Raw genomic sequence first — 576,716 nt, forward strand, 5'->3', positions numbered from 1 at the left:
GACTGGTTTGTTACATATTATTATACTTATTGACAGTAGAAGCAATTCCCTCCCTTAAAAGTTGAAGTCTGAGTTACAAATTCAGTCTGTTTTGAGAGCTGTACTTTCTTCATTTTGGAGGGTTCAGTCGTGCCATATAATGACTATTATTAGTGTAAGTTGTATGTTTGCAAAGAAATATGTAGATGTAATTGAAGGGAAGAGCAATGGGAATAATCAACAACCTAGAGAAACATGGGTTGTGAGGAAAAAAAAATGTGTGCCTGTTTGATCTTTTAATATACATAAAAGACTGCTGCAAAGAGGAAGGCAATAATTCATTTTCCATGCCCAGGGCACAAGTAGTTATGGTTTTAAGCTTCAATTCTGGGTCTCTCTGAGCATTCTCCATTGCCTTGTATTTCTTTCAAGTGACTGATTAGTCACGTATTTGCTATTCTCATAAACAGTGTGATTTGCACGTGTGAACACTGTGACTCTCCAGATAGTGGTGCTGTGGGGCAGCTCTCTGCTTTAAATGAAGGTGGGGCAAAAATCTGGTGTACATTCAGCATGGAGCCGGGCAACAGAGCCTGGGAAGAACCTTAGATCTGGGAATCAGGGAACGCACTGGTACAGAAGAGGGGCAGATGTGAGCCTGCACATGAAATCGCTATTCAGGAGTCTCTTACCTCTGAGAGCCTGACTTCAGCATCTTCCTCTTTCTTTCTTCATGACCTCACTGATAACCATCATATGGCCTAACTCGCATGACCCAAATCATGACGTGAGTACTCCTGTTCCATAGTCTGTAGCAGGTCAGAAAACAGTTGGGCTATCTGCTCTGATAGTAACACAAATGTTATCTGTGACTGAGGGAAACTTTATACTGTTTTTCAATCTGCTGGACATCCTGCTTGGAAGGAGGAGTAATTTTTCAGCTGCAGGAAAACCATGAAAAGGAAATCTTTTGTTGCTGTTTGGCTGATTTTTCACACTGACTAATGGAAACGATCAGTGGAAGTTATTAGCCCAAGAAAGTCTATCTTCACTTTTTCCCACGTGAAAAATCCCCCAGCCTAGAATAAGATAAATTCTATCTCGAAGCTGAACTAGAATTTAGATATTTGCATTAAAAAGGTGGTCTTTCCTCTCAGACCTCATCATATTTACAGTGTGCCATGAATGCAGAAGCTGAGTGTTGCTCCCACTAAGGCAGATCTACTTCACACAGATTCCAAGACTTGAAATCAGAGCTGTCTGGATAATGCTGATATCACTTTAAATCTCTGAGAACCTACTTGGTGTGACAGACTACAGGTTGATTCAAGTAGTCATATCTGCCACACCTGCTGTCCTGATTTTGAATCTTTTGCGTTTTTTCTCCATTTAAAAAGGTGGCATTAATGTTGGGTGTATGTTTAATGGTCCTACTTGGACTTCACATTCATCCCGTAACACATGGCAAAAAACAAAATGTATAAAGGAAAGGGAACTAAAGATGTACGATTGCTTCTCCTATAAATGTCATCCCCAAAACCACAGGATCTTCCATGACAATCATTCCATCTGCTGTAGTATGGAAAATACTCTCTTAGACTGCCTTTCCCCCATAATAATGATGCAGGTAGTGTTTCCTTGGCTGAGGCTTCAGCTCCCTTTTCAATTCCTCTCCATGTCAGTCCCTGGATCTATCCCCACATGGCTCACAATCCTGCATGTTTGGCACTGGTGTGCATCTGCTTCTCTCTCTTTTCTCAGCCAAAGGGTTGGGGGAAGGGAGGTTTCTGTTCTAAATTATCATTTCTTTTGATTTATCCTTGTTCTAAAAAGGAGGCTGTATTTGTTCAGATGCGAGTGGGAACTGAAGACTCTTCCAGACAGGAAGGAATACCCAAGCAGACTTTATAGCATAAAGAACTAGGAGAGGAATCTTAGCTCCTTTGTCACACAGTGGTTACTTGGATTTTTGAATTCACTGCTAGCACTCAGTAACCTCGTTTGATCTTGTTATACTGTTATGCAGATGATCCATTTCACCAAATTGTGATCCCTGGTGATTTTATGCTAGAATTAACCAAAAGCTTGTTGCAGCCTGATAGCCCATTGGTCTTTAGGCCAACACTTCGTTGCGTAATTACAGTTGAGGTAGAAGAGAGTGTAGGTTAAGGGGTCTGAAAAGCAGGCCAGAGGAACCATAGGGCAGTATTGACTACAGGCCTGTGTGCCCTGCAGCTCATGATTCAGCTGGAGCCTCTTGCTGAGAGATCAGGCTCCAGTCTCAGTTGAAATAGATCCAAGTTCTGTATACAGGAACTAGAGAAAATAAATACACCTTCATCATATCCATATAATCTTAAAACCCCAAGTTTCCAGGTTTTGCGTGTGGTTAATGGGGGATTGGAAGATTAAACCCAGAAGAATCCTGGGGAAAAGAACACCTTAGTTTTACTTAATGCCTTTGCAATCCTATAGCTACAGGCATTTGTGCCTTCCTGCTCTATTCTGCCTCTTTGTTTTAGAGAGAAATGGCCCATTTTCTAGTTCACTGGTAAACAGAGCTGATGACTGAAACAGGAATGGTTTTAGCCAGAATAAGTACCCTGTAAAAAGCATGATCCACAAGAATAATTTTGGTTACTGTTGCTCAGATTCCTGCAGCACATAAAATAGTTTGGAACTTCCTTTGCAAACAGACAGACCTGCTACAAATCTAATCTGGGTCTAATGCTGGGTCTGATAACTTATTTCAAGATATACAATAGTTTGGTTATCTTTTTCTGTTTCATTTTTTCCTGTTTTGCATTGGCACTTAGTCCGTGCTGGTGTGGAAAGCACTGACATTTTCATTGCAAGCAGGGGCAGTGAAAGGGAGAAGTCTCATACAAGTGCTTCTCCCTGGAGATCCAGAAACTGGCTCAAAGCCCAGAAGTGGGCATGAGTGCCCATGTATACTCATACTAGGCACCAATCTGACACAAAAGCCCTGCAAAGAATTGCTGTGCTGCTTTTGCTACAGTAAGGAAGGACCAAAGAAGTTTTTATCAGAAGCTAAGTGATGCTTTTCAGTCACAATTCTAGACAATGAAGAAATGTGTGTGTCCGCTCGTTGGAGAGTTTTAGGAGGTTTTGTGCTTGAGAAGCCACAAGAAACAGCACCTTGACTCTGTATACTGCTATTCACTCTCTGCACGCTTCACAAATGGGAAAGCAACTGACAATCAAATCTGGTCTTACAAAATATTAACAGTCCCCAAATAGGTACTCAGAGAAAGAGAACCTCTGCTTTGTAACCCTGCCTAAAGTAGCCTTAGATGATCACTGTCCATTTTAGTATTTGGTTTACTCCTTTTCTATCAGCAGAATAGTCCTTGACAATTTTCTCTTTGGATACACTGAGTCCAAATGAAAATGTACTCTTCACAATAAACACAACTTATTACATTAAAATAAATTTATCTTAAACCAACTTCAATGAAATAAATTTACAAACAAACCATTCTGACATGGGCATGAGTAAAAAATACATTTGTAATCAGAGATCACCTACACACAGGGAGGTGTCACTCCTTTATACTTACTGAGAGCCATGCATGCTATACTATAATCATGTAAGATTTCTGGGGGGTTGAAGTATCCTGTTGAGCATCACCTTTGCCCCATCTGATTTCCCTGGTCTTCTACAGCCTGTATTATTTTGTTAAGTAAAAGGAAACAATTTGCTTGCTAACAATACACTGGTTTAAATAGACCTTCAGGTATAGATTTTCTGTAAACCAAGAAACCAGCGCAGCTTATCTGTTGGCTTTTAATTCTGAAACTTATTAGCTCTCCACATCCATTGCATGTACAAACACAGTCTTAATTGCTCCATTTTTATTCTCACAGAAAATGCAGTAAATCTTAATGGTTGTGCTTCAGACATTAAGAGGCAATGTAGTAGTTGTAGGAGAAAATTATTCAAAAGACATTAAATTAGTAAGTGCTTAATAAAGTTTTCAAGATATTCATCAGAATCTGTTTTGAGTTTGAAAGAGTAAATGTCCCAAGAACTCTTAAGGGAGACACCTAATAGGAACAATTTTTTTTCCAAAATCCTTGAGCTTTCTGTAAGACATTTTCCCCATTCCTCCTCCCCTTCTGAGATTTTCAGAACTGCAAAACTAATATTTTTATATTTTAATTATAATGCTAGTTCTATTATTTTGGCTGCATTACCAGCTCACACACTGTTTATAGCTCTCTCAAACACCATTTTAATAAGGTCAGATTTGCAATTTAAATTAACTTTAATATTTCTTGCAAACTCCAGCTCTGTTTGTTTATGCAAAGGGTAAACATAGTGGAAATTTATTGTTTTAAGAGTACATTCCTTTGTTTTATTTTCAAATTGGTACATGTCAGGTAATAAACAGTCTTGTCGTATATTTTCTTGTGCAAAAAGGAATAAAACTTATTTATTCTTTGCAGGGGGAGAAGAAAAGAACATGGGAGAGTGGGAAAGAATGAAATCAGTTATTGAAAATGGAAATTTCATCTGGAGAAACAATTCACAATGAACAATTTATTTTACAAATTAAGACCCTTTTCCTGTTGCATTTTTTTTTATAGGCGACTGCTACTTTAAATGAATTTGACTATTAGGATTTCTTAAATCTTTCGTAAAAACAAATATCTACCCATAAATAGCTTGTGACTACTCACTGCAAATTTTTACTCCTAGGCTGCAGCTGAATCTTAAAATCCAAATTGGCTAGTAGGTCATCTACAGTATGATATAATCAGATATGATTTGTTATTTTTTTTTTTGTAATTAGATGACCTGAACTTTTTCTTCCATCAGGAAAAAAATATTTCATCCCTTTCTATATCACCTGTAGATATTTTCAAAATGTGGCATTTTAATAGCTAATGCTACACTCTTCACAGAAGACACTACTAGGAAGCTTGAACATGAAACAAATTCAGTTTTGCAATCAAATAAATTTTGAAGTTAAGATTTGCTTTTGTTTTTTCTCCAGACATTCATGAATACCCTCCACTTGTACCACCTATTGTGGCAGACTGCCAAGAAGAATGTGAACATCACCAGAAGAATTTCTGATGAGAAGTTCCTGAAACAGTGTGAAATAGTTGTTTTCATTTTTCACTATGTTGAGCAGTTAATATTTGATATCGCCTGGTTTCTATAAAACTTGCATAACTGTCTTGTTGTAGATCATAGGGATGGCTTAATTCTTACTGCTTTGAGCTAGTGGAGTGACTGCATCATCTCACTGCAAGTTACTTTATTTTCTGAGTGCTAGCAAAAGACACGAAAGACATTCTCGGCTGGATGTGTCGTTTGCATGCTCAAAGACCTAGATCTGCACTTGCAGTATTTTGATGCCCCTCACCTGATTTTCACCCACCCATGAAGGCTGTCTCTAAAGCCAAAAGCCACTGTTGCTAAAGAACATTGTTTACAGATATGAAATTGTGGGCAGACTTGAAGTGACAGAGTATTACTACCTGGATATTGGCAGGCAGGCAGGTAGGTGTGACAAATGCACCCATGCTCAGTGGACTCATGTTCTTCCTGCATTCTGCTGGATCCAGGGTAACCCTGTATCTTTTCCAGCTCTTTCCTTCCTTGCACTGGTAGATAAGGACCTCTCTTCTTTTCTGCTTTCTGCCTAATGGCCCTCCTGGTAGGGGTGCCAGTCGAGTCTGCCGGGCTCAGGCACCTCCTGATCTTCTGAGACTGCCAGTGGTGGGGCCATGCAGTGTGTGTGGCTTTTATGCTTGTGGACATTTGTTTGCTGAGCGTATCCTACACCGTCTCATAAGGAGGATGTTGCTAGTGAAGCTAGCTATGAAAGGACCTGTGTTGTGCCTGGGTATTTCAGGAATGCTGGCTTTATGGTTGTTTTTTGTTTTGGTTTTCTTTTTCATGCCTGCCTGCTTGCCATTTTTAAAACAGACAAACACAGACCACCTCTTGTGAGGCTGTCAGTAAGGGTGGGAAAAGTACAGCACCTTTTCTAGGCGGGAGGAGGGAAGAGAGGACAAAGCTTGAGAAGCTCAAAATAAAATAGGATGCTAACAGCAGTGACACAGAGGTTATGCTCTGGATTTATTTCTCTCAGAGGTTATTCTGTTGTTTTTAAGAAGGGAATTTCAACTTGCTTTAAAGAAACACAGCTCTTGAAATACATTTCTTTCTAGCAGCAGCAGAAAGAAAGGCAGGCAGGCATGGAGCAGGATTTTGAAGGCTGTGATAGCCTTTGCCCTGCTTTGTCCTAACTTGTCTGGAAATGGCAGAGGCATGGATGTTAGTGAGGGCAGAGATTATTCTTGTGGCTATTATAAATGAAGATATTTTCAGTCTATGATAAGACCTGAGCAGAACATTTTCAGCAAAATATCTTTTGTTAGAGAGCTCAGTATAAAATTGAAGTTCCTAATACAAATATATGAGCTTTTACTTAATTGTTTTCTCAAGAAAATTTCTGATGTGGAATCTGAGTCAGACCACAGCAGAAGAGTGAACTATCAACACTTATCATAGAATCATGGACTCATAGAATGGTTAGGGTTGGAAAGGACCTTAAGATCATCAAGTTCCAACACCCTGCCATTGGCAGGACATCACACATTAGATCATGTCATCTAAGGCTCTGTTCAGCCTGGTCTTGAACACTGCCAGGGATGGAGCATTTACCACTTCTTTGGGCAACCCATTCTAGTGCCTCATCACCCTCACAGTAAAGAATTTCTTCCTTATATCCAATCTAAACTTCCCCTGTTTAAGTAAGTTTAAACCAATTGCCCCTTGTTCTACTGCTACAGTTCCTGATGAAGAGTTCCTCCCCAGAATCCTTGTTCAGATCCCCTTCAGATACTGGAAGGCTGCTATGGGGTCTCCACGCAGCCTTCTCTTCTTCAGGCTGAACAGCCCCAACTTTCTCAGCCGATCTTCATATGGGAGGTGCTCCAGTCCCCTGATCATCCTCGTGGCCCTCCTCTGGACTTGTTCCAACAGTTCCATGTCCTTTTTATGTTGAGGACACCAAAACTGCACACAATACTCCAGGTGAGGTCTCACAAGAGCAGAGTAGAGGGGCAGGATCACCTCCTTCAACCTGCTGGTCATGCTTGTTTTGATGCAGCCCAGGAAACGGTTGGCTTTCTGGGCTACGAGCGCACAACTGAAGCCGGCTCATGTTCATTTTCTCATCGACCAACACCCCCAGGTCCTTGTCTGCAGGGCTGCTCTGAATCTCTTCTCTGCCCAGCCTGTAGCTGTACCTGGGATTGCTCCGACCCAGGTGTAACACCTTGCACTTCACATTGTTGAACTTCATGAGGTTGTCATCAGCCCACCTCACAAGCGTGTCAAGATCCCTCTGGATGGCATTCCTTCCCTCCAGCGTATCAACCGAGCCATACAGCTTGGTGTCATCGGCAAACTTGCTGAGGGCGCACTCAATCCCACTGTCCTCGTCACCAGCAAAGATGTCAAAGAGGGTCAGTCATAACACGAAATCCCTTGTTGCCCATCTCCATTTGGACTCTGAGTCATTAGCTGTAACTTTCTGCATGCAGCCATCCAGCCAATTCTTTCTGTCACTGTCAGCGTGACCAGTATCTTGTTGCTTATGACATAAACCTAGCTTTGGAAGTTCTCCCAAATCCATGCAGCTGAGCTATCCTATAAATACCTGGATGTTTTGGAGAAGTACACTGGTTTACATCAAAAAGCCAGCAACAAGATAATGTAAAATGTAAGTTTCATCCATCTAAAATAATTAAATATCCACAGCTTCTCTCTATGTGCAATGAAAACTCTTTTTGAAACCTTGGCTGTTTGGCAGAGAAGTAGCATTGTTTTCTTATCAATCTTAAATACAAGCTGCCTCCACAGAGTTTCCTTTTGCTGTCACTAGAGAGAAAAATTAGATGAGTAGGAAAGACAAATTTCCCAACGGACAGTCTGGGAGTTTAACGCAAGCTTATGGGAGAAGATGATGATTTCTTTCCTGGGGCTTCTGCTCTTGAAGAAATAGCACTTTTCTGGTTTTCCTATGCTATACCTGGTGCATCAGGGCTTGCTGCTGTGTGCCTTTGTATCTTCTTAATGGAGCATGGCAATTTTGTTCCTGGCTGAGTCTATTAATAAATTTTATAATTATCCATGCCATTTTTCTTCTCTGCTCCATCTAGCTGTGCATTGCTTAAGGCTACGGCACTGAAGCTTTTACCTGGTGGATTCTAACTGTTTGTTGTCAGTATCAGTGTAGGATATATTTAATAATTTGTTCAGACTTTGGAGGTTGAAGAGAGAGGTTAATCCCATTTTAAATGTAACATCTGTCAAAGCATTTAAAATCCAATTTAACAGCTCCACGAGCTGACTCCTTCTGTGTACATAAATAGGAAAAAATAGTTACATTACACAAGATGTCTTGATGAAACATTACCCACGCTCCCCTCCACCCTTAATAACTCAGTGGGAAGTGGTAAGTTTGGCCCTGGGATACTGTTACAGTGCAAACATCATGAAGGGGATAAAACTCGTTCAAAACTTATTTCTGAAACTTTTTGCAATGTGGAGAAATACAAAATGATTGAAATTACTCCTTGGTCAGGTTACAAATCAAAATGAACTAAGGCCCAAAGTTTCAGTCCATGTCCAAATTCTTGAAAAATCTTAGGATAAATACATCCAGTTGGATCAGCCTGTTTCTGGGAATGAGATAACCTTTAGAAAAGAATTCCCACATTCTGGTATATTTTTTTAATCAAAATATTTATTTTTTTTTCCTGGCTTCCATTCCCCACAGCCAGACTGACGATCTCTCATCTGGGCTGCAAGAGGTAAAACTGAAGCTGACTGGAAAAAAAATTTCTTTCAGAGGATCCTCCTAGAAGACTTATGCTGTGCCTATATGGAGATAATAGGTAAAATTCTTCCTTCAGAATTACTGGCTTAGGACCAGCTCCTCCAGTGCTTGTTTTCTCTGCATTTGCTTTCCTTAGATTTTGATGCCTTTTTTCGCATCAGAGACTCCTGTTTGCGGTAACTTCTGAGCCTGCTGATGACTTTAATCTGAATTTAGCTTAAAATGAGCTTAGTTTGGAAGGTTTTGTTTTCAACCACACTTCTGACAGCAAAGTGCCTATCTTGATCAACCAGTAAAGCTGAGGGGAAATCCAAGTTACAGATGGCATGGAAAACTGATGACAGTAAAGCCATTCACCTGAAGAAATGTTGTATTTTAATGAAGATAATAACACATCTGTTCAGTTATCTGTTATTGTTTGCTTTTATATCACACTTCTCACAAAGTGTTGGATGTAAGCTTTTAAATCCATTTGCTGCCTGTGCTTTTCTCTTCCCACTAGTACTAATTCTTCTTTTTTTCCCAGGATTCTACCTCACCAGACAAGAATGTTGAGTGAGATTGATTTGCTGTATAACAGTAAAGTTGTGTTCAAGAACTTGCAGAAATCTTTGTTTTTTGACTGTGCAACGTCCCTTCAGTGGGAAAAGCCATGAGCTTTCTCCCTTTTGAAATGTATAGTACAGCCATACTTAATAATCTCTAAGAAGATAACTATCAAGCTGAAAAATGAACTGAGAGGAAAGGAGTGGTCATGACCTCTGCATTGGCTATGGAGAAGGAGAAGCAATTGATATGAACCAACTCTTGCACTTGAATGCATATTCCAAGCTGCTCCAAACCATGCTTGCAAGCAGAAGCTATGGGAGGTCTTATTTCCTACTAGGTTGCAGCCTTTGTAGTGTTGTAGGCTAAGAGCACTTGGCATAGAACGAGGACCCTGGCATTAGCCACTGACTTCCTGCATTACCCTACTTGAGTTACTTAATCTCTTGTTTCTTAGATTGGTTACAAAATTAACATAATTTTACCCACTTTATATAGATGTTGAGGTTTATGTCTTTTTTGTAAGTGACAGTATTGTGTGATCTGTAACAACCAGGTTGCTTGTCCTTATGCTCTTGGCCTATATTTCATGAGTCTTCAGTGAAAAGCACTATTGTAATTAGTCTTAAACTGGATATATCTTGGCCTTCCTCTCCCAGAGACACTTCTTCATTCGCTATTCATCCCCTTGTCATAGCACTGCAGCAGTACACAATGATCAATCACTGGAATGTAATATTGCCAGCTCCAAAAGAATTTGAGCCAACAGCACTCAGAATAAGTGAGTTTCTTAACATAACACATAGCTGATAAAAAGGGAAAGATAAGTGCAGCCCATAATTCGTTCACTTTCTGATAGTGAGTCATATCAAGTTGCTGAGTAGGATTTTGAATGAAACCCCCTTACTATTTGTCATTAAAAAAAATCCAAACAAAACAACAGTTATATAAAATAAAGTGAAAAGAATCTTTAAAATGAAGTGTAACCAAGCACTACAGTTAAATCACTTTTCTTTTAGATTTGTTACTTTTGATCAGACCTTATACAATAAGAATTGAAATTAAATTAAAATTTCTCTAGTGCATCAGAAAATATAAATGTAAACGCTGTTAATGCTCTTTCACTACACAGTGGCTATCATAATGGCTGTCATTTGGTTGCTAGCTGAATTGCTAAAAAGCTGATTAGATGAAGCATTGTTTCCAGAAGGACTATGCACACATTAATGGATTTTTTGTCCATTCTGTGGTCAACCAATTTAAAATTCAGTTAAGTACTGTGGGTTTGACAGTCTGATAGAACCCCAGAATTTATTGGTTTCCTGTTTCAACCTGGGTCAGCTATCATGAGAAAGAGCGGAGGGAAAAGCTGAGGGGAAATCCAAGTTACAGATGGCATGGAAAACTGATGACAGGGTGGGAAGTACAAAAGAATTGAATATGACTGTGGATAGAGAAGGATGGGTGGGAAAAAGGGCAAAATGTTAAGAGATATTTCCATTATACTGTACAAAATAATTGCTCCTGCAATTTCTTTGGCCTTATTTTTCTCCTGTGACACGGAATGTAGCCCTTGTGTTAGTTTAAGAAATATGCCTTTGTTTAACTTCACAGATAAGAGATTTTGGGAACCTTGTATTATTTAGCAAATCCACAGACAATCTGAGAGATTTGCTTGGCTTCAGAGTCAAGGAAGTACCCTTTCTCTGCTTATGATATTGACAAGTAGTAGGAAATAATGTATACTGCCAAGTAAACTGGAAAACCTCTGGTAGGAACTGTAGTCTGGGAAATTTCACATAGGAGCTTATTTTTTCTTCTATGCTTTAATGTATATAGTTGCAATATTAGGAGTACTGATTTATGAGTATTGAAGCTTAAATCAGGAGAGAAAGTTTTTATAAGGTGAATACAATTTAAAAACAAAGGGTGTTTCTAGGCCTGTCCACAGATATCATCCTCTTCAGAAGTTACTCTGTAAGATCTTGTTGAAAGATTTTACACAACAGATCCTGATAACTCATCTAAAAGCAGCAACATAAAAGGGACAAGACATAGTTTGACTTAAATTATTTTTTATTAAAAATTAGTAGATTTTTAAGGCAAGAAGTGATCATTATGGTAATCTCATCTGACCTGTAGGAGGCCATGAAATTTTAGCCAGCAATTTCTATCTTAATACTGATACCTGCACTTAAACTACAGTGTGCTTTTTCTTTCCCCTTCCTAGAAGCAATCTTGATTTAAAGCAACCAAGTAATGAAGTTGTTGATAACATTCTTTGCTAACCTATTTCAGCATCACAGTTGAAGAAGCTCTGTTAACAACAGCATGATTGACATATGACTGACGTAGCTAGTGGCACAAGGCTTCTTGGGTTAGCAGTGGTTATCCTCATTGATGCATGTAATACATTTATATGTGTGTGTGGACTTGCTTTGACCACACATTACAGTATCACAGTATCACAGTATGTTAGAGATTGGAAGGGACCTCAAAAGATCATCTAGTCCAATCCCCCTGCCGGAGCAGGAACACCTAGATAAGGTTACACAGGAACGTGTCCAGGCGGATTTTGAATGTCTCCAGAGAAGGAGACTCCACAACCTCCCTGGGCAGCCTGTTCCAGTGTTCTGTCACCCTCACTGAGAAGAAGTTTCTTCTCAAGTTTAAGTGGAACCTCTTGTGCTCCAGTTTGCACCCATTGCCCCTTGTCCTATCATTGTTTGCCACTGAGAAGAGCCTGGCTCCATCCTCGTGACACTCCCCCTTTATATATTTATATGCACTAATAAGGTCACCCCTCAATCTCCTCTTCTCCAAACTATAGAGACCCAGCTCCCTCAGTCTTTCCTCATAAGGGAGATGCTCCACTCCCTTAATCATCTTAGTTGCCCTGCGCTGGACTCTCTCCAGCAGGTCCCTGTCCTTCTTAAACTGAGGGGCCCAGAACTGGACACAATATTCCAGATGAGGTCTCACCAGGGCTGAGTAGAGGGGAAGGAGGACCTCTCTCGACCTACTAACCACCCCCCTTCTAATACACCCCAGGATGCCATTGGCCTTCTTGGCCACAAGGGCACAGTGTCGGCTCATGGTCACCCTGTCGTCCACCAGGATCCCCAGGTCCCTCTCCCCTACACTGCTCTCTAACAGGTCGTTCCCCAACCTATACTGGAACCTGGGGTTGTTCCTGCCCAGATGCAGGACTCTACACTTTCCCTTGTTATATTTCATCAAGTTACTCCCTGCCCAACTCTCCAGCCTGTCCAGGTCTCGCTGGATGGCAGCACAGCCTTCTGGTGTGTCGGCCACTCCTCCCAGCTTAGTGTCATCAGCAAACTTGCTGATAGTGCACTCAGTTCCCTCATCTAAATCATTGATGAATATATTAAATAATACAGGTCCCAGTACCGACCCTTGAGGCACTCCACTAGATACTGGCCTCCAACTAGACTCCGCCCCATAGACTACAACTCTCTGGCTTCTCTCCTTCAGCCAGTTCACAGTCCACCTCACTACCCGATCATCCAGGCCACACTTCCTCAATTTAGCTGCAAGGATGCTGTGGGAGACTGTGTCAAACGCTTTGCTGAAGTCAAGGTAGACCACATCCACCGCTCTGCCATCATCCATCACCGTGTTATTTCCTCATAAAAGGCTATGAGATTGGTCAAGCATGACTTCCCCTTGGTGGAAGGACACAATGTGTCCCCTTGGACACATTGCTTCCAAGCAAGCCTAGTCTCCTTTTTCTGGATTCCCAGAGCTAAAAGGGACACAAACACTTAGTTGCAGAGCTTATGCATTGTGCATATACAAATGCACCAAGCATGGTGGGTCAAAAAATGTCTTCCTAAAAGGTAAACCTTCTTTCTAGAAGGTTTCTGGATTCTATGAGCAAATCAGTGAATTTAGCATGAATTAGATGCTGAAGTTTGTCTATAGCATTTCTTTTAGGAGTTAATATTTGTGTCTCTCTGTGGGAATAATAGTTCTGGTAGGACAGTTGACTTTCTATTGACCCAGTTCTGAAAGTGTCTGTGTTTATACCATCATGTTATCTGATTCCAATTTAGGTGATTATCATCACATTGCTTTGGGAAGAGGGATACAAATTGATAAAATTTTTTTTTTTTTTAATTGATACAAAGCCTTACTGGGTAAGAGGAAATTCAAGCTATGATTTTCGTACTCATTTTTGATGACTGACTGCTAGCTTCTGTCTGACATTTAAGATCTTCACATGCCAGCCTCTTCAATCATGATTTGCAGTTCCTCATCTCAGTGATTGAGCTTCACTCTATTGAACACAGCTGAATGTACAGAGCTGCATCAAAACACTCTATTACATGTGTCAAGTTGGGAAAGAGGAGGAAATATTTCCCCCTGCTTTTTAATTCTGGACTATGATGCACAAACAACTCTCCTACTAATTGTTTCACTTCTTTCTTCTTTATTTCTTGACAGGGTAAACTTGGGCTTTGAGGACCAGGCTGACAGATAGATGCAGCAACAAGGAAGCCACCGAGGAAGTTCAGTGTTATCTTTATGGGACAGTGAGGATGTTTGGAAGCTCCTGGTGATAGTTGGTGTAGAAGTCTCACATTTCAGTTGTAAAAATGCAACAGGTTGCTCAGTCTAAAAGACTGCCCACTAGGTATTCAGAGACTTAAATAAGAACTTGCATTTTTCCTCTATTTAGTATGGGAAGCATCTGTGCATGTGTTCAAATGCCAGGTAGAGAGCTGATGGCTGCATTATACATATAAGGCCCTGTCATCCCTCCTCCTGCTTTTTCCCCCTGTAAATCCAACTTGTATGGTCATGACAATATGCGTTATAATTCTGAAATGTCTATTTGTTGTTTCCTCTTATTTGGATATTCCTACACAGCTGGTATGTGTAGGAATACAGATTTCAGACTTACAGATTCAGGACCTAATTCTCCAATCAGTTGTAAGCCTCAGGGACTGTGTATTTTACATGCATGAAGGTGAGAAGTAGAATTAGTCAGAAATATTTTATCTTCAGACACTGATGTGGACGCTTTCAGTGAGTGAAACACAAGGAATTAGGATGTCGTAGCTTTGTTGTGCAAAGAATCTGTGAGGAAATCTGTGCCTTTTATCATAGAGTGACCTACAATGCAATGACATGGTAATTTAATTTCTTATTTGGAAAGTACAGTCATCTTGCTGTCTCCCACTATTTGCATTTACACAGTTGTAGGAATTGGATTGTGGAAAGGAAAATGTGCATTTGTATCAGTTCAGTTCCTGAAAAAATTGTTTCCCTTTGGAGACAAATTTCCCATGTTCTCTATTAGAGGACATGGGCTATGCAATGCAAGTGAAAGTGTAAAGCCAGAAGATGCCTTCTCAGGGTTATATTAGAGCTCATGCTGCTAATAAATGGTGTTAATAAATGCAGTGGTATCTTACCTAGCCACAGTTTCCCCACTTTACAGACTTTCCAAGCAAGGCATGTCTCCGTGAATAACTATTGTGATGAAACGACTGGAGGAGAGAAGAATTTTCCCTTTCTTTCTACCTATCTCTCATAGAAGAGGTAAGTTTCTCTATTACATTACTGAATTAGAAGATAACTGTGCTTGAGAGTTACATCAAAGAATGTCAGAGCAGTTCCACTAATGACAATAGCTATCTGAGGGAATATCGTAGCCAGGGCATCATTTCAATAATAAACTAGTTTAAAGTACATTTAAGTGATATTTCTGAGGACTCTAGCTGAAAATTGATGTCATATAATAGAACTGTAAGGTGGAATTTTATGGTTCTTGTCAACACTATGTTTTGTGGAAGTGAGCAGAAAGCTCATCCTGAAGGGTGCTCTACAAAATGGATTTACGATATATTGATGTCTCACTGTGTCCATCTTCTGACTAATACAAACTGATCTGACTAGTGCAGATTTTCAATTGTTTTTAAATTATAGAGCAATGATGGTTTTGTGGAATAAGAATTGGGTGACTTCTGCAAGCACCTCAGCAAAAGAGCACTACAATTTTAATCATCTCTATCTTGGTAGATCTCATTGCAAGGAAGTTTTCTTCAGCTTTTGCTCAGTTTCTGATTATTACCCTGCTTTCAGGGCTGGTCATCTGTAGTCAATGCAAAGTTTCTTATTGATGACAATGGGTTAAGTCTCAGACATGATATATGGACTATCATTACAAGGTTGATTTATATATGAAGCTGTTTGTGAGCTTTTCCTTAGGTTCATTGTCTTCACAAAGTCCAGGTCCTGCTCTGTTTTGCAGTTCCATGCATGATGTTTTTCTTTCCTCTGTGTTTAAACTCTTAATATATTTAGAAGCAGTTCTCCCTCATTTGCTTTTTAGCAAGCTGTAGAGGGTTGCCATATACGAGTACTGATTTAAAATTATGAAGTCAGAAACAGGGCACTCCAGATGTCACATTTGTGTTTATGAGCAGTACAATATGTTTTTTTGAATATATGGAAGTGTATCTTTTTTCCTGTGGGAACCCTGCCTCATTCAGTCCATGGAGTGATGCCGGGTACTTTTCAGTATTTTACTTCCTTGTTTGTCATCTAGCATTATGTGTCGTTTTCTTCATAATCCTGAAACTCATTTAAATTCTGCTCTAGTAATGGAAAAACTCATTTTTGTATGTTTTTAAAAGGCAGTTCATCTTTATGTCAACCATACTTTTCATAGATAATTATTAATTTGTTTCTAAGAAATTCTCTAATATGAAGATTTATTGTTATCCCCTTTTCCCAGATGGAGTGGTTTACAGTGAAGGAGAGGTACAATGAGATTATGATCAAAGTATCTGTGAATATGTGCAGGGGATATGAGAAACTCAAGGCCTGTTATTTACAGGGACAGGAGGTGAGACTCCTGTGAATCACCAGCTGCTGAGCAGTGCACCCCATCCCTCTCTCAGGGTTGGGTTGGAAATCTGTGTCATGGCAGAGAAGTACTCTGATGGACCAGGCTGGATTTCAACAGCTCTTAGGAAGGACAGCACGTAACATCTCTTCCAGCATTCCCTGCCTGAGAACACTTTGAACTTCTGACACAAATTTGGCAGGAGCTCTTCCACCCCACACCACACAGAGATCTTATTCATGCCTAGAATTTATTTTTGAGAAATGAATGACATAAATACAGTCTCATAAAAAAACCCCAACAAACTAAAACCAAACCAAACCAAACCAACCAACCAAACAAAAAAAACCCACACACAAAAAAGAGAAAAGAATACAAACCCCCCAAAATAACCCAAACCAAAACCACAACATGAAAGGCAACAGAAATGCTGAATTCAGGTTCAAAGGGTAAAAAAAGCCATATGTTTGGCATAGGTGTAGAAGGTGGGGAGCAGTAGGTGTGCCACAACACTGTAGACAAGCCTTTCTCAGCCTTTCTCCTGCTACTGCTGCAAACCCTGCGTTTTGGGGAAATATAGATTCAGAAGCATTTCCAACTGGGTGGAGTGGCTTTGAGTAACTTTTTCTTTAATGTTAATTCTGTTTCGTGGTGGTTGGGTTAGTTATGTTTAGCCTAGGCTGGGTGAAACAGTGCATATGGTCACTATGTTGTGTGACACACAGGGAATGCAAGAGAGAGTGTATGTTCCCCTGTGTGTGTAGGGGTAGTGCATAGGAGCAGCTGCACTGCCAGCTGACCTCCTCAGTAAACCTGAATTCAGTGAAACTATGATTGCATTGCTAATGCCATACACTTCCTAAAACTAGAGGCTCTATGTGACTGGCTGCTTGGGAATGCAGTGTGACCCAAGAGAAGTATTAAGAGGTGGACACTGAAGGAGCTGTTTTGACCTATAGTTCTAACAGGCAGATGAAGCCATGGTTTTGTTCCCTTTTACCTTCCTCAGACTGTGTGAGGAGAATATCCTGGTGTCTTAGCCTTTGAAAATACCCTCAAGGAAATCATCAGCTAAGTTTCTGTATTTTACCAAAAGCAGATGAATGAAAGTCTGAAAATCACGTAATTCTTTAATCCTTTGGAAACAAAACTCTTTTTTTTTTTTATAAATAATTTATTTAAAACACGCCTGTGAATTAAATACAGCAACAGCCCGTAATAGGAAAAGAGAAGCAGTTGTTCAAACTTCCTTGACATAGAGTTTAGTCCCTGAGCCTGACAGGACCTCCTTTAGGACTGAAACTTTGAGGATTAAATGACTGCTGTAGCACACAGGAAAAGTGACTTGAATACACCCTGTGCTTATGCAACATGAATAAAATATCTCCCTGCTATGAAAATCTCTCAGTCTAAATAGGGTGAGAGAAATAAATAGGATGATCTCCTTTGATTATCCGCTGTGAACAAAATAACATGCCACTCTTGTGGGGCTTGGCTGCCTTTGTAGATGGGCTCTTGCCTGCCTGTCTCCATGCACATAGACTGCAGCTCCTTGGGCACTGTTAAACCAGTGGAAATTAAGGATTTTATTACAAAAGGGCATGGACATCCTGGAGTTTGACTGTAATTCTCTTTCTTGCTGTGACTTTCAGTGCTGTCAGAGGGGAGTCAGCAGAAGTGAGGCTGCAGTGAAGGGTTTTGCTTGGGTTATCCTTGACCCTGTTTGACCCTCTGAAGCACATAAAACAGGACAAGATTTTACAGGGTCCTGGAGCATGAGACCCTCTACATATCATAATATGTTTTAGACTCCAATCAGACATGCAAAGTGATAATTTATGCCTGCAGAAAAAACTGCAGGATTTGGTTTAAAAATAAAACAGGTTAAAAAAATTAACTAGTGAATGTTGTTTTGTTTCACAAAGGATACCTAAAGAAGACAAAGCCATGCTTTGATTTAAAGCCATATGACCATGCTTGTGTAGTATACAGTTTGGGTTATTGCACCTTGGACATATCAGGGCTTAGTGGCACAGTATCGCTGCTATTTAAATACAATCAAATGGACTGAAGTCCGATTGCAGATTCCTTTCATTCATCCCCAAAACATCTGTTAAAAAGTGTAGAAGTCTCACTGTAATGAAGGTTTTACCTGGAGTTGCATGCTCAGAGAAAGCAGCAGAGTCCCACAGAAATATAATCTGCACATCTGTCAGTCCTTGGTTTTGTATGTTTTCCTCCTTGCCATCTCCTATCATAAGGAGTTATTATACATCCAATTATACATCCAATATACATATACATTATACATAAGGAGTTATATACTACATCCTTGAGTTAAGATGCAGATATATATTTCTGGAGTGATATATCCCATGAGTTACCTTGGCCCTTGAGGCATGTTGAGTGCTGGGCACTCATTCCATTTCCCAGCAAAAATTTTCAATTTTGCAGAAACAGTGTTTTCTATTGAAATATCATTTTGACAGTAGTGTCCCAAAGAGCCTCACCAGTCAGCTTTATGTGAAGGAAAATGAAGTTAATAACAGGGCAAAGCTCAGCTAGCAAACAGGAGAAAGCAATGTAAGCAGTGTGGCTCAGGACAGACTGCCAAGTATTGATGGTTTGGGATAAGAAACAAATAGTAATAATCTGTTAGCCCCAAGTGGAATAGATAGAACACTCAGTTTCTGTAAGGATGTCTCCTGGAGCTGAGACATAAAGCAGAGAAACCTTACAAGTGTCTGTCAAACTAGCGCAACAGAAATAAGATGTATCTCCTGATAGCAGCAGCAGACTGTCAGCTCTGTAACAGGCTCTGAATAAATTCCTATTTTCCAAAGATTTCTTCAAGAACAGAAACATAAAATTGAAAGGGTATACAAAAAAAAAAAAATCCCTACACAGTCTCCTTATCACCTGTGCCTGACTTTTAAGCAAGAAAGTCTACTTCTATATAGATATACTTCTGTGTCTGATGTCTCTTAGAATCTCTGAATTTATCACCAATGTCTTTGTGAAAATGATCAAGCCCAACAGCAAAGGCTAGACACTGTTCTCCACTCTTGGATAGGTGTAATTTTGTCTGGATCATCCACAGCATGGAGGAAAAAATAAACTAGTAACAGCCTATGCTCTGGAAGAAGGGCAAAGCTGACCTCATTTATGCAGTTTCTTTTCACTAGACCTCCAAGGGGGTTAAAAGGATGAATAAATTACAAAGCTGTTTGCTCCCACAAGAAGAAAACCAGGAAGAACAACAATGTGTGTGATCATAATTCACATTCTCCCTGCTCTGTTACTATAACCAGGCTCCTGCTTAGCCGTTCCCTCTTATCTTTTTTCCTAGCTCCTTATCCAGCTACTGCCTCTCTTCTGGACTGCTGTTGCACCCTTGCCAATGATTCTCAGTCCCAAGCTTCAAACTCCTTGTGCAGTTTCACCCCTTTCCAGCAGTCAGGTCTCAAGCAAGGCCAATGCATGTCTGAAACACAGGTCAAACCTCTATTTTCTTCTTTGTGCCAACACTCACACTGATCTTACCCAATCTTTTGCAAGCTCTTCTCCTTCACGCACTTTCCAGTCCCAATTTCCTTGTCCTTTACTCCGCTTACTGCTTTCTGTAATGGGTGCTGAATAATAACACACAAGTATGAGCTTGTAACAGTGGTCATAGAGAAGCATTTCTAGTGCTGTTGTCACACATGCTGCAACATCTAAGTGCTGGGTATGCTGACTGTAAGTTTCCCTATGGCCAAATTAATCATTTTTCTGAATTAGCATAGGATTCAAGCTAAAAGACAATAATATGTCAATAATAATCTCAAGTGTGTTAGGTTCCCTGCATCATAGGGATCAGAAACCATCTATGAAACCAGTTGAATGACAAAAAAAGGAAAAAAAAAAAGAGGGAACAGGAAATAAAACTGTAGAAAAATATTTACTTCATATCCTCTTAATCATTTATGTGCTACCAAATGATAGCCTGCACCTATTTTTCAAAAGTTTTAAGCTTAATTACAATAGTGAGAGTTATTTTATTTTTCCTTTGTGAGTGTGGAATCACAGAGTTGTTCGTTTGACTTTTGGTGCACGTGTGCTGAAAACAAACAAAAACAGTTTGCAAAGAAAAAAACCCCATCAGTTACTAATGTATTACTGTATCAGCTAACAGTGTATTAAGGTTAAGGGTATCTGATGAACTATGGAACAAGTCTTTTCACTCTGATTTCTATTAGGATTTTTATTATCCATCCTCAGCTTCTAAAATAAAATGGTTTCACAACCATTAGTGTATTTCCTAAGGTTCTGTCCAATTTTGGTTTTCAATGTTTTTTTGGTACCGCTGCTTTATTGCCTGTTTTATTCAGGAAATAATGGCAGGCTGGCCTGAACACTGATCAGTGGCAAGACTCCTAATGATTTCAAGTTGCAACAGAATTTAGCTTAATTAATTCAATAACTTTTAGCATGTCTCAGATGTCGACTATTGCTACTATTAATCAGTCTGCTGCCAGCTGCTTGGACAATAGCTCCTTGTTCTTCACAGCCTGTTGCTTAATCAAGAAAGTATTGTTGCCTGAGAACTTGGCAAGGACTTTAAACCAAATTCAGATTTCATTTATTTCTGTACGGACTTTGAGGAATGGTGTGGACATTAGTGGTGTTATTCTGGGATTGCCTTTGTATAAATATGATCAGTATATTGCTCTTTAGTTTTTAAATTTGTCTCAAGAGATTTGTCACATTCACAGGAAGCTTTTACAGCAAGCTCTTTGGCAGTGAAAAAATTCTTTGCTGTGGGTGCATGCATGTGTGTGGATGTGCATGTGTTTATGCATGTTGCATAGAGCATTAAATCTTACCCTTTTCATTCTCCTGGTCCCTGCAGGCCAGCACAATACTAATTACCTCGGAGAATGATTGATGTTTGTGTTAAAGCCAATATGCAGGTGGAATATGTGCTATAATTTTCCATTCTTTAATTTATCTCCTGTTGACAGCTGATAGCTGCCTTGCACAGGGGACTTTTTACAAAAAAAGCTTTACCAAAGGAACTATTTGGATACATACAAATTTAAATCACAATTGCATGATGGAAAGGTCTTGTCTTTTGTTCAGTTTTTTTGTTTTTTTTTCCCCATATAATTTAATTGCATTCATGTTGGCAATCTGAGAGGTACCTTTCACAGAGCTGACAAGTGGATGGGAAAGGGCTATGAAAGTGCAATCAAGTGAAGAGGTAAATTAAGCCTGATCAAACATTTAAACAGACTGTGGTGAAAAAAATAACTTTCCGTTTAATCCTTCATGCTAGTGAGCAGACATTGTAGGTCAAATAATATTAAAACCCAAAGTTCATTATACTTACAGGAATATATTATTTTTATCTCTATAACTCTCTGCAAAGTTTTGATTATAAAGCTGGGATTTTGGAAGTGGCCAATGTCATGACCTTTGTTCCTAATAGAGGAAGAAAGATGTTAATAGGACTCTATTTCCTTGGACTTCCAAACTTTGCACAGTCCCCTTGCTTCCTAAGCCCACCAGTTACCCATTTCTTTACTTGTCTAACCACTCTGTTAAGTGCACTTCTGGAGCCTGTAACTTCTCACAATATGATCATATTATCACACAGAAACCAAGAAAAAGTGCATAGAAGAATGAGAAATTTTACTTATCAGAAAACTTGGATGCATTCAAATTCATGCTTCTGGGCCTGTCAGAAGATCCTTAACTGCTCAGACTGTATCTGGCAATAGGATTTAGCTCTAATTTTACCAAGTAAGAGTATAGTCAGGCCTGGGTGATAACACAGTATCTTTCTGCTGCAGTAGACACTTGAAGCTATTTTGGCCTCTACGCAAAAAGAGATCTGGATCTTTCTGTCTGTTTATCAGTTATGTGTTTTTTTTTTGTTTGAAGGCTCAGAAGACAAGGGGAGAAAGCTAATATTTTGCTTTTAGTGGTTTGCTGTGTTTCAAAGTACCAAGAGAACAATATGTTAGTTCTCCAACTTTCCAATGAACAGCAGCAAACCTCTTTTGTCATTCATCTCCCCCAAGCAATTAGTCTAAAATTATATTGGTTCATAGAAAAGAAGAATTAGAGATTAGAAGAAGTATGAATGATGTTGATCCAGTGGTAAAAATTCCAGCATAAGTCTGGAATTATCCCCAGTTCACTCAACTGTAAGTGGACCATTCAGGCGGAGGAATCAGATGCATATAAAATCCTGGATGCACCCCATCAGCTCCAGTAGCTGATGTGGATAGCCACACCTGCCCACTGGGCCAGCTAAACTGGAACACACTTTGGATAAGGTAGGTAAGTAATAATTTTCACATCAAATGTACCAATAATTAATTTATAGTGCAATAACATTAGATAACAAATTTAGTATTATAACCGACAGTGGTACTTGCTACACTTCAGTCATTGGACTGAATCCTGTAAACATTCCAGTGAGAAAATCACATTAAAATTAATGGCCGTCTTTTTAGTATAAGCATATTTACTACTCTCTTGTGGTTGACATTTTTTAAAGCATTTGCTAGGTTTTCCCATTCTTACTTCAGTAGTAAGGATCTTTTTCCAAAACTCTGCATGAAGATGGGGGAGTTACATGAATGTTTTGAATAAATAAGTTTTTTACAGAATAGTATAGAATTAGGGTGCTCTGTGGGTTTAACAGCTAACCTAATTCATGTGCTTGTTCACCAAGCTGGCTTTCACTGTTCCAGTCTTTTGTCTTGTCTTCAGCTGTCATACTTAAGGTGCTTTGTTTGCCCATACTACCTTTGTATGGTTCTTTTGGGGTGCCTGGCAGAGTTTCAGGTTTGGTTTTATGATTTCTATACATCTGGGATATGGCTAAGTGAGAATATTTTTTATTCTTTGAAACTGTCTATTAGTTTTACTTAAGCTGCTTTTTAAGAAATGACATCTTCATGAATTAACTGTTCTTGCCCAGAAAAACACAGTTCTGAAATAGCCCCAGCCTCTATGTTCCTTGTTTTTTTTAAATGAAGAAGTCCAATGGTTTTGGTCAAAATAGCATTTCTTTGACATTTTCAGTCAATGTAAAAAGTAGTAAATCTTAAAAATTCCAGACTGAGCAAAACCTTTAAAATTGTTCTTTTAAAAAAAATTGAGTTGATGCAATTTAAATTTTACCACATCACCTGATTGCAAAATTTGTGTAGCATTTCTAATTTTAGAATAATTAAATAGAAGCTATTTTTATTATTATGCGTTTTAGAAATATTAAGAACTAAATTCTTCCTAATGACTCACAGAACTATTACTCTCTGCACAGAAATGATAAGACAGTTTCAGTCTTTAACTCACTGTTTCAGTCTTTAAACTATTTTTGTCTTAGGAATGACATAAGTCACAACTAGTTTGCTTGCTTTCTCAGACACATAATGTTGTACTTTTTCCTACCTGGGTAATTAATAAGCAGTGTACCCCAGTGAATTTGATTACTGGCAATGACTTCGAGGTGAGAGAATTCATATCTCCTGAAGAACAGATGTTTTCATATCTGAAAACCAAGTGACTTCAAGTGGGTGGGAAACATTTTCCAATAGATACAAACTCAAATATTTAAGTGGAACATGTACAAGGTCTCCTGAGAGATGCCTGTATTATAGCTATAGGAGGAAAAGCAATAAAGGGAGCACTTTAGCAGTGTTGAAACAATCTGTCACAGAACAGACATGAAGATGTTGGCATAGCTGCAGATAATCTGTTTCCTGCATCCACTCATAGAATTCCCAGGATCCTCATCCTCTATGCTATTGATTTCTGTGCTATATCTTTGATAAATATATGCATCTCATGTTACTCTACCATTGCAGGTTTATAACATTGCCATTTCAGCATGGCAGAGAGTTCTGTTAATGATGAATGTGAAGGGAAAGGTAAATACTTAATTGTATTGAATGCAGTCCATCTCATGTCTGATAAAATGACGTTTCCTTGATCCATGCCATTTGATCATAGTAGAGAGATATTTACTAACTTTAACAAGCATTGCTTGATTTTCTTCTATGTGTTCTTCCACACAGTAGAAAACTATGGGTTTTAGGCACTGGGTGAGTATCAACATATAATTTAACAATACTGTGCTTATTTCAACCAGCTATTTACCTCTTTTCTTAATCATTCACATCTATGTTTTTCAGCAGCTCATTAGACTAGCAGCAAGAGTGTAAAGCAGTTGTGATAACTTGCATTTCTGTTTTGTTAGGATAAAAGGTGCAATAGTTTCTTTTTTTTTTTTTCCCAAGACTATGACTATAAATATGAAAGACTTCTTCAGTCTGTGCTCTGCCAACAGTAGCTGCAGAGAAAGTGAGCAAAGACCTACCCCTGTAGAGATTGTGCACTGCAGGGTTGATTGTAAGTACGGGATTTTTCTGGGAGATGACAGGATTGAAAACACATTCTTTTAGAGACATCACAGAAAATTTAAAACCTACTATACGCTGCCAAAAGTGGTTTGTTTGTTTGTTTGTTTTTTAGATATCTGATTGTAAATGTAAAAGCATTTGCTACTTTTCACAAACTCATATGGTATTTTGGTTTTGATGATAAAGAAAATCAAAGCAAATCAGATCCAAAAAGGTATAAACATCACTATACATGGGATAAGTACTAAACTTCAACAAGATCAATCCAGGTTAGCCATTAGAAAAAAAAAACACAACCAAACAAACCCACAACCAAACCTACCAAAACAAAACAGTAAAGGTAGTGAAGCACTGGAACGGACTGCCTAAAGATAGGAGTCTCACATCCCTGGAGGTCTTCATTAGGCAAACAACAGTAATAGTGCAAGCATACATGGCATGATCTGTGGCAAATATTGCTATTAACTGTTAGGCACTTCAGAAGGCAAACTGCAAAACTCAGCGCAGGAGACACAAAGTAACCTAAACTAGTTGAGAGAGTTCTGTCTTTTAAAGTCCAGGTCCAAGTATCTAATGTAGTTACTGAATGCAATTTAGGTCTGTAAGACAAAATTACGTGTTTTAAATCTCTGCTTCAGCTGCTGCCTAAGTTTAGGGGATCTAACTAAAGTTTATGGTATTAACAGGGTCTTCAGCATGTCAGTGTTCACAGCTATGCCTGCTCAGATGCTTTTCTGTGTTGGTGAAGTGTGGCAGTATGGTGTCAGCCTGCCCTCAGCACCTGCTGGTGCTCCCTCTTACCATGTATGAGTGGTACACTCATGCTGTGTTTACCAGCCCAGGCTCTGCACAAGGTGTGGTGTTACACGCTGTTTTTATACAAAGCCTAGCCAAAGATAAGTTGTTGCTCTGTTGAGAAACAAAATATTTACAGCTCTGAATAGCACAACAAGGAGTGTAGGTAAAGCATGAGAGGGTTAGTGCTCTATATATTCTTGTGAGGGATGATGTGTTTGTACATCAGAGTGATACTGAAGATATGGGACTTACTGGTTCTAAAACTAATGCCACTTTCTCTGGGCAACAGTCTGAAGGATCTGGCTGTACTTGACACTTTCTCAGTGCTCCCTGATGAGAGTTTCTGAGCAAAGTGGTGGCAAGTGCCAGAGAAGTTAGTGTGAGAGGGCTGATTGCTTGGAGGGAGGAGGGCATGTTATGCACAGCAGGCGTGGGGTAGCACAAGGGATTGTCAGGACTGGGGAGATAGAAGTGTAGTCAGGGAGAGTGCCAAGACAGGGGGATGTAATATCAGAGGGAGAAGCTACCATCCCCTGCAACTTTTTCTACTTCAGCCTTTGACATGGGATGTTCCTCTCATACCTCCCTAAATTAACAGAGTGAAAGCACAGAAGAATTTTTTCTTTTCCCAAAATGAAGTTCTTCACAGAACTAATGCAATTTGTGTACTTCCTAAAAGAACAGAGGGACCTCCTCCTAACAGGATAGGTGTCCAATAACACTGGTATAGTACAGCCGCAGTGATTAATTTTCAGCTAACTAGCTCCAATACTAAGAGCTGTGACAGCCTGGATCTTACCTGGAAAACATCCCTGCAGGGCAAATGTTTGGGCTCTATGCTAGTGCTGAGCTCCACACTGTTGCTAGTAAACTGCTTCCAGCTCCTGAACTAATTTATGGGAAGCTTGGATACGGCTGCACTATGGTCATAGTTCAGTGACTAACATCAAGAAATATACTGCAGGGTACGTTCTCTCACCAAGTGAGAAAAGGATCAGTTGACCACTAGGTGGAAAATATCAACAACGCATTCATTAAACATCTGTATGCCACTGCAGGGTACGTTCTCTCACCAAGTGAGAAAAGGATCAGTTGACCACTAGGTGGAAAATATCAACAACACATTCATTAAACATCTGTATGCCTCTCTAAACATCCAAATTGAAGTTATTAAATTTATTGCAATTAGTACAGCAAGTTCTCTGTATTTGGACAAGAGAAATAAAGAATGTAAAATTTCCCACTCTGTTGAGAAAATCGAGTAATAATTTGAACTTTTCAGATTCTTATGCTTCAGATCTCCTTGACTTGGCAGGAGCTGGGGCAATGATAGATATCAGAAGTTTCATTTTGGGAAAACTGCTCTTAGTTCCTTTCCTGTCCTGCAAAAATGCACTGTTAGCTCCTAAAAACACCAAGTGCCATTATTCGCTTCTTAGTCGTATAAGGTTATGCAGCCCATAATATACTTAAGATATCTTATTTTATCTTTCAGATAGTAAATTTAATTTTAAAATTAACATAATGCATTAGCATAAAACTTGACCTGTTTCAAAATGTATGATGTCAAAAATCTGATTGCACTGATACCTTTTAAGAACATTGGCTACTTAAACGCCTTTATTACCTTGTCTGTGCATACTTCAAACTAATGTATTAACACATGACTCATTTTATTGTTTTATTATCTCATTAATAATACTATAAACCCTCTTATGTTAAAGTCCTATATTTAATTATCTTGTATAAACCCACAAAACTCTTAACAAGATAGGCCTTTCAGGAACTAATTGGTCTTTTATTTATGGTGATAAGACTGGGATTCATATGACCAATATTCATAGCTGGGATTCATCTCCTGTTTTAGACATTTTATGCTGCTTATGCAATCAAGTGCCCATCAGTTACTTGGCATTTCTAGAATGTATTTTTTTTTTATTCTGTATCCATCAGGATTTCAAAGGTCCCTAAAGTTAATGGGCTCCTTTCACACAGGTGAAATTTTTCACACACATCATGCTCACACCTGCATGTCTAAGTATAACCCCTGCCCAGGCCTCACTTCAAGATGACTCTTATGCCAAATTTTTGGCCTTGTCATATAACAGGTTCTTATGTTCAGCTGTGTGTGGACCATGACAAGCTCACACTAGCATAGACTTCAGTCTTGATGACAAAACACCAGTCTCAGATGCACAGTTGTCCTTCTGGACTCTAGCCATCAGTATGGGTTATGAGAAACAGACGATGACTTCACAGGGCTTTTACATTACTAGTCTTCTCCCTCAAGGCAAGCAATGAACTAAGGATCTTGTTCACTTGCTACTGCCAGAACTCGCCTACTGACTAGTCTCAATGAGTCAATGCCCTCCTGGAATCTCTGTGTTACTTCATGCTTAGAGGATGCTGAACTCTGGGGATACCTTATTGCCGCCTTTCAATACATTAAGGGGCCAACAAGAAATTTGCAGAGGGATTTCTTACAAGAACATGTAGGGAAAGGACAAGGGGGAATGGCTTCAAGCTAAAAGAGGGTAGATTTGGATTAGATATTAGGGAAAAAGTCTTCACTGTGAGGGTGGTGAAACACTGCAACAGGTTGCCCAGAGAAGCTGTGGATGCCCCATCGCTGGAAGTGTTCAAAGTCAGGTTGGGTGGGGCTTTGAGCAACCTGGTCTAGAGGAGGGTGTCCCTGCCCATGGCAGGGGGATTGGAACTAGATGACCTTTAAGGTCCCTTCCAATCCAAACCATTCTATGATTCTATGATCAACTTCACCATGGATATCAGAATGTGAATCCAGGCCACTGAATGCCTGCTATTGTTCAGCTGGTAATCTAAGGTTCAGATTTTCCACAGCAAAGTCAATATTCATCAGTGGGCCAGTGTTGCAAATACGCATCATACACGTCTCTCTTAGGCTGCTCTTGACCACTCTTTTGACACTGGGATCAGAATATAAATTGCTCTGTCTTTTTATTTGTCCTTTTTTTTTAAACTGAAAATTAGGGCTACTCTCTCAGCCTATGATTATTTCTGTGTCCTCTGCAGCCTTAGTGCCTAAAGAGAGATCCCTGGAGGGCAATGTGTTTCATCTGCCGTAGGTAAAAACATTACCTGTATTCACCTTGAGTTCATAGAACATGCTGTTCAGAGACACCAAACATATCTCTCCTGTGTCGATCTGCCTGCAGTACAGGCTGCCTTCTGAAAAGTAAACATTTCAAATTGGAAAACAGTAACCTAAAAGTTTTCCACCATGTATCTCAAAGCTCTATTTTGGTACTTAAGGATATCTGTAGGAACAACAGCTTTGATCATGTATCTCTGTTCTAAACATAAATACAGGCCTTACACAGGAATTTGCATGAAAGAATAGAATTACCTCAACACAAACTGATGCTGAAACAAGGCAGCCCAGGCAAATGGGGAATATTTCAAAATTATAAGAAGTCATATTAAACCAATAATATATGTTAAAATGTTTCTATCTTGTTTATTAAATATTATGCTTTGTGTATGCCAAGAATAACAAGTTATCTTGTGTTCAAAATAAATAAAATAATCCTTTCTAAAGCAGCAACCAAAAAATGTAGGGGATTCACTTTTTTGACCTGACTGACTCTGTGGTGCTTTTCTGTAGAATTATAGTAGGGATTGGATTACTTATTTGATGAATAGCTGTGTATACAGTGAGTTTGTAAACCCATCTCTTCATCTTTTGAATAATTACTATGTTTCTAAATAAGCAGTAAGATTAATAAAATATAGATGGGAGGGAAAACCAAGATACATCACAGAGATAAAAAAACCAGAAAGCATTTGTAGTCCCTTTTATGGAGGATTTTCTGCCTAAAGATTTAATCCTTAATTAAATTTATGTATTTTATTTATAGTTCCTTTTATTATTTTTTCCAGAACATGCTGACACTGCAGTGGTTTTGCCAACAGAATCTATGGTATTGCTGTAATAAATATTATGGCAACCCCCCCCCCCTGGACTATTTACCTAAGTGTTAGCATTTTGAAAGTGCATTTGGGTTTGGCCACCATGAATTCAGGCATTGTATATTGATTGTAAAATCATCATTGTTAAAATATATGGCCTTAATTGGTCTTAAACTGGCACAGAAAAAAAAAGGCAGAACTAACAAACAAGAAGAGAAATATGTGTATTTTGGCATAGAGCTGAGCTGCAGCCAGCAGTGCACCAAAGTTATGTTGTCCAGTGACTGAAATGACATTTCTTAAGGTTTTGGGTTTGTTTAGTTTGGGTTTGGTTTGGTGGGTTTGTTTTTTGGAGGGGGAATGTAGGGAGAAGGTTGGTTTGCTTGCTTTATGTCTTTTTGATAATTAACTCCCTTGTTTGCTTGCTAGCGCTGTCTCAGATTTGTCTCTGGTAAGTCTGCCATTAGCTTTTTTCCACCATCAGCTATGAAGGTAGTTCAGTGAAGCAAGTTTTGGGGCTGAGGTAGATACAGGAAAAGGACATGTTAGCAAAAACCCAATAAAAGCTAACTGAAAAGCCAAGCACTGAGGAATAAATGCTCCCTTGACGCTATGTGACTACCTCATTTAACAAATGTATATAAACAGATAAATTAACTAACATTTTCAGACTCTGTGTAGCTGTTTTCTTCTCCTCTGGGGACCTTCACTCCAAGTTCCAGACAACTACTGTTACTGGGTTTAAGGATGATGAGGGTGCCAAAATATGATACATTGCTAAGAGTAAGGGCAGATTGATCTTGTATAAGGGTGGGATCCATCCCTCTTTAGAGAGCAAACATTTCTAACAAATAAAATATAAGAGATCAAGACAAACTCTAATGATTGAAAACACAAAAAAATTAATGTTTTGCAGAGTGATGCTGAGAACAGAAGGGAATTTTGATGAAGATACAGGTTGCTTCATTTTGGGGTCTTATCACAGCAGAACAGAGGTAAGAGGCAGTAAGCAGAGTGGTAATTTCTCAGATGGAGAAATTACTTTACTAAAAGTAATTTTAAAAAAGTAGAAATTACATTACTAAACTTCCCCTTTCTTTCCACAACAGTACCATTACCAAAGGACAGTTTTGGAATAGAACCCAACATTAATTGGGAAACAGTACACTTGTATAGGGCGACATGTAAACCTTTTGTACAGAGAGAAAGATGAGAGTCTCTTTCTGTCTTGATAGGATGAATAAGCATTGACCAAACGTTGATAAAGGTTGTGAGATCAAGAGATTTTATGAATAGGTTTCACATATGGTCAAAATACTGACATACTTCTCAAACAGCATAGCTTAAATTCAGGCTTCTCTCTTCCAGGTCATAGCAAAAAGGGGAATTGCTTTTCATGCACAAAGTTTTTCAGCCAAGCAGGATGCTTTCTAAGGCATTAACTTTCTTTTGTCTTCAAGAAAGCAGTTTCTTAACTGGCAATTCAACTCTGCTAACCCAGTCATCTAGAGTGTCATAGAAAAATACCTTAATTTACCCCACCTGGCTAAGAGTATCTGGTATCATATCTCTGCACTTAGGGCAAACAGCTGTGAATTAACTTTAACAGTAACAAATGAGAAAGTGGGTTAGGTGTAGGTGAAGAAACCCAGAAAGTGAACTGGCACTGTTGTATCAATGTGTGTTTCAGGTGACATGAAATTGGTGCAACTGGAATGTAAGGAAGTCAAATAAAAGGTGATGGATGGTTTAGATATAGTTGATACTGATGTAAGAAGGGAAGATTAGATCGTTTCATGTTCTTCCATGTCTATTTTGTACAGTTTTACAAAATTATGGTGAAATATACCTACTCATGTATTTGGAAATCCTGATAAGGTGGCAATAGAGTTGTTTGGAGGGCTCGTTTTTGTTGATTTTATTATCTGCTTGTAATTGTCAATACTAAACATATTAAGTTTTCTATAAGAGTTTCAGCAATGTTATATGATACTGTATGACAAGTTTTTAATACCTTTGAAAACATAACAGATAAGGAAGAAGAAGAAAGTACATTTCTTGAACCTGAAAATATTGGGAAGATGCAAAGAAAGCAGTAGGTGGTGGTGCAGTAATTAGAGACACAGGCCTGTTTAGAAATTTTTTTTCTCCCTCTACTGATTTAATTTCTGAGACAAGACAGTGCAGAACCTGGGCAAATTGCTAAAAAAGATGTCTAAGCACAGTGGTATAATATTAGGATCAAAGTGACGGATAAACAGACAAAAAGGAGAGACAGAAAGTTGAGAATAAAGGGGTAAGATTTCAGTCTTGCTGATGTTTTCCACAGGGAATGCTCCATGGGATACACCAGGGGTGATCCACATAAATAGAGAGAGAATGACTAAACAGAGCCTGCACTGAAAACCAAATTCATCTCATTCAGATACTTTGAACAAAAAGCCATGTTCAGAGGTCTGGAGGTAGATTTTGGGAGCACTAAGACATGAATCTGTGACCCAGCTGTGTACCACCACCTAATTCACCTACCTTTGAAGCAGTTACAGTTAATCCCTGTGTCCTTCCAACAAAGCCCCAGTGTCACCTGCTAGGATCCGCAGGAGACAGAGTCACAAAATCTCTCAAGAACAGATCAGGTCCCCACTGCAAAATATTTGTTAGGCTGAACTGTATAGCTCAGAGAAATGAAACCATGTCTTTCTCTTAGCCCTCGCAGGAAGTCTCTGAGTGGTCCTTATCATAAAGCAGTCATTCAGGAGTCAGGGGAAGCAAGCTCTTAAGGAGCTCTCTGCTGGCTATGGGGTACCAGAGCAATCAGAAAAGAACTTTTAAGAAAAACATTGCTTTGAGAAAAAGAGAGGTAGCATAATAAATTTCTGCAATGAGAATATGGAGCTATTAGCAGCCTTTACCTTATAGAATCATAGAATCATAGAATAGTTAGGGTTGGAAAGGACCATAAGATCATCAAGTTCCAACCTCCCTGCCATGGGCAGGGACACCTTGCTCTAAACCATATTACCCAAGGCCTCGTCCAACCTGGCCTTGAACACTGCCAGGAATGGAGCATTCACAACTTCCCCGGGCAACCTATTCCAGTGCCTCACCACCCTAAGAGGAAAGAATTTCCTCCTTATATCCAAACTAAACTTCCCCTGCTTAAGTTTTAACCCATTACCCCTTGTCCTATCACTACAGTCCCTAATGAAGAGTTCCTCCCCAGCATCCCTATAGGCCCCCTTCAGATACTGGAAGGCTGCTATGAGGTCTCCATGCAGCCTTCTCGTCTCCAGGCTGAACAGCCCCAACTTTCTCAGCCAATCTTCATATGGGAGGTGCTCCAGTCCCCTGATCATTCTTGTGGCCCTCCTCTGGACTTGTTCCAACAGTTCCATGTCCTTTTTATGTTGAGGACACCAGAACTGTACACAATACTCCAGGTGAGGTCTCACAAGAGCAGAATAAAGGGGCAGGATCACCTTGCCTTGATTTATTATAGTCTTCCATGTGTTTTGGTGAAAGTTCATGGAAATTGAAATATTTCTGGATTTTTTTGATGGACTGATATTTTTTGATGTGAAAAATCCAATTAATTTTTTCCAGAATGTGCTATCAACTCTTGTGGGATATTTTTCTTTTTTCTGCATGGTAGGGATTTAATGATGTATTTTATTACCATTTATTAAAAACAGCAAAACTTTAACTGTTTTCAGTTGAGAGTGCTGGCCTCCCACACTTTCTTTTCAAATCCAAGCTACAACAGACATTGTCTGAAACATGGTGTTTGTTCTTTTTTTGCCTTTTCTAGGTTTAAGAAACACTTGTCAAGCAGGCAGCTCAACTCTACCTCTTGCTGATGGCAAGTATTGTCTGCAGTTTTTGCTTTCCTGCTATCACAGTGATCGCAACTGAGCCTTTACCCCAATGGTAACTTGACTGACAGCAGTGGAGAAAAAGATCTATACAACTAAATAAAGGATTTGAAAAGAAATACATCCAAGTCTGGATGCTTGAGAAGGTGAAGAAATAGCAAAACATTCTAGATTTATGAGGAGCTATGAGGGGTATTGTACAGGTTTGCATGAGCAGTTATATAATTTAGTGACTCTTATGTGATATTCTGCATTATATTTACAATAGAGTGAACTGCACCCAACTGTATTAAATAAAACTAATTTTTTACTAAGGGTTGCTGGTGACAGTATTTCTCCAACAGCTTGTTCATGCCATCAGAGCCCAGAGATAAAAAATATAGGACACTTTGGGTATATTTTATTATTTCACAATGATTGGATAGCATGACACCTAATGAAAATTTACATTAGGTAGATACCTAGTGTAAATTTCACACTTTTTCAGTCATAGCCTCTCTTGGCTGGCTCAGTATACCTGTCCTGATGTTTTGGAAAAAATAATTTTTGATGAATTCTTATGCAATTAAAATATCTTGGGCATTTAGAAATATTTTTTCAGCAGGAAAATAATTCATAACCCTAGTGAGAATGAGTTGTTTGCTTTAAAGTCAGCATGAGTTTGTTATCATTAACAGGTTTGGAGCAAGGTTTCAGAGAAATGGTAAAAAATGATTTTTTAGACTCTGAATCTAGCAAACAGGGATGTACTTGCTTAAATTTTTACAAGCAACTAGTCTTGCTAGAAACCCTCCTAAACCTAAGAACACATATAAGCATCTGCAGAGGAAGCCCTCAGTCTGATTACATCTGGCTCATCTGAAATCAATAAAAATATATTCTTGAACTTTTTCTGAAATTTGAAAGTCCCTCTGAGTACTGAATTAAATTTCAGTTCTCACTTTGGCTGAAAATTACTTCGTTTTCCTTAATGAGACTAATATTTTGTTTTCAAAATAATAACTTTAATGGAGAGTGAGAGTTTTAAATGTATGTGCTTTCCAATAAACAGCAGTAACACTTTGTGATTTTATAGTGCCTTTCATTTTAGGTTCTGAAAGTGCCTCATGAATGTTTTAGTCTCACATCACCCTAAGTGGAACAGTATTGTTGTGCTTGTTTTGCAGGCAGGATTCTAAAACAGAGAGACTGAGCTATGAAAAAGAAAATACTGAACTTTGCTAATGGCTGTTCACAGACTTATTCTCACACATAAATCTTTCCTCCCATACTTACTAGCCATGTTACTTTGGACATATTTTTAGTATTGACAGCTAATACCTATGATGGAAATAACTACATCTTTGATTTGACAAACTATTTCCATTTAGAAAATGCTAGAAAATGTTAAAACATTATAATTATTTTAAACAGGATTTAATAAATATGCTCAAAGCCAACCCTATGCTTACGTGTTTTCTGATTCAGTATCTGAGTACTGCAGGTGAAATCTAGTAGACAAAAGGATAGGTTTTATTTTCTGAATGGAGACCAGCAAAAACCCTGTTCGCCTGGGCACTGGCATTTGCCAGACAGATTAATGCAAATGTATGCAAAATTATTATCTAAGCATCTGTTTTCTTTAACACAGTAATAAAACCAGAATTCAGATGTCCTGTCTTTGTTTATAGAAGAGCCATTACTATTGTCTTAAATTGATGTGGTTTATGCGAAAATGTTGATAAATTCTGTATCTGAACAAATTTTTGTGCCTTTTTTCAAACTCTGAAACTGTTACAAGCCAAAGGGTGAATTGAGAGTTCTGAACAGTGCATAGAAATTTCTGTTTTACACAAATGTTTCACTATAGTATAAAAGAATTTGTTTAAGAAGATTATCTATTTGTATACAAATTTCATTTTCATTTATAATAGACCTTGTAAGAGACTGACTGACCTTGAGTATAATATATAATTACACAGAATAGACATCAGTTTCTTCACAGCATTCCTATTCCAAACTTACACAGTTATGCTGATGAAAAGAAAACCACAAAAAACCACATCAAGTAATTTGGAAATAATTGTATTCATAAGGTGTTTTTGTCTCCAGTGAAGACTTCAATTAAACCAAGACTTACAGTAATTGTCAGTATGCTTGACCAGCTGTTAAAATTAGCAAATAGTTATTGTGCCAAAAAAGAGCATTTCAAGCAAATAATTTCACTTAAAATACTAAAAAGCACATTTTTCAGTTTATACTGTTGGAGGTTATGGTGGCATATTTGATTAATGGGCTGTTTTATTGGTGATGGAAGTAATGTCTAATGTCATGTGACCCACATGTTGTAGATTAGAGAGGTATTAAACTTACCTTGGCACAAAGTGAAAAATCTGAAATATCCCTCTGGTAAAATACATCATTCTAGAGGAGAAAGACATGTTGGCATTGCTTGTATTTATGATTCTGATAAATTACATTTCATGTTTACTTAGTTTTAGTATCCAATCAAAATCTATTCTTTTTCATACTTTTGCTTCTCTTTATTTGTCAAGTTCCTCCTGCAAGTTGTGTCTACAATGCCCAGCACCTGCATGTGAAACCCAACTTTACATTACCTGCCTGTTATAAACAAAGACTTGGAGGAAGACGAAAGTGCCTAGTTTTTCATAAAATAACCTCATTATTTATTGCCATTTGTCTAGAATGGTGCAAGCAGCAACAGAATAAGGAAGGCATGTGCTTGCAGTAAGCGCTGTGAGAAGGCCTCTCAGCAAAGCCCCAAGCTATCAAACAAAAATTCACCTGGTTCCATATTATATGGGAAACCTGAACCAGAGGTCAGGGTCTTTTTAAAGAGTCACTGAGATTCTGGGTCTTTTGGGTAAAGTTTATTTGGGAAAAGATGACCTGACATGTGAATCTGGCTGGAAACTAAACCCAGAAATGGATGAAATGCATCAGTTTAGGTTGGATTTTACTTTGAAGTTTTAATTTCTGTTGACACTGAATGGTAGACTGGGAATCAGAAAGCACACCAGAGCTTTGCATATACTGCAACTCAATGAAACTGTTAAGTTTCACCTTATTCTCTCCAGAACTGGGGCAAAATTTGGCTCTCAGAAATCTTTGTATGTTCTAGGGCCAAAAAATGGTTACTTCTTCTGGTGATAAAATTCCAAATGTAAAGTAGCCCTCAGAGGAACACTGTCTCCTCTTCAGATTGCATGTTTTCCTGCCAGTAAAGTAAGCCGGATTCCTCCTCCTTTGTTTTTTTCTCTGATTTTTTGGCTTTGGTAACCTGGGAAACACTTCATTGTTGATCATGACCACCTCAGGTGGGTTGTCTTCTGCCAGTGCACTGGGACTGTAAACTACACAGGTAAAATACACCAGCACATGTGACTATGAAGCCTATTTCTAGAATTTTTGCTCAGACACATGTAAAAACAGCCAACCACATCTCCTGATTTAGAGAAAAATGTAAACATGATTTCCTACAGAAAAGGTCACTTCTAAAGGAAGAGGAAATAGAATTAAAATCTTTAATGTACATCTAAATTTTTTTTACATGTATGTTACTCTCAAGTACTATGAGATCGTGAAAAAAGAGCACTTAGAAAAATTGACTGTTTTGATCCAATAACTGCAGTGGTCTTTCTTTGAGGGAAAGTACACTGAAACAAGATTTAGCCTGTGGATTCAACTAAAAATGAGCCCTTTGATAAAGACTTAAACTATGTCCGCTTTGCCATCTTGGAGCATGTTGAGGCCTTGGAACAGATTGCCGAAAGAAGTGGTAAATGCCCCATCCCTGGCAGTGTTCAAGGCCAGGTTGGACAGAGCCTTGGAGACATGGTTTAGTGGGAAGTGTCCCAGCCCATGGCAGGGGGGTTGGAACTAGATGATCTTTAAGGTCTTTTCCAACCCTAACCTTTCTATGATTCTGTGTGAGACCACTGCTCTTGTTTCTCTCAGGTTCCTTCTGAGGCTGTGTAGCATTATCTTCTGAGATACACTGGCAAAAATAGTGCTGTGCAGCAGTTCTTCAGGCAAAGAAATTGTTGGGTGGTATAACCTTGGGCTAAATTTAGTTCCTTGAAATTTCCTTCTTCCAGGAGTTCTGGTTCCACCACTCTTTATAGCACACGCTCATCTGGAAATGATCATCTGGGCTCTGGTCTTGCAAACACTTATGCACGTGCTGCACTGTTCTATAGTAGATTGCTTCAAGGAAATCAATGGGTGTGTTTGAAAGATGAAGAATATACGTAAGTGTTGACAAGATTTGGACCCTAGTCACCACAAAAGGGTGTTAAAATATCAAGGTGGTGGGTGGAAAAAATGCAGGGCTTCCTTAGCCAGAGATCCTATGTTTATACAAATGTGTTTAAAAAAATAAAATTAGAAAAAGAAAAGAAATATCCTGAAAATATATTTTATGGTAAGTAGGCCTTTCTTCCTAGGATGCATCTCATAATTTTCCAGAAGGATCCAGCCATGCATTAATCACAGGATTAGTTTTCTTATCTTGGTAGCATTGTGACACTTTAAAAAAACCTCTCAGAACTAATGTAACCTCCACACATTACAGAATGATTGTGTCCAAAGAATAGACATTGACAGATTTGAAATAATTATGTAAATTTACCTAGAGTCCTATTTAAATGCACATTTTTCGGACTTAAAAGAAAGAAAACACCTTCAGCCAACCCCTGGTGATTGCTGAGGAAGCTATACATGCCTACATTAAACCTAGCACAATATGCTATAAAAAACTCATTACACATCCAAGCTGTCTTTGTGTCAGCATTAAATACACATTCTGTAAATTACACACTTATAAATTACTCATTTATAATAGCTGCAGGCTGACAGCTATAGTGAAAATTTTACTTTTTTTAACTTTTTTTTTTTATGTGTGTTTTGCTTATCTGAGCACCTGGTAATCCTCAGCTCCCTGTTAATGAACAGCAAAAAACAAGATATAAAGAGATACTCCTGATGCACACTTTTTTGCTTATTAACTTTACAATAATACAAGTAGAAACTGGTACTGGCAGGCATGGTCATATCTTTCTGCTGGAGTTAGTGTTGACTAGTTATAGATAAGTCAATAATGTAACACTCAAAAACCTGTTAACAATAACTCAAAAAGGCAAAAGATACTGTACTGCTTGCTTTTTCTTCATGGGGAATCTTAACATGCACTTAGCTCTTTGGAATTGTTATGATCAGGGTTCCCTGAAAACAAACTGAGTAGGTTAACAGGCATATTAATCTTATCCTTATCTACAAGATACCTTCCTGTATGCTTCAGCATCCTTCAGTCAGATCCTGTGCTCCACTTGTAAAAAAATCCAGCCTTCAAAATGACCCATCTTACAGGCTTTCTTTGTTGCAGCAGTGCACTGTTCACACATTGAGCTTGTTGTCCACCAGGATGGCCAGATCCTTTCTTACAGAGCTGGTCCCCAGCCAGGTAAGTCCCAGCCTGTGCTGCACTCTTGGATTATGTTTTCCCAGATACAAGACCTTACACTTCTCCTTGACGAACTTCCTAAGGTTCTTATTAGCCCACTCTTCCATATTTGAACCTTTTGACTTGGAAATTAGCTTTAAAAGGAGTATGTATTCACTAAAAAAATAGAATGTACAGTGTGACTTATGTCTCTCATCAGAAGTCTTGGGCTACCATTTCAATAAGTAAATACTTACGCAAAGTGTGCAAAGAGCAAAAATGCACCAAATCAACAAAAGCTCCAAATTAGTAAGGTTGCTTCAAACAGATCAAAATATAACTTGCAGTTAAAGGTAGAAATTGCTGGAAATAGCAGCTTTTATATTTGACCCTAGTGTCCACTGGTAATGAACTGCAACTTTTGGAAACGTGCCCCAGAACTTATGGGGCTATTTGTATAAAACCGAAGATGATTTATCTAGGGCTATATTTAACAGTGTTATTCCCCATCTGTGATCATGTATCTTTAAGTAATGTTTTCTGGACTTTATAAATATCTTATAGGCAGAAGGTTCTTGAAAAAGCCGGCCGGTGTTCAGATCCAGGACTGCCCCAGTCAGACCTTTACGGTTTGATGTTTGCACTGTAAAATCCAGATGCTTTGCTTTTATTATACAATTTATATTGGGCATTTGCTGCAGTGGACTTTTACACCCTCCACTCCCACTTTTATGTTCAGATTGAGAATGACTCTATTTTTGCTTTAAATATGTTCAGCTACACAGCCTCTAGTTATTCCCTCAGTTCTCTCTTTATTGCTGCACTCAATCATTCTTTCTCACATTCTCTCTTTTGCAATCTAACTTTGAATTACATCTCTTCCCCAGTTGTTGGCAGTCATTTTCTAGCACAATATAGTTGATTCTTACCTAGTAAGTATCAGTAAGTTAACGTTTAGTATAATTCTTTCCCTCTGTCTGTGCATTTGGTGGTGGCTGGGTGGAAGGGGTAATGTGTTATTTTTTAAGGTGCCTTTTGTAAAAGAAATGGATTTTTGCAGCTCCTCCAGTGTGGGTTCTTTGTTTTTCTCAGGTCACTGATGAAAAGACCGGAGAAAACTGATTGAAAAACAAATTCAGAAGCTCTCCACTTCTATAAGAACTGCAGCAGCATTACAGAGAAAATAAGTGACACTCTCTGATGATCAGTTTGATAAAGGTGACAATAATATATTCACACCTTGACTCCTGTTCTATAATTTTATCACACAGGAACATAACAACATATATTTCTTTGTAAATAATACAAAGAATTAAAACTATGTATGCTTCTTTGCTTTTTTCTATTCAACTAAAAGCAAACCACATTTTTTGGCATGTTTTCTCCATGGATCAGTGTTACACAGCCATTTTCTCCTCTGTTTGGGGAAATACCATTGTGACACCACACCCCTTCTGGTCCATATTAGCTCTGATTGCTATAGCCTATGATTCAAGAAAAACCTGTAAATTACCCATTTTAGTAATGAAAGCAAGGACTGAATACATTGAAGGTGAGAACTAAGGAATTCTTGTTCACAGCTTTCTCTAAGTATTGACAATATTCTTCCCAACACCTGAGAAATTGATTTAGGGGACATTTCTTCTAAGAGCATCTCAAATGATTAACGTGCAACAGAAGAGAATTGCTGAACCTTTATGGTAAGAAATTTAAGATTTTGATTTTTCATGTGCTATTCTCTTGTTTAGGATTAATATTTAATCTGTTTGACTAACTGTTGTTCTTTATTAGAAGAATTATTTATTTTGAGATGGATATGGTACTGAGAAAAACTAGAGACTATAATGATGATTTGTTATCATTGCACTAAAAGGGTATGTTTTAAATATAACATAATCCTAGGAATTTGACCAAAAGTAGGTGGATTAAAATTTCATCCAGAAGAGGTATATTTTTATTAGTAAAGTCCAGGAATGATTAAGTCCTTTAGCTGTTATAAATCAATTTATAATATTCAGCTACAGTGAAACTTGTGTCTATTTACACCTGCTGAGGACCTGCCCAGTTAAGTTTACCTGGTGAGAAAACAGTACCTTTAGAAGCTTTAGAATCTTTGCTTAGAATTTTTATTTGGGAACCAACTGACTTGAAAATTAGGTAGTGGCACAGAGAGGATTTTAAATTCAGACTAGTGGTGGTAAATGGTATCACAACTAGTTGGTGATTGATCACTAGTGGTGTCTATCAGGGCTCGGTATTAGGGCTGATGTTTAACATCTTCATTGATGATCTGGATGAGGGGATCAAGTGCACCCTCACTAAACTTACAGACAACACCAAGTTGGCTGGGAGGGTTGATCTGCAAGAGGATAGGAAGATTCTGCAGAGGGATCTGGACAGGCTGGATCGATGGGCTGTTGCCAATGATAGGTTCAACAAGGTTCAACAAGGCAAAGTGCCAGGTCCTGCACCTGGGCCACAACAACCCCCTGCAATGCTCCAGGCTTGGGGAAGAATGGCTGGGAAGCTCTGTGGAAAAGGACCTGGGGATGCTGACTGATGGCCAGCTGGACATGAGCCAGTGTGTGCCCAGACAGCCAAGAAGGCTGATGGCATCCTGGCCTGTGTCAAAACTAGTGTGGCCAACAGGAACAAGGCAGTGATCATCTCCCTGTATGAGGCACTGGTGAGGCTGCACCTTGAATCCTGTGTTCAGTTCTGGGTCCCTCAGTACAAGAGAGACATTGAGGTGCTGGAGCAGGTCCAGAGAAGGGCAACAAAGCTGGTGAAGGGTCTGGAGCACAAGTCTGATGAGGAATGGCTGAGGGAACTGGGGTTGTTTAGTCTGGAAAATAGAAGGCTTATGTGAGACTTTATTGATTTCTATAGTTACCTGAAAGGACGATGGAGTGAGGTGGGGGTCAGTCTCTTCTCCCAAGTAACAAGTGATAAGACAGGAGATGACAGCCTCAAGCTGCACCCGGGAAGGTTTAGATGCATATTAGGAACAATTCTTTCACAGAGAGGGTTATCAGACATTGGAACAGGCTTCCCAGGGAAGTGGTGAAATCACTGTCCCTGGAAGTGTTGAAAAAATGTGTAGATGAGGCACTTAGTAACATGGTTTGGTGGTGGTCTTGGCAGTCCTGGGATAAAGGTTGAACCTGATAATCTTAAAGGTCTTTTCCAACCTAGCTGATTCTACGATTGCAATCAAATGCATCCTGTGATTTTAAATGTTGAAAGCTATTTGTTGGTGCTTGTTTGATGATCCTGATGTAGTGAACTGTGTGATCATAGGCCAGTTCTTATGAACAGGTATGTATTTCAAACCAGGGACTGCTACTACAGTTTGGTACATAGTCTCCATACACAACATGTGATTTTTTGTAGAAAGAAGGACAAATTTTGAACTGTATACAGGCTCCCCTCATCTGACTACCCCCAGGGCAAAAGCCTACTAAAAAAAATTAAGACCTCACAAGGTTGTCAAGCCTCCTGTAAAAATATTCTCTTTTAAACTAAATTGAGTCAGTGTTCTGCCTAAGAGTACCTTTGTTGAATATTGAACTGCAATCAGCTTTCTAGCACTGCACAAGATACTGACAAAATGAGTTAAAGAAGAGTGTGCTGCTGGTGAAAGGAAGGGGCTTGTCATGTAAAAACATAACAACATAATACATTGTAGTCCTGGGGTCATATATGGAAGGTGGGGGCATTATGACTGCTCACCATCTTGCACGCACTAAGCGCTCCCTTGTTTGTTACCATTCTCTTCTAGTGGTGGGATAGAGACTTAAATGAAGCTGTGATATGGGTGAGTACAGGCACTGTTATGTTCTCAGAATAAACCTGTGTATTGTGTTTGCTCTGGCAAAGCACAATGCTTCATTACATTTGCCTCCTAATTCAAGCTCCTTGCTGTGCATTGTGCCTGCAAAGTGCTTGCATTAAAAAGCCTGTGTGTAGTGATTACTCATAGATGGATTATGGATTTAAAGGAGATGCCCTTTAATGCCTCAAATTAGGCATTAGAGCTCTCTGCATTATGAGCTGAATTTTAGATGAATACCCTACTGAAGCATCCCTGATTATCCTAAGGTGCATCCTGTATGAAGGTTAGGGTGCATATTCAGACATTTAAACTAGATATCGAAAATACAGCATGTGACTGTCCCGCTAGTAGAGGTGTTTGCTGATGACATAGTTTTAATTGTCTTGACAGCATTGGGGGTACTGCCTTACTTCCTATGAGTAGTCCATGCACATAATGAAATTGAAGCAGGGTAACTACCTCGTTAGGCAGCATAAGATGCCTAACTATAGATTAGTCAGCCTCACCTCCATTCCTGGGAAAGTGATGGAACACCTTATTCTTGGTGCCATCTTAAGGCATATCAAGAATAAGAGGGTTATGAGGGGCAGTCAACATGGCTTCACCAAGGGGAAGTCATGCTTGACCAATCTCGTAGCCTTTTATGAGGAAATAACACGGTGGATGGATGATGGCAGAGCGGTGGATGTGGTCTACCTTGACTTCAGCAAAGCATTTGACACAGTCTCCCACAGCATCCTCGCAGCTAAATTGAGGAAGTGTGGTCTGGATGATCGGGTAGTGAGGTGGACTGTGAACTGGCTGAAGGAGAGAAGCCAGAGAGTTGTAGTCTATGGGGCGGAGTCTAGTTGGAGGCCTGTATCTAGTGGAGTGCCTCAAGGGTCGGTACTGGGCCCAGTATTATTTAATATATTCATCAATGATTTAGATGAGGGAATTGAGTGTACTATCAGCAAGTTTGCTGATGACACTAAGCTGGGAGGGGTGGCCGACACGCCAGAAGGCTGTGCTGCCATCCAGCGAGACCTGGACAGGCTGGAGAGTTGGGCAGGGAGTAACTTGATGAAATATAACAAGGGGAAGTGTAGAGTCCTGCATCTGGGCAGGAACAACCCCAGGTTCCAGTATAGGTTGGGGAACGACCTGTTAGAGAGCAGTGTAGGGGAGAGGGACCTGGGGGTCCTGGTGGATGACAGGGTGACCATGAGCCGACACTGTGCCCTTGTGGCCAAGAAGGCCAATGTTGGGTTGTATTAGAAGGGGGGTGGTTAGTAGGTCGAGAGAGGTCCTCCTTCCCCTCTACTCTGCCCTGGTGAGACCTCATCTGGAATATTGTGTCCAGTTCTGGGCCCCTCAGTTTAAGAAGGACAAGGACCTGCTGGAGAGAGTCCAGCGCAGGGCAACTAAGATGATTAAGGGAGTGGAGCATCTCCCTTATGAGGAAAGACTGAGGGAGCTGGGTCTCTATAGTTTGGAGAAGAGGAGATTGAGGGGTGACCTTATTAGTGTATATAAATATATAAAGGGGGAGTGTCACGAGGATGGAGCCAGGCTCTTCTCAGTGGCAAACAATGATAGGACAAGGGGCAATGGGTGCAAACTGGAGCACAAAAGGTTCCACTTAAACTTGAGAAGAAACTTCTTCTCAGTGAGGGTGACAAAACACTGGAACAGGCTGCCCAGGGAGGTTGTGGAGTCTCCTTCTCTGGAGACATTCAAAACCCGCCTGGACACGTTCCTGTGTAACCTTATCTAGGTGTTCCTGCTCCGGCAGGGGGATTGGACTAGATGATCTTTTGAGGTCCCTTCCAATCTCTAACAGACTGTGATACTGTGATACTGTGATAAAATAGCCAGGGCAGAACATGTGAGTTTTACCAGAGCCTGTGCATGACACAGTAATGATGATATCATGCCCCTGCATCAACATCTGATCCATCCATAGTAGTTCAGAGGTCTGCAAGCAAGGCACAATCCATTCTGCACTTTGGAGTCTTTAATCCATTGCTAAAGTAGCAAATAGCAGTTCTTAGGCATAATTATTTGGAATGTAAAATCCTTGCTCATGCCTGACTTAAGCAGAGAATATTTTCTTAAGGGGATTTAGAATTGGTTTGTACCTTTGACTTCTTTAATCTAATTGCCTGGTAGTACTGTCTGACTGTGTGAATATTCCAGCTTACATTAACAAATATTTTTTTAATCTGTCCTTCATATTTCATGCATATTAGGAATTCATAAATGTGAGGAAATTCTCCAGACTATTCATTTTCCTGCATACAGACCCACAAAAAATGCTTTCCTGAATAAAATCTTAGTGGCAAAGTAGTTCAGAAAGCACTACCTTGCATTCTATATGTCTTAGAGATAACTACTTTCATTTTTTCTTCTTCTTTCTTCCTCTTCCCTCTGTGCTGGTTTTGGCTGAGATAGAGTTAATTTTCTTCATTGTAGCTAGTGTGGGGCTATGTTTTGGATTTCTGCTGAAAAGAATGATGACAATACAGGGATGTTCTGTTCCTGCTGAGCAGTGCTGACACAGAGTCAAAGCCTTTTCTGCCTCTCTCACCCCACCCCACCAGCCAGCAGGCTGGGGTTGCACAGGAAGCTGGGAGGGAACTCAGCTGGCACAGGTGACCCCAACTGACCAAAGGGATATCCCATAACATATGGCATCATGCTCAGCATATAAAGCTGGGAGAAGAGGAAGGAAGGAGGCATGTTTGGAGCGATGGCTTTTTGTCTTCTCAAGCAGTAGTTACATGTGATGGAGTCTTGCTTTCCTGGAGATAGCTGAACACATGTGTGCCAGTGGGAAGTAGTCAATGAATTCCTTGGTTTGCTTTGCTTGTGTGCACAGCTTTCACTTTACCTATTAAACTGTCTTTATCTCAACCCATAATTCTTCTCACACTTACCTGTGTGATTCTCTCCCCATCCCAATGTGGAGGGAGTGAGTCTGGTGCTTAGTTGCCAGGTGGGGTTAAGCCTTGACACTTTCCTAGTCCATTTAAAGACAATGTAACACCAGCACAAAGGAAACTTTCTCTTTTCTGCACCAGGAAAAAAAAAAAAAAAAAAAAGAAAATCCAGTCTTACCTCCACCTTCCAGTGCTCATGAAGCCGTGCTTTTGGGGTTATAAGTAGGTTAGGGTTGATAGAAAATCATTGTTTTTAAAAGCTTTACCCCTTTCCCTTTCCAAATCATGGAACCTCGTCATATAAGAAGTCAAGCAATTGCCTTGGTTGTGAAAAATACATATGAAAGTTCCTGTACACAAGAGTGCACCACATCTTTTCTCCCTTTTGCATTGGTAAGGAACAGTCTTAAAGCAGAAGACAGAAAGTCTGAGGAGCTGACATTAATAGCAAACTTTTCCCAGTCACTCAATGCGATCAGGTACAAAGCATTAGGTGTCTTTGCACTTACGGTCTGTTTCTGTAAGTGGGAGTTGATAATGCTACCTGGCAGAAGTGATGTGGGGCTTCAGAAATAAACCAATCAGAACCTTTTTTAGAGCTTCAGAAATTAATTTGAAATTTGAAACACGATGGTGGAGGCAAGATCCACTGTTGCCTGCTGTGATTTTATCTCCCCAAATACAGGATAATATGCAGACCCTTCATTCTGGAGCTATCTGAGCATGCAAATAACTAGAATCATCATACCCCTGAGGAGGAGGGAGTACAAAGACTAAGGTCACGATCCTGACTAGACATGAGTCTTAGTACAGGGGGACTGTCTTTAATGCAACTACGCAGGACAAAGTGGTCATGGATCATGAGGAGAAGCCAGGTTCAGTTCCTGCCTCTGTCAGAAGGTATTTAATTCTCCACTTTAAAGTAGCTAACTCTTTCCATTCATCTACTCCCTGGTATAGATAATTTCAGCACATAAACCTGGGATGCCATCAGCTGGCAGAATATTCAGCCTGAAGTTGAAAGTCTTGCATCCCAATTCATTGCACAGGGAAAGCATGGTGCCTGTGAGCAGGACTGACAAAGCACACAAAAATATGTACAGGTGCTGTTTAGAAAGGCTTAGGAGAGAATCCCTGCCTTATGAAGTTACTAGAACCTGGAAAATATCTAGTAAAATCTAGGGTAGCTCAATTCTTTCCTCCCTAAAAAAGAGAGAAAATGAGATACATTCTTTCCATTAGTCACCTTAACCTTTGGATTCCAGAAATTTGATTTCCCATTTCTCTATTCCAATGAATAATTAAGTACCTAGTGGGGTAGGAAAGATTCAGGGAGGCTGACCTGGCACATGAGCTGTAAGTCAGTGATACTTTATTTCTTAAGCACTGTAGAAGCATTTCTTTCCCCCCCCCATTAACATCTTAATTTCCCAATACAATTCTAAGAGAATTAGATTAATCACTCTCACCACTCTGCCAATTTTTATCAGAAACAGTGACTGTCTGTGAATAATAAGCTTTTTCTCATTTGCAGCTCCAGAGGTTTGTAGAATAAACCGCCAGTTCCTTTGCGTACCTTTAAAGCCTACAAGATGTTTAGTTTCAACTCTTTGACTCAAACCAGGCAGAACTTGCAATTTGGAGAACAAGGCTTTGGCTTTCCTAAATTGTGGATCTTTGTATTCAGATGTGCTGAAACAATTTCTCAGATAGTTTAGTCTGTGGCTGTTCTGGACAAGATGAAACAGGCAGGCAACCTTTGGGCTGGGAATCCCAGCAGAGTCTAGGATTCTGGACATGGTGGCAGCTCTCAGGAAGGATGGATCTTGAGGAGATATGATGAGATTTTGGATACAATTACGGTAGCTAGTTAAGTCTTAGAAACTTCAAGGCCTTTCTCAAAAAAAAACAACCCAAAAAGCAAAGTATCAAGCATGCTTTTGCTCCTTCTAAATCTTTTGGCACAGGCTCTTTATCCAGGTGTCATTATACAACTGGCCACATTAGCTGGCTTCTGAAGAGTTCTTCCACCTCCCACACTTTCCCCTTCAGTACCCCTCTATTTTTGCTTTTTTCTTCATAGCTTATCCTTGCTTTCAGCAATGCTCCACCTCCACTTGCCAGTGGGAGAAAAAGAAACTCAGAGCCAAGTTTGTTGATTGCCAAACTCATATAGAGTTATCTTCCTTTTTCTTATCTTTGGATTCCCTATTTTAGAAAGGCTTCTTTTAAAGAAAAGTCTATCTATTATTAAGTACTTGCAAAATGTGCAGCACATAAGAAGATTAATTTATAGCTAGCTTTGAATGCAGGAAGTAATTTCATAATTTTCCTAGCATTTAGTGCATTTACCAGAACATGTGTGGAGAAGCATGTACATCAACCCTCTCCTTTGGAAACAAATTGTTTGATGCCCCATACTCTTCTGGAACAATATTAGTTCTGGTCCTTAGGTACCATCAAATCATAGAATCATAGAATAGTTAGGGTTTGAAAGGACCTTAAGATCATCTAGTTCAAACCCCCTGACACCTCACAGTCAATCATGTCACCCAAGGCTCTTTCCAACCTGGCCTTGAACACTGCCAGGGATGGAGCATTCACAGCTTCCCTGGGCAACCTATTCCAGTGCCTCACCACCCCTACAGTAAAGAACTTCCTCCTTATATCCAGTCTAAAATTCCCCTGTTTAAGTTCTAACCCATTACCCCTTGCCCTATCACTACCGTCCCTAATTAATAGTACATCCCCAGCATCCCTATAGCCCCCCTGGAGGGTTCTATGAGGTCTCCACGCAGCCTTCTCTTCTCCAGGATAAACAGACCCAGCTTTCTCAGCCTATCTTCATATGGGAGGTGCTCCAGTCCCCTGATCATCCTCGTGGCCCTCCTCTGGACTTGTTCCAACAGTTCCATGTCTTTTTTATGCTGCGGACACCAGAACTGCACACAATACTCCAGGTGAGGTCTCACAAGAGCAGAGTAGAGGGGCAGGATCACCTCCTTTGACTTGCTGGTCACGATCCTTTTGATGCAGCCCAGGATATGGTTGGCTTTCTGGGCTAAAAGTGCACACTGCAGCCGGCTCATGTTCATTTTCTCATCTACCAACAACCCCAGGTCCTTCTCCGCAGGGCTGCTCTGAATCTCTTCTCTGCCCAACCTGCAGTTGTGCCTGGGATTGCTCCGACCCAGGTGTAGGACCCTGCACTTGGCATGGTTAAACTTCATAAGGTTGGCATCAGCTCACCTCACAAGTGTGTCAAGGTCCCTCTGGATGGCATTCCTTCCCTCCAGTGTATCAATCGAATCACATAGCTTGGTGCCATTGACAGACTTGCTGACGGCACTCTCATACCCATTGTCCATGTCACTGACGAAGATGTTGAACAAGACTGGTGCCAGCAGTGATCCCTGAGGGACACAACTTGTTGCTGGTCTCCAGCTGGACACTGAGCCATTGACCACAACTTTTTGCGTGTAGTTATCCAGGCAGTTCTTTATTTCTTTTTCCACCAAGTGGTCCGCCTATCAAATTGATGTCTCTCCAATTTAGAGGCAAGCATGTTATGTGGGACAGTGTCGAAGGCTTTGCACAAGTCCAGGTAGATGACTTGTGCATCAAATAAAATATTTTTAGTATTATCAGCATGATTTTCCAGTTAATACATTCTTGGACATTGGGGGTACAGGAATATGACATGACCATCAACATTTCCTTTTCCACATTTCAAGAGTTATGTGTGCAAAAAAACCCCATTTATGTGCCAACAGTTACAATTGCCAGGTAACTAAATGTATTATATTCTGGTCTGAAACTCTTCCTTTAATTTGACACCAGCGAATACTGTATAACAACAACAACAAAACAAAACAACAACAACAACAACAAATCCAGCTAAGCTTGAAGCAAGGGAGTACGATTTTTTCAGACGATCATTGGATCATTATTTCTATCTGCAAGCTTGTCATCCTCTAACCTATTATGTTAATAATGCCCCAAAATGCTAGTTGGCACTGATAGATAGAGCAAGGCACTGCATGTTTTATGAACTACGTATGCAGCTCCCTCTGATTGCTATAGAGACACAAATTCATGCAATTTCCTATGAAGAACCTGCTTCTTAATCATAAGCTAACATTCATTCAAATGAAAGAAGTGTAACTCTTCTCAGAGAATGAGAAGAGCTTCTACATTTTAGCTTTGTAAATGTACATTTTACATTTTACATCTTACATTTCTACAGCTTCTAACATTTTGATTTATTCTAACATGACAATATTGGGAACATTAAATTTTAATATTGGTGCTGTCACTTTAATCATAAGTATAATTCTTACACTGAAGAGTTCAGGAATTGCTTCATTTTTGAAAGGAAGTATATTGCATTGTATAGGCAGGTGTGTAACTTCTTCCAGAGAACTTGTGAAATATCTGCTTTCAGGAGAGGCTGAGCTTGATGCATGTTTGCTCTGTCACTTTTTTTACATATATAATCTCTTCTGTATTTCTCCTTTCCCTTTTTAGCAGCAGGGAACTGAATGTATCTTTACTGTCTTGGTATTAGTTATTGGAAATAGAAAGCTAATTAATGCAAGAACATATAAAACTCAGTTAGAAATTCAACCCAGAGTGGTTTTCTCCTAAAAATAATCAAAACTATTCCCTCTCTTCTGTTAATGCCCCTGTATTCTATCCATGGTCTCTATACCCATTGCTAACACTTTAATTTGTAGACAACAGCAATTTCTGGGCCTCAAAAGAGTTCCTGTATTGTCATGCTGCTAGTATGGTAAAAGTGCACTGATCTCTTTCACAAAGATCAAGCTATCTCACTAGACAAGGTCATCAAAGGCTGATAGGTAGCAATATTCAACAGATGGGGAACGGACACATCATTTGAGTAAATTATTTTTCAAGTTCTCTGTGGAGCCTTTTGTCCACCATAAAAGAGGCATTATATTGGAAAAGTAGCTGTAAGTCCAAGTAACTCTGTTCCACACTGTAAAAGATACTTATGTATGGGTACTGATAGTCTAATTAAGATCTAATTCTTTTTTAAGGTAAAGTATGATCCCATTAGGAAGCAAACTACTTAGAGGTATTAAGTGCCTTTTGCTTTACCTATCACTTCTGGAGAGTATGCTGCAGTCTGGTCCAGGAAAGGAGAAAGCTTGCTTTTTTGTAATAAGATTAATAGGATATCAATTTCCTAAGTCTGCAGCGGTGGTCATTCTACTGCATTTCTTAAGAAAAATCATCAAAGCAGATCAATAAATGACAAAGCTGCATCTGCCCAGTTAAAATCTGGAAGAAGCAGCTGGGACCTTTGTTAGGAAAGAGGACAAGCCTCAGGAAGAAACCAACTAAACGGAAAAATGCCCCAAGGAACAAACATCAGAGAGGTTGTGATGAAAGAAAAGACTGGTTTACAGGTAAGGAAACAATGGGGTTGCCAGAACAAGGGCAGATCTCAGGTTGTCTGGATAACCTGCAGTGATGCAGCAGATCGGTACCTGCACAGAGAACAAGCTTAAGTAAATCGCTATTCTTAAATCAGACCCACTGCAAAGATTCACGCCTGACATTTAAGCTTGTCTGTCTGAAGTTTCTAATGGTGAAGGCACCAGCTGGATCCAACTCTCATTCCAGCTAATAGCTGGGACATGGACTGGCTTGAGCCAGATCTCAAAAGCCAGTAAAATAAAAATGGGCTTATATGTGCTGCTTTTATAATGACAACAGAGATCTTTTCATACAAAATAAGAAAAGCAATATTTTATCCTGTTTACAAGATGGGAAAGACTGAGAGGGAGTTTATAGCTGGCAGATACAGAGTAACAATTTTAAAGCTGTAAAATATTGGAATTCACGTTGCTATTTTCCTGTATTTAAAGGGTCACATGGCCAGAAATTTATAGTAAGAACAAGTCTGTTTTGCACATATCACTATTGCTTCTGAGCAGAGAAATTGTGTGTTTGCGTACACATGCTGTTCAAAATTCACTGCAGCTAAATTTAAAAGTCTTATAAAAGGAACTGTCTTCCAGAATAAAATTATAAACTTATTTCTCATCCTCCGCAAGGTGGATAAGATAGGACAAAAGCAGCAAATTCCTTTGGAATCCTCTGGATTTAGCTATGGTGCAATATGGGACAAAGTTGTTATACATAAGGAATTTTTAGAGCACATCACCTTTTCATTTAAGTAACAAAACTTAAGTAAAGCAGTTATACTTTTCCAGTGATAAAGATTACAATAGACATTTATTTATTTTTTTTTCTAAATGCCTACTCTTATGAGGAAATGTATTCACATGGTTGCCTTGTCAAACTTGTAAATTCTAGATTATTTTTTATTTATTTTTTTAAAAACACACCAGGATTGTGATAAAAAAGAACTGATACTTAGTATTTGTCTATTTTCTTTCACAGTAGTGAATTGAAGTGGGATAGGAAAATATGTTATTTGCATCTGTGTAAATTGAAATAAAGATAGTAATACCTGAATTGCATCTAGTGATAATAGTAAACCACGATTCACTTTACAGTTAAGGTATTATTCTCCAGATGTACATAGGACTTGGGTAAGAATCTTAACAGCAATTCAGATCTCTGTGCATTGCTGACAACTGCGTCACTTCCATGACACAGAGGAGCTTGTTTACAGATGCTCATGTGTAGTTCTACCGGTTAAGTTGAAGTGCTTTCCTAAGGCGTTCTTTCTACCTCATTTTCTTCCAATTTCATTGTTAAATGAAACCATACAGTTTTGTTTTCACTTAAAGTTCCTATTTTTGTTCAGCTGAGAAACTGACAACTTTGTCCTTTGGACCCCGCGCAGTTGAAGTTGGTGAGAGGTGTGCTGTGCCTTAAAGCTTTGAACTATAGTGTAATTTTTAATATAAAACAAAATAAGAAGGTGAAATTGCTTCAGTATAAAAAATGTAAATGACTTATTTTGAAAATATCATTTGTCAACAGACACTTGGAGAAAAAAAATACAACAAACAAAACAAGGAATGTGTGCTGGACAACATGGCGAAAGAAGAATAATTAAGGTGACATGGCTGTCATGGCATAGAGTACATTTAGGATTAACCTTACCATCAAAATTCAAATATACCTTTATCTTAAAAAAACCTCAAATGAACACAAACATAATCCCATTTGGTTTATTGAAATAATTTACAGCAGTGTGGTGGGGGTTGGTAACAAGACAATGTGAGCTCTCTTATTATCCGCTTGTTCTGTTGTCGCTTTTTATACTAGACATCTGAAAGGAATGCCTTTGTAGCATTGTATTAGAAACAAAACAGGCACACAGCTAAATAGGCAGATACTAGGAGAGGAGAAATGGAAATGGTGATATTCAGTGTAAGAGTAGATGAGGTGTGCAATAACAAGAAGCTGAGACATTTTGATGGTGTCATCTGTGTAACCTTGATCAGCAGCAGCTGGGTTGGTTCACATCCTTGTGTCCAAAGAAGGCAAATGGTCTTCATTTTGAAAGATAACCAAGAACTATTAACATCCACTTACCAAAACTCCCTTGTTCACTCCATAGTTTATTGCTTGTGTAATGCTTTCTGCCAAGTCACTGAAAGATGAGATTCTGGCACATGCTTCACTGAAGAGTTAAATGGTGAATAGAAGTAGAAAGGGGAAATTTCATAATATGACCTATATAGTCTCCATGCACTATTACATTGCATCCCAAGCACAGGACATACGGTATATATCTCTACTATGAGAAGCAGTGCTGATAGCTTCTTATGCCTTTGCTCACTGTGGAGTGAATGTATGCTACCCTAACTGAAGTATTTAGACTATACCAAACCTTTGCATATCTTTAGAGTTATGCCTAGCCAGAAAAAAAGAGCATTTATCAAATTGCACCTTCTGCATCAGAGCGAACATAAACCCTTTGAGGCCATTACTATGTGTCTTTGGACACGGATAATAATCTTTAAATTTTATCACAATAAATAAAAGCAGGAGCAGAATTCTTCACTGGCAAAGTGCTTAAACCCTGACAACCTTATACGAGGTTGAACAGAGCTAGCTCCTATGGTTTAACAAGGTTTTCCTCAGGATGAGCAATGAGGAAGCCACATTAGATCTTGGTTCTTTCTGTCCAATTCTATGTGTTTCTTCTGGCAACAGATCACCCTTCTCTTAACTTATCATCTTGCAGCTTATCTGGAAGTCAGATTTGGGCCCTCTGCCAAAGCTGGGCCTTTGGCTTTACTATGTTTTTCAATAGAACTTCTGTTTCACGAAGTAAACTCAGTGTGAAGGATAAAATCATTCTGAAGTTTAGACTCCAATTTTGCTTTCCCAGGTGTGAAAAAAATTTGATGAGTTAGAAAGCAACTGAGCTGCCTTCGCATGTGTAGAAAGTTATTACAAAGGCAGGTCACAAATCCTGTTGTTCTTTTTCGCAAGCACATAGTAAATGAGTTTCCAAAACTAATGGCGCAATTGTGCAATGGTTGACACATTTCTCGTAGCTCACAAACTAGAAGTCAGCCACCTGACTTTTGAAGCTTTCAAAACCATCCATCTATCATGCTGAGTATTGATCTTTGTGCATTGTAGGGAGGTTTCCAGCATGGTAACATAGCATAAAACATTACTTCAATTATTTGCCCTAAGCTTCACCAACGTTTTGCTTTGTTGTTAGATTTCAAAGTTTGATGCACTGGTCATTCAATTAAGATGAATTACTAAGCATTTCCCTTTCCAGTTCCTTCTGGTTTTACCAGTGTTTGTGGATACAAACCAGAGCGACCACTAAGAAGATATACTTCTCAGGCCACAAACAGGTAACAATATTGCTATCTTCATTCCTCTAGAAAGGAATGGAAATTAAATGCTGTGCTATGGTTTTCATGTTTTGTGTTATTTTGCTGGTAGCTGAAGGACCTTTTACCTCTTATACTTTTGCACTATTAGCTCCTACTACCTTGAAGTAGTTCCGAGTTGCTCTATTCATATTGGCAAAAAACAGCGGGTCTTCAATGATGACAAACAATTCGTTGCACCACTGCCTGTAAGTCTTCAAGAGGATTTGAATGAAAACTAGAACTAAGCTAAAGGGGAAATGCCACAAATTTTTGGTGCCAGTAGAAGGACAGGTAGTCACTGCCTCCCCCTGGCCATTAATTCTTGCCCTTGAATAATAATCTTGCCCTGGTGTGGCAGAAAATCTTGTGTTTAGCTGCTATGTGGTAGGCTGAAATGGGGAAGGAGGAAAGTGTCAAAGGACCAAAAGAAAAATTGCTGGGAAGCTGGTGGTGTCTGTTACCCAGGGTTGTTCAGGCAGTTTCACTGTTGGAAGGTTTAGCTACAGTCTCAGGGTTGAGAGTTCAGATTTTTGGCAGATCAGGTTTCAGGTTTTCATCCAAGGCACAATCAGATACATCTGGGACAGAGCCTGGGAGCAGTCCCTGTCTGGTTTTGGTTTAACTTGGCTGTAACTAAAACCACAGGAGCTGGCTCATGAAACCAAAGAACTCGAAAGGAATCAGACTGGGTTTCAAATGCTAGCTTATCTTAAAGTGATGTTACCTTTAGTATGAGCTTAGTTTTTGTGTTGGATTTTGTATGTACCCCACTGCCTACAGGGTTTTACAAAAGGTAGAGTTAAACCAGAAAATGCTCTCCTGCTACTTACAGGATGCAAAAACATTTCCAAAACCACATCAGATGAACTTGAAATGCTACTAGAAAAGCCAGTCTGTGCTGCAGTATCCACCAGATAGCTTACTGCCACTCTGTGTAAACTTGGCTGTTACAAGAATGACATTCAGACTATTCATTTGGCAAATACCACAGATTTCCATTAAATACTGGTGAGTTGATGAGCCTGATTTAGTTAGACATTATAATTAATTGTTTCAAAATGCCTGAGCTAAAGGGTATCATCAAATAATCAATTATCCACTGGCTTTTAATTGAGGTAGTTATGTCTATTTTTTGTTGTCAGCCTTTCAGAAGTTTAGGATCCTGTTTCAATGATCAGAAAATTATATTTGTGTTTATAGAGATATAGATACTTTAAAACAGGAAAAAATCATGGCTGGTTCAAATAAATGTCAAAGACTGGCAGATATAATGAAAATGTTACATTTATTCTACTATTAAAAGTTAATGATGTGTGTACATAATAACTTAAAATCTAATGTTTTCAAGTGCTAGTTATGGATTTGCCAGAACAGCTGAATATAAGATACATGATAATTCAGTGAGCAGCTGCATTTTCTTCCACTGTTGTGAATAGGTGGGACTTAAATGGAAGGGTGCTACCTAGTGCCAAACATGATTTCCAAGTGCATATGTTCTCCTAGGATGTTTCAATTGAATTGAGAGGTTTCAGCTAGTTCAGTAACCGCAGTGCAGTGGTCAGCAAAAGGTCCTGTTCAGCAAGTTTTATTGTATGCAAAGTATACATTTGCTCTTCAAGTCTGCAAGTGAAAATTCCTGAAGTACTATCAGGATTGTCTGAGCTTTTAAAGTCAAATTAGACATTGCAATACATTATAAAGATATCCAAGCACTGGGCTATCTTCATTCATTACATTATGTATTTTACGAATCTAAACCAAAATGTTTTTTAAAGAAAAACTGTGTTGTATGACAAAAATCAAGAGAAATATATTACTTCTAACAGCTGCAATGGGAAGGAAAAGATCCTGTACTTTTAAATTATTGCATTCTCACTTCCCATCCTTGCAACAGGACTTCTCTGTCTTTATTCTTGTCACATTGGTTTATTCCCAGACCAAATATGACTTTATTATTCCAGTTTTTACAAGTTAGAGTTCCTCTCATTGTTTGGGTTGAAATCTTTACCATCTTTCTTTTTACTCAGTGTGAATATCTGGTACATGCAGTAATTCAGTTTAGCCTTATCATACATGTGGTCCCATAGTAACAGCACAGAATATCTTCATTATTGATAATATTATTAGTACAGCAGTCTACTTATGGAAGTTGTGTCTGCATATCTGTGGAGATTGTCGAGTGTTATCTGTCCTCTGCTAATTAGAATTTAGCTGACAAAGGCATGGAGTGAAAAGGAGGGGGGGCATTTTTGCTTTGACTGCTTATAGTCATCTCTTGTGTCTATGCTGCAGATTGCAGCATGGAAGAGATGTACCTAAGTTCAGCTTTAAATTAACCTGTTCAGATAATAAATTTAGCCATTGAAATATGGAACTTTATGTAAAATTCCCAAGGACAATGAACTGGGAATGCTAAGAAAAATGAAAAATTAGTCTTATGAAAATTGGATAGATTCTGTGGGATGTATTGGCTGATTTCCTGTCACACAGTGTTTATTGTTACTCTGCTTTGTGCCATCACAGCCTGGAGGCAATAATATGAATGTCATGTGAACCTAACTGTACTGCTTTCTTATGGTATTAATCTAAGAGAAGCTTGGAAATGGATATAATGCAATACCAAGAGTATTGACAGCCCAGATTCTCCTGGCCATATATCAAGAAGGAGCTGAAACTTCTAAGACAAAGTTGAATATATGGCAACAAATATTCAGTTCTGACCTGTATGCCTCCTGCCACATGATCTGCCTGTAACAATGTCTGTGAAGGTGGGGAATTCTTTGGTCAGTCTTGAGTTTTGCAGCTTTTAATTTCTGTGACTCCGTTTTTTACTGTTCTCATGTTACAGGAGAGAGAAATTAGATGTAGCTTATCTTCAGCCATGGGTAAAGAACACCTTCATGTCATTGCTGCATGAATACTGGCCACACCAGTTTTTTCTCTCCCATGGCGTGCAGCAGGTTTTAGTCACATATCAGGGCTCTGGCACCACATGATAGGAAACTGGCCATGTCAAAGCTGCAGCTGGAGAGAAGCTTTCAAAGGGACTTCTTGGAGGATGGACCACCTGGTTGACACTTTTCTTCATACGTTACTCACTGAGGAGCTTCAGTGTTGTGCTGGGACCTTTCTCCAGCTCCATAATTCAAGAGAGCCGTGGAGTGGAGAACAGGATGTATGATGCACTCTGATATGTAGGCAGGGTGCTAGCAATGAGCAAGTGTGAGGTAGAAGTCAGCTGCGAGTTTTGTTTCAATGAATGAGACTTCATAGGCCTGAAGTAGAGAACAAAAATAGTTTCTTTCCATCAACAGCTAACTCGGAGGTTTTTTTTAGATATGTATTATTTCAAAAGAAAATTGGAGAAGCCCTGGCTTAATAGGAGTTTTTTTTTTCCACTGGACAGTCCCAGGTTCTGTTACACATTTATTCTATTAGGGTACTTAATATTCTTCTAGAGGAATTTTCTACATTTGAAGTAAGTAAGAGAAGGTAGGTTTCCACTACTTATTTTTCTCTGTCCTGAAGAAACAGTCACAGAGGTGAAACAAGAGATTCACATCTGAAAACTGAAATGAAGTTTGTGAGGTACAGCTTAAAGACAAACTCTGAGCCACAAAGATAAAAAGGTCTATTTCAACCAATAAACCAGTGCAGCAAAACAGAAAAGCAGAGTGGAAGAATACTCAAGAAAAGAAATAGCACTAATTTGTAGAGATGTTCCCAATATCAGGCTCTGAGACTGCATGGTGAAGTTGTTTCTTATTCCATTACCCAGAAGATCTCAACAGGGAATGAGAACAGATGTTTCTCATCCATTCCTGGTAAAATTTCAGAATGTTTGGGCCCCTTGGTGGGATGATTCCTGGAGCTAATGTTTATAATGTTTCCTTTTTTTTTTTTTTTTCAAAAACAATTTTTTTTCAACATCTCTCAGGCTAGAATGGATTTGTGCTCAGCGTGAATGCTATTCTCTGCCCCTTACATCAGTGGGAGCAGGAGCAGAGCTTGTTTTAGAAGTGGAAATATTGGCAGGGACTTTGGAATTTGTGCATAGCTTTGAGTCCTATATGAAAATAATAGCACGCAGCAGAAATAGTTATTGTACTGGATATCTAGTGATTTCTTTTCTAAAAGGGCAAGCATCACTTACAAAATTAACAGTCAGGATATAGAAACTAAGACAAAGAGCATGCTGACATTTTGACTTTTCTCTGATGCACTTACCAAGGTTCATTCATTAGGTTAAAATGGGTGTATCCTAAGCAATGTATTTTGTGCCACGAAGGAGGTGGGCATTTGGTGAAGTTCATTCTTCCTATTTTTTACTTCTGTACTTCAGAGATAATTCATCTGTCTTTTATTGGTTAGAAGAAAAAGCTGAAAACCTTACAGACCAGCCATAAGGTTTGACAGTTCTTTTATCTGCTGTGCACGTGTCCCTTCCAGTAAGGATTTAATAAGGGATTTTACTGTAAAAAGCAGGGAAAAAAAAGGGGAAAAGCAAAAAAGAGCAAAATAAATTACTTCAGCTTCTAGACTAAAACCGTGTTGGTGATTATTTCCTTGTGGTTCAGCTGCAGTCACTGAATGTAACATTACTAGAAACAAGATTGATAGGTTCTGTAAACACTTTTGGAACTATAAATTATACTATTGATTACCGCATATTAATTACCATTACGTAGTGGTTAATTGTTGGAAAGGGCTTGAGAGATAATGTTAAGATACTTCAAACGTCTAGAAAACACAGCTTAGATAGGCCCTCCTTCCCCAAGGATGTTAGCTGACCGTGGCTGTCAGCTCCAGGTATGTTGGAAAGGCCCACAGGTGAATGCTGATACGGCACTTGTGAGCTTCATGCCAAGCAGCAGCTGCACTTTCAGCAGAGGTCTTTGTTAGCCTACATAGATGTCCAGGCCTTTTTCTGATTCAATAGAGGGCATTATTATGCCTCAGATACCTTTTGCCTGAATCTTGAGCAAAAAATTTATTATTAGGCAAGGAGGTATCCCACAGATCCATGTGCTGTATTGTAAAAATGGGTGCCAAAGCCTATGGAAGAAATGTGAAAAGAAACAGCTGATATTTAAAAACTTGATTGCAAATCTTGCAGCCCTGCAAAGTTACAAATATGCAAATCTTATTACACATCTCCAGAGTGACTACATTAAGGTGATTCATGAAGGTACAGAATATTCTTCCCTGTCAGCTGGGGCCAAGAAGGATAAATTACCTGGGAACAGCCTAGTATGCTTGTTCTTTGTACTTTTAAAATTACAGTTGACATTTATTTCTAAGACATTATAATATAAAAGGGAAGATAACAGTCTCTGGTACTATAGAGCTGTGAACACCTGCACTCAATAATCGTTTGCATGTCTCTCTCCTCTTTAATCCAAGGATTTAGATTCCCTGTACAAATATTTACCAATTAAGCAGCTCAACAGGCTATGCTGTGGGAACATATAGTTTATATTTTATGGCTGGGCAAAGTAAGAATACAGAGAGGTTAAACGATTTACCAACTGCTGTATCAGAGTGAGGAGTCAGGACCCAGGCATCCTGCCCTATATAGGCTTCCGTCAATTTCTTACATGTATATTTCTCTTTGAGTGATATACTCATCAAAATATCAAAGTATTTTTTTCTGGTCAAATCTCACATACAGATTTTTCAGAGATGGTACTATAGTGATTCTCTAGTCTGACCTCTTGTGGGAAACAGAGTATTTTCATAACTTGATTCTTGCTTCATGTCCAGGGACTGTAATGGACTAGGGTACTTCAGAACGAAAACACAACTGACAGTAAAAAAGCAAAACAACACCCTCAAAAAACAATCCAAAAACTATCCTTGTTTGAGGATTCTGTCAATGGAGTATCCACCATATCCTTGACAGAGTTGTGGCAGTGTTTAGAGCCCTTAGTGTTAAAGTATTTGCCTTATTTCAGCCAACCTCAACTTCTAAACATAAGCTGCTGCTTTAGCAATAATATTTATTTTATGGAATTTAAGTTCCTGGATGTTGTAAGGGACATGGACATAACTCTCAAAGCCTGAGTGTGTTTCGTTTTTCCAAAAAGTATTCAGAAGTGTTTATTCTTGTGTCTGTGTATATTTTTATCTTTATAGATGTTCAATCTCATTAAATCATGTTAAATTCTAACAGATCTGTTTGTATATAATGCTTAAAATGTCTGCAGTTTAGTTATGCAGGATGGAAGAGAAGACTCCCTTTGAAATTTACCTGTTTAATTGGTTATTTTCTTGTTTGCAAATGTTGAGACAAAGATCAGAGAAGGTGTTAATTCCCGTTTTCATAGTTAGTCATTACTTTTTCTTATTTTGCCACATCCTTTTAAAGTTCTCTCATCTTGGGTAAACAATCTCAGTCTCAGGATTCAGTGTGTCTTCAGTGAAAACAGTCTACCTGTCTATTCTGATTATTTCTCTTGAAATGTGTTCTTGTTTGTGGCTTGTTGCTTCTTTTATTTCCATGGGAAGCTTGAGCAGGACTCAGTGAACATCCTGTAATGTTTTGTGTTTCCTTCTGAGAACATTAGAATGCAAATATTTGAGGACTAGAGATGCTGAGAGGAGTATTTCAGCAAAATTTAAGTTGTGAGCCTTGGGATTTAGATTTGGTAAGATAGTAAGCTATGTAAGCAATACAATTTGATTTCTGCTTCCTTTACTAGACAGTGTATGCAGCTCTTCAGAAATGTGAACTAGAAGTAGTATTGGTGAATGAGTTATGGTGTAGTTAAATGTTGGTAATTAGACACATCTGCTGTCTATGGAAAGTGAACTACATGCTGTAGTGAAACTTGTGTGTTCAGTGGTACTACTTAATCTGATTCAAATGCAGATTTAAAATCCAAGAGTCCCTTGCTGATACAGTTCTATGTATGAAACACGTTTGCAACACTGATCTGTTTGCTTATGGGTATAAAGTAGCCAAAAGTCACAAAAGAAATACTAAATTACAACTAATATTCTGGCTTCTAGTCCATGTCTACTTGCTTCAGTTATGTACTGAGCATTTCCTCTGAGCATAGTAAAATATAGAGAATTCAGAACACACATATGGCATGAAGGACTGGCATAGAGTATGTGCTCTTAGTGGATCCTCTAATACCCATAATAAGAATCTGTTTCATATTTATTATTATTTTGTATTTTAATAATCATAACCACCTGAGCATCTGTTAGAGAAGACTTTTTATCCATTTCCGTGCCAGTATCAGGAATGAGGATCAGCACTTAACTCTCCCATTTTAGCATTTCAAAACTACTCAAGGGAATAAATTTGTTTCTACAGCACAGCTGTTTCACAGGGCTGGATGATTCTGTGCATTTTTTGGGACAAGAAATCTTCTTGGTTAGATAACAGGCTGTTGACAGAGGCAATGGCACAACACATGTAACCTCTTTCACACTTTTAGCTGTCCAGACTCCAAGCTCAAACATTTTCCCTCATGCTGCTTATATAATAAAAAAGCCCAAGGCAAATTATTATATTAAGTGTTGGCTTGCTAGATCATAAGATTAATGATATTAACAAAGCTATGATCTGAAAATAAGTGTGACTTAACAACAGTAACATGGACACATCTGCCAAGACATTTCTACATGAAACTAATGCTCCTTCTCTGAGTAGAAGAAATTATATAGAAGTGCACAAAATCTTTTCTCCTTTTAATCTTGACCTGGGACCTTTAATGCATTTTTAATATGCTGTGGTTTCTGTGGCTGTACACGTGTTTTGCCAAGAAATTGGTTAAGTTCTATGTGCTTGATTTATGTATGAGTGCTGAACTACATCTGATTTTGCATTTTTAGTGTCTGAGTTTGAAGTCAGTTTTCCAGCTTGTGGATAGGGAATTAAAAAAATCAAACTTGTCATGCAGAACACTGCAACAATTAGAAGCTAGGGAACCCCCATGATGCACATTTCACTGTCCAGATAACCTAGCAGTGTCCTGCAGTGAAAGCATCCAGTGAAATAAGCATCAAAGCTCAGAAGGGCATATACCAGTATAATAGTAGAAAAGCCATAGAGTAATTTTTTTCGAGTGGAGATTTCAGGCCTTTTCTACAATATCTCCCCCAAGAGCCACATCAAATTGCTTGATAAGACTCATTTAAGGTTTATAAAACCATTTAAAGATGGAGAAGAGTTTGTGGAAGCTAAGGCTCATGACAATTATGACTATGTATCACAGGCAGGCCACATGACCAGTTGAAAAGTTGAGAATAAAATTGCAAAGGTGGTAGTGACAGCTCTGAGTTCACAGTGCATTTACCCAGCACACACACATATCCATTACAGAGTTAGGTCCCCATCTCCTTACCCAATATTTCTAGTGTATTTTCAAAGAATATGTCCAGCCAAGACATTCTGGATGCATAGAATTCGATGGAGTTACTCCAAGAATTAACTGATACAGAACAGGGGAGAAAAAAAGGCTGAAAGATGGAGAGCATGTAGTAGGAGTGGTAGGCAATCAGTGAGACTAGAAACATCAGAGAATGATAGAGTTATGGATGAAGCAATGGGATGCAGAAACTGAAATGAGACAAGGTAAAAATAACCTTAATTTTCATCTTCACCATAACACTATTTTTTTTTTCCTGTGGCACTGGACAAATCATCAAGCTTTTATGTCACTGTGTCTACAACGACCAAATGGACAAAATAAGCAAATGAATGCCTATAATTTTTACTGCAAGGAAGGGAATTATGTGGGGGAGACACTGTGATTAGGAAGGTATGGGTGGAGGTCTGGGAAATGTCCCCTTGGCAGGCAGCCTCTGTCACTCACTATAGTGTTTGCACTAAATGCAGCAGAGATAAATGGTGCTGATGGTCTTTTCAAGGTGCCTCCTAAAGACTTCAGCAGATGTTGTGGGTCATGGTGACCTGACTCATTTCAAGGCCACTTTCTGCTGATGGATTTTTATTTCAGCTTGTATCTTCTGGTGAAATGCAAAGTGTGAAAGTCAACCATGCTCTCCTAGGCAGCCCAGTAACAGCTTTTCTGGTGCTGCATCATTTGGTCCATCATCATATTTTCCCTGTGAACCTGTCCCTCCTCAGTGAGGGACGACTGTCTGTGGACCCTGATGCAGCTCTAGGCACAGCACGCGATGAAGCCAGCACTGGCAGTGCACATCCAGAGCTTCAGCCGCCGGCAGCGCCTTGTGGCCACCTCTGCTCTCACAGGAGCTGTCTCACAGAAGAGGCTGCCATGCTGAGGCTCCTGCTAGGCCCTGAGCCTGCCCCAGTGGGATGGGAGCCATGTTGCAGGAGTCACGGTCTTTGCTGGGCAGCAGCACACGGCACTGGGCTTGGCTCTTCCAGGACCAGACTGAGCCCCCACATCTCTCAGCAGAGTGATGCAGGGTGCTCAGGAGTGGCCTCAGCAAAGGGCAGGTTGCTGAGCTGGGGGTGCCCCAGCTGCCATCAGGCAGGATGTAGAGGCAGGGGTGCACTATCTCAGAAACCAAACTTCCCAGATTGAAGTGAATTTAATAGCCAGTATCACACTTTCTCACGATGTCCTGTAGACAGAGTGTAGTTTTGGCTCTGGACAGTGTGTGGTAGGGTTGCTGTGCAGGTGTGGAGAGTCTGAAGGTGCCTCGTCTGTCATGGCTGGAGGCCTTTGATTGTGAAGGGTGCTCCAAGATCTTTTTGGCAGTGAAAATGCTGCCTTGATTGCTGGCAGAGTGGTAAGTGTCTGGGGAAGTTTTAAAACAGATTAGGTGAGGATTCTGTGGATTATTAGTTTGGATCCAGACCTCCAGGCTGTACTTGAATAGGACCTGTAGGACTGCATCATTCTGTGCTGTGATCTCTCCTGCTGTTTCTGTAAACCCGACACGCTGTGGGGCTTGACCTCAGTGCACAGCAAGTCCCCTCAAGGGATGGTTACAGTCTCATTCTGGAAACAAAATGGGTGACTGTATTTTGAAGCAAGCTTTTTAAGAGGTGGAAGCTTTTCCACAGCTCAGTAAGCATACTGAAAGGCTTATTAAAATAGTAACAGCATATTTGTTAATAATTAATCACTGGCATTAACAGAGGGACTTTCAGCCAAAGATGCTGAAGTTCTTTCCAAATTTCAGTGACCAAAATTGCGAACAGATAAGGATTGCCTAATCCATCATCACGTATTGTCACCACTGACAGCTATTTAATTGCTCACAGCAGAACAACTGCTCAGTCGCTATCAGGTTGGTGCAGAGAGCAAAGAATATGCTGTATGTCCAAGAAAAAGTGAATAGAAAAGAGTGGGTGAAGAAGTGCAGGTTTCACTCCAAGACGGTCTTGGTCATGCAACAGTATCCCCACTTTTTAGTGGGATCATTCATGAATCTCAGTTTACAAGCTGCAATTCTGTGGCACTTCAGATAGTCCCCACTAGAACAGTGGTGCAGAAAGTTGTGATGTGTTCAAAATTGTTGTTGCCATTGTTTCCTCTGAAGGCTGACATTCAAGCCAATCCTGAGACTCTTGGACTCTTTCTTTTGTTTAAATGCATTGAAAACTATGATAAGCCCTGCTCCAGACTTCCCAGTAAAGCCTTGACCTATACCAGGTACCTAATTTTAGTCCACCTCTCTCTCAATTGGCAGAGATTTCATTGTCAGTCTCTGGTAGCCTAAATTGGCTTATAGTGATCTCTGTTGAATATGAAAGATGACCAGATGCCTAATATATATGCCTCAGTGAAATGCTGAAAGGCCATGGATGTGAATCCAGCCCAAAATGCTTGCGCATTTTTGACTGCATCTGTCTGACTGTCTTAGTGATGTTACACCTGTCTGTATCTGAATATATCTGCCACCTCTCCATATTAAATGAAGGAAATTTATCCTCATTATGAAATCACTCTTGAGAGTCCATTGCTAATGAAGCTGCTTCTTATTTATTTTTGAAGCTGTATATAAACAACTAGCATTATTAGTACACAATTACCAGAAAGTAATCAGAATTACTGTAAACATAGTCTACAAAACATACTGCAAATTAATATTCATGCATTCCTATAATCTATCATTTGAAGCAAATACGTTTCCAATCTAGACTTCATCACAAAAGTGTAATGTTGTCAGGGAAAACAGAATATTTTCTCCTTCAGAGGAATTAAAGGGAAAAATCCTGTGACTGTTCTGGGAAAGAAGACTACTGTGGCTGCTGATGCACAATTGAGCATTGTGTTGGTAATAAGAAGGAAAAGAAAATCTACACTTAGACATACCTTTATGCAGACATATTGCAGCTTTCAATCAAATGTATGCACCTGAGTCCAACAATGTTGTTTGGCAGCCTGGCACCTGTATTTGCAGGAAGCCTAAGGTTAAGGATAGCTAAAGCACTGTGCCTGAATTCTGCTGTTAGTAAACAACCGTAGGTGTTTTGTTGCTGAACTAGTAAAACTAGTGGCTTGGAAATTGATGTTCTGTAGCTTCTTCATAATAAAGAGCATGTCGTTTGTTCTGCTTAAACTCTGCTTTTATACATTCTTCGCACAACTGGGAATTGGCTGGTAGTCTAAATAAAATGGGAATTCTTATAGACCAGTAATGTATTTCCTATTTCATTAATATTAATGTTCAATTTTTATGTGTTTGGGAGTGATTTTCTTTTACTCATTTTTAGATGGTCAGAAGAATAACTACAGTTAATAGTAGCTGTAAATGTAGAACTATTTCAGAACTGAGCAATAGAAAATTGAAAACTTAGAATTCGTATTGAGATGGCTCAAACTAAGAGTCACTTTTGAAAACGTAAGCTTTGTATAGTCATATAGAAAGAGTGACAAAGCATATTTTTGTCTCTTTATTAAATTTTTTGAGAGTTTAGGAAAAATAAGAGGTGAAAACAGTGGAAAATTTTGATCATTCTTCTGCTTTCTGAAATGACTTTGCTATAAGTGTCACAATTGTTATGTGCCCATTTCTGCACATGTCCAAGTAGTTAAGGTCTGTAGAAATGAAGGCCATAGTGAACCACAAATTATTTTTTAGCCTAAATATGTCATGACCAAAAATCTTGTTTCCACAAGACTGCAATGGTAAGTAGGAGCTTGCTAATAAGGACTGAGCACATAGTTATGTGGTGATATGACCATAAGATGTGCTAATGCAAGTCACCTTCAATTTGTTTGATTATCTGAGGCACACAAACCATGATGAACCATGTTCTTGAACTTCCTAGTTACTGAAGGTTGCACTGGACACAGAGCTGTCTGTTGTGGTCTGGGAATGTATCTGAAAGAATGATAGTTATTTGGTTTTACAGAAATTCCAACAAAATTAAATGGAATCATTCAAAATCTGTCTTTCTTCCTGCCTGCAAAAGAAAGCATTCTTCTATTTTGATAATTTGAGCCTGTCCATCAAACTATACCCAACTATTGCTCAACAAATGAGGCAGAGCATTCTCATTGAGTAATGTGTCCCTACATAGGCAAGACTTGTAGTTAGAAACATTATAATAAGAGTTGAGATTCAAAGAAGAAAATAATAGAGATTAAGAAGTAAAAGCATGTACTTTCCAGAAATGTTAACATTTTAACTGATAATGTTCCAGTGGAGCAGAATAATGCTGAAAATAAGAGAGTAAGAAGCAAAAGGCATTTTCAGGCACCAGGAGTCATAGAAAGGGTATGTTTTTGCTGCAGTAATTGTGAGGGGACAGGAAGAAAGCTGGTTTGACCTTAAATCTGTTTTGATTACCCAGGTCAGAGAAACCATCATGGACCACATTTCTGAAATGTACAGTGAAAGGATGATTGCATTTAACAGGGAGTCTGAGGCATCAAGGAGAAGGAGGGCAGAACATTGGCTCACAACACTTATATAAAGAAGTGATGTGTGACTTCTCATATACTTGTGTTTCTTTATGCACATCCTTTGGGGACACTATATGCTTGATTACTATTACTATAGAAATTTACCCTTTGTATTTCTAAAGATGTGTCCACAAAGGCTTTATAGTGTATGTGGCAGATTCTGCAGAAAAGCTAAAAAAAAAATAATAAATTGGTTAAGAGTGATGGAATACAACAGCCAGCTGACAAAGTTTAATGAGAAATTATTCTGCATGAAGCACAGCTTGCTAGGAAGAAAGGATACAGGAAAGACAGGGAAAAAAATATAACAGGACATTAGAAATTTTGTTGTGGTGAAAAAGTTGAGGAGAGTGGGTATCTTTAGAAAGTCCTTAAAATCTGTCATAGAAACTCTGCTCTGCATGTGCCAACAATGAAAGATTTCTAGGACATAGATGACAAATTGTATATTAACTTCTTGCTGGGCTGAGGACATATTTAATACTTGTTTCCTTTCTGCATTTGAAAAAAATAAAACAAAAAAAACCCCAAAATGTGATCAATCAGTTCTAAGTATTTGATGAAGGACAAAAAATGAAAACCGGAAGATTTACGTTTGTATCCCTTATGGGAAGATGATGGTAGTGCTGATGAAAAGCATCTACAGCTATATAGAGAGGAAGATCAAGAGGAGGACTAAAAATTTAGGTGTAGCACTTAGATGTATAAGGTAACATTGATCAAAGAAATCAAAGGTCAAGGTCTTATTCCTGATTGTTCCTTTATTTTTGCTACATTTGTGTTCCATGTATTTCTTTCACTAAATAAATAGGGATGTAAAAATAATAAAAATATTTTTTTCAGATTTAAAAAAGCATTGGTGTATCATCTGCACATAAAAATTGCAAGAATTTGGAATCCCTAATAAAACTGTTAGGAAGATACAGCTATGTATCTGATAGCTCTGACACTGGATGAAGGCAGGGCAGCACAGGTTTTTTTCTTAGTGAGGCTATTAGGGAAGTTGTTGCAAAAGCATCTTGTATATGCTGATGATTTAAATGCAGAAGATGTAATGCAATAGATGAATGAGATTGGAAGGAAACAGAAAACAAATGGGATTTAATGCAATAAAGAAAAATTGTTCATGGTTATATGCCAGCATAAATATTCTGAGTGAGTGTCCCCAGCAGTTGATGATTGTATCAGAAGACCACTATTTAGAAAGGAGTGACAATGAGGGAAGGATAAGGTTTTGAGTACACAGTGCAAATACCTTTAAAGGGCAAAGAGTAGTTTAATTATCCCATATTCAGATGATAGGTTTGGAGGTTAGAAAAGTGGGAGACAAGCAAGCTACATCTCTCAGTAACGACCATTTTGTGTTTGACTTGTCACCAAACATTCAGATGATGAAGGAATAATAATAATCTATGAGGAAATTGGGTGGCATGGTTTAGTGAGAGGTGTCCCTGCTCATGGCAGGAGGGTTAGAACTAGATGATCTTGAGGTCCTTTCCAACCCTAACTATTCTGTGATTTTATGAAATTATTGATGAAGGGGGAAAATATTCTATCATTAAAATGAGGTGCAAGCAAAGTATGATTGTACCCTAAGATCTATGTGGTTTCAAGAACCTGGATGAAATGGATTGGTGTCCCATTAAAATGGGGTACTTGCACAGTGGATCTCTACCCTGTGACAAAGGGCAGAAGTTGCTGGCTCTAAGAGAATAATGGGAAAAAGAAGCTTTTGTGGAGAATATGAAACTTGACATGAGGAATATCAGAGCCTCAATTAGATGGGAGAATGTACTGTAATGGGTAGTTCTGTGCTGTGAAGGTGATCGAGTGTGATTCAAAGAGATGTTTTCTTCCCAAATTTCTATGATTGTGTGACAGAGCTTTGATTCTTGATTCATAGTCTTTCATTTGTTACACTCACTTTTGGAAAGGATGGGATTCTAATATTTCTGTCCCTTGATCACTGGTTGCATAAAAGTAACAGCAGAAGATGGCAGCAGAGATTGCTGATTCCATCTCATTTCTTTGTACATGCAGCAGAATGTGAATGCTCAGTGAAAGAACACAGGGTGAACTTTCCTTTAAAAACATACCAATTTAGTTCTAGGAAGATAAATCCATTAACTCTAAGAACACATTAATCAGTTCATTTTTTATGGAAATGAAGTGGGAGTTATGAAAAAAACCCACATATTCCTTGTCCCTTCCATATGTCTTAATGGCAACACTTGCAAGTAGATAAGCTGGTCCTTGCAAAAGATTGTGGACACATACCCTTTGCATAGCACTTCTGCCTTAACAATAGCTCATCAGATGCAGGCACCCTACATTCCATATAAAAATAAAATAGATTGAAAATTATGAGGAAGGTTTGAAAAACTTTTTATATATAGTTGTTTAAATTTCAACAGGTTGCTCAAAGTACAAATAATGATGTCAAAAAAGTATCTTTGTCAGACTAGTGTTTCCTCTAATAGCAAGCCATTGTAAAGATCTGCTTATAGGTTAACTTGGCCCTGTGGCTGCAGGCAGTGCATGTAGGTGTGAGTTTAGACACATCAGATTGCAGAGAGAGTAATGTATTTTATTAGACCAACTGATATAGCCAGAAAACAAAAGCTTTTAGATACTCAACCTCCTTTTCACGTCACAGAGAAACATGTACCCATGCCAATTTGTGCACAGACTATGGCTCTGCTTTACAGCTAATCCTACCTCAGAGACAGCTAGAGCATAATTTCTCAGAGACAGGGAGTATGAGGGTGGATACATTTATAGAGGTTGGAGCTGAAATAGAAGCAGTTTTTTCCACAATGCCATTGCTGCCTTGCTGGCCAAAGTGTATTTGGAGTAGTTGTCTCTGCTTCTACTCTGGCTGCTACACACTGATGTTTTTGTACTTTTGCCTGTGTCTAAGGAAGCTTGCTTGAAATTTGTCTATGCTTCTGCTGTTTTTCCAATGACTATAGGAGAGCCAAGATACTCTTTTTTTTTTTTTTTCATCCAGCATCTCTGCTTCTGTGCTGAATATTAACGATTTATAGAACTGTATAACTGAGGCTGTCAGACAACCTAATTGCTTAAATGTAGACAGAAGTATGACTCAGGTTTGCAAATTCAAGCCCTCGTTAGCCTTCAGAGTGGTTCAAATTAAAGGAGAAAGAAAATCAGTGGGTAAATGATACTACTTCATAGAGGTGGAATTTTCTAGATCGTCCTTGAATTCTGACAGGAATTTTCTGTTCTGTATGTTGAAGAAATTTTGCTTTCTCCCTTCCCAGTTGTGACTGCCACTTGTCAAATAGGATACCTGGAGTTAGGAAAATATAAAGTGTCTGACTAATAGTTCTAATTCCACAGTATTATATTTTCTGTCTCTTATATATTTATTTACTTTTCTCTGGTTACTGTAACCCAGTTGTTTTACTCCAGTAATTTCCTTATAATTCTACTAAAAGTCAAAAGTTTTCTTGACAACTCTGTCAACCAGAATGTTTCTGAACAGTAAACTCAGGTGTGGGCATCATACCTTGCTTCAATGTTACTTTTTTTAGGTTCAGGTGAGAGCACTTGCTCCTCTTAATAATTTTTTTTTTCCTTCATGTTATCCCTCTTAGAGTAATCAAGAAAGGGTATTAAAAAATAAAACTAAATGTATCCAAGAACACTTGGGAGCTCTGGGTTAAGGCCTGGTATTGGGATCTGACAGACAGTTTGGCACCTCTCTGTAAGACAAATAGTCATTTTTGTTTGAGCCTTATAAAACTTCACTGATGTACTTACAGCTTCAGATGGTGGAGTTACAGCTTCACGCAGACAGATGTCAATGTTATGGAGCAAAGTATTCTGAAGAAAGAAAAAGATCTATTTTAGATCTGTGGTTTCCACAGCCATTTCTGTTAAATGGCACTAGTATTAGAAGAGTGTCTTGTTCCTATTTCTGCAGTTCTTTTTAAGAGTAGACAATTAATATCTTATCTACCAAAATTCCTCCAGAGCACAGTAGGGAATATCCATGTGTTACGTTCCTGTTTAGACACACAGATCAGTTCTTTAGTGTGGTGTCTCATAAGTAGGCACTGATGATGAAGCTTGTAGAGTTACCAGTACATCACTGATTATTTGAGTTAATTTGCACAAAGCTTATTGATTTCAAACTATAGTTTGTTGGGCGGGTTTGTCTGTCACTTGAGCAAATAAAAACTTCAATCAGGTTGCATTTTATTGCCTAAGATGTGTCTAAAACCAGTTACTGAAGATGTCTTCTAGCTCTAAAGACAAATCCTAGTAGTTCCACCAATAAATTGTGCTTCAGCTTTCAGGCCTTAATGATCACTGTCAGTTCTGATGAAGATGCACTAATTTTTACTAGAAGAGAATTTTATCCCTTTTTACATTCAGTACCTCAGCTTGTTGCTATCACAGAACTGACATCTGTGCCTGTAGGACTTACTACTGCTGCCTACCAAGAAAATTTTCCTTCTTTTTCTAATTCTGAATTTCAAGCTTTTTAGGCCTGGAAGCAATGTTTTTCATGCGTTTCCTGAAGAAGTGGGTTAGTGATACCCTTGTGAATTCTGGCTGCTCTGCAGTAGACTGAAGATGTTTCTAAAAGCTTTGATCTAGCCTTTTCAACTTTAGCTGAGTCTGGACTCTTCCAGTATTTGAGTGAATTAATCTTTCACTTTCTTAGGTTTCTCTTGGCCACTCCATTCTAACTGATAGCACAAATTAGATGATGTAGTAGAAAAGCCACTTCATAAACATCATTTGTAATCTGTGCTAATAGTGCATGCTGTTGTTATCCCTGTTTTACAGATGTGGAGAGATACTTCTCCTTAGACAGTTTACTTGCTCTGACTTTATCTCAAGTCACTAGTGGCAGAACTGGAATTCCGGAACTTCTGGCACTTTCCTACTCATCCTTAGTTGTCTTGGATGTTTTTGCCTTATTGAAGATGCTGATCTGCTCCACTTTGAAGGTGTCATTCCATTTTTAAAATCTTAAGAATGGATGGTTCTCATGGGCCCAGGAGTTCACATTCTATTCTGCCATTAGCAGTGAAATGAATGCTAGAAGAGTGTTTCTTTTTTATGAGTTATTTAAGTACTTCAGGTTTTAGTTTCTTTAAGCTTTATGTGAGTATTTATGGAAGGAATTAATTTGACAGTGGAGAAATCTGGACAGAAAGGAGCAATAGCAGCATGAAGCATTCCTTGACTGCCTTGTTCTGAACAAAAATATATCTGTTCAAAAAATTCTGTGGTGTTTCTTCTACTAAGACCTATTGTACTCTGCCTTAGAGACTGCTGAATTTAGTGATGCAGGAGAATCACAGAATCATAGACAGGATGAGGTTACAATGAGCTCCAGAGGTAATCTGGTCCAACCTGCCTGCTCAAGCAAGGTCACCTACAGCAGGCTACCCAGGACCATATCCAGACAGCTTTTGGATATCTCCAAGGATGGAGACTCCATCCTTTCTAGGCAGCTCATGCCAGTGCTCAGTCACCCTCACTGTGAAAATGTGTTTCCTGATGTTCAGATGGAACCTCCTTGTTTCAATTTGTGCCCATTGCCTCTGTTCCTGTCACTGGGAATAACTGAAAAAGAGCTTGGCTCCGTTTTCTTTACATCCTCCTTTCAGGTATTTGTATACATTGACTTATGTGATTTCCCTAAGCCTTTTCTTGTCCAGGCTGAACAGCTCCAGCTGTCTCAGCCTTTCCTCATTGGAGAGATACTCCAGTCCCTTTATTGTCTCAGTGGCCCTCTTGCTGGACTCTCTAGTATGTTCCTTTCTCCCTTGTACTGGGGAGCTCAGAAGTGGACATAATACTCCAGAGCTTAGTAGAGGATCACCTCCCACAACCTGCTGGCAACCATTCTAATGCATCCAGGGTACCATTCATTTACTTTGTCACAAGGGCACATTGTTAACCCTTTTTCAATTCTTGTCCATGAGGATGCCCAGGTTCTTTTCCTGAGGGCTGCTTTTCAGCTGGTCAGCTCCCAGTTTGTCCTGATGAATGGGGCTGTGGTGCAGGACTTTTCACTGCCCCTTGTTGAACTGGGAAAATGGGAAAGTGTGAAAAATGGAAAAGTGTAGACTGTTTTTCTTGCAGTGTAGCTGTAAGCCCTATGTTATGTCAGATACAATATTTCTCCATGAAATACACATGGAAATATCTCTAGTAGCAAAGTGACTGTGTCCTTTGGACCGAGCAGGATGACAAAGACCCCATATACCTATATTTTAGTATTCAATTAGCATGGAGTAGATACTTAAGATGGATAGCATGTGGAATACCTTTATAGGTAAGACAAGTGTATGGGCTTAGAAGAACAGTGAGTTCCTATCCATGCATTAAATCACCCTTTAGGAACATTAGAGCCCTTTGAGACTGGTGCAGGTATATGGAAGTACTCTGTGTGGTGACTGAAGTCAATATAAGTTGCTTCACGTTGTCATTAATGTACCTGGAAGTCTTAACTCCCAAGAGCAGTGAATCCTGTGAGGTTAGAGATAGTTTGTACAGTCTCTGTATATTGTATTTAGGTAGAATAGAAAGGATGTGAAGTGCAAGTGTAGGTGAAAGATTATGTTCTCTCTGTGGACTGTCAGATACAGATGTAAAGAAGGAAAGATGGGGAAAAACTTTTTATCAGGCCCTGTTGTGGTAAGGCAAGGGATAATGGTTTTAAACTAAAAGAGGGGAGATTCAGGCTGGACATGAGGGAAAAATCTCTACTGGCACAGGTTGCCCAGAGGGGGAAAATACAGGCACAGGTTGCCCAGAGAGGTAGTAGATGTGCCATCCCTGGAGACATTGAAGGCCAGGCTGGATGTGATTCTGGGCAACCTGGTCTAGTTGAAGTTGTCCCTGCTCATTGCAGGTGGCTTGGACTAAGGTGACCTTTGAAGGTTCCTTCCAGCCCAAACTATTCTATTATTCTACGATAATAGAATTGGGATTAGAACTAGATGATCTTAAGGTCCTTTCCAACCCTAACTATTCTATGATTCTATGATTCTTCTTGACCAGGAGTTCCCTCAGTGAAGACTACAAACATCTTCTTACTAGTCTCATTCACTGTCATCAATGTGACACTAATATTTTCACTGACTTTAGTGTTAGATGTTTAAATTGACCCAAACCTTTCCTTTGGCACTGCCTTAACTTCTTCAGAGTGAAGTCACACAGCATGACCTTGTTTGATAGTTTTGGAACAGTGAAACTATGTTAGTAAAAAGAGATGGGAAGGGATGATAGCAGTTTCAGGAGGATGTATCAGCTAGTTTGGATTTCAGGTTAGAAAAAACATGAGGAACATGGACAGATGTTGAACTACCTGTTTTTAAGTTACTTCTTTAACAGCGTTTCTTTTCTGGTTTTCAGACATTTGAGGTATTGTTAACATAATTGCTGGAACTTCACAGAAGTATTTGACTCAATGATCTGCCATCCTCTTTGTACAAACCTGAGCAGATCTTGTAATTTTATTTTTTTTATTTTATTTTTTTTTAGAATTCGAAGTTCTTAGAGTTCTTTTTTCATGAGTTTTTAATTTTTATATTCTTCATGAATGTAAGTTATTTTATGACATTAAGAGACAGTGTCTCAAAAATGTATCCTAATTTTTGAAGTATTCCATTAAAAGCTGGGCTAGAATGACTTAAAAACTTGAAGGGGAGTTCCCTTGGTGATCTTGATTATCTATAGACAGATAAGAACAGGCTAACGTTTGCAGGCCGTTGTTCTCATGGGGGACTTCAACCACCCTGATATCTGCTGGAGGGATGATATGGCCTGGCACAAGCAATCCAGGAAGTTCCTTGATTGTGTGGAAGACAACTTGCTTCCTCAAGTAATAGAGAAGCTGACAAGGAGAGGTGCCATGCTTGACCTCATGCTCACCAACAGGGAAGGTCTGGTTGGAAATGTGAGGCTCCAGGGCAGACTTGGTTGCAGCGATCACGAGATGGTTGAATTTGAGATCCTCAGGACAGTGAGAAGAATGTGCAGCAAGTTCACTGCCCTGGACTTCCAGAGAGCAGACTTTGGCTTCTTCAGGAGCCTGCTTAGTAAGGTTCCATGAGATATAGCCCTATAGTGCAGGGGGGCCCAAGACTCTTGGTTGATACTCAAGGATCACCTGCTACAAGCTCAGGAGTGTTGCATCCCATCTAGAAGGAAGTGCAGCAGGAGGGCCAGGAGACCTCCTTGGATGGATAAGGAGCTGCTGAGGAAAATTCAAATGAAAAAAGAGTCTTATAGAAAGTGGAAGCAAGGACAGGCAGCCCGGGAAGAGTACAGGGATGTTGTCTGGGAAGCTAGGGACCAGGTTAGGAAAGCTAAGGCCCAGTTAAAATTAAACTTGGCTAGGGATGTTAAGGATAACAGGAAGGGATTCTATAGGTGATGATGGCTTGGCTTCACAAGTGAAGATTTGGGAAGGACTTTAACCATGCTTACTACAAGCACAATGACCAAGGGCATGTGGGATATGCAAATCTGGTTGGAAAAAAGGCTGCTTAGGCAATGAGGAAGTGTCTGACCACGACTGTCAACTCCTGAGCTAAAATGAGCTACCCATGCGCTGGTCTGCCCACATGCAACATTGGATCTGCAGCTTCCTATGCACCTTGTCACATACCGTTTCGACCCTTGCCTGTCCATACAGACAAGTGAGAGTAAGCCCTTCCAGCCTGCGCAGTGGATTTCTTAGGTGAAGTGCAGCTTGCGCAGAACCGGCCCCACCCTTTACACCTGAGGTTTAACTGCCACGGCCTAGTTAACTAGGGCAGTGGCAGCAAAGTCTGCAGGTCGTAGGTTTTATAAGAGTGTCCTTCTCTTTGATGGAAGACCATACAAAGCTAGACAAGCTCCATCAGCCCAGGTTTGAAGATAGGTGTTATTCCTTCTCCTATGAGGAAGGCCTGTCTTCGCTATCGAAGATTCGGGAAGACATTTACCCATGCATTCTGAACAAGACTGTCATCTCCTGGGTCAATCACAAGCGACCGATGATGCAATAGCACAACAAGCGTCTAGGCGGATTCAGTTGTAAGCCCGCAGATGGTAGCCTCGTGCCGGTGGCTCCTCAGCCAAGCCCATGCACCAGGGGTCTGAACCTGCTGTTCCTCTCGTACTGAGCAGGATTACTATTGCAACAACACAACATCAGTAGGGTAAAACTAACCTGTCTCATGATGGTCTAATCCCAGCTCATTATACCTATTAGTGGGTGAACAATCCAATGCTTGGTGAATTCTGCTTCACAATGATAGGAGGAGCCGACATCGAAGGATCAAAAAGAGACATTGCTATGAACGCTTGGCAGCCACAAGCCAGTTACCCCTGAGGTAACTTTTTTGACACCTCCTGCTTAAAACCCAAAAAGCCAGAAGGATCGTGAGGCCCCACTTTCACGGTCTGTATTCGTACTGAAAATCAAGATCAAGCGATCTTTTGCCCTTCTGCCACGTGGAAGGTTTCTGTCCTCCCTGAGCTTGCTTTAGGACACCTGTGTTATGCTTTGATAGGTGTACTGCCCCAGTCAAACTCCACACCTGCCGCTGTTCCTGGCAGGTCGCGCCCAGCACACGCCAGGTGCTTGGCACCAGAAGTGAAAGCCCCCCTCAGGGTTTGACCCCCTGACTCACAGGGTAAGTGAAAAAACGATCAGAGTAGTGGTATTTCACCAACAGCTGGGATGCTGGTGGGTGGGTCGCCCCTCGCCACCGAGCACGTGCCCAGCCTCCTGATTATTCTACACCTTTTGTGTCTCTTCACAGCACCAGATTAGAGTTAACCTCAACAGGGTCTTCTTTCCCCGCTGATTCCACCAAGCCCGTTCCCTTGGTTGTGGTTTTGATGGATAATAGGTAGGGACAGTGGGAATCGCATTCACCCATTCATGCGTGTCACTAGTTAGACGATGAAGCATTTGGCTACCTTAAGAGAGTCATAGCCATTCTATAGGTACATTGCAAATAAAAGACAGACTAGGGACAAAGTGGGTCCTCTCCAGAAGCTATCAGGAGAACTGGCTACCCTGGATTTGGAGAAGGCTGAGGTTCTGAATGACTTCACTGCCTCAGTCTTCATTAGCAAATGTTCTGACCACATCACCCAAGTCTTGGAAGACAGACGCAGGGACTGTGAGAATGAAGACCTTGGGCCCACTGTAGGAGATGATCTGGTTCATGACTATCTTAAGAACCTGAACATGCACAAGTCCATGGGACCTAATGAAATCCATCCATGGGTCCTGAAGGAGCTGGCGAATGGAGTTGCTAAGCCCCTGACCATCATATTTGAAAAATCATGTCAATCAGGTGAAGTTCCCTATGGCCGGAAAAAGGGAAATATAACCCCCATTTTCAAGAAGGGGAAAATGGATGACCCAGGGAATTGCAGACCAGTCAGTCTCACATCTGTGCCTGGCAAAATCTTGGAGCAGATTCTCCTGGAAGGCATGCTAAGGCACATGAAAAACAACAAGGTGCTTGTGACAGCCAGCATGGCTTCACTAAGGGGAAATCCTGCCTGACCAGTTTGGTGGCCTTTTATGATGGAGCTACAGAGCTGGTGGACAGGGGTAGAGCAGTTGATGTCATCTACCTGGACTTGTGCAAAGCGTTTGACACTGTCCCACATGACATCCTTGTCTCTAAATTGGAGAGACATCAACTTGATAGGTGGAACATTCAGTGGAAAAGAACTGTCTGGATGGCTGCACACAAAGAGTTGTGGTCAATGGCTCAGTGTCCAGCTGGAGACCAGTAACAAGTGGTGTCCCTCAGGGATCGGTGTGGGGACCAGTGTTGTTCAACATCTTTGTCGGTGACATGGACAGTGGGATTGAGTGCGCCCTCAGCAAGTTTGCTGATGACACCAAGCTGTGTGGTTTGGTTGATACGGTGGAGGGAAGTGATGCCATCCAGAAGGACCTTGACACTCTTGTGAAGTGGGCTGATGCCAACCTCATGAAGTTTAACCATGCCAAGTGCAAGGTCCTACACCCGGGTGAGAGCAATCCCAGACACAGCTACAGGTTGGGCAGAGAAGAGATTCAGAGCAGCCCTGCGGAGAAGGACTTGGGGGTGCTGGTCGATGAGAAAATGAACATGAGCCGGCTGCAGTGTGCGCTTGCAGCCCAGAAAGCCAACCACATCCTGGGTTGCATCAAAAGGAGTGTGACCAGCAGGTCGAAGGAGGTGATCCTGCCCCTCTACTTTGCTCTCGTGAGACCTCACTTGGAGTATTGTGTGCAGTTCTGTTGCCCTCAACATAAAAAGTACATGGAACTGTTGGAAAAAGTCCAGAGGAGGCCCACGAGAATGATCAGGGGACTGGAGCACCTCCCATATGAAGACAGGCTGAGAAAGTTGGGTCTGTTCAGCCTGGAGAAGAGAAGGCTGCGTGGAGACCTCATAGCAGCCTTCCAGTATCTGAAGGGGGCATATAGGGATGCTGGGGATGGACTATTAATTAGGGACTGTAGTGATAGGACAAGGGGTAATGGGGTAAAACTTAAACAGGGGAAGTTTAGATTGGATATAAGGAAGAAGTTCTTTACTGTAACGGTGGTGATGTACTCGAATGGGTTGCCCAGGGAGGTTGTGAATGCTCCATCCCTGGCAGTGTTCAAGGCCGGGTTGGGCAGAGCCTTGGGTGGCATGGTTTAGTGTGAGGTGTCCCTGCCCATGGCAGGGGGGTTGGAACTAGATGATCTTAAGGTCCTTTCCAACCCTAACTATTCTATGATTTTATTATTCTATGATCTATGCTTCACTTTTTCCAGTGTAGAGAGGGAGGAGAAATGGCACCTTCATACATCTGCCTGTATTGGTAATGAGTAACAGCAAAATGTTCAGCACTATGAATTGGTTACTTGGAATTCTAACTTACTGAGAAATATAAGAAAGGAAATAGAACCTTTCAAATACCTGTCATTAACTGACTTCCATAAGGAAATGAAGAAAATATTTAATGTTATATTGCTTTCTCTGCATCTACGCTTATAGCATCTGTCACAAGAATCTTTTGATATGCTTTCTGATGCTGAGCTAAGTTATATGTACTTTTTGTCTCCCTTTGGTTGCTAAGGAAACTGAGCAGGTATTTAATTTGCCTGCAATCACACAAATACTTATATTAGAATGATGACAGTTTTGGATTTGCCCATCCCATGCTTACTGTTTACATCATGGTATAAATGTAATACAACTCAGAATGTTAATGTTCATATACCTTCCTCAGAGTAAGCATAGAAAAGAGAAAAGGTAATTTTATAAATTTGAGATACCTAGAGTATTTCAGAAATTGGAAGATAACATTGTGAGAAACCCACTAAAGATACAGTAAGTTCAAACCAGAGATACAGATTAAAATGCTATTATGCTCATAAAAGGTAAATAAAAAGCTTTCTTAGGGTAAATGGATGATTATTCAGAAAAAAATGTAGAAAATTTTGTATCAATATGTAGAGTTGTAAAAAGCAATGGGAACAATTATGCTGACAGATCCAGGGCTCCTATTGCTACCTTTTTTTAATGTGGAAATCTATCTCCATCGCCAATGTGAGGTTATTAGTCATAGAGGAACTGGGCTGATTCCATCTCATTCTACCATTGAGTCTGGTTTTCTAGCTCTCAGAAAATCATTCAGTATATGTTTGTGAGCTGTCATGCCTTTTACATACTTTCAAGCTTTTTTTTGGAGAAGCTGCATCTAAACTGTCTCATTCCATATATGATATTGGAAAAGAAAGATGTGTTTGTTTCTAGAATGTTTCTTCTGTGGTGGAAGACCTTACAGCAGTCATGTGGCTCTGTTACTGGACTATAACCAGCAAGACTGGAAGTACAGGTACATAGAGCTAGTCAGTGTGTCAGTAAATATACACATGCAAAATGAAGGATCAGGCATCAATGTGAGTACACACAAGTGGATTTGTTGTTTTCTGTTACAGAGAAAGCAAGTAGCTCCTACAGGACATTATTACAGGTTTTTTATTTTCAAATTTGATACTGAAATATGTCATCAACATTCTGCAGGTCTATATCCATAACAATTTATATACATATTAACTGAGATTATATAGAATCATAGAGCCATATAATGTGAGTATACACTATCTGCAACTCGGAACCTAGAAATGTCTTCATGTTGCCACATACTCTGCAAGGTCATAGAATATACTTTCTTCTTTTTTTCCATTTTTTTTCTAAAAATCAGGAATTTAATCTTGTTCAGTGGAATAACTATGGTGAATAGAATACCCATTCAGCTTCTAAAATGAAAGAAAAGGTTTTTTTGAAAAACACTCGCTTATTTGTAAAACTGTTCCACAGTTTTGTGTTTATAGGTTATTCAGAGGCAGTTGCCTTAACGAATTTGGTGAGAACTGGCTTCCGTTCTGGTTGGTATGGATTTCTTATGTCGTATCTCTCAAAGTGCCTTCTATGCGTTGTTATTAGATAGACTTAAGGAAACCGAGACACTGTCAGGTATCTTTTGTGAAAAAAATGTCAGAACATCTGTCTGGCACTGACACTGGGGTTGAAAAGTCAGTATGATGCTTTAAATATTAATCTCCCTAATGTTTCAGTTAATCTTTCCAAAACCTTAAGGGATTTGACAGACAACTCCATGACTTTCTTCCTCAAGTGTGAATGTGAATGTGTGCATGTATAAGAACAAAAGAGCATGTTGGAAAAAAAATCTACATCCTAAACCCACTGCTGCTTCAGGGGCCTCACAAACGTTAAACACTACCATTTGCTTGCAGAACAGTGCTTAAATTGTTGTTCACTGTTATGAACATGCAAACCTTAAAATTAATAGCTTCTATGGATCAGGTCCCTGGCTAGGATCATCTGGGAATTCAGGAGCAAAAAGAAGAGGTTTTAGTGTAGCATATAACATAGATTTTATTCAAACCAATCAAGAATATGTTGAACTTAGCCAGTCATCTCAAGAAAATAGTTGTGGTCATTTATGTGAGATTGATTCTTCCTCTCCATCTTCTTAGTGCTACTTGGTTGTCTGTAACTGATGGACAATTGGTTTACTATTTTCGAAAAGCTCCAATGGGTGTCGGTCTCAGCCCTTTTCTCCTCCATATCTTCACATCTGCCCTCACAACCGAAATTTCTCGCAGGTTCAATATTTTGGTTTTTCTTTATACAAATGACTTCCTCCTCTGCTACCCAAGCTCTAGGTACTTCTCTGCAGTTAGCCACACTGTCTGCAATTCTCTTCAAGCAGTAGGAGTAAGAATAAACTATGATAAACGTACACCTTCTCCTGTTCATGTTCTCCTCTTCTTTCATTAACTCTAAACTGAAATCAGTTTGAGTAATATCAGGAATCTTCCAGTGAGGATTAAAAGTGATTTTTTGTGAGATCTCTTGGAGACACAGTATGTTTTTTCAGTCTGTTCAATTTGGGTATTTCTTCCTTTTCAGGTCTCTGGCAAAACATGAAAAACTTGAAATAAAGAGAAACGGATAAAATATGCAGAAAAGCTCTATCAGACTTTAGTGGGTTTTGCTAAAGCCTGGTTCTTACAATGAACACAAAGTGCGAAATAGTGCAAGTTAGTTGTGGAAACTGCTTTGTTCTCCCTTTATATAGCTCAGGGTTGTCTATGTAGATGCTGACTGATTTGGACATCTAATTACGGTAACTTACGTATTTGTCTACTTTGGTGTCCTCATCATCTGGAAAATAACTTGCCAGCTTCTAAATGCTTCCACAGGATGCATAAACTGAATAAACAGAAGAGATAAAGAAGCTTCATGCTATTTCTTTATATGAATGCCACTGTGATTGATTTCAGAAAAAAAAGGAAATTGTTCCCTTGAGAAATATATTACCATTTCCTTGCATTCCTTCCTGCTTTCCTCCCTGCATGTGAAGAACAAAGAGTTCTTCTCCTGGGCTTAAGAACTAAAAGATGTCTCTGGATAAACTGCTCTTTGACCAGAAAGATTTGAACTGGGTCAGATAAATTATACTCAAGATGACATTTATAAGTGATGTTATCTGTTGGCTCCAGCTGTAGAGCATGGACAAAGCAAAAATAAATAAGGACAGGGTGAAACTTCTTTGCTGCCGTGAGGGTTTAACATTGTCCAGGGCTGCCCAAGTGGAATGCAACCAGACTTAATTGATAGTTGGTCAGATTTACTGATTTAATCATTGTTATGTTTTGGAGTCACATTTAGTTTATGACTAGTCACTAGTGGTGTCTGTCAGGGCTCGGTATTAGGGCCGATGTTTAATATCTTCATTGATGATCTGGATGAGGGGATCAAGTGCACTCTCACTAAATTTGCAGACAACACCAAGTTAGGTGGGAGGGTTGATTTGCAAGAGGATAGGAAGGCTCTGCAGAGGCATCTGGACAGGCTGGATCGATGGGCCAATGATATAAGGTTCAACAAGGCAAAGTGCCAGGTCCTGCACTTGGGCCACAACAACCCCATGCAATGCTCCAGGCTTGGGGAAGAATGGCTGGGAAGCTGCTCTGTGGAAAAGGACCTGGGGATGCTGACTGATGGCCAGCTGGACATGAGCCAGTGTGTGCCCAGACAGCCAAGAAGGCCGATGGCATCCTGCCCTGTGTCAGAACTAGTGTGGCCAGCAGGAACAAGGCAGTGATCATCCCCCTATATATGGCACTGGTGAGGCTGCACCTTGAATCCTGTGTTCAGTTCTGGGTCCCTCAGTACAAGAGAGACATTGAAGTGCTGGAATGGGTCCAGAGAAGGGCAACAAAGCTGGTGAAGGGTCTGGATAATAAGTCATCTGAAGAATGGCTCAGGAAATTGGTGAAGAGAAGGTTCAGGGGGGACCTTATTGATTTCTATAGCTACCTGAAAGGAGGATGGAGTGAGGAGGCGGCTGGCCTCTTCTCCCAAGTAACAAGAGGTGACAGCCTCAAGCTGTGTCATGGAGGTTTAGCCTGAATATTAGGAAAAAAGTCTTCACCAAAAGGATGATCAGGTATTAGAACAGGCTTCCCAGGGAAGTGGTGGAATCACGGTCCCTGGAAGTGTTCAAAAACCATGTAGCTGAGTCCCTTAGTGACATGGTTTGGTGGTGGATTTGACAGTCCTGGGATAAAGGTTGAACTTGATGACACTAAAGGTCCTTTCCAACCTAGCTGATTTTATGATTTTATGATAAGATACAATTCCTTTAAGGGAAACTGTTGGCTCAATGCAGGAGAAATGGCTTAGTTTATTTAAAACTGGGGAACAGAAAAAGAATGAGGTAATTGCAAACTCAGGAGGACAAATGTTGTCAATAGAGCTAAATCAAAACCCCAGTATATGGTGCTCATTTCATGTAGCTGTGGTTCTAAATATGATAATGTTACACTTTGGAAAGAACAAAGCTAGACAGAATGAAGAAGAAAATATCACCTCAAAAGCCCTCTGCCTTGATGCCAGAAAATGATGACACAAAAGCCATGCAATTGATGTTAAGACACTGAGATGCTAGTGAAGATCCTTGATCAGCTCAGTTGAAAAAGAAAAGTCCAGAAGATGGTATTCCAGAAGACTATCAAATTCTGATCTACTTAGTGTGGTTTGAGTGATAGAAGGGAAGAGATTAAATAAATATAGCTATACAAATAAAAAATATATATACATGCATGTATACACACAAATAAAATCTCAGATATAGTTAGTCATAGGGGAAAAAGCCCTCATTATTCTGTCTTCATGATTTACGTTTTTTATTTGAGCAGGTAGAAATTACTGTGTTCTGAAGTAAAACACACATGGCTGTATGACTGAATTAATTAGATATGGCTGGTCCTGCCTTGCGACAGGGATGCAAAGGATGAACTAGATGATCTTTTAGTATGACTGCCTTTCCTGTTGAAGCTATATTGCCCTTTCTTTGGCAAATGATTTGAAAGTCAAAGCTAGTGGAGACTGGCAGGACCGTCGATAAGACCAGAACCAAAGAAGCAGCTGGGACTTATCCTTTTTCCTTTGCAGTGCCAGTAGCTTCTGGTACTGACCTGAGCAAAGGTGAGAAGAGCAAGGACCAGTAGGACAGATACAGATGGTTACTTTCAGAATTTCTCCTGTCTGTTGCCTTCTCATGCTTGGCTCTGAAGACTCTTGCCCTGTGCTAAGGTGGACAGTGGGTGATGAAGGGGTTGGAGTCCATAGAACACTTGTTAGCTTAAGTGGAGGTAAGCAGGATAGGGAAACTAGCTGCATTTCTAACCTGTGATCCTATTGAACCTCCATACTGAATTCTTCCTGAACAGTCCATCTAAGGTCTGTAAATGAGTCAATGTTTCGAATATAAAAATGCTAGCAAAGTCATGCTGCTGCAATACCAAAAGTCGTGAATTGTCATTTATTGACCTCCTTTACAAACTGGAATGAGAGCAGGTTGCCATTTTAAGATGAACACGAAATAATTACCACAATAATTGGCCTTTATTGTTAAAATTAGTACACCTATAGCTGCAGAAAGAGTTTATGGGAGTTTTAATCAAGCAAAATGGTGAAGACCACATGATTTCCAGCTCTGTTATTTTATTGTGAATCTTGTAGTACTTGGCACGACATCACAGTATTGACCTGAGAATTTCAACCACCATTCAGAACAGATGAGCTTCTAGCTCATGTGGACCAGCAAAAAGTTTAAAATCTGGTGTTATACGAATATAGTGATAGCCTCTAGGGCTGTTTGAAATTACTGAAGCCAGTTGCTGCTTTGCTAGCTTTCATTTAAAGCATTTTGATTCCCACACATGCCACGTCCCTTGCTACTTTGCCAAATGAGTATTAAAGATTAAGAAATCAGAAGGAAACTAATCCCTCTATAATAATAACAATATTAATTATTATTATTTTTCTTTTTTTTGGAAATATGATTTTCAGGATTTTTATGATCTAGTTCATAACATCTGAATACTGTTTCATTTTATATTTTGTATAAAGCACAGCCTTTCCATTAGATCAGAATCTTTTAGCATTCTGGGAAGATGGCTCGTTGTTGATTTAAAGGTAAAGTTAATCTGCAGAGCTACTAAATTTGTTTCCTCCCTTAAATGACTTTTTGATAATAATTTCACAATAACTTGCTTCTTTGAAACTACATCTTCTAAATGAACAGTTCAGTTGACTTTGATGCAGCTGGACTTTTGAACATCATCCAAACAGACATATCTTTCCTTATTCTTTGTATCATGTTTATTTTCTTTTTTTTAGAAAGGGGTAATGAGAACAAAAGTACAAAACCACCAGACTGTTAAATGATATTTTTGTTGATATTTAAAAAATTACAGCTTTTTCATCAAAAGTTGCACTCAAAAGTGAGGGTCTAATTTTTGCTGGTAGATGTTCTATTGAAATTCCACTAAGGGCAAAAGAAACTGGTTAAGTGGAATGGAACATATGGCTGCTGAATCCAGTGACAATTATCCTGTGTGTTTTTGAGAACTGGCCCTCCAGTTACCGTCAATTCAGGATGCTATTCTGCAGCTATGTCATCTCTCATAGCGATTAAATGATGTTTTTGAGGTGAAGAAGATCAGGGAACAGGAAGGAAAAAGAGTTACAGCAGCTCTAGAGGCAGCATTTATGTGGCTTGTGAAAAGTAGCTTAAAACTGTTTTGAGAATTACATAGTAGAATAATATGAAAGACTTCTGGAAATATTTCAATTTGTTGTTCTTTCATGGCAATTCTGTGGATGGAAAGGTAATATAACTGACACCAGTACAGTGGTCTAGAGTTGGTGTAAAGAAACATGACAGTGATGTATAGTTTTGAGTTGGGTTTGGTTTTGTTTTTTTTTTTTTTTTAAATCCAGTTTTATGAACAGAACTGTTTTTAATAGAGCTTGCTTAGAACCACAGGTAAACTAATTTTTTTTTTTTTTTTTTTTGCTATGGTTGTAAGAGAAGCATTTAATGAGAAGTACATTCTAGAATATTTTGCCTGGATGAAATGAGAACTCTTTTGTCTGCTTCTGTAGAAATCCTAAAGAACCCCAAGTGTTATATCTCAGTGAATGAGTGCCTTTCTTCCTACTGTCAGTAGACATTCTAGATAAGTCGTATTTCCTGTCATTGGAGATATACACTAAGACATTTACTAGCAATTTGGTTCTTTCTTCAAAAAGAGGTTTTCCTCTAAAGTTAATGCTGTGGTAACTTCATTTAGTTTGGTGTTCTAATTTCAGCTTTCTAAGTGGTGCAATGGCCAACATATTTTGTTGCTAAAAGCCAAGGATTTGCTTGCAAATAGTTACTGCTGAGCTTAAAAGTTCTCTACATGTATGGCAATGGTCCCTTATAAAAAAAAGGAAGTGGAAAGGAGTTGGTGTTGGCTGTGGAAGCTGGGCCAGCTGTGGCTGAGATGGCTAGCTGTCAGCTGCAGGAGCACAGCAGCTCTGCAGTCATTGGAAAAGAGCCCTGCTCCTGCCTGCGTGACTTCTTTTTAGTGGTCTGTGTGAGGTTTTGGTTTATCCAACTGTCCCATCTTTAGACTAAATATTGAAATGCCCATACCAAGTTTGAATGGAGTTTGAACAGAGGAAACAAAAACACATTCAAGCAGACTTGTCTGTGTTCTTACCAGAAGTCAGTGGGCCTTTCTCTTCCTGTGTAACTCTGCTGTATAATTTCTGTGTGACTCTGTGTGTTGTAACATATATAACTACTATCTTGTTCCTAAAAGAATTTAGTCCCACACATAACTAGGTCCACTTTCCTGTCTGAGTTAGTAAAGATGTTACTTTGCAGCCTCTAAAGGAACTGAAAAGATGTAAAAAAGCCTATGTCCACCATAAGTCATATGATTATATTTAGCACTTCTGAGAGCTAAAGTTAAAAACATACTAAACATCTGTAGTGGCCCAACATTTTTCCAAAGCAAATGAAAAAACGTGGAATTTTTCCAATATCTTTAAGTACAAATATAAGAATATTTAAAAATTAGTAGTATAATATTTAATTGTTTAGAAAAAAAGATACATTCCAAAGCTTCCAGTGGTTTGAAGACCCATTGCCTGAAAGCCTACAGATTTTACGTAAAAGCGCTTCGGCTTGGGTGATTGTAGTAATATCTATAGCATATATAAATGATTATATATGTAAAATAAAGATATCTATGTATATAAAAGTGGGTTTTTTAAGAAGTTGTAGAGGTACTATTAGAGGAACACAGTTGCAGCCACAAAACCTGTCTAACTAGTTATTTCTGTATGTATGTGACTGCATGATCTGGTGACAGAAGAGACTTTCAATCTTATCCTGAGCTCTCAAATATTTCTCCCTTTATTTGCTGGTGCTCTGGATCTGTAAATAGCACTGCTTACAGGTAACACGTCTCTGTAAGGAACTTGTGTACCTGGGATAAGGAAAGCTCCTTCACAGAAATGTGGTTATGATATTAGTACAGTGCTGTCAGCATTATAGACAAGACAGAAATATAGTCTGTTACAAAGCCTCCTCATCCCCAGTGACTAATAGTTATCTAAGGCCATGGAATAATTTTTCTTCTTAAAGAAGACTAAGAGACATTCCTTCCACTATCACAGTGACTGTTTTACTTCTAGGGTTTCTTTTGGCTAAGGATATTCTGGCACAATATCTGGGTAACCAGAGTGAGTGTTTAAATCCCTAGAAAAACAACATGTCCCTCATGAAATATTCTGAATACAGAAATGTTGACCCACTACATTAATTTGAGAACATGACTGATCTAAGGGTTAGATGAAGTGAAAACATGTATGCACTTTGTGTTAACCTTCCATGTCTGTGAAGGACAGATGATAAGCCCTTTACCCTACTGCTAAACTGAATCACTCCATTGGTTCTACTCTAACTAAATGTGGATTTTATGTAAACCACAACCCAAGCTTTTTATGAATTTAGAAAATGCTGGCTTAATTTTTCCTGTCAGGCTATAAAACTAGACCAGGACAGATGAGTTTGAGCATTTGCTGATCATTCATCTACAAAACATAATAGTTAGATTATTTCACTTATGGCTGTTTACAGAAACAGAAGTTAATTAATCGAAGCACTGGTGCTCAGCAAATTCTTTTTATTTTTTTTCCCTTCTAGCCAGATTTCGTTGTATGCTAAGAAAAATCTTTAATAACATGATGCAAATAGAAGATCATAGACACCATTATTTATCAAAGGGGTGCATTTTATTAGCCTTAATATAAGAATAATGACACTGGCTACATGTTCCCATACAAATATACTGTAACTCAATCAAAAATGCAACTGGTTTGGTGCTATTCATGCAACACCTAAATAATTCAAATTAATCAAATCCCCCAGAATCAAATGGAGCAGTCACAGCTGTGCAAAAGTAGTGCAAAATTTAATTTGTGCTAATCTGCCTTGGATAGTGGAAGAATAAAATATATTAGAATATTAGCATCAGTTGCCTGTATGGAGTTCTGTTCTTTTTTTTTTTTTTTTTTTTCTCTTATTTTCTATGTGTCTTAGAGACTTGAACTTATGCTTAAGGAAATGTGACTTTAAATATATTGTTTACATTCTAGAATAGTAGAAAAGTCCTTACTTAAAAAAATGTTCCCTTTTAGCACTACTCCATTAAGGGGCAGCTATTTTGCAGGGATATCAGAAAGAAAATATTTTATTCACAAAACCAAAGCTAAGCAATCTATCTTTAACATTGTATAGGAATGAAATCTATAAACCAAATTCAGACAATAAGCAGAAGATTTTTAAATAACTGTTCTCTTAAGCTGTCCAAGGTGTAGCAGTAGAAATTGAAATCAAGACAAATTCAAGTGTCAATTTAAGGGGCAAATTTAGCTGTAGGTTATTTCTTTCTCAGGTTCCTTTGACCTGAAATGAGATGTTACATACCCAGCACTCACAAGAGCATACTGCTCCCTGTGTAATATTGGAGGCAAGGTAATGATTAAAAGAAACACAGCAATGTGCACTTTTGTACACATTCAAATGTGTATACAAATTCTACATGAATGCTCAATTCTGGGATGATTTCTCAAGAGACTGAAAGGTAGCAAGTGCAGGTTATTTCTTATTCCCATGAGAAACAGGGGCATGCATAGCTTAGCTTAGACACATGAGGTGCACAAAAGAAAACTTGTTTTTAAAGTGGTAGTGGAGGTTGTCATGATCTGTTTGATAGCTTTAAGCTATGGATTGGTGTTGGTAGTAATGCAGACTCCTTTAGTTACAGAATGATAGTCTAAAAGGCCCAGTGGTGCAAAAAACCCTTTGTGGTAGAGAAGTCAGGTCAATGTAAATACTGATAGACACAGATGACCTCACAGCTTGAAAACCAAGAGTAAATTGAAGGTCTAGTGTTATCAGGCATGCCTTCCCTAATGTAAGCAGTAGGGAAAAGCTTACTCAGGGTGCTACACTGCACAAATTGTCTACCACTGAAAGCCTCCTGTGGTCTCGTGTGTGAAGCAAAAACTCACTTTTTCTGTATAGTTCATGATGATCAGTGGAAGAAAGTATGAAGCTCTGAAGTGTGAAGCTCTATTGATGTATTTGTTATGAGCAATATTCTCTACTAAATAACATTGCTTGGCTGGCAAATATGCTGCCTCCCTTGTGGAGGGAAGGATTTGAAGAACAGTCTTCTGCAAAGGCCTAGCTTCTTGCCTCACCTGTGAGGGGCAATTCAGAAGAAGGGAAACAAAGCACAAAGGTACATGTTTACAGATGTGACGTATTAAAAAAGGAGTCTGGGATCATGGACTGATATGCAAAAAGAAATAAAAATTAGAGAAGAAATTGACAGTTGAGAGGCCATATCAGTGAAAAGAAAGAATAAGGTCCATCAATAAAGGACCAAAAAGAATTGCCTGTAAGGGAGGAAAGACTGTGTTTAACAAGGCAAGAAATAATAATACCGCTTGAGGACAATTTGGACAGACGCTTTAGCTGTGTGGAGAGAATAAATAGGAAATTCTGGATAATAGATACGTTACTTGGAACATAAATATAGGATTTGCACTGTGATCACGGTGTCTTAGAAAGATTATGGCATAAAATGAAATATTGTGATTAGAATTATTGTCACTTTCTGCTTCTACAAGCTTTAAAAGATGAAGGTGTTTATTCACCCTACACCACAATGAAACTTTTTGTGTGTAACTCCAGTGGTTTTGCCACCTGCAGCCTCAGGGACATAAAGCCACACGCGCATGCCTAGTCATCTCTGAGCTATTTGAGCTGTGAAGTTTTGCTTGCACAAGTAAGTCAGTTGATTTATTTCTCATTTCTCTTTTGCATATTAATAGTTACCAAAGACAATTACAAGATGTTTAAAAAGAAAGATTCTGCCACTGTATTACCACAAACTGGAACCACAGTCTGAGAGCAATGATTTCTTTATTTTCTAAAAATGCACAAGCTATGTATCAGCTTAGGCCCCTAGGAGCAGTTTTAAACCGAAGGAGAGTCTGGCTCTTCTTTCATGACGACTGGTTGATTCCATCCTGTTTTGATTCAAGTGTGTGCTTCTGAGAGGATAACCATGAAGCTGTAGTTCTTAAGGGCTTCAATCTCTTAAAACATAAAATAAATAACTGGCTTTGGGATAAACATTTTATTTCTGCCAGTGGCATAACATTTGGGCTTGAAATGTTATCATCCGAAGAAGTTTTTATCTTGAAAAACTTTTCATGCTGTCTGGCTCTGAACATCAGCCCAGAAAAGGTCCTGAAAGTACTGAATCATCTGCAAAAAGAAATGAGAACTGAAAAGTAGCGAGGATTCAAACATTTTCCTAAGCATTGCTTTGAGCAAAAACAGTCTCAGGTCTTGCACATCTGCCATTAGAATGGGCTAATCTGAGACATTCATGCAGCTGAGGAATAAACTATATGCTCTATCTGGCCCCATTGCAAATAATATTACAAATCTGTACAATCAGAAATAATTTGCGATTTGCTATGTTAGCATTAGAATCCTCATTATGGGAACAGAAGTGACCACTGCAGATAATGTTATGAAACTGCTTCTACACTAACATTTTAAATTTTTCCAGAAGTGGGAAACTTTGCGCCTTTTATTCTAAAGCTTTCGTGCTTTAGAAATGCTGGGAAATGAATTAATTATTTATTTATTATTTGGAAATGAAGAAAGAAGGATCAATGGTTTTGGGGAAGAGTAGAAGAAATATACATTTATTGTATGCGGTGGTGGGTCGACGCTGTCTGGATGCCAGGTGCCCACTAAAGCCGCTCTATCACTCTGCTCTTCCACTGAGTGGGGCGGAAAAAATATGAAAAAGGCTCATGGGTCAAGGAAAGGAGAGGGAGATCACGCACTGCTGGAGGCAAAACAGACCTGACTTGGGGAAATTATTTTAATTTATTACCAAATAAATCAGAGCAGGATAATGAGAAATAAAAAAGAAATCTTAAAACACCTTCCCCTCCCCCTCCCTCTCACCCCCTCTGCCCTCTTCCCAGTCTTAATTTTGCTCGTGAATTCTCCACCTCCTCCCTGCCAGTGGAACAGGGGGACTCCGGAGGCATGTGGAACAGGGAATGGGGGTTGTGGTCAGTTTATCACATGTTGTTTCTACTGCTCCTTCCTCCTCGGGGGAAGGACTCTTCATGCTCTTCCCCTGCTCCAGTGTTGGGTCCCTCCCATAGGAGACAGTTCTCCATGAACTTCTCCAACATGAGTCCTTCCCACATGCCGCAGTTCTTCACAAACTCCTCCAGCTTGGGTCCCTTCCAAAGGGTACAGTCCCTCATGAGCAGACTCTTCCAGTATGAGTCCCCCATGGGACCACAAGTCCTACCAGCAAACCTGTTCTAACTTGGGCTTTTGTCTTCATGTCCTCACAGGTCCTGCCATGAGCCTGCTCCTGTGTGGGCTTCCCATGGGGTTACAACCTCCTCTGGGTGCATCCATCTGCTCCAGCATGCTGTCCTCCCCAGGATGCAGGTGGATCTCAATGGGCTGCAGGTTAACAACCTGCCTCACCATGGTCTTCATCACTGGTTGCAGGGGAATCTCTGTTCCAGCATCCTGCTCCCCTCCTTCTTCACTGACCTTGGTGTCTGCAGAGCTGTCTCTCTCACATATTCTCACTTCTCTCTCTGGCTGCCATTACCATTGCATAGCATTTTTTTCCCGTTCTTAAACACATTATCCCAGAGGCACTAACATTGTTGCTGATGGCCAGCAGCAGGTCTGTCTTGGAGCCAGCTGGCATTGGCTGTATGGAACATGGAGGAAACTTCTATCAGTTTCTCAACTGTAGCCTCCTATAGCCTTTAGCTTCCCCACTACCAAAACCTTGTTATGCAAACACAATGCATACATGTGCCTCTGTATAAAGTAGGTTCCCTGAAGTTATAAGACTTACTTCTCCAATAACTTGTTTAAAAAATGTTTATTCTCCTGCCTCATTCTATTTCTCTACTTTTTGCTGATATCTTCCTTCAGTTTTCTGTGGCCTGCACAACAGCTATAATTATTCAACTCCATAACGGCAGCCTTTGAAAATCCTTTGAAAACAACCTTTAAGACCATATTGCTGGTCTGTCTGACAGGGTGGTCAGAACGTATGTCTTCTGAGCTGAATCTTCTGGATGCATCCATAGGCCGAAAAATCTTTCTATACAGAAGCTTTCTAGTGAGGGGAGTAAATATTTTGTCCTATTAACATACATTTATGCATATAACACGTATTGCATCTGATCCTTTCTCATTTTGAAGTACTATCCTCAGATAATCTGCTCCAAAGATATCCTCCATTAAATCAGAGGTATGGGAATTTAGGACAGATGAAGCCACATAAGGACTTTTTGGACAGAGGAAGTTAGCTATAAGAAAGCAGAGACAAGTGTTCCTTGGATGTGCAACATAACTTTCATATTTTGAAAATGGAAATACAGTACAGAAATACAACAAGTTGCTGCTGAATCAAAGATTGGTTTTAATAAAGGTAAGTTGCAGGCTACACCTGTGAAAATGAAGGGGAACGCACAATTTTAAGGCAAGAGCATTGGTATCTTAAAAGTAGCTTGATCCCATCACCTTTTATTAGGGTTTTGCTATGGTGCAATCATATCTGTGAAACCATTTATTTACATCAAAATTCAGTCCCTATATCTTATACATAAAATCAGAAATTTGCAACAAATATTCACATGGAAAAGCACATCAAAAAGGACAAACAAAACAAGGCCAGCTGTGGCCTATGTCAAGCACAGGTTATTTCTAGTACTGCCAATCAAGTGCCTCCTGTGAGAGGAAAAAGGATAAAAGCAAATTGAGTCTGGGTTATACTAAGTTTTTTAGCTATTTTTCACAATTTTATCTCCTTATAAGTAATGACTTATTTTATTTCAGTGGTTGGGCTCACGTAAAAGAATGGTTCAAATTAAGTGTCCTAATTATGCATTTAAATGGAAGAAGATTGTAATTTAAATTCTCGTTGACTGCTAACAAGTTATTTAATAAGGAAAACCAGAGCTCATCTGTGTATATTACATAGTTGTTGCATGATTTAAGACCTCGTGGGATGACTCTGCAAGTGTTTTGCTTTGAGAGGAAGTTCAAATTCTCACTCATATTATATGAATGGCTTAAGAACTGAAAAGTTGTTAAAGGCATCTTTTTAGAATTCTTTCTTATCACGTATTATTTCAAAGTCTGTAGTCCGTATACCACTGTAATTCATAAGCATGTTCCAGAACGGCATTAAAGAGTTGTTGAACATCTGCTGTATGTAGTTCTCTGTGCTATTCCTGCTGCTTTTCAGCTGGAAATAAACAGTAAAACTTGCCTTTTTGTTCTTTCCAGATTCTTATAATGTTGTGGTCACTATAGTAGCTGACAGCCTTAGAGGTGGAATTGGAAGATAGTGGCTTGATATTTTAGGTTAATCTTAGTTTATTTTTTGTGGGATTCATGTGGTGCAAGGTACTAACAATGCAGCTGGGTGCTGGCTCAAGATTTGCTCAGCATCAGACACTGCATACTGCCTTCATGTTTCACCCAGCCTTCAGAGTGGCAGTGGACAGTCTAGCTAAGCTATCTAGATGGTTGATTTGAGTAGTTTGAGTCAGTTTTTCATGACATTTCTTATCTACAGATGTAAAAAGTTTTGTAATAATACAGTATTCTTTTGATTATAGTTTATGATATTCAATGTGGGATCCTGAAAAGCCTTTAATGGAGGATGTTAAACTTCCTAGCTAAGAGACGGGAAGGGAAGGAATACATTTTCTTTGTATTTCTTTATTGCTGAGGTGGTAGATTAGTTCCTCTTATGAACTAGATGGCCTTAAATGACAACTCCCATTTAATGCCATAATATCTAACCGTATAGCATCTTTGAAAGATGAAGTGACCAGCTGTGCCAGTCAGTGGTTACAAACATTTAAAAGAGTAATGCCACATCTGGCCAGATGTTCCTGCTCAGAGCCAGCTGTAGATTCTCTTATGCTGGGAAAGTCCTTATAATCTAATTATGACATCTTTAAGAGGGAAACTATAGGGATGAGCTAGATGTAGCACCTAGCTTTGTATGTGTATTCAGTGGGATGGAGGTAAATCAGGTCTCAGAGAAAACTGAGCTGGTGAAAGCCCATGAAAAGTATGGGGTTTGCTTCAGAAGATTCTTTTCAAGCTATTAGCTTTCCCTACTGCCTATCATTATCCTTTCTACAGGAAACTGGAATTAGTATTTATATAATCTAAGAGAAAAGCTAGTTTTTGCAATCTGTGTTACTCTTTGGGTACATGATTACAGGCTTGGTTTCATTTACTCCATGTGTTAAAAAAAGAAACCACTGGGGTCTGGTTTGCTTATTTCATTCCTTATGTGGCTGTAACATTTCTGAGAGCAAATTTCTTATGTTTCTGCCACATATGCAAGATACTTTTGAAGCCCAGAAAACCAACCGTATCCTGGGCTGCATCAAAAAGAGCATGACCAGCAGGTCGAAGGAGGTGATCCTGCCCCTTTATTCTGCTCTTGTGAGACCTCACTTGCAGTATTGTGTGCAGTTCTGGTGTCCTCAACATAAAAAGGACATGGAACTGTTGGAACAAGTCCAGAGGAGGACCACGAGGATGATCAGGGGACTGGAGCAACTCCTGTGTGAAGATAGGCTGAGAAAGTTGGGACTGTTTATCCTGGAGAAGACAAGGCTGTGTGGAGACCTCATAGCAGCCTTCCAGTATCTGAAGGGGACCTATAGGGATGCTGGGGATGGACTCTTCATTAGGGACTGTAGTGATAGGACAAGGGGTAATGGGGTAAAACTTAAACAGGGGAAGTTTAGATTGGATATAAGGAGGAAATTCTTTCTTGTTAGGATGGTGAGGCACTGGAATAGGTTGCCCAGGGAGGTTGTGAATGCTCCATCCCTGGCAGTGTTCAAGGCCAGGTTGGACGAGGCCTTGGGTGTACGGTTTAGAGCGAGGTGTCTCTGCCCATGGCAGGGGGGTTGGAACTTGATGATCTTAAGGTCCTTTCCAACTCTAACTATTCTATGATTCTATGATTCTATATCAAGAAGGTTGTGTGAAGAAGTCTTAAAGCACATTTATAAATGAATGTTTCAGAACAAAAGCTTCTTCTCTTTGTCAGCCTTTCAAAACTGATTCCTCTTTTAAATCTGAACAATCTTTCAGCAGGATTAATTTGATGGGTTCCATGAATACTTGTGTCAGGTGGAATATAAGTGATGTTTGTTTACCAGGCAGTGATAATCATCATAGGATCACAGAAAAAATAAGGCTGGGAGGGACCTCAGGAGACCTGTAGTCCAGTCTGTTGCTTAAAGCAGAGCCAGCTATGTTGTCAGATCAGATTACTCGCCCTAAATACCTTCATGAAAACAACTTGTATAGGCTTAATGAATTAAAATTCATAGAAATGTTGGATTTACTACAAAAGGAGGAATATTCAACAAGATCACACAGGCATCTGTGATTTAACTTGAAAACTTTTTAATGAGCATTTTTGTGTCTGACATTTATTCATTTCTTGGTATGGAAAGAGTCAACTGCTGTTCTGCGAATGAAGCACATATTTTAGTAATTAATCCCTCATGTAAGGGAGAGTATTTAACACTTAGTGTTGGCAGAGTTTTAATGCCCCCCCCCCCCCCATCATTGCTTTGAAGTGTTCCGTGTGGAAGAGGAGTATGTTAGAAATGGTATATATGATGCTGATAATAACTCTGGTGACATAGTTGATGTCATGTGTACGTCATCAAAACACTGCAAAATTGAAATCTAGGCAGTTGAATGTATGAAAAGAGTTTGAATCATTCTGGCTCCAAAGCAGAGTGTTTTTTTGTTCCTGAAATATTTTTGTCCTTCATACTGCTGCGTGAAAAATCCCCTGCCTCAGATCACAGAGGTTAGTACCTGACTAAGAGTGAGCTGAAGCACTCCTGCAGCATATGAGCTAAAGAAAGCAGACAGCAATTCAAACTGTTACCTATCCAGGGGTGCTGGACACAGTATCCCTAGGGAGTTGCTGGAGAGGTGAGATGTCACATAATTTCACCAAACTTAAGTTTCTTACCTATAATGATCTGAATACAGTTCCAATTTTTTCCTCTTTCTTATTCTTTTCCCCAGCGCAAGCTACTGTCCGGCAACCTTAGCGGTAGGAAGATTAAATTGCTATTGTGCTCTTGAAGTCAGCCCCTAACATGATGGCAGAATCACAGGTGAGTTTGTGTGCCAGCTGGGACCTAACTGAACATGTAATTGAAACAGTGTGACCACCTGGATTCACAATACTGTCAACTATAAAAAAGGCATACTCCTAATAGTACCTGGTATAAACAGACGAAACAAATTTTACAGGTGAGTGCTAAGGAGAGTTTTGTTCCTTTAAAGCCTGTCTAAATTCCAGTTGTGGCTGTAGATTAAGGCTTCCTCTGGAAAGATGATTTAGTGGGTTCCTGGCATAGCTTTTGGTTCTCCATTTACCCATACCACCCAGCCACCATGACATAGCTTCCATTTTCTCTAGTGATTTGAAGAAGTTATGCATAATCCACCTCTTATTAATAATCCAGTCCTCTGAGGTACCAAATATTCCCATTTCCCATTTATTTCATATTTTATAGGACCCTAAAAGCTGATGTAGAGGAAATATGCTTCAGAACACCTATGTAGCTATTATGATCTTTTCTTTTAAAGTAGATAAATTGGGCCCATAAGGCTTATTGTGATTAAAAGCTTCACTGCTTATGGTGAAATCCTAGAGATACCCATATTGCTGTTATTAGCATATAAATGCTCTTATCTGCCAGAGTTGGACATAATCATGAAATATACCATAATTCCAGGGTGAAGTTGGGAGCTGCCTGGGGTCCCATAACATTATGAGAATGAAGTAGCAATACTACTGTCACGGTTGAAGTATCACATTCATTACCAGCCCCTTTTTTCTTAAAACTGCTAATTTTGCAAAAGAAAGACCTTACGTATTAGGTAAAATTTCTGAGACTTATTTTAATGTCAAAGGAAACTTCTTTTTTTTCCCCCCAGTACACTGACTTTAATACCTTTACTTACTATCATTTTTTGAATAGCAAGACACGCTGTTTTAACTTCATTTATTCCACATTCTTTACAAGCACAAAGAAAATGAACAGCTTCTTCATAGTTGTATTGTTAGGGATTTAACCTACTTGTAAAACAAGTACCTATTTATGCCATATTTTACTAGTCTGGCTGGTTTTTCTGTGGAGCATTTTAGGATCCATTTTTTTATTTGCTTCTTGTTTGTGTGGTTTTGACTACTGCTGCACAAGTACTTCTGGCTGGGATTGTCTACAGGGCTTTGCATAGAGGCAGAAGCTGAATTGGTCTTTCAGCCTGCCTCTTTGTAAATATGTGGAACATAGCTAAGAAAATCCTTGGAGTTTTTCTATGGACCTAGAAAAAGGTGAAATAGGACAAACATCCTTCCACACAGCTTTATTTTCTAGAAACAACTTATTTTCTAGAATTTTTCTACATGGGTTTACATTCTGCCTGTAGTTTTGGAATATTCAGGCCTTATAAGGAGATCTAGATTCCATTAATTTGTATAAAAATTAGATGAGAAAATCTGGATCAAATAAATGGAACTGTTGCTTGAAATGTACGTTTTTTTTTAATTTCTTGTGGTTATATCAAAACCTTTTACTGTGCATATTTTTGCTGTCACCCAAGGCTTATGGTGACATGACAGAGGCTATTTTTGCAGGACATCTAGCCTGTATGAAACTTCAATAGAAATCTAGGAAGTGGGTCTGTTCATGCAAGGTTTCCAGCTCAGTTTGCCGACCAGCAGATAAAACTGGCTATAAAACAGATAAGTATCCTGTCTTTTAATCCTTATCTAAGATAAGCCTTTTGAGGTTCTGTCCTCACTAATTTTCTAAGGGGTACAGATGGTATCAGTTCTGTCAGTTCCTAGTCCCAGATCAATCAATGTTGAGTCTGGATTTATATTCAGCAGTTTCTTGAGGATCCCTTGATATCATGCATCCTGTTCATTATTTTTGACCCACACTGTTGAGATTGAATCAATATGTTTATTAATTCCACAAGAAATCTGCCTGAAATCTAAGGTGAGTAATTTATAAGATCCGGCTATATTGTGGAAACCTTTCTGTAAGAAAATTCAGTATTCTAAGAAAAAAAAAAAAAACACAACAAAAAACAAGCTCACTTATTTTCATAATCATAAATTATTTCATAACTAATTGCAAACAGACAGTCTGAATAATTGTCTCCATTGAAAGCTGTTTGACACTGAGAATATATTGCCTTATTTTATAAACTTTTTAATGTGCAGCCCATAAATATGTCACAGCTGCAGAGTACTGCATCTTTAAGTATATTAAATGCAGTCTTGTGTAACCAAACATAATAGGATTTTTAAATGAATTATAACTGAAGTATTTAACAATCAACTTTTTTAACTTTCTAGATGTGTAAAGCTGAACTGACCAGTTCAAGTTAAATATCTGAAAAGAAACTTTGTATTTGGCAGTATTGAAACAAACTAGTATGATTCTTGTTTCACGTACATTTAAAAGCAATAAAACAGTTTCAGGGAAACTGGTTTTAATTAATTCCTTTAAAAAGCACCTATTAATGGGCTTTAGCGCAATACCAAAGCCAAAGAAATGTGAGAAGTGAGAATGCATATGCTTTGTTTCAGTGAAGGTCATGCTGACACCTTTATAGCTGCTTAAGGTCTGAACTTGAAATACATTTTAGTAATTTGTAGGCTTTGATTTTAACAGCCATTCTCTTATTTTATATTGAGAATAATCTAATTCAAAACTTCATCTTGAGCTGGTATACATTCGTTAATAATGCCTCTTTTTGAGAGGATAGAATTTTATATAAAAGATATGGGTAACAAGCCATGTAGCAAACTTCAAAGATAGTAATCCAAAAAGCAGGGGAACTGTGGAGGGGGTAAAGAATATTAAATTAGGTGCAGAAAACATAAAAACTGTCCCATACTCCGAGTACTAACACCTCAGTCTAAATGATGCATACAAATAATTTCTGCTCAAAGTACTCAACCATGATTTCATCTCTAGTCTTTTAGGGTTGTTTTTTTAACTATTTAGGAAAACAACTAGCCTTCATTTAGGTTGCATTGTTTCAGCAGTTAATTATAGGTCATTTACAGTCTAAATTTGCCAAGCTTCAGTGTTCATCTACACCCATTTGTAGAACAGCAGCTCTGGTACCAGAGTCCCTATTTCACTGTTGAAAAGTCTTTCACAACTGGCATTAGGTTTTCTTTCTGTTCTTGAATCATACCTGCAGCAGATGTGTGCAGTTGTGAAACCTGCTAAATAGAGAAATGATAGATAGGCAAAATATTGTGCTTACCCATACTAAAATAATTCCACCAGAAATACTGACACAATATGTTCAAATAATCCATCTATATACTTATGGTTGTGCCTTTCCTGAACCAGATTTGCCCTACATTTCAGAGTTTTATAAAAAATGTATTTGTTAATTTCAGTTACATCTGATTAATAATTGGGAGTTAAAAAAGCAATTTCCTGAAAGCATTGAAACATTTTATCTTAACATACTTGCAATGATACTTTTCTTTGGAAATGCAGACTTATTTTAGTTTTACATTTTTCTACCACAAAATTTCTTTTTATTTTAAAGTTGAAAAAAATTTTCATTTAAAAATGTGATAACATCAAAAAAAGGAGGTGAAATAGAAGAAGTGAAACAACTCTTTGGTTTCAGTTAAATAGAAATGACATAGAATGGTGTTCTCTGTGGTTGTTTTGGGATAATTTTTCAGTGCTGTTGAAGAACTTTAAATTTTGTTTCAACTGAATTCCAGAAAATGCTGGAAAGGTTATTCTGAAGGAAATAGAAATCAAAATCAAACTCCATTAATCACTATGCATAATGATTTTTGCTTTATTGCATGAAAATTCAGTCATGCTTCCATTAAACATCTTAAACATATATGTAAGATACTCTCTTTAAGAAAGTGCTGAAGTTTTGTGCTCTGTGACCTCAGTGTGAACCCAGAACTGTAGGCTTCATTATGAAGACTTTCAGAAAGGTAGAAATAAATTAGATTGGTAAACCCAAATGTAGGTAACTTAAAAGCCCAGTTGATTTTGTCAGGTGTGTTGAGCACTTGGTGGTTTCTGGGAAGTCAGAGTTGTTTGAAAAATGCTGTCTGTAGCTAAAGGTGAGACAGCCTTGCTTAAAAACCAAACCAAAATAAACTAAACCTTCTGCCTTAGGTTTTCCTCTGTGCTTTTGCAACACAGCCTACCACACATCAGGCATTGAAAGATTAATTTTATCATGAAATACAGTAAATAACATATTGAAGGGAATTGGTATATGTGCACCTTCCTTCCTTGAGGCCTGCAATTCTGTTGGTGTAAGAAATGTTAATGGTTTATGGCAAAATACGTGTGGTTGTTGGTTTCTTTAACCAATAGTGTCTCTGGTTTTCCACCAAAACACCAGACCCAGAGAAGGAATATTTTGCCTGATTGCATCTCACTTTGTAGCCTGGGAGATTTCTGGGTTAGATACATGGCAAATGAGATAGATAGTCTGGTGGTGGACTGGGCTTCTCTGACAAAAGACAGCTGCAATTCTGAATTCTTTATGCCTGAATGAAGCTGAAAGAAAATGGTGCTGGCTAATGTTTGCTGCCAGATGGTTTTCTGCCTGTTCCAAGCAAGAGCTCAGATGTTAGAACACACATTAAAATGATACTTCTGACTATGTTCATTTTTGGGTTCACACAGCAGTGGTTTTTTAATGCATGTGCATCATCATATTTTTCTTTATTTTCTTAAAACTTGTTTCTCTTCATTTACAAAAGTGTGATATCCAGTAAAGAATCAAATATTCATATTCCATTGCTGTTATGGGAGGTTTTCAATTAATTACTTCTCATATAATAACTTCTTGAATCATGTATCTGCAAAACAATGTCCTTTTAAAAATGTTTAAATTGGAAAGATCAGAAATACACCCTGACTCTTCAGAACTTAAACTAAGCAGTGTGATCCATCAGCTCTGAATCAGTGAATTCAGTTGACTTTGGTAGTGGTCTACCTGGAAGTGATTAGCAAATTGGTTATGGTAATTAGAGGTAAAGAGGCAAGTATTCAGCTTCTCCTGTGCCTCCAAAGGGCTGTGGAATGTAGCCGGACAGTTGCCCGAGTTGTTTATCTGTCTGCCTGCCTCCTTTGAAGTATTAAGTCATAGCAGCAATGAGAATTAGAAATGCATTCTTTCTAAATTATGTTCAGAATTTTCTTTTGTCCTGTTCTTATTTGAATAAAACCCATAATATCCAAAAACACCACATTCTACTAAATACTAATTCTCTCAGAAGACTATGTATTTCACATATCAGAGAAAAAAGTTCCGATCAGTAGTCATCTTGCCCTGATCTTTCTTATGTCAGCATTCAACATTGGAGCTGTCAAGGAAAGAAGCCATATATTATTGGTGATAGTTGAAGCAAAATAAACAAGTGATCAGGATAAGGTTTGTCAAGAAAGATTTCACAAAACCTCTATTTTAGCATGGAATATGCTATACTCTCAGACATAACAGGTATTCTCCTGTTAACATTAAATGCCATTTTTCTTCTACAAGTCTGCTGCCTAATCTTATAATATTGCATCACTTTCCTGCCTAAAATGTCAGGACTATTTAAGTAAGTGTGTACTTGCAAATGAAATTAGAGTTTGTGGTGCTGTTTTCTAAACTCCTTGTGATAACTGGTTTTGTATCCACCTCTGCAAACAACAGTGAACACCACTTCTGTGATGGACACTGCCTTGAACTCATAAATGTGTTGACTGATCTGAGATAACCTGGAGTATAAATTCAAGAAATAAAACCTGTAAGCTGTAAAATAAGATTCAGGAAAAACGGAGGTGTCTAAATGAGTGGCAATGGGGATCTATTTTTAGATGTTTCTTTCTTTGAACTCTGATTTGCATTGCCCTACAAAAGTAGAACAGTCAAGGGGTGTGAGAAATGCAAGGTCAAAACTCTCCTTAGCAGGCAATGAATTGAAATCTGTCACCCATGAGAATACTGCAGTTATCATACTATGATGAGAAGAAAAATGGGAAAGCACTATCTGTTCTCTGAGAAGTGTTTCACTCTATGACACAGGGCTCAGGCAAAGGTTTATCACTGAAGGAGAGAACACAAAAACCTGTCTGTCGAGACTTGCTAATCCATAAGAGTAGGTTCAGATGAGTTCCTTCCAGCACTTCTTATGCATTTTGCTGAATGCAGAATATTAATATACATCAATTCTGTAAAATATATGGTAATTAATATGTGAGCCATTTTAACATCTTCTGTTGATGACTTCTGGGGCTTTTGATGCTGCTGGCCCAAGGTGCCTCACTGTCCCTGTATGCCAAGTATCATAGCTGCTACAGGGAGGCCCAGTAGCCTACAGTCTTTGTAGTGGTTACAGAAGGTGCCTGCAATCTTTATTGATTCTTGCTCCGTGTGATACACCCACGTATTTTTGGAGATGTATGTCCTGGAATCTAAATGAGCTCAAGTATCTTGTGTTTGCATGGGAGGAGAGGCTGAAAATTACTGTATGGGTAAAGAAAAAGGGAGTATTAGAGAAGTGCTGTCCATTGTAAAATCCTTTGCTCAGGGTTCTCAAAACTTGTCTATGTTTTGATTGTTTTGAAGCCTCATCTAGGAATACAAGAAAGGAATATACTTGCTGTTTGTAATTTGTATCTCAAGGAGATTCAAAGACAAGTGTAGAGAGCTGGAGGACGCAAACATTTTTTATTAGGAAGCTAAAATTAACTTCTTTTTTTTCATAAATGGGTCTATAAATTACCATTGCTGTATATGCTATATACCGTATTTTCCCATATATGCCTCAGGTGACCTCAGGAATCAGTTTCAGGGACTGAGGGCTTAACAAAAAAGAAAAATGAAAAGGTATTTATTGATTTCTCCTTGTATTCCTAGACAAAACATCCTTGCTTGTTCATAGTATTTTTGAATATAAAGTACCACTGCTTGCAATGCACTGGAAATAAAATTTAAACCCGTTAGATGATACAACTGTTTGGCACAAAACTGTACCAATTTGTGCCATTTACTTGGTACGAATCTATGGCATTCTCTTGTATTTTTTTATAAATAGGAAAAAATATACTTTTTAAACTACTAGCCATTTAGAAGTGCCACATTTTAGAAACAGCTAGTATGCATTTGTTTTAACAAACAACCATGTGTATCCATCTAAAATTTCCCTGCAGAGTAACAGCTTAGCCTGCAAAGGATCCTGTATAGGTTGGGGTTTTTTGTTCTGAAAAGGAAAACAGAGGAAGAACTGATTGTGCTAAAGGGTTTCCAAGTGGAATGAACTTTTTGTAAAGACAAGGATTTCAGCAACATCCATTTATAATCTACCTCATAGTCTCTGGGATTTTTCAGCTGTTTACAGCCGGAAATAAATTAGAAGGACGTTGGGCTTACATATGCCTAGGTAAAACACATCTCCTAAATTCCTAATTTTTTTTAAGTCATCTATGCACAATATATCTGCTATGGATAGTGAAAAAGTCAGGGACTTCTTAATGGCTGATTTAAATGTAATTCATTTTTAAATGGTATTCATGCTGGAGGTGCAGTGAGAGGAAGCAGGAGCAAAAAGTGTAATAGAGGTTGGAAGTCAGCTGAAGTGACTGTACGGTTAAAGTAGCAGCAGGTTACCAGTTGCTTCTTTGCTTTGAAAATCTTATGACCACTATTAGGATACAGAAATTCTTCTTTTAATTCAGAAGAATAGGAGCTGTGTAAACAGAACTACACCACGAATAATAAACATCATTAAAGTGTTTTGTAAACTATTTGGATCTCTAATTATGGGAAGGCTTTTCAGACTGCACTTGTTGGCTTTGTATGATGACTTAAAAACATGCCATTCTGAGTTGCAAATAAATTCATAAGGGAAATTCAATGACACAAAGTGTTTGCCAGCCCTTCAATAAATATGGTTAGTGACTAGTAGTTTTGATTAAAGCTGGTTTACTTTCTTTAGGCTGAAGCAAAAATGCTTTTAAGAGGCTTGATTAGAAGCACTTGAATTTCATCTCTAGGGGAAACTGCTGCTGAAGATTAAAGAATTTAAGGAGCATAATGTGTAAAACAGACATAGTACATAAAAATTAAGCACTGCAGCACCTGACTTGAGCATCTGGCTCCCTAAGAAGCAAGAATGACAAGTTACACTTTTCTGAAGTGCTAAGTGTGACTATAAAATGAATTTAAATTAGGCAGTGGAAAGCACATGGATCTGTCCAACTGGGAAATAGTGAAGAGAGCCAGTCTTGTCTAAAATCCTCTTCTTCTCTGGACAAGAGAGATCTCATTTATAACTTCCAAAGAATCCACCAGCACCAAGTACCTCTTTGAAACTAAGTGGATACAACTGGTTTTGACAAACCTGCTTTAAATTTCAGTTATAAGGATTGAGCTCATCTACACCGTGCCCAAACACCTATGCTAGTAAAAAGCTGGAGATTCACACGTAGGATCTTTGCTAACTTACCTCTGGATTTTGCATTCCTGCTGTGGGACTCAAACATTAAGGGCTGCAGTATCTGATCTGTAGATGTTGAAATAATCTACTGACTTCAGTTCTAAGCCCAAACTCCATACTGAAAGGGTCTTCTCATGATGACCATCACATCTTCTTTCTTTTAAAATGAATGCTGTTGCAGATATCCTGAGATCAATAGGCAGCTGCTCTATGTGCTTTCTCATGATGTTTTGCTTCTCAAATGACTTACTGAGATGTTCCCTGTCACAGTTCTGCTAACCTTTCATTATGTTTCTAGATGCAGGAGATTCTTTCATTTCTTTTCTGGTATATTATGCTAGACCCCTCAACAATGCACAAAAGACATCTCCAAGTCTGGTATTGTAACTGATAATTCATTTTGTTAATGTTATTTTGCTTGGACTATGGATTCCACTGAATGCAGCAGACTCTTTTTTAAACCTGCTTCTAGTTTGTGCATTCTGGAAAAATGTCGCAGTGCTCAAATGGGGTACTCAGAAGAGCTGCCACAGAGAGCAGCATGAACATACTGCAACATCAGGGCTACAGCGCAAGAGAGCTTAGGGAAAGGCTGGCTAGTTCAGACTCACAGGTTGATAAAGGAATTATTTCCAAAGTTGTTTTGTGCTTTGTATGAGGAATGAGTATGAGATTACAGGGCTGGTACAAGGAGGAGCAAGAACATAACATATATTTCTAAATCAAAATGAAATGTTACTCTGGAAATCCCTTAGGTAGCTCTCACTATTATGTCTACATAGTGTAAATTAGCGTGTAGTGATGTTATTTCTGAAAAGACACTGTGCTGAAATGTCTACTTGTTAATAGGGCTACTATTGTTAGGAACAGTGTTTCAAGTTCCAGAGATAGTCTGGTCAGCAGCTGGAATGGAGTAAGGCCAGGAATGGTAACTACAGGGCAAGCAGTTTGAGAAACACTGGTCTAGAGGTTTACTTACCGAGAAAACCCCAATGGAAATAGAAAAATTCCACCCTACGAGAAATGTTAAAGCAATTGCATACTATCTTGGATTTGACTGCCCTGGGTCATCCATAATCAAGTAATAAGTGAGCAGTGAATCAGCAAAAAATCATCCTAAGAATGTGCCATATCATTCTGCAGTAAACTACTAGGTGACTGTATTTAACTTCTGTCAATGTGCAAATTCGCATCTTTCACATGAAAAGCTCACCTTTCTCATATTACTTTTTTCCCTCTCTGTATCTCCAAGATAACAAATATCCTGGGTTTAGTCCTTCAGATAAAAGCCAGATACTTTTTATTTAATTCTACATTAAATCTACCTGTCAACTGAGTCGTCTGTTTGAACTACTGTGGAAGGCACAAAGATGGTATGGACTTCCAAGGCCTTGTTTAATCTAGCTCCCTAATAAATCATTGTTAAAATCTAATCTGTGTCTATGAATATTAAGGGACCTCTCTTTTCTTTCTGATGCATATTGGAATCAGAATATGTATCAGGATGTTTCTATTGTTCTGGCATTTTAAAATAAAACTAAGAAAACATTGAAGAAATGAAAGCAAACACGAAAGGGTCCAAAGTGGTTGAAAAAGTGAAATGCTTTTTGGTAGGACTCTGTTATGAAAATATTTCAAGCTCGACCACTTGAGTGTCCCACAAAACAGCAGAGAAAACCTAAAAGGAAAATAAATCAGGAAAATAGAAACTTCAGGTTTTAACTAATAGAAGCTTCTGGGGTCTAATTCTGTGCCTTTTGAAACAGTCAATTATGCTGTTATTGCATAGGTAAGGGCTGTAGGGTCTTTGTCATGGCTGAGTAGGGTGCAGTAATTAGGTTTGTTGCTGGTGTCACACCGCCAGTAACCCACTGATCACTGCCACCTAAGTGCAGCAAGACTTTTATAGCAACAAGTACAATAATTAACCAGTAGAAAAAATATCATTATGGGAGCCAGCACACAGATTTCTGGTTTCTCTTTCGGTGCATAGCACAAAATTTCTTTTAAATATAAAGAAACACAAAGTAATGAAAGGAATATTGCTGTCTCATGTCATGTAGCTTTGGGAATAAAAGCATGTTCTGTGAACAGGGAAAATGCAGTTTAGGACATGACTGGGAAAAGTCAACAGTGCATGCTTTGAACAGAAAGCAAGGGCTGGTCTATTAAGATCACATTAAATGGCTCACAAACTTTCCATTTTCACAAAAATTGACAAAGCTTGCCTGTTGATTTATTATTCATATACAGAGTGCTGCTTCTTCAAGAAGATCGTAAATAGAGTTTCTCTGGCCCAATCAGCCTCTCTGGGTTCCTGATGAAGTGATAAGCACGATAAAATTCAGAAAGATTAAGGGATGAGGTGGAAAATGAAAGCTGAGCTGTGTTTCTGCATGTTGCCTTGCGTGAAACTGCCGCAGAGAGATAAGAAGCAAGTAGTAGAAAAATAACTGCATAAACACCCTTATAATGGAAGCTTGGGGCTCTGTCAAAACTCTCCAGGCTAAATGTTTCAGATTCTCAGTTGTATAGGTTTGGGAGGTTAATATTTTCTTAGAGAATTCTTTCACTTATATTTGTTTAGAGAGTATGATCAATACATATTGAGAAAAAACACTAAAATCCTCTTCAGAATAGGCTATTTATTTACTGATACCTCTGGAATTCTTAGGACTGTTACTTTCATATGTGTTAATTCCCTGGTGCTAAAATAGCTCATGCCTGAAAAATTTTAGTAAGTATATAGAAAGATGATTTATCTGGGATGGAGAACAGACCTGGGGATCAGGAACATTTGCTTCTCCGTTCAGCTCCCTGGGCACTTACTCTGTGATTTTGTTTTTCATCACTGTTTATTCATGCGTAAAATGATTGCAATGTGTTTCAGGGGTTTGGTGAGACCAAATTAGGCTGAACACTCTTTTCAGATGAAGGGCTGTCAAGATAACTGTAACCAATTTTATCAACCTGCTTTGATTGGCAGTAATATGTTTGTTTGGTTTCATAACTGACCCTAGATGAAATGGGGGGGACTGTTGGGCTGAGGCTCTGTTATATTGTCATTACTGCTTTGCAGTATGGTTTGCATAGTCTGTAAAATTTCTACAGTTGATAACCTGAGGGACAGCTGTTTGTGGGAAGATATTTAAGTACTACACCCAGATTATATTATTTTTTTTCCATCAGGGTGTCACAACTGCAAGATGAAGAGCTTTTAAAGCATTCATCAGTTTAGCAGGCCTCTGACAAAATTCCACCAATTCTTTACTTTTCTAACTCCAGTTATGCCATTCATATTTGATTTCAGGATACTGTAGTCGCTCTATAGCCTGAGTTAAGGGTGCATTTCAGCTTTAGCAAATAAATGTTGAAATTTTGAAAGAAAAGCATGGATTGTAGGAGACAGGTTCTAGGGAAGGCCCTGAGCACCAAGACTGTTAGCTGGGAAGCTTGCAACATCTTTAGAAAAAGATTCTTCTGTTTAAGCAGCCAGGAGAATCTGTCCTGAGTATATTTCCTCTTTGAGTTTTACTGCTGTCCAACATCCAGTTTACTTTGCAGGTGTTAGCAACAAGGAGAAAATGACATGCTGATAGAAAACGGATCTATTATTACCACTATCCTGCTCCTCACAAGTAGAGAAATCTCCCTGAATAAACTTTCTGTGTGATTTTGAGACATTATTAAGATCATAACCCATAAGTGCTTAATCTCTGCTCTCATATCCCAGATTATTGCTGTTTTATTTTTTTTTAGTAATTGCGTATTAGTGTGTTTTTTCCAGTGATCAGCATAAAGGGATATGAAAATTGAAAGAGCCATTCCATACTGATATCTTATTTAAACGTAACTAAAGACTGTTGCAAATTACTTCTCAAATTTGTAAATTACTCTTTCACAGAACTCACAACCTCAGCTGATATTCTAGAAACTCTTTTCTGAGGCCTAATAGCCTTTCTGTTAAAGCTAATGGTAAAGTTTCTGACTGCTTCGCCGGTGGAGGGCAAAACTTGGGTTTTATTCACACTGATGTTAAAAATTAATAGGAAATTTGCCCAGTGAAGTCTTGAGTAGGGTCAGGACTTGACAGTGTTTGGACTGCAGAAGCATTACTGCATTAATTTCCTGGAAAATTGTGGGTGTAAAGTACTTTTTCAGAAGGTGCCCCACACCTTGAAGAAGCACACATTAAACAGGGACGTTTGCTTTTGATCTCTGCCAAAATAACAGAAACCAGTAAGGCAATTTTCACTTTTAAACAAGCATGGTTGCTAAGGGGGGAAACCAAGGTGGCAGCCCTTGACATGCCACTCAGAGAAGGGAACTATTTTTCCCAATGCATAAACCAGCCTTGTGGTTCTGCAAAGAGCACTCACTTTTCAGGAGAATACCTGACTAACTTTAGTGCATATCATGCTATTCTTTTAGCTCAGTGAAGAGTTTAAGAGATCTAGACATCTTAATAAGATTCAGTTCAATGATGTAAAACATTTGCTGAAAAGTACATCGATTCCAGTACACTTCAGTATAAGCAAAAGTAGATGTAGGTCTTAGGACTTAGCCTAAGGAAAGCAACATGTCAAAAACTTAAAAAGGAAGAATAGTTTGACATGGTCGTATGAAGGTTTTTATACTGCCATTTTATACTCTTTTGTATATGGAATTCTGATGAAGACTGAGGTACCTTGAGACTATGCTTCAGGCCAAGGTCAGACACAGAAAACCTCTTTTGTACCCAAGCATTTACTCTCTTGTTATATTCATATTCATTCCTGGCATGTCCAACTAAATATATATGTATCAGATGTAAAATCATATTAACCTGCTGCTCACTCTCTCTACTACTTGCTGATGTTCCGTGCTAATGCTTTATTCTTTTTTCCATATTAAAAAGCTACAGGTGATAATAGACTCCTTTCTTAAATTCTTCCTCTGATAAAGCACTGCTGCTCTTACACTTCTGTTGATCAGTAAACAACTGGAGAAAGGAGAGCTGAGCAATTGTACTTGGGAAGAGAGCTGTACAAGAAGTTGTGCCTTTGTTAAAACTCTGTGGAAAGATTTGAGAATTCCAGTTCAGCCAGGAAAAACACTGTTAGCAAATGTGCCCTTCATGTTGTGAGTGTAGCTCAGAAAAGGCACACTCATTAGTTGGATGATGGTGGTGAGGACGGTTACTTTTCCCAAAGCCAGATGCCTGTTTGATCTTTGTTACAAAGAACTCTCCTCTAAAGGATGGCATGCCAAAGACAGCTCAGTATGGAGGAGAAATCACAAAAGCTTCCAGGAACCTAAAGCCTCCATTTGATTCAGCCAGACTTCTTTTGGAAGAAAAGGCCTCTTTTACAATATTTTAGAGAGATCTGTGTCCTCTGCATGCCAAAACATGGAATTGCAAAGCTAATGCTTCATCCGTTGTTTATCAGCTTTTCATCAAACAGAATTTCCCCCAGGCACGTGTTACTGGGTGCCAAATATTAAATGTGCAGACTGCAGAAAGTCAGTGGGGGAATATTAAGAGTATCACTTTTCTTGTGTATGTGTGTGTGCAAACTAATAGAAAACTTACCTAAATCTGTACCATTATGTTACTGGAACACTATGAAAGAAGTAACAGTTTCCCCAGGAGATATTAGCACTTCAACATGGGGAAAATTTTGAAATAGATATTGGGTAGTATTCCTTTAAAGCAACAAAAATTTTAGTAGCTGAGGAAGGTTTCAAGCATAAAAATGAAACTGCTGTCAAAACAGCCATCAACATTGAATGGTATCTGGTTGTCAGGTAATCTTGCTGGCACAAAAAGAGGGGAATGTTTACCAGTCACTTGCACAGGAATAACATTGGCTTCCAGATGTGATCAATGCAGACTGTACTTTTCATTGATCTCTGCAATTTATCTCAGCTAATCTGCTTCTGTGTTTTGTGCTTGGCTGACATTTTTTTATATGAGACTTGGTTTTACAGAATAGATAGCTTTTCCCACAAGACCTAGTTTGCAAACAAGATTGTAACCTGATCTCTTGATTAAATTTTATCAATAGACAGTGACAAAATATCTATAGCTGCCCCCCCCCCTTTTTTTTTAACTGACACTCTTGGAACTTTATTTCATTAGGACACTACTCCTATGTATGCACCAAATCCTTTGTATTTCATGGTTAACTGGTGAGTCTAGTGCTTACTGTACATAAAGAAATAAGTTTGGGGGATGCGTTGAAGTTTGTGTATTAGCAATTCCTTTGGATGTCATGTTTGCCACTGGGTTGCCTTGCTAAAATGTAGGCATGATTTTGAGGGAAAAGCATCTGCAGAGACAGTGTGCATACATCTCTTGATCACATTTTTATCTTTTTTAATTACAGCTGCAGAAGACCTAAGTGCTTTCAGTTATGTCCTGTGATTTAAAGGAACAAAGGGAGGATAAAAAATTACTACTATAGCTGGATCTCTTCCTCAGCTTTATTAAAAACAGAACAAAACAATTTTTTGCCTTCATATGTAAACAAAACACTGAAAGTGACCTCCCAACAACACTGGCAACTACCTAACATTCATATTATGAGCAAGCTGACAATTATAAGCTTCATTGAATGGCAATGAATATGTATTCCATATCACCTCAAATTGCGTAGTATCATCTTAATTCATGTGTAGCTTGACAGCATATATAGACCTCTTCTAGTGATCGTTCTCTGCACAGCCATATGAAACTCAGGTTGTTTCTCATGAAACAGAAGAAAATTGATATCAGAAGCATGTTGGAAGCTCAAGGGAAGGTAGTAAGTGATGCATATTTATTAATATGAGCAGATTCTGCTTGTAATGAGAAGTTTTGTGGGGAAATAAATCTAATTAGACTTCAACAGTATAAGTATGTTCAGTGAGCACAAATAAAGCTAAAAATAGAGACGAAATCACATATGTTCATGTGTATGTGTTTAGCTATTGAGTATCCTTATGTACAAAATCAAGCACAGTTTCTGGTGTTGCTTTAGTGATGTTTTTATGTGGGTAAGATATAATCAGGCTACCTCTGATATGAGATAGTCAATGAGATGCAATGTTTCATCAGATTCTACAACACAAACTTTCATATTTTATGAGTTGTACAGCAAATATCTATACAATATAGACCATACAGATTGAAATTCCAGCTTTTGACTGAAGGTTTTACATTTCCATATACCATTATGTTAAACAAAATAGAGTTTTAAGTGATGGATATGTTCTGCACTGATTTGAGTTCTGTGTAGCCCTGTTGCAGTTAATACGCTCAGTTCATTTCTGGTGCAATTTCACTAAATTCAGAATGTTAATAGTCAGCATAGCTACACTAGGGATGAACTAAATCTGGTAGGATTGCACTAAGCGCATAAGATTATTGAAATAGATACCCACTTGTGCATTATGTCATAATTTAAAAACAATTAAATAAAAACTTAAGTCTGCAGTTCTTCTCTTTACATACAGAAAAACAATTGATGTCTAACGAAAGTGCTATTGTGAAGAAGAACAGCTTGAACCATGATCTTAATGAAAATAGTAGGTTTGTTCTGTGTCCCTAATTCAGCAACTTTATAACAATGTATATTTAACAGAAAAGTAAAATAAAAAAAAATTATATGGTCCTACTGGTTCTAAGAAGACTTAAGGTTTTACTCTGAAGACACTCATGATTAATAATATTCATATGGGTGTTGTGTACCCATAAGTTTAGAATAACTGCTAAAAATAAATGAATTCAAATAGTTACTGGCAATTTAAAAGAAAATGATTGCCAGCCTAGATCCACCTACCGCAATGTATGGGCTTCGTAGGTTTGTATTTAGAATCATAGAATCATGGAATCATAGAATGGTTTGTGTTGTAAAGGACCTCTTCCGAACCCACTGCAATGCGCAGGAACATCTTCAACCAGATCAGCTTTCTCAGAGACCTGTCCAACCTGACCTTGAATGTTTCACAGTGACAAGGCATGTATCACATCTCCAGGAAACCTGTGCTATGTTCACCATCATAATTGTAAAAAACCTCTTCCTTATATCTAGTCTAAATCCACCCTCTTTTAGTTTACAATTACCCTTCATCCTATCGCATCAGGCCCTGTTAAAATGTTTCTCCCCATCTTTCTTGGAATCTCCCTTTAAGTATTGAAAGGACACATTAAGATCTCCCTGGATCCTTCCTTTCTCCAGGCTAAACAACCTCAGCTGTCTCAGCCTTTCTTCATAGGAGAGATGTTCCGTCTGATAATTTCTGTGGCCCCCCTCTGGACTCGTTTCTACAGGTCCATGTCTTTCTTGTGCTGAGGACTTGAGGACTGGATGCAGTAATTTGTCTTAAAAAAAAAAAAAATACCACTGATTCAAAATAGCTTTTCCATCTTCCCATTCTCACTTCACACTTACCTAGCTCTAATACTCATCTCTTTCATGATTTTGACTTTGTCTCTTGAAATAGCATCTGTGTTGATTTTTAATTTTTTAAGGCTGTTTTTTTGGTGGGGGGAAGAGCAAGAACTTTTTTGCTTGAATGATCCCCTCTCTGTAGTGTAGATGTCACCATACTTGTTTCACTGTGATATCTCTCTCCTGTGGTGCTGGTTGAATTTCAGTCTCAGTGACTTAGAAAAGAAGCATGCCTACCCTTGGCCTAACTTTGCAATGTACCTTTGGAGGAATTAATAACCATCCTTTTCGTGAGCTTTTCAATGATCTGTTTCATGACTCTAATATCCAGCATGTCACAATATTATTTTTTAAACTTGGTTACATTTTGACACTACTCATCAGATGGCTAGTTGACATACAATTACTGTTTTGAACGTGGATCACTGATTGTCTTCAGCTATTTTTCCTGAAGCTATGGCAGATCAGGCAGGTGAGAGTACAGTTGCACCAGAAGTGCGACTATTATGCACTGGTAGAAAGCAAGCTGCTTCCAGATAGGCAAGCTCTGACATACTGTCCCCAGTTTTCACTGCCCATGAGCCCATTATCATCATGAATGCCATGTGAGGTCTTCTAAGAAAAGTGGCTATGAACCCAGTATCAATTTAAATATTTTCTCAAATTCTGAATCTGTATTTCTGTAAATTCTGCTGCATAATTCTTTCCACTAAGTAGTTTTGTCTCTTTAAATTCAGTCTATTACTAGTTTTACAACCCAGTCTATCTTCTTTGATTGTTTACAGCTGAGTATTAAGTAAACCATTGTCACAGTATACATTCCAGCATGTTACAGTAACTCCAAAATAGGCAAATCCTTTCTTCAAGTGTGACATCTTCCCTCATTTTGGTGTCTGGCAGTAAAGCCAACCAGATGGTCCTCACTGATTTGTATTGTGTGTGAGGCATCTCAGTGCTTTTATGTCAGGGCACAGATTTGTCTCATCTAACAGTGGCAGAGAAGTAGCTCCTTTGTTGTTTGTGGTTCAGATGGCTGGCAGCACACACAATCCAGGAATGGCAGTCCTCCAGATTTAATATGATGCTGAGGTTGACTAGTAGAGGAAATTGAACAAAGGAGGAAATATGAAAGTTGTGCTGTGGTTTTTGTTAAAATGTTATTTTCATGCGGAACTTGGCCACAGTTAGGGAAAAAGTCAAATTATATGTCAACTATTTTGTTACAATCCCAGGCTAGGGGAGGACTAGTAAGTGGAAAAGGCAGTGCCTAGTGACCAAGTCTTTGCCAGCGTGCCCATCCTTGGCCAAGATGGAGTGGTCTTGAACAATATGTTGTGCGGTTTTCCTTTGTCAAACAAATTAGTAAGTATGGTACCATAATATGAGAGCATGTGTAACAGAAAACAAAAAGGAGTAATCTGTAGAAGAAAAGGATTACTGGAGTGTAAGAGAAAGGTGAAGTATGGGTTCAGAGAGGAGAAATTTTGAGATCCTTCAGTTTGTCACAGTAACTAACACCATGTCTTTTCCAGGTGTGATAGTTTGCCATCACAAAAGACAAAAAAACCCACTTGCTCTGAAAGCCGGGTAGCTCAGCAACTGTATTGTAGAAATATTTCTGCATAATAGACTGGCTTTATTCTTTCTGTAAGCACTTTCTACTGACCACGGCTAGATGTGGCATAATGGAGGAGGTGAACGTTTGGTCAAACCTGTACAGCCTTTTCTGTGTTCTTATGTCTTCAATTGCTACTTTTCTTTGCCCCACTACTATCTGTTTAGTGGAAGTAGTTTTTGCTGTTACCTTTCTAAACTCCTAAGTGGTGCTATGTCAAAATATAAAAAATATCGACCTGACTATCTCAGTGCCTGGGAAGTTATCTGAAGTTCAGCACCTATAAAATCCTGATCTCCAACATTTCTTCTATGTTTTAATGATTTTGTGACCAGCCTGGAAAAAGATAAAAACAGAGGCAAACAACAGGAATTTAAAGGACACTTAAAATGTGATAGTTTCTTGAATGCAGGTTTTATATTTGAATCTTAATTTGTTGCAAGTAGGGATAAGAGGCTCCCAACTTAGACCTGTACAGCATCCATGTAGTATATGTAGCTTTTTATTTAGGTACATAAGATGCATTGTCAACAGAGTTAATCTTTACAGTTTATGAGGTAATGTGTGAAGAAATAATGAATCATTATTTTATATCACTTTTTAACCTTAAGTTTCCAGGTTTGTAAAAGAGTTTGGTTATGCTTATCCTTATTTTTCAAATTAAGAAACTGAGTCATAGGAAAGTGGTGTTCTTCCCTACAGCTTAGAGGCACAACTGGGAATAGAACATAAGTCTAAACTGACATAATTTGCTTTAACTGTATCATCTAGAATACTTGGAGTACTGAGACCTCATTTGGAGTATTGTGTGCAGTTCTGGTGTCCTCAACATAAAAAAGACATGGAACTGTTGGAACAAGTCCAGAGAAGGGCCATGAGGATGATCAGGGGACTGGAGCACCTCCCATATGAAGATAGGCTGAGAAAGTTGGGGCTGTTTATCCTGGAGAAGAGAAGGCTGTGTGGAGACCTCATAGCAGCCTTCCAGTACCTGAAGGGGGTCTATAGGGATGCTGGAGATGGACTATTAATTAGGGACTGTAGTGATAGGACAAGGAGTAATGGGTTAAAACTTAAACAGGGGGAGTTTAGATTGGATATAAGGAAGAAATTCTTTCCTGTTAGGGTGGTGAGGCACTGGAATGGGTTGCCCAAAGAAGTTGTGAATGCTCCATCCCTGGCAGTGTTCAAGGTCAGGTTGGACAGAGCCTTGGGTGGCATGGTTTAGTGTGAGGTGTCCCTGCCCATGGCAGGGGGGCTGGAACTTGATGATCTTAAGGTCCTTTCCAACCCTAACTATTCTATGATTCTAAGATCATAAGACAGAGTTTTCCTTGTAGTCAACCATACCCATAAAACCCCCAACTATAAATACCAGTAGCAATGTTTCTTTATATAATTTGAGACTCTCTTATAGCTTCATCCCAGACTGAATAAATTCTGGGAATGTCAGCTATTAGTCACAACATCAAATTGCAGCTGTAACTGTTCGCACTGTTCATCTGTAACTATTAATTCTGTCAGCAAATTTGCATGCTCTTTACTGAATCACACAAACTTCCCGTGGAAGGTGAAAGTTCTTCAGTGGGAAGAGCTGAATTGTCTTGGTAGACAAGAAGAAAAATGTTGGTTTTAATGCCAGTATTTTTAAATTAATAGGTGTTTGCCCTATTACCTATTTCCTATTTGAAATGTGACTGATTGCTAATGGCACTTGGGAAAGCTTGTTAATGAATTTTTTTTTCTCAGCAAGAATAACAGAGAGCAAAAAGGCTTTCTGTGGGCCAGGCTGGGATGATGAATGCCAGAGATGAGTCTTAGCAGAACAGAAATCTCCTGACAGCATTGATGTCATGAACTTCCTTCCCCACTCTTGTTTTAGATAAACGAAAACAAATATGTCTTCCTTAGGAGTTCAGCTGGCATCTTTTTCTTGCCAAGAGGATGCTCTTCCTAGTGATTCCTTACTAGCTTTGTTGCATAATTGTGCCTAGATTTCTGCCTTTCATATTAAAACCAGACTACTGTCCTACTTGTTGGTTGGTACTTAAATAAGTAAATGTTCTAGAAAGAAGTAATAGGAAACAACTGATTATTTTTTCCATGTTTTGTTACACAACCTGAGCCTCTGCTATTCTGCTGCACTTTTCACAACTATAAATGTCTGCACATTTAATCACTTAGCTGTGTCATATATGTGGGCTTTTATGTATGTAAGTGAATTTGCTACTGAATCTCTTGCTTATTGCAGAGATACCTGGGAAGATTCAAGGCAAACAGGGTAATTCAAGTTCAGCAGAGTCCCTCCCCTTCATGGTCAGGATTTTCATGAGTAAGAAAGGAAGGATACTTTTTACTTTTCTTAGTAGCCAATAAAAATTACAAATTTTTCTTCTGGCATACAGAGTTCACAGTTAAGCATTAAGCTCCAGTCAGCAAGTAAGAAAGCAGAAAATGGGAAAGAGATTGTTCTTTTTTTTCAACAGTGCACATTCTCCTTGGGTTGCTTTAAGTCACCTTAGGCTGTTTAGCCAGTACGTCTGTGAGACATATACTGAGGCTTTGCCTTATGCTGTATTGAATCTTTGGACATCCACATAGTATGTGCATGGTTTTACTTCAATGCATCAGCAATACAAAAAGCCCTGACATGTTTCTGTTATAAATCTCTCTGATTAGTAAGGGAGTTATATTCAGGAAACTAGCTTTTATCGGTGCATTGAACCTTTAGGAGTGTTCTGAAGAATGGTACTTTTTCATGTATTTCCTAATGGGAAATGTGAAAAATCCCCATTATTTTAATTGCTAGGGAAAGTGTTATAAATGATGCATGAAAGTTTAGATCCTTTAATAGAGTAAAATGAAGTTATATGACCGACTTGGTAGAAAAGTGGAAGACTTGTACAGGAGGGACACTGAGAGGCTTTCACCTAATAAAAGGAATCCCTTTTTAGTTTTCACACTCTCTGAGTGTTCTTCAGATTTAAATTGGCATTTCTTTCCCAGGCACTAATGAGCCAGTTGAAAGAAAATTCTTGGTAATGAATGACATCGAACTGATGACAAAGCAGAAAGTGAGTACAGTAAGGGAAGAAAATAAAAAGACTAGCACACTTGTTAAGATGAAACAACTTCTGCAAGTACCATGAAAGGCTGCTGGGGAGCAGACAGCTTCTGAACAAATCATTCTCCAAGGAAAGCTAAAAACTCCCTGCCTGCCCACAAGGCTTTCTTTCCTCCCTCTCCTCAGTGTCTTTCCTATGGATTATTGTTTTCATGTGTATGTTTTCTCTGGCACACAGTTAACAGCTTGGAATACAAAGGTTGTACATAAAAAAAACTTTGTTTCAGATTAGTATCTTGCCAGAGAGAAGGATGTTGTAGTGGACTATATTGAAGACCTTACAGAAGTCCAGATAGTTGACACTTGTAGCTCTTCCCTTGTCCACTGATCTAGTCACTTGTCATTTTTATGGATGACCCAGTCCTAAAGGAGTTAACATATACTATAGTAGCTCTCCCATGTGACTCTAGCCCGATGGCACCAGGAAAACTTAGAAAACATGACTCCAAGAAGTATAAAACCTTATGCTACCACATTAAATCCCAGGTTGCCTAGAGAGGTGGTAGATTCCCTATCCCTGAAAAAGTTTTAGGTCAGGTTGGATGGGGCTCTGAGCAACCTGACCTAGTGAAGATGTACCTGCTTATTGCAGGGCAGTTGGAAGAGATGACCTTTAAGGGTCACATAAGGAGATCAGGTGATTTTAATAGATACATTAATTTAAAAGATAGGCATTGGTGGCATAAGTAATACTTACAGTGCTGTTCCATTATAATTTTTTTCAGGGAAGAGAATATCTATTTTATTTTAAGAACACTTTGTGTATTAGCAGTCCTATATTACACACATTGCTTCATAATATTTTGTAAAGAAGTGGGGTCAGATTCATCACTGCTGTAATCCCAGTAAAATCTTAGTCATTTTAGAGCCAGTGGCTACCCCCACATCATCTGACAGCAGCAACCCATAATGTGAATACAGTCTTACCTCCACTGCTCTCAAAACTGTAATTTTGACATTTGAAGTCCTCCAAGGCAAAGGATGAGAACATGACCCTCCTTTGCAGACAAGTAGACATTCTCAATCCTCTCTCCTCCCCAGAGCAGGGACACCTTTCAGGTAAGTTTTGTGCCTCTGACTATATTGGATGATACCGGGGTGGAACTAAGCTTAATGAAATACCAGTTGCTTACTTTTCCACACGAGCTCAGTTAATCTCTGACTTACTTTGGATTTTAGTGCTAATGCAGTAAGTGAATTTATCAATGGCAATTCCAGATCTGTATTTTTGTTGCTTCCATACGATGCACTATTTGTGAATTGAAATCATGAAAGTTCCTACTGAATGCAAGCGGTCGTACAGTGTCGAACTGGTTATAATGAGAAGTTAAGCCCAGCTGCACCCCTCCCCGCTGATCTCTGAGGACTGGCTGGAACACATGGGCTGCGATTTTCTGCCAAATTTCTATACTCATAATGCAACACTTAGGTGTATGAGACATGTAGACAGGGTTGTAGGTCCTCTGCACAGGCTACTATGCCCATATGCAGGCATATTTGCATATTTGAACTCTCACTGGGTGCCTATGTTTGAAAAGGGAAAATTGAAGCTAAGCAGAGATTTTTACAGTACGTATGGACTACATAAAAAACATTTGTGAAGTAAATTCGAGCTCTTGTTAATTTTTTTGTTTTGTTTTGTTTTTGTATAATCACTGCTGTAAAAGGCAGAAATCATCCTGACAAGCTTCACTGAAAAGAACACTGCTTCACACTAACAATAACTTCATTTGTTTACCTGAATTTATTAGAAGTGTGAGGAAAAAACTTGAGACTAACATGCAGTGTCAAACTCCAGTTGAATCAGTCAGTGAGGAAGCAAGGAGTGTGGTAGAAGAAAGAAATGAGGATGAAATGTCCTTCTAGCTTCAAGAGAAAACCAGTGGCATTAAAAATCTTACTGTTCAATTCTGGGATTAGCATTAGGGGTTTTTTGTCATTGGGAAGTAGGTTCTAAGGCCATTCTGCAAGGCCAATAGACCTTGAAGGACAAGTATTGGTTACCTTTGCCGCAAACAAGAATTTGACTCACTTTATATTGTTTTAAGCTCAAATAATTTTCTGCCTTTTGCAGGGGAAAAGAACTAAGTTCTTCTGCTAGAGTAGTTTTCTATTTTGTTTTTATCTCGTTCTTCATTAATTCTACTGACAATTTTCAAAAGACAGAAGCATAGTCTTATTGGTATGGTCCACAGTGTGTGCATGTAGTGTGCATGTATCATTCACTGTACAGTCAATAAATTTCAAAGTCCTTTGTTTAAAAAAAAATATTGGGGTAAATATAAATGTATTTGGGATATTTTGGGTAAACCCCAAATCCCTTGCAAGCTGGATAATTCTTATTTTGTAGGACTGGTATCACCTTTTAACTCTGAAGTTACAAACTTCCTTTGCAAATGCTCAGTACTTGTGACTGAGTGGCTGACTTTTCTTGTAAAAAATCATGAGGCTGAGATTACAGGAAAAGTTTATTTATCCTCAGTAAAATCCTCTTGTATTCATTTCCGTTGTTTAGTAGAATAATTTTTCATCTCTCTGTTTGGACCAGTGCCAAAAATCTTTGTCATCCCACACTTAGGCTTTGGCAAGTTGGGGGTATGCTTGAGGTACTTGAATTTATCTAGTGCTTGTACTGTTCTTAGTTACACTGAAGATGACAAACAAAACTAAACTCATTTCTCAGAGAAAAATAAATCTTGCATACACCAAAGTAATTCCACTAGCCAGTACCTTCCTCAGCTTCCAGAGTCACAGATGTTTTCTTCTAGTTGTCAGTTTTATCCAATTTGACAGGAAGATAGGAGCAGGAAGCTATCTGTGGAATTGTATAATTTTCTTTATGATCACACAGGGAAATAGCCTTCACCCAGTGCAATATTTATAAATGCAATATTTTAAAAACTTTTTTTTTTGCAATACAGTTCTTATTAAAAAGTATTGTAGCTAATAATTTACTAATTAAAACCAAAGAAGATAAGGGCACAAAGATCACTGGGTGAGTGGGAACCAGACCTTAGGGGTTTTTGGTCTGAGGAGGTGACCTAATCACTGAATCACTGTTTTTAACACTATTAAGTTCATGTAAGTGTATGGTTCAGTGTCAGCCTCTGGCATAGTGGTACTTAAAACATTTATTACGATCCTAAATAGTAAAAAGCTTCCTAAAATGAATCTGCTAACAAGTAGGATTGTACAATCAAACTAAGTACTGTGAGATTAAATTTTGAGAGAAAATATCTTCTTTTTATGTAAGCTAGATAAGAGCTCTTTTCTAGCCCCAGGTAGACTTCAAATGATTCATTTAGCTGAAAAAAAACACTCTGACACCCCTCCCTCCCCATTCTCTCTGGGATCTCAATATAAGTAGTTGTTAAGAATAGTGCATTGCCTTTTCAGCAACACCAATCTAAGCTTGCTCAAAGCAAATTTGAGAGGTTGATATGACCGAAGGTTTTATCATGTCATAAATTATCTATGACAACAAGGAAATGATCGTTATTATCAGAATGACTCAGAGAGCTGACATCAGACTTCTCTGAGTTACTCTGAGTAACTGTCTCAATTGACTATAGAAGAAGCAGCTTCCTAAATGGGTGTTTGCATGTGAATAGTCTCCCTAAGTGTCCAAGGTACTTCTGTAATACACAGCTGAAAATGTAAACACTCTCATGCTGTTGCTGTTGATAGATGACTTGAAATATTTACTTTGAGGTGCTTCAGGCTTTTAATGTTAATAAATAGAAAATCAAAGATTCCACCTTTTAATAGTTAAATTCATCATTCAAAACCATAAAGTTAATTCAGGTGAAAGTGTATATTGCCACACCTCCAGTGAAAGCTGGTTTTGAATTCTTGACTGAGATCTGTATTTTCCCTTCCCAGGGCTGTTCTTTACCTATAAAGTAACAAGTAAAGTAACAAGTAACAAATAAAAAAAAAAATAAAAAAAAGCCAAAAAAAAATTGCACAGTATATGTCTCTCCAATTTCACTGCTTATATTTTCAGCTACTGGAAGGATAAAAATCTGATATATACTTGAATAACTTAATTTCAACAGAAAACATAATAGAAAATTATGAAGTGATTTGTGACTGCATTTGTTAAAACTAAACCTCCTAAGAATGTCTTGGTTTTGCTTTATCACTTTTATTCTTGATGATAGATAATGTTGCTGAAAATTAATTTTCCTAATATGTATTTGTTCATCCCAGGTAATTGTTAAAATACTAGTTTTGCATTTACATTTGTATTCCCTATCAGGAGGGCAAGTTTCCTTAGGACCAACTATTACAAGTTAAATTTAGAAATAAAGAAAATACTCAGGAGTGTGAGAGTAGCATATGAACTTCTAATTGCCAGTTGAACAACTTTGCCTTTCACACTTGGAGTATCAATTGATAAGAATTTGTTTTTGCCATTGTTGGAGCCATCTTGCCAAGCCCTGTGACAACATTTTGCTGTTCAGCACTCTTAACATTCAGCTTTCAGTTCCTGGGTGACATCCAAACCCCAAAAGTGACAGTTGTTTTCCAAGTTATAAACACAACTTTGAATCCATTAAAGACTCTTCTGCTGTTTCTTCTGTGACTTCTGTGTTACAGAAAGAACCAGGCAAAATTCCTTTGCTCCTCAAAAATGTAATATGTCGAAGCTCATTTGAAAGAGCATCTCCACAAAACAAATATTTATAGCAGAAGCTAAGTGTAATATCCTCAAGTGGCATCTGGCAGTTTGTGATGTTGAGCAAATAACACTGGAGATTGTTATTCCCTAGGGCATTTTATGCAAAGGAGTTTAAACTAAGCTAGAAAGATATAAAGTGCCACGGGTTTCATGATGGAGACAGCTGGCTTTAAATTATGTATATCTGCAGCAAAGTTCCTAAATGTATCACAACCTCTTTATCAAAAAATCATTATAAAAAAGGGAAAAAAACAAAAAAGCACTGAAAGTAGGTCTTATCTGTACTGGAATTGTATACAGTACTGCTGGAAACACCCTAAAAGTGGAAGGAGACCTTGTCTCTGGAGAACAGTAATGTATTTCTGGAGTAGATGCATTTCTGTAATCCTCTTGATCAGCTTTCTGAGTTGGTGAAAAAATAATCCATCTTCTGTTTTATTTAGGTAGAACAAACAGAATTGAGTAGAATACCTGCCAGTGTGTCCTTGTTTCAGCTGGGATAGAGTTAATTTTCTTCCTAGTAGCTGGCACTGTGCTATCTTTTATAAAGTGTGAGAACAACGCTGATAACACACAGAAGTTTTAGGTGTTGTTAAGTGACGCTTACCCTGATCAAGTACTTTTCAGTCTCTCGTGTTCTGCCAATAAGGAAGAGCACAAGAAGTCAGGAGGAAGCAGTGACAGGACACCTGACCCAAAAAAGCCAAAGGGGTATTCCATACCAGAGCATGTGTCCAGTATATAAACTGGAGGTAGCTACCTGGACTGATTGCCACTCAGGTCAGGCTGGCTATCAGTCAGTGGGTGGTGAGAAATTGAATTGTGCATTACCGCTGTTTTTTTTTTTTTTTTGCTTGCCTTTCCCCTTTTAGTTTTATAGTCTTTCACCTTGTTATTTCCCTACTGTTAATAGTAGTCGTAGGAGTATTTTGTACTTTTCTTATTAAACTGTTCTTATCTCAGCCTGCAGGTTTTACATTCTTTTGATTCTTCTTCCCATCCTGCCTGGGGGGGGTGGGGGGGTGGAGAGTGGGGTTGAGAAAGTGGCTGTGTGATTCTGAGTTCTTGGCTGTGTTTAAACCATGACCCAGAGACATATGGAACTGGATGATTAAGAGTAATTGGAGAAGAGAATTTTTCAAATTAGTCAAAGATTTGTGGAATACCTTTCAACCTTAAATTGACCCAAATGCACTTTATTTATTTATTTGTTACCCAAATATCTCTAAAACACTTCCTTTTCTGAAAGAAATTGTTGGAAGCTAAATGGTGATGCCACTTCAAAACAGGGAAAACAAGGCAGGCAAAAATCCATTGTAGAGAATATTTTTTTTGTGTTTTGAGACGCAAAATTCAATAAAATGCAATGCTTTCTATTGTGGTGAGCAAACTAAAATAGTATGTGTTTCATAGTCCAATTATATAATTTATTGTCCAGGATTCGGATGAATATATGTGGTTCTCAAATTGAGAGTTAGAAACAATCTTTTCCCTATTTTGTCATGGGCAAGTAGAAGTAATAGCTATCGCAGAGTCACAGCTTTATATACGGCTCCCGTATGTAAAAAGAAACAAGACAGAATTTGTGGTCTCTCTTAATTTTGTGCCATTAATGATTCTAAGTTCTATAAGAGAGCTAACATGGGAGTATGTCTCTGTGTTTTTTTGCCCTGTTATAATAGAGTACTGGCTCTGGCTGGGACAGAGTTAATTTTTTTCACAGGAGACTATATGGAGCTGTGCTTTAGGTTCATGACTATAACACTGCTATTGATAACAAAACAATGTTTTAGCTATAGCTGAAAGGTGCTTAAGGAGCATCAAGACCTTCTCAGTTTCTCAGTCTGCCCCCCACATCAAGTAGGCTGGGAGTGGGCAAGAGGTTGTGAGGGGACACAGATGGGAAACGTGACCCCAGCTGAACACAGGGATATTCCCTAACATATAATGTCATGCTCAGTGATAAAAACTGAGGATGTAATTTTAACAGTGGTAATTGCTCAGAGACTGGCTGGGCATCAGTGTGCTTGTGGGATATGTTAGTGCACCTTTCATCATTTGCATTACTTGGTTTGTTGTTTGGGTTGTTTTTTTTTTTCCTTCACTTATTAAACTATCTTTAACTGGAACCCACAGGTTTTTACAACTTTTGCTCTTCCTACTCTCTTCCTAATCCCCTATAAGGGAAGGGGAGGAAGCAAGCAGTTGGGTAGGTACTTAGTTACTGACTGGGTTCAAACCACCACAAAATGATGAACTTAATAAGCACTTTGGAATAACCAAATGTGTCTTTCAGTGATGTAATAAATTCAACAACAGACATAAAAATGAACAAATATGAACTCAGAAGAAGAGGAAATAACTTATTTTTGTGATTGAGCAGCCACTAGGTCGAAAGTCTAAAATAAACTACTTGTACCTTTACATCCAGATGAAATACAATAATCTTGCTGAATTATAGTATTTGTTCTCTTTCAGTTCAAAAATTACCTGAAAAAATAACAGTAACTTTCTGAAACTAATTACATGCTTTTGTCGATATCTGCAGTGCACCACTTTTACACTTCCCAGGAAGTTTTCTCCTTTGCATAAGAATCCTGTTAGGTCTTTGTAATAGTATTGAAAGAGTGGGAATCCGAAGTGTAGCATTGACTGGTTTTAAAGATATGAACATGAACCTATTCTTTCTTACTAAAGGAAATAATGAGTTAAAAGGGAAAGTCAGCCCCCAAAAGTCAAACCCAACCTAGTAGAAAAATGTTCCTTGCTCTGCCCGTTTAGGATAGACTTAGCAAGTGGCTATTGGTATGGGCATTGTTAACCAAGAAAACTACTGAAGCATTAAGGTCTCACAATTAAAAAACAAACAAACAAACAAACAAAAACAAACCCCAAAACACAACAAAAACCCCCTCGATAATTAAGTTACCTCATAATTTTTCAACTTCATGCCTTATAACCTGAGGGAAACATTACTGAAGAAAGGTTAGTACTTGATAAAAGAATTAAGAAACCAAGAAGCAAGTATCTTTTTCTCAATGTTCACAGCTGATCTGAAGAATCATCTTTTCTGTAACACAATCCTGAAAACCCCACCTTGATCTTTACACAAATATTGCTCAGACTTCTTTTGATGTGTGCAGGTGCTTAATGACTTTGTTCCAATTTGTCTTAGTATGATTTTCCCTAAGACAGAAAATAATTATTTAAAAAATGGTGCTTTTCTCCAAAGAAATAAAGACAGGATAGAAAGCAAGGATTTCAGCCTTGCACTGAGAATATATTATGCATATAAATAGTTTTTGCTGTGAGATAGAGTGAGAATTTGTGAAAGAATGGATCAGCTGCATTTACTATAAATAGACACCCATTTTCTCAAAACAGTTTTTCTTAAATATTTCTAACAGCTATTAAGAATTACTCCTCAAAATGGACACTATTACTGTTTCACTGGCAAGTTATTGTATTCCAGAGGATACTTCAGCAGAGTAGTTTGGTTAGGTAGTGTAATGTTTTTGTTGATCAACATCTCTATTACTGTATTGCTGTGGTACTCTGCATTTGCTTGAAATGATTTCTAACTATTTTCATAAAGAGAAGTTTAACTGAATACCAAAAAAATCTGTTAGAATAATTTCAAAGCATGAATCTGATCATTAATTGTTTGTCACTTGTGTGAAAATTGTATTACATTCACCTACAGTGTGGAGTCTGAAACAAGTAGTGGTAGAGTATATTAACTTAGAGAAACAATCGTTATTTGAAACACCTATCTGTGTGTGCTATGCCTGCAACTTAATGGGAAAAGAATTTTTCATTTTTCTTTATTTTGACTAAAACCCTCAAACTATTGAATTTGGACTTTCTGTTGAGGACCATGTGTTGTTATAATATAAAGCTGAAAATGTGGAGCCTGATTTGATTTTCAACCATCTCTCAGTGTGGAGATGATGAGATACCTTCCTATGGAAATACAGGACTTCAAGAAGTTTTACAGGTCAGTATTCTACTAAGGTGAGTGGAAAAAAACCGAGAAGCTAAAACCACCACCAGATCTTGTGTGCTTTCATAGTCAACATCTTTGAATTGCTGTTATTACTAAAAGTCCGGTATTTTTTATCACTTTGAACTGATAGGTAGAAACTGTCTTCCTTGTTAGGCCTGTTGCAAAGAAAAGGGTAAAAATCTGATTTTGAACAGCTCTGTAGTTTGCTACCTTGAACCATAGTGTTTGAATGTATCATATCTTAGCTAGACTCGTGGTAAGAAGCAAAAGAATGATTCATACAGAGTGCAGAGATCATCTCTGTGTTTTTCAAATGAAAAAGGACCATGAATTATTAATACAGCTGTCAGATACTTGACAATACTTTATCTGTTGCAACTCATATAAAACAGCCAGTCATTTACCTTAATTGAATAAGTTCTCTGCTTTGTACCAGTAAATAAACAACTTTTTTGTGAGATAAAATAATTTTTAAAAGATTGGAGTTTACTTACTGCAGGGGTATTAACAGTGACAAAAACAGTCTTTCTTTTTTTGAGCACAGACAAAATAAAAAAAGCGTGTTCTTCCATGGAAACCAAACTGTTAAAGAACTTTTTCTCCATGCATTAGTCAGTAGCTAGCTAAGCATTGCATTTTAAAAGAATAAAATATTTGGACAAATAAATCCCGGGCAACATTACTGTGGAGAATTTCTCAATATACTGTTTCCCTTTAGACAGTCAAACCCCTATAGAACAGTTTGGGTTTGGCCCAGAGAAGAGGATTGCAAAAGTATTTGGGTGTCAGAAGATGCACTCAGGAAGAAAATCCATGGGATTTTCAAAAAATGATTAGGTATTTTGTTACTTAGTGAACTTAGTTCTGCCTACAGAACTACTTTCATTAAATATAATGGAGAAAGTATACCGAAGGCGCTTCTTTTGCCACCAGTCATCTCTTTGCCATTGTCAGAATTGCATGTTATGTTACCAAGAGATTCTCATACTTAAGGCAATAATGATTTTGGATCTTGATTTGTGGTTTGCATTTTCTTTAAGAATGATAAATAGCAGTAACTGCTAAAGTCTACCTAAGGCCCCTGAACTGTTTAGAAAGCATGGTTGAAATAGATTAACAAAGGAGAAGGTGGTCAGTCTAGACTGCTTAAACAGGTACTGCAATTCTGCACAGACTGACTGAGTAATTGGAGCCAGAACAAATGGAACAAGTTCTAAAAGTAATAGACATTACTGGAGACAATAAGAAACTCTTGAATCAGCAACATGGGTGTTGCACAAAGACCCCTTGTGTAATTTTTATAAATATGACACTAGTATAAAATGTTATCTTTTTTTCACATCTCCAAAATGACTATTCCCAAGTTTACATATTCAATTAGAACCAAACGTACCTACTTAGATAAATATTACTCTCCTACAACTATAAAGAAAGGGAAATATTTTTGTGAAGTTTAAGCTTAACTTCCTGGGAAAAACACACAACCTTAAATACAATGTACTTGTTTCAGAGGTTCCTCATGTCCAGTTGGTGACAGAGAAAAGCTGACATATAACCAGATCATTGCACATGCTTGCGTTTTTTTTCCAGTTTAATCATGAAAAATATTTGGCACTCTAGTTAAGAACAGCCAAGGGAAAGTTAACAGCTTTCTTTATTCATGAATTTAGAAGACACAAAAAATATTGCTTTGTGTTGAATGAAGTATCATCTTCATCCTCCAGTAAGAAATGTCATTTGGTCATTTGGATGGCAGCACTTTTTTTTTTTTCTGGTAAAGATTTCCTTGTGTTTTTTCTTTCTTTTTTTTTTCCCCCCAGAGTTTTTCAGATAAATGTCTAATTCATGCTCAGTCTTTCTGAAGACTCTGTAACTGAGTCCAGCAAAAAGCTGCTTCAAAGTTTTCTGAAGTCAAATGGAGTTTTTCTGTTGGCTTTAGATAACTATCTAGAAGGCTTGTGGAGAGTTAAATCCAATACAGGCTTTAAAAGGCTTGATTGTAAAATAAATATAACCAGTAATTTGCATAAGTATCTTTGTTGTTCAATTCAGTGCCTTTGCTTCAGTCACCAAATATTTTGGCTAATGTGAGAGGGTTTCCTTGAGCCACACTCATACGTACCATTTTCTGATTGATGTGCAGTTCACATGAAGAACAGTGATTTCATCTGATGAAAACAATTTAGAATGAATGAATGGGAAAGATTGCTACTCACAGAATCATGCAGAGACACAGAATGCTTGAGGTTGAAAGGGACCTCTGGAGGTCATCTGGTCCAACACCTTACTCAAGGAGGGCCACCTAGGCTGTTGCGAAGGACCGTGTCTAGATGGTTTTTAAATAACCCCAAGGAGGTAGAATCCACAACCCCTTTAGGTGACCTGTGCCAGGGCTTGATCACCTGCAGAGTAAAATAGTGTTTCCTCATGTTCAAGTGGAAAATGCATCTGAGCATATTAGAGGTGGTTTGACAGCCATGAAACACAGAAAGTAACACCTTTCTGTCTTAGATTAAGCTGTCTATTTTTCAGGGTTTTGGGGCAACTTCATTAATGTAGTTTAGCCTGGGGACTGTTGCCTGGTATGCAATAAATCACATCTTCTCTTCCATGGAGAAGAAATGCTGCAAGTGATAGACGTTGCAATAGTAAGAGGGCACATGATAAAGTACTAGCTGCTTACTGAGGAAGAGATTTAGGTATCTGTTTTCTGAAAAAGGGCACGTGTTTTTGCAAGAGTAACTACCAAAAAGCCCAGTTTCATTCTCATCATTGCAAATAACTGAACTGCTGATGTGCTTGGGTTTTTTAGCATGTTGCAGTTGAGCTGATAAACCAGTGATTATCCTCACATTTGAAACCATCAGAAAGAGTGAGAAAATGAATGAAGTACCTGCTTTAACTGGAAGTTAGCATCTGTGTAAAAGCAAAGAGATAAACCAAAATACTTATTTGTCAGCAAAATTGCTTCTAAAATTGGCAAATTGCTAACAACAAAGGCAAATCACAAATGAATAATTTTATGTTTCCTTAAAAAGCTACAGATTTAATTAGAAAGGAAAAAGCACTCATGCTTATTCTAGGAAAAGGGTTAATGCTGCCATTTCTGGTAATGTTAGAATACATACTGCAAAATCATAGAATCATAGAAAAGTTAGGGTTGGAAATGACCTTAAGACTATCTAGTTCCAATTGAGAAATTTTCTTTGTTTCAGTGTGATGCAAGTATTTAAATAGTGCAAGATTCACAGGCTTGTGTAGACCTGTCTCCCTGCTTCTTGGGCTATTTGGAGGCAAATGCTAACCCTTTTTTTTTTTTTTTTCTTTTTTTTAATATTATCAGAATATAACAGAATCAAGAATCACAGGACCAGGAATGAGAACCATTTTGATGGAGTCAATCTCAGGTGTTAAACTGAAATACCATCACAAGGAAATAAAATAATCCTATATTGTTGAATATCAGTTACTTGTTTATAAAATTATTAACAGAACTTGAACTTCATATCTGAAAGATCTAAGTTCCAACAAATACCTCACAGCAATAGGAGATAGCTCTCTCTTTTTTTTTTATTTTCACAGTTATTTTATGAAGGCTTTCAACTACTTATAGCTTTCAGCAAGAGACTGTTTTGAGTCAAGGAAACTATAATTACAAAAGTCATCACTGAACCACCCTCATACAAAAGGAGACTGTGGAAGGTACAGTGGTAATGTTTTACGACCCTAGTCTTTCAATCACATATGCATGGATTGGTGTCTAGTCCTACTAGTTTGAATTCTTAATGTGTCCAGTTCTCTCTACAAAGGCATTTCTATCCACCTAAAAGCTGGTTTCTATTTAAAGAAAGTATGATTGACACCTTGGTATATGTGAAGAAAAGCTTTGCTCACAGGGAGGTACAATTTATGGTCACATCACATATTAGAAGAGATATTGAATAAAATTCTCAGTACATATAAAATTGAGAGCCATGTATGAGCCACATCAATGTGTAAAATTTGCATAGCCTGTAGTGGTTTGGTTGTAAGACACTCATTTCTGGGACAGGCTAGTGGCAGCTACTGAGATAAATACACCAAAAGCCAAAACCTTATTGTAGCTTATGATAGTGTTTAAATCCTAGAAGAACGCCTTTATAAATAATTCCCTTCACACACTTTATATATATATATTTTTTTTTCTTTAGAATAGACAAGAGAAGGCTCCCACACTGAATTCTCCCTTTGAAAAAGACTGTCCCTGATTCAAGCCAACAGTTCCCACTCCCTAGACTGAAAACTGGGGACCTTTCCAGGTTGACCGCTCCTATTCACCTGTTTATTTGTCTGCGTCTTAAAGCCTTTCACTGGTGATGCCTCTTACTTGATGTTAGTGCTTTTGCACATGTGCCTCTCTCAGGAGCTCCGGCCCTTCCTTCCAAATTCCTAAACAAGGATTTAAAGGAAGTGCCAGTACTTTCTGATTGATCCTTTATTAGGGGGCTGGCCTGCCCCAAACAATTTGCAGATTGCTTATAGACCACTGTCACCAGGCCTCCAACAGTGTCCCTGAAATATCTAGTTGCTTGTTATGAATAAATGTGATGAGAAGTCTTTCAACAATTTCTCTTCAAACATTTATGTTTGTTCAGGTGAGCTTCATATGAAAATGGAGCCATAGTAATGCTAAAAAGTAATAACCGTACTTGCCATAAACCTCTGTAGAATGGACATTTTCTCTTATCTAATGCTGTAATTTGGGTAATTTAAGAAAAGTTATGATTTCATTGGCATTTAGTTTCCAAGAAAACATGGAAATGTTAAATATTTATACAGTTAAGTCCGTGGCTAATGTATTTCACATTCAAACATTGCATGAATTTTAATTGGCAGCATGAATTTTATGCTGTAAGATATTGCACAATGTGGTATGCAGTTTGAAAATTACACAGTCAAAACCCACAAAGAACTGAACCCTGAAGCAATGAATACAATTTGAAAATCATTCTTTCACATTTTTATTGTGATTCTTTCTTGAATTGACTGTATTGAACAACTTGCTTGGTCTTTATGCTAACAAAGCCAGTCTGATTTATTGCTGAATTTAGAGGTCAAGTTGCATTTCTTGGCTCAGGATCTTAAGCATATGCAATCTTCTCCATGTGCCTAAAAGCTCGAACATTCTGAATTGCCATGAAGGCAAAAAAGAACTGTCAGAATGCTATTCATACCTTGTCTGCTGACTGCCTGAATTATTTCTGAACTAGAAGCTTCTGGTATTGGCTATGTAGCTGTGTAGCTGTATAACTGTGGGGTTTTTTTACTTCAAATCACACAAGGTAACACGAAATTTAACTGCTCTCCTCCCCGCCCCCCTGGAAAAAAAAATGAAAAAGATACAAAGTAGAAATGAATTTGTTAACTTCTCCCAGTTAAAGTTCCTGAGTCTTTAAAGCTTCCAAATCAGAAGCCTTCGTCACCTTCAAGAAACTTAAGAAAAGATTTTTTCCATGATAAAAATGTCTTGCTGGGAAAAAGGCATCATTCTCTTGTCTGTTGCCTCCTTGGGAGTAAGAAAGCATTTGGTGTGAGTTATTACAGCTCTGCATCAGAAAATGGTTCCCCAGCTGCAATCTTAGGCAAGAGATACTACTTTGTAGAATGAAATAATTTGGGATTCATGAGCTACTTCAACCCAATCAGGCTGGCCACAGAACAACTCAAGCTTCTCTTTTTCTATTCTTATTACAGTGGTCAAAGCTCCACAGCTTGATGCCTGAATGTGGCAGCTCTGAAGACTTGGACTCCACCTTTAAGGCCAGGTTGAGGACATGCAGTGGTCCCCTGCTGTAAAAGGCATTAAACATTTCTTCTTAAATACTAACCTTATTGCACTCTTGTCTTGGGTTCAGCAGTAGCAGTCATTTTTTTCTCCTTCTTAGTAGCTGGTGCAGTGCTGTGGTTTTGGCTTTCAGCCTGGGAACAGTGCTGATAACACTGATGTTTTTAGTTGCTGCTCAGTAATGTTTACTCTGACCAAGGACTTTCTGAGTCTCATGCTCTGCCAGGGAGGAGGGGAAGCTGGGAGGAAGCAGATGCAACAAGACAGAGAAAGAGGGAGATTTGAGACCCTGTGGACATGGAAGGTGGGGAGAAACTGGCTACAGGGGAGAGATCCTCACCAGACACAAATGGAACATACCCTGTAAAAGTGATTCCCAAATTCTTGTTTAAACTGTTTGATATTTCGGGCTATAATGAATAGTCTGCAGATTGACTGTTTTGCAGGAAGCATTTTCGATCATTTTCTGTGCAGAACAGCGGTGAAGGCTGACAGAAGTCTTTTGCTCAAATTCCCTTCCACCCTCCCCAGGAGCAATGAACTACATAATTCACTGACATTAGTCTAGATTGAGTGCAAATATCCCTCCTGAGAAATACCTTTGTTTACTGCAGGATCTGATTTCAACTTCCATGGAATATCAAGCCTGTGTGGGTTACGTGTATTTTGTACACCCAACAAATGTCAAAGTACTGGAAGTTATACTTCTTGGTAGCCAGATGTAGCCATTTTTTAAGATATTAATTTTCAGACCACCCTACACTGCATTTGTGTCTGAGTTTTCTCATCTGTGTGATGGGAACAAGTCCTTGCTAATCTACTGTACTTCACAGTGTATTTCAGTTAATTCATTAATTTTTGAAAACACAACTGAGACCGTTATTAGATGCCTTATAAAAAAAAAAGTCTTAATTATTGTTATATGGCTACAGTTTTTATTATTTTCACTCTTCTACCTGAAATATGTAGAGTTAAACTTTAAAGGCTCCAATTATTTCAGTGGGGACATGACATCTATAGCTCAGTACAGTGTAATTATTCACACAATGATCTTTGCTTTCAGATATAAACCTAGTTTAATTTAAATTTTCCTGAAAACAGCCATATTGGTACAAGCATAAATTAAGGTAGATGAACATTAATAATGTCAGTTCACAGCTGTTCTTAACTTAAATAATTACCACTCACTCCCTATGATCAACATTTTACATGCCTAAACTATTCAATTAGAAGCACAAAGCACTTGCTTCTGTTATTACTATTAAAATGAGGCCTTAACAGAAGTATGGTAGCACTCATGTTACAGAATAATACGATAGAGGCTGTTGATTCATTAACCAAGTTGGTTTGTGTTTGATGGCAGTTGTGAATGTGTGGATTATTGCAAATGCACTTAAATAACCCTTGAAGTTCATGCTACATTAATTACTGATTCTACGAAGCACTCTAGCATATGCTGCTATTAATTGCATCCATTATCACAAAATAAACATCTCTTTATAAAAACAAATGATGCTTCATCCTAATAGTCTTGATTTTGACATCCTCCTTCACATCTGTTGCTACTTCTGTTTTAGTGGGTTTTGCTATAAAGAACCACCTGTTAATTATAACAGATATTTGGGATGTTTTTATCCTTAGGAGAAAATAAAAGTAATGGACTCCTAACCCTCTGAATAATTTATTTAAATCTCACCAAGATTTTTTTAAAAATTGCCCCACTTAAATATATTGATGTTTTCCTTATATTTGAATAATGATGAATTAGATTAGTGCTAATGCAGTGTTAATATTTTACTACAATAAAGACAACTGTGTTCAAGAAACTGTTTAGAGAGATAGTAGGGGAAGTATTTGCTTAAGATAGGATTTCTTTTTCTGTTTTGTAAGCAAAAATTACCTTTGCAGTAAGCCCAAAATCTTGTTTCAAATGGGTTATATAGCTACCTGAGAAAGTAATTTTTTATTAAGTTTTACTTCAACTTAATGAATGATTGCTGCCTATTCTGTAAACCTGCCATTTCTTAGCCAGCCATTTCCATGGTGAAAATATTTAATCAGAAAGAACAGACCGGCTTTTAAAGTGCACGTTCCCCTGGAAAAGTGTCTCATTATAAATCACATTATAAGGTTATATTGACTTTGTTTTGGATTTATTGTCTTTCAGTTTAGACTTTTCTCAATTTCAAGGAAAAAGTTTTTTCCTGGGGGAGAGGAGAAATCTTTTTATGATTTTCATCATTGCAGACTGAACCTGGGTTGTGCAATTTTTATGTTTCCTGTCTGCTCTGCACGTTATCATCTGTTAAAGTTCCAACTGGACCGAACCTAGTTGTGAGTCATTGTATTGTCATTAACCTCTTTCCACAAATGTCTTCAGTAATTGTATCTGAGGGCAGGATTCCTGGCAATGAGAATGTAATTACCAGTTCTTTCATTCATGTGCAGTAAGAGTGCCTATCTCTTTGTCCTTTGTCCATTAGCTTGGGTGAGACTTCAGCATTAGCTATAGTAAGGTCTTTAGAATTAATGCACAGAGAAATCTAACTTGTAATGCTTGGTGGTGCTTTAGTTTCAGCTGGTTCTCAGAGTTGCATCTTCTACTCCAGAGAATAATTGCAGTAAAATCAATCAGCAAAAAAATAGTGTTAAAAGCTATTGATTACTCCTAATGCCCACCCACCCTCACCCATTATCGTGTAGTCTAATTTTCCTACAGCCCTGCTTCACACACACACCAATCTTGCACTAGTCCACTTTTCAGAAGAATGCTATCATTGCCCAGCTCAGTTTTCTGGGCTTCCCTGTTTCAAACTGTCCCATTCTTCTTTGCCGTTCTCTCTTTATATCTGAAATATATTCAGCATGCCCTCAAGGTCTGTAACTTATGGTCACAAGCACTTATAATATTGCTGCTTTTTTATTCAGTATTATAGGATTGCAGCAATCATTCAGGTACTCAGTTTCAAGGCTGTCCTTCTGAAAGGTTTTAAATAAGTATTTCTTAACTCCAGAAAAGTATCTTAGCCATTTCTGTGCAGGGTATAAACGCTCTCTTCCTGTGAAGGCAGTGCCATTTAAAATATCTAAGGGCTATGAATCTATTATGGACTATTATAGAGAGTCACTGGACAGAAAAGTGTGATTGATATTAAGCAATCATTGGCTTTATCACTGAAATAGCTTTTGGTGCTATGATGGAGGCCAAGAGCTCTCATTCTCAGGTGTGCACCTCCCATGTAGGAAGCTGTGGGTCCTACTAAGCTCTTTTTCTAGTCCAGTGAATCTTGAATTCTTTGTAAAGCACTATACCTTCAAGAAAAGATGTGAAGCATCCTTTATCCCACAGACAATGCTCTCTTCTCCCTCAACTTTTTACTAGCCTCTATCGTTGTGCCTGTGGATACTTAACAGAAAAAAAGAGAGGAACCTGAATCTCCTCATGTGAAGATATTTGTGTGCTGTGCTTTCATTTTACTTTCATCATTTTGTGCTAGATTGTGTTTTTATGAAGCTACCAAACAAGTTCATTCAGGGAACATGGACATTCTGAGGATTTCACATGAGATAAGGTCTGAAAGGGGAAGGGAACCTGTTAGCAAAACCAGGGGAACCTTCCAGCAAAAGTTTGTGTTTCTGTGAATTTGGGCTCTTTCAGTCTTTGTCAAAAGGGATGTTTTGGACTGCACATAATAGAATCTGACTAAGAAAACATCATTTGGCAAAGTCACTTTTCAGATTTAAATTGTATCTTCATTCTAATGAGGGCTTTTGATTAACTTCTTTTATTCTTTTTCTGCTGCCTGGGAAATTGGTTCTCCTCACATCTCCCTTACTTACTGCTCTATATTATTTTCTTTAAAACAGCACTACCCAAACTATGGTATTTCATAGAATCATAGAAGAATAGAATAGTAAGGGTTGGAAAGGACCTTAAGATCATCAAGTTCCAACCCCCCTGCCATGGCCAGGGACACCTCACACTAAACCATGCCACACAAGCCTTCGTCCAACCTCGCCTTGAACACTGCCAGGGATGGAGCATTCACAACCTCCTTGGGCAACCCATTCCAGTGCCTCAACACCGTAACAAGAAAGAATTTCCTCCTTATATCCAATCTAAACTTCCCCTGTTTAAGTTTTAACCCATTACCCTTGTCCTATCACTACAGTCCCTAATGAGTAGTCCATCCCCAGCATCCCTATACCCCCCTTCAGATACTGGAAGGCTGCTATGAGGTCTCCACACAGCCTTCTCTTCTCCAGTCTGAACAGCCCCAACTTTCTCAACCTGTCTTCATATGGGAGGTGCTCTAGTCCCCTGATCATCCTCATGGCCCTCCTCTGGACTTGTTCCAACAGTTCCATGTCCTTTTTATGTTGAGGACACCAGAACTGCATACAATACTCCAAGTGAGGTCTCACGAGAGCAGAGTAGAGGGGCAGGATCACCTCCTGCAAGTCATGCTCCTTTTGATGCAGTCAAGGATACGGTTGGCTTTCTGGGTTGCAAGTTCACACTGCCAGCTCATGTTCATTTTCTCATTGACCAGCACCCCCAAGTCCTTCTCCACAGGGCTGCTCTGAATCTCTTCTCTGCCCAACCTGCAGTTGTGCCTGGGATTGCTTCAACCCAGGTGTAGGACCTTGCACTTGGCATGGTTAAACTTCATGAGGTTGGCATCAGCCCACCTCACAAGCGTGTCAAGGTCCTTCTGGATGGCATTCCTTCCCACCAGCTTATCAACCGAACCACACAGCTTGGTGTCATCGGCAAACTTGCAGAGGGCGCACCCAATCCCACTGTCCATGTCACTGACAAAGATGTTGAACAAGACCGGTCCCAACATCGATCCCTGAGGGACACCACTCGTTACTGGTCTCCAGCTGGATATTGAGCCATTGATCACAACTCTTTGTGTGCGGCCATCCATCCAGTTCTTCATCCACTGAGTGGTCCATCTATCTTCTTTCTTGGTTTTGTTTTTTTTTTTTTTTTTTTTTTACCACTAATTAAAGTCTTTGAATTATAAGGAGAGCAAAACTAAAGGCGTAGAGCTCATTTCTAAGACAGATGCCCATATGCTGGCAATTTCAATATCCTCATCACAAATTTGGAGCCAAAGTCTGTGTGTCATCGATGCATTTTTTTTTCTTTTATCTTAACAAATATTTCTATATATGAAAAAAATGGGACAAATCCTGGGATTGATATGATGAGACTGTTAATATTTATTAGTACTTAAGCATTATGAATGGGAATACAAAGAATTTCTTAGGTTAGTTTAGTTAAACATCACTTCAAGTAAACTTTTAACAAAGGTTTGCTAAGTTTTGTAGAAAACAGTGAAAGTATTATTATTGGAGGCATTTAAAATTAGGCTAGATAAAACCTTCAAAATATATCCTGGTATAAATTATGCATCAGTAGGTAGATGCACTAGATGAAATGATAAGTCTTTTTGTGTGTGTGCGATGTCTCAGATCCTGTGATTCAAGTCTTTTTTGTACCGGGCTGACTAATTTAATCAGCAACAATTATCATGTGCTACTACTGCACGTATCAAAAATAGCTTTTAATTTACATCTAATAAGTCATTCTTTCTGCTACATTATTAAGTACATATTGGTTGCTATGAGAAACATTAAATGACTGCTCACAGTAGGCATAGACAGAAAAGATGTGTAATTAAGTAAAAATCATAGACCTCAAAGTGAAGGTATTTTTGTGTATCCCAACATGCAACAGAAAGAGCAACATAATCAGATACCAATTAGCTAAGATAATATGATGTTTCTCTCTAAATACATTAGTTGATGTTTGATTTGATGCACTTAATTTGTTATGTATAGATTAAATAGTAGTCTATTCTGTGGAAATAGAGTCAAGTAATAGTGGAATGGGCTTTGAATTACCATGCGTTTTACATTTCTGTTTCCATATTTCTGCTGCAGACATGTGCATGATTGCCTTTGTGTTTGCCTAACAACTCAGTCATTTAATCCTAACTAAATCTACAAACAAGAGAAAGAAAGAATTTTGCTTTTCAGATATGTTTTCCTTTGCTTTTATAAGAGATGAACCCTTATTTCTAGGCAGAAGGATGTTACCTCTAAGTTCACTCTCCTTTAATATCCAACTTTTCCTTGACATGATCAATTAGTTTTCACTATATTGATATTAAAAGTACTTTTAATTGTGATTTAATATCCTATTACATATGCATAACTTTGAGAACTTCAGAAAGAATTGAGTGACAGCAATTTGTTAAATTTATATCCCTCTAAACTTGATTGCAAGCTAAAATTTAATTGGACATATTAGCAGCAGTAATATGTGTATATATATATATATATATATATATATATATATACGTATTGTGCCAGAGCAGGATTTCCTGCAGTGCAGCTGTTAAAAGATAATGTGGTGGTGTAGGGAAAGTCAATGCTATAATTTATAGAATAAAGAGACATTAATAGTTGTTTGTTTTTTGTTTTACCATTACTCATATTAATGGAGAGGGAAAGCAGGGAGAGAAAGAAAATTGCCCAGTGTCAGACAAGTCAGCTGGTCAGTTTAAGTCTGTTTACTGGAGATGATGTGCTGTCCAGCGAATCATGATACTATACTGAGCTCATGCTGTGCAAGTACTATGTAGTGGGACCTGACTATATTTCTGAAGAATCTCTTGCTTGTTTTCACAGGTACTAAGGAGGATATTATGCTGTGTTTGTATTACTCTAACAGCTCCCCTCATTTACCTTCTGTTAATTAGATATCTTTATTTTAGTACAGTTCTAGCATTTAGATTGTACTTGCTACACTTGCATTTGTTTCACTCCTTTAAAGCTCTTACTAATTTTTTTGTAAAGTTGAACTGCTGAGTATTTGTTTATACAGAGAAAGGGAAGGTTTGTGGAAAGAGGTAAGGCTTATTATTATACAAACAGATGCATCTGGAAAAAGAGCCTTTCTCCGAAGCAAAAGCAGCAACAATCAAGGCAGTATGAGTTCAAAAGCAGGAAAGTGTTTTCAGCACGTCTGATGTTGTGATAAACTATTTCTTCATACTTTTGAGTAGCAGACTAGCTGGACTATTAGGGAATCTCACAATTTTTTTAGAAAACAGTGTAATAGCAAAATAGACTGAAGAAAAAACTAGCAGATTTCATACCACTGTTAGCACCACAAGAACCAGCAGTAGAAAACATTTAAGCCAACATCCAGATCTCCAGATAAGGTGAGAAGGTAGTTGCCCTTACACGAGCTGTGAAGCTAGCTGTTTCCCATTATCCCTGCCAGCTGCAGTAGACATGAGGAGTAGACAGATCAGTGATGGAAAGGTTGTTCTTTTGTGTAGTTTTTAGAGAGCAGAAAGCTTAGAGAAGCTGTGGTTTTAGTAGATGCTTTCTGCCATAGTTGGCTGCAGAAGAGCTGCCCAGAGAAAGAGCATTCTGTTGTACCAATTAATTAGTATGTTGTTTCTTAAGGCTGTGTTCTAATGGTGGAGCTTAAAGAGGCTGGTTGGATGAGCTTCCTGTAAGTCGTCTCGTTCACTGGTGATTGAAGGTCTGGGGGAATCAGCAGATACTGCTCTAAGATGGGAAGCATACTAGAAACCCTTGCTGAGAAAGGATGTTACCAAAAAAAAAAAAAAAAAAAAAGAGAGAAAACACAGAAAAACAAGCAAACAGATCCAGGTGGGAGATGGAGACTGTAATGTTAGCCTTTCCCAGGACACTGACCAGGTCACAGAAATAGCGATTTTAGGTACCACCAAAATGCAAATATCTACCATTTTTTATGGTGTATTATGAGAGGGTCATACTTCCTATGCTGATGAAAAAAAGTGTTTAGATGTGGCTTCTTTGTATGAAGCATTACTCTCTGCTAAGAATTTTATGTTTAATATTATTCATTGATGTGATTTAACCCTAGCTGACAACTAAGCACCACCTAGCCACTTGCTCGCTCACCTGAACTGGGATGGATGGTGGAGAGAATTGGAAGGGCAAAAGTGAGAAAAATCATGGCTTGAGACAAAGGCAGTTTAATAGGGAAAGCAAAAGCCACCCACAATCAAAACAAACCAAGGAATTCATGCACTGCTTCCTATAGACAAGAAGGTGTTCAGCCACCTCCATCATGCATAACAGTTATGTAGGAAGAAATGCCATCCAAACGTGTCTCCCTTCTCCTTCTTTCCGCAGTTTTTATTGTCAAGCACGACACCATATGGTATGGGATATTGCTTTGATCAATTGGGGTCAGCTCTCCTTGTGTGTCCCCAGGACAGCCTACTGTCTTTTCCAGCATTTTGTTCAACACCAGCCTGCTCACTGGTGGGGCAGGATGAGAAGCAGAAAAAGCCTCTGCTCTGTGTAAGCCCTGCTCAGCAATAGCTAAAACATTTCTGTGTTACCAATGCTGTTTTCAGCACAGATCCAAAACAGAGTTATTGTGAAAAAAATTATCACAGAATCATAGAATAGTTAGGGTTGGAAAGGACATTAAGATCATCAAGTTCCAACCCCCTGCCTTGGGCAGGGACACCTCGCTCTAAACCATATCACCCAATGCCTTGTCCAACCTGGCCTTGAACACTGCCAGGGATGGAGCATTCACAACCTCCTTGGGCAACCTATTCCAGTGCCTCACCACCCTAACAAGAAAGAATTTCCTCCTTATATCCAATCTAAACTTCCCCTGTTTAAGTTTTAACCCATTACTCCTTGTCCTATCACTACAGTCCCTAATGAAGAGTCCATCTCCAGCATCTGTATAGGCCCCCTTCAGATACTGGAAGGTTGCTATGAGGTCTCCACGCAGCCTTCTCTTCTCCAGGCTCAACAGCCCCAACTGTCTCAGCCTGTCTTCATACGGGAGGTGCTCCAGTCCCCTGATCATCCTCATGGTCCTCCTCTGGACTTCTTCCATCAGTTCCATGTCCTTTTTATATTGAAGACACCAGAACCGTACACAATACTCCAAGTGAGGTCTCACGAGAGCAGAGTAAAGGGGCAGGATCACCTTCTTCGACCTGCTGGTTACTCTCTTTTTGATGCAGACAAGGATGCGGTTGGATTTCTGGGCTGCAAGCGCATGCTGTCAGCTCATGTTCGTTTTCTCATTGACCAGCACCCCCAAGTCCTTCTCCACAGTGCTGCTCTGAATCTCTTCTCTGCCCAGCCTGTAGCTGTGCCTGGGATTGCTCCAACCCAGCTGTAGGACCTTGCACTTGGCATGGTTAAACTTCATGAGGTTGGCATCAGCCCACCTCACAAGAGTGTCAAGGTCCCTTTGGATGGCATTCCTTCCCTCCAGTGTATCAACTGAACCACACATCTCGGTGTCATCGGCAAACTTGCTGAGGGCGCACTCAATCCCACTGTCCAGGTCAGCAATGAAGATGTTAAACAAGACCGGTCCCAACACCGATCCCTGAGGGACACCACTCGTTACAGGTCTCTAGCCGGACATTGAGCTATTGGCCACAACTCTTTGTGTGCAGCCATCCAGCCAGTTCTTTATCCACCGAGTGGTCCACCTATCAAACTGATGTGTCTCCAATTTAGAGACAAGGATGTCATGTGGGACAGTGTCGAACACTTTACACAAATCCAGGTAGATGACATCAACTGCTCTACCCCTGCCCATCAGTTCTGTAGCCCCATCATAAAAGGCCACCAAATTGGTCAGGCAGGATTTCCCCTTAGTGAAGCCATGCTGACTGTCACCAAGCACCTTGTTGTTTTTCATGTGCCTTAGCATGCCTTCCAGGAGAATCTGCTCCAAGATTTTACCAGTCACAGAGGTGAGACTGACTGGTCTGTAATTCCCCGCGTCATCCATTTTCCCCTTCTTGAAAATGGGGGTTATATTTCCCTTTTTCCAGTAATCGGGAGATTCACCTGACTGCCATGATTTTTCAAATACGATGGCCGGCAGCTTAGCAAATTCATTCACCAGCTCCTTCAGGACCCACGGATGGATTTCATCAGGACCCATGGACCCAGATTTGTAAGACGGTCTCGAACCAATTCCTCTCCTACAGTGGGCCCAAGGTCTTCATTCTCAGAGTCCCTGTGTCTGCCTTCCAAGACTTGGGTGGTGCGGTCAGAGCCTTTGCTAGTGAAGACCAAGGTAAAGAAGTCATTTAGAACCTCAGCCTCCTCCAAATCCTGTGTAGCCTGTTCTCCCGAGAGCTTCCTGAGGGGGCCTACGTTCCCCCTAGTCTGTTTTTTATTTGGTATGTACCTGTAGAATCCCTTCCTGTTATCCTTAATATCCCTAGCCAAGTTTAATTCTAACGGGCCTTAGCTTTCCTAACCTGGTCCTTGTACTCTTCCCAGGCCACCTGTCCTTGCTTCCACTTTCTATAAGACTCTTTTTTCATTTGAATTTTCCTCAGCAGCTCCTTATCCATCCAAGGAGGTCTCCTGGCCCTTCTGCTGCACTTCCTTCTGGTTGGGATGCAACACTCCTGAGCTTGTAGCAGGTGATCCTTGAAGACCAACCGAGAGTCTTGGGCCCCCCTTCCTTCTAGGGCTATATCCCATGGAACCTTACTAAGGAGGTTCCTGAAGAGGCCAAAGTCTGCTCTCTTGAAGTCCGGGGCAGTGAGCTTGCTGCACGTTCTTCTCACTGTCCTGAGGATCTCAAATTCAACCATCTTGTGGTCGCTGCATCCAAGGCTGCCCTGCAGTGCCACATTTCCAACGAGCCCTTCCCCGTTGGTGAGCACAAGGTCAAGCATGGCACCTCTCCTTGTCGGTTCCTCTATTACTTGCAGAAGAAAGTTGTCTTCCACACAATCGAGGAACCTCCTGGATTGCTTGTGCCGGGCTGTACCGTCATTCCAACCAATGTCAGGGTGGTTGAAGTCACCCATGAGAACGAGAGCCTGTGAGCGTGAGGCTTTTCCTATCTGTCTGTAGAATGCTTCATCCGCAGATTCCTCTTGATCAGGTGGTCTGTAACAGATCCCCACAGTAATGTCTCCCATCGCTGTTTTCCATTTAACCCTGACCCACAAGCTCTCTGTTAACTGCTCACCCGTCCCCAGACAGAGTTCCATACTCTGCAGCCTATCCCTAACATAAAGGGCAACTCCCCCTCCACGCCTGCCAGGCCTGTCTTTTCTAAAGAGTCTGTAACCTTCCATTCCAACACTCCAGGCATAGGAGCCATCCCACCATGTTTCTGTGATGCCTATAATATCATACCCCCGTAGATGTGCACACATCTCTAATTCCTCTTGTTTGTTCCCCATGCTACGGGCATTTATATAGAGGCATCTGAGCCAAGCTCCAAATGAAGCCGTCTCATTGGCTGGAGCAGCCGGAATATCTCTGCATTGCTCCAAGCATTTATTATAGGTGCTGGCAACTGACTGGGTGTGTTGGGATGGAATGATGCCCCCCTCCCCCAACACATCTAGTTTAAAGCCTCCTTGACCAGTCTGGCAAGCCTTCTACCAAAACTGCTCTTCCCCTTCTTTTATCAGACCAGCTCCACCAGCCCCCGCTAGACTTGGCCTACAAACTTGGGTCCCATGTTCAAGACACCCAAACCCCTGACTATGGCACCACCCTTTTAACCATTTATTAACCTGGCTAATACTCCTAGCTTTTTTTAGGTCCTCCCCTGTATTCTGGAGAATAGATGAAAAGACAATCTGAGCCCTTAACCACCTCTCCCAGGGCTCTGTAGTCCTTCTTTATGTTCCCCAGGCTACTATTGTCTATATCCCTAGCATCCACATGTATGGGTAGTGGGTAATAATCTGTGGGGCTTACTAGAGCAGGCAGCCTCTCTGCGACATCCCTGATCCATGCCCCTGTTAGGCAACACACCTCCCTTGAGACCAGGTCAGGCTGACAGACGAGTGCTTCTGTCCCTTTCAAAGTAGAAACCCCTACTACTACAACCCACTGCTTTTTCCTGGCAGCACCAGTAGAGATCTTCTTTACTAGTGCATCAGCCGGCTGTTCCTGGCGCGAGCGAGTTTCCTCATGAGCCCCCTACAGGACAGCAAAGCAATTCTGTGTGGGGGCAACAGATTTAGGAGGAAGCCCCTTGTTTTTAATTGTCCTTTTCTTCCTTTTTTTTTTTTTTTTTTTTTTTTGTCACCAATTCCCAGCTTCACGGGTTAATGGCCTCCTTTTTTCCTCCATGAGCTACAGGGGAAGCTTGAGGACTCTGCACAGTTTGGGCCGGGAGCAAGCAGTCCTGCTTCCCCTCAGCTACCCTGACATCTTGTAGCCTATTAATAGCTTCCTGCAGCTCAGCCACCTGCTTCAGGAGGACCTCCACCAGGGAGCGCCGAGTGCAGCCCTGCCCATTGTGTACCTTTCCCTCACCAGACCAGTGCAGGCACTCTCTACACTCTGAGCTCTGCACTGCAGCCTCCCCTCTCATCGGCTCTGTCTGGGTGCCTACGCTGGCCGCCGCAGGGGCAGCCAGAGCAGAGCTCCCTGACCGGGCCCTGGTCATACGGCGAGTGCTCACCATCCCTCTCATCTGCCCATGCAAACTGCCACGCAAACTGCCTCTACCTGCTCTCTCTATTGCAGCTACAACCAGTGCATTCACAAATAAGACTTGGGGAATCTATTATGGCATGTGAACTCTGCTTGCTCCAGTTTTATTATATTGCTGTAGTTTTGCTAAAGCTTGTGTGAGTGTGCTCTAGACCTTCCTGGTTGCTATTCTGCCAGTTACTACTTGGTTTACATTATCCAACAGAATAATACTGACTTCTGTTTGGTGCTAGTCCGTTAATTCTCAGCATCTGCAGTTTGGGGAAGTCTAATGCTTTGGTTACATGCAGACTTCCACTTCCCACCTCTGATTCCTCCCTTTCCTGTTGGGCAGAAAACTCTACCTTTCCTTTCGCTGTTTCTAGCTTAATTCCTGGGTGTGATGGGTCAGAGAGACTTCAGAATGACACCAAATTTTTATTTTGTGTAGAGATTTATGAATAGAGGTGCTCTGGCTTGTCAGCAGTGTATGGCTTGTTATTTGTGCCTCTCCAGATATTTTCAGAATGTATTAGTAGTGTCAAAGGTAACAAAATAATAACCATTACTTTTTCTTTTTTTGTTTCTTGATACTTACGGTGGGGGAGAGGAGGAAGGATGCTCTGATTGAAATTACTAACCTAAAAAAACAAAAATAACTACAACTTTAAGCATCAACACTGAGAAAAAATGTGGGTTCCCTGCGGCTGCTGAGCCTACTTTTTGTGTATCTCTTTTCCCATTGACAGAGAAACTAAAGTTTCATAAAATATTATGAGATTATATAAATAAAATATAACTAAAAACAAAATATAAAAGTTGGCACTGACTTTGTTAAATGAAGGTTGGTGGCTTGTCAGTTCACTAACATTTTTATTTTACATTGGACTTTATTGTCTCTTTACAGCTAAGATAAATCTCCATTAATGTTTTCTGCAATTTTTTTTTAGGTGTCTTAAATGAAGTCAAGCATGACAGAGCCACCTTTCAACTGACTTTTTTTTTCCCTATAGAAACAGGATTGTGTTGCTAGATGATGAAATGCTACCAAATTTGAAAGAGCGCAGGGAGATACTTAGCATCCAGACAGTTGTAATTAATTGCAGCAAATCATATAACTGATATTTTCCTATTGGAACAAATAAGTTATTTCAGTCAAATATAGAAGATCTTTCCGTGTGCTTGGCATGTGAACTCCAGTGTTTATTTTTTCAAACACTGGAGTATAGGAAACACTGTGGCAAAAAAGTCCAGTGGAAAGAATTTATTTATTTTGTTTTTTAAGAGAAGTTTGTAATACGTCTACTAATATGGAATATATATTACAACCTTTCTGATAATTTGAATGATCGGTACAGTCCTTTTGTTGGCTGTACTGCCAACAATGGCAACTTTCCATTATCCAGCAATGTCAATAATGCTACCTTCTGCTTTGTATGATGTTGTTTCTTCAAGTATCTAGCTGACTTTAAAGAACCTTAACCACAGTACCAGGCAAAACATTTCTTCTTCAATTTATGTATTCTTAGGAGGTTAATTTAAGACTAATGATAAAACTATAAAAGTGTGTTGGTTTTGTTCAGGAACATAGGTTTAGAATGATTCAGGTTGTGAATGGTACAACACTGAAAAGCAGTCTTCTTGGGTGAACCACATTGTGAATTCAAAGTCTTGAGTCTGCTTAGATCCAGTATATCTGTTTATGTAATATGCTGTGCTCTGCAGAGGTTTAACATGGCTATAAAAAATTGTATAACCATGTTTAAGTTAGGTAAAGTTTCATGCTGTATTTACATATAAAAATAAACATACATATATAAATACACCCTCTAGTTTTCCTCCTTTGAATGCCAAGACTAGATATGAAATGTTATGTTAGACTTTTTTTACTCTGCTGCAGGACTATTTTCATCTTTTTCAAAACTCTCAAGCCTCAGAGCTTTCAATTCCTGACTTCTGAAGCTGCTTGATTTCCTTTATCCATATCTTGTCCCACATCTTATCTGGGTTGTGTTGCCTTCTCCTCTTCCTGGACAGTAATACAGTCCCACTTGAAATGCGAAGTTAAGCTCTACAAACAAAAATTATCTCATTTCTTTCTTTTAGACTTTGTTGCTGCATAGCAGTTGTGAAATATTTGTCAAGTTACTATAGAGAAATCTAGAATGATTTTCTATAACATAGGAGATGACAAATATCTGTACTGCTATTTATTACTTTTCTTCTTCCATGTCTTATAATAGGTAAATGCCACATTTTTATTGTTATGATTTTAAGGGAGAGGTGGAGGACAGTAATCTACTTGTAATCCTGTTGATAGTACCAAACCATACCACTACCTCCTGCAAGCTACTTGTTGGTCCTAAGACCTGAGTATGCAGAGGGTTTGATTAGTCCATCATTATCTTTCCTTAGTGGTTTAAATTATAATAATTTATTAGGCTGAATCTATGTAATTTATTGTGAATTCACAATGTGACTTATTACTATATATGTATTTTAATTGTTTAATATATGTTGACAGAAGAAGGCAGCTTGGGAATATTTCATTATATTTTATCTCTGGAAAAGTTATTTCAGAACCCGGTGTGACTGAAAATAATTATTAACATTTCTTCAGTATGTCAAAACTCTAAATATTTGGTCATAAAAGCCGTAGAACAAAAACTTTGACTGAATGTGTTGAGGAAGAGAAATATTTTCCTTTTAAATGTGATTCACTGGTGGTTATAACTACTAGCATGTAGTTATAGTCTGTGACATCTGGACAGGTAAAATTGGGCAGGGTAGATTTATCAGTACAAATAAACCCTGTGGGCTAAGCAAGTAGGTGCTGTAGTTAGTGGTTGGTCAACAGTACTGGGACACAGTAGTCCCCGTGGATGAGCCCTTTTTTTGTGCTTTCCACGTAGCACATGGAACATCAGCTAGCTCTGGGTTCTCACTGGTTATGGGGTTTTTAAGAAGGCATGATTCTGTAGCACCAGCTGCTACCCTGCCCACAATAAATGAACTAACTATATATGTAAGTACTGTCCTGGGTTCAGCAGTAGCAGTCATTTTTATCCTTCTTAGTAGCTGGTGCAGTGCTGTTTTTTACTTCAGCCTGGGAACGGTGCTGATAGCACTGATTTTTTAGTTACTCGTCAAGATTTTTAATCTGGCCAAGGACTTTGTGAGCCTCATGCTCTGCCAGGGAGGAGGGGAAGCCGGGAGGAAGCAGGACAGGACACCTGACCCAAATGGAGGGAAGAGCATTCCATACCACAGCACGTCATGCCCAGGATGTAAATGAGAGTTCCCGGAAGGGCTAAGGCTGCAGGGAAGGATGAGTTATCGGGCAGTGCTTGGTCGGGCTGGGGGGGCGACTTACCGGTCGGTGGGTGTTGAGGTTTTGTATTCTTTTCCCTTGTTATTTCTCTTTATCGTTATTATTATTGGTGGTAGCAATAGTGATTTGTATTATACCTTAGTTACTAAACTGTTCTTATCTCAACCTGTGGGAGTTGCATTCTTTTCCATTCTCCTCTCCATCCCTCTGGGAGTAAGGGGAGGGTAAGAAGGGGGGGAGTGAGTGAATGAGCTGCCTGACTGGTTTTAAACCATGACAAAGTACCCATAATTTCTAAAGTTTAGCTGTGGTAGCACAATGTGGACACACAATTCAGTCCCTTGTATGGTATTTTTAAAAAACAAATCTATAGTGGAGTTCCTCAGATTCATACTTCTGCATCTGACATTGTGGATTAAGTAACAGACACTGGCCACCTTTGGTGATGTTTCTTCTGTAATTTCTTAGAAAATTCTAAGAAGTAGAGTTCATTGCAGGAACAGTGTGTACTCTTTACTTAGAAAACCATACAACTCCCCATAATGACAAAATCCCAGGCTACTCTGGCTAATTTGCCCTGCTTCTTCAGCAGCAGCAAAAGAGATGTCTCAGTTTGTACTGATTTGGAGGTTATCCAAGTTAGATTTAAATGAGCTAATTCAACTGTAGGAACAAGGGTGATTTAACGGATAGTGAACTGTGAATTCCATGCTTCTGTAATTAGACTGCTACCAGGAACTGAGCTAGCTCAAGAAATTGTACAAAACATGGAAGTCTACATTATGATGTATACAATGAGTGCCTTAAAGAGCATATTGCTCTGGGCTTTCAGTAAAATATTTTTTCCCTGGTATACTATGCCAAACAACCAGGTAGAAGTTTTGAATTGTTTCATGCTTTGCTGTATTTTTAGTTCTTTTTTTTCCCATTGATATGTGTCCTTAAGTGAATAAACTTCCTGTGTATGTAAATATGGACAGTAAAATCTGTTTCTTTCGAGTTATCAGTTTTATAGTTACAAAATTATTGGACCCACTGAATAATTTTAGCAGAAGTTAGATGTCTCAAAAAAGATCAAAAATCAAAAATCAGTATTTATGTGTGCATACATGGCTTGTGAAAATAGACAGCCAGTGTCATGGTTTAAGCCCCGCTGTAACTCAGAACCACACAGCCACTCTTTCACTCTCCACCCCCCCCCACTTCTTCCCCCCCTGCTCCCAGAGGGATGGGGAGGAGAACTGAAAGAATGTAACTCCCACGGATTGAGATAAGAAGAGTCCAGTAACTAAGGTATAACACAAACCACTGCTGCTAACACCAATAATAATAATGATAAGGGAAATAACAAGGGAACAGAATGCAACTGCCCACCACCTGCCGACGGATACCCGGCCAGACTCAAGCAGTGATCTAACCCTTCCAGGCAACTGCCCCCCATTTATATAGTGGGTATGACGTTCTCTGGTATGGAATACCTCTTTGGTTAGTTTGGATCAGGTGTCCTGTCTCTGTTTCCTCATGGCTTCCCCTGCTCCCTGGCAGAGCATGAGACTCAGAAAAGCCTTTGGTCAGAGTAAACATTACTGAGCAGCAACTAAAAATATAGGTGTTATCGGTGCTGTTGCCAAGTCAAAAGCACAGAGCTGCACCAGCTACTAGGAAGGAGAAAAATGACTGCCACTGCTGCACCCAGGACAGTATCCACCCCAAACCAGAAAAAAACCCCACCCAAACCTAAGCAGGCTCTTGTCTGTCTCTGTGATACATGGTTTTGGAGTGGAAAGGATTTACCATCTCTAGATTTCTGAAATAAGTAAACGATTCCTTGAAGTATGCTACTATACAAGGAAAAGAATGTTCTTTTCCTTTTAGAGATGTACAAATATAAAATATATTCCTAACCAGGACTGAATCTGATTTCAAAAGCTGTGGCTTTCTTTAGCTAAACCTAGATATTAGTTATCACTCTGTTTTGCTCAGTGTTGCATAGGAAGATGAAATTTGCTCTTGTCCTTCCTCAGTGCTGTACTCTCAAGATATTCTCCTAAGAGCATGGCAAGATAGTACAGTCTCTGGAATGATATCCAAAAAGATACTTTTAAATATTAAAGTCTTGTTTTAGGTTTGAACTTGTTTGATATTTTGTTAGGTTTTTGGTTAAAAGGTTAGTATTAGTATACCTAAGATCTTCTAGCTATATCTTATCAGTGCTATAATCAGTAGTATGTTCTAGTTATTCCTTCTTAATATTAAAATAATCCATAATTTAGGAGTAATTGATATCTGCACTGTTGCTTGAAAAATACTGAGTTTTCCTGATGCTTTAAATATTTAAGAACTTTTTGAAATGTTTGTAATTCAAAAGAGAAAACCAAAATATTTTAATCCTCTGAGCGATAAAAGTATTTCAGATAAGAAGCTTGGTTTTATGGAGGCATCATCTAAAGTTATTGACTAGTATGATTCAACACAGAAGTTTCTTTAAATTAGGTAGTGAAATCTTTTACGTTAGACTAATTTTAGAGAGCTTCTCTGCTAAAATAAAAACAGTAAAACCAAATCAACCTAAAAACCTCTACTGTCAAAACCACAAATTGAAATAACTTTACTAAAAAATGTATTAGAAAAACTGGTCAGGAGGTGTGCCTGTGTGTGTGTGCGCATACATATATATAATCAGAAATACGATGAAGGTAATATTTTTCCTCTGACATGGCATCTAGAAAGGTTCATACCATTTCCATAGGATCTATCTTTATGCTTTAATAAGTGTTTTAAACCAAATCCTTTTCTTATCTCACTTTGGTGTTGTAAGTTCTATTGTGTTTCAGGTCTAGCATTACTGAAGAATATCTTCCATCATTGCCTATGCCACATTTAACAAGAATTTCCCCAGTACAGCAAAACATAGCACTTTTTTCTTATAAACTTTTTGGTATAATCTAGATGAAATTTATTATGTTTGCCTGCAAAACCAGGTTTCATAGTGTCTTTTGATGAAATAAGTTTATCATCCTAGAAAAGGTTTTGTTGATCTGGTTTCTCTCTTCTGCTCTGTATGATACACTCTTATGCCCACTGCTGCAAGGTTCAGAAAAATCAGCATGGGAAGAAACCTCCTATTTGTACTTTTCTGGCTGCCTCGGGAACTTTTATTTGTTTAGGTTGCTACATTTTTGCGATTTTAGATAGTTAGAATTTTCCTTTGTTTTCTGAACATGATACGAAGGTACCTACAAATGCCCTGCTGTATAGGTAGGGGAAAGAGGCAACAATTACAGAAACAAAAGCTTGATTTAGGATTGCAGTGGAGAGGAGAAAATTTATTGGGGGAAGTATATAAAAGGGGACTATTGAATAATGAAAAAGATGTGGCTAAGTTATACCTACAAGGTATGTCAGATGTAGTTATGTCTCAGGACATGGTCATAACTGAGACGTATGAGACCAGTAATCCTGCAAGACTCTGCAAGGCAGTGTTATTAAAACCCCAGCCCAGAGGACAGTGCTATAGTGTTCCTATGAGAAGCTAAGGAGACAGCTTAGTAAAGCTACCTCCCCATGAGGTGCCTAAAACTTTGGTTTCTGTAAATGGAAGTTGGTCTAATTGGATTTAAAATTAAAATAGTGCTGCTTCACTGGGCTTGAAACTGTGCCTAGGCATCAGGAAAAATGTGGACAGAAAAAAAAGCTTGGATACTTAGTTATTTTCTATATTCTACTTTTCTGTATGTTGCAAAATACTGCGTGATGTCTTACCTGAATTATGGTGATTGAGCTGCATCTGAATTAGTGCAGATAGACCATCCTGCCAACCCTGAAGTCTTTGAATTTATGAAATTGCACATTATGTTTTTCTCAAATCAGTATTCTGTCTTGACATTACAAAATAAAATTAGTTGTTTCTTAACTAAGAGTTGCACAGAGTTTGAGGCTTCCCTTTTGACATATCATAGAATTGATCACAGTCTTAGAATCCCTTGGAAGTCTTGGTGCAAATTAACTTGATTTCATTTTAGCTGCTTTCAAATGGACTGGATACTAAATGCATATGTCTTCGTGCTCTGGAAAGGTCAGTTGCCACAAAACAGAAAACAGTTATGACTGGAAATGAGAATGGCAATTGGAAAATGTTCACTTCACTAAATGCCCTCAAAGTTACAGCAGAGCTTGAGTCACTGATTAGAAGGTGACTCTGAGGGAACATGAACACTACTATGAATAATAAATGTGTATAACAAATGGATGAAAGGCGAATTTAATAATGTAAATCAAAATCTGAAAATTGTAAAGAACTGATAAGGCAAGGACAGAAGGTGAAATTTATAGCCAGCAGAATTAAGAAAAATAAGAGGATTAAATATGTAAAGAACAAGATGAATCCTAACAATTTTATCAGTATGTTGCTGGATGGCAATAGTGGAATTGATCATGTGAATGCAGAAAAGGTAGACATGTTTAATATATATTTGTTTTTGAGGAAGGGGGGCAGGGAGGAGCTAGAATTGATCATGTGAATGCAGAAAAGGTAGACATGTTTAATATATATTTGTTTTTGAGGAAGGGGGGCAGGGAGGAGCTAGATGATGTAATATGCTTTGCTTTCCAACTGTAATTAAGAGGATTAAGTAGCAGCTACTAAACTAGACATTCTTAAATCAGCAGATCCCAATAACTTCCTTATTACAACCTGGCAGAACTGCTTTCTGACAGTTTGACAAGCAAGTCCTTTTTTTCCAGTCATTTGATACTTTTTCATCTTTTCATGCACGATTGCAGATATTGAGTAACCACTCAGCAGTTCTCTAGACATTGTACATAACCCATTTAAATCTCCTATTAGTAAAACAACATCATTCCTTCATATGGTGTTTAGCACATCTCATACTGAGCTGTAAAATTAACTTTTCTCCTCATTCATCACACTTTCTTTGAGCTATAGAATTGTATGATAGTAGTCTTTGCATGTGGGGTAGAAAAATTTGCAACTGTGAGGGTTTTTTTCATTCACTGTGTTTAATTGTACTACTATTTTTGCTGAGAACCCTACTAAGAATAATATCTGAGAATCAAAGGCATTTAAAGTAGTTATCATCTTGTTATCCACCTGTCTTTATGGTCTACTAATGTTTCTAGTCTATATTTATCATGAGAATAAGCTTCAGGTTTGAAAAAAATTTGCTTAGCCTATATATGTTCCATGATAAAAGCCAAGATTTATTGCTGAGCAAGTAGAGTTTTGGGCATCAGTAATATTGCTGCTGTGATTTTTATCCTTCATACTCTATATACAAGCTTTAAGAATTGTTTTTTGCTATCATGTTACTGGTAGTGTATTTTTACGATATTGAGACCTCTAGTATAATATTGTTATCTATGCCCTCCATGTAGTCATGGTTCAGACATATTTTGGGCTACCATGCAACTTGTTGGGGACTCTTCTTCACAAGAATTGACCATTGGGAACCCCTCTTTAGATAAGATTTCTTCAAACTAGCTTCTTAAGCCAAGCATGGCATATATTAACCTTTTAAAATTAGAAGGAATAGAACTTGGTTGTTAGATCCTGGAAAAAATGTTATAATACCTTAACAAAATTGCATTTGCAGTTCACCAGTACCCTGAAATTATTCTTCACAGAAGTTTGTCTTTGGATGTTGTAAAAAAGTGGCAACATAATTATTATACAGTTTATTAAAACAGGTCAGTAAAAGTGAAAATAAAATTAAAATAATTCCTCACAATCCTTGTGGTCAGGCTGAGAAGCTGTTAGGTGATCCCAGCAAGCTGGTTTGCGTAGTTTTTGTGCAACTGTATTTCTGCCTGCTGGATTCACTGAAAAGTGGATCTGGTAGCTCCTGCTTTCTTTTTATATTCCAAATGCAAATACATTCTTAGAAATAGATGGAAATGTTTTGTTTTCCTCATTTTGTATTCTATCTTTCTAACCCTTCCTCCCCTGTCCCCTGTTGCCCCATTTTTTCAATAACTAATTCCTTCTGAGGAAATTTTTAGGCTTATTTCCACTAGACCTATGGAGCTCTCTACTGTTTAAATATCCATATACTCTGTTTATGGTCTCTCTTCTGCTGAGGTGATAGAATCAGGTGATCACTTCTGTAATACACGCCTAAACTCTAGAGTGACTTGCAATCACTGAGAGAGAGAGAGAGAGAGAGAGAGAGAGAGAGAGAGAGAGAGAGAAAGAGAGATTAATTTCTGCTACACATTACTGACTGCTGCTGAGTTTAGGTATGATGGTAGTCAGTTTAGATGAGGAGAGGAAGCTAAATTATCTGTAAGCTCTATCTTAGAACCCTTATAACCACCTTTACTGTGTTTCTCTAGTTATCAGTGTGGTGGAAGGTATGTAATTTTTCAGTAAGATTTAGTGTCTGGCTGTTCTATCACCTCTTAATTTACTCTGGTTTAGGGCTGCCACCACGAGTAAGATGATACCATGACAGTATTAGTAGCAGAATTAGTTATATGTCAAAAAGAAAATCAATAACAAAGTATATCAGTGTAAACCAGAAGTACTAGAGCTAGAACTTAGAAAAATTCCGTTTGGAAATAATTTAGAGGATGGGTAGGTTAATTACCTACTGAAAAAAATGTGTTTCTGTAATTTTTTAGAATTCCTTTTATAAGTAATGTTTTAGTTTAACAAAGAATTAAATCTGGCCTGTGTTTGAGTGGAAGTCAGACTAGATGACATTCACGTTCAACCTTATCTGCGAAGATACTTCAAGATTCCCTACTTGTTTTACAGTATGAGCAATGCTGCTTACTAGGTTGTTTTCATGAACAGATTCCTTCTTGTTAGAACAATAAGTGCCTTTCATGTTTTCTTAATCCTTTAAATTTTTTAATGATTTTCATGTTCATTTTGTTCTATGTCTAATAAAACTGTCTGTTCTCCTCTGTCTTAATACTTTTTTTTTACATTTACCCTGTTTTCCCTTCTGTCACATGAACATATTTCTCAAATTAGTCCTTCCTGTCTTCCTGGAAACTGGACTTGCATTCTTGATGGAGTGCAGATGAACAGATTTGCATTGGTCCTTTTATAAAAGACCAATGAAACCTGGAATTCTGAAAGTATTTAGCAGTGGAGTGAGAAAAGACAAGGATAAGTATATTCGCTTCTTGTTAATGCAGATACCTCTCTGGTATGTATGCACCTAGTGAATCCTTCATTCTTTATAGAATGGAGAAGAACTTTTTGCTTCTGTTTACACTGCGGATCTGTTGTGCAAATGAGATCTGTCATGCATTCTGTATTAGCTCTGTGTACTTGATACCCACTGTTGCAGAAAGCTTATTAGCAGGAAGGGCAAAAGAAATATGTTCAATATAATACCAACCATGCTTTAAATCATAAGTGTGGAGCACCACAATTTATCTACGCTGTAAACTTTATTTTAAATATCTAGTGCCTTCCAAGGGTAATACAGTATATGCTACAGAACCCATTTTTGTCACATTAGATTTCAGAGATGATGTCAGAGATATAATACATCATAGTCTACTTGGTATCACAGCTCCTTAAAAGATGGATTCCACATAATTCAGATTCAGACATCTCTAGTTGAGAATATTTTATATTTCTGCACTGGTGGTACCTTGAATGGAATGTGTTCTCTTATACCAGGCATATTATCTAGTAATATCTAGTGTGTTAAGTGTATCTCAGCAGTGCGTTAAGTGTAGCTGGCATTTAGTGCATGTTTGTTCTCTTATTTTTGCTGGTTTAGAGTGAAGGAATACTCTGAAGCTGTTGGTATTATCTGTGGCACTAAAGAGATGGGTTTCAGATTTCTGTTATGGTTGGGATTTCCGCATTCCTGTTTTGTAGACATGGATATTTCAACATAATCTCTAATAGGCTGTGATTATCCAGCCAGAAGGTGGTGAAGTTACAAAAAATGGTGACCTGTCTTTTTCTACCAGTATGGGATTGAAACGGTGAAAAGTATTGTTACCAGACACAGGAGCAGGAGAGCCTACTGTCAGCAGGGATTCAAAGTGAGTAATTATAGACATACGGTTTTTAGCAAAGGAGATTGTACTGTGGGTGCCCTTGCACAAGCTTTTCTCTGATCACTAAATTTGTCTCTGTCTTGCTTGGTTTCAACTATTCATTTATGAATTAATTCCATCAAGGCACTGGTAGCTGTTTGGGTTGTTGATTCTGTGCTGATGAATACATGGAGCTGTGCATTATCGTTTGCACTTAAATCTTCAACATCTAACAGATTTACTCAGTTTAACTTAAATTGCCTGGTCAGAGAGTGGGATCAAGGTTAGTGTGCTCTCTCATCCATCCTTTCATGTCCATATTGCTCTTAATAGTCTGCCTATAACTTAGCTGCTGACATCCACAGCGAACTTGGAACACCTACACATACTTTCTGTTTTTGCCATGGATTATGTTGAGGTATTTCTAGTAAGGGGTCATGCATAAGTGTTGATGCTATAGGGCAGATGGACTACACTAGGGTGCATACTAATCTTTTTTCTAATGTCATCTCAAGATGGTGCTCGTATGAAGGATTGCATCTGTATGCTCCACATGCAAGGCAAGTTTAGCTTTGGTTTCAAAAGCTAAAATTGATCTTTCTTTTTGAGAAGCATTGAAAAAAAAATCCATTCAGACAGCATCAGAGAGGTGATTAGGTCATGAAGACATTCTTGGGACACAGAGGAACTGACTGAAAGATTAGATATGCTTCGTGGACTTTTTGTCAGGCTGTGTGGCTGTGTCATCAGACTCTCGTCTACATGCACAACTTTAGTGAAATCTGGCCAATTCTTTCAGCTGGATATGGACTTTGGGGAATAGAAAGGATGCTGCATCACTCCTGCCCCCTTTATCTCTCTTTTATCCTCAGTTCTGTGTGCCTGCAGTATGCCTTCTTTCTCAGCAATGAATGTGACTGTGACATCAGTTAATGCAGGTTATTAGAGGGTTGCAATTTTGGAGGAGGCAGATATCTGGAAGAGCATTTGAAAGTGCTATCCAAATGTACATGCACAAATTCCCCACATTTTTATAGCTTAGCCCACTTATGTGCAAACAGCAAAACAAAAAGATTAACGCTACTAGATTAACCTATTATTATTATTTATTTAAAAAAAGCTGTAATTTTATAAATAATTGTCAGAGAAGAATGATAAGTATGGAAAATTGGGTTAAAAAATATAAATAAGGCCTCTTTTGGAATAACCTGAAGAAGAGGTGCCCCATTATTCTTGCAGTTCATTTGTATCCTCCAGGACACAAAAGAAAAAGCATCTTTTATGGATTAAGAACACTCTGCACTCAGTGTAATTAGGAAGTATTTTTCTGAAGTGGATAACCTGAGCTTTGTGCAGGTAAAGCTGGTAAAAACCCTATGTAGCTACAGCCTAATATACATATTTTAAACTCTCACTACAGAAGGTAAATGAAGTGAGCACCGTTTTGTGGTATTAAAATTTCAGCTTCTGATTTATTCCCCCCCCCCCCCGTTTATTTTAACTGTTGTTAAACTTTAGCTGTTTTGATTGAAAGTTGGTGTTCTGAATTTTTACCTCAGCCTTTTTTATAAAAAATCCTCAACAAACAAAAAAGCCAAAACCCAAAGGCAAAATTACAACATTCTCCCACCCCAAAACAAAACCCCAAGTCCACACCCCCCAAAAAATAACCAACCGAAAACCAATCACCAAACAAAACTCAAAAACCTTTAATCAATCCAGTTCTCATGTTTGAGAAAATCAAATTAAAGAGTATTACTTTGCCTCTATTAGATGATTTCTCACCTATAAAAATCTCCTCTACTTACCCACTTAAGCTCAATATTATCACAGTTATACTCAGTGGGAGGTTTTGCTCGCTCCTCCTCCTGGCACTAACTTATGTTTCCTATACAAGTAGATTCAGATCTATCTTGGAGGTTCTTCAGCTTAGCTCATCATGCCACGTAGGCGCTCCTGCTGGTCAAGGTGTGCATACTGGGTTACACTCGTGTCTCTTGTGGTTGGGTTAACTATTTTTGTATGTCATGTTTCAGCAGCTGAAGCCATGTGATCTGACTTAGTCATTACAGTGCAAAGGAAGTTTTCTTCACTAGAACAGGCTTCCACATGGAAACAGAAATGACACATGAAAATGGGGTTTCAGCAGAATCTTGTCAGAACCCAAGATTCATTTCTTTTTTGGCAGCCATAGTGTTTATCTGGTGTCCTGCATGATGCATTGTGGGAGAGACAAGAACCTAGGAAGGTCAGTGTGCAGTCTTGGTGGCCTAGACTCTAGAGCTCACTTGTCATAACCTTCTAAGAAAACCACCAAGAAGGTCCTGAGACAGTACTTTTTGTCTCATTGCCTTGGCCAAGCTTGGCAGTTCGCTTGCTCATGAAGTCACTTTGTTGGGCTGTGCCCTCATCACTTGTTAGTGTGGAATGACAGAAGGGATCTGCAGAGCCAAGCAGGTAGTGCTGAGGACCTTTATCTGTTTCAAGTGGTTTTGTATTGGATTATTCCTGTCTGGATGCATTGTACTGAAAGCGGTTAAAATGAATTAGATATGCTGCTGGAAACTGGGATTTTTTGTATTTACTTTCATCTCAAAAAAATGCAGTTTTTACAGACATTTTCATGATGCAAATAAAAGTACTAACTATAGGGGATTAATTTACAAAAGACAACTATGGATTTGAACCAAAAAGCTGATGCTCATGTACCCTAGGACCACCTAATATATTTTCCAGAACGAAGTCTCCAATGCAATACCATCTCTCTACTAATGTTCTCTAGCAGCTGAATCATGCTGACTTAAATTAAGCAATATGACCTAAGGTAAAGGATGAGAAATACTGAGTTCAAACAGTATTGAAAAGTTGTGAGAAACTTCAAAGAAGGGCTTAAAATAGAGAATTAGACAGACCTGTAATGTATCACTAATGCCACTATGTATCGTGATATCTGGTTTAATATTAAAAATTTTTTATTTAATATTAAAAATATTAATATTACAGGGATACAGTGGTAGGGTTTTTTATCCTTTAGGCTGCCAGTAAATGCAAGGAATTTTCTAAAATCCTGTTTTAGATCGTAAAGCCAGTGATTGCCTGTTTCTCCTAACCTGCCATGATGGTCACTGCCATTCAAGAGTAGGCTTCTGGGAGACATTTCTTTTTGCTATGCTATTATACATGGAACCCCTCTTTGCCTTGAACATTTTCAGCTCTGTTCACAAAGGAATACAGTAAGAATGGCTAAGTCTTGAAAATTACAGTTTCAGTGCCTTTTCTGCTGCCACAAATAAATGTTTCAGAAAGCTGCTCTTCAGAAGCTGGTTGTTTATCTGAAGCACTGCAGTCATGTTTCCTTTGCTATTACTACATCAAGTCTTTAAATGTTTATTCTTAGAAAGATACATAATATATAATTTTGTTGTTATGTTTTGCATTTGTTAGAGAAATAAAACTGTACTTTTAATGAAAATACCTTTTGGATAGAGATAGAATTATTGAAAAATATTTTTTTAGGCAAGTCAGTATTTCGAATCTGACCTTCCCCATCTCTTCATCTGATTTGCCGCTTAGTCTGAAAATTTCACTCCATTTGTGTCCTGGTTTAAGCTGGGATAGAGTTATTTTAATTACTAGTGGCTGGTACAATGCCGAGTTTTGGCTTCAGTCTGAGAACAACCCTGAGAATACACCGATGTTTTAGTTGCTCAGTGGTGCTTACCCTGATGAAGGACTTTTTAGTCTCATGCTCTGTCAGTGAGAAGGGGCGCAAGAAGTCAGGAATGAATACAGCTGGCCCAAACTAGCCAAAGACATATTCTATATCAGAAGATGTCATGCCCAGTATATAAACTGGAGGAGCTACCTGGAAGGGACAGATAGCTGCTTGGGTTGGGCTGGATATCAGTGGTAAGCAGTTGCATTGCACCACTTGCGCTGTCTGAATTTTCATTTCTGCATTTTTGCTGTTCCCTATTATTATCAATTTTGTTAGATTTGTTATTATTTCTACTATGATTATATTTTTTTAAGTTCAGTGATTAAACTGTTCTTATCTCAGCCTGTGGGGTTTACATTCATCCGATTCTCTTCCCCATCCCACTGAGGTTGGGGAAAAGTGTGCGGGAAGGGAAGGGCAGGGTAGGAATGAGTAAGCTGCTAGGTACTTAGGTGCCAGCTATTTTTAAATCATAGTAGGTTAAAACAGGCAAGTTCTGATTAATATCTGTTAGGCAGCTGGCCCTCTTCAGCATCTTTGTGCTACATAAAGGAATCTTCATCTTGTACTATGGCAAACCACTGATTTTATGCATGAGTGCCAAGCTGATCTCAGCAGCTTGCATTATGCTTTCTCAGACTACTTATTCATGTAACTTTCTTCAGACCTGAAGACTCATATTGCAGTGGAGAACAAAAGACAAGTGTTGCTGTACTTCAGCCAGCCACAAACTTCCTCTTCATGTTGTTCCTGTGCTTCTCTCTGCTCTGCCTTTCAAACCAGGCATGTTTGGTAGCACAATGAATAAGGCAGAGTAAATGTCTAACTTGATTTTGTAAGGAAGACAGATTTCTTTTTGTGTTATCTTTGAACTAGGCCATCTGCTGTGTTCAGAAACTTGAAAACAGGAAAATCCTTTATAGTGGTAATTTTTAAAAAGAGGTCATCTGCAGCCTGGCACCCCTCTGAGTCTTTTATATACGGAAATGCTAGTTCTATTTTGCTTTAAGAGAATAATGGCTCCCTCTGCCCAAATGCAGCAACACTAATAACTTGATGGAGATCTTAGGTGCTGCCTCTAACCCTGGAAAGTATGTGCAATCTTGTTTTGATCAATATTTTCTTTATGATCTATTTTCCAAGGCAGCATGTGATACCAAAACCAGAGATACCCAGAACTGCTGGGCTATATTTGTATAATCATATTTCCATGCCAGTTCTAATCGAACTTTTATGTCTTGAGAAAATACATTACCATATTACAGAAAGTATAATCCAGACCCCGGTCTGGGAAGTTTCTTACTTGGGTCATATGAAACAAGACATGTTTCATAAACAGACAATATCATATAGGGAGGAGGTCTCAGATGGACTAGAACATGAACTGGATCATCTTTTTCTTATTAATTTGTAAGATAAATTTATCAGTGGTCGGTATAGTATTTTTTGACTGTTTCACTGTGGTGTGCCATTTTTGTTTCCCTTTTTAGGATTAAAGCTAAAGATATTGACATTTCTGAAGTGAAAGCACGTATATATGAGTGATCTTAAAATATAAGTTGAATAGAGTAAATTATGTTTTTTAAATTATTTCTGGTTTGTGGTGTGAGAAAATATGCTGTAGTCACTCCAAGGCTTGAGTAAGAACACTGCTATTTACATTCATTTTAAGTTTCATAGAATCATATAATCATAAAATGGTTTGGGTTGGAAGGAACCTGAAAGATCATCCAGTTTGACCCCCCTACCATGGGCAGGAGCACCTTCCACTAGAACAGGTTGCTCAAATCCCCATTCAACCTGGCTTTGAACATTGCCAGGAAAGGGGTAGCCATAGCTTCTCTGGATAACCTGTTCTGGTGCCTCACCATCCTCAGAGTGAATAATTTCTTCCTAATGTCTAATCTAAATCTACTCTTTTTCAGTATAAAGCCATTGTCCCTTGTCTTATCGCTACATGCTCTTGAAAAAGTCCTTCTTCAGTTTTCTTGTAAGTCCCCTTTAGGCACTAGAAGGATGTTATATGGTCTCTCCAAAGTCTTTTCTCCAGGCTGAGCAATCCCAGCTCTGTCAGCCTGTCTCCATAGCAGAGATGCTCCAATCCTCTGATCATCTTCATTACCCTCCTCAGGACTCACTTGAGCAGGTCCACATCCCTCTTCTGTTGGGGGTGCCAGAGCTGAAGGCAGTACTAGAGGCAGGGTCTCACGAGAGCAGAGGGGGAGAGTCGTCTCCCTTAACCTGCTGGTCATGCTCAGTTCAGAGCATGATTTGCTTTCTGAGTTGTGAGTGTGCATTGCCAGGTCACATTGAACTCATTGATTAACACCTTCAAGTCATCTTCTCAGGGCTGCTCTCAAACCATTCTACACCCAGCCTGTATTTGTGCTTGGGATTGCCCTGACCTAGGTGTAGGACCTTTGCTTTGTTGAACTTCATAAGGTTGTCACTGGCCCACATCTCAAGTGTGTCAAGGTGCCTCTGATTAGCAGCACTTTCCTCCACTGTGTCAAAACTTACCCTTTGGAAACTCGCACTCAGTTGATGCTAGAGGCAGCTTTACATTTCCTCATCAAAATTAAATTTTCCTATGTACATACTAAGAGTTGTCTGCTCCTTATCATACCAAAGCCTGCCTGGGATTCTGAGATCAGCTATTCTGCCTACATTTTCAGTAGTGCCTGATGTGGTAGAATTCTCCAAATACTCTATGGCCAGCTTCAGGTCTGCATTGAAATCTGCTAAAATTACAAGAAAGAAGATTGAAGAGATAGAAGAGGTCTAAATAGAGCTAGGTATGAGAGTAATTGCAGATGTTTCCTTGAAATTTACACCAGGTGCATTATTGCTAAAGCACAGAAACATGCCAAGTCTACTTATGATTTTGACACATCTTCCAATTTAACCTGTTACAGGGATGTTATATTTTTTTTGCTGTATGTAAGCCCAAAATTTCTATAGTGAAGGAATTATCAACTGTATGACTTAAGCAGTTCTAAATTCTGATAGCGTTGCTACCTGTGGTAATTCTTGTCATTAAGGTCCCTGTTTCCTCCCATCTTGAGCAACTAAAATGCAACAAGGCAATTGACTAACACCCTTCCTTCTCAATAGGAATCAATTCATATGCAACCATGTTTTGTTAATTGTCATTTTAGCCTGTGTAACTACAAATTCTGTTATTGGTCTTAAAATTCTCACTTTTGTATGCTAGTGCATCAATACTTAAATATTTTTATTTCCTTGCTTATTTATGACACCGTGACAGAACATACTAAAATGTGCCACCAAAAAAGAAGTGACTATAAGACTCTAGTTATGCTGCAACCCTAAATCTCAAGTAAAAAAAAAAAAAAGAAAATTATTATTTATTAATAAGAAAATTCTAAAAAATCTGACTTAATGTTTGCCTTTCAGGATTTCTTGCTGTGTGTTGTCTTGTATGTTTCAGCAGCTTTTCATAAATTAAACTCAACTCTCACTGCATGAAAGTATTTAAGAAGTTTTAATGGTCTTGATCATTTTCAGAAGAAAATTAATTAAAGAAACCATTTTCCTGGTGGCTATCAATCTCATGGCTCTCCAAGCCCAAGCTATACTTTCCTTCTCCTTTCCAGCATACTAATGTGCTACCAATTTACAGGATAGTAATTGCATTTTCATGCCCATGGCTTTTCATGCATTCCATTTTAGAAAGCTGAATGGCTATTTTTATTGATAAGGCAAGAAGTTAGAAGCATCTCAAAAAATCCTCTGTTGACCTTTTATTTTCCCTCTTTCTTCTAAAGTGTCTAAGTAAAGAGCAGCTAGAAGTGTATTTTCTAACAAATTAAGTGCTGTGACATCATTAGGCCTTTGAGTTTAGTGGCCCTGAGTTTTAATTAAATGTCAAACAAATACCATTCAATTCTGCCAACAGAGTGTTATTTGCAAAAAACCTCGACATGTTACCACTTTACCTTGCTTGCTTTCTGTCCAGTGATATACAGTGACATGCCACAGAATAATTCCGCTGAGTATATTAAAACCAAAACAGTTCCTGTGTTGTGTACCTTGTGACTCAGAAACTTTTTATACTGGGTTTATTTCATTAAAATGCATTATTTTTTTTTTTGTGGTATCTGCCATCAAAACTCTGTGCTGCTGTATAATCTAGCTCCTTTCAGGGAGATTTTTAATCATTTCCAAGCCACATGACATGCAGTCTCCCAGATAAATGAATGGAAATTATTCCTGTCTTGCCATGCTTTGACTCTGTGTTAGATAGTTGCCCCTTATAAAACTTGTTCTGTCTCGATGTAGCTGTTGTTGTCCATCACGAGCGATAGCTTCTTAAACTGGAAGCACTTATGGTACAAAAGACTGTCAACTCCTATATTATTATGTGGTTAGCAGTCAATGCAGTCACTCCCTAGGAAGAGATCTGAAAAAATTTTGTCCTGGCAACGAGAGGAGCGAAAATGGTGTTCAAGAAAACTTGATTTGCTATCAAGTAATGAGCAGCAATCTTGGAGTCCATGCTGTTCATCAACGTACAGTAGAACCAGAAGCAGGAGCGGATCCAAACTTTATGTCTCTACTTTTATTTCTTTCCTTTGTGTTACCTTTCGTGATTTTACTATTTTTTTTAAATTATTTTCGTCATATGAAATAATACTGTATTGCTTTTTGACATTCCCAGAGGGCACTGTCTTTTACCTGGGTCAAGTGTTGTATTAGAACCATGACCTAATGGAAACCATATAAGCTGAGCTGAACTTAAAAAATTACTTAAGGTCAGTTGATCTCACTTGATCAATTGCAATAATTCCTGAAGTCTAGTTAATTATAGAATCATAGAATAGAAACATAGAATGGTTTGGGTTGGAAAGTCCTTTAAATATGATCTAATTCCAGCCCCTTGTCATGGGCAGTGACATCAAGTAGACCAGGTTTCTCAAAGTCACATCCAGCCTGACCTTGAACACTGCCAGGATGGGGCAGCCATAGCTTTTCTGAGCATACTCTTCCAGTGCGTCACCACCTTCACAGTAAAGGATTTCTGCCTAATATGTAATCTAAATATACCCTCTTTCAGTTTGAAATTATTACACCTTGTCATATCACTACTTGCTCTTTTAGAAAATCCCTCTCCATCATTCCTTTAGGCGCATACTCATTTAGAAACTGGAAAGCTGCTTTAAGGTCTCCCTGGAGCCTTGTTTTCTACATGCTGAACAACTCCAGTTCTCTCAGCCTGTCAAGTGGATAACTGTCCTGGGTTCAGCAGTAGCAGTCACTTTTCTCTTTCTTAGTAGCTGGTGCAGTGCTGCAGTTTTGACTTTTAACCTGGGAACAGCACTGATAACACTGATGTTTTCAGTTATTGCTCAGTAATGTTTACTCTGACCAAGGACTTTCTGGGTCTCATGCTCTGCCAGGGAGGAGGGGAAGCCGTGAGGAAGCAGAGACAGGACACCTGACCCAAACTAGCCAAAGAAGTTTTCCATACCACAACACACCATGCCCAGTGATGATGGTGGTGAGTGGTTGTATTCTCTTCCCTTGTTATTTCCCTTACCATTATTATCATTGGTAGCAATAGTGGTTTGTGTTATACCTGAGTTACTGAGCTGTTCTTATCTCAACCCATGGGAGTTACATTCTTTCAATTCTCCTTCCCATCCCTCTGGGAGCAGGGGAAGAACAAGGCGGGAATGAGCGCATGGTTGCATGGTTCTGAGGGTTAAACTATGGGCTTAAACTATGACACTCTGCAAATAAGGGCTAAGAAGCTGAATAGTAGTGTGCATTACATGTCTTGCTTTGGAGCACGAAACAAGCACCCTTAGTATCAAATTACTATTAAAAACCCTTGCACCCTACCAGAACAGGTTTGAGGTACTATTTCATTATTTTGGGTACCTTGAAGTGAAAAATGACCAAAAAAATATATGTCTCAAAGGCCCTGAAGAGAATTGGTGCAAACATTGTGCAGTTGCTCCACGTCAGAGCACTGAGGCGCTGGACATGAGCCAGATTGAACCAGCTGTCCTACAACCAGCTGTATCCTTCTGCTGCCATTCAAAGAGTGTGACTAGACATGGGCTGCCTCTCCTGTCCATGGTTTAATCCCAAAGGGAAATAGAGTACTGATTAGGTGTAAATATTCTAATTTTGCTAAGGAAAGCACTGCCTACCGTATTTATAAATATATACGTGTCCGGGCACATACAGGATTTAGAGAGCTACTTATGTAACTGAGCAGTGCCTTTTCCCCAGTGGTTACTCATTCATATAACAGGTGGTACAAGCTCAAAAGGTAAATCATATTTTCAGCATCATCTTGATACCCTTTATAATTTACTTACCACAGAAAGGCTGTGAATGAATGTGTTATGAATTGGAAAATTCATAACAAAACATATTGACATTTCAAGCCTTTTCTACCTACTTTATTTACAGTCTCTTCCCTTGCTGAGCTTTATTGAAACTTTATTTTGCTCTCCTTGTCGGCATCTGAAAACTACTGGGATGAAAAATGTACTATCCCTGCTGTCTGTAATTAGTTCTTAAATGATTCCAATCATTCCATTATATATGGAAAATAAACTTATTAAAAATTTAATACAAGCTTTGTAAGTACATTTCTCTGCAAAATCAGGAAGAGAATTATGGCATAAAAGCTTTGAAATATAATTATCCCCTTAAAAATGAAGCATAAACCTTGTATGAAGAGTAGCTGGAACTTGTTCACTGGACAGTTTCTGATGGCTAATACAAGCCACGAATATTAGTGTCGAATATTTGTCACAGAGTCACAGAGAGCAAATGGAGGACTGGAAACAAGGGTTCATTTTGTGGACTGGAATTATATGTATTAGTGATTTTTGTTATGTTCCACTTTAATCTGGCTCAGTCTAAATCAATTCAATACTGAATACTGTCCCATTTTAGGGCATGGGTTACAGGATAGTGTCAGTTTGGTATTTAACTAACAGCTTTATGCGTTTATAAAACCACCACTATATTCTACACTATCATTAGCAATGTTGGTAAAAACGCAGAAGCATAAAAAGACTTCACAGTCTTTATAGTCCTTTAAGCCTGATATTTCTTTCAGTATAGGCCTGACACTGACTCGGGCAAAGATTGTATGTTGGCACTGTTAATATCAAACATGGGGGATGAATAGAAGCATTGTTTGTTTGGTTTTTGGTTGTTTTTTTTTTTTTTAAGGAACATCATTAGTTAACTCTGGATGGGATTATAATGGTATAATCTGTGACTAAATAGAAGGAGCCAAAGAAGTCAATGTCCCATTCCTGACATTAACACTGAGACAAGTCAAAATAATACACGTTGTTAAAAACAAACAAACAAACAAAAAAACCCTCAAAACTACTGATGTAGCTGCAGTGTAAATAACTTTCCATTAATTTGAGGACATTTGCTATAGAAACTAAATTTCAACCAAACCACATGCCCAAAATTTAAAGCAGTTTTTCTGTAGCACAATGTTTTTCATACATGTTCATGTTTTTCTGTCTTAACCTGTTACCTGCAAAACATCATGGTGGATAGAGACAAATGATAAGCATCTTTGTTTTCTGATGGATTTATAGCATTTTTATAGTGCCAGTAATAATAAATTACACTGAAGTAAAATCTAACACTTGCCCGTAGTGATGTTAATATAAACGTGGAGACTGTGTTACTTTACAAAAAAGTCTACTTTGGAAATGGTATTGAAAAAACATTTTATGTGAGAGAAAATCCAGGTGACTAATAGTAGCTCGGGCTGTGATCCAGTGTTGATTGAATTTGAATTGAAGGGGTCTTCAGTGATTCGACTGTTGGGCTAGGTGCAAGATTAGTCCCTTCCAAGGAGCTTGGTCCTTATCAGGGTCCTGGGTCAAAGTGCTGAGCAAAGCTTGAATCTTGACTTAGAATTCCAGGGCTCGGGATCTTGTCTAACAATCATTCATTCTTGATGTCTGAGCAACGCCTGGAGCAATGCAAACCTAGTACTGGGCCCAATACCACTTGTTAGTATGCAAGTATATAATAAAATGAACTGATGCATACTCATGAAAGGTTTGAAGAAAGACCCTTGCACTTGGAATTGCAGATGAAAGGTAACATGCTTAAAGGAATATTATGTTTGCATTTCAGTGGTAGTTCACTGAAAGCCTGCCATCAAACAAGTAATTCTGAGTCTTGCTGTTGTTTTTAAAGGGACTATGACTTCACTGCAAACTTTTTTTCAGGGATATAATGCTAAATAGAGATTTTTCACAGATGAAAACTAAAGAGAGCTTTTGGGGGGTTTCCTTTCTTTTTCTAAGGGGAGGGGGGAAATTTGATGATGTGTTTAACTGATGAAAAATGTAATAAAATTGATGCATTTACTTGTGGAAATATTTCATGGCCTATCAGCAGCTGATAGTCCACAATACCTACTGCAAGCTAGCCTCCAACAGATTATAGAAGTCCAAGTAACAGAACTCTTTAAGGGTGTGTTTTTCCTTGTGTTAAATATGAATTCGCCCTTCAGTAACTCTCACAAAATGCTTAATGTTTTGTATATTTGGTTTGGGTCATTTTTTGAGCAAGTGAAGAACCTTCAACACTTTTTTTTTTTTTTTTTTGTCTTTATGGTTGCCTCTCACTACATTTCATAACTGCTTTCTGTAACAAAAATATGATAAAGTCCCTAGATGACCAGTAAGTAACAAGTCACTTGCAGAACGGTAAGAATTACAAATTCTTGTGATGGGCAACAATTTAGCATGGTTTTTAAAGCAGCATCTATGTGTTTTGTCACTGTCAGTCATTTCCACTTCAATATATGAGTTGCATAACTTCTTAGCTGAGATAATCGGACAGACTTTTACATTATTTGATAGATAGGGTGGTGGTCTGGTTAAGCTACTAGTTTGGCATGAAGAGGGTTGAAGTTCAATTCTAATTTTGACATATATAGTATGACCTGGGCAGACCACTTAATTCTATGCCTGTTAGTCACCTTGCTCTTGAGTGTTCTCAAAGCACAGGTTTTTTTCTTGTTGTGTTTATGAACTTCTATGACAGAAAGGAATCCTTACCAAAAGTAGTTTTAGGGTACAAGTGTATAAGCTCAGGAGCAAAATATTCTGAACTACCACTTTGGTAAGCATGGCACAAAAGGGAAAATGCGCATGCAAGCTGGTTAGGCTAACTTCTATCCCTCCAGTGTGTAATGGCAGGAGTTTTTCATATTGCTCTAATGGGAGATTATTTTTTTTTCCTGCAATAAAAAAAAAAACACTTTTGCAGTGTTAACGTGAAGTCTTTACCTAATACCAGTCAATTTATTATTTGTTTGTTTATTTTTAAATTATTATCCTGTGAGCGATTTTATCAGCTTCTACTGACTTTGGTTTAGATCTTAACAGATGGATTTTCAAATTACTGTTTTAATGGCTTGTAGCTGAAGTATCTTTCTTGTAACACATTTTAAGAGCTGCCAGCCCTGTCACTGTATTCACTTTGTACTGAACTGTAAGTGCCTTCCTCATTTTCCGTGGCAATCTACACATCTGGTCACTTTGTTCAAGCTTAAAGTTAACAATAAAACTGTGTTGCTGACTTGTGATGTTTTTGGCTCCTTCATTTAGCTCCTTCTACAGCAGGAAAAAGCTTCCTTTCTCCTTTTACAGGCTATGCATTTTCCATGATGCATTTATTGATCATTAAAGGATTTCTTTTTTTTTGTCTGTATATTTAGATGCATGTTTTTATGCAACCATTTGTTGGTTGTCCATTACTGTTGCAGAGAATCTGAAGGCAGGTGGTGTTATTTTATACAGTTTGGTGGTAATACGCAATGTTCTTACATGGCTGTATGTTAATCCAGTCAACTCAACTGTGCAGATGACTTGTAGCTTGATGCTGGTACTCTGACAGCCTTTTGAAAAACCTTAACTGCTGCATTTTTGCTAAGGAGAGTGACTTGTGAGTCATGTTGTATGTTCACTAGTCTACTAAACACAGATTTCACTGTTTTTCTTTCTAGAAATGTGAAAAGTAAACTTAGATGAAATATAACTTAGAAATATCTCTCTGCCTCCCAGTGATACAAATCTGAGTCAAGCTGCTACTGTCAGTGCTGTCTGCTTTAGTAAGCTGCAGAGATCACTTCAGATACTATTTCCTCTCATTCCATGACTTCTCTCTGTGTAATGGCAATGATCCTTTCCTTTCTGATACTACTTCGTGTTAGTACCTCAGTTCAGGTCTGAACAGACACTGGTGTGCATCTGAACATATGGACACATGGTGCACAGTGACAGATTGTTTCTATGGTCGCTTCCAGAAGAGGTCTTTCCCTCTCCCTTTGGGATCATCAGGCTGAGGTGAGACCATGTATTCCACCTGGCACAGTAAGAAATACTTGGATTTTCATTTGGGCAAGTACTTGTGCTTTTGCTGGGGGCATACCTCATAACATCCGTAGCATTGTTCCTTACATTTATATTAGTGTTACTTGAGAGTGATTCTGCTGTGCTCAGCTGCTCATTTTACTAGAAAAGAAGGGTAAAATTAGCAGCTTTATTTAAATCAACTGTCAGATTAAAATTTATTTTTCAGTATGGGTACTTAAGAGTGTCACAAGGTGTTTGAGTAGTGATGTACTTGTTGCATCTGTTTAATATTAGCAGCTTTCCCTTGAAATCTGTGATGAGTCTTGAGTAAATGAAATGTGGAAGAAGTCATGTCAATAATAAAGCACCTGTGAAAACTGCATGCTAATGGAAACAAGAATACTCCCGGAAATGATCAGTACACTACATTGGTTCAGTATGTATAATGTGTCGCTCATCCTCAGGTTCTATTAGAAGTGACAACAAGAAAAAAAAATCTCTTAGATGTTCTGGACAAAATTCAGTGTTGGTGAGCTGTACTGACTAAATTCTGTGTAAATTTCTGCTTCTACTAGCTTTAACTTTGTCATTGGTTCTTCTGTAATCTACATTGACGTCTGAGTCAGATGTTTAATTCATATGCATTGATGATGAAAGAAGAAAAATATTTTTAGTCTAAAAATTGTTAGATCAAACTTTAGGATTTTCTGGGGAAGGAATAAAGAAAAAATAATTGTGTCAGTCTGTGTCCTGGGTTTAGCAGTGGCAGTCGTTTTTCTCCTTCTTGGCAGCTGGTGCAGTGCTGTGTTTTGACTTTCGGGCTGGGAACAGAGCTGAAAAAACAATGATGTTTTGGTTTGGCCAAGGACTTGGTGAGCCTCATGCTCTGCCAGGGAGGAGGGGAAGCCGGGAGGAAGCAGAGACAGGACACCTGACCCAAACTGACCAAAGAAGTATTCCATACCACAGCACGTCATGCCCAGGATGTAACTGGGAGTTAGCCGGAAGGGCTAGGAGGGCCTGCAGAGTTGGAGGAGGTATTGGTCGGTGCTTGGTTGGGTTGGGGGGGGCAAGTTATCGGTCGCCTGGTGATGAGGTCTTGTATTCTCTTCCCTTGTTATTTCCTTTATCATTGCTATTATTGGTGGTAGCAGTAGTGATTTGTGTTATACCTTAGTTACTAAACTGTTCTTATCTCAACCCGTGGGAGTTGCATTCTTTTTGATTCTCCTCTCCGTCCCTCCTAGAATAGGGGAGGGCAAGAAGGGGGGGGTGGGGGGTGGAGTGAGTGAACAAGCTGTCTGGCTGGGGTTAAACCATGGCAGTTCTTTTTGGCGCCCAGCGTGGGGCACGAAGGGATTGAGATAACGACAGATCTGACGGGATTAATAGTCACTCTTCACAGTGCTGATTTATTGGCTCTCAAAGTTGTTCCTCTTGATCTCACAGTTTCAGTATATCGTACCTTACTTCCATCTGGTATTTGCTGTATTAGTGTTTTTCAAGTGTGGGGCTTGGGCTACGTTTTTTTTCTCATTGTACTTTATGCTAATGACTTGTAATACAATGGAATTATTGATCATGAAACTTATCTGGCTTATGTTCCCAGTATGGTCGCCACCTTTATACTTTGGGAGGTATATAATAAAAGTGCTTAGCAATTACACATCTTTTTTCTCCTTCTCGGGTGGTCAACCTGTGAAGGAGACATTCTTTTACCCTCCCAGTCCCGTCCCCCCCCCCCCGAGCATTTACAGCATTATTTGAGAGTTTTGAATGGCCTTTTAATGCTGTTGAGACTTGTTTGCTGATTGTGATGGGGATCACCATGTTGGCATGTATACAGAGTGTATTTTGCCCACAATTATTTCATCTGTTTTCAAAAGTTAAGCAGAGTCAGGTTTGGGTCTTGTCTGGGGTTAGATGACGATATGGGAGGACCAAGAGGTTTCCCCCAAGGCTGGACAGTCATGAGTGGCAGGGCATGTGGGACAGTGTGGGCAGGTATCTAGTCCACTGGCCCCCTCCAGTGCTTTGGAAGCATTGGAGATGGAAGGCAGCTGTATGGAGTCCCCAGCAACAAGCTGCAGAAACTGCTGAAGGGGACAGTCAATTATTTTTAGCCTGGTGGGCCCATGACCCTTAAGGCCATCAGAGCAGAGATGCAACATCGAGATGGACTCATGATCAAGGGGTGGACTTAGCAATGGACACTATTGCCCAGGTTATTCACAAGTGTGAACACTGCACACAGCCTCTCGTGCTCTGAAAGACTGTTACAAGAGATGGAGCCTGGCATCATGGACCAGATGGACTCAGCAGCTTTATAGGGACTGGCCCATGCACTACGATGAGAGTGCACTTAGATCAGAGTAATGGTATATTGAAAATGTAGGATCTGAGCATGACATGAATGGTATGGAATAAGGGGTGGATAATATCCTGGGTTTAGCAGTCATTTTTCTCCTTCTTGGTAGCTGGTGCAGTGCTGTGATTTGACTTTCAGGCTGGGAACAGAGCTGAAAAAACAATGATGTTTTGGTTTGGCCAAGGACTTTGTGAGCCTCATGCTCTGCCAGGGAGGAGGGAAGCCGGGAGGAAGCAGAAACAGGACACCTGACCCAAACTGACCAAAGAGGTATTCCATACCACAGCATGTCATGCCCAGGATGTAACTGGGAGAGTTACCTGGAAGGGCTAGGAGGGCCTGCAGGGTTGGAGGAGGTATCAGTCGGTGCTTGGTTGGGCTGGGGGGGTAAGTTATCGGTTGGCTGGTGGTGAGGTGAAATATTCCCTTGTTATTTCCTTTATCATTACTATTATTGGTGGTAGCAGTAGTGATTTGTGTTATACCTTAGTTACTAAACTGTTCTTATCTCAACCCGTGGGAGTTGCATTCTTTTTGATTCTCCTCTCTGTCCCTCCGAGAATAGGGGAGGGCAAGAAAGGGAGGGAGTGAGTGGACAAGCTGTCTGGCTGGGGTTAAACCACGACAGTCTGCATCCCTCATGTTTTCAGAAAAGTGTATAACATTAATTTCTCTAGCAAAAAAAAAGTTATGCAGAAGGAAATAAGAATGATCAAAGATGTTAAATGACTTCTGTTTGAGGGTTAATTAAACAAACTAGTGTGCCTTAGGCTCAGAAAGAAAAGATTGAGGGGATGTGAAGGCTTATAAAATTGGAGAAATTGGGAATGATTTTATCTGTCTCTTCCAATACAAAACCCTATTGTTATCAGTGAAACTAGCAGCTGGTAGGGTTAAGGGGAGAAAGAAAAAAAAAGGAAAAAAAAAAAAAAAGTGGTATGTAGTTCCTGCTACATGGAGAGTTAATTATTTGCCAGCAGGGACTGTGAATACTGAAATATGACATACATCTAAAAGTGACTTGGCAGATTTATAGAAGAAAAAGCTATCAAGGTCTGTTTAGGACAAGGGCATCAGATCAACCCCGAGAAATCCATGTGCTAGCGATGAAAATTGTATTGAAAAGTATTCTGAGGGAGTATTACATAATGCCTGGTGTGTTGCCTGTGTTTCTCTTGCTGATCTACTTTTTCATTTAGGGACACTTATCCAGCTTTTCAGTTTGTTAAATCATTCCTTTTTTTCCCTGTACAGAAGCAATCCTTTTTTTTTTCAATATATGGAATACAAAATACACCTGTGTATGTGGAAGGAAAAAAAGACCCTAAAATAACCTTTTCTAGGCTTTATTTCGTTACTGGCAAAATGCATATATATTTTCTACAGTAATCTCAACAGCTGACCAAAACTCTCTGTGACTCAGACTTTTCTAACAGGTATCAGATCACTTTTTGTGTCAAGAGCTAGGTTTAGGGTCCCTTGCTCTTCCCACATACAAACTTGATGGAGACCCATGCTGTTAATAATCTATGTATTGGAACCTCTCTTTTCCTGTAGCGTCAGCATGGGATATTCCTTATGTTTGTTCTCCAAATATCTCATAACATAGACCTTTGCTCTATAGACACAGAGCTTGTTAGTCTGTGTACAACTCTTATGGCAGATACTGTTGTTCAGTATAATCTCAGACAGAAAACATGTCAATACATCATAAGAGATACTTTTACATTGGACCGGATATTTGCTTTATAGCACATCAAATTTAGTAGGATGTTCTACTCGGCATCAGTCAGTCACTGTGGCAACGTTAACCAATATATTAAGGCAATTATATGACAACTTTTCAAAAGGAATAAATGTTCTAATACAGAAAGATGTACATATCACTAGATACTTGAGTGATTACAGCTCTACTTGTCTGCTTGCATTTAAGCATGTGCTTCGTGTTTTGCTAACAGATGAATTCAGCTGAAACTGCAGGAGAAATTCAGGTAGGAAGAATGTAATCTAGCTACTTGTCTACCCACAAAGCAGCTCTGGATCTTTAATGACTGAAAGTGCTCAGTGTTATGATTTTACATCTCATATGGGTATTTAGTTTACTATTAACCCAATGATTTAACATTCAAACACAATTAACTAGCATGATAAGTAGAGTGATGATTTTTAATTTATTTGACCTTGTGAATGTGTGATTTCTCCAAATGCACTAAGAAAAAAATCCCATGGTCATAATCAAGAAGTAATAAAGCATATTGAAGCAAAAGAGACTTGCTTATATCCTCTATGGAGTGCTCTCATCCTAGTAGCAAGAATTTTTTTTATGAGTTTTGATTTGTTATTTTTTTTATGTGCTTAGTTTATGAAGTAAAATTAGTGATGAGAGCAATCTTCTGGTGCTGGTTTCACCAAACTTGTGTTTATTAAATCTGTGCTAATATGTTCTTATTGATTTTCCCAGTTGGTCTGATAGATGCTGAAACATTGTACCTTTTTTGATGGTGAAGAACTTTTCCCAGGTAAAATAAACTGCAGTTAAGAAAAATACTTGCTGTCACAATATTTCACTTATTATAAAATATATTATTATGAATCTTCTGTTGGAAAAGCTTCTAAAGCAAGCAACAAGGAATACATACACTGGCCTTTCATAACACCTGTCATCCTAATGGTAGATACTGTGAACTTCTGGCAAAATAAAATGAATATTTGATGTTTTCTTTAGCATATGGAGAGAGTGCAATCTGCCAAAGCTCTGATAAGTTTCACAAATACTTTTTGTTCTGTGTTGACATCTCAACAGCAGGATGAACTGGGAAAAAAAATAAACAGTGGGGTTAAAAGCAACCAAAATGACAGACAATTACAAGAAGGCAAATGCTAGCTGAGTTCAATCAGGCTGCAGGTGATCCTCAGTGCAGCTGACAGCCTTTTGTTTGATGGGCAAAGTGATTATTGTGGAGTGGCCTTTCTGGTTACAAGAGTTTGGCTTCCTTCATCAAGTGCTCCTTCCAGATGGAAGGATCTTCTGTGCTAGGAAGTGCTATTTACCAGCAGCACAATGGCTTTTGTACCTGCAGGATTTTTTTAGGCAGGAAATATAGGAATCTATGCTGCTTTTTTACTTCTAATCTACTTAAAAAAGAACATTTTTCTGCTGATACGATCTACATAGTCATTTCAGTCAGCTTGAGGCATAACGTTTTGGGTGCCAGCTCTTTCTCCTTGTGCTATAGATTTGCTTTCAGTTATTTTTAGAACTGTTTTCGTACCAAATCAGGGCCAGTATTTTATTAATGGGAAACTTAAGCAAAACTAGGTTCAGAGTCTCTTGCTCTTCCCAAGTACAAACTTGATGGAGATTCATGCTATTAATAAATTTTATGCATTTGAACCTCTCTTCTCCTATAGTCTCAAGTTATAATATTTCTTATGGATACTTCTTTACCTAAAGGTCTCGTAACAGTAAATCCCTGCTTTATAGACCCTATTGCATGTAATTTTCTCTTTTGAATTTCCTCTCTATGTGCAAATGTCATTCCTACCTCTTTTCAGGCATCCATCTTTGCAAAGACCTTTTGGAATTCTTATTCTTATCTCTCCATACCACTGCTCTCAGGGAAAGGGGTGAACTGGTATTTCTTATAAGATCTCAAAAGAAAGACATAATGAGCTTTACACTGTGGAAAAAGCAGCTATGCATAAAAAAATGGAAGTTCAGTCAGGATAGGCTTTTCTTACCAGTATAAATTATCTCAGTCTTTTGTATACCTGCTGTAAATATCTATTGTTTTGAATATTATGATAAATTGTAGACATTATAATTCATAAGTACAAGCTGAATGTTTGTTTAAACATGCCTAACGACATAGCTTAGAAAAAACTGAATTTGTCTTTTACCATGCTTTTAACTTTGACCATTACAAAGAAAAAGTTTAAAAAGTGTAACACTTAGAAATATAAATATGATAATAAAGTAATAAAAAAGATAATAAGAACATACTGAAATATAGAATCATAGAATAGTTAGGGTTGGAAAGGACCTTAAGATCATCAAGCTCCAACCCCCCTGCCATGGGTAGGGACACCTCGCTCTAAACCGTATCACCCAGGCCTTGTCCAGCCTGGCCTTGTGCACTGCCAGGGGTGGAGCATTCACAACCTCCCTGGGCAACCTATTCCAGTGCCTCACCATCCTAAGAGGAAAGAATTTCCTCCTTATATCCAATCTAAACTTCCCCTGTTTAAGTTTGAACCCATTGCCCCTTGTCCTATCACTACAGTCCCTAATGAGGAGTCCATCCTCAGCATCCCTACATACAAATCAGTGAATATATCTGAATATATCTGGGTTACCTTAGAAGATGCTTTTTCATCTTACTCTTCATAAGAAATCTTTTTTTTCCCTTCACATATTCCTTTCTTGTTTTTTTTTTTTTCTATCAGAATAACCCCTGAGATCATGTCCAATGGATATTTTCATAAACCTTGGTGCTCACAAGTGACCTCTCAGATTTCAGTCACTTACTGTGAGCAACACGAAATGAAAAAAAGAAACCCTATGAAAAAGAAAAACAGGGTTGAATTTGTTTCTGAGAGCTCCTTGGGTATCATGTATCAGAGCTTCATGCAGTCTGAAATGTATTGAAAGTTGGGGATTTCTGACAGAAACACAAATTAAATCTGAACTGGAATATTGCTAATGGTTCCCTTCTAATAAAGCTTTTACTGTAATAGAATGATATTTCAAGGTTGCAACAATAGAAAAATACCTTTAATGTTGAACGCAGTTGAGTCTGGCAGAAAAAAAAATATTTTAGAGTCTGATTCTCTTTTCATCTAATGTTAGTGTAATCAGCAACTAAAGTGGTATGAGGAAAGATGCAAATCCAAAGACCTGTGTCTTTGTTGCTTGCAGACTTCAGGAAAATTTAATTTTCTCAATGGATCTCCAGTTTTCCTGTGTATCTTGGGTTTCTTCATTGCACATTTTGCATTTAGCCATTCTGATGCCCTAAGATTCTGAGGGTTGAGAACTGTATCACATAAATGGGTTAATATTAGAGGTGGGAAACAAGCAAAGAAGAAATATATGCAACTTCTGTTTCATCTTATTTGGGTGCTTTCCCAAGAAAACAAATGCCTTGTTTTCTCTCCTTTTGCAAATTAATATCTTCTCCATGTGGAAGTTCCCATGTTGACCTCCCAACCACCAGTCAATCAACCAGTTGGATTGTGGAACCTGTTTTAAAATTTTCTTGGACACGTTTTGGGTCTTCCTTTTACTATTTCATCATTTTTAGTGTCTAGACATCCAAGCCAGGTAGGAGCTATGTTCTGTCATACAGTTCTATCAAGTTCACATTCTTGTGAATTCCTAGGAGTGGAATTTTAGCTAGGCAAGTCCCAGACAGAAGGTATATTAGATACCTCCTGACATGCTAAATATGCAAAACTAGGTATGCCTGCTAGATATGCGAGAGTGTTGAGTAGGAGAATTGTAGACCTGCATTTAAACCTCTGTCCACAGGAATTTAGTATTGTATTACTCCCGATTAATGATTTGGAGGATATCAAGAGGATATAGGTGTCATTATTCATGATGTAAATGGCTCTCAATTACTATTAAGGTTGCTGTCACTGGTTAGGAGACTATACTTATGTGTCCCCTCTTCAAATAGTTCAAAGTTGTCAAAAAAGAAAAGTATCTAATGTTTTATTGATAGACCAAATTCAGTGATTTAAGATGTTCTATACTACAGGTCCTTAAAGATGTGCATCTAAGGAAATACTAATTTACTCTACAAACACTACAGAAACAGACAGTGTGTCATACAAATTTGCTGAGGGCATAGGAAGCTTCTGTGGCACTTAGCACTTTGGGATACTCTACTGTTCATAATAATCATAATAATTACTTTATTTTCAACCTGATCTTCTCATGATGTATAAGAACTGCAGGCAGCCAATAACATCCACTTGAGCAAATGTCTTGTAGCAAGAGTGCTCCTGCTGGAAGAGAAGTATCAGACTGTAGTACTTGTTTTGAAAGGCATATTCTTTATTCAGAGAACACTTAGAGTCTCTATTTCTTATGCCATATCTGATAACTAAAACGACTCAACAGTAGCTTCTAATCTACCTTCTCCAGAACAGTACCTTCCTTCTTATAAAAGATGATCTTATAAAAGACTTATAAAATACTGCAACTGCTGCAGCCTAGTTTGATATCCAAGGGATTTCAGGGTGGCTGTAATTTCCTCCATTGTTGAAGATGGATTTTGCTTAGACCACTTCCTTCTAGGTTATCTAATCATTTCTCAGAGGTACATATGGGCAAATGAAACTCCTCACTGAACTCAGCAGCAACAACAGAAAGTAACATGGCTGGAAATATGTTTGTTAAGAAGAGTCTGGGGTGAGGCACAGTGGTATGTCAGGGAGCTAGAGTGTGCCCCTGGGAAAAAAGAAAAAGTACTAAGGAAACAAGGTGGACAACTTGTGTGCACTTCGTGATATACACACTTCAGCAGAAACACAGGTGGTACAGATATAGCCTGTAAGGTTATGCTCAAAGTATTTTTGTTCATCAATTTCATCCCATTAGTAAGTTTTGTTTTAATAGATATTCTGTTAACTCCATATAACACAAGTCTTTTAAATCAAGATTCATGTGACGTTAAATCAAATGGCTTATAGTAACCTTTGTTGATAGGCAGATTGTTATCAAATCAGTAAACCTTTTTTTTAAGTAATCCTTAACAAAAGCAACCAATATTCAATTGGATTTATTTCTGAGAGACAACAATAACTGATCTTCATTGCTTACTAATATTCTTACACTTTTAAAGAATGACAGTCCTCCAATTCTCTGGAAGTGCCTTATTGTCGTGGTTTAACCCAACCAAACAGCTTGTTCACTTACTCCCAGTGAGTGGTGCCAGGCTGGAAGCAATCGAGGCCCACGTTAGTCCGCTCCCCCCCTCCCCCTTCCCCAGGGGCTGCCGCCCCCTTTCCCCGCTCCCAGAGGGATGGGGAGGAGAATCGAAGGAATGCAACTCTCACGGGCTGAGATAAGAACAGTCTAGCAACTAATGTACAATACGAATCACCACCGCTACCACCAACGACAACAATGATAAGAGAAAATAGCAAAGGAAAGGAGTACAATACCACGCGCCGAACCACCAGTCCGACCCGGCCGAACCCCTCTCCTTCCGGGTACCTCCCAGTTCCCCCCTGGGCATGACGTGCTGTGGTATGGAATACCTCTTTGGTCAGTTTGGGTCAGGTGTCCTGTCTCTGCTTCCTCCCGGCCTCCCCTCCTCCCTGGCAGAGCATGAGACTCACAAAGTCCTTGGCCAAACCAAAACATCATTTTTATCAGCTTTGTTCCCAGCCCGAAAGTCAAAACACAGCACTGCACCAGCTACCAAGAAGGAGAAAAAAATGACTGCTGCTGCTAAACCCAGGACACTTATGTTTCCAGGGTTCCTTAAAGTAAAATATTACTGATATACAAATCTTCTTAGCTACAGCCATTATATCTATCAATGACAAATTATCCATGTCTGTTGATTTTTGTAGTCTTTCTGCCAAAAAATGTTATTTTGATATTTAAAATGTTTTCTGTCACGTGCAGTTACAAATAGCAATCTTTTTGTCCTGTCCATGATGGCATATGAGCTGACTACGGACTCCTACTTTTCTCCAAACCCAAACCAGAACTACTAATGCACATACTTTGACTATTCCTGAACTATTGAAGCTGTTACCATTTGCTCCAAAGACCTGAGCTACACATGACCAAAATAGACTTTCTTTGTTCCTAATAATTTTTAAAACCCTTTTAATTTGGACTTGTTGAACACTGATATTTCAGTGATTTCGTTAACGTCCTTTATTAATCACATAGGTTTATTTTTATCTATATTGTCTACTAACCGATTCTTTCTGGTTCTCTGAGAATTTTTATTTTTTTTAATTCTTTTTTTCTTCTGTATCTGTTTTGGCTTCGCAAAACTGCTTGGCTGCAATAACTTCTTCTTTTTGTTTGAAAGACATGTTTTCACATTTTTCTTGGGATGGCTTCAGAGAGTCCCTGGGTTTTGATAACAATTCCCTCTACAGGTTCCCAGCCAGTTATGCTGACAATTGGTTTAAACTAATGGGGATAAAATCAAATTGTGAGATATCAAAATCCTCCATAAAATGGATTTACCTTTCTCAACAAACCTCTAGTGTAAAAACGTGATTTTGTTGGAAAACAGATGCATCATAATCTTAGGCACAATTTTGGACATAAATTAAGGAGTGAAGCAGTTCATTCCCAGTTCAGTCTCTTATGATGACTTTTAACTTTCAGTTGAGTGACTTTCTTCAAAAGTTTGTGGTAATTTTGTGTTTTCAGAAATCCTACCATGGAACATAGCGATGCCTTGATACTTAGAATCTGAATTTCCAACTTAAATAACAGGCAATTATTGTTATATAGAATTAGCTCTTCAGGGAATTTTATTAGGGTTGTTGAAATAGAAATAACTTTCCTTCAAGACTCATTATGAAAACTGTTAGTAAGGCAGCCAAGATCATGACAAAAGCAGCTGATTATCTCTTACTAATTATTGTTGCCTTGAAAAGAAAAAAGGGCACCTTCTACAGCATCTTAGATTGTAGAAGAGTACTTTTCATTTTTATGGACCCAGAAGCAGGGTTCACCAGCTTTCTTGTGAAAATACTAAGGACACATGAGCTTTCTTGGTCCCTAGATATAAGACTGAAATAAGGAATTTAAAGAAAGTCTTGAAAAAATAAAAAGCAAAAAGTAAGTATGATAATGTAGTGTTAGATATATTATTTCTATATTATCAAGTAAATCAAATATAAGGAAATCAGTAACAGATTTATTAAACATAGAAACTCCAAATGTTACAGTTTAAAGAATGTGGTGTGAATCTGCTGCTGGCATTTCCTATGACTGTTTACCTAAGAGGGTTATATTTTGTTGCTTCTGTTACAGGCTCTCTCCCCTGTACTACTGGAGAGATGTAGTGCTGGGAGAGGTGTATATAGAACTCTCTTCCAAGGCTTGAGATGAAATGTTACAGTGTGAAAGAGCTGGGCTTGTCAGAAGATTATTTGAAATATTTGTGTACAAAATAACTCCTAGCCCTTTTACGTTCAGAAGATTTCACTTCTCAGTGTGCAGAAATGATGTAATGTCCATACTCCCTGACTTGTTGTCTCCTTTTGGCTCGTCCCCTTTCTGTATACACTTTGCTTCCAAGCAATGTTCCTTACTCTAATGACATACTCGCTTTATTCAAGCTCTTTCTTGTTCCACAGTGTCCTTTGTAGCTCAGAGTTAACAGTAGAAATGCTCGATTCCAGAAATGCTTTTTATATTCCATTTTGAACATGATGAAGCAATGTTCTTCAAGTTTCATCTTATTTCTCAAAGAAACCTTGTCTCTCTGCATCCAATAACATAGCTTGCCCTACAACTTTATGAGTTTTCCATGTGAAAGGAGTACTCCTAGTTTAGAATGGGCACCAGGACTTTGAGTTTAGCCTGGAGAATGGTAGCACCTAGCACAGTGAACCTTCTAAAAGTACTTGCACCAAGGTAAACTGAGAAGCAGTTGTCTCTTGGCATCTGGTTGTAATATTTCATCTTTGTATTCAAGGCCATCATGTCACAAACCTGTTTCTTTTAACATAAGAGTTCTTGTCTGGACTTGCATCCTATCCATTCTACTACTGATTCTCCGGCATCCATTTACTGTCATCTTGGACTGTATTTATGCTTTATCCCATGCTGTCTCATATGCTCTGACTATCTGGATTTACAAGCAGCTGTTGAACTAAGATAATATTTTTTTGTGTCTTTTGATGTGCAGCAGTAGCTGCATGAGGAACAGAACTGCGGTGTATCATGAACTGATTTTCTTTTTTAAAAACCAACTTACCTTTCCCTGTTAATGGCTTTGACACTCTGCATTGTGGTTTTCTTAGTCCTTGGTAGCAAACTACTTTTTTTTCCAATTTTGGACATAGGTATTTATAATGAATTTTTATTGTAGTAATAAACGATTCTCCTGCTTACAACTTAATTGCACATCCAAAAACTTAAAAGCGTTTTAAATACTTGCATAAATACAGTTGTGGGGTTTTATACAGAGACAGTAAGAAAAAGTTGGTATTTGCAGAACTAAATATCTAACAGGGCTGCAAAAATCATGGAATTCATACTAAACTTTATAAATAATTGATATAACATCAAAGATTTTTCTGGGAATTTTCCTGAGGTGAGTGTTATGCATAGGTCTTGGTACCTCACCTGGTATAGTTACATAATGATGTTTTTCAGTCACGTTCATTCTGTATTGTCTGCTAGCTGTTTTTAATTTGAGTTACAATTGTGTGATTTATGCTATGCAATATAAAGCTACCTCAGCATTCTGGCTGCTTTGCAGTATATGGTAGCATTTCAATGCTAACATAAAAACAAGACAGAAAACAAGATGAAAATGTTCTCATCAGCTTTGCTGAACTGCAACATTATGCCTCTGTTTTTCTATATAATGAAACTTTAATTTTTGCTGCAATACGCAATTGCTTATTAATTGTTCGTATTGAAATACAACTAAAAAATTTGAATGTTTTTATCATTTCTAACATAATAAATCACTCTTATCCTATAGTACTACAGAGTGCTGCAGAGCCTTTCCTTCATCTTTGTAATGATAAGCTGCTAGATCAAACAGAAATTTAGAAAAGGTCAAGAAAAACACCTGCAGCATCCTATCTGCTTCACTGTTTATTCTTTCTTAGCATAAAACTTGTTTGCGATCTGTGACTTTGGCACTCACATGTGTTACAGCTTCTAATCATAAACAATTTCAGAGGAAAACCACAAAGCACTCAGCCACTAATGTTCCTATAGTGGCTTTAGTTCACAGCCTTGTATTGGGGACCATCTGCTTCAAAACATGGAGAGGTTGGGATGCGACTTCTTAAGAGTTTCAAGAGCTCATAGGCAGTGGTATCATGGATTTAGGTCAAATAGCAGTGTTATATCTCCTAAAATCAGTCATTAACACAACTGGAGACTGTAGTGGACAGGATGGCTATGCGATCTCTTACTTATAATATTAATATTAATCATTATGGCAGGGACAAACTGGAGAAGTCCTTCCTACTTGCTGTATTTGTTGCTGTGTTCTTCACCCCATGAGAAAGTTAACTTTTTGGGGCTTTTGCTGAACAACCAGTCAAAAGAATTCTGCCAGAAATTCCTTTCACCTCCTGCTCCTTCAGCTAAGAGAACCAAAATCTACGCCTTGTGAACCTGTGTAGCTAAGTAGTCCTTCTCTGTCCTAAATTTTGAATGGGATTTTGATTCTTTGCTGAGAATGACCTTTATTCTGCCTAGAAAATTCCTGACTCTTTAATGCATGGCAAGAATGTGCCACAAACAAAGGAGCTCAGGGCACACATCAAGTAACCTCTTGTACAGCAAGGGTTTGTTTTTTAAATCCGAAAGTGTAACATAGTGTAAAAAATCTTTATCCTTTCTAAAAAAGTATCTTCCTTCTTCAAAGTAAAATAACTGGTATTACTGAGATGTAATGCACCTAGCCAGGAAAACTCAGGAAAAACCTCAGAAGTTAATATTACCTTCTTATGAGGTGGCAAAAAACCCAAGTTTCTGTGAGTTATGCAGAGCAAGCTAAACCACAAGGCTCTTATGGTACACAATAGTGAAAATAAATTATCTAATTGCCTATTGAACTATTTTATTTATAGGGACATGATATCTTATCTATGCCTTTTATCCTTCATGCATGGAAATGAACAGCTTTGTTCTAGTTAGAAAACAAAACATTGATCAATATTGGGCTAAAAGAAAAGATGACTGCATCAGTTTCCATTTCATTTGCATGTTATTTTTTTGCCGTATGGCATTTGTGGGTAAGGATTCTTACTGGATCAGGAGTCCCATTGCAGTGTGCAAGTTATTGCTCAGTGTTTGTGTCATGGTTTAACCCCAACCAGACAACTTCTTCACCGACTTCCCCCCTCTTCTTGCCCCCCCCCCCCCCATCCCCACTCCTGGAGGGATGGAGAGGAGTATCAGAAAGAATGCAACTCCCACGGGTTGAGATAAGAACAGTTTAGTAACTAAGGTATAATACAAATCACTACTGCTACCACCAATAGTAGTAATGATAAAGGAAATAACAAGGGAAGAGAATACAACACCTCAGCACTAGGCGACTGATAACTCACCCCCCAGCCCGACCAAGCACCAACCAATACCTCCTCCAACCCTGCAGTCCACCAGCCCTTCCGGCTAACTCCCAGTTACATCCTGGGCATGATGTGCTGTGGTATGGAATACCTCTTTGGTCAGTTTGGGTCAGGTGTCCTGTCTCTGCTTCCTCCCGGCTTCCCCTCCTCCCTGGCAGAGCATGAGGCTCACAAAGTCCTTGGCCAAACCAAAACATCATTTTTATCAGCTCTGTTCGCAGCCCGAAAGTCAAAACACAGCACTGCACCAGCTACCGAGAAAGAGAAAAATGACTGCTACTGCTAAACCCAGGACAGTTTGTGAACAACCCGCTTATGAGATTTTATTTTAAGAAATAAACATTCTTCATCAGCAAAACTTAACACCTGAAGCGGAAACATCAGTAGTATTTCTTAATCATGGAAAAACTTAGGTTTCTAAATTTTACATGTATGGCATAATCTCAATTACCTTAAAGTGAGTAACCCTCATGACTTAATTAGGGCTGCTCACATATTCTTATGTTTAACAGTGGTCATAAATCAATACAGAATTAGGCTCTACTTTTGTCCTTATATTAATTTAATTGTAATTAATTGTATTAATTCATTATAAAAGAAATGAATGTTTTAGACATCAGTAGGGGTTTTGTCCCTTAACTGAAACAGTTGATGCTGTGCAGAGATGATAATTGTTGCAAGAAAAAATCCCAATTTATTTCAAAAATGCTAAAGAAAATAAAGATTCTGTAAATTTTTTTTAATATTAGAAGGGGTGAAAAATGTCTCCCAAAAAACCTGTTTATGTAGGTGGATATTTACTGTAGGTCTGTATTTTCCTGATATGCACCTGTAAGCTGTTAGGCAACAGATGATTCCAATAGCATTGTGTGGGGTTTTTCAACTACTTATTTGTCTCAATTTCATCTTTTCAGCTTGCTTACAGTCTAACTTGGTGTTATATAAACTTTCAGAACTTTGCTGCTAAATTTCTGGTGAGTTATCATAGCCACAGCTGAGGGCCACAGAGGCAGGAAGCCATGTAAGTGCAAACTAAACACATATCAAATATGAAGCAAAATTCAGCAGCCAGAGCTGTAAAATCATGAGATGCATCTCCTCCTTTCACAGATACTTTCAGCAGGTTGTTGTATAAAAAAGCATAACAGTAGACCCCATACTTTGAGAGCAATGTTTTCCTGTATGGCTGTCAATCCCATTGTGTCAAAGACTTCATATTGTGAGAAAAATGAGAATTATTTGAGTTGACCAGATTTTTAGATTGAATTTGGACTTCTAATTTACTTGTTTTCTTGAAGGTTGTAGGTCCATGTTGCGTCCCAGATAATTAGGGTTTTTGATATTGTGGGTGTCAAAGTCTGTGGATGTTTAGTAGTAAAATCACTTGGAATGACTGATGCTTGCCCAGAGTATAGGGCAGATGCAACTGGATTGAGCTGTTGAAAGTATAGCTCAAAAGATTTAGATGCTACATGTTATTTTATTCTAAGGTAACAAATATATGATCTTTCTCAAGCTCTGTATTTCATTAAGTGTGCTACAATATCTTCATTAGGGTTTATGAACAACCAGATGGCCCTTTATTTAGAGCTGTTTATGAAAGCCCAATAATATTTATTCTTCATGTTAATGATTTAACTAATTTAAAGATGAAATTTTATTTTTTATTGATATTTAATCTCATTTTCACAGCTGTGTTGCTCTTTCTCAATCAAATGTAGTTTAGACTTGATAATGTTTTGTTTATCTCTTCTTTTGGCATGTTAGGATAATGTTTATAAAACTGATAAATATGATGCACTGTTTCAGTACATGGGAGTGAATATTGGCACAATACATAACCAGATTTCTGTAATTACCTTTGGTTCCCAAAACGTTTTTAATATCATAAAAATTAGCTTTTTGAAATGTAAGGTTCAGGAACATCAGGAATAGATCTGTGAATTTCAATGTCTACCTGTGTCTATGTCTACCTGCCAAGATTTCCTGCATAATTTCTTTTTGTACTGCTCAAATACAGTGGTAACTTTTAGACAAAATATCTATCAGGGAGTAAATTTCTGTTGCAGCACATTATTGCTACTAGCATACCGTTCTGTTTGATTGATCTTACACTGATATGTTTCTGATTAATGAAGTTCCTGTTCTAAATTATGAAGCAATTTAAGAAAGACTTTTGACTTTAATAAATTGTATCCAAGACCTTATTAGTATTATGGTTTAATACCAGTCCATTAACGGTCTTTAAGCAGAATTTTAACATGTAGGGCTTGCAAGTATCTGTACAGGCAGAAACTAAAATGTCCAAAAATAAATCGTGTTGATATAGCAGTAAGCGAAGTATGTTCTTAAAACCTGGCAATGTTGTGCATATTACACCTTGGTGGTCTACCAAAAAGGAAAATACACTGTGATTAGCAGCAGTGGAATGGAATACAGGAAGTAGCAATGACATATTCTCCATGACACAGGTCCTCAAAAGGTATGTGTCATTACTCAAGAGTGAAAAATCATCATCATCAGATGAGACAGTATAGACCATTTGAACACCTCTCTGAAGATGAGAAGACAGTGTTTTGTCTTTAACACCTGGATTTTGCAATTGCTTTACTAAATTATTTCAATTTAATTTTTTTAAAAGAGTAATTGTTTTTGCATTCTTTTTTTTTTTTTTTTTATTCTGGACAAGTCAGAACTGTGGTGTCAGAAACTGTTGTTTCTTCTTTCTTTTATTTCATAATCTTATGTGAATCATTATGTGCAGATTTTACACCCCCTCTATTCTTTCAACTAGAATCTTCTGAAGGTTCATCTTTTAGACTTGTCGGGGGAAAAAAAGCCAGTTCTGACTGTGAGGATTGTAGCTTTAAACATTCGTGAACTACTGCTCCTTGGGGCAAAAAAAAAAAAAAAAAAAAATTATTATAATTCAAACTAATTGAATCAGATTAAGAAGGAAATATTTTAAAATCTTGACAATATGAAGCTTTAAAACACTATGTTTGTATATTTAATTTTTTTTTATTTAATAACCCAATAGCTCAGTAAATTCGGGATACAAATAACAGTGAATGATCCCTCTGAATTTAAAAACACTGTTTAAACTACATGGGAAAATCTGGTAGCACTATAACTATGTATTATTGAAAATAGTGGTGCTAGTACCCCCTTTTTGACATTAGTATTCACTGCATTCACAGTCCAAATTAATTACCTGCTAAATCAGAGATAAATGTCCCCAGGGGATGTGGGATGTGCATTTTGCATTTTGTTTTGGTCTTGATTGGGGTTCATTATTGGTGGTGGTTTTTTTGTTTGTCTGTGGGGTTTTTTGTTTTGTTTGGTGGGGTTTTTGTTGCGTGTTCTTTTGGTTTTTTTTTGTGTATGTAAGACTATGGGGTTCTGCAATGTTGGTGGTGAATACAAAAGCATATTGTTCTTAAATACACACACATGCCTTACATAAAACATTTTTAAGGACAGACTGGTCTTTATATGGTTTTAAAGATTGTCTTTAAGGAAACTGGGAGAATAAAGATAGATAGGAAGCAAACTGTAAAATTTGCTTTACTCTCAAACTGAGTTTCCAGTTGAAGATGGATATTGCTTTGACTGCACAAACTACATCAGCTATGGGCATCTGTTGGAGACACAGGGCTGCTTTGTTAGCTGCTTTGCTCCAAGGCTTTCTTTTTCTCTGGCTTTCATTATAGCAAGAACTATGGAAAATTTCACTTTCTATCTAGTTTTCTTAATGCACATTGACCAATAAGAACACTGATACAGTCTCAGGCTATGCTTTTCCAGTTAAGTTCATACAAACATAGCCAAAGCATGATATCCCACAGCTTTCAGTCAGTCTTAGCATTTTGACTTCTACATTCTCCTTTTGCCTTTGGGCAGCACATTAACCATGGACATTATCTGTGTAGGACATCAATCTTTGCTTTTTGCAATATTTTCTATGGCAAGAAGTGGGCCAAAAAAGCCTGTTAATGGCATAACGAAAAGCAAAAGATTTAGTCACTACTTGATAATTATGGATTTTGGCAGCATATTATGCTTGTCTCATGCTCCTGGGCTTCTGCTGATTGCCCAGAGAAGTATGAAAATAATTACTTTTTCCTCCTTGAAGCTTCCCTAGAAAACTGTTGCCAAGTGGTTTTCAAAACTTCCAGAAGTTCTGGTATGTAAGGCTAGGTAATTTGGAAGACTGCCTGAAAATTAAATCATAACACAAATTCCTGGTACACAAACAAGAGACACAAACCACACAAAGATTCATTTGGATGCTGCAGCTTTTCTGAATGGACTTGCCAATCCTTATGAGTGAGTTTTTCACAATTTTAGGTGGAACTGATCTAAAAACACAGCTTTTATCTCCAAATAGTTCTTAGATGAGATTTAAACCTGGTTTGTTTTCCCTGCAATGAGTAGAAGGAAAATACAGGTAAAATCAACAGGAAAATTGGGATGTTGAAAATTCGGGATGTTGTAAATTAAGACCCACATATTGTGAGCTAGCTGTACGAGTTCTTAGTGACTCTAGTTAATGGGTCCTGAACTCCTTGCAAATGGCAGAGATGACATTGAACAAAGCAGTCTTCATGTTTGGGGTAGCTGAAAAACAATCCATATTGTTGTAAAAGAAATATGAGCAGCTCCAGAGGAATAATGGAAAATATTTCGGAGTTATCTTGAAGGTTGTGTAAGGGACTGTACAAATCTGGCCATGCCCTTCAGTAGCCGCTTCAGGGATTCTCCACCTCTCCCTGGTCTCCTAGGGCTGCAAGCCTCTGTATGAAGACATATTCTGCACAAGCAGTAGCAGTGCCTAGGCCAAGCCAGGTAACAGTGGTTTAGAAAAGTTCCACCTATAATTTCTTCTTCAAAAGCAGAGCCCTCTCTGATTGAAAGATGAAACAAACTTCTAAGCACTATCTGATATTCTACATGGTATAGTATATCTGGCTGTCATTATTGATGCTTTTTGGCATAGTAATTAGTGTCTCACAGAACTATATAACTAACTTGGGCTCTGAGGAAGACAGCATATGGTGCTTGGGGTAATTTTGAGCTCATTTAAACACCTGGAAGCAAGAAAGCCTTTGTTTCTTGTTTTTCTTCAAATAATAGCCTAAGGGAAAATGTCTTTTCAACTGTGTTTCATTTGACAAATGACACATTTGGCACCAGAGGTTGTTCACTATGCATATTTAGTACAGCTAAAATAATATTTTTTGCAAAATTCCGCAAAATCATTTTTTTGTTCAGGCGATGCATTCTTGCTTACTTAAATTCTTCCTTGGATAACTAAATTAATACTTGATCATCAGAACAGCTTTCCACATTTTTTATGATGTGCTTTTTCTTTAAATGAAATTCCTTTACAGATAACAAACCAAATTTACACTATGGGTACAGTGAGGTAAGTAAGCACTAAAATCAAATGCGGGCATGCAAATACATGATGTTTCCAAATGCATTCATATAGTAAGGCTGAAAGGTGCATGTATGGTTCTTAGCAGGAATTGAAACACTTTAGTCTGGGATAAATGGTTCATAAATGAGGAGCACAGAAGAAAATCAAAGAAGGAAAATGTAAAGTATAAAATTAGCAATCTAAGCTAATTCAGAAAGCATGTTTTTTAAGCAGTCAATTGCAGTAATAACTGCAATGTAAAGCCTGAAAGGGGGGAGTGAGAGTGGAAGAAGAGAAGTGAGTTTAACAGCCTGATGGACTTCAAACCAGATGAAACAGTGCTTTTCCATTCATCTCCAGTCTTTTTTTAATATGTTTACACATTTCTTTCTACCTTTTCTCAGCTGAGCCTGGTCAGTGAAGCTGTTTTGTTAATAGCAGAAATTAAGAGCCTGGGAATTGGTGTTACACCTATGCCTAAAGTGAAACACCTTTTTTGTTTAGAACTGCTTATAATTTGTGAAATGGATAATTTGAAACCTGGTTGTTGTTTACAACCCTGGGGCATTTAGTGTTAGCACAGGGGGCTTTGTCTTCCATCTCTGAGCTTCTTTTCATTGCAAAAACAAGAAAATTTTTTGAGGAGTGCCAAGTACTCAAGATAGCCAAGACCCTCTGCGATTTCCAGCTTCTTTCAGTGGTGATTAAAGCTCCCTGAAATAGCATCCCACTATTGTTAAATGCTAAGTAAGGGTCTAAATATGCCTATTTTCTTCTTGTGTTGCTTCCCGTCTTACATAGCCTAATGGCTGTCTGTGTCTTACGCTTTTGTGTTTTGCTTTGTAGGGCAGCTTCTTTAGCTGCCTGCTGCCCATTTGGTTGTATCATCCAGCTGTATCCTGTGTGGTTTGCCTCTTTATGTGCTGCTTACTCTCTGGCCAAAGAGCACCGTCTTTAGAAAGTGGACATTCTCCATTTGGCAGGTGCAGTCAAACAGATGGAGTTCCCTTTGATTTCTCCTGGCAGTGCAAGCCTCTTTTGCATCAATTCTGTCTCTGGATTATTTTGGTTTTGGTGGGGTCTTGTCAGTTAACTTCAAGCAGCTGTTAGTAGCAACTGACTATGTGTGTTTCTGTATTTCTGAAGTTCCAGAAGCATGGCTGAGAATCCTGAAGGGTTACTTCTCTGGCAAAATATTCAGTGTGTGATAGTGTGCAAGTACATATAAAGTTAAGAATTTCTGTGGGCTTGGTAATTTAGTACAATATGCATAATCCATTTGTGCCTTAATGTCCATTTGAGAGAAAGACTTGGCTGTATGAGGATACTTACCACAACATAAGCAGAAGTTTCTGTACCAGAAGGATTAAGTGAATAAGGTAAGAAAGGGAAACAGAGGTTCAGGGGCTTTCTCAAGGTATATAGCAATAGCAAAGCTATGAAACCTGACCTTAACTTATCGGAAGCTTCACAATTGATTCTCTGGGGTTAGACATTCACTCTGGGTACTCAGCCTGATTCTCAGTTCAGTGGCCCTCAATGTCACACAACATGATCTATCAATGGCAAGCTGCCTGGAATGAAATGCAGCAGCTGCTTAACACTTCCCAGTTTAAGTCTGCATGTGGTTTGCATTAGAAAGACAGAAAGAAAAATATCCCAGCTAATGGAAACTGGAGGGGGAATTTTATCTGAAAAGATTGTAATTATCTAAATTAAAACTCTGGCCAGGGTTATGGGACAAAGAATGTCACAAAAAGTGTGACAACTAGAACTGGTCACTGTATTGGTTTCACATTTTCACTCTGCTACTGCCTCTGGTTTGACCCAATTCCTTTCTACTTTTATTTTCTTTAAACCTTGTAAAACCTTCTAATTTTACAAAGACTGACGTAATTGAAAGCTTCCATTTCTTGTTGTTTCCTCAGACAAACAGAGCAAGCACCCTCCTGATGTTATCATATAATCCTGTGAAGCAGAACAAGTACTGGAGACTGATTTTCCAGGGGAGAAATGTTTGGTAGTTAGATCTAGAAAAGTGTTACTGCTGCCGTTTCAATTTGATGTTTTACATGGGTGATGGATTCTTTGCTGCAGGCTAACTTTTGTGCATGTTTACGTTCCTGTTCTGAGAGGGCTTTTTTTCCTATAAGGCAGGTTTAAAAATCACCATCTTGCTGGTATTTTTCAAATTGGTAGGTATGAAACTAACATGTTCTAAGGGAGAAGTGCTGTTTAATGGAGATAGCACAGGTCTAGGGGGCTTTTATTATTCTATGACCACTGGGTGACAATGGCGATAGAGGTTCATCTTTCTGTGCCTTGCTCCCCTGTCTTTAGAACGGCCATAAATATAATGGTCTTTGTAACATACTTTGAGAAAACATTAATATGAAAGCAATGTATAGGAACAAGTTGTTAAAGTCTAGATATTTTATCAGGAGAAGTAATACAATATTTCTTTAACAGTAACCTATACGAAATTCGTAAGGATCAGGCCTCAGTTCAAATAGTAAAAAAAAAATAAATATTTATTTCCTCTACTCCCTACCTTAAAAAAGGTATACTAATGATAACAATGATAGTACACTCATTTTTAGTGTTAGCAGTTTGGTCACTATTTGATCTGTTGACCCAACAGAGCTATTTCTCATTGTGAGTTTATTGAATAATGAAAGAAGAAGGTAGAGAGATTTAAATTTTGTAGTGTCATTTTCTATAATCTCAGATTTCATTTTCAACTGTGTATTCATAATGTGTTCTTTACCTTTTAATGAAAAGTTTACAGTATACTCCAAAAATTACTTTTAACACCTTAAGTCAGAAAATAGATTCTGCATAAGTGATAGAGCTGACAAAATGTTAATATTGCAAAATAAGTAATTTATTTAGCTCTTATCCAGGGAATCTGCTCTCCTCCCAAAACTCTGTAATTGATTAATTCTGTGTAATTTTGAAGAATACATACTGTTTCTTTTTGCTGATGGAAATATGCAGACATAACAAACATAATCTATTGATACTCATGAAGATTACTTCATCTCAGAAAAGCAACGTAGTTCTCAGTTTTTTGTATGATTAAGGTTTGGTCACTGATTCTGCATTTTTAGACAAATGTGGTTAAGGTTGCTACTACTCTGCTTTCAAACGGCAAAGAAAAGTAAGAGCACACTGTTGCTATGTGTATGGGAAATAAAGATAATGTAATATAGGGGTTAAAGAAGAAATATATTCGAATTTCAGTGTTACAATTCTTGACAGGGACAGTATTCAGCCAAAAATTCAGGGGTGCAAAGTTGAATTTCCATTATCATGGAAATAGTTGTGTACATAGAAGTAGATTTGTGAACAGGTTTTCTGAATTCTGCCTCTGTCCAAGCTCAATATGTGTTCTCCTGCAGAGTGCTCCCCTCTCATGATCCTTTCTCACAGCATCTGCTTACCTGTAATTATTCCCCCAACTTTATCTGGTGTTCTCTTTATATAGTTCTTCTAGGTGCACAAAGGACTTTGGCATTCATTGTTGTCATGGTGTTGCATAGTGTTGCCTTCAGAGCTGTTACACCTGCAGTAAAAATTAATACAAAAGGGTTAGGGCATAGGTTCCAGACTTTCAGCCGCTGTAAATAAAATTCTTTATGTATATATATATATATGTATAATGCAATATGAATGATACTGGTTTAACCATTCATGTAAGTATCTGAGTATCCTTCATTTCGTTTTGCAAAGTTGTTTAGTTTTCTTTTCCATTTAGCAAGTGCCTTCTCTCCTTCAAGGAGGGAATATATGTAAAAAAAATTTGTATGTTAAAATACAATTAACTCAATTTGTCAAGTTTTTATTCTGCTGATCTTGGTTTGATTAGAATTCAGCTCAGACTTTCAGTGTGAGGTCTGACTGAGCAGAACACTTTTGTTCTGCACTGAACTGTGTAAAATCTAGGTTGGTGACATAATAAAAGTTATTCCTCCGTCATCTCTCTGCAAACACCTGAAATCACTGACCTGTTATGCAGATTTCAGTCACTGGTGATCTATAATAGACATGTCCTAGCAACCAAGCAGGGACAGTTATATCCAGTTTAAAATCTCTGAGTCATGCAGTCTTTTTAGAATGAAGAATCTAAGTAATAGATTGTATGAAGATAGATCACATTATCGGTATTTACTTTGTTTCAGTCTTCAACGCAAAAGGAGAAGAGAAAGAAGATGGGAGTCAGCCAAGTGAATAAAAGTGAATGAAGGTCCGTGAATATAAGGAAACAGACTTAAGAAAGTAAATGAATGCTTCAATAATTTAAAGTATCTATAAATCAGTGATGGCCCAGTGACATTCAACCAACAGTTCATAAAGAACAGCAACAAGAATTGCCATCAGGCCCATAAGGATTCTGGGGAGGGACTCTTCACTAGGGACTGTAGTGGTAGGACAAGGCATAACAGGTTAAAACTTAAACAGGGAAAGTTTAGATTAGATATAAGGAAGAAGTTCTTTACTGTGAGGATCGTGAGGCACTAGAATGGGTTGCCCAAGGAAGCTGTGAATGCTCCATTACTGGCAGTGTTCAAGGCCAGGTTGGACAGAGCCTTGGGTGACAAGGTTTAGTGCGAGGCATCCCTGCCTGTGGGAGGGGATTGGAACTTGATGATCTTAAGGTCCTTTCCAACCCTAACCATTCTATGACTCTATAATATGTAAGCTGTATTGAAGGATGGGTAGAGTTGAGACATCAAGGAGGACTGAAGCAAATGGTAAGCATGCTGTAAGAATTTTTCTTTCAAGTGCAGGAGGCAAAAGCCTCCTCAGACTATAAGCCGTTCCAGTCACACTATGAAATACTGTATTTTGCATATGTGTGAAATGCCAGTTGTTATGTCAATTACAGAAACAATCTCTAAGCATCTCTTAATATGGTCTTAAGGTTTTCTTATGTATACCCTCAAGCTTTTGTGGTAATTGTTGGGATGTTTTTCCTAATGAAGCAACAAATATGTTTATGTAATTTTTAGTGTCACTTCTATGTGCAGCAAGTTGCATATAGTTGGTATTAATCTGCTTCTACATTCCTGCAAGAATTTATCTATTTGCATGCAAATATATAATCTCCTATTACTTTTCACTAGAAAATCTTAGAGTTCTTATTTGGTTTGCTGAATGATTAAGAAGAATGGTTTCTTTCTCCAGGGAGAATATCCATTGCTCAGTCAATTCTCTTCTAGCTGGGCAAGCAACCTTTGAAGGAAGTGAAATTACAAACTGGGGAGAGAATTTTAGAAAGATAAGGTATTGTCTTATATACAGGTTATTGAGTGTATGACAGATGGTGGTTTTGCACATTTCAGATGTAAAGGACTTCATATCCCAGAATTAGCTGCCCTGTCTACAAGATAGCAAAGTATTTCTGACATAGTAGAATGTATGAGTCAAAGAAATAAAATATTTGAAGTACTGGAGTAGCTGAGATTTTGGGGCAATAATTTTAGCCGATAAGATTTTGAATGTGGTAGTGATTTACTTTCAGAATTCCAGTGTATCATGGCACAGATGAAATGAACAGAGCAGTTTGAGTTGGGTTGCTCTCTGAATACAGGAAGAGAGAGTAGGGCCATCTCCATATGGGTTTGTTGTCTCTGGGAGTCATTCCTACTTTAACTTAAAAGAAACTCAGTGTGAAGATCTTAATGTCACACTGCAGAAGACCACTACAGTATGGGATTTCTGGGAAGAATTTAGGACCTTCATTGAAATTGTTTGATGTTGTTCTACTTTTATTAGATTAAATGCTGCTTCTATTAGAATAAGTAGAATGATAATAGCAATTATTATTCTTTAAATAGAATTGATTTTAGTTTTTTTAGAATAGTGTCCTAAGTCTGTGAATGTATTCTACAAATGAGAAACTGAAATAAGTCTAAGATATTAAGTAAAAACATATATGAAAATACATGCTTCATAAACATGTAAAATATTGTTCTGGAAATTAGATAGAAATCTGCACTGCCATTTTAAGAATTTCTCAGAGAAACACTAAACATGAAAAATTCCAGGAGATTAGAGCAATATGTCTCTGGGTCCTACTAGTTATAATCATGGTAATTATCATGTGCATTAACTATATTGCTGCTCTCAGTTATGTAATTGTAACAGAACTATAACAGAAAGAAAAGTTAATATACTTAATTGCCAAATGATCTGCTATGCTTTAGTGTAAATGGCTTTAGCTTTTAAATAGCTGCCTTTTTAAAAATGTAAATATGTATCTTTGAACCTGAAACACAAATTTCTTTTAAATCTTTGTATAGGTCATAAATATGCACATAACCACTCTGTGAAGCATAGTAAGCAAAATGGATTTAGGCTGGAATCAGACAAAGAAACAGAATGAGACAAAGTGGAATTAGGCTTGTGCTCTGCCGAATTGGTAGATAATGATATGCATGTTCAAAGTAAATCTGGACTCTAGTGCTTTGCTGAATTTGGTCGTGGTATGTGGTCTGAGGTGCTGAACTATGTGTGAAGTGATGTCTGCCTGAAATGCTTGTCCAGTGTTTGGGACAACCCCTCAGTGAGCCCATTATACTTTTAGTTTCATGATGGCAATGAGCAATAGGTAGGGGTAGACCCATCACTGCTGCTTTTATGTAAAGCTTTTAAAGGTTCTTATTTGTTGCATAGAAAAACAATCCTATTTCAGATAAATTCATTTATTTCTAATGCATAAATCTTAGATGCATTTCACTGATGAAACAGTTTCAGTAATTTTTTTTTTTCTTAAAGTCCATTACAGTTCTCATTTAAACATTGTGGCAAATGATTCATAATTACTTCAATTTCATGAGTGTTCATTCTTTACCTTGCCTAGAATTACAATGAAACTTCTGCTTTTTTTCTATTAAGGATAAATTAATTTTCCCCTAGATTACATGCATTAACTTTTAAGTAATTTATTACAGTTGCTTTAGAAAATTTAGGAACAGCTTCCATGAGTCAATTTCTTAGACAAGGCTAATGACTGTAGTGTTAATTCATTCTACATATAGTATTTTCCCTAACAAATTTATCCTATTTGGTCTTTTGATAGCAAGTAACAAATCAGAGATGGATAGATTTTGATTTATGTCTTTATTTGTGTTTGTTATAGGAGAAAGAAACTGTGAAAAATATCTGTGTCTCACTGTCAGTTTATCAAGGCAGTGAACTATTTAACAGGGTTAAAATCCCTCCTTAAGCAGTCATTGTATATTATAACTAGCACAGACTTGTAAACTGAAATCTGAAGACCTGCAACCCTCTACCTGCAAGTGATTCCCTTTTTGCTTAAGAAAAATAAATAAAAGAAAGGAAAAAAGAAAAGGTATTTTTTCAGATTGTTAAGGTCCAAATCTGTAATCTCTGTCTACTTTCACATAGACTTCTTGACATGGCTGCAGTTTCTGCCTGGATCTTCTTGCTGCCTTAGCAGTAAAAACTTAAGGTATCCACAGAAATGGCTTTGGCATGGTTCTTGTATTTCCTTGTCCTTGACTGCTCCTTGACATTTCCATGACCTAGGTAGTATTCCCTCCAGCACTGAAACATAGAGGCCAAAGAGAGCATATTTGTAAACTTGAATTGATCATTACTAGAAACTTCTACCAAGATAGGAAAATGTAGAGAAATGTTGCTCCATGTTGAAAGACATGTGGTATGGAACTGACAGCAAAATTATTTTGCCCAAGGTAGGGCTGAAGCTATCCAGGTGCTCATTAAAAATATGTTAGTGACAGCAGCCTCATCAGGCAAAATTAGATCTCACCAATGCCATCACATTACATTTGTCAGATTCCCCTCTAACCCCTCACTTCTCCTCTTGCCATAGGAACATTATAAAGGGAAAATATATTCAGCAAACTTAAAGCTGCACCTGCAATACTCATCTTCATAAAAAATTCTCTGCTTAACACCAAATAATTTTTAGGACCCTTTAAAACTATTGTATCTCTTTCTGTAATCTAAAATCTGCAAATCTAAGGATATAAAACTTCACTATAGTTCATTCTCTATTTCCCTCTTCCTCTCTGTGAGAGAGTCTGTTTTATTTCCTGTTTTCTTGCTTCTCTTCCTTGCCATGATTTAGACACTGGAATATGAATCCCCTTGCTGTAGACTAATCAGACTGTACAGATGTGTCTTGTATGCAAAGGGCTAGAGTGCTCCCACTTTACTTAATGATCTACCACACTTACTGTTGGCTTCATACTCTGTTCTCACTGCTGACAGAGTCTCCAGCCTGGGAAATTACAAAAGAATGTGACCTAGCTCAGACTCAAGATTTCCCCACAAAGCAATAGGAATGCACCAGGGTTGGCTCTTGGAGCTGAAGACTGATGTCAAGGTTAGATAGGAAGGATGTAGGTTTAAATATAACCTTACAATCCATTTTGTGACATAGATGCAGATACCCAAATGCAGAAGGATTAGAGAATGCACATGTGATCTCTTCAGCAGTGCAAATAAACAGAAAAGGACATGAACTTAATGTAGAAGGTAGACTATGATTTTGAGTATTTGTAAGCAGCGTGTACTTGCTTCCAGCCTGGCCATGATGTCCTATTCATTTCATTAGAGCTGATGGAATGAGGACCTTACTTCATGCAGATAAAGATTGATTATTTGGATCTTCAGAGTCAGCTTGAATTTGGCTTTGAATCTCCACTGGCAAGCGCACTTCAACAACTCTAGTAGATCTCTGTTCTTTCAAATCTTTCATTTTTAAGAATTATTCTTCCAGGTAGGTATATTTCACCCATCATGCTCTTTTCATATGTTTTAAGGGTATTTTTCTTACAAACACTCTTGGTCAGATAGTCACAGGTGGCCTTGGCACTGAGCTACATACTCACAAAACCTTAAATTCTCTAGTGACTAGCGTTTCTCAGCTAGCAAACTGGCAGCACTAAAAGAATAGGCATTTCTGTGTCAATTGTAACTTTAGTTTCCACATCTGCAAGTATGGTTGAAATTCATAAATAAAACCCAAAAGAACACACAGAGCTTTGAACCACTGCAGGATTTCTCATTTGGCTAGAATGTGGCTATACTGAACTTATAAATTCATAGAAACAATTCAGATACCCCAGCATCTCAGAATAATATGCTGCACATGGCACTTCAGTGTACTAGAAATCCCAGAAATAACATTTGCTATGGGATTTAGGTCACTGCAGTGATAAGAAGTCCATTGTACCCTGTACATTGTAGTAATGATCAGTATAAAATATCTAACCAACACAATGATTGAGACTGGAAGTGACCTCTGGAGGTCATCTGGTGAAGCAGGGCCACCTAGGCCCTGGGTTGCCAGGACTGTATGTAGATGGTTTTTGTGCATCTTCAAGGAAGGAAACTTCACAAACTCCCTGAGCAACTTCTGCCAATGCTCAGCTACCCTCACAGTAAAAAGAACCAAACAAACCAAACAACAGTGTTTCCTAATCTCCACATGAGACCTACTATGTTTCAAGTGGTGCTCATTGACTCTGTCCCTGCGTACCACTGAAAAGAGCCTGGCTCCACCCTCTTTGCACCCTCTCTTTAGGTATCTGTACACATTGATGAGATCCCTCCTGAGCCTTCTCTTCTTCAGGCTGAACAGTCCTACCTCTCTCAGCCTTTCCTTACAAGAGATATAACTTCGCCATCTTTGTGGCCCTTTTTTTTTGGACCCTTCCCAGTATCACAGAATCTTAGAATATCTCTAGTTGGAAGGGACTCATAAGCATCATCGAGTCCAGCTCTCAGTAGTCTCATCTCTTTCTTGTACTGGGGAGCACAGAATTGGGCCCAGTACTTAGGTGTGGCCTCACCAGTGCTGAGTAGTGTCACCCCTCACCCCACTCAGCCTGCTGGCAACACTCATCATCAATGCATCCCAGGATACTGTCAACTTTCTTAGCCTTGATTGCACATTGCTGGATCCTTTTCAGCTGTGTCCACCATGAGCCCCAGGTCATTTACTGCAAAACTGCTTTGCAGCTGAGTGCCAGCCAACATGTACTGTGCATAGAGCTGTTCATTCCCAGGTGCAGGACTTTGCACTTCTTGTTGAATTTCATGAGGTATCTGCCAGCCCATTTCTTCAGGCTGTTGAGGTCTCTCTGGATGGTGGCACAACCCTCTGATATATCAGCCACCCCTTCCAGTTTTACATCATAAATAAACCTACTTCTAAAGTACAGTCTGCCTTATTATCCAGATAATGAAGATGTTCAATGGGATCAGACCCAGTACTGACCCAATGGGGCACACTGTTAGTTACTGGCCTCCAAGTAGAATTCATGCCACTGATCATCACCCTCTAGACCCAGACATTCAGTCACTTTTCAATCTGCATGCTCAGTATAGGCTCATCCAGACCCTGCTTCATCTGCTTTTCTGTGTGGATGTAATGGGAGACAGTATCAGAGGCCTTACTGAAGCTGAGGCAGATAATGTTCACAACTCTCCCTTTAGCTACCATGCCAGTTATTGCAGTAGAAGGTTATAAGGTTGGTCAAGCATGAACAGGTGTTATTGCTCAGACAATTGCATTTCCAGCAGGCAGAATTATAAGCAGCATGTACAAGTATAGATTTAGGAACCTGTCACAAAAGACTGAGACAAGATGTGACTCTGGCCTCTTGTTTTTGAATAAAATTAAATTAAATGAATGCCACTTCCCCCATATTAAGGGTTGTGCATTTTTTCTCTTGATGTCGATAATACTTAGATCAAGGTGGTTTTTTCCTGGGAAAAAAAAAAGAGAAAACTAGCTTTCTTATCTAACTCAAACATTCACATATGTTGTAGGATATCACAACAGAGGGGTTAAGCATCTGTTTTCTTAAACTGTTGTAGATTTTTTGACCATGAAACTTTAGAAGCCCTTCTTGTTGGGGATATTTTGCTTTGGATAAGCAGTGAGCTACATACTGGCTTGAAGAGATAATAGTTCTGTAGTTGGAAATAAAGCCACTTGAGATACTTGGATACTTATCCCAGTTCAAATGAATATTTAAGGATTTTATATGAAATAGACAAGCTTCAACAAGAGAGAGAAGATCCTTAAATATTCATCAGAATAGGGATTAGGGTTTGAGTCTCTCTGTTGAATGCCCTAACAACTGGTCTGCAGAATTCTCTTTTTGCCTTCTTTATTGCTCCTTGAGTAGCTGTTTCTTAAAAAGCAGAACAGCTTCCTACGTAGACCATAAGAGAGCTTTTTGTGAGTGCATCACCCAGACTCATAACTAAGCACAAACCTAAGTTCAGATTTCTGCCACAGATCAAGCAGAAAACATAATTAGTATGTTGACCCCCTATGTGCCAGGTGAAGACTTAAACAGGTTTCTGAATGTGAAAGGAGGCATGCCTTTGTCAGGTGAGTTAATATGTGATTTGAACTGTGGTACTCTACTATGCATCCCACAGAACCTGAGGAATTACTAAGTACTAGGTTCTACCCTGTGGCTGCTGTACTGATAATACTGGGACTGAAAAAGATATAGTAGATTTTTAAAAGCCGGGTTTCCTAAATGATGGGGTTTAGAGCATAAACTGGTTTTGGGCCCTTATGCCCTTTCTGGAAATCTGTCCCTAACATGTCAGGTATCTGTAACTGAAGGTTTTCTTAAAATAAAAGTACAACGTTAGATCACTTTAATCTTTTCTTTTTTTTTCTTTTTTTTTTTTTTTTGAGGGAGAGGGAAAGGGATCAAAGGAAGTACAAGACTTTTTTTCCTGTTAGTGACATGTTTTTCATATTTCTAGAAGAACTTTTCTATCATAATTGCTCATTAAAAACAGTCTGAGACACAGAGCCCTTCCTGCAGTTTTCTCTTTTTTTCAGGTTTGTAGCTAATCACTATGAGCATTGGAGCTGAGTGATAAACAGGAACTATCTGGATATTTTAAAAAAAGAGTAGTGTCACTCAGTAGAAAATGAAATGCCAAATTGACTCAGCTCTCCTTTCTTGAAATGGAACTTTTTACAGTTGCATTATTCGCATTAGTGCGCCCTCAGCAAGTTTGCCGGTGACACCAAGCTGTGTGGTTCGGTTGATACGCTGGAGGGAAGCAATGCCATCCAGAGGGACCTTGACACGCTTGTGGGGTGGGCTGATGCCAGCCTCATGAAGTTTAACCATGCCAAGTGCAAGGTCCTACACCTGGGTCGGAGCAATCCCAGACACAGCTACAAGCTTGGCGGAGAAGAGATTCAGAGCAGCCCTGCGGAGAAGGACTTGGGGGTGCTGGTCAATGAGAAAATGAACATGAGCCAGCTTCAGTGTGCGCTTGCAGCCCAGAAAGCCAACCGTATCCTGGGCTGCATCAAAAGGAGCGTGACCAGCAGGTCGAAGGAGGTGATCCTGCCCATTTATTCTGCTCTCGTGAGACCTCACCTGGAGTATTGTGTGCAGTTCTGGTGTCCTCAACATAAAAAGGACATGGGTCTGTTGGAACAAGTCCAGAGGAGGGCCACGAGAATGATCAGGGGACTGGAGCACCTCCCATATGAAGATCGGCTGAGAAAGTTGGGGCTGTTCAGCCTGGAGAAGAGAAGGCTGCGTGGAGACCTCATAGCAGCCTTCCAGTATCTGAAGGGGGCCTGTAGGGATGCCGGGGATGGACTCTTCATTAGGGACTGTAGTGATAGGAGAAGGGGTAACGGGTTAAAACTTAAACAGGGGAAGTTTAGATTGGATATAAGAAGGAAATTCTTTCCTCTTAGGGTGGTGAGGCACTGGAATAGGTTGTCCAGGGAGGCTGTGAATGCTCCATTCCTGGCAGTGTTCAAGGCCAGGTTGGACGAGGCCTTGGGTGATATGGTTTAGAGCGAGGTGTTCCTGCCCATGGCAGGGGGGTTGGAGCTTGATGATCTTAAGGTCCTTTCCAACCCTAACTATTCTATGATTCTATAATTCTAAGATATCATTGATTCCAAGAGTTCTTTTAAAATTAGTTAAAAGCTCACACTTAACAGACAATTTTATTGAATATTGCTGGCACAAAAGCACACACCCTTCTCACTAGCAGCAAGCAAATTGCTATAAAGCTTTTATAAAAAGCGAGGCAGATAAAAAGTAAAGGAAAACAGCAACATTTTAAATGTTATGCTGTGCATAGCTACTGCTCAACAGGGGTGTGGAAATCAGTGGCTTTAGGTCACACATATAGCAAACTCTTACATCTGTAGCTACAATTTCTCTCCCTTCATAAGCTTTTGGGGCATTTATCTTCATTCATATTGTCTTTGGATAATTGCAATCTGTGTGGCTCAGGGCCAAAGTCGCATATTTGCCTGTGAAGTATGCAGCAGAAGTTGGCTACTAGGTAAATTGACTTGAATTATAATGTGTCCCTTATAGGTAATGTCTTTCAACCGAGACAGAATATTGAAACCTGTTCTTGGCTTTTACATAGCCTGGCTAAGCAGAACTTCTCATGTCAGTGAAAGTTTCACATGAGTAAATATGAAATGAAGATTTGATAAATAAAATTATTCTTCTGTGTTCTGAATCCATTTCCTTCTTATACTCTTGTGCCCAGGAAGATACAATGAAAAGAGTAGTAAAATTAAGTGTTCCTTATATTACTGTAATAAATTCCACATATACCTAGGCTTGTGTTTGAGGGAACAGAAAGGAATCTGTCAAGCAATAGTACTGCCTTTGTGTGTTTGTGTGGTTTATTTCAGTTGTTAAAAAAATGGTATTGTACAGAGAGATTTATGAAAATATTGTTCTGGAGAGGGAAAAGAAAGGTGGAAGTTTTCTTTTGTATAAATGTTTGTATATTTTTTAACAGATTATATTCTATATGAACGATACAGCAGTATTTGGTTTGTACTAAATACCCCCAGATGTTTTCCTTTTGGTGGTGCAAAATTGAAAATGTGGTTGTAATGAACCAAAATGGTAAATCAATGGCAAAGGGAAAACATTTCTGTCTAGAAACTACTGTGATTCCAGATCCTCTGAAATATTTAGGCAATGTAGTCCTTTGGCACACCCATTTTTGTGCATTGTTTAGTATTGAAGTTATGTTTTTTTCCGCAGGTCTTCTCATAGCCCATCCTTAATTACTGTGGGATGGTCTGGGACTCTTGCTCTCTGTTTCTTGTCACCCAACCTGTCAGTGTAGGGGCTGTGTGCACCGCCAAGAAGATGTGGCCAGGACATCCTTTGTCTGGCAACCTAAAGCTGAACTGGAACTCTGATTGCAGGAGAAGGTACTGTATGCTGCTTACTGACCTGGGAGCCAGGAGCTACTTCAGGACCTGTACATCTCTAGCAGCACTAGTTGCTGCTCAGCATCTGAGTGAAATCTGGTTTAAACAGTAAAATACCAGACATTTACTACAGTCTCTGGATTACTGCTTCCTATGTTTTGATTATTTTTAGTGTCATGTTTTTGGTTGCACCAAAAAAATCCCCCCAAACCCAACCAACCAACAAAAAAAACAAAACAAACCAAAACCAAGCAAACAAACAAACCAACCAACCAGCCAACCAAACCAAACCTGAAAGCCAAGCCCACAGGTTTTACCTTTGGCGATTTCTTTACATGCAGTATGAGGACAGGGAACTGACACTTCTTTGCTGGGGCAGCTTGTTATTCTAAATAGATCATCATCTTTGCCAAAATATCAGCAAAATATTTTTAAGTAATCTGTTGAAAATAATAATAAAAACCATTGAACTGTTAAACAAATCAAACACATTACAGACTCTTCTGTTATGGTTCTAAAATCATTTGGGCTTGAAATTAAGATTGGCAAGCCATGACTGCATTTAGTAAAGAGAAAATGAAGTATTAATTGTTCTATTTTTCAGCCTCCAGTCTGCAATTTGAATATCTAATCGGTTTCTTCTATAACCTCTAACTGATATAAGACTTTGCTGCCTTGGAATTGTTCACACAGAGTTCCAAACACACCCTAGTTTTTATTTAATTTTTTTCTTTTTTTTTTTTTGGATTCACATTGAATATGCCAGTTTGCTTTTCAGCTTTGCTGCTCCTGTCATTGCCAGTGAAATAATATCAATAATCTGAAACTTTCAGTATTTCATTTCCTTTGAAGTTGTGAATAACAGATTTTGACAGATGCTGCTGTTTAAGGAGTTTGTAAAGTGAAATGTTCTAAGGAACAAATAAAGTTTTGACTTGGCTGGCCTACTTCTGAGATATGGGGCCTGATTCTTCTCATCTTGTAAAGAGTGGGAGAGCTAAAACTCATAGTGGTCCAGTGGTAGTCACTTACAGTGTTTCTTCTGATAAAGTATTTTCTGTCTTGCTTAAAATTTTATTTACTACTTCTGAAATTATGAATTTAAGAGTAAAAAGTATATTGCGGCCCTTGTAACTGCACCATTGTTCCATAAGCCTGCTGCCTAACTAGATGTTTTATACTTCTTCAGAATGAATGGAAATAAGTGAAAAGGAATAAAATCAATACTGATCTTTTTTGTGCATATTCAGTGAATGAAAAAGTAGCCTTTCCTAATGAATAGAATAAGGCATTTGCACCACTGAGTACTTAAATATAAACCTGTTATCCATAGCCATTCGTTAATTAATGGTCTCCCTAAGTAGACACAAGGGGGGAAGAAAACAGATGTAGAACACTTGGAAATGGAATTAATACTCAAATGCTAATGACTCAGTTTTCAAGAGGACAGTCAAGTGAATCAAATGAATAATGAAGTGTCTTAAAATTGTATATTAACTGATGGACCTGTGGGTAAGTGCATGAGGTCAATGCTGAAATGAAAGGATGCCCATATGGGAGGGAAGGGAAACAGAATATTTATCTTTATGTATTTGCTATATGTTATAAACCTTTTTCTCTAATTCCATATCTGTAGATATACAGTATTTGTAAGACACAATCTGATGCCAATTAATCTAGTGAAAACGTGTGTTGGTACATACCTTGCTCAAAATGTCTCATAACATAAGCAGAAGAAATTACAGCCTGAAGCAGTAATAGTGAGACAGGATGATGTTGTTAAAGTACCAGCAAAGGAGTCTTGGGAAATCTGAGTTCAGCTCTCAGAGCTGTTGAAAGCTCCATGTGATGCTAGGCAAGACACGTGAGCATCTTAGCAAGGCCATCAGTCTCTGGAATTCCTTATATTCTTGGGTACTTTTGAAAAATATTTTCCATGAACTGTCAGCAACACTTCTGTGTTTATCACAGCTTTCACTTGTGTTTACAAATATCAGGTCCATCATAACAGAGATGGATGTTTCCTGGTTGTGTTGTAGAGCATCTAGTGAACTGAAGCTCTTCATGTGAATTTCTAAGCACTCTGTGAGGGCGAATGTGTATTCCACATACTGGAACACACAATTCTTAAACAATGATAAGCTGAACTTAAACTGTGTTGTAGAAAAATAATTCTTATACTACTAACTCAGATTTCGTAGTTCTTAGAAGTTCTTACTACACTATTCCTTGAATGAACAGTGATACCAGACTTGTGTTGAGTCTTGAGCCTTATACGTGAGTACTCTGGTCAGTCAGGTGAAAGCAGTGTATTTTCTGTAATGGATTTGCAGAGCTGTGAAGTTTTCCAGACATATACTGAGCTATCTCAATATTTTGTAAGCATTTCCTCATGAAATTTATTCCTAAAACCCATAGGAAACAGTCCTGAGACTTGAATTTATAGCTTTATGTAATATGAATTCAGATGGTTCTTTCTTCAAGAATACAGGTGTTCTGTAAGTGGTAGAAACTACATTCTCAAGACTACTGTATTACTATTATATTGTACTGTCAAAAGCAAAACTTGGAGGCCTTTAGAACAAGTGAAGAAATTGATCTTCTAAAGTAAACAGAAATATATCAAATATCAGGGCTTGTGTAAAGACAATGTAAGATTTCTGAAAAACCTGGTAACTAAAATGTGATGTAAAACCCAAGCATCTAACTTTAAGACTCCTGAGTGCCTAATGGGTTTGAAAGCTTGACTTGATGCCTTACTCCCTACAGGAGACATGGAAAGTGGAACCAAAGGTTAACTTAAATACCCTTATGGCTTTAGATGCTTTGACTCCACTTCAATTGTGTGCAGCAATGGGGTACTGTAGGAGAGCCTATTTGGTTTACAGACGTCAAAAGGTATTTCTTTTATATACTTGTTAAAGTGCAGATATATGTTTGCAAATATCTGTGCACCTTTGTGAGGGTGCATCCTACAATTTTTTTTGTAGCCTTACAGAAGTGGATTGGGATACTGGAAATCTATAAATGCTTAGCATCCTGCTCTTTAAGAGCTTCTACAGCTGTAAGGATTGGATATTCGTATATTGGTTATCCTGGAATCTTCCTTGCCACAGGGAAGACTAGGAGTTTATTCCTTAAAATCAGAAGTAGACAATGCTATTATAGACACAAGTACTGGGAAGGAAATACACACCCTGTTTTAGAAATAAAAGCTCTGTTCTGTTTCTGCTTGAAAAGCATGTTTTCATTATTTGCATTTATACAAGATACATTTTTATTTGGAGTGGTATATTGGCTTGAATAATGCCATAGACATGGGGCCCCCAACACAAGAGGGATATCGACCTGTTGGAGTGAGTCCAGAGGAGGGCCACAAAGATGATCAGAGGGCTGGAGCACCTCTCTTATGGAGACAGGCTGAGAGAGTTGGGCTTGTTCAGCCTGGAGCAGAAAAGGCTCTGAGGAGACCTTAGAGCAGCCTTCCAGTGCCTACAAGGTACTGGATATACAAAGGGGCCTACAAGAAAGCCAGTGAGGGACTTTTCACAAGGGGATGTAGTGATAGGATAAGGGACAATGGCTTTAGACTGAAAGAGGATAGATTTAGATTATATATAAGGAAGAAATTCTTTACCATGAGGGTGGTGAGGCACTGGAACAGATACCCAAGAGAAGTTGTGAATTCCCCATCCTGAAAGTGTTCAAGTCCGGTTTGGATGGGGGTTTGAGCAACTAGGTCTAGCGTAAGGTGTCCCTGCCCATGACAAGGTGTTTGGAACTAGATGATCTTCAAGGTCCCTTCCAACCCAAACTGTTACAATTCTCTAACTTAGTCTTGCCACTCTCCGGAGCATTTGATCTTAAATCTTCTTGCAAGGAGATACATGTGTTTGTATGTAAGTATGAAATTATTATCACTGAAGCATGGGATGAATTGTTTGAGGTAGTTTTCATGTGAACATATCTCTACGAAGTTGGTTTCATGTGGTGTGATGATTCTAGCTGAAGGGTTTCGTTTCCTAGGTCTACTGGACATTTCTGCTTGACACCAGCATTTAGTCTGTTGCTTGGTTTGGCAAAACCCTTCATAGAGCTGGGCTTTCCACTGGAAACTGATGTGGTTAATAATAATCCATCCTAAAGACAGAGGTCTGCACAAAGTACAGTTGTTAAATTTTAAGTGTGTATGTAATAAACCAGTACTACTCCTCAACATACTGTAGTATGGAGGCTGGCATTACATGATTTAAATCATTGTACGTGAATCAACATAGAGGGTTTTGAGGACCTAATTGTAGGAATTGGATGCCTGCGTTTATAAGGGATTGGTCTGCAGGTCTTTCGTGCTGCTCCTTGAACCTCACTCATCCCATCTTCTTGGTTAATAAATGTAAATTTTTGCATATATGGAAGGCTAAGGACAATTCATAAAGGCTGTCTCTATGACCTCATTTTATGTAGTCTGGAGAATTCAAATGCACAAATCTGTTGTCACAAATATACAGCTGTATTTCTGACACTACTATCAAGTAGCAGAGGAATGATTATGGTGTCAAAAGACTGACATTATATTTCCTGTGATCAAATATTGAGAGTAAAGACTGGACTATGCGAGAAAGAGCCCCCTTTTAAAATAAGCACTTGTGAATGGGACCAGAAATGTATAATAGAACTACTGAAGAAAAAAAAAAAGTCAAGTCTTTACTATCAGAAACCAAGACCAAAAAATTAAATAGAATTTCGGATTTGATTTGTTTGATTTGGTTGGACTGGTTTACTATTTAGGTTTACCTGATGATGCTTCTGGAATTTTCCCTATTTTCTTAATAGAGCAGGATATTTTAATGTTCTCTCCCTTTTAATCCACTGAAGAAAAATGTAAGTGAAATAACTTGGTGTTGCAGTATCTTTCTGACTCTTATTCTGAAATTTTATGAAGAAATGGAAAATCAGTGATAATGATGCTTTTCACATTCTCTTGCCTCTTCTCCCAGTAGAGTAAAATAAAAAATCATGCCTTCAAAGTCTAATATTCTCATGAAAAAGTTAAATTAACTAAACTCAGAACTATTTTTGTTCTGAGGGGAAAATCAAAAGAGCTGAGAAGGCTTTTCAGCAGATTATAGCTCTAGAGAGCTATAATCCAGAGATTTTCTATCCCCTTTTTGTCAGTTTACTAAAGGGAAAAAAGGCGAGGAAGACAAATAAGAATGCAACAAATGCAACACAGGAAGAGTGTTATGATTACTCATAAGATAGTTTCATATGCTTACTTGTGAATGTCAGTGCAGCTTCCATATTTGCCCTGCGATCTGTGAATACTAAACATTATGAATGTGTGATAACTCAAGGGTAACAATGGAAGATACATACAATGTAGTATCATTCACACCGACATGGCCTTATTATATGGAAAGAGAGACCCCTACCCTTCTGACTTGAGTAGTCTGCTGTGGGGTTGCTCCTGAGAAGTGGCAGACTGAAGCCCTATTTAACCTATTCACAAGTGATGGATATTTCAAAGTTCCCCAACAAATGTGATTACATAGAAACGCCTTAAAACAGTTTAACAGACAGCAAAGGATCTTGGATTTTTTCCCCTTATATTTTTTTTGTGGGTATATGGGAACTGGGAATATCAAAGTTTAAACAAGACTATTTTGGTAATGCACTTTAAATAATGGATACAGATGTGTAAGATGTATCACAAAAGTCTCAGGAAAACTGTGATGCAACCATTTTGCAAGACTATTTTGTACTTTATATTCTATAATCCCATGATTTGTGACCCCTTGCAATAAAATAAAAATACTCTTTTATTCTATAATTTTGATGTTTTGCTTTACAGTCCAGTTTCCAGAAGATGACCTGGTGACCACACCTATTCAATGTCTTTCCATAGGCAGCATACAGGCAACTTCTGTGAGTTAGGTATGTAGGTGTATCCCTTGCACAGCAGTTTGTCAGGGTGCTCGGTAGCACTGAATCTTTGTGGGTACCTTTCTTACTTTCCCAAAGTATTCTGGACTGTCACACAGTTTTCTGCCCTGCTTCCACATAGAGAATCATGTTGTAGAAGCCAGGGTTTTTGCCTGGTTGTGCAGCTTTAGTGGAGAGGTAAGGAAACATCTGCCTTTTCTGGATTCAAAGGACAAATACCATCTAAGCTCTCCTGCTTTTCAAAGGATGTGTTTTAATGATTTAGTTAAACACTCTGAGCTCCAATGGGAGATAGGATTTCTCAAAAATCAGTAGGTTTGTGAAATCCAAGGCATTTTGACATAAGACTGAGCATAGAGTGAGAATAATGAAAGTCATAAAACGTCATTGAACCATACTGTGACAACTTGCACATTTTAGGAGAAACCATTTTACAAATCCTTGACATTCTGCTCTCATCTGTAGTACTAATAAAAAAAGCCTTCCCTGATTCTATTTCTGATTTACAAAGATTAGTCTCTAGGACATGCTAAAAATGTGCAAAGCTAGGGGGTATAATTTTACATTTGGAGCAGAAAGAATTGTGTTTAAGGAAGAAGATGATATATAGGAGACTGCTTTTTCTTCAAGTTGTTAATCAATTAAGATTCTTTAAGGGAAGTAGAGAGGATAAATATTTTTCTAAAGCTACTGTTAAAGAATACAGTAGTCAGTTATCAGAACAATGTGAGATTGACTTTCCTTTTTCCCCAAGAGAACTGGTCCATGATTCTTCCATAACCCCTGTTTATGTTTCACTGCCTCCAGGTATTAAATGTAGGCTTAATAGAGCTTGCAGTAGGCAGAATGACTAATTACTTGAGATTCTGACCCTGTTCTGCTCCGGTAAGACTGAGTATCTATTGACATGGGTGCACCCACCCCTGTGTTTTGACTATTGATCATCTTTTGGCTAGCCACTGACTGATACAAGCACTACCTTAATTGTAAAAATTATGCAATTTTGTGTGCTGAAATTATGCATCAGTGAACAACTGAACTGAAAGCTTATCTTTCAAAGAGCCTCGAGATGTAGGTTTGCCCTTCATTTGGGCTACACATGGCTGTATACTAATATGTCCCAAAACAATCTCCTACATTTGTCACACAACCAGGACAGGTTTTGCTGCACTCATCCCCCAGCTTAGATTCCTCATTATTAATGGTGAGTTTGGGTGTTTTGTCATGAGTCTCCCCATCCATTTGAGATGGCAGCAAATGGAATGTAATGAACACCATCAGTGGATTTTTTATCATTTTTAGAAAAAGCCCTCTGATTCCTCTCACTGCCTTTTATGAAAAAATAGGCCCATCAAGTTCAAAAATGAAATATTTCTCTATGGTCAAGGAAAAAATAGAAAGCATATCTTCAGTTCTTTTTAATGATTCAGTACTGTTGAATTGGCCTTGTCAGGTTGTTGTTGTAGAGTGTGTCCATGACTAGCAGATTATGTGGACCGGATTATATACAAGTGTTTTTGAAAGTTCTAATTAGTTTACAAAGAAGCAGTTTGTTGTTCAAATGAAAAAAATATATTAAAGGGGATGCAAAATTTTACTCCTGTGTCTGCCTCCTTAGCTCCTGACATTTTGCCAGAAAATGGCTAGTTGAAAAGAGGAAAAATTTGTATCATTTGAGGTTTATCTGTTTTGGATGAAAATATGCTGTCTCTTTTACAGTATGTGAAGTATTGTCTTTGACACTGCATTCAATAAGGGATTGCTATTATTCCCCAAGCAGGTACTGAACATGCTGTGTGTTTTTCCAGAGCATTACTAGACTCTTCAAGTTGAAAGGTAGGAGGCAAAAGTTTTGCAAATACTCTTCTAATGAAGTCAGAGAGAAATGGAGCAATGTTTGTCCCTTTGTGAGTCACAAAAGAGCATTCCACAGAATAAATGGATGATCAGCAAAAATGTCTTTCATTTATTTATTTATGTATTTTATTATGGAAGGACTTTTAGATAGCACTTGGTCCTTCCTCCTTGTATAGCTGTTGTTACTGACTGTATTCTGCATTGTAGAGGGCTGGGCTGCCATTCAGATTGAGCCAGACAGGCTGAAAGAACAAGCTATCAACCACCTTGGAAATTCATTGAGGATGCACATTGGAACAAGGGAAACTCTGAATGGATAAAAAGAAAACCTTTTTCAATATTAAGTTTGTGAAACATTGGAGGAAGTTGCCTAGGGACATTTTAATCTATCCATTCTAAGTGATTTTCAAGACCAAACTGGATAAAGCCTTGAACAACTTTGTCGAATCTCATAACTGACCCTGATCTGAGCAGTAAGTTGGACTCGGGACCTCAGGAGGTCTTTTCCAAGTTCAGTTATCCTATGATCCGATTTTAAATATCAGTAAATTCATGGATGTGAATACATTGGGAAATATGCCCCTTGTTTTTGCTTTCTTTATTGCTTCCTTGTACTGGTACATACAATTTACTGAAATAAGCAATACTATCACTGGTATGTCAATTGTCCAGCAGTTACTCAAGCTAGGCAGGGACCAGTGCTGAGGGAACATATGGTCTTTGAATGATTTTGTAAAGCTTTATATATTCTTATCTGTAAGTAGAATAAAATAAGTTGTTAAAACTCCCTACCTTTCATTGCTATTTTAAGAACTTACATATGTTTCAATTTTCTTGAGGACCTGAAGATGAAGATTTGTCATCTGTTTTATAGAGTCTTTACAAGACTTTATGGGTGTATTTCACACTATGAGAAATAGAAGTAAGAAAGCATGACTTGCAAAAAGTAATTTAAATGAATAGAATAAAACAGAAAAATAGCCTCTTCTGTAATCCAACATTTATGTGCAGATTTCAAATAAGGAGAATCGTTTTCCACTCTCTGCCCATTTATGCTACCTTTTATTTTTTCAGCACTTCTTTGCTCTTTGTTTTCATTTCCCATTTGGGTACAGAGTTCAGAGGAAGGGGGTGGCCTCAGGTTCTGATGTAAATATGGGTCACAAAATATTTTTCCAGTAGCCCAAAGTCAATGGTTTCTCACAAGCTTCTCTCTTTTAAGAGAAAACTGTTGCTTCAGTAGTTACAGATCAAATAAATTTGAGAAGTACAAATGAACACATTTCAGAATTATGTAGAAGGTATAAGGAAATTTATAGAAACCGCATTTCAAAATCAGTTCTAATATAATGTACAAATGTAGTCCAGAAAGTAGTATTGCTCTACTGAAGTATCAGAGGTTTGTCCGATTGCTTTAGACTTGTAATGAGTGTGATTCCACTATAAAATGTCAGAAATGGCTATTATGTCTCCTTTTGACATGATTTCTGTCAATGAAGCAAACAGTCATTGGAACAACATCTGAATCTCAAAAACTGTGTGTTAAGATTGCCTGGTCTCATGTAGATTGCTAGAGTGGGATTATTCATTTAAATAAACAAAAAATCAAATGGTATTTGGTGTGTGGTTGTTGTTTGGTGGTGTGGTTTTGGGGTTTGGTTTTTTGTGTTGTTTTTTTTTTTTTGCTGTACTATGTGGATTATCCTTTATAGCTTGACATCTATCAGCTTCCTGAAGTTATCCTTTTGGTTCTTCTCCTTTGTTAGATAATATCTCACTTTTCTTTTTAGCTCATGTACACAGTACACTAACATCTGTGCCTGAGTCAGCACAAGTCTTTTTACTGACTTTTTCAGTTTTTGGAGCAGGCTTTTATGTCTAAAAGTCTTTCCTTACAAGCCAGACCTTCAAGCTCTGAAAATTAAGTTTCTCTCTAACATACTAAATCTCCTTAGTGACAGCGAATCTTATAATGAAGCAGTTTCAAAGTGTTTAGCTTGGGAATCTAGGAGGAAGGACTGAGATTTTGAGTGCTTAAATGAAATCCTATATTATTTTTAAAGTTATTCAGTATTCATTATTTCTACAGTACAAGAAAAAAATAGTGTACAGAATTTCAATTTAACCAATGAACTTTCTATTAATCTCCATAACTTTTGAATCAACATGTGTTGGTTGAGATTCTTTGGGTTTTGTTTTTTTTTAATTCCCAATAAAATATCTCTGTTTGAACAAAATACTTGCAATAGTTCCAATAGAACCATGATCCCTGTTTTAAGGAAAGGTTGGTCAAAGAAGGCTGGAGCTGGAGGCCTGTAAGTGTCTGTGCCACTGAATATAGTCCTCTGCTAGAGCAGGAGACACAATAAATGTCCACCTGGAATGGATTTATAGAACTATTCCAGATGGCCCAAGATCTTCAAATAAACTTTTGACTTATATTGTCACCCTTCCCCAAGCCATGACTATTTTATGTGTCAGGAATAAACCAGGGAGTCAGATCCCTGGAAGGTATTTCTATAGAAAAACCACAGAGGACCTAAGGAAGCAGGTCATGTGTTATTTCACAATACCTAATAATGTCACAAATGAAATATTTCTGCTGGATACTGAGTGATGTTACTTTAAAGTCATACATGAACAGAAAAATCTCAGCTGCATTTCCAAGAATTTAAAGTTGCTGGGCAAACCTGTAAGCGTTATGTCCTGTGGCACCCATTCATGCACTGGTGGAAAATGAAAAACTACAGAAAACAGCTGACACACAGAGATGCACTGAAATGCATTAAAAGAAGTAGAAATCCCTTCTTGTTCCTCCTAGGATGTCAGAGGAAGCTCAAGGTATGTGATTAATTCAATGTATCATTCATAATGCTAAAAATTACTGATTGAATAATCTCAGTTTCCTGTTCATACAGTATCACAATCCCAAAAATTTCTACCACAGACTTGACTTGTATCTCTTGAGCAAGTTTTTTGCTGTCACAGCTTAATGCTTGAAATGCATAATGCTTCAGAACCTCACTTTTCCTTGGAACAGAGAAATATGGTGATTATAGTATTTTATTAATAGTAAATTTCTGGTATTCATGTTACGCAGTTGTTTATGTAGGAAGGACTGAACTGAAGAAAACTGTTTCTTATGCATTAATAATTTGAACTCATGCTTTCCCACAATCTGGGGATTTTTGGTTAATGCTTCTGATATTTCAGTCTTAATTCCAGCCTGCATTCCACATTTATTCTATCCCTTTTTTTCACTTTCCCAAACTTCATGTCACTTTTCTTACTCTTTTATTTTAATTGGGCCTCAGCTGTTTCTTCATGCTGTCAGTTCTGAAATGTTCACCCACCTTTCTTTGATGCTGCTCTGTTCAGGTGTTTTCAGCCTTACCACCTGATCCTGACTGAGCAATAACTAATTCATCTTCCAGTGTAAGCTCTTTTGTAGCTATTATTCCTGGGATCTTGTGTCATATTATGGAAGGGAAAATTATACATTGGTTCTCTCTTTCATATTTAATAATGCATTTTGAAAAGTGATTCTTAGAGTGAAGGTAACCTTTCAATTGCATTAGTCTTTAAATGAAATAACACAGTGTTTCAGTTACATACTTCTAATGAATTATATCCTAAGGTCCTCCATATTTAGTCAGTCTTTACCAAGTAAATCTTCTATCAATTTCAAAATAAAGGCTGTTTTTGGGAAATTAATTAAAGGGTGTTGCATATTCTTACTCTTGTTATTATTAAAATAAGACATTTTTTTTGGATGTTACTAATTCATTGCAAATCAAATTTTCAGTGATTAATAGTCAACATTCATTGTCACTGTGGATTGTATGGGCTCACTACACTTAATTTAATGGAGGTAGTCTATTTTTTCCCTTTACTTCAGAAGCAGTAATAACCTGTATAGCTCTGCTCTTTTGGAACCCCAGATTGGATGAATTAGCATTTGGCTTTATTCCTGTAAAGAATCTTTAGAACCAAAGAAGGTAAGTATTTTAGTGTGAAAGCATCCGAGCTGATTTTGGTCAAAAATATTTACAGTTTTTTTTAATGAAATTTATCAAATTGATCTTTCTTATTGACATGATCTGATTTTTCCATTTTGCTGACACTGTACTCAGAATTAGTTTTTAAAGAGATAGTGCCTTGTTACACTGAAAATTGATTAATTGTTTTGATGAAGCAAGAAAGCAAGCAAGCAAAAAAATCATTTTAAGTCATCCAAGGCAGCTTTTCGATGCCTTTGTTATGTTCATGACTTTGGGGAAACTGTGGCAACTGTGTAATCAATTTGATGGTCATGAATATTGGTTTTATTCACATACACTGTAATCCCTAACTCGTTTGTGATGGGGTTTCCTTGTAAATGTAGCACTAAAGTGCTATAAAAAATATTTTCTCTCTTCTGAATGAAATGAACTGATAAGAAAATAGAGCTAATTCAGGAATGTGCTATGTTGGTTTATCTCTGGAGGTCAAAAGTGAGATTCTGACAAAATTTTAAATAAATCAGGCGTTTGTTTGTTAGAATGATAAAGCTGCGCTCCTTCGTATTCTGAATTCATGATCTATATTTTTTCCATAATATTTTGTCAATACACTTTGTGTTGTTATCTGAACAATTAGATAAGTACTTTAAGCTCCAAAATATTGAAGTTACCACTCATGACTGCAAATAGATGTGTGTTGTGATTTAAATATGCATTACATTCTCCTTAAGCTATCTGAATTTAGGTATGTGCCTGTTCTTAGAATTTATTGAAAGCAGTCTACTGTAGATCTTACAGATAAAATTCTAATGTTGGGTTGATACGGGATGAGCACAAGTGGAACAGCACACAAAAGAAGAGTTTTGTGGAGAGGTCAGTGTAGAGTTTACTGGCAGAATGTGGTCAATAAATTTTCACAGATGCCAGATTTCTTTCTGCCTGTCTTTATCAGTACTGCAATTAGACAGAAGGATGGGAGAGCAAATACGATGTACTTCTACTGTGAACAATAATAAACTTTATTCAGGTCTTTCTGACCGATCTGAACACAAAACAGGTGATTTTACCTGTTTGTTTTCATTTTGTTGTGGTGTTTTTTGGTTTGTTTTTTTTTTTTTTTTTTCATTATTTCCTTTGTTTTGGATTGATGAGTTTTTTTTCTACTAACTTGTGGGTCTTTCAGTAAGCTTTCAAAGGCATTTAGGTTTTGGTTGTTTTTCGGTTTTTGATGGCAGGCTGTTCAGGTAACACTTTAAGTAACTGTGTTACTCGATTAAGTTGGAATGAAAACCAGTAGAAAGTTAATTAACAAAAAATAAAAAAAAATGTTCAATGCAGGGCAGGTTAGTAGAACGGTAAAGAAGTCCTGATTTAGAGTATTTGCACAACTTTCTTTATAAAGTAATTGCTCTTCATTACAATAATGCCAGCAGAGCAAATAGGAAAAAAAAAAAAATACAGTGTTGCATTAGCAAACAATTAATGAGCATTTGTAGCTGAATGGAAACCACTTTTACGTATTATTTCATTAAAAGTTTACAGGATCCATGAGACCAGAGAATAAACAAAGGTAATGATTTCAAAGTAATGGTCTCCTAAGGGGCATGAATATTGAACAAATGTGTTAGTCTTGCCTACTTTCCTAAGCCTTAAAACCCAGGGCTTTTTATACCTTAATTTTTCTACTCAATCTTTCATTAAAAGATCAAAGCGTGCTATTAGATAAAAGAGAAACTGGCACAGGTATTTCAAAATTATCATTAGAGCTGCATTCTCTATTGTAGCTTAACAAGAGATCCCTTTTTATGTTAAATCCCCCACAATTTAAATCCTTTTTTCCATTGTGAAGGATAACTCTTTGTGTCCTTGCAGAAAGTAGCAAGTCTGGTAGAGGCTGATAACTTGAAATAGTGATCAGTGTTTCCTTGGCTGCATACCAACCTACACTTTTTATTTGGCAGTCTTCCATCAAAGCTGTACAACCAGTCTCTGCTTGCATGTATACTTTGGTGACAGCAAGCTTCTTTGCCATCTTCATCATTGTTTCGCATACTTGGCATTTGTAGGCAGACCTAGTTAGCCCTTTCTTCATTTCAGCTGCCAGACAGGTTTGTTAATGGTTTCAATACAATACAGCTGTCTTGGTTCCTTATGTCATGCGAATGTCACATAACCAATAGGCACACAGACTGTCTGGAGTTTATGTAAAAAAACATACATCTGAGGATCTTGGATATTTCGGGGTATTCCTTGAATCCAACAGTTATTTTCAGAAACAGCCACTGCTGCTTGTTTTCCTTTTGTTTCCTTTTAATCTTCCTTGCCTGCCTGTATTCATCTGTTTGTTTTTGTCTCATATTTAGATTTTAAAAGTTTTGGGAACAAACTGCCTCAGTTGTGTGTTGCTATGGGCTTAGCACACAGGTCTGCTGGTTCTTGGCTGAGCTTCTTAGAAACCAGAAAGACACTGTCAGATTTCTAGTAAACCTCTGCAAATCCCATTATTGCTGCAGCTTTACAATTCTAATTTCTAAGTGCATCTCACATGGTCTAAAAATTCTCTTTTTTAACTAGACTATAAACTGCTCCTTGCTTTATTAAATGGCTCTAGACTTCGATAAACATTGTTTTAATGAGTGTGAGTGTGGTTACAGTAAAGGTTCAGGCAAGGTACTTGGAACATATGAGTGTTATTTGTGGCCTTACCACCCAGGTTAGAAGTCTTGCACATCTGTGAAATAGACACAGTCAAACTTACTGGATTATTGAATAGGGCTTTGCTATGCAAGAGAACTTTTGGGCTGACCGGTCATCTAGAAAGTGTATTTTAAAGGTAAAGAACTGTTATTCTAGTTTTGAGCTCTTTGTAGTACTAGAATTCAGTTCTGGACCAAATGTAAGTAGATTTTCCAGTGTGTAGGCTGCTCATATCTCTTAAATTAATTTTTAGTGGTGAATTAGCCCAAGAAAGGTGCAGATACCTGCTCTAGCCATCTTGCTCACATTTATCATGCTATTCATAATTACTGTCTTATCCATGTGGCTAAGATGACCTTGTTCTTTTCATTGAGTGCATTTTGTTAATATTTTTTGTCTAGTGAACAGGTTTTCCCTGATAACTAATGTTAGCCTCCAGCATATAGGATAACAGGTTGTGGAACCTGTAATTCATGAACAGAGGTGGGTAAGCAGTGGTGGGAGTCAGTGAGGAATATCTGTGGCTGAAATGTGCTGCACAGTCCCTACAACAATGTGTACATTGGCTGACTGGAGGCCACATGGGAAGGTCAGAACTACAAGAAGCATTAAGATTCTCCTGTCGCTTTTGTTGGAAGGACAATCAAGCACAATAGTCTGAAAGACTGAGTCAGATCATAGTGCTGCTTTTGAGGCACTTCATAAGAGCCAGATTTGCTACACCTGAAGATGAAGTCTTCTGCCTTTCTCTCTCATTGTTTGCAAGGGATGAACGTTTAGCTGAACAATTTGTAGAGTTATTTTTGCTCATCCAAATTGTGGAGACATAAATGCCAATACCCGTAATTTTTTATTGCCTTCATGTTACAAGTTATTTATCCCCAACTTTGCTCATGTGTAAACAGATAAAGGGAAAGGAATACCAGTAATACTTAAGGATGAAGAAAGTGGAGGCATTCAATGATTTTTTTTTTTCTTCAGTCTTTAATAATACTGGTATACATTTGGCTGCCTGGTCCCCTGAGTCAGAGGGCCACAACTGTGGGAACAGTGACTTTGCATTTGTAGACACTGAAATTGCAAAAGACCAGCTGAACGTTCCCATGTCCATAGGGCCTTATGGAATTCATTCCAGAGTGCTAAAGGAGTCCCATACTTAGTGGATGGTATGGCAGGACCCCTTCTGATCATCTACCAAAGGTCTTGGTTGTCTGGGGAGGTCCCTGCTGACTGGAAGGTATCCAGTGTTATTCCAGTCTACAAGAAAGCTCAAGGGAAGACCCAGAGCACTACAACTTGTTAGTCTAACCACAGTTCCTGGAGAAATTGTGAAGAAGATCATACAGGGTACTACTGGAAGGCATTAATGAGTAATGCAATCAACAGGTACAGTGAACATAGGTTCACAAAAGGAAAGTCCCTTTTTAAATAATTTGATATATTTTTATAATAAAGTCACCTGCATAGTGGATGGAAGGAAGGCAGTGGATATAGTTTTGGTATTTTAATAAGGCTTTTGATGTTACCTCTCACTGCATCCTTTTGGACACTGATCATCTGGTCCAGCTGCCCGACCAGTTCATAGCTGATTAGCACTGACCGCTGTTCTAGGAAGCCTGTTCCAGGGTTTGACCACCCTCTCAGTAATGAAATGCTTCCTAGTGTCCAGCCTAAACTTCCACTGGTATGGGTTTGAATCATTCCTATGTGTCCCACCCCTAGATCCCAAGGAAAAGAGCTCAGCACTTCCCAAACTACTTCCCCTCCTCTGGAAGATGTAGAGAGCAATGAGGTCACCCCTCATCCTCCTATTCTCCAAACTAGGCAAACCCGAACTCCTTAGCCACCCATCATATGACATTCATAACAGCCTTTTCGCCAGCCTTGGTGTCCTCCTCTGAATGCATTCAAGGACCTTCAGATATTTAACTTGTAGGGCCCAGAACTGCACACATTATTCAACTCGAAACTGTAGCAATGAATACAGCAGGATAATCGCATCCTTTGGCTGGTTGGTTATGTTGCATTTAATGCACCCCAAGATGTGTTTTACCCTCCTGGTAATACTAGAATTTTGCCAGAATATAGCCTAATCCTAAAGAGTTCAGGAGATTTTTATTTGTGTTTTATTTGTTCATTTGTATCCAGGATGTGGTTTGGAGGTATCATTTCTTTTTAGACTTGTCCATATGGTCATTGTTTTCAGCTGGCAGTATGACTTGGTTGTTACCTGAAAGAAAGATTACTGAGATTGGAAAGGCACTGACATGGATAAGTATCTTTGTAAAATTGATGTCCCTTCACATTTCCTGATGAAGCATGTGATAGTATAAAGTAAATTAAAACAGAGGCAAAATTGGACACATGTCTGACAGGCATTGTTAGTTGGTTTGTATTAATAGAGGGTTGTCACTTCCTTCTTTTCTTTCTTTTATGCCATTGATCAGGGTAAACCAGCCCACAGATCTTTAGAATAATATACAAAGAAAAATCTAACCTCAAAGACAGTGTCAATTCAAACAGCACTTGTACAAGCAAAGTGTCAACCTGTTGTTCTTCAGAGAGTTCATTTTGGTGTCAGTTATAGCATCATAATGTGCATTGTATTATTGTTCTACTTAGTGAATTGCTGATGTGTATAATGATGCACCTGTTAGTCAAGGAATCCCTCAGAAGCCAAACGGTGCTATAAAATTGACATACTCGCACTCAGCCAGAACTGTCAGGATGTTTCCTCTGCATTATGCAATATTTTCTGCTTTATGGCCATTAAAGGCAATAATAAAACAGCTGTTGTTGAGTGGTATGTTGTCAGGTATCAGAGAAAAGCATTGAGCTGATAATAGCAGTGTGATGCACAATGCAATAGCTTATGATGGGTCAATGTTTTTATTATGAACCCTGGGGCTTTTTTCTCTGTGTATATGTCTTTGCCCTAGGCAGGAACTTGACAGACAGCAGATAAGCCCTGGAGCAATGACCAGCTGTGCTTGCAAAATTTTTAATAATCTAACCATATAACTTCTTTGTGTTTCTGGAAATAAAGTTTTTTGACAGACTGACAATGAATTTTGCAACTTTGTGGGTCTAACAGAAAGTAGCTGCTGACAAGTCTTCTAATTTTGTCTCTGGTTGTTCAACTCAACTGCATTAATTTCCATGGTGGAAGAGGTGAAGGGAGATGGTAGAAAGACATCCAGTATATCTTTAGTGCAACATCATCAAGATGTATCTTTTTACAATATGTTTTTTGTTGAATTTTTCTTGGGGATCCCAGGAATGCTTTGAGTACTAGGGAGCCTTAGAAGCTTTGCCCACATTCCTGTATCATCTCTCCTGGCCACCTGAGTTTGGGATGAAGCTGCCTGCAGTTTTAAGGAAGACCTCAGGACTTCTGCCAGATTTCTGGCTCTGGAAGCTTTTCCACTGAAAAGGCAGAAGGAATAGATGATCATCTGAGACCCATTCACTGCACAAGTCCTTGTATCTTGGAGGGTGTGCTTCAAAAACTAGAAGTCTGAAAGACTGGTCTCTACAGGTGTCTCAGGAACACTCCTATGGAAAGGAAATGTCAGTGGGGATTCTCATGACCTTGAATGCCATTCTATGAAGCCATGTAGTGTTTATGACCGGCATAATTTGAGGATCACAAATATTATTTTAATATAGCCCAAATAAAGAAGAAAGGATTATTTCTTTACATGACTACTAGTAACATTTTTTTATGTAGCAAACACATACAAAAGCTACTGCCCTTCATAAATATCTTAGTACTTTCTCCTACTGCTAGAGTTATGTCACACAGATACACAGCTTATCACAGGAGATTGATGAGAGTCAATAATTGCACTCAGTTACTGAAGTTCTACTTCAGTGCTGTGGAACAGGAGCATGCTTCTTTCTTTGAATAATAAGTCAGCGTTGTGGTTGGTTTAATGATCACTTCTTAAGATAAGGAACAGCTTTTAACTGGACAAAGACCAGACAGCAGAGATGAACAAGTGATTAAATGTTTCTTGGTATAAATTTGACTTTCATTTGGCTGAAAGGAATAAAAATAAGAGGAAAGAACTGAATCCTTAGTCATGAAAGCCCATTGGAGTGTTTTCTAACTAAACAAAACCAATGGCTGTTACCATAACTGTTTCAGATGGCTTCAGATTAGAAAAATAGTCTCTGAAATGCAAAAAACCTGATTATGAGAGACAAGAGAAGAGCATGATGTTTGAATACAATTCAGCAACAAAAATTATTGGTTAAGTTGTTGAGAAAGGAGCAATTTAAATCCTTAATCAGAAATTAAATTATTTCTTCCAAAACCAAACTTTTCCCTATTTCTCATGGAATAAACCATGTTTTCTATAGGCTATACTCCCCCAACCTCAATATGTCACTCCCCCAACCTCAATGACTTAGCATTTGTGTCCTTGGAATGCAGCTGGGTGACAATCCAGGGACTAGTGAAGCCAGCGACTCTTCATTTACCAAAGTGGTTTGAAGTGTGGAACAACAAAGATTCATGAAGCATTAGCTCAGGCAGGAGTTCTCAAAAATGTATGTTTTACAATAACTCAGAACCCCAAATCTCTCAAAACTGTAAATTAGACTTAGACCTTTTTCTTCCATTTCTAAACTTCTGTAGCCTCATCTCCCTATTTTCCTTCTCTCCAGCCTTGTATGGGAGTTTGTTAGCCTCAGTAGTATTTGTGAGAAAATTTCCTTATCTAATTTTGTATCAAAGCTGCAATGTACTCTATAAATTGTTTTTATAGTCTTTATAACACCACTGGCTACTCAGCATGAGGGTATTTGCATTTCTAATAAAATAAAATAACACATCTAGACAGATATTTTCTCGTGGGAACAGCATGGTTTCTCTCTGTGGTCCGTAATAGAAACCTTGAATATAATTTTGGTTTTCTTGGTGTGTCTAAAGTGGATATATTCTGAGTTATCTATTCAGTTATTATGACGTGTATTTTTTTGCATAATTATATGCATTGCTATGAGTAGTAAATAAATAGATGACAAGGAATGATACATTATGCCACAAAGAAGAGGAAAAGTTTTTCCTTTCTAAGCTTCCCAATAACTTCATTTGTTTTAAACTACTATTAAAGAAGACTCTCAGATAAATGTTAAGTTTCAGTCTGTGTCTCAGGACAATTATGGTTATTTTTTAGATCAAATTTATTGTAAGTAATTTAATTCACTAAAATTTATTCATATTATTTGGTATGTAGGCAGTATCATGGGATTAGCAGCCAAGATTCCCATCTTGAATTCAAGTCTAAATATTCTGTATGCAGAATTAAATTCAAACTGCAGCCAAAATTTGTTGGTTTTTTTTTTAATGCTGCCTTTTGAGAGAACTAGGATCACTATGCACCCTGGTCTTGCTATCCAGTGATTGGGGCATTCAGTTTGAACAAAAAAAAGGTAACTTTGGGTTCTCTAATACTGTAAAGCATATTAACCCCAGTTCTCCTACTCTGTAAGGTCAGACTGCTTTTCTATGGTTACTGTTGTCATGTAAAGAAACTGTACAACTCTACCCAGTAAACACAAGTCTAAGCCCTGGACCCCGACAAGAAGAAGGTGCGCATTTTAAGGGGAGTATGCCTTCTGAATAGAGGCTCCCTCATGCGATCTACTTTGCACCCTGAGATATCAATGTTTTCTCTATTCATAGTGCAAAGTTTGTAAATATGCAAGTCAGCATTCAGGCAGAGACTGCATTCTTATGAATTTGATGGAGAGCTGGGGTACAGTAATCAGAAGCACTAAATGGGGATCCGTCTGTTAAGGATGTTTTCAAAAGGACCATAGGTTTATAGCAAGGCCTGCAATAGGATAACAGGCTTCAAATCTGGAATTAAAGCTACTTTTATTTTTTCTGATATTTCAGATAATTTGTTTCCTATTGATTTTTTTTTTATATAGGCTAGTGATAGAGATGATTGTTCTGCTGGAACTTGTTAAAAAAAAAAATATATATATATATTTTTATATTTCAGAACAAAAGAGCAAACTTCTTTAAAGACATTGGAGTCCCCAGTGTTTCATGAGTATATGGAGGAGGAATGTTTTGAACAATACTCTTAATAAAAGATAGCAGATCTGACCAGTGGTTTGTTTTTTAGGGGTAAGATTCTATAAAACATATAAGAATTCTCTTTTTAGAAAGTGATGGAGTGATTAGTTTCCCTTATATTCAAGGTTTATTTCCTTTAGGCTTAGGGATTAAAATGGAATTCTTAAAACCATGCATTTTTTTGAAGACTTCAGCTTTTGGCCTTCATAACGTCTTGTGGCAATGTGTTTCATAAGCTAATTAGATGTTGTATTTCAACATTTGAAGTATTTTAACATTTTTGTATGGTTATCTGATTCTATTTCAGTTTCATTGGGTTCTTTTTTTGTATGAAGCTAAATGTTATGTTTTATCTGCATTGTTTTCTAATGTTTCCATCTTATAAGTCTAAGGGGTTCTTTCTTATGGCTTGTTTCAACTGAACCGGTAACAGAATGTTTTAGAACACACTTAGAACAAGGTCAAGGCCTTGAAACAACAGAATTTCTTATGGAGTCATTGGAACTGCTTATACTGTTAGAGAGGCATGAATTTTAAATGGATGTCTCATTCCATAGGATATTAATTTATTTTGTTACCTTAAAACTTTAATATGGAAATATATTTCTTTTATTTTTTTTTCACAGAGAAATGAAAATTATAATGAATTCCAAGCATGCCATTTTGATTACTCTTTTATCATCTCATGACCTTCACTGTTTTTTCAGTGAACACTGACTTTTGAACATTTCAGTGAACATGATTTATAGATATTATAACAAACATGGCTAATTAATCCGACAAAAACTGACAGAACTTAAGCTATGAGAGTGTATTCATAAAAAACCCCAAACCAATTATATTTCAAAATTTACCAAGGAAAAGAGGAGAAGAACACAACAGGAATTCAAGTATACTTCAGGAAACATGGTGATAATGGGACATGTCCTGAGTTGTGTTTTGTGAAGTTAGCTTGGATGAGTGGTGAAGCTGAGAAACCACTGTGGCAAACTCATTTCCTGAATTGCATGTCACCGCTCAGCTATATATAACAGTTTGAAATTAGATTTAGCATCATAGAATAGTTAGGGTTGGAAAGGACCTCAGCAACATCCAACACCTCAAACTAAACTATGTCAGCCAAGACTCTGTCCAGCCTGGCCTTGAACACCGCCAGGGATGGAGCACTTACTACTTCTTTGGGCAACCTGTTCCAATGTTTCCACCCTTACAGTAAGAAACTTCTTCCTTATATCTAATATGAACTTACCCTGTTTCAGTTTGAGCCCATTGCCCCTTGTCCTGTTGCTACAGTCCCTGATGAATAGTCCCTCCACAGAATCCTTGTAGGCCCCCTTCAGATACTGGAAGGCTGCTATGAGGTCTCCACGCAGCCTTCTCTTCTCCAGGCTGAACAGCCCCAACTTTCTCAGCCTATCTTCATATGGGAGGTGCTGCTGCCGCCTGATCATTCTCGTGGCCCTCCTCTGGACTTGTTCCAACAGTTCCATGTCCTTCTTATGCTGATTTGATGTTTCAGAGAAAATGTTAGATAGTGTTTCATTGATTGCTTTTAACATGCTGTAAAATAAGGAAAGGGTGATTAAATTTTAGGGAAAAGAAATTCACTGTAAATTATTTCAGTTCAACTATATTTTCCACAGTGAAGCGGCCAGATATATATAATGGTCATGCCTTTCCTTCCTTCCATCTCAAAAAGAGGCTAAGCACTTACTGGAAATAGGAGTTGCAATTTGTTTAAATACTTGGCATTGGCCTCTAAATGAGTTGCTAGTGGTGAATTAGTTTATTAAATGTTTAAAAAGTGTAGTTTTAGGAATTTTGTGTTAGAACATCTATATTAGACTATCTTTTCTGATTGTACCAATTTTGCAGCTTTAGATTTCAGAAAACTTCATGTGATAATCTAACATTTGTTAGGTCTAATTTCTGTTTGAAGAAGAATGTGTAAAATTTATTAATGAGAGGAAGCTGTTAGCAAACAAAAAGTCTTTGCGTAGAACTTTACCTGGGGATTTATGAGGTAAGATGATGTTATTTGAGAAAAAGATTCTTGAACTTCACAAACTCAAGAACATCCTAAAGCAGATAAGATTCAAGGAGATAATATTTGAAGTGGTCAGTAATTGAGGACATGATGACCTGAGCAGTGACAGCTGGACATGTGAAGAAATCAAGTGTCATCATGACAGGTACAAAATTTATTTGGTCATCTCTAAACCAGGTTCTATATCTCTTCAATAAATTAAAACTAATCCTTCATAAGCATGTTTTGCAGTGTTTGGAGCAGAGGGCAATATTCTTCAATGACAGAGAAATCCTCTTCTATTTTTGCTTTCACTCCAATCACTTGTAAATGGATAAAGTTGCTGAATGCATCCTCCTTGCTGTCAACTTTTAATTAGGTGTGAAACCATCATCTCACAGAGTGAGCTTCCTTTGCCCTTAGAGGCTTGCTTCCTTTCACTTTGAAATTCATCTGGCAAGGCATGTCCCTTTCAATAGCTTCTGCTCTCATCTGACTCTCTCATAATGCCTGGCAACATCATTTTTTATCCTCCCAGCTTGATATTGCCTTTATATTCCTTTTCATCCTGCAGTGAAATATTTGTTACTGAATAAACTGTTTTCTGAATTGGTGGATACTGTTCAATTCCACATACTGTGTTCACTGAGAATTAAACTCTCACTTGAAAATGTAATGAATATCCTATGATTTCTAGGAATAAAAAAAGGAAAAACAGTAAAATAGTGAGTGATTTAATTGTTTTATATGACTTGTTAAACTACATTCACCACATATCATAACAACAGGACAGCAACAACTGAGCTGACGCCAAAAACATGAGCGGAAAGCAAATCAACTTAATTTTAACTTTGCAACATAGACCTAACTTCAGAGGCTGGAACATTCAGTCCATCTCACAGCTTCCCTCACCAACTCAAAGCTGTAAGGACTGCAACTTCAGACTGCTACAAGAAAATATCTACCTGCAGAAGCTGTATGACTTTCTCCTTTTAGGTCATGGTGAAATACAGAGGTGCAGGAAAGGTCTAAATCAGCTATAAGTTCCACTGTCTAGTAAATGGTATCTTATCACAGACCCTTGAAATAGTATAAATGGACTATTCTTTATGGCAAGAAATACGGTTTCAGCTTAAGGAAGTGCTGCCCACTGTTCACATTTGGTATTTGTGGCTGTAACAGAACTAGACACACTTTGGCAGGGTCTAGCCTGTGAGGTTCTCCTAAAAGGAAAATTCATAACATGTAGGTATCCCACTAGTTACTAGGGAATCAGGATGCTCCTAACCAGTTGAGGTAAAATGTGTTAAATCTTTGCACCCTTGTAAGAAAAAAAAATGAATGTAGCAAAGTCTAAAAGGAGGCGCAATGTACCACAGCATTAAAAAATGCAAACCCCAAAAGTACTGAGGCTGTTAATCCGTGCCAAGTTTTTGTAAATGCAAAAGATTCATAGCACCTTTTTTAAATGCCTGGTATTATTTACCACAATATCAGGATTTTCATTACTTCTGGTCTTGCACATGTTTTATACTTGAGTTAGAAACAGTGTGAGGTTATACCTGCAGAGGGGCAGAACAGTGATAGAGCTGTGATACTTGACAGCAAGGTTTGATTAATGCCTGTGATTTGCAACCATTAGTTCAGTTTTATGATCTCTGATGTGGGAACCTAAGGGTTAATAAGAGAAAAAAAATAATTTATGAACTGTTCTTAGTCCAAGTTCTAAATCCAAAGCCTTATCTCAGATTATACAGTGAGTCATACTGTTAGGGTAAGAGATCTCCAGAGCTTTCATGATAGATGAGATTATTACATGCTGCAGCTGAATGAATCATGTAGTATTTAATTTCAAATCTGAACTGTCACTTTATTTTTGTGTAAACTGTACTATGATTTTGCTAGGCCTTGTAGTAAGGCTCTGCAAGCATGATCAGCATATACTATTAAGTTTACGTTAGCTTAATAAAAGCATAAAGCAAGGTCTAGGACTACGTGGATCATAGTTTTCTAGAGAATTGTCAGTTTACCAGTTTACTTGCTGTTAGATGAACTAGATTATGGCTCTTGATACTGTCATATTCTTGTTGATTCCCAATTCTTTTCTAAGAAGTGAGAGGGGCAGCTGGGTGATATTATTTGATATTACTGTGATATCGTCCTAAAATAGACCTGTTGCTTTGGTATCAAGGCAGGTATAATGCCTGATAAGAGAAGGGTTAAAACCAGGTACCAGGTCAAAAGTGTACTGTTTATTCACAGAAAAAAGTTGGTAAGTGATTCAGCTGTTTTGTGCCAGGGGAAGATGACTTCTGTGCATTAACTCACCTCTGTAGCAAGGCCATGTGGCTCATATCAGGCAGGTGAGATAATCTAGGGTACTTCCTGGAAGAGCTGTGATGTTACTCCCTTCAAGACCAACCTGAGACAAGCTTACGGTTGTTCTGACAACTGAGAATCTCTGGCCATTGCCAGTTGAGTATCATTTCCCTATATTTCTCTCAACTTGTGTAAACAAGAAAACCAAATGCTGAAGGGTAAAGTCTACTAAAGAGGGTTGAAATAACAGAAGCAGTCAGAAGGAGAATGAGGAAGTGAATGCGTGAATTGCTCCATGCTGTTTCTGTGCTGATTATATGTTTGATCTGTCTTTTCCAATTTTGAACTTTCAAAGCAGTTTATTTCTTTCTTTGTGGTTTATTAAATCTGTGCACACCTTTATCTTTTCTAGTTGGAGATCAAAAACCTGAAATGGTGGTTGGAAGACTGCAAGCTCATCAGAAGTTCCCATCAGCCACCAGAAACTTAGTCTTGATAAAACTCGTTTAGCCAAAATTTATGTGTAAGTTTCATTTCTTATGTAAAAATCTCCTTTTTGTCACTCAAAAATTATGTTAGGCAGGGAAAGTCTTACAAAATTACCTTGTTGACCTTCTTAAGTCTACCATGGTGTCAGGACACTAATGGTGTCAAGAAATACATCATAGACCCTTGTGAACAGGTATTTTACTAGTACTTGGAGTTGTGTCGCTGATTGAAAGCTAGCATTGCTAAGAGCTGATAGATTAATTTCCTAAGTGCTTTCATCAGCTAAGTGTCTCCCTCTTATTGCTGATAGCAAAATACAGATGCCAAAGAGGAATGTTTTCTTTTGAAGAAATCATTCAGTACAGAGTGTCTACAGTTCATGTGCAATAAAAGATGTTTAACCTGTAGGCAGCTCCAGAGTTAGTATATTAAGATTAAGCATTTGCTACATACAGTGATCCCAGCAAAAAAAAAACAATGTGAGCAAAATGTATCTGCAAAAAAGAAGCGATGAAAAGAAGACATGCCTAGCATGTCCATTACGTACAAAGGTAAACAAGCAGAAGTGTGTGCAGTGTTCTTATGCTCTCAATTTTGAGCTACAGAGGAGATAATTTATTTTTTTAATTTTGTATAAAATCTTCAAAAAGTTGCTGATTTATTTAACTTCTTAAATGGATCTGAGCAGAGATGGTGTGGGGTTTTTCAAAAGCTGTTTGATGAAAACAAGCCCAGACTCTGATTCTGGTTGTCCCTTACTTTTTTAATTATTTTTATTTTTTCTTGTAGAGCCAGCTGCCTTCTGCCTGGAAGCCTGACCATTAAACAGGAACAGATTAAGGAAAAGGGAGTTGAATGCCCCTGTGTATCATCGTGATGTAGTGTGCTCAACCCACTTTTTGTTCCAGGAACTACAAGTTAGTTCTGAGAGTGAGGTTAGATGTCATCAGGATGCAACCTGGAAATCACAAAGAACTACAATTAGGAAATGATATGAAGGAGAAGAATGGGTGTCTGAGATCCTTTTCACATTCTTTCTTGTGGTTTTAGTGGTTATTTAAATCACAAGCCTGATACAGCTTTTGTGTACTCATAAGCACTGAAGCCAAGAAAGATCCCTTTTTTATTTTCTGATTTTTTATTTTATAAGTATATTCAGAGACATTGCAAAACCTACTTCTAGCCTATCAATTCTAAGAACTGTAAAATAGAATATCATACACATATAAAGATTTTTGGAGAAAGTACACGTGCAGTCTGAGACCTGGCTTCTGCTCATGCTATGCTGCTGATAGTCCTGTGACCGAGTTTTTTGCAAGCAGCCTAGTTAGTGGATCAGTCTTGTTCTACTCCAATAATATGTCTCAAGACTAAAGATAAAACTGTAAGGGTTGACAACCGTATAGTTTTATCTTTCTGCTCTTTCATGCAATTTGATAAAGAAACTTGGCAGGTTGCTTCTCATTCTTCTTAGCTTGACTTACTGGCTCTTATCTGTGTCAGGCAACCACAGCAGGATTTAGTTTCAGAAACTGGAAAAAGATGGGATACAGATTATTTTAATAGTTGCTTGCTTGGTTTGCTTTTATGCAAATCTTTTATTCTCACTAGGATCTACAAAACCTATAGAAAAGATTTATTCCTACTTCACAGTTCCCAGGTAATATCTGATCACGTTTGCGCAAAGTATCAGTGATAACTTTAAAAACTGCTAAAACGTACTTCAGTGAAGCACATCAGTAATATTTTAACCTTGTTTTGGCTTTGCTGCTAGCAGCATTAAATCAGGGTTACTAGTGCCAAGGAGCCAGCCAGTGGGTGAATTTTTCGTTTGAACATAAAGTTATTCATGGTTTGTCTGCTCACGTAAACATGGCTTTTTTGGCTGTCAGGCAACTGAAAACACTCATACAAGGTCAAATCTGATGTAAACACAAACCTGTATTTTAAAGCACAGAGAAATGCAACATTTTTTCAACATGTTTTGACCTCTTATTTTTCCTCACAGTTATATATACTCTGTGTAGGAAAGCCTTTTACTACTGTGTCTGTTCCTGCTGGCAAGATCAGATGTTTCAAGCTCCTTTACCTCACAGGCCTTGCTGCTTAGTAGAAAAGCCCAATGCAATCTTGTTCAATAGCTGCCCTTCAGACAATTCAGCTTTCTGTGCTGACAAGTGTGTTCGGAACTATTTGACCTCCTCTTTCACATTCCCTGTTGCACAAATAACACTGAGTTATTTGTGAGTTGTGGCTTCCACACACAGCACAGTGGCTGACTTCACCAGTTGCTGCAGTTCCATTATCCCTCACAAACAAAATGAAAAAGTACTGTGACTTGGAATCATGGAAATTACAAATCTGATCTCCAGCTGTAAAAGCTGGCACAACTTTGCTAAGGCTGATGCCAGTTTGCAGCAGCTGAGGTTCTCAACTTGCAGGGGAGGAAAGGAATTTTGAGATTTACAATCCATTTTTCATACAGTGATATAGTTAAAAATGAAAGTAACTTTTACAATACAGTTTGTCTTGGAGTAGGATTCTGACAGTAGAATTTAAATTCTGTGTTGATGGGAATTCAACAAAATGCTCTGCTTTTTCTTCTCTTTCTTCAATTAAGCAGTAGCACAGCTATAGTGTTTGTGGTGTTAAACAGAGAGAGACTTGAAATGGATCTAGTTTGAGTTTGAGCTATATTTTGCGGAGGATTGTTTTTTACTGTTGCACACCAGTTGCACCTTCATCTCAAAAGCAATTATATTTCCAGATGGAAAAAAATGTTATAGTCTTATAGCTACAATATTGTAGCATTGTAGCTTTCCAGCTATTCCTGAGCTGGAAAATGTTGTTGAGGTTATATAATCTAGTAAGAGTTTGTATTCTGGTGAAAATGAGAGCATAAGATCTCTCATTTTTTTATTCAAAAAATCCCACAGAAGATGAACATTGAAATAGCAGGTAACGTGATGAGATGGGCATGAGTCTTAAGTGTAAGAAACTGCTCTCCTAATTCCCAAGCGTGCATCCTAATGACCTCTTTTAAACAGTGCAGGGAATCTAAATGGCTTTGAAGCCAGAAGTCAGGAGCCTTATTCTGAAGATTGCTCAAGTTCTACCATAGGGGCCCAGCGGTATCTAATCAAATCTGTAACTGTGCAGTTTTACTGCAGAATAAAAAATCTGTAGTGAATATATGAATTCCACTCCAATTCTCTTCACCCCAAGTCTGATATCTTCTTGTGTTCGTGTTGCATTTCACATTCAACTGCAAAATGTTTCTTCCCAGGAATGTAATGGGTATGTGTCTTGGTATCAATATTATTGTAATAGTTGTCTTGTTTCCTCATTAAGTTGCGACATCAGAAATTAACAAGATCAACAGATTAGCTCTCCACAAACTGCTTCCTGCATGAGATGAAAGGAAGTAAGTCTATATATTTAGGATGGTGCTCTGAATCTGAAAAAAAAACCAACCCTGTGTTGCAGCTGGCTTTTGTGACGGATAGCACTATAGGTAGAAATGAAACCCTGGATTACCATGAAGTCAATTTGCTGTTTCTTGGCAGCATCACAGTCTGTGATTTGATGGCTGTGCTCTTCTAATGTAAAAGTAACAGGAAAAAGTGAACATTTGAAGCATATTGCAACCATAGCCGTTAAGAAGAAATTCCTCCCTGCAACATTCAAAAACTATGATGGCCCAAATGCAACACTAAACAAGGTTTCACAGTGTTGGGTTGCTTCCTGCTGAAAGTAAGACTAAAACAAGCAAGCAGAGGGAAAGAAAGAGTAGTTAGACCGGCAGAAACAACAGCTAGAGTTCTTTGTTCAGTTACTTGCCTGCTATGATGGTTGCCTCTGATGCATAGCGAACTCCTAATTTACTTTTTATAGTGGTTAGCTACACTTTCAAAGTTAACTCACAATAAGTTGCCAGGGAGTATAGAAGGAAAAAAGAAAAAAAAAAAAAATGTAGAAAACATTTTAGCCTAAATAAAAGTGCTGTGCAGAGTTAATAATGACTATTCTGACAACAAAAAATGGAAATTATTTTAATAGAAAGAGGAAATTAAAATATTCATGTCATTTTGAAAGACTGTGATCTTGAATAACAATAAAAATGAGGCTGAACACTCTAAAGTCTAAAAAGGAGAGGGGAAAACTTCCAGTAAGCTGAATTCCTTTCATTGTTTTTAATGTTCTGCTCTAGTTCCTAATAATCATAATAATAACGATTACTCAATAATATTGGTGCAGGATTCCTGCAAGCCTTAAGACAATTTGTCTGACAAGGATTTACTTCCTTTTTCATGGCTTTTATTTAGTCATGCAAACTTCTATGAAAAACAGATAGTTGCCTACAATGTAAGGGGAAATAAAGAAAAATGAAAAAAAAAAAAAACAAACCCTGAAGACACAAAGAATGAAAACAGCAGAGAGCCTATGATGAAAGGTCAGATTGCATCTCACTGGAGGGGGTCAGCCAGGTTGTTTCCAAAGGCCCTTTCTCCAAGGAGTCCAGGTTGTGGTAATTTGCTTAAGTTTTACCACAGGCTTTGATGCCAATCAGCTACTGCAGTTGCAGTTTGCAATTGTTTCCTCTGAACTTATACAGGGCAATCCATTACAGAGGGGAAGAATAACTCTGTTAAAGGACAATTTGAGATACTTAGCTCATCATTATTAACTCTGTTCCAGTGTCACACAGCTGTCCCAACCAAGCATATATGAGGTGCTATTCAGCTAGATTCTGTATGAACAACTGTATTCTGAAGTGTGATACACAATTATGCAATATTTTAGAATTTATTTAAGAGAATGTTAGACATTCAGATGTTTTGGAAATGCTGGAAGTTCCAGACATTTGGAAATGCTGGAAGTTCCAGTCTGTATTTTCATTAAGGCCCAGAAATACCTCAGAAGTCTTCAAATGACTTTCAAAATGTCAAAATGAATAGACATTAGAAGGCTGATGTCTCTGTCACTTGATGGGTTAAATCATTTTTTTCTGCTTCTTTGAACATTTTTATTTCTCTGATTATGAGCACCTGTTTCACAACTATCATTCATTTCTAGGAGCTAATATTCACCTATATTTGCATGCAGGTTTCTTATCTCTGTCTTATGTCTGAAATTTGGGCTCCTTTTATCTCAGGAGTAAAATATCCATTTAACTTAGAGAACAAAAAAACAACCCTTCCAGATTATAACTGGCATTTCTCCACATTTATGACCTTAGACAGTAGGTGAAATACAGTTCCTACTGGACTGTACTTGTTTTTTTCTCTTATTGTTTCAAGTGTTGCATTATTGCATAGTGTTAATAATTTTTTTAACAGAAAGTATTATCATGCACTTTTCCATGATTTCCAGCACAAATAACTGTGTTTCTGAGGCTTGAGCCACCAAATTTTACCTAAAGTGATCTACTGACTGTGTGATTTCTTGGGTTATTTATTTATTTGAGTAGGAGTTCTGAATCTTTGCTTTCAGTTTCATGTATGGATAAAGACCTCTACATACAAGAGAACCAGACTTAGGCTTTCAGTGAAAAGAAGCAGGTAAGCTTGTAAGAATATAAGCCTGTTATTTTGTGATAACAACCTTTTTTCTGTTTAACTATACTTTTATTTAAAACTTTTTAGAGATGAATCAGTCTACTCTGATTTTTTAATATTAATTCACAGGAACCCTGGGATTTGGACAAATGTTTATTTTTCCCAGAATCTTTTCTTTCTCTGAATTGCTGACTTTTATATTAAAGTTTATTGCAACACTATTTCATTTAGTTGGCAAAGCAGCAGGTGGAGTGTTTGAATATCTGCCCATCAGATGTGGAATCACACCTCATTTATTGAGAGAATTTAGCCCATTATCTTTCAGGCCATTTTGACAGGAGCACTTGTCCTTTTATACACTGTGTTGGGATGCGATTTAAGTTATCTGTATTAAAATTTACACCACTGAAGACTTTTAGAGATCAACTTTCACTAAGTTTTATATAAGTCACTATGCTAGGAAATTCATTGTCTCAATTTGAAAAATTTGTTTTGAACGCCAGTTACATATAAAGTGTACCAAACAAAATCCTGTTATACGAATTTATTAACTATTTTGTTAGTGAGAATCTACAAGTATAAAAGTGGTGCTGAGGTGTGATTCTAATGACTGTATGTTTTACAAAACCAGTGAACATGAACTGTAAAAATTATGATATGTAGAGTTGAGAAGATGGGTTTTTTGTTTTTTTCAGCAAAACCAGGTATGCACACTGGTATGCATCCAGGTATGCATCCAGGTATGCCCTGGATGTTCTCCTGTCATAATAGGATTGGCTTCTGACTACCAAGTTCTCTAGAAACCAGATTTCTTGATCAAATGTATGTCTTCTGACGTGTCATGATCTTGCATCTTTGGGGAAGAGTGTTTGCTGAAAGTTGAATTACTGTGGTGTGTTGAAGGAGAGGGTTCTGTGGTGAAGAACAGCTTATGAGGTGAGCACAACAAATTGCTAGGACTCCTGTGATGATGTATTTGGGTTGAAATGTTTAAATAACCGATTGATATAGTTTTACTAATCATTATGTTTTGGGGATTTTCATGCTTTGCTCAAAATTTTTAGGGAACTTGAAACTTTTTGTATAAATATTACTTTAGTGTAGGCCCTTTACACAGCTATAGGAAAAGTCAGATATGTGGGAACACTGAGATGTGGTTACTGTAGTGTAATAAAATGCAGAGGTCACAGTAATGTAATACACCAACTGTTGCAGTTGTGGGCTAAGTAACCAAGGTAGTTTCACTATACAATTCATCTGACATTAATGAAAAAGTGTATAAAAATGGGTTGCTTATGGACACCTTAACTTCTGCAGCTTAAAGGAATGTCGAGTATACCCAAAGACCTAAATTGCCAGATTCTTGAGTGTTGGAGGTAATAAAAATAGGCTATGAAGACTTTCACAGTGCAAGTATCTCATTCCAGCTCCTCCAAGCAGGGAGAGCTGATCCTCTGAGCCCCAGAGCAGCTCGGTGCTGTTTGCATTTCATAGCTATTTGCCAGCCATTGTCTGCAAGTTAGTGAGCTCTCATTACCCAGTTCTTGGCCAGGCTTCTTAGCTTGGGCACAGCTCCCAGTAAGCACTAGATTGCTCTGAGGACTATGATGGCTTGTGTCCATCTGTCTCTGGTGTCTCTGCTCCTTGCTTTCCCACACTTCTTCATCTGGGGTTAATGCTGATGGAGCCAGATTAGGTCTGACATGTTTGGCAGCCCTAAAGATACCCTGCCTTTTGCCTCCCCTGTTTTCTTCACTGTGTGGTGTGTCAGAACTGGTGCCCAAAGGGTCTGTTACATAACTCTCCTTATTTAGTCCCTGGTTCAGAGCTTGTGGATTAAAGAAGACAGTGAAGAAACTTACATTTAGTAGTTTTGCCATACAGAAAAAAGACCCCTTAAAGGTCCTTGACCAAGGCCATATTTTCACAGCAAATGAAATACCTGGTTTGTGAAGAATTGTGAAGAATTTCTAGAATTGGGAAAAAAGTACCACTTTGACAACCTTAACAAAGTTTGGAGAAATATTACAATATTAACAAAAGTTGCCTGTTTTTCAAAGCTGACTTTTTTATACACGTTTTGTATACATTTCTGTGTTCTTCTAGTGCATTCAAAAGTAGTGGTAAGTTTATTTACAGTATTGATATAAATCCTTCACTTTTGAATAAAGCTGAATATAATGACAATGCATAACTTGTCATTAGAGGTGAAGTAGTGCTGTATGCTGAGTGTTTTTCTTTGCTCGGTAACATCTCTAAAATAGGGAAAGCTAAAATGTTCAGTCTAGAAAATACCAATGCTGTTTAGTTGTAGGCATAAACCAAGGTTATTTTACAGGCTTCAATAACTGGTTTTTAATAGAAATGTAGGAACTCAGGTAAATAAACATTTTAAATTCCAATTAAAGTTTTGAAAGGATCAGGCCATTCTTATGTAGATATAAATAAAAATAGAACAGAATTAAGGGCTAATAGTAAATTTAGCACATTGTGTCCAAATCTACATTATTTGTAATTTTTGTTAGTAATAATATGCTCTGAAGTGAAGTAAATCCATTAAAAAATAAGTATAGGATAAACTGTAAAGAAATGAACTATTACATCTTTTTAAACTTTGCTCAGAGTTAGGAAAACATGTCCTAATAGGTCTCCTCATTTTGTTTTTTTCACTTTTTGGGGTATCCTCCCTACCATGTTTTTCTTTTCCAAAGCAGCAAAATGCTTTTTCTGTTTTCTTTGGACCCTCACATCTCTAGATGAAATTACAAGGCAATTCACGCATTCAACCTGAGTTTATGCAGTAGAGTGCAGGGAAGGAGAAAGAGGCATTTCCTACATGTAGATTGTGAAAGTGATTCAAATGCAAAAAGGAAAATGTGGTGCCTTTTCTCTGCTGAGCCTGGTTAAGATCTTACTTTCTCCCAGCCTCAGCTGGATATCCTTGGGTGTCACTCAGGGATCAATCCTGGTGAAAACAGCAGGACAAAAACAGTTGCAACCAATGCAAAACAGAAGTTGGATTCTGGACTTGATGATGTCTTGTCCCTCTGAACAGTCCCTCTGAACAGTGAAGCATCATTTCTAACCCTGCCATTTCATAGGCATTAATAGCATAATCGATGTAAAGACATGCAAAGTCAGCGCCAGTGATAGTCCCACACTATTTTTGTAGTCAGTATGAGAGGTGCAGGTGCACAGGGGAGTGTATGCTGCCTTCTCTTCTGTGAGAAAGTGGATGTGATTTTTCCAGCTCCTCTGTGTGTGTCTGAGATGCAGCAGCTGGAAACCCAGTGCTTAACTGAGAGGCCCAAGCCACAAGCGGGGATCATTGCTCCTCCTCCTTTGCAAACACTTCATGAATTTGCATGATTGCAAGTACCCTCACTTCAGGGATGACATTATGAGATTTTAATGCTTCACTAAAATAAGAACATCAACTCTGATATTGTTCTGATGCTTTTAAATTATGCTTTTCTGAGCAAATATCATGGAACTCTATCAATCTGCAATTTGAACCTATTTTGAAGCAAGTAGCTTCAAATCTACTTTAATTTTTTGGAGTAAAATTTAGCTTTCAGAGCTTTCCTGTTTTCCTGTATTTTAGGGACAAAATTCCTCTTTATACTAAAGAGTTTTCATGCTCTGTCATGTGGAGCCTTGAAGTGATCCCAGTTCAGTATAGACAAAATGATGTGCACTTACATTTACTAAAACTACACAGGAAAATAGTAAGAATATTCCTTTCAGTAGCTTTTCCTTGAAAGACTACTAAATGTGTGTGGATTTATATATTACATACAGTAAGAGAAAGAAGGGACTCATAAAACCTCTGTGTTAAAAGTTATCCAGTTTAAGCTGTGGCTCAGATTCCATGCTTTGAGGGCCAGATGCAAGAAGTATGGGGTAAAATGCATAGGCTATATTACACAGCAATTGGATTAGCACAGATGTCCCTTATGGTATCAAAGATTCATGCATCGCAAGTTTTTTCCAGTATAACTATAGTTTTTTCTAGAAACACAGAGTATTTTTTATGAAACTCACTGCACTTTCACTAGGTTTATTTATTTACTGAGTCAGTTAGTGTCCTAAACATAGGGGAATTGCCTTGGGTTGTGGGAGGCAATGATTTCCAGGCCCCATTTTCAGCTTTGAGACTGTTTTAGGAGGCTTGGCCGAGGGAAAATAATTTTAAATTCTCTGAATTTCCCATCTGTGCAAATGTGGATGATGAAACTAGCTTACCTCACAGAATGACAGGAGACATAATTAGCTAACGTTTGCACAGTCATCTGAAGGATCTTTCTCTCTAAGTATTGAGCATGGTGCTTGCCAGCATGTCCAAAGAGATTGTTAGTGAACATTGTAGAATATAGAGGAACAGAAAAATATAGACATTTGCGGAGTCCTTAAAGTCTGCAAGAAAGGGACCAGACGTTCTCAAATCAAAGATGGGGAAAAAAAATTACAGATAAGGTTGCAGTGCACAAATGTGAGAACCAATCAGAGAAATTTCCTGGAAGCAGTCCACTAAGAAGATGGTTAGATGGGTTTCTAGCAGAGGTGGAGAAAAAGTTTATTGCTTGCTGGAAATACCCATGTAACAGGTAAAAGCTTGGTAGTGTAGAATTTCTTAGAAGTCCTAAATGTAAATGGATATTAATGTGTTTCCACATGACAGTAAAATGGAACCTTAAATAACTACATATCAAAACAAAGTTCTGCTAAAAAATTGCTCCTTTTTCTATCAGGGCACAGCTTAGCTGCACAGAAAATGCTATACCACACTTTAATAGCAAGGCAAGGCATGAAATGTTAAATGGGATTTAGATCTGAATTCCAACAGGGAGACCAAGTGGAAAGTTAATGAAAGGAGCTTTATCCTCAGATGAGATGAACTGCTGAGTATCTCAGAAGTTCAAATTACTACCTTTTGTGATGGCAAACAGCAGTATATTAATACAAGTTTTGAGCAATTAGCTTAATAGTGACAATTACAAAACCACAGTGCAGAATACCTATTCCTCAGACAAGCATCACTTAAATCTGTGTGTAGAATGTCTTAAGGCTTAAGTAAGGGTTTAGAGGCATGCAGACCAGACTGATTCATGAAAAAGAATAATTTTCATCCTTAATGCAGGAAATGTATCAGTTCTATACACTTAAACAGCATCTTACTGATGTAGAATCTCACATCAACAAAGACATCTTGGAAAAATAAATCAATCAAAAATAAACCAAAACCTCTTGGCATGAGTGAGTTTCCCAGTATCACATGAGCATCAAGGAAGCTTGCATCGTTACCTTTCTTTCATGGCCCAATTATGAGTATTTTAGTGTTTCTGCATCTCAGTACTGCAACAAAAACCAATGTGAAACTCTATACCTTAGCTCTCTGTGAGATAATTATTCACAAGCTAGCACATACTTATTTTCATACACTTACTTTCTTCCTTCCCCAGTTCAGTGAAGCAGTAAATAGAGAGGGAAAAAAAGGCTCTCTCCAAACAACATCAGATCAGTGGTGCAGGAAATAGCAAGCAACTCCCTGCAGGAGCATATGCATTTTTAGGAAATTCTACCAGCAAATGATAATCATCCAGTTAATTATATTTAATTGCTCTCTGCATCAAAACAATAAAAAATGAGAGAGTCCAGTGCTGCTTGTTGGAGATTATAACTTGACATAAAAATGAGAAATACAGACAAAAGGATAAATATGCATTCAGTTCTTCAAAATAAAGTAAAAATGTTGAGTGTAAATTGTATTGATGTTGGCCAACATCTATCTCAGTGGCAGAAATTTCAGAGAAAAAGAATCCCAGGTTTTCTGCAAAAATTCTGATTAATGAATCTGCCTGAAGAAGCCACTGCCTGCAAGAACTTTAAGTCATGAATACTTAAGGGAGGGGGATACATTTTTGGAAGAAAGGTGGAAGCATGAGAAATGTGGAAGAGAAAAGGATTTAAAGAAATGAAGGAAATAGTTTAATGATGTCAGCTGTTAGGCTCCCAGGAGGAGTTACAGAAGTTCCCATAGAGATTCACTTCAAAATGTGTTGGACAAAACCTTTGTAAGTAGACTGAAGGGAGCAACCCTGAATAGAGAAATAGTTGTCTTATATAATGATCTTAACTGGTCTTTTGCAGTTTAACAATCAATTAAAAGTATGAACCCCAGAGAACATGGATTAATTAATTTATTACAAAATTCTCCTTGGATTCTTTAAATAAAATTTAAAGTTCATCTACTTTTGGTGGTTGCAACTGCTGGTTTAGACATGTAGCCGTCTAAACCAAATGCTATTCTGCATTTATTTTTCAAGCTGGCATCTCTGTGTTATTCTCTTACCACCTTTTGTTATTTTCACGACATGTTGCCTTTTCAGACCACATCTTAGTCTCAGTAATTCCTCCACATTAATTGTGTTGTAAAAGAGGTGGGCAAAAATAGAAGATGTAGTACCTGTAAGATCATAAGCCAACCGTTGGCTTGTTGAACTCAAAATTCTTTCATTTGCCATTGTTTTCCTCAATATCCTCTTCATATTTACCTTAGGAAGTATATTCATACTTTGTAATGAAAATGCACTTTCAGTCAAAGCAATTGAGAAACATTTTGTTCTCATTACTTGAGGGAATTAATTAAATTCAGGTTTGAGATGAGTCAATTGATGCCTTCATGAGGGATTTGATATTGTAAGAGGAAATATTCTGTGAGTTTTATAAACATTTAATTTAGAGTCCTCTGTTTTCTTAGAGTTACATTTTTAAAATACACATAGCAGCTATGCTGCATACATTTAAACCCCTAATGTCTTTAGAAATATGATGCTGGGTATTGCTAAATGAACTAGCTCAATGAGTAACAGTTTAACACATTTTCACCCATCTAAATGTTATATGACTGTGAGAATTATTCCCCCTTTTTCTTTCTTTCACTCTGAACTTCTCTCTACTTTGTTATCTTTTCTGACCCTTTTCTGCTCTGACAGATAAGCTGTGAAATCTTAAAAGACAGTCTCTGAAAGGGAACTGCTGGAAGCCTGGCTCCTGTAGGAGGTACTCAGAGCAGGCATACAGAGTAACCTTCGAAAAATTACTCTTTAAAGATGTCCTGTTGAGATAGGAAGGGTGTAGATTCTCAGCCCATCGAGCATACAATTTTTGAAAAGCTTTCTTATGCTGAGTTAGGATGAAATGCTGATATTTTATTAATTAAAAGGAAATCACCCCTGTACAAAATAATCTGCCTGTTTACACATTTTATTAAAACAAGCACTTTAAGACTGAATTGATTTAACTTTAACTGAATTAATTTGAACTTTGAAGAACTTGGAAAATGTTAAACAGTGTTTTTCAATGAAAAACTTTTCCTGAGCACTTATATCCTGTACAGTATTCATATCTCTGTTTCTATATACAGCATAGAGGGTTGTGGTACTTTGATTTTATATTAGTGTCCCTTAGAAGAACAAAAATAAATTAAAATTTTTGGGGAAATAGTGAAAAGGAAATGGGGGGGGGGTAGCATTATATCTTAGCAATCATGTTTATCCTATAAGGAGCTCCAAGGTAGAACTTTGGTTACTTTGACTATGATAAAACTTTTACTTCTGCATTGTTAGGCACTCATTTGTAAGGCCTCCATTATATATAGAAACTGTCAGCTCTGGTGAAAACTATTACAATTATCTTTAAAGTTTATGTTTCATTTATTTGTGTGTACAACCTTTGATCTAGAACTATGTTATTGAAAGGGAATATTCTAATTCAGTTTTTCACATTTATAAACTAATCTAAATATAAACACAGCATATCCACCCATAGTGACACCACATCTTTCCAGAAAGTATTGTACTTGGTAAAGTTAATGCTTGTCAGTTCTCAGGTGCATTTTATTAGCAGTATTTGAAACTTTCAAATACTACTTAGTGTTTTTCATGTCTGTTACACTGCACAAGACCTGCAATAACCTATATATATATTGTTCCACCTGCTGCTCTGTCATTTCTGATAATGGCTTTTGAACTTGCAGGACATAATCTATCAGCAAATTATTTCAAAGCACTGTATTTTCTTTGGTGAAAGGTGTCAGATGTGGATCTTAATTCCATCCACTGGTTTAAAGGGGGACATTTTGAGTTTACCTTCTTCCTTGGCCACAGTTGTAGTGTTACCTAAGAATTTTCATTATTACTCTGCATGTAAAACTGAAACCTAAAAAACTGCAGGAGGCAAAGCAGTGTATGTGGGACAGCTATCGTGTATGGCGATGTTTTACTAGCAGCCACTGCACACCTGATACTTTTTTTCATTCTCCGATGTTACAAACCTTCCAGTGATTTCTAGTCCTGTGTGGATGGTGAGATTGTTCAGGTAAAACTAAATTCCTCAGTTGATGTTGATGCTGCAGCAATTTCCCATTCTATGCAGTAAGATATTACATGATTATTGAAAGTACTTTCCTGATTTCTGATCATATCTGTTATTTCAGGAGAAATATAACTAGATTCTCTTCACTGCTTATCAAATCTTCGGCATGCACCATGGCAAGGACGAAGTAAAATAGTCAGAAAAGTCACCATCCAAAGTGGGAAGAACATAATTACAAATAAGCTTTATAAAAGTAGTGGGAGGCAGTGATATTTCCACATTATTCACAACCTCTGCAATCAACTTACCAAAATTATTGAAAATGAAGAAGGCTGCCCTTTTAGCAATGAATGTGCTTCTTGCTTTTAGCCTGTTTAGTGATAATAAAAACTTAATTGAGACAGTTTTCATGGTCAAAATAAGAAGGTGGTTACTGAGCTGAGGGCCACCTGTCTGCAGTGGATGTGTTAAAACCTCTGATTGCACATGCTAAAGTAATTCTGCATAGAACCAGATAGTTCAGAATGGCTTGCTGGAAAAGGAGGGAAGAAGAAAATAAGTGCTTTTTTTAAAAAAAATGTCTGTATCAAATAGCATCAAGGACCAACATATCTTAGAGTGTGTAACTAATGTTACATGGAAGATAGTCAAAACTCACCCAACAGTAGCTTTGCTGATTTCTGGCAGTCATAAAGTGATGTACTCTCTAGTGGCTGACAATGAAGTTCCTGTATTCAGTACTTAGGTGATGTAGTGAGTTACTGTGCTCTGAAGGTATATGTTAAGCTGACAGAGCTGTTTTCGAGTCCCAGCTAGTGACTAATGCTTTTAGTAGCCTAAAAGCATTCTCCTGATTGGTGAGTGACAACTGTGCCAGGTTTTTGCAGGCAGTAACCCACTGTCCAGCCAAGGTCATTGTCATCGTCCCCTTCCCCCTCCTCCCAGAGCACTCATGGCAGGTGCCTCTGGGGCCAGCAGCATAACATTATATGGTCTTTGGTATTGAAGGGACAATATCCAATTCACACTCAGGGCAAGCAGTAACCTCTCTTCAGTAGACTCCCCTGGGTGGTTTCTTATTCAGGGAACAAAAAATTGTGCAGGGAATAAACCATTCCTCTGTGGTGCCTCATTAGTTTGCTGTCTCTTTGCTTTTTGCAGAGTGGTATCCCACTGGTGTGTGGAGTCCTTTTATGTCTTTAGCATTCAGAGCAGCAGTCACATCTCTTTACACATTACAAACTCCCAACTGGGAAAATATATGCCCACTCCTCAAACCATCTGTACTCATATGTAAATAGAGATTCAAGAGATTCGTAACACATTCACGCATAAAGTGAAGAACATCTCATTGTGATGTGCTAGAAGAAACTGCTGCTGGATTATTACATTCCTAAGAAAAATAATCATATTTGTGCAGCCTGTGTCCAATATTTACAAAGATAATGGAGATGGAACATCTGATCATCTGGCAGTGGACCTAGAATGCTCCCACAGAACTGTGAGCAGGGGTATCTTGAGGCCAACAAAACATGTCAGAAGCTCGTAGGAGAGATTACAGTTACTGAAAAGATATAGACATTTACTGATGAAAAAATGTGTAAGTGAATAAGGCCATAGAAGAGTATAACAACCAGGGGAAACCGACTGGCATTTTTTCAGGCAGTACAGTTGAAAATAAATTATAAGACTTTTGGGTAAATAAGCAAAATCTGGATGCTTTAGAGCTGATGTAAAAAACTTGGCAGATGTTTTACTAAATAAGCAAGGTTTGCAAGTAATCCTGAACCTGTTTAAGAAGATTAACAAAATAAAAGAGATCACAGTACTAAAAGTCAAGAACATATAAAACGTGTCAGCTAGCAGTGCAAAAAATGTAGAATGCAAGGCATTAAGGAGTCAGTATATTTAGAGGTAATAAAAGATTGAGGTTCAGTTGATTCAGCTTGATTTATAGGGGAAGGTGTATTGGTGACAAGAATAAAATTATCTGTATACTTCATAAAGAAACACTTATACAGTGTTTTTTAGTAGAGATATTTAACGATTAATTTTGCATAACTTTTTTCATTTTGATTACTGTTTTTCTTTATATTCTGACAGTAATAAATGACTTGTAGACTAATGAAAACTGCCAGGAAGAGCAAAAATAAAGCCTACAAAGGAGCTTGCTACATATCTTTATCTCCAGCAGCTCTGACAAGAATATTTGAATATAATTGGACTTCTGGGACTACTGGTGGCAGCCTAAAGAGCTGCCTGAAAGCAATTTAATTGCTAGTTGTTTTACAATGAGAGGTTTAATAGAAAAGGGTTTCAGCAATAGTAAAGTCTACCTTTTGTCCCCTTACTTCAGCATATCAGCAGTCTGTTCTGCTTTATAATGGTATGTAGGGTCATTGATTGGCTGGGTTAGAGTGAGCACAGGGGAGTGAAGTGTGGAAGGTGAGTTCTGAGGCAAGAACTAAGAAAATAGCAGTGTATTCAGAACAACCTATCTACTGCTGGGACTAAGAACTGAGACACTCACAGCCACTTCAGCTGCTCAGGGTTAAATTTGCCAGACTTATTCTCTCTTCTGAGTCAGATTTCTCTTGTAACTTGTAATGTTAAAATCTAAGAAAAAATAGTTCAGCAACCGCTGCAGTTAAGGTAGGATTTTTGAAATTGACAGAGAAATGTATTATTAGGCACAATAATGTCTTATTTGTGAAACAGTATATGCTGATGCAATTAAACACATTAAAATCATTAAAGACATTTTCAAAATTGGTCTTTGACATGCATATGCTCACAGTGATTGCGCTCAAGGTCACCTGGTCCTGTAAGGGCAGCACTCAGGCGTTCACTTTCTTCTGTGCCCTGCAGCACTTGTTCTGTGTTTTTTAAGCTACTTTCCAGGAATTACCTCACACACTGAAGTAAAAAGGCATCTTCTTCCATGTCTCTCCACTTCCACGCCTCACTGTGTTTGATTTGTCCTTGAATGTTTTAATAGCACCTGTAGTTTTGCAGGAAGTAGGTTGTGAGTCTAAACAGATCAACATTGTTGATAAAAAATTCAAAGTATCTCACAAGAATTAATCACTGGAGATTGGTGATAATAGCATATTTTTCTAATAAAAATATTGATTTTATTCTGCTATAATGATAAGACTACCAAAATTTTAAAGGCCAAGAAAATTGCAACCTGTACATCTCTGTGTTATAAATATGTGTTATAAATTTGTGCTTCAGACTCCAAGATTCAAATTAGAAGTACTATCTTTTATGACACCTATGTTGTTGTAAACCATAGATTTACTGAATGTTTACCATGCTTTATGCAGTATGATATAACAGCAACATTTAATATATAGCATGATGAAAATTGCAGTGCCTAAATATGTCCAATGAAGAAGTGAAAACTTCTAGCACAGTATATGGTGTCCAGAAAAAATGCAGAAATGTGCAAGGAAAGTTGCAAATTAAACAGTGACAATTGTCTAACTTTATGTCATCTTGTGAATAAGAATTTGGGCTGAAAGCCACTTATTAGCTGAAATTGAGGAATTTAACAAACTGAGCAAAAAGAAAGGAAAGGCAGTGTTTGATATATGTGTTTCAATGTGCAATCCGGCTGAACAAAGCAGTACTTTGTAGAGCATTATAATTTCACCAAAAATTCTTATATGTAACTCCAAAAGAGAAGAAAAATTTTGTTTTCTGGGATAGTTCTTTAAGAAGGCAATTTTCTATAATGTCCATAAAGGGGACATGTTATACATTTGGTCTAGGATCAAGATATAGGTATCTTGATTTTTTTTTGCTTTGGGTTCTACCTTCTATTGTAGTCATACATGAGGAGGCTTAGGTGATGCCTTACCACCTGTGAAAAAAGTCTCAGCTTGTTGTGTGTGGATCAGGTTCTAGGACATGCAGACATCACGTGTTTTGTTAGCAGTAAGAAAGATAGGGTTGAATGACTTTATTTGTTTTAAGACATAAGATCATAAAATCATAGAATGGTTTGGGTAGAAAAGAACCTTAAAGATCATCTAGCTCTAATCCCCCTGCCATGGGCAGAGGCACCCTCCACTTGGTCCAGGATATCCTTGCTCGTCCATGTGAAGTTTCCTGGTGTTTTTACCTGACCTCCTGTTTGTTGGGATGTATTGCTCCTGAGCTTGGAGGAAGCGATCCTTGAATATTAACCAGCTTTCTTGGGCTCCTCTTTCTTCTGGGCTTGTAATATCTTCTGGGTAAAAAATATCTTTTCTATCCCACTATTTCCTTTCTCCTGTAAATTTCCTTTTGTAGGTAATCACTTCTGATTCCTTTGAAGGGTCTTTCAATATTGAAGCCAGTGTTACATTGACATTTACAGTAAAACAGAAGGAAGGAGATTTTAAACCTATGTTTTGGTATTACTTTATCTCACTACTTTTCATGCAGCCAAATTTCCACACGTGTCAAGCCTTGATCCATTATAATCATATCAGCTGAAATTAAATGGCAGTTAATATTTATAGGGAGATCTACAGCTTCATGATTTATGAACACTGAAAAGCATTATGGCAATCCCATAATTTGATATAATAAAGTCACATCTATCTTACGGTTCAGTAAATCCCAGAAGTGTGCTCTGTCTGTTCTTTTGTCCAGCCAACAAGGAGTTCACCACCGGAACACACTTGTCACCAACAAGGTACACCTGGATTAAGCACCAAAGTTTATTCATGTTTCTTCTGCTCTAGCTATCTCTTAGATCCAAAGAAATAATAAAATATTTATGGCCCAATTAATGAACACATTTCTAAGACCATGACCTGGTTGCCTGGGAGAATAAAACTGGAGGGAGGTTAGATAACATTGTAAAGCTTTTCATAAGATCATAAGATAGTTAGGATTGGAAGGGACATTAAGATCATCTAGCTCCAACCCCCCTGCCATAGGCAGGGACAATTCACCCTAGACAATGTCACCCAAGGTGAAAGATGTGGATGTGTGACATCCAAATATCACACAATATGCTGAAGACCTTTAGGAATCACTGAAAATGGGAAACTTCTTATTCTTCTCGTGGTTTGTGGGGAAGATTAAAAAAAAGGAATGGTTTAGTGTTTGTATCCACTTAGTGTATTTGTGAGAGGTCAAGCTGAACACAGTTCTAATCATTCTGTGGTTATTACAGTTGACAGTACAAAAATAGACTCTTAAAATCCATATTGAGGCACTTGAACAACTAACCTTGTTCAATAGAACTTAACATCTGAATTCAAAACGCAGGATAGTGTGACTCCAAATTTTAGATGTCCTTTTTCTAAATGTTGTTGTCATCAACTCTTGTTAACAGAACAAAATACATTGCAAAAAAAACCCAAACCAAAATCTGCTAGGATTCTGCCATTAGTATCTGTCAGTGATTTATATATCAATACTTCAGATTACAATACTTCTCTTGCCCTCAGTCTGCAAATAAAAAATTGTGATGTATAGTTGACTTCTCTAACTGAGGGTGTTAGACTTACTGCTCTTCACAGTGGGTCCTCAGGACCACCTGTGCCACTGTACTCCCTGCTGTGGATTTACAGTCAGCAGTAAGACTGTGTGTTAGAATTGGGGTTAGAGCTCAGGTGTCCTGCTGCTTGGAGTCATACACTTAAAAAAAGGGCAAGCAACACTGACAGCGTTACCATGAACTCCTTAGCTAAAAACACACGCAGAAGGAATGAGCATGCTGCATGTGTCAGGTATAATTCTGGGTAAACTGTTTGCACCATCTTTCAGGGGTCAGGATGGGGGGCAGTGTCCTCAGTTTCTTTCTACAGTGGTATAGAGTCAGAAAGTCACAGAATGGATTGGGTCAGAAAAGACCTTAAGATCATCCAGTTGCAAACCTCCCTGCCAGCTTTCATGAGCTCCTTGTTACCTCTGAAACCTAGCCTACGTTATGGTACATTATGTCTCTACCTTCCTAACTCTAATAAGCTCATCCTTCAACAAAAAAGAGGCTTTCACTGTTATGACATGTGTAAATTTCTTAAAAAGCATACTTGAGTTGGTAAAGATATCCTACAAGATAGATGAATTTGGCCAGATGCAGCAGTATATTTCCTTAAATTTGCACTGGTACTAGGTAGAGTCATAATAATATATAATTATTAAAATGTACTGTCGAGAACTACAGGAGAGTAGATCACCACAGATTTATATATGCACATCTGCTAGTTCAGTTCAGGGTGCATAAATAAATATGCATAAATGTACAAAGGGATATAACATGAGTAAACGGAAAGAAGCATCCTCATAGATAGAGGCTCCTTTTGTAATGCTGAAGTGATCTGCATGTGTCCTCTGGGCTGCATATATCACTTTTACATAGGCATGTCCTGTGAAATCATACCAAATAAGGTTTTCAAAGGGGAAAGTTTTTTCTATTGTTATTACAGAATGAATTATTTCCAGATGTCTGCATTGCTAAATAGGGAGTACACATCGTTAGAGGTATTAAAATGTTAGGATCTAAGAAAACCAACACCAAAATAAACCTGGAAACTTCTCTTTATGCTTATCTCATCATTTTAGTGAAAAGGAATACTTAGACATTCATCATGCTGGTAACTAATACTCATTGCGGTTCTAACAGTGTCTGACTTTTGAATAGACAAATATCAAAGCAGCCTAAGTTACGTGCTTCTTGTGTGATTTGCTAGTGACACTAACATGGTCTCTCCATGTGCAAAGGCAACTCTGCATAGCAAGACACTGCTTATTACATATAAAAATATTTTCACTTGTGTACATTGAATGATGGACATGAACACTGGTGAAATACAGTTTATACCATCCTAATTTTCAAATACAGTTATTTGGTTTGGTTTGCTTTGCTTTACTTTGCTTTAGCTACCACAAATGTGAATACCGATATTTGGATTCTTCAGTGTTTAGGTTTTCAATTGATAAGAGTGATGAAGCACTATGCAGTTCAGATACGGAAGCTGTTGTTCTGATATTGCATGGTTTTATGTCATAGGTTCTTCTTCTGTAGCTATAAGGAGCTAAGACAGGCCTGGCTAAGTAGAGATGATTCAGGGGCAGTTTAAATCAAGTGGAACAGGGAGATGTGGGGGATGTGCAGCAACTGTATAAACAGCTTCTCTTGATTTTTTTTATTTATTTCTTTTTCTTTTTTTCTTTTAGAGGCCAGGTTTTCAATACAAAATAAAAGCTGACCAATAAGATTAGTAAATGGGATCGGTGGAAAACGCTGCCTACTTCTATGGGTTATATGTATGCTGTTGACTAGAGCTTTATGAGGAAAGTTATTTCTGTGGTGGCTGCTGCAGTGTAGAGGGACATGCCTAAGCTTGCTTGGGTCTAGTTTGACTCATTTAAGAAGTTTGTTAGCCACGGCAGCTCAGATCAGTGAAAAATCATTCAGATTGCATAGTCAGCTCTATAAATTCTTCCCAAGCTTTGACAGGAATATGCCTTTATATTGTAAGAAAAGAATATGAAAGTACTGCAGATATTGCAAGGGTAGGTAGAGACTATCTTCATCAGAAACATAAGCTGATCTATGCTATGTAGTGAGGTTTTGAGGGCACCATAGCAACCAGTGTAAAAAATCTTTAATAAAGCAAACGTATCAGTTAGTCAAAAGCATGTATCATGCTTTTCTCACTGCTCAGCGTGAAAGAGTTAGTGAGGATTTGAACAGAGGCTCCATCTGTAAAGGCTACTAGCATCATAGAATCATAGAATGGTTAGGGTTGAGAAGGACCTTAAGATCATCTAGTTCCACCTCCCCTGCCATGGGCAAGGATGCCTCACACTAGTAGCCCAAGGCTCTGTTCAACCTAGCCTTGGACACTGTCAGGGGTGGAGCATTTACCACTTCTTTCGACAACCTGTTCCAATGCCTCACTACCCCCACAGTAAAGAACTTCTTCCTTATATCCAACCAGAACTTCCCTGTTTAAGTTTTAACCCGTTAACTCCTTGTCCTATCACTACAGTCCCTGATGAAGAGTCCCTCTCAAGCATCCTTATATGTCCCCTTCAGATACTGGAAGGCTGCTATGAGGTCTCCATGCAGTCTTCTCTTCTCCAGGCTGAACAGCCCCAACTTTCTCAGCATGCATTCATATGGGAAGACATATGGAAAGACTTGTTATAAAAATTCGTCTTAACAATGATCTGGTTTAATTATTTTATTACAGTTGATTAATATCAAGAGGCAATAAGCAAGCAGCGCTGGGTGCGCTGGGGAGTCTCCGCTCCGCCAACGACGCACACCGGTGTCTTTGGGGTTCAGGCTTTTATACTTTGTGGTCCTGGGTCTCAGCCAATCCCGTCTTCTCCTTTACGTCGACGTGGCTCCTTTCTATTGTTCTTCCTTGATTGCTGGGGTCTTGTTTCTGGTTGAGAAACTTTTACCCAACCCCTTCCTTAAAACACTCAAGCAGCAAAACAAAGCCATAAAGCACCCTTATTATTTTAACAGTCAAAATGATTAAAGAGGGGACTAGTCTATTCCCTTTTTTCTTCTTCTTTCCCATCGTTACATTGATAGTAACATTTATTGTACAGGGTACACTGGTCACAGGTGTATTGGTAACAATGATTCCTAAGTTCTTGACAGGAATCATTCTCGTATTCTTTACAGACTCCAGTCCCCTGATCATCCTCTTGACCCTCCTCTGGACTTGTTCCAACAGTTCCATGTTCTTATGTTGAGGACATCAGAACTGTACACAATACTCCAAGTGGAGTCTCACAAGAGCAGAGTAGAGAGGCAGGATCACCTTCTTCAACCTGCTGGTCATGATCCATTTGATGCAGCCCAGGATATGATTGGCTTTCTGGGCTGTGAGGGCACACTGAAGCCGGCTCGTGTTCAGTTTTTCATTGACCAACACCACCAAGTCCTTTGCCATTGAAATAGTTATTGGTTTGTTTGAGATAGAGGAAACAGAAGGCAAAAGAGTTGAGACAATAGGGAAAATCTTAAAAGTTCCTTATTTTAGCAATAACACTTATCCATCTTCTGCAGCTGTCAGAAGGATTCATTTTTACAGAGAATCCGCTCATTTCTATCTTACCATTTCAAATTTCTTTAATGATGACAATATCATCTTTAGAGAAAACCAGATTCATTGCAGAGGGCTAGAAGAGCCTCTTGTTTTTATATTTAACTGATTTTAATAGGACTGTTTTTCTGAAGAAAGAAGGCAAGTGTGAAAAGCAGTTTAAAAAGAAGGCTGAAGAGAGAAAAAATAGCTTCTGTCTCTTATGGTGACTTTTTCTTAATCTTACTGCTAAGGTATCACAGGTACAAAGCATGGCTTTTTCATTCAATTTGAAATGTGGCAAACCTATGCTCAGTGAAGTTATTTAAGCCATTGTCTTCATTTGACAGGTTGTCTGATAAGCTTAGAGGAAAGCTGCAGAAGGTATAGTACTGGTCAGTTCAATCAAACTGTTATTAAAGAGCAGGGGAAACTGAAGACAGAGACAAGAAGGCAAAGCAAGAAAGTCAGAAAGCCAGTGGCAGGCAGAAGAGGCTCCAGCTTTATTTGCTTAGTGGTACTGAGGATTTAGTCAAAATCGGAATTGTCGGTGATGTCATTTAAGTGTGATTCCTTTGCCTTGTCTCCTCAGGCCATCACTTGAAAGATGGTAATTCCACTGATATCACAGTGGATTCTGGGTGTCTCAGAATACATTTAATGGCAACTGTCATCATGAAACTAGTTCATTTCAGTTCATTTCTGGCAACAGAATGATAGTATTATGTCTTCTACTGGCTGGCTGGTCTACAAAGCAATTGTGGCTAGATTCACACACCTTCTCTGTCTTTTCTACAGTGATAAAGTGGCGTCCCTTTGGAAACTTCTTTATCATGTGTTTAACTGGAAAATATCTTGCAAAGCGTCTTCTAATTATTGGTCATTATATTTTTGGATCACATTTACTGTTTTTTGAAACACTGAAGGAATATAAAGCCAATTTGGCAAACTAGAAAAATGTGATTGAACCACGGCGCATACTTGGATACTTGGATGCCATGAAGCATTCTATTAGAAATATTTAAAGCTTGAGCAGGATAGTTTGTAATTTCAATCCAAATAGAAATTAACTTAGCAAAACTCAAATGAACAGAAAATGACATCCTAAAGAGATTACAAGCAGAAGGCTAGATCAGAACCTTAAATTAATTAAAAATAACTCAGGTGAAAGAAGAGGACTATCAATATCAAATCAATGTAAAAATTGGTTTTATAATGCCTTTTATGGTATTTTTTTTTAATATGTGATAACCATATTGGAAATTCATTAGTATGCAGAAAACTGTGGGAACCATATGGAAATACATCTCACAAAGGACTAGCACACAATAAATTTTACAAAAGGCATAAAATATCTTTAGGATGAGTGATCGTTCTGGAAATAATGTGCACTGAAATTGTAGGAGTGGTATTCACTCATTAGTTGTATGAAGCCATTAACTACACAAAATCATTCTTTCTTTGTATAACCATTTGTCTTATAAAATCATTAGCTCCCTCATAAAATTGTTAGAAATGTGAAATGATTTTTCAAAAAATCATTAGTTACAGGGTATTACATTATAAAAATCAGTGGCATATTACTTCATCATTTTCTGCATAAAAATCTGTCAGTTATGCAAAATCATTTATGTTGATAAATAACTTTTTAAGAAGCTTTATTGTCCAATAGTCAGGCTGTTAGCTGTTTGGTTTCGATAGTAACTTTGACAGTTTTAAAAAGTGATCTTGTTCCCTGTAAATGTGCTCTTAAAGTTTTGAATAGTGCCAGCTGTTCCCGTTTACTTACCATCACTTTTTCACTGTTTGAATTCTATTAACTGCAGCTTTCAAGTTCTCATTCTCACATTCTAAGCTAAATTCAGGTAAAAGCTTTCATAGCAGTAGTTTTGGTTATATCATGGATGGTTTTCTGTAGACCTCAGTTGTAGTAGGAAGAGTGACTTACATATCAAAATGGAACTCATTGTCTTGCTTTCTCATGCAATAGTCAGAAAACTTTTAAGCACATAGCATCAATTAATTTCTAGAGGTGAGAAATTTGAAATGGGGAAGTTGTGCTTTAGCAGGAACTGATATCTGTGAAAGCCACATGAAGATATCCAGTGCACAGAGAAAAACCTACAGATTTCTTGACCATAAGACCTTTGCTGGGGAAAGTAGCCTTCTTGGGCGTAGTTCGCTCAAGGCAAACTATCTATATTATTGCATTGTTCAGTTACAACTTCAAAGAGCATTGTGTTTTTTTCCACAGAAGCAAGAAAACTGTTTTTCTCCCAAGGAGCCTATAGGCTAAGACTTACCTATTATTGCCAAACTATGGCTAAGGGATAAGAGAGAAACAAGTAACATATCATATACTGACCCCTGTTTTACAGAAGTAGTCAATGTCACGTCAAACCCACTGAGGTTCCTTGAATCTCACTTGTAGAGGATTGACCCTGGCCACCCACTCATCTGGTTGCTCACTTCCCCAGGGGAATGGGAAAGCAAATCAGAAGAGCAAAAGTGAGAAACAATTCACAGGTTAAGATAAAGATAGCTAAATAAGTGAAAGAGAGAAAAAAAGTGGTGCAAAGGCATGACCCACAATCAAGATGAATTCCCAGATGGTTGCTAGCAATGGCTACTTTGGAAAAACTACACCTCGAGTTTTTATTGCTGAACATAACATTACATGGTAGGGAATATATCTTTGGTCAGTTTGGTCAGCTGTTATGGTTGTCTCCCCTCCCAAACTTGCCCTCCTCCTGCCTGCTCACTATGGGGGCAGAGTAAGAAGCTTGGTAAGAGAAAGACTTGATCCTGCTTAAGCACTGTTCAGCAGTATCTAAAACATTGGTATGTTATCAGCACTGGTTTAGTCACAAATCCAAAACACAGCATCAGAGGCTGCTATGAGGAAAGTTAATGTTAACTCCATCCCAGCCAGACACAGCACATTACTAGATCAGCTGTCTAGCAAAACTGTATCTAAAGAGACAGCAAGCAAGCTAACAGAGCCCTTAAAACCAGAAAAAGCTTCCCTAAATACCCACCCCTAAATCTATGTTGCAGCATTTTGAGGAGACATGACCACTGACTCAGTAATACATTCTACTTATGGCAGTAATTTCACCTGAAATTCAGTCTTACAGTAATGCTCTAAGTGCACACAGAAGTACTGTGTTAGTGGTAGTTTGCTGTAGGCAGGTAACTCCTGTTTAGGGGCTAGGATCTGAACCAGCTTTAGTTAAGAATGAAAGGATTTAAATAGGCTCATGAACAAGTGATGACTAAACTAAACAAAAGAAAATTTTCATTCAGAAGCTATTATATGTGTTCTCTTCATTCCTGTCTTACCCTTTCTCTCAAAAAGTCTGTTACTCTTTTTAGGTCTCGATGCTACATCCATCCCTCCGGGATTTCTGGGTTGATGATACTAAGCTCAAGAACTTAAACTGTGATGGAATATTGCTTCTTTGAGATCGTCTATCTATCTACGCAACAGTGAAGCATGGGAGGCCTATAGCCCTTCATGAGTCTCTGTTAAGGTGCCTTTTCACTACTGCTTTTGTGATATACTCTGTCCTCCAGGCCTGAATTGCTGGTTCTGTTGCGCAATCCACCCATGTATTGTGAAAGGACAGATTTACTTGTCACAGCATGACTCTGGTCTTTCTGGCTGTTCAAATTCTTGGTAACAGAAAAAGTCAGATCCTAGAAAGCAATCCTGAGGCAATGCTTTCATCTTATGATAACAAATGATTGGAATGTAAGTTTTCTTATTATTGTTACAATTATTACTAGTGTAGGAAGGACTTTCATCATGTGAGGGTATGTGTAACCCTGTGTACGCAGTTGCTTCAGCATGTGAAGGGGAAAACACATAGAAAGGAGCAAGAGAGTGAGATTGAAGGAGACAGAGTACATGAGAAAGGAGACATGCAATTCTTCACAAGCTCACAGCAATTCATCCTGAACAGGTAAATTACTCCAATATGCAGAGCAGCTCATCAACTCCGCTTAAAGTGGAAGGCATAAAAATCAATATGCTTTGCCTAAGCTATTAAAAAGTACTGCAGTTGTCCATATTATTATGTAGCCAACAGGTACTGTGTTTTTGGATAAGAAATATGTATTACGAAACAAATAGGTTCCCTTATTTCAGTGCTTGGAAAAAACTCTTGATGTTTTAACTTGTGTGTTGTATGTCCAGCCAGACACCTAGCCATTGAAATGGACCATATTCACCACCATGTTCTACAGCTGGGCTTGACACTTTCATTGTGAGGGATTGGTCTTGACTGATATATTTTACAGTCTTTATTGTCTCTCTCGTCCTTGTTCCAGAGGGCCAGATCTTTGAAGAGTCTTTCAAGTGACTCTTACAATTGCAGTTTTCCTCCTCCAACTGCTGTCTATACCACTTCCAATCTCCTCTCAATTAAATTATTTTCCTCACTGAAAACCTGAAACTAATATTACAAATGAGATTTGAGCTGCATTAAGTCTTTAACCTTCCTGAATTTTTACAGTCTGTAACTTGAACAAGGTATAATTTATTTAGTTCTGAGAGCCCCTAATGGTGTCCACAAGGACGGAAAACATTTTGAAAGAATATCTGAAATATAGTCCTCAGTACTACCACATTATAAATAGTACAGAGAAGTCTTGTGATATCATAAAGAAAATGGAGTTGAAAAGATCTTGAAAGGAAATTCTGATAGATATTTGTCTAATTTGATCCTAACAGCCTCTCCCCCTTTCCAATGGATAGTTTATAACATTCTCGAGGCATTTTTCCAGTGTACGAATCTTTAATGTTAGTAAATTCCCCCTTTTTGTGCAACTAAACATTCTTTCAAAAGGTTTTCTTGCCTTGTCACAAATAATCCATAGTCTATTTTCTCCCCCATTTGTTATACAAAGTGTCTGCTCTACATGGCTCTCCAGAGCAGTGCAACAACAGCTACAAATTCAGAAACTTCCCATTCCAATTCTTTCATTTCCCCTACCCCCTGTTTTTGGACGCTTTGCACGTAATAGATGCAACTTAACTGGACAAGGCTGTGAGGGGCTGCACGAAGTTGGCCCTGCTTTGAAGAAAGGATTGAGGTACATGCCTTTTGGAAGGCCTATCCAGCCTAAATTACTGTGGTTTTTTTTTAATAGGAATGGGACAACCCTGGCATGGATAGCAGCCACAAGCCAAATTCAAAAATCATTCTACAAAACACAAGGATACTCTAGTCGCTCAGTCAGTCCCTTGAGTAGTTGTGCATTTGTGCTGCAGATAAACTACTGTCTGATTTTTTTGTTGGTTTTTTTTTGTTTGGTTTTTTTGTTTGTTTGTTTTTTTCCTTAAAAGTCTGTTTCAAAACAGATAAATGTACTCTGTTTAAAAATAAAACCCAGAAAACGAAGAAAACACCATTAATTTCCATCTTAGGCAGGTACTCAGCATGAAAACTTCACCCAGATCCTCACAGGCTGGAAAAACTGCAAGCACCTAAAGCTGTTGCTTATAAAAACAAAGGAATGGGCAACTTCAGTAATAAATACTATGAAGCTCTAGCACTATTATGAGCATACTATTTCATTGAAAATAAGGTTTTCCAAAATCAAGATAAACCCTGGTATCTGCCCTTCCCTCCCACCCATTAAAGTAATCAGAATATGCAACATCTTATTTTAAATGCAATCTTCTTTGTATGTAGAGGTTATCAGCTAGGTCCTGCATTATTCCCAGTAGTTTAGGTTGAGAAAAGTGTTTGTCTGATGTTGTTATGGTTGAATGCCCAGCATCATGTCCATGTATGCAATGAAAGCAGTGATAGGCAAGATATGTTTTTATTGCCCTGAATGTTCTATTGTGCCAATAAGATATTTGTTAGCTAGAAAAGTGTTCTGCAATGAGCCTCTATGCCCTGAAGTGTAAAACCTAGCTTAGCCAGGTTTCTCATCCAGCTTTTAGGAGAGGTGCATCAATCACACCTGATGAAATTAAGTGCAGATAGCTCATGGCTTGTACAATATTATACTGTTAATATCCTAAGAGTTACATTTAAAATAAACGCCAAGAACATTTCAATCACTTTTATTCTGGGAATTGGACTGTGATTACAATCAACCTAGTAAGCAACACAACCTTCGTTTGAAATGCTTTGTCATCCTGTGGTAGTGCACTGATTGACTGATGATTGGTTTAGGTGAAATGCAAATGCTCCCCCAAAAGCCAGGTTTTGGCAAATTAACTGTGCTTTCATGGGAAAATCAGACATACTGTGTGGGTCAGAATCAGCACACCATTTTGTAATACACTCAGATTTTCTGTAACTGATAAACTGCAGACATGGTCACATGAATTACATGGATTTTAAGGTCCTGCAGAACTCAACCATATGTTCTATGCCTTTTTCTACAGTGTTTCCCTGGTTAAATTTCAGTTTTTCCTTTCACTGGTTCTGTATCTATAATGCACAAAACAAGGAAACTGAAACTATTCTTTTATGTATCCTAGGATTATTGAACCACAAAATACAGAGCCACGCATGACATATTTATAATGAAGAAAAATTTTATCCTTATGGGCTTTAAAGGGCTTTGATCTCTTGCTGTGGTAAACAAACATTTGTTTCTTAATGTTAGTTGAGCTAGGTTAATACCACTTTTGGTTAGATTCGCGTGGGGAATAAGTTTCATTCCATACTTTGGGCATCCATATCAAAGAATGAGCCCAATGACTGTTCTTGCTACCTGTAATTCTTGTAATTCTTTCCTCTTGCTGAGGAAGACCATGGTTAAAATTACATGAGAAGCTCCTTGACTGTAAAATCAAGATCCCAGGGGCAGTACTGTAAGGTCCAGAATTGCTTTCACATGAGTTTCTTCTATTTCTGTAATGATTCAGTGTACATTTAGATTCTAAAAGTCAGTGCCCCATCTTCTTGAGATATCGAGTGCTTTTACTCACATCATATGCAAAGGATTAAAATAGATTTCCATTCAGCTAAAGTTCATTCTCATTTAACTTGACACCTTTTGGAGCAGTGCGGTTAGAAGGTAGTGAAGGTCAATCCTGTTAGAAATGGCATGTTTGAGAAAGATAAGAGGTACTATTCATGAGAGGGTCAATTAAAATATTATGAAAGAGGTCAGTGATGGTTGCAAGACTTGAAGTTTTGCTTCTTGTTCAACATGTGAGAGGTGCATATATTTACATTTTTAGGCCCAGTAGCCCAGTGATGACACTTTAGATGCCTTTTTCAGAATGTGTATTCTCCCTTCAGTGAACAATTTAGACATCAATGTACTTATATATTTGGCATTGAACGAGTTCTTAGAAAACAGTGGCATGTTTCAGTAAAAATTACTTTAAACTTCATGTTCTTAAGTACGTGTTATATGTCCCTGCTCTAATCCAGCCTATAGTCTCATTGGAGGCTGTGAGGTGAGCCATGTCAACAGAATCACAGGATCTGCTTGGCAGCTTTTAAGTCCAAGTGGGTTAGGGGGATTCAGTAAAAAAGAAAGGCCATGATCACCTCTCCTACACGTTTCAGTGTATTTGTCTCTGCTTGATTTCTAAATCAAATCTGTATTCCCTGATGTTTGATTAAGCTTCTGGTTAAATCACTAGCTACAGCATTGTCCTGCAAAAGGTGGATATTTGGCTTTAGACATTTGCAGTGATGCTGATATTTAGCTTGGAGATGTGACCACTTAACAAGTAGCACTGTCAACATGCAGTCATGCAATATAGCTCATTTGTCATGCAAATCAGGGGTTACCAAATGACCCTGTTTTGCATAGGTGAGCTGGATGCCTCCTATATGATGACAGGCTAAGAAAGTTGGGGCTTTTCAGCCTAAAGAAGACAAGGCTGCATGGAGACCTCATAGCAGCCTTCCAGTATCTGAAAGGGGCCTATAAGGATGCTGGGGAGGGACTCTTCATTAGGGACTGTAATGACAGGACAAGGGCTAATGGTTTAAAACTTAAACAGGGGAAGTTTAGTTTGGATATAAGGAGGAAATTCTTTACTGTAAGGATGGTGAGGCACTGGAATGGGTTACTGAGGGAAGTTGGTGAATGCTCCATCTCTAGTGGTGTCCAAGGCTAGGTTGGAGAGAGCCTTGGGTGACATGGTTTAGTGTGAGTTGTCCCTGCCCATGGCAGGGGGATTGGAACTAGATGTTCTTAAGGTCCTTTCCAACCCTAACTATTGTATCGTTCTAAGATTCTATGATAAGATGTAGCAATTAACTTAGCACAGCTTCTTTAGCCTTAATCAAAAGACATTTTAGGCATTTATTAGAAATGCCTGGATCATCCTCAATGTCATCTGTGAGTATGTGAAAGACAAGAAGGTTATCAGGACTAGTCAATGGTGGTTCACCAAGGGGAATTCATGTTTGATCAATCTGATAGCCATCATGGAATGATGGAACAACTAGGTGGGTAGAAAAGGAGAGAAGAGTGGATGTTTAGATGTTTATTTCCTTGACTTCAGCAAGGCTTTTGATGCTGTTTCCCATAACATCCTTAACATAATATATCGGCTTAGGAAGGGTTGGTGAGGTGAGTGGACAGGGAGTTAGATCGAGAACTGGCTGAAAGTTAGATTGAGAACTGGCTCAAAAGGCTTGGGATCAATGGCAGAATCTATTTGGAGGCTTGTAGTTACTGGTGTTTTTCAGGGGTCTTGTACTGGCTCCACTATAGATCAGCTTACTCATCAATATCCTGGATGAAGGGATGGAGTGTATCTTCAGAAAGTTTGCTGGGAGTCGCGGCTGATATATCATATGGCTGTGCTGTCATTCAGCAAGACCTGGACAGGTTAGAGAGCTGGGTTCAACATGAAGTTCAGCAAGGGCAAGTGTAGGGTCCTGAACCTGGGAAGGAAAAAATCCATGCTCCAGTACTAGTTAGGGGTTGACTTCCTGGAAAGCATTTCTGCAGAGAAGGACCTAGGAGTCTTTTTGGCCAACAAGTTAACCATGAGCTAGTGATGTGACCTTGTGGCCAAAAAGGCTGACGGTATCCTGGGGTGCATCAAGAAGAGTGTGGCCAGCAGTTCGAGGGTGGTGATCCTCCCCCTATACTCTGCCCTGGTGAGGCATCATTTGGAGTACTGTGTCCAGTTCTGGGCTCTGCCGTACATGAAAGATAAGTAGCTACTGGAGAGGGTCCAGCAGATGGCCACAAGGATTATCAAGGGTCTAGAGCATCTCTTTTGAGGAAAAGGTGAGAGAGGTGGGTCTGTTTAGCCTGGACAGCTGAAAGGAGAATGTGTCAATGCAAACAAACATCTTAAGGGCAGGTGTCAAGATGAGGAGGGCAAATTGTTGCCCCAAAAGGATAAGGAACAACAGGCACAAAGTGAAACACAAGCAGTTCCATCTGAATATGAGGAAAAACTTTTTTACTTTACGTGTGACAGAGTGCTGGAGCAGGCTGCCCATATTGGTTATGGAGTCTCCTTCTTTGAAGATATTCAAAGCCCACGCAAAAAAGATCCTATACAACCTGCTGTAGGTGAACCTGCGTTAGCAGAAAGGTTAGACTAGATAATATCTCCAGAATTCACTCCCAAACCCAGCAATTCTGTGTTTCTGTGATACTATTTTAAGCAAGAATATTGTGTGCTGTGTTTAATTTACAAATATACAGAGAGCAATTACTGTTCTATGCTCCTGATGTTTAGCCTTCCTCCATCATGCCATTGACTTATACAGTAAAGACCTGCCACTCCAAGATCTATGAGGTCCATTTGGGACCAGAATGCTGGATAATATCTGTTCCTAGTGTTTGTCCCTGTAAGCCTGCTTGAGCAATTTCTCTTGGACCATAAGTTACATTGTTTGTGCAATTTTCCGGAGCGTCCTATATAGTAATGAGATGCAAATCCAGTTAGTATGAGCAGAAACCAAAGATTTACATGGCTGATGGCATATGACTCCTGTTTGCAAAGCACAGTCTCTGTATCAGGGCTCTGGCAGTCCTGTGTGTACCAAGCAAAAAATGCATTTTCTAGAATTCTCCACGTAATTCGATTCATTAACCAAAAAAAAAAAAATCTTTGGATAAAATAGTGTTTTCTGTCAGAGAAACTCTACAGAAACGCAAATACATAATTGCATAGAAGGCAATATATTAACACGTTATCAAATGGCTGGTGGGAGAAGAATGTTTTGCTTGATGATATTAGCAAACAGGAGAACCAGTACCCCAAACCAAATCATTGAAAGAAAAAAGTAAAGTCTGCTTATTTGCCAGCTTCAATAGTACTACGTTTTGGTAATGGGATATTCATTCTAATAGTGTGTATATGTGGTGACAATCCAAGGGCAACGTGGATAGCTGGTGATTCCAGCTTCTTCCAGCTCTTTCTTACCTTCTTATTCTATTCCACCTTTCTCAGAATGTCGGGGTAGAAATATTTGTTGTGATTTGAATACTTGCTGCTGAATCAATTGTCTCAAGAGGGCTACAAAAGCATACCAAGCTTCCTAAGGCATAGATCTAGATTAAGAGTCAACTGGCATGATATTGAATCTATAGTAAATTATTATTTTGTTCCATTGAAAAATTCACTGAATCTTGTTATCCCTGTTAACAATAACATACGCTGACTGAGTAGCTCAGCCTCACTTTTCAGGTCTATATTCATGATATTCATGGTATTTTCTGCAGCTGATTTAGACAATTGACAAAAGTTAACTGTAAATGTATAGGGTGAAGGAGGTGATCCTGCCCCTCTACTTTGCTCTTCCAAGACCCTACTTGGAGGCTTGTAGCTACTGGTGTTTTCCAGTAGCTGTGTTTTCCAGTGTGCAGTTCTGGTGTCCTCAAGATAAGAAGGACATGGAACTGTTGGATCAAATCCAGAGGAGGACCATGAGGATGATCAGGGTACTGGAGCACCTCCTGTATGAAGACAGGCTGATAAAGCTGGGACTGTTCATCTTAGAGAAGACAAGGCTGAGTGTAGACCTCATAGCAGCTTTCTAGTATTTGAAGGGGGCCTGTAAAGATGCTTGAGAGGGACTCTTCATCAGGGACTGTAGTGACAGGACAAGGGGTAATGGGTTGAAAGTTAAACAGGGGAAGTTCAGGTTAGATATAAAGATCTTTACTGTTAGGGTGGTCAGGCACTGGAAAAGGTTGTCCAAAGAAGTGGTGAATGCTCCATCCCTCACAGTGTTCAAGGTCAGGTTGGACAGAGCCTTGGGTGACGGTCTAGGATGAGACATCCCTGCCCATGGCCAGGGGTTGGAACTAGATATTCTTAAGGTCCTTTCCAACCCTAACTATTCTATGATTTTGTGATTCTATGATTCTATGATATAATCTCTACAGCTAACAGTGGTACACAAAATTCTTTCATCTCCAGCTGTGACTATGGGGTTCATTTGCAGATGAATATATATATTTTTCTAATTTACTTAGATGTTAATTATTAACAAACAGGTGGGTATAGTGTATCCCCTCATTCCATTAACAGCTTTCTCCTGGGACTCTGTGCTGTACCCATGTTTTATTCCACCTGGCAAAGGAAAGAGCGGGAGTCAAGAGGGTGGTGGTGGCAAAAATGATTAGTGACTGAAAATATTTCTGCATGAGGAAATTGAAAAGTTTGGCACTGCTTCTTACAAAGAAAGTAAATTGGAAAGTATAAAAAGTAATAAATGAAAAAGTAGGTTGCTATTTTGCATAGAGAAATGCTTTTCTCTCACCAAGTTAACCCAACACTCTTTAGTCCAACTCAATGGAAGTGATTACACCCATAATTTCTATGAATAAGAATATTGAATTCTATAGGTTTACAGGACAATTTCCATAAAAAGTGCCTTTTTTTTTTTTACCCCTGTCCATACTGTTTCACTGTAAGCCGTATGTATAGCTAGAGAGTATAATAGGTATGATTTGCATTCACAACTTTATACTTGTGTACCTCCTGTACTGAATCAGAACTGCCATCAGCTGGACTTGCAAAAAAAAAAAAAAATTGAAACTCTGAGATAATTGGGCAGAGGGAATTTTGCCTATAAATTTTGAAACCTTCACTTGATTAACTTGAGTGAAGGAAAAATTACTGAATAGGTATAAAATTCAGTTAATTATATGGAAAAACAGTACAGTCTTTCATTTGTTTCCTGAACCTTACTTTCATGAAGTAGGACCAAGCTGTTTCCTACTATTCTTTCCTTCCACTGATCAAACACACCTCCTGGAACGAACTCACCATTATCTACCTGGATAGGTTTTTTTCCTTGTGAAGGCCTTGGCCAGTGGTGGGTGGTGAAAGGGAGGGTTAGTCGTGGCCATATGTGGGAGCTGTGTGACATTCCTGAAGGTTAGGTGGCTCTGGGCTGCAAATCTTCATCCAAGGATAAACTTCATTGCATGTTTTGCAACAACACAAAATGAGTATCAGATAAGGGAGCTGATGACATTTATAGTTTCAGATGGAATAAATAGGTTTGAGCATAATAGTTACATTCAATTAATAAAATAGAGACTTTTCCAAATCTTTTTCTATCTTGAATTTTTTGCTGAAATTTTCAGTAGTTGTGTTATTAAATATGTCAAATACTTATTAAATATAATGTGATCAGATTTTACTGTAACGCATTTCTGCTGTCTTCATAAGTCCAACTTATCTGTCCCCAGAGAGCTGAAAGTTCTTCTTAAGTTACTGTCTTCTGTACTTATAATCTGGTAACTAAGTTTAGTCAAATATTTTCCTGGTGCCTGAATGGGTAAACACTATGATTACAGTATAGCTTTTGGAAGTGCCCTAAGACTTCCCCTAAGGGGAATTCAGTGAAGCACAAGGGTCTGGGCACAGGTTGCCAGGAGATCAAGGAATCCTGGACAGCATTCAGCTGTTCCCATTGCCTCTCTCCAGAATCAAACAGTATGCTGATGCAGTGCATGGGCAGTGTTGATGACTGGACTGTTTTTTTTTACCACAAAAGTAACAATATTATAAAGATATACCCACTTCAGTATTCACTTTTCATTGTTTACAGATTGTAAATGAAATGTTTCTTTTTCATATTGGAAAGGAAATAAAAAAGAGAAGGAGGCTACCATTATTTTATGATGAAAAACATTTAATGACTAGTTTGTAAACAAAACCAGAACTTATTGCAAATATACTGTTCAGTTTTTCTTTTATAATGAGATAGTAATGACTAGTTGTTACCTTTGTTGCCTTTTCTTTTGGAATCTCCTGCCTCTGCCTCATTATTTTTTTCTGCTCTTAATTTTTTTACTGCGTCCTCTCTCTTTTCTATGAATCAGATTCTTTTACCTGATTAGTGTCAACATTTTCTGTCTCTGTGACATTACTTTTATAGTTGCATTACAGGTATAAAATCTACAGCAGTTCTTGAGTTGTTTCATTTCTCTTTTTAACATGACGTTTGCCTGTTACACTATGCACAGCCATGCTCATCTTCAGCTTCAGACTTGAAACATGCCTAGGGAAAGTAAAAACTTCTAAAAGAAACAAACTCTAAATGACAAATACAAACAAACTTGCATTAGTAGCAAACAGCATGTGCCCTAGAATAAGAAAACAACAAACGAAGAAAGGGAATACTATTAGCACACAAGCAAACAGAACAAGAAAGGGGAAAATAATTGGAAATGATCAGGTTTTGAGCAGCTTTGATCCTTCTGTCTGTACCTGCAGCTTGCAACATAAACAGTCTTAATGTTTAAAAGCATGATGTATCAAAGGCAAAACTCTCACCTTGCTTTGTCAGTGGTCCAAAATGCCAAGATATTCTCCTCTGCATATGTCACAACATCTGTGAACCTCATATGGCTTTTTAAAGTTTCTTTCTTTTAAATTTGGTGATATCTTGGTAGTTTCTTTAAAAAAGTTATACCTTGGGAGTAAGGCAGCTGCTTGAGACTTTTTTTATGGTTGTTTTGAAATTTATTGGACTGTATTAAAGAAAAACAACTAAGTAAAAAGCTTAGCTTTTTAATCATAGGTATTCCAAGAAAATATATCAATGGTTTTGAAACCTTTTACATTATTGAATACTATTATTAAAAACAAACTCATGCCTTAAAGAAAAAAATATGTTTGAGTAATAGTCCATGGAATCATTTTGTAAAAAATAAACTGGTACCAAAGAGCCTGACATTAGGAATCTTAACACTAGTACAATAACAGAACTAATATTTATAAATTCATCGCATATATTTAACATAAATATTACGTAAATAGCTATTTATTTTAGGCACTTACCAGTCTGGGACATTAATAAGAATGAATGAGTCTGTATATTAAATTTTAAAGCTGTCTGCATTATATTTCCTTAGCCTAAAAATTATCTTTGGCTGCCTTGCTATGCAGTGGGACATCTCTTAACACTCCAAGTCCCGGTTCTCTGGAGGAAATATAGACTAAATGAACAGGGCTGTAAGGTTTGGGTTGAGCCTGAAAGTTTTTGGATCTGGAGCTTTAGTTCTGCTTGTCATGGATAGTCATGGACTAAGATTGTAAGTTAGCCAGCCTTAATAGATGAGCTGTCCTCAGAATCTGTAGAGCAGCATTATAGCCATACCTAGGCTTCTTTTGGGAACAATTTTAAGTTAGTTTAACATCTAAAAGATGAAATACATTTGTTAATAGCATGAATGTGAAATCAGTAAGTCTGGTTTAAAACAAAGACTAGTACCATGTTGTCCTATGCATTTAGTTTAAGACGTAATGACTGCTGTCAGGAGTTTTCAATCTAAAGAAACAGAACAGAACAAGGGAGGATGAAAGGACTCAAGTATCCTGAGTTTTATTGATGGGAAGCATATGGAGATTAAAATATTTGCTTAAGGATATATTAGTAAAGGATGATTATTAGCTAATGAATGCTTTTACTGTAAGATAACATCCTGTGTGCCTCAGTCTCATCATAAGTCAGTCTGCTTTGATCAGGGGATATCAATGTCACTTTTTAAGACATTTAAAAATAGCTCATACAGGAGATGATTGTCAGAGAACATCAGGAAGGTCTGTGAAAGTCTTAACTTGAAGTGTGCCGTGGTTCAAAGGTCACAATGCTTAGAATAACTTAATCAGTTGTGTTCCTTTAGCCTTGAAGTATGGTAATTATTACTGTGATGTCTAAGAAGAAGCCTGCATTTAGTACTTATGTCTTTTGTCTCCTAGTCCATATAAACTTTAATGCACTCCTAACAGATATTTCATTTAAAATTTTTTTTTCAGGGAGAACCAAGAAGCAGTCCTCATGTATTTCTTTCATATTGTTTGCTTTTTTTTTCATCCTATCACCATTACCCCAACACCTGAAGACCAGCTTTGGTGTGTAGTGCTATAATAAACCATAAGAGATATTTTGTGAAGGGAAGAAACCAATAATCCTAATTTTCAAATAACCAATTGCTCACACACGGCAAATGTTCACAGGGGCTGAGATGGTAAGCATGTGCAGCTGTGATCTGTTCCAGAGTGAGAACTGCGCAAATTTTGTTTACAAATGTATGGCATCTTACATTACAATCGGTTGTCTGTCAGTTGTGGATGAGTTCTCCTTGCTTTACAACTTTCTACCCATAATTTTAGAATCTCATGATTTGACAGGACTACAATGGACAGATATTTCAGGTGCTCAGAGATAGTAGTGATTTGAAGAATGTTAGACTTCTGAAGGAGGTAGATGCAGTCAGTCATATCATATCCAGGAGCCTAGCTGACTCATGAGCTTCCTGCACTATGTGGCAGCATGTACTGTGCACCTTCATAAAGAAGAGAACTTTTCCTTGAAATATTGTATTTCCTGACAGAAAAGGAGAAAAAGCAAAGTGTTCACCAGTAACCACAAAAATATTGTCGTAACTGATGCAGAATGTGTGGCCACATACTCCTGAACAGGAAAAAAAGGGAAAATTTGGAATTCCTTTTCCACCTGCATAAGTAGAAAAAACGAAGCGGTTGAATAAGCTTGTTAAAAGTTATCAATCTCCTTTGCACGTTTCACAAGGAGTTATATCTGCTGGAAGAAATCATTGCAGGTATTGCTTTGTCTTAATTTCTGGGAAGCAAGACTGCAGTGAAGGGAATTTCTCTTTCCAGTGGATCTCAAGAAACCAAGAAATCAGCATATTTAGGGTTGAAATGAGACTGATTTAGTTTCATCTGAGCTATTTTGGGCTAGAATCAGCTATTTCCATGTAGATAGTAGTTCTACAAGCATGAGTTTTCCAGCCCACTCTGAGGTTATCTGAAGAGGTTGCATCTGTCACCTGGAAATGCTTCTGTTAGCAGGTCATGTGAATATCTTCTTGTTTTGCATTAGAAATAGCTACTTCTGGAAATGCCTCACTAATAAAGGTTGTGAACAGTTTGGCTGTATTGAAATTGATTGCTTATTTCAAACACAGGGACAAAGGAATTTCTAGGAGTAGGCCAGACCTTAAAAATTCAGTTCAGTGTTAGGAACAAAAGCATAACAGCTGTAAAAGTAGAAACATCTCAAAAAAGGTTACTAGACCTATATCAGCCCCAGGCACTTCAATTCCCTCAGCCTGTGAAGTTGTCTTATTAGTCAGCGGCAAATGATGGCATTCTTGCTCTAGGCCTACTGTCAAACTGTCAGCAGACTGACAACTGCATAATGATGAATCTAAAGGTAAAAATATATCATTCTCACTTATCCTTGTAGGTTTTACAGACTCAAAGGTTACAAAACTGATTGAGGATAAAATGAAGCAAATGACTAAAAAAAACCCAGTGTTCTATTAAACTGATATAGGCCCACAAGAAAACAAGTGAAAAGCATTACTTTAAATGAGATGTTTGTGTGAGGATGTGACTTCACCTGTGTAGGAAATATGCATAGTAAATAAGACAGATATTTGTGCAGTGCAGTTTGTTACTCAAAGGTAATTTTTTTTTATTAAGAATGCTGTTGAGAAAACAGCAGAAGCTGAACTACATTTGAAGACAGTTGACAGGCATAAACACAAGAAATGGAGAGCAATTGGCTAGACTGGCACAATAGAATCATAGGATCATAGAATAGTTAGGGTTGGAAAGGACCTCAAGATCATCAAGCTCCAACCCCCCTGCCATGGGCAGGGACACCTCGCCCTAAACCATATCACCCAAGGCCTCATCCAACCTGGCCTTGAACACTGCCAGGAATGGAGCATTCACAACCTCCCTGGGCAACCTATTCCAGTGCCTCACCACCCTAACAAGAAAGAATTTCCTCCTTATATCCAGTCTAAACTTCCCTGTTTAAGTTTTAACCCATTAACCCTTGTCTTATCACTACAGTCCCTAATGAAGAGTCCATCCCCAGCATCTCTATAGGCCCCCTTCAGATACTGGAAGGCTGCTATGAGGTCTCCACGCAGCCTTCTCCAGGCTGAACAGCCCCAACTTTCTCAGCCGATCTTCATATGGGAGGTGCTCCAGTCCCTTGATCATTCTCGTGGCCCTCCTCTGGACTTGTTCCAACAGTTCCATGTCCTTTTTATGTTGAGGACACCAGAACTGCACACAATACTCCAAGTGAGGTCTCACGAGAGCAGAGGGGCAGGATCACCTCCTTCGACCTGCCGGTCACACTCCTTTTGATGCAGCCCAGGATACGGTTGGCTTTCTGGGCTGCAAGCGCACACTGCCGTCTCATGTTCATTTTCTCATCGACCAGCACCCCCAAGTGCTTCTCCACAGGGCTGCTCTGAATCTCTTCTCTGCCCAACCTGTAGCTGTGCCTGGGATTGCTCCGACCCAGGTGTAGGACCTTGCACTTGGCATGGTTAAACTTCATGAGGTTGGCATCAGCCCACCTCACAAGCAAGTCAGGGTCCCTCTGGATGGCATTTCTTCTCTCCAGCGTATCAACCGAACCACACAGCTTGGTGTCATTGGCAAACTTGCTGAGGGCGCACTCAATCCCACTGTCCATGTCAGCGATGAAGATGTTAAACAAGACCGGTCCCAACACCGATCCCTGATTGACGCCACTCATTACAGGTCTCCAGCTGGACATTGAGCCATTGACCCCAACTCTTTGTGTGCGGGTGGATTTCATAGGTAAAAATGAAAACTGGGTTCAAAAGTCTGGCAGTCAATGAGGTAAAGCTGTAAAAGATAATGCTTTTTTTAAGGAACAGGATGTGTCCTCTCTGTCTTCAGTTTTTTGTGCTATTCTCTTAACCACAAAAACAATCAATCATTTGCAATGCATTCACCTGAAGATCCCATAAACCTCTTCTTTACCCTGCTGTTTTTGCTTATCTTGGAACATCAGTAATAATAATAATCATTGTGTCATACTTTGGTTTTGAGGGAAGTCCTGGGAAATGTCATTGTTTGTTGTTTAAAAAACAGCTTTTAACACCCAATGCAGACTAATAAATAATTACCTTCTGTTTTCCTGCAATTTTAGACTAGCGAATTTCAGACTTTCTATTCTGTATTGTAGCAGGTAGATCAACTTGTTGTCTGTCATACTGAATGACCTATTAAATAATACTGCTGTTTTGAGCAGACCTGACAGAAATAGAACAAATTCTTGGTTGTTTTTTTTTTTAATTTAAATTTTTTATAAACAAAAATTTCTTAAAAACTGAGAACAATCCCTTCAGTTATAAAAGGAAGGGGAAGAAGTCTATATTTTGACTTCAGAGAAGGAAGTCTGGCCTGTTTTCCCCACACTGATATCTTCAATGTGCTTTGACTAGCAGAGATCCCGGGAAGAGGGGTTTTCGCACTGTTGCAGGACAGTGCAGATTTTGTGTTACTTTTATGATGAAAGACTTGTCAAAACTGGCTGTGAAAAAAAATTTCATTTGTAGCAGGGTTTTTTTTTCCTGAGAAAAAGACTATTTTGTCAGCAAATTTCCAGCCTTCCCTAGATATAACTTTCTACAGAGTGCAGACAGCTGTGCATACCCTGTTTAAGATAGAGGATAATAATTCTATTACCTTCTCCTAATCAAATAGCAAAAACAAGGTTTACAATTTGAATTTCAAGAGCATCTGGGATTAACGGGAACATATCGTCTTATTATCTGTGAAAACAGGACAGACGTGAAACATTTTGTGTTTGCATTTTTTTTTTTTGTTTGGTTTGGTTTTTGGTTGTTTTTTTGTGGTGTTTTTGTTTTTTTTTGTTTTTTTTGTTTTTTTTTTTTGGTCTTTTACAACAGTCTCTGCATCTGGTTCTTGGCTTTAGTTATGCACTGAATGTGGCTTGCAATATGGATTGATACAAACTCACCCATACATGCAGGCAGAAACGGTCGAATCCTGACACTGAGGAACAGTTGGTGTTTCTACGCTTCTTCCTAGTGTTTATTTTGTTTGATTCTCCTATGCTTCCATGCATGAGTATCTTAGCATGTCGTAACAGGACAGACTAGTATTTTTCTTCTTCAGAACAAATTTTTTGACAGTGAGTGTGGTGATACTCTTCCTACATAGCTGAAATAACCTGTAACGGATACAAAGCTTTAAGAATTAGATTTTATTTTTTTTATTGTCTTCAAGCTGAGCCAACAGCATAGAAGTGCATTATTTGTAAATATACAAACATATAAAAATAGCTCACAGTAGGGATTTTTTGAAGTTTATCAAGCCTAAACCTTTACTTGACCAGACTGTTCTGTTTTGGAATATAAAGTAAAAAATGGCTGGTATCAGTGGTACTGATTCTAATCTCACTTGAAATTGTTAAATCTATTTAAAATACCTTGAATGTACCAGATTTATTCTAATAAAAATATACCAGAAGAGATATAAGAACTAGCCCCATCTGGTGCTGAATACCTCTTAGCAGTAGGATTTTGATTCATAAGTGCACTTGTGACTTCCTTATTATCCTTTCTCTATAATAAGGAGATTCTGAATCATCTGCTTGTCTGTCTTTATGAATAAATTACTCCTCCACCATTGAGAAAATCAGGGGTGGGGTGTGGGGTGGAACAAAATCAAGTCCAGACCACACTTTAGCAGAATAACAGAATCACAGAGTGGACCATTTCCAGACTGCGTTTGAGTATCTCCAAGGAGGGAGACCCTACAACCTCTTTAGGCAACTTTTGCCATCACCCCTTATGGTCAGACAGTTTCCCATGTTTCAGTTTGTGCCTGTTACCTCTGGGCCTGTCAATGGGCATCCCTGAAAAGAGCCTGGCTCCCCCATCTTTGCACTTTGTACACATTGATATTATCCCCTCTAAGCCTTCTTTTCTCCAAGCGGAACAGTCCCAGCTTTCTCGGCCTCTTCTGATATGAAAGATGCTCTAGTTTCTTAATCATCTTATTGGCCCTTAATATCTTCAGGTCTTTCATGAACTTATAAAATATTGGAACTTTAATTCTTTAAGCATTGAATTCAACTGTCCTCTGAGGAAGAACCATAAATTGATTCATAAAGAAGAAATTAAAAATAGTCACTATTTAGGACATTTTACATTGATGAAATTTGACATTTTGTGAAAATAACATCACCTGTTAACTTTCCCATTCAGAACAAAAAAAAAAAAAAGAAAAAAAAAGAAACCCCAGAGGGGTATGACAAATGTTATTTTTTTATTAACATTATCTTACTCCCATTATTTGTCACTATCATTGCATTTTACTGAATCTCAAAATAGAGATTTTTTGGGATGATTTAATGTTACAAAATACAGAGACATCTGTGAATGTCTACATCCAAATAGCCTGCAGGAAAGAGGAAGAATGTGTGAGGGCAAGTTCCTCATTAGTGGAAATTATTTAGAAGTTCTCTATGTGTGTTAAGTAATTGCCCAGATTTCTAAAAGAGAACCTCTTCTGAAAACTACTGTTCTTCCATAGTCCTGACCAGCTTTTTATCCCCATCCCAGTGAGACTAGGAAAGTCTACTCAGTTTTCATTGTCAGACTCTATGTAAGTAGTGGACTCTGCTATGAGCATGCTACTTCTCAAGACTGAGTTGACATCAGAGAGTATTTAGGCATATTGAAGGCATGAGGACCCAACAACAGAAATTTCTCTCAAACCCTTTTTGATAGTAGACATGTTGCAGTTACCATTGTCTTTCATTCTGTTGTCTTCCATCAGCACTAAAGTTACCTGTTCTAAAAAGCTCATGGCCATAGTCTGATCTTAGCATAATACTAGCAGAAGTGCTGTGACTGTGGAATCTTGCAACTAGAAGAACTGAGAATAAAAACCCAAACATTTATATATAATAACTGTTTCTTCCTAAATACATCACATTGTTATAAAACAGCAATGGCTTTTAAAAAACAAACTAATCACCTTAAATACAAATATTATGTGAAGTGACATTGACTGTCTCTTTACATAAGCCATAAAACAGACTTCCATTAGCAGACTCTGAAACTTGATCGCAGAAGTAGTGAACAATCAGTCTCTTTAATTTACAAATAAGAGAGAACGATTCATTCTCAAATTTAATAGGCATCATTATGGAAGATATGGAAGAAAAGGTTTTAAAATTAGCAAAATGTAAACCGCCACTTTTTTATAAATATGTAAACGACACATTAGTATTGTTAAAGGAAGACAGGAATAAATCTGACAAATTCACAAGGGAGATGTGAAAGGATGGCATACTGCCATTTCTTGGTATAATGATCATTAAGAAAGATGATTGTCTTTCACAGTTCAGAGAAAGGATACCAATTCAGATGCCAGTTTAACTTATAAATCAAATCTTCATCCTACAGTTCCAATGTAAAATAGTCAAAACACTCATTGATTAAGTACTTAAGAGTTGTGAAGCAGAAGTCTGGAAGAAGGGGAACCTAATTATGTTAGACCTGCATTTCTAAACAGCAGTTTTCATTTACAGTCTATTAAAAAAATAAAAATAAGAAGAAATGTTCAACTCAAAGCCATGAAGGAAAGGTATTATCCACATGAAAACAAACCAAGGCATAGTACACAACAGGGGATGCTCAGAAATGTCACCTAAGCCTGCCACCCCTGAAGGTTATGGTTAGTTCCCAGTTCAGAAGTTCTCTCTCATTTTGTAGAGATTTGGTTCCTTTAAGGAGACATAAGGTAGTTGCATTTAAAAGTGGAGAACACATTTTAAGCCAAGATAAATATCAAGTATTGTGTGGGGAGACTTAAACCAAAGCCAGTTACCACATATTAAGGTGCTACCAGAAAGGCAAGGAATTCTCTGCAAGTCACGGTTCCTTTTCTTATTTTCTGCAATTGCTCTCAAAAAGTTGTGTGCTCCTTTGCCTCCTTGTAGGTTTTCCCTGGGACCACACTGATAGGGAAAGGTGTAAGAGAGAGGCAACTCTTAGACCTAGTGTCCTGGAAAAATGTTCCATAAGAGGTGGAAAGCATATCAACTACGGTGAGTGTTTTTTGGAAGCCTTATAACAAGGGAAAGTCCCTTTCATTTTAATAAGACTTTTTCCTGTATTTGTATTGGAGAATTTAAGTTAAACTTTGCCTGTTAAAGTACACAAAAACTTCACTTGAGATGATATAATCCTGATGCTTGAGGCAGAATTTCAGGCAAAGGGTACTGCATAAACATCAGATATAAAAATAAAATTTTGGATTTTTTGTTTGTTTGTTTGTTTGGGTGGTTTGGTTTTTTTTGCCTGTCATATAGCAGTTAGAGGTCAAGGGCCAAAACAGGGCTTCTCTGAACTTTCTTAGATGTTCCTCACTAATATAGCTCATTATCACAAAATGACATATGAGAACATGTTCCCATTTTCTCATTCAGGATTTTCTGATTTATTCTGGGGAACCTTAGCACAACCTCAGAGTGAAAGACAGCTTGGCTTTCATTAGCAGAGCTAGAGTATTTTCAGTGACAACAGCAATTAGTTAAATATTGTTGATCAAGATAACACCATTATTCATATGATTGGGCAAAATTAGTGTTGGGTTACTTGTCTCTAGAGCAAACCACACTTGTAAGAGAAAATACATTGCTTAATATTGTTATTCTGAAATCTTATCAAAGTTTAAGATTAAGGCTAGAATTCTGGATCAGTATTTCTGTTTTGTATAATGTAGTGGGGTTTTGTTTTGTTTTGTTTTTTTTCATAAGTGAATTGCATTCTTTCTTTGGTGCCCTAAGCAACAGATGTCTAACTAGCACCTGAGCTATGCCAGCTTCTGTGTAAGGCTGTGAACTGATTTAAAACATGCTCCATTTTTATCTCTTTATGAGTCATTACTTAAAGGTTTTATCACCAGATTGCCACACTTAATTGCATGTAGACATAATTAAATATGAATATCTGCAGACCTGTTTTTTTTATTTTTGCTATAACTTCAATAAGGTATTTTCCTGCTCGGTAATGAAATTCTACAGGAAAGGAGATAAACAAAAAGGGAAAGAAAAATCCAACAAGAATTATCAAATTTGTATTAAATATCTATCAAATATCTAGTGAGCTGTTTAGTGAAGGCACTTTTTTTTAGGCAAGTATGACATTGCATGGTAAAAATATATGGCAGAAAGCAATGTTTTGATATTTAAAGATGTCATCTGTTACAACACATGTAAGCATGCAGAAGTCACTCTAGTCCTTGGGAAACTCACAGAATGAGTCATCTTGCAACATGATCTAAGGCACATGAAGTCTTCGGCAACTGTCAGTATGTATTTACCAATCTAAACAATGTCTAGGAAATGTTTTCATCTTCTGTGATAAAATGACTAGGTTGGTGGATGGGTAGAGAACAATACGTGTCATTTACCTTGACTTCTGTGAGCCTTTTGATGCTGCCTCCCTCAATATACTTATATCCAAGTTGGGATGATATGGTTTGGCTGAGTAGACAACTAGCTGAGTGAAAAAGAGCTTGAATGTTTTGCCTCAGAGAGTTAACTTGTTATGCTTTACCTGGATGCATGTGACAAGTGAAGTACTACTTAACAGAGGGCCGTCTTGGGACCTTTACAATTCAACACCTTTTTCAGTGATGTGGGGCAAGTAATAGAGTGTTGGTTCAAATTTTCAAATGGCACCAAATTGAGGGCAGTCAATTCATTCAAGGATGGAGCCATCATTTAACTGCGGTCCAGAGAGACTTATGTAGGTTAGATGAATGGGTTCAACAGGAAAATTGTAAAATTCAAAAAGGATGTGCACGAGTCATGCACAGTCATGCACATGAGAAGGAGGAAATTTTTGCAGCCATATAGGCTGGGAAGCAACTGTCCTGAAAAGGCCCTTGGGGTCATGGTTAACAGTGAGATGAATTTGAGTTACTGGCGTGCCCTGGCACCAAAGAGAGATCCTGGTCTGTATTAACAGGATCATAGCAGTAGATCAAGAGAGGTGATTACCTCTGTCTGCTCAGCAGTCACCACGCTGAACGTAGATACTATGTGGAGTTTATGCCCTCCTGAAACAAGACATACGTGATAAACTAGATCGTGCTGACCAGAGGGCTACAAACATGGCCATGAGCTTGAGCACCTACCCTATGAGCAAGACGAACCAGAGCTCATTCATCCAGGAGAAAAGACAGATTCAAGAGGACCTAGTAGCAGTCCCCACCCACTCAGTACCTAGGTAGAGGTTACTGTGAGGTGGAAACCATGGTGTTCATCATGGTAGGTGGAAGGAGGACAAAAGAAAACATGCATAAGGTGAAATTAAAGACCTTCAGACTGTAAAAGGAAAACTCTTCTCACCATCAATACAGCCAAGCAGCAGCATGGGTTATCCAGGGACTTAACACATCCTCCATCATTGTGTTTTTCAAGACCAGACTGGATAAAGCCCTGAACAATTTGGTTTGATATTATAACTGACCCTGTTTGAACCAAGAAATTGGACTAGAGATCTGCTGAGTTTCCTTCCAGCCTGGATTTTACTATGATCCTAATCTTTGCCTATTTAGGGACCTGCCAGGGTCTGAAATGATGCAGGATTTTGCCTACAGGAAACTATGCGACTAGAATTTTTATTTCCTTAAAAATGCTAAGAATTTCAAATATATTCAGGTTAGAGTGTGAGATATGGCAAGTTATGCAACTCAAATGACATTACTTTGATATATTATGGACACATAATGATTGTTAAGTATATCTAAAATGCTGTTTCTTTAAAAGATTATGGGAAAGGAAAAGCACATACAGACATTTCCAAATTTTAAAAGTTACCCAGGTAGATATTTTTCCTAAAAAAAAAGAAAAAAGTGATGTAATTGTTAAGGTAAGAGCACATTATTTCATTAAGTTTATTTCACCAAGGACGTTGGTATTGCAAGAGTTATGCTTTTTTAAAATGTTTTTTTCCAGATGTTTTTTAAATGCTTATAGACTCAGAATGCACAACCTGAGCTGAGTGTTGCACAGTTCATTAAATGTGTCCTGCTGTCTTTTTTAGCTGACCTGACTCCTGAGTAGTTTCCAAACATACTGATAACATTGTGTTGTTTGTTTGGTCTTTTTTTTTTTAGGTTCTTTGTCTAGCTGATAACTCTTTTGGTAATATAATGTGCCTATTGCATGTCATTTGTTGAGTGCGCTGTGTTCCTTACTCTTTATATAGGTCAAGTCCTGAGAAACTTTTTCTCTGAGTTTCAGACTAAATTCTGCTCCATAAAGCTGAATTAATTTTATAGATAAATCAGCTTCTGCTTTTTCAAATTCTACTCTTCTTCCATGAAAGATGTCATTCTAATCACAGCACATTCCCTTTCCCATCTCCTCTTGTTATGTGGGTTAAAATAAACCATGTCTCAGAATTTTGTATTACCTTTGAATTGCCTCATCATAGCAACACCAAAATGGGATATTAAAAAAGAAAAGAAGCAAGCAAACAAACAAAAAAGCAGCTGAGAAACTTTCTATAGTTGCTCGGTAATGATTTAGACAACCCTTTAATCTAAAACTCTAGACAAGCTCTAAACTACAGGAGAGTTCTGCAATGCATAGAACAATATTATAATGCACGATGGGATGTCATACTGTGAAAAACCTGGAGTTTGGAGGAAACTAGAAAGTTAAAATGATATTAAACTTGGCTCTGATGAAAGCATTGAGAATATTGTTTGTGAGATTTCATTCACTGTAGGTTAATTTTTCTTAACTATTGAGTTAGTGTTTTTGAGTTGAAGTTTTGTGTAGGAAGTGTTTCAAGATCCCCATAGAACAGAATGCTTCAGCAGAAGGAAAGATGTAGTTTGATGATAGATACAGTCCTTGATTAGGAGTGTTGTGTAAACTGGACTATATCAGGAGAAGGGTACAGACTGCTGGGGAGACTCACTCACCAAGGTCATGTCCAGAATAATGCAAGGAAATTGCTGCTGCTGCAGGTCTGTATTAACAACAAAGATACTCACTCATGGTTTTGGATGTAAGAAACCTCCACTGCTGCATAGAAATTGCTGAAACCACTGCTAATAATCTCCATTAATTTGTTAAGATTATTACAAAGAGCAAAATATCCTTTCCATTACTTCCCAAGAGATCTGAGGTGTGAAATTGATTAATACTTGTTAGTTGCCTGGAAGATAACGAGGTTTTTATATGCTAAAACATGAAATTATTTGTCAAATATAATTCATATATGTATTCTTGTTCAGTAGGTAGATGAAGACATTCTTAGTTGCAAAATGGGTTAATTTAGCCTAATTTTTAAATTTTAGCAAGGTTAAAAATATATTATTTTACTGTAATACTTTTCATGATTTACATTTTCCACACAACAGCTTTGAGTTTGCAAATACAGAATAGGAGCTTTGAATTGGTAGTGGCAATTAATGTGAGTGAATTCATATGTTAACCAGTGTTTGCTAGGGAACTCTTAAATACCAATCTTTGACATCTTTACAAGCTCTTTAAGCTTTCTCTGGAAAACATCAGTGTTTCAGATAACACAGATACAGGCTGTTAAAGACGGTCTGAGTATAATTAAAGACACCTGCCAACATTTCCTCTTTTTAAGTTTTTGGAATTGGGAAGGACAGAGCTGATTAGTAACATCTGGGAAAAGGGAAAGGAAGGACAAAAAAAGAAAAAAGGCAGAAAGTGAAAAGCAAGCCACATCATGCTATCAGCCTTTGTGGAGGCTGGCTTCTTGAATGGTAGCATGTCTACCCATGATGCCTTGCCATTACTGTACTTCCCATGTGGGACTTGGGTTGCAGAAAGTGAGGGAAGTTGTGTTTCCTGCATCTTTGCCTTTCCCTAGATCTTTGCCTTTCAAAGTAGATGAAGAGTTTTTCTTCTCCAAAACACAGAATCAGCAGTGATGTCTTCAAAAGGAGCTTTAAGAGCTTTTTCTCCCCCCTGGTTTTATTACACTGGGACTCCTTAACACAGTGCATTGATTTTATTTAACACTTTTATAGGCATAGATAGTGGTTTTATGCTGAAGTTCTTAGTGTTTCATAGCTCTGCCTCCGTGTCTAACTAACTTCTATTGGCATTAACACCACAGCAGTTATGAAAGTGAGATGAGGAGAGAATAAACTATATAATGAAACCAATGAATAAGTGGTTGATAATTTAAAAATCTATAAACTATGCAATACTTGACAGCATAGATATCTAAGTGCCAGAAAACATATTCCAGGTAAAATTCATGAGAGTGCTTTCTCACACCTGTGGTCTCGAAGAGATTCTCAGTGCTGCAGTTCAGACATTAGAGAGAAAAGTCCTGCAAATTAGAAAATACGTGGTTATCTTCTTGGATTAAATGACAATATCCATAAGATTTCAGGGATAATATGTATCCAGGATTATGCAGGACATCAACCCCCCCCCCCCCAAATTTAGGAGGTTGGAGACAATAAAGACTCTACCAACATCCCTAGGACTAATCCAAGACATTCCAGAGAAATTCTTTTGAGGTTGAGGTCATATAAATAGACATTTCAGGCATATGCAACTACATTCTTAGTGACTGCAGCCACAAAATTCATATAATCATGGAGAACTACCCTGTCATCATGTGCACCCTAGCTGGTATATGTAGATTCAACAGAGCAAATTAACTTGGCAGAATCTCCACTGCTGCTTAGCCAGACTGATTCTATTACATAAGGTAGATGAAGCAGATCTACATCAAACTGTGTATAATGGATTTCAGGCTCTTTGCGGTTAAGATTGGGTTGGACTGTGCCACATTTCTGAGATTATGATGATGATTAATTAATTATGTCACCGCTGAATATGGGGAAAGGCTTCCTACAAATCTTTACATATTGTCAAGTATAGTATCCATCTGTGGGAAAGAGTAAAGAAGACAACAATCAACAAATAAAACATGGGTGAATAAAAGACAGAAAGTAGAAAAGCATATGTGTGCAAGACATACTTCAAAGGCCTTTTCTCTTTAACACTGTGAAGCCTAAGCCAGTAAATTGTCACTTTCCTATCAAAGTAAAGCATTTCTGCTCTTCAAAATCCACTCATGTAGATGTATTTTACAGATACATTTCTAAACTGTTGCTTGAGTTACAGATGAGTCACCTTCAAAGGACTCATAAAATCAAATCATCTCCTGCAGTTAAAACAATCTCTCTTCTGGTGACATCACCAGTATTAGAAGTTTCAAAAAAAATGCTGAACACTTAAAAAATTGTTTTCTGTGGTGGGATCATTGGTTCACAAATATGCAATAAATACAGATTGCAATAGTACAATAAAATATTGGTGTTCAAGGAGGTCTGGTTTTATGGAAAAAGTTTTCTTCTCATATTTGCTGTTGTCCCAGTTTGCCCTTTGGATCATTTTGAAAGTCACAGAACTTGTCATGTAAGGCATGTATGCTGAAATGAAAGGAAAAAAGTTAGCCATGCTCATCCATTCTTCCTGATATAAATATTAAAAGTCATGAGCTTTCCCCACGAGCACAAAGAACACCTGCAATAGTGATATTTATAATGCAAATAGTTCAAGTGTCAGCTAAGGTGAGCTGTTACAGAGTTGTACAAGAAGGAAGCAGAAGAGCAAACTGTCAGTGTTAACCAGGAGCAGAGCTGAGATTACATTCCCAAATTTAGGTATCATGACTCACTTTTTACTCCATCCCCCAGTGTTTTAAGGTTAATTTTCCTTTTCATGAAAATTCAGTATTGTACAGAGGAAATAAAGAGGCTATCACCCCCTTATCAGTCAGGATGGCCTCGGGATTTTACTCATATGACTTGAGAGAATTTAAAATAATAAAAGTAAATGGACCAAGCTCTGCTCTGTGGTGGCACAGCACACTATACACTGGATAACACCCTCTTTTTTCTAGGTGATTCTGGCATCAGTGTACTGTGGAAAAGCTCCTTTTCAGTTCTGTCATTAAGAGATTGTTCCTTCACAGAGAACCACCACAATGCAGCTACCTAATATTGCTGTTTTAGATGATGAATTATGATGGAGGAACAAATAGATGACAAATGAACCTTCCACTGAAGACAGGGTGAACTGCTGAAATTTGGTGGGTTGGGTTGAGGTGCGGGGGGCAGAAACAATATAATGAATTGCTAGTTTATCAAGCAGATCTGTTTAAGATATGTAGTGAGAACTTAATGAGTGATGATTTTAACCCCTAGATTAAAAGTCTCTATGTCCACAGCTGAAATGTGTAGAAAAATATTTCACACAGGGAAAGAAAGAACATGTGGTGGTACAGGAGGGAAACTCCAGACTGATCTGTGAACCTGTTGGTGTTAAACCAAACTGAAAAAGCTCTTAGAATCAGTTCTGAGCTTGAATGTGCATACCTTTTCTCATTAGTATGAATACCTAGTGTAGCTCTGTTCTGTGCCTGAATAAGTGCTAAACTCAAGGGAATAAATGCATCTGAACTGGTGTCTCTGCTAGCATAAGAAAACCTGAAGCAATCCCAAAAGAAGATAATGACTGGGCAAACACAATCAGAACACAGTGTGGTTCCAGTGTTTAAATGTATTTGTTATGATTTACACACATATGGTTAAACCTCATGTTCAATTTATATGATCCTATTATCAGAAATTATATATGGAACATTTATTTGGCCAACAACCTGTGCCAAACTCCATATTTCCTCACCTTTGCAACCTAGTCACCAGACTTTCCCCACTCTTCAGCTGACTATATAATTAGTGGATTACCCTAACAAGATTTAAGAAGCAACTCAATAAAAGATAAAAAGGGATTCAAGTCATACTTGGCAAAATAAGGGACCAAGTTATGTTAAATGACTTTGATTCAGAAAGGGGTAAGATGGAAGTATAACATTCAGTAACTCCCCATTGTAGAAAAAAAAAATACAGGAATATTCCCTGTTCTTTGTCTCTACTAGTGACTGGCTTCTTCAAGGGAAAAACAAATCTGCAGGTGTACATGCAGTATTGCATTTCTGAACGAAATTATTACGTAGCTGTAGGAAAGCTTCAAGAAGGTTGCTCTGGCATGCATTGTTTGATTTGGTAGGAAACATGAATAAAAATTGCTACAAAAGAAAGAAACTGAATCCTTAGGATAGGAGAAGGATCTTGTTGCAGATGGAGTAATGCACTTTACTTGTAAAAGAGAAATAACAGCATATTTCTTGATAAAAATCAGTGATTTAACAAGTTTGATAGTAAATGTGACAGTGGTTTAAAAAGATTTGATGGCAAGCTACACTTGGTTATTTATTGCACAAAGTCAGACAAAACTTCCAGGGAGACTCTCCTGTTGAGTCATGAGGTTCAAAACGGATGCCCCTGCTTTCTAAACTCTTTCTCAGAGGTAAGTTTAAGTGCAGCTGGATCCAGACTTAGCCCAGCAGAACTGGTCAACAGTTTATTTCTAAAAGATTATATGTACATAATCCATCCTTTATACCACTTAGGTAAGATTTCCAAGTTTAGTATGGTATTAATCACTTCCCAAGAATCTGTTATGGCAAGGAATCTCTCAACTTTGAGGAGTAACCTTGAAAGGCATCCCTACACAAGGGGAGAATCTGGCATGCATCCTGCTGCTGTGCAGCTCAGCAGGCCCTGGGCTGTCCACTATTTACAGAGTAAGATGATTGGCTTATAGTCATCTTTGCATACCAGCCATATATTGGTTTGACACATGCTCCACTAGCCCTTAACTGCTGAGCAAGATGTATCGCCCTTAAGTATTGTGTTGTTATCTGTAAGCCAGATGCAGTCAACATGACCATTACTGTTGAATATTGCCCAAGCAGAAAAAAAGGCATTGTATGGGGAAATACCAGAGTTCAAATTCTTTGTCACAGAGCTCTAATTCTTTGAAGATGTGGTGTCAGTACAGTTTGGTTTTCAAAACTATTAAATGGAAATAATAACACTGACCCCCTTTGTGAATATTGTGAGATCTACTGATGAAAAGAACACATTAGTCTAATAATAAGTACATGAGTAGTACAATTTCTGAATATGTGGTAGTAGCAGCAATGGATTCAAACATTTAAATACATTCCTTTTCAGATACTATGGTAATGGATGCTTCACATAACATTATAGATTGGCAAATACAGTTGTAATTCTTCTAGAAGTGGTTTCGTTCCATCAATTGTTCATAAACTATTCTGTGTGATTAACTGACCATTCACAATCAAACACGTTCAATCCATACATTAAAAAAATAATCATAAAGATGTTTGTAATATTGATTCAAATAACAAGCACATTAAAAAATGGTATTTGCCTGCAGAGTACAGGGTTAAAAAGATTGAATGAATTATTCAATGCGAATTTTTGTTTAATTCTAAAGGAAATTTACTGGAAAAATTACAACTGTATAAATTTGAAGTGCAAATTATATTGAAACATGTAGAGAAAATGCTGAGAATGCATTATTTGGTTATGGGGCAGAATGGAAAAACTTACTTTCACTAGTCTGCAAAATGGGCCCAAGAGCGAGACATACATGTACCACAGTATAGGGCATAGGGGCAAAACCTGTGTGAGGGAAAACTGCCTACTGTATCCAAACGAACACTAAAAAGGGTGTTATTATTCTTACTGAATAATAGCAATGTTGCTGATTTACTGCTATTTTTTGGTCAATCAAGCTTTTTTGACTGGAAGAAAAGGAAATTTCATAATACAGATTCCTGCTTCTCATCAACATTGTTTTTCCTTTGTCCTTGTTCAACTACAATGAAGCACACAAAAAAAAAAAAAAAAGAAAAAGAAAAAAGATAATAAAAATATTAAAATATCTAAAATGAATATTTTTAAATAGAAGTGGTTTGGAACTGATGTGATAGGGAGCAAGACATAACTGGGTTTTGAATTTTGTTAAAGATGTCTAATATATCAGAAATCTCAAAAAAATTGATGTCTTCTCTTAAAAATTAAAGTGATCTGTGTATTGTGACTCTGTGAGGATTCTAGCTTTTCTTATTTTGACATTGTATGTACAAGACACAAATCCTGATATGCAAGCATATTTTACAGAAGATGACTAAGCTTTCCAAACAGAAATGAATCATAATTATCTAGATTTTTAAAGCAGAGGAGACTTTTGCAATCTCTTCCTACTCAGGGCTACACAAGGAGAATTTCAGCCCTTCTAGGCACTTAAGTTTTGGTAGAAATGGTAATACAGCATGCACCAAATCACATCATTGCCTTGAATTCTGCATCTTTTTTTGCCCTTGTGTCGTGGTTTCAACAGGAATAGAATTAACTGTCTTCCTAGTAGCTGATACAGTGCTGTGTTTTGGATTTATAGAATCATAAAATCATAGAATAGTTAGGGATGGAAAGGATCTTAAGATCGCCTAGTTCCAATCCCCCTGCCATGGGCAGGAACACCTCACACTAAACTGTATCACCCAAGGCTTCATCCAACCTGACCTTGAACACTGCCAGGGATGGAGCATTCACAGCCTCCCTGGGCAACTTATTCCAGTGCCTCAACACACAGTAAAGAATTTCTTCCTTATATTTAATCTAAATTTCCAGTGTTTAAGTTTTAACCCATTACCCCTTGTCCTGTCACCGCAGTCCCTAATGACGAGTCCATCCCCAGCATCCCTATAGGCTCCCCTTCAGGTACTGGAATGCTGCTATGACGTCTCCACACAGCCTTGTCTTCTTTAGGCTGAAAAGCCCCAACTTTCTCAGCCTATCTTCATACAGGAGGTGCTCCAGTCCCCGATCATCCTTGTGGCCCTCCTTTGGATTTGTTCCAACAGTTCCATGTCCTTTTTGTGTTGAGGACACCAGAACTGTACACAATACTCCAAGTGAGGTCTCATGAGAGCAGAGTAGAGGGGCAGGATCACCTTCTTCGACCTGCTGGTCATGCTCCTTTTGATGCAGCCCAGGATGCGGTTGGCTTTCTGGGCTGCAAGCGCACACTGCCGGCTCATGCTCATTTTCTCATCAAACAATACCCCCAAGTACTTCTCTGCAGGGCTGTTCTGAATCTCTTCTCTGACCCAGCCTGTAGCTGTGCCTGGGATTGCTCCAACCCAGGTGTAGGACCTTGCACTTGGCATGGTTAAACTTCATGAGGTTGACATCAGCCCACCTCAGAAGCGTGTCAAGGTCCCTCTGGATGGCATTCCTTTCCTCCAGCGTATCAACTGAACCACACAGCTTGGTGTCATCAGCAAACTTGCTGAGGACGCACTCAATCCCACTTTCCATTTTGCTGACAAAGATGTTGAATAAGACCGGTCCCAACACTGATTTCTGAGGAACACCACTCATTACTGATCTGCAGCCAGACATTGAGCCATTGACAACAACTCTTTGCGTGCGGTCATCCAGCCAGTTCTTCATCCACCAAGTGGTCCACCTATCAAATTGATGTCTGTCCAATTTAGAGACAAGGTTGTCGCGTGGGACAGTGTCGAATGCTTTGCAGAAGTCCAGGTAGACAACACCAGCTGCTCAGGACCCGCAGATGAATTTCATCAGGTCCCATGGACTTGTGTACGTTCAGATTTTTAAGATGGTCTTGAACCAGATCCTCTCCTACAGTGGGCTCAAAGTCTTCATTCTCACAGTCCCTGCGTCTGCCTTCCAAGACTTTGGTAGGGTGATCAGAGCCTTTGCCAGTGAAGACTGAGGCAAAGAAGACATTAAGAATCAAAGCCTTCTCCAAATACAGGGTAGCCTGTTCTCCTGAGAGCTTTTGGAGGGGGCCTACATTGTCCCTTGTCTGTTTTTTATTTGCTACGTACCTATACGATCCTTTCCTGTTATCCTTAACAGCCCTAGCCAAGTTTAATTCTAACTGGGCCTTAGCTTTCCTAACCTGGTCCCTAGCTTCCCAGACAACATCCCTGTACTCTTCCCAGGCTGCCTGTCCTTGCTTCCACCTTTTATAAGCCTCTTTTTTCATTTGAATTTTCTTCAGGAGCTCCTTATCCATCCAAGGAGGTCTCCTGGCTCTCCTGCTTCACTTCCTTTTAGTTGGGATGCAGCACTCGTGAGCTTGTAGCAGGTGATCCTTGAATATCAACCAAGAGTCTTGTCCCCCCTGCCCTCTAGGGCTGTATCCCATGGATATAGCATGGAACTAAGCAGGTTCCTGATGAGGCCAAAGTCTGCTCACTTGAAGTCCAGGGCAGTGAGCTTGCTGCACGCTCTTCTCACTGTCCTGAGGATATCAAATTTGACCATCTCATGATCGCTGCAACCAAGTCTGCCCTGGAGCATCACATTTCCAACCAGCCCTTCCCTGTTGGTGAGCATGAGGTCAAGCATGGCAGTTCTCCTTGTTGACTCCTCTATTACTTGCAGAAGGAAGTTGTCTTCTGATTCGGAGAAAACTCCAGGAACAAGCTTGCCAAAAAAGTTTTCAAGTTGACAAGCAGGTATTCTTCACTGTGGCGCCAGAAGACACGGGGGATTGCTCCTCCTGATGTGTGTCCCCATATAGCTACGCAAGCCATCCTTATGTAGTCCTTGGGCATACATACATATTCATGAGGCTAGGTATGGCTTACATTATTTTCCAGAAAGTTCCCCACATGTGTACAGAATTGTGGTGGTCTCTGAGGGTCGTTTACTTCTTCCAACAATCCTCATCATTTCTGGCAGACTTTGAAGCATGCTCCGTAGATGCTTATGCCAGCTTAATTGTTTCGTTAACATCACAGACATAATAATCCTCCTGTCCTTTTACTTATCAGTGAGTTTAACTGCAGCCCATCCTGGACACCTGCCATTCCCAGATACTCCTTATCCTTGCATCCTGTTCTTCTACCCTGTTTTTCTTACATTCATTTTGTACTAAGGTCATAGGGCCTAAGACTAAGTCAACTATAACAATTAATATTGTACAAGAATTCTCACTATGTTCTCTAGCTTTACTCTACTTTTTTTTTCTCTTTGTATCATGCACCTCAGTAATTTTCCATTGCTACTCTTACAGAGCCATCAAACTTAACATTACTTGAAACTGATTCTAAAAGTTTATATATCCCATTTTGTAATTTTGTGCCCCTCCTTGTCTCACTTCCACACAATCGAGGAACCTCCCAGAGAGCTTGTGCTGGGGTGTACTGTAGCTCCAACAGATGTCAGGGTTGTTGAAGTCCCCCATGAGAACAAGGGCCTGTAAACGTGAAACTTTTCCTATCTGCCTGTAGAGTGCTTCATCTGCAGATTCCTCTTGATCAGGTGGTCTGTAACAGATCCCCACAGTAATGTCTCCCATCGCTGTTTTCCCTTTAACCCTGACCTACAAACTCTCTGTTGACTGCTCACCTGTCCCCAGACAGAGTTCCATACTCTCCAGCCTATCCCTAACATAAATAGCAACTCACCCTCCCTGCCTGCCGGTCCTGTCTTTTCTAAAGAGCCTGTAACCTTCCATTCCAACACTCCAGTCATAGGAGCCATCTCACCATGTTTCTGTGATGCCTATTATATCATACTCCCATAGACATGCACACATCTCTAATTCCTCCTGTTTGTTCCCCATGCTATGGGCATTTGTATAGAGGCATCTGAGCCAACCTCCAGATGAAGCCAGCTCATTGGCTGGAGCAGCTGGAATATCTCTACATTGTTCTGAGCATTTATCATAGGTGTTGGCAACTGACTGGGTGTGCTGGGATGGAATGATGCCCCCCTCCCCCTACACATCTAGTTTAAAGCATCTTTGACCAGTCTGGCAAGCCACAGACTAGCTCCACCAGCCCCCAGTAGACTTGGCCTACAAACGCACCAATGTTTTAATTGTTGCTGAGCAGTGCTTACACTAAGTAGAGGACTTTTCAACTTCTCATACTGTCCTGCCAGTGAGCAGGCTAAGGGTGTACAAGAAGTTGGGAAGGGACACAGCTTGTACAGTAGACCCCAACTGTCCAAAGGGATATTCCATGCTGTGAGATACTGTGCTGAACAATAAAACTGGGGGGAAGTTGGGGTGATGGCCTGCTGCTTAGGGATTGGCTGGGGCATCAATCAGCAGGTAGTGAGAAATTGCGCTGTGTATCACTTGTATAGTCCTTTACCATTAGTATTATTTTCTTTTCTGTTTTTATGTTATTAAACTGTCTTTATATCATCCCATGAGTCTACCTTCTTTCTGATTCTTTCCCTAATCGCACTGTGAGGGAATGAGTGAACGGCTACTTGGTGTTTAACTGTGTACCAGGTTAAACCACAACACCTGGACATATCCAAAATAGACTGTGATTTCCTCAAACATAGTCATTATCACACAGAGCTAGTTTTTTTTTATCGCAAGAAGACATTAAAGTTCATAAACATTGTTCTGCTGGTTTCCTGTCTTTGCTGTGCTCTACTGGTATTAACTAAGCCATGCCATACAGCACCTTTTCCTTTATTTGGAAATTATTTATAATGGGCATGTATGCTTTTGCTTATGAATGCACATTGAATAAGTAACTTAGATATATGTTCTCTTACTCTACACTAAACTCCATCTTAGTTTAGTGCACTAAAACTCCATCTCTTGAATATGCAAAGGGACAGACTTATAAAATTTTGGGTTTCATATTAAAAATACCCAAAACAATAAACTAAGAAACCACAAGCTCAAAACACCCCATGCCCCCAGATCCTTTTATAATGTTTTGTTTTGTTTTGTTTCTGGGTTTGTACCCATATGTCTGGGTATGGTATATTTCTAGTATTCTTGGCAGAGAGACATAAAGCAGATCCAGAATGTGATAGTACTTGACACATGTTTCATCAAGGATAAACAGTGGCAGATGGAAGCTTGCAGTTAAACCCCCATTGCCTAAAATAAGCTGCCTGGACTCTCACATGTCCTGAGGGAGTCACACAGGAAGGTTACAGGGAGGTTGGAGTCCAAAAGGTGAACATATCCATGAGAGATGATTGGGATTCTGCTTTGGCCACATCTAACAATTAGTCTTTTCTGTAGGATTATACTGTGAATCTCACATACCTTTGACATATTTATAATATTCCAACTCCTGAAATCCCATGATTTTTACATTATTACTTGTTTAAAATATTAAAGAGAACCAAATATACTTAAGAGAAAAATAATTATTTTTTTTACCTCAATAAATTTCAGACTGATATCATGATTTTTGAATACTTGATGTCATCAGTGTGTGGGGGAGGAAAGAACAAATATTGTTATTGTAACAAGATTCCTAGATTCCTAGATTCTTCTCTTTTTGAGGTTATAAGTCAAATCCTGCAGTTGTGCATGTTAAAAGAAAACACTCTCTAGCATTGTGTAGTGCCTTAAGCGTGCCATGATGAAGTTTCTTGCTATGTGACTATTCATTCACTGACTATGGGTTGCTGGCTATTCACCCATTTGCATGCCTCTTGCCAGGTGAGCTCAGAAGCAGTTTACAAGAGAGCTGCTTGGTTCTAAGAGCAGCTGTGCATGACAAACCATTACCGGTCTCTAAAAGCTTGTTTTAAAGTCCTTTATAGCCAACAGAAATCCCCTTTTGGATCAGGTCCAACATCCAATTTTTGTAGGTCCCATTCAGGCTAATGCCATAAATGGAATGGTGCATCTCAGTCACTCGGTGGAGTAAAAGTAGCAGGGTCAGGACCCCAAACAATGAAGCTTAAGCCAAGGAAAAGCCTCCCTCATGAAACAGTGGATGTAAACCTCCAAATAACAAACCAGATGTTACAGCTTGTCTTCAGATTAATTTATTACCCTGCACTTCTCTAGAAGGATTTGGATTCACACTTTTTTAAATGTCATCCAGCAGTTATTATGTTTAGTCAGTAAATTTAAGCATAATCTACATGTTTATGACAAGTTGAGATCCAATCTTATAAGACATAAAAAATTCATTACATTTAAATATTTATTGTAAGGAGACTCTGGATATCTATTTATGATAACAGAAATCAGTATGAAGAGGTGAACAAAATATGTTAAGAAGGTAATTCAGAAGAAAAAGAAAAATAATACAAAACCTTTACATGTGTCTGATTTACTAAAAAATGCATGAAGACAAGGATATGAAGCCGGCTTTGAGAAGATGTTTAGTTCACTGCAGAAAGCAGACATAACCAATTAGAAATACCTCCCTTTTAATCACAAAGGTCACAGTCTTATAAATGAATCCTTGATGGTGTTTCCTCAGGGAGCAAGCATCTGTCAGTTGTTACCTTTGCAGTGCCCTTCAAAGGCTGCAGCTATGCTCTGGAGCAACTGCACTCTCTGCAGCATGCCACATTCCTGGTTCTCCACTGCTGGAGCACAGTGTAGCTCCCTCCTTTCCAAAAAACTTTTGAGTTTCTTTTCATCGGAAGTCAGGGCAAATGGGAGGATTGGGAACATCCATGTTTCTTCCCATTATGCAGTTGGGTCATAGTTAAGAGGCAAATCTGGGTGACAGAACTACAGAAGAAAAACTGCCCACAGTATTGACACAGCGGTAATTGTTGTTGATATGCAAATTAACATAAACATACTCTAATATCTTAAGAAGCCTGATTGAAATGCCTGCAGAAAAGGTTACAAAGACATAGTTTATTCCCAGAGGCTCAGGATTTAAGAATAAATTATAAAGACTGACATCATTCTGGTCTCAAATCTGTAATTATTGATAGAATCATAGAATCATTTAGGTTTGAAAATATCTTTAAGAACATGGAGTCTGACCATTAACCTAGCACTGCCAAATCCACCACTAAATGAGGTCCCTAAGTGCCACATCTACATGTCTTCTAAACACCTCTAGGGATAGCGAATCCACCACTTTTATGGGCAACCTGTTCTGATTTCTGACAACCCTTTCTGTGAAGAAACTTTTCCTAATATCTGATCAAAACCTCCCCTGGTGCAACTTGAAGTCATTTCTTCTTGTCCTGTCACTTTGTTACTTGGGAGGAGAGACCAACACTCACCTTGTTGGAACCTCCTTTTAGGTAGTTGTAGAGAGTGATAAGGTCACCCCTAAGCTTCTTTTCTCCAGGCCAAACAACCCCAGTTGCCTCAGCTGGTCCTCATAAGACTTTTTCTCCAGATCTTTCAACAGCTTTCTTGCCCTCCTCTGGACATGCTCCAGCATCTCAATGTATTTCTTGTAGTGAAGGGCCCAAAACTGAACATAGTATTTTTCACATCTTTAACCCATGCCCAGGAAGGCAGCAGACTTCCCTAAGAAGTAGGCCGGTATGCATACTGGGTCTGCTGTTCTCTTCTGTGACAAGGACCTCTGTTTTTTTTCTTCATGGAAGCAATTTTGATGCAGTTTTCATGGGCTGACTTAACCTTGGCAACACCTCCATGCTAGATGAATGAACCATTATCCTCATTATGGTCTGGTTATGCTTGCAGAGTCTCATATCTATTATGAAAGAGCACCTGGGAAGGTGGGGTAGTAATACAGGAGTCATGCCTGCTTCACCAGACAGGAACATGTTGCCATTGCCCCCTACCCCTTAAGTCACTGTGTTCAACCAGGTGGAGAGAGGATAGGGAATATTCCAGATCATGTGCCCTGTCGGCCTGTTGGGTTTGTCTTATGGAAGGTAGGATGTGATTCTGTTAGTATGTCTCCCCAGTGATACTCCTCAACCATCTTCTTTTGGAGCTCTGTCATTAAGTGGAGGAGTTCCTCTACATCTTACTAATGTTTGTGGGGTGGCCTCAGCTCAGACTTCATTAGAAGCACAAGAACATCCTCTAACCTTTTCACAGTTCAAAACACAAGGTAGTCTCAGAAGAGAGTGTTTAAGGATGGAAAGAGGCATTAAAAATAAGAGGTGTTTCAGACATCCCTTCAGAGCAACACTGAGATGTATTTAGAGGACAGTACAAGGAACTCCTGCAGCTACAAATTCAATGTTCTGTAGATAAACTACAGACTAGCTGTCTGGCATTCTTCAGCAGTGCAAGAATCACACCGTTTATTGCAATTAATATTAAAATCCCCATATAGTTTCCTAATTTATTTGCCAAATAGATGAAAAATTATATCTGCAATTTATTAACAACAGTTTTACATGTTACCTCAATTAAAAAAGTCATTCTAGTTTAAGTTGGTGTCATCAACAGTGATTCATGTACTCTATTGATTGATGACTTATTAAAAAAGAATCCATCTCTAATGAATTTAAAACTCTTTTTAGAAAGACTTAGAAAATCAATAACAAGACAGAAAACGTCATGAGAGAAGAACCAACCTTCTGTCTGTCTTAAAGTATAGATGCTGGTTCCTGCCTGTAGACATTTGTTTACTGTTGACCTAATATTACACTTTAAAAAAGTAGATGGATGAAAAGCAGGGCTTTTTTTAATGAGAATTAATGTACTTTATTGTACTCTAATAATGCATAGCAACTACAGAAATTACTGGAATGAGAGGTGGACTGAAAGAGTCAAGCACCTTTAGCAACTTTATTCCTGAGAGAAAGATGCAGTTCATCTCATCCTTAAAATCACCATGATGTCCCATGATTTCAGTCTTTCCAGAATCATGTATGAAATGAAGGTATCTCTGACAACACATCAGGCATCACCCAGAGCATTATGAACTTCCCCCACCCCCCCTGAACTTCTGCCTTTCCTCTTCCAGATCTGTCAGTGTTGCATCCAACATCTTGCCCAGGTCTTACGCAAACAGAAAAAGTGAAAGAAAACCAACAAGTCAAATAACTTCATCTTATATTACCCCACTTACTTCTTTTGCAACTTGTTTTAAGGATTTTTACCCCCTTTTTTTTCAAGGCCTGCCATGGCTCTGCTGTAGTATAATCTAATGAGGACACCTTTGTTCTAGACCCTTTTTTAATAAACATTTTTCTCTCCTTTGTTATTTCATGTCATAATCTTTCTTTCAGCTGTGAATTAGCTTAAGCTTCGCTACTACTCTTTCTCTTGGACATCACAAGGACATAGTTTTACACATGGTTATGGAAAAAACAGGACAAAGTATTGCACGTCTGCTGAGCTTTAGTCCATGGCACACCTCTAGTATGGATTATTTGAGCTTAGTGCAGTCCAATTTCAATGTGAGCCAAACTTAGTTACAGCTGCCTTTTGAGTTTAAAATCACCACAGTTTTTCCAGCATCATTGCCTACTTCTTTTTAAAACTTTTACTGCCTTTTTTATTTTATTTTATTCTATTTTATTTTACTAATTCAGTCTTTAAAAGGATCTGAGCTTTATGGAAGTTTTTGGTTCGCTCTTTTCCCAGGCAACAGAAGCATATATTTTTTCCATGTTGAACAAAAGAGGACTGACATCATCCATATGTGCAGAAACACATATAAACAGTAGAGTTACTGATGTGACAAACAGCAAACCAGCTTCAGATTCTGCATATTGAACCCAAGGCCCTGCCACATTGCCCAGATGTTCTCAAGGTCAAATATGGCAAAAGCAGAAATGATAACACTTAAGGTTTTGATACATGCAGGCTTATCATCACAAATATGACCAATACCTGCTTTCTAAGGCAGCTGCTCCATGAATAATCAATGAGGGAGCTGTGAATAAGCAGATGGATTGTAGCTGATGAGTTCCCTCTGGGCAGGCATAACACAGTTAGCAGTCATGTATAACAAGTATCATACAATACAAGAATCCCATACTACAGACACATCTCTAAAAGAAGTGGTTAGCGCCAAGGGCAGCTCTGCATGGTTCAGCATATAAAAAAGATGAGTGACTCAGAAATGTCAAACCCAGATGTGAGTTTGTTTAAGTCTGTGTTTATGTATATGTACTTTAAAGAAATAACGTACTGTGTATAGAGAAGGGGAGGAATTTCCTCCTCAGTAAGGGAACCTGAGAGCACGTTATAATAATTTAAATTTATAAGGGAACTGGCAATTACTAGTTTTCTGCAAGGACTGCAGGGATTAAAGTGTCCGATTGATACGTATTTGTTTGACATATTTTTCAAATGGAAAGACCAAATGAAAGAAACATTACAAGTGGCAACTCGTTTCATTCATTTTATCTTCCTCAGTGAATGTATGTATTCTGTGGTATTTTTTTTAATAAATGCAAATACTTCTTTCACATACTTTTAAGGAGCTGTGTGAAGAATATGTCCTTGTAGCTAAAGTATTCAGACAGGGCTCACACACTGGTCTTCATTTTCATAGTCTTCCTCTCTAACCTTTGACAGGTCACTTAATGTAGGATCTCATTTTAAGCCATCAAAAACTGGGATGAATGATTCTCCCAACTCTTTCGGTTAGATATTAGACACCAGTAATAAATTGCAGAGAGTGATTACCCTATAGGTTTTAAAATATTTGGATCATTATTTAAGGCAACGTCTTTTTCAGATCATACCCTTGCTCTGAATGCTCCCTGGATATTTAGGCAGGAGTGGCATTGCATTATTATTTAAAGACCTGTAAAAGAGAATAATAGCAACAACGCAATGATAACAGTAACAAAAATATGTGTCGTCTAGATACAATTGTGTATCTAGATTGTTAACTTTCTATATATGAAGGATATCTATCAAGTTACATAATATAATACATTACAGTCTGGATTGAAACCATGTCTTGAGAGAAAGACAGAAGTGGTTTAAGGACATACATTATTAATTACTTCAGGAACAAAAATTTAAGACCAATTTATACAAATTAAAAAAGAAAGTACAAGATGGAGGAGAAGGAGGACACCAAGGAGGACGAGTAGCATGAGAACAATGACGAGGAGGAGGATGATAAGGACAATGAGGATGAGGAGGTGACAAGGTAGAGGACAAAAAGGACGTTGAGGAAGCTGAGGAGGGTGGGAAGGAACATGAGGACGAGAAAAAAGAGGATGAGAATAAGGACAAATTGGAGGACAAGGAAGAGGATGAGGATGAGAACAAGGACAAGCATGAGAAAAAGGAGGATGAGGATGAGGTGGAGGACAAAAAGGAGGATGAGCAGGATAAAGAGAAAAAGTATGAGGGTGAGTTAGAGCACAAGGATGAGGACAAGAAGGATGAGGACAAGAAGGATGAGGAAGGAGAGGAGGATACGTGCTGAGGAGCATTAGGACAATGACAAGGACAAGGAGTACAAGGCTGAGAATGAGGAGGATGAGGAGAATGAGCAAGAACATGAGGAGGACAAGAAGGAATAGGATAAGAATGAGGGCTAGGATGTGGATGGGGATGAGGTGGTGTCATGGTTTAAGCCCTGCCAGCAACTCAGAAACACTCATCTCCTTGCTCACTCCCTCACTTCTTCCTCCCCAAGCTCCCAGAAGGATATGGAGAAAAATCAAAAGAATGTAACTCCTATGGGTTGAGACAAGAACAGTCCATTAACTAAGGTATAATACAAACCACTGCTGCTACCACCAATAATAATAACAATAAGGGGAATAATGAGGAAAGAGATTACAACCACTCACCACCTGCTGACCGAAACCCAGCATGACCTGCACAGCAATCTGGGCCTTCCGGGTAACTCCCCCCAGTTTATTTATTGGGTATGGAATACCCCTTTGACTAGTTTGGGTCAGGTGTCCTGTCTTTGATTCATCCTGGGTTTTCATGCCACTCATGCCTGGCAGAGCATGAGAGACTGAAAAGTCCTTGATCGGAGTAAATATTACTTATCAACAATTAAAAACGTCGGTGTGATCAGCATTGTTCCCAGGCTGAAAGTCAAAAACACGGCACTGCACCAGCTACTAAGAAGGAATAAAAATGACTGCCACTGCTGAACCCAGGACATTGGAGGACAGGAAGGAGGATGAGAAGAATAAGGAGCATGAGGACAACGATTAGGACAAGGAGTAAGAGGTTGAGAATAAAGATGAGGAGGATGAAGAGGACAAGAAGGATAAGGATGAGGATGAGAATGATGAGGATGAGTTGTAAGAGAAAAAAGAGGATGAAGAGGATGAGGAGAATGACAAGAAGGACAAGGAGGAGGACAATGAGGATGAGGAGGATGACAAGGAGGAGGAGGATTATGAGGATGTGGATGATGAAGATAATGAGGAGATCAAGCAGGATGAGGATGAAGCGGAGGACTAGTAGGAGGATAAGGAGGATGAGGAGGATTAGGAGGTTGAGGAGGATGGAGAGGATGATGAGGATAAGGATAAGGTGGAAGACAGGGAGGAAGACAAGGATGAGGAGCATGAATATGAGGAGTGTTAGGGCAGTATGAGGAGGTCGAGAATGAAGAGGTTGAGCATGAGGACAATAGTGAGGAGGAAGAGGAGGAGGATAAGGAGGACAAGGAAAAGAGAGATGATGATGATGAGGAGGAGGAGGACAAGGTCAAAGAGAACGATTTTGATGAGGACAAGGATGAGGACAAGACTCCTATTACAACCTGGAAAGTGATTGCTCTTCCTCTTTGAGAGTGTCCATTCCCTGGGAGCTTTCTTCTGTGCAGAGCCAAGTAGCATTTTGCAGAAGAGATGGTGCAGTTGGCTCTGGTTTCATGATTTGATAAAAATTTCTTTTGCATTGAGGTTTAGCATAATGAAACATAAAAATTGGATTTAGAACCATATTTACCTCTGATACGACAGAGAACAGTATACAAGACAGTTCTTTCCCACAGTTGAGCCCATTTCTTGGGGAGCTCTGACATGCGTACGCTGTCACCATGGCACACAATGGAAACCTCCAGGTTTGTGCCTATGTTGCGACAGGCCATGGCACAACCCCAGGTGCTGGGGAAGTCATCACCACCTGTGGAAACCGTCACAGTGCTATGCTGTCTTCAGCCCAGCACTGTTGAAAAGGAAGTGTACCTTCCCTGTGCCTTCCCATCTACAACAGCTGAGTCAAATTTAGCCCTAAATGCTGATGGAGGATGGTGGGAATTAGCTTTCTACACTCATAGGTTTTAAAATATGAATATTTGGATAGGTTTCAAAAGTCTGACTTCTACAGGATTTATAGAGCAGTGTCAAAGTCAGCAGACTATCCACTATGGTCTAACCAATCCTGTCTTAATAACAAAGCTTTCAGGGACTAATGCATGACCATTAAAGCATCCCTGCACAAGTTATGCTCACCACCTGTCTTTTCTTTGTGCAGCTACTAATGGGAGTGACATTACAGTTTATGAGAAATCAAATTACAAGACAGGAAATTAATGTTTCAACTCTTCATTACAGGAGCAAAGGGTAAGCACCTATGCATTCTTTTAATTAGTTATTCACCTGGACGTATTTCATCTCTCAAACCATTGTGTGATGTTGATGACAACTTTACTCACATGTCCTGAGTTCCCTGAAGAAAAAAAAAATAATTGCTGAATACTGCCAGAAGTGTTTAATGGCTGACTTTAAAAAGTAGGAATCCTCTAAAGTTTCAAACAGCAGATACTCTGCTGGATGTGTTAGATATTAGCAGAACAGCATATTCATTGCCTGAGAAGAACTAATCATTAAAGCATTATAAATGCCTTCATTGGCTGATAGAGAGGGATCAGTTTAGCAAGGATTTACGTGGAGGGAGGAAAGCAGCCGCCAAATGTAGATGAGAAAAATTGCCTTTGGTGTGCTAAGACATTCTGTGTCTTTAGCAAGATGACATTTGCCCAGGGCAAAAGAGCAGCTTTTGCAGCTGGTTAGCCTGATGAGGAGGGTAGGTTTGGAGAAGGCATGATGGGGTGGTTTGGTGAATTTAAAATTGCATCTGAGCAATAATGAGGCCTGAAAACACTGATGACTTGAATAACAAAGAGCTGATAGAAAGCATGCAGAAAGAGTTTCTCTGAATTCCTTTTCCCAAGGAGAAAATATACTGGTGGCTAAGAATAATCTTTTCATGAAGAACTGGACATTTACTTTTGAATGCAAATTAAGACAAGTCACTGAGCTGCTTAATTCAGAAAGAGAACAGTATGTCACTGCCTACTCTGTTTAAATATGTGAGGAGACAGAGATGAATTGGACATGGCATTATAATGCTATTTAGGGAAGATTACAGAATGTACAAGGTAGTTAGATTACATTAGGTTTCTGCAACTCCACTTTGCAGCTAATGACTTCCCTCATTACAACCATCACGATGATTATACTAATGTTACATCATTTAGTCATGGCCATCTTGTCTTAGTATGGACACGAGCAAAAGTTGTGCATGTGTTCATTTGTGGCAATTTTTTTTCCATCCCAGCATTTCACATATATATTTTAAAGATATTATGTTGTTTCTAGAACATGTTTTTGACTGGTCATAAGGAGAATTTTATAGTTAGAATTTGCTCTTTATATACCAGCCCTATCTTTGTCGCCAGCATCATGATGATAATTTCTTGCCACCTTCTTTCATCATCAGACCAGCCATCTAAGGAAGAGCCATGATCACATGTGGAAAATAAGCTCCCTTCTGTGAGCCTCAAGTATTTGAAAGGTAACTGTGAAAATTTCTCTCCAGGAGATAAAATGTGATGTGTTAAAGAGAATACAAAAGCAAAACTGCAACAGAGTATCTACTGCGTGATTCTGGAAACCTTCCAAGGGAATTTATGGAGGGATTTTTGTTGTAGTTGCTGCTGTCAGATAAATATTTCATTTATTCTTATACAGAGTATCAGTTAGCAAATTGTCATATATATATATATCAGCTGAATCTTTCACATTTACAAGAATGTGAGTAAGAGCTTCATAGATTCTTTTCGTGTTGCTTTAGGGTTTTATTTCATTGGTCATTTGTTCATTTTTAGGCCTTACATCCTATCGTGTTATGCTAAAGCACGCATCCATCTCTAGGAGGCTATCCATGTTTTCTGCTTACAATAAGAGATGTATCCTTTCCACTGGTAGAAGTAGTGCTTAGGAGACTCTGTTAGGCTCCAGTTACTAAATGTCATCACCGCCTCATGGAACTCTATTTAAAGTAAATGGAAAGAACTCTGTAATTTCATCAGAACCTGCTTCCTACATCCATATTGAAAGTAGATCTAAGTTTTTTAATTTATAATGATCAGGAGTCCATATTATATTCCCACTTAGATATGAGTTTCAACGAATAGGCTAAGGAGGTCCAATATATGTTACCTATTTGTGTCATCTTAGAATGGAGTGTATACTTTATTCATTTCTCTAGACACTTTATGAGTGTCACGTATGCAGAAAGTTGTCATCTGATTTGTTACAGGAAAATCTCAAAGACACTTCTGAAATTGGAGATATTATATACAACTGTGTTTGCAGTAAGTAGACAAAGATTATGTAATTCTTTTTGTTTTCTTTCCAAACATTTTTTATCCTTTTCTGCTCCACGTTCTTCAAATATTTTTTCCCATTTAGAGAGCTTTGGGAACATAGCCCCTTCCTTGCAGTGCTAATTAAGTTCACTCATTCATTGTAATAATAGCAGCAAACAAAGATGAAAAAGCTGAAATAAATTGTTCCTGGCATAGAAATTGAAACATTGCTGTGCTTAAAAATAACTGTTCTCTTCATCTACTGCTGTTATTTCTTACTTTAAGAACTTAAATCTACTTTCTGAAAGAAATACAATTCTATCAATACTACAATCTAGACAGTATGTAGACCATTAACAACATTGTGCGGTGTATGCTAATGTTTAATTCAGATTCACAAAACCTTTTCCTTGAGTTAATAATTAGATTAAAATTATACCAGCAAAGCCTCTATTTTTACCTATTAATACATGAAATTTATTTTTTCTGCTAGAAATCCCTTAGTTCCAGGATATAGCCCTTATATACCTTTTGACAGTAAAATTAAAGACATGGAAAATTGCTGCAACTTTACTTCTTACTACTTGAAAGATTGTTATAATTCATGAACCGGGCAGTTTTGCAATCCATTTATGGCGAGCTATATGGCTAACATTTTATTGTTTCAGGGACTTGGGATAGTTAGAATAAAAGTACTCCCTGATCTCCATTTTATGTACTGATGGAGACAGGAGAACAAATTTATTCTGAAATAACCAAACTTCCTCTTCTTCCTATTTCCATGTAAACTACGTGGTTTAATACTGGAAAATAAGCATGCTGAGCGAAAAGATTATCACTTGCAAACTGTTATTCCTTTAAAACCATGCCTTCTACCACAGACTATATTTTAGGTAGGTTTTGGGAGGTTTTTGTCTCTGCTAATAAAACACTATGAGGCTAATAACTTTGAGATCACCCAGTAGATGACAAGTACCATACAATTCTACTATCACTCTCTAGCTTAATTTATAACATCTCTGAAGTCACTGATCTAGTGTTTTAAAGTCAGGTTTTTGTTTCCCCAGTTCAGCTAATACAGAAGAACAGTCAGCTCATTTTCATTCCTCCAGATACTTTCCCAAATCTTGTAACACATATATGATATTCAATAAAATTCTTTCTACTCATTTGCTCACCCAGCATTCTTCTAGGTGCTATGTTGCTCCAGGTGATGGGTAATCCATGCCAATGATGGGTTTGATTCTCTATGGAGATTCCTTACTGGTTTCTCTGAACAACTCTGTGTCATGAAGAACCTTCTGTGACCAAATGCTTATCTGTAATCTAAGCAGAAGCACACTAAAAAAAATGATGTGTACTGATGTAGATGTCAAAAGTTTTCAAATTTGAATTTCAAAACTATATCAAGAACATTCTGCTTTACTGTCACCTACACTTGCTTGACTGGAATCTGAGTGGGTAACTGATGAAGTCCACAGGTACATAAAATACTCCAACAGATACTTTGATATTGGTTTTCTTGCGATGACAGTCTCTCCAACTGAATGAATAAAGTCTACAATCAAAATATTACCCAAGTCCCAAAGAAATAACCAGGGTCTTTCCAACTGGAGGGTTGAAGAGTAAAAGATATTTTCTAAAACTGAGAAGTTTGCCTTAAAGCAAGTAAGCAAGCAAGCAAACAAACAAACACACATTTTGTTTCTCTGAAGGGCAAAAAAATAGAATTGCATTGTTTTGCTCAAGACTTTGACTTAAACCAGATGTCTTGGAGATAGTAATGGCCTGTGGTGTATGTCTAGCTGAAATCATCCTAAGGATGGTTTAAGAGAAATGATATATAAAGCCATATAAATGAAAAAAAAGAAAACAACAAAAAACTGAACCAAAAAACCCATCCCCACAACCCCCAAATCAAAACCCAACCAGAAAAACAAAACCCACCCAACAACTAAAAAAATTACAGAAATGTAGGATTTGACTAGGACAATATGGAATGCAAATGCCAGTACAATCCAGAAATCTAGATGTGGGCTTTCTGTATCTTCCAAAAGAGAGTAGACCAACCTGGGTTTGACAAGGAATCAGTAATGACTGCGAAACATCATGACCTTTTTTTTTGCATTATTAACACCATTCTCGGCCTTTTCCATACCCTGGCCAGCTGCTGTACAGGCTGGGGCCTGTCCTGTGTAAGTTTTGAGACATAATTCATAGGTCTGGTAAATATATGGTGTGGCAAAACTTTCTCCTGCAGATTTTGGAACTGCCTTTGCTTAGATTTATGTCCGAAGCATTTCCAAATACTTTTTGTGCTTTCCATGGCATTTTATTCTTCTTTTATGTGGCAGATTAATTTCAGATTTCCTACATTTATAAAGCCAAACTGAACTGTTTAAAAACTGTTTGTAGCAAACAAAAAGGATGCAAAAATTCAGACAATATAAAGGCCTGAAAACCAGCCCTCTATGTAGTTGTGTATGCAGCAACAGTTAACAGTGTATCTGAGTCAGTGAACCCGACTGAATTAACACATCTGTGAAGCATTCCCTTTAAAATAAAAAAAATACATTATTGGTTTGGTTTGGTTTCCAAAAGCCCTCCTTACAATAAAATTGCCACTGAGCTATGAACTATCATTCACTTATCTTAATGATTTACATTATAAAGATGGCTCAAGGCAGTTTGCATCAGAATTATTCCTCTGGACTTATGTTTGAGATAAACTAGAAATTTAGAGCTAACAGTGCAAACCCAGCTTTCAATCTGTGATGGTAAATGTCTAGGACAAGCAATATTAGACTGATTTGATATTGATGTCTGAACAAAAGCAAGTCAGGGTCACAAAACTTGTCCAGCTAGACAGTGTCCATTAGCTGTATATCCTGTTATTCAGAATGAGCTTTCAGAGAGCTCACACAGAAGAAAAGAAGCAGAAAGATGAAGCATGTATGTTAATACCAGGTTTTGTAGTAAAATAATAAAAAAGTAAAAAATGTCTCCAATCCCATAAGAAACTCAGCATACATAGATTTCTGTGTTTATGCAAACATCTACTGAAGTGAGTGGGTTAGCCTGGGGAGCCCTTCTCTCAGAATCAGGGCCAGAATGAACTTCTGGTATGAACAGGTGGTATAAATACAAGGAAGCAGAAGGCAGAAAATAAGAGGATTAATTATGCTAATTTATCATATGGAAAATATTGGCAAATCTTTTGACTGCAATTATTTCTATCAGTATGTCAGCAGCAGCATCTTTGCAGTTGCATCCAGACTTGTTATTTAAAAAGGAGGAAAAAAATCTTTGAGTTATGCCTAGTAGCAGCATTGGAGAATTTACGAACATAAATCAGATGTGGGAGCCGGGGAGAATGTTATTTATGTGGTTCAGGGAAGGATGCTCTTGAGGCTAGATGTATGCAGATTGGTTTGTGTTTTTTACTAAATTCTGTCAGATGCACAGCACATTTCAAGAACTATTTTGGTGCAGTTGGGGATCTTCTGTGTTGTTGCTGCCTGCTTTTTGTCATAGTAGAAGGTTGTTGATTTGCCAAAGACTTTTTGTTGTCCTCCAACAAAGGAGGATGGTTATGCTGAGTGCTTCTCATCTATCCAGCTCTGAGAACGAGTGTTGCTTCTGTTTTTTTTTCAGCAGAATCAACCACTGTGGTTATACCTCTGTAATGTTGAATTTACAGGTCTTCGATGGCATAGGCTGCGTTTCATTTAGCAAAGTGACCACTAGGAGGTCACCTTCCATACAGCTTCCAACAGTGCCACCCAACAGTTAAGGCACACCTCTTCCCCTGCCTCTTTGAGCCCAAATCAGGTATATACCCTCTTTTCCAATGCTCCTCTTGTTTGTATTGTTTAAGGGCAACATTTGAGCAATTAAGCTCAACCAAGTAGGAATAGAGTACTGCAGAGCTGTTGCTGCACTCACACCTACACCCTGTTCTCTGAGAAGTCACATATTTCTCCTAACAAGAATATTTTATCCTAGAAATACCTTGTTAGGATCAAGTCCCCGTGACAGGGGAATGAGGCAAATGTTGGGAGAAAGTTGGTAGTTGCAGCCTGCTGCAGCAGTGTAGTCAAGCCCCTCATCTGCTGCTGGGAAAGAGTAAGACCAGAGGAGCCAAAGACATACCAAACTTGAACAGACTGCAATATTATCCTGAGCAGATTTGATCCACCTCTGGGTAATGCCAAGGGGCTGTGTCCCTTGCACCTTATTAGATGCTTAGTCAGTGTTTGTATATACCCCCTACACTGCAGCAGGATCACTGCTTTAATGTACACATTCAGAATTTATCCTGGGTTTCTCACGGATTATGTAATTTGCACATCTGGTGGCCAGTGGCAACCTCAAAGTAAGAGGTGGATGAAAAAGCATGTGACTGGTGAATGTCAAGAAAGTTAACTCAGCACCTTAACAAGGATTTGGTGATGAAATGGGCAAACCTCAGCATACCACCTGTTCCCTAATCCTCAGGAATTCTTTTACAGGAAATTTCACAAAGGTCTGTCTCTATGGATGTAGCTGGTATTGTAATTTGTAATGGAATGTTGGGTATTTTTGTCACAGGACCAAAGTGACAAGAAATGTACTGCTATCTAAAGATTAAACCTCCACAAATGGATAATTTTAATTTTAAATACATTCAGGGTGCATAGTCTTACACTATTGCAAACACTTCTTGCAAGAGGAGACAAGACAAAATGCCATTCAGACCTTTCTGTCGAGTTTATTTACACAGAAACCTCCTTGTTTAAACTTAAGACATTTCCATTGAAAGTGTTAGTTTATACAGTGGGCATGAATAAGGACAGGAGTAATATTTGTGTTTAGAGGTTGTACAGCTGGAAGGTAGTGGTATTTACTAAAACTCCCAGGATACTGGGGCCTATTTATTTTAAATTGAATGGACAAAGGACATGTTCAAGAAGACAAAGAATTGTACAAGCAGAAACCCATGGTAAAAGGAACAGTTTTACATAAAACACTGTCAAGCATTTTTTCTAGAAACACTAATCACTTCACTGGAGTCACGAATTATGGAACAGGTTATGTAGCTCAATAAAGTAAAATTGCAAGATGCCTACGACTAGTGACAACCTGTAATAATTATCACAGCATACAAATTAAATGAATTGTCAAAGACCTCAGGAAGGTCAGTGGCAGTCAGGAAGAGTTTGAAGTGAAACCAGCAGCCTCATATTGTACCTCCTATGATTTTGATCAAGTACGAGACACAGCTTCACACAGAAAGTAAGCTTTCTGTTTACTTTTGCAGGTTATCTCTGCAGCCAGGATGAAGACATTGTCTTCTTACAAATAAAATAGTTTTCAAAAACATATAAAGCCTATATTCATAGAACCATAGAATAGTTAGGGTTGGAAAGGACCTTAAGATCATCTAGTTCCAATCCCCCTGCCATGGGCAGGGACAACTCACACTAAACCATGTCACCCAAGGCTCTCTCCAACCTAGCCTTGGACACCACTAGAGATGGAGCATTCACCAACTTCCCTCAGTAACCCATTCCAGTGCCTCACCATCCTTACAGTAAAGAATTTCCTCCTTATATCCAATCTAAACTTCCCCTGTTTAAGTTTTAAACCATTAGCCCTTGTCCTATCATTACAGTCCCTAATGAAGAGTCCCTCCCCAGCATCCTTATAGGCCCCCCTTCAGATACTGGAAGGCTGCTATGAGGTCTCCACACAGCCTTCTCTTCTCCAGGCTGAACAGCTCCAACTTTCTCAGCCTATCTTCATATGGGAGGTATTCTAGTCTCCTGATCATCCTCGTGGCCCTCCTCTGGACTTGTTCCAACAGTTCCATGTCATTTTTATGTTGAGGACACAAGAACTGCGCACAATACTTCAAGTGAGGTCTCATGAGAGGAGAGTAGAGGGGCAGGATCACCTCCTTCGACCTGCTGGTCACACTTCTTTTGATGCATCCCAGGATACGGTTGGCTTTCTGGGCTGTGAGCACATACTGAAGCTGGCTCATATTCATTTTCTCATGAACCAATATCCCCAAGTCCTTCTCTGCAGGGCTGTTCTGAATCTCTTCCCTGCCCAACCTGTAGCTGTGCCTGGGATTGCTCTGACCCAGGTGTAGGACCTTGCACTTGGCATGGTTAAACTTCATGAGGTTGGCATAAGCCCACCTCATAAGTGTGTTGAGGTCCCTCTGGATAGCATTCCTTTCCTCCAGCGTATCAACCGAACCACACCGCCTGGTGTCATTGGCAAACTTGCTGAGGGCATGCTCAATCCCACTGTCCATGTCAGCGACAAAGATGTTGAGCAAGACCGGTCCCAACACTGATCCCGAGGGACACCACTCAGTGTTCTCCAGCTTCCTTATCAATAACTTCTGAATTCAAAGTAAGCACGGTGTCAAGGTGAGCTCCCCGAACAGACTCCAGGTTGCACTTGTTTGGCAGTTCTTAAAATGAGTTTTCAGGTGATAGAAATAATTGATTATGTATAAAGCCCATGATATGCCACCTGAAAGGCTTGGCTGCAAGGATTTTATGTAAGGTATTTTAAGGTTCTCTCATCTCTAATAAATTCATTTGGAATAGAGGGGGAAAAGAAGTTAAAATTATTAGTAAGTGAGTTTGGTTGCCATGGGAACCAATTGTCTCAGGTGCTTTCTTACAATACAGCTATATACCCCTAGTCCATATTTATTATTCAAGAGAAATAATGCACTTGAAAAAGGAAAATTGGTTGTTACAAAAAAGAGAAGCCCCTGTGCTAAATTTGAGTAATTTTATGCAATGAAAATGAATTAAGGAGTATGAATCTTCTTCTGCCCTAATATGATTTACATTTGGCTTAATGCTCTTTTTTTCTCAGCTCTCAATATTGTAGGATGTCAAAAAGAACCAGGAGTAGCAGCTATGAAATGAAATGCAGTATCCTACAGATACCATGCTCTGATTTAGATCTTTATCATCATTGAATTATAGAATCAGCTAGGTTGGAAAAGACCTTTAAGATCATCAAGTCCAATCATTACCCTAGGACTGCCATGTCCACCACTAAACTATGTCACTGAGGGCCTTATCTACATGGTTTTGGAACACTTCCAGGTATGGTGATTCTTCCACTTCCCTGGGCAGCCTATTTCAATGCCTAACCACCCTTTTGGTGAAGATTTTTTTCCTAATATCCAGTCTAACATCTCCTGGTGCAGATTGAGGTTATTACCTCTTTTTCTATCACTTATTATTTGTCACTTGTTAATTCATTATGCCTTAAAAGAATTTCATCCAACTCTTAAAGTTTATTCCAGTATATACCGAGTGGCAAAATCCATATGAAAAGCTCACAATATTAATAATCTGATTTTTATTTATTTTGTATCAGCCACTATTTATTCAAGCTTGTAATTGTGAAGTTGCCCCATTTAACTGAATGAAGGGGATTACTCAATGGACATTCTAAAAGAATTTGCACAAAGTCGTTTCTTTGATGACATTTCCAAGGAATCTACATGTAAAGTTTCAGTCTTAAAATATCAGCAGACCAAGACTGGAAAGCAACTTTTTCTTGTTTGTTTGTTTCTTCTTTAATCATTCTAGTTAGTATTTATTAAAAAATTATCATACATTACTTCAGGAATGTACTGTATGAGTTCTTCTCTGGAAAGAATTTGGCTTCATTTGCTGTTCTCTTTTTCCCAATACCCAATATGTTCTAACTCCCAATCCCACATCTGCAGTCACTAATTTTGTTGTAGATTTCCTCAGTGAATTCACATCTATTCAACTTGGCACAGAATTTATGTTTTGGATGATTGCTGTTACTGTGCTGATATTTTTTTTTCCAAAATTATAAAAAGGAACTTATGCTTTTAATATGAACTTGCTGTTTCTGAGGGAACAAACAAAAATCACGTCTCTGAAACATGACATCCTCTCTTCTCTGTTTTTATTTACTCTTTGCCAATTGCACGTTATCACTGCTATTACTAAGGGCATCTACCACTGACATAGTAAGCAGATTATTTTATCAACATTTTGTGTTTTCAGTAATGCAGACAGCCACCATTTTATTTTCTGACAGAGAAGGTTCCTATAGTATTGCACTCCTTGTGAACTTTTTCAGATTATACATTGCATCTACTTGCAAATATTACAATTTATCCATAGGTGGCAGCAGATTTACACTGTAAGGCCTAAGCTAGATCTGTCAATTATTTTCAACTACTTGTGCATAATCATTTCATCTCTGTAAAGACAGTATACAGGACAAGAGGGGTGTGGAGAGAAATACATGGGTGAATTAGGCAATAATTTTATCAACTGACAAAAAAACCTAAAGAAAAAGGAGAGAGAAAGATTTTGATGAAAGGAGAGTGCTCACACAGAAATAAAGTTTATTTTGCAGATGATGATAATTTACTATCTCCTTTTCACAAAGCTATTATTTTGGAATCAGCCTACATATTTGAATACCATCTCTGCAGCTGGACTCCACAGAGTTTAAACAGAGCTCTGCTGATGAAATCATGTATTGTTCTTTTCATCATATTTAAGGCAAAGCTTTTTTTAATCCTTCTGCTAGGAAAGGAGCATTTCTGATGGGATACCTTGTGCATACATCATAGAGTAAGTGGACATGCTTCAAGGGACCAGTTAGCCTCTGTATTAGGTTTCAGTGGCTGAAAACAATCATTGAATGTTCTATTGCCAATGTCTTATTATCTTCTGGTCCTTCCTAAGAATCATAAAAGAGATTAAATTCAATTTATTGAAAGGCAGGCCATTAAATCCTGGATATGTGCTACATTGTATGCATCAGATTTCATAGCGGAAAATGTATTGCTTATGGGAGATAATGGAAGATAATGAAGATAAAAACAATTATAGAAAGTAGGGTCCAGTGATTATTAACACCATCAATATTTGCATATTAGGCCCTAAGGACTTATTCGTAGGACATCTGGTTTATTAGTGAACTTACATGTGCCAAAGAGAGTTTTACTATGCTTTCGTAATTGTTTTTTAAAACCTTTATGAAACGAGAAGTCTGCACCTTGAATTTTTTTGGCTTTCTGCATGCCAACCAAAACTGGTATCAGGTGTCTTGCAGGGTAAAAATAACCAATGTACCATAAAATTATCTGAGACAAGAACAGCATGTGGATAAAAAAGCTTACCTTTTCCTTCGCAGGTGATTTATTTGCAGTGAATTGATAACAAAGAGCTGGAAAACCTGAATATTTATTGTGTGCATGTGCACAGAGGGGAAAGGTCAGGGGCAGAATCAGTCTACTTTGTATTTCAAAATAGTTTAAGCTCACTTCACTTTGACAAAGTTAAGATTCACCATTCAAAATCCCAATGATCTCAGTATGCATCACTCCAGGAAATTCTCATCTCTTTTTCCTTCACAGTTCGTGTTGAGAAAGACTAGCTTCCTGGTATGAGCTTGTACAAACAGGTCATGTCTGTTCAGTATGTAGCTGTCTGAGACTAGAGGAGAGGGAAAAATAAGGTAAGAGTGCTAAGGTGAGAACTATGTACTCATAACTGCAACACCTAGTGGACCTGCAGCATTCAAATCTGAAGGTGCTGGGAGTCCTGAAGGTCACAGCCAAAGCACTCTTACAGGATAGGTGATAGCTGAGGGTTAGGCCTCTGGGTTTAGGAAAATTTAGAATTTCCTGTGTAGAAATTCCCATTTTAGAACCCTAAATCTTTTTGTGTTTGTGATCCTGGATTACCTATTTGTCACTAGATTTGTCAGGATTGAGTCTTTCAGTGTGCTGTAAATGAAGAATTCTTTTATCAGATGAAAATTTTTGGTTTAGAAATCTTAGGTGTCTTATGTGGCCCGCCTATAGGATTTTACACTACCCTATTAAATATGCTGTACTTTAAAAATAACAAAAGGAGAGTCCAATACAGAAACTGCGAACTTGCTATTAAAGTGAGACACAACTGTTTTTCTTCCTTTTTGAGCAGGTTTTCCTCTTGAATGTCACAACCAAAGTAGGAGATACAAGATGGCTAAGAGGTTAATACAAAAAACTGAAGGTTGAAACATGGTAGGTCAGCTCAATTAACATGCACAAGTCTTTATGGGCTGGTGTCTCAGACTCTTTACCCTCAGTTGTCTTTCTGTTTCTTTCTGTGTTGTTAGTTCTTAGCTTGCCAATAGAAGCAGGATGATCTTCCAGTACTACTTTTTTCGTGATTTGATATGACATTCATCCCATTTGAACTACAGTGTTAGGACAGATATATCTTTCACATACTCTACTGAAAAGAAATTTTCCTTTTGAGAAATGTAAGAAATGTCATGGTCTGCAGAGATGAAGCTTCTTAGAGTAATGCACTTTATTTCATTTTATGTCTGTTACATAAGAAAAAATGAATTAAGCTTTATCGAAGAGAATGAGTCTACTGAAAACTTCTACTCTACCCTGAGAAGTATCTTGGTTCAGTGGCTGGAGTCCTTGGAGAAAGCCACTGAAGAAATCTTAATTGTGGAGATAGTATTGGAGTTTTAGTAGTTTAATATTTAGAAAACCTCCACATTTATGGCATAGGCATAAATGCCTGTGGTAGATAAAGATGGTTCTGAGTAATCATTAACACTGGGAAATGCTGTCTGCTTCCAATAGGACATAGCTTCCTTAGATGAAGTGAAGTGTTTACCACATAACATATGTTTTGCAGACATAACATATGTCTGCAAGATTGTACCCTTTCTCTCCTGATAGTTTTCTCTCTACATTTAATTCCTCTCTGGGAATACCCAGAAACTTCAGAGGAATACAAAATTAAGGATTAGAAGGTAGATGCAGCAAAGATACTATGCTGTTTAGAATGTAGCTGCTGGGATACTTCATCTTTAGGTGCTTTGACTCCAAGGTGCTGTGTAGAAGAAATACGTGTCTGATGTATGCATTTTCTTTACTGTATCCATGTACCTCACATCCAGAGGGATGCTTCCCTAATGTCTGTGATCCAAAAAGACTATTAGAGACAGGGGAAAATCAAGCTTCGTTTTCTGCTCAGGCTGAAAATGTTCAGCTTACTATTCTCATTTCTAAAGGAGAATCTTAATTACCATGCTAGGTTTCCAGTTGTCTTCTCCAAAAGCTGTTCACAAAGCCCTGGCAATGGTAGGGATGATCCTGTATTTAAAGCTATGGTACTGTGACAGCAGATAGAGATGACCTCCTCTGCAGTGATGTAGGAGGTATTCAATATGCTTCCAGAAGTTCCTCACTTCTTGACAGTTGGATGGCAACTTAGCCAGGTCATTCAAAACATCAGTTCAAATGCGCAATTTACCACAGCTGATTTTAAATGAAGTGGGTCAGTTGAGCTCACACAAATTTGCTTTGTGCGAGAATACCCTTTGGAAGACAAGAGATGTAACAATTAGTGTGTGGCTGTAATGTCGTAAAGTTGCCCAGCTGTTTACAAGGCAAACATCTGACTTAAGCCTTTGCCTTCCCCCCTAAGACAAAGAAGACTTCAGCAGTTCATAAGCAGATTCAGCTTGCTTCCACTGCTGTGCTCCAATTACACTGAAAAGTATCACCTGCCATCCTCAAGGCAGTCAGCTGCTTCTCACAAAAGCTGATAGTTGTAGTTCACTATTCTGCTAAACTCTCCTACAAGAATTAGATGATGGCATCTAAAATGAAACAGCTGAAAAAAAATAAATCACTCAGCAATGAGAAAAGAACTCCAACATGAGAATAGAGCAGATAAAATGGAAGAGAATGCACAGTAATCTATCTGCTTGTAGGTGGAGTTTTATCAGGAGTGTTTTGGTACCTAAATATTTGCTATTATTGCTATCCACGTATTACAAAATAATATTTTGTTTAGTGCTTTTATGAGTTTTTGTAATAGTGAATTGAAGAGTACTTCACAGAGAGGAATGCTTTGGGACGCTAAATAACAATGTTTCTTAGTCAGCTTTTCCTGTTAAATCCATGAGATGTTTCTTCCATGGTTGATTTTGCTACTGCAGAGTAGCTAGTAGCATGTACAGCAAAATATATTTAAAAAAAAAAGTACAATCTTTTTTGTTATACTTCTGACCTTCATAAAAATCCTTTGATAGTATTTTTGTATTTCAGGACTAAATTTGAGAGATTAAAATAAAGGTTAATTCCTCATTTCTTCTTCTGTCAGCTTTTGGATTAAATTTCAATGACATTTAGGAGAGAAGAAAATCTGTAGTGAGATAATTTGGAGCATTGGGAAAAGAAGAATTAGGAGAAGTGTAATTTAGTTATGCAAAAAAATATTTATTTGTTTAAATGTCCAAGCGACCTTTGGGGTGCTGTTACCAGAAATGAAGGTTAAAGGATGTGAAACATCAGGAATAAATAGTGTGAAAAAAGGTAAGCATATGAAATCAGACAGTAATTTTTTTGTGTTACCTGAGATAATCAGTTTCTTCTTTCTCCACATACAGGATGAAAAGAGAGACCAGTGAAATACAGGAGTTACATTTCAAATACAGATCAGTTTACATAGGGGATTAGAGATTTCGGCCCAGCTGTAATCATAACAGCCTCTCTTGTCTAGTGAGTCTATGCCACCAGCTCTCAACATACTGGTTTTAGTTTATCTCCACAATTCAACAGAGTCATGTTTTTTGCCTTTCACAGCACACGGATGAAATATAACTAAGGCAGCAGTGGACTCATAAATGCTCACTTTTCTTAAAGATCTTGTTGGAGTAATTGTAACGGATCCAATGTAAAAAGCAAAAGAGTGAAAAAGAATGCTCTGATTGGCAAATGCTGTTCATGGTCAACTTGTAACTTGCACAGAATTTCATAAGCATGTTCTTTTAATCAGGAGCAATGCAGAAATTTGGAGCCCAGGCTGCAAAGAAGCTGAAGCCAAGCATGTGAACAATCCCAGAGAAATCAGTGCAAGCAAGCCTTTCCTCAGGTTTAGACTGACAGCAGCAAATCAGTGTATCTTTTATAACCCATGGAACCTATTAAAATAGAAAATATTTCTGAAACTTAAATGAAATTTAAATCTTGTTTGTTAGACTTCATTTAGCAAGGCTATCTTGAGCTATTTATTAAACCACATTTCTTGATGCTAAACAGTCGCTATTAGCTTTATTATTAGCTTTGATAATGTGCCCCCTAGAAAGCTTTTCTGAGTTCTTGGAAAGAATGTTACAGCAAAAAAATCTTCTGGATAAACAATTCATATAGCCTGAACTAACCAAAATTGTTCAAAATTAGTCTTACTGAGCATTTATTTCAGATATTACTAGAAACTTAAACATTTTTTAAATGATCAAAATATTTTTTATCCTTGAAATTAGACACAGACACTACTGGAATTTGAGATAAGCCCATTGCCTTCTCCTTCTGGCTTAATTCCATCATGTCAAAGACTGTAATAATTGCTGCAGTATCAGTGTAGAATGGATATCCTGCACAGGACCTTCAACTCTTACAACTTCAAATATATCGCTAAACTAGAACGTTCTTTCTCCTCTGATATATTATCTTATAAAACCTTTCATAGCTTTCAAGTTTATTTTCTCTCTAAAAAGTCACTTCTGGTCGGTCTATATTACATAGGAACCCTGATTCTGCTATGTCCTGAGCCACAGTCTTGACTTGTAGAACAAAATCCTCTAAGTTTATGAAGGAAAGCAATTTGCAAGTTGATTTCATTAAGGCAATAGCCTTCTATTTTTGTATACATCCATTTTAGTGAACTAGTTTATAAAAGGTGGATGTGAATCTTCTAACTCACTGCTACTCAAAATCATGAATCATACCTTTAAACAAAACAAAACAAAAAAGTTGTTTAAGCCAATTATATTGCCCTTTAGTAAAGACTGAGAAAGCCCAGCTATTGTAAAATGACCAGAAAAGTTATTTGAGAGACTTGTTTGAAGATGCTGTATTTTATTTTTTCCTTTGAAAACTTTTTTAAAGATCTCTAAAATGAGTTGTAGGTAATTGGAAGTTACACTAGCTCTAAATTACATCTCCATTAGAGGAAGTCAAAAAGGCTCAAGTAATAAGGGGTTGTACGCTCCTCCTTTTTATTGAAAAATGGAGTGAAAACGAAACCTGTAAAAACGGACACATACCCTGGATCAGACAAAAAAAAATAAAAAATATCCAAGACCATCACAAAAATCAGGCCAATCCCTCTCCTGAGAATGGACAAAAGTAGATGCCTGGAGAAGAGTATAAAAGCACAGCAGTCACAGATGATACATTCATTTAATGTTTTCTAGACTCTATTTCCAGTTCTGGGGCTCTCTGAGCTCTAAGCATGACTATTATGTTAAAAATCCTTTAAAACAGCAGATGGCCTTTTCATGTATTACCAAAATTAACCTGTAATTCCCACCGCAATCTTTCAAAAGGAGCCAGACAGCTCAGTGACCTGTATATGAAGGACCAGTTCCTCTGGAACTTGCTTTCCATTAGCTTTATCCAGTAGTCCATTGTTTCTCTCTTGGAGGATAGTGAAAATGGTTGACCACTATTATGTCATGCCATTCATGATTTTGAAGACCTATACTGTATCCCCTTCAGTTGCTTAATTTTAAAAGAGAATCCTAGCTTAGTTAGAAAGCATATGCCCCCTTCTTTTTTTTTCTTCTTTTTTTTTTTTTTTTTCTTTTGGACTGTCAGTATTGTCATGTTTTCAATCTTCTTCAAGTTTACTACCTATCTTCTTTATGAGATGGAGAGGAAAAACAGAAAGCATCCAAGGTACTGTGAATTGATACAATAGTAAAGTAAAATAATAACAAGCAAACACTGTTGGAGAAGAAGAAGAGATATCAAAAGTTATGAGAATTTGTTTTATTATGACAATTTATTTTTATTTGTTATGAGAATTAGTTTATTAGTTTTATTATCTTAGCTCTGTATCTTTATCTTTTTCTCATATGTGGGAAAACCGCTGGTTTCCTGGGGACCAAAACATTTGGATTAGTTTCTCTCTCAGCCGAGCAGCTGAACCAACCTTTTGGACTTTATTTATTTTTTTATTTATTTATCTATCTATCTATTTATTTATTATTATTATTATTATTCATTAAAAGGACTGAAATTATTTTCTCTACCTCAGCAATCATGGTCATAAGGCATTAATTCCTTTGCATGCCATCTGTGAAGGTGTGATTCCTGGTGTAGTCACACATGTAATGAGCTGCACCTCCCTCCCAGTGGCTATTTGCTCATGCTGCTTCAACCTGCACAGACTCACACTGCCTACTGAGGGGTTTGGGTGTGCTTACACAAAGAATATGTAAACAGAGCCAAAGCACTTCATACTAGAGTGATTCCAGTAGTAGCAGTCATGTAAAAGTGCAATTTTAAACTATGTCAAAAAGAAACAGTGTGCCTTTTCAGTAATGTGCATTGATGCTATGTATGCCTCATATCTAAAGATTCACTGGGTATTTTGTGTTTCACTAGAGATATTCCTAAAAGGCAGGCTCAGCAAAGCTAAGCATACATGTTCTGTTGTTTTTTCATATGTGAAAACACTCACCCAATATCTTACCATTGGCAGATTTGCTGTTGTTGGTTTGGCATGTTATCCTCTTGTAGGCTTGATAAACAGAAATGTGTGAAAGCAGACTCATATGGTGTAAAAGTAAAGTAACATCAGGATGTAAACAATAGCATAAAGTGCTATTAAGTCTGCAGTGTAAACGCGCACAAGATAATAAAACGAGCCAACTGGTGATATTTCATGGATTTATACTAGCTAAAGTGAACTGATCCTCCTCCAGATTCAATCAATCAGTTTTCCTTGGAGCTGTTTATAACATTACTAACTTCTAGAGAAATACAGATTAAAGTGATTTATTTTTCAGTTCGTATTATCGCTTTAAAAAGAAAACAGAAATGTAGTGACTAATATATATTTTCATAAACCAACCTATAATGAGCTTTGAAAGCATGCTTCCCACCTCCATAGATAATTTTACAGTGATTGTAGGGCTATTCATAATGCTTCAAAAATAACAGCAAAATATATTATAGGAGCTTGTAATTATGAAACACTCATAAGCAAGGTGAAGACATTTACATATAGATTGTAGATGAAAATAGTGATGGCTACATGAATGCTTTGTAATTTTTGCACAATGTCACCTCTTTAGCTCTTTTTATACTCTATTTTAAGATAGGAAATATATTTTTAGTAATTTTCATCACATTACTTGATTACAAGAAGCATGTGTTTTATATGGAAGACAAACACAGTATTCTTTAGAGAAAAACCTACATGAAAGATGATAAAGTGATTGTGATTTTCTCTTTTGGAGGGAATTAGGTTATTATGATCATTTGATAGAGAAACTAGACCATAACTGGCTAAACCAAGGAACTGTGCCTTACATATTAGTGTGATCTAATTTTCTAAAAACCTCCTGAAGCATAAATGTTCATGAATTTGCAGAAGTATAAATGGAACAGTTTTTGCTGCAGTGAACATAAATATGAACTGGCTAATAAGCTAACTGAGGCAGAGAATTTAATCTAAAAATCCCTTATTAATATATCTTGATCTCAGAGTGAAGTATTTGGTTGAATTCATTATTTCAATTGAAGTTTTTTGCCATTGCATAGGATGATAATAACACCTTCTTTTTCAGTGTAAATATCTGCTAATATTTTGACAATGCTTCAATACAATGAGAAAGGAAGAACAGTGGGCTACTAGATACATTTTGGCTTGTCCACCATTCTTAACCAGACTGGGGGAATATAAAAAAATGACATAGGAACTGCGAATCAATGTTAAAAGAAAATTAAATTCTATAGTGGTGAAATAGCACTTATATTAATATTTATTTTTTACATACCTGAAATCTTTTCATTGAAATAAATAAATCATTCTGCCCACTAGAAATGGTAGTGTGGTCATAAAAGTTCAGCTTGTGCTGAAAACAGAACATTGTTGGACTGCACGAAAGCTCCAAATTCACTGTGCTAAATGGTGTAATAATTTTCAGAATATTTTAAAGTATTATCACCTTAACTGCAGTTTGAAATGATACTCACTTCATTAAAGTATATTGACTGGTAGAAGTCAGACCAAATTTTCCCTTGTAGAAGGCTGTGAGACTTCAGATTTTGTCAGAATGAAAAATGGCATTTACTGTCCTTTTTCTATGTCCTGCATGTTTTTTTAATAATGTGAACCCTGAACAAAACATTCATGATAGCTTCATTTAAAAACTCTGCCAAATCTGCTTACAAATTAAGTACTGGTGGGCAAAGGTAGTAGGATTTGATTTTATTTATTTTCTCTTTTGAGAAAGAAGTTAGGTTTTTATTAAAAAACATTAACATGCAGGCTGAACTTTTTTTTTTTTACTTCTGTTTTAAACTGACAAAAAAATCAATATAATTTTACAATTTCTTCAGAGAGAAGGACAAAAAAATAGTTTGAGAAAAATGTTCTCATCACTGAATGTCACCATTCTTCTGCTGATCCACCTTCTTCCATGGGACAAGGTCTGAATTACCTCTTGCCTTCTCATCCACAAGTTTACAGGTTGCTTCTGTCAGCTTCTGGTAAGTGCCAGCCTAATGAAAACTTTTTACTAATACACTGATTAGGCTTTTTTCAGCTTTAAGGGTGTCAGGATTTAATTCACATTCTAATATATTTTCTGCCAGCTACATTTTTCTTTTTTCTTTGTTTTGGAGTTTAGTCCCATCTCAGAATAGCAGCCAGTAGTCATAAACTCCTTTATGCATACATATGGATTTCCAGGTCAAGACATGTTGTATATAACAGTTAACTGAAATTCTCTATACATCTAGGTATTGTCTGTAGTCAGTAGAGAGGAATATGTGCTGCTACAATGTAATTCAGATCATAGGACTAAATTGTCCTTTATAGTTACCTGTCCAGTTCTATTAGTAAAGTTTAAAGTGAGGGCAGGCAAGCTCCGAATTTACACATTACATGCTTTACAGGAGATACGCCTTGGTTTTTAGAAACTAGCTTTAGGCTCTGGGTGTCATCATGGAGATGAAGAAATTTAATCATGTTGCAAATTACCTTTTAAGTGCTTAGGTACAGTACTAGATTTTGTCCCAGGTCAGCTATATACAATGAGTCCTAGGGTACTCCAGCAGGTTGGTTTAGATTGCTGTTTTTGTTGGGATTTTTTTTTTGGCAAATATCAGTGATAGAGCCTGAGTCAAATATTTCATTGTGGTCAGTTCAATATCAGATGAATGACAACCCATTTCACTTCTTTCCTAGTCTGATATCGCAAACCAAGCATGCTTGACTTTTCAACTTCATGCCTCCAATACATGGCAGTATTAATGCAAACATATTTATCTTACCAAGAAATGCATATCTATCACTATATTACGTTTTGTTCCTTTTCTTTTTTCTGTTTCTTTCCTTGGAAAGCAGTGCAGTTCATCCTGATTCTCTAAGACATTTATTAAGAACCTAAAAAGATGAGAGATGAAGGCACTGGGATAACTACAATAGACTTCATGGCCAGAAATGCAATGAGGCTCTTGAGAATATTTCAGGGCATTACTTTATTCATGAGCTAAAGACAGTGAGTGCTGAGTGAACAGTGATCATAATACTATACTCAATGGGTTTGAAGCCTCTTGCAAGGAAGTACTAAAAGCTTTTAATATTCTCTCAGCTTGTAGAAAATCCCTTCATTATTTGGTGTGTTAAAAATGCAAAGTGCACTCGTCTAAAAATCTATCTAAAAATAATATTTTTTGGAAGAGCTACTTGGAGAATAGAAAAGAGGAAAAAAAGAAACCCTCACATGCTTTGACAGAAAGTTTTCACATACATTATCGAAACTGGAATCAGCGTAGGGTTTTGGGTTTTTCTTATTTTTATTTTTTACATAAGCAGTGTTGCAAGTTAGAGATCCTATTAGAGAATATGGTGAAAGGGAAATAGAAGAGTAGTTACCATGATACAACAGCTCTGAAACAAATCAAACTGTTGAGAATGATATCCTGTTTTGCAATAACCCTGTCTAGTGTGGGTTACCAATGCAAAGCAGGATACCATCTGGAAATGTATACATTTTTTAATACTTCTATAGAGTGATTTTTTTTCAGCTGATCCCTGAGGACTCTACATCACTCTAAAGCAGATAAAATTTAACTGAAGACTGATAATTTAACTTTAAAAGATCATTCAATAACAATCAGGTTTGTGGAGTCACAGCCACCTTCCTCCTAGTTGTACCATGAAGGACTGTTATTACCAGGAGGCTTTTTTTCCTAATGAGTTGCTGTGAGACACATTAAGATTGGGGTCACTGCAAACGGGGAGTTGCCAAATCTAATGGCCTCTGGATTTAGTGGTATCAGTGCTTTTATTATGTCTCTCAGTCTAGCTGCTTTTAACCTAAAAAGAGAATATTTGTCTGGTAATATTTGTCTGGTAATGCAAAGAGAATACACTTAGACTATGCTTTGCCTCAACACGTAAGCTGCATTTTATAAAAAAAAAAAAAAATAGAGAAAAGGAAAAAAAAAAAGAAAACAAACCCTGATAAGAGCCTGTACTGTATTATTTTTTAGCTTTCTTTCAGCTTTTTAAAAAATGATACATGTACTTCTGTTCTGAAAGGAAAGAAAATGTAGTGTCATTTTAGCGTTTTTCACATCTCCCTTATTTATCTACTTAAATTTGACAGCACAGTGGGATCTTTTTGTGTTAAGAATTTTTGGCATTCTTCAACTTGACCTGTAATCACACACAGTTCAGAAACAGAATTGCCAGCACTTTAGAGTTGGTGAGCACTGGCTGACTGTATAGTGATCTCTGAGGTCTCTGCTACACAAACGTATACACGACCTTGTGGTAAAATATGGACAAGTGATTTAGCATTCAGTTCCTTCAAAATCACAGAATCACAGATTATCTTCAATTTACTTCCTCTGAATGTAAAGGGCTTTTGCTGTTATTTACCTGTGCAATGACTTTTGCCGTTATTTACCTGTGCAGTGGACTTGCAATTGCAGGTCATTTTGTGTTACTGATTCTGTGAAGGGAAAACAGTATGCTGTACCCATCAGAGGTGTGCTAGCACTGCCTTCCTGTAACTGTTGGGGTGCCTTTGGCAGAGCAGGATGCAACAGGCTTGTGTGTTAAACAAGCTCCTGACTTCTTAATAATGTGTATAGCTTGCTCTGATGGTAAAGTCATCTCACATTTAGGAGTGGAGTTGGGCTGCATAGTAAGATGCAAGACCATTAAAAAAATTTATATTAATCTGAGAAATTAAGTGGTGGGAGAATGGTGCAGAAAGGTTGATCTCAGTCCAAGAAAAGGAATTTGTATTAGGTACTGTATGCATACGTAGGAGGGGTTGTTTTCATTCCAGAATGCCATGTGGCACTACCCAGCATAGTTGTATTATATGTTCTAGCACAGGCAGAATAATTTTCATGTACCCACCTTGATGGGGAGTGGGCATACTTCAGGAACAGCACACATATAAATTTAAACCCAAATCCTCAAAGACTAGTGACTAGTTCCAATCAAAATAAATTTTAGTTGGGTACCTCAGTGCCATGATACATTCCTACCCTTGCTGCACCTCCTTATGGGTTTCAGTAAGTGTCGTGGGTTTAGCAGTAGCATTCATTTTTCTCCTTCTTGGTAGCTGGTGCAGTGTTGTGTTTTGACTTTCAGTCTGGGAACAGAGCTGATAACGCTGATGTTTTGGTTTGGCCAAGGACTTTGTGAGCCTCATGCTCTGCCAGGGAGGAGGGGAAGCCGGAAGGAAGCAGAGACAGGACACCTGACCCAAACTGATGAAAGGGGTATTCCATATCACAGCACGTCATGCCCAGGGAGTAACTAGGAGTTACCTAGAGGGACACGGGGTCTTCTGGGTCAGACTTCTTTTTCTGCGGGTGGTATTGTATTCTCTTCCCTTGTTATTTTCTCTTATTGTTATTGTAGGTGGTAGCGGTGGTGTTTGTGTTGTACATTGGTTGCTGGACTACTCTTGTCTCAACCTGTGGGAGTTGCATTCTTTTGATTATCCTCCCCATCCCTCTGGGAGCGGGGAAGGGGGAAGCCCCCGGGGGGGTGATGCAGGCCTCAGCTGCTTCCAGCCCGGCACCACTCACTAGGAGTGAGTGCATGAGCTGTCTGGCTGGGTTTAAAACATTACAGTAAGCATACCATTTGAATATGCTATTGATATTCAATTTACATTTTTTACAGAATGGGTCTTAATACAGCAGCTCATTAATAATGACAACTGCACACATGCAACATAAAGATTGTTTGTCTACAATATCTTCATCCGTCAATAGTTACAAAAAATGAAAGCGGTGGATGCTGTGAATTTCAGGCTGACTACATAATATATTACTGCTGAGTCAGCAGTGTGAACCACTAGAACACCAGAGAGAGTCTTACATCCTTGCTTGAGGTCACTGAGAAATACAATTCCTATCAGGAAATTCCACCATTTACAAAAATTTGGTATGAACCCAAACAAACAAACAAAAAAAAATCTCAACATTCTATTAGCACCAAAACGTGATCATTTCTGGTACTTTTACAACTTCAATATTTGTTATTAATAAATACTTAAAAAAAACCCCATTCTCATCAAATAGAAAAATTTTTAATATCAATAAAATGAAGGATTTTTAGATTTTATTGTTAAAATCCAGGAACAATTTTATTTTAATGCAGGAAAAAACATGGGCTGTGATTAGGATACAAACATAATTTTTTAGCTCTAATGTCATAATTTGGAACCATACAGATGAAAATGTCTTTGACCAAAAAAGAGACATCTGCTAAAAGAGATACTTTCAGTTAGTTCTGCTTATATACTTAAAGAATTTAGGTCAGTTTCCAAATAGTATTGCAGGGTTTTTAAAAGCTTCTAAAGGAAACCTTTAAAGTGAAGAAAGAAAAGACTAAACTTTTCAGTAATTTATGCCTTTGTCTACTCTTCTTTACCAGTTTTCTGAGGTAAGAATTGACTCTACAACTGTCAACTCATTTGTATTTACATTGAAGTATTACACAAGATTAAAAATATGAATGTACCAATGTTAGTTAACTGTCCTGAATGACCATTTGTTATTGCCCAGATAATGAATGAAAAGTTGGTGAAAAAAAATGCTGATTTAACAACAAAAAAAAAAAAAAAAAAAAAAACCCAGAAAGACAGATGTTATTAACTTCATCATCATAGGCAGAAGTCAGAAAATATATGGTAATGAGAGTTTTAAATGTGTGAGGAAATCAAAGGTGCAGCTTTTAAGAAAACCTTTGACTTCTCAACTTCTCTTATAATTTCCCAGTGCACACCTAGAAAAAAACTATCCCCTTTTTCAAAAATTTCCAGGGGATATATGTACCAAATTTGTCATGGGTTAAACAAAATTTTCTAAAGCAAATCTCTGTGTTCTTGGCCACTAATAATATGAGAGAAGCCACTTTTCCTTAAGAGAGTTTGGTCAGTTTTCTGAAAGTGGAAAGCTTTACGTGGGTTTTTCATAGACCTGTCTGCAATGTAATCATGTTTGTTTTGATTTTTTTAATAGGTTTGTTAGACTGAAGTTAGACTTAAGTGATTTGTATCAGCAGTTGATACATATATGCAGAAAACGGCATTTTGTACTGAGTTATGCAGAAAGTATAGCTTTTTGTATAGAACTTTTTTCCAGAATGCCACTGTTTTATACCTCCTATCCATAACCCTGATAAGTGTTGTACCTATTAATAACTTGTAAAGCAAAGCTTTCCCAGATGGAAAGCATCAGGAAATTATAAAGTCCATGTGTGACTGTTTGCTAGACTTTCCCTCTCAGAGGATCTCAAGGTATGTTATGTGGGAATAGGATTATGAATTTCCCATTTATAAAGGCTTTAAATCAGTCATGGGAAGTGTATTAAAATTTGTGTTTTCTTTTGTTTCAAACAGCAAGGTATTAATGGAAGAACTGTAATTTTCCAAGAAAAGTGGGGAAAAAAAATTTGCTTACTTTGTCTCTTCATTTCTTTGTTTTTGTGGTTTATATAATATTCAATGAGTTATATAATATTCATGAGTTATATTTATGGGATTTGCTAAGTGTGTTTTCTTCTGACAAAGTTATTTAGAGGAGATTATACAATTGTAAGTTCGTCATTGTCACAATCCTTGCTTCAGTAATAATACACAGTATAAGGAAAATATTTCTTTTAGTAAATTTTAATGGAATAGATCTTATGATCCAAATAAGGAGTTAGGCAGAAAATGTCAAAACAGGAAGTATGTAATGCCTGAACTGTCTACAAATTTGACATTTGGAGATCTTTGCATGTCCATGGGTGACTTGGCACATCTGTCCGTTGTCAGTAGTCTGTAGGGAATCCCAATTCTTTTCTCACAGTCTTACATTATAGGTAAATTATTTCTAAATTATGACCAAGTTTTCAAGCAATTAATTTTCTTTTCTGTAGAGTATTCTGAAAATATCTATTACATTAACTAACCCGTGAAGAAGAAAGAATGCACATACACATATACTGGAGATTAAATTCAACATCAAATTAGCAGTTTGTGGCTAACCTCATTTGTCATACAGGTAAGTTCTTGTGACTGCTAGAAAATTCAAACCAAATGAAATTAGTAAATGTCCCAGCTTTAGACAAAGTAATTTTACAGTGAATGTTAATAATTAAAGCTCTTCAAAGTGTATTTTTCTTGTTAGAAAATGCTATATTGGTAATATTAGAACTAGCGCAGACAAACCTAGGAGGATTCATATCCAGATAGGTGAAGTTCATTTTAAGTACAAAAGATATCATAAAAAGATGAAGTTTACCAAGCCCTTAAAGCCCACGGAAGTTCCTAGTACCAAACCCTTATTTGTTAATTTTAAAATGCATGTGTTACAGTCGCAGTAGGTTTTTCCTAGATGTTGTTTCTTCATATGTGGTTCAGATTTTACTCCAAGACAAGCATTTCTTTGGAAATACACAACTAGCTCACAATTAATTATTTTAAATTGAGGTTAATTTCTTTTTTCCTTTCTTCCCTTTTCTATATTAATTAGCTTAAAAAAATAAACTGTTAACACAAAATGAAAATATAGCAAAGGAAATAGACTATTAAGGCATGATTTACTTTTGAAGATTCACTGATATTTTTGGTAAATTTTTGCTATCTTTTTGTGTCCTATTTGCAAAATGTTAATTTATAACATGCACATTTCTGTCATCTACAATGTGAGTTCTGTTGGCTCTTTAATAGATAAATATAGCTACTGCCTTGTGAATCCAAATTCCACACTGAGCTTCAGGTTAAGATCAGAATATTGTGGAAAATACAGAGCTGCTTCTCATTCACAAGAAAGCTCCCGTAAACGTCCATCTTGCCCTATCAAAATCTGCATCTTCATCACGACAAACATCAGCTCTTGATGTCAGGTGGAAAATTTTGGATAGGAAACTAATTTCTAGAGTTATTGTATTATTGCCCTCATGCCTCTCTTATTATTGTAAATTGTTACTTTTACCCTTCACTGTCCTGAATGTTATGCCTGCATGCTTGTTTACTGAGACCTCACAGAAGATTTTCATTACAATATACTTGGTGTACCTACCTGATAAGAAATGGCAGTTTAAAATAGCACTTGTGGGGGCATCAGCTGAATTGAGTATTACAATTTATGAAAAAGAGTGAATTTCTGAAAATCTGAATGATGTTGGAAAAATACACCTTCAAAACTTTTACTGATATGCTTGTGTTGAATGGTGCTAACTATGGTTGATTTTAGTTAGCTTTTTTGACAGGAAACTCTCTTATGCTGCCTGCCTGTACATCACAAATGTTTCCTAATAAACTGCTGTTCAATGTCCAGATAATTAGGCATCTAAGAAAAAATAGAAAAAGTGTGAGAGTGAGAAACTATAGCTAGAAGTCAATTAAAAGTGTTTAGAATTCAGTGTAATTTAATTTAGGTTTGAAAAATATCCCTTTGAAAAGGGAATCAATAACAATGATAAGATATGTTCATTAGAAGTGTATGGTAGGCAAAAATGGCAACGTTTATCTACTGATATGAGGGAGTTTACATTTGAGAAAGATACTTCAGGCTCCCTCTAAGACTAGTGAGAAGTTATTCAGTGTAGTTAAGCACATTTAAGGTTTGATTCATCCTTCAGTATATGCCTGCTTTGAACAGATGATTTATGAAACTCCTCTGACTAACTGGATCTCTGTTGACTGCAACGGGATCCAGTGCAGCTACTTGAAGTATGACAGATATGGTATTCTAGATGTTTGAAGTTAAATGTGCACTCTCTAGGGTGAAAATGAAGTACAGAAAGGGCAATACACTAAATATCTAACTGAAGACTCTTGTCCAAATTAGGAGCCCATAATCTCATCACCTTTAAATTTGAAGCTAATATATATATCTCTATGTATCTGAAGCTGTATATATATGCAGAGAGATAGAGATATATTAAATTGAACTGCAGATCATATTGTAGTGAGAAAGGACTTGACTGAAGATATCCTTTCCTCTCCTATAAGTAAGCCTAAAAATATTGGTTCAGAGCTGTGGTATGAACATTCATGCAAGCATAAGTTAAAGCGTTCTCCAATACTTATTCAAAACTTGCTACTCCCAGTAAAAAAAAAAAAAAAAAAAAAAAAATCTGCAATTAAATTTAGAGCAAGAATACACTAATAATGTGACTACAAGTGCTACAATGCAACAATTAATGTTACATTTTATCTTAGATAATACACATGGAAAAAGGTTGGGACTCTTTTAAAGATGTTAATGGCCAATTTACAACTGCATTAGCTGGATACCCTTATAATTTTCATCCTAATTTTTGCCTTTCATTGATTATCAGAGCTGGTCAGCTAACAAAAAAATCCCTCATGAATCTTTTATTGAATAGAATGAATTTTAAATGAAATAATTGTTATGAAATAGAGTTGTTATGCTGTTAGACTGTGTATCTTATTGCATATTATTTGACAGTATTCTGACAGCTGACACTTAGTTCATGAAAATGAGTACAGATCCCACAAGTGCAAGCCAGTGTGATTATTCATCCAAAAGTTCACACCAGTTATATATTCTGCTTTTTCTCTAGTCACATACCCATTTAAAAAGATGCACATATCCACTGAGCTCCAAAACCAGTACTATGAGACTTAAGTAAAAGATTAAATATGATGAAGGAATACCCAAAATTGGTTGATAACAATTTTAAATGTGGGAGGTTAAAATTCATTTAAATAATCTGATCAATAATCAAGTATTTATAATATGAACAATTAAGGCTGCAATCAAAGCACAAAGAATCACTGAAGCAAAAGAGAGAGCTTACATGGTTTAAGAAAAGCACATTTTGAAGCTCTTTGATGGTTTGTAATAAAACTTGTTTACAGATTGTGGTTCAGCCTGTCAGTGATGCTAGAACTAATAAGCAAGGGAATGAGGGAAGAGGGAAGAAACTGACAATTGTTTTGTGCTGCTTCTGTTTTACACAGATGACACCTATACTGATTTTACTGGACAGGTTGAGAGTAAACTGCCAATTAAATGTAATATCCACAACAACAAAAAAAGTCAGCAAATCCAAGTATTTGAACAAACACATAAATAGAAATAAACCTGTGTTCTTATTTTAGTAGCCTGGATAAAAGTATGCATAGGTAGGAAATAGCCTTCTTGTTTGCCCCCTGCCACTGCTTATGGTGGTTTTTCCCTCACACTGAAACAACATCTCTGACTTTATTCTCAAACTTCATGTCTAATATTTTTTGCCCCAGCTGCCATCTCATCACTGCTAAAGCTCATAATTGCCATAGTTCATCTTTTTTAGATAAATATCTAAGGTTTATTACCCTTTGTGAAATAGGATTTTTTAAATCTATAAACTATCATTTTGTTCTCGAATTCCTGAATATTTGAGAGAGCAATCTCTTTCATGTCTGTTTCTTCATCTTTAAATGTTAGGGTTGGACTTAGATTTGATTTAATCTCCTTTATAACTTTATAAACCTTGCATGGATTACTTTGATGTTCCCTTGCATCCAGCTTTTTCAGTCTTTTTTCATACTAGCAATCTTTGAAGCTTGATATAATTTTTGTTGCAGTAGGATGTACTCAATCAGCAACAATTATGCTGGCTCCAAGATATGGTGCCTAGGCAGGGAGGATACACATCAAACCAACACCAATCTTCAGGCACATCTTTAAAAAAAAAGATTGAAACAAAAAATGGAGTTGTCTATTATGTTAAACAAATTGTTCTTTTGAATAAAGGTCAAGTAAAGATTTTTATTCGATACTTATTTGAGATACATATCTTTAAATACATATATGTTAGGAGTCATTGAAACAGCTCTTCTTGAGAAGAAGTAAATTCAGTGGTACTTGCACTCTGTCTTTACATCTGTGTTTTATACGAAGTTTAGGCTTGCTTCTAAGAATTCTGTTACAAAAAGAAAGTGACACATAAGCAAACTCAAAAATTCCTGCAGGACCTTATTTTGTCTCCTGTTAGACTGCTTAGTGATCTGTCAACCTTATTTCTTACCAACCTCTCCTCTTCGTATTTAATGTTAGGTTCTAGAAAATGATCCAGGCATATGAAAGCTGGTTTATATACCAAATAAGTGACAAACTATGAAAATTTATACCAACTGAGGATTTTTCTTGTAGTCTATTTCAAATATTCCTTCTTGATGTTAGTTAATCATGGTGGTACAAAGACATGAAAATAATAATAAAATCCTTAATAGTTGCACCTCATGTTGAATTATTGTGAATATTAAAAGAATTACACCCTTTTGTCAGTATGAAATTTTTCATGCTCATGAAAAGCATTGTATTAGCACACTCTGATGTAATAGAAACACATCTACAAATAAATATCTAGAGCTAGACATTAGGACATACAAGTGACAAAAAAAAACAACAAAAATACCACCAAACCCCCTCCCCCCAAAAAAACCCAAAAAACATGATGAAGAAAAGTACTTTTCCTTCTGTCACGGTGTAAGACCAGCCAGAAACCCAGAACCACGCAGCCACTCCCTCACTCCCCCCCCCCCCGCCTTCTTCCCCCCTCTCCTGGGGGGATGGGGAGGAGAACTGAAAGAATGTAACTCCCACGGCTTGAGATAAGAACAGTCCAGTAACTAAGGTATAACACAAAACACTACTACTACCACCAATAATAGTAATGATAAGAGAAATAACAAGGGCAGAGAATACAAGCACTCACCACCCGCCAACCAATACCCAGCCTGACCTGAGCAGTGATTTAGCCCTTCCATGTAACTGCCCCCAGTTTATATACTGGGCATGACATGCTGTGGTATGGAATATCTCTGGCTAGTTTGGGTCAGATGTCCTGTCTCTGCTTCCTCCCAGCTTCCCCTCCTCTCTGGCAGAGCATGAGACTCACGAAGTCCTTGGTCAGACTAAACATTTGAGCAGTAACTAAAAACATCAGTGTTATCAGCACTGTTCCCAGGCTGGAATCTGTATCACTGACTAGGTACTTTAGCCATCAGCCCCAAGTTGCCCTAACTTGCGTGGTGATGTTCACCTTCAACTAATTTGGAATAAAAGGAATGTTAAGGATTAAGTGTTTGAATATGTAGTGATAATGATTTTACTGATCATTTGCTGGCAGTTAATGCCAGTCCAGTAAAGAGCTGAAGTTCAAAGCTAGTCTGATTTATCGTTTTTTTAAGCACTTCTATCAGAATGTTCTCTAGTACATACTATATACAAGTGCATTTAGTCTATGACACAGTCAGGCTTGCTGATTTACTCTGTAGGGGAAGAATTGTTTCTTAATGTGCATTCATAGTGTGCAAAAAGCTGTTCTTAGCTGATACTTTTCAGTGCTACTGTAGCAAAATTAAATAAGAATTATTTATTATTGTATTAGGAGAATACTGAAATCTTACCCAAGGCAATTATTTTGTAGATTTGAATTCTATTATAAGAACATATAAATGGCTCCTATTTTAATATAAATGCATCTACAAAGACCTGCATGCTTTATTATAAGAAGTCTTTTAGACGAGGTTTTATTCCTTTTTTGGCTTTTTTTTTTTTTTTTTAATTATATACTGTGCTCTGACAACAGCAATGTAATACGTGGATGTGTTTTAGCTGTGCTGCAGATACCAGCATATGGGTATATTTAGCAAATCCAGTAACACTTCACCACTCAGAACATTTAAAAATGTACAAAAGTGAAAATAACCCCTCTCAGAGAGCTTCTTGTCTCCAGCAGTGCACAGTAGCAGGTCTCTAGCGGTCTCACACGACACGGTCTTTGTATTTTTGAGATCAATTTGTGTAGTGAAATCCAGAAAATTATGGATTAGAATTGGTGCAGCAGAAAAGAGTGAAAAGCTCAAGATAATGTTCAACGATTTTTAATATGTTTTGGAATATATATATAAGGTGAAATCAGTGCTGAACCCTTTGAAACATATTATGCCCAAGTATGAGAGAACATTTACACATTTCTCTGGGGAGAGGACAGCCAGCAGGTAAGGTGCTGATGGAGGATGATGGGGGAAGGGCCTCACATTTCTGTAGATTTGTCTTCTAACATTCCAGAATGCAGAATGGCTGAAGAAAGGTCTATGTACAATCCACCTCCTCCTTATCCCTTGCTTGGAATTTCTGGCAGCGCAGAGCTGCTGAAAGCTTTGGCTTAATAGAGATGATCTCTGAAAAGGAGGTTGCACAGGCCTCTCTGATTTGAGTGGAAGCTGGATGATAAGGCTGTAACTTCAATAATTAGTCAAGGTATTGCTGTGACAGATTCTTTAACTAGTCTCTAATTATATAATGTGATAGATCCTGGATTTAGAAATGCTGAGAATAAGATACAACTAGTCAAATACAAACCTAAAGGTCCCATTCAAGGAAAATGCATAAGTACAGCTTTAAATCAACCATATAGTTGGGATCCATTAACATATGGAACTCCTCAAGTCTATGTCTAATATTAAACAAGTACTTAAATATTTTGCCAAATATAGATTGATTAGTTGCATTGGAATGATGAAGGGCTTTGCTGCAATGCACTTTGCAAAAAAAAAAAAAAGACAAAGCTATTACTTCCTGCATTGTTAATGTGCTATGATTTGCTTCTGAGAATATTTCAGTCTGTGTCCTGAAGGTAGGAAAAGGCTTCTTAGATCTGCTGATAAATGAAACAAGCATCTCTGTCCTAGTAAGAATTCAAGCAGATCAATTAGAAATGAAACACTATAAGAATTAGGAAAATTCTTGGGAGCACAGACTTGACTAGGGATCTCTGTGTTCTGGGTTCAATAAGTCCCTGAGTGTGATGTTCTGTTTCCTCCGTCAGTTCTTGTCTTATTCAATGTCCTTTTCCTTCTACTTCCTCATTCTTACCTACTCAACGCTCCTTATTCTTGCCTTTTCTGTTTTGGATTTGAGAATATTTTTCTTAATTTCTTTCCCTCACCTTTCACAACATTTTTTTCCTGAATCTCTGCCAAATTACTCATACTCCCTGCTTTGTATTTAATTTATTTCCTTGCTAACCAATGCCAGCCCTGATTTTGCTCAAGCAATTCTGTCTGCTCATAAGAATAAAAAAAACCAAACCAAACCAAAACCCAAACAAAACCATGTGCCTAAAATAAACACTGATCTGTGATCAACAGTAGTGGTCAGTAGCCACAAAGCTCTCAGGAGCAGTTTGGCTCATCCCTGCTTGTACTTTTGTGGGCAATATGCAGGCATGATTCAGGCCATAGCAAGTGGCAAAGATATTATCCGTAAGCAGCAAGACCAAAGCCAGAGCCTAAAGTCACTCAACACTATATAACTTGACTTTGATCCCTCAAACACCTCCATGTGCCCTCTTGACACGGATCAGGGTATATATTTTGCAGCCAGGCTTTTTTTTGCTGATGGGTTGCTGTACAATCCATACATTATTTCAGAGATGCTGAACTGACCAAGTACGTATTTATAATTTACAATGTCTTAGGGCTTCAGCAGCTCTACGTGGGGCTCAGAGAAGGCTCTGGACCAAGCTCTATGCAATGTGTATTTGTATACTCTTCTTCAGAAAGGACATTGCGGCTGTTAAGCCAATCTGTGCCACTTGGTCTCAAATGAGAAACCGTCCTCTGCTTGTTTTACATGCTAGTGTAGATTTATCCTAAGGACAGCCAGGGACTGGCTTTGCAAATGTATCTTGTTTCCCCAGCTGCATCCTCTGTTTAGACACACCTAGGAGGAGTGATAAGCCAGAAGTTCTCCACAGGAGAAAGTGGCCTGAAGCAAGCTCCTTCGCTGTTGCCTTGTGCTAGAAGTTGTTCTAGTGGTCATAACAGGGTGCCTCCAACTAGTCACCCTAATGTTAAACTTCACAAATTTAAGCAGATCTGACACAGAACAGGACCCACCACCTGAATGTGGGTTGCAATTAGGCCTACCAGAGAACAGCTTTCTTTGCAAGAGACATAGAAATGAAACAAATTGCAATGATGCTTATCTGGGGACAAGAAGCTAAATATTGGTGGGGACTTAACTTATGCGTCAGAATATTCACTGTTACCTTAACTTAGCTTGTTCCTGAAAGGAGAACTTATCTCCCACTGAAGATCCTCAAATTCAGTCTTATTTTTGCTTCAGTTAGGACCACCTGAACAATTCACCTGGCAGAATTTATAGCCAAGTAGTCTATGTTTGTTACAGTTAAGAGCAGCTCTTTACCTTAATAAAAATATCTGTTATTAGTAGTCAAAAGCACACAAAAAAGTGTATTTTGAAGTTTCCTCTTCCAGTCTTCATTTAAGCTTCAGCACTTAAGCTTCAGCATTTCATCATTATGACTCACATTCTTATTTTATTAGCTTGCTCATTATTTTTATGAATTTTCAGAGATGAAATGTGGTTGCCCACTTCTCCTCATTTTTCTCTCCAAAACTGCAATAACAAAGGCAAAATTCACCGGCCTAATTTGCGTGAACATCTTTCTTACAGATTCAGGGCTCATTCATTTTGTTCCCAAATGCCTTAGTATCATGCCCATAGCTATAAGAAGCACCAGTAGATGGCTCTTCAATTCCTGAATTATAAGCGAGGAAACAAGGGAGGCTTTGATAGCTTTGACTTTTGCAAGCAGATTTGATTTAGTGACACCAATGACAGGAATAAACTTCATGCCGACTTGCTGAAATGGGACACTTCCATTTGTTATGCCATGCTGTTTCAAAATGGCCAGCATGTCCTCGACCCACAACAACCTTGAGGACTTCCGATGGAGCAACAGGAATGCTGCCATCGGCTCCAAATCAGAATGGCTCCAAATAAATTGACAGCAGGATGACACACAGCTTATGGGAGAGGGCAGAACTACTAAGCATTGCCATGCCTGTTCGCTGCAGAGTGATAAACATGAACATGTGGAGGCTGCTACAGATGCCCGAGCCCAGTGGTGCTGTACCCTGGGAAACAGGAATAAATCTGAGCATAGCAGAACTGTGCTGAACATATGCCTGTACCAAAATTAAGTACCAAACACTCAGATAAGATTGTTTCTGTTTTGCTTAGAAAATAAATCTGACTGAGAATTGGAAAGATAAAAGCAGGAAGGAAATGCACTGTAAAAAAAAAAAAAGTTTTTTATTAATCAAAGAGTTTAATCATTTGTTACAAGCAATTTAGATGAAGCAGTAAGATTTTCTGTCTGCATAACCCCACTCCTCAGCGCAGGTGCACTTGCACAGGAGATTTTAAGCACACCCTGGCTGAGGTTTGCCTGGCCCCATCAGTGTACTCTTCCACAGGTTAAACTCCTTTGCATATGTGCAGAAATTACTGCAGAAGACTTTTTTTTTTTTTTATTTATGTGTAGGATTATACACAATACAAATGCTGGCTCTGTCTAAATGCGAACGGAGGAATCTAATTCAAAGCATGGTCAGAGTGGAAATCCTTTTAGAGTCTGAGAAAGAGCAGAGAGCAATTCAATTTCTCACAAAGCAAAGATGTTTCATATGTACCAGCTGAGATGGTTATTTTTATGTTTTAATTAAATCAAAATCTGCGTGGAAATACTACAGGAAATGTAGGAAACTATCCTGTGACATGACATGGTATTCAACATTGCTATGTGGCATGTCATGACTTGACAAAACAAAGTTAAACTTCAGAAGTCATTTTGTTTTTTTTTTCTAAAGTAGTTCTTCTACATGACAAATATTTCATAACTCATAATGAAAAATATTACTGTTAAATCCACAGAAAATAATCTTAACTGTACTTCCAAAGGAAATAATTAATTTCATAGACATTTTCCATCTAGTTCTAGTGTGTCTTTCAATGGCATATAAATACCATCTCTGCTATTCTTTATCTGCTTAAAAAAACCTATACAATCTGTTTTAAAAAGAAAGCTCTATCCATTTAATAGAAATGGTAAAAATATGTGAGGATGTTGATATTTAAACAAACATCAATGTTAAACGTTATGTGTTTATGTCAATAACTAGTGCATAAGCAAGATAATGACTTTCTATGCTTTTTTATGATAACAAGATATTATTTAAGCCCCTTATTAGCTTTCTTTGCCATTGACAATGATTTTCAGAGTAAGGAAAGTAAGATTAAAATTGAGAAAATTCATATAACATCACTCTTATTTTGCTTCAGAGAAGTTGCATATGGAGATTCCATTATATAATGTGGTAAATTTCCATGACCTTTAATTTACTTAGAAAAAGTCAGAATTTGGTATTCAGCACCAGTAACACCTTGGGAAACAATGTTCTTTAAATAGTCTGGGGCACAAATATTAATATGTTTTGTAATGTACAAATACAGTCATATTTAATGGGGTAACAGACAAACCTGAGTTTAAGGCAAACCATACCTTCTGTAATTTTTAATAACCCAAAATATTTACTAATTTACCTTATTAATGACAATTACAAAAGTTCTGTTTCTATTGAGAATAATATTATTATCATAAACTAGCTTGAATTGTGTTACATTCACTACCTAAGTGCAGGCAGTCCTAATGGAATGGCTGGTGTGTGGCAAAATACTTCCAGTGATAGCTATATTCAACTTCTGCCCTATGGCAAGTCTGAGATAATTAGATTGCAAAATATTTGTCCAACATGACTCTGAGATTCAAGAACCTGAAGAACTGGGAGAGGAAAAAATACCCTCAGGTTCAAGTAAATGCAGACTATGTACCTGCTTAGCTGCTTACGGTGGTAACAGCCACTCATGATAAATGTTGTATTATTTGGTAACATATTTGACTTCTTCATCCTCACTTTGTCATGTGACAGATCTGCATCTGTCTGAAATGAGACTTCTGAATCTTCCAGCTTTAACCACCATAATAGAACTGACAGAAACTGATGTGGGATGCCTTTTCATTCATTTCTGAATTTCAGAATTATCCTTATCTTCATTTCTGTCCTGGATCAGGAGCAGATTTAAACACTGCAGTCATATTGCATATCAAAATTAGAATTCAGAGTTTTATGGCCTGTAAAAACTAGTCTCAGAAATTTGCAGGGAGGGAACAAATTAAATATCTGCCATATAAAGTACAGAAAGATGTTTCTATTATTAATACTATATTCACCTGCTGTAGATTTTTTCTGGTTTTGGGATTTGGATTTTTTTTTTCAATCCATCTACTGTTGGGAAGTACCTGCGTGCACTCAATTTTTCATTCTAACCACCAGCATGTTACCATGATGTGAATAATCCAATTTAAATTACTTGAGATAAATGCAATAATCCTACTGAAGTCTTAAAAGAGAAACTCCAGCATACTGACTTTTTAGTAATTTTAAGTGCTAGAAAATAGCATCCATTCCTCTCGCAGTATACAATATTAAGACCATATTTTTTTTCAAAGTTCTGAATGATTGCACTTAATGCCATTTATCCATATTGATATAATTGCTGAAGAATTCAAAGTGCAGATAATTTCCTTCTCACTTATGCTATAGTGCTTGCATATAGTATACACTTAATATAAAAACTGCATAGTGTATATTTGCATTCAAATTAGTACATAGTTTCCACTATAAATATAGTGGAAAGGGTGAAATAAGAAAAATGGAATTGACACAAGCAAAAACCTCTCAGTGGAGACCTTCCAAATATTTTGGAAGTGTTTATGGATAGAAAAAAGAACACTGGCAAGTATCCTTATCTTATCAAAACCAAACCAAAAACCATGTGCATAGACAGGCTCATGCATACCCACACTCTCACAAGCCAGCTGCTATATATAGTGTGATTGTTTGCCCTGATTGTTCTGGGGTTTTGGTGTGGTTTGGGGGATTTTAAACAAAAAAAGGTTTAGGGATTGAGTTTTGCCTTCTTCCTAAACTGGCTGTGTTCTTATCCTCTATCAAGTCAGTTTGGAGAGAACTCAAAGCAGATGGTGTAAAGTAACTAGAGTGAGAGATGAAGCAAATACTTCAGAAAGAATTGCAAGAAAGCCATCCAATCTGCATCATGCACTTCTCAGCCCACATCCACACTATAATTAGGTATCACAGGGGATCCATGGCTAGTAATGCCTTTATACAAAAAGCTGAGAATGATTTAGTTCAAATAAGGAGTCCTTATTTGAAAAATGATTTGACATATATTTTAAAAAGCTTTTAAATATATACACATATAATAGCATGAAATCATAGCTATCTAGTCATCTCCCTTAAAGTGTATCTATTTTTCACTGCTGTGTACATGTGCTCTGCTTTATATAAAAGCAAGTTCATGCAGTATACATCTCTTAAGATCGTTCTTGACGACGCGAAAGCAGCCTTTCCCCATGAAAGTCCTCTGTAGATGCTCTTTAAGGAACACTCCTATTTGTGTAAATGAAAACAATGTTTCTCTGGGGTACTAATTGTACTGTTGACCAAACGAAGAAAACAAACTCCACAAACCCTGCTAGGAATGAGTGGCTAATGACACTATGCCCCTTTATGAGACAGAAGTAATTACATGCCCTATCCAGACCTCTCCAACAAGGATTATTTTACTGATTTCAGGAAGCTGAGTGAATTGAAGGACACAAATAAATACATACAGCTTCCAAAAATACAGGTTTTAGATCGGGTCTCCAATATTTGCTCAGTTGAAGGATGCATTGGCAACTTACCAACAGCCCAGAAGTCACTTATAATTTACATAAAGTAGATCCGATTTCCTCCCCTCTCATCTGTTTAAAGGTGGGATGAAATGCACAGATTCGTTTGTTCAAGCAGATGTTGGTGGTTAGGCAAATATATGCAAGGAAGTCCTTGGGTGATTGATAAAGGGCTATTCTTCCAGGTCAAAATAATGTAAACTTGAAATACAGAATTTTGCTTTTCACCTAGCTCCAAACAGGCAACTGAACAGTGACTGGGTATTGCTTTCATTTTGTTTCTTCTTTGTTATTAAAAGTACTCCTGTATTTATGAGAAAAAAAACCAAAAAAACAACCCAGAACAAAACCAGAAAAACACACAAAAAAACAACCAACCAGAAAAAAAAACAACAAACCAACACCAAAATAACACCCCCCCCCCCCAAAACCCCAAACCCCAAGCTATCAAATCTAGAAATTTTGAAGTAGGAACAAAAATATCACTCCTCCATTAATCATAGAATCATAGAATGGTTTGGGGAAGAAGTGACCTTAAAGATCACCTAGTTTCTAAATCAAGCGTTACTTTTCTCTAATGGTCACCTCTTACTAGAGACTCTCACACTCTTGTCCACCAGGGCATTGGTGGAGAGGCATGATTTTGAAGAATTTCAATCCATTTGGCAGTAACAAGCATATCAAGACTGTAAACTTTCACCGGTATGAATTAAAGAAAACCAAGAAATAGGTCATTAACAGTATAAGCATAATCATTTAAAGGATGAATTGGATTTTTTAATATGAGGTTTTAATGTATATTAACTGTTTTGGAAGTTAAAATGATAACAACCTGACCATTCATTATTAAAAGAGATCTGGAGAGAAGTGATATGTAGATAGATGTTCTTTTAAAAGCTATGGGTTTGATCATTCCTAACTCCTACATTAAACAAGACAGTTAGTTGAAAAGATATTATTTTATATTTATTTATAGATTAAACACTTAAAATGTAAGAAAGATAGATTGCATTCCTTGTATAAAGCTAAATGTTTGAATCTTTGCTTTAAGTAAACTGCTGAACACAACCTTAATTATTAATTAGGAATCAGCTGAACCTGGATTAATTATAGAACAGCTACTGCTGTAGACCCATGATCAAGAGTCTGTTCTTGAGTGAGAAAAGATACTTGCTGTGGGAATTTTCAGTGATGAAATGCTTTCTTCTATGCTACTGAGCTGAATCATTTGCAAATCTGCCCAGAAAATACTTCAGAAATTGTCAAATGACAGCTTTGGTAAGAACTTATTACTGGTAACCAAAATTTAATAGAGATTGAGTGTGAGATGAGAAGTTGGTATAAACCATAAGAGCATGTATCTTTACAATGATTGAAGCGGCTTTAGAATACTGTAGTGCAATATATCCAGCCATGTTGAAAGAGATAAGGAATGCTTCTTAGTATCAGACAGCAGTTATTTGAAGTAATTGCATGCCCAGAACAACTTCTACCCAAAACCATAGGAGCACTATGGTTGGGATTTTTTTTGCATTTTAAGGTTTACCAAAGATGTGTCCAATAACAGACCACAATTCACTACATGAGAACGCCAACAGCTTGCAAAGCTCAGCAGCAGGAGATGCTCTACGCTATCTTAAAAGCAGCAGTGACAGCACTTTAAAATAAATCTCAGTTTAAAGAAAAGAAATGATCCTACTCTACTGCCTGGTAAACACCGTACCTTGTAAAAGTGTGCTCAAAATTCCTGTAGCTGGAGATCTTATTAGGATTTTCATTCCTTAAATCTCAGTTATCTTCCTTCTTGTATATGTTTTTAATGAGGAGATGAAAAGCCCAGTGTAGTAATGCTCATTGTAAATTTCTTAAATGCAAATGACTGGGAGAAGAGGATAACAACAGCCTTTGCTTGGGAAATTTGATATAAATGTGGGTGGGTAGATTGTATCTAAAACTCACAAAATACATATCTGCACATATTTTACCTTCAGGAGAAAAGGAAAACCCAGAACAAATAAAAATCAAATGTAGCTGAGAATTGTTTTCCTACTGTAGAATTGAAACTTTTTCAGTTTTGGCTATCACAGAACCAACTGGAAGTAAACCAGCACCAGGAAGATAGACTTGACCAGTCTATCTATGGATTTCAGTGTACCTTTCAAACAAATAACAGTACTAAGTTGAAAGCTACTACACATCTGGCATTCAGAATAAAGAAAGATGAGTATTCCAAAGTCACTGCAAATGCAATGTAGGTAGGATATTATGTGGTTAAATTGGGTGAGAGAATACTAGCCAAAATGCCTTCTGAGGTGGGACAAAATTAGTTCTAACCTCCTCCTTATACACTGAGAACATCCAGGGTTCTTTCCATTCTATCTTTGCAGAAATCTGTAAAATGTAATGTCTTAGTGTTCTGCATATTAAACTATAAGCCTTAAAATTCAGGGCAGGGTTTAATGTACTGATGATCTATGCATAAAAAAATGTCAGCTTTGGATCAAATGATATTAGCCCCTACTCTCTGTGTAGTTGCTCCCTGTTAAAATCAGATCTGGTTTTAAGAGCAGATCAAAGCATTCCAACTACATTTAGTGTTTCTCTTGGGAAGGAAGAACAATTCTTAGGGGCAGAGAAATAGGAATGGAATCAGTTATGTGAATTCTGCTCTAAAACCTGCACACGAACACACAGGATGTTAACCCCAAACTGGAAAAATTAATAAAAAAAATATTCTCTGCATGACAGAGTCCCTTTAAATGATTATTTGTTTTATTATGTGTTATATAGTTCATAAGACCATGTACGCATGTTCACATCATGGAAGACAGGTTACTTTCATCAGTCCTGGGATTACTGCTGTATATCTAACAGAGAATTTATTTTCTCAGCCCTGTTGGCTTAAACATTTCTTCCTCAAAGGTCTTTCCAGTTCTTATCTGAAGAACCACATGAACAGCACCCCTAGGACCCAGATTCTCTGCTGCTATGCAGTGTCATAACTCTACCATTGAATTCAGAGACAAGATTTCACTCATGGAGACCACTGAAACTCACTCTCAATAGAAAATGATGTTGCATGTTATAGTGCATTATAGAATCTTGCTATGACTGTAATCCAGACTGCTAGCATAATTTCTAGGTTTAGATGCTTCAGTATCACAAACTGGTCTTATGCAGTACATTTGTCACTGCACTTCTTTCTGTGTGGTTTATTTTCTTCTCCTGCTTCCTCTATTGTATCAATTACTTGAAGAATCATTACTTGAAGTATGTTTGAAGAGAGAGTGTATATGAAAGTTTGTATTAAAAAGTGTGAATTTATACAAGATATCTGTGACCATTTTTTACTGTAAAATCAAATATAACATTAGATGAAAAAAATCTTATTTTTTCAGTTTTGAAACTGTCATCGCCTCCAAATATTCTGCTGATTTATCTTTCAGTTGTTTACGTATCTCTGTCTAACGCTGGCAAAGAAAACACTTCCTTAAGATAAACCTGTTTTAAGTTACAAATAGAACATCTCTAAGCAGCTGCAAAATAAAGTTTCATTTGCTATGATTTCAAACCAGGCAAGAATGTGGTGAAAATACTACTACTATTAATAATGATAATACATAATAGCATTAGTAACAATAACGATAATAAGCATAATAGTCAAAAGTATTTACTTGCATTTCAATGGAATACATGTGTTCCAATGAGAGCTCCTGATGTACTGAATTAGTTGGTACTTGAAAACAGCATGACAATATCTGAACAAAATAGGACTAGATTAAGTTTTCAGAAGTATCCAAAATCAAGACCAACCAAAAACTAACAGTTGAACATAATAGGGGTGAGATGGTATTTAAGGATTACAGCCTTTTTCTTACTTGCTGTTTGTTGCTCGAGGAACCTTATGGCCACTAGTTTTTAACCAGGAAGTATAGGAGGCACCTGTTTTCAGGTTTTTTCATTTTAGAAGTGCATCAACTGTGGTAGCACTGAATCAGGTTTTGTAGCTCACTCTCCAAAACAGAAAGTAGAAAAACAGTAGAAAGTAGAAAGCAGACAAGCATTTACCTTTCTATCAACTTGCTCTCACAGGTACTTTCTGAACACATTTCTGCTGTACATGTCAAAAAAATCTCTGGAAGAATTAACCTAAAACTAGAGTCAGCAGCTTTCTCTTTAAAATTGTAGTGGTACGGCTTACCACATGATTTGAGAAATTTGCTTAGGCTCTGGGGTAGCACAGTTCAGTTGTCCCATCAAGATTTAGGAGACTTAAAGTCACATTTCTCCAGTTTCCACAATAGTGTTGAAAACCAACAACAGCAACAAACTGATTAGTCATGCTACTCCTATTCTCCCTCCACTCCCCAAAACTGGACATTGGAAAGAGATAATAACCTGTTCTTGTTTTGTGTTGAGAACACGCACCAAGGAGAGGGATAATCTGAATGCCGTTCTCTGTGATGAGGCGTTTCTATTCATTTTCAAAGAAAACGTGCATTTGACAAAATACCTAAGTGTTCTGAGCTGGGAGTGGAGCACAGGTCTCTGCTTTCAAGTTGTCATAGTTTAACCCCAGTCAGCAACCAATCCCCACACAGCCACTTGCTCAGTCAGCCACTAAGCACCTTTGGTGAGATGGGAGAGAGAATCAGAAAGGTAAGAATGAGAAAATCCTTTAATTGAAATAAAGACTCTTAGTAGGTAAAGCAAAAGCCGTATGTACAAGCAAATCAAAACAAGGAATTCATTCATCACTTCCCATGAACAGGCAGGTGTTCAGCCATCTCCAGGACAGTAGGGTTCTATCATGCATAATGGTTACTTGGGAAGATAAATGCCATCCCCCTCTTCCTTATTCTTCCCCCAGCTTTATATTTGCAACATGACATCCTATGGTATGGACCTTTGGACAACCTTATATCCTTTGGTCAGTTGGTGTCAACTGTCCTGGCTGTTTCTCCTCCAGGCTTCTTGTGTACCCTCAGCCTGCTCACTGGTGAGGTGGAGTGAGACAGAAAATGCCTTGATTCTGTGAAAGCACTGCTCAGCAGTTATGAAAACATCTCTGCATTATCAACACTTCTTCCAGCACAAATACAAAGAACAGGCCCAAACTTGCTACTGTCAAGAAAATTAACTCTATCCCAGCCAAAACCAGCCTATAAGTATCCTACGCAAGTAGCATAGAAAAGCATGCTCCCAAGTGATCATAGTGCTTTGTATTTTCAGCCCTAAAATCTTGATTTAATTTCTACATTGTGACACACCTTTGATTGAAATGGGGGATAACTTGATTATGCTCAATGAGCCAGTGACGAAAGCGCATATATATTCTTGCTCTTAATATCCACATATATAAGTGGATACAAGCATCTGAATCTCTGGATTCCAGACCTCTTCAAAAGGCTTTAAATCCCTGATGACTGTGGTAGGACTTGGGTCACTGTATTATAGGTCCCACTAAGAATTAAATACTATTCCAAGCGAGGAGAACTTTCACTTAAGAATCTCATTTCCATGTGAATTCTGAAAACTGCCTCATGAAATAGCATGTCTTTTTTTTTTCCTGTTGGTGTAATAATTTAGTGAAAGAAACAGAGACCAATATACTGAATTAATACAGTGGGCAGATAAAAATTAGTAGGCATGGGACTGGGATTAAAGTGGAACATCAGAAATTATTTATTAGCAACATTTTGTTATGTTTTTCTTTTCAGATTCAGCTGGCTGCAAAACTGAACTTTTTGGACTCCCTCTGTAAATTAACAGACCACTGCAGAGCTCTTCAGGAGCCATAGCTTCTGGAAGGGTAGATCAGCTGCCAGAAAGCAGTCTCAACACAGGTGAGTTGGCAAATAATCCAGCAAATTTTAAGTGCTTATTCAGAAGGACTTATCTCTGTGAAAATCCCTTAATTTGATGAATAAGTGAAGTTTAGTGATGCCCAAACCCAGTCACTTGCTTTGTCAACTCCACTTCCCTTGTACAAGTGATTCTGTGACAACTAGTTGCTGAGAATACTACATAAAAATCAACTCATTGCATGTGCTTGCCAGGAATGTGAAAAAGTATGTTCTTCTGCATGTGGAATAGAGAAACAGAAATTCTCTCAACCTCCTTGCCAGAACCAGGCTCAAACCATAGCTTTCACAACTAGGACCACACACTTTTCACTGCTTGGTGTGAATGTGTCAAGAAAAAAAATGTTAAGTCTCTTAGACAGCCTGTACATCTGGCTTTTATCCTTCACACTGCCTCACTCAGGAAGGAATATGGTTATTTTTAAACCTAAGGTCCATGTGTGGAGCCAAATAAACATAATTCTCCAGCTGGTTCAAAGATGATAGCAAAAGATTTTAAATGCTCTAAATTGCATAGGCTTATTTATTGACTGCTACATCCTCTCCCCAAAGGAATCAAAGGCCTCATTTGCACTCATTACAGCTTTGGTCACCCTGTAAGAGCATCAGAAAAGACCAATCCCAAAATATGTGATTTGATGTACCAGAATACCAATAGCAAACTACAAATATTCATCATGAGCAGCTCGTGAACACCTCATGATACTGAATATATTAATTGGCTCTTTTCAAGCAGCTGCGACATTCAAATAGTTGAACAGAATCCCCACCATGGTGATGTAGCTAAATTATGGCCAGGAATGGGGGACCAAAGGTCCCCAAAATTGCAGTTGATTAGTTGTCCAGCTCTTCCTGTGAAGAGCTTTTTCTTTTGCTTTTCATCTCTTCTATTCTAATATTCCGGATGTTGGTTTTGCTTGTTTGTTTGTTTTTTTTTCAACCAGTTACTATTGACAATGATTTCTTAAAGAGTGTTTGGGTGTGTTTGTATGATTTCCATGGGTACCTTGGAACCACAATTGCCAGGACTTTTTTGAAGGTGTTGAAACAATCTTTTCATTCAAAACCCTTGGTCCAGCACTTCTGCAGAGGTTGCTTCTCCCTGAATTGACTGCACAGGACAGATCTGCAGCTAACTACAGGTTGTGTGATTCACTTGTATGTACGTTTATACGCTTTTGCCAGGGTATGTAGTGAAGGACACTAACCCAAAAAAAAAAAAGAAAAAAGGCAGGTACAGTCTTGCTAAAACGGGTAAAAGAGTTTTCTTTTTCTAGGAATATTTTGTACATTTATAAAATAAGGCTTGGTCAGTACTCTTGAATGATTGAAACTTCTAAATTTTTTCCTGATTAGTTTCAATATGTACACTTTGGAGGATATTAGTACTTAAGTACAGAGAGCTGTAGTGGTCCAGTTATTCCTTCTTATTTCTTGACCTTACTGGTTAGTGTTCTGTTTTTCATTTAGTCTCAAAAATGTTATTAAGTTTAGCAGGTATAATAGAGAACCTCATAGTATACTGATCTTCTTTAAACATCATTTTAACAAAATAATCCCAGAAAATTGTGTTCATATTGTTTAAACAATTATCATTAAAAACACTTAATATGTTTAGCAATTCTTTCTGGATCTGCCCAGATGGAGTTTTCAAATAAAAAACAGATGAAGGTAAATTTCAGTATAATAATCGGGTGCTCCTTGTACAAACTAGAATACAAAGCTCAGAAATGTTCTTGTATGGAAAGTATGTTTCTAATGATCTACAGTCTTTGCCACTGTTTGAAAACTCCAAAACAGAGATGGTTTGCTTTCTTTTTCTCTCTTCATCTCCCTTCCTGAAATTGTAAGCAGATTCAGAGGCATGTAAATGCTTTATCCTCTGTTAATCTGAGATGGGATCTGTAGCAGTTTGCCTCTTCAATGGTATACAGTTTTACAGTATATATTGCAAATCCCATTAACCTGTTGCTAAAATACTAGCTACATTTGCATCATAAATATCTGATGCTGGTTATCAAAATTTGTTTTTTACATTGAAACTTTCCCAAATACTTCAATTCCACTCTTTACTTTCTGCTCCTTGTTGACTTATTATGTCTTTGTTAAATCATTCTTTTCACGTAAACGAGAAAACTAGGGGTTTTATTTCCATATTATTCTGCATCTTATTCTTTCTGCTTTTCCTCAGTGGTCCCAGTTAAGTGAAAACAGATGAGATATTTTTGGGTGAAGAGAGGAAGAACAGTGGAGCTTTGTGTCCACAGGCAAACAGATAGGGAACTTTTTTTTCTTCTTTCCTTTGTTTGAATATACTATTAATTTTTGAGATCCTAATGATCAGATTCTCACCCAAGTTAAATCCCTTTCTGCTACTCTAGTTGTGCAGAGGGTGCATGAAGTGCAAACTGAAGGAGCAAGTGAAGGGTTTTTCTTCTCATACTAATAACCTTCCCATCTAGTATTAATCCTGAACTTCCACCCTCCATCATATGGTGGGTTTGTTTTGACCCCAGGCCAGGATGAACCTTTTTGTCCCCTTCTCTACTGTCTCTAATTACTCATTTTCCTGTTGTGATTACAAGCTCTGTAGAACTGTGAACTGGACTACAAGGCTTGGCAATGGGAGGGAATTCCTTTTCCTACTGAGAACAAGCTGCTTTGTCCATGTACCAGTTTCTCATATACAAGCTATTTCTACACAAAAATAGTTACAGTTGCTAACCACGTTCTCATACTGTAATAAGAGAAAGCCTTTCACTGAGAACATCTAGGTTATAAAAATAAATAATAAAACCAAGCAAACAAACAAACAATAAACCAAACCAGCAATGTGTAAAAGGATGAATGAGTTCTTTAGGTTGCTTCTGAGCCTGTGAATGCTGTGTAGCATACTCAGAAGGGCTTCATACATGGAAGTTTTTTGCGATTGTCAGGCCTGATTTTAAGTGGAAATTAAGATAGACTGTAGTCTCCATAGTTGATACATCTTCTCTAGTTAGTTTATTCTTATATATCAACAAAACAGTAATCAGTGTATTAAAAACCTTTGTGAAATCCTGAGATAGCTAAGTGAAAGAGATTAAATTTTAAAAGAATAATAATTAAATATTGTCAAATCTTGTGAAACTCATGGACACTCTCCTTGCAAGGAAATCTCAGACTTCAGTCAGAGGAAACTAGAATCTTCTGCAGATTCCTGGCAGGAAAGAAAGAAATGTTTCAGTGAAAATCTGCTTCATGCTGCCCAGAGATTTGGAATGTGAAGGGAAATGATGGAGGGTGACATTAGTTATTAGAATCTGCATGGAATGCTTAGGAAGGTGTAATGCAATTTGTCACATAGATCGCTCTGACACATATATAGTCTTTATTTATACATGAGTATCTATCACACCAGATCTTTTCCAATATCTGTATTCTGTTGTAGATACACATTTTACACAAACGTTTATTGTGTTCATTGCTGTCTCCTGCAGCACAAATACCTTGATCTTTAAAAATATACATATCTGTTTTACAATTATAGTCAGCACTGCAGTCTAAATGACTGGGCTATGTCAAATGAGAAGCTATATTCTGTAAATGAATCAGTAGTACTTTATCCTACTGCCTTCCTCAAATATATACTATTCTATGATCGGTGGTAACTGATAGAATATTTTCAGTCTTACCCTGCTTGTGTAGCACATTTTAGACAACACAACAAAAATGAATACATATAGAAATATTTTGCTGTTGCTGGTATGGAAGAGAGAGAGAATACCAGCCCCAAGTCCCTGGCAGGGTTCCCATTTGCTTTATGATAGGTCTGGATTTAACTGAAGAGGGCTGCAATCCGGGAGTCTCTGAAAGTAAAGTCTGAGCTTCATTCCTCTGCGTCTGGGCAGGCTTTTCCACACAGCAGCCTACACAGTGATGAAGAGAGTCTTTGTCACGCCAGCTGTCTCTGCCTGCAAGCTGCTTGCACTGCTAAGGGAAAGCTTGTCTCTGTGTCTCAAAGGGATACCAGTCTTTTCACTTTTAAACACTTTTTCTTCACGGATTTAAGTGTGTTTACATTTCGTTGTCCAACTGCTGATTCTGTATCCTTGCTGGTTTTCTCATCGCTGGCTCATAAATGCTGTTCATATTTATAGCTTGAAGACAACAATATCATCAAGCCTCATACTCTGGACATTTCTTGGCAGAGCTTTCCTGACAGGTGACTTTTCCATTAGGGGATTTTTCTTCATTTTGGCTCCACTCCTAAACGACCCACACAGTTTGTCTGGATGCTGGGAGCATGCTTCAGACAGACTTCAGCAAAATCTCTGGATCTGTGCTCCCTTCTTCTCAGTGAGATATTCATAAACATAATGTTTTCTAATGTAACCTCACAGTAAAGTTCACACATTTGTTTAGTGAGATTGAAGAGAAGTCTTAAGTGAAATTTAATGTGAATGTACGTGTGAGAAATTAGAGGAGAAGTAAATCTTGCTGTGAAATTATGCTTTTATATTGCAGGCACTTAAAAACTGGATTCTCTTCAGTTCCAAAATTAGGACTTGGTTGGGGGGTTAGTTTGGGTTTTTTCCCCTTTTCTTTTTGGGGGGGGGGTGTTTTGTTGGTTGTGGGTTGTTTTTTTTTTTTTTTTTTGGTTGGTTTGGGTGGGGTTTTTTTGTTATTGTTATTTTGTTGTTTTGGGGTTTTGGTCTGTTTGTTTTTTTTTTTTTTTTTTTTTTGAGATTTAGAGTTCTGACACCTGCCTGAGTTTGTGACTGACCTGAAAGTTGTCTTGATTTTTTTACTGCCTCAGACCATAAGGTTTCGCAGTTTATGTTACCTAGCCAAATGCACTGTTGAAATCAGTTTTGTGTTATGATAAGAAACTAATCTTCAGATAGACACCCTCACAAAATGCAGTGTTTTATAGATTTTTACTATCCAACTGACCTGTGAGCAGAATTCTTATGCCAGCTGGGTACCAGCCTGACATCTTTTGATTCATTTTCTTCTGGGGAAGATCAGAAAACTGCTTTAGAGAAATGGTTAGGGCACTCAACTGGGATGACATAAGCAGTTTCTTCTCCCAGGGCTTGGGCTTCTAGTTTTTACATTTAATGTTGATATACTAATCCCTGGGATAGGCAACTACTCAGATGACAATCCAAGGATGAGAAGTTATGGTCTACTTTCCATCTAAAATTGTTTTCTAGACCATTTTTTTTCAGAAACTGATAGATTTGAAGAGAGATGAGAATGAATCTTTGATTCATCACCACTTTCTGTGAGAAAAAAAAAAAAAGCTTTTTGTTGAAAAATTCCTGACTACATAGCCCTCCAAAAATCAGTAGTAATTATAAAATACTAAAAAAATCTGGTGGTTATAGAATAAGTTGTAAGATAGAAAAAAAAGGTGGAACATAGTATGAGAACAACTACATGTTCACTGTACCATCTTATATGAAAAATTATATGAAAAAATATCATTAATATTTCTTAGAATGAGAATGTCTGTTCCATAGTAATTCATGTTCAGAGTACATAATCCAATTTTTGTGTTATTTGTCTTATGAATATATTGGTTAAATTTAATAAGGGGTAGGTAAGCAGAATGTGAAGACAAGCCACTACTTTGTGGTTGCTTTTTGACTGGAATGAGATAATGGCTGAGTTATTACCATGAAGGCTTTGCTACTTGCTTTCAGCCACCTAAAAAGCTCTTCCCCCATTCAGAATCTAGCAGCAGGGATCCAGCAGAACTAAAGAGCTATAGCACTTACAAAAGACAGTATTTCATGGGTATCTAATCAGATGGGTAAACCCAACTTTTCTGGTATCAGAAACTGCCAAACCTGCCTGGTCCATCAATGTCTAAGGGATGTGTGGATTATTTGTGTTTATAAATGAAATTTAGTAAATTCTGTGTTCTTTCATTTGGAGTGAAACAGTATTCTGATTTAAGAAAGTTGTCTTGGCAGTCAATTGATCTCTGGCCACAGACTAGTTGAGGGAAAAACTACCACATAAAATTACTTTTGTTTGTAAGCAATAACAATATACAGAGGATTGTGACCAAGAGCTTAGTCTAAAAGTGAGAAAATTATGTCACTGCTCCCCAGGACATGTAAAAGTATTTTTGGTTAAGGACTAGAACAAGGAGAGTGATACAGTTATCCTTGTAATCATGAGGGACTTCTTACCTCATTTTTGGAAAAAAAAAAAAGTATTGCCAGACAGAGAAATTTAAATAAAGTAACCCCTGGTCCACTGAAAATCTGAAGCAAACCTCAGTCAAATTGTCAAAATACCTCGGATATCCTGTTTTCAGAATCTCCAGTCTGAGTCAGCTAAAAGTGGGGAAGAAGGTTAATGATTTTTTTCCCGTCCACGTCTGTAGAGCTAAAAAGCTTAATTTGCCTCCTTATTCTTAATCAAACGGAAGCCATCTAACAACCATCAAAAAGATCATTCAAACAGCTGAAACCATTTTATGCTTTTTCCACTTGTTAATTCAAGTGAAACATGCTGTGTGTCCTATTTAGGAACAGAAAATTGCACCTTAGTGCTCCTTATAGCTACTGCTAATTGTTGCAGGGTTGTTATCTGTTATATACTGCTTTAGGTAGATTTTTTGGCTTATACTATATTGCTGCTTCATAAACAGCACAGCTATTATTCAGCTATTATTTTTCAAATCACTGTCTGGGTGTTGTTTCTAGTTCATTCAAGTGCAACTGAAGTCACAGTTTAGTTATACTTACACTGGAAGTGTAATATGACATGGTAGATTTAAGTCCCCAGTCTAAATATTATTTATTTTTAATAACCCAGTACTCCAGCTCGTAAGCTAATTGTTACTGTAATGATAGGAGTACCACAGGACTTCTCTGACAAAGTTCATTTAATTTGCATTTTAATATACTAAATCTTCTTTCCATTAATAGTGCTGATACAGGAATTTGACAGAAAAAATAAAAATGTGGGTGTGTTTGTGGATACACTCTGAAATCCACTGTGGCATATAAAAGTAAATGAGAATCCTCTACTTGGCACCATTATCCTAATGCCTCTTCACTTGTTTTCTGTGTGAGGTGAAGGCTGTGTAGTTGGTTTTGCATAATTCACTCAACAAAATGATTCAGAGGCAGGAAGATAAAGCCTGTGTTACTTGAAACTTCATCCCTTCCTTTCTGCAGTGTGCTACAGAAATTTACTACCCGGAATACTTTATTCCTCAGAATTTTAACAGCTTAATCTAATAAAATGCCATATTTTTCCAGCAAGTGTATAGCTCTGCTTTTGCAAAAGGCCTCTCAGAGAACACTCTGTAACAGTTATCATATCTGCATTTTTGATAGAGTGAGCTGCAATGCAGGTCTTAAAATGCCATTGACAGTATCACATTTGTAAACTTTTGTACGTGACAGCTTTGTATCACAGACATCTGATGACAGCACAAATGAAAGTAAAAAGTTGCCAGGAAAAGGTAATAGCCACCTGCATTAGGAGATATGTTTGACTCCTCTGTGAGAGATATAATTTCTAAAGAGCCATAATTGGAGGCAAAAAATCAATTTGACACAAAGTCTCTTTCTTCACTCTTTAAGTGGCATCCTTCTGTCTTGACAGAATTTGCTCAGCTTTTTTCTTGTGCATCTTAGATAAAATGACCGTATTTTCAAACTCCAGCTAAAAAGAAAATTTTTCTGATGGAATTTTTATAGTGTTGCAAAAAAGCCTCACAAAATATGTGATGGTGTGCTGTGTATCTCTCATGGGAACTGAGGAACTGAGCAGTAGGGATTTTTTTCAGGAACTTGGGATTTTGAATAGGATTCCCACATTTTGCAGAGAGCTTTGAGATCTGCCCTGAGCAAAAGAGCAACTTTCATAATGAGTTTCTGTTTTACCAGCCAGGGTTCTGCCATATTTACTGCTTTGAAGTGCTTTACTCTGCAAGTAGTAGCATTAAAAGCAATGAGAGGGACAACCTGAACCTTGAAAAGAAAAGGGAAAACTTACTGTATATTTTAGGAAGCAAAGCTGAGAGCTCAGACAAACAAAACAGCTGGTTTGGAATCTGCCATCAATCCTATATACATAATGCATTATTTAGCTCAACACTTCCAATTGTGTTTAGCTCATACTCTATCTGTGTTAGTGTACTCTGTGAACTCCCTCTCGGTATGGGTTAGCCTGAAGATTCTTAGTGTTTCTATTGCTTCATAAGGCATTGCTTTATACACAGTTTACAGATGGAGAACAGAGTCACAGATTAAAAGTGTCATGATCTAGGAGAACTATAACTAGTACAGTCAACGGTTGTAAGTAATGTTACCTAACATTAGCTGGGTTAGTCCGATTTTTTTTCATCTCACATGGGTATCCATTGACATTTGAGATGACTCTAACTATCCCACTTAACCTTCATTTGCCACTTTCAGGGGATCTAGTTCTTCTGTAACTCTACTGTCCTGTCCAGAAACTGCAAGAATATGTCATAGATACTTCAGGCAACCTCAGGCAGCACTGGACACCAAACTGTACACAACTGAATGAGTTCCTAGAATTATAACTCTGATCATGATATCAAAGCTGTCAGGGTCGACTGATAGCTGATCAGTATCATCAGTGACAGTTAGGATTGCAATTCATCTTCCCAGATGTGCAAGTCTACAAATCTACCTTAGAGTGAGGTAAATGCTAATGTGGACAATACTTAATTCACCTTAGAGTGAGGTAAATGCTAATGTGGACAATACTTAATTCACTGACAGTCTTCACTGGCTAAAATAGAATTTCAAGCCCCAGTCGAGACACTGATAGAATGAGTGCTGGCCTGAAGACTGTCACTGTTGACCTTTGTCTCTTGGCTAGTTTACACTTAGTAATGTATTCTTTTATTGTTTTCAGTATTCTTCATAAAAAAAAATATACAGTCTGCTTCAATCACTGGAATTTCGTGCTGCTTCCATTGGTATTTTTAACTGAGAACCTCTTGTTTTATTCTTCTCCTTTTCAATGAGACAAAAAACCTAAACCTGATCATTACAGGCAATCATAGAATCATAGAATAGTTAGGGTTGGAAAGGACCTTAAGATCATTAAGTTCCAACCCCCATGCCATGGGCAGAGATACATCACACTGAACCATATCACCCAAGGCCTCATCCAACCTGGTTTTGAACACTGCCAGGGGTGGAGCATTCACAACCTCCCTGGGCAACCCATTCCAGTGCCTCACCACCCTAACAGGAAAGAATTTCCTCCTCATATCCAATCTAAACTTCCCCTGTTTAAGTTTTAAACCATTACCCCTTGTCCTATCACTACAGTCCCTAATGAAGAGTCCCTCCCCAGCATCCCTATAGACCCCCTTCAGATACTGGAAGGGTGCTAAGAGGTCTTCACAGAACTTTCTCTTCTGCAGGTTGAACAGCCCCAGCTTTCTCAGCTTCTCCACACAGGAGCTGTTCCAGTCCCCCGATCATCCTTGTGGTTCTCCTCTGGACTTGTTCCAACAGTTCCATGTCCTTTTTATGTTGAGGACACCAGAATTGCACAGAATACTCCAGGTGAAGTCTCATGAGAGCAGAGTAGAGGGGCAGGATCACCTCCTCCGACCTGCTGGTCACACTCCTTTTGATGCAGCCCAGGATATGGTTGGCTTTCTGGGCTGCTGGCTCATGTTCATTTTCTCATCGACCAGCACTCCCAAGTCCCTCTCTGCAGGGCTGCTCCGAATCTCTTCTTTGCCCAGCCTGTAGCTGTGCCTGGGATTGCTCTGACCCATGTGTAGGACCTTGCACTTGTCATGAATTGGGCGTTGGATGTGGTGATTAATGACAACAAGCTTCCCCTCCATTACCTCAAAGAGTCTTTTTTTTGGTTTATATTACAACTGTTATATATGTGGCTGTGTTTTAGTCAGGAGCCAGTATGGACCAGTAGGTAACTGCCTTCTTACTTCTCAGGGAAAGGCAAAAGCAATCCTAAATCAGTATTATGTATTTGGAGCTATGAGGAGAAAAAGTTAGAAAGGTGTTTAAAAGGGTACATGTGTCTATAGAGAATGATTAAAGAAAAACAGTAGATGTTTCTGTTTGTTAGTCAGAAAAAGAACGGGGACTCTGAAAGGCCAAGTCACTAAACCATAGAGGAGACATCTCCTTTTTGTTCCCAAATTCTCTTAGCTGACTTTCTTGAGCTTCCCACAAATAACCCACTGATCCAATCAGCATCAGTACTTAATTATTCAAATTCCCTCAAAACTGTGCTATTTATTTCAGATGAATCTTTATACATATGACCATGCAAATTATTCATGTTGTTATTGTGAAAAATTGCTTCATAAATAGTCTTTGTAAAGGAGGAAGCAGACATCTTAAGTGAAACGAATCATGACAAGTGCCCAAATAATGTAAACAGGCTCAGCCAATATAATGTCACATTATGAACCTGATCCAGCATCTTTTCTGTCACGTGCAATTCAATGTTTCTGGACTTTGTCAGCAAAAAATAAATCATGGCTCTGAAAAACTTGATGCTATGCGTCAAACATGGCAAGCGTACATTACAAAAGTTGCTTCAGATTCGATTTGTTAAGATCTCTTTTTGTCTCCAGAGGATGACTGGAACACACACATTTCTTTTTTTTTTTTTTAAGACTGTGTTTCAGCTTCTAAATGATTATTCTATGCTTGTCAGTGTTAGATTGCAGCACCAGTTATGTTAATGATTTCTGAGGTGATGCTGATGCCTCGGAGGCTGCCTGGCAGAACTGCTAGCGTAAAACTAATGAGTATCCCAGCACGACCCTGCACTGTTAGGACATGAAGGGGAAGGGGGGAAATAAATTAGAGACCTGTGTGTGTGGAAAGAATATCTGTAAAGGCACTTAATGGTGCCTAGAATAGAAAATTAATCACCCATAATAATTAGTGTTTGTGAGAATATTTGATATAATTCCATTTATAAATATTTTCCACCCAATGATAAATGAACTCTGAGATAGCTTGTAAGCAAAATCTGATTCTGATGTAAGCTTTAGGAGTGTATAGAGCAGAGAGGTATTAGACTATGACAGCTTTTATTTGCTGTTTTCTTTCTACATCTAACAGGCTTCACATAATCTTCGGATACAAAATGGTGTGGCACCACTGTAAAGTGGCTGTTGAAACACCCATAACCTGAAAATGCTTGATATAATCAAAGTGAAAAATAGCAAATTAAATAGCATTATTCTGAAGCAGCCTATTATTAATTTATTAGGAAGCTAAAGCTATTGCATTTTATTGTTTATAATTCCTCAGCCTCTAAAGTCTTATTTAGCATTTCACATTTTCCAGGTCAGTAATATGCTAATCTTTTTTTTTATTTTTATTTTTTTTTCCTTCTTAATACAGTCAGTAACTCCCAGCTCTTCTTGTAAGAGAATTTACCATATTTTAAAGCTATGTCAGTGTTTGTCTTAAAAGTAACTGTCAAGCAAACACAAAGGGGGCTTTGAACTTCCTGTCTGCTTTGGCTTCTGCGTGCACAGGTTAATGAGAAATCCTTTTTATCATTTGTGTCAGAAGTTTCCAAAATTTAGTGTAGTATGTTATGCAGCTAGTGAAACTGCATGATCATATCATTCCTTCTGACATTAAAGTCTGTGCATGTGTGAAATGGTTTAGAAGAAAGATGATAACATTGTTGCAGAGGCGGAAATAAATTCATAACACAAATAGCATAAATTCAGATCTCCTGGATAGTACTTCAGAGTTTGACACCTCTGTCTGAGACTGGAAGCTACCAATCTTTCATAATTTTTTCTTCAGGGATGCATTTCATACTAAGCAAAGAAGAAAATTCACAGCATTTTTTGCATGTATCTGAGGGCTACAAAAGGCAAAAAAGAAAATGTGTGGTAAAACAATATATTATGAAAATATAGATTAGATATTAATCAAGTATATTTAAAAAAAATCAGCTGTTTACATCTTACACAAGACTAGGGAATTAGTTATAATAGCACTGAGCAAGTGAGGAATAAACCTTAAAATATGTGAGCTTCATTTCCCTTGGGGTGGGGGGTGGTATAACATTCATTTATTTAATTTTTAAATTGGAGTGAACGGGGGGGGGAATAAACATTTTCTATGAAAGAATGTTGCAGCAATTATAAGTTTGGGGTTCTTTTTTGTCTTATTCAATTTATAAAATTTCTTGCACTTTCATAGTTTTATTCTTCTAAAAAATAAAATAAAAAGGTGGGATATATTTCTTTTTTCCAGATTGACAAGGAATTTCATTTCAACCAAAATGGTAGCTCAGAAATTCTGCAATTTCACAAATATTAGGAGATTGGTTTTGGTTTTTTTTGTAGCATTCTTTTTCAATTAAAAGTTAAAAATTTATAGGCCTCTCCTGTTAATATTCACTCCTCTGGCTTTTGAGAATCCTACATCTGAGCTGAGACAAAAGTACCTGAAGACTGACGCCTTTTAAGGTGAATCTGTGCTGAACATTTTAAGAAATGTGTTCTTTGTTCTGTTATTCCTCTCTAGTGTGCATATCAGTTTCTTTATTCAAGCACTTAAGTAGAGGTATATTCAAGCTCGTGTGGTATCTTGCTTTTGCGAAAGATGGAGGGAATGAATGCCATCCAGAGGGACCTCGACATGTTTGTAAGGTAGGCTGCTGACAACCTTATGAAGTTTGACTATGAGAAGTGCAAGATCCTACACCTGGGTCGGAGCAATCCCAGGCACAGCTACTGGCTGGGCAGAGAAGAGATTCAGAGCAGCCCTGCAGAGAAGGCCTTGGGGGTGTTGGTTGATGAGAAAATGAGTATGAGCCGGCAGTGTATGCTCGCAGCCCAGAAAGCCAACTGTATCCTGGGCTGCATCAAAAGGAGAGTGACCAGCAGGTCGAAGGAGGTGATCCTGCCCCTTTACTCTGGTGAGACCTCACCTGGAGTATTGTGTGCAGTTCTGGTGTCCTCAATATAAAAAGGACATGGAACTGTTGGAACAAATCCAGAGGAGGGCCACGAGGATGATCAGGGGACTGGAACACCTCCCGTATGAAGATAGGCTGAGAAAGTTGGGGCTGTTGAACCTGGAGAAGAGAAGGCTGCGTGGAGTATCTGAAGGGCAGCCTACAAGGATGCTGGGGAGGAACTCTTCATTAGGGACTGTAGTGATAGGACAAGGGGGAATGGGTTCAAACTTAAACGGGGGAAGTTTAGATTGAATATAAGGAAGAAGTATTTTACTGTAAGGGTGGTGAGGCAGTGGAATGGGTTGCCCAGGGAGGCTGTGAATGCTCCATCCTTGGCGGTGTTCAAGGCGGAGTTGGACAGAGCCTTGGGTGTCATGGTTTAGTGTGAGGTGTCCCTGCCCATGGCAGGGGGGTTGGAACTAGATGATCTTAACGTCCTTTCCAGGCCCAGCTATTCTATAATTCTATGATTCTATAACTGCAATGGATTCATATCTGGGTAGCTTTTCATGTGTCAGCAGAGCCTACTAAAATATCCCAATTCACAGACTGTAGGTTTTACCTTTGACTTCAGTGTAAGAGAAGACCTGTAGGAAAAGTGACCAGAATCACAGAGAAAGTTAATCCTTGACCAACAAAGATGAAGGAAAAGTCATTAGACCTAAATTCATCTTATTTATATTCAGCTGTATAACAGTTCAACATCTGGTACCAAGTAGTTGGTCATTTTGCTTTCAACATAATTAACAAAGGTAACATGGAAGTTACACAGAGGTCACACTGATGCAACATAGAGGTCAACTATCTTAGTAGAGAAGGTTCAAAATAACAGCTCATTATAAGTACCTGTATATATGGGATAATTCTCTCTCAAAAAACCTTTTTCAAGTTCTCCGCAGAGAAAATTTATATGACTTGCTGATGGTACAAAGCTGGAAGGAGTGACAGAGAAAACAGTGTGCTATGCTAGCATCCAAAGGGATCTTAACAGGCTGTAGAAATGGGCTGATGGAAACCTTGTGAAGCTCAATAAAGGGAAGCGCCGTCTCACACCTGCGTTGATGGAACCCCAGGCACCAGTACCTGCTGGTGTCCAAGTGTCTGGAAAGCAGCTTGGCAGAAAAGGACCTGTATGCAACTGGACACCAAGTTGAACATGAGGAAGCATTCAAAGGAGTGTTTTTAAAAGTGAAAGTCTTAACATTTTTGTCAGTTTTATCTCCAGTACTAAAAGTTCCTGTTATATTAAGTCTTCCTGTTTCCATTGGCTGCTGAAAAATTAATTACCAACACACAAACGTTACTTGTGATTTTTCACACTCTTACAACTGATAATTTTACCTTGCAGTCTTTATCCAGTCCTGTCACAGTTGAATGCAGCCATCTGAAAGATTATGTGGAGGAAACAGAGTCTTAGCAGAATACAGGAAGAGAGCTCAAAGATAGTCCTACCTAAAAAGTGATTGGAAAAGTAAAGCTGGTAATGCTCTGAATGAATAAAGGGAGCTTACCTTGAATTTCAGTTGCTTCAACTCTTCCTTATATAATGATAAATCACTATTTATACTTTGGGTTGACAGCTGAGTGAAAGTGTGTCACGTACGGAAAACTCTTAAAAAGTTCTGTGCAATAGAAAAAGTTTGCTGTCTTGAAAGTAGCAGGTTCCCTTGAAATTCAACCCAGACAAGAATGCATGTAACAAATCCTGTACAACACATACTGTATTTTTTAATATCTCTTACATGAAAGTTCTTCTATTAAATTAACCCAAATTCTATATGCATTTTTAACATAATGTACACTAGAAGCTTAATTTTTATATTTTTTTAATTAAATTTAAATAATGGGGATATAGTTTCTCACTGTTAAAAGACACAAAACCCTTCAGAAAATTATCAAAATATTGGAACTGCACTGTGAGAGGTCACTTTGCAGTACCTAACCTTAGTTTAATGTTTTTCACATTTATTTGTTTATTAAGAATCACTAGGATTAGTATATTTTTCTTTAAAAAAGTAAAGTAAAAACATTACATGTACACTAAAATATAGAACCATTACTGAGCTAGAAAGCATCCCTGATATAAATGGCATTTGAGAGCATTGGCGTTGTTAGTTATTAAATAACGTTTAGAACCAAGGACATATGCCAGACAAGTACATTAGAATTATTAATAAATCTAACAAGATAATTTCTGATAATACTTTGCACTGCATAAATCATTCTGAAACAGTAGATGTATATCAGCTTTTAGTTTTGAATGTAATAGTGGATTAGTTGCATATACTGAAACAATGAATTTATGGTAGGGTATTGTGGTTTTTATCATCTCTCCTCAGTGGCTAGTCTGTGAAGTATCGTCCTTACAGATGCTTACTATATCTAGACATCTCAGATATAATGCTCACAGATAATTCCAGACGACAACTTAGTTACATAATCTTAATGGGTTTTTTTTATTAAATGTTGTTTGTTTCAGGAGGTCATTCTGGTTTATTTAGCCCATACACACCAAAAAATCCTCTGGTTCTTTATGTGTCCATATATACACATAAGAATATAGATATGTATATACTCACAAGACATCATTTCTGCTTTTCCATGATTGCAGCTTGAACAGTTGTTATATTTTCACCTATATGCAAGTAATGCCAGACAAGTCTAGTCACTGCCCTAGACTTCAAAAAAGCAGACTTTGGCCTCTTCAGGAACCTGCTTAGTAAGGTTCCATGGGATATAGCCCTAGAGGGCAGGGGGGCTCAAGACTCTTGGTTGGTCTTCAAGGATCACCTGCTACAAGCTCAGGAGTGTTGCATCCCAGTTAGAAGAAAGTGCAGCAGGAGGGCCAGGAGACCTCCTTGGATGGATAAGGAGCTCCTGAGGAAAATTCAAATGAAAAAAGAGCTTTATAGAAAGTGGAAGTAAGGACAGGCAGCCTGGGAAGAGTACAGGGTTATTGTCCAGGAAGCTAGAGACCAGGTTAGGAAAGCTAAGGCCCAGTTAGAATTAAACTTGGCTAGGGATATTAAGGATAACAGGAAGGGATTCTACAGGTACATAGCAAATAAAAAACAGATTAGGGAGAAGGTAGGCCCCCTCAGGAAGCCCTCAATGAACTAGCTACACAGATTTTGGAGAAGGCTGAGGTTCTGAATGACTTCTTTGCCTCGGTCTTCTCTAGCAAAGGCTCTGACCGTGCCACCCAAGTCTTGGAAGGCAGATGCAGGGACCGTGAGAATGGAGACCTTGGGCCCACTGTAGGAGAGGAATTGGTTCGAGACCATCTTAAAAATCTGAATGTGCACAAGTCCGTGACTCCTGATGAAATCCATCCACAGGTCCTGAAGGAGCTGATGAATGAAGTTGCTAAGCCACTGGCCATCATATTTGAAAAATCATGGCAGTCAGGTGAAGTTCCCGATGACTGAAAAAAGGGAAATATAACCCCCATTTTCAGGAAGGGGAAAATGGATGACCCAGGGAATTACAGACCAGTGAGTCTCACCTCTGTGCCTGGCAAAATCTTGGAGCAGATTCTCCTGGAAGGCATGCTAAGGCACATGAAAAACAAAAAGGTGCTTGGTGACAGCCAGCATGGCTTCACCAAGGGGAAATCCTGCCTGACCAATTTGGTGGCCTTTTATGATGGGGCTACAGAACTGATGGGCAGGGGTAAAGCAGTTGATGTCATCTACCTGGACTTGTGTAAAGCGTTCGACACTGTCCCACACGACGTCCTTGTCTCTAAATTGGAAAGACATCAATTTGATGAATGGACCACTCGGTGGATAAAGAACTGGCTGGACGGCCGCACAAAAAGAGTTGTGGTCAATGGCTCAATGTCCGGCTGGAGACCAGTTACGAGTGGTGTCCCCCAGGGATCAGTGTTGAGACCAGTCTTGTTTAACATCTTCATCGCTGACATGGACAGTGGGATTGAGTGCGCCCTCAGCAAGTTTGCCGATGACACCAAGCTGTGTGGTTCGGTTAATACGGTGGAGGGAAGGAATGCCATCCAGAGGGACCTTGACATGCTTGTGAGGTGGGCTGATGCCAACCTCATGAAGTTTAACCATGCCAAGTGCAAGGTCCTACACCTGGGTCGGAGCAATCCCAGACACAGCTACAGGCTGGGCAAAGAAGTGATTCAGATCAGGCCTGCGGAGAAGGACTTGGGGGTGCTGGTCGATAAGAAAATGAACATGAGCTGACAGTGTGCGCTTGCTGCCCAGAAAGCCAACCATATCCTGGGCTGCATCAAAAGGAGTGTGACCAGCAGGTCGAAGGAGGTGATCCTGCCCCTTTATTCTGCTCTCGTGAGAACTCACTTGGAGTATTGTGTACAGTTCTGGTGTCCTCAACATAAAAAGGACATGGAACTGTTGGAACAAGTCCAGAGGAGGGCCATGAGGATGATCAGGGCACTGGAGCACCTCCCATATGAAGATTGGCTGAGAAAGTTGGGGCTGTTTATAGTGGAGAAGAGAAGGCTGCATGGAGACCTCATAGCAGCCTTCCAGTATCTGAAGGGGGCCTATAGGGATGCTGGGGATGGACTCTTCATTAGGGACTGTAGTGGTAGGACAAGGGGTAATGGGGTAAAACTTAAACAGTGGAAGTTTAGATTGGATATAAGGAGGAAATTCTTTCTTGTTAGGGTAGTGAGGCACTGGAATAGGTTGTCCAGGGAGGTTGTGAATGCTTCATCCCTGGCAATGTTCAAGGCTAGGTTGGACGAGGCCTTGGGTGATATGGTTTAGAGCGAGGTGTCTGTGCCCATGGCAGTGGGGTTGGAACTTGATAATCTTAAGGTCCTTTCCAACCCTAACTATTCTATGATTCTATGATAATGGCACTGAATATAACAGAAGAATACCCACAGAAGCTAAATTTTGCAGAACCTTACTGTAAAAAAAGGGATACAGTTTTTGATCTGTAGTCTAATTAGGCCAAAATAATTATGTAGTAGGAATGAAGTCCCAGTTTAGGCAAGACTATAAATAGATTAGTAGTTTTAACCATGTGGAAATCTAATCAGTTTCTATGAGAATATATATAAGTTTTCAATTTCGCCTTTCACTGTCATCCTGTCTGGACTATGGTTTATTGAGGTGTGAGACTTGTTATCCTTAATTACAGGTAAATTCATATGGTCTGATTGATTAGCTGCTACTTTGACATCTGTACATCTAAAGGAGCTTAGATCTATGTTGGCATGGAAACATGCTCATAGGAAGTATAAGTTTCACCTTATTCGGGCCAAATCATGTCCCAGTTCCCTGGTCTAAGCCACTAGAAACTCCCAACTAAATCATATCCTCAAAGTTTTGCATTAGCTTGTCAGAACCAACCATTTGACCTTTTGCTTAATAAAGAGGGATGCAAAACTGTTCAGAACATTTATAAAAAAGATACCCCACCGTAAAATTGAAACTTTATGATAGCTGTGTATTACAAGGAGTAGACCCGAGAGAAAGTGCTTTACTAGTAATGTGGAAGTGGATGGTAATGAAGTTTGAACTGTGTTAGATTTTTGTTTCAACTAACATGAATAAAGTGAAAGTGATGCTAAACCAATTTTATGCATTCTAAACTAATTTTATTATTTTCTTTTAAGATGTTTCCTAACATTCTGGTTTTGACTGGGATAGAGTTTTGTTCTCCATAGTAGCCAGTAAGGTGCTTTTTTTTTTTTTTATTTGTGCTAGAAACAGTGTTGGTAATGCAGAGATATTCTTATTACTCTGGAGCAGGTCTTAAAAGAGTCAAGGCATTTTACGCCTTGCACCCCACATCACCAGTGAGCAGGCTGCAGGTGCACAAGAAGTTTGGAGGGGACACAGCCAGGACAGCTGACCCCAACTAACCAAAGGGATATTTCATACCATATGACATTATGTTTTGTGTCACAGCATCTGTCTGCCCAAGTCACCGCTACATGTGATGGAGTCCTGCCTTCCTGGGGATGGCTGAACACCTGCCTGTCAATGGGAAGTACTGAATTAGTTTGTTTTGCTTTGCTTGCACGTGTGGCTTTTGCTTTACCTACTAAACTGACTTGATCTCAGCCCACAAGTTTTCTCTTTTACCCTCTGATTCCAACCCCCATCCCACCAGGTGGGGGAGTGAGCGAGTGGCTGCATGGGGCTTAGCTGTTGTCTGGGTTTAAACCACAACACCTAGCAAGGATGTGGGCACAGGAATTTCCCTATATTCATAATGTCCTGCAGGCTTCCCAGAAAGACTCTGTATTTTAATTCAATCTATAGTTTGTGAGTGACAAAGTTATTTTCACAGATGTTTTATTGCTATTACATAAGGTAATGGGTTACTTATAAAATGGGATTGTGCAATTCATGTCTGAAGGGTAGAGTGTTTTGAATTTCTTCCTTTTCACATACACTGTTATTGAAATTCTCTGAGAATTAAGTCTTGTGGTTCTAAACAGCAATAATTGTGTGATGACTGAATAGTGGGAGATTGAGAGAGAGCATCACAGAGGACCTGAAGAACAGTGCAAAATATGATATATGAGAGTTTTTTCTCAATGGAGAACGTAGTTTACTTTAAAGTTTACAATAAGAATAAATACACAATTGATTGGATAGCTGAACAATGACATTTACTTTTGAAATATAATGAGGTCAAGAAGTCACTAAAACTTGAAAAAAATAATGCACATTTAAATGACATATAGTATCCAGCACTTCATAAGCTAAAAAATGAAGCTGAAAATTCTTCTTTAACTGTCAGTAAATGACTCCTTAAGAATCCTCTAAAGCATCTTTACTCAGCTGTGGTCAGAAAATATGAGAGCAAACGGACCATTTGCCCATTCTAAGTGCTTCAATGAAATTATAATTTGTTATTTGGGATTTCTGGGTTTGGAAATTAGCTAGCACAGCATATTTCTTCTGAAGCTTTATTCTTTTTCAAAACTCTATGTGAAAAGACCATCAACTATGCTTACTAAACTTAAAATAATGACAGTCACATTAGGTGTTACAGAAAACACTATAATAATAAAAAAGTAATTTATAGTGTCCCATCTCAGATGATTTCAGCACATTTTGCTTAAGCAGCAATCTGATACGCACCCAGGTAACTTTTCTGAGCTCAATGAAATATGTTCCCAGACTGGTATCTTTCAGCAAACAACAGACACGGCAAGCATCAACAATTGAGTTTCACTCATGCTCAACAATTATGCATTACTCTTCTTATCTCTCAGCCTGTAATGGCTGACTTTGATTTAGTCTATACAGAATAGTTGGTCGTGTAGAGCATGCGCTTAGAGATGCCTAGAATGTTCTGTCTGATCTTATTGCCAAATCTGAAGAGGAACATAGCATGGACACCAAAAATTGCTTTTTCAAAAAATGGTTGCAAAAATTCTTATTTCATTTATGCAAATGCATAATATAAATATATATAATGTCTAATAATCAATATAATGCATAAGTAAAATGCAATTTCAGTTCATGAAAACTTAAGTGGACAGATATTAGTGTGCACACACAAATGTATATCCTTCATCTTGACTAATTTTTATCATGTACTTTGCTCTGTGTTACATTAAGGAGTTGAGAAAAGAGTGGGAGAGAAGGGTGAGTCTCATGCAAGTGGTTGGTGCTGCCCAGGAGAACTCTATAACACAGCTGGGGTTTGCAGGTGTAAGACCATGAGAGAAATGATATGAGAAGAGCAGCACGAGAACAGTAAGAAAAATCAGCCACACAGAAAAATTACAGCCACTCAGTGGACTATGTGACAGGGTTACAGTGCTGTAAATAGCAAGTCCTTAGCAGTGCTAAGACTGAAGCACTGAGGAGCCTAGGGAGCTGTGAAACAACTTCCATGTAAAAAGTAACAACAGATGATTTTCTCCACTGCTACCGGAAACTTACAATCACCACTTTTTCAGGGGAGTTAGAATTGTTCCAACTTAGCTGGCTCCATTTCAGGCAAACCACCCAGACCCCAGAGATCTACAGAAGGTCTGTAGCTTTCCCACTCTACATTGAAAGACTCACGGAATGTCAACAAATGACCCACAAGTAGACATGTGACCAAAATGAACATGTGTTTCTCTCTACCAAGGGAGGTTGCTTTCTCAGTAAAGTCCAGATAATCAATACTTGTATGTCTCAGAGGAGAGAAAAGCTTTTATTGCTAGAATCAGAACAAATTAGCCATGGAGAAAATGTGTACTATATTGCAAAGGAATGCCCTTGCACTTGCTGACCAGCACGAGTGAAAAAAGAACAGCGAGTGTGACTTAGTGATGCAAAATAGGAGGTAATACATTAGCCTAAAAATTTCTTGGGAATAGTCTCATTTTACTCATGTTACATGCAGGACCTCAAGATTCAGATGTACTCCCCAGAAACCTTCTTCTATATTCCAGTACACTGAGCCTAGTTAACACTGTTAGAAACTAAGCAGTTCCCTTACTTCCAACACATAAAAAATAAATAACTTCAGGGTTGTTTCCATGTCTAATATGCGAAAACCAGACTGACAAGCATATTCAGTGGAAACATTTTTCTATGGATTATTGCTCCATCTCTAAAGTGAAGCAGCCATTAAGCACACATGTGCTTTTCATTGGTTAGAATACAATGTTTGACTTGAAACTGATGTTCTGCACATAAAGAAAGAGACAATGGCTTATGCTATCTTACAATCTGGACAGAAGAAACAGTATAACCCATGATAAATTCTGGTTTATTCTCAGCTCCATTGACCTTGATTCCTTTAGCGTCTTATCCAAAACCCAGGAGTCAATGCTCTCTTCCTACGTTCTTAAAAAGGCTGCTGTTTCTATAGAAGCTATAATTCATATATAAAATTTGCTGAAATTTTCATTTCTGTGACTCAACACTGTGATAAGAACTAAAAATCGTGTAAGCTTTTACACAGAAGGCTGAAGATACCACCTCTGTCCCCTGTAAAAGAAAACTTAAGTGCCCTCCTGCAATCTAGTGATTAGATGCGAGTCCTGAAATGTTGTGTCCTACGCTCTAATAACTAGCAGAGGCAATTGGACAGACTCCTTGTTCAAGGGACAGAATTTGTAACACATATTCAGCCCAATGTGACAGGGACACAAGAGAAACATAGTATTACTGAGACTGACTCAGGTATTCTGTGAACAATTTATCTGAAACTGATTGCCATGAAACTCTGTACTCTCATTCATCATCTGCTCACCAGGGGCTAGCATGGGAGTCTCAGTGAACAAAATAATCTACAAGGATAATTAAAACATGCAATTATTTTTCTCAATTCAGGCTTTGGCACAGTAAGAGTTGCTAACAGGTTAAAGAGAGATGTTTTGAGAAATCATTTATGCCTTAAACTACTTTTCTGAGTGACCACATCCAATGGTGTCTGGAATTTTTTTAAGGAATTGTCTTCACCCCTAAGTTGAAATCAAACTTCTAATTAGAAAGCGCATAAAGAATCTCAAATGTAATAATCTCTTTTAATGTTGCTGAAGTGAAATGTATATAAATTTTATATAAAATTCAATAACAGAAAATGTCAGGCAAAGATGTTTGTCATGAAGTATCTCTGATTCTTACTGTTTTTTTTCAGGTCAGTTTTCAGTTCCATTCGAGGTATCCTTTATGTCTATATTTTAACAGGAATATAAAATATGATTAACTCTTAAGAGGCAATATGTAATGCAGGAGAATAATACTGGAGATACTGTTGTCATATTACGCGCTAACTTAAAAACCTTTCCATCCTCAGTCTGGCATTGTAGCTTCTATCCATCAAAAGATCAGGCTTAGGAATTATGCATTAGCAATCTGGTCTTTAAAATCTTACATAAGTATTATACAAGAGTATTTTGCGCTCAGATAGGGTTTGGTTTCTTTTGAAGCATGCCTGCATCATTAGCAACCCATGGCATTAACCTCGTAGATCACATCCAAAACATTAATGTTATTCTCAGAGAAACTGCTTTCTGAATGCTTTTTGGAACAAACTTAAACCCCTAATTGTCTCAGAGGAGCTCTAAATCTAAGTATCCATTCATTCAGATGTCCCAAATGATGAATATGCTAATGAAGAACAAACAGGGAAAGACTTAAAGTGATCATAACTTGCCCTTGTGCAGACTTCACTATCACAAGCTGTGCAGGGGTAGAATAATGCTGACATTCAAAATTGGCTTGTTTTATTTTCTTTATTAAAAAATGTTGCTTCTCTTTTAGTGTTTTAACATTTCTTGGACTCTTTGCACAAAGAAGGCTGCTTTGCCCCTGATTTCACCTAGATGTGTTCATAATTTAATAGTCTGTGGCACATTTTGAGAGGGAGAAGGCATAAATTTGTATTGATATAAAGAGGTGGAAGTTAAACTCTTCTATAAATTTCTGGGCGAGCATTGCACCACTAATAATGCCTGGGAATGGTGATCAACTGCATGTTTTGGAGAGCCTTACTTTTTATCACATGTTCAGTACACTGAAAACAGGACAAAGGGCAAAGATCCTAATTTCTCATAGGAATTATTCAGCTGTGTTTCTGACACTACTGAAGGTAATACTAAGCCCACTCTTCTTATGACTGGGTGAGTTATGCTCTGATAAGTGCACTGTCATTCTGATATGACCAAAGATGTCAGATAGATAAACAGTTACAGGTTTCTCTAGCACATAACAAAATAAATGCCTGAATTCCCAAAGTTTTGGTGGAGTTTGTCATGCACCCTAAGCCACCAGTAACTGGACTGCCTAGACACTCAGGTCTTCCTCAGAAAATCCCCCTAGGGAGCCAAATTAGGTTTCTACACAAATTCTGGTCTATTATCAAACTGATACATCAAATCAGCTTAACCCCTATAGCAGTGTCTCATGTTGAAGCCCTTTTGGAGACCTCAGCCTACTTGCCACTTTGCAGGTCTTCCCTAAGACAAGAAATACAGTTCAGTAGCTTGAAGAAAACTGAGTACTCAGCAACTGAGCATTCTTAACATTGAGAATTGAGTATTCTCCTCCAAATAGCTACAGATGCATCGTTTACTTAGAGCTACTCATTTGAACTCTCTTGCATACTCAATAATACCTAAATGAGAGGACTTAATCAGTTTACAACTAAAATCACTGAAATGAAGGAGCAATATATGAAGTATGCTTAAAAACCACAGAAATCAAGAATAAAAAAAAAACCACTAAGTGCTGTAGGGAGATGTGCTAACAGGAATCTTCAGAGGAAAACTGAGGATCTACATGTAGCCTTATTTTTGTGCTCTACAGAAGTCCAAGAAGAAAACCAGTATGCAGTGGCAGTGAATTTAAAGTCTCACTACAATGTGCCAAAACATATTTAATTTTAATAACAGCAGTAAAAGGAATCTTGAAATATAAGAGGTATTTATATCTTGAGCCCATCAAATCAACTATAATAGACATTAGATGAAATGAGTGATAATTCCACTCACAAACAATTAGAAAAAATTCTGAACAATTCCACTGTATTCCATCATTTTTCATAAAAAATGGAATTGAGACTATTATCAAATATACATACTTTACTAAGCAAATAGCATAAATTGATGAGGAGCCTAAGTACTGTTAAAAAAGCAAATGGGTCATGGAACAATATTTGAGTTTGTAAATTTAACAAACTATTTAAAATCTTGTCAAATAATTATGTCTTCATATTTCATTCCATAAAATCTTATCACAAATTGTGTTTTTTCCTAAATGATCTTGTCAGCACAGAGTAAAATTTACTAATAGTACTAAAATTATGAACTCTTTGAATACTGATCGCTGCTTAACGCTGAGCTGCTTTCTGTAATGATTACAATTTAGCAGGAGTCACGAAATCTTCTTAAAGGTCTCAATGGTCTGCAAAGGTAAAGGACAGGTCACTGGGAACACTTCAGTTATACATGGTGATCTTCATTCTAGTTAGACATAATAGCTTCAGTAACCAAATAGAGCCTTTAGGATCATATTGAGTTTAATACTAAAACTTCATTGCTTTAAAAGCCCTGTTCTAAATTAACTTTCATATTAATCAAACAATATACATTGATGCAACCTTTCAGCTTTTTTTTTAATTATATTCAATAATTGTCATGTAATTAAAATACCTATTTTTTTTTTTTTAATCAGAAGTGCAAACCCAATAATTAAAAATCCTTGCACCTTGTACAATGGATGTATTAAAACCCCATGGAATCACAGACTGGATGAGATTGGAAGCAGCCACTGGAGGTTATCTTTTCTACACACTCTGCTCAAACAAGGCACTCTAGAACAGGCTGCCCAGGAGCATGTCTGGATGGCTTTTGAGTATCTCCAAGAGGAAGATGTAATTTCCTCTCTATGAAACCTGTTCCAATGTTTGACCACCCTCACCATAAAAAACTGTTTTCTGATGTTCAGATGGAACATCTGTGTTTCAGTTTGTGCCCACTTCCTCTGGTCTTGTCACTGGGTGCCACTGAAAAAAGCCTGGCTCCCTTATCTTTCAGGCATTAATATACATTGATAAGATCCCCCTGAGCCACCTCTTCCCCAGGGAGAAGTCTCAGCTCTCTTAGCTTTTCCTCATGTGCTCCAGGTCCTTAGTCATTATTGTGACCCTTTACTGGACTCTTTGCAGTATTTCTGGGGAGCCTGTAACTGGCCATAGTACTCCCAGTGTGGTCTTACCAGTACTGAGTACAGAGAAGGATTATCTCCCTCAGCTTGCTGACAGCACTTTACCTAGTGCAGTCCAGGGTACCTTTAGTCTTCTCTGACACAGAAGCACACTGCTGTCTGATTTTCAACTTGGTGTCTACCAGGACCCTCAGGTCCTTTTCTGACAAGCGTCTTTCCAGGCAGACTATGTTTGATAGAGAAATGTTTAGACCTTCTGTTATCTTTGAGCATCTGTCTAAACCCTTGTTAAAATATCATTAGACATAAAAATATGAAGGTATTAATAAAACTATTTTGACACGGTGTCCAAGTTGAACAAACAATGAAACTGTGCTCATTTGAACATTATAAAGAACATTTTAAAGAAAACATAAAATCGGAACATATGCTTACAGGAAGCAGTATCTGCTCCCACATTTCATGAGTTTTTTCTTTCAGGATATGTGTGCGAGAAAAGCTTTAAGTTATTATTGTGCTTATCTTTTCATCTTCAAACTTTCTAATTTGACCTGATGTTATTCTTCTACCCTATCCATTACAGCAGTGACATTCTTTCGGTATCAGTAGTGGCTTTTTGATAATCGTGCAATTACTTTTAAAGAATTATGAAATAAATTGACCTGGAAGCAAGCAACTCTTTAAGTATTATTCTACTCCTTAAAAATTTCTGATCCCTTTAGTGTCATCTCCCTCCTTGAATCTAAGCAATGCTTTTTATTTCTTTCTTTTTTTCACTGAGTTTGCAGATTTATTAATTGTCACTATCTGACTCTTTCAAGTTATTCTTCCAGCTGAGTTGTTGTATTTTAAGTAAAAGATTTCCCATTTAGAGTACTTTTACTAGTATTGCTCTTTGTACAGAGAAAAAAAACAAATCAAGGTAAATATTCTCTTGACCATGAACAAATTTAACAATTAGAGCTCAGCAAAAAACTTTTCTTGTCCAAGCTAGTCAGAATGAGAAATAGGAATCAAAAAGAATGGGAAAACTGGAGAACAACTGACATTAAAAATAATAATGATAAAAAGACATACAAACAAAAACAGATTTTCTAATATTTCATTAAATATTTTAGCTTTGATTACTAACCAGGAATATGGGGTTTATACAATAACCTGGGGGGAAATGCTAACTGAGAAAACAATGTTGTCAAACCTGCTCTTTCTTTCTTTCCCTAAAATCTCTTTGGATAATAGCAACGTTTTTTTAAATGTCACTGCTGAACTTATGCATCATATGAAAAAATGGGGTTTTTAACCCTCCTTTTAATATGTCTATCATTGCCTGTAATATCAGGTAACAAATTTGTTGCAAGAGCTAAAACCTGTTGGCTACGCTTGTGTTTATCTTTTCTTTTTAAAGGAACTTTTGCTGTAGCATTTTGATTTCAAAGACAATTGAATGAATACAAATTACCCAGCACAACAGGATCTTTCCTTTCCCGTATCAAACTCTGGGAGAGTGTAAAAACATTGCTATATGATGGTTGATGAAGATGTTTGATTGTAATGTTTGGCAGTGGCTTGTTTGGAAACCACAGGTAGTCAATAGTGCCTCATAGCCTGGTTTATCCACCTGTCAAACAGGATTATTATTTACTTCCTCAAAGGCTCAGTAAGGCTTAGTGAATACATATAACAAGCCTTAGGACCTCCAGGTGAACATCCCTGTACAGAAGGGTAAAGTGTTATCATGAAGCAGGCTCTGGGAAACACAAGAAGGCCTTATGCCAGAGCACTGGGAACTGCCAAACCAGACCAGAAGCTGAAGTCAACTGTCACCAGATCTTTTTATGCTTGGGTTTCACTGTCAGATACCTGATTCCCTAGCTTTACTAGGATTACAGCTTTTACAGGATTACCTTTCCCTTCCCAGCCCACATCTCCTCAGTCCTTCAAGTGTCTACTTAAATCCCCTATGCTGTAAGTCAAACATTAGGAGCCGAGGATGTTTGCACTTTGGCTAAAACTTTACACTACCATTATGGTAGTGTTAGGGGGAAAATATTCTCCCACAGAAAGTTTCCATCTGATTCCCACAAGAGAATTTCAGTGCTATTTTGTCTAAATCCTGTTGTTCCCAGATCTTGTTTTTTTCTTATCCCCCTTGTGGGCAGCTCCTCCTCTCATTGCATGGAATAAGGCTTATTTGTCAGGGACCTATTGCAGATCCTGCCCTTTACAGGAGATTTAAGCTTGTGCTGCATTTGCAATAAAAAGAGCTGTGTAGAAGCATAAAGTACGACCTTTGAAGAAGGATGAGAAATTTCTGCAGTCAATGATGGACATTAGAGGATTATATACGACATTAGAGCATACGTATGGATCTTGACTTAAATTTCCTCTTTACTCCCAGACGTTACCACCCATAGAGATTCTCATTTCTATCAAGTTAGCATTTTGTTGTTGTGCAGTTGTTTAATGTTGCTTTCTTTTGACAAATCGTATCTTTTAAATTAAATAAATCAATTAAACCAAATTGTGTGAGACACTAGTTAGATAATATCCATATGAAAGCTTCAAGTCTGTGTGTAGAAGGCAAAGTAATGGAAACCAACTAAGGCAATCTAAGTAAGTGAAACTGGAATTCCCTTCTGAAGGTGCCTGTATATGATTACAGGTAGGCTGTATGTTTATAAGTGTGTTTATTCAAATTGCTTCTGTTCTGTTAGTCATCTGACATAAGAGCCAAATTGCTGAGAGAACAAAGATCAAATTTGATCTTCAGAGAGGCACCTTCAGTTCCTGCTTGTTTATTGAGAGCTGAACTTAGAGGGCTGCTGCTTCCCAAGTGTTGTCAATGCAGCTGAAGTCTTGAAGTAATAGAATCTCAGGGGAGGCTTTGTTCTTCTGAAAATTTCACATAAACTTCAGCTGGAGTGATTCAGAAACTAAAATCAATCCTGGCACAAATATCCAAGCTTATTGTCATCTTTTTGGTTTTTGGTTTTGAACAGAAGCAATAGGGATATAGTCAATATTATACTGTGTGACTATGTGAATTTTTTTAACATAAGCAAGGTCTCAGCCCTTGAACTAGAAATAAATTCATTATAGGTTGGGCTATAAATAAAATTATGATCGGATGTTATATTTCTCACCGTAACACGCCTCTTTGTTTTGATGAATTTTGAAGCGAAATTGTCTCTGTCAGGACAAGAAAAATTATGTTTGGGTGGAGGAAAATACCTTTATAATCTTGGAGAAATAATGGATAGCAGTGTCCAAAGTGTAGTTTAATGGTCATGTCACACTGGTAGATTTGTTCCTGTGTAAACTGCATGACTGGAAGAAACCTCTGAATATGAAGATAGCAAATGCTCAGTAGAAGTATTATAAAGTATTCAAGAATTATTCTCTGCACAGCCACCCTCACCAAGCACTATTCAGCCCTGCACAACACCTGTGTAACAACCTTCCAACAAGATTTTGTATTTTTCATCCCCAGGCTGTGAGCATGAAGCTTGGGTCTCCTTCACTGCCTGGTTCTGCCAGAATTAAGAGGGGCAGAAAAAGATTGTTTCTTCTACAGCCTGACTAACCCTACTGCTGGCAACAGATGTCTATGGGTGAAACTGGCTTTTGGCATGAAGAGATAGGAACATGAGGAAAAGGAAGATAAGGGTGTGTTGAGATGGACAAATCCACACTTGAGCGCTGTGGTTGGCGTCGTGGGAAACGATGGTTATCTAGCAGAGACTGCAAGGGAAAAGACAAGAGGAGAAAAGAGGGAAACTCCAGTACAAAATGGAATCCCTTTGTTTTCTGAGTAGTAGTTCTGAAACACAAAAATGTCATCAAATTGTCATGGCTATAGTAATGAAAGTAATAGAAATAACACAGATCTTTCCTGTCTGTGTGACCACAAGACAAACATTCCTTAGAGGTTTATGGGAAAGGAAGAAATTAATCACAAAGTAATAGGCTGACTTCCTGTGCCACAGCTGTAAGCATGAGTGGTCTAGGAAATATGACATCAAAAGTTTTATAACTTGTCAGCATTTGTGTTAACCTGAACTAGGTTCCTCAAATGTAGCCATTTATATTTGAGGGCAGCCTTACACAAAGAATGGAGGTGGCATTTGGTTAAAAAAAAATAATAAAAAGTTAAAGAATTCAAATTTTGGACATCTCAAGTCAGCAGTTGAATAAATCTTCACAGGAGAGGGGGCTACCATCCAAATTGTCCCCATCATCTGTGTCACCAGTCACTAAATCCCTGAAAAATGTTTTTACATCTAAATTCAGATCCAAATTGGTAAATGACATTGAAAAGCTACTTAATAGTCTTAGAGTTGTTTTATTGTAGGCTTTGCTATGATTTCATGAGACTGTTTCTTTCTCAGTTTTCTAGGTTAATGCATTCTCCTGACAACAGATTGAGATTATAAAATTGATTGAAACATTTTGTTTATTTTTTGGCAAATATTTCCTTAAGCAATTTATAATTACAAAAGAAAACATATGCCAAACACTAACAATTTCATCATGAAGAGCAGCAGCTTCAAGTCCCCTTGCATCCCTCATTGGATGATCCTTCAAAAGCATTTCCTTAATCTTTTAAGATTTTTCAAATTTTAAGATTTTTCAAATCAAAGCATCAATTCTTGGGAATTTGAAAGTGTGCAGATCCTAATTTCTATTCAAGAGGAAGATCTTCTGCCACACTGTTCACTAGTTCATGAGCTTTAGTACTTCTTTTGCTGTATGACAGGCAGACTGCCATGATTTTGCTGACTTCAATTACATGAACATAGAAACAGTTTCCCATTAGGAAAGGTGTTTGAGGAGTTCATACATTTTCTCAAATAAAGACAAAATCCTTCTAACCCTTAAACTGCTCTTAAAATGTTGAATAAAGGAAAAAAGAAAAGGGGGTGGAGGAGTAGACATTCATTGAGTCAATTAAAATACATTGTGTCAGTCTTTTCAAATAATTTTGTTTTAATTTGACCGTTCAGTTTATTTCCTGTATAATAGGAAAGCTACAACTAGAAACAGGATATAATTTAATGTTCAAACTGAAATGTATTTTTCAGCTATTTCAAGACTCCAACCCTCTGTAGCTTATAATAATAAAATAGGAATGTGGCTTCTTAAAAGTTTAAATCATTGGGAATTTAACCTGAACTTCAAACCCACCTCCAATAGAAAAAGGATTATTTCTGGATTGTAAAGTTCAAACATATTCTTCCCTCAGTTTTGCGTATGTTAGTTGTTCCCAGTCTGACTAAAGCAGTGTAAAGGAATAACTGAGTTATTTAGTATCTAATGAGCTTTTAAAGAAATGATACAGGAATGTAACAATTGAGCTTGTTTTATCATAATTTCACAGGGTAACAAAAATTAAAAGTAACATGTATTTTATAAATTTAGTATTCATTATTTTACTATTAGCCCCAGACTACTCATAATAAGAATAATGTTTTACCTCAATATGTCTTCTGTGTTCATTTACATCAAGGTTGAGAAAGGGTGTCAAAAAAGCTACTGGAAGAAGAAAGCAGGATTTCAATAAAACATGAAAAGAAAATGAGAAATAAAAGAAGAAGAATACACAGTACCCAATAAACTCTTACAAATCAGCTGATCACCAATACTACTTTACATTTCTTTTAGGTTTGATGGCTTGTCATTCTGGAAGAATTTTAATCTCCGTACTTCCATTCTCCACAAGGACACAGAAATATGGTACCAATCAAATGCTTCACCTCTTCAGTTCCTGAGCAGCAGATAGGCATTTAAGCCATTTTTTCTTAAATAAAATATGGCTGCATTATCTTAATCAGGTGTAAATGAGTACCTAACTATTAGGAGCTAATTAATTCAAGTCACTTCCTTCTACATGTATAGATGATATGGCATTCATAGAGGATTGTAAAAGCAGGAAGACAGCTGAAGCCTGAAAGCTAATAACCAGCCCTTTTGGAGAGCTTCATAAGTTCATCTAAATGTTCTCAAAGGCTGAATTTAGAAAGTACATTAGTAGGGAGAGATAAGGTCATTAGTTCAAAAATGCATTCCACTTTTGGTTTCCCTTGACATTTATAACATACAAAGCAATTGAAACCACAGTTGGGGCAAGTTAAGGTAGCTCTGTGAACAGCAGTAGTTCAGCAGGAGGTAACAACACTAATTTAGAAAGGAACAGAATTGACCTCTTAACTTTTTTTTAAACTCAGGGTTTTATTTTCTTGCTTTTTGAGAATTCTTCAAAGAGAATGTAAAAAAGCCTCTACAATACTTTGAGAAATATAAAATTTATTCTCTTACCACCCAGATGCAGCCTTGGTACCAGAGTAATGAATTCATTAGAAATACCCAGAGATTAGACTTTCTATATGTTTCTAATCAGAGACACTTAGTTTAGGCAGCTTACATCCATGGTTTTGGATTTGTAAAAAACAAACAGCTATGGTTTCAGAAAGATCTTGCATAAACAAAATAAAAATGAGTTTTTCTTTTGGCTTGGAAATGAAAGAATACCAATCTGGAACATCAGATCTCTCAGAAAGCACAAATGGCCCATTTAAAATCATTTAAGTGTGTGTACAGCTACATTTAGGTGCATGCAGCACTTTTCCAGACATAACAGAAATAAATCAGTGGAAAGAAAGAGTGCAGATTTTCTTGAAAGATTTCAATTGTGTGAACATAAAGACATAGCAAGTGTTTGTGACAAATTTATTTAACACAAAAAAATCTAGTATTATTTTGGAAAGTGAAATCTATCATTTTGAGTCTAGGTCCTAGTCCTTGCTTATTTGATACCTTTACAGCATAAACCACTCTAAGTGTCTCTCAATAAATTCAGCGTCATTGCAGCAAGTCATAAGGAATGTGTCATTACTACCATTTTACAGATTTGAAGACCAAGCACAAAGAGGTCAAGAGATCTTCTGTAGCACAAGGACAAAAAACATTATAACCAGCTGAAAGACTTCTCAAAAGATTGTGCTATCTGCCTGCTTTGTTGTGAACCAGGACTCCAAGCTTCACTGGAAGTCTACACCCATGAACCACTTCATTCACATTTTAACACTGCTTATGCTAGCAATGCACACTGGTACTAGCTAATTTCATAGTTGGACGTAGTGGTCTTACCAATAATTTTATTCAGGGGTTTTTGTCGGATTTTGGTTATTTTTGTTTTCTGTTTTGCTTTTTATATTTTTTAGCTCTTTCCATTGTCTTTCCCAGAGATGAAATATGCTCATTGCTCATACAAAAAAGAAAAAACAGACAAAAAAGAATCTATGTATAGACGCATGATTATCTAGTTTTGTCTTTTTTGTTTCTGGATGTTGGGGAATCAATTGTTCTGGTAAGGATATGTGCTCTAAATTAATTGAACATAAATTAACAACAGTCTGGACTTCCAGTTTTAGTATTTTATATACGTACTTCATTTGCAGCTGCAGTTGCAAGCTTTCACTATAATGTAGTTTTGACATTACAATTATTTCTTCAAAAATCAATGTTGCTGCCATGATAAATAATGAAATAATCTCAACAAGTTAAGAAAACTACAAAGCATTTCTTCTGGTTACAGGCCACTTACAAATATATCTTTCTCCTTGTTTGCCTTGGCAAATATCGCATTTGTGATAGAACAGGTGAATTTCAATGAGATTTAGATCTGGAAGTGTGAGGGAGGGGAGTGTGTTGCCAAATGTTTTGCAACAACATATGTTCATGACTAATGCTGTTACTCAAAATCATAAATAACAGGAAAAATTGATATCGCAAGTACAGCTTGTCTAGCATCTCTCAATTATACAAGCAGTGGATATGTATCAAGTTTATGATATTGTATCAATCTTTATTAAACACTATGAAAGGCTTATACTTTTATAATAATATGCAAATAGACTATTTAGCTTTCTTACAGCCCCATCAAAATAAAATCCCCATAGGGTATCTAGGCAGCAGTAAACAGTCTTTCAGGAGTTTGCTGCTGACCTTTTTATAACTGCTAGGATTCCAGAGAATAGAAATAGGGGATACAAAAATTGCTGCAGTAGTTTCTCTTTAGCAACATATAATTGCAGGTGATGTTTTGGAGGACTGTGTATTTTCTTGTACTATGTGTTATTTCATGATGAACATCCTGTGTACATGGGCATACTTTTTCTTAACTGACAAGGTGGATAGGAGCTCTGAAAAAGTACCAGGAACTGAGGGGTGCAGGTCCAGCCTGCTGTCCCACATGATGTAGGCTCAAGGCGGATTTGAATTTCATAGGTACTTCCTTATTTGTCTGGTGAATCAACTCACAGAAGTAACTCTTCGTCCTTACTGACAAGAGGGACCTTCAGCAGCTAAGCCCCTACTCTTTGAGATACACTACAATGTATTACCCATCTTCTTTATGACAGGGAATTGAAAACCAAACAGAAGCCGCACTCAACGAAAGCCTTTCATATCAGAAAAATAACGTGTGTTAGGAGAAAAAGAAAATGACAGCTTCAGAAAGACTATGGTGATAATGTGCACTGGTTTTGTATTTTATCCAATTTTCATTAATAATTTGCACTTCCAGGTAAGCATACAAGCCTGAAGAACACAGGTATTACTGCTTCCTCTATGTTTTAGACTGGTTTAGATTAATGTTTGCACTTCACATAAGGGGTACTATTAAGAAGACAGACTGCAAATTCACCTAGTCAACATTGCTTTTGGTCTGATTGTAGAAAAGTCAAGTACAAAGTGGGAAGAGTGCATGGTTGTGAATTTAAAATTGAATCCTGATAGAGTAGCTAACACGAGTCACTCATTTCTGGACTTAGTTCCTCTACACAAGTTGCTCTGAAATAGAAATTAAAATGTTGAAGGACAGGATAGTGTTTTCTGTTGTGAGTCTCGTGAAGAGCGACACCTCTGAGAACCTTGGAGTCAGATGCCTAAACACCAAAGACATCCCAAGTGGAATTTAAAACAGTTTCCTGATGCCAGCCTCACTTTCTCTTGGTCTAGTTAATGTCTTGGACAGCTCTGCATGTTTTTTATTTCTTTCTGGGGCACCTCAGAAGTACCGAATTTTCGCTCATGTTACTGTCATTATGTTTCTAATCCATTTCTAGTCAAGAATTACTTAACTGGACCAAATCTACACTGAAATCATCACTATTGTCAAGAAATAAAACTAGACAATAGCACCTATATCAGGGTTGTCCAGTTAAATATTCCAAGGTCATGATTACTCTAACCCTCCTCCAGCTAAACACCTGAATAAATATGCAATATTATTGGTCTGCTTGGTTCCATAGTCAGTAAATGAAGATTTCAAGGTGGAAATGATACAGAAATGCAAAGAATTATAAGTACTGTACCCTCAAACAAGTACATGCTGTTCTATTTATTAATGTATTTATAATTTTTAATGCAGTTTTCCCTGCTTAACTACTTAATAGATGTTTGGTAAAGTAAGGGGACAGTAGACTGAAAATAACTTTTGGATACTAAGTAAAATCCACGCATTTTGAAGCCACACATTTGAAAAATATCTAATTTTAACAAAGCAGTGTACAGGTTGGTAAGTTTGCTTTCTTCTCTGAATATGCCCAGTAACAATTATTCCTTTGTTATTAATATATTGCTGGTAATCATAGAATAGTTAGAGTTGGAAAGGACCTTAAGATCATCTCGTTCCAACCCCACTGCCATGGGCAGGGACACATCACACTAAGCCATCTCACCTAAGGCTCTGTCCAACCTGGCCTTGAACACTGTCAGGGATGGAGTATTCAAAACTTCCCTGGGCAGCCCATTCGAGTGCTTCACCACCCTTATAGTAAAGAACTTCTTCCTTATATCCAATTTAAACTTCCCTTGTTTAATTTTGGACCTGTTACCCTTTGTCCTATCACTACAGTCCCCAGTGAAGAATCCATCCCCAGCATCCTTGTATATCCCCTTCAGATCCTGGAAGGCTGCTGTGAGGTCTCCACGCAGCCTTCTCTTCTCCAAGCTGAACAGCTCCAACTTTCTCAGCCTGTCTACATACAGGAGGTGCTCCAGTGCCCTGATCATCCTTGTGGCCCTTCTCTGGACATGTTCCAACAGTTCCATGACCTTTTTATGTTGAGGACACAAGAACTGCAGACAATACTTCAGGTGAGGTCTCGCAAGAACAGAGTAGAGGGGCAGGATCACCTCCTTCAGCCTGCTGGTCACGTTCCTTTTGATGCAGCCCATGATGCGCTTGGATTTTTGGGCTGCAAGCGCACACTGCTGGCTCATGTTCACTTTCTAATCAACCAACACCCCCAAGTCCTTCTCTGCAGGGCTGCTCTGAATTTCTTCTCTGGCCAACCTGTAGCTGTGCCTGGGATTGCTCTGACCCAGGTGTAGGACCTTGCACCTGGCATGGTTAAGCTTCATAAGGTTGGCATCAGCCCACCTCACAAGCGTTTCAAGGTCCCTCTGGATGGCATTCCTTCCCTCCAGAGTATCAACCGAACCACACAGCTTGGTGTCATCGGCATACTTGTTGAGGGCGCACTCAATCCCACTGTCCGTGTCACCAACAAAGACGTTGAACAAGACTGGTCCCAACAGCGATCCTTGAGGGACACCACTCGTTACTGGTCTGCAGCCAGACATTGAGCCACTGACCACAACTCTTTGTGTGAATAATCTTTCATTCACACATCAGCATCAATTTTACTACTGCACATTGTTTTTTTTCTTAGCTGCACAATGCTCCATTTTGCGTTTCAGGTTCTATGTCTTAATTTTAAGTTGTTTATGGCCCTTTTTTGCTGTTCTCTGTGGGGCTGTTTGTGAGTGCATGTGTATACATATAGCAGCATGAAAAATTTGTTCAGTCCTCATATTTTTTACATTAGCTTTAGAAAATAACTTCTGGTCTCTATGCAATATAGACATTTTATTTAAATACAGTTGAAACAGACTTGTAAGCAACTCTGGAGCAAAGATTTACCTTGGAACAAGGATGGTAATAATATTTTAAATTTAGGTAAGAGTTATCAAAATGTTTCACAAGCTACATACTTTTAAGAGTAGCAATGCATTACAACTCCCTCTGAGCTCTGTGCCAAAACAAGATGGCTGGCAAGTAGCAGAGTTCAGTGTTCTAGACACCATATATTTCGATTACCTTGTTTTTTATTTCTTCTACTTTATACATTCTGGTATTGTTTCCATTTTTCTTCAATTTTCAAACAAACTCAGAAGAAGTGTCAGAGTAAAACTTTTCTGTTTTCTTCTACCTTTACAAACTTTTAATTTTTCCAATTGCAGTGATATGAAATCTAAAGTTCTTCCCATTGAAACAGTCTTTTCTTTTAAAAAGATTTACAAACAAAAATGGGATTAATACATAATGAAAAAGTAAAAATCATAGGGAATTGCTGATTGTGTTGTAATATGAAGAATTTGGGGAGAAGGGGTAATTGTCTGGGAGCGCTGAAATTTAAAATATTTTTTATTACCAAGTCCATATTTTTAATACATATGTTTCTGCTTGTCTCCTTTTATGTTCTTTATTGGAATACTTCAGGAATACTTAGTATAATTGCATTGTAATTATCTTACATATATGATATGAAACTTCTTTTATATTTGATTCATAAGATTTTCATTTTCCTAAAAAAAAAATCCATCTCCTTTTAAATAAGTTGCTTTGATGAATAAAACAACCCAAACCAACCACCACCACCACTAAAAAAAAAACAAAATATGCCAAACAACAAACAAAAATGCAACGAACAATTTCCCTCCCCGCAGAAAAAAAGTGCTAACAAAAAAACCACAACAAAAACAACCAAAGAAAAACAAAACAACCCAAAAAATCCTCAGAAGAGCTGACTCTGGAAATGAGATTCGAGGTAACAAGTAACAGGTACAGTAAAGTCCTGATATGTGTGCCTCTGGATACATTTGGGAGACCTGCTGGCTGGGTAAAGAACATACAAAGTAGGTAATTTGACAAACACATTTGTTTCTTTCAAAGGGGATGGGTAAAGGAAGAAAACACCATAAATGAACGACAGGGTTTGATGAAGATGCTCATTCCCTTTCCTTCCAGGACACCATACAAAGTAGGTAATCTGAAGAAAACGTTTGTTTCTTTCAAAGGGGATGGATAAAGGAAGAAAACACCATAAATGAACAACAGGGTTTGATGAAGATGCTCATTCCCTTTCCTTCCAGGATATTCAGCTTACTCTTTAGACTAAAAGCATGGTAAGATCAACTGGGATGCAGGTGCAGTGAAGGAATTCGTTATATTTAATGGGATGTGGGTGAAATCTATGTTCTAAAGTCTGAATTCTAATTAGATATACCACACTTGACTTCAGCCTTAACCTAGCAGCTTCTAACTTCCACAAGCATTTGGGATTCATCTCACCAAATGTCGCTTTTTTGTCTTCATTAGTTATGCAGTCTTGCTTTACACTCAGTTGAAATAAACAGATAATTCTAGGTCACATTTGTCTTATTATAAGTCTAATGTTTAAAATAGATCAGATGAATCACACTTCAGAGAGGTCCATTTCTCTTCACTGATTATAAAAGGAGACTAAATGTCTAATATTAGGAGAGATCTATCCCTCAGGTCCTTGCAGCAAAGTGTAGTGCCATGCAGGCATCACTCAGCAGCTCTGGGCTAGCTGCTTTGTGTACCAGGGCAGTTTCTAACAGGTCTGGAAAGCAAGTAATTATGTTAGTGTAGTCTTCTGACTACAGTCTTTTGCTTGCTTATATTCTTGCATTTGGAGTGAAAATCTGGTATTGGTTTGGTCCCTGCCTGAAGCTGCAGTGCTCTTATAGTAGTAACCTCTAGTTTTCACTTGCAAGTTCTCCTAATGCCCCCAGCCTGCTCAGTGATATGCCTCTCTAGTGTAAGCCTCTTCCTCTGTTATTTACCATTCTTGCCTGTCACCTACTAACTTATTATTTTTAAGACACAATTTCATATTTATTCCTGGATCCTGAATGAAAAAAATATTGAATATGGTCAGACTGAATACCAGTTCCTCTGAAGACATTCACATTCAGTGATCACTCTACGCTGACAGCTACCTTTGGAGATCCATTACTTTGTATTTCATTAAGCATCTGCTTTATTTTGATAGAGTATGAAGGTAATTTTTCAATATCTGAATGTCAGTTTAAGTCAAATGTTTTACAAAAATCTAAGCATATTCCAGCTGCAACAGTATCTTTATGAGCTAAACATGTAATCCCATGGAAGAATTAAATCAGGTTTGTCTGACAAGGTCTATTCTTCATAAAACCATTTTGACTGGCATTAATTATATCTCTATCATCTATTTCTTTATGAACTGGTTACTGTATTATCTCTTCTATTATTTTGTCCAGATAGGTGTCAGACTAACCAGCCTGCAAATTAACCTGCCTGCTTTTCTGCAGCCTGACAAATCTATATAATTGTTCTATTATTTTGGAATATTCAAAATATCAGAAAAATATTGGAAATTAGCATAACTGCATTTTTTATTTTTTTAAGCTGGGAAATAAGTTTATACTTAGCAGCTGTTAAGACATCTTCAGTTTCTAACAGGTTGGAATACACTTTATCATCCTCTTAAGCTTAAATACAACATCTTTTTTTTTTCCATTGAGCGCAGACATATTTATCAAACACATCTGCCAACTCTGCATCTTATTAGCAATTTTACCATCTCCATTTAGTACGCCTACAGCAATGCGGGATTGTTTTTTTCTTTCTACTTTAAAAAAGAACTTGCCTTTGTGGTTAATAATCAGCATCATTTTTACTATTTCAAGTTTTTTTAATAAGCTTTTTACACTTCATAACTTTTAAAGTATTTTGCCTCCTTTTTCTACTTTGTCCTTTGTTATTCATTGCATTTTCCATTTCTTACTGATGTCTTCACAGCACCTTTCAATCAAGTTTAATTGTACAAGGGGCTGGCCCTTTTTGTCATTGTGTTCATTGTGCTTCTCTGTTCTCAGCTGTAATCAGTGTGGCCCCGCAGAGACTGCTGCTTGTGAAGTATCATTTAGCAAATATCAGAGCACAGGTTGAAAAAGTGTCAAGACTTACTCTGTGGAAAACATGATGACACTCAAAGTTTTAACCCATCTGCTAATTAAACAGGTATACCTTCTGTCAGTCCTGGCTAATCATGTCATAATCTTTCTTATTTAAAAGACAATGTGCAAAAACTATAAAAAATTCTTTCTTCCCAGCAGAATACTGTGAGTATTTAAGTCAAACTTGGGTTTATAATATATCTTTCCCTATAATCTGGAATCTGAGATCCTCGATGTTCCAAATGCTTATGAGTAAGTTATAGGCAAACTTCACTCTACTGAAGCCGGTTATTTTTTTGTTTTGTTTTGGGTTGTTTTTTCTTGTTTTTTTTTGTTTTTTTTTTTTTTTAATTTTAATCAGTCATTATATGTGTGTGATCGCAGGGAATCTGGGAAAACTGATACTGAATTGATCTTCCTTATCTGCACTGAAGAGTTCAAATTCCGTAAACTCTGGGGTAAATTCAAGAAAGAGTTAAAGTCAATTTAAAATGAAACACCAACTGGATTCAAAGTGGAAAATTCAATTACAGTTCTACAGTGAAACAACTGTAAAAAAGAAAAACCACAGTCCTTTAAAAGCCTCCCAGTAACTGCATCTCGGATGACTTCATATTAAAACATTCGTTTTCCTTACCTGAAATCTCTGATTCCATTTGAAGTTAAGACATGTACCAACATAAACCTTCCTATTTATTTATTTATTTACTTATTCATGGCTCTTCCGAGCTTTGACATTTTCAATTTAATACTCCTGGTGCAGATAATCAATTAGAATATCTCATGCTCTGAAACATCAGTCTGCTTTTTTTATATTGTGAAGTTTTTTACTTATGTTTTTTAGAAGTCAATATGAATAACTACATATTACATATGCACACATATGCATAGATCATGTGTATAGAGTAAAAGTACTGCAGACTGCAGTACTTCAGATTAAGAAAAATAGTCAGGTCTTGGTATACAACCTGCCATCCCAGGATAATCAGACCTTTACAGTTCAGCTTCACTGTCATTGATCTTGCTGTTCCTCTCTGACGAAGTTCTATACTCCCATGTCACAAGGTAATTTATTTCCTATGGTAGTTTAGGGACTCCTTGAACACAATGAAAAAATCATTTAGATTTTGAATTCTCGTTGTTTATAATTACAATCATTTCCGTGAGCAGAGTAACATTCATTCAGATAGATTCCAAAGCACTTTACAAATTATGTCTTACAGGAAAACCCAGCCATTCATAAGTGGAATGGTTCAGCACTTGCTAACCATTTAAATTATATAGCAATTACAGAGATGGAAAATAATTTACTTATTTGTGAAAACAGGTGTTTAACTAAATAAGGAGCTTAATTCAAGCACTTTTACACTAGAACCCTACAAAAATATCTGTAAAAATTTCAAATGCCCAAGAAGTCACCAGAATAAAGCTGTGTTTTGACAGACTGGACTTCACCATAAATATGAACCTTCCCCTCAGAACTTCCATAATTTCTCAAAACAAACCTGACCATATGCTCTGGGTTCATCAGTAGCAGTGATTTTTCTCCTTCTTAGTAGCTGGTGCAGTGCTGTTTTTTTTACTTTGAGCCTGGGAACAGCGCTGGTAACACCGATGTTTTTAGTTGCTGCTCAGTAATGTCTACTCTGACCAAGGACTTTCTGAGTCTCATGTTCTGCCAGGGAGGAGGGGAAGCCAAGAGGAAGCAGAGACAGGACACCTGACCCAAACTAGCCAAAAAGGTATTCCATACCACAGCACATCATGCCCAGTATATAAACTGGGGGCAGTTACCTGGAAGGGTTAGATCACTGCCAGGGTCATGCTGGGTATCAGTCAGCTAGTGGTGAGCGGTTGTATTCTTTTCCCTTGTTATTTCCCTTATCATTATTACTATTGGTAGTAGCAGCAGTGATTTGTGTTATACCTTAGTTATTGGACTGATCTTATCTCAACCCGTGAGTTAGATTCTTTTGATTCTCCTCCCCATTCACCTGGGAGCCGGGGGGAGGAAGGGGGGGTGGGTAGTGAGTGAGAGCTGCGTGGCTGAGTTACTGACTGGGTTTAAACAGCGACACCATATTTAGAAGTTTATCATTCTTTGTATAAACAGGTGTAACTTTTTTTGATTCATGAGCTCTGACAGGGATGTGTTCCTAAAAAGTGCAGGAAAGTATGTTTGACAGAGTTGTATGTGTTCCTGCTGTTGTCAGGTACCAAGGGATTGTCACAAATGCTTATTCTTACCAAGGCACCTGTAGAAGGTAGATTCTGGTCACTTGCATTGTGTTTCTGTTATGCAACATCCAGAAGAGGAACTTGTCCCCAGCATGGTCTCAAATGTGTATGCTAGTGTATAGAAGAAAATCCATTCATTTATTAATAGAATCATAGAATGGTTAGGGTTGGAAAGTATCTTAAGATCATCTAGTTAGAATCCCCCTGCCATGGGCAGGGATGCCTCACATTAGATCACACTGCCCAAGTCTCTGTCCATCCTGGCCTTAAACACTGTCAGGAACGGAGCACTTACCACTTCTTTCCACAACCTGTGCCAGTGCCTCACCACACTCACAGTAAAGTACTTTCTTCTGATCTCTAACCTGAAATTCCCATTAAGTTTTAACCCGTTACCCCTTGCCCTTTTGCTACAGTCCCTAATGAAGAGTCCATCCCCAGCATCCCTATAGGCCCCCATCAGATAGTGGAAGGCTGCTATGAGGTCTCCATGCAGTCTTCTCTTCTCATGGCTGAACAGTATCAACTTTCTCAGACTGTCTTCATACGGGAGGTGCTTCAGTCCCGTGATCACCCTCATGGCCCTCCTCTGCACTTGTTCCAACAGTTTCATGTTCCTTTTATGTTGAAGGACACCAGAATTGCACACAATACTCCAAGTGAGGTCTTACGAGAACAGAGTAGAGGGGCAGGATCACTTCCTTCAGCCTGCTGGTCACATTCCTTTTAATGCAGCCCAGGATACGGTTGGCTTTCTGGGCTGCGAGCTCACACTGCTGGCTCACACCCCCAGGTCCTTCTCCACAGGGCTGCTCTGAATCTCTTCCCTGCCCAGCCTGTAGCTGTGTCTGGGATTGACCCGACCCAGGTGTAGGACCTTGAACTTGGCTTACATAACTGCAAAACGATATTTCTTTTTTTTCTGTTCTGTGCTATATCATTGACAGCTGTTAGTAATTCTGTTCCTTTCCTTCAATGGAGGTTTTATTCAATGCATATTATCAAACAGAAAGCATCACTAGTCTTCGGAAAGTAAGAAATTAAGATGTATAAAACCTCTGCTTTACAGCAGCAGAAGGTATTAAACACAAAAGAATGTTAGCAAAGTCTTTTCATGGAAAATTTACTTTTGTCAACTTGCTGAAGTTATCTCAAAACAGGCTTTTTCAAGTTAAGGGAAGACATCACTTAATGACTGTGAAGGAATGTAAAAGATAAGCAATTTTTTAAAAAGTCAATTTGAAGCAGGAGACCAGTTATAGAACAACGTTTATGAGCAGAGAGAAATTACTGATCAAGATTTATAAAGCAACTCTCCTGACTAGGAGGTGTATAGCTGACAGTTGATATTATGCAGCATATTTCTGCTTTGGCAATGTCTAATCTAGCCAAGACTTAGTACCTGTAGCTGTGAGCTTCCTCTTGGGAATGAATCATAGAATCACAGAATCACAGAACAGTTAGAGTTGGAAAGGACCTTACGATCATCTAGTTCCAATCCCACTGCCACAGGCAGGGACACCTCACACTAAACCATGTCACCCAAGGCTCTGTCCAACCTGGCCTTGAACACAGCCAGGGATGGAGCATTCACAACTGTCACAGATCTAAATTTTTTAAACGTGGGAGGACAGCTTCTTTAATTTTCATGAATACCAGTATCCATACACAGAGATACGCACGTATGCATAACTGGAAGGACTAGTGGGAGATATTAACATAGACAAAGGGGAGAATAGAAAACAGTTTTTATTGAAGGAATGATAGTACACGCTATTTCCCACTGGAAATACTCTGTGGGTCAGATTAAGAAGTCCTGAAACAGCAAGAATAATAGCATTGATTTGGAAGGATTGTCTGGTTAATTTTTCACAAGGCGTAGATTCCTCAAAAATCAATAACTTTCTGCTGTATCTTTATTCTTCTGAATAAACTGTGTCTGTGTCTAAGGAACTTGATTCCTAAACTCAGTGAGATTCATAAAACATTCACAGACATAGACAGAACAAAAGTAATACAAGCTTTCCCAAGCAGCAGTGAGCATTTAACCCAAAGGTAGGACAAAGTGAATTATTCTGACTTTATGTAGTGTTGTCCTTTCAAAGATGTGATTTCCTTTTTTCTTTAGCTTTATAATTTTCTTTATTTTGGCTGGCAATACCCAGACATCTACTCAGAAATTCTTTTAAAAGTTTCCCTTTGCCCCATGAATATTACCTTATCACATTTTACATTTTTAAAGCATATGAAAGGCTATTCATTATTATAGTCTTATTATTCTTAGAAATGATAAAAGAAGTAATGCACATGACACTCCTGCTACAGTAGGCTAGCAAATGCTCTTTGAAGGGGAGATAACACAGCCAGAAGGACAATGAAAGGATGCACATAAAAATCAGGAATTTTGCCTACAGGAGACTAGAGCAAACTTTACCTTGAATAACACTCTGTGAAACCTGGCTGTGGTATATTAGCCACCAAATTAATCTGTCTGCATCTGATCTATTCAGCTGCATTGATTACATAGCACCTAAGGAAATAAATATCTTGAGATAAGCACCCACATTTGTATATCTAGAACTAAACCTTCCTTTTTTTTTTTTTTTTGAGAGATGCTGACTTTAACTACACAACCACATTGCACAACTCCTGATCTCGGTCACGGTTTTCCAAGTGTATTAAATTTGTCTTTGCATCATACAGTTTACTCTGTGCTAAGGTGGCAGATTTTTTGTTGTGTTAGGTGGACATAAAAAGTAATCAAGACTTATATCCAGTGTAGAACTTCTTCAGCTCATATGAAAGCCCATAGCCAAGAGTTGCATCCTAAGAAGGAGTCTTTCTTAATCGCATGAAAGTCGGTCAGTCACTAGTCTCTGCTGTTCCTCTTAAAGGCAGCAAATTAAATGAGTTGGGAACAGCACTCCCCTCTCCTCCTTAATCTGCCTGTCCCTTCCACCTCAGAATCAGTCTATTATAAGCAATGAGTGAAAATACTGGCAGGGCAATTTCACACCAAATGAACTCATTTTCTGCAACAATTTTGATGTCTCGCTTCCCTCCCCCACCCCCAAATTTGTATTTTAAATGTTTTGCAGATATTCATACATATTTGGTTCCTTTTGTTATAAATAGATTATTTAGAAATTCTGTAACAAATTTGATGTGACAATAGGGAGGGAAGGGGAAGTAGTTAATTAGTACTAGAATAACAACCCCTCCTTCAAACATTGAACAATGAAGCACAGGACTAGGATGCAAACCTACAGTAGTGGGTGTCACCTTGAGTACTGTTACTTAATCGTTATGTCTGCACAAGCACAAACACCTCTTTACAGGGACAGGCCAAGCATGTTACAATGCACTTTGAATCCTGAGCGTGGACTCAATACTCCATGTAGCTACAGGACTCTTGGAGAATCATGGTATCATAGAAACACAGAATGGCTTGGGTTGGAAGGGACCTTAAAGATTATCTTCTTCCAATCCCCCTTGCCACGGGCAGGAACGCCTTCCGGTAGACCAGGTTGCTCAAAGCTCCATCCAGCCAGGCCTTGAACACTTTCAGGGTTGGGGCATCCACAACTTCTCTGGCCAACCTGTTCCAGTGTTTCACCACCCTCATAGAGAAGATATTTTCCTAATATCTAATCTGAATGCTGAAGCAAATGTAAATTTACGCAGAATTTCTTTCCCCTACAGAATCAGTGTCAGAAAGAGTGTAAAAACCTGGATAAATCCTCAGATTTTTCTATCCTGAAGTTATTTTTGATGAAACATTGCAGCAGTGAAGACATACAACCTTAGCAGCGGAGATGGCTGTGGTTACAGAAATTTCCATTGTTTTAGGTAACTAGCCACACTGTTGGTCAGAATATATAAACAAAAAACCCAAAACAAAACAAAAACGAAAAACTCCTCTAAATTCTAAACTATATAGTTCTATTTTCTCTTATTAATTCAGTGTTGTGCCATCTGAGATTTGGTGGGGGGTTTTGGTGTTTTTGTTTTTCTTTTCAGAAAACTTACCACAACATGCAATAAGAAAGAAAAAAATTATCATTAATTTAATTTTCACTTATTTTTCTGGATTCTACTCTTTGAAATTTTATCACGGAATTTAACAGCCTTTTAAAAAGTTCTCTCTGGATGTGGAACTGAGAAATATAACTGTATTGCTTATCAACTCCAATAAGTACAGTTATCCTGATTAGGTAGTATCTCAAGGACAAACTATAATAGGTTAGGAGCAGGAGTGTCTGTAAGCACCGAAATATGTCCATATCGGGCTGGATTGCGTTTGTAACAAAGAAGATTCTGTAAGAATACAAAGGTTGCTTGAAATCTTACAGTAATAGATTTTCTCATGAGCTATCTACAACCACCTAAAACTGATCTTATTCCAGTTACACTGGGAGAAATCCTTTCTCACAGCTGATGAGAAGGCAGGTAGCAGCAGCATACTGTTTCAACATGCATCTGTGCACAGAACAGTAAACCAATTTTGCATCCTAATGCCAACATTAGACAAAAGCCCACAGAGAAGCTGTTCTGATATATTTTTATTTCATCATGCAGGAGCTAAAATTCCATGACAGTTTCTAATTCTGATGCTTCAGACCAAAGTTACCCACTTATTATGGGGAAAAACCCTTTGTATTCTTACTTCTTAATGGGAGAATGATGGAAACAACTTGATACTCAAAGTCCAAAATTCCCTGTGGAATAATATGAGGTCTTAGTGATCTAATTTATCCCAGATAAAAGAACTCTGACCTCCACAGATCTGCACTAAGGTAAGGATTAATTTGATCTTATGAGTAAAAGTGCCACAAGTCTTACTTTAAATTTCAAGATGGAATGAAGCCAAGGCCAGTCAAAAACCCACTAAGTTTCATTTGGTTTAATGTCAAATCCTTAAGCTTCCTGTGGTTTTCATGAGAGGACGCACATCAGCCTGGGATTAGCAAAAAGAAGACCCACATTTTCAGCCTTTGGTACCTTCTGCTGCATTTTATGCCTAGAAAAAAATTCATGTTATCCTAAGATTACATTATGAACATTTTGCAACAATCTACTGAAAATAACCAGAGTATATATTACAAAAATAAAAATAAATGATACTATGTTATTTTTAATACTGTGCACATTTTTCTATATTTTTTCCAAGTATCATTTGAAATTTCCTCTTGTATGAAAGATTGTATCTTTTAATTTCAAATAAGAGAGGAAAATGCATTTTCAAACTCTAATTTGTTCATAACCATTGTCACTGAACAAAGACAAAGCTAATTTTTAAACCATGCTCTATAATAACAATAGCAATGATAATAACATATGCTGAATGCATAAGCAAGATGCCAATAGCTGGAAGATTAAGGCTTTCTCTTGACTTCATGCAAAACGTTTAACAGCTGGTATTTCAGCAGAAGCATGCTCAGTGCAAAACCTCATTGCCAATGAAAATGCTTCATTTTTACAGCTTTTTCTCTTTATAGGTGTTTGTTTTAGAGTACAGAAGGGTTTATGGAGAATATTTTGGTTTTAAGAGTATAGAAAAGAAACTGATCCCTTCTCAGACTTGCTCAATTTTTTTCTCCCCTTAAATAAATTGTTTTCATTTTCTTTTCTAAAAGGAAAAGCACATTGGGTGTAAAAAGTCAAAAGACATCAAAAAGTTCAATTGTTGTTGCTGATGGTCAAATTAATTGAATATCAGCACAAGCTAGACTTAGAAATCATTAGTCTTCCTTTCTCCTGTCCAGTTCTTCCTCCCATCTATTCCTGTGATCATCTCTATTCCAAATTTATTCCAGTGCTGTCATTCTTTCCTTGTATCCCATTTGCCTATCAAAAGGAAAGAAGATTTATTCTTTGAATCTTTTCCAAGTTGAAACTTGTTGATGGTACTTGGAAAAGAACAGAAAAAGTATGTACAGTGATGCTTCAAAGTGGGGGGTGAGGTGTATTTCAGAAAGCTTCCACCCAAATAAATCTTTAGCCAGTTGTCGTGGTTTAAACCCAGCCAGACAGCTCGTTCACTCATTCCCCCCCCCCCCCCCCCCTTTTTTGCCCTCTCCCTACTCCCGGAAGGATGGAGAGGAGAATCAAAAAGAATGCAACTCCCATGGGTTGAGATAACACTTTAGTAACTAAGGTATAACATAATTCACTACTGCTACCACCAATGATAATAATGATAAAGGAAATAACAAGGGAAAAGAATACAGCACCTCACCACCTGCCAACAGATAGTTCTCCCAGCCAGCCTGACCAAGCACCTGACCAGCCTGACCCGCCCCCCCCCCCCAGCCTGACCAAGCACCAACTGATACCTCCTCCAACTCTGCAGTCTCTAACCCTTTCGGGTAACTCTCAATTAATTCCTGGGCATGAATTGCTGTGGTATGGCATAACTCTTTGGTCAGTTTGGGTCAGGTGTTCTGTCTCTGCTTCCTCCTGGCTTTCCCTCCTCCCTGGCAGATCATGAGGCTCACAAAGTCCTTGGTCAGACCAAACATTTGATCAGTAACTAAAAACATTTGTCTTATCAGTTCTGTTCCCAGGCTGAAAGTCAAAACACAGCGCTGCACGAGCTACCAAGAAGGAGAAAAATGACCGCTGCTGCTGAACCCAGGACACCAGTCTTCCACCCAAATTAATCTTTAGCCAGTCTTCCGCTTTGTGGTTATGGTAACAAGAGCTGCAGCTTTCAGAGCACCAACTCTTGGCCCTGTTGGTGTTAGAACTCCATTACTTTCTACAGGGCCAATATTTCACCCTGAGTTTATGGCCAAATAGTACATATACCAAAACTGTATTTCCCTACATAGGAGATCTCTCAAGATTTCTGAAACCTTCTGGTATAAAAAATAAAAATAGTGCCCTTCTACAGAATACATCATATAGGTTATTTTATTCTTTGCAAGAAACGTGAACAATTAAGGTGTCTGCAAGTATTTGCAGGCTGTTGTTATCTGGTGATGACTCTTCTACAAGCTAACTGGCACAGAATCTCTAGATGAGACATTGCCGTAGTGGGAACTTGCTGGCTCTCCCTGCTTCCCTCTGTGCTCCACCAAGAAAAATTTTCTAGATGAGGTAAGTCACAGTACCGTACTTTGGAGAAGGACATTCAATTTTGGTCAGCAGAGCTTCTCTGGGCCACCCAAGAAACCCTTTAGGCATGGAAGGGCCAGAAATGACAGCTGTTACACCACAGTAGCTGTTACAGCACAGGCAATACCACAAGCCTGCTCTTGTTGCCAGTGTCAGGTTTTAACTTTTTTTATTGCTTCTATCTGCATGCAATGTCAGTGAGTCTCTTAGGCAACATGGTACCAGCGACATCTCAGAGACCAGCTTGGAGGCAGCTGCTTTAAAAAATTCAGCCTCTGGGAATTCCTATAGTTACATTCACAAATGGATCAACTCCATCATTTAGAAGATCCCAGATGCAGTGAGAGCTAATGTAATTGTAAAGAACAGCTACATGGATTAATATCTGAAGAACAAGAGAAATAGCCCATGGGAGTGAAAGAGCTGGTACAAGAAGATTGAACTTGAACTAAATGCCAGAACAGAACAAAGGAGAAATATGTTCCAAACCCACATTGTGATATATAAAACACTGATCGAGAATATATCTCTAAAAATGGTTTGAATTACTACCTGTGATAAATCAAGCCTGTCCTCATGTTTATAAGCCACAGCTTGGTACAGCTTTCACGACAAATACTAAATAAACCCTACAACTGTATTAGTTAACTATTATTATTGCAATATCTCTAAAATGCAGCCTACTCTCATTTTTATTACAATTCTAGATCAGGATAAGTGAAAAGTGCAGTCTTGTTATGATTTGCAGCACTCAGCCTTGTAGGAGATAAGCTACCATAGGCTCTGATCTTTAGATATACATTAGTTTACTATAGTTAATAACTATACTGATGAAAATGGTGTTCATGAAGGTAAGTTTTGAATATTAGCACTATTGTGCAGGCAGAGGTCATACAGAGTTCTCCATAGACCCTTTCAGTGCATCTTAATCCATACTTAATTCCCTTACTTTTACAGGCCTACAGTTTTCACACATTGCTCTTCCAACATACATCAATCCTGGTCTATGAGGTGTCCTGTTCCACACCTTTCTTTAGCAGAAAAATGGATATCAATCTTGATGACATAGTAAAATCTGTCATGTAGATAAACTGCATCCAGGGGATCAGATTGAAGCCATTAAAATGATTTTCACTATGGGTCCTAATGCAGAATTGGAGGGCTAATCTCCAGAGAACTAATCTCCAGAGATAAAGTGCATATAGACGATTTACCACTTTAGCCCCTACTTTTAGCTGTGATTTTATTATTTGTTTGCTCTGTAACTTTCATTTATTTCCTAGACCCTAGAGCATTGAGAATGTCTTGGCAACATAACTTCATTCAAACATACTGTGTCTGGCTGACAGCTCTGAAGTGTTCAGAATATACCTTCATTATCCAAACTGGAATTAATTGGCTCTTTGCAGCACAGATTATATTGATATGAAATAGGCTATTATACAGTAGAAATACAGCATTTAAAAACCCTGTGGAATGGACACAATGCTCACTAGCTCCATATTGATTTCTCTAAGCAGGAATTATGATCAAAAACTAATTTCAAGCTGAGTTAGGTTTCAGTAAGACTGAATAAAGCTTTCCATTAGTTCAACTACTACACACCAAAGAGTGAGATAGCATTCACAGAATGGCAAATTCTTCTGAATGATTTCTAGATAACTGAGATTCTCCTAAAAACAGCTGGTAGGATTTACTGATATGCATTCAAGAAAACCTCAAAGCTTGGTGCAGCATTTCAAAGTGATTATTTTGCTCCTTTAAGCTGGGAACTTTGAGTTTTATTACTTCTTGTTAGCAAAATAGGTGGAAAAATATAGATATTATGTGGTTTTCTTTGCATGTCTGTATTCTTTCTTCTGAATATTAATTAAGAGATTTGAAGTATTTGGAATATCTAAATTAAAGATGCAATTAAGAAAGAAAAAAAGTGCAATTTTTCTTACTGCTGAAGTCTGGCAACGAATTCAATGATTTAACTATATCCTTAAAGGATTCTGAGTCTGAAGAACAAACACCTCTGGAGACAGGTTTTGAAACATTGCATAAATCATGGTCTCTTGAAATAGTGGACATAAACTGTTTTGATGGTTCACTGAAAAGTTTCAGTGGCATTTTGGTGTAAGAAATGCTATTTTCCTTCCTTTCTATTTGTCTTGGATAGAACATGTAAGGACTGGGAAATTGATTAGTGGTTTAGGAGAACCTGCAAGAAATCAGAGGAGAGAAAGGTATAGCAAAGGAACTGCAATTTCTCTCAATCACCACAAGAGACATGATATGATACATTTGTGTTTGACATTTTTCCATCAAATATTTCCAGTATCTGCAATAGCATGATCTTATTATCAATAAATATCAGTATATATAAAGTACAGTGTGTGGTCATGGGAACAAAACCCTGTAATGGCTAGACAGAGTTGATCTTGATACAGAAATGTTCAGGGTAAAATCTGCAATTATGTGATAGCAATCATACCACAAAAAAAGGTACTGTAAAATGTAAAAATATAAAATATCTCCTCAATGAATTTCTCCTTAGGCCAAAATTTATTTATTCTTCTGAGGTAAAGGTAGCATAGCAAGACTTTTGATTCTTGCTGTAAACAAGGCTACTCCTAGTCAGAACATGTTAGTCTTTCATCAATAGCTCTCTTTCAGTCTTTGGATGAATTAATGTAAAGTTGCATCTAAAGAAAGATAAGTAGATTTTATGTATCTAAATCCTACATGTGAAAATTATTATACTCTTAATTATGCTTAAAACATCATTATTTTTTACAGATTCCTGAGAAGGGAAGGTGGAGAGGGAGGTGTTGAGCTCTTCATCCTGGGATCCAGTGATAGAACACATGTGAATGGTTCAAAGCTGCTGGGAGGTTTAGACTGGACATTAGGAATAATTTCTTTACTGTGAGGGTGGTCAAACACTGGAAAACGCTTGGGTCAATGCCCCAAGCCTGTCACTGTTTAAAAGAGATTCAGACAATGCCCTTAACAACATTCTTTAACATTTAGTGAGCCCTAAATTTATCAGGAAGTTGGAATACATGATCAGTGTAGGTCCATTCCAACTGAAATATTCTATTCCATTCCGTTCCACTTTGTAGGTCTGTTGATGATGTTCTTAATATATCCATTTTTTTTTTATGTATTAAAAATATCTTTATGTGAATGTAATTGTTTATGTGTATTACTAACAGTCTTACACTGGCTTATTTAACTCATAAAAGATAAAGACTCAAGAAGCAGCAGAAGGTAAGATTCTTTATATTGCCTGTCAGAGAACTCATTCTTCCCTAGGAACATAAGATGTGCCTTTAGCTGGAGAATGTCCTTTTCTGATGGAATGAATGAAAGCTGATCAAGAGAAAAAAGTGTTTAAAAAAAAAAAAAACCCAAACCATCCCAAATAAAAAAAATCCAAAGTAAACCCCACCCCCAAAACCCCCAAACCCTAGGAAACAGCAAATAACAGTTTATAAAATCCTCAGTGAGATGGGGGAAAGCTGTTGGGCAAGTTAACTGTGAAGTTGCTATCACAGCTCTTTGCGCTATTTCAAGTCTACTTTCTGTACAATTTCTGCTATTGAACTAATCAATAGAAAAGTGAAAACAGGCCAGAAGGGACCACTATAGAATCTAATCCGATTGCCTCTGCACGTGGTATACAATTTTACATTGATATTCCTTGACACAGACTCTTGTGTACAGTTTACTGAACTGAGAGGAAAGTAGGGTGACTCTGAGGACCTGGAAATTTTGGGAGGCACTGAAATTAATACATTTAGGATAGTAATTAGAAGTTGCTTCTAGTCACAAAAGGAATAAAGGTCTGAAATATCTTCCAATAAGGAAGAATAGTGAGAACAAACCGCTCTCCCAAGCCATCTGTAGGGAGTGTAATGTGACATTATGAATTACATGCACAAGGCACTATGAAATAATTGCCTGCTTTTATGGGAATTGGTTTTACTGACCTTGGAGGTTCTTGTGAGTCTTATATTCCATGTCTGTCTTTTTGATGACAACAATGGTAAGGGTGTTGATGCCTTCGGCCCTTGTCTGAGACTGAAACTCAATTTATCTTCATTACACAATCATCTAACTCTATCACTTGATCTATTTTTTTTTTTACTTCTCTGTAGACTGGGTTTCATGTGTTCATCTCTTTTAATTTTTTTTTTTAATTTGTGCTTTAGCAAAGGTTTTCTAATAAATTCCATGTTTATCATGTAAGATTTTTATGTTTTTATACTCAAAGTAGAATTTTAGTTTAATAATATTTGACTCAAACTTCTAAACTCACACAGACCAAGTAGATTCAGAATCATACATAAGAGATTTCTTCATCCCTATTTTATCACAAGGTATTATGATAACAGGTGAGTACTTGGCAAAACTAGAAACTTTATTATACAGCTATGTGCATTTTAATCAAGTCTGAAACACAAAACTAATATGGTATGATGGAAGGGTTTTACATAATAACTTTGCTGTGTCATATTGGTAGCACAGTAGCAGTTAAGTAAATATAGATGCTTAATGGAGTATACTGCTAGAACATTGTATATCAAATTAATGGCCCTATTTATAACTTGCATTAAATTTTCCATCGTCTTGTGTTAAGACCAGAGATTAATTTTTTTAAGCTGATATGGAGTTTTCTTTTTTTTTACCTTCTTCTCTCAGTCCCAAGATTAAGCATCATATTCGAAGCTGGCATAAATCATTATCACCTTTCTGAAGACAATGAAGCAATTCCAATTTACGCTAATTTAAGATTTGTCCAAACAAAAAGAAGAATTCAATCCCTAAAGGGAAGTAGGTACATAACTTCTCTGACTACAGTGGTAGTTGGGAGTATGAGAACATTTTAGGATTTAAGCAGAGGTGGCTTATTTGTACAACTAAGTTCTCTAATTAGCGGTGAAATCTTATTTCCATATATTAGGGAAAGCTGTCCTTGTAGGATCATACACAAATTGCTAGGCTATAAAAGATAGTATGCTTGCAATTATAAATGAGTCATTTTCCAATACTGACAGTAAAAAGAAAAAGAAATAAAAAATCCTGAGTTTTAAACTCAAGAAAATTGTCTATGTGCAGTATTCACATTGTGTATGCACTTAAAAAGCCATGCCTAACAGCAGCACAATTTAATAATTCATTATGTAATACTATTACAGTACTATTTTTTCCCATTTGAAAGAAGCTAGGTAGTAGCATTTGAAATTCCATGCAATATAAATGATTACATATTTCATATGTAATGAAAAAGCACACAGACAGTTCTGGACTCTTACTTGGCTTCATACAATTTTTCCCTTCACATAACAAACTTACTGAATAATCAAAATGGGTTTATAGTCCCTTAATGATGGCATGAAATCCCAGGGTCATTTATCCACAATTAAACAATATGACCTTTACATAAACTTGAAGTCACAATGACTGCAGATCAGCTTATGGCATCATTGTACATAGTAGCAGATGCTTGTAATTGTGCTTGTTCCACCACCTCTCTAATGATGTTCAATTGTCTTGAGGGAGAAGCAAAAAGCCAACTTAATTTTAGGATCGAAAAAGTGTTTGTTTGAACAAATTAAGAGAAGACAGACAAACCAGACAGTAGGAGATCTCTAAATAAGGCAAAACTCTAGGGATGAATTAGTTTAACTATATATTTCATTAAGCTTACAAAAAAATATAGCTGCCAGTAGTGCATAATGCTATGAATTAATGTATCTATTCATGTTTTGGCTGTTTCACCTCAATCAATATTAACTTAATATAAAGTCAACATAAATCTAGCTGCTATTCTCAAATGTGTTTCATAGCCCCTTCTCTGCAACGAAGGATGCTTTCGTTTTATACTTCACATAGCACAAAGGGATGTATTTGCATCACATCTTCCTCATTTCACCTCACCTCCCAACATTGTTATCATTTTGATGGCTTTTTATCCTATTTTCAGTGATACACAGCTCATAATTGTGCTCACGGACCACAGGCAATGGAAAATAAATCAAGTTAAAAGCAATTTTGTTACTGATTTTTAAGAAAGGAAAAGAAAGGGAGAAGGAGGAAGCTAAAAGAAAACCTTTAAAGAATTCCATTAGCATTTTTTAATTTTATGATTACAGAAAGGTTATTTCATGAAAAAAAAAATAAATTGGTGCATAATGTAACAAAATATTTCTTTATAGATTTACATTCTGCCATCATTTAAATTCAGTGCTTTTAAATTCTCATTTCATTTTTCCCCCTTGCTGGTAACTTTTCTCCAATAGTCTCTGTTAGCATATTAGGGCTGATTGAGAATGAGATTCATAGCTGTATGTAACCTCCTATTTTGATTTCTTACCAAGCTGAATTTTTATAATAGGCAATCTATTCTTTTGAGCCTCCCAAATCCAACACCCCTCTCTACATCTTGTTAACTGTTCAGTATAATCTTACAAGGCAGCAAATGTAAATTCCACATAGCTGCATTTCACCTATGAGAGTTTCTGAGGACCAGGAATACCATGTGAATCTTTCCTGTACTCAGAAATATTTTCTCCTGCGATTTCTTTTGAACTTAGGAATTAGCTGGCAACTTTCCCCCCCCCCCCCCTTTTTTTAATATCAAAAGTCAAACCAATGTTTGAGAGAGAACAGGTGTTGAGAAGCTTTTTAAATCCAAAAACTGCTGACAGACTCTCTAAGATTGTCCCTCAAATATTAAATGGAATTCTATCAAATGGTTTACATATCTCTTTCCCACCTCTTACTCCTTCAAATACATGTATCTAATGTTCGTGTGCACATACACACACGCACTCAAACACAAATCTATAGTTTCAGTTAACATTCTCCAGCTTTTTTCATTCTGTGTTCTGATATTTACTTAAGGGAGAAAAAGTTATGAAACAGAAGTCTAGAAAGGTTCCAGACACTGAATTAGTGTCAGCCTCGCACGTGAAAGCTATAAGACTCCTTAAGCGCATCTCCTCTGTTGCACCTACACCTTTTCACAATGACTAAATCACTCTTTCAAATACATTTTTATACTCAGTATCTTCAATACATGAGTAAAAATACAACAAATAAGAATAATTTAATGTACCCCAGAAAATAATGTTGTCAATATTATAGCATTTTGAAAAGTGAAGACACTGGCTTAAACTGCTACAGCTCTCCTGGGAAGCAGACTTCACTGCCTGTTACGAAAGGAAAAATACTATAACACCTTTGCCAGTCTAACCAGGCAAAGGGAAAAGGGTAAGACAGGACTTTTTTCTGGAAACAGGTCTAACTCTGATGTAGTATTGGTTTAATAATAGTTTGTTTAGCATAATGTAAATCTAGCATAATGAGTAAAGCACACAAAGTAGTTCAGCTGAAATTTCTCAGTACTGGTAGGTACACAGAAATATCTTACCTATGGATTGACTGGGTTTCTTGACACACCTAGAGTGTTCATGACTTGTGAAAAATATTTAGAATAATAGAATCATAGAATAGTTGGGTTAGGAAAGGACCTTAAGATTATCTAGTTCCAACCCCCCTGCTATGGGCAGGGACACCTCACACTAAACCATGCCACCCAAGGCTCTGTCCAACCTGGCCTTGAACACTGCCAGGGATGGAGCATTCACGACTTCTTTGGGCAAACTGTTCCAGTGCCTCATCTCCCTCACAGTAAAGAACTTTCTCCTTATATACAATCTAAATTTCCCCTGTTCAAGTCTGAACCCATTACCTCTTGTCCTATCACTACAGTTCCTAATGAAGAGTCCATCCCCAGCATCCCTATAGGCCCCCTTCAGATACTGGAAGGCTGCTATGAGGTCTCCACGCAGCCTTCTCTCCTCCAGGCTCAACAGCCCCAACTTTCTCAGCCTCTCTTCATACGGGAGGTGCTCCAGTCCCCTGATCATCCTCATGGCCCTCCTCTGCACTTGTTCCAACAGTTCCATGTCCTTTTTACGTTGAGGACACCAGAACTGTTCACAGTACTCCAAGTGGGGTCTTACAAGAGCAGGGCAGAGAGGCAGGGTCACCTCCTTTGACCTGCTGGTCACTCTTCTTTTGATGCAGCCCAAGGTACTGTTGGCTTTCTGGGCTGCAAGCGCACACTGCTGGCTCATGTTTATTTTCTCATCAACAAACACCCCCAAGTCCTTCTCTGCAGGGCCAAAAAAATTTCTTGTCCTTCTTCAGCTCATTCACAAAAAACAGCCTTCTCCAAGAATAAGAAGTCATCAAGGACATCAGCTCCTTTTTACAGTGGCAAAACAGACACCTTCTTCCAGTAACACATAATTCAATGCACTGATAAAAGTGATCCAATGCATTTGATTTTATACCTGTGCCAGGCTTGGGCAGATCGTTTATAAAACAAGCCTATAGCTGTTAAAAAGGACACTGAATTCTTATTTGTCTTTAAGCCGTTTGAGCTTTCGAGCGGTGTAGTGAGTTCATGAATTGTCCAACATTTCCACACAATGAATACTACCTGCATTAAGGCACAAACCTAGTACAATGCACAAATATGAATTTGACTTTGACCACATCAGTTGACTCTTTGAATGTATCTTCAACAGGTCTGGTTATCGAATAAGATTTTTCCTGGTTTGCTCCTCTAATTTCCATTGAATTACCTGAGCTATAAGCAAATGACAACAATAAGCAGAAAAGGTCCAACAGCTGCATGCAGTGCTATTGTTCTTGAGAGGTATTTTAACTTCCTTCAAATGTAAGGGCAACAAATCACTCAAAGTCCATATTTTCATCTAATCTCAGCACTTTAGACTTGTGGATGCTGATATGCCAGAAAAAAATTTTCCTCTTTTGGGTCAAGATGGTCATCAGACATCTGGAACTGCTTCCCTAGTCTCACCCATTATATAAATGAGATGTACTATTCGTTATGTTTCATCTACTGATACTAATACATTAATGTGGATGTTACAGTTTGAGCTCCTGAGAAGGAATTGGCTTCACATCACTCACTGGCTTGAGATCGTATCCCATGACTTTTAATGGCCTTGTGGCATTTAAGGTCACTTGACTTTTAATAAAACAGATTTCTGTGATATCAGTAAAATGGTAGTTGCCCCTTCTGATTTCCTTATCTTTCTTCTTTTCTTCCCAATAAATTATAGTATTTCAGAGCACTACATATCTCATTTGTTCTATAAAACTAATTTCTTAATTTATGTTTTGCTTTAGTTCATAGAATCATAGAAGAGTTAGGGTTGGAAAGGGCCTTAATATCTTCATGCCTTTTTACTGTTTGAGAATAAAATAGTTGAAAAGTTCTTACTCTATCCTAATGTAGGAGGATAGCAAGATTTAAAATGCCAGGGAATTTGTTAACAGAATTAGCAAGTTTTAGACAGGAGCTGAAAAACAGTTCTGTTCAGTATTTCAACTGTCTTTGATATCCGATATTTTATATGAGACAAAATCAGCGTGGTAATATCATACCTGTGTAAACAGTCCTTAGTCACTCAAGCAAGTAAGTTGAAATCAATGTGTAAATGAGCATTATGACTCTGTCCTTGAAAATCATAGTTTGAAAGTGCTGCAAAATTATTTATGAACTACTTTGCAGGATTAGCCCTGTCAGCATGAGACAGCAGACTTTGATGGAAAAAGTAGGCATATTCCAGTCCAGTAACATTTAACTTTTTAAAGAAGACTTGCTACATGTTAAGGATTTAATATGCTTGCTCACTATTCCAAATCATCTACAGTATAAAAGAGCAAAGAAAAGTGTGGAGGGCAATTAAAAACTGTCATTTAGCATGGATAATTTAAACATTATTTTCCCGTATTAAAAAAGTTCTTGCCAAATTCCAAAAGGAAACGAACTTTAAATGCAATATAAGCTTCCAGTGAGCTTTATGCAGAGAACCATCTGACTAGAAAATTAACCAAAATGTTTTTTTTTAAGTTATGGAAATGTATTGCAATCAGTCAAGAAAAGTAAAACATGCAGTTGTATTGAGTGAGGTAAACATGCATGCTATTAATAAACAATTTCAAAATGGCAATGTTTTTCTTATTCTAGTAACCCTTGGGTACCTAAGCAATTGCAGGGTCTTGAGCAGGACTAATTAAATGAGAGGGGACAACAAGATGGGATTCCAACAATTATTTCTTTGAAGATAATATGTTTGTTAGAATATCTCAGTTCATTTTATCATGAGGCACATTTAACAAAAATACGTGTAACAATTTTCAAAATAAAGGAACTAGCTGGATCTAAATTTGTCCATGCTAAGGTTGGTTCATCAGATCGTAAATGATCACATGTAGCAACGTTTTGGGATTAGAAGAGGTATAAATATTATTTTCCTCTTTTGGGTTATTTTCTTGTTATGTATCTGTATTTCCCATCTGGAAACAAACTGTGATGTTTTGCCTCAAAATAAAATGGAGACAAAAATTTATTAACAGACATTTATTTGCATTTTTAGTTTACGACCCAAAATGAGAATGATTGAAAAAAATTCTGCAAGAAATTATCCCCTTTCACATCCTGGAAGAAAATCTCCTCACTGATATAATCAACTGTAAACAGATTCAGAGAAACTCCAGGAACAATCTTGCCAAAATGTTTTCAAGTTGACAAGCAAGTATTCTTTATTGCAGAGCCGGGAGACAAGGCTGATAGATCCTCCCAACGTGTATCCCTGTATTGCTACACAAGCCATCCTTATATAGTCAATGGGCATATATATACATAGCCATGAGGCTACGCATGAATTACATCATTTTCCAGAAAGTTTCCTGCATGAATACAAAAATGTGATGGTGGTCTTTGAGGGTCGTTTACTTCTTTCAACAATCTTCATAACTTCTGGCAGTCTTTGAAGCACCAGCTTAATTAACATTACAGACATAGCAATCATCCTGTCCTTCTACTTATCAGCTAGTTTAAATGCACCCATAGAATCATAGAATAGTTATGGTTGGAAAGGACATTAAGATCATCAAGTTCCAACCCCCCTGCTATGGGCAGGGACACCTCACACTAAACCATGTCACCAAAGGCCTCATCCAACCTGGTCTTGAACACTGCCAGGGATGAAGCATTCACAATCTCCCTGCGCAACCTATTCCAGTGCCTCACCACCCTAACAAGAAAGAATTTCCTCCTTATAGCCAATCTAAACTTCCCCTCTTTAAGTTTGAACCTGTTACCCCTTGTCTTGTCACTACAGTCCCTAGTGAAGAGTCCATCCCCAGCATCCCTATAGGCCCCCTTCAGATACTGGAAGGCTGCTATGAGGTCTCCATGCAGCCTTCTCTTCTCCAGGCTCAACAGCCCCAACTTTCTCAGCCTATCTTCATATGGAAGGTGCTCCAGTCCCCTGATCATCCTCATGGGCCTCCTCTGGACTTGTTCCAACAGTTCCATGCCTTTTTTATCTTGAGGACACCAGAACTGTACACAATACTCCAGGTGCAGTCTCACGAGAGCATAGGGACAGGATCACCTCCTTTGACCTGCTTTGACCTGGACATCTGCTAGTCCCAGATACTCCCCAGGTCCTGTTTTTCTTACATCTTTTGTACTAAGGTCATAAGGTCCTAAAACTATATCAATTACAAGCGTTTACCTTCATGCACCTCAGTTATTTTCCATTTCAAAGCCATCAAACTTAACGTTACTTAGAACTGATTCCACTTATTTACAAAGTTTTATATTCCATTTTGTGCTTTTGTGCCTCCTTGTCTCAAAACAAACTACACAATGAGATTATTCTGTAGGACTAGCTCCCTTCTGCCCTATAGTTAATTTAAGGATGGATTAGATGCTGGCATTTTTTATTTATTCAGCACACCCATATTTCTTCACACCAATCTTCAACAGTGAGAGAGAGATTAGCAAACATACTTGTTCTTGTTTGGTAAAGAGGGGTTTTCTTGAATTTTAGCTCTGCTATTCTTTATCTGCTTTTTCACAGTATTGCTGCACATTGTTATTTTCATGCCTTCTGAATTCAGTCACAAGGGTGGCATTTAGCTTCATGTCTAAAGTATCAAATTCAGTATTGTTCTTTACTCAGCATACCCTATTTAGACTTTGTCTGTGTGGCAGTATATGATATGCACTTGCTACCTGCAGCAATATCTAGTTACAAACACAGTTCTCCTCCCACGGTGCGCCGGAGACTTTTGAGCAAACTATGCTTTAACACTGGCATCAAATGAGCTTGCAAAATTTAAAGCAGAATTTGTTTCAGAGTTTTTCAAGGGAAAAATGATGCTGGTTTTATTGCTGTTGTTTACTATATTGTTATTCACTGATGCTAAATGTCATGTATGAAAAGCCACTGGTACAAATTACCAGTTTAATTAGAATTGCAAAGATATCTTGTAATTATGCTCTTGTTATAGTCAGCTGCAAAAATCTGCTACAGATCCAAATGAAATAAGAAATAAAGTAAAAGGAAACTATTCTAAATAGATTCTTCACAGCTTTCCTATTAAAATATACAGATTAATTCTTGACTGGAACATTTTATAGAGCAACACATGCATAAAATCACAAGATTACTAAATAACCACTGCACAACTGGAAGGAAACAGGCTAGTAACACATTAGTTTCAAAGCATGCTAATTTGCTCAGAACTAAGCTAACAGCTTTGAACTTCTGCAGCAAGTGCAGTTTGCAAAGTCAGATTAATCTCACTGGATTCAAGTCTGTATTGTACTTGTTAGCAAAGACAAACATTTATTAATTCAGATTCAGCTTTTAAGTTAGGTATGAGCCAGACGTTTGAGAACTTGGACATTATTTCAGCTGTGCAAATGGAATCAGCTTTTCCATTCTGCAATATACTGTGAATTGATTGCATGTGTGCCAGTAACCATAGTGGGTACAGGAAACAAAAGCACCATTTTGTACATCCCAGCTGTGTACCCCAGTTTTATACCTGCTTTCTGTGCAGGATGGGCTGTTTTGGTCTGTATTAGAAGTAGAGAATCAAGTATCAGCATCCTTTGAATCTTGAGCATTCCCCATGCCAAAATGTGGGTTTGTCTCCAAACTCTGGATACTGGATAGTGGGCTGAGAGTAATGCTTGAAAGTGACATAGTCAGAAGCAGGCTGCTTTGGTTCCTCAGGTGAGTAAGTGAATTATTTTTTAGTATTTCTGTATATTTATTTATTCTGTCAGGTTATAAACAATATCCAGGAATGAGCCATAGTGGAGGCATTACAGTATCTGTATTTGTGAAATTATGGTATGATTTTAGTTATCTGTGTTAATAGATTTGAATGAAGATGGACAATTTTACAACACCAGTTACAGAGAAGAGGGGTTTTGTCTAGTAAGAAGGATTAACGAAAAACAATTTTATAGCAGAAAAATTAAAAGTCTTGTAATTTTAAAAGTCTTAAAATTTTGTAAAAATCTATCTGCTTTTTTTTTTTTCCTATATGCATGATAATGGTGGAAATATTCAATTTAAAAAGAAAATGAAAAAAGTAAGTGTGCAAGTATGGGTATGAAGATCTCTCAAGAGCTGTCTGAATTGCTGATTCTATATAAAGACAGACTAGATAGGGAAAGAGGTTTGTGAATCAAACAAATACTGAAGAAGGTCCTAACCTCTGCCTGCAAGCTCAGAATCAATGAAACAGGGCTGTGTATCTACACAGCAGCTTATGGTCAGATTTTGAAAACCACCAGAGAGTATGTACTGGACTTAAGAAAACACCCTGAAATCATACTGATGTCTTTCTGGGGCAAGGCAAGTTTTACATTTTCAGAGCTATTAGTCTGCTCAGAGCAGTGCTATGCTTAAAATATGGTAAATGAGTGGCTATTATGTGAATAAGGGTCTCTACTTTCTGAGAATATGTGTCTCTAACTTGGTTTTGGCTCTCATCTTGGTTTTCTAACTTAAGTACAGATTTCTAATGAGGTTGACATATGTTGTAATTGGTGCACTTGCTACTAATAACAATTGCTAAATCTATCTGGTCTTCTTCCAGAAACCAAATTTTAAAGAAACTTCTGACGAAACATCTCATGGTTCGTGGAGCAGAACCTCTGTAGAGGGAAGGACAGGGCTGGCTTCTCTTTCCAGAGAAAACAGTCTTTCAAAGTCATTTGTCCAGGAATCATCTGGGAGATGTAAGTCTCTTACTGCAAAAACACAGATGTTGGGTCTGAAAATTAATTCTGTGTCTTTGTTTGTTACCTTCTGGAATGGAATTAAGCTAGTACCCTGAAGACTGCTCTGTGTAAAGAATAGCCTGTTTTCTTATTTGCTGGTATGTTCTTCCCTCATCAACAACCACATAGTGTGAAAATGAAGCATGTCCTCCTGCTTCAGTAATGCTGATATTCACTGATGCTCCTGCTTTCATGGAGTTGCAGGTGAAGATCTGGCTGTCTAGAAATCTCTGGCAGGCATACCAGTTCCTCTTCACCTTTTGCTCAAACAAAGCCATGTATACAATATAAAGGCAATTTCAAATGTCTGAACTGTGTTAATCAACATCAGTACACATCCCAGCAGCTTAAGCAAATATTTTTTTTCAGTACATGACTCATTGCTGCAGGTGAGCAGTGCCTGAGAATGTACTGTCAGAACTGCCCCGAGACAGAGAGGTGCAGAGAATGCCCCACTTTGAAAATACCTCATTCTCCTTCTTTGCAAACAGTACTAAACTGTAGATTATTAGCAGCATAAAATCCAGACAGGGGATTTCAAGCTGCTGACATTGTGGCATTGAATATACAGAGCTCATCAGCAAGATGCCAGAAGCAATCTGAAGCAACCTTCACAAGTACTGCCCACCCCCAACCCCCCACCACATCTAATAACTACATATTCAGAGCATCATTGGATGCGCAACCTCCCAAGGTTATTGAATAACAATCCTGTTTCTGCTAATAGTAGGTACTTCTAGTTCTCTTATAATTAGTCACCACGGAGTTTCTATAAAGGTTACTGGGTTCAAAGTTATTGCTGTGATTTGTTTTAAGGAGGAAGGAAAACACACACAGACACACACACATAAAGAAGCAGAAATTATCCTTCTACCACTCATTAGCAATAGTCACAGTTACCTCCGGCATTTTCTGTGTACACTGAGGGCCTTTTATGCTCTGCATCCTCTGAGTGATTGTTGTGCTGGGAGAGGCTGGGACCTGAACATCTGCAGCTCCCATAAAGCCAATTAAGTCAGTTCACTCTGCATGATCTGCAACAGCCACCTGACTTAAACACACCAGATATTCCTGGGTCTAGTGGGGAAAACATTAAATATTTCTTCCAGCAGACAATGTGACAGTGCTACCTGCTGCGGGGGTGCAAGCCTGTTCTCTCAACACTGTAAACTGCAAATAGCTGGTGAGAGCAGCAGTCCTCCTTAATCAGTGGTGATCTTTCTCATTTATTTGATTTTAAATAAAAGTTTCACAACTTTGCCCAGTGATTCAACAATGGTGGGGTCAGCAAGCTGGCATGACATCAGATTGATCACATCTGATTTTAGACTTCTCCCTAAAGGTCAAAGGCATGGAGTGTGAATAGATAAACAATCTCATCAATGATATCTTTTATTTTCCAGGCTGATGATCAATAAGTCAGATTGCTAGCACACTGTGGTGTGTGGCTAAAACAGGTTTTAATACCCATAAAGACAGCTGTGTCTGCAACATGGGAAGCTTACATTTTAGTTTAAATATTTTTGAGGATGAATACTGAAATGACAGATTCCATAGTGATTTACTGAACACTGAGCACTGAAAGCCATAGCCAAAGCCACACAGACCGGGTTTGGGTCCCAACTGGTCTATTCTCTCACTGCTGAATAAAAGTAGAGCTCAGTTCTGGCATTCTATAGAAATCTGACAAAAATGTTCTGGCTGAGGGGATATGTGCGTGCTTCCTTTGAATGCTCAGATCCATGCAAACATACCAGCATCCGTCTGCCACTGCCTTCGCATTCACCAATGACTGCACCACTTGCATTTTAACACAGAGATCCTCTGCAGAGTTTGCCTAAGAAGCACATAGTGTATCTGGAAATTAGTTCAATTAATCTCTCTTCTGGTCCTTCCAAAGTCTGAGAAAGAACCAAAAAGTAAAATTTATGGCTGAACATCAGGAAACACACAAGATCTTTTTTTCCAATCAGGTAAGGCTCAGTGTTTTCAATGTTTTCTGTTTGCCATGTGGATAAACACGAAGTTATCCAAACACTAACGATGCATAGCTCTGGAATAACGTAATTTGTTTTCTAAAACAACCTTAAACAACCACACATTTTCCCTGTAGATAAGTCGAGTTTCTTTTCCTGTAGTGTTTCATTACTAATGAGACTATTTCTTCCCTAAACAGCAAAAATTAAACTGTTAGTACGTACTGTAAAACTCTCACCTCACTTTTGCTAAGCTAAACAAGTGTATTTACAATTCTCAAATGGAAAGCTTATTAAAGCCACTCTCAGCAACCTATATATTTCTGTCATTTCAGACACAAACTTCTTTTCTCATTGCCTAAATCTACATTTTTGCTTCAAAGGCTGCTATTTTGTATTCAGTTCCAGCATGCTCAGCTATTGTTTCCCCTATCGCATTGTTATCAGATGTTCTGCAGGTTGACGGTTATTGTCCTGTGCCAAGAAAAAAATGAAGTCAGCAGAGTTACATGAGCTTTTTCCGTGGCTAGCATGCATGATATCATCCTAATGAGTGTATCATTCAACAGTCTTCTTACCTCGTTTCCAGGCTTGATTTAAGATACAGTTTTAAAACACAGAATTGTGTGTGACATTCTGTTCTTTAGTTCAGTAATAATTCTAAAAGTTACATATTGCTGAGGCTGCTTGTGATTCATTAAACCAATGTTCATGCTACTGGCAAATGACCTGTGTCCTATGAATGGATATAAAAAGTAGAAAGAAGCCATCTTGATTTTAAGTGACACTGGAAAGATAAAATTTGTGCATAAAACTTGAGGAAAACTTAGTATTCATCATTGCTTTAGTATTCAGAAACATTTTCATTTTGTATTTCATCATCTTAGACAATGTTTGTGGATTTCTTCATCTTTCTTTAATTCCTTTTATTTTTTGTCACTGGGTGAATTTATTTTTTTTTTCTCTGACATGACAATGCAGTGTTCTAACATGCTACTATATGTATGCAGCTCCTCTGCAGGAAGAAATAACGTGTTTGTGCATCTTCAGGCATGCATGATTATTTGATTAATTTTAAATACATAATTTAGACAACAAATGTTACATTATTTAGCTCTATATGTCTGTTTTGTATTTCTATATTAATTTTTTTTGTGTGTATATATATATATACACACAGACTGTGATCTTTGAACAATACTATTTTTCTGTTCATGGCATTTATCACTATGTATGTGATTAGAAACTTGATGGGGATTTTTTTGTGTTTTTTTTTTTTTTCCTTTTTTAATTAAAATATATGCTACATACTGTCTGGAAGCTAAAAGGCATTATGGAAACATTTAGTAATTTGAATACCAAAATAGAGTTATTTATTGTCAGTAATAAAAGTTAGAAGATGATTTTTCAACAAAGACTGTGTTTACCCAAAATCAAAAAAAAAACCTCAGAAACCCAACAAAAAATAAACATTCATATGCTTTCACTAAAATAAGACTTTTTTTTTTAGACACAAAATTACTGGTATTAAGAAATGTCTAAGAAGAATATGTATCAGCTCTGCTATATTTTCTGTGCATATTAGCAGAGAAGGCAAAATATCTGGGAGTATTATTTCTGCTCATTCTTCTACAGAGAAAAGAGTTTTTTTCATTCTAAAAACTATTTAGATTTTGAAAAATCTTGGAATGAAGATGGTAAAAAGTAGCAAGTGGAGTAGAGAAATTAGAAGTTTTAATCTTCAACTCAAAGCAGCTCCAGTCTGAAATTCTTAACATAATAGTTGTAATTTTAGATAAACTGTAGAGATTAAACATTTCAGAATTATCAGTTTATTTCATTTTATTGACCAAGTAATTTGATAGCTTACTTTTTTTTAGTATTTTTCTTTGTCTTTGGTTTCATTGTGTAACTCAATATGAAAGGACATGAACAGCATTAAAAACGTGAAGTATACTTCTCTTTCTGCTCTAAAATTAAATTTCACTTTTGCATGTGTATAACCTGAGTAGAAACCTACCTCAGTTAAACTTCTTTCCTTCGACAGTGTAAGTACTCCTCTACTATTCTGTCCAAAATAGTAATTAATTAGGCATACATCTAAAGACCAGTTTAATAAATGTGAAGCGTGAATGTCCTTATATATTAGGAATCATATCCCACATTTAATATAATTAGAATGACAAGATATGTTACCACATGATTACTTGCTAATGTTACCATTACACTTAAGGTATAAATAAATATGCATCATAGTGGAATGATGGAAGCTGCACTTACTGAATTTAAAGTTATCACTGTTTATAACTTTCATAACTGAGTATGCCAATCAAATTTAGTTTGAATATGTGAATCCTGTCTTTGTTAAAAATTCTTATTAAATAGTTTTTGAAAACACCCCCAAATTTTGCTGTTTTGTTGTTGCAATTTCTTTGAATAATAGTTTTCTTTGATAAATAGCCATGGGAAATTAACATTTTCTAACCTGAATGGCAATCGCATAATTTTTAATTGTGGGTAAAGGACATTAAAGGAAGAACTAAAAAAAAAGGAGGAAGCTGCAAAAAGTGTCTACTGGACAAGCATGAGAAAGTTTTGTTTGGTTTTTTTTTTTGTTTACTTTTTCTGTGAATTAAAATAAGAATTTAATTTTGAAAATCACAAACTATTTCCTATAAATTAACAGAATACTGCTGTTAACACACTGTTTTTTAAGAAATTTTGAATTCTGAAATGTAAATGAAAATCATAGAATAGTTAGGGTTGGAAAAGACCTAAAGATCATCTAGTTCCAACCCCCCTGCCATGGGCAGGAATGCCTCCCACTAAACCATGTCAGTCAAGGCACTGTCCAGCCTGACCTTGAACGCCGCCAGGGATGAAGCATTCACAACTTCCTTGGGCAACCCATTCCAGTGCCCCACCACCCTTACAGTAAATTCTTAAAGTAAGTTCAAATAGGGTTCTAAATTAAAAAGAAAAATGAAATTCAGCTTTAAAACAGTGAATCTTTCTGAAATGGAGCATTAAAAATATTAAATGTTGACATAGAAACTTCAGATATTGCACATTTTTTCCCTATTTTTCAGAATAAATAGTCAATATTTTTTTCTTCAAGATCACTTTCTGTTTAAAGGGCTGTAGAGGATTTCTAAGAAAAGACTGATCAAAACCTTAGCATATACATTCACAGGCAATGCAGGCTGGAAGACAGATAAGAGGCCCCCCCCACTCTTTCTCCTTTAGTTCTATCAGGGCTCTCAGGGCACCCGTAGGGACAACAGCCCTGGTGAGCCTCCAGGACCTTCTGGGCACTCATTTTGGGTGAGACTACAGTACATTAGATGGGGAAAAACATAAGGAAGTGGAACAATATTACTCATGCAAGAACTGTATCCTTTGCCCTCAGACACAGAAAATGGGCTTTAGCCTATTTTATTTATTACTGTAATATTAGCCCTAGGCACCTCAGGGACTATTTCTTGCAGACTATTTCTTTTGGGCACTTTGCAGAGGAAGTAATACCAAGTGTGTTGAAGTCAGATGACAGTCATCTGGCCTAGATGACTTTCAAGACAACAGCGAAAAACCTTACAGCTTCAAGTCCGAGCCCTCTCTTCTGAGACAGAGCATTAGTTAATAAAAAAATAAAAAAAAAAAAATACAAAAGAAGAAACACCTCTTGCTGTTTAGGATTCATCAGCATGTGTAGTTTTCCTGACTTCATTTTTGGCATAGAAGTAGGCTACAGAGTACAGCACGAGGTTGTGCTGGAAGTGGAAATCAAAGAGCAGCACAGATCTTTGCTTTGTCATGGACTTTGCCCACCAGGAACACACATGAAGATACATGGGCTTACTATGGGGGAGTAGAAAAAATGTATTTGCTATTCCACAGCTACTTTGATCAAATGCACTTCCGAAGACTGAGCAATGGCAATGAACTCCTGCTGTCATAATCCTTGGAAAACACTTTCAAGCAAACTGCAGATTTGCAGGAGCTTCTTTATTAGACACTTAACTGCTTTTAAATATTTTCCTGATGAAACCTTTCCTTCTCAAATGATTGTAATATGAAAGAGTTTGTATTTGACAATGCAGAACTGCAGAGAGGCAATGGTTGGCATGAATCTTGCTGTACCAATAATGTTTATCAGCATGTTCTATCGTACTATGATTGTGCACTTTTGAGAATTTATTCCAAACTGAGTGACATTTGCTACTGTTCTAAGCCTACAGCAATCCATATGATGCGACAGTGTTTGCTTGCCTAACATCTTTAGAGAGGTTTGGACACTTGTTTCAAGATATGACTACTGTACTGGGGGGAAAGAGGAGATAAAGGAGAATGTCTGCATGACAGATTTTTATAATTAATTCAGTTCTTCAGCCATGTAAGTAAGAGATCAGAAGTGGTGAAAAGTACATTTTCATATATGTTTTACGTATCCTTACTATAAAACCAGCGCTTGCTACTGGTTTTTCTGTTTTCTCCTCAATCCTAATCAAACCTTTACAAAATTCTGGCCCTATTCCATAACAATCATCTGGCAGATAGTACTTATAAATAGTGAAAGGCAAAGAACATGAGGTAAAAAGTAAGGGTGTACTCCAACACAGGGCAGTATATTCTGGGAATAAATAGAATTTTATGTTCTGATATTGAGATAAGAAGTTGAATTTTTAAGACTTCCCATTGAACATTTTTTTCAATAGTAGAAATTTTGCTTTAAGAGTGCAATTTTATGGTGCTAATACCCAGAAAAATCCTGGCAAATTTTCAGTGTTTAACCATAGTGTTTAACTTAAGTGTGACATAATTAGATTCCTACAAATAGTAAACATGCATCTTTAGAATTTGAAACAACCTTTGGAATCACTTTGCATTAAGACAGGTGAATCAATCTTTCCTCCACTGGTGGCTGCTGAAGGTGTGTTAAATGCTAAAATATAAATGAGGTACATTGGATTATTAGTCCTTACAGTATTTTCTGGTAGAATAGTAGGTTAATTTGCTTAGCCTCTCAGGCTCTCCCTGCACTAATTATGGTAGTAAAACCTGCTTTTGAGCACTAGTTTTCATACTACTTTTCTTAATTTCTTTATTCAATAAAGAATTCAAAATCAAGATTTGCTGCATTGTGATCTATGCTTCACATCAAATTATTTAAGAATACCCTAATTTCCTTTCTGGACTTCAATTAAGAAATATAGAATACTTCACGCACACATTATCTTTCATATCAAAGTGTTCATAAAACACTTTGCAAATGCCATTCTGTTGACTTATGCAGTTATCAATCCTGTCTTAATCTTATTTAGGTAAAATTTGATATGGGTATGCTATGCTGAGGGCTTTCACAATGCTTGCTGTTCTCAGACCTAGTTTAACTCTTTTAGGACCTTTAACAACCAACTACTTTGATCTTTAACTCTCTGAACTGTTCACTAACTACTCATTCCCTAGAAAGGGTGAAGACACAGAAGACTTACACTGATTAACACCTTACTAAAAGTACTAGCTGTTAACAGGTCAAATCACTGTCACAAGGAGCTATGGAGATATTTTATAATGATTGTTCGTCTTGCTATAATGAAGTCTACGGTGGAAAGCAGTGAAAAAAAGAGATTAAAATGCAGTTAAACATGTACAACTGAATCACATTCTCTCTTTTTTTTTCCTACAGCAAATACAGAAATAAAGGTAAATATAGTAATACAGGTCATGCAGGTGAGCTGATTAAAATGAGTATCTTCTTCAGTCTCACATGAAGATAATTAAGGAGTGCCAACCTTTACTATCTTTGCGTAAATCACTTTGAGGAAACTAATTTCCTTGACCTTCAAACAGGCTGCCTAATACTTAAAAGGCTAAAGTAGTTATTCAAGCACCTTTGATAAAGGATAAAAATGATCATGCTCATAGGCTGTTATCTCTTTTCAAAGTTAGGTACGCAACGGTGTAGTTTCACAATCAGTTTAAACCAGATTAAGCTGGCAGGGCTGCCAAAAGAAGCAGTCCCACTGTTCTTCATCTCTATTTCTCCCTTGTGTCAGTACATGCATTTACCTTTGTTTAAACTAAACAGTTGGGGTTTTGCCATGTTAGTTTTAAGCATGATCAGTTCTCTGCCCTGGTTCACTGTGCAGCTGTACAAAGCTTCCTCAGGGAGGGGGAAGATAGCAGGGAGGTGAAAGGGGAGTGGTAGAAACACTTCTCTTGGCATTAGTACCAGATGCTGCCGCTGCAAATTGATTGTGAAATTATAGCGTAAGATGCAATAGGTTGCCTGCTTCTATTGATTACAGATGAGACCTCACTGACTGACCTGGACTATAGGGGAGTAGAAACTACCTAAAAAATGCCTGTATAGATTAGCTGAAAAGACTGGCTTTAAATTTTTATTTATTTATTTTTTTGGCATAAAAATTGGTTTCTTAATTAAAAGGAGATAATTTTATTTTCTTTTCTTTTTCCTTATTTAGAATATTTTATTATATTTTATAGAATAGGTCCAAACATGCTGTATACACAAACCTAAAGAGGGTAGTTGTTTAATAGCTATCAAAGAACAAAAACCATTCATTTTCAAAATACTAACTATTATACGTATTGTACTTTAATTGTGCACAAGAGAACTAAATACACAGTTTAAGTCATATAGAAATATGGGAGAACTAGACCCACAATATATCTGACCTACAGTTTCTAAAAAAGGCTTGAGTCATTTGGGATTTGTATGGCCTGATAAAAAAAAAAAGAAAAAAAAATAAAAGGGAAAAGTAATAAACTGTAATAGGAATCATGTTTCTGTTCTGTTGCCAGAAGGGATTATAATATTTTGAGTACTATGTACCTCTCAGAATGACAATTGGGCATGAAAAAGGAGGGGGAACAAACAGCATGGGAAAGGGAGCAAAACAAACATGCGTTTCTTTTTATATCTTACAATGTTACTGACTTGAAGGGGCTCATTTAATACGACAAATAAATCTTTCATCTTTTAGCCCACAAAACAGTGAAAACCGTCAGACTACTGGCACAGTATTTTTAGGAGAAGAATGGGGAGAGGGGAATCTCCTACAGCCTCCACTTGGTTTGGAAACATTTTAGATTAATTTTCCAGAAATACAGTATGGTGTTGGGAGTTTAATTTACTTCTTTACCCTCTAAAGACTGTACAGTAAATTTCCTCTGCCTATAACAAATGCTACTTAGTACAGTAGAGTTCATCCAGCTCCAGGGCAGAATTCCTCCACCATTTAAGGGACTGATGACCAAGTTATGCAGGAGACTCTGCCTCCAGCAGTCTTTTACATTGCTGCAGTTCCTTAGTATTTGTAGTGGGTAACTTAGCCTCCATTTAAAGACTACATCTGCTATGAGAAAGACTGGTCCCATGGATGGACTTACGTTTTCCATGGAAATTTGCTGTCAACAGGCCAGAACACTAGTGAAATTCACAGTCTGCCACACATGAAAAACCCAATGAACTTTTTAAGGTTGACCTTCACTCATATCTTAAACAAAATCTGTCTGGAAGCAATCGATAAAGCCAGGCAATGAGTCTGGACAGCAGAAAGGTAAAAAATGTAACAATACAGATAGCACTGTTTTGTTTTAGATTTTAACTTAATTTTTAGATAATCTTAAAGCATGAACTTCAGGCAGTAGGCAAATATGAGATTGGTTGAATTAGCTTGGATAAGATCTGAATTGTCTTTTTAGTCCACTTGTTCTGTGCTACAATAGGTCCTTTCCTGGTTATAGGCATGAACATTATTCATGGCCTCTGAAACATTCCACTCTCAAGCAATATCACCAGCTCAGTCTATTCAGGAATTCAAGAATTCTTTCAGGGAAATATTTTCTTCAAACCATGTTTTGGAAATTCGATTCTCAGGGAATAACAGTCCTGGCTGAGTGTTTGGTTTTGAAGTTATGATGAGGGGAAGCCAAAACCCCAAATCTGAACCAGATTCTTCTAACTTCACCTCCCAGTGGAGAAAACAGTCCCCATGTATCCAAATTATAGCAATATCAATTATTATAATCTGCTTGATTTCAACTGGGTTTAATTATGACTAGGTTTAGAATTTAGGTTTTCATCTTCCATGAGATTTCTGATTGTATTTAAGCAAAGACTTCTCCAATTAATTGTAACAGGAAAATAGCTGTTGTCTGAATAAGAAAATTATTTTTCTTCACTCTAACAGATTCTCTCATACCTTTCTTAATATTAAGGTCCACATTTTTTTTTGTCTCAAATATAAGAACTTATAAGTACACAACTGAGAAGTAGTCACTCTACTTAAGGTCTTCCTGTAATCTCCTTGCAGTCTATTTGTATAGACTACAGTCTATATGTGCCTTCCATTCTATTTTTCATCTAAGCCTTGATGTCCTCATTTTAAAATACACAGAAATATTTGGGGTATTATGCCAATTAAAAACTGAATATGTCTCACCTGATTATACTGAACAAAAAAAATAAAAGAAGTTGAGCATGCTTTTTGAATCAAAATTAGTTAACTAGCTTGATTTAGTTAACTAGCTTGACCAAGTTAACTTACCTGAATATTTGGCTGGTGAAAGAATCCGAGGGAGAAAATTAAGTGACAAAACTTGAAAAAAAAAAATTAGAAGTTAATATATATGAAAAAAATCAGTACCCAGGTGACAGAAGCCGAGATGGTGAAGAAGGTCATGTCACATCTTTAAGATGAAAAGATAAAGAAAAAAAATTAAAGAAAAAGGGTGTGGGAATTTCCTAGATGATAATTCAAAGGCAAAAATATTAAACATAAAATGAATGGATATAATCAAGGAAAATAAACTAAAAGCCTGAGTCAAGTGGAAATAGTGCCCTGAAATTAGACCCATATGTGAGAAAAGGATGGAATAAATGCAAGCTAAAGAAGCACTTCTTTTTACAAGATATATGGGAAACTGAGTCTTATTCCTGAAAAAAAAAAAAAAAAAAAGCAGAGTGCAACAGAAGGATGAGAAAGAGCAAATAAATAAATTAAAAGGCAAAAGTGCAGCTTTTTTTTTGTCCGTTAGTGTCAACACATAGTGTTGCGTTGCAATAGAATAGAACAGCACACTTGTCACTACCATATACAACCAGTTTATCAGCATCAAAGAGTAAAATATTCAAAGGCACACAGCCTGGATATAGACACAGACAAATCCAAAAAGCCAGCAACAACAGAATTATGGACAGGAAAAACACATTTAGATGTTTTCAGTATACATTCCACTTCTTCTTGGTGTCAATTACAGAGGCAATATGTGGAGAAGAGGAGCTTCTCAAACTTGGGTGGTATGTGGCTTTTTGCAAATAGCATGTTTTCATGCTACCCAATGTTTTCATTTTTGCCCAGTAAGCAGGACAGATGAAGAATCATTTGGAATATGTAAGTGGCCAAAAGATGGGTGAATGTGGAATACTGAAGGGGAACTAAGATAAACAAATTTAATAATTGCAAATAAGCATATACGAAAGAACCTTGTTCAACTAAGCAAAAACCTGGAACTACAAACAACAAACAAAAAACACCAGAGTTTTCCCACTGATATTAGATGTCATCAGTATTTAGCTCAGAAAGGTTCCCTTTTCCATAGGGCACAAAGTTAAAAAGATTTTTAGACAGCTGAGCTAGATAAAAGCAATGGAAAGTGCCACGGCAGAATAGGAATGGACAAGTACAAGATTAAGTGGCTTGATTAAATGTAGATAACACAAATACAGAACAAATAATGAGTAATGCTCAGGGTTTTTTTAAAAGACAGCTCATAAAAGTACAGACAGTTAAAAACTATGAAAGTGCTATATTATGCACATAAATGGCATTCACAATCCACAGGAGAGGAAGCAGAAGGAGGTTTTAAAACAGGCAAAGAAGCACACTGAGAATTCAGACAGACATCTTGAAAGGAGCGATGTCAGAAACAACAAAAATATCTCAGGCCTGGTTTGTTTTCCTTCTCCAACATGATGGTAAAATGAAAAGCTTACATTTTCACGAGGTGGACAGAGCAATCAGGACTGTTAAGGTGATAATGTCGTTTAAACAATCTTCATTGAAATTTCCAGTTCTAAATGTGTTTTGCTTCTGCCTTATAGGAAGTACAAAAATTATGTAAATAAATGGTTGAAACTGAATGGTCAGAGGACGCAAGGGGTTTAGAAGAAAAGGCACCACTATAATTGCTTTATCTCTGCCACAGGTACTTAGTGCCTGGTTTTGGTAAAACATGTGAAGTTATCTGGGAACTTTGATTCAATTCATTAGCAGACTTACTACAGCCAAGAAGTCAATAAAGCACAGAGCAAACTATCTTTTCCAGAGGCAGAAAGGGGACAGGCTTGTGAAAATGGACTCATACACACACCACTAGAAAAGTTCACAGTATCACTACTCTAAGATCACGTCTGCACTGTTCATTAATGTAATAACGATGTATCCCTGTATTTATCAGAACAAAATGTAGGCAATAAAGACTTGTCAAGAGTCCCCTACATAATTTCAACCTTTGGGCTGAGCAGGGGCAACAGCAATGACAATGCAAGTTCTAACCTACTGCATTTGAGCCCAGCACATATTTACTGTGTCTGTTCTATGCAGTAAGAAGTTGGTACATACATACTTCTGACATGCAGTAAGCATTTTCCAGTTCATAGGTGGAGAAACAAAACTTGATCTTCCTTATATCTAACCTGAATTTCCCGTTTAAGTTTAAACCCATTACTTTTTGTCCTGTTGCTACAGTCCCTGATGAAGAGTCCCCCTCCAGCATCCTTGCAGGCCTCCTTCAGATACTAGAAGGCTGCTATGAGGTCTCCACACAGTCTTCTCTTCTCCAGGCTGAACAGCCCCAACTTTCTCAGCCTCTCTTCGTACGAGAGGTGCACCAGTCCCCTGATCATCCTTGTGGTCCTCCTTTGGACTTGTTCCAACAGCTCCATGTCATTATGTTGAGGGCACGAGAACTTCAGTATGTTCCATATATTCTTGGTCTTTTACAATAGCAGCAAATCAGATACTTGTTGTAAAATATTTAATATATAAAAATATTTAATATATAAAAATATTTAATACATACAATATAAAATTTAATTTTTAAAATATTTGTTATACATACTTCTTGCTGAATTGGTCATGCTTTGTTGCAAATCTTCTCGTGTCTTGAAACATTTTTTTGGTCATGAAAGTTTGTAATTTAAAATCACTGGATGGTCATACTTGAAATTAAAACTTTAACAGATTTTTTAATTCTTAATATTAAAACCATGGGGGGAAAGATATTTAAGTATAATTTTGAATACCTACCTATTTATGTTTATAGTATTAAGCTAATCATGCAATATTTTACACATGCCATTTTTTTCGTTTAAGCAAACCTTAAAGATTACCTTGACTTTCAAGTACAGTTTACTGATTACCACCCATGCCACACTCAAACAAAGTGAAAAAGCATTCCATAGGTCTTCCTCATCCAGAACCATAAAGACTACAAAGAAAGTAAGAACATTTCCCTGGCAAACCTGCTGGTGATGCACAGGGTAGAACTGACATTTACTTTGGTTTTGAGCAGGTGATGTGCATGCCTTCACACTGGCAGCAGAAAAACTTTCAAGTTAGAGATGAACTAAGGAGCTCAAAACTGGATGCAGTAAATATGAAATAAGAAAATAACTCCTCTGGAATACTTTCATGACCATAAATATGTTTCATATGACTTAGAACTCACATAATTCCACAGAGTCACACAAAAATGAGGTGCTTTATTTAAACTTGTACCAAAATCTTCCAAGTTTAACTTCTGTTTATTACAGTTCACACAGCTGTGTTTTAACATTAACCTGCAAAAACACAGCACAGACACAGATATAAATGCAAAAATAAGAGTGCTCCTAGCTCTAGCAGAAACACTGTGAGCTCTATAGACAGCACATGGCTTGAAAAGCAGGCAGGGCTGTTGAACACTTTCATGCTAGGTAGCTTAGCTGTTTTGTTTTGGTTTGGTTTGAGTTTTTCCTGACATATAGTTCTCTGATTAGTGCATCACCTCACAAAGTGCACAATTCTTCCATGTTATCTTCCAGAACACTGCTATTTTGGGGTATTTACCGGAAGTATGGAAAGCCATGTGTCATCACCCTGCTTCTACAAAACCCCACCAGGCCTTTATAGTCCATTACCTAACATGTGACTAGAATTAATGGTGCACAACTTGATGTCTTTTTTAGAATTTATCAGAAATTATAGGATCTAATTATGTGTAGATAGTGTGCATGTTTGACAAGCGCACAGAAACCAAACAGCAACAAAATCCTAAAGAAAGTTTTATTTCACTTTATCTAGAGAGACTTTCCCTCATTTTATATAATTTCTCTGTTCAGAGTTATTAGTATTTTAACACATTATTCAATCCCACTTGGAGATTTTAATCATACATAATAATATTCTGTGAATCTTTTTAATCTCAGTATAGTTTATAGTGGAAATTTGATGACTAGAAAATTCTATGTTAGTGTTTTATGAGAGCTGAAGATTTTTCATAGCTATTTGCAGCTACTTGGAGTTCCAGTGATTTAAAGCTACATATGACATAAAGCTACATAAGCATCTAAGACCGATTGTCTTAACCACTGAACCTCAGTGACATTCCAAATCAGCGGTTTTGTACGCCTAAACGAAAACTGGTTTTCCCTGAACTTTCTTCCTGACAATTGATGTATTTATCCTCACGGTTTCCTCTGAGACTGGCAAATGCTATACATTCCCATTTTACTGATGAGGAAATGCAGCATAAAGATCAAATATCTTGTCCAACATCAGGCAGTCTATGGCAAAACTATGAACTCTGAATCCCAGGATACCACTGTAGTTATCGGACCACTCTTCAATTTTCACAGAACTACCCCCACTGTCAAATATCAGCTTTAAACTTGTTGACTTTTGAAATTACTTGTCGCTTAAAAATGACAATGTGTGAAATGCCTTACAATATTGGGAAAATTGGATGTTATTCAATTTTCATCAAGGTGAAATGAAAGCCCTGAAATATGAAAATGACAGCATTTCCCTCTGGTGGCTTTCCCAATATTTCATAGTGTCAGTAACAGAAAAATTTTTCCTTCAGCTTTTCACTTTCAGACTATTCTTACCATACAGTTTCATTTCTCTCACTGACCCATTTTTATTTTCTTTCCAAATAAAACTTATTTCTTGCACTCTTACTTCACACAAAAGAAAAAAAAAAAAAAAGGAAGAGAAAGATGGAAGAAAAATTTTATCAGTTGTTTTCAAATTCTAACTCATTTGAGCAAATTTGTTCCCAACCCTCATACAGTTAAAAAAAAAACCACAAACAACCACAAAAAACCACCCCACCAAAAAAAACCCCACCCCCAGAAAACAAACCAAAACAATCAAAGACTTCTTTCCAATCCTCTTCTACCACTATATAAAAGCATTTTGGCATCCTTAAAGCATCCTAACTTTCAGGAAAAAAATCACTGTAATTGACAAGACCAGCCTTCTTCAGGTTCCTAAAGTTGTAAAAAAACCTAAAAAGAAATTAAGAATAAAAATCCATATGTCTCCATAATTTAGGTTTCATCTTTTGCTTTATGAATTAAAAATATACCAGTAAAATGCAAAGTTGTTTTTTTTTTTTTTTTGGCATGTATAAGATAAAATAGAGTTGGGGACTTTTTATGAATTTCAAGATGTGAGTAATGCCAAAAGCAAAAAAGACTTTACAAAGAGATGATGCTGAAAGCTTGGTTGTTAGCTGTTGCTGAGGTTTTGGTTGCTTTTTCTTTTTTTTTCTTTTTTTTTTAATAATATTAGTGTTATTTAAAAATTTCAAAAGAATTCAAAATGGATTGTTTTTCTAGCAACATGAAATTGCTAATCATCAACAGATCAAGATGATAACAACTAATTCTTCCCAGGAACTTCATCCACCTTTATTGCTGTTGAATCAACAGATTTCTAACTCAACAGATTTTCCTCTGAATCCATAACACTGTCTTCTGTGCAAACCAACCACCAACCAATGCTTTTTTCCTTTTATTTTTCACTACAGAGAGGAGAGATGGACTGATTTAACAATAACATGATGACTCAAAGAACTCTGCATACCAGTCTGTTGTAATGTAAGTATTTCTTCTTCATGCTACTTTTCCTCTATGGAGTGTGCTCTTAGAGATAAAAGTGCTTTATTATGGCAATGAGCTTGGTTAGGTTTCGGAATCAGTCTGGATAGGTTTGACAGGAATATCAGCATCTTCAGAAGCACAAGTTAAAGTCTATATTCTATTATTTTTCTGGAAGCCTATAAGCAATTATAGTAACTGTGTATTAGCCTTTACTAATACCTTTTCTACACAGATCACACATATATTAGACAGATTGCAGAGAATGTAGGGAAATAGGAGTTCATTATGTTTAGAGTCTATGTATCTTTCCACTTTGGCTTTTAAACTTACAAAGTGGAGGAAGAAATGAGTCAATGACAAAACCAAAGACAGAAAATGGTTCCACAAGAAAGATCCACAGGAATCACCTGATAATGACCATTCATATTCAAATTTAACTGACTGGTGGGATGAGAATCTGGTGGTTTTTAATGTTACTTCTTAATACTCTCAGTATGAAGTCTAACCATGACAAGCTCAAGGTCCTACACCTGGGTCAGTGCAATCCCAGGCACAGCTACAGGTTGGGCAGACAAGAGATTCAGAGCAGCCCTGTGGAGAAGGACTTGGGGGTGTTGGTCGATGAGAAAATGAACATGAGCCAGCAGGGTGCACTGGCAGCCCAGAAAGCCAACCGTATCCTGGGCTGCATCAAAAGGAGAATGACTAGCAGGAGGTTATCCTGCCCCTCTACTCTCTTCTCGTAAGACCTCACTTGGAGTACTGTGTACAGTTCTGGTGTCCTCAACATAAAAAGGACATGGAACTGTTGGAACAAGTCCAGAGGAGGGCCACAAGGATGATCAGGGGACTGGAGCACCTCCCATATGAAGATCAGCTGAGAAAGTTGGGGCTGTTCAGCCTGGAGAAGAGAAGGCTGAGTGGAGACCTTATAGCAGCCTTCCAGTACCTGAAGGGGGCCTACAAGGATGCTGGGGAGGGACTCTTCACTAGGGACTGTAGTGATAGGACAAGGGGTAACAGGTTCAAACTTAAACAGGGGAAGTTTAGATTGGATATAAGGAAGAAGTTCTTTACTGTGAGGGTGGTGAGGCACTGGAATGGGTTGCCCAAGGAAGCTGTGAATGCTCTATCACTGGTGGTGTTCAAGGCCAGGTTGGACAGAGTCTTGGGTGAGATGGTTTAGTGTGAGGTGTCCCTGCCCATGGCAGTGGGGTTGGAGCTAGATCATCTTAAGGTCTTTTCCAACCCTAACTATTTGATGATTCTATGGCTCTATGGATGTCATGTAACACTCGAGGTGACTCAGAAAAGTCAGGAACAGGGATCAAGTTAATAACTGCTATTGGTATAGCACAGAAGACAATCTCAATGGTTTACTGTTCAGCAAGTACAAGTAATTTGTCCATAGCTTCCTGTACACTGCAATACAAAGTGGCAACCAAGGATGGTTTAAATCAGACCTCATTCAAAAAGGCACTCTAGCAAATTACTGAAATCAGCCATACTCATTACAAATCAAAGTATCATACAATGTTTATGGAAAGCAGTGTTTTAAGATAACAAGGTAGATTTCTGTGCTTTACCTTTTTTATAAACACTAAGATGTTATGGATAACGGCAACTACATTATTTTAATGAGCAACTCCCTAGGGTTACCTGAACATTCTCTTGCAAAAACAGCTCTAATTTTGATTAAGACAAAGCTCTTATTCTAGATGGCCTAAAACATTTAAGGTTATATGACAGAAAAACTTGGAACCATCATTAATTCTGACATTTGATTGCATTCCAATTTATTTCTTACTTTTTAGCCTTGAATGATTTATATATTTTTTCTCCTAGCTAAAGGGAAAATACGTAATTATTTTTGAGACTGGTCTTTCAATTAGCCCTTGGTGATAGTTTCAAATTTAAATAAGTGTTTGTTCATTTTCAGAGAATTTGCTCCTACTTAAAGAAATATGGAGGAGGACAGAATGAGATGAGGATGTCTGCAGCTATTGCAGCTTCCTGTCGGATTTGACAAGATCTTACCAGTGTGGATGGCAAATAGGCTATTGCAGAGATGGATATTAGTACAAATCAGAGAATAAATAGATCTCATACTGTGACAGATCAAAGATCAAGAATATACGTATGAAACAAGAATAACCTTTTAAAAAAGCCTGTTTCTCAATGAAACATAGACAAAAAAGAAAGACATCACACACACTCAGCCTGAAATACACACTGGGCCTGATAAAGAAAGTAAATATAAGGCAAAAATCGCCTTTAAAAAGTTATGTGTATCAAGACAGTCTGGTCTTTACAAAGCCTAAAAAACCTACAGAAGATTTTTTTTCCCCTCTTTCTTTTTTTCTTTCTTTTTCCTTTTTTTTTTTTTTTTTTTAGCCAAATGAAGCAAAATTTGAAGATATTAATGAAATAAGTCGAGAATATTCAAGCTGCTGAAGGGACCGGTAAATGTAAGTGCAAGTAGAACAAAGTTTCATGGCTCTTGCCACATGTCACTGAGAGGCTGCTGGTGCAACCCATACTTAAACAAGAAGCTATACAAGATGAAAAGCACTGCCTGCATATTTATGTCCTCCTCCTCCTCAAAATCCTTTGTGGACAATGGCTAATTACATAACAAAAAAATCGAAAGAATTTGTAATAAATGAAGTCATGCTGTCGATAGTTAAGAAAGTGAAAAGTGTTTTGAAGATTCCTACGGGTAGGATGACACTAACAAGCTGGGTGCAATTTCTAGTAAATGCTATTAGAGAGTACACAGGTTAGGCTAAGCATCAAAGCAATTTCTAATCAGAAGAGCTACCTTTTTTAATGGCTTACTCTCTTAGAAATTAAAATATATTTTCTGATATTTATTCTATTTTCTGGATAACATAGTTGAAATTTATGGGTAATTTTCAACAAGCTTCTGATAGACAAAATAATATTTCCGTAGCCAGCTCTTATATGTATTGGATTGTTTTAGTGATCTTTAGCATGGGTACCAGCATCTGTACATGCATGAGGAATAAATTCTTTCTTACACCTAGCCTTCTAGAGAAAGTTGTATCTACTAAAGTCTTCTGAATGGCCTATATTTTACTCTGGTATAACTTCAAAACATTTAGTTAACATCAGTTGAACTTACCATTTTTATTCTGAAGAACTAAAGGGCCAGTTTCTAAAAGAGATGAAAACAATCACAAATTTTTGTAAGACAAGATTAAATATGCGCTTAGTGTTCCTTTTGGGAGGTTTATCTTCATGTCATGAAATAAACTTATTCTATCTCATTCTATCAAGTTCTTCTGGGTCAAGGCTTGCATTGCATCAGAAAACAGAATGATGAAGGGGGAGAGAAACAAAGATGAAATAAAGTTTTCATAAGGAATGTCCTTGATGCATCTATGATTTATGAAGTGAATAAATGAAATATTGACAAACTGGTGATGGATGAGCACTTTTGGAAGAGGATAACATTATAAGTAATTTGTTGCACTACACTTTCTGATTCCAGAAAGGCTACTTTCTTAAGATCTGTAGATTGGTCTTCATTTCATTCTATACTGACGTAGTAATTATTTTTTTTATCATTATTATTGTCTTTTCAATAACAGGGAAAATAGTTTCTACAACTATACCTATCTGTATTAGAGTACAGGGAAGTATAAATCTTTGTACGCATTGTACATGTAGTTCAGGGCAACTGAATATGGAAAAATGCGCTAAGTTCTGGAAGATGTTTTTGCTAGAAATGTTGAACATTAATTAAGGTATTGCAAAAATACAGTGCAGAAGGTGACGAAAGGATAGCCATCTAATCTTGCTATTTAGTTATTCTTCATCTTGATCCTTCTTTAAATGAGATCTGAAGATTTACTATTTGTCAGGAGAACTGTGGCGGTTGAGAAGCCATCCTGCAGAAGCTTACAGGAAAAGACTGAAGCTCCTGTACTTTTGCTGCAATCAGAGAGCCCAGATTAAAGACCTTGAAAGAACATAAAAAGAATCACTTTGTACTCTCAGTAATGTGGGCCTGACAGCAATGACAGCAGGCAACTGCCTGTGCCTGTTTGAAATGAAGTGATAAGTTTATAATTACCTTAGAAAAAGTCTAAACAGAAACAAAGAAATGTAAATATTCTGACAACAGGAGGAATGCTACATTCTTTATTGTTGTTTGTTTACAAGTAATCCTGATGCATGCTTGAAATGCTCATTTTCTGTCTTCCTTTCACACTGAAATGTGTTGAATATTTACTGGGCCTCCCCATCTCTAAACTTTTATTGTTTTGAAATACTTTCATTCACTGTTTCTGTTTGTGTTGGAATTTGGTTAGAACCACTGACTGAACTCATTCCACTTCTGTTTTTTCAAGAAAGTGACACAATTCTAAAACACTCCCAGAATGTGCAATAGGTTGATTTTTCTAGTATCTGAGAAACAAGCATTCAAGGAAAACAAAAACATTTGATAGGAACCTAAACAATTCATCAATTCGTTTGTCATTCAAAAAAAAAAAATATATAAGAGAGAGAAAAGAAAACAAAACAAGAGAATAAAAATGTAGCTTCTAAGAGATGGGGGTTGGGGGGAGAAGGAGGAGAAATGAGGGAAAGCCAACTGAGACAAAAGCTAGTGATTGTCTATTTAAGAGTAAATTTATGCATGCCCAAGCACACACACACAGAGAAACATGAAAGATTAGAGAACAAAAATAGAACAAAAGTTTGTTGGGTTTTTTTAGTATTGGCTAATTCATGAATAAAAAATAACTTCCACACAAATGCGTTTAAAAAAAAAAAAAAAAGCCTAAAGAAAGAAATAAAAGCATGAGCAACCCTTTGCTTTGGCTGAATGAATTGTATTTAGCTGCTTCAGAAGAAAGTTTCCTTTTTCTTTCTCTTAGAAGCAAACATCAGAGGGTGTGGTGTGTGTTGGCTTAGCAAAATGCAGCTGAGGAGTGGTTATGGGGCTTTATTGTCCTGCAATTGGTTCAAAAAAGAAAAAAATCAAAGAAAAGAAGGAGCTCTCAGTTATCATAAGGATTTCCAATTTTTAAGCAGTCAAAAAAAAAAAAAAGAGCTTGGTATTTGCTTTTCATGCCTGTATTGTTGGGAGCTTCTGCTTCATCATTCTTAGTGTAATGCCAACAGCTAAAGAGCAACATAAGCACAGCTGTATATGCAGCAAGCAGACCATAAACTCTGAATATGAATGTGAGAGCCAAGTTGATTCCACTATTAGCTCATTGACTTTAAATTATTTGAGAGGCCACTACATTTCAAAATGATTCATTTAAATTGTGATAGATTGCATCAGTTTATATCCAGGGAAGCAATAAAGAGGAAGCTTACATTTACCTCTCAATAATGCAGCCTCTCCCAATATTGTGCCTCAGTGATAATAGGAATACTATCCCTTATGGCTTTTTGATACTTAAAGACCATTAAAGCTCTACAGCATGCTATGCACTGGTAAACATTATTATTTGACTGATGAGTCTACTTTTTTGATGATTGACTGTAGTACTATGAAATCAGGTAATAAGAGTTCAGGCACTATAGGTCTGCACTTAACTGAGTTTATTATATTCTAGGAGTGATCCAATGGGGTTGAAAAGATATGGCGTAATTCAAGTGCTCCCTTTCAGCACACAGTCACTGCTATAAACAGCCACTTTTTGCAGAGGTGGAAAAGTGAGTTTGGAAGAGACCTCTGGAGGTCAAGTTGTCAGACCTCCTGCTCACAGAAATGCTAGCTTCAAATTTGGATCAGCTTGCTCAGGTTCTTCTCTAGCCAAAGCTTGAGGATCTCCAAGAAGGAAGATTTTGTAATTTCTCTGGATTCCCATTTCCAGTGCTTGACCACTCTCATTGAGAAGATGAGGTTATCTAACTAAAGGCTAATCAAATTAAACAGAAATACTGAGTAAGGGTTAGAGGAACAATGACAGGGTGGGAATAACCCCTGGGTCTTCCATCCCAGGAAAGCCAGCTTTAGCTCTCTGGGAAGGAGAAATCCGCTATCTCAGCAAGTACAACAGATTTGGCTACATGTACATTCCATTACAGTAACTAGTGACAGTTTCCTCTTGCCAGAGGTACTCAGTTTTTCCACATCTGCAGGTGGAGAAAGAGTCTTCTGCTGTCCAGAATTACCATCTTTTAGCTTCCATCATGGAGGAAATCCACCTATTTTGACAGTAGCTTCTGGCAGTCCCTACTGTGGGAGGTGGAGATTGAATTCTTCCTCTTCAACCCTCCCCTGTCCCTGGAGTAGTTGCAAAAACCATTCTGATCTCCCATTCATTCTCCTATGTTATGTGGTGTATTCACTGCACCCTGCATGCTTCACCTGGTAACACTGATTCAACCAGCACACACACCTACCACTGTGGAGGCTGTCCTTGCTAACAGTTACAGCCTCAGGGAAGAGGTATGAAATCAAATTGCTGCTGAACAGTCATATAGTCAGTGCTTGACTAGGCTTCCCTCCCACCGATGTAACCTTCTAACCCCTAGGAAGTTTTTGCTTTTTTCTCCCAAGCACATTAGGATGCACCACATGTACGATACTGTATAGGACACTGTAGTAGTATAAAGGCACCATTAAGCTCAGAGTAAGGAGATATCCTCTGCCTTTTAATTTTCAAAACACAAACACAGAGTGAATATTTCCCTTCCCATGCAGGCTTCTACAAACTGGATTTTAGTGTGTACAGCATGTACCCCTCTGGCTGTTCTTAGATCTGAAATTCAAGGTGATTCTGCTCTAAGCATGTGTTTTTGAATGCAGCTAATTACCACCTCTTTAACACTAATACATGACACCACCATAATTTAAAAATATGGTGGAGAGTAAGTAAAGAATCTCTGGATGATCACCAGACAGCTTACTTTAACATTTAGATGATGAGTCTTTGAGTAAGTTTCCCATCAGGATAAATCTCTCATCAAAGATCCGCTCAATGTCATAGCCAGTGAAGAAAAAGGCAGCAGCTGTATTTAATTAAAAATTCATAATAGCTTTGATTGTCAACTTTGTCTGTTTTACTTGGTTGTATCTTTAGCCCCCAGGGCTCTTGACCAAATCTGAATTTATTTGGAAAGACTGAATGCCATCTTTGCACATGATGAGGATTAAAAATATATCAATTTTTGTTTTAAAAATATTATTCTATTGTTAAAATATTTTCATGAACAGCTATGTAGCTGGAAAGGCTGTTAATAGAAAGTTGAGATTTCATTTGGCATTCAGTCAGTGTCGATGAGGCATAGATGTCCGTGTTCCAGAATCAGTTGACCTGAATTTGGACTGAAAAATTGAGGTCTGTATGTAAATACCCATTCTTCACAAATAATTTCTTTTATATTTATAAAGCTTTGCATAAAGAGCAGTTGCATTTTATATCCAGGTATAACTTAACTTGAAAAGTGGACGTTATACAGCAAGTAGGCTGGGCAGAATAAATGCTACCTGTTTGGGATATCGAGACCCTGATTAACAGAAAAGTGTGGTAGATATACACTGCATGATTTTCCATACTTACAGTCACAAAAAGTTTTTAAAATCTTGAAGAATTTTTAAATTCTTAAAGGATAAGCTGCTGTTGCTTATTTGGTCCAGTAAACAAGTTGTAAACTGAATATGCAATTCAATAAAGTACTCAACAGTCAGAAATTGTCTTTGTTTACAATGTAGGTGCAATCTGTAAAGAAGTCTTTTATGCTCCTCTTCACCCCAAAGAGAAGACTCAGCACAAGGTCTTTCCATCTTTTTTTATGGTTTATTCTATCACTAGGTGAAATATAATTGCAATCATGCACCCTTCCCAAGAAAATACAGACAATTCTCCAGAAACAAGGTTATTTGGTATTCGGTGTGATCTTTAATGTCCTTCTATGTAGAATTTACATAATACACCTTAAAAAGGCACAAAAAAATATATTCAAAACATGTTAAAAAGAGAAAACTTGTGTCATCATTTTATATATTTCATTGATTTTATATCTCTTCTTCACCACCTTCTTGGTCCCTCCTTCTTGCTATTTGCTCAATAATAGTCTCTCTTGAACAGAATGTGCAATAAAGGTGAAATAAATTTACATTAACAAAACTCAATAAATCTGAGGACACAAGTCAAGGCCCAGAACCTGGAGATGAGTGTTTACTATATGTACCCTTGCACAGTGTAGATGTAACACTCAGCAACACTTAAAAGAAATCATTTCTCATTCAAAATTCATTATATTGTAACTACAGATTTAGTAACATACTGTCAGTTTCTATTGATTAACCAAGGGATATTATGGTAACTTGAAGCATACTGAAAGTGCCTTTAAAAGAAGATACTGATTTTATATGGGAAGAGTGGCATACAACCCTGCTAAAAAGATGTGAACAGTGTAATTCTTTTAGAATAATCAGAATCGACAAACTGTAAGTTATCTTATTGTATGTGCTCTTGTATGAAGATAATTTATAATTGAAAACTGACTAGTTAGCTCCCTTAAGCAGGTTAAGATGATAAAGATTGTAATTTGAATTGATGAAGGTGAATAAAGAAAGGAGAGGTATGGGCATTTGGTTCAACAACAAGAACTTGAGGAGAGACCCATAAATTCAGGAGTAAGAGAATTTGTGATTATAGCACACTGTCATGCATATATTGATTATGACTCATCTTGAACTTGCTTGATATTTAATAGTTGCTGAGTCTTTAAAAGACATGGATTTAAACAAATACGTGGTGATTTACTGCACTTCCAGGTACATGAATGTGTTCAAACATTACTGCATTTGATTCCTTGATAACTTGCAAAATAACCTGATATTTTGAGACCAATTATGCTGTAATTGTACCATGAGAATTCTCTAAAGACATTTTTTATTATAGGAGTGTGTTGAGACACTGGAACACATTGTCCAGAGCCATGGTTACCCCATCACTGCCAGTGTTCAAGGCCATGTTGTGCTCAGCTCTGAGGAAAATGAACTAGTGAAAGTTGTCCCTGCTTATGGTAGGGGTGCTGGCCTAGATGAGCTTTGAAGGTCTCTTCCAACACTAACCATTCTATGATTTCATGATTCTTTTCTGCAACATGCTTGATTATTTTTTTCTATTCCATTATCTGGTTTTACTCAATAATAGATGTTCTTGAAATTACTTAAAACCAAGAAACTTGAGTCTTTTTACATAATAATAACTTGAGCCATCATGACTTGATGATTTATCTTAAAGTAATATATGTAATATCCATTTCTGCTTTTCTTAATACAACTGAAGCTTCCATAAATTATGAGAAATCCTCTCATTTCAGTTATTGAGAATATCCTAATGAAATTCAGATGGTAAAAATTTATACCAACCATGTTCAAATGAACTACTTTCTTTAGCAATGGTAATTGTGTCATTAGTAAAATCATTATATGAGTAAAGTCCCATATATTTTTCATATATGTTTATCATATACATGTATATATTTAAGTATGTAAATTTATCCAACTTAAAATCAAGGCCAAGCGGTATAGACAAATTACCTTATATCATAAAGGAATCTGCAGTTATTTGCCTCTATAGTGTTTAAAAATTTTAACAGGATTTCTTTTTTTTTTTTTTTTTTTTTTTAATAAGCATGTCCTTGACAGTTAAAGACAAGGACTCAATTTTTCGGCCTGCCTTTTATTATTTATCTGGCTTCCTCCCTCCGCATACTGTCTGCTTAATGTGATCTGGTAATTTCATGCCTCTGGAATGTCAGGAAGGGTAATAAAATAGCAATTTAAGAACATGTTAAAAGCTGGTCTAAATGGCACTGTTCTCTGAAGCTATTAAAAAAAAAAAAAAAAGAAAGAAAAGAGCTCACAGCAAATTCTCATATAAGGCAGCTCTGAAACTTCCATGCTTAGAAAGAATTGCTGTTTTGGCTCAGGGGACATTCTGTAAAATGAAGGGACAATTCAGAGCTCACAGATTACACTCATAGCAGATTAGAGTTACCTTTTTATCATCTTCTAAAGAATGTTCTCCTGCTTATTACTCATCCTCTCCACCCTGATTTTTTATAGCACAGATGTTAGACATAATTTATAATTTAAAAGTAAATATTATTACTAAAGAAGGAGAAATCTTACATGGTTCAGAGTCCTGATATAACACCCAAAGGTACAAGTGCTCATTTCAGTTTTTGGATCTACCTCAACTGGTTTCCCAGTCTTGCAAGGCTGATATACCTTTATATATCTATTTATTTTTTTTTTTTTTTTTATTTCCCCTTACTGTTTGGAAGGAGAGGAAGAAGCAGGAAAAGAAAGGCTATAAGAGCCTTCATTACCAGAGTCAGGTAAGGCAAAAATTGGTCACGAAATTAAGATTGTTACTGTGTCTCTATCCTTCATTTTGCGGCTTTCAGGTGACTAAGGTTATAAAAAATCCTTTCTTTTTTCAGAATAATTTGGTGAAATATCATTTCCCTGAATAAAGGAAAAGGCATCTCTGAAAATACGCTGTCAGAGCTTTATTGTGATTAAATTTTTAATGGTTACATCTGTAAAATCACTGACATTTACAGTAAAGTATGCTGAAAGAAACTTCTGAGAAAGCGCCTTAGCTTTAACTCAGGAAGTCTCTTCCATCACAGCTATACTGCACTCTAGGATTGCATAACACATTTTATATTGCCACCATCAGGTCACCAATCATGCACAGCACCCGTCTTGTACACAGAACAGGCTGTGTAGCATTGCTTGTCCAGAGCTCAGTGTCTCCATCCTTGTTTCACAAGCACATGGCTCTGGGTCACTATCTGGTTCGATGGGATAGAAGTCAAAGCATGGATATGACATTAATGCAGCTCTAATGTGGTTCAGGTGAGGATTGAGAGTGGACACAAGGTTAAACAAAGGTTCCAAGAAAATGAGAAGGAAGGCCTATCTTCCAGCTGTTTCCTCATAATGGCTCTTCCCACCATGCTATGCAGTCAGCTATTCCCCTAACGGAGTGGGAAAGTGGGCTTCATGCCCTGACAATGGTTGTTCCAACTGTTTTGAGCTAGATAAGCGTTACACCCTCATCAGGTGCTCTTTCTATCATTCCAGCAACTGCCAGTGGAGAGGAGAACACATGCTTTCTCAGAATTTGTCTACCACTAGCTAAGACACACATCTATCTTTTTCAAATGGATAACTCACCTCCCTCTCCTAACAAGAGTGATATCCTGTTTCTTATGAAATGTACAAATGATACTATTAAAATGATACTATTAAAATGATACGTATCAGCATTATATCATCAAATGTCCCAGAAGCATCCCAAGAAGCTAAAAGGATTTTCATGACATTTTTGCATGACCCATTGCTTCTTTCCCCTGACATCTGCCCAACTTCCCTGACTGTCTCCCTTTCAGAGATTGTCCTGTGACGGAAAGTCCGCTACAAATTGTGGTCTTGGGTGTCGTCTCTCATGGGAAGCCAAGTATATTGGCAAAAAACTATAGAAAATGCCATGGACTAGTGGAGATATTATAATCAGAGTGCCGATCAACACTGACTTTTCCTATCTGGAACTGAATGAGATTGTCTATCTCCTGTCTTGGGCATATTTAACACTGCCTATCTTGGCAAACAGGGAAGTTGTGACAGGTGTTGGCATAATGTCCCACAGGGAAGCATCCACCAGTCATGTCCTGTTCCATCTTGTTTCCTTTCTTTCTCTTCCTTCCCTGGAAAATCAACCACTTGATAAAGCTATTTTTCCCTGTGCCAAATCTTTTCTAAAGAGAGCATTCTACCAAACAAGGAAACTTCCTAGAGTGCAGCTGAAGTTTTGAATAGATTTTCAAGGGTTTGAAAAGATGAAGCAACGCATTAAAAAAAGGGGAAGAGTAAGACCAGCAAAGCCATTTGGTGCATTGTCTTGCTTATACTTTCTAAGCAAGTCTTCCACTTGCTACTGTGAAACTTCAAGATCATGAGAAACCAAACAGTAATTCTAACAGAGTAAATTTTTCAAAAAAGGTCCATTGGGTTGCATTCACAGTATATGTGACACTCAGAATTTCTGCTACAGAAGTTGGTCTAATTACGTAGCAGCTATGTTCATGGTTGAGTATGGATGCTTGGAAAGGTCTTCACTCCTCAAGAGATAAGTACAAATACTCAGATTATTTTTTCTGTGTTTGATGGTCACACAGAGCCTACAGGTCTCTATCAAGTACAGCTGAAAACCAGCTTGCATTGCTGGCTGTTGGTGCTCCCCAGCAGTGAAGGATCTTCCCTGAGTGCAACTCTGAATTCAGAGGAGAGGCTGTGCTGCTCTTGAAATTTGCTCCTTGTCCCAAAATCTACACGTGATGATGTCATCTACAGGCAAAGAGGTCTCCTGGCTCCCTGTATCAGCTCACAGTATTAGACAGCACAACTGTGAATAAAATACTTTGCACTCAGCTTTTTATAGTCCCTTGGAGTCTAATCTGGCCCAGTTTACCTTTTCCTGCCTCACTAGACAAGATACTGAAATTTGGCTCTCAGTGATAAGCCTGGAATATTGGCACTGGCCATAAAAGCTACTAAACCACCAAAACTGGGTGACTGCTTTCCATTTATATATTTTATACATTATTTATAATTGTGATATGCATAACAATCAATCCTTGAAGCCTGCTTTCTCTTGATGGCATAGATATAGGCAACTTTTAGTCCAAGTTTAAATTGGCACTGACTGCTGCTATAACCTTATGGAAACCTGTGAGTCCCACAATGTCTAAAGTACCTTATTAATCCCCTCTGAGCTCCTGCCAGGGTGGCAGGTGCTAAAACGTTTTGGTATTTTCTCATATGAAGTTGTATTCAGCTATCTTCAGCTCTGTAAATACAAATATGTATGTGTTGATTTGTAGCTGACGGAAAGTTCTGAAGTGAAGATACAGGAAAAAACACTTGCAGACAGGCCAAGCAGAGTTGTAACTGTATGCATGGAAGAAAATATTCCAAGTGAGCAGCTGATTTCTGTTATACTGCAGAGTGGCAACACCAGACTGGGCTAAGAGGGTAGACCAGGATATAGACACTATGGTAAGTGGTGCAAAAGGATTTCAGGTAACCACTATAAGTGTTTTATGTTTTCAGAAGAGTCATAAGATGAGAGAAGGTCTAATGACTTTTCAAAGTATGATATTTCTGGAGAGCATTTCTAAATAGATTCCAGTTTATAATCCAAATTTCTGAAGAAAGAAACCTCCAGAACTAGAATTTGATGAAGATACACAATTTAGAACTCAGCAGAATTTTCTTTGCAGATACTTCTAGAATGTCTTGAATGAATTGCAACATTATATACATACAGAGGCTCGTAAGTTTTCAATAACAGGAAGAAATTTAATTGACTTAATGTTTTTTTTTTTTTTTTTCCTAAGGAAATGTAATTCGTTTTGTAAGTTTCAGTTTAAAAAATAAATGTAAATACTTATTATACTTCTGCACTGCTTTCTATTTATAGACACATTTCATCCAGTGGTTTCAATACATTTTACATATTTAAAGCTTTAGACATGCATAAGCAAGAGACAACCAACAAGATTGATTGGCAGGAGTGTTAAAATATACAATAAACATGTTAGTAAGAATGCTTTATTAAACAGATCTCCACTAATAGAGGCAATTTTTACTCTTTTATAATAATTGTTGTAGGGAAGCTTTGAAATGTATGAGTTTAGATAAATCTTACTCTTTGCAAGTCATGTAATGTTAATGAGCTAAAGGAAGTTACCTAAAACAAGCATAAATTCTTTTACAATAACTATGAAAGGAAGGCCTTATTTGATGACAATTTAAAAAAAAAAAAAGCATTCATCTGAGTTCAATTTGCAATTATATCTCTTTTTCCTGTTCTATTTCTTACTTTTCTGCTGCCCTTATCCATAGATGGCTTTTTATAAGACTTTCAGCTTACTGCCAGAGTCAATAAGTCATTCTTTCTTCCAATTACAATTCTCCATTCTCCAATCCAGGGGGCTTGAAATAAGTGACAATGTAAATTTAAATCGTAACTCAAAATTCTGTATAAATGCTGACTGACATTAATAGATCATTTACCTTTCTCCTACAATCTGTCTGGTTGAGTAGATTGATAACCAAACCTACAAAAATCTGGAGCAACATAAGTTTTGTCCTGTCCTATCTATGGCCTGCTTTAATGTCATATCTTGTGAAATGCACAGTGGTAATGTCTATGGAGGATGGAAAGAATGTATCAAAAGATGTACCCTAGTCTACTTTAAAGCTTAGTATCATGCATGTTTGGCTAAGTACTCTTATAGCAAATAAAGGGTTACTTAATTGATTAAAAATACCCTACACCCAATGGTTTCTTCCTTCTTTCATAATTTGCTCATATCTCTCATTTTATATATATATTTAGACAGCAGGAGAACTATATCTTGCATTATATTTAGCTTCTCTTTCAGGATAATTTACTGTACCTAGCTTTGATAAAAAATTGTCCTCTGTCATGCTAGTATTTTTAGTTCCTCTGTAGTTTATCTGTTCAGTAGAAATACAGTTTCTGGATTTTTGTCATACATGGATGACAAATGGATGACAAAATAGTCATCCATTGGTGATTTTCCATTGGTTGTCTCCTGCTTCTAATTCTATCCTTTGCAGCTTTTCTTCAGGTAACATGCAAATACCACATAACTTATTTCAGAGAGTACGATATTAATTCTACTCTCAGCTGATACGCTCCTTTTTAGCTTGAATTTCCTTCCTTCCTGTAAGACCACCCTTTAAAGACTCTTGTATTACATTTAGTCAGGTACGTTAGGGTTTCACTCTGTATAACTAACTCATCAACGTTCCAATTTGCAACATACATTCACCTAGCTATGGGAATCATATCACATATACCAGAGAATGACTAGATGAACTCATAGCATCTGTAGCTGTAAAGTGGGAGCTGTATACTAATTTGTCTTCAAAATAAAAAAAAAATAACAAAAAAGGTGGAAGTGGATCTGTTTCTAAAGTGCTTGTTAGTAAATGGTGATTTTTTCCACAGTAACTTCTTTATGCAGAATATCAATTTATTTTAGTAAACAAGGATAACTCCTTTAAACTTATGTATCTTGAGATCCAAGAATTAAAAGGCAAGTCCGTGCTCACTAGAAGGTCTTGACAAGTAAAGACTGCTAGATGTGCAAGTCTGTAACCACACCTTACATCCCACAACTATGACCTCAAAAGTAAGCCTTGTCAAAACCTAAACATAGTACCTGCCTATGCGAATATTTTCACTCCTTAGTCTGCAGCTTATTCCTTTGTACCACAATGGTTGCATGCCTAAGAATCCACTAAACTCAGCTAAGCATAACATGCAGGGGTAAAGTGACCCTGAAAGGTCCCTTTTAAGCACCCCTTCCTTCCCTGCTTCATTTTAATGTGGTTCCCATATGGTTCAGGGGTCATTTTAAGTCCTGCATTTGTCTACTCCTGCTGTATATATTTCATTTCTCCCAGGAGAATAAAAGGATTATCACCTTATATTAACAGCAAAATTGCCTTTTTTGATCATAAATGGAAGGGGGAGGTGGAGTATGGAGACTGCACTTTGTTTGACTGCTGAACATCAGTCTGCATTATGGACATGTAGCATTGGGCACACTCAACAAAAACACTACAGAAGAAGAAACAGAATAGCAGCACAGCTGAAATGGCAAAATTGTGAAACACCAGTAGACTTAAGGAAGTTTATGATTTCAGAAGGTATGTATAAAATACATCAGATGACTAAAAGCAATGATAATATCCACCTGAAGACAGCAACTTTTCTTTTTTTTTTTTTTTTTTCTTTTTTTTTGCAGTATGGGGCAAAACTGCAGTGAAAACTATTGCTAAACGAGTAACATTACTGCTTCATATCCAGTGAAGTGGCACTGATCAAATACTCAGGTTTCAAAGTCAGTGGGAAAAAAGAAAAAAAAACAACTCTAAAAATCTTTCTTCTTTCCATTGAGCTTGGATACATTTGAAGGAGAGTTTTAGATGAAGTAATAAAAGCATGCAAGTCACTTATAGATGCAAAAATGTTATGCTGTATTATAAGGATATGTGGAAAACAAAATATTACCTCAAACAAAATGCAAGTAAAGGGGCACTTTCCCCTCCATGTGTGACCTTGCTGATTGTCAGCTGCTGTACCATTAGATGCTATTTAAAAAATAAATTAAAAAAAAGAGAATTGGGTAGCAGAGCTTTTTCTTTCCCACCTGAAACCATTGTCTTTGAAGCTGATGATCTATTTTCTTAGCCACTGGTTTTAACTGTATGCTGTCTGACATGTCATCATCTGTTTTGCAATACTATGTATTCTAGCTTGAAAACAAATAATCTTGTGTTTTTTAAAACATTAGCTTACATCTATATTGTTGATCACTGCTCCAGAAATGTGTCCTTATTTGCTTTCTTCAAAGTAATTTCAATTTCTAGTGAATTCTTCAGAAACATTTTGAGGCTAATATTTCTTAAATCTGTTTTGAGGTCATTATGCTTCAGCACTTTTCTGTTTAGTAGCAACTCATTTTATTACTTGATGCAGACAAGTTATTTTTCTTTCGTCTTTACTGAGCTGCATTTGGCATCTATTACCATGGGTATTTTGATAAAACAAAAGCAGTAGTTCTGTGACACTGCTGCAGCAAAGGCCCTCATGGCAAACTGCTGTAGACCAATAAGGACCATTTAAGAAGATCTGCTCTTAGATAATGATAACAGGTGCATGTCAGCTCTCCAGCAGTCCTTTAGTTTCTAATATATATGCATGTGCTTCAGCTGTTTAGTGGGCCTTATGTGAATGCAGAACCAGGAGGATCCTGTTATTCTGGATCTACATACTATAAAAAATATGACCTAACATGGATAAAACTCCCTGTTCCATGTTTCATGTTGTTTGCTCTCAAATCTGATTTTTATTTTCTTCCAAATATTTAAAAATCCTCTTATGGTCACATATGGTCATTAAGAGGATGTACTAGTTCCATGGTACACTACTGTAAAAGTACATTTATGTTTCTCTTAGTAGCAATTGAAAGTCTGGAAAAAACTCCAAACTTTAATTATTTTCTCAAGTAGATATAGTTCACTTGCTATTTACAGTGCTTTTAAGTGCACATAGTTTAAGATGCTTGAAATTACTGTGTCACTGCTGTTTCAGAAGAATGTTTCCTTTTTCTGTTTGTTATATGGTATCACTGACTACAGCAAATACTGTCAATCTGTAATGGTAGAAAGGAGTAGAAGTATGCATAATATTTTAAGATTAAGCAAAGCCTTTGCTCAGAAGAAGTTATAGCCTAAGTTATCTCAAAACCAGATATGTGATATAGAATATTCATATTTATGCATAGTTCTTAGTTCCTTTATTCCCTAGTTAGTGTAAAAATATTTGACTCAAATTCTCATGCTTTTTATTGTGCTGATTTTACTACTCCTTTATACTGACATATGTGGGAATGTGATCAGGCATGAGAATTTTAACAGTTGAATTTTGGTCATTAAGAGGCAAGAGAGAAAACAAAGAAAAGATGATCTATAAACAAGAGCGTAAGTAAACAAAAGGAATCCAAAGATGCTATTCGAAAAATGTAAGCAGGATGCTGTAAAAATAGTAATCAAGAGTTATTAAATCTTCTAAACATTTTTCAGCTCAAAAATAAACTAAAAACATATAATTTTATCTTGGTTCTTATTATTAACAAAAACTAACCAGTGTGGGGCTGGAAACAGGAATTAATGATAGCTACAGAACAAATTATATTAAAAAGAACAGAGAGGTCCAGAAATGTTTTAATACTTTTCTACTGTTACTCAAAAATTACTACTTCAGGTTGCAAAATTACAGCATTAAGTGGGATTATGAGCAAAACACATCATGTAGTAAACATAAATAAAAGCCAGATAGAACTACTTATTTGGTGACCAAAGTAATGATTTTTTCAGAAGATAACAAAAAAATTTTTGGTATAAATCAAATCCAGATTCAGTGATAGAAGGTTGATGAACAATCAGAAACAGAAAAAAATCCAAAAGAAATGTTGAACATAAATATGAAGTTTATACAGAAAATAGAGAAGGTAACAGTATCCAATTAAAAAAAAAAAAAATACATGCATGGCCATTTAGAGGACAGCAAAAAAGAACAGGATGAAATTCAGCAACGAGCAAACTTTTGTCATTTCAGAAAGACATAGTCAACAGATTATTTTTTTTTGTTTTGCATTTTTAGTCATGGGAAGGTGAAGAAATGGTTTCCTGTACTCTATTAACAGAGACAGGTCCAAATACCTATCAGTGATACACATGCTTAGCTCATCCCACCTAAGCAACTTGTACTAGTTATTGATACACAGCAGAGTTCCTGCAAGACCAGCCGTATTTAATGTTTGATTTTATGTTTGTTTTGTGCAATCCTCTCAGACTAAGCAAAGTTATTGCCTCAAGCTGATTTCGGGAACACCCTGAAGAAGACAACCTGTCATAGTCAGAACCTCAGAATAAACAAAAGCTTCTGTTTGCAGAATCTGAAAAAAGTACTCACAGAGCTGACCAGAAATAAAATTGAGCAAAATAATAAAAAATGCAATATAACTAAGTGCATTAATGTTGTTAATGGTAGGCAACGTGTTTTCTAAGGAATTAATGTATTCAAACAGTTCTAATTTCGTACTGTGCTGGGGTTGCAAGTTTAAATTATAAAAATAATTCATTGTACTAGAATTTTGGAATTTAATTTAGCATTCTTATTTAAAAGTAATGAAATGCTAGGACTAGAACAAATACAGGCTTTCTGAGGTGAAAAACAAGGACAGAAGTTGTACAAGATGGTGGTCTATATGATACAGTTATCTAAGTCAGACATACTGTATTTTAACATGACTGAAGCATGATTTTGTAACTAAAAGTTAAAAATCCAGTGAATCCCTTTCTCATGGCTGTCTTTAACCTAAGGAGTCACCTTGGACAGATTCTGCGCTTTATTTGGCAAAAAAAGCAATAATCCCCAGATAATACTGTAGCTAAAAGGTGCTAATATAAAACTTGTGCAAATCAGGAGGTTCTGTGGGAGACAATGATTTAATTCTGTACACAGAATTTTGTGAAAGCCACACTGAAATGTCCAATTCTGTAGGAGAGGAATTGGTTCGAGACCATCTTAAAAATCTGAACGTGCACAAGTCCTTGGGTCCTGATGAAATCCATCCGTGGGTCCTGAAGGAGCTGGTGAATGAAGTTGCTGAGCCTCTGGCCGTCATATTTGAAAAATCATGGCAGTCAGGTGAAGTTCCCGATGACTGAAAAAAGGGGAATATAACCCCCATTTTCAAGAAGGGGAAAATGGATGACCCAGGCAATTACAGACCAGTCAGTCTCACCTCTGTGCCTGGCAAAATCTTCGAGCAGATTCTCCTGGAAGGCATGCTAAGGCACATGAAAAACAACAAGGTGCTTGGTGACAGCCAGCATGGCTTCACCAAGGGGAAATCCTGCCTGACCAATTTGGTGGCCTTTTATGATGGGGCTACAGAACTGATGGGCAGTGGTAAAGCAGTTGATGTCATCTACCTGGACTTGTGTAAAGCGTTCGACACTGTCCCACATGACATTCTTGTCTCTAAATTGGAGAGGCATCAATTTGATGAATGGACCACTCGATGGATAAAGAACTGGCTGGATGGCCGCACACAAAGAGTTGTGGTCAATGGCTCAATGTCCGGCTGGAGACCAGTTACGAGTGGCGTCCCCCAGGTATCGGTGTTGGGACCGGTCTTGTTTAACGTCTTCATCACTGACATGGACAGTGGGATTGAGTGCGCCCTCAGCAAGTTTGCCAATGACACCAAGCTGTGTGGTTCAGTTGATACGCTGGAGGGAAAGATTGCCATCCAGAGGGACCTTGACATGCTTGTGAGGTGGGCTGATGCCAACCTCATGAAGTTTAACCATGCCAAGTACAAGGTCCTACACCTGGGTTGGAGCAATCCCAGGCACAGCTGCAGGTTGGGCAGAGAAGAGATTCAGAGCAGCCCTGCGGAGAAGGACTTGGGGGTGCTGATCGATGAGAAAATGAACATGAGCTGACAGTGTGCGCTTGCAGCCCAGAAAGCGAACCGTATCCTGGGCTGCATCAAAAGGAGTGTGACCAGCAGGTCGAAGGAGGTGATCCTGCCCCTCTACTTTGCTCTCGTGAGACCTCACTTGGAGTATTGTGCACAGTTCTGGTGTACTGAACATAAAAAGGACATGGAACTGTTGGAACAAGTCCAGAGGAGGGCCACGAGAATGATCAGGGGACTGGAGCACCTCCCATATGAAGATCGGCTGAGAAAGTTGGGGCTGCTCAGCCTGGAGAAGAGAAGGCAGCGTGGAGACCTCATAGCAGCCTTCCAGTATCTGAAGGGGGCATATAGGGATGCTGGGGAGGGACTCTTCATTAGGGACTGTAGTGGTAGGACAAGGGGGTAATGGGTTCAAACTTAAACAGGGGAAGTTTAGATTGGATATAAGGGGAAATTCTTTCCTGTTAGCGTGGTGAGGCACTGGAATAGGTTGTCCAGGGAGGTTGTGAATGCTTCATCCCTGGCAGTGTTCAAGGCTAGGTTGGACAGAGCCTTGGGTAATATGGTTTAGGGTGAGGTGTCCCTGCCCATGGCAGGGGGGTTGGAACTTGATGATCTTAAGGTCCTTTCCAACCCTAACTATTCTATGATTCTATGATTCTAAAAGAATGCAGAAAGCCTTCAGATGATGCAGGAAGAAATTAAAGTTAATCAAGTTCTAGAGAAAATTACTTGCAGTGAGATTCTGAAGGGGGATCAGTTGATCAGTCACTAAATTCACATTCACAAGAAAGTGGTATTAAAGATACCTCCCCATCACTGGAAAATAAAGCAATACAAATTCTCACCATGAAGAAAAAAAATATTATATTGCACATTAAGGATTAAAATATGCTATAATGCATTACCAAATGTGACGCTGAATCTCACTTCTTTTGTGCTATAAACACAGTATGCTTTTTTAATAAGGCAAACTCTGCTTTAATCAAAGGCAATTTCTTTCCCAGTTCTTATCTGCTATGAATCATTGCTAAGTTTCACTTACGTTTTCATGCAGCGAAGTGTTCCTAACACTAGTCTTTTCTCAGGAGCAAAATTTCTATAGAAAGGATAATATACAACATGGGCCATGACCTTCTTTGACCCTGCAAGCTGGTATCAGTTCCTAGGTGTAGTCTCTAGTGGAGATGGAGTGCTCAGGACTGCAAAGAAACAAGGCAATGGAGATCAGAAACTAGTTTTATCAAGCCTAAGGAGTTAGAGAGCACTTTTAAAGAATAAACAGCACAACAGCCCTAGACAACCAGAAATGTGTGGAAGACTAAGAAGTTATGACTAAATTTGCTCTCAGTTAAAAGACTGAAGTAAGAGATGCAGTGAAAAATTGTTAAAAATGCATTGCTTAGCCATAAAATAAATAAATAAATAAATAAATAAAACTACCGATTAGTGGCAGTCTTAAAACTAAAAAAAAACATTAATTTAGAAATACTGACACATCATCCTCGGTTGTTTCAAAAGAAAAATCTAAAATAATGAAAAGTTCAGATACTGATTACAATGTATTAATAAAGTCTAATCCAATTCTTAAGAGCAGTAGATTTTTCATTTTAATTAGTTTTCTTTTTTTTTTTTTTAAGCAAATCAGTTGATATTCACAATCTGATTGAGATGAAAGGGTTACAATAACTTTACCTTATTCAACTGATGAAACCGGTAAAACAGGGTGCAGGAAATTCATATGCATATGCTAGTAAATATTATACAACAGAAGAACAAAACAATTTTACTAATTTTACTATTTTACTAATTTTACTATTCACTAAAAATATCAGTGGCACTTATGATGTTACCACAAATGTAGTTTAGTGTCAATCTCTTTATCTTCTTCTTTTCATTTTGACTACTTCTTTTTTCACAATCATATGCTTACTTATCCTCATTGCAACCATTCAATCAAAAATTTTGATAAGATAGCTTTCTAACAGCCCTTGAAAGAAAGTGAACCTTAGAATAAAACTGTAGCAAACATCTACACAATGTGTTTTTGCACATTCTTAAATGTGACAATGAACTGATTTGTTAAAGTTATTAGTCAGCTAGTTGGCAGAATCTAAACACTATTTTTTCATTGTTGGAATGATTATGATGTATTACATTCACTTGAAAAGGGGGCAAGCAACAGGTCAAATCAAGTGAAGGCAAGCAAACTCCCGGAACTTTGTAAAGCAATTCTATGAAAAAGAAGAAAATAGCAACTTTCACTTCACTAGATACCCAAAAGAGTCAGTCACTGACAGATAATACAGAGAAAGGATAATCTGAGGTAAGCTTATGTCAGTGAAGATATTTTTCCAAGTTAAAGAAGTTAATATTAGATACAACAACTAGATACAACAACAAAGCTGGACAAGACTTTTATTTTTCTTTTAATAAAGTGGGTTTAAAATCAAAGTTCAGGACATAGAAGCAAAATAGTTTTTATTTTATCAAATAACAGACAGCTATGAATATCTTGTCTAAGGAAGAAGCATGAGATTTGAGAAATAGAGAATCTGGAAACCAATGAGCTCCTGTCTGCACTTACAAACTACACTCATGATTGGGAAAGTTCTCCTAGGTTCATAGACTATTAAAACATTATCACCTCCATTACAAATTTTTCAGGACCTCTTTTCTCAATTTCTATGAAGTCAAAGATACACACAAGGCAGATGACCGACTTTTCCAATATCAAGGATGTGGGGGAGATCGTAAAACATCCAGCTAATGTTTATTTGAAATAAAAAAAAACAACCGTTTACTTAATTAGATAGCTGGGAAAGTGGATTTCATATGTTGCACTTGTCAGAAACTTCATTTTCTGACTAGATGTTGCCAACACCAAGCAACCTAATAGCAGCAGTCAGGGCACCCTGCCTGGCTGCTGGGAGATAGGATTCCAGTACTTTTCCTGCCTAGCTAACTGGGGGTTCCCACATCTCGGGACCATGTTTTAACTGTTAGAATACTATTAGAAAGTGTCTAATCCTTCCTACATCTAAGAACCATGTATTTTACTAACTTGGTTAAAACCCATACCTTTCCACAGCAAAAGAAAAACTTGTGGTTTAGAATGTTTTTTTTTTTTTTTTTAATCATAGATGAATGAGTTGAAAAGAGCATTCCACAAAAAACTATCAGACATTCCTGGTTAGTGAGACACCTATGAGAAAAGGACAACAGCTTCAGTATGGGCATTTGGTGCTGTAGAATGCAAAAGACTGAGATGCTGAGGGCTGGCAAGAGATTCAGTCTTTGACATGCAGAAACAGCAGCTATCTCACATAGAGGAAATCGAAATCAGATGCCAGTGACACACATACACGTCCAAACAACCAAGATTTGTAGTGGGCATGCATGTCTAATATATATTCTAGTTTTTAAAAAGTAGAACATTTTCCTTCAAACTGTTCAAGGACTGTTGAAGAGAGTCTTAAGGACAAGGTTCAAACTTAAACAGGGGGAGTTTAGGTTAGATATAAGGAAGAAGTTCTTTACTGGGAGGGTGGTGAGGCACTGGAATGGGTTGCCCAGGGAAGCTGTGAATGCCTCATCCCTGGCAGTGCTCAAGACCAGATTGGATGGAGCCTTGAGTGATATGTTTTAGTGAGAGGTGTCCCTGCCTATGGCAGGGGGGTTGGAACTTGATGATCTTAAGGTCCTTTCCAACCATAACTATTCTATGATTCTAGGATATGCCATTCTAATGGTAAGTTGATACTTTGAGTGGAAGGATGGAGGGAGGGCGAGTGTGGCATTTCACGACACAGACTCAAGTTGATGTAGAGACTCAAATCCTCGTTTATTACCACCAAGCCCTTTTTATCCCCTTGTTTGGTACTTTCCCAACCTGCACATACATACAACGTTCAATCTTATTGGCCACTGTGAAACTCTTCAGGTAAATAGTCTAATCACAGTGTTGCAGACTTTCTTACAAACCCCCACGTCCTCTGACCTCCAACTAAGATTCCTGCCGCAACTACATCCTGACCCGTCCTCCCATGGCTTGCTCGTTTACCTTTCCTGTCCTTCAACATTCCAACTCATTACCCCAGGGCTTGTTGAGCACCAAGGCCTCAGAGCTCATTCCCAAACTCTTTTTCATGCAAACTTTATCACCTTCACTCCCTGCATCTCCCCTTTCTTTGTTTTGTATATTTACTATCAACACCTGCTCCGTTAATAAGAAACTGTATAAGCTAATAGAAGCTAACAAAACAAACACTCTTAATACAATTTTTTCACTCAAGCTCCTAGCCTAACACAGGTGAGTGGCTGCACTGTATTTAGTTGCCAGCTGGGTTGTCCTGGGTTCAGCAATAGCAGTCATTTTTCTCCTTCTTGGCAGCTGCTGCAGTGCTGTGTTTTGACTTTTGGCCTGGGAACAGAGCTGATAACAGTGATGTTTTGGTCTGACCAAGGAATTTGTGAACCTCATCCTCTGCCAGGGAGAAGGGGAAGCCAGGAGGAAGCAGAGACAGGACATCTGACCCAAACTGACCAAAGGGGTATTCCATACCACAGCATGTCATGCCCAGGATGTAACTGGGAGTTACCCTGAAGGACATGGTGTCTTCTTGGTCAGACTCATTTTTTTTGGCGGGTGGTATCATATTCTCTTCCCTTGTTATTTTTTCCTATCATTGTTGTCATTGGTGGTAGCGGTTGTGATTTTTGTTGTACATTGGTTGCTGGACTATTCTTGTCTGAACCCATGGGTGTCAAATTCTTTTGATTGTCCTCTCCATCCCTCCAGGAGTGGGGAAGGGGCGGGGGGAAGGAAAGAAAGAGGGAGGAAAAAGGGGCGGGGAGTGAGTGAACGAGCTGTCTGGCTGGGTTTAAACCACGATATGGGTTTAAACTATGACAAGTTCTTATAGTAGTGGAGGCAGCGGAGGAAGAAGAAGAAAAGAGGGAAAAAGAAAGAAGGCTTGTGAAAAAATAAGACAACTCAATATTCATAGATTATGCATTACTGGGGGATGAATTCAAACCATACATCACTGCTTGTAAGAAAAGGTTATTATCATAACTAGTAGATTGCATGTTTACACAAGAGACATACAGGTGACTTTATAGATGTATTTATGCATGCATCTACCTACATTGAAGAGTCGAGTGCAGAGGAACAGGTTGCATGGCTTCCTCCTTGACCATACTTTTTATTCAGCAGCGTTTCCTGAGGATAATATTGTGAAACTAGTTAAATTCACATGAAATGCCTGAGCTATATGGAGGAACACTTCAAACAGAAAAATTAACAAAAATAGGTCAACGCATTATCTCACAGAAACTCTTCAGTGTGTATGTACTTAAAAGCTTTGATACTATAAGGCTGTTGAGATGATCAGGTTTATATACTGGGTCAAGAATCCCTGCAAGGGCGCTGCAGGAGATTAATGTTAAATGTAAAACTGTTGAATACAAAAATATAAAATATTTGTTATTTCACAGATGGAATTAAGATGTAAAAGCTCGTAATATAGGATAATACTATCAGAAACTAAACAGATTGTTTCCTTCCACATCAGGCAATCATTGAAAGCTTCACAGAAAAGCTTTTATTAGTATTCTATCTTAGGATGTGTATTACTCATGAATTAATTTTTAATTTCACATCAGATGAATGCCTAAGCCAAATCATTCCATGGAAGGTGATTTTCTATAGAAATTAAATTCTATGGAAAAATTTAATGAAGACAAATTTCTCAAAAAGGAAATAACCTCACAGGCAAGGAACACAGAATCATAGAACAGTTTGAGTTGGAAACAAACTTAGGAACATTTAGTTCCAATCCCTTTGCCATTGACACGGATGCTTCACACTAGACTATGTCACCCAAGGCTCTGTCCAACTTGGCCTTGAACACTGCCAGAGGTGTTTACCATTTCCTCAAGCAACTTGTTCCAGTGCTTCACCATCCTCACGGTAATGAACCATGTCCTTATATCTAACCTGAACTTCTGTTGTTTAAGTTTAAATAATGTTAATTTACAATTAAAATATTGCAAAAGAATTTACTAAATCATAAAAAGAGATGGTTTATTAAAAAAGCTTTACTAAAAAAGCTAAACTTGTTTTGTATTATCTTGGTGTTCAGATAGTCTCTTCTTCAACATGTCCATTAGTTGTCTTCCATTTGCAGAGGCCCTTTTTTAGGAGGAAGCTGGTTGCAGATCTGCTTCTTAAGAACCTAACAGTATTGTTTGGTCTACTAACTAGGTTTTACATTACGTAGTGGCATAACACAGACTATCAAAGCAGTGTTTTCTCTAAAGCAAAATTTCCACTACTAGAAGCCTTATGGTCTTGGAGAAAATTGACTAGACAACACTCACAGTAAAAAAGAGAAATTAAATTGCTTGCAACTTCATACATCAAGGACAGAAAATAGACAATTTAGTTGCATCACCTCTGTACAAGCAGAGAAGACAAATTCTTTGCACTCATGTCAGCTGCAATTTCCTGTGAATTAAAAACAGTGAAAGAACTAAGTACAGTCATTTGAAGCAGGAGAGGCCACCACTTTAGTCCTTTCATATGAAGGGGAACTGTGAGCTCTCTTCTATAGCAGTAGCTCTTTTAATTTCAAGCACCACACAATGTTCCCTCATGTGCAAAGTTATTTCCTTTTGAGGATGCCTTGGCTATAATCTGTTCTCATGAGAAAATTCCCCACATGAATAGCATCCCTTGAATCTAATAATTTTCACTGCCCTTCTCTGAAATGTTAATGTTGCCGGTGTGTTCATTCATCGTTAGGTGATTGCACTTCTGTTATGCGATGAATTGTGCAAGTCTGCAATATTAAAGTGGCTTTATTACAGCCACAAATAGACACAGAAGCTCATTGATCATTTCTCCCAGTTCTTTCTAGTTCAAATTACACTACATAAAACTGAAATATGTTTATGAGAATTTCAATAGAAGATGGTTAAATTTTGTGTTGTCAGTAAATGGTGGAAGACCCTTTGAAAGGCTGAAATATATAAAATGTACATTTTTTATAGTCCCAAATGAAGATCTCACAATGTGATAACATAGTACTTAAACTACTTGCTGGGAGGTAGACCACCTGAATTTTGAATCTAGGAGATTTTGCCATTAGATCACAGCTAGTTTTATGTACCTTTTATGTTTCAACATAGAATTTAAAACTATTTTATTAACTTATTTTTAGCTGATAATACCATCCATCTGCTATGCCCAGTAGACAGTTCTTTTTCATATAAAAGGAATAATCATAAAGATATACAGTAAACAATAATCCATACAGACTGCATTTGCAAGACCTCTTCCTTTATTACTCTTTCGCTGATCATTTCAGAGAACAGCAATTAAATTGTCTTCATCAGTTGACCTGAACTATTCAAGTACCATACCAGAAGAGATAACTTTGAATAGTAGTGCATTGCTTCATAGTTTCCATTTCACCATGTAAGTTTTTAATGAATCTATCAAAAAAGTGAAAGAACATATGTAAAGTAAAAAAGCTCTTAAACCTTCATGAAAAGTTTGCTGTTTACATGTCGTACAGAACAATGTTTCTTGGTTCAGAGATAGTTTATTTTAAGCCTTTCTCAAAATGCCTGGACATTTTAAGTTTTGAAAGACAAATCTATGATGACATCCAAGGGACAAATCTGTGATGACACCCAAGGGAAGCCATTACTTGCAGGTATAGAAGCCAATCTTCCTCAAGACAGATGGTCACACACCAGGTCTTTCTTCTGCATCCTGCTTTTTCCACTATATTATCATTCCATAAGAATGAATAAATGGTTACCCTTTTCACTGGTAAAATCTGATGCAGGACAAGAAATAGATTTTATAAAGAGTTGCCACCTTTATAAGAGACTAAACAGAAAACTAAGGTAAAATACAAACATACCTGTTGTTCTGTAATATACATATGGAGACAGAATGATCAGAATTTTCTTTCATTGGTTTTCTCCTGGAATTACTCCGTCCCTCACTTCCCAACAAAAATACAACTGTTTCCCTCACTCAAAGACAAATTCCTTTATGAACTGCTGTGACATTAGATTGACAAAGCCCAAGTAGGCTTAATACAGTAACACTGTTAGATGAAGAAAGCCTTCTTTCATTAATTATTTTACAAAAACAATGAGAAAAAATCCTGCTTATGAAACACTATATCTAGGATGTCAACATTTGCTGCAACTTGCTAAGTAACCTAAAGAAAACAGAATGAGTATGGCTAACAGTTTAATGATAGAGCTATTGGGAGAGCTCTCCACTGATCATTATTCTCTTAACATATCTGTTCCTTTTCTCAGCAGTGAGACCCAGTGATCCAGCGGGCTGCATACTTCAGATACCTGGAAAATTAGCCATTGTTGCAGAACTTGCCTTTTAAATTTACAGTAATCAGACTTTATCATACCACTAAGCCCACTGATTTAAAAAGATGGTTTTATGGTACTGGAGAATACAGAAGTGCCAAAACAATTCTTAATATTTGAGATTTACCTCTCAGGTTAGTCAGGATGTGACATACTTAGTAGTCAGCTCTAGCTTCTTACAGAAATTCCTAAGAGACTGGTTTAGCTGCCAATGATTTAAAGTATTATTTTCCTCTTTCTGGTATCTTTGTGTTGGAATTCTGTCAGCAAAATGTGTCTTCCAAGCCAGTTCATCCACAGCAGTTATTACTCAGACAGGTTGACAAAGTGAATAACAGTCCATCGTAGTGTCATTTGTCTCCCTTTGAACTCCCTTTCTTCCTTTGACTCAACTATCATTATAAAAAGGGGGACTACAAATTTCTTCTAGAAAACAGCTGTAAAATGTGAACTCCTCTCTGCATTCAGCTCACAAAAGGGGTAGAATGAACTTTTTCTGTAATGGCAGCAGGGAGATTCTCTTGCCTGTTTTTCTAGGCTAAACTAACTCTGACTTTCAACTCCCACTGACTCTTGTTGATTCTGGAAGAGCTGTGGTATAACAAGGAATGAAATTTGACCTGAAGATATTTGCATGCCAGACATCAGAAATTGCTGAAAATCTGCAACTGAGGTTAAAGTATTAGAAAATACATATTGAATTTCTGTATGCCTGCTTAATCCCAGGAATAACCATGGTGACCATTGCAGAATAATGCCCAGAGGTCAAATGCAATAAAGACTATATGTTAGAAAGCAATGACTAATTTAACTCTTCTCAAGCTGCTTTCTGCAGAACTGCAGTCCATGGGAAGGACTCATGTTGGAGGGCTCTCTCCCATGGGAGGGACCCCACACTGGGGCAGGGGAAGAGCATGAGAAGTCCTCTCCCTGAGAAGGAAGGAGCAGCAGAAATGTGATGAACTGACTGCAATGCACATTCCCTGTCCCTCTGTGACACTGGCAGGGAGGAGTCAGAGATTTCAGGAGTTCAGTTAAGCACAGAAAGAAGGGAAAGGCAGGGGGAAAGTAATAACATAAACCCAAAACTTTTTGAAGACTTGAGTTTATTTTTCATTATCCTACTCTGATTTGTTTGATAATAAATTGAACCATTTTTTCCGCAAGTTGAGTCTGTTTTATCCATGACAGTAACTGGTGAATGAGTTCTCCCTCTCCTTAACTTGACCCGTTGACAATGACTTTCATCGTGTTTTCACTCCCCTGTCCAGACAAGGAGGGGAGTGATAGAGAAGCTTGGGTGGGAAAATGGCACCCAGCCAGCATCAACCCACCACAGCAAATACTGTATTTTACAATACAAGTATCTAGGCTGCATTACTCTTGCTGTACCATCTTAATTCATGTATTACCAGCTAAGGACTTTGGTACTGTTTAATCTCCAATAAAATTATTTACCAATGTCTTCTGTCCCATTAATCCAAGCAACTCATATTGATTTCACATTTCTCTATACAAAGCAGCAGTATCTGCATGTCTAAAGGTTTTTAGCTTATGTTCCACGGAATAATATTATGTTTCCCTCTGATTGAAAAGTTGTGCTGTCTAGGGGATTATGGAAGTACTGGAAGTGGCACCAATCACCAAAGAAACTCCAAGGGGGAAGGGGAGGATTTGTCTTTTATTATTTTTTTCTTCTTTTTCCTCTATAAATATGAAAGAAAAAAAACACCTTCAATTCCTTCCCTCCCCCAGCTTTGTCTTTCAAAAGCTCTAATCCTTTCTTGGGTTTTCTCCAAAGATTTTATGGGGCACTGTATGAAACATGCTGTCATACTGATCACTGCAAGATGACACTTTAAAAATATAAATCCAGAGAGAGCATGATAACCTTTATTGTCAAATGGAAGGCAAAAAGGCAGCAAATGCACTCAACTAAGTTTTTTAAAGCTAAGAAAGAAGGTGACAGAAAGACTGAAGAGCTTGTCAGCCTGGGCTATGTCTGGTGGTTTGAAGTAGTAAAAGAAGTCTAATACAATTCTTTTCAGGATTTAAAATGTTGCAGGGTGATGTCTGAAGGACATCTTCAGTGAAGCAATAAACAAACAAGAACGAATTAAACTGGTGTAGGCTATTACTACCATCACCAGTGTCAAAAGGCAGTCTGGCTTAGATCTGAAAACATCAGGCTCTTCAGAATTCTTTTTAATATGGCAAATAACACAAATCCATATTAGTAAGGAGGGTGGGAGGAGCCCAGAGAACAAACCAAACAAATGGATCGGCCTCGCTTTTAGATTATATTGGCCTTAAGCAAAGTCACATTGCTTCAAGACAAAAGGAATCAGCCCATGAAGTATGAACATCACAGCAGTGTTTACGTGAACTGGAAAAATTCTGAAATAGAAGTAATAAAAAATACACACCAGTCTTTATGAAACTAATCAGTTTGCTTAATTTTCATTGTTCAAGTTTCCTTTGTTTCCCTTCCTCTCTTTCCTGACTTAGGTCCTCTAGGCAAGCAATATATAATATTTAATGGGATCTGTGTTAATGCTCATTGTTTTCAAAGCAACTGTTTTCTTTAAAATGATTTGATTTCTATTGCCTGCTTTATTATTTTAATATGAGTTAATTCTCCTTTTGGATGCTTCTCTTAAGCTACATAATCCTCAGATGAATGAAGTAATGTTTTTTGAAGTTGAAAATCTAGCCGCAAGAGAATTAGGGAACTAATTTTTAATCATCAGCTTTATAGGTGATTTTTGTCCCAGCTTTAGTCACAGCAGTGGATGTATAAGGAAGCAGTTCTTTCTCAGTATGGCACCTTGGTGCTAAGCTCAAAGTTAAAAAAAAAAACAGTACAGGAACAAAAGATGGTGTAAAGCAGTTCCTATTCACCTACCAATATGTCCTCTTTTGTCTGAGCTAATCTTTCCAAAGGCTGTATGCAGCTGAACAGGCAATGCTGCTTCCCAATCAGGTGACTAACAGTGTATTTAAGAAAGGGGAAGAGCTATCCCACATTATAATCCCAGACAAACCCACCTCAGCTCTTCCATATATTTATTTACAGCATCATCGTTTTGTCCAGTTTTCAAAAAACTATGGTACTATATTTGGTGGCCAAATTTACCTACCTGATAATACAATCATAAAGACAAAAGTCAGCACATGTGTATTCTAATAACAAGCACATATTTTGCCCACTTTTTTTCTGAAAAGATAATTAACTCTGACTAGAGCTTGTCAAAGTAATAGATGATCCTATCTAAACTTCCCCCAGTTCCACAGCCTGAAGCAAACCAATGAGCCTTGGTAATGACCACAGAAGTAAACAAAACTCCAGTCAGAAAGACAGAAATCTAACCTTCTCTGAAACATGGCTCCTCATGCAGTCAATGGGTTTATCATGCCTTTTCTATCATTGGATGGACCTCAGACCACAGATACATCAAAAAGAATAACCTCTGAGGACTGGAATGTTTTTGCTGTATGTAACTATTTAGCTAAATGAAAGACTTACAATAGCTGTTGTTTTATATATATATATATATATATATATATATATATATAAGGTCATACCCAAGTTTTTAGCAGTCTTTTCTGGCTTTAAACTTTAAACAAGTATGAAATTGTAGAAAACTTCAGACTCATAAAAAAGAAAATCCGACTTCACTGAAGTGTTGCTTGTCTATGATCAAAAGTGCATTTTGAAAACAAATTCCAGGGGATTAGAAATCTGAACTGAATTTATGCTATAGAAACAGTGCTTTACCAGTGGATTTGCTTTTCTGGTTTGATTATCAGCATTGTAAATGTATGCAGAAAGCATCAGCTTTGCCTCCTTTTTCTGTTCTCCCAGAAGCTTTTCCAGTTTTATCAAAGGCTGGCATGGGACAAAAAAGAGCATTTTAAGACACTCTTAAAAGCAATAATAGAATTTAATATTCCCAAAATTGTTTTCTCATATTTTGAAAGTGAACTAAATTACAGCTACAATGGAAATGATATCTTTAATATAACCATTCTGAAAATTTCTTCCACTTCCATAAGCTAAAATACTTGTGCTCCACTGTAGGCCAAGCACCTGAAATTAAGCTTAATTCTCTGTTTCCCAGTTTCTCTGTTCTTTATGAACCAGAAGCAACAGAGGTTATAACATCTCATAATCTGTAAAGCTGCAGGAGTAGATAGCTTTCCTTAGCATTACTAATTTAGTATTTAACTTATAAATTAGTGCTTTTGCTCCCTAATAATAAATCTCCATCTAATTCAGTTCTGTTCATCAAGAATGCTGGAAATCAAGCAAGCAACATCCGAAAGCAGGCCCTTTTTCCGGCTAGAAACTACATCAACATCAGCCATCAATCTAAAAATAAAACAGAAATGAAGGGTTAACAGCTTTTATCTACTTTTCTCAAGTCCTTTAAAACAGGACACAGGGAAAACTACCTGTCCACTCATCCTCTGTTACTGCCTATTTTTCCAAAAGCACTTTTTGTTCTAGAAACTTCACTGGTTTCCTTCCTTCCTTCCTTCCTTCCTTCCTTCCTTCCTTCCTTCCTTCCTTCCTTCCTTCCTTCCTTCCTTCCTTCCTTCCTTCCTTCCTTCCTTCCTTCCTTCCTTCCTTCCTTCCTTCCTTCCCTTCCTTCCTTCCTTCCTTCCTTCCTTCCTTCCTTCCTTCCTTCCTTCCTTCCTTCCTTCCTTCCTTCCTTCCTTCCTTCCTTCCTTCCTTCCTTCCTTCCTTCCTTCCTTCCTTCCTTCCTTCCTTCCTTCCTTCCTTCCTTCCTTCCTTCCTTCCTTCCTTCCTTCCTTCCTTCCTTCCTTCCTTCCTTCATTCCTTCCTTCCTTCCTTCCTTCCTTCCTTCCTTCCTTCCTTCCTTCCTTCCTTCCTTCCTTCCTTCCTTCCTTCCTTCCTTCCTTCCTTCCTTCCTTCCTTCCTTCCTTCCTTCCTTCCTTCCTTCCTTCCTTCCTTCCTTCCTTCCTTCCTTCCTTCCTTCCTTCCTTCCTTCCTTCCTTCCTTCCTTCCTTCCTTCCTTCCTTCCTTCCTTCCTTCTTCTTCCTTCTTTTTCTTCTTTCTTTCCTTTCTTTCTTTCTTTCTTTCTTTCTTTCTTTCTTTCTTTCTTTCTTTCTTTCTTTCTTTCTTTCTTTCTTTCTTTCTTTCTTTCTTTCTTTCCTTCTCTTTCTTTCTTTCTTTCTTTCTTTCTTTCTTTCTTTCTTTCTTTCTTTCTTTCTTTCTTTCTTTCTTTCTTTCTTTCTCTCTCTCTTTCTTTCTTTCTTTCTTTTCTCTTCTCTCTTCTTTCTTCTCTTTCCTTCTCTTCCTCCTTCCTTCCTTCCTTCCTTCCTTCCTTCCTTTCTTTCTTTCTTTCTTTCTTTCTGTCTTTCTTTCTTCTTTTTCTTTCTTTCTCTTCCTTCCTTCCTTTCTTTCCTTCCTTCCTTCCTTTCTTTCTTTCCTTTTCTCTTTCTCTCTTTCTTTCTTTTCTCTTTTCTCTTTTCTTTTCTTTTCTTTTCTTTTCTTTTCTTTTCTTTTCTTTTCTTTTCTTTTCTTTTCTTTTCTTTTCTTTTCTTTTCTTTTCTTTTCTTTTCTTTTCTTTTCTTTTCTTTTCTTTTCTTTTCTTTTCTTTTCTTTTCTTTTCTTTTCTTTTCTTTTCTTTTCTTTTCTTTTCTTTTTTCTTTCCTTTCCTTTCCTTTCCTTTCCTTTCCTTTCCTTTCCTTTCCTTTCCTTTCCTTTCCTTTCCTTTCCTTTCCTTTCCTTTCCTTTCCTTTCCTTTCCTTTCCTTTCCTTTTCTTTTCTTTTCTTTTCTTTTCTTTTCTTTTCTTTTCTTTTCTTTTCTTTTCTTTTCTTTTCTTTTCTTTTCTTTCTTTTTCTGTTTTTCTGTCTTTTAATGGAGAAGTCCTGTGAGAACAGTGTTCCTAATATAAACCACCCACAATAATGCCTGCAAACAGCACAGTGTCTTGCTGCAGCATGCCTGCAGAGAGGAGACAAACTTCTTTCCAACTTCCAGGGGAAAGTTGTAAAATACAGTGCAATTGTCCCGTTGGTGAAGGTTGTAGAGATCCCACAGAGTCTTAATAATTCTTTCTGCTATGAGGAGGAGTCTTTCTCTGTAGCCTGAGAGCCTAACTTCTCAGATACTGAGAGGAGGAGGTAAAGGCTGGACTAGCAGAGCATGAGAAACACACATGAAGAGTAACACTGTAGCTGATGTTTTAAATAGCTTTTTGGCTGACCAAGCTTTTGCTACCTCTAAAACTGGCAGAGAATAGATATCTTTTAAAACCTGAAAGGCGTTTCCTGTAATTAGAACAATACAACCGTATAAACCGTACTGTTGTATAACCACATTATCCTTTTATTTGGATATCCTTTATTTGTCTCATCTGACATTAAACTAGTGTTTTGCTGTATTTTGTTAAGGAAGCTACCTGCTGAGTTCTCATCTCTCTATGAAATGAATGAAGGTAAAGCAGAGAAGCATCCAATATACTGTACTAATAAACTGTAGCAAAAGAGAAAAATTGAAAGCCCTATTACACAACATGGAAATTATCCTAAGTATCTATTAATTGATGATGTGTCTGAAACAATGTAATAGTTGATACCGCTACTCTCAAGTCTCCCAAGTTCGCTAAGAATTTATTTTAGAACACAATGACTGACAAACTTGCAGCAACAAACTTTTCACAGACTGACTGCACAATAGACAGTGTGAGTGATAAGAGTATTTAAACAAAACCCTATTGTTTCAAAAAGAAACCTCTAAGTACTGTATTAATTTTAATTTTACAGTCCAGCATATGTTGTATTTCCACAGATTAGCTCATCACTAAAGTACTAGCATCACTCAAGTGTTATTAAAAGCAAGGGTTTTTTTTTAATTCCGAAACAGTGTAGTTTCCAAAACTGAAGCAGTCCTCCTCAATGATTATAATTTTCTTATAACTTTGCCACAGTGCAAGGATCACAGTAGTGGCCTTGAAACTAAGCTTGTGTTCCCACTTTTCAGCACATATTTTGTGGTTGCTCATTCTGCTTGACCACTTTTGAGACATCCTGACATTTTGATATATTTCAAAGTATCTTCTGATTTTAACAAGGAGGTCAGGAAGAAATAGTGCACTCAGAATTTTACAACCATCAGAACTGTCATTTAAAGTCCTTGCTAGTGTGATTAGGTAAAAATGCTGCTAAAATTAGTCTTTGCTCAGTAAAATCTGAACATGTGTTTGAGAACTCACTTCTGTATGACATGTAACTGAGTTTATAAAAAAGACACAGACAAGCTAACTTCATATTTAGCAGTTGTTACCTGTTTCCTAACTAATTCTGGACAAAGGAAAATGCAGTAAACAAAAAAGTGATATATTCAATATGGTATTAATATTAATAACCTACCCTTTGTGACATATTTGTGCATCAGATTTATACCTTAGCAAAAGAAAAAAAAAAATATAATCTATGATTAGAACACAAATGGTGCTTTGTTTGAACTGTTTTAAAATCTGATGACCTACCATTGCAAAAATTTCTGGTAGAAGCATTCCTGTTCCAAAAGTTAAAAAAAAAAAAAAAAGTTTTAGTGCTGATTTCCTACCCATTCTTGTTCACTGTGTTACATGAAGGACTCTATTGTGTGCCTTAAAGACCATAATTTATTGGACAGCAAAGGTACAGAACACAAATCAGTCTCTCATGGGAACACGCGTATGCAATAATAGTATCCTCACCCATTAAGATATTATATTCCGAAATAATACCAAGACCAGAGTTGTTTAAAGAAAAAAAGAACAATGCAACTAGAGTCAGTAAGGTTTAAGATTTTTTTGTAAGGTGCCTAGAACAGTAAGCAAAAAAAGCATCATGAGTTAGGGAATGGTAAAACTATTAGCTTGAGGGCAAGGAACTGAAACTGAGAATGTGTTAGAGAGAAACACAATATTGCTCTATCCGTGGCTTGGAAAATGGACATGGACAATTTTTTAGAAAAATCTTTGAGTTGCATGTGTGGTTGCAGAAATCAGGACTAAAATTAGTTGGCTTCTGTTTTTTTACCGAAACTGCATTGTTCAGTACTGCACATCTAGGCAGCTACTGAAAGTTCTTCAGCATACTGCACCCATCTCAGTTTACCTAGCATTTAACAAAGACTATATTAAAATATGCCCAGTCTTTTCTTACTGAAGAGGAGTGAAGAGAAAATGTCATATTTCCAAAAGCTGACATAGCTGGTAAGTACAGTGATCTTTCCTGTCCAATAGTTTGAAAAACTTTTCATAAATGTATAGTTGATGAATTGCTGACTTCTTGTCTTCTGTAAGTTTCTCCTCTTTACAGCAGCAATATCAACATCTCCTTCAGTTCACAAGACCCCAAAAATAATGTTTCCTCCAGTTATGTCACTACTGAAAACGTTTATAAATACAGACTGTCCAAGTTGTCAGCTTACACCAATTGGCTTTTATGGTTTGTTTGACAAGAACAAACAGTACAGAGAACTGAATGAGCAGTGCATGAACAGTCTTTGGTGCTTATTGTAGGTATAATCAAAAGACAAAGTTCTTGCTTTGCTAAAAGTGAATGCCTGTGACAGTGCCTCATTTGTTGCATGGTAAAATCAGTCTGAACAGTAAGGCTCTGGTAAAATTTTGTACCCTGAAAATTTTCAATTAGAATGATAGAATAGAATCATAGTTAGGGTTGGAAAGGACCCTTATAAGCATTGCAGAGGTCTGCTTCAGTTTTGGAAACTACACTGTTTCGGAATTTAAAAAAACACCCTTGTTTTTAATAACATTTAAGTGATGCTAGTACTTTAGTGATGAGCTAATCTGTGGAATAGCTGTTATGTTCCACGCAACGTTTAGCTGATCCCATCCCTCCTTCTTCAGTAGCTATATAGTGTGAATTTTGCCTTATTACACTGGAAAATCTGTCTTAGGCAAAAGAAAGGGACAGATTCCCTTGGTTTACATTTCCAAGGTTATGCAAAAGGGTTTAAGTGAAAGCAAGAATCTGGCTCTGAACCCTTTTTCCTGGAATAATGGAGATGAAGAGAGTAATTCTGTGTATGTGTGTCTGTTTATGTGTGCGCATGTGTGTAGTGCAATGAAGGAACACCACAAGTTCAGGCAAAATTTTGGCATGTATTTTCTTCAATCTTATCTTTCTTTGAGATGCGTTTTCACTGTCTTTTGCTCACAAAGGGGTATTAGTCTTGATTTTGGTTAAGGAAAGTGCAGTCACTATTCTCTCCTTAGTTCTCCAGCACTCAGCTATACAACTTGACTTAGGGTTGACATCTCTCTGTCTCTACTGTACTTCCCCACTCTCCCACCCATAAGTGTGCAATAAGAACTTGATTTTAACATAGAGTATAATATATTCACTAACTCACTAAAAAGAGCTACAAACCCCTATTTTACCAGCCTTGCTGTTGTGTGTTCTGTGGCAATAGTCACTCTATACAGTTTTTCCTTCTCTACCAGCACTTTCTGTGGGTGATATAATATCATTAGGATCAAGGCTAAACATACGTTAAAAATGAAGTGGTATTGTACATCCTTATTCTTGGCAAAAGTTGATGTGTTTTGTAACAGGGTTGACTCAGGAGCTCATCCAGCAGTTGCTGAATTTAATCATATAGTATGTTACTTTATTTGATTATTTTAATATGTAAATAATCATTTTAATTTAAATAAGAAAATAAGTAAACTTTGACATTTATTTTAAATTTTAGAAAATATGGATAGAAAACACAGTCTGAGATATTTTATAATACATGATGCAAGATAAATATGAAAGCTGTCGTTGTGACTAGGTTGGAATTTCCAAATTATTTTATTAACCCATCAAAACATCAGCCAAGCAGGCAGTATAAGGGCAATGGTCAGATTCTCATATGAAGAATGTACCCTAAGTTGAGGTTGGCCACAGAGAGTAATATGACTTGATGATTTCTGTAGCATAATCATCATTGCATATTATCAAACTTCCAAAAAGAACAATGTAAATGCTTGATTGGAAATCAGGAAGCTGGAATACAGATGGTTCAGATTCTAGGTCAGACAGTTTGCTTTGCTTTTAAAATATTGGGGTACAGTTACACACCCATATAGACAAAGATTAATGCCCACTTCCTTTGCATTGCGGATCATGATCACATCTAACAATTTACCTAGGACTAAACACTGCTGATTATTAATATAACTAAACTTGTTGAATAGTCACGTTTGAATTGCGGTATTTCAAGATCACTGAGAGAGAGAAAAGGGTCAGGAACATGCACTACAAATCCAAAACTTACTGTAAATGGAAACACTTCTGTTCAGATAAGTCTGTATATTCTAGACATCAAATAAGTAAAATTTACAAGTATCTCCTTGATATGAATCCTATCAGAAACAAGAGTTTGCATTTTATGTATTAAAGAAAAAAAAAACAAACCTAAACCCCACAATTATATTATTTGAGGCATCGTTATGAATGGCAGCAATGTATTTATTATAAAAAGTCTGTCATATTTTGTTTAATACTTGGAATTTATCCATTAGCTCAATAATTGAGAATGGGTCAGAGATCTTGCAGAGCAACAGAGACAATTAGCTATCCTGATATGAGTTCTGCATAGGAATTAAACTTATTGTACACTGGCTGCTGCCTGCCCTGTAAATTCACAAATGTTCTTTTTCTTCTCTTCTAAATCTCATTGTACAAAATAACCTACCTAACCAGCAGTATTTTTCTTGTTAGCTGGGGAACTTGTGAAGAGTATAAGAAAGTTATGGGTGGAAAGGGACAATTAGTTTTTTTAAAGAAAAAGAAAGTGGTAAAAAAAAGGATTAAAATTTCTCATTCCATTTCTTTTTTTTCTCCAAAACAAAGCAATTAACTTCACATCAATCATTCTTAGAAGCAGAGGCAGGAAATTACTTTGAACCTTTTTAGTACAGGCAAAAAGTTCTAATACAAGTTTTTTTTTATATGATTATCACTCATCTTACAGCAACAAGAATAAAAAGGACTGAATTCTGTTTCGAAAGTCTCAGTTCCAAACTACTCCTCTATGAATAATGAAAGAAGAGCTAACAATTAGCAAGCTGTCATAAATTTCCTTAATCTTTCTACTGTGGTAATTCACTCATACAAACTCTTCATTCCAATCCCTGATTGTTCAAGCCTTGTTTCTTACATGATTTCAAGCTTAGAAAACACTAGGATTTTAATTTTTTTTTCTTCAAGAAGAAACCCAAAATCTGTTTCTTGGAGTTTAGGAAGAACCATTTTCTTCAGGAAAATGGAAGAGTTGCATTAGAAAGTTGCCTGTTCTTTGCATTAACAAAACAGACAGTTATGGGAAAAATCAAGAAATGCCAAGCAACAAAAAAAAAATAGTAATATTTAGAAGAAAGTTACTGGACATATCTGATTTTTTTTTGCCCCATTAGTTTAAAAATAGGTTTAATACTTAATTTTTAAGGAAAAACAAAAACATTATCTCTTATGCCTTTATGTTGTTTGTCTTGAAAAATATTTTATTATCAAAGACATAACTGAATGATTCAGAAAATGTTTAACATATTAAAAAAATTAGTAGTAAAAATGTGTAGTTAAAAACCACTCAATTTTAAAGAGTTAAAGAAAAAAAGAAAAAAATCAAAACCAAAGCCAATCCTGCTGGACAACTGACAGTAAAGTTTGTTTTTCAAGCAAAGCTCATCAAAAGGCAAAACATTGTTTGGGTACTCTTTTGCTGAAGCAGGCAGACTTTTTTCCACAATAGAAGAAAGCAGGAATATAGAATTCTCTTCGGTTTACATGGAAATGATAAAAGGTGTCTTGAAAAATTCTGCAGGTGCTGTTAGTTGATTACTTTTCCTTTCAATAAAACAGAGCGTGCCAAGATCATCTGCCCCCCACGTACCTCCATTAGAGTTCTGCTATATTTATTAACTACATTTAAAAGGCACAAAATTATAAGGGAAGAATTATCTAGTGTTTTCACCTATAATTTTGACTGGTATAACAGCAAACAGGCACTGCCTCACACCCATGTATGCTCAAGAGCAAACGTGTTAAAACAGTACCAGCAGATAAATTTAAGTCAAGTAGATACAGCAGTAAAAGGTGGAATGTCACCTGATGTCCTGTCAATTATACCTGTGTTCAAACCAAGTATTTTTTTTTCGAAAGCAAACGCAAGATGAGTTCTGAGGAAAATATAAGGTGGGTAAGATGGAGCCTTGGGTGACATGGTTTAGTGCAAGTTGTCCCTGCCCATGGCAGGGGGCTGGACATAGATGATCTTAAGGTTCTTTCCAACCCTAACTATTCTATGATTCTATCTTAAGGTTCTTTCCAACCCTAACTATTCTATGATTCTATGCATTACCACGTATTAACTGGCCTAGATTATTGCATACTGTTGTCAAATGCAACCATGGCTCAACTGATAATCTTTTAGGCATTGGTCCAGGGAAACTGAGACACAACTTGGATGCCATCTGAAAGACCAGATATATATCACAGCCCAAAATCTATCTACAGAATTTTTTTCAATGCAGTGAGTAGTCACCAACTTAAAGAGGAAAGAAGAACACTGAAACATCACTAGCATTTTCAAACTGTTCCTTTCAAATGAAAAGGAGGCTCTGAAAGTAAAGCTAGTTTTGCTTACTCTCTGACTGGCTCAGAGTAAGGCTGTATTAAAGGTTGAAGAAAAATACTTCTCTACTTCTCCAACTTTAAAATATCTTTTCAGACTTCCTCATAATTGCCATCAGTTTCATAAAGAAAGTCATATTGTTATATTGATTAACAGTGGCTGCGTTTTCCAATTATTTCTATAATGAGTTTAGTGGCAATGACCCAGAAAATGGACAAAGACCTCACTTCAGATTAATGTTAATTTGATGTAAATTGTTATTTTTTCCCTTCTCACCAGCAAATGCTAATGATAGATCCCCACTGTTAATTAATCAAAACTTCTCAAAATAGGGTTTACCAGGTGGAAATAATTAGCCGTTAATTGTCTCCTGTTTATTACTCTTCAGAGATGTAAACAACAGTTTGGATTCATTTGACAGTATTTACTAAAAAGTCCTTTAATAAATAAATTAGAGGCCCAAATGTTATAGTTACAGTATGAATATTTTTGGTAGTGTACTTGTTTTACAAAACAATACAAAAATCAAAGAATCAGAAGCTTTCCCTCTAGAAAAACAATCCAGCAAGTGCAAACATTTGCCTTTTGTTTTATCTGCAAGATTTATTCTTGCTTATTGTTTCTTGACTGAATAATTGATTGGCAGAAAGAGATGAACAGAGTGTTTTAATGTGAAATCACACATAAGCTGGAGGTTTTGTCTTATTTGCACTTTGATGGCTACAGAAGTTTTGTGGTTTAGAAAAAAAAAATATTTGCTCAAGCAGAATAGGAATTTCAGTAACAGATGTACTGATACCTTGATGATAATGATGATTGCTTTCTTTTTTAAGTTACTGTTCAAATGTCCGTTAGATGCTCAAATCCTGCTAATAAAATCAGCACTTTGCCTAGTTCAGAAGAAATTTTAGAATGCAGTTTACTGTTGTATCTACAGTAGAATAGAATAACCATCGGATTAATAAATGAGGCTCTTTGTGAGCTCTCTTTTTCAAAAGAACAGAGGAAAATAATAAAAACTTACTGTTACATTAGGATAATCAGCAGTCATCAATCTGCAGCTTATTCTTAAAGGACTGTCACTCTAAAGAAACTGAAATTAGACCCTTTCCCCTTAAATATTGGCTTGATCCTCAGAGAAAATATGGCTTGTGGCTTCTGATTAGTCTACACCCAAGATTTAAATTAAAAAAATCTGTTACCTAGAGCACCTACATATGCTCTATGTGGGTTTTGTCCAGGGATTCCTTTCTTAATCTCAGAGCTACAAGGAAAAAGAAGCAATCCTTGCCATTTGCACTGTGCTACCATTTCACAGAGCATTTCAATTTGGATGGCAAACAATAATTTTTAAAATATGAGTGAGAAAACCAAGAATTACACTTTGGTAGTTTTGTCAGCAAATATTATAGATTTGTCTGCTTCATTTTTGCCTGTCAGTATGATAAATATACCAAAATAATTGTGACCCACCAGTGTTTTGCTATTTTAAAACTGCCAACAACTTTTATGAATTTCATAGTAATTAAAAAAAAGAAGGTATTTACATGTGTAAACAAAGAAAAAATAAAAGTTAAAATGAAAAAAAATAAAGGATAAACTTCAGCCAACACTTAACTCTCAGCTAGTCATAAGGTAGTGTCAGGGCAAAGTCAGGACCCTGTAAGAGGGAAACTTACACTGACCCCTCTGAATCAAAATGGTCAACTTTTGACTGCAAGATTAATCTAGTATTTCTCATTTACTACTCAGATCAGAATATTTTTTTTTTTTACCATTTTGTCTGTTAGAACAAAATTCCACTGAACTTTATCTCTCAATTATTATGAGAACTTCGAAAAAAAACCAAATAATCTCTAATAAAGAACATATTTCTCTACTAAAAGTGCTTTAGTCTTCCACTTAACTGAGAAACACTCTTTAAACAGATCAGTCTGAATTCCTTAAAAGTCATTTTTTTTTCCTCTACTGTGATATTTTGTGGGTTATTATTAGCTTTAAGAATTCCTAAAAGGCCATTTAGCACCATTTTTACTAGAATTTCTCTTTATGACTTTAAAATGTCCTGGCTGTGATGATGTTCAAGTACTATGTGTAGCTGTAAGGACTGCTTTCTTAATGCTGTGTGTTACACAGCAGGGGGTGACAGCTGATTACTGTGTTTTTATATGTGTATATGCTTATATACACACCTACAAACTCACACATAAACCCACATGCACTCGCACACACGTAAACTACTAGATCAGTATAAAGGCTGCAATTTAATCTCTAAGTTTATGCTTAGAATGTATGACATCACTCCCCTCTACTGAAATTAAGAGTTTGAATCTCACATGGTGACACTTTTTATTTGCCGTCTAAATTTAGCATAGATAAAACTAAAATATATACCAAAAACTGTTTTAAGAAGCAATACTGACATCTAAGTGATATAGGCATATATAATTCCATGGCATTCCATAGGAGAATTTAAGAAGATTGCTCCAGTTTTATTATTTTCTCCTTGATTTTTCTTTTTCTTGTTTTATGCTTTCATCAATCTCAGCCAGACACTAGAAGCAAAAAAAAAAAAAAAACCCAGGTAGATTTGCAAGCTTTGTTTTTTGGATTAAACAGAAACACATAATATTCAGATGGGGTTTTTTAGACTTGGAATTAGAGACCTTGAAATTGGAACTGATTTTACACTTTCCTATAATAATATTTTTATGAGTGAAATTGGAAGAGCAGCACTCAATGGGAAAAGAAGGGAAAATAGACCTGGCTGCTGCTACAGGGGAGTTTGATATTTTGCTTGGAGAATAAAGGAGAGCTTTCACTGCTAATACCTACACAAGGGTCTTTTTGTTCCACAGAGCACATTCGCCTGCTTTCTTGAGCTTCCCCTTCCCTTTCTACTAAACAGGAAAAAAGAGGCTTGGTTTTTTTAGGGATACAGTTGACCAGTTTTAAATGTTGGCATTGTCTTTGGCCAAACAAATGGAAAACTTTTCTTTTTATATGCACACTAATAATATAAAAATTTATATGGAGGTTTCTGCAACTTGCAGAGGAGACAGGTAGCATATTCCATACTTAACAGGTAAGGAACTGAAACAAAGGACCAACTAAAATAGGTTGGTAACACAGGTCGTGCCCAAATACTTCTTGCTGGTCTAGTGCCCTATGTCCCAGTTACTGTGCAACTCATTTCTCTTTGGACCTCCTTCCTACAACAGCTCAAAGGGCAGATCATAGATTACCCCACGGTATTACCCAGGGGCAAGGAAGAATTTGAATGAGGTATTGATTGCACGCTATTCTGTTCCATATAGAAACTATATTCAATGATAAATGAATAAGCCAAGGTATTGATTGCACGCTATTCTGTTCCATATAGAAACTATATTCAATGATAAATGAATAAGCCAAAGTAGGCACAAAATTGACAGAACATGAATGCCTCAAAATTCTCTACCCACTTCTGTCAGCTTTGCATTTCAGATGACCAAGATTTCACTTTTAAGTCCTTTTGGGACATTTAAAAAGAAATGCTGAAACTAACTGAAGGAAAAAAGTAAAATAACAAAACCCCACTCGCCTAGACGTTAGTCATAAGGCTCCCATTTTTAAAGTTTGAGATTTTTTACAGGCATGTTGAGACCCTGGTAGACAAGCAAAAAGTAGTGTACACATATAAAGATTCTGAGGTGACACTTGGGTGGCTACATGGAAGTGGCAAACATAGCTGGTACAAGATGATGGAAGTGACAAAAGATACAAACTAGAAGGTCTGTGCACTGGCATGAGTAGGGGTCACAGATGCACAAGACAATAACAGGAACACGCCTACTACTTGCACAGCAATATATGAAAGAGGAACACCTCTGCTTATATGGTGCTCTTAAGCAGTCAGGATGGCTGGCCCTCAACTTTCCAGAAGTCCATTTATGCCTACATCAATGACACTGAAAGAAATGTTTAGGTTCGGCCAATTTCCCCCTTCTCTGGAATTCCTGTTCCAAATGTTCTTTTTAAAGTATGCACCCCCATGGCTTCAGCTTGTGTCCCCCAAGCATTATGCACCTCCAAATATAACAACAGACCATGAGGTGAACTAAACTCAGCAGCAGCAAGTGAAGTATTTTGTGTGAGGTCTTTGAGTACACAGACCAAGAATGATGTTTGTTAAACGACTTCTAGCCCTCTCTAAACGTCAAGGGGGAAACGTTGCATATACTGTGACTTTAAAATCTGAAAGATGTTGTGGTAGGAGGGCAGGAAATCAAAGACACCTCATCATAAACGTGGTGTCAAATCTAAGATAAGGAAACCTTGTATGATGAGTAAAACAGAAATTGTTTTTATCAAATGAAGTAAGAAAAGAACACACACAGATAATCTGGTTCTACAACACACAGCTTTCTCATGACACTGAGTGACTCCTTCAAAGTGCTACTTAGACTTGCGCTCATATCTAACATCTCAGACTGCACTACCATACACACCAATTATTTCCTCATTTTGGCTTGACAGTTTTTTGTGCCTGGCAAAGAGTGGATTTGGTAAGGTTTTCTGGTATCTAGCATTCATGCAGAAACAGCTCCAATGAAAACAACAGATGTCTGAAAGTCACAGGGAAACAACTGCTCTCTGTGGGCATCTTGGACGTGCTGACCTCACCACATGTGTGATGTAGAGTCCAGAGCCACCTACTCAGCAACTGCAATGTATCCAGAATACCCTTGCCATCTGTTCCGATCCACAGCATATTTTTGTCCAGGCTTGCTAGAAAAAAAATACCAAAACTTTTATGACAGAAAACAAGCTAAATAAGACACATTTTCACAAAATTTGAGGTGAAAAGTTGGGGTGAGGGAGTAGGGAGCCAAGTGGGATGAAAAGTGTTATGACTTAATAGCCTGGGTTGTTGATGATTAAACATAATTTCTATCAACCTGACTGTGCAGTGGACTGCTCTGAATGAGATTATGGCTTAGCTCACAGATGTGAAGCTGTACCCAAATCATATCTAAAAACCAAAAAAGGAGCGTGTCAAACCTGCAGGGTTTGGTTGTCTCAGCAGAGAGGTCACAGTAATTCTAAGACAATCTTAAACAGGTCACATGTGAGCTGTTCTGGTTAGGAGAGCTACTGAAGAAGCCTATGTTACTATTTCTCTGCTGTATATGTGTGTATATATACACACACACATACACACATATTATATATGCATCTCCCCAAAGGCTTATCAGTCTTGGATTTTTGCTGAATCATGTACCTGCTATAAAACAAAAATAATATAAAAGAAAGGGGAATAGCTGCTTAATAAGAGGATGAAATTCAGTAGAATTATAAACTCAAAGCCAATTAAAGGTAGCTAATACTGCAGTTAAATTGCAGTCATGTTGTATTCAGAGTCCAATCCCATAACCATTAAGGACAGAATATTTTTTTTTATGAGATGGGAGATAAAAACCATGAAAACATCACATTCACCAATTTATTTACTTCAGAAAGCAAATTCTAAAGATTAAGGAAAGCAAGAGAATGAATGGGGGCCTAAAGCTTTCCTGCACAGAAAAAAGTTGGATGAAGTTCCTTTAAGTCAACTTCAGCTATGGAGACTTGAATTACATGTTTAACCTGAAAAATCTAGAAGTACCTCTTTTATGATTCATTTGCCTTCAGAGAGTGCTACCTCCTTCATCACACAGCCTGGGCTGGGTGGTGCAAGAGGAAAGGAGCCAAAGTCAACAGGACAAGCAGCTAACAGCTCTAGTGTGCAAAATGGAGTTCTCCATTACCAACACAAGTTTTCAAAGTAACTTAAATAGCATAGTATGTATTGTAGACCAGGACACAAGCAATTTTAACCTACACACTGACAGGTTACGTGGATTTCTATATGTCAATTTACCATTTCAACAAAAAAATATTAACTGAATAGCCTAGTGTATATCCTTATTTAGTTCCCAAATAACTTAATTGACACACTGACAAGTTAGCTATGTGGGTTTTCCACCGTTGCTTACCACTTAAAAATCAAAATGTATCTATCATAGTAGCCTTTGTATCAGATTACATGAAAAATGTCCCTCTTATAACACTCAGTAAGTGATCTCATGTATGCACCATAAAACTTTGCTCTGTTTGCCAAAACTGAGGAAAAAAAGAAGCAATGCAGAAACTGATCTTTACCATTAACATTAAACAAAAAGCATAGACAGAGAATGGCAGAACTGATCCTGCTGACTTGGAAAAGCAATGTGCACCAGAATGAAATCATAATAACAACAGTTTGAGTCTCTGCGGGCTTCTCAGTTAGGAACATCAGAGACTCCTTCAAAGAAGGATGTGCAAAGAGAACATCATTAATGCAAAAATGCTTGAATCAAGGGCAAAAAATGTCTAAATGTAGGCTACTTAAAGGTCAACCGTTTTGTGTTTTTGCAAGTTAAATTTGTATATCAAGCTAACCCACCAAAATTATGCAAAAAAAAGCCTATTTAAATACATTTTCTCTTACAATATTTTTGTCAATAAAGCAACATAGAATTATATTGTAGGATGAAATACAGCCACTAAACAGTTTTTTATAACTACTAATATTAGCCTGAACCCCTAATAATAGTGAAATGATTACATCAGTTTATTAGTCTGAAAGGAAGGAACTAGATTTTCTTTGAGAAAAAGGATCCACTTAAAGAAAAAGAAAATTATCTCTATTCTCCTCCCACTTCTGCCAAAAGAATAAACAAAAAAGGTAAACAAAAGTCAACTTTTAATATTTGGCATAATACAGAGTCCCATCTGGTTTGAGCACAGACGTTTCTCAGCAACTTTTGGACAGCTTAAGGTAACAGCAACACCCTGATTCACAACAGCAGTATAATGAAAGGCTGATACAGTAAAACATTAATCTATTCTGATTTCAATAGGCTTGGAAATACCAGAGGTCTGATTAAATACCAAGATGCTCTTTTCCTCCAAGTATGGACATTTGCTTTCCTAATCTTTCCATGAGGTACTGGTTACTCCATAGATCGACAATTTTCTTAAAGAAGATTTTATTATTTCTATACAGATTGCAGTTTCCTCAGTCAAGTGGCCAATAAATTTTAAAATGGAGGACATATTTTAGACATCAAGACTATATGATGTGCCTGAGGCTGGAATACACACAAAAATGATGCTCCCTCTAAAAGCACTCTGCGTTATTCTGGAAAACTTTGAAATTAGTACATATTATGCAATTTAAAAAGAAAGTGATCATGATTTGGTAATAGATAGAAAATAATTTTACAGTTGATATTAGTCATCATTTACAAATAAACAGAAATTGAAGAAAACTATCAAGTCCAGGTTTACTTGCTAAACCAGACAAATTGTGAAAAAAATAATACCCCGGCTACAAAAAAGAAATGCAAAATTTCAGTATCTTTTCCAACACATCTCCCTGAACTGGAGCAAAAAATAGCATCCTCCTGATTTTAAAAGCTTGGCCCTCCTTTTTCTGCTGTTGACTAAAAGCAATTTAACTTTTTCTTCATTACTGTAAGATTTTGAAAGAAGAGGCTATAGGCAGATGTTCATTCTGTAAACAGCTGTGCTGGCTGAAGATATTAACAACCTTCTGCTTGCTATTTTTTCCTCTGAGAGTTTTCATTCTCCCAAACTACTGCTGATGGAGACGTGTGTGAACACTACTACTTCAAGCCAAATATGGAAAGTTTACTTAGGTCATAGATGAGGCTTCAGTTAACCCATCTGATTCTACTTACCCGACCCATAAACCTTTCAAAGATGGTAACTTCTCCCAGTAAGAGGACTCTTAACTAGAACTGTGACAGTGGCTGTTACTTTTACCTGTTCCTTCCCAGTACTCTGCTATTTCTACCATAGCTTTCTTATTTCAGGGTTGAATACTGGAGATTTAAGTTAAACCTACACTCAACTCATGCCAAGGGTCAATAAATATCCATGAAATTCAGTAGCTACAGTGATATATTTAAAGAATATTTGGAGTCCCTAACCCCGTTCCTTTTAAATATAATTCAGAGGATCTGACTCAATATGTTCTAATTTTTATTATGCTACTGTAAGGAAAAAAAGGCTGCACTAAAATCAATACCATAATGTTACTGACTCATTCTATCCTGTGCCATTTCATGTCATTCCAAAGTGACATTGAAATACCACTGACGCAACAGTGAATCTATTTTGCAATTATAGTAATAGTAACAGCTACTGGTTGGAACAATTTGCAAGAGAATTTGGAAGGCACTACTGCAGTTACTCTGCATCGCCACATTCTTTCCAAGCAGTGATGGTGGTATTAATTTAGTTCTATTCACCTCACAACAATAATTTCCAGATAAGTCACTTTCAAACCTTGTGTTTGAGGCTTAGCATTTCTGGAAGTAACATGGAAGAGCAGGACTGGCTGATGGGTCTGGTCTTGAAACACTTCCATAGAGAACCAGCTCCATAAATAGAATCATAGAACCGTTAGGGTTGGAAAGGACCTTAAGATCATCAAGTTCCAGCCCCACTGCCATGGGCAGGGACACCTCGCTCTAAACCACATCACCCAAGGCCTTGTCCAACCTGGTCTTGAACACTGCCAGGGATGGAGCATTCACAACCTCCCTGGGAAACCTATTCCACTGCCTCGCTACCCTAACAGGAAAGAATTTCCTTCTTATATCCAATCTAAACTTCCCCTGTTTAAGTTTTAACCCATTACCCTTGTCCTATCACTACAGTCCCTAATGAGGAGTCCCTCCCCAGCATCCCTAAAGGCCCCCTTCAGATACTGGAAGGCTGCTCTGAGGTCTCCACGCAGCCTTCTCCAGGCTGAACAGCCCCAGCTTTCTCAGCCTATCTTCATACGGGAGGTGCTCCAGTCCCCTGATCATTCTCATGGCCCTCCTCTGGACTTGTTCCAACAGTTCCATGTCCTTTTTATGTTCAGTACACCAGAACTGTACACAATACTCCAAGTGAGGTCTCTCGAGAGCAGAATAAAGGGGCAGGATTACTTCCTTCAACCAGCTGGTCACAACCCTTTTGATACAGCCCAGGATATAGCTGGCTTTCTGGGCTGCAAGCACACACTGTCAGCTCATGTTCATTTTCTCATCGACCAGCACCCCCAAGTCCTTCTCTGCAGGGCTGCTCTGAATGTCTTCTCTGCCCAGCCTGTAGCTGTGTGTGGGAAAGCTCGAACCCAGGTGTAGGACCTTGCACTTGGCATGGTTAAACTTCATGAGGTTGGCATCAGGTCACCTCACAAGTGTGTCAAGGTCCCTCTGGATGGCATTCCTTCCCTCCAGCATATCAACCGATCCACACAGCTTGGTGTCATCGGCAAACTTGCTGAGGGCGCACTTAATCCCACTGTCCATGTCAGCTACAAAGATGTTAAACAAGACCGGTCCCAACACCGATCCCTGAGGCACGCCAATCATTATTGGTCTCCAGCTGGACATTGAGCCATTGACCACAACTCTTTGTGTGCAGCCATCCAGCCAGTTCTTTATCCACCGAGTGGTCCAGTCATCAAATTGATGTCTCTCCAATTTAGAGACAAAAATGTAGTGTGGGACAGTGTCGAACGCTTTGCACAAGTCCAGGTAGATGATATCAACTGCTCTACCCCTGTCCATCAGTTCTGTAGCCTCATCATAAAAGGCCACCAAATTGGTCAGGCAGGATTTCCCCTTGGTGAAGCCATGCTGGCTGTCACCAAGCACCTTTTTGTTTTTCATGTGACTTAGCATGCCTTCCAGGAGAATCTGCTCCAAGATTTTGCCAAGCACAGAGGTGAGACTGACTGGTCTGTAATTCCCAGGGTCATCCATTTTCCCCTTCTTGAAAATGGGAGTTATATTTCCCTTTTTCCAGCCGTCGTGAACTTCACCTGACTGCCATGATTTTTCAAATATGATGGCCAGCAGCTTAGCAACTCCATTCACCAGCTCCTTCAGGACCTGCGGATGGATTTCATTAGGACCCATGGACCTGTGCATGTTCAGGTTTTTAAGATGGTCTCGAACCAGTTCCTCTCCCACAGTGGGCCCAAGGTCTTCATTCCCACAGTCCCTGCATCTGCCTTCCAAGACTTGGGTGGTGTGGTCAGAGCCTTTGTCAGTGAAGACCAAGGCAAAGAATTCATTCAGAACCTCAGTCTTCTCCAAATCCAGGGTAACAAGTTCTTCTGATAGTTTCCGGAGGGGGCCTATGTTGTCCCTAGTCTGTCTTTTATTCGCTACATACCTACAGAATCGCTTCCTGTTATCTTTAACATCCCTAGCCAAGTTTAATTCTAACTGGGCCTTAGCTTTCCTAACCTTGTCCCTAGCTTCCCAGACAACATCCCTGTGTTCTTCCCAGGCCACCTGTCCTTGCTTCCACTTTCTATAAGACTCTTTTTTTCATTTGAATTTTTCTCAGCAGCTCCTTATCCATCCAAGGAGGTCTCCTGGCCCTCCTGCTGCACTTCCTTCTAGTTGAGATGCAACACTCCTGAGCTTGTAGCAGGTGATCCTTGAATATCAACCAACAGTCTTGGGCCCCCCTGCCCTCTAGGGCTATATCCCATGGAACCTTACTAAGCAGGTTCCTGAAGAGGCCAAAGTCTGCTCTCTTGAAGTCTAGGGCAGTGAGCTTGCTGCACGCTCTTCTCACTGTCCTAAGGATCTCAAATTCAACTATCTTGTGGTCGCTGCATTCAAGGCTGCCCTGGAGTGTCACATTTCCAATGAGCCCTTCCCTGTTGGTGAGCACGAGGTCAAGGGTGGCACCTTTCCTTGTCGGTTCCTCTATTACTTGCAGAAGAAAGTTGTCTTCCACACAATCTAGGAACCTCCTGGATTGCTTGTGCCGGGCTGTACCAGCATTCCAACAGATGTCAGGGTGGTTGAAGTCACCCATGAGAACAAGGGCCTGTGAGCGTGAGGCTTTTCTTATCTACCTACAGAGTGCTTCATTCGCAGATTCCTCTTGATCGGGCGGTCTGTAACACATCCCCACAGTAATGTCTCCCATCGCTGTTTTCCCTTTAACCCTGACCCACAAACTCTCTGTTAACTGCTCACCCGTCCCCAGACAGAGTTCCATACTCTCCAGCCTACCCCTAACATAAAGGGTAACTCCTCCTCGCCGCCTGCCAGGCCTGTCTTTTCTAAAGAGTCTGTAACCTTCCATTCCATGAAAAACAGTATACCTACATGCTAAACTGATTATCATCAGGAAATGTGCATGGGAAGAATGCACTCTAGCTGTTAACTCCACTTTGGAATAATGTTTTCTCTTTCTGGATTAATTTCTTCTAGAAGTATCTGTGTTGCAATAAGCACCCTTATTTCGTTGCTGAAAGTTCAGTGAAAACACAAGAAATAATCAGACTTCAGTGCTCTTTGTAGTGGGGACCAGGAGTAAGTTCCAGTCTTCTCTTTGCAGTTTCTCCATTGCCATAAGTCACCTTTCCTGTGTATTGACTGCTACTTTTTACCTGAAAAATGGATGAATGACATTTATATCTTCTACAAATATTTTCAGTATTTGTTCATAAAAAGTAAGTATTGGCAAGCTGAATATCAAAGGTGCATATAATCATAGAATGTATTGGGTTGGAAGGGATCTTAAACAGAAATTGCAAACTCTCTACTAGACACACTCCACTAGACCAGTTGCTCAAAGACCCATCCAACCTGGACTTGAACACTTCCAGGGATGGGGCAACTACAACTTCTCTGGGCAACCTGTTCCAGTGTGTCACCAACCTCACTGTGAAGAACTACTTCTTAATATCTAACTTAAATCTACTCTCTTTCAGTTTGAAGCCATTCTCCCTTGTCCTACCGCTACATGCCCTTGTAAAAAGTCCTCCTCCATCTTCCTTGTAGACCCCCTTTAGCTACTGGAAGGCTGTTTTAAGGTCTCCCCAGAGCCCTCTCTCCTCTAGGCTAAACAAGCCCAAGTCTCTTGGCCCATCTTCATAGATGAGGTGATACAGCCCTCATAGTCTTCTTGTTTGTCTTCTGGACTCACTCCAACAGATCCACAAGCTTTTAATGTTGAGGGCCCCAGAGCTAAAGGCAGTACTCCAAGTGGCCTTTCATGAGAGCTGAATAGAGGGGGAGAATCACCTTCTTTGACCTGCTGGTTATGCTTCTTTTGATGCAGCCCAGGATATAGAAGCACATATTACTGGGTCATGTTGAGTTTCTCAGCGTTTAATACTCTCAAATCCTTCTCCTCAGGAATGCTCTCAATACCTTTTCCACACAGCCTGTATTTGTGCTTAGCATTGCATTGACCCATGCTAAGGACCTTGCACTTGGCCTTGTTGAACTTCTTGAGGTTCCCAAAGGTCCACCTCTTGAGCCCATCCAGATCCCTCTGGATGGCATCCCTTCCTTTCATTATGTCAACTGCAATACACAGCTTGGTGTCATCAGCAAACTTGCTGAGGGTACACTCAATCCCGCTGTCCATGCTCCTAACAAAGATGTTGAACCCCGCTGATCCCAACGCCAGCCCCTGAGGAGCACTACTTGTTACTATTCTCCACTCAGACATCAAGCCATTGACCACAACTCTGAGTGTGAACTTCAGCCAAGTCTTTATTTACTGAGCAGCCCACCTGTCAAATCTATGCCTCCCCAGTTTAGAGACAAAGATGCACACAGGTGAGTATCAAATGCTTTGTACAAGTCCAGGTAGATGATGTCAGTTCTTCTTCAGTTATCCACCAATGTTTTAACTGCATCACTGAAGGCCACCAAATTTTTCAGTCACAATTTACCCTTAGTGAAGCCATGTTTGCTATCACCAATCAGTTCCATATTTTGAGTTTGCATTAGCATAGTTTCCAGGAGGATCTGCTCCATGATTTTGCTGGGCACTGAGTTGAGATGGAGTGGTCTGTAGTTCCCCAGGTCTTTTTTTCCCTTTTTAAAAATGGGGGTTATGTTTCCCCTTTTTCAGTCAGTGGGACTGTCGGTGAACTGACACAATTTCTCAAATATGATGGACAATTCAGCAACTTCATCTACCAATTCCCTCAGGACCCACAGATGCATCTCATCAGGGTCCATTAATTTGAGCACCTTCAGGTTCCTTAGATTGTCATGAACCTAATCCTCTCCTACAGTGAGTTCTACATTCTCCTAGTTCCTGCCTTTGTCTTCTTCAACTTGGGCAGTGTGGCTGGAGCAAATGCCAGTGCAGACAAAGGAAAAAAGGTCATTGAGTACCTTATCTTTCTCTATATTCCAAGTAACTAGGTCTCACATTTCCTTTCAGAGAGGGCCCATATTTTTCCTAGTCTTCCTTTTATCACTGACATACCTACAGAAGCTTTTCTTGTTGCCTTTGATGTCCCTGACCAGATTTAATCCTATCAGGGCATTAGCTTTCTTAACCATATCCCTGGACACTCTGACAATTTCTCTGTATTCCTCCAAAGGAACTTCTCCTTGTTTCCACCCCCTGTAGGCTTCCTTTTTGTGTCCAAGTAACCCCAGAGCTTTTTGTTCTTTCAATCATTATTAATACATACAAGTCACTGGTGCCCTATTAGAAGATTGATTAGCTTGTATAAGGACAGTTCTTCTATAAGGCACTGACATTCACTGTGGATTAAATCTGAGTTTTTTCAGGGATTCTTCTCTTCTGGACATGAGAAATACGAAACTTAAAAGTAGGACTTACAATGAAAAATTATTGCATTTCTCAGGGAACCTCAAATCTATAAATAGATAGCTAACGTGTCATTTTTAGTAGCAATTTGTAGTTTTACCTTTGCAGTGTTTCCTGGGATGCCATTGTCTGTAATCTGATTATATTATTACATTGCTCTAGCAAGGGATAATTTTGTGATGAATTACATATTCAAGATGAGTACGAAGTAGGAATATAGTGTGGGATGTTACTAAGGTTAATGAGTGTTATATGGGCATGCAAAGATTTCAAAATGAGTGAATTGGATCTCTTAATACAGCTGATGGGCAAACTGCTGTACTCGATTAGGATTTAGACCTGATTAGGTAACTGCTATAGTCCTTATATCCACAACTGAATTTGTTACCTCACTTAGTAGACCAATATTCCTTGGGATTACTGCTCCCCCCCCCCCCCAAAAAAAAAAAAACCAAACAACAAAACCTAACAAAACCAACCAAACAAAAAACCTGAAACAACAAGAAGTAAGAACATTTTCCCTAAGGATCCTTAAAGTTATTTCATATATGAGGTTCAGGTTCAAAAAGAAGCTGACTCTTTCACGTTTTTGCATGGAGAGCTCCATGCAAAATCAGGTCAATGGTCCACCAAACTGTAAAGCCGGTAGACATTTTCACAAATACTTAGGGATCATTCAAACATTCTTTACTTTCCACTAGCTTGATTTTACAGTGGATCATATTCACTAGAAAATGTATAAACTATTGAAAATAAACAGTTATCTATGGCATTACAGTATTCATACTGTCCTATGTACGCACAATATTTTTTTTTTTTAGCATAGTAATGTCTTCAATCGTGGATTTTTTTCCTGAGAAAGATTAATTTTACTTGTCTGTTTTTTCCTTTGTGGTGCAGCTTAAAGACAAACATGTTACTCGACACTAAAATAAGGAAAAGGAGAAATCTTTTTCTTCAAGTATTTAAATCAGACAACATTTGAATAGAGTTTGGCTTCTTGGTATAGGATTTAGATACTTGTAGAAGTCCAAACATTTGAGTTTCACCCACTCTTATCAGAGTCCACACTGTTCATTAATTTAAGGTCATATGGTAATCTACTTATGAGGGCTGTGTAGCAACTCTCTTCATTAAAAGATCTAGTGTAAAAAAAGAAACAACGTAAAAACAACTATATGAAATAGAAGCCATTCCTTTAAATGCATTAAATTAGCAAAATCCAGCCCTTATTTAAAATCCTGCCTAGATGTGTTTTTAGCATGCTCTACTGCCAAGCTAATCAAAGAGATAAAAGCATTGGCAGAATAGTTTTAATAAGCCATTTAATAAAATGAATTATTTATTTCCTCTGTCCCTGAAGAAATTAGCATTTACTCCTTTAAAATTGCCTACATAGTGATTATGTCAACTGTCATGTGCATGACATAATGTAGTCTGTAAAAATGACTTCACATTCCTTCACGCTTATTTGAGAATGACCAGCAATTGTGGTCTGCTACATCCATAGGCAATTAATAACCAGTATTCATTCTAAGTGCTGATATCCGTTATAGTCTTAGCCAAATAAATCATGTGTGCTTAGCTTTCTGTATACTCAGGAAATCCAAGGCACTGAGCTCACTTACTGGGCTACATGAAGTTGTTGCCTACATATGCACATCAACTGTGTAGATTCTATTTACCTCTTCATGCACAGTTGCCATTTCATGCACAGTTGCCATTTTTCTTACTGGTAGCTGAGTATTTTTAAAACTGGCAGTTGTCATGAATAGAAAGGCACACCTGTATTCTAGCAAACCTTCATATAGGCTATGACACCAACCATACATCTTAAGTCTGCACTGGAAAATAATTTAACTTGCCACATTGCTCCCTGATTTATTAATTTGCAGGCTGCATATCTAACAGCTCATTTCTAGAATTGTCCCTACACAATGGTGGTTAATCATGATCCAGAGGGTAATGAACTTCAGAGATTTCTTCAAGAGGCTGCATACGTAAAGTCATGTCACGTTTGATTTTCTCTACCATTTTGAGACCCTCAGAACAACTGTAGCAACTGATGTGCTTAAAGAAAATACACAGCACAACTTTTGAGCATCTGCTACTGCCAAAGGTTTCTGACATGACAGGTCTACCCCATCTGCCATAATGCTCTTCCAAAATTTAAGACTGCTATTCTATGACTTGCATCTAATTTAAGTATGAAGTTGTACGAACAATGGGTATACCTACACACACACACACACACACACACACACACACACACACACATATACACATATGCTCCAAGGTTACCTTTTTCCTGCCCCCAGGTATTTTCATCACTTTTTATTGAATTCTAGTATTTTCATATTATAGAATTGAATTAGTTGCTGTTTTATCAAAGGCTACATAGAGAAGTTAAATGAGTTTCCTGTTGGTACCTAATGTATTCTTTTCTCTTATGTTCTGTGATTTCCTTTTGTGATTTTAATTCTACCTTCTAGCTTAAAAGCTTATGATTAAATGTCTACCCTCAGCTCCCATGTCAGTACTTTCTTGTTCTTGCTGAAAGATTAATTTGTGATCAGCTTAACCTGTCATGTAAATGGAGAATCAAAGGGTGAAAATTCAGGTGTGGCTGAAACATGCAGGACTAAATGGGCCTGAGTATATCTACTGGATAACCTTTGCCAGGGGTGCATGTGCAAACTCTCTTCAGTCAGCACACAATCAACAGAAATGTAAAGCAGGCATAACGTGTAGGAAAATGTCCTTAAAAAGTGCCCTTGAGCTTTTTCTCTCAGCCTTGGGTTGCTAGTACAGTGTCTCAAACTGTATAGTTAGCCATTATTTTTTTATTCCAAGATGAGCTATTCTGAACATACTGGGGAGATGCTCGTTCAGCTGTCACCTCTTCGTTTTCCCAGCTTTTAAGTTCTGTCCTTTTTGTGTACTCTGCTTATATATGTGCAGAGTAGTCTAGTCCTAAAAAAATATATATGAGTGATAAAGTGTTGAATAATATCACCCAGCAACAGAAGGCTTTTGCATTATAATCCTGACTGATCATTAATGAGTAACTAAAAGACTGTCTATAGCTAATTTTAGTCTTCAAAAATATGCCTATAGCCTAAGTTTTAAAGATTTCACAATAAATTGATTTTTTGATTAAATCAAACAGAATAGAGAAAGGTGGTATTTTCACAGTATAATCATAAATTTATATTCCTTTTTAATTAATTAGAAACTAATCTTGCCCAAGCAATCTGACAAGAATTATTTTAGGAAGAATATGCTCATAGTATTTCTTATAAAGTGTTCTTTATAAATATTTATGTACTGAATACCCTATTCTGTTGTTTTCTTTAGGGACTTACTTAAAGTACAGTTGAAATTCAGGTCACATGCCCATAGCTGCTGTTTAAAAACATCTTATTATATTATTAAAAAAAAAAAAAAACCAAAAAACAAACAGAATTCAAGTCTGCAAAGCATGGGTTTTCAAATTAGTCTTTGCTTTCATCAAAATTACTGAGGGTACACTCAAGCACGTTGTCAAAGGGAACACCACTTGTGACTGGCTCCCAACCGAATCCAGTGGCTAAGCCATCTACCCCAAAAGTGTACACCTGTCCAAGCCATGAGCAGTCAGTTTCTCCAGTAAAAATGCTGTGGGAAATGGTGTCAAAGGCTTTATTGAAGTCCAGGTAGACAACATCCACAGCGTTCCCTCATCCACCAAGCTGTCACCATGTCATAGAAGAACATCAGGTTAGTCAAGCAGGACCTGCCTTTCGTAAACCCGTGTTGACTGGGCCTTACCACCTGCTTATCCTGTATGCTCCACATGACTGAACTCAAGATGGCCTGGTCTGCAACTTTCACCAACACCAAGGTCAGACTGACAGACTTATAGTTCTCCAGATCCTCCTTCTGGTCCTTCTTGTAGATGAGCATCACATCTGCTAACCTCCAGTCAATTGGAACCTCCTTGATTAGCCAGGACTGATAATAAATGATGGAAGTGTCCTAGTGAACACTTCCTCCAGCTCCCCTCAGTAGCCTTAGATAGATCCCATCCAGCCCCATGGAGCTCTGCACATCTAAGTGGTTTAACAGGTTTAATGGGTTAACCATTTCTCCTTGGATTATAGGAGTTTCATTCTACTTCCCTTCCCTGTCTTCTAGTTCAGGGGGCTGGGTGCCCAGAGAAAATTAGTCTTACTATTAAAGACTGAGGCAAAGAAACTATTGAGTACCTCATCCTTTTCTTTATCTTTGTCACTATGTTTCCCCCGCATCCAATGAAGGATGGAGATTCTCCTTAGCCCTCCTTTTGTTAATACATTTATAGGAACATTATTTATTGTCTTTTATAACAGTAGCGAGATTAAGTTCTAGTTGGGCTTTGGCCATTTTTTCTGCCTGTTTAACCTGATGATATCCTTGTAGTCCTTCTGACTTATCTGCCTCTTCTTCCAAATGTTAAAGTCTCCTTTTCCTGAGTTCCAGCCAAAGCCAAAGACCAGTCTTCTTCCTCACCTGCTCGTCTTCCTGTACACAGGGACTGCCTCCTCCTGTTCCTTTAAGATTTCCTTCTTGAAGAACGCTCAGCCTCTCAGCCTTCCTGGACTCCTTTGTCCTTCAGGACTGCTTCCTAAGGGACTCTGTCAACCAGGCCCCTAAATAGGCCACAGCCTGCCTTCCAGACTATTACAACCTTATAATAGTATTGACTACCTTATCTACTCTTGCAGTGCCCCCTTTCATTCTTATACTAAAGTTCACCATTTTCTATGAGACAAATCTTGCAAATCAACAGTAAGGGCACTGACAGCTCCTGGAAGCACAAGCCAAGGACAGAATTATCTTGTAAATTAAGGCATCAGAGTCTGTTTAGATCACTTCCAATGAATTAATGAGGGAAATATTTTATAAGAGTAAATTATGAAAGGTTACTTTTTTCAGTTCCAATCTCTGTACACAGCAGGAGTGATCCTTGGCCAAAAGGTACTTAATTATGTATAGTGGGAAAAAATAAAAAACCAAAACCCCATTAATAAATCCTCCTCAAATAATTCATTCTGCAGATGGTGATTAAGCCTGTATTTAAAACACAAAAGAGCTGACATGAACTTTCAATAAACTGCCTTCTATGAGAGAAGGTGACAGCTTCTGTTTTATTCAGGTGTATTTGTCTCTTAAACCAGTGTCTCCATATTAACTACAGAAATCAGATCCCCTGGCCCACATGTAGATAGACTGTTCATCAGCAGTTAAATATGCTTCCAATGCTTTTTTTATTGCCCTTGGAAAGTCTGTAGCTGAATTGTAGTTGCTGGTCAGGTAGAAAAAAATGTTCAACACTGACTGTAATCTCCCCTTCTCACCCTCTGTTGTTCTGTTCAGCTGTAGAAGTTGTAGTCCCACATGAAAATAACAGCTCAGGCAAGTTGAAGATGGTAGGAATGAAGAAGTCCTGTGAAGATCACTAACCATCAACTATTTTTATTAACATAGAAAGAGGCATTGTTTACAAGCTTCAAATGTCTGCCCAGACAGCACTTTTCTCCCACTCTCTTTCTGTACAGCAAATAAAGGTGAACTGTTAAGTGCTCAAGGGTTACAATAATGTTGAACCATTTAAGAAAAGCTTTTAAAAGTCATTTTCATGTCTTCAGGACATGTCAGGTCAACAGCTCTGTAGATAAAAATTTTGTGAATTGCTGCCACCAAAGCAGTCTCTCCTCTTGCGGAATGCCTCAGTCTAAAACTAGAAGGCTCACTTCTTCAGGGATAAGTATTAGATTAAAGCATGTAATGTATGTCTGAGACATCTCTACACAGGCTGGCATTAGTTCAGTTTTCCAAGTTTGATGTTTGATGTCTATCTGAAAACAACAGGACAATAATCTTAAAGGATTAAATTTACTGACTTACTCTTGATGAGTGGTGGAGAATGATGAAGGGCTATTCCTTAAGCATTTATGGCAGAGCAGCTTTACCTCATAAGGTTTTATTTATCTCTTTCTTTATTGGGGTGGGAGTGGGAGTATATGTGTGTGTGTAAATTTTTTTTAAGCAAGCAGCTTCAGGTATTTATGGTGGCTGCGTATCTCCAATGGCTAATGTGTTTTCTGGTCAGTGAGAGAGAGGGAGTTTGCTGAGAACAGGGGCAAAATTGTACAATCAGCTTCTGAGATTTGAGGATAGGAACATTTTTTTTGTTGAAGTGACAAGGAGAAGAATCACCAGAAATGGTCACAGAGGCTTCTTTTTTTTTTTTTTTAAAACAGCTTACTAGACAAATTCTCAGGGATTGACCAAGTGGAAACATGGGATGCCTGTTTAGTTGAAAATCTTTTCTGCTCTATTAATCCAGATAGGAGACTAAAGGTGTCTAGTGTTTAACTAATTTAGCTTTCTTTCTAGAGAGTAAGCCTGAGGAAACAAAGTTAAGAATAATTAAAGAAGCACACCAAAATAGAAACAAAATGGAAGGAGGGAGTAAAACTAATTAAATATTGCTCCTGTTCAGTGGATTCTTGGGACACACAATCACAAAATGACAGGTTTTGTTATCTTCCAGTTCTTTCTGAAGCATACAGAAGGAGGAAATAGGAATGGGACATATACTTGAAACTGTGATTCTCGACTGGTTGTGTTGATTTTAACATATTCAGGAAAATATCCTGTATCATGAGAAATCTATCATAGGTAAAAATCAAAAACTCATGAGACTGGTTTAACTGTCTCAGTTGCAGACAGCTTGCTTCTTGTCTTCCCAGCTTTTCCTTATTGAATCAATGACAAGAAAACAGCCTGGTGATTACAAAACAAAGATGCTATTTCAAGAACACAATATTTTTTTCTGTCTAAAAGCAAACAAAGTGGAGGGTCAAAACTTTATTGAGGCAGGTCATGGGGGAATCTTCATTAGAATCTTCAGTCTGAGCAGAGACTGTGGTGATTACATAATGGAGAGAACCTGTGTTTATGTTAAGGAGGAAAAAAAAAGTGTTTACCTAAACATTCACGTTTAGGATTTGCTGTGAAATCTCTACAACTTACATATCACTAGTTCAGTGACAGCTGACAACAGCAGAAGCACATTAACAAGACTGCATAAGCTGAGTGGATAATGGCATTGCCCTCCAGAATCCCAAGGGAGATAGTATAGCTGTATCACTGAAATAAATCAGGGATTCATGAGAGGAATACCTTCCCTGCTTTGAAAAACCTTTGCTTCCATGGCATACACTTGGCATTCTGCTCTGCTGTTCAGTTACAGAAAACTCTGTTCACAGCCTTGCCACTATGAACTCTAACATTTTTAACTGGCAGAGTAGAAAGATCCAGTTTTGCTGGAGGAGTCAACACCACGCCAAAAAGGAAAACAGATCTTTTTTTCTGAAAGATACCAAAGATTAGCTTATTTGGCTTTTGGTGATTCCTGTGAGCAGTATACATCTGGTTACCATTTCATCCAGACCACCAGCAACAATAAAAAAAATCTATACCTTTTTGAATGTGACAAGCCTACAAACACTGGTCTAATGTTTAGCACATTTAATGGGTTCAAAAGAAAAAGATTGTTTGGACACTGCAAACGAATTTGCCTCAGACCTCAGCAGTAGATTTATCTTAATGAATCTGACAATGTGAGTCCAATGACAAGCTCAAGCTAAGCTTAAAATTCAGTTAAGAATCAGAATTACTAATTTTCTTCCTTAGTAGATTTTGGGTTTAGTTTTCTTTTTTAAGTCTCTTCAGTGATGCTATGAAGAAAACATTTTAAGGGATTTGTTCCTGGTCAAACTTTCTTCACTACATGCCTTTCCTATGCTTTATCATAGCAAATTTTCAACATAAAGTGCTGCATATATAAATACAGTTACATCAATATATCTCATACATAACTATGTATTCCCTTTCCTCCCCTCTAAAGGGAGCAACCCATCTCTTTTCCAGGAGTACTTGGCAGTACACAGCCAAAAGAGAAGAAAAATTTAAAGTTTATTTATCCTTTATTTAGTTAGTTTATACAGTTTATTATTGGCAGAAGTAGAATGTCAATTAAAGAAAAAAAAAACAAAAAAAAACAAACAAAAACCTCAAGAAATCATTATTTCAGTTTTTTCAGTAAAAATGTGCTTACATCAGTAACAGCTGACAAATTGCAGATTTAAAAGACGCCTCTGTCTGAAAGATCACCTTTTCCAAGGAAGACCAAAACATTTTCCGAGTGTCTTTAGAAAACATTCTGCCATTAATTTGCACATAAGAGGTGGTCAGACATCACATGGGCAATCCCCACACATAAATTAAGAAAGCCCAACAGAATTAAGTTTGTAGAAGTAAATTGCCTTAAGAAGTTAAACCATTCAGAAACCAAGATAAAGCAAAGAAACATGACCTGTGCACAGCTCCCTTTCTTCAAAATCTTCAGGCAGGAGGTCCCATAAAACTAACAAAATAATGAGATCTTTCTAACACAAAACACACATTTACACCCATACACTTATGCTCACTTCACTCCACCACCCAAGGTGCTCTAGAAAAGTCTCAGTCTATACCCATTTTATCCTCAAGCACACTACCTTACTCTCAGGATTTTAATTTAATATCTCCCACATATCTCAGAAAACAGTTACATCTGGGAAAACACTCCTTCCTCCAGGAAGAGCTGGATCTGGTTTTCTCTATTCTTAGATATGTCTCATACCATAATCTTCTGCCAGTAATAAGGATTAATAGGAGCCACCTGCCTGTATTTCCTTAGATGCATGTGTTTACTCTGTCCCAGGCATCAAATAACCTTGTTACAGTTGCACATATTTTTTTTTTATTATTAATTTTGTAGTGCTTCAACGCATAAGGCAAAATATTTAAACCTAAAGAGCAAAAATCACTTAAGCAGCAAAATAAACTCTGTCCTTCTAAAATACAAGCCATAGAAAATAAAATTTTAAATAATTACTGACTTTTCTTCAGACAAGACTAAAGGCATATTAATTATATAGTTTAATTTCTAACTGTGAAATCACTTCGTCAAACCATTTTCTTTTTACTTCTTTAACTGAGAAGACCCTTTCTAAATTGTAAGTACCTGACTAAGGTAAGACTACCAGATTAGTCTTGTATAAGGAAAGATATTTATTTATTTTCACAATAGCCTTTTTTAGCTTATCTACCCTTTGGTCAAATGGTTCTTATGTATACAGTGTACAATCTGTACTCTTTCAAACTAAAGAATGAATAACAAATAAATATAACTAGTATTTATATGCATATTTTAATACATGGAATAAAAAATAACTCATACAAAATACCAAAGCAAAAGAGAAGTTTGGAAGCTACTTTTCAAGTTAAATATACATACACTTTGAATGAATAAAAATCTTTATCTGGTATCTTGTGTGAAACTGTTGGTACTTGAAATAAACCAGCAACAGGTATTTCCTTGAAACATTCAGCAGTGGTTTAAAAAAACCTGCAATAATGTCATTTGAGATGGTTCTGGTCATAAAGCTATCAGTTCACAAGAAAATCATGATCTAGAGTTTCTTTGGGGTAACCAGATTTTAACAAATACGAGGCAACGGAGTACAGCATACTGTCTACAATTTCCAGAGCTGAATGAGATAAAACTGAATGGAAAAGTACTATTAAAAATACAAAATTAAGTTGCATATTTCTATCAGCAATACCTAATAAACTCCCACAAATGTAGTAATTAATGCAGACTGTATACTTTTTTAGAAAACATAAATCAACCCCTTCCTCACAATCCCTGTGCTGCCTTCTCAGGAACAGGTGCTCAGTCTCCATCAGCTCCTTCTGTCTTTTGAGTTCGAGACACACACAAAAAGGGTCTCTTGACTGTCGCACCCACATCTTATATTCTTCAAAAACTCTTTGAAGATAAAGTGAGAATCTTGCAAATCAGTCTGTATTTTTCACCACTATGTTGTATATTATTCTCAGAAATGGGTTGTTCAGCCCAGAGGAGAGAAGGCTTTGGGAACATCTTACAGCAGCCTTCCACTGACTAAAAGGGGTGTACAAGCAAGCTGGAGGGAGACTGTTTATATAAGAGCAAGTAGTGACAGGACGGGGGAATTGATTTAAACTGAAAGAGGGTAGATTTAGGTTAGATATAAGGAAGAAATTCTTCACTGTGAGGGTGGTGAGGCACTGGAACAGCTTGCGCAGAGAAGCTGTCACTACCCCATCCCTGACAGCGTCCAAGGCCAGGTTAGATGGCGCTTTGAGCAACCTGGTCTAGTGGGAGGTGTCCCTGCCCATGGTAGGGGGGATTGTAACTAGCTGATCTTTGAGGTCACTCCCAATCCAAACCATTCTATGATATGGATCTATGATAATGATGGATATACTGCTTGTAGATCTGCAGTCAGGAATGAACTGAGTTGTTTACAAGTTTCATTACTTTTTACAGGATAATGCAAGTCAAAGTATTTTTAGTCTTAAATGAGCCTGTTAGTGTTGATTATTCTCTAAGAATGCAAATATTAAACAGTGAGAGAGTTTTACATAGGAAAGAAAAACATTAGAATGCTTACCAAATCCCTGTTGTATTCAAATGTAGTGTTCACATGAGTATGCAAAAGATGTCAGTTTAAAATACAGACTGCAACTTGAGATGAATCTAATTAGAAATACTTAATTTTCAGAAGAGTTATGGGATTCAAATTTTTTGTTCATTTTAATTCTCTGTGAATCAATGGAAGGGTTCATTATAAATAATTTTCTGATCTGTGAATTACTTTCTGATCTGTGAATCACGAGGAATGAAAATACAATCTTCTACAGAAATCAAGAAGCAATCAATTTCAATGTTAAAATCTATTTCAGGAGCTGTTTGAGAACAGCTAAGTATTGAGAATGAAACAGTGCTTCTACATGTAGAAACAAAGCAGTAATGTAACTCTTGCACACATCGTAAAGAGGTAAAGTCAGACGTGACAACATAGAATCATAGAATACTTAGGGTTGGAAAGGACTGTAAGATCATCTAGTTCCAATCCCCTGCCATGGGCAGGGACACCTCACACTAAATCATCTCACCCAAGGTTTCATCCAACCTGGCCTTGAACACTGCCAGGGATGGAGCATTCACAGCCTCCCTGGGGAACACATTCCATTACCTCACCACCCTAACACAAAAGAACTTCCTCCTTATATCCAATGTAAACTTCCCCTGTTTAAGTTTTAACCCATTACCCCTTCTCCTGTCACTACAGTCCCTAATGAAGAGTCCCTCCCCACCATCCCTATAGACCCCTTCAGATACTGGAAGGATGCTATGAGGTCTCCATGCAGCCTTCTCTTCTCCAGGATGAACAGCCCCAACTTTCTCACCCTGTCTTCATATGGGAGGTGGTCCAGTCCCCTGATCATCCTTGCGGCCCTTCTCTGGACTTGTTCCAACAGTTCCATGTCTTTTTTATGTTGAGGACACCAGAACTGCACAAAATACTCCAGGTGAGGTCTCACAAGAGCAGAGTAGAGGAGCAGGGTCACCTTCTTTGACCTGCTGATCATGCTCCTTTTGATCTTCATCCACTGTCTGACATATCTGATTAAAAGACAGGATTTAATGTAAAATGCTATCACTCATGTTACATGTCTCCTGCTTTAAGACTGTGCCAATCACAGCCATGGCACATTTTCAAGTGCATTTAGTGCTAGCAAACACTGCTCTCCTCTGTGCTTTTTGCAGTTTATCTGGTTGTTGTTTTAAAACTACATCCCAGGTGTAGAATAAGTCCCTCTGATTTCCAGTCTCAGTCTCTACTCAATATTAGAAATCTTATTTTAATGGAAACACATTTTCCTGGCCAAAGTCTGCATTTTTAATATATTGCTACTATTCTGCTTCACTTTTACATTAATTTGCAGAGAATTATTAACTTGATACTTTTTTACAGTTTCATCCATTCACCTACTTCCAAATGTTTCTTTCCCCTTACTCAGGTGCATCTTTCACATAGCAATAGCTTAAGTTCTCTTTGTGTTTATATAAAAAACAAAAAACCAAATCCACGCTTTCAGCATTGTTCTCAACAATGTATTGGTAGGCTGTGCCTATTTGTAATACTTATTCAACAGGCATTTTCCTTTTATCATGTCCTTCAAGTATTAGACATCTGAAATAAGGTGCATCAGTCTTACTGTCTCTTACTATGATACTACTTCATTCTATTCCTCTTCATATCTTTATTGAAGGCTGTTTACAGGTCTGCTTCTTGCTTCCTCCTGAGCTTCAGAAAAAAAAAACATAAATATTTTCATCAAACAATAAAAAGCTTTCTTTTCTCTCTACCTGTCTTTCTGTAAGTCTGATTTTGGCCATCAAGTCTCTGGGAGGCCAATTAAGTTTTGTTTGTGCACTAAGATTTCTACTCCTTTTTGTCTACTCTCTATACACTTTGTGGCAGTGTATACACATCTAACATATCTGGCAAGGTCACCCATTTTTTCTTTTACTGTGAGCTATATAATAATGTCAAAAATATTTTTTTATTAAAATATGAAAAAAATTGTAGCTGCTTACCCAGCAACCGCTGGCCTGATGCACCTAAAATACCTCATATATGGCTCTGTCTTTTGGTCTTTACATCACTGTATTGTGACTTTTCATCATAAATCATTTTATTTGGTTTATATTACAGCAATCCCTTACGTACCAGTCTCCTTGAAACAGGTCAAACTCAAAACCGCTATTTTATTAGGACAGCAAAATTTATATGTGGTTAAGCATGCGTGCATTCTTAGGTAGTTAACTTACAGAGCTATTACTTAATATCTTACAGAAATGTTACTTTTGCTAGAGATATTCCTTAATTACCTTTCACTCACCCTGATTCCTTTAAGAAACACCTTTTAAAGCAGGAATATAATACCTAGTCAGCCCTAAAGATACATATGACATTCAGAAATTTGGTTTGATAAATCTGAGTATCCCAAGTATCATAAGGATGTTTCATATGTCAATATAATATCTATCTTTTGAACACTGTGTTTGAAAACATCACATTTCTCTGAACTGTTAATTTTTTACTGTAAAACTTACAATATATATCTTGGCATTATCATCTTTCATCTCCATTTTCTGTTCTATCCTTTTGTGTATGCTGTGTGCAATTTTGTTTCTGCAATAAATTAATTCTGGGGAAAAATGGTTTTGTTTTTATTAGGACAAAGTGAATGCTGAAAAGCATTTTTTAGAGATGCTTATTCAGTTTCATATAGAAATTTTATTTGATTTTAGTTCTGCTTGTTCTCCACAAGTATTTCTGGAAAAAAAAAGCTTGCCAGCCACAAAATAATCTACCATAAACACCAAATACTAAGTATGGTATTCAAAGATTTTATAAAGCAGCAAGAGTGCAGGGATACCATGATGAGATACTGCAGACAACTGTGAATAACTGTCATTCCCTCTGCCAAGGCCCTGAGGGCACTCATGGGTCTGGCTGCTCTTGTCAGCCTCCTCAGGGTCTCTCCAACCTTGCCCATGGCCCAGGGTACCATGTCAGACCCCAGGGCCCATTAGACCCTTTCTCAGCAATGCTACAGCTCCAGCTCCCCACAGCCCTGCACTGCCTGGCTATGAGCCTTGCCAAGACAGGCGCTCAGCCTGTCCTGGCCTTGTCCTGTCTCCATCCCCAAGGAGGTGTTCAGTTCTGGGACTTGGGGCTGCCCTTGTGCCCCACAGCTGTCCTGCTCTGGCTGGGATGGAAGAATGGGCGCAGGCTGCCAGGCTCTTCCTCATGAGCCTCCATGGTTATCCCTATGGAAGCTCACAGGGAGGCCTGGCACCTTTCCCTCCGGTGCTGCTTAAGGCATCTGGACTGGGGCTATGCAGAGCAGTGATTTTTCTGGCTCCCAATCACAGGGCACAGCTGCAAGGTGACAGAGATGTTTAGAACTTCAAGAATCCTTCCCTTGTTTGTCACTCCAGTCACTGCACTGACATTTTTCTCTGTGCAGATAGCCTGTTTGTTAATGTGATAAACAAAACAATCCTTTTTCCTGAGGCTAGAGGAAAAATTTTAAAGATGTTTTTCCCCTCCACAATAAGAAGAGCATGCTAAAGATCTGCCATCCGGATGAGAGTTCAATGCAGACAAATTTCTGGACAGGCACAAAAGTACTATAAAACCACATCATTTCTTCAGTGCACTCCTGAAAAGCAGTCTGGTCTGCGGCATTTTAATATGGCTGTTCCTGTAATTCCAAACACAAGCTGTGAATGGCATCTCTAATGTTAGTTTCTACAAAGCTAAGAGCAAACAAAGTGTTTTTGAGCAGCACAAATAACTTCTACAGAAGGACCCAAGTTTCACTGGCTTTAACACTGTTGCAGGTGCTGCTATTTTTGCATGAACAGACTGATCTAAAGCAATTTCTCTGATTCATTAGCCTTTTGAAAGGTTCCTTTCATATTAGAAATGAGAGTGAATTATATTTTCCACCTATCTTTCAAAAAACATAATGAAGACTATGCAAACAAAAAAGGGATGGAAGGGATGAATGGAGGGAATGAAAACTCCTGTTTGAGTTTTATTTCTCCTGACAGCTTTATAGCAGAGAGGGTTTTCTGTCTTGTCTCTCACTCACTTATTAAGGAGGAGAGATAGAGGCTGAAGAAAACAAACAACAAAGAGGAACCACACTAATTGCTTTCTTCTAATACAGAGCAGTTTGGAGATGAGAGTCAGTAGCACATACAGACACCCCTAACAAACTTCTTTGTCTTTCTGGGAACTCAGGAGGGGTTGTAGCTGGAAAGCCATGCAGATCCTAGTACCTAGCAGTTTACATGGACAAAGGTTGATTTAGACAGAAGGCAGCGGATATTCAAGTTCACTTGTCAAATAAATAATCTGTTTCTTGTTGTCATAAGGAGAATACCATTGTACAAAAATACTAACTTTGGGCTGCCAAATGGTCATGACAGCCTGTATTAGAAGAATGGATATATTTTTTTCAAGAGGAGCAATCGACCAACATTGTAGTTTAAAGTTAAGCAATTAAGCAAAGACATAAGTTGGCTTTTAGTTTGGTTAGTTTGTTGAGTTTTTTTCTGCCATTATTTACTAGTAAGCAGGGTTTTGCTGCTCTCTCATGTCCTATTAAACAAAACTAATGCTATTAGCCATTCTGTTCCATTTAACAATCACAATGGCCCAAAGGAAAATCTGTATGTTCCTTGTACTTTCCTTGTACATGGTAGCAAATTGCTAACCAAGCACTCCAAGCCTCCAGTTCTTACTCTCACATATGCATCCTATTCCACTTGTGCATTTTTGCATTTTCTGTTCTATTACAATCTTTCTATTGCAAACTGACAGCCTTTCCTTGGGATTTAACCATTTACATACTACAATTTCACTGTCTGCTGTCACCCTTACACTCTATTTACAATAAGTTCTCACTGTGATAAAATAAATATGTTTCCTTAATGAAGGAGTTACAATACTGGCACATGTTATATTTGGGAATCCTGTACACTCTGTGGAGGAAGTGCTACATTTTTTCAGAATTTCAGGTGAAATTACTTGTTTCTCAGAAGTACACCAGGCGTTCACTTACGATTGCTTCCAAGCCTTCCTGCATTCCAGCTGTTGGGTGTCAGAGCACATTCCTCTTCTAAGAGTTCAGCTGGAGAAGTTTTGGAATTCAGCTGGTTGAGTCCAAGCTTAGCCTCTTTGGTCATAAGAGCTCTGATGAAAAAAAGCTAAAAGCAAGGGCCTGTCCCTTATTTCCCTTGGAAGCTGCTTGTAAACTGAGAATTTAGCACTGCCCCAATGTCATGGTACATTGCTGCTGCATAACAGGTATATCTGTGTTCAATCTCATAACTGTGTGAACCTGATCTGGACCCACTGGTTTGGGTTCTTCGCATGGCCTTGGACCTGCTTCACCACTGCAGAACTGCTGATCAGTCTCTGGACTTGATCCTGACCCAGATGTCCTGTTATGCATCTTGCCTCTTTGTCAATAAAGTCACTGTTTCCACCTGCACTATTTGTCGTGCTCAGTTCATGGTTCACCTTCTTTGCAGAGTAGAACTATGCTTCCCATCTCCCAAAATAGAGCTAAGGTAAGTGTTTTTCTTGTGAATTCTACATATATTTAAATGTATTTTCAAAAATGACGTTAGAAGTTTTACAACCAAAATGTCCACTAGCTTCAGTTCTTGTCCATAAAACAGCAATTTAATTAAGAGTGGAATAGATCCATTAAATGTAATAAAAACAAACCCTCCATTGTATATACCTTTAGTTTCACAAATGAAGACATTATTATTATAAGTATCTCAGACTGGTGATGTTCATATAAGTAATTAATGGCAGCTTAATTGTTTAAAGAGGATCAGGTGTAAGTCAGTGAAAAAAAATAATTTTTTTCTGTCAGATGGATGGGCAGTATGGCTCAAAAAAATAGGATTTTTAACTCCAAGGAGATTTTTACTGGTTTTGGTGACCAGTTTCCCTATACTTAATGGTCTTTGCTCAACAACAAGAAAAAAAATCACATCAAATATCTTCCTGAAGTCCAAAAAGATTTGATCTACCTGATTTGGCTTGTCTGAAGAATCAGTTATGTTACTTTATCTGAAAAAGCACCTTAGCAGATATTAGTCCTCCAGAGAACACAGAGTGCACAGTCCTCCTCTGCTTGTTTAGGAGGTATTAGAAAGACAGCAGTGTTCTTGCACTTCATCCAGTCATGTTTCAGAAACTTAACCACTTTAACAATTTCTGAGAAACACTATGAAAAAGAAAAAAGTCAGAGGTAGAATGAAGAAAGCTTATGCAAAGTCTTGAAGACAGAAGACTTGCAATCTTTGCAAAGTCAGTACCATTATTCTATTGAAGGGTTATACTGTTAAATAACTTCTTTTAGTTCGTATGTACTTCAAATTCAGTTATCACTTATTTCACCATTGATCATTCTGACCTGAATTGTCCATAGTAAAAATGCTAAACCTGTATTTGCCCTATCACTAGTGATTCTGAATGTGAATTATGAGTTTAGATTGCTCTTCATCATTTTGCTTAGTACTCATTAGAATCTCTCCTGCACCTATCATATTAATTTTATTGACCTGTGGAGTTTCTAGAAAATGTAGTTCATAATCCTTGTTCCAGAGAAACCATGTTTGAGTTAATACAGGATAATCAATTATATATCTTGGAAGAAGATACCTAAGAGAGTCAGACATTCCTCTAGGTGTCTGAATGGTCTTCCGAGACATGATGGATCCAGTTATGGCTCCTAGTTAAGTAGCCGATTTTATATCTGATCTAGCACAAATGGAGTTTCCCATCTGCAACGTGAAGGCAACAATATTTCTCTGGTTCACAGCGGCAGGGAGTTTAGGTATGTTAGAACACTTACTACAGTTGTTAGGGTATTACAAACAAGAGAGATATTAGCCCCTTGCACATTGTAAATTAATTCATATGTAGGAACAGCCTCAACTAAACTGAGCAATAAAGCTGATTATTAGAATCAAACCAGGTATGTCCATTTAATTTTCTTTTTTCTTGTCATTTTTTTACAATGCTTGCTTTACCTGTAGCTATTTATGTGAGGGGACTGAGAATAGATGGTGATAGCATATATACAGATGTGCAAAATAATAAATTAGTCATGGTTGAAACCACCTATGGATACATGAAATTATTGGCCAGTAGTGGTTGCCTGACCTGTATCCATCAAAATGTCAAATGATGTATAGGTAGGCAGCAGGGATGCACGCTAGAAAGAAGGAATGCATAAATCTCTGATGCTGCTCCATGCTGCTTCAGGTAATTGTGACATAGTATGCCTTACAATACTCTACATGTCACCAAAAATTGATTAAAACCAGCACCAACTCATTGATTATTTGTTTTTAAAATAGATATCCTATTAGCTACTAAACAACATATCTTCACATTCTATTGAAATAGTTTGGAATAAATAAGCATTTTATGACAGACTTTCTGCTTTGAGTTCTTATCATTGAATAGTTCTATAGAATTTAAACAATTATTCAATAAAGACTTTTTAGCAAACCTAAAAAATTAAGGTAAAAGTGACAATCCTATTCCAAAATTGTAAAGAATGATTCAAAACCTCAATTTAAATGGTCTTTGCTGTGTGGGTTTTTTTCCCGTAAATGCATTCTGTAAATTATTCCTCTAATACTCCATTACCCATTTGTAACACTATGTTGGTTTAATCTATATTATATTCTTTAGGGCTTTCCCTACATGAGAGTTATTAACAGGAAATATCATTATCTCTAGGTCATCAAGATTAGCCTTCTACCTTCACCAAAAAGAATATTGAAAACACACTACATAGTGCAAAAACTATTTCCTGGCTGTCTTTATTTGTAACTCAAATTACAATTGTCAGAGATCAAATGAAGTCCAGCTTTTTCCCAGCCATTCCTTCTCTCTGTAGTATTAAGAGCAGAATTTGTTTCCATTTGCTCTATAAAGAGCAAACTTTCACAAAGTTCTTTAATCTAAAGTTAACAGCATATAGAATATTGAACTTGTGCATTTTCGAAGCTGTTGCCAAATGGTCTTTCTTTTGGATATTAGGGAAGTCAACAGAAAATTTTCCATTTACTTCAGTGAAGCAGGGCTTAAACTCGTTACCCTGTTAGGTATCATCCCTGCTATGTACTAGAATAAATTTGTGTAGAAAGCAGGGAACTTTCATATTTACGAGGTTCTTCATTTGATTAAGTCAGGAATAAGGGAGTTAAACTACAGGAGATCCATGGGAATTTTTTAGAAGTAAAAGGAGAATACCATTAAAATTTGTATTCTCTCCACTTTTATAGCATGTCTACCTTCTTGAATTTAGAAATCTGACCTCACTGGATTAACTTCCCTTGAAGATGACTTTTTAAATTTCCAATTGTTGTGGTTTAAGTCCACCCAACAGCTAAGTACCATGCATCTGCTCACTCATTCCTCACTCTCTGCCCCTATGAACCAGACAATAATTGAAATACAATAAAATATAATAACAATGATAATACTTTTAATGAAAAGGGGGAAAACAGAGAGAGTAGAAAAAAGTCCAACAAAAACACAAGTGGTGCATATTTTAATTGCTTACCACCCACTGACCAATGTCAAACCTATCCCCATGCAGCTCCTCCCATCCAGCTCTCTCCAGTTTTTGTACTGATCATGATATTCTACGATATGGAATGTTAATTTGGCTAGTTCGGGTCAGGTGTCCTGTCTCTGCTCCCTCCCAGCTTTTTGTGCCCCTCCTTACTGGCAGAGCATGAGAAACTGAAATCCTTGCTGAGGTTAGGCACTACTTATCAACAGCTAAACCACTGGTGTGTTAACATTATTTTCAGACTAAAGCCAAAACACAGCACTGTACCAGCTACTAGGAAGAAAATTAACTCTTATTCCAGCTGAAACCAGGACACCTATTCTAAAAAACTTTGTGTACGGCACATTGATTTAATTTTCTGATTTTATAGTGTTAATTTGATTTTCTGAGTTTGCATTTTATATTTTCTGCTTTTATATTTTAGTCTGATACTTTTCTATTGTAAGTAAAAGACAACAGACGGATGGACAAACACTGAAGAAATAAAATACCAGCTCAACTTGGTCTTTTATAACTACCTTAAAACAAAACTCCATTAAAATCAATATTAAACATTGATCAATAGAGGTACCATGTGCAAGGCAAATTATCTTACTAACTTTAGTTCCCAGTGCCTTTGCTAGATTTTACAGCTGTTTTCCTTTAATATCATTAATTAGGAACTGAAATTAACTGACACAATTTCAGTTACTTAAAAACCATTTTGAGAGCAAAACATGATGTGATTTGGGAGGTTGTATTCATACTTCTGATTGTGGACCTGCGTAGGTCTACTTTTCATTCCTTCATGAGTAACTGGACATCTACCTTGTATTCATGGATAATGTATTGAGTTTCTCAATTTTAGCTTGATTTAGCTTGGTACGAGTATCTCATTACACAGCCTTGGTTAGTCTTCTTCTAAATTTCTAGTCTTCTAGTCAGGGTGCAGAAACACCATTAGGCTTAGGTGATCTGTTGCATGCTGTGAATAGCAAATACCAAACTGTGAATATACAAAGCCAGCAGTCTACAAATAAACTCCCATGGAAATTATCCTTGTGCATCTCTCTGGAAGTACTTCTGAATAGCAAACATAATAGATCACCACTGCCCCTCAAAATCAGTTCATAGATGAGTAATAATGTAAATATGGTGGAATAACATAAATTAATAATAGATAATACTAACAATAAAAGCTTTAAACATTCCTAGTTACCTTTTGTAGACCTACAAATCAAAGCTGCTTTCAGTATGTCACCCGCATGCTCTCTGATTGTAGTCCTCTACTTCCTCGACTCTGAAGTAAGACTGGATAAAGCTCTTGCTTTCAGATGATACCAGTGACACAGTGGTACACAGAATAATTTAGTAAATCTCATGGGATTCATAGTCTTACAGAACCCTTTTTTCCAGAAGTTATGATCTAATAAGGCTTACACTTTACTACAAGAGAGGAAAGGGAACAAAGAGATCAATGACCTGTGAAAAAAAACTCAAACCCTTGGCTAGTAGGTGAAAGGAAGGGATGAACCTAAGAATGTAGGAAAGGAAAAACAGGGGCAATAGTAAACATTTGCTTAGTCATGTGCTTGAGTCAGAAAGAGAGGACAGATGCCTGTAGGAAGAACCTGAGTAGAAATGAGATGACCAGGAAACAAAATGTCTGATATGAGTTAGAACTAAATTGTCAACAAAGAGTGCTAACGTGGTAAACTTATTTTTTTTAATAAGGTATTGTTTGAGCTCAATGACAGCAAAACAGTAAAAAATAAAAAGGATGTGGTGTTCTTTCTAAGTTAGTATAAAATCTACATGAATATGTACAAAGCCCTGACTTCTCCAAGGACAACATAGATTACTGTTCAGCTTCCTCCTTAAGGGTCTGCTTATCTATTTTCTATGTTTCAGCTGCTCTTCTCTTGAGATTTCCTAGTTTCTGCTTCCTGTCTATAGCAGGTCTTCAATTTATAAACCAGATTATTAAACATGGGGTAATTAAAGGTAAATCTCATGCTTTTTAGTACCTTCACTGCCCCTTTAAGTTTGGAAATAAACTATTGCATGTGCTCTTAAGGGATTCTTTGCTTGAATTAATGTTCTTGTAATCTGTGATAAAACATGACTATAATAATCAGGCAAACAAATAGGTCATACAATATTAATAAACTAATACAGACACCTTCTACATTCTTCATATTGGTTGTCTAATAAAATCAATACACGTGGAGTGATCTAGTTCAGGCTGGGATAAAAATCTAGTGCTTTGTCTTTAGAGCAAGTCAAAATATAATAACTTTATTATGTATAGTATGATTCATACAAATTGCATCCCAAAGGCTTTAGGAAGTTAGAAAATACTCTTCCAGAGTGAGACAATAATAATAATAATAATAATAATAATAATAATAATAATAATAATAATAATAGAAAGAGGGAAATAATGTCCACAGTCATATCCCTTTTTCAGTGGTGTAAATTGCAACTAAGATTACTGAGATCATATGGTTTACACTGATAACAGTATTACTGAAGAGATTAGAATCAGTATTACTGAAGAGATTAGAATCAGTATTACTGAAGAGATTAGAAACAGTATTACTGAAGAGATTAGAATCTTAGGTAGCAGGGAAACTGTGTTTTCAATTGAGAATTGCAGCGGAATGGTAAGTCAATGAGGCAGAATGACACAGGAAGACAGTTTTCAAACTTAAGTTTTGAAACTTAGGTGAAGAAAGCAAACATAAAGAAGCAGCAAAGTGATATGGATGAATTATGTCAGCGATTTTAAATTCAAGAGGAGCAAATGGAAACTCTACATAAAACAATTGTTGGAAGGAAAGGATATATATGATGCTCCCACATCATGCTGTGAAAATAAATGGGAGGTTTTAATCAACTCCAGAATTTTACCATCTGTACCAAAAACCACGGATTTGTTGCTGGGGTGCAGAGGATTGCTCAAGACAGAAGAAAAATAAACAAGAGAAGAAGTGAGAAAGGTTAAACAAGGATTTAAGCTGAGACAATTTGGATTACTTAAAACAAAATTAGGGAGGCATAGGGTGTATTTCTTCAGTACATAAGATCAACAGTAAACTTGTTAATTCTGTGAGTTTTTTTTTCCAAAAAGCAAAACCAAAACACCAAGAAGCAGAAAGTAATATTTTTAGTGAACTCTGAAATACCATAGTGATTTTAAAAGATTGGAGGCTGAAGTAGCACTTCCTTCTCCTACCAGCTGGCAGACTTTTATCTAACACCTACATATTCCATTACACAGCGATTTATTCTGATGTGGCCACTGGAATATCTCCATCAGGCCTTATGCCTAATTCTTCTTCACCACATCATATATAGGCATTCAAATACAGAACACACAGAATATGCTGTAGTTACATACAGAATAAGAGTAACACTTCTAAGTGTGTTTTTCTGGAGATATGACATAAGTAAGATATATCAGTCTGACAAATCTAAGAAGCAGCCATCAAACAAGAGAGGGAAATTTCCAAACTTGTGGGTAGTGGGTCTTTAAGGATAATTCTGGGGTTTTTGCAATGTTAATTTTTTCTCTGTTTGGGCAGTAGCTAATTTTAAATTCCTATCAGCTGAGGAAAAAAAACTTTATCAAATGACAATGAAGTTTCTCATAATTTATTTCCAGAAATTTATGCTGCTTTTGTCAACCTTTCTGAGCTTGAAAGTACTCTTTCCCATGTTCAAGGTGGAAAGGAAACCCTAAGGAAATCTTAAAAGTTAAAAACTACCCAGCATGCTTTTTGCACAGTATCTGCCATTCTAGCTGTGGGGTGAGTCTGTCTCCAACACACCTGCTGTTCTAAAAAGTCTCCACAGCATTCACTGAGGAAAGAATGTGTTTGGGAAAGAATGGGTTTCCTGTTGTACTTGCTGAACAGAAACCAATGCATGTGCAAAATCAGTGCAGCAGATGTGAATATGAAGACTACAAGACCACTACACAGACAGAAGAATGCCTAATTTTTGGGCCAGATATCTATACAGCTGTAAGGTGTGTCACTAAGCACTGCACTTTGCTCACATAAAGGTTGTGATACCTCAAGCTGTGCAGCAGTAATCTGTGATGTGTTTTAGCCAATCTATATTGCTCATGCAATGTTAAGGGGACTTCAGCTGTTAGGCCTTTTATTCCTTGACCACAACTGGGGATTAATCAAATGAAAATGACAGATGTCTTGCTCAGAGAATTCTCCTGGCAGCCCCCAGGCAAACTCCAGTGAAAGCATTGATGTATGACGAACATTTGCCGACATTTGGAACCTCAATACTGTTGCCTAGACTGTTTTCTTCTGTAGATCATACTGTCATTTTTCCTTAGGGAGCTGGAGGTGCTATTTGATTTTATTAGAAGCACAGAACAGTTAGGGCTGGAAAAGACCTTAAGATCATCTAGTTCCAATCCCCGTGCTGTAGGCAGGTACACCTCACACTAAATCATGTCACCCAAGGCTCTGTCCAACCTGGCCTTGAACACTGCCAGGGATGGACCATTCACAACTTCCCTGGACAATCCATTCCACTGCCTCACCACCCTAACAGGAAAGAATTTCCTCCTTATATCCGATCTAAACTTCCCCTATTTAAGTCTGAACCCGTTACCCATTGTACTATCACTAGAGTCCATAAAAATAGTCCCTCCCCAGCATTCCTATAGCACCCCTTCAGATACCAGAAGGCCGCTATGAGGTCTCCACACAGCCTTCTCTTCTCCAGGCTCAACAGCCCAAACTTTCTCAGCCTATCTTCACACGGGAGGTGCTCCAGTCCCCTGATCATCCTTATGGACCTCCTCTGCACTTGTTCCAACAGATCCATTTTATGTTGAGGACACCAGAACTGTGCACAACAGTCCAGGTGAGGTCTCACAAGAGCAGAGTAGAAGGGCAGGATCACCTCCTTAGACCTGCTGGTCACGTTCCTTTTGATGCAGCCCAGGATACGGTTGGCTTTCTGGGCTGCGAGTGCGCACTGCCAGTCCATGTTCATTTTCTCATGAACCAGCACCCCCAAGTCCTTCCCTGCAGGGCTGCTCTGAAGCTCTTCTCTTTCCTACCTGTAGTTGTGCCTGGGATTGCTCCAACCCAGGTGTAGGACCTTGCACTTGGCATGATTAAACTTCATAAGGTTGGCATCAGACCACCTCACAAGCGTGTCAAGGTCCCTCTGGATGGCATTCCTTCCCTCCAGCGTATCAACCGAACCACACAGCTTGGTGTCATCGGCAAACTTACTGAGAGTGCACTCAATCCCACTGTCCAGGTCAGCAACAAGAACCTTGAACAACACCAGTCCCAACACTGATCCCTGATGGACACCACTTGTTACTGGTCTCCAGCCAGATGAGCCACTGACCACAACTCTTTGCGTACGACCATCCATCCAGATCTTTATCCACCAGGTGGTCCATTCATCAAATTGATGTCTTTCTAATTTAGATACAAGGATGTCATGTGGGACAGTGTTGAATGCTTTGCACAAGTCCAGGTAGATTACATCAACTGCTCTACCCCTGTCCCATCAGTTCTGTAGCCCCATCATAGAAGGCCACCAAATTGGTCAGGCAGGATTTCCCCTTAGTGAAGCCATGCTGGCTGTCACCAAGCACCTTGTTGTTTTTCATGTGCCTTAGCATGCCTTCCAGGAGAATCTGCTCCAAGATTTTGCCAGGCACAGAGGTGAGGAGACTGACTGGTCTGTAATTCCAAGGGTCACCCATTTTCCCCTTCTTGAAAATGGGAGTTATATTTCCCTTTTTCCAGTCATCGGGAACCTCACCTGTCTGTCATGATTTTTAAAATATGATGAACAGTGGCTTAGCAACTTTAATCACCAGCTCCTTCAGAAACCTTGGATGAATTTTATCAGTTCCCATGGACTTCTGTACATTGAGCTTCTTATGATGGTCTTGAACCAGATCCTCTCCTACAGGGGGCCCAAGGTCTTCATTCTCACAGTCCCTGCATCTAGCTTCCAAGACTTCGGTGGTGTGGTCAGAGCCTTTGCCAGTGAAGACTGAGGCAAAGAAGTCATTCAGAACCTCAGCCTTCTCCAAATCCAGGGTAGCAAGTTCTGATAGTTTCCGGAGGGGGCCTATGTTGTCCCTAGTCTGTCTTTTATTCGCTACATACCTACAGAATCGCTTCCTGTTATCTTTAACATCCACAGCCAAGTTTAATTCTAACTGGGCCTTAGCTTTCCTAACCTTGTCCCTAGCTTCCCAGACAACATCCCTGTGTTCTTCCCAGGCCACCTGTCCTTGCTTCCACCTTTGATAAGTCTCTTTTTTCCTTCAAAGTTTCTTCAGCGCTGCTTATCCATCCAAGGAGGTCTCCTGGCCCTCCTGCTGCACTTCCTTCTAGTTGGAATGCAACACTCCTGAGCTTGCAGTAGGTGATCCTTGAATGTCAACCAAGAGTCTTGGGTGCCCCTGCCCTGCAGGTCTATATCCCATGGAACCTTACTAAGGAGGCTCCTGAAGAGGCCAAAGTCTGCTCTCTCGAAGTCTAGGGCAGTGAGCTTGCTGCATGCTCTTTTCACTTTCCTGAGGATATCAAATTCAACCATCTCATGGTCACTGCAACCAAGGGTGCCCTGGAGCATCACATTTCCAAACAGCCCTTCCCTGTTGGTGAGCAAAAGGTCAAGCATGGCACCTCTCCTTGTCGGCTCCTCCATCACTTGCAGAAGGAAGTTGTTTTCCACACAACCGAGGAACCTCCTGGATTGCTTGTGCTGGGGTGTACCATGCCTCCAACAGATATCAGGTTCTCAAGTCCCCCATGAGAATAAGGGCCTGCGAGCATGAGGCTGTTCCTGTCTGTCTATAGAGTGCTTCATCTAGAGAGTCCCCTTGATCAGGCGGTCTGTAGCAGATCCCCACAGTAATGTCCCCCGTAGCTGTTCTCCCTTTAACCCTGACCCACAAACTCTCTCTTGACTGTTCACCTGTCCCCTGACATAGTTTCATACTCTCCAGCCTATCACTGACATAAAAAGCAATTCTATCCCCCCCCATCAGCCAGGCCTGTCTTTTCTAAAGAGCTTGTAACCTTCCATTCCAACACTCCAGTCATAGGAGCCCTCCCACCACGTTTCTGTGATGCCTATTATATCACACCCCCATAGACATACACACATCTTTAATTCCTCCTGTTTGTTCTCCATGCTATAGGAGTTTGTAAAGAGGCATCTGATCCGAGCTCCAAATGAATCTGGCTCATTGGCTGGAGCAGCTGGAATAACTACACTGCTCCAAGCATTTATTATAGGTGCTGGCAACTGACTGGGTGTGATGCGATGGAATGATGCCCCCCTCTCCCAACACATCTAGTTTAAAGTATCCTTGACCATTCTTGCACGCCTCCTACAAAGACCAGCTCCACCAGCCCCCAGTAGACCTGGCCTACTAAATTGAGTTCCATGTTCTAGATACCCAAACCCATGACTATGGCATCACCCTTCTATCTATTTATTAACCTGGCCAATCCTCCTAGCCTTTTTAAGGTTTTCCCCTTTATCCTGGAGAATTGATGAAAAGACAATCTGAGCTCCAGAGCCCCTAACCACCTCTCCCAGGGCTCTTTAGTCCTTTATGTTCTCTGGGCTACTGCTATCTATATCACCAGCACCCACATGGGTCACTAGAATTGGGTAACAGTCAGTGGGACTTAATAGAGCAGGCAGCCTCTCTGCAACGTCCCTGATCCATTCCCCTGGTAGGCAACACACTTCCTTGGGACTGGGTCACATCGACAGGTAGGTGCCTCTGGTCCTTTCAAAGTAGGGTTCCCTACTACTATGACCCACTGCTTTTTCCCTACAGCACCAGTAGAGATTTTTAGCAGTGCATCAGCAGGTTGTTCATGGTGCAAGTGTGTTTCCTCATTAGCCCGCTGCAGGACAGCAAAGCGGTTCTCGGTGGGGACAACGGATTTAGGAGGAATCCCCTTGCTTTTAATTATCCTCTTCCTCCTTTTTTTTTCTTTTTTTGGTTACTGTTTCACACCTCCCTGGGTTAGTGGCCTCCTTCTTCCCTCCATGAGCTACGGTGGACGCTTGAGGCCCCTGCACAGTTTGGGCCTGGCGCAAGGACTCCTGCTACCTCTCCCCTGACATATGTCAGCCTAACAACAGCGTCCCGCAGCTCAGCCACCTGCTGCATGAGGACCTCTACTAGGGAGCACCAAGTGCAGCCCTGCCCATTGTGCACCTTTCCCTCACCAGACCAGTGCAGGCACTCTCTGCACTCCGAGCTCTGCACTGCAGCCTCCCCTCTCATCGGCTGTCTGGGTGCCTACCCTGGCCACCGCCGGGGCAGCCAGAGCAGAGGTCCCAGACCGAGCTCTGGTCCTGAGGCGAGTGCTCACCATCCCGCTCGCCTGCCCACACAAATTGCCTCACCACGCTCTTACTCCCTCGTGCTCCTTGGGGCAGGTTTCTACCCAGCCAGGGCTGGTGCCGCCCCACCCCTGGCTCTGCCCCCTGTGAGTCCCTGCTCGAGTCAGCTGAGCTGCCGGCTCCTGGGCAGGTCCTGTCGAGGACTTGAGGCTCCCTCGGTGGCTCTTGCTGCGCTGAGTTGAGGCTTCTGGACGCTGATCTTCCCCGCGGTCCGGTGAAGGCGCCCTCTCTCGAGCTGCTCACCTCAGCAATTCAATATGTAAATTAAGACAGCATTTCTAAAGGACTTGATAAAAATACATAGGCGCTGACCACCGCCGGGACAGCCAGAGCAGAGCTCCCAGACCGGGACCTGGTCATAAGGCAAGCACTCACCACCACACTCCCTCGACCCATCCTAGTCGCTCGCGTTTTCCGGGGCAGGTTTTTAACCAGCCAGGGCTGGTGCCGCCCCCCAACCCCCCCTGGCTCCGCCCCCTGTGAGTCCCTGCTCGCATCAGCTGAGCTGCTGGCTCCTGGGCAGGTCCTGTCGAGGGTGGGAGGCTCCCTCTGTGGCGCTTGTTAATCTGAGTTGAGGCTCCTGGACGCTGAGTTTCCCCCTGGCTCCAGTGTTGAAGGCGTCCTCTCTCGAGCTACTCACCTCAGCAACTGACCAGCAATGGTCGATGACCATATTGCATAAGGGAGAGAGAAATTCATTAGAATTTGTAGCCTGTCAGTGAAGATTGTGTCACTAGTATAAACTACAGTGTGCCAGATTGCTCAGCAGAAACTGAAGTGGCAAGAGATTTGCATCACATAATAGCGTCACATTAAATTTATCCTCTTTATCCCTCATAGAAAGCCACTTCCCTTCAACAAAACACCAAAATGCCCAATCTAGAAAACATCGCAAAAAGATTATGTTGAAATAAAGCCAAATGCTTGGGCTAAATTCTCTAAATGTTTGGGCTAGATGCATCAAAAGCTCAATAGGGGCTGCTTCCCTCAGCACCTGCACTTCTGCTGAGCTCTGTAACATGTAAGAACATTACATCAAATCCTTGCACAGTTTGCAAAGCAGGTATTTCCATGATAAAGCCAAGTTAGTAGACATACTGAGAGACATATGTAGACATAGTAGGTATACATTGTGATGGGTGAAGAACAGTTTGGTTTTCCTGTATTGTTTTGCTTGTATGAGATCAAAATTGCAGGGTTTTCATATAAGTTGTGAAACAAGTATTTCAGCTGAGCTTTTCCACTTTTTTCAAGAAGGTTCTTGAATAAGTGAGCAACTGGAATCCTGGGATAGGTGTCTTTACCAGTGAAACAATTCTGCTTTGCACAGATCTTTTGTAAGTATTTAATAGGCAACAGTAGCAAAGATCAGCTGCATAGCTTGGCAGTAAAGGCATTCATGTGGGAGAGTCAGGCTCAAATCCTCTCTGGTGATAATTCAGCCAGCTACAGAAAGCGAAACAACTTCAGTGGGGCCAACTGACAGAAACCTGCCTGAGAGTATTTTAATATTCCTGCTGTGAAAACTTTTTCCTGAGTGATGGGAGAACACAAATTTGCACTGCAGATCTGCAGAGAGGAAACTGAGACCAATTTCCTGCGTTCCAGATGAGTGTACTGGCCACTGAAATGTTTGGTAAAAGGCTGCCAGGAGCGTTTGATATTTTGAGAAAGAAATGACCTCACAGAGGTCCTCAGCAACCATTCCACAGAGTTCATTTTTTCCGTTGGAGAAGCCCCAGTGTGATGGTCCAAAATTGCTTAACATCACGTGTTTAAACTTATGCTAATAAATACATAGATTAATGCACAAAAGAGTTCCTTTTGATGTTTTCTTTTGCTCATATTTCTATTTCAACTACTCATTTTCATACTATTTAGACAATTTCTCTACCATCTCCTAAATGTGAGTCCTAGTTTTATTGAGGTTAATCACTTCAGTCTTCTCTGAGAGTTCAGAAATATTATTTTCAGTCACAACAGTTTCCTTTTTCCAACAGAAACAAATTATCTTCTTCTCCTCTTTCTAGATATATTTTTGATTGCCTTCTTGCTCCTTTTAATGTGAAGCAAACTCTGGAGACACTAAGTTTTTTTTCTGTAGATAAACCAGGCCTTTACTTGGCTAACTGTAGCGTGCTCAGTTGAATCTTCACAGCATGGTTACTGTTTGAAATTGTTTCCCTTGGTATCAACAAATTAGGGGCTTTTCTGTTGCCTCAGAGGTAGTGCAGTGTGGTAAGCATTCTCACACCAACTGGTACTTACCATTTCAGTGGTTAAAGCAGCCACCCTGAGATTAGTCACATCTTCAAACAAAGGGAAGTGTACTTCCTCTCTCTTACACTCAGCAAATGGAATAGAGGAGAAGAAGCTGTTCTAATCATTAGGATATTATAGAAACCATCCATAGAAACATTAGTGCTCTAAAGGAGGCTGCAGCAAACATAGCAAATTTATTGGAAGCCTTAATCTGGAGATACGACTTATGTGTTCTCATATTTTTTTCTTTTCAGTGTCAAACTGTACACTGTCCTTGCTAAGAAAGTTTTCCTTTACTAGACTTCTCAAAGTTTCATCTGCTTCGCTAATGATTGTCTGCATCTTCCCACATCTTCTGCCATCCACACTTTTGTTATTGTCATTCTTTTGACTTTCTGACTTGAACTGACTACCCATTTCTTTCTGTGTTGTCTCATTATTTGCATGTCATCATAAATAATCATCTAAACTGGGACTTAGAAATTTGAACTTAGCTTAAGACCAAGACAATGCCTCCACCATCTGGACTGTCTATCTTCATAGATAGATGTCTCTGTTCGACTGATGCCCCCTTATTTCGTTTGGGTTCTTCAGCTGCTCATCCACATACAAAAATGCTTATTCTGAATATATGAGTGGAAGTCTTCCCCTACTGTAGGCAGTAATCTTGTCTAGCTGAATAGTCACCCAAATTCTCCTTAAATTCTGTAAAGAAATCCCATATGGCATAAAGGGCTGGGCCTACATGAAACTTCATCTTATGATGTCATGATGACATACATTTTTTGCATAAAGTTTAGGAGTTAGAAACTCCAAGAAATTAAACACACAGTATCTAGACATAGCTCTATCTGAAAGAAATCAGATGCAAATGATTTGATGAACACCTTTAAAAATAGCAGTGCAGCCACATTACAGTCAGAAATACAAGAGTCATTAGTCAACACGGAAGAAAGGAAGACTTACTTCTACCCCCAGAATTAGGACATTATCTGGGAATGGTGTGTATGTGTGGAATTTGTATCTGCATTCCCTAGATTGTTCATGCAATTTTTTGTTAAACCACCACTGTCTCGAAATGGGATGTGAACTATCCCCTAGAAGAACCAACATGAAGAAAACAAAAGATACAGCAAACACGTTGGGTAAAAGAATTAGGGGAGCATCATAAAGCTGTCTAGATACAGCTCACTGCTGCACAGTTGGAATAACTGTATTAAAGAAGAAAGCAAGAAAACTCTTTTAATAGATTTCTTCTGCTTACACAGGATAATGGGATAAATTAACAAAGTAGGAACAGAAGAGTTCTTTTTGTTAAGGAGAGAATATCTGCAATGGAAGCGTGGGGGTGGCAGATGATAATGTAGAAGACTCTTAACCTTGAAACTTTCCAGAATAATTTGCTTTTCACTCTTGGCTGCTCAACATTAGTGCAGTACAATTATGAAGATGTAAACATCACAAGGGCACATGGCACACAGCCTGTCACAATGAGTTAAACTTGAGTACCCGATTCCCTGAGCAGCCATGGAGAGAGAATGAGCCACCTCATCAGGAATTCAACTGTATCAGTTTAGGGGGAGGTGAGGAGGGGAGGAGTTGATCCATCAAGCTCAGACACGACCCTAACCAACCTTCTGTTTTCTCCTTTCATTCAAGCAGTTGTAGAAGCAGATCATAAATGGACCTGTCAACTCCACAGTCACAGCAGCACACTGCTAAGAGAGAGCTTGAGAAAGTCTTCAACCTGTACCTGAACACTCCTGAAATACTTTTTCTTTTTTTTTTTCCAGTGCAAATGCTGCAGTTTGCTTGTTTTCAGTGGCAATCAATCACACAAAGAAGCAAACTGGCTGGAGAATGGAGCATTTATTATTTTTTTCATACCATTAGCAAATTTGAGTTGAGGTATACTGCAAGTTTGATGGACCACTAAGCTGTGTGCATTCAGAGGCCTCATTATCGTGTTAACCTTGCTTGTCCTTTTTCCCTGACATAAGGCTTAAAGATTTTTAACTGAGAGAATGGGCGCTACTGATTAGTAAATTAAATCTGGACATTTGGGGATATTTCCATGGTATTATCATAAGAATACATCAGGTGAGCACTTTGCCAAATATATTGAAATACTTAGAATCTGTACTAGATATTTTAGGCAAATATTTCAATTTAGTTTTAATTATTAAGTATGTTATGCTTTCAAATACCAATGAGAAACAGAGCACATTTTCTCACACATTTTGGAAAAGTCTAATTCTCATCTCATTTAATGGTTCTTATGTCAAGGTAACTTACTTGACCTCATTAAGGACACGTTAAATACAGTGTTGTGAAAAAAATACATCAGCAAAAACAGAAAATGCGTTGGCAGGTTGATATAATTTTTTCACTACAGTTTATCCAATGCTTTTTCCCATCAGCGTTCTTTATTTCTCTCTCCTTTTATCCCTTTCTCTCTGTACATGCCTGTGTGCACATTTTCAGCCTGTACATGTATTTTCAGCATATACATATCCTAGTTAGCTATAGCTTCAAATTACCATATTGCCTGAGCTATCCAACCCACAAAACAATGATAATCTTGTATAAATGTGCCACTCAAATATGCAGTCTTATGGTAAGCATTTTTGTAAAGTAAGCCAAAGTATTATGTTGCATCTACTGTTGCAGTTGCTGTGATATTTATCTTGACTTATAATGTAAAGCATGATTTTAAACTATAACGATCAAAATTCAGGGATAATTTCTGAATAAAAGGCTACTCAATTCCTTAGTTTACTAATTTTCAAGATAATCAAACTGCTGTTTGGAGATATTTAGGAGGTGACAAAGTGTCACATCAAAGATTCTCAAAATGGCAAGTAATAATACTTAAGAAGGACTGTGTTTCTCTATAAATTAATAGGTGTTGAGTTTATTGCATTTTGTAGTACTCTTTGCAACTCAGGTCTGCATCTGTTCCAAGAATGAAAAGGAAGTGATGCTATTGATGGTAAATACGAAACAATAAAGGTAGGAAAAGGCTTTAAACTAGGTTCAAAACTAGATTTTAAACTAGGTTTAAACTAGGCTTTGAGGCCTTTAAACTAGGTTTGAAGGGGAAAGGGGATAACACAAAGCTCACTAGACATGAGCCATGGGGTAGCTTGTTGCTATTGGAGTCCAGATCCACAGGGCAACTTAAATGCTTTTGTGTCAATGCCCACAGCATGGGCAACAAACAGGAAGAGCTGGAAGCCACTGTGCAGCAGGGAAATCATGACATAATCGCCATCGTAGAAGTGTGGTGAAACAATTCGCACAATTGGAGTGCTTCAATGGATGGCTACAGGCTCTTCAGAAAGGAAAGGCAAGGAAAAAGGTGGTGGCGTTGTACCGTATGTCAGGAAGTGCACTGACTGCCTTGAACTCAGTGTCGTGAGAAGGCTGAATGTCTGTGGGTGAAGATCAGGGGGAAGGCCAGCCAAGCTGATATCCTAGTAGGAGTCTGTTATAGACTACCTAGCAAGGATGAAGCTATTGGATGTGGCTAAAAACAATGGGAAGAAGTTTCACCGTTGCTTGCCCTTGTTCTCCTGAGGCATTTCAACCAACCAGATGTCTTCTGGAAGTACAACACATCAGAGAAGAAACAACCCAGGAGGTTCTCGGAGGGTGTGGAAGATAGCTTCCTAACCCAACTGGTTAGTGAGCCAACTAGGGGAGATGCCTGGCTAGATTTGCTGTTTGCAAACAGAGAAGGACTGTGGGGAAGACCAGACTGGATGAATAGGGAGATACTGCTTGAACTTAGTTAAAAAAAGAATTTATCCCCTGTGGAAGAAGGGACAGTTACCCCATGAAAAGTAAAAGGATGTTGTTAGGTTATGTAGAAAGAAAGTTAGAAAGGTGAAGGCACAGATGGAACTACATCTGGCCACTGCCATAAAAGGTAATAAAAAGTTCTTTTTCAAATAAATAAGCAACACTAGGGAAGTAATCGTCCCCCTGTACTCGGCACTTTTGAGGCTGCACCTTGAATCTTCTGTTCAGTTCTGGGCCCCTGACTACAAGAGAGACATTGAGGTGCTGGACTGTGTCCAGAGAAGGGCAACAAAACTGGTGAAGGGCCTGGAGCACAAGTGTGATGAGGAACGGCTGAGGAAACTGGGATTGTTTAGTCTAAAGAAGAGAAGGCTCAGGGGGACCTTGTCGTTCTCTACAACTACTTGAAAGGAGGATGGAGTGGGGTGAGGGTCAGTCTCTTCTCCAAAGTAATAAGTGATAGAACAAGATGTAATGGCCTCAAGCTGTGCCAGGGGAGGTTTAGATCGGATATTAGGGAAAATTTCTTCCCTGAGAGGATGATCAGGCATTGGAACAGGCTGCTCAGGGAAGTGGTGGAGTCACCATCCCTGGAAGTGCTCAAAAACCGTGTGGATGAGGCCCTTAGTGACATGTTTTAGTGGTGATTTTGGCAGTCCTGGGGTAATGGTTGGCCTTGATGGTCTTTAAAGATCTCTTCCCACCTAGCTGTTTCGCCTGTGATGGTAACTGCTGAGTGATCTCCATTGTCCTTGTCTTGACCCATGAACATTTTTTCATATTTTTCTCCCATGTCCAGCTGAGGAGGGGGCTGAGAGCATCTGAGAGCAGCTTTGGTGGGCACCTGGCATCCAGCTGGGGTCAACCCCCACGAAAAAGCATAGAGAAAAATACCCTTTATAATGTGTTAGATTCAAATGATAAGCTGCTTTAAGTTTCTCAGAGTTGCACCATTCTGGAAGACCAGAATCAAGCTATGCATTTTTAAGAACTTGTGCCCTCTGATGCTATCCTCTATATTTCAGCTTTTAAGCTTTATTTTTACACTTCTTGACTCCCTTCCCCTTGCCAAATGGAGAAAAAAAAAAGTACCCTTAAGGTATATAAGAAACCGCAAAAACATAATCAGTCTCGGAGTAATCTAAAAAAAATCTGTACATGGTTCCAGCAGAGCAGATCCCATGCCAAAACTTGACTAGTATGCATTTAACTTACCTAATGAGATATACTGCGGTCATATTATTTTTACTGAAATAACTATGCACTGCTGAATTCCACTGCCTCTCTGGCAAATCCATTCTGCTTCATGCATAAAAGTTATCAGTATAATTCTTCTAATGTCTATTTATTCCTAATTTACTAAGTTTAACACCTTCTTTCTAGTTCTAACCTAAAATAGACCATCCAGTCTAATTTTGAAATAAACTCCAATCAGTTTGATTCACTTACGTTACCTTTGAATCATCAGGATCCTATTCCCAGCAATGTGGTTTGGTTAAAGGTCAAAACCCCAATGTCAGCTACAATAAAAATTTATAATCAAAGCAAATATATAATTCTGAGGTTCAGACCACTTTGTGATTGTCTCACAGTTATGATATCGTGCTTGCACCCTCAGTGAAAGAAAGGGAAGAGCTTTTGTATTTCATTGGATATACTTTTGTATAGCATTTGGACTGGATACTGTCGCAGTGGAGTGACAGCTCTTGCTCTGCAGCTGCCAGGTTATAAAGGTATTGCCTGTGTCCAGAACAGGAAATAGCAAAGTTGTATGGAATTAGGAAGACTTGAACTGTATTCTATGTAGACTTGAAGACTTATGTGGGTATCAAGGAATGTTCACTGAAATTTTCTAATTGTATTGGAGCATGGGTAAAGTGAGGAGAATGTCTCTTAATGCAGTGATTGTCATCACTGACTTCAGATGTGCCTAATCTGTTATGGTAAGAGCTGAGAGATCCATGTTGGACTAGTGGTCAAAGAAGTTTGCAGTGCTCTCAAGTCATGTTACTAAAGGGAAGTATTTTGTAAAGTGACACTGCAATAGAAAGCATATGAAGAGTATGCAATGGGAAGACAGAGTCAGAGAAACCCTGCTTTTTAGGGGTATGACTGAGGTGTAGGATGCAGTAAGGTTCCTTATTATTTATTTTCCGGCTGTCCCTCCCACACTGCACAGGTTGAAATAGAGAAATGATAAGCCTGTTTGTACTTTTGCTTTTACTCAGGTAGGCAGAGCATGCATTCTTTGAAACAGAAGTCATGGATCTAAGCTCCAGAGGCTAAGGATTTTTCTTCTCATTTGTTGGATCAATAAACATATGCTAAGCAGCAAGAGGCAAAAGGCCACCTCCTTTCAGAAGGACTCATCAGCTTAGACATCGCTGTATTAATGTTGCTATATGGCTTTGAGATTGAAACTGTTGTCATGTCTAATCAGCTTGAAATGAAGGTAGGGTATTTACATCAATATACTTGCATATCCTAATATTTAACGAAAGACTTTGATTCCAGCCAGCCACCTCTTGTGTAGGGAGGAGGAAAAATAAATTTATTCTTCGCTTTTCTTTGAGGCAAAATCATGCAAGTGAAAGATGCTAGGTCTTCTCTTTGCATAAGAACTTGGACTTAGGTAAGAATTTTTGTGCTAGATGGGCTTACAGGTAGAAGATGTCATTTTTTAATTTAAACTTCATGATTTTGAGATTTTATCATAATTTTTAAACAGCGGGCTTCAAGCTGAGCTAGGTATTTCAGTTTTGTTTCCTCTACAGTTGAGTGTTATAGATTTCTCACTAAGAAGGTTTTGCTATGTATATTAATAGCCCTCATTACTTGACTAAAAGATTTATTTGAAAGTGTTGAGTGTTTTAAGATATCATGAAATCTAGAGGCAAATGGCCTTTTTCTGGATTGATTACAAACATTTTGTTATCTGAAAGGTCTTTCAGCTTTTTGCCAGGATGCTCTTTCTCCTTATCTTTAAAGGTTAAAACCAAAACCCATAAAGATGAATACTTTCCAAAAATAGACTGCTGCTCTTAGGCTTTGAAAGATACGTATTCCCAGGAATGTTCCCAGAAAGATTATGTATTCCCAGGAAGAAAGCACTGGAAATCTATAAGTTTGTTATTGCAAAAGCATTATAAATGCTACTGATTATTGCCCAGTCTCTCTTTAGTTTGGTTATTTCATGCAGTGAAGGATGTCTTCATCATTAAATATAGTCAGACACAAACAAAATTGCCAAACTAGCTATGGTTTATGTCACTGCTTTGAATTTGCTTCTGTCACTGTTCACTAACAAAGTAACAGTAGCTGAGACCAGATGCTCAAATAAAGAAGTGGCAAAGAACAGCTCATATGTTACTTCAGACTTGATTAGTTTACATACATCTTCTTGCTAAAATCCTTTGGGCTTCATTGTTTATATCTAATTAAAGAAAAAGGAATTGACCGAGAGAATGAGGTTTTGGGAGGTGGTTTTAAAATCATAATTACTGCCAATACTGGCTTCATATTACTTAGCTAAGATTAATTTGCTTTTCCTGAGGTCATTTACGTTACCAGCTTAATTCTGATGCTAAGCTCCTCTAAAAACTTGTCTCCAGTTTGTAGAAATGCCCCAGTATGTTATTCAAATTCAGCATGCTTCTTCATGTTTATGGTTATCTCACTATCAAATTTCATCTACCTAAGATGCCAGACACAAATCATAACTAACTTTCTTTGACTGTTTCAAATACTCTATTTACAATTTAGTCCATTGTGCTATGAATTATAATAGAAATAACCTCTTTAAGATGTAATATTTGGGTGTAATTATGAGGGGTTTGACTTAAATATGCGATTAGTGTGCCAGGTTTTGTGAACTTAACATTTTCACCCATGGAAAACTGTACTAATAGTATATATTGGACAGAATGTCAATAAATGACTTTTATTTACCTTAATATTTCCTGTTATCTACAGTAATATTTTTCTCTAGTCAATTCCTCATAGATTGAGTATAATTTAAAATGTATTTTCTTTATACAGAAAAGTCCTAGATCAGGAATACTATAGAGCACTCTTAAAGGAATCTGAAGGGTTTGACAGGAAGAGAAAAATAATAAAATTTAAGCAACAAACTCTAAAATCATAAGGGATCTGTATAGAAGAAAATTTAAAAGCATAGGGCATATACCCTCTGGGCTAAAGAGTGATAACTGAGATGCGTAAGAAAAGCAGCTTTACGAAAGAGATGCTGTACTCCCACGGGCAGCAAATTTCACTATCTTGCCAAAGCATGAAAGACAAAAGGATTATTAGTAAATGGCTGTAAATATTCTTATATTCTTTCTAGCTAGATGTCTACTTGAAATCAAAACTTCAGTGTCCTACTTCTGGTAGGTTGGGGTTTTTTTATGCTTTTCAGAGAGAAAATAATTTTTTTCTCCTATTTCTTTCTCTATAACCTCCAGCAATTCATCCTAACATATTAAGTGAAATTTTCAGTACACACTGGCTAACAGTGTGTCTCATTTCAGACAGGAAGGCTTGGGAAAGGTATTTTCTTTCTTTGTAAGTTATTATGCTTTGTTTTAAATAAAAACAATTTCTTCATTTTGGACCTTTTCCTCTCTTTCCCTGTCTCAGAGAGGATCATCATGGGATGGTGTAGTAATTTCAAATCCTCACTGTGTCTATGTCTGGAGAAAAGAAAATACTTTTGTTTGTATAATTTAATAAAAATTAATCCATTAGTCCATTCAGTTTTTTTCTTATCATAAATGTAAAGGGGTTTGTTCAGCAAAGTTCAACTGGCTTAAATCTCTACATTAAGGAAAGCCTGTTTGAAATGTAGTATCAGGTTTCCTGGACCACTTGAGGTGCCTTAGGACAAAAAGTTTCTGCAGCCCAAACAATCTTTTAAAAGGTAGTGTTATGTACATGCTAAATAATGGATTACTTCAAATTTGACAGCAATATGACAAACTATTATTTGCAGTGCTCTAAGGTATGCCAAAGTGTCCTTTGTTTTCGTTTAGTTTTTCTAATATAACAGCTATCTGCAGAATTAACATTTCTAATGTAATTATAAAGCATGTCAGGCAGAGTGAGAAAGGACAGAAAAGGGTAGTTTTCTTTTATGAGTTCATTACCAATACGTTTGCGTAAGTATCCTGTTTCTTTCTTGCTCAGTTACATCAGCTGCATTTACATCATCTCCCCAAGTATCAGTCATTTAATTATTGTTGTTGGCGTTCTCTGACATCCCCTAATTTAGTATATAACTTCCTAGCTCTAAATGTGGAACTTTCAGTAGTGTCAGAAGAGCCAAAGCTAATCCAAAACAAAACAAAGAATCCTGCAAGATTCAATTAGTTTTCTCGCAGGTGCTGCGGTTCATCTCACACTGCAGCTCATTGAATGTAACTGGCACTGTTTTGTTGAAAACAAAGGGTAAGATGCAGTTACTCAGAAACTGTATGTTCTGCTACATAGGGTTGCATGGGTCATTCTTATCCATATGTATTCTTTCAGCACCTGAGGAAAATGTGAAAGAAGGAACTGCATAAGCTACTGCCTAGGATGGTAGAATGTTAAAACCAGATTGTTTTTAAAAGAAAGGGGAGGGAAAAAATGAAGATCTAGTTTCAGTCTGTGGGAGCCAGGAACTATAAGCACCTTCCTTAAATAAAGGAAAGAGGCTGAATTGATTGTCACTTCATCGATTGGAAACACAGCTAAACCACAGTGCTGGCTCATATTGACTTCCTTATGAGGTACCATTTAAAGTGGTCTATAGGTGGTATAAAGTCTGACTTTGGGACAGCTGAAGAGACCTGCAAAGTTACATAGCTTTCCCCAGAAGATCACAAAATGAATAACTTTTTTTTCAGGTAAAATTCCATGATTTTACTGTGTGTGTTTGTGTGTGCATGTGTACTTCAATGAAATATGAAAAAAAAAAAAAAAATGGGCAGTTAGCTCTTTAAAATTTAGGAGGGCAAGGATCTAAGGACCATTTGAAATTCCTAATTGAAGTCTTCAAGAGCATTAAAAGAAACTAAAAAAGCCCTTCCAAATCTGACTCATAATTATTTGACTTTTGAAATATATCTACCTAGTAGTATTATTTAAAAAGGGTTGGGGATCTTTTGTTCTTCTGGTGATTCTGGTGACCTGAAAAATGTATCACATGGTTTTATCCCACAGCTAATGCCCCATCAGATGCTGTTGCTGAAAGCAAAATAAAATGTATTTAAAATAAAATCAGAAGTGTTTTATATCCCAGCTGACTTCAAGACCGTATGACCATTGTAATTAAAAACTTTATTACAAATAAATAGTTAAAAAAAAATTTCAGATGCCCAGATTATGATCTGGGCATATGATCTTATTGTCTAAATAAAATCATATGTAAATGTATTTAAGCTGTGCTATTTCTCATGTGATTCACTATTTAAAGTAAACGTCAGCATCCTGCTCTTGTCTGAAGTGCTAGCTAGGGCTAGCATAATTTTTTTTTCCTTTGATCTGAAAACAGGTTTTTCTTATAAGCAGTTTTTTTTGTTTGCTTGAAGGAAGTCCTAGACTTTCCAGACATGTGTAAAGCTGACGTTTTCATAAGGCAGGAAGTCAGCTTGATGATTTTTAGTGATTAATTTTCAACCTAACAAATCCAATTTCCTGCTCTCAGCAAGTTTGCATTTATTGACTGTTAATAGCTGAAAGATTGTAAACAAAGGAGGATTGGTTCAGGATTTAGTTTCAAGTAGCAGTGATAGAAATTTTGCTTTTTTGAAGTATAGGCTTGAACAAGTTCACGAACCTCTTGCCTAACTCCTGTCTAAATTCCTGCTTCTAAATATCTGCCCATATCTAGCCAATTTTATAGTAAGAACATACCCAACGTAAAGCTTTTTTTTTTTTTTTTTTTTATAATACTGCTTAGGATCACTGGAAATGGAATAAAACCTCATTTCATTCATGTCCAGACAAACAGAAAAAAAGTAGTATTTCTATGTCTTAGGAATATTATGCCTCTATATGTGTGCCTTTATATTCAACACTTATTTATGGCCTTTCTAAAGAATTCCTCAGACTGGAAAAGGACAGTTAGGCAGGGGATAGATATCTATAAAATTATGAATAGTTTAACAATTGCATATCAACACTTTACTGCCTCTTTAAACAAAAGAACTGGGGAACAATGAAAGTAAAAAATGACAGAATGAAAGTGGGAAAATAAGGTGGTGTGATGCGCCTAGATAGTCTTTGATTGATACAAGAATTTGTGGATGATAACAATTTCAAAATCCTCTGGACATATTTTCAAGGCAAAAACCCCAACATCTAGAGTTATTGAACAAAATGTTGATTAACTATGAGGGCTGTGACACCCCGTATATCTTGTAGAGTTCTCAACTCACCAAATACTGTGGTGGTGTTGAAGAAAATACTGCTACTTTTCTCCGGGTATCTATTATAGAATCATAGAATCAGAATAGTTAGGGTTGGAAAGGACCTTAAGATCATGCAGTTCCAACCCCCCTGCCATGGGCAGGGACACCTTACTCTAAATCATATCACCCAAGGCCTCGTCCAACCTGGCCTTGAACACCGCCAGGGATGGAGCATTCACAACCTCCCTGGGCAACCTATTCCACTGCCTCACCACCCTAACAGGAAAGAATTTCCTCCTTATATCCAATCTAAACTTCCCCGCTTAAGTTTGAACCCATTACCCCTTGTCCTATCACTACAGTCCCTAATGAAGAGTCCATCCCCAGCATCCCTATAGGCCCTCTTCAGATACCTGAAGGCTGCTATGAGGTCTCCATGCAGTCTTCTCTTCTCCAGATATAGGAGCAGCTGATAGGCTGAACAGCCCCAACTTTCTCAGCCTATCTTCATACGGGAGGTGCTCCAGTCCCCTGATCATTCTCGTGGCCCTTCTCTGGACTTGTTCCAACAGTTCCATGTCCTTTTTATGTTGATGACACCAGAACTGCACACAATACCCATTCTTGTTTGGAAACAGGAGAGTTGGCTAGATAGGCTTCTACAGTACTGAAGGGTTGCTTTTTTTCCTTCTTGATATTAGATTAATCTCACTAAAATTAAGCCATATTAATATGAACATCAGACTAGGCTTTAAAGAGGCACAATATATCTCTGACAGTACTATGGTTATTGTCCTGGCTTCAGCAGTAGCAGTCATTTTTTCTCCTTCTTCATAGCTGGTGCAGTGTTGTGTTTTTGACTTTTGGCAGGGAAGAGTGCTGATAACACCAATGTTTTTAGTTACTGCTCAAATATTTAGCCTGACCAAGGTCTTTCTGAGTCTCATGCTCTGCCAGGGAGGAGGAGAAGCCAGAAGGAAGCAGAGACAGGACACCTGACCCAAACTAGCCAAAGAGGTATTCCATACCATGTCACCTCATGCTCAGGATGTAACTGAGAGTTACCCGGAAGGGCTAGTTCACTGCTTGGTTGGGCTGGGCATCAGCGGGTGGTATTGTATTCTCTTCCTTTGTTATTTTCCTTGTCATCATTATTATTGGTGGTAGCAGCAGCGATTTGTGTTATACTTTAGTTACTGGGCTGTTCTTATCTCAGCCCATGGGAGTTACATTCTTCCAGTTCTCCTCCCCATCCCTCCGGAAGAGGTGGGGGGGGGTGAGGGGGTGGAAGGAAGGAGGGGAGTAAGTGAGCAGGTTGCATCGGTCTGAGTTATTGACTGCACTTAAACCACGATAGTTATCCTAGGCTTTTCTTAAAAGATCTAAAGGAGAAATAAATTAGGAGGAAGGCATGTCTGCAGTGACAGTTGTCTTTTCAGTGTATACAGTGTACTGTAGCTAGAAATATTTATGTATGGGTTGGTGATAAACAACTTTGGTTATCTAAATTTGTATTTGCTGAAGACCTCAGAAGTTTATGAGATGTTGTTAGCATAAGAATAATTACAATACTGTATTTTCTTTTCCAGGCTTGTTTTAGGCGGTAGTAGTCCACGATACATTCTATAGTAGAAATAAAAGATAAGCTTCATTCAATTAGATAAAAAATGATAAGAAGTTACTTATTCTAAAGTAAATCTTTTCAACTTTATCTCTACAAAGAGTCCATGTAACTTTCTGTGTAGAGAACATTAGCACTCATCTATTTTTCATAGTCAATACAACACTTACATACAAATGCACCATATCACAAGAAATCTTTAGAACGATGAACTAATCTAGGTTTGTGATTTATGAAATTGGAATAATTTGCTCTGGTACTAAGAGACTGTGTTTATTGAAATCAAGCCATGTGTTTCAAATAACCTTATTACGGTAACTAGGCTGTTTGTCATGGCACCTATCTAGCCTTGGATATTTGTTACTGTCTTAAGTCTTTTCCCACAGCTAGACTAAAGTTGTTTAAGTCAGAGAGCTTTGTCCCTTCTAAATCAATCTAAAACACTTTATCTAAAAGTGTTTTAGGTAAATCTAAAATCTAAAGCAATCTAAAATGCTTTATTATGGAGGAAAAGAAAGATCAGGGATTAGTGATTCTAATATCCTGTCAACATTCTGTGTTACCAAATGCACTTAATATATATTTTCTTAAAAATAAAAAATCAATTGGCACGGGACTTAATGGCAACCCTTTTAAATTAATGCACAGCAATGTTAGTGAGCTTCTGGTGGTTTTTGCTTTGCAGAAATGTGAGGATTTTCCAGATATGACTGCATTTCTTCCACTTACAGTAAAATTGCCTCATAACAAAGAAAATTAATCATCTGAGAAAACTAAAGCCAAAAGGAAAAGTGTCTGTGTGCTTGCCTGTATGTTATCCCCTGAGACCGATGTCAGTTACATGTGCATCAACATATCTGTCCACATACAGCAGAATAGTCATAAATTCTCAGCCGAGAATAATAACTTTCCAAGCAGGAAGGAAACATGAAATTCCAGGAGAAAGACTTCTTTTTCCCATAGACCTGTATCTATTTTTGACACTAAGTAAGTTTATTTATGGCCCTTTGGGCCATGCTACTCCTGGCATTAGGATCTTATGAAAGCCTTGCCATTTGTGTTGTGTTATCTTAGCATTTGATGTGGCTAATATAAAAAGCCTGTAACAATTTACTGCTTTGGAACATTCTGTTCAGCCAAAATATGAAGCAGACCTAGAAGTAGCCAGACGAACAAGAGATGAATTTGAACTCTCCCTTTATGCCTCCAACAGTCCTATTTCAAAAGCTGTTTTAACTTCTCCCGTATTTGAAGAAAGTCTTTCTGAAAATTTTGTTATGGTCCAAATAAGGAGTTATCCCTAATGTATGTAATTTTTGGCAGAATCTTCTACTTTCATGTTATAGAAAGCAGCTTGGAGATTGAGCTAGTTTGGTTGGGGTGTTTTGTGTTTTGGGTTTTTTGTAGTTTTTTTTTTTATTATTTATTTTATTTTTCAACTACTTTAGAGTTTTGAGAACGACCTAAGTGACTTAAGAGCAAAGGATAAAAATCTGAACTCTAAAAAATCCAGTAAAAATCCCAGACTAAATCTAATTTTATCTCTTACTCCTGTTCTACTTCATAGAGATATAAGAAAAAGTGTGAACTATACTGCTGATTCTCTAAATGATGAAAACAAACTATTATTTGACTCTGAATGGGAAATAAGTATATTTGGATAATGTAGATATTGCGTATCAAAGATTATTCTCAGTTTATCTTGGAATTTTTAAGCTAAATACTCCAATCCAACTTAGACTTCTACCATTCTGATAAATCTGGCCATGAAACATTTTCAGAATTAGACTGGTGGTACAGAGATTTTATTCTAGAATAAACCTTGGCAGAATTAGATTTGGCACTGTTAGACAATCTTTCCCCTGAACATGCTGGAGGAAAATGACACATATGCAATATAAGCTCAGAACTGATTAACTGCAAGTTAAATGCATGTGTCAGCTAGTGACGTTTCTTAACATGAAAAGATGTGCAGCTGGAAGTAAAAGCCCTATACACAAGCTAAATTTTATTAATGCTAATTACATTTTTGGATGGGTACGATTGTGGATTATAAAATGTGGATTATAAAACCCAGAATGCTTTTGCTTTAACCAACACTAGTAATATCATGGATATCAGCCAGGTATTCTATCTATTCTGAAGACAGCCTACAGCTGGAGATGGAAGTATATATATGTCTATGAACGTAGGTAAGAATGCATTCATGCATTAATACAAAAACAAATATTTATATTTAGCATGGGAAAGCAAAATGGAACTATGTATGAATTACCAAGTGTGTGATAAAATATACCAGAATATATACTGCAGAAGAAGGAGTTACAGTTAACAGTTTGGTTTAAATTAAAGCTGCTGAGTAAACTAGACTTCACTATACTGCTGTCTTAACAACTGTGTACCTAGCACTTTCCTGTTTGCTCTATTATGTGAATAAATGAAACTGACATGATTTTGGTGTGAAATACAGCTACCAGCTTCAGGGTCTAGGTTGCCTGTGTTAAAAATGACTCACAGAAGTCTGATGAAAGGTACAACAATATTCAGTAAGAAGACAGAAAATGGTAGAGGATTGGTAGGGTGACCCCTCCCATACACACATTAATCTCTAATGTAAGGTCTGTGTATTTAACATGCATAATTCACTCCAGGACTTATAGAATCATGCAATATGGAAGAACCTTGAGAAACTACAGTCCAAATTCCTACTCAAAGCAGAGTCAGTTTAAAGAGGTTGCTCATGGTCTTGGCCAGTTGAGTATTGTATATCTCCAAAGATGGAGATTCAAATTCTTCCAAAGGTTGACTACTTTTTTTGGGGAAAGGGGGAAATTCTAATATCTGCTCAGAATTTCCCTTTTGCTACTTCTGCCTGTTGCTTCTCATGTTACTGCTGTTAACCTCTGAGAGAAGTTTGGCATCGCCTCCACACTCTTCCATTGCATAGCTGTAGACATAAGGAAGATCTGACCTGAACCTTTTTGTCTTGATTTTGAACAAAAAACAATTCTCTTGGCCTTCCTTTGTATGCCATGAGCTTCAGGCCCCTTACCAAATCCTGTATACTATTTGCTTTTCAAGATTTTGTGTATCTTGTATGGTTTGGTAATGTTTTCTAGCCCCCAGGGCTGGATATATGTCCTGGCTCCATCATTATAAAAACACAAGGACAACACATGGGCATAAACTTAGGTCTCCCACCCTCCTTCTGCAGTATAGAACCTGGATATGCAAGTCAGAAGTGTGTTTGGTGAGGTCATATTTCAGGTCTCATGATGGAAAACAGCTGCACCACAATCTAGAAGTACTTGGCTCAATTAATTCTTTTTACGTAGACTATTTGTTTTGTCAAGGCAACTTCTGAAGTTTAAGTTTTCTTCTCTTAACTGAATTATTATCTATTTGCATAACACTTATGCCCAAAGGACACATTTAATTTAAGAATGTGAAATGTTTTGTTGGCATGAAAATTGTGGACATCACTGGTGTTTTTTCATGACTGGCATTGAGAACCTGAAGGACTATTGATTAAGAACTTCAATATTTACCCAAAGCATACTGCACTACAATTTAACCATGAATAGCTCATAATTCTATACCTGAGGGAACCACATTGAAGATTTCTGCAATTCTGATGTGCACTCGGCTATTTGCAGAACAGATACTAAACTGTCAGGTGTAATTTACATTTTGTCATTCTGCTCATATCATAGAATCATAGAAACATAGAATCATATCATGCTTATTTGTGTTAAAAAAATAATCAAGCTGCATGAAATCCTTTTGAAAGCAAACTTTTCTGCCCTAGAAAAAATGATGACAAGTATCATCTGTCAGGGAGAGGCTTTAAAATGCTTTCTGGTGCTTTTCAAAATTATGTCACTTTTCAGTTAGGGTTGTTTCTTTTTTAATAAAGAAAAGCTACTCCATTTGTGTCAGTAGTAGTTAATGTAGAGCCAATATGCACAGATCCTTAGGACGAGGAGAGAAATGTTTTCTATCATTAATATTTTGAGCATTATAGTTAAAAAATGTTTATATATATAACCATATCTAATATATACATATATGTCTGTTCTGTCAAAGAATATTTATATGTATATGTGTATGTTTGTGCATGGGCTATTCACATTCTTCTCTCCTCATGTGCATAGAACTAAGTTTTACCATTTTGACATTTTTCCCAGAGAATCAGGACCCATCACTCACTGAGCATCCAGGAAATCATGAGAAGTTGGCATTAACTGAATAATAGCACTCCTTTTCCTCATATAACTGCCAATAAAGCCAAAGTTAGCAAACATCTGAAGGTGAGCTCACGATTCATAAAAATACCAATGACATTCGGAAGAAGTAAATTATTAGAATTTATTGGAAATAAAATAATTCCACACGTACTTTATATCATACAGCCATAAAAAGGGAAAAAGTGGGTAGAAGGCCTCCTAATGTAATATGGAATGAAACAGAAATTCCTTTGTATAACTAACAATTTAATCATATAGGTCAATCTAACTGCCCATGTCTTTTAAGAATTATCTCAATATCACTTACTGTAAAACAATTATTTTGGCATCATTCCTTCAAATAGGAAACCTATCTGGGTCCAAACTTGCCATCACTTACAATTTGGATTACTTCTTAATAACAATGGTCCATACTCTATTTTCTTCCATAGTAAATTCTTCCTTGGTAAATGTGCTTTGAATTTCTTTATTGCCTGTTATGTGCTGATTAAAATCACTGAAGATGGACAGCTCATACATTGGCAGCCACCAACCAACTGGTAAAGAAAAAAAAATGATGTGCCATAGATACAAAGCTAATTCTTCAAATTCCTACAATGTTCAAATGCCTACTTTAGGTTCCTTACAATAACATAAAAGCAGAATTGTTCAGGGAATGATTCTTATATAGTAAGATGTGTACCACAGTGAAGCTATCTAAAAAAATTTCCTTATCCTCAGAGTAGGATACACAAAGGTATGTGTGTATTTGAAATTTCAAATTATGTTACCTGTCATGTCTCTGCTTTTCTCCTAACACACAGAAGATACAATATAATACAGTTTTATATTTCCTCCGGGGGACATCAGACATATCTTTTTAAATTATGTATGGGTATTCACTCCCACTTGGCTTATTTTCTTTTCAAGCTAACTTAGACCATTGCTGTCAAGTTACAGAGGTGTGACTGTGTGTTTCTGTCAGAAGGCTGATTCTATGTCCTACCTAAATAACATGTAGTAACCTTGGCCCAAAGTCTTCCCACCATATAATACATAACATACCTAACATCTCAATGCTACATACCTAGTCCTAAATTTGACATAGTTGCCCCAGGTTCTCTTCAATGAGGAGAAAGAGGCACATTCAGAGCATGAGTGAGATCTAATACATAGTAAACTGCCATCTGAAGCTGCTCATATCTTTCCATTAAAAATGTAGACAGCCTACAGCAATTATGCTCTTAATTTAGTCATTAAAACAGCTAAGTAAGATGAATCTGGGCCATGCTGTCTGTGTGCATGTAGCCCTGGAGTCACTGTCATTTGTTCATGGTTCCCTACATGCATGATTACTTCATACATACTTCATTAATGTTGTTCTATTCACTGGGGGACATTTGTAATTTCACAGTTTAAATTAGAAATCCATGTTAAAAAAGAGAAAGAATATCATTCACTTATGAACATGGGACTTGCAAGCACATGAATTCATAGCAAATAACTGTAATATATATAATGAACAGGCATATCACTGTATGATTAGTTACGGGTGCAACAAAAAAACCCAAATGTAGATACGTTATGCTCAAAGGATATTCACACTTGTATGGGATTTTTTTATCTTATTAGAGAATAGCATTACACTATGCTAGCTAACGTAAACTCTATTCTTTTTACAGCTGATCAAGTAAAAATGAAAACCAAACTCCAGCATTTATATAGTATGTACTTGACAGCTTCATAGTCTATGGACTAAAGCATTTACTGTTGGTTTGAAACACATGTAAGCTATGGAAAGATGATACAAGGTCAAAATAGGACAAAATATAGGTTACACACCCCTCTGTTTATCACAATACGCCATAACAGGAGTTGCTTATTATTAATGCTTGTTTTGAGTTTGCATTGATCTATCCAAGTGTCTATGAGATGTATAAAACAATCATAAATGTGTTTATAAGGCTGTATAGATGCATACAAAGGGAATACCTGCTTCCGCTTGTCTGGTGTCTCTCTTAATGTGCCAATGTATTAATCAGTCAGTTCTGCATATAGTAACAGCCTTATTGCAATTATTCTAAGTGTCATTATAGGGTAGGATAAAAGTTCTCATAGTTTTTATGAGAAATCAAGCCAAGCAACGTTTCTGATTTCTTCAGAAATTCTGATTACTTTCATGACAGTCATGAAAATCTATGACTATCAGAGAAAGTACCTTGATACTCTGTTGTGGATTCCTCCTGTGTGTTAACAATGTTTAGCTATATATTCCACAGACCTGGTTATGTATGAGGTTTTGTCTGACTCTTCATTCAGTTACGTACCATTTGGGAGATTTTCTTCTGTGTACTGATGGGGATCTCAGTGTAAAGAATTGAAGTATCCATACACTTACAGTGTAACTTTGGTGTATCAGTGATCAACAATTAAAACATATCATTTTAAATTCAGGTGATGCAATCACGTATATGGTATAGTATCACATAGTCAGAATCATCTCCAAACATTAATAAGGGATGTAACTATACAGATTAACATTTGAAATTATCTTTTGGGACACAGGTAATTACAGTGCCTTTGCCAGTCTGGCCTGATTTATTAGCCACTTAACTAGCTCGTGAGGGTGTTTTCAATCCTAATCATGATGAGTGAAAATGAGAGCTCCAAGTCCTAAAAGACCCTCTGTGAACACAACTGACAGCTGTGATAATTTGGCTTTCCTTTAGAGACATACTTTTTCCCAGCTCTCCCTCCACCCCAAGCACAAACATATCACAACTCCCTTTCATTCCCAAATCCCTTCAATCCAGATTCCAGCTACTCTGAGTATACGGTATTCTTGGCTGATTTGTCCACTTCTCTTCCAACACTTGCACCTCAAATTCTTACGCCTCAAGTTCCTTACACTCTAGTGGTAGTTGCTGATAGACATTGTATATTTATTGTCTCCTGCTATTTTTTAATCAGGTCCCTGTACTCACAGCCAGTGATTCCTGAACCCCCTACAATTCAGGTGCCTTTACCTCACTCTTCAATTATCTTCACGTATTGGGACACTAAGGTTTGCTCAGCAAACCTGACCTTCAAGTGCATCCACAACAACTTATTCCACATAAATTAACTTGGCTTATTACTGTATACAAAGAAGGGGTAGTGAGAGAATGAGAACCTTACATAGCTGACAGCTACAGTATAGTCTATGAACTGCAAGCAAACTTTGGCCTCATTCACTTCCCATCCCCCCACTCCTTTTCTCTGGCTCATATTAAATGTTTCATTCTTCATGTGGATTCGCAGGAGGGGAATAGAGAAACAAAAGCTGGTTGGAATTCTTTTTATACTGCTTCCTTCACTTTCTTCTGCTCAGAAATAGATTCCTGATCCTTTCCAAGTCTTCTGTTCCCTTACCGTCTTTTTTAGAGTTCATATGAACTTTGGTATGACTTTGGTGAGACACTAGCACAGATTGCCCAGAGAAGTTGTGGCTGTGCCATCCCTGGAAGTTTTCAAGACCAGGTTGGATGGGGCTTTGTGCATCCTGATCTAGTGGAAGGTGTCCCTCCCCATGGCAAGGGGGCTAGAACTGGACAATCTTGAAAGTCCCTTCCAAACCAAACCATTCCATGATTATATGATTCTATGATACTGTAATATCTCTGTGTTCTTATGAAAGACTTTTCACACACAATTTTGTCTGTGTTCCTTCCCCATGCTTTAGGCTGTTAGCACTTTAGACAGATGACTTCATTTAGAAGGACTGAGTTCCCTTTTTTTTAAACAATATGCTTCTGGTCCCATACCGGGAGTTAAGTGAAATACAAATATTAATAAATCATACTGTCACACTAATTTTGAATTATGTAATCACATATGAACAAGAAAAGTGTTGATTGCTGCTTTCTTACTTTATTCTTAGGGCTTATATGAACACCCAAAAAATTTGCTTTCCTTTAACCACAATAATCAGGGTAAAAGATCCTTCAGAAGCCTACAGCAAATCCACTTCCTTTATTTTCTGTGGCTGCCGTGGTCCCTCACATACTTTTCTTCACTACTAGAAAACTGTGAAGGTCAGCTTCTCACTTTACAGAAGACGACAAAGGGAAAAGTCCCTTTTATACTTATGGAGGTGAGTAGATAGTAGCAGCATTTGTGGCTACTGTAGGTTAAAAATTCCTGGGGAGACATATCAAGAGGACAGAGTCAGTTAGAGTGCTATCAGCAGTAGGTCCAAAAAGCAGCAGGAGGTTTCCTGTGCACCAGAGCTCACACTGATAACTATCTATCTAATGAGGCAGCTGAGAACACCAGTTATTTTTTGTCCTCCCAGGAATTTTCTACTTTCTAACTCTATTCAGGAGTCAAGCTAAGATGAAGGAGAGTTTCCAGTGGCTGGATTGATGTAGGGTTGGAAAGGACACCAAAAGAAAATAAAATTATATTTCACCAGACTGCAAATTCTGATTTTGCTCACAATTATTTAATTTAATATATACACACAGATATTTTTTATTTCATTAAGTGAAATATTACAGGTATTGCAGGATCTTGTCTGCATTTCTCACGATTTGTTATCTTGAATGTTGTACTCAACATTCTCCACAAAGAAAAACATTATTCCTTCCAGAATGCTGGAAGGTAGTACTCATCTTATTGCTTGCTTCTGATTACAGTAATATGGTGATATAGTATTTCTTAATGAAGTGCTTATGTACCTGCATACTACAGCTGTGTGTGCGTGCATGTCCACACATTGGAAGAAAAAAGCACATCTGAAGTACATATGTTTGAACAATCTTGTAGGAACAATAAAACTGTATTTTTTTTCCAGTTTACAGCATGGAAATTGATAATTCCTCTGGCATTATCCATTTCCTGTGCTGTGTCCATCTAATCAGAAGAGAATGCTGCCCTTCTCAGCCAAAATGCATCAGAATTCAATTGCCATTAGTACCTTGGTGTGCAGTAGAGTTTTGTTACTTGTCTCTCACCAAGTTGCACCAATACCTTGTATGAGAATCACTGCATCTGGAGCAAGTTTGGACTATCATATATATGAATGTTACTCAACCAGTTTGATTGATTGATGAAATAATGTATAATACAAATATATTGTATCAGCCTTTCCAGGTAAAAATAGCAAAGAAGGAGGTGAATCCTGATAAATACTTACCTGTAACACTTCAGTGGCAATGAGGAAAGGCATTATGGTGCTTTGATTTTGCATTGCTGTCCAGCCCAAGTGGATTTTTGAGCAGCAGGCTAAGTCTGCAAGGCGTAATATAGAAACTGGCTGCCTTTTGAGACTGTAGAGAGTGTGCTTCTTTCAAAAGCAGAAGTTTTTGTAATCAGGTAAATCCAGACTCCAAAGTTTCACGTAACTGGGGGAAAATGTATCTAATTTTCCTGTAGGAAAGCGGTTGCATAGAAATCTTGTTATCTTACTTATCATTTTACCTTATTCTTTGCTTCCAGTGTTTTAAGGAAATCAGTAACTTCCTTAATAAATGCTATTTGAGTTGATTACATTTTCTGCCTATATATGAAGTCCTGAAAAAGAGCAGCTCCAGTACTTCCAGTCCAGGTCTCTATATGTATTAATATATGTATGGTTCTGCACCACATATATTAAACAGTCTCATCTACAGGAGAACTCCATTCTAGACCAGACATGGTCTCGAAATGTGACTGTGATGGTGCAGTGGCTGATAGGAAAGGTCTAGATCTAGGTCTCATAATTTTAAGTCATAATGTCCACTACAATATTTGAAACTGTGCCAAATCACATCAATTGAGACTAAACTCTCTTTAGATGAACAGTTTGCATAAAACAGACTTACAGAACAGAAAACTCCTAGACAAATACGTGCAATTTTAAATTAATTATATTATATTTGATCTCTTTGTAAAAGTCTTTTTTACTATCTCCCTTCCTCATTAATTTATTTCCTTATCTCTTTAAGGCATTTTTATTATTAGCTTCCTTTTTAATTATTAGCCTTCATCTTTTCCTAGCACAATATGATCTTTTCCAGGTTCAAGATCTGGCTGAGCCAGCTGCTCTAAGTATGCAGAGCAAAGTGTGATGGTTTCCCTAGCAATAGAAAACACTTTAAACCGCAGAGTGCAAACATTCACTCACACACAATACGTTTTCCTTCAGTGTAGTGGCTGGCACATACTGTTGACTCCTGCAGGGAATAAGGCATTTGATTTTGCAGTGAATCGAACAGACAAAATGGAAGAGGATGAGTAAAATTCTCCACATTGTGTATAAACAAACAGGCAAGTTCAGCACTATTCAGATTACTTGGGGCCAGCTCAAAATGCTGTCATTCCTCAGAAAATTTGTTATGGAAACATGGGGGGATACCTCTCCTGGTTAAAATGTTGCACTGGATCTCCAGGCTGTTTAGGAGGGTTAGGGTGGGAAGGCAAGGAAAAAGGGCTATGCTCTATGTAAATGGATCACTGAAATACATGGAGCTTTGTCCGAGGGCAGGAAATGAAGCAATGGAGAGCTTGTGGGTGCAGATTACAGAATAAACCAGCACAGATGATGTTGTAGTAGGTATCTACATACATCCTGACAAAGAAGAGGAAGTAGAAGAAGCAAGATTTCTGGAATGTAGTGAAGACAATTTTATGTTGCAGGTCACGGTTAATCTAGGGGAGTCTACTCACAAACAAGAAAGATCATCTGGATGATGGCTGATGTTGGTCAAGGGCAGCCTTACCTGCAATAGCAGTGATACTGTGGTGTTTAAGATCCAGAGAAGCATAAGCAGGATAAACAGCAGAATTATGACCCTGGTCTTCAGAAAGAGTAAATTTTTTTATTGACTAGGAACCTGGTTGGCAGTGTCCTGGGTGAAAATACCCTGGAATGCAAAGGGGGCTAGGAAAGCTGGCTTATCTTCAAGGACATTGAGTGTAATTTGACATAGTCATAAGAAATGTGATCTAACTAGACTTGATTTGAGTAGGGGGTTGGATTAGGTGACATCTGAAGTTCTCTTCCAACCTGAGTAATGATACTATAATTCTGTGCAACATGTCAGTACAATTGCTCCCAATTTATCACCGGACTTACACCTTGAAATGTACTTTATCTGATATGAAAACATAGAACATCTTTTGATCACTTCATAGAACATCATTTCATAGAACATCATTCCTAGAACATGAGAGAAAGCACTATCAGGAGAACTGGAACCATCTGGTCTCACCTTCCACACAGTCAGTCTAGCTCTACTTGGTAACTGCTGTAGACAGGCACCCACAAAACCCCAGAGTTCTATCACATTGACAAAAGTATTCTTGCATTTCAGTAAGCCAATTGAGGATAGGGAATGCAGTGAATCATACGCCCATTTATCGCTAGGATAATGTTATACCTTCCAGAATCATCTAACAAAATGTTGTCCTTATGGAAGTGGCTTGCCTCTGACTTACGCTGATGTTAATTTGAATTTTCCAGAACACTGACAATTTAATAAAAAAGCTTGTAGCATCGATTTACCCTACAGAATCTTTTGCATTTATTTGAGGTACCCAAGTTAGAAGCATAATCATCACAGACTTTTTTAATGTAGAAATGCAGACCCCATGGACATGCCAGTCTCTTTCTGTTACACGTAAAGTAGTTTATGGTGACTAACCTCTCCTAGTTTATATGCCGAAATTAAGTGTGTCTCAGTAGATCACATCACTGTTGCCCTTCTACCCTGGGGGAAGGACTTACATAAGCACACACTAACCTTACATTTAAAGGCCATATATTGTTAATTTACAGTTCTTTCTATAAATTCTTGTCCCTGTGCTGGTATATTACTCCTGTCCAGCTGCATAGCTGAAAAATGATACTTGTGTGGGTCATAAAATAGACATTTCCTCTCACACATAGAGTTGTGAAGGAAAGCATGGTAAGAACATCCTTAACTCTCCTTTTCCTTCCTTCCTTCCTTCCTTCCTTCCTTCCTTCCTTCCTTCCTTCCTTCCTTCCTTCCCTCCCCTTCCCTTCCCTTCCCTTCCCTCCCCTTCCCTCCCCTTCCCTCCCCTCCCCTTCCCTTCCCTCCCTTCCCTTTCCTTCTTCTTCTTCCTTCCTTCCCTTCCCTTCCCTTCCCTTCCCTTCCCTTCCCTTCCCTTCCCTTCCCTTCCCTTCCCTTCCCTTCCCTTCCCTTCCCTTCCTTCCTCTTCCCTTCCTTCCCTCCCTCACCTCCTTTCCTTTCCCTTCCATTTTAAGCCATGCATCTCTCTTAGGTGCATTCTGTTAGCTGCAAAAGCCTCTAATTAGCATTTAGCATTTTGTGAACCGAAGCCTTCAGTACCTGTCTATCTCTGTGTTCTACTTGGAAAGCTGAAGTGATAATCTCTCTTGTTTCGAGAAGCTAGTTTTATAGACAGTTTCCAGGCTCTGTGTAGTTTCTCAGCATGTCCCAGAAGCTTCAGTGCATCTCTTCCAGCCACAAAGAATTTGATTATTATATTTTACGTCTGTGTGTATGAGGAATGTGGCTACATAAATACTCAAAGATGAGATAGGATAAGGTGTAAATTTAGAGTTCATAAACACCTTGCAAGCACTGCACTTAATAGTATGCTATCATGCAAATAGCTTATCTTTTAGATAAAGTAGGTTGTTACTGAATATCTATACATCCTATCATGACAGATTTTATACAGCATTATAAATAATCTAATCTACAGCTTTAAGTCACTGTTTTATAGTCAGCTGTTAGCAGCAGTTTCCTAGAAGATTAAATCTCTCATATGAGGCAAGATTCTCCTACAAGTTGTGATGTTTTTTGTTGTATCATGAGTCTTTTTAGTTCACATTGCTTTCTAAAGCTGTTTTTCTCATGATCCTCCATATTCCTGCCAAAAAGAATCTTCTCTGCCACTCCTATGTATTTCTCTAGGGCTTCCCCATTTGCATGTGTGTTACTATCCATTATCAAATTCCTATCTTTTTTTTTTTTTTTTCTTTTTCTCTTTGCTGATTTTCTGGTGTTCCAGACTCTTTGCTGGTAGACAAGAAAGGCAAAAAGCAAACTAGTTCACTTCATGCAAAGAACAGAAGCTGAATGTCCTGCAGTAGTTTTCCATCATCTGCAGTTTTAGATATATGAGAAGATGGATATACCTGTACGTTTCATAATATACCTTTACATTTCACAGGACAATAAACTTCACAGTAGCAGTTTCATAGATTATGTAATATTTTGAGATATTTTTCTGATCATGGAACTGTAGAAAAAAAGGACTGGAAGGGACCTTCATATAAGAAAACCAGTTGTTCTCTGAATCCCTGGAAAACAGGGAATGGGAGCCTAATGAAACTACCATAAGCGAAGGGGAAATGGTTGGTAACCTGCTACACCATTCAGACACACACAGGTCCATGGGGCCGTATGGGGTGCACCCCAGGGAGCTGAGGGAGCTGGAAGATGTGCTCACCAAGCCACTTTCAATCATTTACCAGCAGTCCTGGCTAACCAAGTAGGTCCTAGTTGTCTGGAAAAGTTCGCAAATGTGATGCACATCTACAGGGACTGCAAGAGGATCCAGGGAGCTACAGTCCTGTCAGTCTGACCTTGGTGACAAGGGGGCTTAGGGAGCAGATCATCTTGAGTGCTACTATGTGGCACATACAGATCAATGAGTTGATCAGGTCCAGTCAGCATGAGTTTATGAAAGAAAGGTCCTGCCTGACTAATTTGATCTCCTTCTATGACAAAGGGACCTGTTTAGGGAACTTATGAATGCCCCATCCCTGGAAGTGTTCAAGGCCAGGCTGGGCAGGGCTTTGAGACTATGGCAGGCAGCTGCAATTAGATGATCTTTAAGGTCCTTTCTAACCCTAACCATTCTATGATTGCATGAAAGAAACATTTATAACTTTTAGAATTTTGAATTAGGGAGAAGCTGTAAGAACACTTCACAATACGTACTGATCAGAAAATTATTCTAGGAGTCAGGAAATTTTGTTTTCATAGATCTACAGCATTAAAAAATATATATACTGCTGATTATGCTATCTTCCCCAAATACTAAATAGGATGCACATTTTTTAATACCAGAAGTTTGTGCTCTGACTGAAAATCAAAGCTTCCAGATGTCTGTATCATAAGGAATACTGTAAATAATTCAGCTATACCCTAAGGTAAAAATCAGGAGCATAAGCATTTAGAAGTAGTGACATGAAGATTCAGGAGTCCTGAAAACTATTAAATCTCTTTTCCTCTCTGTGAAAAGTGCCAGTATTGTATTGGTCTGATCCTATAATATACATCCCAGTCCATTGCAGTAATTAATATCTATTTATATTTTCCTGATTAATCAATAATTAAAGTTATCTGACAATTTTTGTAACTATATCGTGTAATGTTACTGATAAATGAACAGGTTGCTTCTCAAATGCAATTTTTTTGCTTAGTCTCAGTACTGCTAGTGGTAAGATGTTTGAAAAATTTTTATTCTTCTTATGCTAATAATATATTCTAGATAAAGGGGGAGTGTCACGAGGATGGAACCAGGCTCTTCTCAGTGGCAAACAACGAAAGGACACGGGGAAATGGGTAAAAATTGGAACACAAGAGGTTCCACTTAAACCTGAGAAGAAACTTCTTCTCAGTGAGGGTGACGCAACACTGGAACAGGCTGCCCAGGGAGGTTGTGGAATCTCCTTCTTTGGAGACATTCAAGACCCGCCTGGACACGTTCCTGTGTAACCTTATCTAGGTGTTCCTGCTCCGGCAGGGGGATTGGACTAGATGATCTTTTGAGGTCCCTTCCAATCCCTAACATACTGTGATACTGTGATACTGTGTGATACTTTCTCACCACTGTGGTTTCACTTCAAGATATTGGACTACCACATGTACAGGTAGAAGAGTAGGAATCATTTAGTGTACCCGTGCTGAAGTGGCAGAGAAAGCGGAGATCTGTCTAGCTCTGTCCTGAATACATCTAAACATACAGCCTATTTCTTATTTATGTATCTGCTTCTGAGAAAATATGACAATATGTATAGCTAAGCAAATAACTAAGGTTAAACCATTTCACAAAGTTTGCACATTTTTTAATTGCTGCACGTACCGTCTACTTATTCTTTTATCTTAAAATTATTCTGAGATAATAGTTGTGGAAATAAATACCTTTAACAGTTTCAGTCTACCATATTTGCTTGAATTTTATGAGACCTGAAATTTTAGACAGGGCTTGATGTTCTTTGCAGCCATAATTATAATTAGGTAGATATTGTAAATAACTGGATAATGCCAGAGAAAGATATAGATGTCTCTAAATTGGAGAGACATCAATTTGATAAGTGGACCACTCACTGGATAAAGAACTGGCTGGATGGCTGCACACAAACGGTTGTGGTCAATGGCTCAATGTACAGTTGGATACCAATAATGAGTGATGTCCCTCAGGGATTGGTGTTGGGACCGGTCTTGTTCAACATCTTTGTCAGCAACATGGACAGTGGGATTGAGTGCACCCTCAGCAAGATTGCTGATGACATCAAGCTGTGTGGTTCGGTTGATATGCTGGAGAGAAGGAATGCCATCCAGAGGGACCCTGACATGCTTGTAAGGTGGGCTGATGCCAACCTCATGAAGTTTAACCATGCCAAGCGCAAGGTCCTACACCTGGGTCAGAGCAATCCCAGGCACAGCTACAGGCTGGGCAGAGAAGAGATTCAAAGCAGCCCTGTGGAGAAGGACTTGGGGGTGCTGGTCAATGAGAAAATGAGCATGAGCTGGCAGTGTGCGCTTGCAGCCCAGAAAGCCAACCATATCCTGGGCTGCATCAAAAGGAGTGTGACCAGCAGGTTGAAGGAGGTGATCCTGTCCCTCTACTCTGCTCTTGTGAGGCTTCACTTGTAGTACTGTGTGCAGTTCTGGTGTCCTCAACATAAAAAGGACGTGAAACTGTTGGAACAAGCCCAGAGGAGGGCCACGAGGATGATCAGGGGACTGGAACACCTCCCATATGAAGATAGGCTGAGAAAGTTGGGGCTGTTGAGCCTGGAGAAGAGAAGGCTGTGTGGAGAAGGCTGAGAAAGTTGGGGCTGTTGAGCCTGGAGAAGAGAAGGCTGTGTGGAGACCTCATAGCATCCTTCCAGTATCTGATGTGGGCTTATAGGGATGCTGGGGAGGGACTCTTCATTAGGGACTGTTGTGATAAGAGAAGAAGTAATGGGTTACAACTTAAATAGGGGAAGTTTACATTGGATATAAGGAAGAAATTTTTTCCTGTTAGGGGGGTAAGGCACTGGAATGGGTTGCCCAAAGAAGCTGTGAATGCTCCATCCCTGGCAGTGTTCAAGGCCAGGTTGGACAGAGCCTTGGTTGAGATGGTTTAGTGTGAGATGTCCCTGCTCATGGCAGGGGGATTGGAACTTGATGATCTTAAGGTCCTTTCCAACCCTAACTATTCTATGGTTCTATGATTCTATATTAGAAAGTTTTAACTCCATCATTATTGGGAAGGAACTCTAATAGTTATATAATCATAGAGTAATTTGGTTTCGAAAAGGATGTCTGAAGATCATCTGGTTGAATTACCTTAGAGAAATTTTGTTCGGAAAAGGATGTCTGAAGGTCATCTGGTTGAATTACCTTAGTTAGAGCAGATATTATTTAGGGCCTTACTTTATTTTGAGTATGTCTAGTATTGGGGAGATCACAGCCTTTCTGGTCAAAGTGTTACAATGTCCTACCACAAGTTCCAAATTTTTCTACTAGCATTTAATCAGAATTGTCATGTTGGAAATTGTACTTGTTCCCCATCATGTTAGCACTGTACACATGTACATCAGCCTGTAGTGTTCTGTAAAATTAAGGGAGAAGCTAAGAGAAAACAACTTCACCTCAGCTGAACCAATGATAAAGGCGCAATCATGCTTCAGAAACCTGAATGCATGACCTTGAATTTCCAGAAGCACTGTTTTATTCATGCTCCAGGGCAAAGCATATTCTCATCACTGCATGACCAGGAGTCTATTTAAATAATATTAACAAGTCCAGTGGTGATAAATAGCTTACCTTTTATTCATAGCTGTCGTATTTTGTCATCGCCACCTGAATGAATTTACTATTTTACATTAATGATGGACAGAGCTGAAAAGGTTTGGAGTTCAAGTGCCACTTCCCACCTGAATCATCACATTTTTTGAATGAACAATATTTTGAATTGTAAATCTCCTTGAGAAGAGATTTTTTCTTAGAAGGAACACAAGGCATCCTATTCTAGTTCTTGGACAGACACGTAAACTGTACTATACTGTTTCTGCCTAAAATAAATCCCCAGAAACATAAAATGTTTAGCTGATTTTTTGAGTGTTTTCAGAAAAACAGGGAACTGGATTCAATTTAACATAAATGCCTAAAAACACCTCACATGCTTCACAACAACAATAAAGAAAAGGCAAATATTTCTAGGGAAAGCATAAAAACATTTCAAGTCACTTCTGTAAGGACAGCAATGTCTATGTTTCTTGAAGCTCAGAGTCTGCTTTCAAGTGACAACAGACTTGACTGATGGAGGAATACAGAGCCTTAAGGTATTTTGTCTTCTGAAGCTTCTTTACAATTTTTGACCAAAGAGACTGAAAATGTTGTTTCCCACACTGTGATTCTTTGATCATTACCAGTGGATTACATGAAAGAGTGCTTCTTAAAATAAGTTGAAGGCACATATATACACATTTTTTTGTATTTTGCCTACTGAAGATAATCCCAGTAAATATATGATGTCAGAGCCACCTAGATGGTGAGCTGCAGTGATATAAATCACTGGCTGAATTTCAAAAATTGCATTCTTCTTCCTTCCAACTTATTTATCCCAAAATTTTAATAAAGCATAAGTAGATTGTATTTCTGTTGAAGAAAGAAGGAGTTTTCTTGCTTGTTGGAAAATCCAGTGGACCTGTTCTGAGTTTTGTGGTATTGAAAAACAAAGCTGAAAGAAATATGTTGAGGAAATTCCATATACATGAACACATTTTGGTAAACAAAGACTGCAGCAACATTTAGTTTCAGAAACAAAACTGGTCTGAATGATCACACCTCATTGATAATAAATTTTTATCGGTAGAGGAGATAACGTATTTTTTTTTAACTGCCTGCATGTAAATTTTTTAATTAATCAATTTTTGTGATTTACCATATCTTGAATTTTTATAAAGTTAGGAGAGGGTTGCTGTTCATTATATTACTTTTTCACTGATCTTTGATCATTTTACAGTTATTTTTTAGAAGGGTTAGTGATAATGCTGATGGTCTTTAGATCAAGATAAGTTTCCAAGATTTCTGCTGAATTGCCAGTGTTACTTGGCTTGTTAAGAATTCTACTATATGATTCCAACTGTAAAGGGTTTTATTTCAAAGCTGTAAATAAATGAAAATTTATTTTTGGCTGTCAGGAGATATTCTTACAAAGACATCAACCACAGCAGTCTTAGGAACATAACTTGAGAATGGTTTAGAAAAACAAAGCTAGAAAATAAAATCTTGCTATACTTAATGCAGTCAGTGCTCTTTCCTGGTTATTATACACAGTGATTTCTTTTGTGTGTGTTTTTGGAAATGGATTTGATCATGTTGGAAAGAGGTCAATGAACAAATTATCTGAAAAATATGAAGTCCATGGATGTATAATGATAAAGGGTCTGGAACTGGTTTTATTAGTATTGCTAAAGCTTCACATAGAAAAATTAAGTAATGCTTTTGATAAATATTTGTATGGAAATAAGCTACTTTATGTCTTCTAAGTCTCCACAATTGTTGCTTAACTCTTGTTTCACTTGTGAGAAATTCAATAGCAGTATTTTTTCCTGAAAGGTGTCAGTTTTTTGGATCTTTCTCTGATACCTATAATCGAGGTTGTCAAGGTGGATAGAAGAGAGGAGTATCTGAGGCAGAACTGCACAGCTGTTGTTGAGACACATTCACATGCACAGCTACTTGCAGGATCCATAGCTAATGACATACATTGTCTCTAATGGTAAACATTATTTAGAAAAAATATAAAACAGTTTGAAAAAGTCTGTCAATAATTGAAAACTACAGAAGTTCATTTACATGACAAAAGTACTAAACTGTCACAATCCACATAAAGAAAAACAACAGATTTATACATGAATGAATAGCCTGTTAATTTAAAGCTTTTATTCTGTCCACACACAATACTTAAAACCTGAAAATAAATTGCTTTTAATTTAGCACTAATGATAATTCCACACTGTAAATGTGTTAATGCTATGTAAATGCAACTGCAAAGTGTTTTAAGAGCACAAACTCAAAATACTGCTCTTTCACAAGGGGACCCTTTCATAACTTCTGTAATGCTAGTTAAGTAAAAAACAACAAACATGCTTTGTTGACAGAGATAAGCTCTTTAGTTTCCAAAATATAACACTCTGAAAGATAATTTAAGGCTGGTGAAGTTAAAAGCTGATTTTAGGTTTAAAGGTACAAAAATATATTGCATACCCTCACCATATTATTTTACAAACCATTATGGTTATCTTTCTCATCATAGAATAGAATCATAGAATCATAGAATAGTTAGGGTTGGAAAGGACCTTAAGATCATCAAGTTCCAACCCCCCTGCCATGGGCAGGGACACCTCGCTCTAAACCATATCACCCAAGTCCTCGTCCAACCTGGCCTTGAACACTGCCAGGGATGGAGCATTCACAACCTCCTTGGGCAACCTATTCCAGTGCCTCACCACCCTAACAGGAAAGAATTTTCTCCTTATATCCAATCTAAACTTCCCCTGTTTAAGTTTTAACCCATCACACCTTGTCCTATCACTACAGTCCCCAATGAAGAGTCCCTCCCCAGCATCCCTATATGCCCCATATTGTGTGTGTGTGTGTGTATTAGTGTGTTAGTTTTAGTGAAGTTTTTTATATTTAGCAGAAAGAGACAATATTCACAGCGTAAACGTTACAGTATGATATTGAAAGCACATATCATATTGGCAATTTTTTTGGCATAAAAACATTATATGAGAAAGTTTGTCTTAGATACATGTTAATAGTCATGAGCATATGTGTTATTTTTATATATTTTCAATAATATTTTGATTTTCTATTACTTTTTAGTGTAAAGCAAAGGAAGGTTGTTAAGTTACTAAAAGTAATAATGAAATTTATGTTATCTGGTAAGCGATGTGAAACTATCTGTGCTCTTTACTCTGAATTTTAACTATAAGAATGCAAAGAAGAGAAAGCTTCCTTAGCAGTAATTTCATGTCTTAAAAAGAACAGCTTCTTCTACTCCAGACAAAATTATGCTGTGACACAAAAATTCAAAAGGGGCAAAGCACATAAATCCCTGGTGAGATAAACATATGCATGTAAAATCACTTTAATTTAATCATGCTGTATATGAGAAAGGTTATCATCTGTTATTAGATGACACCCATGTATCTTCAAGGAGCACTTGAAAATCCTGTTTTATTGAAGAGAAACTTTTAAAAAAATAGTTTTCTGAATATCTGAACTCACAATGAATTGTAAGATTGGTCTGAGCAATTTATTTGGTGAGCTGATTTTAAAAGTACATTTTCAACATTTTATTCTGTAGGATTTCTTACCTGTTACAAGTGAGCACAAGCACTTGGTTGCACAAGCACTAGAACTTACAAAACTTTATTCAGCTTTTATGCTCCTTTAGCAAATAATGGTCAGATGGATTTCTCAGGAAACATGGATGTTTTCTAAAGCTAAGTCTTATTTCCTAACTGATAAAGAATAGACAGTGGCAGTGGCTGTCTTGGTGAAGTGCTTTTTAGGTCTTTGAATTCAAAGTGCTATCTAAGAACACATCCTCTTATAATTTAATTTCATACCCTGACCAGAATAAAGAATTCATAGCAGGTGAAAATTGAAAAGAGTGAAAAGTAATTAAGTTAGCACAAAAACCTTTAAAGTGAAAAAATGTTCAGATCCTAATCAGTATGATTTTCACTGGAACTGCAAGTCCTTTTTTATCCTAAACTGATTTGTTACTGCTGTTATTCTTACTGAGTATAGTTTTTTTGTTCTTGCTTTTGCTCTGTCAGTAGCACATTATGCTTAATAACTGATAACTTTTTTTTTTTTTAATTTATTCTCTGCATAGGACAATTTAGTACTCTACTGGAAAAGAAGTGCCATGTGAATAAATAAATGATGGTGAATTTAAAGTATAATAATTTAAAGATGTGATAGGAATGTAATTGCTAAGAGGAAATGTTGCATTTAGTTGTGCATTTTAGGTTTTGTAAACATATGCATTTTAAGCTTAACATACATGACCAGTAGAAGAGGGTTTGAATTTTAAATTTGTTCTTCTTTGAAGAAGTTTACTGAAACCACAGTGACATAAGAATTCAAATCGGTACCTCATATTTTTAATTGCCAAGATAATTCAGACATTTCCTATCTAGAATCCATTAAAAAAAAGGACAAATTCTAATTATAAACCTAATAAGCGCAATCATTTCCTTTTTTTAATGAAATAGATTTATTCCATCAGTGTAATTTCAAACATAGGAACACTAATGGTCATAGCCATTCTTCTGCTGTACTGAAATAACATACATTGGGAGGTCTGGAATAAAATGTAAACAAAATAAGCAATTGATTAAAGAGGGCTGCATATGACTAACTTCTGACATTAGAGTTCTCTTAGAAGAAACTCTTGCTTGCATAACTTAGTAAAATTAAATTATTTTGTTCTCATATTTGAAAACAAAATACCTATTTTTTATTTGTTTGGGTTTGGGGTTTGGTTTTTTTTGTGTTTGTTTTTTTTTGTTTGTTTGTTCTTTCTTATACAGTTTTCTTCTGCATCTGGAAACACAGGTTAAATAATGTAAAGAAGCTGTCTGATCTACCCAGGTGTTATGTTCATAGAGATCTTCATTCATCATGTGGACATGTCCTTTATTTGTGTTAGCAGTCTTTGACATAAGTCAAATCATCATCAAATGGACATTATCAGATGGATACATATGGAGAATTCTGAAGTCAGGTGTTTGGAACTCACTTTAAACATATTGAATAAAAACAAATAGTATATTCATTTTGGTGTATCAAAAAAGTGGCAGCCTATGGAAGTGACTCTTTGCTCCCTACTCAGATTAAAGTTTATTTAAGAAATATGTACTTTTACAAAAAGTAATACTTTTGAGATTTGCAGGTCTGGCCTTTTCCTGAATCCTTCTATCTGCATGCTTTTGAAAGACATCACTTTTCATCCTGGCTTAAATTTCTAGGACAGAATACAGCCCAGCTCCATATATTTATTTCTGCTCTTCAACATTTGGTTTTGGGGTCATTTCATCAAAAATGAGGTTCACTTAAAAAAGAAAAAAAAAAGGAAGGTGTGTTAACATGTCTACAGATTTACAGGGAACTTTAAATGCAGTTTAATTAAATTGCTTTTTTAATGTGAAATGCAGCACCTTTTGCATAGTGTCAAGCATTTTATGTAATCACAAGGCTTTTAAACAAAATTCAGTTGTCAAAAACACAGAGGAAATATTCTGGATGTAAAAAGACTCACTTTGTCAGGACTTTGGGAATTGAATGATAAAAATAGGCTTTGAGTGTTTTAATGTTTGGATTTGGTGAGAGAAATTTTGAAAGGTTAAACAAAGGTTGAATGTGTTCTTGCAAGCCCTTCAGAATGGTGTTTAACTGCTTGTGATAAGGTTAGCCAGAATATTGTGCTGGATGTCTCTGTAACAGCCTGCTCATTTAATGTCCATTATTTAAAACTAAAAAGGCATAAAGACATAAATTGTCATTTAGATGACAATTTATAAAATAAAATTAATAGGGACTTAATAAATTCAAGTACCAATTAGAGTTTAAGTACATTAAACAGATGCTTTCTCTAGCACACACCATACTCCATTAAAAACATAAAATGAAGAAATTAAGTCTAATGATGGCTTTTGAAGTTATTGAACGACATTTGCGAATCCTTTTTAATCCTAAACTTTTCTACTAAGAAATTTGACCATTTCAATTACTATACACTAAGCGGGTTTCATGTTCTCAACTGCTGGTTAATGGACCAAAAGAAGACTGTAGAAAACATCCACTCTTCATCTTATTGTCTATATGCTTCCAGCCCCCTAAGAGAACTGGTCAGTTACAGATGCTGGAAATCTGCAAGCTGTACTATACCCTCCTGTATAATTTTGGTAACTCCTCTGGATGACAGCAAGGAGACATTTTAGAACAGTTCAGTTTTGATTGAACTAATTTATGTCAAACTACTGTTGATGCAATTCTTCCCTCAAAATAGAAAATGGACTAGTTTTTCTAAGTTAAAATTGTTCGAAAATGTCTGCGTATTGTTCTAGTGCATTTTCCGTCTTCTACATGCAGTTTGGCATGGGAGCAGAAGGCAGTAACAGAAATCCACAGCAAAACTATAAATACTGAAATTTCATGTGAAAGCTTTTCCATTAGCATTAGAGAAGCAGCTGGAATAAAGTTTGTGTAAATATTTGATTACTGATCAGGACAAAATATTGATCTTTTATTTCCTTAAATTCAAGAAAAGGCATTATATGATTTCAAAATAATGTATTTTGTGTTCTGGATCAGCCTATTACACTGATAATTCTGTTTGCTACTATAAATTTGTGGTATTATACCATTACAGTCGTTACTCAGTGTCCCGGTTTTGGCTATGATAATTTTCTTCCTAGGAGCTGGTATAGTGCTGTGTTTTGGATTTAGTATGAGATTAATGGTGATAACGCATCATTGTTTTAGTTGTTACTAACTATTGCTTACCCTAAATCAATGACTTTTTAGTTTCGCATACTCTCTCTGACTGTGAGGAGGACCACAAGAAGTTGTGATGAGCCACAGCCAGAGCAGCTGACCCTAACTAGCCAAAGAAATTTTATATACCATAAAACATCGTGCACATCATATGAAGCTGGGAAAGAAAAAGGAAGGAGGAGCTAGGATGTTTGTTTTCCCAAGTAACCATTACACGATGGAGTCCTGCTTTCCTGGAGGAACACTTGCCTGCAGATGGGAAGTAGTGAATGAATTTGTTGATTTGCTTTGTCTGTGTGCACAGCTTTTACTTTCCCTATTAAACTGCCTTTATCACAAGCCATGAGCTTTCTCATTTTTACTCTTCTGATTCTGTCCTCCACCCTGCCACAGGAGGAGTGAGTGGCTGTATGGCGCTTACTTGCCAGATGGGGTTAAACCAGGGCAGTCCTTTCTGGCGCTTAGCTTGGGACCCAAAGGGCTCAGGCTTGCTTGCCTTACTGTATACTAGACACTAGTGCTCATTAGTAGCAGTTTTTTGCTTTTGCTCCTTGCTGTACTGCTTATCATCTTACTGTGCTGTGCCTGGGAATGTTTTGATAACAGCAATGGGAAGGCACGTGGGACTGCAGTCTGTGAATAAGTCCAAGCCAGAGAGGAGGCAAGTAGAGAAGTTAATTACAATGTTAAACCCTATGGTCTTGTCCAAAGGGACCAGGGGTGGAGATTGTGATGAAAATACCTTTAAATTTGTGTAACCCATTATTTGAGTTGCATGTTACGGGATCTATTGTAGCAGGAGCCACCTGAACCAATGGAGGACAAGTCTTACAAGAAGCAGTGTAAGTGCAGCAGTGACCTGACCTGAGCTGGATTCCATGCCCAGTAATTTCACGCACACACAATTATTGAATGGGAAGATGCTTGCTTGCCTTACCGATATTTTTTTCTCATTTATTCAGAAAGGCACTTTGCAACTCTTTTTGTTTATAAGGAAGTAAGATTTAAATATTTATTTTCAGTATTTCAGTCCCAGTTCTTAGTGTAAACTGATGAGAATCTTCTGAAATACATGTAGCTGAACTGGCATACTCATGAAAGATCAGGTTTTCTTTAAAAATGTAATAATTTTTAACTCCATAAAGCACTATGTTCTCTTGGAAATCTTGGAGTTTTGGTGTTGGTTTGGTATCTTGTTTGTTGCCTTTTTTTTTTTTTTTTTACAATGTCCAATATAGGTATTATCTAATTAATCAATTATTTGTCAATGGCTTCTCCTGTCTTTTTTTGTCCTGTATTTTTCTAGTGTCTCTTAGTCTGAGTAGCTGACCAAGGTCCTCGCTATCATTAAATAATAAATCAGGAAGAAGTATTCACCTTAACATACACTAGGTCACACAATCAAACATTTAAGGAGCGTGACCAGCAGGTCGAAGGAGGTGATCCTGCCCCTCTATTCTGCTCTTGCGAGACCTCACTTGGAGTATTGTGTGCAGTTCTGGTGTCCTCAACATAAAAAGGACATGGTTCTGTTGGAAAAAGTCCAGAGGAAGGCCACAAGAATGATCAGGGGACTGGAGCACCTCCCATATGAAGACAGGCTGAGAAAGTTGGGGATGTTCAGCCTGGAGAAGAGAAGGCTGCATGGAGACCTCATAGCAGCCTTCCACTATCTGAAGGGGGCCTATAGGGATGCTGGGGATGGACTCTTCATTAGGGACTGTAGTGGTAGGACAAGGGGTAATGGGTTCAAACTTAAACAGGGGAAGTTTAGATTGGATATAAGGAGAAAATTCTTTCCTGTTAGGGTGGTGAGGCACTGGAATAGGTTGTCCAGGGAGGTTGTGAATGCTTCATCCCTGGCAGTGTTCAAGGCCAGGTTGGACGAGGCCTTGGGTGATATGGTTTAGAGTGAGGTGTCCCTGCCCATGGCAGGGGGGTTGGAACTTGATGATCTTAAGGTCCTTTCCAACCTTAACTATTCTATGATTCTATGATTCTGAGGATTCTCATTAATTCTTGTGGATTAGTAAACTAGATTTTTTTTATTTTTCATCTTTGAAATGAAAGAATAAGATGCAGGGAGAGAGATCTCTTTGTTGGTTCCTGTTCTCAGGGCAGGATAACTTTGTCCTGAGGAGGACTAGCACCATTTCCCTTTGGAACTGTGGAATTTCTCTTCACATGCTGATCGTATTTTACAATATATTTGGGTTTATTGTGTCAAACATACATTGAAACACTATTTATTGTTCTTAAATTTATTTGATGACAGAAGGAGAGAAAAGGGGAATAACTTGTATTGGACATTTCTTGGCAGCAGCTGACAGTAGTCATTATGTGGTACTTGATTCTGAACCATGTGAAGCACTGTTGAAACACTGTGACCTGTTTTGGTGATTCTGGTGGAATTTCTGTTCAGTAAAGACAAGCAAAAAAGAACTGGGAAAAGAAGGAAAAAGGAACCATTCTTTAGCACAGGAGTGGCAGTTTAGGAGAAACACATTACCTGCCTATTTTCTGTGCTCACTACTAATTCTAATACTAATTTCTAATTCTCAGTACTAAGTACTTATTTGGTTCACGCCTTTTGTGTCAGGAAAAGGCATTCATTACTCTAAATGCAGTTTCATGCTTTATGGCAGCTTGTAATAGTGCAATTTATCACCACAGCAAGATGGAAAAACACAGAAAAATTAGGTTAATCAATACCGCTGCAGTGTGTTTGACATTACATTCAGGAAAGGTTTAGTATGTCATTCCTAACTACAGGCCATAAACTGCCTGAGGTCTGTGTATGCTCTTGATGTGACTGCTGGTTCCTCATGCAGATCTAGGGCAGAATACAGCTGTAAGCTTTTGCTAATGGTGCACCCCCTGCAGACCTTTAGTACCTTGAATTGCAAAAAAAAGTGACACCACTGCTTCCAATATTCCTCCTTCTGAAATAAACATGTTTTTGAGTCTGTAATTGGCAGACCTGGGCAAAATCCCTAAACATATGTTGTTTAAAACTCATGCTTGTAAGCACTGTTCTGCTTGACATTTTAAACTACTCATTCAGTGTTTAGGGGTGGGGATTTGTTGTTGGTGTTTGGGTTTTTAAGAGCATTTTGGTACTTTTACTCTGGATCAAGGTGGGAATGAAAAACTAGCACTGGAGGAAGTATTTTGAAGGCACTTCATTAACAAGGGATGGGGGTAGCACAATACGCTTAAAACCATAGAGAACTTAGGGAAGACAGTGACAAGTTTATGACACTTTTTTGTACCACTACAATTTTACTCCTGCCTTTTGTCTTAAAACTTCCCATTGTCTGGTGTGTTGTAATCCCCTGTGAAGGAGGTAGTTTCCATCTTTAACTTAAAAGCCACATATCTGCTTGACATTTTCTCAGAGCAAGGTCTGAGCATTATGGTTTATACCATTGCACAAAGCACCAGTATAGTTTAAAATGTATTTTATATCAGTTACTTTAAATAAGATGCTATTTAAGATATGTAATCATTTACTGCAATCCTCAGTAAAATATTCCTTTTTTTAAAGAGATCCTGTATACAGTTTATTCAATTAATAGTCTGAGATAAAGTTCAAAGACTCAAGGGTGAATATCAGTCAAATTTACAAAAACCTGCAGCCCAAATCCTTAGTAGGCTTAAAGAGTCATTGCTCCATTGAAATCAATGTGGCTATACAGGGTCGCTACAACTCAGAATCTGTATTGGCATATTTATCTAAAGCTAATTTAAAATACTTTCATCTTGAAATCGAGTAAGATCTTTAATAAATACAGGCTTTCCTGCAAGAGTTTTGGTATGAGTGCAACAAGGATAAAAGGTCTACTTTCATCATAAACAGGAAGATTAAAATTACAATAGTCAACTGATATAGCTTGAGTACAAGTGAGATATGCTCACTGAATTAAGCCTGAGCCTTTTTATATTGAGTAGAGTTCTGATGTGCTATTAAAATTTCCCAACTTAAGGCTTATTTCTGATCTCTTTTTCTACTTATATTTCTTCATATGCTAAAAAGCTCCCTCAGCAATTTTAGATGATTTTAAAAAATCAAAAGGGGTACATTACAATCATTTAGTCTGAAATTTTTTATAATGACTACCACATGTTTTGAAACAAAAGAATACTGTTTCCTTTGCAATAATTTGTATTTTTATGTCTGTTATTTTCTTTGCACTGTATTTCTACAAAGTGAGATCTATGGATTTCAGTGGGGACAGCCTCACTCTTTAAGTCAGCTGTAAGGCAAATACAAGTATTCATCCCTGCTATTTTATAATTCACTATCATTCACAGAATAGGTAGCATTTTGTGGGATAGGCCTTCTAAAGCCTTCCAGTGCCTATGTCTTCCACGCTAGATTGTTTGGTTTCTGAGCCTGTAAATATTTATTCAGAAACAAATTTAAGGTCTTACAAATATTTAATTGGGATTTTGAATGATTTAGCTGTGGTTTTGTTATTGATTTCTATTATTATAATAATTTTTAATCATGATAGAATACATATTTCTGAAAAAAATGGAGGGCAAAACTCAGGCTTCCACTTCTAGAATGTACCCTTCTTATAGCTATTTCCTTGTATTACGTTGCTGTATTGTTGCGTCATTTGACAGAGGAGGGAGGACAGAGGAAAACTCCCTAGTTAGTTAATCAGATATATTAAGATATTTCTCCTTGCAAGCCCAAGTATAATATACTCATTATAAATGCAAACTCAAGAAGGAGTACAGCTGTGATTCTGGATGAAATTATTTAGAGGAATTTTGCAGTTGTAAGCTAAATGCCAAATTCAGTGAGAATCCAAGGGAATAGTAATACAATGAGGGTGGCAATAAAGGTGCTTTGGACCATAGAGTGATTCACCTAATCTTGGGGCTCCTTCAAGTGTTGGCAACAGTTCAGTGGATGTATGTAGGCAGACCAATGTCTTTGAGTACTTTATTCTGGCAGCTAATAATAAATCCACTGTATATTTTATCAGCCCTGATATTCTCTGGATAATGGCCAAAGAGAAAGGCATTTATCCACCATGTGCATCTACTTAAAAGCTGGAACAACTCTTCATTTTTACGAAACAAGTCACTCACTCATGGCCTTCATTTCTGCATAGCAAGCGCAAATTATTTTCTGAAACATTTCTGTGCAATTATGCACTTTCCTGGAAAATCTACATTAGGAAGGAGATACTTTATTAATATAAAATATAATGTTGTTAATTACCTAAAAGCCAAAACTGAATGAAATTTTATAACCATGCCTCTCTTTTAGACTTAGCATATGTATCACCTTTGTTGTGCACCGCATATCATCCAAGTTCATTTAAATGAATTTTATACTGCCATATGATGTGATGAAGTAAATAAGGGGAATGATAATGCTCATGATTGGTTAAGTATGAAGATTGGAAAATTGAGATTGGGCCCATTTGTTAAATGAGTTTTCAACTGATTTATAATCTGAAAAAACTGATGAAATTCAGAATGCTAAGTACTACTAAATTATCAGACTTTATTACATGGGGAAAAAATTATGCTATGAAATTGAAAACTTTTGGAACCTGATGTTTGGACTATGAAGAGTTGTTACCAGAGTTGTATTACAGTTTGGCATGAGGTACTAAGGGTATAGTGATCATTTTTAAAAGTAGCATTTTGGGTTTGTAGAGATTCATATGAAATTCTAGTTAAACTTCACATTTGCTCACATCAACTGAAAACTCCATGAATGATGAAGAACAATTCTCTATAGTTTATTAACAAAGTATATGAACAGATTATTGTCATGTGTTTTAATATGGATTAATAACAGATTGCTTAACAAACAGGTGGGAAGATATGACTGTAGACAAGCAATTCAGTGGTAGATGTCCCACTGATGGAAACATTCAAGGTAAGGTTGGATGGGGCTCTGAGCTACCTGGTCTAGTTGAAGATGTCCCTGTGCACAGAGGGTTGGATTAGATAACCTTTAGGTGTCCCAATCAAAACCATTCTATGAGTCTATGAAACTGAAATGTGTGAAAACAGCTGTTCTTAAGAAATATTTTGGCTGGTAAAGGGATGCGGCAATAGTTGCAGTTTGAAAAAAGTTGTGCTTTAGTCATCATTTTTTCTAAACTTTTATTCTCTTTTTATTCCTTAGAGTGTCAGTACTCAGATTTTCTACTTGACCAATATGACATTAACTTGCATTTTCTACAAAAATTTTCTCTTTTATATTGACCCTGGTGTGCAGGAATTGAGAGTAATGTTTATAAGGTCTAGCACTGCTTTAAGCATGACAAAAGATTAGTACAGATTCATTTATATCTGGCTTGAATCAAACATGAAGTGAACTAACATCCACTTGCAAAGGATTATGCAGAAGTTCCATTATAACTTTACTGGTAACCCAGGTCATAGTTATTCAAATTCTTAATATAAACTGCTATGATTTTTTAAAATCTTGAAAATAATGCTGTTTTTACTGTTTCCCAGTGATGTTCTTGAAGACTAGAAAAAGAGTAATATAACCCCCACTTTCAAGAGGGGAAAATGGATGACCCGGGGAATTACAGACCAGTCAGTCTCACTTCTCTGCCAAAATTGCAAAATTTTGGAGCATATCCTCATGGAAGGCATGCTAAGGCACATGAAAAACAACAAGGTGCTTGGTGACAGCCAGCATGGCTTCACCAAGGGGAAATCCTGCCTGACCAATTTGGTGGCCTTTTATGATGGGGCTACAGAACTGATGGGACAGGGGTAGATCAGTTGATGTCATCTACCTGGACTTGTGCAAAGCGTTCGACAATGTCCCGCATGCCATCCTTGCCTCTAAATTGGAGACACATCAATTTGATAGGTTGAACAACTGGTGGATAAAGAACTGGCTGGATGGATGGCTGAAATCAAAGGGTTGTGATCAATGGCTCAATGTCTGGCTGGAAACCAGTAATGAGTGGTGTCCGTCAGGGATCGGTGTTGGGACCGGTCTTCTTCAACATCTTTGCCAGCAACATGGACAGTGGGATTGAGTGCGCCCTCAGCAAGTCTGCTGATGACACCAAGCTGTGTGGTTTGGTTGATACGCAGGAGGGAAGGAATGCCATCCAGAGGGACCTTGACACGCTTGTGAGGTGGGCTGATGCGAACCTCATGAAGTTTAACCATGCCAAGTTCAAGGTCCTACACCTGGGTCGGAGCAATCCCAGGCACAGCTACAGGCTGGGCAGAGAAGAGATTCAGAGCAGCCCTGCAGAGAAGGACTTGAGGGTGTTGGTTCATGGAAAAATGAACATGAGCTGACAGTGTGCGCTTGCAGCCCAGAAATCCAACCGTATCCTGGGCTGCATCAAAAGGAACGTGACCAGCAGGTTGAAGGAGGTGCTCCTGCCCCTCTACTCTACTCCTGTGAGGCCTCACTTGCAGTATTGTGTGCAGTTCTGGTGTCCTCAACATAAAAAGGACATGGAACTGTTGGAACAAGTCCAGAACAGGGCCACAAGGATGATCAGGGGACTGGAGCACCTCCCATATGAAGACAGGCTGAGAAAGTTGGGGCTGTTCAGCCTGGAGAAGAGAAGGCTGCGTGGAGACCTCATAGCAGCCTTCCAGTATCTGAAGGGGGCCTATAGGGATGCTGGGAAGGGGCTCATCATTACTGACTATAGTGATAGGACAAGAAGTAACAGGTTAAAACTTAAACAGGGGAAGTTTAGATCAGATATAAGGATGAAGTTCTTTACTGTGAGGGTGGTGAGGCATTGGAATGGGTTGCCCAAAAAAGTTGTGAAGTCTCCATCCCTGGCAGTGTTCAAGGCCAAGTTGGAGAGAGCCTTGGGTGATATGGTTTAGTGTGAGGTGTCCCTGCCCATGGCATGGGGCTTGGAACTTAATGATTTTAAGGTCCTTTCTAACCTTAACTGTTCTATGATTCTATGATTCTATAAATCCAAAGGTGATCTCCTGGTAGATGAGCCAAAGTCAATTTGGCTTTGCCGTTTTTGGGGAACATAAGCTGTCATGTGATCTGGATCTTAAGCCTGCACAGAGTGTGCCATATTATTTTCCATGAGAGAGTAGTTCATTATCCTTAATAAAGTCACCTTGACTGGAAGTCATTTGTTCATTGACTATGAAAGCACATTAGAGGTGTAACTTAATCAGGCCTATCTTTTAATAGATAAATTGAGATGAGACAGATCCCACTTTGCTGAGTTTCTCAAAACCTTCATGAAAAATTTCCCCAATAGAGCTTACTATTTCTGTCTAAGATAAGGACTTGAGAAGTGTCTAATGATAAATACTGTGGAACAATGACATTTTGATTCTTTTCTTTCTTCCAGAATGTATTTGAAACATTCCCATGAGTTCCTAATTTATCAAATTTTGCAGGTGGTGGTAGGGTACTGAAATATCCTTTCTAAAATATCAGACCAATAACTTAGTATTCCCATGTACAGAAACACTGAACATGAAATAAAACATTTTCCAAAGCATTATGAATAGACTTAATGTCTTCACCATTTTTCTCTTGTGTCAACCACAGTTCAGTAGCTCACCTATATGCTGGTAGTGTAGATGATTGTTCTTACCTCCTGTTAACTAATGACAGGGACTGTGAGAATGAAGACTTTGGGCCCACTGTAGGAGAGGAATTGGTTCGAGACCATCTTAAAAAATCTGAATGTGCACAAGTCCATGGGTCCTGATGAAATCCATCCGCAGATCCTGAAGGAGCTGGTGAATGAAGTTGCTAAGATGCTGGCCATCATATTTGAAAAATCATGGCAGTCAGGTAAAGTTCCAAACAACTGGAAAAAGGGGAATATAACCACCATTTTCAAGAAGGGGAAAATGGATGACCTGGGGAATTACAGACCAGTCAGTCTCATCTCTGTGCCTGGCAAAATCTTGGAGGAGATTCTCCAGGAAGGCATGCTAAGGCACATGAAAAACAAAAAGGTGCTTGGTGACAGCCAGCATGGCTTCACTAAGGGGAAATCCTGCCTGACCAATTTGGTGGCCTTTATGATGGGGCTACAGAACTGATGGACAGGGGTAGAGCAGTTGATGTCATCTACTTGGACTTGTGCAAAAGGTTTGACACTGTCCCACACGACATTCTTGTCTCTAAATTGGAGAGACGTCAATTTGATGAATGGACCACTCGGTGGATAAAGAACTGTCTGGATGGCCGCACACAAAGAGTTGTGGTCAATGGCTCAATGTCTGGCTGGAGACCAGTAACGAGTGGTGTCCCTCAGGGATCGGTGTTGGGACCAGTCTTGTTCAACATCTTTGTCAGCAACATGGACAGTGGGATTGAGTGCACCCTCAGCAAGTTTGCCGATGACACCAAGCTGTGTGGTTTGGTTGATACGCAGGAGGGAAGGAATGCCATCCAGTGGGACCTTGATACGCTTGAGACGTGACCTGATGCCAACCTCATGAAGTTTAACCATGCCAAGTGCAAGGTCCTACACCTGGGTTTGAGCAATCCCAGACACAGCTACTGGCTGGGCAGAGAAGACATTCAGAGCAGCCCTGCAGAGAAGGACTTGGGGGTGCTGGTCGATGAGAAAATGAACATGAGCTGACAGTGTGCACTTGCAGCCCAGAAAGCCAACCGTATCCTGGGCTGCATCAAAAGGAATGTGACCAGTATGTTGAAGGAGGTGATCCTGCCCCTCTACTCTGCTCTCATGAGACCTGACTTGGAGTATTGTGTACAGTTCTGGTGTCCTCAACATAAAAAGGACATGGAACTGTTGGAACAAGTCCAGAGGAGGGCCACGAGGATGATCAGGGGACTGGAGCACCTCCCATATGAAGACAGGCTGAGAAAGTTGGGGATGTTCAGCCTGGAGAAGAGAAGGCTGCGTGGAGACCTCATAGCAGCCTTCCACTATCTGAAGGGGGCCTATAGGGATGCTGGGGATGGACTCTTCATTAGGGACTGTAGTGGTAGGACAAGGGGTAATGGGTTCAAACTTAAACAGGGAAAGTTTAGATTGGATATAAGGAGAAAATTCTTTCCTGTTAGGGTGGTGAGGCACTGGAATAGGTTGTCCAGGGAGGTTGTGAATGCTTCATCCCTGGCAGTGTTCAAGGCCAGGTTGAACGAGGGCTTGGGTAATATGGTTTAGAGCGAGGTGTCCCTGCCCATGGCAGGGGGGTTGGAACTTGATGATCTTAAGGTCCTTTCCAACCCTAACTATTCTATGATTCTATGATTCTATGAAATACATGATGCATGCATTTGTATGGATATAAAAGTCTTGTGTCTATGGACTACTATATATAGTTCAGAAGAGGAACAGGCTATCATTCATAGAACATCTGTGATCAAATCAAGAGCTTTAAACACTGTGTAACAAAGTTTTAAAGTACTGCAGTTGTATGTATGGATATATAAATATGTATATATTTATACAGTACTTATCTTTATTTGGTCACAGCTGTTCCATTTGGTGTGTAGATGTACTTGAATTTTAATCTGCAAAACCTCAAGATTGTGGAAACTTTGACTGGTAAAAATACAAAAAGCGTATTGCAAGGTTTTATCTTGGCTTAAAAATGCTATGAATTGTCATGTGAGACACGGCATGTTCCATCAAGTTGTATAAATAAGTGAAAACATTTGTCCTTCTGATCTTCTTGCATGTAAAGGCTGTCAGGATAAACTGTCTGTTAAGAAAATGGAAGATAATTAAACCTGACTTATTCCAAATACTCTCAGCATAACTCAAACTGAGGAAGCTTAACAGTTAAGAGAAGGCAATTAAGATAGCAGTCATTTTGCTTTACATTTGTCCACAATGTTTCTTTGTCAAGCAGCTTGAGTTGCTTATATTCAGTACAGCATCTGTATATAATATGAAAGGAAAATACTGGCATTCACTTGGGCATTGGTAGTTTAATGTGGCTGCTACTAAGAGAAACTCTGCAATAATTCTGCTACTCCTCTGAAAATAAATCTTTAAATCAAAACCATACATGGATACTGAAGGAGCTGGCGAGAGAAGTTGCTAAGCCACTGTCCATCATATTTGAAAAATCATGGCAGTCAGGTGAAGTTCCTAACAACTGGAAAAAGGGAAATATAACCACCATTTTCAAGAAGGGGAAAATGGATGGCCAGGGAATTACAGACCAGTCAGTCTCACCTCTGTGCCTGGCAAAATCTTGGAGCATATCCTCATGAAAGGCATGCTAAGGCACATGAAAAAACAAGGTGCTTGGTGATAGCCAGCATGGCTTCACTAAGGTGAAATCCTGCCTGACCAATTTGGTGGCCTTTATGATGGGGCTACAGAACTGATGGACAGGGGTAGAGCAGTTGATGTCATCTACCTGGACTTGTGCAAAGCGTTCGACAATGTCCCGCATGCCATCCTTGCCTCTAAATTGGAGAGACATCAATTTGATGACTGGACCACTCGGTGGATAAAGAACTGGCTGGATGGCTGCAATCAAAGAGTTGTGATCAATGGCTCAATGTCCGGCTGGAGACCAGTAATGATTGGCGTGCCTCAGGGTTCGGTGTTGGGACCGGTCTTGTTTAACATCTTTGTAGCTGACATGGACAGTGGGATTAAGTGCGCCCTCAGCAAGTTCGCCGATGACACCAGGATGTGTGGTTTGGCTGATAAAGCTGGAGGAAAGGAGCACCATCCAGAGGGACCTTGATACGCTTGTGAGGTGGGCTGATGTCAACCTCATGAGGTTTAACGATGCCAAGTTCAAGGTCCTGCACCTGGGTTCGAGCAATCGCAGACACAGCTACTGGCTGGGCAGAGAAGAGATTCAGAGCAGCCCTGCAGAGAAGGACTTGAGGGTGTTGGTTCATGGAAAAATGAACATGAGCCGGCAGTGTGAGCTTGCAGCCCAGAAAGCCAACCGTATCTTGGGCTGCATCAAAAGGAACGTGACCAGTATGTTGAAGGAGGCGATCCTGCCCCTCTCATCTGCTCTTGTGAGACCTCACTTGGAGTATTGTGTACAGTTCTGGTGTCCTGAACATAAAAAGGACATGGTTCTGTTGGAACAAGCCCAGAGGAGGGCCATGAGGATGATCAGGGGACTGGAGCACCTCCCACATGAAGATCAGCTGAGAAAGTTGGGGCTGTTCAGCCTGGAAAAGAGAAGGCTGCATGGAGACCTCATAGCAGCCTTCCACTATCTGATGGGGGTCTATATTGATGCTGGGGATGGACTCTTCATTAGGGACTGTAGTGGTAGGACAAGGGGTAATGGATTAATAATTAAAGGGGGGAAGTTTAGATTGGATATAAGGAGAAAATTCTTTCCTGTTAGGGTGGTGAGGCACTGGAATGGGTTTCCCAAGGAGGCTGTGAATGCTCTATCCCTGGCAGTGTTCAAGACCAGATTGAATGAGGCCTTGGGTGAGATGGTTTAGTGTGAGGTGTCCCTCCCCATGGCAGGGGGCTTGGAACTTGATGATCTTAAGGTCCTTTCCAACCCTGACTATTGTATGATTTTATGAAAAAAGGATCGTGATTTCTTACTATTGCTATTGAGATAACTGTCCTTGATTATATCTCGTAAATCCATCTTTATAATGCCTGCTTCAGTTGACATAATAGATACAGTTTTTCTGCTGAGTGATTTATTATTTCTACACTATGTGTAAGAATCATGAAGATCCACTATATATCTGTCTAATCTTCTTTCTAGTCCAGATACAGAAACTGATTTGGAATAATTCTTCATTGACAGTAGATGTATCCCTTGCAATGACAGACAGATAATTCACAAAGAATGATCTATTGGCTGAAATCAGACCATCTTTCATATTCATGAAAGCTGGTGTGAATTTTAAAAGACCTCTTCAGAAGTAATTTTTTTCAAAATAATGGTTTTAAATTTTACAGTTAAAATTTCCTGCTAATGTTCTTCTACCCATTACAGTAAATTAATTATTTGAATGATTTGATCAATTAAGTAGGACATGTGAGCTTGTAGTCAGTTTTTTCTTGATATTGGATGAATTAATTTTACTTTTGAAGCACAACTGCTTAGTCACAAAAATGTATCAAATCATAAAGAGAATTTTTGCTTCATTCATATATTCAAATGATAATTTTTTTCTTAATATTTATTAACAGAAATGTAAGAGTTGTTCAAATACATGACACAATTTTTCCAAATTTCATATTAACTATTTTTTGTTTGGTATTGGATAATTTCTTTAAAAAATATTTGGCTTTCAGTATATTGGAATACCCCTTTTGACTCATGTTATTCTCTGTTGTATGCCTTCTATCTTCTTATAATTGGCTGCACATCTAATTCATTTCCCTGTAGCAACTAAGCACCTCAAAACTCTGGACGTCTTTAAATGCATATTGGAAGAAGAGTAGATATTTATAACAGTGAAATTCTGTAAGTTCCGAGTATAAATTAGCTAATAATTTCCTCACTTTGAATAATGCACACAGTCTAAAAATTGGATGTGACAATCTAAAAGGCTGATCTTTGAATAAACCTGTAAAGAGTTGTGGGATCTCTTATGGAGATTTCAGGAGAGAGGTGTTCTCCGCAACATCACACCTAAAATTTCTTAGGGAAAAAGTTATAATTAAAGTAGTTATTTTATCATGCACAGGGGATATGTGGGTAATTTGAAATTTCAATCACTGGATCAAATGATTGACATAGAAATGAATTCTCAGTGAATGCAGCAAATACAGACATAGCTATGCATTCATTCTGAAACTACACTGAGAAATATAAGATCAATTAGATTTTAAAATCATGTATTTTAATCTGTGGAAAGACAAAACTACTGTTTTTTTTTTCTTCTTCTCTGCTATTGTTACTGAAATGAATAGAAAACTGAATGTTTACTTGAGAATCCTGTGTCTTGCATGTCCCACCTTCTAAAGCTGTCACCCTGAAATGCTTCATCCAGACATGAATCATGATGTGGCGGCAAGGGCACCCCAGCAGTATTTGGCAGGACTGATAGGTCCACAAGGGTCTGAGGAGGATGTTTCAAAACTGATAAACAAAAGAGCTCAAAGAGAGATACAGAAGAGCTCAAAGATAAGAAACTTTGCAGTAGAGGAGTAATGGGAGGAAGCACCACAAGCCAGCTTCCCTTTTCATGAACTCCGGAGTGGAGGATTTAGCAGAATGCATCTATTTTATAAAAAATGTACACCTGTTCATGATGTTTGCAGTTATGTGTTAACTCTGATATATTAACTTTGACCACATTTATTTATTGGGTCTTCATCTTAAACCTGCTGGGTGTTTGCCAAGTAATTCTTAAGCTTTTTCTCACAAACCTAAAGCACAAGGTATGCAAACAAAGCTAGGCAGAAGGGTCTGTTGCATAGGCTCCAAGGAATTGATTCAGTCAGATGATCGGAGCTAGCCCAGCTAGAGCCGCAGCCAGCACACTTCAGCGACCGTGAAGTTCAACAGAGATTAGGAAAATCAGAGGGGATATAGCATAGAGACACCGCGATTCCCGACATCTCCTGATCCCCGAAGCCTCAGCAGCCCTTGTGAGAGAGTGGCTGATGTGGCAGGGGGCGTTCCCACGGTGACGGTGACCACCCCCCTGCCCCTTGACTTGAAACAGCCTTTGAGAGGGCAGCGACACCAGGCGCAGGGAGGAACAAGCGGGTCGTGTTGCTGACCCTGTTGCTGGTGTACCAGACTGCTGACCAATACGGTCTCCTCCAGAAAGAGAGCTTGCAGTAAGAGGACTGTAGCAACTCAGAGACCCCATCCCAAACCGTAGCTGTTCAGGTCTCTGGATGCAGAGAGTGCCAGAGCCTGCTACTGCCGGGGGAGGGAGGACAGCATTCCACCTGTGTGAGGTGGGCGCAGGTAGAAGATCTGTTTAGCTTGGTGGCTAAACTTAAGGAGGAGGTTGAGATGCTGAGGAGCATCAGGGAGTGTGAAAGGGAGATCAACTGGTGGAGTAACTCCCTGGCTGGCCAGTTGGAACGGCTCCAGGGAGATACCCCCCAAAAGGGGATGGACCCCTGCCCTCTCAGACAGAGGGGGATGGCCCGAGGCAGCCCCTGCCCTGTAGCTGTTGCGCAGAGGTAGGGGACCAAAAAGACGACGAGGGTTGGAAGCAAGTTCCGGTTCGGCGTCGTGGGCAGCCCTCCTCCCTTCCTGCCCTGCTTCCCCAGGTGTCCCTCCATAATAGGTTTGAGGCCCTGAATCTTGAAGGAGAGGCAGGTGAGGATGTGGTACAAGGCCTGCCTACAAGGCCACATAGGAAAAGGCGGTCGACTTCGCACCTCAAGACTGTCTCTGACAAGAAAGAAAGAAGGGTCATCATAGTTGGCGATTCCCTTCTGAGAGGAGCAGAGGACCCAATATGCAGAGTTGACCCTCATCATAGGGAAGTGTGTAGTCTGCCTGGAGCCCCGATCAAGGATATCACCAGGGCACTCCCCAACCTGGTGCACCTGACAGACTACTACCTGCTGCTTCCAGACAGGTGAGAGGGAAGCTGCTTCCCACAGTCTGAGGGGGATGAAGAAAGACTACAGGGCCTTGGGCCGGATGGTGAAAGACTCTGGGGCTCAAGTGATCTTCTCCTCACTCCTTCCATCTTCCATTGATGATGTGGGACAGAATGGGAAAATTCAGTCCATAAACGATTGGCTTAGAGACTGGTGCTGCAGGCAGGGCTTTGGATTCTTTGATAAAGGCTGGTTTTATAGGGCACCAGTCTGGACAATGGCATGTGGGAAAGGTTTATCTCACAGAGGCAAAAGGATGCTGGGGCACGAATTAGCAGGGCTCATTTGGAGAGCTTTAAACTAGATTCGAAGGGGGATGGGGTTGTAGCTGGGCTTGCCCCAGTGGGGCAGCACTCCAGAATTGATGAAGACTGGGAGGCCTCCTATAATCCTACGGTAAAATCGGTGTGCTCAGCTTGCTCCCTGAAATGTCTGTACACCAATGCGCGCAGCATGGGAAATAAGCAGGAGGAGCTAGAAACCTGTGTTAAGTCAGGAGATTATGATCTGGTGGCAATTACAGAGACGTGGTGGGACAGCTCACATGACTGGAATATAGTCATGGAGGGCTATGTCCTTTTCAGGAAGAACAGACCAGCCAGGGGGGGTGGTGGGGTTGCTCTTGATGTGCAAGAGCAGCTACAATGCGCTGAGTTCTGTCCAGGGCCAGATGACGAGCGAGTTGAGTGTCTGTGGGTGAGAATTAAGGGGCAGGCTGGCAGGGGCGATACTGTTGTGGGGGTCTGTTACAGGTCACCAGATCAGGGTGAGGAAGTTTATGAGGCCTTCTAGAGGCAGCTGAGAGCAGCCTCACAGTCACAGGCCGTGGTCATCGTGGGGGATTTTAACTTCCCTGATGTTTGCTGGAAGGACTACTCAGCAACCCAGCCGCAGTCCAGGAGGTTCCTCCAGTGTATGGATGATAACTTCCTCATGCAAATGGTGGATGAGCCAACCAGGAGAGGAGCGCTGCTGGATCTCATCCTTACTAACAAGGAGGGTCTTGTCAAAGCACTGAAGGTTGAGGTTGAGGGTCTTGGTTGCAGTGACCACGAGATGGTGGAATTCAGGATCTTGTGTGGTAGGACCAGTAGAATAGCAAGTAGAATTGCAACCCTGGACTATAGCAGGGCAAACTTTGGCCTTTTCAAGCAATTGCTAGGGGAAATCCCATGGGCAAGGCTGCTTGAAGGTAAGGGGGCCCAAGATAGTTGGTTGGCATTAAAGGACTGCTTTTTCTGAGCTCAAGATCAGAGCATCCTGACACATAGGAAGTCAAGGAAGAGGGCCAGGAGACCTGCGTGGCTAAATAGGGAATTGCTGGGTATGCTAAAGTGGAAGAGGAGAGTTTACAGGTTATGGAAGGAAGGGCTGGCCACTTGGGAGGAATATAAGGCTGCTGCTAGAGGATGTAGGAAAGCTGCTAGGATGACTAAGGCCTCCTTGGAATTAAATCTGGCGAGAGGGGTCAAGGACAGCAGAAAGAGCTTTTTCAAATACATGGCAGATAAAACTAACACCAGAGGCAATGTAGGCCCGCTGATGAATGGGACGGGTGCCCTGGTGACAGAAGATACAGAGATGGCAGAGTTACTGAATGCCTTCTTTGTCTCTGTCTACTCTGCCGGAGGCAGTCCTGAAGAGCCCTGTACCTCTGAGACCTCAGATGAAGTCAGGTCAATGGAGCGGTTTGCCTTAGTCGATGAGGAATGGGTTAGAGACCAGTTGAGCAATCTGGACATCCATAAATCCATGGGTCCAGATGGGATGCACCCGCGGGTGCTGAGGGAACTGGCGGAGGTCATTGCTAGACCGCTCTCCATCATCTTCACCAAGTCTTGGGAAACGGGTGAGGTGCCTGAGGACTGGAGGAAAGCAAATGTCACTCCTGTCTTCAAAAAGGGCAAGAAGGAGGACCCGGGTAACTATAGATCAGTCAGCCTCACCTCCATCCCTGGGAAAGTGATGGAACACCTTATCCTTGGTGCCATCTTAAGGCATATCAAGGATAAGAGGGTTATGAGGGGCAGTCAACATGGCTTCACCAAGGGGAAGTCATGCTTGACCAATCTTGTAGCCTTTTATGAGGAAATAACACGGTGGATGGATGATGGCAGAGCAGTGGATGTGGTCTACCTTGACTTCAGCAAAGCATTTGACACAGTCTCCCACAGCATCCTCACAGCTAAATTGAGGAAGTGTGGTCTGGATGATCGGGTAGTGAGGTGGACTGTGAACTGGCTGAAGGAGAGAAGCCAGAGAGTTGTAGTCTATGGGGCGGAGTCTAGTTGGAGGCCTGTATCTAGTGGAGTGCCTCAAGGGTCAGTACTGGGACCAGTATTATTTAATATATTCATCAACGATTTAGATGAGGGAATTGAGTGTACTATCAGCAAGTTTGCTGATGACACTAAGCTGGGAGGAGTGGCTGACACGCCAGAAGGCTGTGCTGCCATCCAGCGAGACCTGGACAGGCTGGAGAGTTGGGCAGGGAATAACTTGATGAAATATAACAAGGGAAAGTGTAGAGTCCTGCATCTGAGCAGGAACAACCCCAGGTTCCAGTATAGATTGGGGAATGACCTGTTAGAGAGCAGTGTAGGGGAGAGGGACCTGGGGGTCCTAGTGGACGGCAGGGTGACCATGAGCCGACACTGTGCCCTTGTGGCCAAGAAGGCCAATGGCATCCTGGGGTGTACTAGAAGGGGGGTCATTAGTAGGTCGAGAGAGGTCCTTCTTCCCCTCTACTCTGCCCTGGTGAGACCGCATCTGGAATATTGTATCCAGTTCTGGGCTCTTCAGTTCAAGAAAGACAGGGATCTCCTGGAGAGAGTCCAGCACAGGGCAACTAAGATGATTAAGGGAGTGGAGCATGTCCCTTATGAGGAAAGACTGAGGGAGCTGGGTCTCTATAGTTTGGAGAAGAGGAGACTGAGGGGTGACCTTATTAGTGTATATAAATATATAAAGGGGGAGTGTCACAAGGATGGAGCCAGGCTCTACTCAGTGGCAAACAATGATAGGACAAGGGGCAATGGGTACAAACTAGAACACAAGTGGTTCCACTTAAACTTGAGAAGAAACTTCTCAGTGAGGGTGACAGAACACTGGAACAGGCTGCCCAGGGGGATTGTGGAGTCTCCTTCTCTGGAGACATTCAAGACCCGCCTGGACACGTTCCTGTGTAACCTTATCTAGGTGTTCCTGCTCCGGCAGGGGGATTGGACTAGATGATCTTTTGAGGTCACTTCCAATCTCTAGCATACTGTGATACTGTGAATGTAAAATATGGATACAAATGACATGTCTACAGTGAAAACCACTAACTTCTTCTTAAACTTCTGGTGAAATCTAAGAAGTATTTAAATGCACTGTGTAAATTTTGTGACTGGGCTTGCTTGCTTTTTATAGAATAACTTCAGGTTTCTGAGACCACCCCCACTTGCCTAGTTTAGTTTGAGATGAAGAACAAGAGAATTAGAACTTTAAAGATATCTTATTTCACATCTAGAGGAAATACTATCCAAATAAACTCTATAATTCCAAAGTATCTAGAAGCTGAAAAAGCATTTTATTCAGGGCTAATACAGCTACATATTACACGTAAGTCATGGCATTTGAAGGAAAGACTGCAGAGAAAATTATATTTAATAATTCAGTTTAGTAAGCAATAATCTGACAGTGCTTAGAAACATTTTTGAAAATGCCACCAAGCCAGATCTTTATGAAATGTGAGATAACTTTTCTGTGGGTTTTTGCAGTCCTCTGCAAATCCTCTCAGATGTGAAGATCTGCATTCATTCTGATTTATTATAAAGCATTTTACTTCTACAACAGCAGCTTGCCAAGAAATTATTGTATTTAGTGAATCAAAATAGAGAGTGACCTTCAAAAACATGAAGTTAACCTCTTGGTGCATGAGATGTTAGAATAAAATTTCAGGCCTTTTGATGTATATGCTGTTTTTTGAAATTCCTCGTCTCAATTTGTGTGGTTATGACAGAGTGTGCTGTTTACGCAGCTAGAAGTCTGGAGAACACCGATCTACAGAACTGGTTGGAGGACAGGCCTCTACCTTTAGTGACAGATGAAGAGCAGTTAATGATAAACAAAAATGAAGGCATGACTGATCCAAGAAAAGATAGAAAAGCAACTAGATATCAATCTTGTGAGAAAGTACAGGACAGATGCAGAGGACTTTTTTCTCAATGCGTTTGTTTAAACAAGGGTAACTACTGAGCCAGCTGGGCTGAAGAGCATAGGTGATGGTGAGATGACTTTGCTGCAGAATCTGCACAGTGCAGTGAAGGAGTAGCCTTCAAGAGTCACCACTCAGCTCAGTCAAGCACAAGCTTGACCCATGACAGTTTGCATCAGGGGTGGTGTGAAAATTGGAAGCAGTGGTGTGCATACAAGAGTTTGAGGTCATGATGGAGAAGAAGAGGAGGCAAATTCTTGCTAAGATTTATGTCTAGAGTTCAAAGGAAAATGAAAATGGCAGTGAGGAGACCAAAAAGGAAAAGAGGAAACAGGATAACTGCCAGCAAGAAGGGTGCTAGAGAAGAGGAAAGAGTTTTATGCCAATAGCAAAAAAAACAGAGTTCTATGATTAAGAATTTTTTATCAAAAACATTCAGGACCCTGTTGTCATAAACCAGAAAATTAAAAAAATATCTAGTTGGCATGGTATCATTAAGCATAATTCTTTGGAAATATTTTTCTCCCAGAAGCTATCTGACACAAAGAAATATGTAAGATTTGTTTCAAAGATAAATTTCCATTAAAGCTATCAGTTCATCAGCCATGATGAAAGGCAATATTTATTTATTCACTATATGAGTCTGAGACTGAAAAGATGTGGATGTGGAAAAATCCAATATGACCCTTGCACCAGAGACCATATTTTCAGAAGACAGTGGCAAAATGCACCAATGAGACTTCACACAGAACCTCCTTTATAACAAGCCTGCTCTACTGAAGAACTAAATGAAAACAGAGCTTCTACTTTTATTTAATAGACAGATTTATAAGGCCTACAGTGGTAACCCAGAGGCTGAAAAATCTGTCTTATTAGTGTGAACTGAAAGATAGAAAATTAAAGATTACGTGGAAAAAGCATTTGCACTTTGAAAGTATATCAGCTGGGTATGCGCCAGAAAGGAAAAAAATATTTTCATCTAGCTGAAAGATAATGCTGGTATAGGAAAAAATGAAGGGTACAAACTGATGAAGGATACAAACATTCAGGCTGTAGACTAAAATAAAAATTTAAATTAGGGAAATAAGAATCTAGAAAGCAAAAAAACCTCTTAGCGTGGTGAGGGAAAAACCTAACTTTAATATGGAGCCTGACTGATGTATCAAATCAGCTAAATTGTGTGCATATCTCCAGCTCTGGGAGACAGGACTTAATGATCCAGGATTTCCCTTGTAATCCTATGTCTCCAGGTTTGAACTCATTTTCATGCAATTGAAGATATTGCTCTTGTAACCTGCAAATAAGCCTGACTACATAGCAATGGATAAATAAAACTGACATCCTTAAAGATAAACATGGGAGACTCCTCATCCAAGATACATCATTGCTGCCAGTAAAGATGCTGATGTACTTCGATGTTTCTATCTCTGCAAGTGATGAGTGGTGTGCAATGTCAGTTCAAGATCTACATGGCATTAGTGAAAAGAAATCTTTGGAACATAAATCCCTTGGCACTAGCACAACAGATAATGCCATTCCTGATTTTTACTCATTTCTGACTCAGGAAAGTCAGTGCTTTATTTCACTGCAAAGTTTTCCTGAATATTTTGAAGTACTAAACTTTAAAATTTCTGGTTTCTCCAAACAAATTAAAAATAATAGCATGGGACTAATACTGATGAGGTTCTAGCTCAAGCCAGGAAGAAAACCCCAATACTCTCTTTAGAGTATTAATTTTCTGGCTTACAGTATTGCTAAATCTATAGCGCAGATTCTAAGGTTTTATAGTGTAAAGAACAAACACTGCCAGTGGGACAAAATAGGAGCCTTCTCAACAGTGTCTTTATACCTACCAAGATGGTCAGTGGATTTTGCAGAGAAACTTTCCCTATGAATCTTAGAAAGAGTTTCTTAAGAGCTCCTTCTCTGTAACTCCTCACAGGTTTCCAAACACTTGGATGTTCAGCTGAGCTACCTGATTGAGCAGTGCTGTTTAATCACAGGTATGCTGGCCTCTAGCCAAGCCCCAATAGTAGTTCAAATGGTACAGTAGATATTTACACAAATAAAGGTATCTGTCTCCTTTGGTGGTCTATAGAGGCACATGGCTGGAGGGGATCACAAGCCAATGTGCGATAATTCTGAAATCATCTCTTTCATGTGCCTCTAGAAATCATAGGTTTTCATGCACTTCAAAACACTCCAATCATATTTGTAGTTAAAACTACAACTGTAGTGTGCAATAACACTACAGTTTAAAAGTTTAGCGTTTAAAAGAATGTTTTTAAGCGGTTTCAAAGAGTCCTTAGCCCCATTTTTAAACCAGTCCTCAATCAACCTCACACAGAACTTTTGCAGTTCTAACTACCAGATCACTGTGATAACTTGCCCAAGTTAAATTTCATTCTCATGACAAGGACTTGCATAAAAATTATGTATCTTTTTAAGGACACAGGAAGTTTTGCCTACAAGTAAGTCAAGGGAAAATGAAGATATAATTTCTGAGTGTCAGAAGCAACCAAAAAAAGGCATTTAGTTTTTACTTGCTTGAGCCTGTTGCACCTTACCACAGACCTCAGGTCATTTTTTATGTCTTCTGAGCTAGTTGCACTTAACTTAGGTACTTCATTATTATTAATTTTACTATTCTACTTATTTTCTTCTCCCTACAGACTTTAAATATATGATTCATAATCAGATCAAGCCCTAATAGGTATTACTTCCCTTAACCATATGGCCACAGCCTGGACAACACTTGAAGTCAAACCTAAATCTTAACTTCTTGAAGAAATAATTAAATCAGTGTTAGCAGTAGCCCCTGTGGAAAGTGTCTGCCTAGTAATTCATTACCACCAGCCTGTCTCTAATTTGCCTGTGTGCATGGCACACCTACAGTAGTCTGAGAGAGGCAACAGATAATTTATATAAATTAAAATCAATAGGGGTCTGAGTACTGAGCCCAGTGGAATATCCTCTGGGAAAGTGGAAATTTTAGAAACTAAGGACTTAATCTTAGCTGCTTGGCTCCTTTCATCCAGGTCAGATTTAAAAAGATTAATTATAATTTATTAAATATTAATACCTGGAAAGGTTTTGAGTGAAGATACTATTTTTCTGCAGAGTCAAAGAGAAGGTTTCTACAGGTTTCAGAGTAGAGTATCAATATGCTGAACTTTTACAGCTTAAAAATCTTTTTATTTTCATTAAAGGAGATATTTTTTCTTTCCCTGAGCAACAATATTTTTTAAATAATTAATTTATTACTGAGAAGTATTATTTCTGATATCTTTGAAATACATTTCTTGGCCCAAAACCAGAAAGGAAAATGTTTTTCATTCTGTACTTCTATTACAATGTAACTGTTATTTCATATGTGTGAAGTTTGGGAAATTCATTCTATTCTTGACCTTAGTAGGAACAGTGGTTCTCAGAGCTATAACTTACAGTAGGTGAGAATCTGGCCCGTAACCTTCATACTTAATATTTGATAGAGAGAATGGATGGGTAGATAGATAGATAGATAGATAGATAGATAGATAGATAGATAGATTTCTGACATTCAGAACATGCACAATCTGAAGGACTAGAAGGTCCCTATTACTGCAATGGATACAGTGTTGCATTTCAGAGTAGTTAATGAGATCTGGATGCACTGTGATTTATTTAAAGTAATTCAGCAAGCAAATGTTGGAGTCCTAAAGTCCCCTGCTGTCACCATTAGACAGAAAAGACTGCTTCTATCAATGAGTTAAAGTGGGCAGGCAGTAAAAAGCCCCATCTTTTCTTAAATAGTAAGCAGCTAATTCATGCTAAAATTTACATTTCTCAGTTTAAAGACATATACATTAGCCTCCCACAGAATTATCATGTCATTTGTTCTTTTCTGCCATGACATCCTGTACTTTAGCCCTGTTTACAATTCTGCTTATTCTCATTTAACCTAGATTGTAAGCAATTTAGTGCAAGGAATGTATCTTTACTGATACTCTGAAGTGCTCTGCTTATCTGTTGTATGGTATGGTTAATACATAATGGGACGATCTGGGCCTTATAAATCAAAACTGAATGTAGTTCTGGGAAATTTGGTATTGCATATTGAATATTTTGCATGTCTTGATTTTATCTAGAAAATACTTATATGCATTTGACCACTAGTCAATTGCTAGGAGATACTCCCATCTCATATAAAGTGTTTTGTTTTGAATAAAGCACAACTTTTTCTTTCTGTACTTTGTTTCTAAGGAAACAGTCATGAGCAGGGAACATTTTCCTCAGGAGCTCATCTGTTCCTGCTGCTTATCCCTCACCTGAAGTCCTAATCCTTTGTTTGTGGCTATAATCAGCTCTGCAGAAACTAATTGTGATGTCACAGGCAGAAGATTATGACTTCAGGGGCAGAGCAAACAGCAGGAGCAGGTGACCTCTAAAACATGAAGGGTCTCTTTTCATGCAAAGATCATCCAGATGAAAAATGGGAGAGAAGAGGAATGTGGCTATGTTCTTTGAGACAAAAATGTTTGTTCAGACTTATAAAAGGCATTAGTGTGCTTGAAAGAGTTAAATTTCTCTGTGATTATATCAAGGAGAGATAATATATTCAGTATCAGCTGAATTAGTAAGTTTTATTTCTAATTTCTCATTTGATTAAATGACAAATACATCTACTGATGCAATCAGTAATTCATCCATCTTTTCACATAAAGCTGGAATTATGCAACAACTCATTTCCTCTCTAGCTGAGTTTTACTGTGAACTCAGTTACAAAATGGGTCAATTTTTTAAACATTTCTGTTTTTTCCCTTTTCCTTCATGTGGCGAACTATTCAGAGGGACATTTGATATCTTTCTAAGGGAAAGTTTGCATGAATTTACAGCTTGTTATATAACAGTGCTAAAGAATTAGAGTTGTTTTGTGTTTGTTTTGGGTTTGGGGTTTTTCTTTGTTTGTTTGTTTTTAATTTGTGGAATACTCATAAGTTTGATAGTGCAATATTGCTTCTTGCACCAAACAGATTTTTTTTTCTTCATTTCTTTTCTGAGAAAATATAACTCTAAGGCCTTAGCCTGGAATAATGAGAACTGGTATATATGTAAACAGCATTTTAACATTTCATAAGGAAGCTTCTTGGCATCAGTTCCAACTAAAAATCCCTGATTTTAGCATATTATTGAGATTAGGACTACAACTGTAGTTCCATCACCATAATGGATTTATCCACAGATGATGGACCTGAGCTTCATCTGGAAGTAGTGTTTCCACTAACATTTTGGGGGTGGTGGTCTGGATACCAGTCTGCTGGCAGGAGTGAAAACAGACATTTATTTTACATAGGAATCCTACTTGGTTTGATTTTTTCCTTTTTTTTTTTTTTTCCTTTGGATAACATCTAGTTGTAGAGAAATTCTTATTTGCTATAATCTATGTATTTTGGTCCAGGCAAATGGCAATCAGAGTCACTCTTTTCTTTTGCACTTTGGAATAAGTTTTTGCTGCTGAAGTGGGACTTTCTTTTCATTATGATGTTCATTTATCCTGATATTTGTGAACAGCTTCACTTCTACTTTGATCAGAGGTATGAACTTAGATGACTGCTTTCTTTAAAACATAAGAAGGCTACTGCCCAACACTGAGCAATACAGTTTATTGAACTGTAATCTTCTCATGATTTTTTTGCTTATGGATTCTAACTTCTGAAAAATTACTATTTTAAGATGTTTTTTACTGAAAGCAGTTTAGGTAAATGTGTGGTTCTGCTCTTGGAGTTCAGATAAACCATTCTGTGTCAGTTTTGTGATCTGTAAATTGAAGAACAAAAGCGCTATATTTGTTTTTAGGTCAGTGGCTGGAAAGGTACCAGTAAATAGTGCTATTGAACAAATCAGTATTGGAAAGTTATGGTACACTCTTATAACTGATTTCCAAATGCCATTTACCAGAAGACTTGAATGTGGAACTGTGTAATTTGTGTATGCAATCATAATCACTGTCCCAACTAAGTAAGTGGATAACTGACCAGAGAATTTTGTACTCCTAACATTTAGGAAAAAAAAAAATAAAAATTAAGAAATCCACAAAATGAACCCAACCACAAACAAACAAACAAAAACCCCAAACTCAACACAAAAAAACAATAAACCAAACACCCCCCCCAAAAAAAAAAACAAAACAAAACAACAAAAACCAAAACCAACCCCAAGCATATCTCGCTTTCAAAAATCTACATGTGCTGAATTTATAATGTTTGGGTTATCTCAGAACTGTGCAGAATCTGCATTAAAAAAAAAAAAAAAAGAAAAAAGCAGAACTGTCATTCTGTCATTACAGCAGGTAGCACTAAAACCCAAGGAAAATGTGGGAAAGCATGAGAAAGCATTAGGCAATTAAAAGAAAACCTTACTTTGTCTTTCATAGGTACTGTAAGTGAATGATGGTATCGCAGTATTCTTGAAGAGTATAATAGTTTGATAAAACTCTTAATGTGCCTTAACGGCACATAAAAATGTACAATATAAATACATATATATATATTCATAATAACAACAGCCTTTCTACAGATTTAGCGTGCAAACATATTTCTTTCAATAAATGTTTTAATTTCTCCCTCCTCTTCCCTTCACCTTCTCCCTCCCCATAATCCAGCCTATTTTGCACACTAGTGGAGAGTAAAATTCTCCAAGCATTTCTCCTGATCTTTTACAAGATCTAAAATTAGTGCTAACAAAAAAACTTGTTTCCAGTTTGATCTCACTAATTATGGTTATTCCAGGGCACAGAACTCTAGACATAATGCTCATTGACATAATAGCACAGATGAGCTGAATAACAGCGTGTCTAACAACATTACCTGGAACAAAACTACATCTCTTTATGTCCTATTTTTATATGAAAAAAGAAGCAACCATGCTATAAAGATTTTAAAGTTCGTATCATTATGTGCACAATACATGCTTTTATAGAAAACATTATTAAACAAATTCCAGGCTTCGAGAAGAAAATAAAACCATAATTTGTTTTCCTATTCTACAAAGCTTGTGTATAACTTCCTCTGAGTGGTGCTTTTACCTGACAGCAAGAAAAACATAACTTTTAATATCTCTAAAAATGGCATCATTATATTGTTTAAAAATTTATACCACAAGTAGAAAAATTAAAAAAAAAAAAAATCCAAGTGAAAAAAACAGAAGTAGTTTATTTTGATCAGCTCTAGATCCCAGTGTGGATGCCTTAACTATCTGAGATAAGAAAAAAATATTTCTATCAATGAATAAATCAGAAATATTCTATCCTTTATGGTATGCAAAGAGTCAGTAAATATCTTCAGAAAAAAAATTATTAGAAGGTGTTTATAGACTCCTTTATGTTATGAAGCAAGCTGCCCCAGGGTTAAGGGTATAACTCACCTGCAGAATAACTAATGTAAAAAAGTTATCAGAGCTTCATACTTTATTATTGCTATAATATACATTTCACATTATTTACTATATTATTATAAGTTATCATGAATTCTTAGAACTGGGCTCCACTTGTCAGGTTAAATGAAGAAAATATATTTTGTGATTCATTATCTTTTCTTGCATTTTTGTTGTTAAACTAATTCTCAAATTTAGTAAATTGCAGTAGGCTTCACAGCTGTTAAATATGATCCAGTGAGTTTCTTCTGTGTTAGCAATTGATACAGGAACACTGGTACATGTTTCTTTAACATACTCTAAACACAGCTGTGTTAAAAAGATCTCTTTCTTCAGCTTTCTAAAATATAATTGGAGATTTATCCATAGATTTATTCTGTTAATGAATAAGATATAAAATGCCTTCTTGTCTTTTTAGAGCTGTTTAATTCATTTTTTTTTTATCCTTTGTTTAACTTTTGATATCTAAAGCAAAACATCCACAATAAAATTAAGGCAACAGAACCAAAACTTCGGTAAAGAAGGAGGCTTGAGATTACAGAGCTCACGCCCAATCTAGAACTGGGAGGTCTGTAAATTCTCAGTAGCCTAATAATCCAATTCTTGGAAAGATGGTGGGAATTGCCTAACTGTTGGCATTTATTGCAGGGTTATTCTTTAATTTTTGTAACATAAGAGACTAGATCTTTAATTTAAAGATGTGTGAGCAACACATGATCCCTCCCAGTCTGTTACAGTCTGCACAAAGTGAGGTTCAGAGAATTAGAAGTTAAGAACTGAAAACAATGTGTAATTTTATTAGATTATTTTTTATAACTTCCAAAATTATATTTTTTTCTTTATGTAACCACACTAAAATAAAAAGACAGTTTTCTTTTTAGCCATTGTGTTGCTAGAGATACATATATGAATTCCCCTGGGGTAAAGAAAAGCAGTCCTCATGCTGATCCTTTGTACAGGTATAAAAATTCTCCCATGGTTAAAGGCCTATGAAATTATTTGCTTCAACTACAGGCTAGTCAGTCTGACCTTGGTGCCCAGCAAGATCAAGGAGCAGACCCTCCTGGAAAATATACTAAGGAACATGGAAAACAAGGACAATAAGAGGGTGATTGGTGATAGCCACTATGGCTTCACTAAGGGAAAATCATGCCTGACAAATCTGTGGTCTTCTACAGTAGGGCCATAGCTTTGGTGGATAAAGGAAGAACAAGTGATGTCACCTACCTGGACTTGTGCAAAGCCTTTGAGACTGTCCCATATGACATCCTTATATTTAAATTGGAGAAGAATGGTTTTGATGGATGGACCACTCAGGGATTTAGCTGGATGATTGCACTCAGAAAGTTTTGGTCAACGTCTCGATATCCAAACAGTGACCAGTGATGAGTGGTGCTGTTTAACACCTTTGTTGGTGACATGGGGTCTTGGTTTAAACCCAGCGAGACAGCTCGTGCACTCACTCCCAGTGAGTGGTGCCAGGCTGGAAGCAGTCGAGGCCTGTGTCCTCCCCCCCCGGGACTCCCCCCCTTCCCCACTCCCAGAGGGATGGGGAGGAGAATCAAAAGAATGCAACTCCCACAGGGTTGAGATAAGAACAGTCCAGCAACCAATGTACAACACAAATCACCACTGCTACCACCAACGACAACAATGATAAGATAATAACAAGGGAAAAGAGTACAATACCTCCTGCTGAACAACCAGTCCAACCCAGAAGACTACCTGTCCTTCCGGGTAACTCTCAGTTACCTCCTGGGCATGACGTGCTGTGGTATGGAACACCTCTTTGGTCAGTTTGGGTCAGGTGTCCTGTCTCTGCTTCCTCCCGGCTTCCCTTCCTCCCTGGCAGAGCATGAGGCTCACAAAGTTTTTGGCCAAACCAAAACATCATTGTTATCAGCTCTGTTCCCAGCCCAAAGTCAAAACACAGCACTGCACCAGCAACCAAGAAAGAGAAAAAATGACTGCTACTGCTAAACCCAGGACACGTCTTTATTCACTGTTGTAAGAATTTTACGACTTAATACCTTCTACTAACCAATGTGTAGAAAAATATTATTGGTCCTAATGTTTAAATATATTTATAACCTTTAAGTTTATAACTTCTGACAAATATTTTGTTCTGTTTGGAAATCCCCGGTTAGTTTTGTTCCCTCAGTTACAATTTCTATTAAATAAGAGAAATAGCAGTCATACTGCTGGAGGTGACAAAATTGAGAGCTGTCTTTGGGTTTTGTTTATCTAAAGAAATCAAGAGATTTGCTCAAGAGATTTACTTTCACATACTTTAAATGTTTCCATTTCCAAGAAGACTGTCAATATGCACCTATCTCAGAGGTTTTAAACAAAACAAACAAACAAACAAAAAAGGAGTTTTACTTTGAAATCCAGTGCTTAGTTGCAAAAAGGTATCAAAGATAAGTATTTGCTGTCAGTATCATAGTGGAATATCTGTAGAAAAAGATAATTTGATTCATGGTATGAACAACTTCAAGTACATACATGTACGTAAATATAAAATTGATGGTAACTAAGTGTAATCCAACAGCTTCCTTACCCAACTGTGTTTTATGTATATTAGCTTTCTCTTTTAATTTTTTTTTTTTTTTCTTACATGAATAGCAGGTGTTTCCTGCTCACACTGTTTCCATATGAACCCAAACCTTGCATGGATTAACATATGTTAAGAAATGCAGGGGAATCATTCTAACTCATTAACCTTTGAACTTAACCTTTCAATAGGTTCTATTCAGAACTAAATTCCATTATATTTGCAATAAAGCAGTTTGTAACTTATGGGTTAGATGTGAACAAGTTGTACTGGATAAGATTCTTTATTAATTATGTAGTTATTTGAAAATTCATTAGGAAGAAATTTAAGTTTCAGAAATCTCTCACAAAGTTCTGAAACACAGAACACTAGCCCACTGACTTGTCATCTATTCCATTTCAAACTCCTTGCCTAAATACCCTTATGTATGATTTTTTTTAATTTAAGATACTTAGATTGGTGAACAGTAAATGGCTCTATTGTACACATTCATTTTTCTTCTTTGACATATGACATACAAACCAGGACACACTAATTAATGAAGATTTTTCGCATACTGGATGTGGTTTTGTTTTCTTTCTTTAAAAATATTTTATTCCTCTCCTTTCTCAGTAGCATCTCTCCAGATATTCACTGCTTTGGCAGTATGACATGTAATTTACATTCTTTGAGTAACTAATCTGATTAGAAAATCATATTGGTCATCTTCTCTTGAAGAATAAGTGTAGACAAAGATACTGGAAGTCTGAAATCCCCATAAAGCACAGTCCAAAAAAGTCTGTATTTGCCTTGATTAACTAAGGAGATTCATGATGCATATTGGATTACAGACACTTTTAATAATGGATTTGCATTGAAACTGTACAATTAGGAACAGGAGGATTAGAGTCTCTGGCAGTGTATTTATCCACCTAATAAAACTGCTCATTTGAGGAAATTATTAAAATTTCAAAACAACTTCTATGGTCTGTAGAGATCATATTACGATGACTCAATTTAGTGACAACTTCACAACAGAAGAAAAGGAAATACACACACACAGATGAATACAAACATAAAATAAATTTGAATCACTTATTCATGTATACACCAGGAAGAAGCCCAATGGGGCATATGACGGTGTACCACCTTGATAAATAAAGAGCTTTTATAGAATAGGACCAGCTTGCTCAGTATGACTTTTTCCTTAACAAACTACCTGAAATTTGTGGGAACTTAGCCATTTGCTTTTCATACATGTCTGGTCTCTCACATGTAGTTCAACTTATTTTTTTGCGACAATACTGCTAGAAACAGGCATATAAAAACCACATGTCCTTGACTTACTTGTACTACAAAGCCCACTCTTTACTACTTTATTGATCAAAGGAATGGGCCATTCAAAACAAAGACAAGACCATTGAGACAAATACTTTGGCAATGCAGTTTGTCTTAAGACTTCAAACATAGTTACAATTAGAAGGGCTGCCTTTTCCCTTATTGCTATTGCCTCTTACTTAGATTAAATTCCCAGTAATTTGAGAGAAGTCCACTAACAGTTTGCAATAAATTCAATTGTTAGTACACCGTTAAACTTTGCATTATTTTCTTAATGTATGGCAATTACACAAGTCCTAAATAATAGAACTCTAATGCACTGTGAAAATTAAGAGTTCAATGGTCTTAAAGGTTATCTATTTCCAGAAACACACTTTTAGCTTTCTTAACCAAACCAAACCAAAACCAAAACAAATAATCTAAAAGTAAAACCAAACCAAAACATACCCAAACAAACAAAGCCCACCGAGACCAAGGAAGTATGCCCATTACATAAATCTTGGGAGATTTATTAATACTTTAGCATGTACAAGTGTATAAAATCTCTTATAAGTTCCAATTGTTAAATACTTTTTTTCTATAACATATCATTGAAAACCAAGATTTTATAGCATACTCAGTCATGATGCATGTGCAGTTATACTTTTCTGTTCTGTTTTCTGTAAAAACCACTAAGATATCTTTGAGTCCTATTCTTGTTTCTTAAAATCCTCCAACAGTTTTTTGTTTGTTTGTTTTGTTTGTTGCTTTGGTTGGTTGGTTGGTTGGTTTTTTTGGTTTTTTTTGGGTTTTTTTTTTAATTCTGTTCATATATTCCTGTGAAAGTTGTCTTATACATTTTGGGGGTTGTCTGTTTTTTTTCCCAAGCTCCCATGTTAATGGTGATGACATGTATGAGGGCACAAGCCAAAACTCTTGTGTAAATTCCTTTTGGGTTCACCAGAACGGTATTGGACTTCTAGCTACAGTGGTAAGCAATGTCGTGAGAATCATAACATACATAGAATTCTGGAAATATTTTTGTGCCTCCAGTACCATGCCTACAGTTTCGCCTAGACAGAAACTAGTCTGCCCCTTTGATGCTTTGTCAGCTAGGAATGAAATGCTCAGTCAGTTCCTAAGGCATTTAGCCAGGGCTAAACCTCTTTCGGGACTAGGAATGCTTGTAAGGAGTTAATACAGAAAGTGCCAGTAGATGGTGCTCAAGATCACTTAGCAAAAGCCACGGCTGTGTAGGAAAGACCAACCTATTCCATCCCCATCTGCTTCAGTGCTTCTCACTGCAACCCTCACCTCAGGTTCTTAGCAGATAAGATTAGAGATAAGATGCTGGAATTTGATGCACTGAAATTTCAAATGACTTAGCTTT

At 37.9% G+C, this 576,716-nt stretch overlaps 2 long non-coding RNA genes across 2 annotated transcripts; both read left to right on the top strand.

Annotated features, from left to right (window-relative positions):
• Positions 1-38,412: 38,412 nt before the first annotated feature.
• Positions 38,413-40,453, top strand: LOC133215767 (uncharacterized). Its single transcript, XR_009726491.1, has 3 exons — positions 38,413-38,786; positions 39,858-40,060; positions 40,346-40,453. It is a non-coding gene; the product is annotated as an uncharacterized LOC133215767 (long non-coding RNA).
• A 133,151-nt stretch (positions 40,454-173,604) lies between these two features.
• LOC133215760 (uncharacterized) lies at positions 173,605-422,786 on the top strand. The gene is made up of 3 exons (XR_009726484.1): positions 173,605-173,656; positions 420,094-420,203; positions 422,706-422,786. It is a non-coding gene; the product is annotated as an uncharacterized LOC133215760 (long non-coding RNA).
• The last annotated feature ends 153,930 nt before the right edge of the window (positions 422,787-576,716 follow it).

Source organism: Neopsephotus bourkii, unplaced genomic scaffold (assembly GCF_033783945.1).
Source record: "Neopsephotus bourkii isolate Nb327-2 ecotype Australia unplaced genomic scaffold, CSIRO-AGI_Nbou_v1 NB_998, whole genome shotgun sequence".
Lineage (NCBI taxonomy): Eukaryota > Metazoa > Chordata > Aves > Psittaciformes > Psittacidae > Neopsephotus > Neopsephotus bourkii.